Below are 445,665 nucleotides of genomic sequence, written 5' to 3' on the forward strand. Positions count from 1 at the left end.
GGACTATTGGCTATATTCCAGAATACAGCCTGGAAAAGGCACCGTGAGACAAGCTGTGGCCAGGAAAACCCTGCAAGCTGCTGCCAAAAGGCCTCTGCAGTGAAATCACAGGTCTGGACCCCAGTCCTATAACTGGCACCAAAGTTGTTCTGGTTTGACTAGGGGGTGGAAGGGGTTTAGATTCACAATAATAAAACTCCCAAGACACATTATAAACCAGCCAGTTTATTATTTTGTGGTAAGATGTAGAACTTTTACCATGCAGACTGAAATATCTGTGTCAGCATGAACAGTACATTTTCTTCCTAGAGGCAGTTACATGGAAAACCAGGTTATTATCAGGTTATTTAGCAAGTATGGAATCCAAACAAGAGGAGACTAATCTTAAGACCTATAACTCATCCATGAAGGCTTGGGGCACACTTTCCTACCACCGGAATGCCTTAGCCTCCAGAAAGCTGTGGACTCTTCCCTCTCCGTCTTGGTCTGGCTGAGTACCACTACTGCTCAGTCACTTCCTGCAGTCATACCGTCAGGCCAGCTTGGCCTAAGAGCTGTATCTCTGGTCACTGGTTTGTGTTGTTACAGCCACTGTTACTAACAGTTAAGGTTCTGAAGGGGGCATGTCAATTGCTCCCAGGTACCAACTACGAGACACAATAATCCTGTTAGTTTGTTCTCCCAAACCCACTCAAGTTTATCAGGTAATATGCTCTGTAAGTTTCTTTTCAACCCCATCAGCACATACATAGATTACCTATAATTTCACCTAATGTAATCTACCTTCCTACTGAGGATTGAGGTTTTAACGTTTTTTTTTCCTACTTTCTTGATCAGTGATTCTCAACCATGTAGGAATTAATGAAGCCAATTCTGTATCACCACTGCAACCAAGACAGTGACACCAAGTGATATGTATTTTTCAAACTAATGTCATTTTGTTCTCTATACTGTAGAAAAAGAGAAAATGGAGTTCTCAACTTAGTACTCAATACTAGGAAGGGTCAAGTTGTCAAAAAATGTCTTTCAACAGTAGAAAAGTTTGCTTCCAAATTAAAAAAACAAAGCACGTATTGCAAACATCATGTAATGATAAAATTACAGAAAAAAATATATTCAGAATGACCCATGGCATTCACGCCACACCAGAATTTTGCCTGTAACAAAACAGTGAATTTTATCCCAAAACGTAGGTTAGGTCCATGCTGGCTAAAAACTTCAGTCCCAGACCCAATAAATGAGGATGAAATACATAGTGCATGCTTAACAGATATTGCATATACATCAACAATTCTTTAATGCCCCTCTCTAGGGTTTTGAGGGAAGGAAGGATGAAATTTGGACATGTGCCCTCACAAAGGCAGAATTTTCTTCTTATTATAAAAAGTCACACATGTGACCCTTTACTATATTTAGGGCAATAGCCAAGATTTTATCTGTGGGAATCCACCTTTGAAAATCACAACAAAAATCAATAGTAAGTGATTTAATATAAAATATACAAATTTCTCAGTATGAGGACTTTCACAGAAAAGGAAAGAGACAACAATGAAAATGAATTTTCTTAAAAAATAACATTCCCTTATTTTGTCCCTGCTACTCAACACTCAAAAACAAGTCTGTACAAAACTAGGAACACAGAAAAGGACCAGAGAGGATGTTACACTGTAAAGTCTTAGGACCTACTCTAAACTTCTGTCCTCATCAAGACCCTCAACTAGAGAGCTGAGGGTTCCCAGGTCCACTGGAGAAAGTAAGTAGTCTCCGATCATCACCCTTGCTTCACCAAAGATAGCCTCAGGTCACTCGCTGTCAAACTTAATAGAATTGACCTGGACAGAGATTGAGCCTCCCCGGTAGCTGCCGCGCTTCTTCTTGGTTTTCTCATGCCGGAAGGACTTGCCTTTGGTGAACTTCAAAACCTGATTGGCTCGCTCTCCCCAGTCTCCGGCTGCACCTCGCTGGTAAGTTGAGAGGGGGATTAACAGAGGAGGACCATGCTGGGGCCCTGTCACTTTATTCTTTCTACTCCCTGCTCAAGGAAACCTGAACCCAGAGAAGATTCCCACCAACCTGAACCAAGAGCTGTCCTCTCTGACTCTACCCATCCTCCCTCCCAAGAATGGCACAGATCTCTCTCTCACCTTGGCATCAAAGGAGTTGTCTGCAACTCGTGAATCCACCTCAATTTCCTCCTCCCTGACCCTTCGGAATGGGGATGATGCCCTTTTTTCTCCCTACAGAAGAATGAAGTAGGAAATTAAAGACAGAGTGGTCATGTAACAGCTCTCCTGAGTGATACACATGGGCACATGTGCCAGGTCACGCCAGGCAGAGCTGTCCAGATGATCCTAGATTTTTCTACTTTTAAAGAGCTGGCTCCTGAGAGGAAAGTGAGACAACTTACTTTCTTCCTTTTTGGAAATGTGTTAGGGGTCTGAAGCTTTATCTTCTTGGCCTGAGGAGTCTCTGCCTCCTTGGCAGCCTCATTCTGCTTCCGCTTCTTTAATGAACCTACAAAACAAAAAGGCAGACTCAGGCCGAGTGCAGTGGCTCACAACTGTAACCCCAGCATTTTGGGAGGCCAAGGTAGGAGGATCGCTTGAGCCCAGGAAATTCAGATCAGCCTGGGAAATATTGTGAGATTTTGTCTCTATAAAAAGTTAAAAAATGAGCCAGACATGGTGGTGCATGCTTGTAGTCCTGGCTACTCCGGAGGCTGAGGTGGAAAGATCACCTGAGTCCATGAGGTTAAGGCTGCACAAGCCGTGATCATGCCATTGCACCCTGGCCTGGGTGACACAGTGAGACTCTAATTAAAAAAAAAAAAACGGAGACCAGTTTCCTGTTCTTCCTCCCAGTTTCCACAACTGGAAGCCCAGTGGTGGGCCTCCTCTCACTACCCCACTCTCAAAGAGTATATCCCATCCTGGTTTGGGGGGACAAAACCCAGAGGGCATGTTCATTGGGTACAGACCTGATTTGGAAACTACCACTGCTGCCTTTTTCTTTTCTTCTTCCTCCTCCTCGCTGTTCTTAGCTGCTTTTCCATTCTGGGCAGTCAGTGCAGAGATGCCACTGGCCTTGGGGGCTTGTGGTCTTGGAGAGCCCTTGCCCTTGGGCTTCTCTTCCTCCTCCTCACTGGAGTCATCAGAGGAAGAACTGCTGCTGCTCTCAGCCTTTCCTTTCTTTGCAGAGGCTGGCTTGGAAGGGGCTACACCTCCTGCTACCTTCTGTGGCTTCTTCTTAACTGTAGACTTAGATGTCTTCTCTTCCTCCTCCTCACTGCTGGAGCTGTCTGAATCAGAGCTGCTGTCCCTACTACCCTGAGGAGCCTGCTTGGCAGGCAGAGGTGGAGCTGCTTTGGCAGTCGCCTTGGGCTTAGTGGTGGCCACCATCTTCTTTGTCTTATCCTCCTCACTGGAGCTGCTCTCTTCCTCACTGGAGCTGCTGTCAGCCTTTCTCGTCAGAAGCTTCTGGCCACCGCCCACAGGTTGCTTGGGGGCTGCAGCTGGCTTTGCTGCAGGTGACTTGGTGGTGACAGCTGGCTTATTTGAAGAATTCTTGGTGGTACCACCTGGCTTAGAAGGAGCTTCATCATCCTCAGAGCTGTCAGAGTCTAGACACAGAAGGGATGGAATCAACAGCTCCCCAAATCAGATTCAGGGGAGCCCTTAGCAGCTGCCTGAGCATCTCACTGAACTGAGGGCCTCCATATGCCTTACCTGAGCTGTCTGAAGAGCTCTCTGCTGCTTTCTTTGCTGGAGGTGGTTTAGTGGTTGCTTTAGAGATGACTGCCTTAGTTGGGGGTTTCTTCTCTTCTTCAGAACTTGAATCTGAGGAGAACCTGTAGCATTATGCTGGGTCCAGAGTCCCAACCCAACCAGGACAGCAATAAAAAGAATGCAAAGACACACACAGAGCCTTAGCTCTGTCTTGCTTTAAGCAAAAAGCAATGGAAGGATGGAAGGCTTTCTCTCTCCCTTAATTCCTCATCCCCTCCTCCAGACCCATGCTGAGGGGAGGCTGCATCCCTCTGACTCACCAGACTCATCACTGCTGTCTTCACTGCTTTCCACAGGCTGCTGCTTCTCCACAGCCTTCTTGGGAGGCTGGGTTCCCAGAGACTTCTTTGGTGGGGGAGCAGAAGGCGGGGGGACTGAACTGTAGGGACCTGTTTAAAAAGGATAGTGTGATGGTTTTAAGATATGTCTACAACTTTTTTTGATCCTACTTTCTTCTAGAAATGAAGCTTAATTCCCCCTCACTTGAGTATGGGCCAGAATCAATGGCTCAGTTCTAACAGAACATGGTGTCACTTCTGAGTCTAGATTATACAAGGCACTGTGAGATTTCTCCTTGCTTTCCCGGATCACTAGTGCTGGGAGAAGCTAGCTGTCATGTCTTGAGGACGCTCAAGCAGCTCTATGGAGAGGTCCATGTGGTTACTGTAGCTGGGCCCCGACCACAGTCATACAGCTTCGCTCCTCATGTCCAGTCACCTGGTTTATTTTTCATGGGTTTTTTTTGCTCCTCTTCCTCCTCACTGGAGGAATCCTCCTCACTGCTGGAACTCTTCTGGGTAGGGGTGGCAGCTGCTTTCACTGGGGCCTTGGTCACAACTTGCTTTTTAGGTACAGCCTGCATTAGAAAGAAAATTGATTACCACAGGAAAATGCTGACCCAACCAATCCTGCCAGGGAATGGAGACACACACACATCCCACCCTGGTCACCTCTTCCCTGATAGAAGTTATGGCCCAGACCTTCTTGGGGGTGGCTGCTGTCTTCTCCTCCTCTGAGTCATCACTGCTACTGCTGCTGCTGCTGCTGCTGCTGCTACTGGCTGGTTTACCATTGGCTACTTTAGGTGCTGCTCGAGCTGGAATACCCAAGAAAAAGAAAGAGTAAGGAGTATTAGGGCAAGTCAGGACCATGAAAAACTTCCTTCCTATGAGCAGAGAACTTAGGAGTCCACCAATTTCTTTTTTTTTTTTTTTTGGAGATGGATTCTGGCTCTGTTGCACAGGCTAGTGTGCAGTGCTTCAGGCAACTCTCCCGCCTCAGCCTCTGGAGTAGCTGGGATTACAGGTGCCCACCACCATGCCCAGCTAATTTTTATATTTTTAGTAGAGACAGCGTTTTGCCATGTTGGCCAGGCCGGTCTTGAACTCCTGACCTCAAGCAATCCACCTGCCTCAGCCTCCCAAAGTGCTGGGATTATAGGTGTGAGCCACTGTGCCTGGCCAGGAGTCCACCAGTTCTTTCAACTTTAGAGCAGCCATCAAGGAGAATGCCAGCCATGGTTTACCACATCAAAGGATACCTTTCCTATCCCATGACAGGAATAAAACTGTCTTCTTAGAAAAGATGACATAAATAATCTCAATATGCCCTCTAAAATCTTTCACGTCAACCTCCATTCAGAGAAATAATCTAACCCTCATCACAAGTTACAGAAAAAAAAGAAAAATTCTCATTTGTCTCATAGAATGAACGTAGAAGAGTAAATATGGCAGTGAAAAGCACAACAAATAGATATTTAAGTGGTTACAGTGGAATGGGATGTGTGAAAACATAAAATGTCTATGAAACTTCAAAGAATACCAAATGGATACCATTTAAAAAAATACACATTTTTCCTTGCTGCAATAACTTTCTCTATTTACTAGCTCCTATGAAATCTTGTTATTTATTAGTAAAACCTTTAAAACTAAAAGACCAGTAATCAATACCTCCAGTTCAACAAACAGTACCATTTCACCCCTGTGCCAAATCAGCAATTTTAACTCCAGTCCCCAGAGCAATCTGGTCCCCGGCCCAGCCTCTTGGGAACAGAAACAGTACCTGGTTTGGGAGGGATTTTAGTCTGAGCTTTAACTGCCACAGGTGTTCTCTTTGGCTTCTGGTTCTTTGGTGGCTCATCCTCGGAGCTTGAGTCAGAATCAGACTCAGAGCTCTTGGCCTTCTTAGGAGGAGCTTTGGCTGCCTTGGCTTGGGGCTTAACTCTCTTCTGTTAGAAAAGACACAAGGAGAGAAATCAGCAAAAGCTTCCGGGTACCCAAAGGGCATCCTAGGTCCCTTTTATTTTTAGGGGCCTAATGGAGCAATAAGAGCAAGAGAAAACTAAGGACAGGATATGGAAAGGGCAAAAAACTCTTAAGAAACAATAAAGTTCAGCCACTTGATACATTGGCCCTGTTCCTGCCCTATCCTGCCAAAGCTCCCAAGAAAACACTCTATCTTATTCTTGGAGCCCTGAATAGTGTCCCAGAAGAACCCAAACTCCTCAAGCAGAATGGATTTAATTTCCTCTAGATTCTGAGCCTGACCTCAACCTCACACATCCCTTCCAGACCTCATACTTTTACCAGCTCCCTGAAAATCCCCAGATTTTCTTCCTCATAATCACCTATTGTATTGCCGCCATCACTCCTTGGTTACAAGCTAGAGGCCAAGATTTTAGGTTTCTTCCTTTCCAATCCTTAAACCCCTTTTTCTTCCCAAAGCTGCAAACCTGGACAGGCTGCTTCTTTTGGTCCTCCTCCTCATCGTCATCACTGGACTCTTCACTGCTGCTGCTCTCTGATGCTTTGGCTGCAGCCTTCCCAGGAGGCAGACTGACTCGCTTGGCAGGTACAGCTGAACAAAAACACAGGTCCCAGTAAGAATCAGCCATGTAAAACAAGCAGGCTGTAAATTCTTTTCCTGGCACCACCAAGCCCACCCACTACTCTGCCTTACCAGGCTTCTTTGCTGGAGGCCCTTGAACTTCCTCCTCCTCCTCACTGCTGTCCTCACTACTGTCACTGGATGAGGCCTTCTTCTTAGCTTTCTTGGCCACTGGTCCATTTGCCTGTAACTTTCGCTCTGGGACCTTCGCAGACCTGCTGAGGTAGATTAGACCAACTTCTAGGAGACTGGAATCTTCCCAAACCAAGAAACATAACCCAGCCCATCTTGGGGGAGAAAATAGCCAAAATGGAACAGGAAAGGCTTACTTGAGCCAGAAGCTATAGATGTCTAAGAGGGAAGAGGCATTGGCATCCTGCTGTGTCTGTAGAAGAAAAAGAGCTGGGTAAGGAAATTATTTTATCCTGGTTATGCTTTCATTAAATGTGGCCTGTTATATACATAATTACTAAACTTGGTATAAATGTTACATCTTCATAAAACTTTTGCTACGTGCATAAATCAGGAGAAAAATATTCTATTTGTGGATGTCCCAATTTCTGCTATAAAAAACGGGCTACTCCTATGTTTGTGGCACCATCTAACCATCTAACCCCCTGCCCGCCAATCCATATTGATCAAAGTCCTAAAAAAAAAAAAAAAAAAAAAAAATCAGCCAGTCACGGTGGCTCATGCTTGTAATCCTAGCACTTTGGAAGGCCGAGGCAGGCAGATCAAGAGGTCGAGGTCAGGAGTTCAAGACCAGCCTGGCCAACATGGTGAAACCCCATCTCTACTAAAACAAAAATTAGCCCAGCGTGATGGCACACGTCTGTAATCCCAGCTACTTGGGAGGCTGAAGCAGGAGAATCGCTTGAACCTAGGAGGCTGAAACAGGAGAATCACTTGAACCTAGGAGATCGCGCCACTGCACTCCAGCCTGGGCAACAAAAGCAAGGCTCCATTTCAAAAAAAAAAAGCATATCACTTTTGACTAGGCACAGTGGCTTATGCCTGTTATCTCATGTTATCTGAGCACTTTGGGAGGCTGAGACAGGAGGATCACTGGATGCCAGGAGTTCAAGACCAGCCCGAGCAATATAGCAAGACCCTCATCTCTACCCCCCTGCCAAAAAAAAAAGTCTTTCTCTTTATTCTAGCAATGTACTATCTAAGAATGTAATCTTATCCATTACTTGAGGGTACAAACACTAATACAAGAAGGTTTTTCCTGCAATGTGGATTATAATACCAAATCATTAGAAATAAGCCTCCAGGCCGGATGTGGTGGCTCACGCCTATAATCCCAACACTCTGGGAGGCCAAGGCGGGCAGATCGCCTGAGGCCAGAAGTTCAAGACCAGCCTGGCCAACATGGAGAAACCCTGTCTCTTAGCTGGGTGTGGTGGCAGGTGCCTGTAATCCCAGGTACTCGGGAGGCTAAGGCAGGAGAATCGCTTGAACCCCAGAGGCGGAGGGTGCAGTGAGCCGAGATCGCGCCACTGCACTCCAGCCTGGGCGACAGACCAAGACTGTCTCAAAAAAAAAAAAAAAAGAAAGAAACAAGACTGGTAAGTACTGTATTGAATGTAAAGAACTGCATTAGGTGCCAGGCACGGTGGCTCAGGTCTGCTGTAATCCCAGCACTTTGGGAGGTCGAGGTAGGCAGATCACGAGGTCAGGAGTTTGAGACCAGCCTGGCCAACATGGTGAAACCCCGTCTCTACCAAAAACACAAAAAATTAACTGGGTGTGGTGGCGCACACCTGTAATCCCAGCTACTCAGGAGGCTGAGGCAGGAGAATCGCTTTAACCCAGGAGGCTGAGGTTGCAGTGAGACAGTATCACACCATTGTACTCCAGCCTAGGCAACAGAGTAAGTCTCAAAAAAAAAAAATGCATTCAGGCCGGGCGCAGGTACACTAACACTTTGGCAGGCCAAGGCAGGAGGATCACTTAAGGACAGGAGTTCAAGATCAGCCTGGGCAAGACAGTGAGACCTCCATCTCTCTCTTTTTTTTGAGACGGAATTTCGCTCTTGGTCGCCCAGGTTGGATTGCAATGGCATTGTGGTGGCTCGGCCTGTGGTGGCTAAACACCTGTAATCCCAACACTTTGTGAGGCTGAGTCGGGTGGATCATCTGAGATCGGGAGTTCGAGACCAGCCTGACCAACATGGAGAAACTCCGTCTCTACTAAAAATACAAAATTAGCTGGGCATGGTGGCGCATGCCTGTAATAATCCCAGCTACTCAGGAGGCTAAGACAGGAGAATCGCTTGAACCCGGGAGGTGAAGGTTGTGGTAAGCCGAGATTGCACTATTGCACTCCAGCCTGGGCAACAAGAGCGAAACTCCTGTCTCAAAAAAAAAAAAAAATTAGCCAGGTGTGGTGGCGCATGTCTGTAGTCCTAGCTACTCCAGTGACTGAGGCAGGAGGATTGCCTGAGCCCAGGAGTTCGACACTACAGCGAGCTATGATTGCATCACTGTACTCCAGCCTGGGCAACAGAGTGAGACCCTCTAAAAGAAACAACCAAACACAAAACAATACACAGAAGAGTACAGGATCAGGCCAGGTGCAGTGGCTCACGGGCCTGTAATCCCAACACTTTGGGAGGCTGAGGTGGGCAGATCACCTGATCAGGAATTTGAGACCAGCCTGGCTGGTATGGTGAAACCCTATCTCTACTAAAGATACGAACATTAGCTGGGCATGGAGGCAGGCGCCTGTAATCCCAGCTATTCGGGAGGCTGAGGCACGGGCTGAGGCACAAGAATCGCTTGAACCTGGGAGGCGAAAGTTGCAATGAGGCGAGATTGCACCACTGCACTCCCGCCTGGGCAACAGTGAGACTCTGTGGTCCAAAAATGAGTAAAGGATCAGAGTCAGTACAGATGGGAACTCACCTTTGGACAAATTACCTAATCTCCCTGAGATTATTTTCTTTTCTATAAAATGGAGATAATACTACACATCGCATTAAGTTATTGAGAGGACAAGACATAATGCATGTTGGCTGGGTGCGGTGGCTCACATCTGTAATCCCAGCACTTTGGGAGGCTGAGGCAGTAGATTTCTTGAGGTCAGGAGTTCAAGAGCAGCCTGGCCAACATGGCGAAACCCCGTCTCTACTAAAAATACAAAAAAAAAAAAAAAAAAAAAATTAGCCGGGCATGGTGGGGCACACCTGTAGTCTCAGCTACTTGGAAAGCTGAGGAAGGAGAATCACTTCAGCCTGGGAGGCAGAGGTTGCAGTGAGCTGAGATCGTGCCACTGCACTCCAGCCTGGGCGACAAAGCCAGACTCCGCCTCAACAACAAAAAAAAATTAAATGCACGTAAAGGGCTTAGCATCTGACCCTTAGTAAGCTCTTCACAAAGATTAGCTTTTCTCACATAAAACCATTTCAGAATCCTAATTCTGAGGCTGGGCACGGTGGCTCGCGCCTGTAATCCCAGCACTTTGAGAGGCTGAGGCGGGTGGATTTCTTGAGGTCAAGAGTTCAAGACCAGTCTCGCCAACATGGTGAAACCCCGTTTCTACTAAAGATACAAAACTTAGCCGGGCGTGGTGGTGCTACTTGGGAGGCTGAGGCAGGATAATCACTTGAATTTGGGCGGGAGGTTACAATGAGCCAAGATCGCACCATTGCACTCCAGCCTGGGCAACAGAGACTCCGTCTCAAAAAAAAAAAAAAAAAAAAAAAAAAAAGAACCCTAACTCTGAAATGTCCAATTCCATCCAGTCCACTGTGAAAGCACTCTCTGCAGTCTCCTTAACAGTCAACTCTAAACAGTTTCATAAAGAAAGCAGTTAGATCACATGGCAGCCTGTCCCAGCTTAAGGAAGTTCTGAGGCTGATCTGATTCTTTGCTTTTGCAGCCTGATTCTGCTAAAAGTGCAAGCCATCCTTCCTAGTCATGCTATCATCCCTGCAGAAGACCCCCACTCTCTCCTCTCTCAAGGTGTCTTCCCATGCAGGAATGTCCGTTGATGTAGGTTACAAACCTTTCACATTCCAGGTTCTCTTACTCTTACATGTGTTTGGAGCATCCTAAATTGCCATAACTATGGTACAGCTTTCACTTTTACAAGATTCCTCTGTACCAGCACTGAGATTGCTACTCTTACACATCATCTTACTGAAACTCACAAAAATCCTATAAAATGGATGATGACATCCCTGTAGAAAGACTCAGAAAGATTAAATAAACTGCCCGGGTCACGTATCTAAAAGTGGCAGAGCCTGGTCCCAAACCTAGGTTTGTTTGATTCAATTAACCAAAGCTCCAAGCCCACTACTATGCCTACTTGGTAGGGCTGTTTATGACGCTCAATTCTCAGTGTAACTCAAAACAAAACTCTGCTTCTACTTTCATTCATTTTCTTCTTTACTAACGAAAATCCCAACCTTCATTCTAAAGCAATTTCACTTGCTTTTGATTCCCAGTAAATGTGACTGAGGCTAAGGTCAAATTGCGGTTTGCCTCACCCAACGAAAAGCCCCCCAGAAGATGCCGAAGAACCAGTGTCCTCAGTGGACAAGGCTCTAGCTCCCCGCTGCACTCTGCCAGCCATGTGACTTGGGGCCACGAGGCTCCCACGCTGCCGCCGCTGCACGGCTCACAAGAAAAAAGCAACAAGACTCAGCGATATCTAGTCAGACCTGGAGGAAGATGAGCGACCGAGGCCGCAGGCTTTCTCTGGTCACTGCCGAGGAGTCGGCGTAAAGGCCTTGCAGACACTGGACTGGCGGACCCCACAGACTTCCCCACCTGGAAACCTAAGCATGTCAAGGCCTGAAGCCTTGTGGTCATCTCCGCCCGGTCCCCGCCACAAGCCCGGAACTCACAGCTCCTGTCGCTTTGGCGAACTTATTGGCCACCTCTGAGAGTTGGTTATCGCGCAGGAAGCCGAGCACTAGGGGATACAGGTCACTGGGAACCACGCGGCGAATGCCGGCGTCCGCCATCCTCCGGGCAATACGCGTCACTACCGTTGTCGACACAGCACAACTCAGGAACCCAACATGAGCAGTGGGCGGGCTTGTTACGTCATTGCGCCGCGCGGGCGCATAACGGAAAGGGTGGGGCTCCACAGGGCAGTCCCACCTTCACCTCAGAGGTAGGGTAGACGGGAAATCTATAAACTCTTTCCGGTCCCACGCGTATCGCCATCTTGGCTTAGGGCGGAGCCCACCGGCCGCCAGTTTGTGGAGGCGGAGCTCTGACGTCAGGGGTCACGCCCTCGGCGTGGCGGGAAAACTCAGGACTTCCCGCGCTCTTTCTGCGGGGAGGTACCTTTTCTCAGAGCAGCGGTTTCCCGCGCCCCTGCTGGGACTCGGATTCCAGAGTAATGAGTGGACAAGCGGGCTCGGACAGTTGGTCTACAAGATCTCCCAATCGCCCCCATGGCGCACTGGCGCGGCCAATGGATTCTCGCCCTTCGTCTTCACTGCCTCCAACACCCAGGGAGGCCCTTTCTGATACCATCCCAGCCTCCAGACTCCTGCCTCTGCTGCAGAATATCCTTCAAGTTATCCGTCCTGAGGGTGGGAGGTGTTGATTTCCCAAGCCGCCCCTCCCATCCCCCTTATATTCCGCCTTAGGTCAGCTCCATGAAGAGGAAAGGCGTCATGCGCCAAACCTTAATCACACACAGCAACAATCTATTCAAGCTGAAGAGACTGTTGAAAATAACCCTTCTTCCTCCGGGGTCAGAGTTCACACTGCCTTTGTCATGAGTAACTCCGGTATCAATGCTCAGACCTACCAAGTTAATTCCAAGTTCTGCCACATTTCAGATCATATTAGCAGTTAGCAATCCCTTCAATCCTACCCACTACCCCTTGGCTACCTCCCACTAATGCCGCTCAGGAAGGATAAGGATCCTCATGGGAACACACCTCTCCTTTGCCCGTCTCCAGACACTCCCCTCTCCTATATAAAATTGGCCAGGCACAGTGGCTCACAACTGTTATCGCAACACTTTGGAAGGCCTAGGTGGGAGGATCCCGTGAGCCCAGGAGTTAAGAGGCCAGCCTGGACAACACAGTGAAACCCCCCTATCTCTACAACAAATTTTAAAAATTAGCCAGGTGTAGTGGCATGCACCTGTGGTCCCAGCTACTTGGGAGGCTGGGGCAGGAGGATCGACTGAGCCAGGGAGGTCAAAGCTGCAATGAGCTATGATCCTGGAACTGCAATCCAGCCTGGGCCACAGAGTGAGATGCTATCTCAGAAATCAAAAACAAAGCTGGACACGGTGTTTCATGCCTGTAATCTCAGCATTTTGGGAGGCTGAGGTGGGTGGATCACCTGAGGTCAGGAGTTCAAGAACAGCCCTGGCCAACATGGTGAAACCCTGTCTCTACTAAAAATACAAAAAAATTAGCCAGGCATGGTGGTGGGTGCCTGTAATCCCAGCTACTCAGGAAGCTGAGGCAGGAGAATCACTTGAACCAGGGAGACAGAGCTTGCAGTGAGCCAAAATTGTGCCACTGCACTCCAGCCTGGGAGACAGAACAAGACTCCATCTCCAAAACAAAAAGTCAAAAACAAAAAACTCCACAGTTCCCTCTTCCCCACGGTTCCTGTTCTACCCACATGCATGCATTATTTAAAACATTTGAGGCCGGGCGCGGTGGCTCACGCTTGTAATCCCAGCACTTTGGGAGGCCGAGGCGGGTGGATCACGAGGTCAGGAGATCGAGACCACGGTGAAACCCCATCTCTACTAAAAATACAAAAAATTAGCCGGGCGTGGTGGCGGGCGCCTGTAGTCCCAGCTACTCGGAGGGGCTGAGGCAGAAGAATGGCGTGAACCCGGGAGGCGGAGCTTGCAGTGAGCCGAGATCGCGCCACTGCACTCCAGCCTGGGCGACAGAGCGAGACTCTGTCTCAAAAAAAAAAAAAGAAAAAAAACAACATTTGAGCACCTGCTGTGCCATGCAGTGTGCTCAAGCTATTATAAAATGATGAATATAACTGACATGATGAAGGTATACGCCAGTCCCAGTTTAGAAAACCTTTCTTTGGAACAAGTGTGAGCTTCTCTAGGTCCTTGTTATCAAAATCCCTTCCTGGACCAGTATCATCATCCCATTGTCAGAATCTACATTCTAAAAAGATTGCTAGATGATTCAAATTCCCTTTAAAGTTGAGAAGCACTGTCCTAAATGACTCATTTTAGACAATACATCTGAGGAACCAAGTTTCAAATCCAGTGGGATTTTTGCACCTGACCAGGGAGAGGCATGTCCCTGGACCATGTTCAGATAGGAAAAGTGAATACATTTGGCATTAGCACCATATAAAGACGCACAACAGCAGTTGGGAGTTCTCTCTAGTTGATGTTTATTAGTCTGCATAGTGACTTATGTTCCAAACACTGGGGATCCCCTCAGCCCCACCTATCTTACATAAGAATGCAAGTTAACTTGTTTCAATACCTGTTATAAAAAAACAAATACCCCTTTTAAAAAATCTGATTCAACATATTTTTTATTTCACTTTTTTCCATTTCTTTATAAAACAGTCATCTCACTAGCAGCTCTCTCCCCTAGAGTAGGGGAAGGGGGTGAAGGAGGTTGGACACCTCCAAAGGAGAAAAAGGGTAGCGGGGAAGGGCCCAAGGTTACCTCCTGAGGTTCTTCTGGGCCTGTTTCAACAATGTGTCAAAGTCAAGAGAATCAAATTTGCTCTTTACAGGTGCTGGGTCAAAGTCTTCCCGGTTGGAGTCTATAAAGGTAAAGACAAACTTCAAGGTCTCTGACCACACTTCCCAACCACAGGGTCTGCAAACAGCTAGCCATCTCCCATCCCAAAAACGGATGGAGTGAAAACTGCTCTAATTTTAAGTCAAAGAGACAGGCGAGTCCCCAGTCCCCATTTCTCCTCTCGTCCCACCCCTTGGGTTTTTTTTTTTTTTTTGAGAGTCTCGTTCTGTCGCCCAGGATGGAGTGCAGTGTTGTGATGTCAGCTCACTGCAACCTCCGCCTCCCGGGTTCAAGCAATTCTCCTGCCTCAGCCTCCCGAGTAGCTGGGATTACAGGTGCGTGCCACCACCTCCAGCTAATTTTTTCTATTTTTGGTAGAGACGGGGTTTCATCATGTTGACCAGGCTGGTCTTGAACTCCTGACCTCATGATTTGCCCGCCTCAGCCTCCCAAAGTGCTGAGATTACAGGCGTGAGCCACCGTGCCCAGCCCCCTTGGGTTCTTTGTATGTCAAACTAAGATAAGTCTGCCTAGCCCCACTCACAAAGGGTTAGGAACCCTTCTGGGGAGGGGATGAAGTATTCCAAAGCTTTAGGCCCTCCCTCCACTCACCAAGATCAGAATAGCTCCTCTTGCAGAACTGCCTTCGGCCCCCAAAGCAGAGATCAAAGGGCTGCTCATCTGCCTGCCGCAGCTTGTGGCCACTCTCAATGGCTGCAAATGCCTCCTCAGCATAGCGATAAGTGACGAAGCCATAGTTGTCCCTGGTAGGAGGAGGGTGAGGCAGGGGCTGGAGTGGCTATATGGGCCCATGCCATGGAGGAGACACAGCACCCCAAGGTACAGAGGTGGTTCTTCTCATTCCCAGTGGCCAACCCTTTGACTGCCGAAATGAAGGTGCCCCATATTGCTCAGCACACCAGAGCAAGGAGGCAAGACAAAGAAACATCAAGGTAGATGAATGGGATAGAAAGAACATCCTGAGCCTGGGGCCCAAGCTTACCCCTGGACACGGAAGTGGATGGTGCACTCCTCAATCTCTCCAAAAACGGAGAACCTCTGTTTCAGCTCTGATCGAGTCATGCGGCCAGGTATCTTTCCAATGAAGACCACCCTTCTTTCTTCCTATGTTTGGAAATGAAAAAAAATCAACACACCATTAGCCAGGGCTACAGTTGCAGGCAGCTCTCTGAGCTCAAGGCTCAGGGGGTAAGCCCCCTCCTCCCATGATCTGTTCCTCTACTCACTATTGCACGCTCCTTTTGCAGCACTCTTTGCCTTTGGTAATGGTCATGTGAACGATAAGAGCTGTACCTGACAAGAGACGGTGTCATCAGCCCCCCAAACATAAGACAATTCAAGACTCAACTCTTAGGGACCTGCATCCCAGGTGCATGGCGCTCCCTGAACACATGCTCACCGCCGCCTCCTGTCACTTCTTCGGCGGGGGGATGGGGAGCGTGAGCGGCTTCGAGAACTGGATGATGAGGATGAGGAAGACGAAGAGGAAGATGATGACGAAGAAGAGGAAGAGCATCTTCGAGAACGTCCAGAGGAACTACAGCTGGACCTGAAGGATAAGAGGGCATGCAGGAATGCTGGGAGTGGTTCAGGTATACTCTGCTTATCTCACTCAGGCCCCAGTCCTGTCTTTCTTTTAGGAAGCTCAGGACCAAAGACAAAGCAGAGTAGAAGAGGTCTAGAAGAACAATTTTCCTTCAGAGATGAACAAACTGAGGCCCTTCATGGAAATTTAGGTGCACCTGGAATGTTGTGGAGTGTTTTGGAAGAGATCACATTTATTTTCAATTGTGCACTTAAAAATTGAAAAATATTTAACAAATCAGAAAAAGGAAGAAATATAAATGGAGCCTCAGGGAGAGGGCTGAGCCCTAGGTCTCACACCCAGCTATCTGTGGTGCTGGGGCCAAGCCTGGGTCTTTTGGGTTACTACTGCTCCCCTACCAGGTCTCACTGAAATACTGTGACCATGAGAGAGGTAACTACTAGACTTGTAGTATGGGCCAGTTCTGAAGATATACATCATCTCCAAAACCCAAGAATTCTTCATTAAGTGGGAAAACTTAGTTACTGGGAAAAAAAAGATACTGCCAGGAAATAGATGAGGCCATAGTGACACCCAAAGGAACTGCCCCAGACACCTTCTTCAGCAGATGATTAAGGGAAGAACTATTTCCTATTAACAAGTAACCCACTACCTCACATAGCACCCAGAATACCAAAAATGAAGGCTGATACAGTATGTGAAAAAAATCAACATGGTCAAAATCAAACCCTAAAAGTCTCCCCAAGGCAGGTCTCAAGGAAGCAGGAGACCTCACTGACACCCCAAGCTCCAACAAGGGACAGAAGCAATCGTCTCACAGCTTGCCTCCTTCAACAATCCAGGAAAAGGGAAAACACAAAAGCCAAAGACAGAAATAGAAGCCTTAGCACCTGAAAGTACCAAAGTCAACGGGTAAAAGCTTTCAAAGTAAACCACAGAAGTACGTGAACTTCCTAAATGGAGAGGACCTACAGGGCCATCAAAGCTCACCTTCGCCACCTCTTGTGTGGGGGGGAGAGGGACCTGGACCGAGATCGGGATGAGGAAGACGACGATGAGGATGAGGAGGAAGATGCTTCGCTGGTCCGGTTGGACCCAGAGCTGACAGAACGGCTGTTGCGGCCTCGGCGGCCCTGCCAACCCTGGCTTGAGGGGCTGGCTGACCTGCAGGCTTTTCGGTAACAGCGCATTGACCGCTGCTTGGCTGAGGGTTCAGGGGGAGTCCTAGTGTTCATGTCATTCCGGCAGGGTGAGGCCTCAGGGGACAGCAAGCTGGATGGGGCAAGGCAGGGCGCTGAGGGATCTGCCTGCTCACTGCTAGTCCTGTGATCAAGTGGCTCCCGGGAGGCAGCTATGCATGGGGGCGGAGGGGCAGCTGGGCCCAAGGACAAGACAGGTTTGATGGTGATGTCCTGATGGCGCTTGACATTCCATCGGGAGCCCACCTCTGGAATGACTAGGGCAGGCATCTTTTTTGGGGGAGTCCTGCTCCGGACACAATAGTCATGGTCCCCAGAGCCCACATGGACTCGACTAGGGCCGTGGACCCCTTCTTGGAGGCGAACTGCAGCTGGATGTTTGGCCTCCGTAACTCCTTCAGGCTTCAGGGTTCCCTCCTGGGCGGTGGACTTAGGAGATTTGGCTTTGGCCAGCAGTGAGACAGCAGCCAGGGGCTTCCATAACTGGTGGGGAGGGGTAGCTGGAGGGGTGAGCCCTGTGGTGGGGAGGGAGGATGGAGATAGCAGGATGAGATCCGATTCTATGCTTCCAAATACTGTGTATATAGCCTCCAGAAACCCCCACCTCATCTCACAAAGTACACCAAGCAAGGTAAGCAGCCCAACTTCTCCCACTGCTTCAACTGCTCCTTCCCCATGTTCCCCAACTTGGGGACCAGCAAGAGAAATCCAGCCAGCTAGGGTCTTCCTGAAGCCCTCATCCTCTCACTACCCAAACCTAGTAGCCAGGTCCTAGAGTCTAAGCTCTCCATTCTCAGATCCGCCCCCTCCACCCAGTACTGCCTGACTTCTGGGCTGCATCTTGCCTGGACTCATGCAGTCATCTTCATCATCTCCCCACTTCCAGCCTCAGAGTCCACCTGTCTTCTACATTCCTGCTAGATGGAGCACCCAAAAACCAATCTGGCAAAGTTTCTTCAATGCACAGGATAAAGTCCAAAGAGCTTAATATGGCATTCGAGGTCCCTATAATCTGACCTTCTATGTACCACTCGTTTTCTCTCTCGCTTTACCTCTGCCCACTGCCCTGATCAGCTACTACACTCCAGCCAAACCAAGCCTCTCACAATTCCCCAAAACATACCCAGTTGGTTTTGTTTCTTCAGTTCATTCAAGCTGCTCCGTGTTCCTAGAATGCCCTGTCCCCTAAATCTACCACCTGATAGAGCTTCTCAAGCCTCAGCTTAGGGGATTAGTTTCTATATAACCCTTCCCTGACTGTCCCTCTTCACATCTCACCGTAATCCATAGATTTTTTTTTTTTTTTTTTTTTAAGACAGAGTCTTGCTCTGTCACCTAGGCTGGAGGGCAGTGGTGCAATCTCAGCTCACTGCAAGCTCAACCTCCCAGGTTCATGCCATTCTCCTGCCTCAGCCTCCCAAGTAGCTGGGACTACAGGCGCCCGCCATCACGCCCGGCTAATTTTTTTGCATTTTCAGTAGAGATGGGGTTTCACCGTGTTAGCCAGGATGGTCTCGATCTCCTGACCTCGTGATCCACCCGCCTCGGCCTCCCAAAGTGCTGGGATTACAGGCGCGGGCCACCGCGCCCAGCCATTTTTTTTTTTTTTTTGAAATAGAGTCTTGCTCTGTCCCCCAGGCTGGAGTGCAGTGGCACGATCTCAGCTCACTGCAACCTCCACCTCCTGGATTTAAGAAATTCTCCTGCCTCAGCCTCCCAAGTAGCTGGGACTACAGGCGTGTACCACCACGCCCAACTAATTTTTGTATTTTTTTAGTAAAGATAGGGTTTCACTGTGTTGGCCAGGCTGGTCTCGAACTCCTGACCTCAAGTGATCTGCCCGCCTCAGCCTCCCACAAGTGCTGGGATTACAGGCGCGAGCCACTGCGCCTGGCCCATAGGCTGTAACATAGCACCTGATACTCAACATGCTCATTCGTTTACACGTCTGCCCCCTAGACTGTGAGTATCTCAAGGCTGGAGATCAGATCTCTATATCCTTAACGCCTACACACAGTTGATTTGGAGTAGGCTCAGCAAATATTGCTGCATAGACTAATCACAGGCAGAATTCCCCACCCTGAACCCACCTGCCACGTTGGCCAGTTCTGGGGCTTGTAACCGGTCTAGGGGCCTCTTCTCCTGGGGAATGTCAACGCCGCTGGCGGGGGGGAAAAGGGAAAGCCTGATTCATTGCCTCCTCAATATCTTACACATTTGCCTTTCTCAGACATCAATGGTAGGGGGTGGGTGCAGAGAAGAAAGGGATGCACAAACTGCCTCCATCATCATCTTCTTGCACAAAAGGGTCTTATTAACTGAACTACAGATTGGGTCTCAACTGAGCCCTGCCCAATTCCAAGAGGCAGGCTGGCCATGACCTTGAATACCCCCCACCTCCTTCACATCGAGTCTCACCTGCCCAGCTCACACCAACCTGAAATCAATGTGGAGGGGAACATGCTTGGCAGAACAGGATGGATGACCATGAACATGAAAAATGAGTCCTAGCCATTAACATCTTCCTTCACTTTAAGTTACACCATTACCAGCACTGAGCAAACTTGAAGTGTTATTAAATGAAGGAAAGAAATCCCCAAAGGCATGACTTGCCAGGAGATAAAAGGCACCTCCAGGACATTTGGAACCCAACTGGAATCAGCTGGAGGGCAGTGAACATGCCCTGTTCTCACCTCACCACCCAAGACACTGCCCAGTAGTGATAGGCAGAGTAAGGGGTGGGGAAACAGGGAAAGACTCTAGAGCTGACTACAACGTCCCTGCAAACAGAGGCATCCAGTTGACGGTCCTGGAGTGTCAGCCGGCTGCTGACCAACAGCTGTAGGGTAACTCACTCATGTCTCCATACTTACCCTGAGTTTCCTACAGCCAAGCTGTCAGCAGGAGCCGGAGGAGGACACTCCTTTTTGGCTGCAAAGAAACCATACTAGTTAAAAGCCCAACCAGATGTTCTAGACTGAGGTGGCACAGAAGGGCTTGCTTTGAGACCCAAAGGATGAAAATCCACTTTGCCTACATATTCCCTGTTGGGATCTCCCCAAAGAGATCCAGTCTCCTCCAGTGGATGCCCAAGTACTATTTTTAATCATGTCTCTTTTGCTCAGAAACACCCACATTCCTCCACTGAATTTGAGATAAAGTCCAAATGTATAAGCCTAGCGTTCAAAGTGATCTATGATCTGCCTAACTAGCTTCCTGGCCTCACAGCCTACTCTCGTTCTACAAATCACATTTTCTATTTTGCCTTGTTACCAACTCAGGAATCATTTCTGTAGATTCTTCTCCCCAGTTAGACCATAAGCTCCTGAGAACAGGATACAGTGTCCTCCATAGCACCTACATCCATGCCTTATACTGAGAAAGCCAGCTATTCATTGCCTTTCAAATGTTCCATATGCCATTCTTCCTATACCTACCCTCTGCCTTTAGTTGCCACACATATTCTGTGAATTCCTGTCTTTCAATGCCCAGCCTGAAAGCTACTTCCCTCTAGAAAAATGTCCCTAAACAACCCCAACCTGCTTGGATTCCCTTTTTTTTTTTTTTTTTTTTTTTGAGACAGAGTCTCACCCTGTGGCCCAGGCTAGAGTGCAATAGCATGATCTCAGCTCACTGCAATCTCTGCCTGCTGGGTTCAAGCAATTCTCCTGCCTCAGCCTCCCTAGTAGCTGGGATTACAGGTGCCCGCGACCTCGCCCAGCTAATTTTTGTATTTTTAGTAGATACAGGGTTTCACCATGTTGGCCAGGCTGATCTCAAACTCCTGACCTCATGATCCACCCGCCTCAGCTTCCCAAAGTGCTGAGATTACAGGCATGAGCCACCACGCCTGGCCTGGATTCCCAGTCTACTCTTTTTAATACCTTCCTTACTGTATCACTGCCGTCCCTGGCTTGGATTACCGTCACAGTTCAATCTTGTCTCCCTCTTCCAATTAGGGGTCTGCTCTAGTGGCTAAGGCTGTCCCCTCTCACCCTAGTTTAAGCAACCACAGGGCTGGGCCCAAAAGAAGTATCACCAAAAAAAGAGTTGGAGCAAAACTACCCATGTTCCCTCACCTTCTGATTTCTCAAACTGCTCCAGCAGACTGGACAGGTCCGATGCCTCAATTCCTGTGGAGGCACACAACACAGGATTGAAAACGAGCCCCTATCAACTGAGTACACAGGTCCCAGGAAGCCCCCAAATCATCTCACTTCTCCCTTTCCACTCCCCCTGCCCTCTGTACTAAGTGAACCAAGGTAGCAGCACAAAGCATGAAGGATTCAAACCAACACAGAGCTCTGCCTCTGAAGAACCCTCCACAGCCAGGCACAATGGCACACACCTGTGCCTATAAATCCCAGCTATTTGGAAGGCCGAGGTGGGAGGACCACTTGAGCCCAGGAGTTCAAGTACAGCCTGGGCAACACAGTGAGACCTCATCTCTTAAAAACAAAAACAGGCCAGGGGCGGTGGCTCACACCTGTAATCCCAGCACTTGGGGAGGCTGAGGCGGGCGGATCACGAGGTCAGGAGAGATTGAGACCAACCTGGACAACATGGTGAAACCTCATCTCTACTAAAAATACAAAAAGCCTGGCGTGGGTGTAAGCGCCTGTAATCCCAGCTACTGGGGAGGCTGAGGCAGGAGAATCGCTTGAACTCGGGAGGCGGAGGTTGCGGTGAGCCAAGATCATGCCACTGCACTCCAGCCTGGGCGACAGAGGGAGACTCCATCTCAAAAAAAAAAAAAGTCATGTCACAGCAGCTTACGCCTGTAATCCTAGCACTTTGGGAGGCTGAGGCGGGTGGATCACGATATCAGGAGATCAAGACCAACCTGGCCAACATGGTGAAACCTCGTCTCTACTAAAAATACAAAAATTAGCCGGACGTGGTGGCAGGCACCTGTAGTCCCAGCTACTTGGGAGGCTGAGGCATGAGAATTGCTTGAACCCGGGAGGCAGTGAGCCGAGATTGCACCACTGCATTCCAGCCTGGAGACAGAGCAAGACTCTGTCTCAAAATAAAAACAAAAAAACTCCTCCAAAGAAATCCAACAAAGGCCAGCCTCATCAGGGTGGCTTATCATATTCTACAGAGGAGTCCCCCAGCCAACTTGGGGACTACGTGGGGGAACTGTGTGGCACTCACCAATCTCACTGATGAAAGCCTGTACCACATCTTCAGAACCCTGAGTACGTGGGGTAGGCAGGAAGGACAGCTTCCTTAGACGGGCTGGGTGGAGAGCAGGCAGCTTGGGGACAGTGCTCTGCCTTGGTGTCGGAACAGCCTTGGTAGCAGGCAAGGGGGGCTTCTCCCTGGGCCTGGTCTCTTGGGTCTCAGGCTTTAGCCTCTCTGATGCAGGTTCCTCAACAGTCACACCTTCAGCAGACACACATGCTGGAGCCTTCATCTGGGGACTTTGCACCAGGGCAGACACCTTGTGTTTCGGATGGGAAGATGCAGGCACTGGCTTGACCTCCACCTTGGTAGGCTCTGTCTGAGGAGCTCCATGGCCAGGTAGCCCAAGACTGAGGGGAGGAGCCATCGACACGGGAAGTACATTTTCAGGAGGGCCAGCTGGAGTGCCCCTAGACTCCATCTTAGGTTGGGGAACAGCTCTCCCAATGGAGGCTGGAGGCAAAGGAGGTGGGGGAACAGTAGACCAGAATGGAGCATGTTGAGGCCCTGGGCCCCATCCCAAGGGCCCATAGGTACAGGTGGAACTGTAAGGTGAGACTGGGGCAGGAGGGGGTGCCCAAGGCACATTGCAAGTGGGAGGCACGGCACAGGCACCAGGAGTACCAGACACTAGGGGCACTGTTGGTGGGGGGGCCAGGCAAGGATAGCCAGAAGGGGACACATGAGGATAACAAGGCCAGGGTGGCACGGGGGCATAGTGAGTAAACGGATCAGGTAGTACTGGCCCCATAGACAACGGAAGACTAGGAGGCTGCAAGGGAGGTGGGGGCAGACTGGGGGGCATGCCCAGCCTACCTGCAGGGAAAGGCAGGGCAGTAGACATCGCGGGAGGTGTGGGCACAACAGGGGACACAGACTGCACAGGAGGGAAAGATCTCGCCAACAGTGGCATCTCCTGGGATGGCACCTGCTCAGTGGGAGCTGAGGCCACAGGTTTGCTTATAGGTGGCTCAGGACTAGGAGAAGCAGGGCTGGGACCTACAGGCACAAGGCAAATCTCAGGGGGCGCTTCAGGGCTTCTCTGCAGAGCTGTCTTCTTGGCTGGGGCTGGTGGGATGACAAGACAAGGGATGTCTGCCAGCCCTGTGGGAGTCTCTGGAAGGCTAGGCCACTTCCCAGTTGGGGGCTGGGGACTTCTCTCTTCTGTTTCTGCTTGGCGTTGCTGCCTTCGTCGCCGGTACTCAGACAAGCTGAGAGGCCGAGGTCTGGCTTCATGGGTTGTAGCACTGGTACCACTTTCAATTTTCAGAGAATCCACAACCTCTTTGACTTCAAGGATGATGGTCTTTGGTGGGTCCAAGGACTCTGACTCTATGAGGAGCTGGGGTGCTGAACCCCCCAGGGCTGATGACACTGCACCACGTCTGGGATCAGTTGGTCTGGACTTAACTAGCACTGGGTCAACTGGAGTCAGGTCATTAGGAACAGGGTCAACTAGTGCTAGATCAACTGGTGCTGGGCCAGACTGGTGGCAAGCATCAACTGGTGGCAAGTTATCTGAGATGGGAACCACTGCAGGGTCAACTGCTGCTGAGTCAGCCATGACTGGGTTGATCAGCACTGGCTCAGCCGGGAGAGGTTCAACCAGTTCTGAGCTGGTTGAAGCAAGGTCAACCAACCCAGGGTCAACAGGTACAGGGCCAGCTAGAACAGGGCCAACTGCAGTAGGATCAGCTTCAACAGAGTCAACTGGCATGGGGCTGGCTTGGGCAGAGTTGACCAATGAGAGATGGGTTGGTATAGGATTGGCTTGGATAGTGTCAGCGAGCTTGGGGTAGAGGTCTAGAGGGCCTTCTTTAGCAGGACTACATTGTCCAGCACTTCTCTCCAAGTTCTTACGGCTAGGATTCTCCAAGGCAGCTGCCCAGGCCCGAGCCCAAGCCCGGGGCTTCCCCTTACCCTGGAGAGGCCCAGACTCTCTTTGAAGTTCTTCCTGAGGCTGTTTCTGCAAGTTGTCTACCTGAGAGGTCACTTCTGTACCTACGGTAGACTGCCCGCGAGAAGATGACCTCAGCCTCCTGGCATAGCCTTCCACACAGGCTGCTGGCTGCTCCTTACTCTTCTTCTTCCTGCCCTTTCGAGCTCTCTGGGCACCTGGTGCTGCATTGGCAGGTGGGTTCTCAGGCTCCTTGGGCACCACCGGCTCCAGGACCTCCCTGGGCTTCAATAAGCAGGCTGAGTCCAGCTTCTCCTCTGAGTTCAATGACAACCCCTCTTTCTCAGAGCACAGGGTTCCCTTGGGCACAGCAGCCTCCGTCTCTGACTCCAGTGTAGGCATGAGCAGCTGCAAGGCAGAACTAGTCTCTAGCGAGTCATCCAGGAGCACAGGCCGGGGTCCAGGAGAGACCTGTCGCACCACAACTGGGATCTCCAGGTCATCGCCAGCTGTGGCTGCCTGCCCCACAATCTCCAGCACTACACAGCCCTCAGGCAGTGTCAAATCATCTGGCTGCTCCCGAAGCTCATCCTCAAGTGATGCCAGTTGGGTGAGGTTGGGCAGGCAGTATGGGTGCATGGCCCGCACCAGCTCACTCAGGGAGGAGATGCTCTCATCACCAGCTGCTGGCACTGCCATCTCTGCTGCTGTTGCTTTATCTTCCTCCTCAGGGCAGGCCAAATGCATGGGGAAGTCCGGGATACTGCTCACACAGTTGTCAAGCTCCCCAGCAAAAATCTGGCCACTGAAGCTGGCCACCTCCTCCTCTTCTTCTCCATCACTGCGCTGCTGGGGAGGTGGGGATTGGCCCCAGCGTGGTCTTGATCTTGGGGGTCTCCAGCTAGGAAGCTTGGGGGAAGAGGTCTCTAAGAAAGAGGGTGAGGAGAAGTCCCAAGAGGGATCTGGAAGAGACATTTCAACCTGCAGGAGAGAAGAGAGGTCTCAGGAGGAGTTTTCTTTGGGAAAGTATTTTCCAGACCTGTCCCCACACACTCCTCCCACCTGGGAGTTTCTGAAGCCCCCAAGGTCAGGCTTACCCCACTCCCTCTACTGCTGCCTGTACTGGGCCCCAGTGGGTCAACTGGGGTGATGAGGTCACGTTCTGGCGGTGTCCGAGAGAGAGTAAGCAGCTTGTGCAGCTAAGAGGGAAAGAAAGACCTGAGATCAGTCTATGCTTCAGAGCTATATGAGTAGGTCCACAGGCATGGGTCTAAACTTTGTACCAATCCCCTTCCCCTGGTCCCACACTCACAGAGGAGCCCTCCCGGGGTGACACAAGCAGCTCCGAATCAGGAATGCTGTCAAATGGAGAAAGGTTCTCAGAATCTGCATTGTCCAAGATCTCCGTCAGAGCCGTGAGCAGCGACACTTCATTCTGGTCCTCCAGAGATAACCTGCTCTGCTCCAGAAAAACAACCAGAAGGTCCTACCAACATCCCTAATGACCTACTATGCTACTAAGGACTGGATATCAAGAGAATCAGTCTCCCAGGTTCAACTCAGCTAATGGGGCAGTGAGAGGGATCTGAATACCAGAAGGCATGGATTCCAATCTCAGCTACCATCCACCAGCTCTCTGGTGTCAACAGAGACCTGTCAGGCTTGACTCAAGCTTGGGTTTCACACATTCCCCTACCCTCAGATAAGATGTGGGATGCTCAGCAGACAACCATCGGCTAGGCTAGAAATGAGCTGAAAAACAGAGATCAGAACCCTCTGGACATGTAGTTCAGGGGCCCAGACAGTGGGAAAGGCCTTGGACTATAGTCTAAGCTAGGAAAGGAATTCTTACATGGGACATAATCTGGCAGCCTGCAGTCTAATTCCCACTTAGAGACAAAAATACACTTGAAGGGTTCAGGTTGGGCACCCAGGAAGAAGCTAAGGTCCTGGGAGAGCACAGCCATGCCAAGAATTTGGGCTAGAACCTCCCATGTAAACCTCCTCCTTGAAGATTTCAGAGTCCGGCCCCAGCTCACCTCTCCAAGGCTCCCGAAATCCTCGATGAGGGAGATAAGGGAGGCATCCATGTAGCTCTGCATGGTCCCCAGCAGTGTCTCATCCTGCAGCATTAGCTCCTCCATTTCCAGGTCCTTGTCCCTCAGAGATGGGCCCAGCCGAGAGAGACTGACAAAGCCAGAATCACCCCCGTCCTCATGCAGCAGCACCTGGAGCAGAGAAGAAGGTGAGAAGGGTATGAGCTCTCTAGCAGCAGCTGATTGATATGCTCCATAAATCAGGTACCCTCCACTGCTGGGCCCAAACTCAGCAGCAGCAACACTGTCACCAAACTTCTGGGCTAGCAGAGCAGAGAGAAGCACAACCTATGAGCAAAAGCCCCAACCAGGATGGCAGTTTTCAAGGACCTTCTGGGGCAGAAAAATGTTTGGGCTCCAACCAGAAACAGCTAGAGTCACAGGAGATTAAAACCCGGGAGTGAAAACATCAGGAAAATCAAGATTGTTCAGAATCATCTACTGGCAGCAGTGAAGATAACAGTCTGAGGGGCACACCAAAGCAAAAGAGGTCAGCAAGGAGACAGCTTCAGCTCCAACAACCTCACCTACCTCAAATCCCATTTAGGTCTCTGCTCTCTGCTTAGTGCAAATCCTACCTTCTTCAAGAAGACACCCCAGCTTCCCCAGCCCACGGTGATCTCTCCTCATAACTCTAAAATCATAGACTTTTCTGCAGCATTAACTTTTCTGGCAATCACACCCCACCCCCTACCCCCAGCCCCATGACACTCATGGGTTCGGTCTCCTGGGTTCAAGCGATTCTCCTGCCTCAGCCTCTGGAACAGCTGGGATTATAGGCGCCCACCACCACGCCTGGTTAATTTTTGTATTTTTAGTAGAGACAGGGTTTCACCATATTGGCCAGGCTGGTCTCAAACTCCAAACCTCAAGTGATCCGCCTGACTCGGCCTCTGAAAGTGCTGTGATTACAGGCGTGAGCCACCACGCCCGGCCGACACTTATTTTGAAGGCCCAACAGTGAGACACTCAACCTCTCAATGGTAATTCCAAGGGAAGGGCCTCTTCTCCACTCCTACCAGGTGAGCAAGTGAAGAGAAAGCTTGATTCCCTAGATGGAAAGGCCCCGCCCCACACTCCTCTAAGAACTAGCAGCATTTACGGCCTCTTGTGTCAGGCATCAAGCAGCCCACCCAGACCTGTCAAGAGTGTGGGTGTGGGCAGGGCCAGAAGGGACCAGAATGGTAGTGGTGAGGCCAGAGCCATGCGGATCTCCACTACAGTAATGCCCCCTTATCCTAGAGGGATATGTTCCAAGATCCCCAGTAGATGCCTGAAACCAGATACTACCAATATATACCAATGATGAAGTTTAACTTATAAATTAGGCACAATAAGAAATTAATAATAAAATAGAATAATTAAAACAATATACTATAATAAAACTTATGCGAATGTGGTCTCTCTGGCTCTCAGAATATCTCACTGTACTGTACTCACGTATTTTTAGACCCCAGTTGACGGCAGGTTAACAGAAACTATGGATAAGGGGAAACTACCGCATAGGAAACATGAAGTAAAAAGGCCTGAGAACCGGATCACATACAGACAGGCCAGACCTTCCCTTTCCCCTTCTGCAACAAAGTGAAATTCTGCACCACTTTCAAAAGAAAAAAGCAACAGGTGTCTTCCACACTCCCACCCCCCACACTCCGCCAATATATACCCTCCTAACAGAGCTGAGTACCAACGCCCAGGAAAAGGAAAGGCTGGTTAAGGACACATTAGGAGGCCAGGCCCAGAGAATAAGCGAAACGTGGTAGGTTTTAGGCACTAACTCCTCCCAAGCCTTCACAATCCTATAATTACAAACCAGCAGCTGAATAGCACCTGGCTCTGCAAACACTCCAGGGTGAGCCAAGAGGCTGCAACTCCACTTGCTCTGCCACCACCTACCTACCAGAGCCCCAGCGACTAGGCTGGAATCTCAAGACAATGCCCAGCTCTCTATGAACCACTCATCTTCACCTCCATCAGGTGTTCAGTCAGAGACACACCCTCACACCTGACCTCACCCATCACTCAATTCCCAAATAGCACAGCTCCCAGAGTACCAAGATCATCCGAGTGCTAAGCCCAGGCTGAAAGTGAGCCAGCCATCAGTATCTCTAACTTCAAAAACCTCCCAACTAGCTTTCCCCCACCAAACCTTCTCCCTCCAGGGTTCAAAAACAGCCAGAAACTTTTTAAATGCATATCTGATCACTGCCTGAGACCCTCCCTAAATCCCTTCAATGGCATTTTACTGCTCTTAGCATTAGGTTGAAACTCTTTAATATAGCTTACAGGCCAGGCATGGTGGCTCACGCCTATAATCCCAGCACTTTGGGAGGCTGAGATGGGTGGATCACTTGAGGTCAGGAGTTCAAGACCAGCCTGACCAATATGGTGAAACCCTGTCTCTACTAAAAATACAAAAATTAGCCAGGTATGGTGGTGCATGCCTGTAATCCCAGCTACTCAGGAGGCTGGGGCAGGAGAATAGCATGAACCCAGGAGATGGAGGTTGCAGTGAGCCAAGATCACACCACTGCACTCCAACCTGGGTGACAAAGCAAGACTCCATCTCAAAAAACAAAAACAAAAAAACAAAACAAACAAATAAAAATATATATGTGTATATACATAAATATATAGCTTACAAAAGTCCTGTCTTCTCCACCAGACTTCTGCTCCAGCATGTCCTCTCCCACTACTCTGTAGTACAGGTCTTGGTTTCTCCAATAAGCCATGCTCTCTTCCTCCTTGAGGCCTTCACTATTCCCTGATTAAAGGTTTTCCACAGTCTTAACATCTCAGCTTTAAATGTCCCTTCCCAGACTCTGCAAAGTAGATCACTACTGCCAATTACATAATCCCAAATATCCTGCACTTTCGTCTCATTATTATTTATCATCGGTCTATGCTGACTAAAACATAGATCCTGAGGGATAAAGACCATGTTTGTGTGGTTTACCAGTGTACCCCCTGTGCCTAAACATAATGGTATTTCAATAAATAACTGGTTGACTGACCAGCTCACATATACTCATCTTTGGTTTTGGGGGGAAGGGAATGACAATCTCCCCATGAGATCCTCTCCAATCCCAAATTACCACTTAACTATTATAGCTGGATCTTGGATCCTTCCTGACTCTCCCTGTGCTATTTGGGAATTCAGTGATGGGTGAGGTCAGGTGTGAGGGTGTGTCTCTGATTGGACACCTGATGGAGGTGAAGATGAATGGTTCATAGAGAGCTGGGCATTGCCTTGAGATTACGGCCTAGTCCCTGGAGCCCTGGTAGGTAGGCAGCACCAGCCCCAAAAGATGTGACCTCTGAGAAAGTAGGGGAGAAGGGATCAGCGCTCCCAAATTCTTGCCCCAGAAACCATTCTCCCCTGGGCAAGGGCCTGGATTGGTCTGCCGGATCTGACATTACCAGGCAGCCTGCAGCCCAACTTCCACCTAGTAACACGCAAAAAATGCTGTCAAGGACTCAGCTTAATTGTTTAAGAGAGGTAACAGTTCAAACTAATTCCTGCCCCTTCCACCCTGGGTGGAAACTTTTAAGAAGCCCTCCATTGTAGAGTAGAACAATAACACTTTTTGAAGGCCAAGAAAAAAAATCTAACAGAATTCCCCCTCATCCAGTACATGTTCAACTGTTGAACAACATGTTGAACAGTTCTCAAACCGCCTCCAACTTTTCCCATCCCCAGCAAAAAATCTAAAGAGCCATAAGTACGGACCACCCCAGTTTCTGCGTGTCAGATTACAGGAGCATGCCTTCCCAAAAGAGATGCTGGAGGGAAAAGTGAGGAGAGAAGAGGATTCCCTTTCCCTTTCTTAACCTTGTCCCAGGTGTATGTTGACACTCCCCATGCCCCTTGAATCACTAATAAGGCAAGACTGCAAGGCAACCAAAACGCCAATGCCCGTGACTCACAACCCACCCCAAGCCGGTCAGACAGAAGTGCCACAAACTCACTCCTCCATAACCCTTCAGCCTCAGCCCTCTACCCTCCCCATCACACTCAGCCATCCGCAGGGAACAAACTCCCGGAACATCTGGAGAGTCCTTCACCACCATCCGCAGTGGAGAGATGTTGCGGACCCAAGCAGCAGGGAAAAAAAAAAACCTCCAAGGCTCTGAACAAAGTTAACTCTAGCAGCCCTTACCTTCCTTCCTGGCCCGGGCCTCCAGCCCCGGCAGGAGATGGCGGGACCGGTGGAGACACACCCAGTTCGCGTCAGCCAGGCTCCAAGGCCGATACTAGATGCCCGACAGCCTGGGACGGGAGCCACGTGGACGTTCCTTCCCCGCCCCCACGTGGACCCGCGGCCTGCGCCCCCCTCCACCAGGAGCCCGACCCACGTGGATGCCGGGGCCGCCTAGAGGGGGAGGGGAGGAGACAAGTTCTCCCGGGAAAATTGCTCCCCCCACCCCACGTGGCTCCGAAAAGGGAACTGCGGCGCCAGGCTCGGGGAGCCTCACTGGGCATCCTTACAGGGAGGTCTCAGCCTTCGACCCTAAGTCCGAATCCCTGACCCCCAACCGCGGGTTACGTTTCCGACACCCCACTCTGCCCCTCCAGCGTCCCCCAAGAATGGCCGTAGAGACGCTGCCTCTGTCCGCCTACCCCCAGCAAACGGCCTAGGGTCCACTTGGTCCGGCCCGGCTCCCCCGGCCACCCCGCATCGACTCTCAGGCGCTTCCTCCCTTTCCTGTGGCGTCCACGTGTCACCACCCGGCACACACCGCTTTGCTGCCTGCCGCGGGCCGCCAGCCAGCCTCTCACCTGCTCGCCGCCGCTCACAGCGCCCAAAGTCCCATACGGCGCTTGGCTTCGACTCCCCCAACCGCTGCCGCGGGCTCCCCCGCCAGGGTCCGGACCGGGGCCCCCACTCGGGGGCGGCGCGACTCCGTCTCTCCGTCCCCGGCGCGCCGCCATCTTGGCCCCTGAACACCCAGCGCTGCTCTGATCGCCGGCGCCGCCTCGCCCAGCCGATTGTGGGAAGGGAACTACAACTCCCGAATGACACTGCAAGACTACGAATCCCAGAGAGCCGTGCGGCGAGACCCACTTGCACCCTGGAAGAAGGCCTTGGCCTCGCGCGAAGATTCCTGGGACTAGTAGTCGCTTTAAGTGGGGACTGTTTGGCGCTAGCTCCAGGCATCCTGTAGGGCTTAGTTTCGCGTTACACTGGGTTACCGATTTAGGGAGCGCTTAGCAGTAAGGGGGAAAGTTAACATTTGCGTATTTTATTGTCGTTAACTTGTCCAACTGTTGGAACGTCCTCTTTGACGTTCTACCTGCTGTACGTTCCTTTCACCTTAGTCCAAGTGGGGCCAACTGGGCCTATATATGTTTTGAAACACCACCCCCTAGTGGGCACTTGCGCTCCAAGCGCTAATCCTCACCTAATCCCATACTGCGGCAATACTGCAAATTTAATCGGAAAATGTCGCATTCTCCGCCCTCTCTGCTACTACTCAGAAACTTACGTTGCCTTCTCTATCAAATTTGTTTCTTGCTGCTCCAGGTCTCCTTGCTGTTCCCTAAAGACAGCAGGTGTTCTCCTGCCTATGTGTCGACCTGGAATACTTGAACCTCAAAACATTTCATGCCTTATTTAATCTAGGAAAGGCTTTGGTTGTCCTAGCAAAGAGGGATCCCGCTCTGTGTTTCTACGGTCCATCACTGTCTCTACTCTTCATTCATTTGCCACTTAAAAGCTACTTCATATTGTTTTTCTATTTTTAAATAACTTTATTACAAAGCACAAAAATTATTTCAAAAAGTACAAAACTGTTTAGAGGAAAAAAATGTACTAGGCCTGCAAATTACAGTTCTACTGCCCAGATTTAAACCCCTTGTTACTTTTAGTGTGTATTCATTAACACTTTTTTCTATGAATGGAAAAATATATAGGGGCACAAATTGGTGATTTGCTTTTTTTATGTAACAATATGTTAATCCATTCACTAGCTAAATATTTACTGAGCCTTTAGCACCAGTTCTATGTTATGAATGTATTGTTATTTAAATTATATTTAAGTTGTTTCTGGCCGTGGCTCCCTGGCTCACACCTGTAGTCCCAGCACTTTGGGAGGCCAAGGTGGGTGGATCACTTGAACTAAGAAGTTTGAGACCAGCCTGGACAACATGGCAAAACCCCGCCTCTACCAAAAATTAAAAAATTAGCTGGATGTGGTGGCACACATCTGTGGTCCCAGCTACTCAGGAGGCCGAGGCAGGAGGATTGCTTGAACCCAGGAGGTGGAGGTTGTAGTGAGCCAAGATCATGCCACAGCACTCCAACTTGGGTGACAGAGTGAGACTTCTTCTCAAAAATAAATAAATAATATTTAAGTTGTTTACAGTTTCTCACTATTATATATTGTTATGATGAGCACCCTTGCATATGTCACGTACATGTATCTTTGCACTTTTGTGCAATCTTTCTGTGGAATAGTTTCCATGAAATTCAAGTGCTGAGTTAAACAATGCATGTATTTAGGCTGGGCGCGGTGGCTCACGCTTGTAATCCCAGCACTTTGGGAGGCCGAGGCGGACGGATCACGAGGTCAGGAGATCGAGACCACAGTGAAACCCCGTCTCTACTAAAAATACAAAAAAATTAGCCAGGCGTGGTGGCGGGCGCCTGTAGTCCTAGAGCTACTCGGAGAGGCTGAGGCAGGAGAATGGCATGAACCCGGGAGGCGGAGCTTGCAGTGAGCCGAGATTGAGCCACTGCACTCCTCCAGCCTGGGCGACAGAGCAAGACTCTGTCTAAAAAAAAAAAAAAAAAAAAAAAAAAAAAAAAAGCATGTATTTGAAATACAGTAGAAAATTTCTCTTTGGAAACATTGCATCACTATACATCCCCACAAATGTTCATGAAAAGAGAGGACCTTTTCTGGACCTTCTCTTAGATGTTGTTTCTTTTTTTTTCTTCTTTTTTTTTTTTTTGTTAGACAATAGGGTTTTACTCTGTCACCCAGGGCTGGAGCGTGGACTGTGGTGAGCAAGAGTGCCGTGGCAGATCATAGCATAGCTCACTGTGATCTCTCAAGCTCAAAGGATCCACCTGCCTCAGCCTCCAGAGTAGCTGGGTACTACAGGTACACACTGCCATGCCCAGCTATTTTTTTTTTTTTTTTTTTTTTTTTGAGATGGAGTGTCGCTCTGTCGCCAGGCTGGAGTGCAGTAGCACGATCTTGGCTCACTGCAACCTCCACCTCCCGGGTTCAGGTGATTCTCCTGCCTCAGCCTCCTGAGTAGCTGGGACTACAGGTGCCCACCACCACACCCAGCTAATTTTTTTTTTGTATTTTTAGTAGAGACGGGGTTTCACCATGTTGGCCAGGATGGTCTCAATCTCTTGACCTCATGATTTGCCTGCCTCGGCCTCCCAAAGTGCTGGGATTACAGGGGTGAGCTACCACGCCTGGCCATGCCCAGCTAATTTTTTGGGTGGGTCTGGGGGAGTCTCACATCTTGCCCAGGCTGTTCTCCAACTCTTAGCCTCAGAAGATCCTCCTGCCTTGGCCCCCCAATGTGTTGGGATTACAGGTGTCAGCCAGTGTGCCTGGCTGTTTAGTTGTTTCTTTTGTTTTGTTTTGTTTTTTGTGTGTGAGATGGAGTTTCACTCTTGTCACCCAGGCTGGAGTGCAATGGCGAATCTTGGCTCACCGCAACCTCCGCCTCCCAGGTTCAAGTGATTCTTGTGCCTCAGCCTCCCGAGTAGCTAGGGTTATAGGCTTGTGCCACCACGCCTGGCTAATTTTGTATTTTTAGTAGAGAGGGGGTTTCTCCATGTTGGTCTGGCTGGTCTCAAACTCCTGACCTCAGGTGATCCGCCTGCCTCAGCCTCCCAAAGTCCTGGGATTACGGGCATGAGCCACTGCGCCCAGCCCTGTTTAGTTGTTTCTTTTTTTTTTTGAGACGGAGTCTTGCTCTGTCACCCAGGCTGGAGTGCAGTGGCGCGATCTCCGCTCACTGCAAGCTCCGCCTCCCGGATTCATGCCATTCTCCTGCCTCAGCCTCCCCAGCAGCTGGGACTACAGGCTCCTGCCACCACGCCCGGCTAATTTTTTTGTATATTTAGTAGAGATGGGGTTTCAGCATGTTAGCCAGGATGGTCTCAATTTCCTGACCTCGTGATCTGCCCGTCTTGGCCTCCCAAAGTGCTGGGATTACAGGCGTGAGCCACCGCACCCGGCCTAGTTGTTTCTTAATTAGTTGTTTCAGGTGAATCAATTTTGTCTTCCCAAAAAGGCTTTAAAAGCCACTAATTTGCAAACTGTGTCTTGTCCAGTTTTCTCTATAAAATAGTCATATGAGGAGCAACAATAAAGTTTGAAATAGGCCAGGCGCGGTGGCTCACGCTTGTAATCCCAGCACTTTGGGAGGCCGAGGCGGGCGGATCACGAGGTCAGGAGATCGAGACCACGGTGAAACCCCGTCTCTACTAAAAATACAAAAAATTAGCCGGGCATGGTGGCGGGTGCCTGTAGTCCCAGCTACTCGGAGAGGCTGAGGCAGGAGAATGGCGTGAACCCGGGAGGCGGAGCTTGCAGTGAGCCAAGATCGCGCCACTGCACTCCAGCCTGGGTGACAGCGCGAGACTCTGTCTCAAAAAAAAAAAAAAAAAAAAAAGAATTAAAAAAAAAAAAAAAAAAAAATTTTGAAATAAAGTTGCCTATGAGCAGCCAGCAAGGTTAATACAGATGGCACAGTTTTTCCTGTGTGGAAGGTGCATACTCTAAAAGATGCTCTAAGGCTGGGCACAGTGGCTCACACCTGTAATTCCAACACTTTGGGAGGCCGAGGCAGGCGGATCACCAAGGTCAGGAGTTCAAGACCAGCCTGGCCAACATGGCAAAACCCTGTCTCTACTAAAAATACAAAAATTAGCCGAGTGTGGTGGCGCCTACCTGTAATCCCAGCTACTCAGGAGGCTGAGGCAGGGAGAATCGCTTGAACCTGGGAGGCAGAGGTTGCAGTGAGCCAAGATCACGCTACTGCACTCCAGCCTGGGCGACGGGGTGAGACTCCGTCTCAAAATAAATAAATAAATAAAAATTAAAAAAAAAAATGCTACTGGTTTATGGTGATAAGGCTTTGAGAAGAAGACTAATAAAAGAAAGCAGAACGTTTTGCCACTTTTTTGCTTTATTCAGCATCTGAAAAAACAATCTATGCATCTAAGTCTGGTGTCTCCATAAAATCTACTCAAAAAAGGTAATATATCTCTGGGTCTTCAGTGCCACCTGAACAGGGGTGTTGTGACTACTAGTCCTTAAGTGCATTCCTAATGACCATGAAGGAAAACCTTAGAGCCATAGGCCACCAAAAATTGGGAACCTCCAATCGTTTGTCCTTTTCTGACTCTATGCTTGCCAAAGACTCATCTGATTATAGTAACTGACTTATAATTTTCTGTGGAGGTCGGGCATGGTGGTGCACGCCTGTAATCTCAGCACTTTGGGAGCCCCAGGCATGTGGATCGCTTGAGGTCAAGAGTTCAAGACGAGCCTGACCAACATGGCAAAACCTCCTCTTTACTAAAAATACAAAAATTAGCTGGGCATGGTGGCGTGTACCTATAGTCCCAGCTACTCGGGAGGCTAAGGCAGGAGAATCACTTGAACCCCAGAGGCGGAGGTTGCAGTGAGCCAAGATTGTGCAACTGCACTCCAGCCTGGATAACACAGTGAGACTCTGTCTCAAAATAATAATAATAATAGGGCCAGGCACAGTGGCTTACACCTGTAATCCCAGCACTTTGGGAGGCTGAGGCAGGTGGGTCACCTGAGGTCAGGAGTTTGAGACTAGCCAGACCACATGGAGAAACACCCTCTCTACTAAAAATACAAAATTAGCTGGATGTGGTGGCACATGCCTGTAATCCCAGCTACTTGGGAGGCTAAGGCAGGAGAATTGCTTGAACTCAGGAGGCGGAGGTTGCAGTGAACCAAGATCGTGCCATTGCACTCCAGCCTGGGCAACAAGAGTGAAACTCTGTCTCAAAAATAATAATAATAATTTTCTATGGGAAGAAAGTGTATTGATCAAGTGAGACAAAAATCTCCAGTTCATGTGACGTATATTTCTATGTGAATTAAACCAGCATAATCGCTTATTTGTTGAGTGCCTTCCATATGCCAGGCACTACAGCAATGACAAAATGGACCAAAAACAAACAAAACAAAAAACTCTCCTTAACAGAATGGAGCTTATATTCTCCTCGGGAAACAATCTTCATGTGAACAAAGAATTAAAACAAGTTCAGAGAGCCATACATGCTGTCAGAAAATAATGGGATGGAAAGTGTAAAAGATAAGAGGGAATAATTTTACATTGTGTAGCCTCTGAGGAGGAAACATTTGAAGACCTGCTCAAAAGGAAGACCTACCTAGGCATTCAAAGAATATTCTGTGGTAAAAGAATCAGCCAAGCCAATATGGTGAAACTCTTGTCTCTACTAAAAATACAAAAATTTGGCTGGGTGCGGTGGCTCATGCCTGTAATCCCAGCACTTTGGGAGGCCAAGGCGGGCAGATCACGAGGTCAGGAGATCGAGACCATCCTGGCTAACACGGTGAAACCCTGTCTCTACTAAAAATATAAAAAATTAGCAAGGCGTCGTGGGGGGCGCCTGTAGTCCCAGCTACTCGGGAGGCTGAGGCAGGAGAATGGTGTGAACCCAGGAGATGGAGCTTGCAGTGAGCGGAGATTGTGCCACCGCACTCCAGTCTGGGCGACAGAGCGAGACTCCATCTCAAAAAAAATACAGCCGGGCACGGTGGCTCACGCTTGTAATCCCAGCACTTTGGGAGGCCGAGGCGGGCGATCACGAGGTCAGGAGATTGAGACCACGGTGAAACCCCGTCTCTACTAAAAATACAAAAAAAATTAGCCGGGCGTGGTGGCAGGCGCCTGTAGTCCCAGCTACTCGGAGAGGCTGAGGCAGGAGAATGGCGTGAACCCGGGAGGCGGAGCTTGCAGTGAGCCGAGCTTGCACCACTGCACTCCAGCCTGGGCGACAGAGCGAGACTCCGTCTCAAAAAAAAAAAAAAAAAAAAAAAAAAAATACAAAAATTCCCCAGGTGTGGTGGTGCACGCCTGCAGTCCCAGCTACTTGGGAGGCTGAGGCACAAAAATTGCCTCAACCTGGGAGGCAGAGACTGCAGTGAGCCCAGATTGTGCCACTGCACTCCAGCCTGCGCAATTGAGCCAGACTCTCTCTCTCAAAAAAAAAAAAAAAAAAAAGAGAATCAGCCAGGGAATTGACTCTGAAATGGAACAAATTTGTTGTGTTCAAAAGAAAGACCAATTTAGCTAAGAAGTTCCAGAAAAGGGGGGAAGTCATACCAAGATAAGGTTTCCTGTTAACCTGATTTGTGTGAATCAGTGTCCTGAAACTGATGAACTCTGATACACTGCCTAAATTGCATTTCCAGACTTGCAAAGACCTGGTATGTTCAGAAACCCTCAATCTCTAGGTGGATAGTGTCAGGAAAAAAAGAGTGAGAGAGACAGAGAGAGAGAGAGAGAGAGAGAGAAACCCTCAAGATGGCTCCCAATAATCAGCCTCCTGTTATTCACACTCATCTGTGGGTTTCCTCCCAGACTGTACCAGGATTGTGACCAATAGCACACGGCAGAAGTGCCTCCCAGATGATATGCCACTTCTAAGATTAGGTTACAAAAAGACTGCAGCTGGCCAGGCACGGTGGCTCACGCCTGTAATCCCAGCACTTTGGGAGGCTGAGGTGGGTGGATCACGAGGTCAGGAGATCGAGACCATCCTGGCTAACATTGTGAAACCCTGTCTCTACCAAAAATACAAAAAATTAGCCCGGCGTGGTGGTGGGCGCCTGTAGTGCCAGCTACTCGGGAGGCTAAGGCAGGAGAATGGCAGGTGAACCCAGGAGGCAGAACTTGCAGTGAGCCAACATTGCACCACTGCACTCCAGCCTGGGCGACAGAGCGAGACTCCGTCTCTTAAAAAAAAAAAAAAAAAAAAAAAAAACAACAAAAAAAGACTGCAGCTGTGGGCTTACGGGCTCCTATTTTCTATCTCTCTCTTTCTCCCTCTTTTGGATTTATTGCTCTGGGGAAATCAAAGTGCCACGTTATAAGCAGTACTATGGAGAGGCCCACATGGCAAAAAAATGGAAGCTTTTATAGGGGCAGGGTGCGGTGGCTCATACCTGTAATCCCAGCACTTTGGGAGGCTGAGGTGGGCAGATCAAATGTGGGAGGTCAGGAGATGGAGACCATTCTGGCCAACATGATGAAACCCCGTCTCTACTAAAAATACAAAAATTAGCTGGGCCTGGTGGCGCGTGCCTGTAATCCCGGATACTCGGGAGGCCGAGGCAGGAGAATCGCTTGAACCAGGGAGTCGGAGGTTGCAGTGAGCTGAGATCGCACCACCGCATTCCAACCTCGTGACAGAGCAAGACTCTGTCCCAAAAAAAAAAAAAAAAGAAGAAGAAGAAGCTTCTGACCAACAACCAGTGAAGAACTGAGGCTGGCCAACAACCATGACAGTGAGCTTGGAAGCAGATTCTCCAACACCAGTCAAGCCTTAAGATGTCTACATCCCGGCTGGCCATTTGACTGCAACCTTGTGAGAAATCTTAAACCAGCTAGGTGTGGCAGCTCACACCTGTAATCCCAATACTTTAGGAGGCCAAGATGGAAGGATTGCTTGAGCCCAGGAGTTCAAGACCACTGTGGGACACATAGTGAAACCCGTCTCTAGAAAAAATTTGAAAAATAGGCCGGGCTCGGTGGCTCATGCCTGTAATCCCAGCACTTTGGGAGGCCGAGATGGGCGGATTGCCTGAGCTCAGGAGTTCATGACCACCTTGGGCAACATGGTGAAACCCCGTCTCTACTAAAATACAAAAAAATCAGCTGGGCAGGCTGGGCGTGGTGACTCTCGCCTGTAATCCCAGTACTTTGGGAGGCCAAGGCAGGCGGATCACAAGGTCAGGAGATCAAGACCATCCTGGCTAACACAGTGAAACCCCGTCTCTACTAAAAATGCAAAAAATTAGCTGCGCGTAGTGGCGGGCGCCTGTGGTCCCAGCTACTCAGGAGGCTGAGGCAGGAGAATGGCGTGAACCTGGGAGGCGGAGCTTGAAGTGAACTGAGATCACACCACTGCACTCCAGCCTGGGCGACACAGCGAGACTCCGTCTAAAAAAAAACAAATCAGCTAGGCATGGTGGCAGGCGCCTGCAATCCCAGCTATGCAGGAGGCTGAGGGATGAGAATTGCTTGAACCCGGGAGGCGGCGGTTGCAGTGAGCCAAGATCATGCCACCACACTCCAGCCTGGGCAACAAAGTGAAACTCTGTCTCAAAAAAAAGAAAAAATTTAAAAAATAGCTGGGCATGATGGTGTGTGCCTGTAATCCTAGCTAGCTACTTGGGAAGCTGAGGCAGGAGGATTGCTTGTATTCAGAAGTTCGAGGCTGCAGTGAGCTATAATCGCACTCCAACCTCAGTGACAGAGCAAGACCCTGTCTCTAAAAATAGAAAAATTGGCTGGGCGTGGTGGCTCACACCTGTAATCCCAGCACTTTGGGAGGCCAAGGCCAGTGGATCACTTAAGGTCAGGAGTTTGAGGCTGCCCTGGCAAATATGGTGAAACACTGTCTCTACTAAAAATACAAAAATTAGCCAGGCATGGTGGCACGTGCCTGTAATCCCAGCTACTCGGGAGGCTGAGATGAGAGGATCACTTGAACCCAGCAGGTGGATGTTGCAGTGAGCCGAGATCGTGCAACTGTACTCCAACTGAGATTGCGCCACTGCACTTCGACCTTGAGACAGAGCAAGACTCTATCACAATGTTATTTTATTTTATTTATTTATTTTTTTGAGACGGAGTCTCACTCTGCTGCCCAGGCTGGAGTGCAGTGGCATGGTCTCAGCCCACTGAACCTCTGCCTCCCAGGTTCAAGCGATTCTCCTACCTCAGCCTCCTGAGTAGCTGGGATTACAGGCTTGTGCCCCCACACCTGCCTAATTTTTGTATTTTTAGTAGAGACGAGGTTTCACCATGTTGGCCAGGCTGATCTTGAATGCCTGACCTCAGGTGATCTGCCCACCTCAGCCTCCCAAAGTGCTGGGATTACAGGCTTCAGCCACCATGCCTGACCTCTGTCTCAATTTTTTTTTAAATTTATATATATATATATATATATAAAATAAGTAAAAAACCATATTCCTTGGTTCTCCAAAAATATGATTTAGTTCATCCAAGGGTGGTGCCTTCTCCATGTTTAACAAGTTTCCTGGGAATTTCTTACATACTTTGAGAAACTGCTTTGGCAGAAAAACGACTGATGGTTGTAAATAATGATGATGATGATGGTAGCAAATAGACAAGAGGGGAGGAGTCACATGTCAGGGCAAGGGATGATCTATAAAAATTGCTGTAATCATTCAACAAAAGTTACAGTTCACGGCTGGGCGTGGTGTCTTACACCTGTAATCCTAGCATTTTGGAAGGCTGAGGCAGGCGGATCACCTGAGGTCAGGAGTTCGAGACCAGCCTAGCCAACATGGTGAAACGCTGTCTCTACTAAAAATATAAAAATTAGCTGGGCATGGTGGTGGATGCTTGTAATCCCAGCTACACGGAAGGCTGAGGCAGGAGAATCGCTTGAACATGGGAGGCAGAGATTGCAGTGAGCTGAGATCGTACCACCGCACTCCAACCTGGGCAACAGAGCGAGACTCCATCTCAAAAAAAAAAAAAAAAAAAAAGTTATAGTTCACAAACTAGGTTCCAGGCACTCTGTTAGATGCTGGAGGTTTGGCCATCAATAAGACATATATCATCTGCTGTCTGTTTGGAGAAAGATTCATCCTTTTTTTTTCTTTTGAGTCGGAGTCTCACTATGTCATCCAAGCTAAAGTACAATAGTGCAATCTCAGTTCACTGCTGTCTCAAACTCTTGGGCTCAAGTGATCCTCCCTCTTCAGCCTCCTGAGTTTCTAGGACTACATGTGTGAGCCATAGCATCCAGGTCAATACTCATCCTTGAAAGACAGAGCGATGCCAAGCCGGGCGCAGTGGCTCACGCCTGTAATCCCAACACTTTGGGAGGCCAAGGCGGGTGGATCACCTGAGGTCAGGAATTCGAGATGAGCCTGACCAACATGGTGAAACCCCTTCTCTACTAAATACAAAAAATTATCTGGGCATGGTGGTGCATGCCTGTAGTCCCAGCTACTTGGGAGTCTGAGGCAGGAGAATTGCTTGAACCCGGGAGGCAGAGGTTGCAGTGAGCTGAGATTGCGCCATTGCATTCCAGCCTGGGCAACAAGAGCGAAACTCTGTCTAAAAAAAAGAAAAGAAAAGAAAGAGAGAGTGATGCCAGTAACTAGTTGAAGGAATTTCTTTCTTTTTTGTTTTTTTTTGGAGACAGAGTCTTGCTCTGTCGCCCAGGCTGGAGTGCGGTGGCGCGATCTCGGCTCACTGCAAGCTCCGCCTCCCGGGTTCATGCCATTCTCCTGCCTCAGCCTCTCGGAGTAGCTGGGACTACAGGCGCCCACCACCATGCCCAGCTAATTTTTTGTATTTTTAGTAGAGACGGGGTTTCACTGTGGTCTTGATCTCCTGACCTCGTGATCCGCCCGCCTCGGCCTCCCAAAGTGCTGGGATTACAGGTGTGAGCCACCGCGCCTGGCTAGTTGAAGGAATTTCAAGGGTGAGAGAAATATAAGAGAAAATATAGAAGGCCAAGGTCAGCAGAGGGAGTTGGATGGGAGCGGTTCTAGGAGTTGGGACAAACAGGGGGCTTACCTCTATTGGAATGAGTCTAGCCAGTTGCTTCTGCTGTCTGCCTTTTTGTGAGGCTCCTCTTCCCTTCCCCTTTCCTAATCTTAACCTCTTCTCATTACCTCCTGCCTGTGTCCAGAGCCCATCTTGCACTAATGACTAGTACTGAAAAATACTAGAAGTGGCTGGGCACGGTGGCTCACCCCTGTTATCCCAGCATTTTGGGAGGCTGAGGCAGGCGGATCATGACGTCAAGAGATCGAGACCATCCTAGCCAACATGGTGAAACCCCGTCTCTACTAAAATACAAAAGATTGGGCCAGGTGCAGTGGCTCACGCCTGTAATCCCAGCTACTCAGGAGGCTGAGGCAGGGGAATTGCTTGAACCCAGGGGGCGGAGGTTGCAGTGAGTTGAGATAGTGCCACTGCACTCCAGCCTGGTGACAGAGTAAGACTCCGTCTCAAAAAAAAAAAAAAAATTAGCTGGGTGTGGTGGCACACACCTGTAGTACCAGCTACTTGGGAGGCTGAGGCAGGAGAATCGCTTGAACTGGGGAGGCAGAGGTTGCAGTGAGCTGAGATCGAGCCACCGCATTCAGCCTGGTGACAGAGCAAGACTCTGTCTCAAAAATAAATAAATAAATAAATAATACTAGAGGCTTGGTGTGGTATGGGCCTGTAGTCCCAGATACTCAGAAGGCTGAGGCAAGAGGAACACTTGAGCCCAGGAGTTCGAGTCCAGCCTGGGCAACACAGCAAGACTATAAAATAAAAAACAAAAAACAAGGGCCAGGGTCAGGCAATGGCTTATGTCTGTAATCCCAGCACATTGGAAGGTCAAGGCAGGAGGATCACTTGAGGCCAGGAGTTCAAGACCAGCCTGGCTAACAGCAAGAAACCTGTCTCTACAAAAAATAAAAAAGTTAGTTGGACACAGTGGTGTGCACCTATAGTCCTAGCTACTTGGGAGGCTGAGGCAGGAGAACTGCTTAAGCCCAGAAGTTTGAGGCTGCAGTTACCTATGATCATGCCACTGTACTCCAGCCTGGGTGACAGAGCAAGATTCTGTCTCAAAAAAAAAAAAAAGGCCGGGCCCAGTGGCTCACGCCTGTAATCCCAAAACTTTAGGAGGCCGAAGCGGGTGGATCACTTGGAGGCCAACATGGTGAAACCCCATCTCTACTAAAAATACAAAATTAGCCAAGTGTGGTGGTGTGCGCCTGTAATACCAGCTACTCCGAAGGCTGAGGCAAGAGAATCACTTGAACCCGGGAGGCGGAGGATAAAGTGAGCTGAGATTGCACCACTGCACTCCAGCCTGGACAACAGAGAGAGACTGTCTCAATAAAAAAGAAAAGAAAGAAGGCTGGGCGTGGTGGCTCACACCTGTAATCCCAGCACTTTGGGAGGCCAAGGCAGGCAGATCACGAGGCCAGGAGTTCAAGACCAGCCTGACTAACATGGCGAAACCCTGTCTGTACTAAAAATACAAAAATTAGCCAGGCGTAGTGGCGGTGCCTGTAATCCCAGCTACTCAGGAGACTGAGGCAGGAGACTGAGGCAGGAGAATCGCTTGAACCTGGGAGGCGGAGGTTGCAGTGAGCCGAGATCGTGCCACTGCAATCCAGTCTGGGCAACAAGAGCGTGACTCTGTCTCAAAAAAAATAGAATAAAATTTAAAAATAAACAAAAAGCTAGAATGCTTCTGAATTTATCATTTAAAAATGGTTAATTTTTAGCTGGGCATGGTGGCACATGCCTATAATCCCAGCTACTCAGCAGGCTGAGGCAGGAGAATCGCTTGAACCCGGGAGGCAGAGGTTGCAGTGAGCTGAGATTGCGCCATTGCACTCCAGCCTGGCCAACAAGAGTGAAACTCCATCTCAAAAAAAAAAAAAAAAAAAAGGCCGGGCGTGGTGGCTCACGCCTGTAATCCCAGCACTTTGGGAGGCCGAGGTGGGTGGATCACCTGAGGTTGGGAGATCCAGACCAGCCTGACCAACATGGAGAAACCCCGTCTCTACTAAAAAAAATACAAAAATTAGCCAGGCGTGGTGGCAGGTGCCTGTAATCCCAGCTACTCAGGAGGCTGAAGCAGGGAGAATTGCTTGAACTGGGGAGGCGGAGGTTGCAGTGAGCCGCGATCGCACCACTGCACTCCAGCTTGGGCGACAGCACGAGACTCCTTCAAAAAAAAAAAAAAGGTTAATTTTATGTTATGTGAATTTTACCACACACAGAGGGAGAGAACACTGGGCACTTACACCCATCCATACAAATCAGCTAATCCTCCAGTCCTCCAGGACATTGTCATTAAGTTAAAGACCCTCCCTCCACATAGACTCCACCCCCTTCCTACCACAGCCCGTCTTGTCTGCCAGGTGTCTGTGACCTCTCTTCCCATTTTTGCCTATACCACAATTCCCAGAGATGCTCCAAAGATGTTCTCTTCTCCCTCCCCAGGTCTGATCCACACTAGTAGTAAGGCAAGGAGTGGAGCAATGGGTCAAGTGCTTGTTAGCTCTGTTACCTTGGCAAAGTTAACTAACTTGCCTAAATGGAGTTCCTGTAGGAGCCCCAATCACTTATTTTAACCACCCATTCAACAGTACTGAGATGGTACATCCTTACGGGTAACTGGGCTATAGTGTCAGTGGGAGTGGGAAGGGTAATTTTCCCAGAGAAGGTGAAGCTAGAACTAAGGTGTTAAGGAAGCATTAATTAGTAGGTGAAGAAGAGGGAGAACAGTGTTTTACAGGCAAGTTCAAATTTATTATCATCTCTGAACTTCAGTTTTCCTACTTGTTCAATGGAGGTAATAGCACCTTCTTCCAAAGGTCCTCATGAAAGGTAAATGAGTTGGCCGGTGTAAAAGGCCTAGGGCAGTGCCTGGCACTAGTGCATGCTCAAGTAAGGCAGTTTTTCCTTCCTTCCTAAGCTTCTACCTTCCACATGTGTAATCCAGGAGAGGGAAATCTCAGATTCACAGGAGGCAAAGACCTTTATAGGGTGGGTTGCAGTCCCCCTGTCCACCCAGATGATCACCATTGTGTTGGTCAGCATGGAATCTGACCAAGCTAGTTGTTTGGAATGAGTGGCCTTAGGCGTAAGTGGTCACAGGATTGGAGGAAGGCAAATTCATGGACAGAAAAGAGAGAAGGAGGTCAAGGTAGGTATTCTCCCTCTTCCAAACCATCTCAAATTGTCCTGCCAATTCAGCCTCCTCCTCTCTTGGAATTGGATAATCTTAAAAAAAAAAAAACAAAAAACGCAGAAAGAACACGTATCTACAGGACTGCCTGGCTGACACTGGGCTACGTGACTGGGTGTACATTGTCTAGTTTGATTCTCACCAAGCCATAGGTACCAGTTACAGAGGATAAAGCTAGTGTTCCAGGTGGGGTGGTCAGTTGTCTCAAATCACTCAGGTAATGAGGAGCGAATCTTGCGTTCAAACCTAGGTATCCACAATTCCAGGCCAGTGTTCTGTTGCCTTAGGTTCTCTCTACTCCCTCTAGTGCTGACCTTTGTCTGGGAGAATGCAGGGAGGAGGAGCACTCAGGCAGGGGATGCTGCCAAGGAAATACTTGTGCGAGTGTGGATGGCTTCAGTCAGGTCCTCTCTGCTCCTGGTGGGGGTGGAGATGGGGAAACCTGGGGGTGGGAGACTCCACAGTGTAGAGCTCCCCTATCCCCCATCCTAAGCACACGGTGGGGAGGGTCTCCATTCCTAGGCAGGCCTTCTTTTCAATCCCCGGACTCTGCACCGTTCCATCATTTCATGCTCCCTCAGCAAAAACCTAAGGTGGAGAGAAGAGGTCTCATAAACACTTAAGCCTCCGCATTTGTAACCCTCCCCCAGCCAGTCAAGCCAGCTGTGCGGACTCTGAGCCAGAGTGAGGGAACCAAACAGCCTTCTCAACCAACACCGCTCTAAGTAACAAAGAGGAGAACCCCCTACCCAGTCAGGGCCAGATACCCTAGGGAGGAGACACTAGTCCAAGTCTCTATCGTCTATCCCTGGAGCCCATACTGAAACTTAAGAAAGAAAAGCTAGCAGCTGGGGACCCCAGGAGGGAGGGGGTCAACTCTCTACTCCAGGCGGCTCCCCTCCCTTCCCTCCTCCTGGCTAATAGGTATTTCCTGTTTATGAGGCAGCTAAAGCTGAGCTTTTGGGAAGGGATGGAGATGGAGCCCCTCCCCTCCTAGGGCTGGGTTGGGGAGTCCTTGAAGTGTGACTGAAGGTTGGGAGGCTCCTCCCAGGGGAAGGAGTGTTCCTTACATTGACCATCCATATCATCTCCCATCCAACCCCCCATGGCCCACAGCCTCTGCCTCTCTGGGTTAGGGGGCACTGGAGGGGCCTGTTTCCTGTTCTCATCTCCGAAGCCCTCAAAAGACAGCAGCTTCCAGGCAGGGGGGTCGGAGGCGGTGGGGTTGGGGGGTTGGTACGGAGGTGAAGGCACTAAGGCTGGAGAAAGGGGGGAAGGGAGGAGAGTGTCTTGACTGATGCGTCAGTCTGCAAGGAGGAAGGATGGCCTTGTATCGCCCCTCCGTAATCCAATCTGGTGGTCATTCCGCAGCCCCCTCCCCCCAGCAAAACACAGATCCCAAGCCCTTAGGCGGAGGAGGGCGGGGACCCCACTTAATTAACCCTTTTAGTTCTAGTCCCAACTGGTTTCGCAGCCAAAGGAGGAGTGGTTAATTTAGGGAGGGGGTGAGTTGAGGGGTTGCTACAAAAATTAAGAGAATGCTTCTTTACCCACCCAGCCTAGGGTAGGGACGCGAAACAACGGGCCTCCAGAAGAAAGCTGGCGTCTCAGCAGGGAGCACGGGAAGGGGGTCTGCAGTCCCTTCTCCCTACCGGAGCGCGGCCCGGGGTGGGGAGAGATACACCACACTGCCCACCCCGGCTCCGCCTCCCCCAGCCGCGGCTCCCGCTCCGGCTCCGGCTCAGCCAGACTCCCCACCCGGTGGCACCCGGAGGACGGACACCAAGCGCGCGGCTGCGCCTCCAAGCCCTCCCCTTCGCCCTCCCTCTCTGGGGTCTCTGCCTCCGTCTCCTTTTTTACAAGCTGCGTCACATGCATGCCGTTCCCCGAGCGCTCCCCAGTCCCTCGCCGCCCGCCCGCCGCGCGGCGCACGCACGTCGTTGCTTGCTGCGCGCTCTCCCGGGTCACTTTGACACCGCTCTCCCCTCCCACTAGCAGGACAATTAGCATATTAATAAAGCCTGGCCCTGCCCGGCTTGGGCTGGGGAGCCGGCGCCGGCGCGAGGGAGCGCGAGCGCGAGGGCGGAGAGGGGGGCGCTCGGCGACGGCGGCGGCGGGAGCGCACAGACACGCACACGCACACGCGCACACACGGACACACACTCCGCGGACTCACACCCGCGCGCACACACGCAGAGGCCGCTCGCCTTCCTGCCTGGCTTCCTTCCTGTTTGCTCCGCGCCTGACAGGCCCCTCGCCGCAGCCAGGGGCCGCCCGCACCGGGCCGAGGCCGGGCCGGGCCGGCGGCGAGCGCAGCGGGGGCCGCGGGCGGCGGCGGCGGCTCATGCCCGGCCTGTCCCCGCGAGGGGCGGGCACTGTGACTCGGCTGGGCCCCCAGAGGCGGGCGATGTGAAGATGTCAGTGGGCTGTGCCTGTCCTGGTGAGTGGGGCGTGCGGCCACTTGGCCCCTTCCTGCCCAACCGTCCCCGCGGACCCCTCACCCCGTGTTTGGCGAGAACTTGTGTGGGGGGCGTCGATGGCATGGGGGAAGCCGGGGGCTGGAAGGGCTACGCGGGGCCTCAGGCCGGCGGGTAGCGTTTTCCCCAAATGTGTAAATGCGCAGCAGCCCAGAAACACGGGGAGGAGACGCTGGGGATGGCTTATGTGTATGGTTTTTTGGGGGTAGGCTAATTGGGGAGAGGTTTGGGGGGGCTGAAATTCTCAGAATTCCAGGTTGTTAGCCAATCAGAAGTGACTCTGGACTTTTGACCCCCCCCTCAGGTTACCATAGAGTTGTGATTGGCTGGTTTGGGCTGCCCCCCCTTCCCTGCTGCCCATTGCCACTTACCTATTCTGTGACATCCCCCCCATGCTGTTTCTGAGGACCCTGTTTGCAGGGAGGTATTGATTGGGGCCCATCTTGCCCCCCCCCTTCAACTTTTCCTGCCTGTTGCCAGGGAAGGTTGGCCCTCCTGAGGCACCGGAGGTACTCCTAAGAGGTGCCAGATAATTGGACCCTTGGGTCTGCATCTCCGCCCTAGTGGGAAGGCAGGCTAGGAAATAGAGTGATTTGTGGAGAGGTAAGCTGGGGGAGCAATACTTGACCCAAAACTGAGAACTTGAGAGAGGACCCAGGCTCAGATCCCTGCCTCCCCAAAACATACCAGCTCTTGCCAGGGATAGCCTAGGTCTGAGTTTTTTTCCTGGGGGGCTGGTCGGGGGGGGGCAGGGGGCGTCTACCTCACTGCCAGGAGGAAAGAGAGAAGCCATGCGACTGGAGAGGTAGTCTACAGAGGGCCTCACGGCACACTGTCTCCATCCCCGGGACTCTGGGTCTTGGAATTGGCCCTCCTGCCCCAGACTGGAGTCAGCTTTCTCCTGGAAGTCAGTGTCCATGAATGTAGCCCGCTTTGGCTACATACTTCACAACTGGACAACCCCCACTCCCCCACAAATCCCCAAGGGAAGCTGCCAGTGCGGAAGCTTCCTTGAAAATCATGTGACCCAGGCCAAGCTGGGCTGGGCACACACTTGAGGTGCCTGCTGAGGCTGATGTTTAAGGGGCATGGGTCCCAGAAGGAGGAATAAGAGAACCTAAGAATCCTAGAATATCCGAGTAGGGAAACCACTGGCTCCTGCTGCAGAGGACTGGGGAGAGGAGAGGGAAGAGCTTGCCAAGCTGGAATCCTGCCTGGCCCCGTCGCCCTTTCTTCTACCAGCTTGGTGTACATGTTTATGTGTGGATTTTCTCCTTTATAACTGACCCATGCTGGGTACTCCGTTCAGATCCATCATGTTCTTAGGCCACCCCAGGGCCCTGACCCTCCATCACCACACATGAGCGGAGCAGTTAAACTAAGGATCTGAACAAGCTAGAGGGATGAGTCTTAAATTGTGATTCTTAGTTCCTACAAATAGTGGGTAAGCGGGTATGTATGCATGGAGGGGTTGTCAGGCTGGAGGTGGATGGGAGGTTGGCCCTGAAGTTGGGGCAGGGTGCCTGGGTCCAGTGGGAGGAGAGAGAAAATCTCTTCTTCTTAGTCTCTGGGAGCAGCATGGGAACAGGAAGAGGGCCGAAGCCCAGGGGTTTGTGGGTGGGTGGGAAGACAACTTCAGTCAGTGCCCCAGAAGGCATGTTTCTTTTGTGTCTGGTCTGACTGAGGGAGAGAGGGCAAAAGATAGGGAAGAGTGGGGAGTCTTTTTCCAGATTGTGAAGAAGTCTTACAGATTGATGCCAAAGAGGGTGGATGGAGGTTAAACTTCAAGGAGAACCACATGGGGAGGGCTTCAGAGTAGACTGGAGGTGGGGAATAGTAGCAGTTGGGGTTAGAGAGGGGACCTGGCTTGCGGCTTGCTTGGATGGGGGAGCACACGCTTGAACACAAGGATAGCATGGCAGCATGTAGCAGTCCAGGCCCGAAGACTTCCCCCACCTTGAGCAGCCCTGGGGTGAGGGCTGAGGCTCCCTGGCAGGCCGCCTGCCGCCTGCTTGCCTGCCTGTCTGAGTCTCTCCTTTGTGCTCTGCTGTCTCCGGGCTCCTCCTCCTCCCCCAGCCCAGCAGAGACAGCACATGCCCCACACATGTGACTGAGGGAAGCAAGAGCGCACACAGACCCACACACATGCACACGCAGAAGCACCACAAGATACACACATACACACGCCCAGCTCCCATAGTGCTCCTGGGGTGAGGACCAGCTTCTGGGGCTGGAATGGCTGGGAGCAGGGAGAGCCTCTGGCTAAGGGGCATCACCCTGAGCAAGATGCTGAGGGGGCCAGGGCCTGTCTAGGGCAGCATGTGGCTCAGAAGGGTTAAGGCAGGGAGGAGTAGGGGGAGGGGAGGAGGCAGCAGTGGTGGCGGCTGGGAGCCAGGAGAGGAGGATGGCAGAGTGCCAGGCCAACGGGAGGCCGGGCACAGACAAAGGAAGGGGGGCAGGCACACTGGAGGCCTGGGTCAGGGAGCCCCAGGGGCCCGGGCAGGGGGCAGTGCTGGTACCTTATTCTGTGGGCTGGGGCTGGCTGCTGCCCTTTGAGTCCCCACCTCCAGGAGGAGTACTTTCCCTCATCATCTTTGTCATTATTTGCTGCTCCCTCCACCTCACCACCAATTCTAAGGCCTTCTAACTCAGACTTGCTCTTTTTAGCTGGATCTGTTCTGCCCCTGTGCAACTGGGTGAATCGGGTCAGAGCAGAGAAAGGAGCAGACTTGCTGGAGAAGGAGAACTAGGAGGCCTGTTTTGAATGGTTTGCCAGTCTTGATACATCTTGGCATTTAGGGACCCCTCCACCCCACAGCGACACTAGAGGGCCCTTGTAGTCCCTCCTGTCTGAGGAGACAGGGTGGGTGCGGGGTTCTGAGCTCTGGGCTGGAGGCAAAAGCCAGAGCACATTCCCCCCTCCCCATGTGGACGGTGATTGGAGGCCTGGAGGGGGAAGGGAGTAGGAATGGCTGCAGGGCTTGGCTTGTATCTGGTGGGTTTAGAAGTGCAGGGTTCAACACCCCCACCCCCCAACCCACCCTGGTCATCCTGTCTCAGTGGGTTCTGTTAGGATCTCACTGTTAGGATATTTGGCCCTATGTGCTATGAGGATCTCTTGAGGTACTGCCTGTGAATGCACTTTGGAAAGTTTAAAGGCAGTGGGGAAGTGGGACTACCCCAGAGTTAAGCTGTAAATTTGGGAGTCAGTGGGAATGCCTTAAGTCCTGGTGATAGGCTGTATGTTGCAGGGTCTGGCTGAATGTTACAGATTTCAATACGTTTGTGAAAGCTGGGGTTTATTCTATGGCCAGGCTGTGATGAGGAATGGTACACAGGCTTCAGAGAGGGTGATTTATAGGTTAAGTCCTTGCATAATAAATGATCAGGGTGTGTATGTGATAGGCTGTCACAGGTTTAGGGGTTATAACACAGTTTTGGTGTGTGTATTGAGGTCAGGATGCGTGTCATAGGTCCCAGTGTGTATGACTTAGACTGTGTGTGTGTGTATATATCCAGGATTTGGGTATATTTAGGTTTTGAGATACATCACAGGTTGATGGCCAGATGCGGTGGCTCACATCTGTAATACTAGCACTTTGGGAGGCCAAGGTGGGTGGATCACCTGAGGTCAGGTGTTTGAGACAGCCTGGCCAACATAGTGAAACCCTGTCTCTACTAAAAATACAAACATTAGCTGGGTATGGTGGCATTTACCTGTAATCTCAGCTACTCAGGAGGCTGAGGCAGGAGAATTGCTTGAACCCAGGAGGTAGAGGTTGCAGTGAGCCAAGATTGCGCCACTGCACTCCAGCCTAAGCAACAGAGCGAGACTCCGTCTTGGAAAAAAGATACATCACAGGTTGAAATGTGTATCAGGTAGTGATTTATGTGAAAGTGAGATGTGTTATTTATGTGAAGATGTTCACAGAGCCAGGTGCAATATTACTGCACAGTTAACTAGTGAGTATGTCATGAGAAATCCTGTCCTTGGAGTTATGTGTGAATATAGTTGGGGGTAGGAGGCAGGAAGTAGAGAAACAAACACTCAAATTGCAAAGAAGGAAATAGAAGGTTCGTGCTCCCCCTTCCCGTGTGTGTGTGTGTGTGTGTGTGTGCGCGCGCGCTATGTATTTTCCTTTTCCTATCTGCCCACGAGTAAGGTCTGGACCACTACCTAAGTTTTAGAAATACTCCCTCCTGCTACAACAAAATTACCTTAGAAAAAAAAAATAGAAATACCTGCTCCCTTGGGATGCCCTGCTGGATGGGAGAACAGGCCCTATCCACTAACCACACCTTTTTTTTTCTGGGGTGGTGGGGAGGATTCAGCAGCAAACTAAGCTCCTTCTGGGGACCCTTGGATGGCCAAGTTGGCTTTCCCTAGCTCTGACAATACCTCTTTCCCTGGCACCCACTTGTCTTCAGTGGTGGTGGGGAAGGGGGCTTCCTGTTAAGGGAGATCTAAGTCAAGGCTTGGAATTTAGCTGGGTTGGGGGCAGGGAAGCCTGGAGTGTCCCCCTCCCTCCAATCAGTGTTTACAGGCTGATGTCAGAATGTGTGTCTGTCAAAAATAACCCCCTGGAGCTTCTCCCCACAGCTGCTCCAGGATTTCACCAGGGGAGCCCAGGGTGGCAGCCTGGGCCAGCCTTCAACCTGAGCGATCACAGGGGCGAGAAAGATTTGGGGGAGGTTTGGGAGGTGCTTTGAAGATCTTGGAGTCTGCAGAGAGGAGCCCGCCCTCCTCCATCTCTGCCAGTGGCTTTGGTCCTCCTGCTCACTCCTGAGCACCGCGCCTGGGGCTCCGGGGAGGCGGGCTGCATTTCATTCCTGGCCCCCACAGGCCTCTCCTCCATCCAGGTCTCTCCTGGCCCAATCTGATCCGTCCCCTGTCTCTCCCAGTCTCTGTCTCTCTTTTGTTTTTCTCAGCAGTCCCTCCGTCCCAGCCTCCCTCCCTCCCTTGCTCTTCCTCTTTCCTCTCAGGGAGGGGGCGGGGCCGGTGGGGGCAGCTCCACCCTCCGCCCGCCCTGGGGCCTCATTCTGAGAGAGGCTCGGAGAGAGCGAGTGGGGAGGGAGGGAGGCAGGGAGAGAAAGGGAGAAAGGCAGGCAGCCGGCGGGCGCTGCGTGTGTGTCTGAGTGTGCGAGTGTGAGTGAGTGTGAGTGCCGGGTCCTACCTCTCCTGGTGCCCCCAGCAGAGGGGCCCGGTGGCCTGGGGAGGGCGGGCGGGCTGCTCGGAGGCAGAGGCAGCGAGAGGCGGCGGCGGGGAGAGCCGAGGAGGAGGAGGAGGAGAGAGGAAAGAGCGGAGCAGCCATTGTTGAGGGAAACCTTGCAAACAAAGAAGGCTCCGGACTCCCCGCGGCCCCCCGCCCCCCAGGCAGGCCCCCTGGCCCCCAGCCCCCGGCCCAGTGACCATTGTAACTTTCCTCCGGGGCTGCGGCCGCCGCGGGGCGGGCCGAGGCTGTGCGTGCCAGTCTTTGTGCGGCCGGCGGACTGGAGCTCCCAGTCGGGCCTGCCTGTCCCACTCGGGACATGAGCTGCTGAAGTTGTGCCCGCGTCAGCCCTCACCCCTGCCAGGACTCCTCTGGGCTTGCAGTCGCTCCCCGCACCTCTCCTGGCCCCCTCAGTTCTCCCAGGTAAGTCTGGGCACCCTGCAAGCCTGTTGGGGTGGGCGGAAGGCCCTCAGCCCGGCCCGGGCCTGGTCTGCGGGCTGGGGGAGAGGTGCCCCAGCCCAGAGCCGCCCGGGCGCTCAGGCCTGCTGACCTGTGGCCAGCCCCTAAAGGGAGGGGGCCTGCCCTCGGGTCAGCCTGGTTACCATGGCAATACCCAGCTGGAGGTGCCCCCCTCAGCCCCGGGATGCAGCTTCCACCCTGAGAAAACTTTACTAGTTCTGGGCTCTTCTCACCCCCTTCCTAAAGGCTTCCAATTTGCTAGAGGTGGGAGGGGGGCTATGGCTGACTCCAGGGCTGGATGACACATCTCCCCCGTCCCTCCACCTTGCTCCCTCTACTCCTGCTGCTGGGGACAGGCAGCAACAGGGACAGATGGTCTGGGTGATGTCCCTCCCCTTCTCTACTCACTCCCAAGCCCTTGTGCTGGAGCCACTGGGAGTTGTGGCTCTAGAGAGATGCTGAGTTTGTGTCCATTCACTAGAGGTGTAAATAGAGGCCCAGAGCTTTGGGCTTTAGCTCCTCAGAGCTATTTACCCAGGCCTAGACAATGCCTGTTCATTCTCTAGAGAGAGAAATGGAAGCTCTGAGAGTTTTTTTTTTTTTTTTTACAAAATTGGAGAGAAACCCAGGCGTCCTGCCTCCTGTCTCTTCAGGTTCTTGAGCTAACACATTTCAAGTGGCCCCGAAACTGAGGAGGCGGGGGTGGTTAAGCTATGGGAGGAAGGATGGCCTAATTGGGGGATGAGGGCCAGGTCTGAAAATCTACTCTTGGGTTTATTGCCCAGGCCTGGCCTCTGGTGGGCTGTGTAAGCCTGGGCTTCCTGTGTGGCCTTAGTCTGCCTGTCTGTGGAGTAGGGAGACTTGGTGGCTGGATGGGGACTGTCTTTCTGGAGACACAGGCTCAGTCCAGACTGGCATGTGAAGGCTGTGTGTGCTGTCCTTGGAGCATATGGATGTGGCCCATGAGAGCTCGTGCATGGGGTGAGGGCCTGTTACGGGCATCTGAATCTGCCTGGGGCTGCTGGGTTCCAGCCCTTGATAGGCATGTTAGGGCGAGCTGAGGGTGAAAGCCTGCTAGGCAGGATGAGGCACACGTGTGTGCAGGCACACACAGGCTCTGACTCTTGGCACCTTCAGAGACTGTGCAGTCTGGGACCCTCCTTTTGCCTGCATTGTGAGGACGGGGCCCTGGGGAGAGAATTAAATGACACATGTTGGCACAGGGTCTTCTTTTGTCTCTTCCCCCCAAGCAACAAAATAGGTTTTGCATCTAAGTTGGGGAGGAGATCTAGATACAGCCAATCTAGCTACCCTTCCAAATGCAGTCAAGTTTTAGGGACCCAAGGAAGCAAATGTGATTGGAGTCAGATGAACTTTTGGGCCTGTGCCTCAGTTTCCCCTCCCATCTGGTGAGAAGGGGAAACAGAGTTGCAGGGGTACCTGGCTCATACCCAACTATGAATTTAACACTACTTCCAGTCAGAAAACAGTATTCCAGGAACTGTTTGCTGTTAGGTGAGGTGAGAGAGAGGACATGTTGCACATCACAGATACACACTAGCAAGACCCCTGTCTAGTGACCACTTGCCCCTAGACTGAGGAACATAGGCTTCTTCCCAGACCACCTACTTCTCAATTATAGGTAGAGTGGGATCCAAAGGAGGCTCATCTGCCTGCTTCCCCCACTCCCAAGTCTCAGAAGAGAAAAAAAGGGGTTGAGGCTTTGGGTTTCTGGTTTGGAGACAATACTGTCTACCCTTGGGGGCGGGGGCGGGGGTGGGGGCTGGGCTGATAAGGGAGTGGCTGTTAGTGGGGAGGCAGAAGGCCCAACTGGTTATCTGGTAGGCCACACCCAACAGGCACCCACCCCCATTTATCTTTCTATCCCTTGCCCTCCTGAGACCCTGAGGGTGGAGGAGGGGCAGAGTTCGAAAATCCTCCCTTTTCCTCCCCCACTTTGGTCTCTAGAGGGCAATAGAGGGGTCAGATAGTAGAAATAGTATAGAATGTGGGAATCAGAAGATCCAAGCTCAAGTCCTAGCTTTGACAGTTACTAGCTTTATGATCTTGGCAAGTTCCTTTGAGCCCTCAGTTGCCTCATCTATAAAATGGGAATGTTATGGTCAGCCCTGCTACCTCATAAGGTTGTTGTGATGATTGAATGAAACTATGTAGATTAAAAGGGGGTTTATCAAAATTAGATTCTAATGATTGGATATTTATTTATTCTGTGATAATTCTTCCCAGCTTCAATTCCTCTTCTGTCATCTAGGACTCAGCCAAATGAAGAAATGGGATCTTGGGTATGCGCTGGGATTAGGGTGGAATAGTCTTGTTTCTTAATTGGAGCCAGAATTAGAAGGAGAGACAGGTGCTCCCTAGAGTAGCCCCCTCCCCTAGTCCACCACTCTCTTGTAATCAGGCCAGGGAGCTCCATAAGACTATCCCTGGCTGGGCGCGGTGGCTCACGCTTGTAATCCCAGCACTTTGGGAGGCCGAGGCGGGCGGATCACGAGGTCAACAGATTGAGACCACGGTGAAACCCCATCTCTACTAAAAATACAAAATACAAAAAATTAGCTGGGCGTGGTGGCGGGCGCCTGTAGTCCCAGCTACTCGGAGAGGCTGAGGCAGAAGAATGGCGGGAACCCGGGAGGCGGAGCTTGCAGTGAGCCCAGATTGCACCACTGCACTCCAGCCTGGGCGACAGAGCGAGACTCCGTCTCAAAAAAAAAAAAAAAAAAAAAAAAGACTATCCCTATCCACACAGTCTAGCAGGATTATCGGAAAGCTCCCAAGAGGGAGTCAGGGGACTCCTTTTTCTTTTAGACACAGGGTCTCACTCTGTTGTCCAGGCTGGAGTGCAGTGGTATGATCTCCGCTCACTTCAGTGTCGACCTCCCAGGCTCAAGTGATCCTCCTGCCTCAGCCTCCCAAGTAGCTGGAACCACAGGCATGCACCACCATACCCGGCCAACTTTTCAAATTATTTTTAGAGACGAGGTCTCGCTATGTTGCCCAGGCTGCTCCCTGCAGCCTCGACCTCCTGTGCTCAAGCAATCTTCTTGCCTTGGCCTCCCAAAGTGCTAAGATTACAGATGTGAGCCACCGCTCCCAGCTATGACTCCTTTCTTTCTCGTCTAGGTTGTTCCTCAAAGTCATTCAAGCTGTACTCGCCGAAGGAGCCCCCGAACGGCAACGCCTTTCCCCCCTTCCATCCCGGCACCATGCTGGATAGGGATGTGGGGTAAGTAAGTCTCTTGGCCACTTCTTAATCCTTCTCCAGGTGGGATCCTGCCTGGAAAGGGGAGGGAGTAGCCCCCTGCCCCCAATAATTCCTGTCTTCAACCCCCATTCTTATAGCCTCTTCCTTTACACAGCCCAACTCCCATGTACCCGCCTACATACCTGGAGCCAGGGATTGGGTAAGTGGAGTCCAGTGGGGAAGAAGGTGCTTTCCACTGGGTGAAGGCCGAGGTAGGGGGTGGAATGGGCAGGCTCCGCTCCTACTGACTTCCCTCCTTCACTTCCTCCAGGAGGCACACACCATATGGCAACCAAACTGACTACAGAATATTTGAGCTTAACAAAAGGCTTCAGAACTGGACAGAGGTATGGCCAAGGGAAAAGGGGCTGGGAGCAGGAGGGCCATTTGGGCACCCTATGGGATATCTTATGACACATGAACACCCCTCACCGTGCTCCCTAGGAATGTGACAATCTCTGGTGGGATGCATTCACGACTGAGTTCTTTGAGGACGATGCCATGTTGACCATCACTTTCTGCCTGGAGGATGGACCAAAGAGATATAGTAAGTGGCCTCTGGGGTCTTGCTATGAGAGTGTATACCTCCTATGTCGTTCTAAGGTCTAGAAGTGGGTCTGGGAGTGCCAGGGGATATCTAGCTTGGTAGGGGAGGCATCTGCCTGGCCCCTTTTGCGGTCCCTTTGTCCTGAAGAGTTTGTCCCATCTCTACAGCCATTGGCCGGACCCTGATCCCACGCTACTTCCGCAGCATCTTTGAGGGGGGTGCTACGGAGCTGTACTATGTTCTTAAGCACCCCAAGGAGGCATTCCACAGCAACTTTGTGTCCCTCGACTGTGACCAGGGCAGCATGGTGACCCAGCATGGCAAGCCCATGTTCACCCAGGTCAGCAACCCAGCTGGATGTGGAACACCATGGCACCTGGGTTTGATTCCCATCCTCTCTCCCAGTGTATACTCACAGCTGTTCCCCAGGGAGCCATAATGCGAAATGGCAAAATAAGAAGGGCGGGTAGGCATGTTGCAACCGTCAGCAAACATGTATTGTGTTTGTATGGGATGGTTTTCTGGGCCCCAGGGCTACACGAGTGAATAAGAGTCTGCCCTCATATAGCTTAGAGCAGGTGGGTGTATCGCTAGCCACATGGTGAGAGGACAAGGATCAGTTAAGCTTTTCTACTGTGTGTCTGTGTGTGTAAGGGCCAGGTATATGGGTGGGGGGTACTGTGACATTTATGCACCCAGATTTAATGTGCAGTTGACAAAAGTGTATGCAATGGGAGAGTTGTAAGCAAATGGGAGACTGTAATAGACATACTTTCAGGTATGGTATGTGGGGAGGGGGCAGGGTTCTGACAAGCCTGTCCCCAGGTGTGTGTGGAGGGCCGGTTGTACCTGGAGTTCATGTTTGACGACATGATGCGGATAAAGACGTGGCACTTCAGCATTCGGCAGCACCGAGAGCTCATCCCCCGCAGCATCCTTGCCATGCATGTGAGTCGTGGGTAGGACCCAGGATGCAAGAGTGAAGGCAGGCAGGGGGAAGGGTGGAACAAGGTCTGTCATTTCCCGACTGACTACTTAGACAGAGGGTTAGGGTTTCTTCGTCTGAACAGCAGGTTTAATAAGAGACTGTCCTCTCTGAGGAGTGTCACAATGCTCAGATGATAGGGCAGATGAGCAGAGGCAACCCAGGTGTCAATGTTCTTTCTTGTCTTTTCTCCCACTCTAGGCCCAAGACCCCCAGATGTTGGATCAGCTCTCCAAAAACATCACCCGGTGTGGGCTGTCCAATTCCACTCTTAACTACCTCCGAGTGAGTCTCCGACCACCCAGTTTCTGCCCCAGTCCATACAGTCTCGGCTCCATGTCTGTCCCCTGACAAGCCACCTCCTTGTCTACCCCTAGCTCTGTGTGATACTGGAGCCCATGCAAGAGCTCATGTCCCGCCACAAGACCTACAGCCTCAGCCCCCGCGACTGCCTCAAGACCTGCCTTTTCCAGAAGTGGCAGCGCATGGTAGCACCCCCTGGTGAGTGCCTTGCACCTGCTCTTACCAGGATCTCACACTGCTCCCCAAAGCTGTATCTTTATTTCCTTTTGAAGTGTTCCCTGCCGCTTCCTTGTTCCTGGGTCTACAAAATTGGGATCAGGGCAAGCTCATGCTCCTTGGGAGCCACAATGGAGAATAGGGGACCTGGGGCCCTCTCCCATCTCAGTCTCCTTTTCCCGGCACAGCGGAGCCCACACGTCAGCAGCCCAGCAAACGGCGGAAACGGAAGATGTCAGGGGGCAGCACCATGAGCTCGGGGGGTGGCAACACCAACAACAGCAACAGCAAGAAGAAGAGCCCAGCTAGCACCTTCGCCCTCTCCAGCCAGGTACCTGTAAGCATCTCGGCTTTCTTCTCTCTTCTGGGCTGCCCCGCCACTCACCCTTGACCCCTGTCCAAGCCTGAGCTCACTAGCAGGCGTAGAAGCAAAGACAGTTTTCCTCATGTGCTCTGCCAGCATGGGCTAACTGCTTTTACTGGTGAGAGAGTCCTTGTCAGGCACTTGCATGGGTGTGATCACACAGACTCAGCCTTAGGAAGCTAAGGCATAAAGGGACAGAGACAGCCATGAGGACATACGGACGTTCAGGACAGACAGCTTGGGGCTCACAGACCATCCAGTGCACACACTCACACTGATAGAGAGACACGCAGACTGGAGTGTTTGCAAATCCGGAATACACATCCTTGCACATGCACACACTGCCCTCCCTCATGTTTTTGATATGCTCCCTTTCTTACATGTGGACAGAAGTTGAGGAATCCCCTAAAATTTTGGGGAGATGGGCTAGGGAGCTAGGGGAGTAGAGTGACTTCTAGAATGTAATGGATATGGGCTAAAGGCTTTGATGCTCTGGTGTTCTTCAGTAGGAAGGATTCCAGGAGCTGAGGGTGTCAGGAATTGGGGTTTTAAATTCGGGTATGAGGAGGGGGTGGAGACTCTTGAGCTTCCAGGGTGGGTACTGGGGCTCTGGGGGTATCTGCCGCCCTGGGCCGGGCGAGCCCTTGCCCCGATTATGTTTGGGGACCTCCGCCACTCTCAGGATGTGATGGTGGTGGGGGAGCCCACCCTGATGGGCGGGGAGTTCGGGGACGAGGACGAGAGGCTCATCACCCGGCTGGAGAACACCCAGTTTGACGCAGCCAACGGCATTGACGACGAGGACAGCTTTAACAACTCCCCTGCACTGGGCGCCAACAGCCCCTGGAACAGCAAGCCTCCGTCCAGCCAAGAAAGCAAATCGGAGAACCCCACGTCACAGGCCTCCCAGTAAAAGGCCCTGCCATGGCCACCCAGTGCTCTGCCTACCTGCCCCACCCCTCGCAGTCCCAGGGAGCAGAAGACAGAATGAAGAGACTGAGCATCTAAAATGGGCAGGCTCCATCCACCCGCTTCAGGGAGGAACTGGACTCGCTGGGGGCAGGTGCCAAGATTTGCCCCCCCAGTGGCCCTGGGCTGGGCCTGGCCTCTGCAGAGCCTTTTAGGGGAAGGGGGTACTCATGTGGATGCCTACTTGGAACCTGGGCCTCTGAGACATGTCCTGACTACCCCCCAGGGCATTTGCCTCCATCCTCACCCCAGATTGTGGGTTTCCCATCCCCCTGACTTTACCCCTTTCAAGCCTGGGGTTGTCTATACTCACAGCCCTTAGGGACTTAAAGTTATGGGGCTTGGTTGAATGCCCCTTCCCCTAGGCAGCTGGTAATAGAGGAGTAAAGCTCTGGGCCCCTCCTCCCTGCTGCCACTTACCCAGCTCCAAGTTTTTAAAAAAATAATATTATTAAAAATGTAAGTTAAAAAAAAATCACTCATGTCCCCCCCTCTCCCACCTATTAAAAGTCCAGCTACCTCCCTGTTCTTGGTAGATGGGGGCCTAGGGCCTAGGTGGGGGTGAGAGTCGGGGAGGGAGGTATGCATACCATTTTATACGGTGTGTGAGAGCTTCAGACCAAGGAGACATTTTGCCATCTCTCCCCCTTTCCTCTGGGGTGACTGCAGTTGAGGAAAGCATGCCATGGGGTAGGGGGACACTGGTGGCCACATCTTGGTGACAGACCCCTGCTGTTGTCTCTGTCTCCCCATTCTCAACTCTGGCCTGCCCTCTTAGTGCTTGTGACTCCCTCTCTTCCAGCCCCACCCCCATGGTATGTATATTCCTTACAAGTCCTCCACAAGAGCAGCTGTCTAGGATGCAGGGCGGGGAGGCTCCTTTCCTTAGGGAGCGTGGAGAGAAGGGAGCAGCCTTGTTGCTGTATTTTTGGTTTTGTTTCAGTTGGGCAGGCATGGGATGGGAGAGGGGCTTAGCCACTTTCCTCCAGAATCCTCCCTCAACCCCTCCAACTGCATATGTAATCCTACTCTGTCCTTCATAGAGGGGAAGGAGCCACAGATGACGTCCCAGTTCTAAGCCCACCAGAGAGAAACAGGCCTCTGTCCCCCTAGGTGAGGTAGAGGGTCTTCAGCTGCCAGTATCCCCTGCCGCTCCTTCCTCACAGAAGGGAGGAGGAGGAGGCAGCCGGGATCCTCAGCTCTGCCAGGGTGCAGCCAGGAGCAAGGGTTTCACGCAGCTGGGCCAGCTCTGTGGCTTTGCTGCCTTTTCCTGTGGCCAGTCCCAGGAAGTGCTAGCACCACCTCTCTCCCCACTTTTCCCTCTGGATTCTGGGGTCCCCCACACCGTATTTCCTCCACTCCAGCAGCCACTTTTGGAAGGGTATTGAGTCAGGAGCTGAGGGAAGGGATGAGGAAGGTGGACATCCCACCCCAACTGTAATGCCTTTTTTTTTTTTTTTTTTTTTTTTTTGGGCCATTTGAGTCATGTATGGTACCGATCAATAAAGAGACTTTTCGGTTTGAGAGTGTCCTGGTTGGTCATTGATGCCTAATAATGACTCAGTCCAAGGCAGTCTTTTCCCCATCCTTGCAGTTCCTAAGACTCCCTTCACTCACCTCACATTTCCCCTCACTCTTTTGAAGTTGTTTCCCTGAATTATACTTCTCCTTCACCCAAGACCCTAAAGTTTGTTCCCAGATGTCCCAGCCTGGCCCCATCTCCCTCAAAAGTTGAGGGAGAGCTGGCTTTCTCAGTCTGCTCCCCACCTCTCACCCCAGGACTGTTGCTTCTCACCCCTAGCTGTCGGGGCAGCCAGACAGGTGGCCCTCCTGGGGCAGGTTCCTGGGATAGACTGCCTTGGGTTATGCTGTTGAAAGAGGGGTGGGAGAGGGAACTTGGCCTAGGAGGGGGCTTGGGTTAGACAGTGTTGGGGTACTTAGAGTACCTGGGAGACTCCTACCCCTACCCAGCCCCCAGCCTACTAGCCTGGCTGAGGTTGGTTGGTTGGTTGGTTGATTTATTTTGAGATGGAGTCTTGCTCCATTACCCAGGCTGGGGGGCAGTGGCATGATCTCAGCTCACTGCAACCTCCGCCTCCTGGGTTCAAGTGATTCTCCTGCCTCAGCCTTCCTAGTAGCTGGGATTACAGGCGCCCGCAACTATGCCTGGCTAATTTTTTTTTTTTTTCTTTTAAGTAGAGATAGGGTTTCACCATGTTGGCCAGGCTGGTCTCAAACTCTTGACCTCAGGTGATCCATCCGCCTTGGCCTCCCAAAGTACTAGGATTATAGGCGTGATCCACTCTGCCCGGTCAGCAGCTGAGGTCTAAATTAGTCTCCCCTGGTGCTAAGGTCCCTGGGTGGGGGATTAAGAGAGTAGGAGGATTGTTTGTCTCCTTGCTGACTTTGGGTGAGGATGCTGACGGAGGAAGACAGTTCAGTTGCTAGTGGGTAGCTTGAAGCTCTATGGGTGGATGGGAGGATAAATAGGGCACTTTTCAGACCGCTTTCCAGTTAGTTAACTCTCCAAGTCGCCTCCTCTTCACCATTAAAGACTGGGAAGATATGGAGACCCTGCTGTGGATTGGAGATGGGGTCTTAGTGCCCATAAAGCTCCCTATCCAGTGTCCTTCTTTGTCATCCCAGGTAGAGGAAGCTGAGGCCTCAAACTATTCCCCTCCTAAGGTCTCCCTGGACCTGAAATAAAGCCCCATAGACCTGCACCTCTACCCTCACCTCCCTAGCTGGTAGGAAGACACTAGAGGAAGGGACTGTATGACCTGTCCAATCTCCAATCTACAGTTACCTTGGCCCTGCCCTGCTGCCAGCCCAGCTTCTCATAGCCCAGTGCCTCAGGAACCCAAGGAATGCTATTGCACCCCACCCCCAACTCTTCCTTTGTAGATCTGGCCAGCCTGAAGGACATTTACCAGCCAACTGCCACCAGCAACTCACCCTGAGAGTGCCAGGTAATATCTACAGTGGGTCTGTGTCTGGCACTGGGTGTACATCTAGCCCGTTAGCCTGAGTGTGTGTCTGTGTGTATGTGTGTGCTGCTGAGCTGGGGAGGGCCTGGATCTGTTTATATGTGCAGGTAAGGGAGTGTATACATGTGTTTGTATGTGGGCATGTATATGCATATATTTATGTATGTGTCTGTTGGTTAATTAATTCATTCAAATATTATTCATTGAGCCCTCTTTAGGTACTAGGCCCATTCTAGGTGCTGGGGATATGATGTTGAACAAAGCAGAGAAGATGTGACTGCTGAGTGTGAGTGAAGGCTATAAATCCATAAATGAAGATGTGTTGTTAAATGTGTGGCTTAGCAGTGTGACTGTGTTGAGTTATGGGGCTGCTGGGACAGTGGTTGTGTGACTCGGTTGGGTATTTGTAGGTTCACATCTTGTATGTGTATGTTTGTGTATGGAGGGAGGTAGTCAAAGGAAAAGGTAGATTGCCAGGCCTGGACCCCATCCTACTTGGGGGCAGGGGGTAGGGCAGAGAAGCAGGAAAACACACTATTGAACTCAGGAAACACAGTGGCCAGCAACTTCCTCTGGAGCCCCATATCTGGCTCCTCCCCATTTGCCCCCAGGAGACCCTGGTGAAGAGGAATTACTAGGGTGAGGGAAGAGAGAGACCCTCCAAAGCCCTCATGCCCTTTGTTTTCAGGTACATGTGTGGGCCCAGTCCCAAGCCTTAGCACATTGCTGAAGAGCTTTGTGCTGCTGAGCTAGGGAGGGCCTGAATCTGTTTATATGTGCAGGTAAGTGAGTGTATACTTGTGTTTGTATGCAGGCATGTATATGCATATGTTTATGTATGTGTCTGTTGGTGAATTAATTCATTCGAATAGTCTGACCATGTACCCCAACCAGGGCCTCTGAATCCACAGAGGTCTGAACCCAACCCCAAACCTCTGTCCCTCCTAGACTCCCAGCTCCTTCCTCATTTTTCCTGACCCGGTCTGATCTGATTCAGCCAGAGAGCTCCATCCCCTTTCCTAGGAACCTACTGTAGTCTGGTGCAACCTCCAACCCCTCTTTTATACCCTTAGCCCAGTCTAGCCTGACTTTTTGTTTTTTTTTCAAGATAGAGTCTTGCTATGTCACCCAGGCTGGAGTGCAGTGGCATGATGTCGTCTCACTGCAACCTCTGCCTCCTAGGTTCAAATGATTCTCATGCGTCCCGAGTAGCTGGGACTACAGGCACATGGCACCATACCCACCTAATTTTTTATTTTTTATTTTTAGTAGTGACGTGGTTTCACCAGGTCAGGAGTTCAAGACTAGCCTGGGCAATATAGTGAGACCTCATCTCTACTTTTTCTTTTTTTTTTTTTTTTTTGAGACGGAGTCTCGCTGTCTCCCAGGCTGGAATGCAGTGGCGCAATCTCAGCTGACTGCAAACTCCGCCTCCCGGATTCACGCAATTCTCCTGCCTCAGCCTCCTGAGTAGCTGGGACTACAGGTGCCCGCCACCACTCCCGCCTAATTTTTTTTGTATTTTTTAGTAGAGATGGGGTTTCATCGTGTTAGCCAGGATGGTCTCGATCTCCTGACCTCATGATGCGCCTGCCTCGTCCGCCCAAAGTGCTGGGATTACAGGCGTGAGCCACCGTGCCTGGCCTACTTTTTCTTTTTTAAGAGATGGAGTCTTGTTCTGTCGCCCAGGCTGGAGTGCAGTGGCATGATCTCAGCTCACTGCAGCCTCCGCCTCCTGGGTTCAAGTGATTCTCCTGTCTCAGTCTCCCTAGTAGCCGAGACTACAGGTGCGCACCACCACGCCCAGCTAATTTTTGTAATTTTAGTAGAGATGGGTTTTCACCATGTTGGCCAGGCTGATCTTGAACTCTTGACCTCAAGTGATCTGCCTGCCTTGGCTTCCCAAAGTGCTGAGATTACAGACATGAGCCACTCCACCCAACCGAGACCTCATCTCTAAAATAAATAAATAAGCTGAGAGTAGTGGTGCATCTATAGTCCCAGCTACTTGGGAGGCTGAGGTGGGAGAATTACTTGGGCCTGGGAAGTTGAGACAACATTGAGTTGTGATTGCACCACTGCCCTCCAGCCCAGGTGACAGAGCAAGATTCTCTGTCTCAAAAAACAACATCAACAACAAAACAGGTGCAGTGGTTCGGAACGCCTGTAATCCCAACACTTTAGGAGACCGAGGCAGGTTGATCACCTGAGGTCAGGAGTTTGAGACCAGTCTGGCCAACATGGTGAAACCCTGTCTCTACCAAAAATACAAAAATTAGCTGGGAGTGATCACGTACCTGAAGTCCCAGCTACTCGGGAGGCCGAGGCATGAGAATCACTTGAAGCTGGGAGGCAGAGGTTGCAGTGAGCCGAGGTTGCGCCACTGCACTCCAGCCTGAACGACAAAGTGACACTTTGTCTCAAAAATATATATATATTGAGTCAGCGGCTCCCTAGTTTCATGACGGACTTCAAAGGTGCTGGTTTAAGCTGGGCATAGTGGGACTGTGCCCACATAGGTCTGTGCCTATAGTCCCAGCTACTTGGCAGGTGGCAGGCTGAAGCAAGAGGATTGTTTGAGGCCAGGAGCTTGAGACCACAGTGTGCTATGATAGCACCAAGTGCACCACTGCACTTCAGCTGGGCAACATAACAAGACCTTGGTCCCAGCTCCCTAGTACCCAGAATGTTTATAATGACTATGACTGTCATTCATGTGGCCACAGCCCCATTCACTCAGGGCCCAGCTCTGGGGCTCCTCCTAACCCCACCCTAAAGTCATAGATGAAATGGATGGGAGACTACATACCCAACAGTTCTAAGCTGGGGAGTGTGGGAAGCTGAATGGGAATGGAAGCTGACTCACACTTCCAGATTCCTTCTTCAGCCTCAGGAGAGGCTCATTTTCCCACTGATTCCAGGACCCATTTCCAGAGGAAGCCAAACCCTGGATTACTTCCCTCCTTGCTGCCCCACCTCTATGCCACCAGCTCACCTCTACAAGAGGAGGACCTAGGGCCAGTCCCTGGAGAAAAGTCTCAAAGGAGCTTAGGGGAGAAGAATCTTCTCCCCATCACCCCCAACAACTGAGGCTGCCTGGAGGAGGAGGTAGGCTAATTTCTCTCCCTTTCCTTTAACGGACTTCAGATGCACAGAACTAGATTAATCATAACCTTGGTTCATGACACACTCTCATCATTGTTCCATGCACAGCACACATTTATTTACTTATAAGACTATCATATGGGGCCAGGTGCGGTGGCTCACGCCTGTAATCCCAACATTTTGGGAAGCCAAGGCAGGTGAATCACGTGAGGTCGAGTTCGAGACCAGCCTGGCCAACATGGTGAAACCCTGTCTCTACGAAAAATACAAAAAAAATTAGCTGGGCGTGGTGGTGCATTCCTGTAATTCCAGCTACTTGGGAGGCTGAGGCAGGAGAATCACTTGAGTCCGGGAGGTGGAGGTTGCTGTGAGCGGAGATTGCACCATTGCACTCTAGCCTGGGCGACAGAGCGAGACTCCGTTTCAAAAAAAGACTATAAGAAATAATCGGCCAGGCGCAGTGGCTCACGCCTGTAATCTCAGCACTTTGGGAGGCTGAGATAGGCAGATCACGAGGTCAGGAGATCGACACCATCCTGGCTAACACAGTGAAACCCGTCTCTACTAAAAATACAAAAAAATTAGCTGGGCGTGGTGGCAGGTGCCTGTAGTCCCAGCTACTCGGGAGGCTGAGGCAGGAGAATGGCGTGAATCCAGGAGGCGGAGCTTGCAGTGAGCCGAGATAGCACCACTGCACTCCAGCCTGGGAGACAGAGTGAGACTCCATCTCAAAAACAAACAAACAAAAAAAAAGAATCAACATGGGCCGGGCATGGTGGCTCATGCCTGTAATCCCAGCACTTTGGGAGGTCAAGGCGGGCGGATTACAAGGTCAGGAGCTTGAGACCATCCTGGCTGACACGGTGAAACCCTGTCTACTAAAAATACAAAAAATTAGCTGGATGTGGTGGCAGGTGCCTGTAGTTCCAGCTACTCGGGAGGCTGAGGCAGGAGAATGGCCTGAACCCAGGAGGCGGTGCTTGCAATGAGCGGAGATCGCGCCACTGCACTCCAGCCTGGGTGACAGAGCAAGACTCCGTCTCAAAAAAAAAAAGAAATAATCAACATGAAAGCTAGGACCTTGGCAATAACTTAAATCTAGCTATGTGTTCCATCTCTCAAGATATCCATCATTCTCTTGTTTTCCTTATATATACACACACATATATTTTATAAGACAGAGTTTCACTATGTTGCTCAGAATGTAGTGCTGTAGCTATTCACAGACCCGATCATAGTGCACTGCAACCTCAAACTCCTAGACTCAAGCAATCATCCTGCTTCAGCCTCCCAAGTAGCTGGGACTACATGCACAGCTGGGACTGTAGGTGGCACCACTACACCTGGCTCGTTTCACATACTTATCAGCTGTATGTATTCCTGAAAATTTATATGAATTTTTAGCCGGGAGCGGTGGCTCATACCTGTACTCCCAGCACTTTGGAAGGTCGAGGCGGGTGGATCACCTGAGGTCAGGATTTTCAAGACCAGCTTGACCAACATGGTGAAACCCTGTCTCTACTAAAAATACAAAAATTGGCCGGGCGCGGTGGCTCACGCCTATAATCCCAGCACTTTGGGAGGCCGAGGCGGGCGGATCACAAGGTCAGGAGATTGAGATCATCCTGGCTAACGCGGTGAAACCCCATCTCCACTAAAAATACAAAAAATTAGCTGGGTGTGGTGGTGGGCGCCTGTAGTCCCAGCTACTGGGGAGGCTGAGGTGGGAGAATGGCGTGAACCCGGGAGGCAGAGCTTGCAGTGAGCCGTGGTCGCGCCACTGCACTCTAGCCTGGGCGACAGAGCGAGACTCCGTCTCAAAAAAATAAAAATAAAAATAATAAAAATACAAAAATTAGCCGGGCATGGTGGCAGGCACATGTAATCCCAGCTACTTGGGATTACTCCATCACAAAAAAAAAAATTTTTTTTTTAAGTTTAGTTATTTTTTACATTATTATAAGGGAGTATTGCTGTATGTAATTTTTGGTGGCTTATTATATTGTATTAACAAGATTTATATTGTTACATATTGCTTACAGTTTACTTATTTTGAGAACTCTGTAATATTCCATTTTGTGACTCTACTCAGTTATTCATTCTCCTGTCACTGGACATTTGGGTTGTTTCTAGGTTTTGGCTATTGTGAAGAGTATTTCCATAATTTTACTTCCATCTCCTACTGTAAATGTGCAGTTTTTCCTGGTTATATGTTTAGTAGTAGTCTCTGCAAACTTATGTTTCCACCTCTGAAGCCCAAGCTTGAGTGCTTTTACTACAGAAGTTCTAGGGTTAACTCAAATTAAATTTATTGAGTCCCTGCTATATAAACTCTACTCAGCTCATTCATCCATTCAGCCAACGAAGCTAAATTTAGTGAGCATCTACAAAATGCCTGGAGCTGGAGACAGAACAGTGAATAAGACAATATGGCATATTATACAATTGGGTGGAGAAATAGATATTACAACAAATGGGGGTGGGCACGGTGGCTCACGTCTGTTATCCCAGCACTTTGAGAGGCCGAGGTGGGTGGATCACTTGAGGTCAGGAGTTCGAGACCAGCCTGGCTAATATGGTGAAACACTATCTCTATGAAAAATAAAAAATTAGCCAGGTGTGGTGGCACACGCCTAATCCCAGCTACTCTGGAGGTTGAGGCATGAGAATCACTTGAACCTGGGAGGCAGAGTTTGCAGTGAACAGTGATCACACCACTGCACTTCAGCCTGGGCAACAGAGCAAGACTCGGTCTCAAAGGCCGGGCGCCGTGGCTCACACTTGTAATCCCAGCACTTTGGGAGGCCGAGGCGGGCGGATCACGAGGTCAGGAGATCGAGACCACGGTGAAACCCCGTCTCTACTAAAAATACAAAAAATTAGCCGGGCGTGGTGGCGGGCGCCTGTAGTCCCAGCTACTCGGAGAGGCTGAGGCAGGAGAATGGCGTGAACCCGGGAGGCGGAGCTTGCAGTGAACTGAGATTGCGCCACTGCACTCCAGCCTGGGCGACAGAGCGAGACTCCGTCTCAAAAAAAAAAAAAAAAGACTTTGTCTCAAAAATAAAAAAATAAATAAATGGCCACATACATACATATACACATACGCAGTGACAATTTTTTTTTTTTTTTTTTTGAGACAGGCTCTCACTCTGTTGCCCAGGCTGTAGTGCAGTAGTGCGATCATGGTTCGCGGCAGCCTTAACCTCCCGGGCTCGATCAATTCTCCTATCTCAGCCTCCAGAGTAGCTGGGACCACAGGCATGCACCACCATGCCTGGCTAATATTTGTATGTTTTTGTAGAGACGGGGTTTCGCCATGTTGCCCAGGTTGGTCTCAAACTCCTGGGCTCAAGCCATCCGCCCTCCTCGGCTTCTCAAAGTGCTGGGGTTACAGGGGAGAGCCACTGTACCCAGCCGACAATTTATGATATAACCAAATGGTGTAGGATAAACATATAACAGGGAGACCTTATTTAATCTGGTGTGTTAAGGAAAGCCTCTCTGAGGGAATATTTCAGCGGAGACTTGAAGGATGAGGAAGACTTAGTCAAGTAGAGTATGGGGAATAGGATTTCAGGTATAGGAAACACACTCTGATGCTGGGGAGTGCTCGCTGGATTACATTAGAAGAAGGCCAGGTGCGGTGGCTCACGCCTGTAATCCCAGCACTTTGGGAGACTGAGGTGGGTGGATCACTTGGGGTTAGGAGTTCAAGACCAGCCTGGTTAACATGGTGAAACCCTGTCTCTACTAAAAATACCAAAAAAAAAATTAGCCAGGTGTGGTGTGCAAGCCTGTAGTCCCAGCTGCTCGGGAGGCTGAGGCACAAGAATTGCTTGAACCTGGGAGGCAGAGGTTGCAGTGAGTGAGGATCATGCCACTACACTCCAGCCTGGGCAACTAAGCGGGACTCCATCTCAAAAAAAAAAAAAAAAAAAAAAAAAAAAAAGAGGCTGGGCAAGGTGGCTCACGTCTGTAATCCCAGCACTTTGGGAGGCTGAGGCGGGCAGATCACCTAAAGCCTGGAGTTCAAGACCAGCCTAGCCAACATGGCGAAACCCCGTCTCTACTAAAAAATACAAAAATTAGCTGTGCGTGGTGGCAGGCGCCTGTAGTCCCAGCTACTCGGGAGGCTGAGGCAGGAGAATCGCTTGAACCCAGGAGGTGGAGGTTGCAGTGAGCTGAGATCACGCCACTGCATGGCGAAAGAGCGAGACTCCATCTCAAAAAAAAAAAAAAAAAAGGCGGGGCACAGTGGCTCATGCCTGTAATCCCAACATTTTGGGAGGCCAAGGCAGGTGGATCACGAGCTCAGGAGACCAAAACCATCCTGGCTAACACAGTGAAACCCTGTCCCTACTAAAAATACAAAAAATTAGCCGGGCATGGTGGCGGGCGTCTGTAGTCCCAGCTATTCAGGAGGCTGAGGCAGGAGAATGGTGTGAACCCGGGAGGCGGAGCTTGCAGTGAGCCAACATTATGCCACTGCACTCCAGCCTGGGCGACAGAGTGAGACTCCATTTCAAAAAAAAAAAAAAAAAAAGAAAAAAAAATTAGAAGAAAACCAGTGGGTTCTGAGCAAGGGCAAATGGTAGCAGGAGGGACAAGCTGGAGCCAGACTGGACAAGGCTGCAGTGTGGATGATAATTATAATGATAGCATTTAACATTCATTCTGCACCAGCTACTGTGAGAAACCCTTTAAGTCAATTTTCTCATTAAAAACTGACCAGCCAGGCGCAGTGGCTCACACCTGTAATCCCAGCACTTTGGGAGGACAAGGTGGGCAGATCACAAGGTGTGTAGAACTGGAGAGGGAAAACTAATTAGGAGGCTATGAGGTCCATGCTGCTAGTAATGTAGAAAACCCAAACCAAACCACACAAAAAGATCCTAACTTATAAAATAAAACAAATACAAGATTAAAGAATTAGTCCGGGTATGGTGGCTCACACCTGTAATCCCAGCACTTTGGGAGGCCAAGGTGGGTGGATCACCTGAGATCAGCAGTTCAAAACCTGAGGTCAGGAGTTCAAGCCTGGCCAACATGGTGAAACCCTGTCTCTACTAAAAATACAAAAAAAAAAATAGCCAGGTGTGGTAGCAGGTACCTGTAATCCCAGCTACGGGAGGCTGAGGCAGGAGAATTGCTTGACCTAGGAGGCTGAGGTTATAGTAAGCTGAGATAGCACCACTGCACCCCAGCCTGGGTGACAGAGAAGACTCCATCAAAAAAGAAAAAAAAAAGAAAAAGAAAAAAGAAAAAAGAAAAACAAAAAAGATTAAAGAATTAAATGTAAGTAAATAAAGTTAGAAGAAAATGAGATTAAATAGTATTCATCAGCCTTGTAGAAATATGTGTGTGGGTGATAAACTTGCAAGCTTAAATACTATAGAAGAAATCAAAAAGGAAGAGAGTAAATTTTATCCCAATTTAAAAAAAAAAAAGGAAAGAATGACCAGTTTGACTACATACAAATTTACAACTTTGGTGTATATATGTATAAGTAAAAACTAAACCAAACCTCTAAATAGAACAAACAAGAAAGCAATATGCTGAGAAATATATTTGCAGCAAATATGATAAAGAGTTAAAATGTTTTTGTATAAGTAGGGTGCAGTGTGGGACACCTGTAGTCCAAGCTACTGGGGAGGGTGAGACAGGAGGATCCCTTTATAAAACTTCGGAGTTTGAGGCCAGGCGCGGTGGCTGATGCCTGTAATCCCAGCACTTCGGGAGGCTGAGGCGGGCGGATCACAAGGTCAGAAGATCGAGACCATCTTGGCTAACACGGTGAAACCCCGTCTCTACTAAAAAATACAAAAAATTAGCCGAGCACAGTGGCGGGTGCCTGTAGTCCCAGCTACTCGGGAGGCTGAGGCAGGAGAATGGCATGAATCCTGGAGGTGGAGCTTGCAGTGAGCCAAGATTGCACCACTGCACTCTAGCCTGGGTGAGAGCGAGACTCTGTCTCAAAAAAAAAAAAAAAGCTTTGGAGTTTGAGCCCAGCCTGGGCAGCATAGCAAGACTCTGATCCTAAAAATAAATAAATAAATAAATTTGTATAATTAATTTATGCAAAATATGTTTTGTTTTGCTTTTTAAAAGGCCCCTCAATAAATAAATGGGAGCCAGGCACGGTGGGGTCATGCCTGTCATCCCAGCCTTTTGAGAGGCTGAGGCAGGCAGATCACGTGAAGTCAGGAGTTCAAGACCAACCTGGCCAACATGATGAAACCCCGTCTCTAGTAAAAATAGAAAAAAATTAGCTGGGCATGGTGGTACACGCCTGTAATCCCAGCTACTCGGGAGGCTGAGGCAGGAGAATCGCTTGAACCCAGGAGGCAGAGATTGCAGTGAACTGAGATCACGTTACTACACTCCAGCCTGGGCAACAGAGTAAGACTCCATCTCAACAATAACAACAAAAAATACAAAAATCAGCTGGACATGGTGGCAGGTGCCTGTAATCCCAGCTACTTGGGGGCTGAGACTGGAGATCACGTGAACCTGGGACAGAGTTTGCAGTGAGCTGAGATTGTGCCACTGCACTTCAGCCTGAGCAATGGTGTGAGACTCTGTCTCAAAAACAAAACAAATAAATAAAAAATAAAAATGACAGCTGGGCGCGGTGGCTCACACCTGTAATCCCAGCACTTTGGGAGGCTGAGGTGGGTGGATTACCTGAGGTCAGGAGTTCGAGACCAGCCTGGCCAACAAGGTGAAATCCCGTCTCTACTAAAAATATAAAAACTAGCCGGGCATGGCCGGGCGTGGTGGCTCACGCCTGTAATCCCAGCACTTTGGGAGGCTGAGATGGGCGGATCACGAGGTCAGCAGATCGAGACCATCCTGGCTAACAGTGAAACCCCGTCTCTACTAAAAGTACAAAAAATTAGCCGGGCGTGGTGGTGGGCGCCTGTAGTCCCAGCTACTCGAGAGGCTGAGGCAGGAGAATGGCGTGAACCGGGGAGGTGGAGCTTGCAGTGAGCCAAGATGGCGCCACTGCACTCCAGCCTGGATAGAGCGAGACTGTCTCAAAAAAAAAAAAAAAAACTAGCCGGGCATGGTGGTGGGTGCCTGTAATCCCAGCTACTCGGGAGGCTGAGGCATGAGAATTGCTTGAACCCAGGAGATGGAGGTTGTAGTGAGCTGACATGGTGCCACTGCATTCCAGCCTCGGTGACAGAGTGAGACTCCATCTCAAAAAAGTAAAATAAAAATAAAAATAAAAATGACAATTCAGCGGGGCCAGGCGGCTCACGCCTGTAATCCCAGTACTTTGGGGAGTCTGAGGTGGTAGGATCACTTGAGGCCAGGAGCTGGGGGCCAGCCTGGGCAACATAGTGAGACCCTGTCTCTACAAAAAAATACAACTATTAGACAAGCATGGTGGTACAAGCATGTAGTAATCAGCTACTCTGGAGGCTGAGGTGGGAGGATGCCTTGAGCCCAGGAGGTCAAGGTTACAGTGAGCCAAGATCAGGCAAATGCAGTCCAGCCTGGGCAACAGAATAAGACCTTGTCAATAAATAAATAGATAAACAAAGTATACAATTCAACAGCTTTTAGCATATTCATAATGTTGTGCAACCATCACCACAATTGATTTTAAAACATTTTCATCACTTCCGAAAGAACACCTGTATCCGTTGGCAGTCATTCCACATTTTCCCCACTCTCTCAGCCCTAGGTAATCGCTAATCTATGTCTATAAGACATTTCATATACATGGAATCATACAATATATGACCTTTTGTGACTGGCCTCTATGACTTAGCATGAGGTTTTCAAGACTCATCCATTTTGTAGCAAGTACCAGTATTTATTTTCTTTCTTTCTTTTTTTTTTTTTTTTAAGGGGCAAGGTCTCACTATGTTACCTAAGCTGGACTCAAACTCCTGGCACATGCCACTGCGCCTGGCTTAATTTTTTTCTTGCTCAATAATATTACATTATATGGATATACTACATTTTAGTTATCCTTTCATCAATTGATGGACATTTGGGTTATTTCCACTTTTTTGCTCTTATGAAATAGGCTGCTAGGTCAGGTGCAGTGGCTAGTGCCTGTAATCCCAGCACTTTGGAAGGCTGAGACAGGCAGATTACTTGAGACCAAGGAGGTGGAGGTTGCGGTGAGCCGAGATCACACCATTGCACTCCAGCCTGGGCAACAAGAGTGAAACTCCATCTCAAAAAAAAAAAAAAAAAAATCTTACAAAGTGGCTTCAATTCTGTTAAAACTTGTGTGATAGGAAAAGGTAGATGGGTGGTAATAAGAAGATTGGTGGTAATAAGAAGATTGGGCTCTAGGCTGGGCTCGGTGGCTCACGCCTGTAATCCCAGCACTTTCGGAGGCCAAGGTGGGCGGATCACGAGGTCAAGAGATCGAGACCATCCTGGCCAACATGGTGAAACCCCCCTCTCTACTAAAAATACAAAAATTAGCTGGACGTGGTGGTGCATGCCTATAGTCCCAGCTACTCCGGAGGCTGAGGCAGGGGAATCGCTTGAACCTGGGAGGCGGGGGTTGCAGTGAGCTGAGATGGCGCCACTGTACTCCAGCCTGGCAACAGAGCGAGACTCCATCTCAAAAAAAAAAAAAAAAAAAAAAAGAGGATTGGGCTCTAGTTGGATTTTTGCTTATTTGTCAAGCTTCCTTTAATGTACTCATGCTACCTTTTTAAATATCATATTTGTCTGGGTGAGGTGGCTCACGCCTGTAATCCCAGAATTTGGAAGGCTGAGGTGGGCAGATCACTTGAGGCCAGGAGTTGGAGACCAGCCTGGCCAACATGGTGAAACCCCGTCCCTACTAAAAAAAAAAAAAAAAAATTAACCTGGCGTGGTGGCACGCACCTGTAATCCCAGCTATTCAGGAGGCCGAGGCAAGAGAATGGCTTGAACCCAGGAGATGGAGGTTGCAGTGAGCTGAGATTGCACCACTGCACTCCAGCCTGGGTGACAGAGTGAGACTCCATCTCGATAAATAAATAAATACAATAAATATCATTTTTTCTTTTACTTTTTTTTTTCTTCGTCAGGGTCTTTTTCTGTCACCCAGGCTGGAGTGTAGTGGCACAATCACAGTTCACTGCAGCCTTGACCTCCCAGGCTCAATCAGTCCTCCTGTCTTGGCCTCCCTAGCAGCTGGAACCACAGGTGTAAGCCACCATACTTGGCTAATGTATGTAAAATAGAGATGGGATCTCATTATGTTACCCAAGCTGGTCTTGAACTCCTGGGCTCAAGCGATCCTCCTGCCTTGGCCTCCCAAAGTGCTGGGATTACAGGCATGAGCCACCGCTCTTGGCCCAAGCCATCTTTATAGTAACAAATAATAACCATAAAAGACAAAGAATCCTGATAGGGCCAGGCGCGGTGGCTCATGCCTATAATCCCAGCACTTTGAGAGGCTGAGGTGGGTGGATCACTTGAGGTCAGGAGTTCGAGACCAGCCTGGCCAACAAGGTGAAACCTCGCCTCTACTAAAAATACAAAAATTAGCTGGGTGTGGTGGCATGAACCTGTAATCCCAGCTACTCAGAAGGCTGAGGTAGGAGAATCACTTGAACCTAGGAGGCAGAGGTTGCAGTGAGCCGAGATAGGGCCACTGCACTCCTGCCTGGCGACAGAGCGAGACTCCAACTCCATCTCAAAAAAAAAAAGAATCCTGATGGGAAGTAAAAAAGACCGAATTAGGGCATTTGTGTTGGGCCTGGGGAAGGAAGGAGAGGAATGGATACAGTCCTATTCCTTACTGAGTCATGGGTGGTGAGTAGTGGGAAGGATGGATGGCAATGCTGATGTTTGAAGGAACTGGAAGGACGCCAGTGCCATGAACTCAAATGGAGATCCCTGGAGGAATCACAGCACCGTGGTTCAGAGGACAGGCTCCTGCAATAGACACCCCTATTTTGAATCCTTGCCCAACCGGGATTATAGATGGCTAACCCTGAGCAAGTTATTTAACCTGTTTGACCTTACTTCCTTCTGTCTAAAGTGGAGATAATAATCGCATTTGTTTTAGAGGGTTGTTAGGAGGATGAACTGATATAGAGAATTTAGAAAGTGTCTGACACAGAATAAACTTTCGATAAAAGTTAGGTATTGTGATACGCCCAGCAGCCCTGGGAGATCTGGGGCTAGGACTTCTCTGTCCCCAGCCACCTATCAGACAAAAAATAGTTCCTCTACCTTTCCTGGGTCAGCCAGTTCACTGCCAGGAGGTGGCCCCAGGGGATGCTCTAAAACCCACAGGAGTGAGAATAGATGGAAGCCTGAAGTGGGACACATGGGAGGACTGGAGGCAGGAAGAATCAGGAATGGGATGGAGTTATGATTTAGGAAATTTCAAGTTAGGTAGGCCAAGCTAGCAGTAAAGCAGAGATGCCCTGGAGCACCCCATTGAAGCCCTCCTATTCCATGTCAGTATATCAAGATACAACCTCGCATGAAGATGGGGTGCAGGAGGGGCTGTCCTTTGCCTAATAGGTGCTGGCTAATTGGGTACATTCTGCCTCTTCCTCCACCTGGACCTAGACTTACTGAGAGAATAAACCACAAGGAGAGGACTGGGTGCAGTGGCTCACGCCTGTAATCCCAGCACTTTGGGAGGCTGAGGTGGGAGGATCACTTGAGCCCAAGAGTTTGAGACCAGCCTAGGCAATATGGCGAGACCTCATCTCCACTTAAAAAAATTAATAATAATAATAAATGTGGTAAATGACTAGGTCATCATCTCTTCTATCATTCATTCCCAAATCTTCCAACATGGTCTTGATAGTCACAGATTGTTTGGCAATTTCCACCTCAACTTCAAATATCTCTCCATCAGAACTCTGCACCTTAATTGAAGGCACAGTGTTTGGTCCCAAGGAGACTGGCCAGCTTGAGGTGGCATCAGCACAGAAGACAAAGGCAGAGGACAAGGCTACTTGAAGGCCAGTTTTTCTTTTCTTTTTTTTTTTTTTTTTTGAGACGGAGTCTTGCTCTGTCACCCAGGCTGGAGTGCAATGGTGCAATCTAGGCTCACTGCAACCTCCACCTCCCAGGTTCAAGCTATTCTCCTGCCTCAGCCTCCCTAGTAGCTGGGACTACAGGTACCTGCCACCACACCCGGCTAATTTTTTTGTGTTTTTAGTAGAGACAGGGTTTCACCATGTTGGCCAGGCTGGTCTGGAACTCCTGATCTCAAGTGATCTGCCCACCTTGGCCTCTCAAAGTACTGGGATTACAGGCATGAGCCACCGTGCCCGGCCCAGCATGAACTTTTGAGGCCCATGGAGGACAATCCCATCTGTTGATCCTCGGTGAGGGCTAAAGTCTGGGGGAGACAGGATAAAGACGAACCATCAGAGAGCACCACCCTTTCCAGTCCCACCGAAGACTAGCTCCACCTCACCCAGCAGGTTGGATTAAATTTTTCTGATGGGCTTCCATCCAAAGATAGTGTTTGTATACTAGGAGTAAGGGAAAGTTTGAGAGGAGAGGTTTCCTGCCCAGAAATAACCCCCTAGGGAGAAGGGATAGAGAAATGAGATTGGGTGGGCTGGCTTCTGGTTTCTGGGACTGTGAAGCCTAGAATCTGACACTCCTGCGGGTGTGAACCCAGGCGCTCTGGGAGACTGGGATTCTGGAATGGGGGTATGAGTAGAGCTGAGCTGAGGGAACAGAGGGAAATTCCCAGGGGTAGAGGAAGAGTCAAGTCCCCCTCTACACCTAGAAGATGAACTTAAGGAAGGAGTGAAGGTCATATGTGTTGTTCCTGAGGAAGAGGCCACTGTAGAAAATGGCCTCATACAGCTCCCCATTGCTTATGAAGCAGCAGATGTTCCAGTCTGTGGGGAGATAAGGCAGGAGGGAGGGGCTTAGGGAACTCAAGGCTGGGTCAGAATGGGGAGAAGAGTAGAGTCAGGAGAGGAAAATGGGGTAAGGGACAAGTGGAGGGCGGGAAGTTAGGAGAGGATGATGGAGGTGAAGGAGTCAAGGATGGGAGAGAGGAAAATGGAAGAGGCATCGGGGCAGATGAGAGAGGAGGCAGAGTATGGGCAGGATTGGGTTTGGGGAGTTCTGGGTAATGAAAGGGAATGGTTCTCAGAGGAATGGGGCAAGGATAGCCCAAGGGGGGAACAAGCCTCACAAGGTGTGGAGGGGTTACAGGTTAGGATCTTCCTGAGGAGACCAGAGGTGGCTCTTGGCCTGAGGGATCAGTTTTGAGAGAGGAGGGGTGGGCTCTGGGTAGGGGAAGGCTAAGGTATAGCAGGAGCCCAGTCATGACCAGCAGGAAGCAAGCAGGCAGGTGGTGCTGGGAAATGGGCTGAGGGAACACACAGCCCCTGCAGAACCTGCACAGGTGGCAGCCAGACAGCTGAGGCTGGACAGGAAGAGCAGCAGAGCAAAGGCTGGCCGCAGTACCTCACGTCTATAATCCCAGCATTTTGAAAGGTGAGGCAGGAGGATCTCTCGAGCCCAGGAATTCAAGACAGCCTGGGCAACATAGTGAGACCTCGTCTCTACAATAAATAAATAAATAAATAAATTGTTTTAATAAGCAGGGCACAGGACAGGCAAAGTGGCTCACGCCTGTAATCCCAGCACTTTGGGAGGCTGAAGCAGGCAGATCACCAGAGGTCAGGAGTTCGAGACCAGCCTGGCCGACACAGTGAAACCCCATCTCTACTAAAAATACAAAAATTAGCCTGGCGTGGTGGCATGTGCCTGTAATCCCAGCTACCCAGGAGGCTGAGTCAGGAGCATCTCTGGAACCCGAGAGGCAGAGGCTGCAGTGAGCCGAAATTGTGCCACTGCACTCCAGCCTGCGAGACAGAGCAAGACTCCGTCTCAATAAATAAATAAACAAACAAATAAATAAATAAGCAGAGCACAGTGGTGCATGCCTGTAGTCCCAGCTACTCTAGAGGCTGAGGAGGGAGGATCGCTTGAGCCCAGGAGGTCAAGGCTGCAGTGAGCCTTGATCACACCCTGCACTCCAGCTTGGGCAACAGAATGATACTTGTCTCAAAAAAAAAAAAAAGGCCAGGCGCGGTGGTTCATGCCTGTAATCCCAGCACTTTGAGAGGCCGAGGCGGGCAGATCACGAGGTCAGGAGATTGAGACCCTACTGGCTAACATGGTGAAACTCCGTCTCTACCAAAAATACAAAAAAAGAAATTAGCTGGGCATGGTTGTGGGCGCCTATAGTCCCAGCTAGTTGGGAGGCTGAGGCAGGAGAATGGCGTGAATCCGGGAGGCGGAGCTTGCAGTGAGCCAAGATCGCGCCACTGCACTCCAGCCTGGGCGACAGAGCGAGACTCCGTCTCAAAAAAAAAAAAAAGCACCGGCCGGGCGCGGTGGCTCACACCTGTAATCCCAGCACTTTGGGAGGCCGAGGCGGGCGGATCAGGAGGTCAGGAGATCGAGACCATCCTGGCCAACATGGTGAAACCCTGTCTCTACTAAAAATACAAAAAAAATTTAGCTGGGCATGGTGGCGGGCACCTGTAGTCCCAGCTACTTGGGAGGCTGAGGCAGGAGAATGGTGTGAACCCGGAAGGTGGAGCTTGCAGTGAGCCGAGATTGCGCCATTGCACTCCAGCCTGGGCGACACAGCGAGACTCCGTCTCAAAAAAAATAAAATAAAAAATTAAAAAATAAATGAAGAGCACCAAAGGAACAATGAAGGCAAACACCAGGCGCATAAGCACATCAGGTAGCCAGCTTTATCTTTCAAGACCTGGGAGCAGCGCAGTGGGGAATGTTGTCTTGGGCTTCAGTTAGACATCTGGTCATATGTCCTCCTTCCTGGGTGTGCAGGGTAGGGAGGGGAAGTGGCAGCCGTGGCCTCTAGAAGCCAGACCTGCAAACAGAGCTCTCCTTATCTTCTTGTAGATGTTCCACCTGTTGTTCTCCTTGTTTTGTTTTGTTTTTGTTTGCAGGGGTAGGGTCGCATTATGTTGCCCAAGCTGGTCTTGAACTACTGTCCTCAAAGGATTTTCCTGTCTCAGCCTCCCAAAGTGCTGGGATTACAGGAGTGAGCCACCACACCCAGCCTCACTTTGATTTTATTTTTGTTGTAATTTTGAAACAGGGTCTCACTCTGTTGCCAGGCTGGAGTCCAGTGGCACGTTCACAGCTCACTGCAGCCTCGACCTTCTGAGCTCAAGTGATCCTCCTACCTCAGCCTCCCAAGTAGCTGGGTCTACAAGCGTGTGTCACCACACCTGGCTAATTTTTGTATTTTTTTGTAGAGACGGAGTTTTGCCATGTTGCCCAGGCTGGTCCCCAACTCCTAGGCTCAAGAGATCCTCCCTCCTCAACCGACCAAAGTGCTGGGATTACAGGCATGAGCGATTGCACTGGCCCTCTGCACATGACAAGGACGGCCCTCCTCCTTCTGAGGATAATGAGTACAAAGAAAAGCAAACATGATATCTCTGTTTGGGACCAGGAATTCCTGAAAGTTGACCAAGGAACACTTTTTGAACTTATTCTGGCTGCAAACTCCTGAGACATCAAAGGCTTGCTTGGTATTACATGCAAGACCATTGCCAATACTATCAAGGGGAAAGCTCCTGAGGAGATTTGCAAGAACTTCAACATCAAAAATGACACTACTGAAGAGCAGGAAGCCCAGGCACCCAAAGAGAACCAGTGATGTGAAGAGAAGTCAGATGTTGTGCCTGACTCTGTAGCACTGTAAGGATTGTTTCAAATACGAGTTGCACTGCTGTTTATAATCATGAATATTAGACAAACAGTAGACAAATGCAACCGCAAATCAATTATACCAGCAGAATATTGTCCTCATTGCATGCATAGTTTGAGTACAGATTCCAGACCTATGGCTGAGTTTCTTCCAGTGTGATAAAAGTTCCTGTCTTCTTTGCTCTGCATAAAACTGAAATGTGGGTTCTCTAAAGAAAGTGGCATTTTGGGCTTTCCCCTGTTTTTGTAAAGTGATGCCTGCCTAGTTTATTGTCCAGTTAACTTTAGTGACCTTTTTAAAAGTTGGCATTGTAGGCTGGGCACGGTGGCTAACGCCTGTAATCCCAGCACTTTGGGAGGCCAAGGGGGGTGGATCACCTGAGGTCAGGAGTTTGAGACCAGGCAGGCTAGCATGGTGAAACCCCGTTTCTACTAAAAATACAAAAAATTAGCCGGGTGTGGTGGCATGCACCTGTAATCCCAGCTACGTGGGAGACTGAGGCAGGAGAATTGCTTGAACCTGGGAGGTGGAGGTTGCAGTGAGCCAAGATCACGCCATTGTACTCCAGCTTGTGCAACAAGAGCGAAACTCCATCAAAAAAAAACAAAAAAAAAGTTGGCATTGTAAGTAAAACAACTTGCAAAACGTTTTCTGAAATAGAATTTTAAAAAATTATCTTTTTTTTTTTTTTTTTTTTTGAGACGGAGTCTCACTCTGTCGCTCAGGCTGGAGTGCCGTGGCGCAATCTCGGTTCACTGCAAGCTCTGCCTCCTGAGTTCACGCCATTCTCCTGCCTCAGCCTCCTGAGTAGCTGGGACTACAGGCGCCCGCCACCACGCCCAGCTAACTTTTGTATTTTTTTAGTAGAGACAGAGTTTCACTGCATTAGCCAGGATGGTCTCGATCTCCTGACCTTGTGATCCACCCGCCTCGGCCTCCCAAAGTGCTGGGATTACAGGCATGAGCCACCATGCCTGGTCTTTTTTTTTTTTTTTTTTTGAGACAGGGACTCACTCTGTCACTCAAGCTGGAGTGTAATGGCGCCATCTTGGCTCACTGTAGTCTCGACCTCCTGGGCTGAGGTGATCGTCCCACCTCAGCCTCCCGAGTAGCTGGGACTACAGGTGCACACCACCACAACTGCTGAAATTTTGTAATTTTTGTTCAGATAGGGTTTTGCCATGTTGCCCAGGCTGGTCTTGAACTCCTGGGCTCAAGTGATCTGCTCACTTTCACCTCCCAAAGTGCTAAGATGACAGGTGTGAGCCACCACACCTAGCCACAAAATATTATCTTTACTCATGAGCTGGAAACTGGAAAAAGGCTACTTGAAACAATTGATCTGAGTGGGGTTACTAGGATATCTTCTAGCCTCCTAGAGTCAAGGAGTATTACTGATATTGATTAACCTGTATGTAGCAGAGCTTCCTTAATTGCATCTGAGGACTTTAAAAAAAAATCCTCTTAGCTTTGAATATATTGCTGAGAGACTCAGTTACTACACAGTTTGTGGGCTTTTTTTGGAGAAATGGACTGGGAAAATTTGTTAGCTTTTCAATTAAAAAAGACACTTACCCCACCCCCACCAAAAAAAAAAAAAAAAAAAAAAAGGCTGCGTGTGGTGACCCATGCCTATAATCCCAGCACTTTGGGAGGCTGAGGTGGAAGGATTATTTGAGGCCAGATGTTTGAGAGCAGCCTGGGCAACATGATAAGATCCTGTTTCTATACAAAATAAAAATTAGCTTGGCATAGTGGCAAGTGCTTATAGTCCCAGCTACTTGGGAAGCTGAGGCAGGAGAATTGCTTGAACCTAGGAGTTCGAGGTTGCAATGAGCTATGATCATACCACTGCACCATAGCCTAGGTGACAGAGCAAGACCCCGTCTCTAAAATAACTAACTAAAATAAAAATAAAGAAACTGATTTTAGCGACCCCTAAAAATCCTATTAGTGCCTCCAAGTGATATGTAAAGAACTTACAAGCTTACAAATAATTTTCTCCACATTTATTCTCTCTTTTAATCCTTTTTTTTTTTTTTTTTTTTTTTTTTTTTTTTTTTTTTTTTTAATTGAGACGGAGTCTTGCTCTGTCGCCCAGGCTGGAGTGCAGTGGCGCAATCTCGGCTCACTGCAAGCTCCGCCTCCCGGGTTCACGCCATTCTCCTGCCTCAGCCTCTCCGAGTAGCTGGGACTACAGGCGCCCGCCACCACGCCCAGCTAATTTTTTGTATTTTTAGTAGAGACGAGATTTCACTGTAGTCTCGATCTCCTGACCTCGTGATCCGCCCGCCTCGGCCTCCCAAAGTATTCTCTCTTTTAATCCTTAAGACTGTCCTGTGAAGTACTATTCTTATCTTTCGTTTTTTGTGGCTGAGGAAATTGAAGCTCAGATGTCACTGAACCAAACTGGGTTAATTTGCCCATGTGCAATGGAAAGCCAAATACCAAAGCATCAAGTTTTTGCAGTGAGAAAAGTTTATTGCAAGTCAGCTGGAAAGGAGACAGGAAGAAACTCTCAAATCTGTCTCCCTGAGCTGGGGGATGGGTCAGGTTTTATAAACATAGGATAAGGTGAGAACTGATTGGATCTTTCAATGAGGTGATACCAGGAGGCAGGATCTGACTGGATCCTGCCATGGGGTGATGCCAGGGCTCCATCTTATTGAATCTTGGATCCCACCACGAGGTGTCCACCTCTTAATTCAGTCCCTGCTCCTTGATCTGAGCACTTAGGTTCCGCTATTGGCTGCATGCTTGGATCATCTGGTCATGCTCAGGTTACATGATCTTCAACCTGGGGGTCCCTGGCAACTGAAAAACAACTCACAACTTTGTTACATAAAAGTTGGACCAGGCTAGGTGCAGTGGGAGTGGTGGCTCCCGCCTGTAATCTCAGAACTTTGGGAGGCCAAGGCAAATGGATTGCTTGAGCCCAGGAGTTCCAGACTAGCCTGGGCAACATGGCAAAACCCTGTCTCTACAAAAACTGGCCAGGTGTGGTGGTGTGCATCTGTAGTCCCAGCCACTTGCGGGGCTGAGGCAGGAGGATCGCTTGAGATGCGAAAGTTGAGGCTGCAGTGAGCAGTGATCGAGCCACTGCACTCCAGCCTGGGCAACAAGTGAGATCCTGTCTCATAAAAAATAAAGTTGGCCAAGCGCAGTGGCTCATGCTTGTAATCCCAGCACTTTGGAAGGCCGAGGCGGGCGGATCGTGAGGTCAGGAGATCGAGACCATCCTGGCTAACATGGTGAAACCCCATCTCTACTAAAAAATACAAAAAATTAGCCGGGTGTGGTGGTGGGCGACTGTAGTCCCAGCTACTTGGGAGGCTGAGGCAGAAGAATGGCGTGAACCCGGGAGGCAGAGGTTGCAGTGAGTGGAGATCGTGCCACTGCACTCCAGCCTGGGCGACAGAGCAAGACTCCGTCTCAAAAAATAAAAATAAAAATAAAAATAAAAATAATTATTAAGTTGGACGAGATTGGTTTGATGTGGTTATACAGAGAGGTTAAGAAAATTACCTAAGGTTACACAGCCAGCAGGTGGTGAAGGAGGGATTAAATTTTCATGAATTCTTATCCAGTGAGCCTCTAGGTACACTACTAACAGTTCAGAATACAATCCAAACAGGTCAGCAGCATGCAGAAATGCCCCAGGCCTGAGTGGGCAGCTGAGCTTCCTTCAAGAAGCAAAGACAAGGCCGGGCGCGGTGGCTCACGCTTGTAATCCCAGCACTTTGGGAGGCCGAGGTCGGCGGATCACGAGGTCAGGAGATCGAGACCACGGTGAAACCCCGTCTCTACTAAAAATACAAAAAATTAGCCGGGTGTGGTGGCGGGCGCCTGTAGTCCCAGCTACTCAGAGAGGCTGAGGCAGGAGAATGGCGTGAACCCGGGAGGCGGAGCTTGCAGTGAGCTGAGATTGCGCCACTGCACTCCAGCCTGGGCGACAGAGCGAGACTCCGTCTCAAAAAAAAAAAAAAAAAAAGAAGCAAAGACAGTCATAAAATGGAAGGATATAATTTTACATACACCTCCTTTGCTTTCTAACTTGTAATGCTCTCGGTCCTTTGGTCACACATCTGCTTTCCCCAAGTCCAAAGTGAAAATTATGCAGCTAGGCCAGGCACAGTGGCTCATGCCTGTAATCCCAGCACTTTGGGAGGCCAAGGCAGGTGGATCACCTAAGGTCAGGAGTTCGAGACCAGCCTGACCAATGTGGAGAAACCCCGTCTCTACTGGAAATACAAAATTAGCTGGGCGTGGTGGCGCATGCCTGTAATCCCAGCTACTCAGGAGGCTGAGGCAGGAGTCTTGCTTGAACCAGGAGGCGGAGGTTGCGGTGAGCCGAGATCGTGCCATTGCACTCCAGCCTGGGCAACAAGAGCGCAACTCTGTCTCAAAAAAAAAAAAAAGTTCTGCAGCTATGGCAGTCCAGCCGTGGCTGGGGTCCTATTCTGCAGTTAAGAGGAGTCCATGGAGAAAGGTTCTGGCCTAAAGCCTGCAGACCCATCTTCTTTCTAGTCCCAGCTCTCTCATCTGCTAGCCAAGGAGCCAGGGTGCTGTTTGTAGCTCAGTTTTCTCATCTGTAATCTAAGCATCATAACCCCTGCCCTGTGGGCTTCAGGGATAGGAGGATCAGATGAAGTGACTGACAGGGAGGTGCTTTGAGGTATGAAATGCTCTTCAGTGTGTTAGGGGGGAGGATGGAAGTTATCCAAAGAGTCCCCAGGATTGTGGCTCCAGCTTGGCCTGGCAGAGCAGTGCCTCCTTGGGCCGGAGTCAAAGCCAAGTCATCTTTCCACTGTCAATGCCAGGATCTATATTCCATTTATTGTTCTTGACTCCTTTCCTAGCAACCAAAGCTTTGAAAAGGTTCTGCAGAGCATCAGGGACCTTGCCCTTCAGCTCACTATGGAGAGGGACCAGCTGGACCAAGAGCTTCAGACACAGGGCAGCAATATCCGTGCTACCCTGGGCAAGTAAGGGAGCTCGGCCAGGAAGTGCAAGTTCACAGCCTAAAGCTCAACCTCAGTCTGAGACTGGTGAAGGCTCTCCTGAGACTCTCAGCCTTTCCCTGGCATCCTGAGTCTGACCCACAAAAGACAGCCTTTACCCAAGATATAATATCCATCCCTCCTTAGGGAACTGCAGTGATGAGGGAGACCTCACTCTTGTACAGTAGATGCATTTCTTTGGGCTGCTATAACAAATTACCACACACTTGGTTTATAGCAACAGAAATTTTCTCACAGTTCTGGAGGCCAGAAGTCCCAAACCAAGGTGTCAGTAGTGCAGGTTTGTTCGGGAGACTCCAGGAGAGAATCTGCCTCATGACACTTTCCCAGCTTCCTGTGGCTGTCAGCAATTCTTGGTGTTTTTGGCTTGTAGACCCATCACTCCAGTCTCTGTCTCTGCCTCTGCATTCACATGGCTTTCTCCTTATGTGTCTCTCTGTTTTCTTCTTTTCTGTCTTATTAGAAATATTCATTATTGGGGCTGGGTACAGTGGCTCACACCTGTAATCCCAGCAGTTTGTGAGGCTGAGGTAGGCAGATCACTTGAGTTTAGGAGTTCAAGACCAGCTGGCCAACAAGGTGAAACCCCGTCTCTACTAAAAATACAAAAATTAGGCCAGGCGCGGTGGCTCACACCTGTAATCCCAGCACTTTGGGAGGCCCAGGAGGGCGGATCACCAGGTCAGATCAAGACCATCCTGGCCAACATTGTGAAACCCCATCTCTACTAAAAATACACAAATTAGCTGGGTGTGGTGGTACATGCCTGTCATTCCAGCATTCCAGCTACTCAGGAGGCTGAGGCAGGAGAATCGCTTGAACCCTGGAGGCAGAGGTTGCAGTGAGCCGAGATCATTCCACTGCACTCCAGCCTGGTGACAGAGTGAGACACTGCCAAAAAAAAAAAAAAAAAAATTAGCTGGATGTGGTAGCTGGCGCCTGTAATCCCACCTACTCAGGAGACTGAGGCAGGAGAATTGCTTGACCCTGGGAGGCGGAGGTTGCAGTGAGCTGAGATCGTGCCACTGCACTACTCCAGCCTGGGCAACAGAGCAAGACTCCGTCTCCAAAAAGAAGAAATTAAAAAAAAAAAGAAATACTCATTATTGGATTTAGGGCTCTTCTTAATCTAGAATGATCTCCTCTTGAGATCCTCACTTTAATTACATCTGCAAATACCCTTATTCCAAATAAAATCACATTCTGAGGTTCTAGGTGGACACATTTTGGGAGTCACAACTTGGTTTGTAACAAGGAGCCTCCAGTTTGATGGGAGAGACCTAACCCCACTCTTGGAGAGTCCTCTAGTCTTAGAGGTGAAATCTGCCCCTACTTTAAGAAGCCCTTATATGACAGGGAAGACCTTGATTCACAGCCTGGTCCTCAGGAGCCTTTAAATTGAGATAGGGCTGGGTGTGGTGGGTCACACCTGTAATCCCAGTGGAGGACTGCTTGAGCCCAGGAGTTGGAGACCAGCCTGGGCAACATGGTGAAACCCTATCTCTATTAAAAAGAAAAAAAAAAAAAAGAGACAGGCCCACAAATGTTGATGACAAGGAACGGTCAGCACTGGCAACATCCAGACCACTATTCTCTATAGAACAATGTGAGGACATTGGTCAGGATTTGGAAGAGTAAGGACATTCATGTCAGAATTTGGAGGGATTGGTTCTGCCTTGACACGGCAAGTGAGGCAAGCCAGACACCTGTTCCTAATCTTTTTCCCATAGATGATAGATAGATAGATGATAGATAGATATAGATAGATAGATAGATGATAGATAGATAGATAGATAGATAGATAGATAGATAGATAGATGATAGATAGATAGATAGATAGATATATTTTGTATGTGTGTGTGTGGGGAGATGGAGTCTTGCTCTGTCGCCCAGGCTGGAGTGCAGTGGTGTGATCTTGGCTCACTGCAACCTCTGCCTCCCTAGTTCAAGTGATTCTCCTGCCTCCCAAAGTGCTGAGATTACAGGTGTGAGCCACCGCACCCAGCCTTGCCCATCTTTTTTTTTTTTTTTTTTTTAATTTTTTAACTTTCCTCAGCTCCCAGATGTAAAAGAACAGGTATCATTGTTGAATACCTTTTTGAAGATGAACCTCCATGTGATCAACAACAAAATGGGACTGTTCTCTAGGATGAGAGGTGTCCCATTATGGGTGGGGAAGCCATCAGGGTTAAACCCCTAGGAAGATCCTTCTGTCAATTCAAGCTAGTTCTCTGAACACTGTTTTTTCCTATCTTACAAGGACAAGGCCATTCAGCTGGGTTCCTTTTCTTTCCACTTTGGCAATTCCTCTCCCCTCCCCTCCCCTTCCCTTTTCTTTCTTTCTTTTTTTTTTTTGAGGCAGGGTCTCTCTCTGTCACCCAGGCCGGAGTGCAGTGGTGCAATCACAGCTCACTGTAGCCTTGACCTCCTGGGCTCAAGCAATCCCACCTCAGCCTTCTGAGTAGCTGGGACTATAGGTGTGCACCACCACCCCGGCTAATTTTTTTTTACTTTTCGTAGAGACAAGGTCTCACTATGTTGCCCAAGCTGGTCTCGAGCTCCTGAGCTTAAGTGATCCTCCTGCCTCGACCTCCCAAAGTGCTGAGATTACAAGTGTGAGCCACTGTGCCCAACGACTCTGGGGATTTTTTTCCTGAACTGAGAGCCATATAATATCATACCCAAATTGATAATCTGCACCCTCTTTCTTCCTTCCGTCCTACAAGCTGCAAGAGCCTCAGCCTGCTTACTGTCTACTTACTCAATCCCTGGGACTCCTCACTCCTATAGATTAGAAGCTGAGGGGGGCTAATATCTCCTCAGCTCTCCCCACACTTATTTGCCTCCCTGTTCACATCTCCCTAAAGACAACTACATGGTACCTTTTCCTTTGAAGGATTTTACAGTTGATCATTGTGGGGAAAGAGACCCAAGATTACCAAGTCACTAGTCTGGGGGAAGGTGTGAAAATTTAAGAAACCTAGGAAACTTCTGCCAGCCCTGGTCTCTGGAATGAAAGGGCAGCCAGTAGCATGGCTCTTTCTCCTCTCCTCTTAGTCCTGGCTTGAAGACATCAAGCAGGGCAACTGTTCATGTCCTCCTTGCCTCAGACATGACTGCATTTGAGCTTCTTCCAATTGGTTATTTATTTATTTATTTATTTTTCTTGAGACAGAATCTTGCTCTGTCGCCCAGGCTGGAGTGCAGCGGTGCGATCTCGGCTCACTGCAATCTCTGCCTACCGGGTTCAAGTGATTCTCCTGGCTCAGCCTCCCAAGTAGCTGGGATTACAGGCACCTGCCACCACACCTGGCTAATTTTTGTATTTTTAGTAGAGAGGGGGTTTCATCGTGTTGGTCAGGCTGGTCTCAAACTTCTGACCTCAGGTGATCCACCCACCTTGGCCTCCTAAAGTGCTGAGATTACAGGTGTGAGCCACTGTGCCTGGTCCTAATTGGTTATTCTCACCTCTGTATTTCCTCAGTGCCATGCAGGAACAGACCCGTTAAGGAAATATTTCTAGGAGAGCCACAAAGACTAAAGGATCTCAGTCCAAGGAGGTCTTAGTAGGGCTGACCTCCAATCTCCCTTTTCCTGTAATCAGTCCCATGGAGTTGAGGTTAGAGAAAATTCCAATATTATCAGGGGACCCGTAGTCTCTCTATGGTACCCCAAAAATAGTGAACAAGAAGGCACAGATGTTGTGGTAGGTATGGGATGGGGGTATATTCCGAGCTCCAGATCCCACTTTTACATTACCATCCCATTTCTACCATCTGCCCCCATCCATGTGAATACGCAGGTGGAAGACATTGGGATGTCAACAGAGTTGATGAAACAGAAGATTTGCTGAATTCAAATTTTAAGAAATTTGGCCAGGCATGGTGGCTCACTCCTGTAATCGCAGCACTTTGGGAGGCCAAGGCAGATGGATCACGAGGTCATGAGATGGAGACCATCTTGGCCAACATGGTGAAACCCGTCTGTACTAAAATACAAAAAAAATTAGCCGGGTATGATGGCACACGCCTGTAGTTCCAGCTACTTGGGAGGCTGAGGCAGGGGAATTGCTTGAACCCGGGAGGTGGAGGTTGCAGTGAGCCAAGATCATGCCGTTGCACTCCAGCCTGGCGACAAAGCAAGACTCCATATCAAAAAAAAAAAAAAAAAAAAAAAATTTGGGCCAGATGTGGTGGCTCAGGCCTGTAATTCCAGCACTTTGGGAGGCCAAGGCGGGTGGATCACCTGAGGTCAAGAGTTCGAGACCAGCCAGGCCAACATAGAGAAACCCTGTCTCTACCAAAAATACAAAAATTAGCCAGGCATGGCGGCTATGCGCCTGTAATCCCAGCTACTTGGGAGGCTGAGGCAGGAGAATCACTTGAACCCAGGAGGCGGAGGTTGCAGTGAGCTGAGATCACGCCACTGCACTCTAGCCTGAGTGACAGCAAGATTCCATCTCAAAAAAAAAAAAAAAAAGAAATTTGGTGCACTGATAGACTCTGTGGATTTGACTATTAATATGGACAAGTTCAGAATCCATCCTTTTGAGAGACAGGGATATGAGCACTGACCTGGGACAGATGTGAAGAAAGAAAAGGGATGACCAGGGCTTGACAGGGTATGGTGGGCAATTGAAGCTGGGGGACAGAGCTGGGAGGCACAGGGCAGACTTGCAACTGACTGAAATCTGCTGCTCTTTTGTTTTCTCTTTTCTTTTTTTATTTTTATTTTTATTTTTATTTTATTTTATTTTTTGAGACAGAGTCTCACTCTGTTGCCCATGCTGGAGTGCAGTTGTACAGTCTCCGGTCACTGCAACCTGTCATTCCAGGTTCAAGTGATTCTCCTGCCTCAGCCTCCCAAGTAGCTGGGACTACAGGCGCCCACCAACACGCTCGGCTAAATTTTGTATTTTTAGTAGAGACGGGGTTTCACCGTGTTAGCCAGGATGGTCTCGATCTCCTGACCTTGTGATCCACCTGCCTTGGCCTCCCAAAGTGCTGGGATTACAGGCGTGAGCCACCATGCCCGGCTGCAACCCTTTCTTTATTCCCAGAAAAGCCACATTATGTCCTTCCCTTTCCCAACATTCGCAGGGGAGACCTACTCACTAGGGAATTCACTATGGTCTGACCAGTATGGTAAAGGGAGGAAGTGGTTGCTGATGTGTCCCTTCCCACTCCTTAGGCTCCCTGTAAATCCCATACCCCACACTGACCCTCCACTATCCCAAAGAAGCTATGAGAACAACGAGCTTATCTACTCAGTCATAAGCAGTCACTTGATTTCCCATCTGGGCAACTATCTCAGTGATACCTAGATCAGCATCCCCCCTGCCTTGTCCTAGGACCTGGCCTAGGAACTCTGTGTCCGCCTGACCTAATACCTCCCCTCAGTCTACCCTTCCTTCCCTTCCTCTACTGTGGCTCCCAATAGCCTTCCCACCCCCAGCATCAGGGCTCTGTAGGAAAGGCCTGCCCCTCAATTCTGAGGCTCCAGGCTGTTCCTAGAGCTTGCCTGGGGCTGTTAGGGATGAAGGCAATGCCCACCTTCCCCCCTTTTCTCCAGAATAAAACAAAAATAATAGAATTTGAGATGACTGCATATCACCTTGGAATCCAAATGGCTGCCAAAGCCTGAGGACCTGAAATCTATGTAAAGCCTGAACAGTTTGCTCCTCCAGGAACTCCAGGAGGCCCAGGATGAGATGGGTCTTCCACTTTCTTGGTGGAGGTCACCATTCCCCTTTCCTTAGCCCATCACAGCTCTTTCCCTTTTCCTCTATTCTCTAGATAATGGAAACTTCTAGAAGGCCAGATCTAGCTCAGCTGCCCCATTGGCTTTATGCATTGGCCATAATTCTGGTGACAGGCCCCAAAGGACCTTCTCTCTGTGCCTTCCTTCATCCTCCCAGCATTCATACCTGAGAGCCTCCTCTGCTCCCCAGAGTGAGCAAATTTCCCTGCTTCTCCCTCCTAGGCCCCTCTCCCCATGCTCATCTGTCGTCTCTCCTTTTCATTCTCTGCATCCAGTCCAGCCCCATCTTCTTCCTCATCTCTCTGATTCTGTCTCTCCTCGCCTTTGTTCTTGCTTCTGTCCTGTTTTGCTTTTGTGCAGAGACCTTCAGAGCCAGGCCCAGGCCCTCTGTTTGGGAATTACAGGAGAAAGCACTCTTAAGTCTTCTATCCACCACTGGGAGTGACCCTGGGCACTCAGTCCTGACTTCACAGCCTGATTCATCCTCTCTCCCCACCTGAATTTTTATTTACAGCAGAAATGGGGACCCATGCAGTAATAGTGTAAGCAAAGTTTATAATTCTCATGGTCTGTGAGCCCTGAAATTGTGATTCTGGAAAATATTTTTATGGGGGGGCTCACCTCTATTTCACATTTCGTGCATTAAGTGAGACTTTATTTATTTTGAAAAAGTCCCAGCATCTTCCTGTTCAAGGAAGTTCATATAAAATGTGAACTTGGTATGCCCTCCCAGGAAACTCTGCTGTGTGCCCTCAACTTCCTCCCCAAATTATCTAAGTCGGGTTGGTAGCTGGAACAGACTTCCAATACTGGAGACGAAGAATCCTGCCAGCCCAGGTCCCCTTTCTTCTGGGTGATAACCGTCCTAGTACAAGTCCAGGGCCCTTTCCCTTCTCCATGATTCTGTTCCCTGAATCTCTCCTTCCCTCTTCTCCTCTCTTGCTCTAAGAGAAGCTCCATTTACTACATCCAGAGGCTTCCTCAGTCCTTAGTTGAGAAATGGGCAAGTGTGCATGTTTGAGGGCAATGGGTGGAGTTGGCAGTGACAAGAGTAACCACCATGGGGAGCCTGCGCCTAAGAAGAGACTGAGGTGGCATAGGGGAGCCACTCAGGACTTTTCCCCCTTCATTCCCGGGCAGTAAGGCTGCCAAGCATTCCGGCCCAGGGTGGCTCCTTATAGACCTGGGAATCTAGAGCTCCTTCCTCCCCCTTTTCTGGCTCTCCTTCTCTTTTCCTGATTACCCGGGTCAGTGTGAACCAAACTGCTACATCTACACAATGTGAACGCTTCCTAAGGACAGGTTAGGAAGAACATGGCCCCTGGAGGGCCTTATTTTTTTATTTTTAGACAGGGTCTCACTCTATTACTGGAGTGCAGTAGTGTGATCACAGCTCACTGCAGCCTTGACCTCCTGGGCTCAAGCAATCCTCCCACCTCAACCTTCCGAGAAGCTGGGACGACAGGCGTGTGCCACCTTACCTGGCTAATTTTTTGTTTTTTTGTAGAGACGGGATTTTGCCATGTTGCCCAGGCTGGTTTTGAACTCCTGGGCTCAATCTATTTGCCTGCCTCAGCCTCCCAAAGTGCTGGGATTATAGGCGTGAGCCACAGTGCCCAGCCTGGATGGCCATATTCAACGTAGGGATCAATCTTCCAGACCTTTGACCTCAACCCACAATTTCCACTAGCCCCTGTCACCAGTCTCTCCCCTGGAACCTCATTGACTCAGGCTTTCCTATCCCTTCTCAAACTCTCCTGATTTGGGGATCGGGGGCACTGGGTAGTACCAGTTATGTCCATTCCTTTCACCTCCACCTTCTCAACTCCTAAGATGGTCCCAGCTCAGTGGCTTCTTCACCCCTGCCACTGTCCTTGGTGGCTAGGTTCCGCCTTCAGATCCACCTGACTTACTGCCATCAATTTCAGGGCTGGATCAACCAAAGAGTCAGTCTGGCTTATGAAAAGAAAGGAAGAGAGCCAGAGAATCTCTACAGGCCAGAGCTTAATCCCTTCTTTTCACCCCAGGTCATAGGCATAGGGCCTTGTCAGTTCCTGCATTCACAATAATAATTAGGCCAGTTGCAGTGGCTCACACCTGTAATCCCAGCACTCTGGGAGGCCGAGGCAGGCGGATCACCTGAGGTCAGGAGTTCGAGACCAGCCTGACCAACATGGAGAAACCCGGTCTCTACTAGAAATACAAAATTAGCCAGGCATGGTTGTGCATGACTGTAATCCCAGCTACTTGGGAGGCTGAGGCAGGAGAATTGCTTGAACCCAGGAGGCAGAGGTTACGATAAGCCAAGATCACACTATTGCCCTCCAGCCTGGGTAACAAAAGCGAAACTCTGTCTCAAAAAAAAAAAAAAAATAATAATAATAATAATAATTAAACCTACTATGAACCTGGCACCGTGATACATGCTGAGGATACCAAAATACAAATAACCATGGTCTGTGTCTTCAAGGAACTTGTATACTAATCAGGGAAATGAACAAATAACTAGGCAATCACAGTATAAAAAAAGAGAAGACTGGAAGAGAAGACTGGAGAGGCAGGGCCAGACACAAAGGAAGGGATGGCTTTCTTAGGAGTTTGGCCTTTACCCTGAATATTGGAGTAGGTGATGAACTTGATCAGATTTGCTATAGTATACAATACTCTCGGTAACCAAGGTTAGATTTGAGGAGACAGGGATATCAATTAGAAAGCCAGTATAGGCCGGGTGCGGTGGCTCACGCCTGTAATCCCAGCACTTTGGGAGGTCAAGGCGGGCAGATCACGAGGTCAGGAGTTCAAGACCAGCCTGGGCAACACAGTGAAAATCCATCTCCACTAAAAATACAAAAATTAACCGGGCATGGTGGTGCACGCCTGTAGGCCCAGCTGCTCGGGAGGAAGGAGAATCGCTTGAACCCAGGAGCTGGAGGTTGCAGTGAGCTGGGATTGTGCCACTGCACTCCAGCCTGGGTGACAGAGCAAGACTCCATCTCGAAAAAAAAGAAAAGAAAAGAAAGGCTGGGTGCAGTGGCTCACAACTGTAATCCCAGCACTTTGGGAGGCCAGGGTGGGCGGATCACGAGGTCAGGAAATCGAGACCATCCTGGCTAACATGTGAAACCCCGTCTCTACTAAAAATACAAAAAAATAAAAATAAAAATAAAAAAAAAGCCAGGTGTGATGGCAGGCACCTGTGGTCCTAGCTACTCAGGAAGCTGAGGTAGGAGAATGGTGTGAACCTGGGAGGCGGAGCTTGCAGTGAGGTGAGATAGCGCCACTGCACTCCAGCCTGGGTGACACAGCAAGACTCTGTCTCAAAAAAAAAAAAAAAAAAAAAAAAAAAAATTAAAAAAAGAAAGAAAAAGGGAGGCTTGGGTCCCTGAGGCCACATAGGCAGTTGAAGGAGCCTTGTGCCCTGCTTCCTCGCCTTCACCCAGGATGCTTGCTGGGACTACTGTGCAGCACTCCTTGTGCCTAGCTTTACTGCCATGTGAACCTGAGAGAGCTCCTGAGGTGAGGCACACCTATGGAAATGCTCCTGCCCACTGGCTTAGGATCCTCCCCTCACCTTCCCAGGGACTTCAGATCCCCCTACTCCAGTCCTGCCCAGGGACCTTGGATCTGAGACCTTGTTCACCACTCAAAACCTTCAGCAGCTGGGTGTGGTGGCATGTTCCTAAAATCCCAGCTACTTGAGAGGCTGAGGTGGGAGGAGTGCTTGAGTCCAGGGGTTCAAGTCCAGCCTGGGCAACATAGCAAGAAATTGTCTCAAAAAAAAAGAAAAGAAAAAAGGCAACCAAGGCAGGCATAGTGGCCTGTGTCTGTAGTTCCAGCTACTTAGGAGGCTGAGGCAGGAGGATTGCTTGAGCCCATAAGCCACTGCACTCCAGGCTGGGCAACACAGCAAGATCCTGTCTCTTAAAAACAGAAGCAAAAGGCTGGGCACGGTGGCTCACGCCTGTAATCCCAGCACTTTGGGAGGCCGAGGTGGACGGATCACCTGAGGTCAGGAGTTCGAGACCAGCCTGACCAACATGGAGAAACCCCATCTCTACTAAAAATACAAAATTAGCTGGGCGTGGTGGTGCATGCCTGTAATACCAGCTACTCAGGAGGCTGAGGCAGGAGAATCACTTGAACCCGGGAGGTGGAGGTTGTGGTGAGTCGAGATCGCGCCATTGCACTCCAGTCTGGACAACAAGAGTGAAGCTTCGTCTCAAAAAATAAATAAATAAATAATAAATAAATAAATAAATAAAAATGAAACCCATCAATGCCAGAACTTACCCCTTTCTCAGGTACTCAAGGCCAAGGACTTTGGCTTAAGATCTCCACCCTCCTATTCAGAGACTTCTGTCTGATAGCCCGCTCAGGAACTCCATTGAAACTCAGCCACACGGTGATCCCTGTGCTGTTTCCAAAGTCCTGCATCCCTGAGCTGTCTTCCAAAGTCCTGAGATGCAGTTGGGATCACTTGCACCCTCCACATTGAAAGGAAGGATAAGGCTAGTGTGATCAAGCACCAAGCCTGTAAAAGCAGGTAAAAGTCACCATCTAAGCCCACCTGCTCTGCTCAGAGATGCTGGGCTGGGTGGCCTTCATCTGGAGGCCCTACTAGTGGGTGGTCCCAGGGAACTTCCTTGAGCCATACAACCTTAAGCAAAAACCTGGCTTCCTTCCCTTGCCCATGCCCCCAGGGGCCCACTGAGTAGAATTCCTTCTCTTCTGGGCACAGAAGGAGGACCAAGCCAAATCTCAGGCTTGGGAGATTTGAGAAGAAGCAACAATGATTAAGCAGGATCATGAACAGGAAGCAGCTTCCCACTGAGGAGCCATGATGAGCCCAGTTTCAAGACCAAGAAGAGGAACTCCTTCCAGACCAGGAAGGGGCTGAGGTGGAAGCCAAGATTGGAACTGTCCCTATCCCTGGGCCTCTGGGAAGAACAGTAGCTTGACTCCAGGTATTGGTAGGCAGCCTGGCTTGAGGGCCAGGACAAGGGCCATCCAAGCTCTGGAGGAGGCCAAGATGGTACCTCAGGACTTGGCCATGTAGATGAGCCACCTCAGGACCTCTATGAGACTGAAGAGTTAACACCAGCCATAGATAAGACTAAGTAGCTACTTCTCTCCCCTGAGAGACAGGAACTGTCCCTAGTCTCATTAGTCCTAGCCTGAGTCCACCTTAAGCCCAGGTTAAGGCTAACAGAATCTAAGCTGCAGGTCCCAGCTGAGGACAAAGTTGAGCGTCAGCTCTAACCTTGGCCCCAACCCTGGACAAGGGGTATCTGGGACTGGGGATGATGCTGAGTAGCTGCATCCAGGGTCCTACCCTAAGCTAGAACCAGGGGTCTATCCTAGGCTAGCTAGGCTGAGGGGTTACTTAGGTAGAAATGAGCATGGGGCAAAGGCCTCTTCAGAATTGAGCCTGTTGAATAAATCCAGACAAGCAGAGATCTGTGTTGCAGATGCTCTTATTTCTTGACTTGGGAGAGTCAGCAGGAATATGGGGCTCTCCAGGTAGCTCTGCTCCCAGTGAATTTTGTTACTGAGCCAGAGAGCTCTGCAGGCAGCTCTCCTGTCTGTGGCAAATCTTCCCCTAAACTAGAGGCTGCTCCAGAAATCCTGGTGGAGACAGGCAAGGACCTAGGGCCCAGCAAAGTTCCTACTCTGGAGCAGAGGAGTCCTGGGGAAAGGAAGGTGGAGCTCTGTAGTCCTCCTCCTCCTCTTAGCGGGCCAGGGAAGTCAGCATGGAGCCAGGGATGGGGAGCACATCCAAGCCCAAGCAGGTGGGACCTACTGGGCTGTTCAGTGAGGTGGCTCCAATCTTTGAGCTGCTACTTTCTAGCCAAATGAACTTGGTCAAGTCATTTAATTTTTCTAACCTTCTATTTCCTGTAAAATGGGAATAATATCAGTACTTTCCCCACTGGGGTTATGAGAAGCATTAAATGAGGGATTATATAAAGATGAGTAGAATGCCTGGCTTGTATTAAATGCTCATAAATGTTAACTATTTTCATGATTGGAAGTGGGGACTTTAGCCAAAACATCCAGATCCAACCACTCCCTCTATAACCTGCATCCTCTGAGACCCGTAGCTGTTTAAAAACACACAACTGTGTATATATTAAACTATGTATATATTTAACACACACATCTTAAAAATAGCTCCAGATGACAGAACAGTATTGCATACACAGGTCCATACATGGGCCCCTCCAAGTCCCAGGCACTCTTCCCTGATCACTGTGTCCCAGAAATGATTTCCTGTGTCAGTGACACAGAGGACCTGTCCAAGCAAGCCTCCAGTCCCAAGCACGCCTCCAGGCCCTGAGTGTTCCGATGCCTGAAGGGTAGTCATAGGTCCCGAGGTGGAGTTGGGGGTGGAGTGCTGGGGTCCCATAGGATGTCCTCATATGGGCTTAGAACTGGGCCCGAGGGCCATCCTTGAGCCCCAGTCTGCTCCAGCAGGGCTTTGAGCAAGCCCACAGTGAGAGGGGGCTCTGCTCCAGGCTCAGGGAATGGGGTAGGGGGCCCCACCTCATCTGGGAGGTATGTCCTCAGTAGAAGCAGGAGCTCAGCTGGAGCCAGTTCTGGTGGGCACAGGCGGCAAAGGAGGGGGAGGTGAGCATCAAGCCGGCGGTGCTGGGCAAACTCGGCCAGCAGCAGTTTGAAGATTTCACTTCGAAGCAGGGGACTGGAGGGGCCGAGGGCCAGGCCAGCATCCAGAGCCCGATCCCATTGCTCCTTTTGCACCAGCTGCCTGACAGCTTGGAGCACAGCTTTAGGCCGCCCACTGCTCAAGAGCAGCTCTAGCTCCAGAGCCTCAGGCCTGGTCCCCTCCTCACCTAGCACTGCCAGGGCTCGGCGATACAGGGGCAGTCCGGGGCCCCCTGCCCCCCAGCCCGGCCCGCCCTGCTGCTGTGCCAGCTCCACAAAGGGTGGCAGCCATCGAGGCTCCAGCTGGCACAGACATTGGCACAGGAGTTCAAAGGGGGGCAGTATTCCATTGGGGGGTTCTTTTCCAGTGGTTATTCCCCCTAACACTTTCTTCCACACATCAGGGGGTGCTTGGGACCTCAGCTTGCCATTCCCATCTGGCTGGAGCTGCAGGGCCCTGAGGGTGGCACCCCAGGCTGCTGTAGGAAGGGCTTGGAAAACGGTGTTGAGCTGGGCCAGCTGGTCTCCTATCAACTCGGTCCTCAGCAGGCGTGCCACTTCCTGCTCCGCCAGCTCAGTCCAACCAGCCTCCTCATCATCCCCAGCCACCAGCTGGGCCTTCAGCTGCTCTAAGCCTCGGTAATCCCGAAGCTCGGTCCTCAACATGATCAGCAGTGTAGATGGGGGCAGGTGGCCCTGGAGGATGGAGGCCAGAGCCTGAGGTGCCCGGAATGTGCTGCTGTGTCTCAGTTCTTCTGGAGTGAGCTGGGCACCCCGCAGGCTCCGCCGCTGGTAGTACCCGCAGGCCTCCTCAAACACCAGATCCTTGGCTGAAGGCAACTCAACACCCTGTGGGGCTTCCCAGCCCACACAAAACAGACCCAAGGCTGAAAGCAGACGAAGATTCCCTCGGGTCTCCAGCTCCTCCTCATCCTCCATGCCGGGGGCTGGCGGTTCTAGCAGATGTACCCTGTCTGTACTTAGGACCTTCCTCTCCAGCAGCTGCCCACTGCCCATGTCCAGCAGTTCCAATGTGGAGCCCAGCACACAGGCCAGAGTGCCCTGAAATGTGCCTAGGGCTGCAGACCCCCACGGGCCTACAGGTGCCTCCTGCAGGGTGCCCACAGCCCGGGTACCACCGTGGGACTGCACTAGGCTCACGGTACCCCCGAAGTCAAGCAATAGCAGGCCCTGGGGAGTTGGGGCCCAGGTGTGTACAGCCAGTGGCTCCCTGGGGGACAGCAACCCAGGAAGGCCTCGGAGCAGGGTCCGGAAGTCCCATGTGTCCCCTCGTCCAGGATTCAGACTCTTACTGTAGGAGAGGCCAAGCCGTGGGGCAGCCACCATCACTTTGCCCTTGCCTGGGCTCCAGATGAGTAGAACGTGGGCCACGCCAGGCCAGGTGGTGGCAGCGGGCACCAGGAAGAGGTGTCTGCAGGAGGCCAGCAGCCCGAAAGCGGGGCAGTGGTGCAGCAGGACGTGTGTGCGGCCCAGGCTGGTGCTAGCTTCTCCGCTGGGCTCCAGGGTCCGGACGCACACACAGTGGCTGAAAGCGGCTGCTGGCGACCCTGACGGGCCCTCGGCCCGGGCCTGGCGCTCCTCGCACCACACCAGGCGGCCTCGGAGCGCCGCCACTGCCACAACGCGGGCTCCCCCGCTCGGACACAGCTCGGTGCTCTGCAGCAGCAGCCAGCCGGGCCCCACGCCCGCGCCCCACACCTCGGCCAGGCCACTCTCCCACACCAGCACCAGCGCCGGCCGCGCTGGCCACGGCAGGAAGAAGGCGTCCAGCGGGGAGGGCTGGCCGGCTGGCCAGGCCCGCTCTAGCTCCGCGCCGGGCCCTCGCGACGCGACTAGCAGCTGTGGGGCTACCGCCCCAGGGGGTCGCAGGAGCAGCAAGTGGCGGCCGTCCGGGCTGCCACGGACTCGGACCGCTGAGTCCCCGGCCAGCAGCTCCCGGAGCCGCGCCGCGCCGCCGAAGGCGCTCAGGTCCGAGAGCAGCCGCAGAGTCCCCGATCGCTTCATGGCGCCGCCGCGCGGGAGCGCGCCCAGGCTTTGCCCAGGTCCAGCCGCCCAGCAGGGCGAGGCCCGATTCTCGGGGGAGCGGAGCAGGGCCAAGACTTCCGTCCCCCGTGGATGAGGTGAGCAGAGGCCGGGCTGAGCGTCGACTCCGCCCCGCCAGACCGGCTCCGGGATGGCTCCTGCAGTCGCCGTGCCGGCACTACACGCCCGCCGTGGGAGGAGCCACGGGAGCACCCCAGGGGCTCAGCTCTTGGACCGCGCCCGCCCGGGCACGCTCTCGGCGCAGGGGGAAGCCCTTTCCCAGACCCCAGGACACCGCCCAGTGGCCCGGAGTCCGACGCAGGAATAGGGATTCCAGCCCCCTGAGCCCCTCTCCCAAGGATTTCACCCCAATTTACTCATTCAGGAAATTTTTGTTGAGCACATGCTTTGTGCCAGGCTCTGAGTAGACAGCCCTAAACAAAATAGAAAACCTCAACCTCATGGAGATGACAATCTAGTGGAAATAGTAATAAACATGGCTGGGCGCGGTGGCTCACGCCTATAATCTTAGTACTTTGGGAGGCTGAGGTGGGAGGATTGCTTGAAGCCAGGCGTTCGAGACCAGCCTGAGCAACATAGGGAGACCCTGTCTCTATAAAAATTTTAAAAAGACAGAAAGAAAGAAAGAGAGAGAAGGAAGGAAAGACGGAAGGAAGGAAGGAAAGAAAACCACTTCCATATCACTATGTGACAGCCTTCTCTATCCCCTAGTCCCTTTTACAGATAAGGAAGATGAAGCACAGAGAGATTACGTAATTTAACTAAGATCAAGCAGGTATTAAGTGGTGGAGGTGGGATTTCAACCACAGGCACTCTGGCTCCAGTCAGCGCACCAAATCACTTTATCATATCAACAACTCATCACCCAAACCAAAACAGAGAAACATAATTTAGAAGCACTGAGCCTGTGTGCCGACTCTTCAGTAACACCTACAAATTTGTATGCAGGGGTCCTTGCACCCCTTGACTGCCTTTTCAGGTGAGCAGTTTTCCTCCTCTCTCCAAGGCCAATCCCTCTTTATGAGCCCTGCCTCTCCTCCCCGGCCCCTACCTTCCTTGAGAACTTGCATCCATTTCTGTTTCACTGCCCTCATTCCGTCCTCAGCATAGAAATACCCCCTCATCTCTCCTGTCTTGGAATTCGTTCTTTCATCCTCATCTCCCCACTTCCATCTCCATCACTCCCTCCCCCTTTCCTTTCTCAGTCAATTTTCTTGCAAGGATGCTACATTTGCCACCTCCACTTTCTTTCCTTCTATCCTCAACCTACTACTTCCCTGAAGTAGCTTTTGCTGAGGTCTTCAAGGACATTTTTATTTGACAACCTTCTCATTGAAAGTCCCTCCTGTGGTTTGCACTCCATCTTTCCTGCTTTCCTGGCTGGTTTTCCTTTCTTTTTTTTTTTTTTTTTTTTTTTTTAGATAGCACTACCTTGTTTGCCTTTGGTCCATCTTCCTCCATCCTTCATTGATTGATTGATTGAGATAGAGTCTCACTCTGTCGCCCAGGTTTGAGTGAAGTGGCACCATCTCTGCAACCTCCGCCTCCTGGGTTCAAGCGATTCTCCTGCCCAGCCTCCCGAGTAGCTGGGATTACAGGCACCCACCACCACGCCCACCTAATTTTTGTATTTTTAGTAGAGACAGGGTTTCACCTTGTTGGCCAGGATGGTCTTGATCTCTTGACCTTGTGATCCACATGCCTCGGCCTCCCAAAGTGCTGGGATTACAGGCATGAGCCACCGTGCCTGGCCTATTTATTTATTTATTGAGACAGAGTCTTGCTCCATTGCCCAGGTTGAAGTGCAGTGGCGCGGTCTCGGCTCACTGCAATCTCCATCTCCCAGGTTCAAGCGATTCTCCTGCCTAAGCCTCCCTCCCTAGTAGCTGGGATTTCAGAAGCACACCACCATGCCCAGCTACTTTTTGTATTTTTAGTAGAGGTTGGGTTTTGCTATGTTGGTTGGCCAGGCTGGTCTCGAACTCCAGGCCTCAAGTGATCTGCCCGCCTTAGCCTCCCCAAATGTTAGAATTACAGACGTGAGCCACTGCACCTGGCCCCTCCACCATCCTTTAAATGTGCCCTTCCTCCTATATCCTGATTCCACTTTGAGCCCCTTTCTTTTTTTCTTTTGCCTACAGCTCAGACATCTCTGCTAAGCTCCACAAAAAAAAGAGCATCCAAATGTCTACTATTTATTTCTGCCTAGAGGTCTCATCTCACAGACGTTTCATTCTCAACATGTCCTAAACATCATCTTCCTGCCCCAAACTGCTCCTCCTTCAATTGCTCTTAGTTGACATAGATTTCTTTTGTTTTTGTATCCTATCCTCATATTTAGAGTAGAGCCTGACACAAAGAAAGTCTCCACAGATGTTTGGTGAAGGAATCATAACGTTTTCATGGGCACATGTTTGTGTGTGTGATATCACTTAGAAAACTTTTCCTTAAAAATTACAGAAGTAGGCCAGGCATGGTGGTTCAAGCATGCAGTTCCAGCTACTCAGGAGGATGAGGTGAGAGGATTACTTGAGGCCAGGAGTTGGAGTCTGCGGTGTGCAATGATTGTGCCTGTGAATAGCCACTGCACTACAGCCTGGGCAACATGGCAAGCATCCTGTCTCTTAAAAAAAAAAAAGTTACAGAAATAGACCATGGCTGTCTTAAGCAAAAATGAAGTTATTTAGAAGAACACAGGGGACTCACAGAATCTTCAGGAGAAAGGAAGAACAGGTGTGGCAAATGGTCATGAACCAAGACACCCACCGAAGACTAAGAAGTAGGAAGCACAACTTTTTTTTTTTTTTTTTTTAGACAGAGTCTTGCTGTCTCCCCAGGCTGGAGTGCAGTGGCACAATCCTGGCTCACTGCAACCTCTGCCTCCTGGGATCAAGCAATTCTTCCACCTCAGCCTCCCAAGTAGCTGGTATCACAGGTGCACACCACCATGCCCTGCTAATTTTTGTATTTTTTGTAGAGATGGGGTTTTGCCATGTTGGCCGGGCTGGTCTCCAACTCCTGGCCTCAGGTGATCCGCCTGCCTTGGCCTCCCAAATTGCTGGGATTACAGGTGTGAGCCACTGTGCCCGGCCACAACTGTTTTTTTAGCCGGAACAATTTGTTAAAGATACCATGATCTCTGGTGCTATACAAGCTGATCACCGCACTGGAAGACAGCACCTGTTATGAATAAATTCTGATCATACCTTCTACTGGGGTTCACTTCATTATACCTTTCTCTTGCCCCTGCCCACTTTTTTATATTCTATTAGGGTACAACTTTGATTTTTTTAAAAAACTGCAAATTCAGGCCGGGCGCGGTGGCTCACGCCTGTAATCCCAGCACTTTGGGAGGCCGAGGCGGGCAGATCACGAGGTCAGGAGATCGAGACCATCCTGGCTAACCTGGTGAAACCGCGTCTCTACTAAAAAATACAAAAAATTAGCCAGGCGTCGTGGTGGGCGCCTGTAGTCCCAGCTACTCGGGAGGCTGAGGCAGGAGAATGGCATGAACCCGGGAGGTGGAGCTTGCAGTGAGCCGAGATCAAGCCACTGCACTCCAGCCTGGGCGACAGAGCGAGACTCCATCTCAAAAAAAAAAACAAAACTGCAAATTGGCCGGGTGCGGTGGGTCACGCCTGTAGTTCCGGCACTTTGAGAGGCTGAGGCAGGCGGATCACCTGAGTTCGGGAGTTCTAGACCAGCCTGACCAACATGGAGAAACCCTGTCTCTACGAAAAATACAAAATTAGCCCAGCGTGGTGGCGCATGCCTGTAATCCTAGCTACTCAGGAGGCTGAGGCAGGAGAATCGCTTGAACCCAGGAGGCGGAGGTTGCGGTGAGCTGAAATCATGCCATTGCACTCCAGCCTGGACAACAAGAGTGAAACTGAGTCTCAAAAAAAAAAACAACCTGCTAATCATGTCTTTCTTTTTCTTTTTTTTTTGAGATGGAGTCTTGCTCTGTCACCCAGGCTAGAGTGCAGTAGTGCGATGTCAGCTCACTGCAACCTCTGCCTCCTAGGTTCAAGCGATTCTCCTGCCTCAGCCTCCCAAGTAGCTGGGATTACAGGCGCCCACCACCGTGCCCAGCTAACTTTTGTAGTTTTAGTAGAGACAGGGTTTCACCATCTTGGCCAGGCTGGTCTTGAACTCCTGACCTCAGGTGATCCACCTGCCTTGGCTTCCCAAAGTGCTGGGATTACAGGCGTAAGCCACCGCGCCAGGCCAATCATGTCTTATACTATTGTGTAAGTAGACAAGAAAAATAAAACTACCAAGGAAGAACCTGAACTTCTGTGTTAAGAGGTGTTTCCTAATAGATCTGGGTTCAAATGCTTTTCCACTTCTCACTAACTTTACATCTCTGTCTTTTTTTTTTTTTTTTTTTTTTTGAGCTGGGCTCTTGCTCTGTTGCCCAGGCTGGAGAGCAGTGGCATGATCTCTACTCACTGCAACCTCTGCCTCCTGGGTTCAGGCAACTCTCCTGCCTCAGCTTCCCGAGTACAGGCACCTGCCACCATGCCCGGCTAATTTTTGTATGTGTATTTTTTTTTAGTAGAGAGAGGGTTTCCCCATGTTGGCCAGGCTGGTCTCGAACTCCTGACCTCAAGTAATCCACCGGTCTTGGCCTCCCAAAGTGCTAGGATTACAGGCACGAGCCACTGCGTGCTCTCTCTCTCATTCTCTTTCTCTCTCACTTTTTTTTTGACAGGGAGTCTCATTGTCACCCAGGCTGGAGTGCAGTGGTGCGATTTTGGCTCACTGCAACCTCCGCCTCCCGTGTTCAAGCTATTCTCCTGCCTCAGCCTCCCGAGTAGCTGGGACTACAGTTGCGTGCCACCACATCTGGCTAATTTTTTTTTTAATTTTATTAATTTTTTTTTTGCACACAAAACAATAAACATTTTCTAAAAATACATACAAACAAAAAGATGCCTATCAAACATATTAGGAAGGTTGCACATGGGAAGACGGGGAATAGAAATGGGGGTTGGGAATTAAAGAAAATAAATGAGAGAGGGACTTTGTATGGATCAATGATAATAACTCAATCCTCTATTTGACAAAGAAGAAGGAGAAGGAAGAGGAAGAAAAAGAAAGTGGGATAAAGGATCAGAAAGGGAGGAAAATAGAAAAAATTAGAGTATGACTCCAGGGTAGACCTGTTTTGTTGTTGCTGGGTTGGTTGGTTGGTTTGTCTGTTGTATTTTTCATACGTTTCGCCATGTTGGCCAGGCTGGTCTCGAACTCCTAGCCTCAAGTGATCAACCCGCCCCGCCCTCCCAGAGAGCTGGGACTACAGACGTGAGCCACCACGTCCAGCCCCCACATTGCGTCTGGCCTCCGTGGTAGACCTCCCAGACAGGTTGGCTGGGCAGAGGCGCTCCCCACATCCTAGACGGGGCGGCCGGGCAGAGGCGCTCCTCACTTTCCAGACGATGGGCAGCCGGGCAGAGGTGCTCCTCACGTCCCAGACGGGACGGCCGGGCAGAGGCGCTCCTCACTTCCCAGAGGATGGGCGGCTGGGCAGAGGCGCTCCTCACGTCCCAGACGATGGGCGGCCGGGCAGAGGCGCTCCTCACTTCCCAGACGGGGCGGCCGGGCAGAGGCGCTCCTCACTTCCCGACGGGGCGGCCGGGTAGAGGCGCTCCTCACTTCCCAGACGGGGCGGCCAGGAAGAGGCGCTCCTCACATCCCAGACGATGGGCGGCCGGTCAGAGGTGCTCCTCACTTCTTCCCAGACGGGGCGGCCGAGCAGAGACGCTCCTCACTTCTTCCCAGACGGGGTGGCCGAGCAGAGGCGCTCCTCACTTCTTCCCAGACGGGGCGGCTGGGCAGAGGCGCTCCTCACTTCCCAGATGGGGCGGCCAGGCAGAGGCGCTCCTCACTTCCTAGATGGGGTGGCGGCTGGGCAGAGGCTCTCCTCACATCCAAGACGGGGCGGCCGGGCAGAGGCTCTCCTCAGATCCCAGACGGGGCGGCGGGGCAGAGGCGCACCTCACTTCGCAGATGATGGGCGGCCGGGCAGAGGCGCTCCTCACATCCCAGACGATGGGCAGCCGGGCAGAGACGCTCCTCACTTCCTAGATGGGGCGGCGGTGGGGCAGAGGCGCTCCTCACCTCCCAGATGGGGCGGCTGGGCAGAGGCGCTTCTCACATCCCAGACAATGGGCGGCCGGGCAGAGACGCTCCCCACCTCCCAGACGGGGTGGCGGCCGGGCAGAGGCTGCAGCGAACCAAGACCACGCCACCGCACTCCAGCCCGGGCAACACCGAGCACCGAGTGAGCGAGACTCCGTCTGCAGTCCCAGCACCTCGGGAGGCCGTGGCGGGCAGACCATTCGAGGTCAGGAGCCGGAGAGCAGCCTGGCCAACATGGCGAAACCCCGCCTCCAGCCAAAGGACAAAAACCAGGCAGCGGTGGTGGCGCGCGGCCGCAATCCCTGGCAGCCCGCAGGCGGAGGCAGGAGAATCACGGCAGCCGGAGGCAGGGAGTGCGCAGCGAGCTACGACACTCCAGCCTGGGCAACAGAGGGAAGAAAAGAGAGAAAAGAAAGGAAGGAAGGAAGAAAGGAAGCCTAATTTTTCGTATTTTTAGTAGAGAAGGGGTTTCACCATGTTAGCCAGGATGGGCTCGATCTCCTGACCTGGTGATCCACCTGCCTTGGCCTCCCACAGTGCTGGGATTACAGGCATGAGCCACCGCACCCAGCCCACATCTCTTGATGAAGAACTAAGGCGACGGGAGCGTTGGTTCATGCCTGTAATCCCAGCACTTTGGGAGGCCAAGGCAGGTGGATCAGGAGGTCAGGAGATTGAGACCATCCTGGCTAACACGGTGAAACCCCGTCTCTACTAAAAATACAAAAAAATTAGCCAGGCGTGGTGGTGGGTGCCTGCAGTCCCAGCTACTCGGGAGGCTGAGGCAGGAGAATGGCGTGAACTCAGGAGGCGGAGCTTGCAGTGAGTTGAAATTGTGCCACTGCGCTCCAGCCTGAGCGAAAGAGCAAGACTCTGCCTAAAAAAAAAAAAAGAAAGAAAGAAAGAAAAGAAAAGAAAAAAAGAAATAAAGCCCTTGAAAGCTGCACCTAGTGTCTGAACCCAGGTCACATGCCCTCACTTATCTTGGTTGCCCAGGGCATAGTTTTCCATTGAGACTACACCCAAGGAGGAGTCTTCCAGAATAAAGGAGGAAGAATTCAATGCTGAATAACCTAAACGATATGACATAGGGTTTTTATTATCCCCATTTTCTAGATGAAGAAACTAAGTCTCAGAGAGCTCAAGTAATTTCTCAGTCTTAGAGTTAGTGGATAGCAGATCTGGGATCCCTTCTCATAGTTTTCCAGAGGTAGTCCTCTTACCTACTCAGTATGTGGCCTTCTATATTCTAGTCTGCATCAGTATGAAATTGACTTCCCTGGCATAGATGTGGGCAATGTATTGTGTTGCTTCATTCTCATACCTTCTTTCTTTTTCTCCTCTCCTCTAATGCTTGACTCAATCTTCACCTTTCTCAGAAAGCCTCTGGAGATTCACATGACATTTTCCCTTCTCTGAATTTTCAAGGCATTTACAACTTGAGCCTTTGTATTCCAGCTTGTATTCATTGAGATTTAAAACATTTGGCCGGGCGCGGTGGCTCACGCTTGTAATCCCAGCACTTTGGGAGGCCGAGGCGGGCGGATCACGAGGTCAGGAGATCGAGACCACGGTGAAACCCCGTCTCTACTAAAAATACAAAAAATTAGCCGGGCGCGGTGGCAGGCGCCTGTAGTCCCAGCTACTCGGAGAGGCTGAGGCAGGAGAATGGCGTGAACCCGGGAGGCGGAGCTTGCAGTGAGCCGAGATTGCGCCACTGCACTCCAGCCTGGGCGACAGAGCGAGACTCCGTCTCAAAAAAAAAAAAAAAAAAAAAAAAAAAATAAAACATTTAATTGTATATATCTCTATCTCTGTACCTATCACTTTGTTACAATATACTCTCAGAATTGTTATTTTTCTTTTTACTGCTCCCAGGATTGGATATTCAGTAAGTGCCAAGGGGAACAATGTTGTTTATTTTATTTTATTTGAGACAGAGTCTCACTCAGTTGCCCAGGCTGGAGTGCAGTGGTTCACTGTAGCCTCTACCTCTCAGGCTCAAGCGATCCTCCAACCTCAGCCTCCCAAGTAGCTGGGACTACAGGTGCACTCAGCTAATTTTTAAAATTTTTAGTAGAGATGAGATCTCATTATATTTTCCGAGCTGGTCTCAAACTCCTGAGCTCAAGTGGTCCTCCTGCCTTGACCTCCCAAACTGCTGGGATTACAGGCATGAGCCATGGCAGCATGCCAGAAAAATAATTTTGTTAAAAAGAAATCAGATACGCCAGGGCATGGTGGCTCACGCCTGTAATCCCAGCACTTTGGGAGGCCAAGATGGGTGGATCACCTGAAGTCAGGAGTTCGAGACCAGCCTGACCAACATGGAGAAACCCCGCCTCTACTAAAAATACAAAAATTAGCTGGGCGTGGTGGCACATGCCTATAATGCCAGCTACTTGGGAGGCTGAGGCAGGAGAATTGCTTGAACCCGGGAGGCGGATGTTGCAGTGAGCCAAGATGGTGCCATTGCACTTCAGCTTGGGCAACAGAGTGAGGCTCCCTCTCAAAACAAAAAATCAGGTATAGAACAGGGTTCTTCTAGCTGAACACAGGCTTCTAACTGGTATTCAAGAACTATTGGGGTTCACCTCATGATACCATTCTCTTGCCCCTGCCCATTCTTTTATATTGTATTAGAGTACAGCTTTCATTTTTTTAACAGCCAATCATGTCTTACACTCCTGTGTAAGTAGACAAGAAAAATAAAACTGTACCAAGGTAGAACCTGAACTTCTGGATTGAGAGGTCTTTCCTGACAGATCTGGGTTTGAACTCTGTAGGGTCCAGCCCTACAGGGCCTGTGGGTTTTCTCTTCATGTGTGGAGATGAGAGATCGTAGAAATAAAGACACAAGACAAAGAGAAGAAAAGACAGCTGGGCCCAGGGGACCACTACCACCAAGACGCAGAGACTGGTAGTGGCCCCTAATGCCTGGCCACGCTGCTATTTATTGTATACAAGGCAAGGGGGCAGGGTAAGGAGTGTGAGTCATCTCCAATGATAGGTAAGGTTACACAAGTCACGTGTCTGCCGGACAGGGGGGCCCTTCCCTATTTGGTAGCCGAAGCAGAGAGAGAGAGCGGACAGCTTACGTCATTATTTCTTCTATGCATTTCTGTGAAAGATCAAATACTTTAATACTTTTACTAGTTCTGCTACTGCTATCTAGAAGGTGGAGCCAGGTGTATAGAGCAGAACATGAAAGTGAACCAGGAATGTGACCGCTGAAGCACAGCATCACAGGGAGAGGTTTAAGCCTCCGGATGCCTGTGGGTAGGCCTGGCTGATGTCAGACTTCTCACAAGAGGTGGTGAAGCAGAGTGTTCTCTAACTTCCCCAGGGAAAGGCCTGTCTGCTAAGTAACAGGTGCCTTCCCAGGCACTGGCACTACGGCTAGTCCAAGGTCTGCTAAGTAACGGGTGCCTTCTTAGGCACTGGCATTATCGCTAGACCAAGGAGCCCTCTAGTGGCCCTGTCTGGGCATGACAGAGGGCTCACACTCTTGCCTTCTGGTCACTTCTCACCGTGTCCCTTCAGCTCCTAACTCTGTAGGGCCTGGTTTTCCTAAGTTATAATTGTAAAATAGAAGTTATTAATAAAAGTAACGCTACGAACTAACGATTAATAATATTCATATATAATCACTCTATATTCTATTTCTAATATAGCTATTCTTATTTTAATTATTTTCTTTATTATACTGGAACAGCTTGTGCCTTCGGTCTCTTGCCTCGGCACCTGGCTGGCTTGCTGCCCACAGAACTCCTCCACTTCTTTTTTTTTTGAGACGGAGTCTCACTCTGTCGCCCAGGTTGGAGTGCGATGGCGTGATCTTGGCTGACCGCAACCTCCGCCTCCCAGGTTCAAGAGATTCTCCTGCCTCAGCCTCCTGAGTAGCTGGGATTACAGAGGACTGCCAACACGCCCGGCCATTTTTTGTATTTTTAGTAGAGATGGGGTTTCACCATGTTGGCCAGGCTGGTCTCGAACTCCTGACCTCAGGTGATCCACCCGCCTCAGCCTTCCAAAGTGCTGGGATTACAGGCGTGAGCCACCGCGCCTGGCTTATTTTAACTTTTTTACTTATTTTTTCTTTTTAATAGTATTCTTGCTGTTATAGCACATCTTTTTAAACCTTTCATTTGTGTATAAAAAAAGAGACTCAGGCTGGGCACGGTGGCTCACCCCTGTAATCCCAGCACTTTGGGAGGCAGAGACAGGTGGATCACCTGAGGCTAGGAGTTTGAGACCAGCCTGGCAACATGGTGAAACCTTGTCTCTACTAAAAAATACAAAAATTAGCCGAGGGTGGTGGTACACTCCTGTAATCCCAGCTACTGGGGAGGCTGAGGCAGGAGACTCTCTTGAACCCGAGAGGCAGAGGTTGCAGTGAGCCGAGATCGCACCACTGCACTCTAGCCTGGGCAATAGAGTGAGACACCATCTCAAATAAAAGAAAAAAAAAAAAAAGAAAACAGAGACTCAGAGGCAGGGAGTGGTGGCAGGTGCCTGTAATCCCAGCTACCAGAGGCAGAGGCAGGAGGACTGCTTGAGCCTAGGAGGTGGAGGCTGCACTGAGCTGTAATTATGCCACTGCGGCACTCCAGCCTGGGCAAGGGCAAGACCCTGTCTCAAAAAAAGAAAAAAAAAAAAAAGGAAAAGAAAAGAAAATAGATTTCTGGCCAAGTTAATAGAGATTTACACGCTACTTTGCACTTAACAGGCACACACGTATTTGTTGAAAGAATGAGTTTGTTTTCAATCTTTCACGTACAAAGTTGTAATACACATTTGGAAAATATATCTTTCCAAACTTCGCCAGTATTTCTAGAGGATACATGTATTCCTAGAAGTAAAATTGCTGAGGTCAAAGAGTCGGCCATGTTTCGGAAAACTGCCATTGCGACCCAATAGGCCCTCAATAGACAATTCCATTGCGAATTTATTTCTCGCGATGCCTTTCGGGAGTTGTAGTCTTTGCGATGCTTGCTGGGAATCGTGGTCTGAGCCGGTCTCAGGAAGCGGGCGTGGACTAACCCATTACACGGCGGGCTTTAGGACCCGGCGGGCGCGGGGACAAGGGAAGGGTCGGGGAGGTCGGGAGCGCGCCCGTGAGCCCGGAGCAGCGGCAGCGTCGGTGGCGTCGGGAGCGAGCGGGCCCGGGAACGGCGCGGGTGGTAGAGGAGGAGCCGCGGGCTCGGTAAGCGGCGGCGGCCCGGCCCGGCCCGGTCCTCGAACCTGACCAACCCTGCGGGTCCTGCCATACTAGGCCTTGGCCCCGAGGCGGTTCTGGGGGCGGGGCCTGCTCTGGCCGCGGGGACGACGAGGACGCGAGGGGAGAGGGAGGGAGGACGGCTGCTGAGGCTGCGTATGCCGGGGAGGGCTGGGCCTGGGGGCGGCCGAGCCTAGAGAGAAACGGCTTCGCCCTTCCAGCGGCCGGTCCCTCGGACCACCCGGTCCCGGTTACGTCCTTCCCTCTCCCCCATCCCTGCGGGTCCTTCTGGCTGCCGAGGCGCTGACCTTTGACCCCACCAGCTGCCTCGAGAGCCTCCTCCCCGGTTCTTGGTCCTGTGGTACGGGCGTAGGGCAAGGCACCTTTGAGAATCTCAGGGATAGAGGAAAGCCGGTTTGTACGAAGTCTTCAGGTGTCCCAGAAGGGCTGCAGTCCTGTCTCTTTCCAGGCTCTGACAGGCTTTAACCCACTCTTCACACGGAATCAGTGAAGCTACTGTGTTTTCTTTGGATTACTCGGCGAGAGCCCAGGAAAGGAACCTGTTCCCAGGAGGGTATAGGGAAGGAAAAAGTAGAGAGAAACCTGGTCCCCTGGAGAAGGAGAAGCTGAGGCGTGCTGTCCCTGGCGAATGGGGAAGCAGAAACTCGGGCCAGACCCAAATGTATGTCACTGGATCATCCCACCCTCCGCAGTTCTTCCTTTCCAGAAAGTTTTTTTTTATTTATTATTTTTTTTTGAGACGGAGTTTCGCTGTTGTCGCCCAGGCTGGAGTGCAATGGCACGATCTCGGCTCACCACAACTTCCGCCTCCGGGGTTCAAGCGATTCTCCTGCCTCAGCCTTGCGCTACCACGCCCAGCTAATTTTGTATTTTTAGTAGAGACGGGGTTTCTCCATGTTGGTCAGGCTGGTCTCGAACTCCCAACCTCAGGTGATATGCCCGCCTCGGCCTCCCAAAGTGCTGTGATTAAAGAAGTGAGCCACCGCGCCCGGCCGTTTTTTGTTTTGTTTTGTTTTGTTTTTTGTTTTTTGAGACAGAGTTTCGCTCTTGTTGCCCAGGCTGGAGTGCAATGGCGTGATCTCGGCTCACTGCAACCTCTGCCTTCCAGGTTCAAGCGATTCTTCCCTGTCAGCCCCGCAAGTAGCTGGGATTATAGACGTGAGCCACCACGCCCGGCTAATTTTTGTATTTTTAGTAGAGACAAGGTTTCGCCATGCTGGCCAGGCTGGTCTCAAACTTCTGATCTCAGGTGATTCATCCACCTCGATCTCCCAAAGTGTTCCGATTACAGGCGTGAGCCACCGCGCCCGGCCAGAAAAAGTTTTGAGTTTAGTGAGAGCTTTTTCTTTGCTATCCTTTAGTTACTTTGTAAACTAGGGTAAATATGATTTGTGTCCCTGCCCGTAATTTAGCAGGATTGGAATTATTTTGGGTGTACCTTAAGTTGGATTTGTGTGCACAATAGCTTCTATGTGAAGGCTTTCAGGATATCAGATCACAGTCAAGGGAAAGAGAGATCCCTCCTGTTACGACTGTAAAGGGAGAATACCCATTTCAGTGACTAGAGAAGCCTTTAAGGTGTTTTTATTGGACTTTTAGGTATTATAATTTATTGTTCAACTTTTTTTTTTTTTTTTGAGATGGAGTCTCGCTCTGTCGCCCAGGCTGGAGTGCAGTGGCATGATCTCGGCTCACTGCAACCTCTGCCTCTCAGGTGCCAGCGATTCTTCTGCCTTAGCCTCCTGAGTAGCTGGGACTACAGGTGCGCACCACCATGCCTGGCTAATTTTTGTATTTTTAGTAATGACGGGGTTTCACCATATTGGCCAGGCTGGTCTCAAACTCCTGACCTCATGATCCACCCGTCTCGGCCTCCCAAAGTGCTGGGATTGCAGGAGTGAGTCACTGCCCCCAGCCGACTTGTTCAACATTTGTATGATTAAAACAATGTGAAAACCCCAAAGCAGTCATTATGAAATTTGGAATTTCACACTGAGCACAGTTTAGGAATCTGTAACATTTGGGGAAAATGGCCAAAAATTGATCCAGGATATATGAGAGTGAACTGTTTATTCAACACATTGAGCACTTACTGTGTAACTTCGGGAGGCGGAGGCCAGCGGATCACGAGGTCAGGAGATAGAGACCATCCTGGCTAACACGGTGAAACCCCGTCTCTACTAAAAATACAAAAAATTAGCCGGGTGTGGTGGCGGGCGCCAGTAGTGCCACCTACTGGGAGGCTGAGGCCGGAGAATGGCGTGAACCCGGGAGGCGGAGCTTGCAGTGAGCCGAGATCGCCCCACTGCACTCCAGCCTGGGCAACAGAGCGAGACTCCCTCTCAAAAAAAAAAAAAAAATTATACAGTGTAATGGGAATACTGCCATTGCTTGGAAGAGTCAGAGAAATCTTTGCAGTGGGGAGATACTTGAGTTGGATGTTGAAGGATGAGTAGGAGATTGCACAAGTAAGAAAAGGCATTTTGACTTGGCCCGGTGGCTTATACCTGTAATCCTAGTGCTTTGGGAGGCCTAGGCAGGTAGATTGCCTGAGCCCAGGAGTTTGAGACAAGCCGGCTCAACATGGCGAGACCCCATCTCTAAAAAAGAAAAGGCATTTCATTTGGAGAGAACAGTACTTGCAAAGGCTTGGTGAGGGTGTGAGAGGAAAAAAAATTATTTTAAATCTCAGAAATTTGTCCCAAACAAGATATGTGGTGGGGAAATTGCTAGGAGGTGAGACTGAAAAGAAAGTGGGGAGTCATTGGAATTTTTTTTTCTCTCTTTTTTTTTTTTAGCTTCTGAGGAGTTTTTTTTAAGTTAGGGAGTGACAGAAATGCAGATTAAAGTAATGAAGAATGAGGCAGTGAGACTAATTAGAGTTGTTGCAATTGACTGAGAGTCTGAAGAAAGTGTAGCTGTGGGAATGAAGAGGAGGGGATTTTGGAAATACTGTACTTCTGAGATTGATTCAACTTCTTAGGAAGAGAGTGGGCTAGGATTTCTAATTTGAGAGAGTGGATGTATGGGGATTTCATTGACAAGATATGGATTAGAAAAAGTAGAGCAGGTTTCCTAAGGTTAGGGCATGGAAAGAGGCATAGGGGATATGGTTTGGTATGCCGAGCTCAGGTTGCTTGTAGGATGTACCGATGGAGACCTTAGTAGGCAGCTGGAAGTGAGAGACCTGGTGAGCTTAATGTATTGGCACCAGCTCTGAATGAGGGCATATATGAAAAAAGTCTTGGGGAAAAAATAATGTTTATTTTATTTGTCTATAAGGAAGTAGCAGATTATGCACTTCCTCCACTTAATAGTGAGCTTCTCAAGGCAGGGACTGTAATTTAGTAATTTTTTGGTCCCTTTCTGTCTTACACTATGCTTATGTTATTTATAAGGTCTGAGTAAGTGTTATTAAAGTAGCAGGAAATCAATTTACTTTGCAAGATGGCAGGTACCTTTTGGGCTTCCTTTAAGATTATGGGGTCAGGCAAGGTGGCTCACGCCTGTAATCCCAGCACTTTGGGAGGCCGAGGCTGGTGGATTGCTTGAGTTCAAGAGTTCAAGATCAGCCTGGGCAAGATAGCAAAACCCTGTCTCTACAAAAAATACAAAAATTAGCCGGGTGTGGTAGTGTGAGCCTGTAGTCCCAGCCACTCAGAGGCTGAGGTGGGAGGGTAGTGTAAGCCCAGGAGGTTGAGGCTGCAGTGAGCTGTGATTGTGCCACTGCATTCCAGCTTGGGCAACAGAGGGAGACTGCCTTTCGATGGGGTGGGGGAGGGGGGGAAGAAGATGATTATGGGACTTTATCTTATAATTTTCATTTTATATTTAGGTGGTGTTCATGAGGCTTGTATAATTGAGCAGGGGAAGAAATGAGAAGATATGAGTGACGGTGTGCCGTGTGAGGAAGTTCAGGGCTGGAGCAGGAGACAGACAATATTAATTTACAGGAATCTCCGGCTCATTGAGAAGATCTTACCATGAATTTTCATTCTGGGATATGTCAGAAAATGTGGTTTCCAATCAGAATTTCCTGAAATACTGTCAATTTGGAGCTGGTTCCCCTTCGGAAGGAGGAACGCATTCCTTCTTGTGTAGGATAATTTGAAAGGGAACCTAAGGTGGTCATGTTTATTTAAATAAATGAGAGCTCATATACATTTATCATTTGTAACATTAGGCAAACTGAGTAGATGCTGATGGGACCAGATTAAATTGTCTTTTGTGAAGCTGGTTGACCTGTAGTAGGTACAGACTGTGGCTGATACCTGAAATAGTCCTGGTTTTGCCACTTGCTTCTTAGTCTTGGGAAAGTCTCTGAGTTACTTCCGTTTTCAGGTATAGGCTGAACACCCATTCTGAGGGGAGCATTGTCTAGAGCACACAAGCTATGGACCCTGCCTTGTAGTGGTTCGTGTGCTTCCTTAATCAGTCTGGTTCTGTCCTAGCTTCTAGAAAATAGGGATGATGCTTGTCAGGTGATGTCCTGAGTTGACTGACTTCTTTTTCTTTTTTTTTTTTTTGAAATGGAGTCTCCCTCTGTTGCCCAGGCTGTAGTGCAGTGGCCCAGTCTTGGCTCACTGCAACTTCCACCTCTTGGGTTCAAGTGATTCTCCTGCCTCAGCCTCCTGAGTAGCTGGGATTACAGACCCCCTCCACCACACCCAGCTACTTTTTGTATTTTTAGTAGAGACGGTGTTTCACTGTGTTGGCCAGGCTGGTCTCGAACTCTTGACCTCAGATGATCCGCCCGCCTCGGCCTCCCGAAGTGCTGATATTACAGGCATGAGCCACCGTGCCCGCCTGACTTTTCTTTCTTTCTTTCTTTTTTTGAGACAGAGTCTTGCTCTGTCGCCCAGGCTGGAGTACAAGTGGCACAATCTTTGCTCACTGCAACCTGCCTCTCCCGGGTTCAAGTGATTCTCCTGCCTCAGCCTCTTGAATAGCTGGGATTACGGGTGCTTGCCACCATGCCCAGCTAATTTTTATATTTTTAGTAGAGGCAGGGTTTCACCATGTTGGCCAGGACAGCCTTGAATTCTTACTTTTTTTTTTTTTTTTTTTTTTTTTTGAGACGGAGTCTTGCTCTGTCGCCCAGGCTGGAGTGCAGTGGCGCAATCTCGGCTCACTGCAAGCTCCGCCTCCCGGGTTCACGCCATTCTCCTGCCTCAGCCTTTCCAAGTAGCTGGGACTACAGGCGCCCGCCACCACGCCCGGCTAATTTTTTGTATTTTTAGTAGAGACGGGGTTTCACCGTGGTCTCGATCTCCTGATCTCGTGATCCGCCCGCCTCGGCCTCCCAAAGTGCTGGGATTACAAGCGTGAGCCACCGCGCCCGGCCGAATTCTTACTCTTAAGTGATCTGCCTCAGCCTCCCGAAGTGCTGAGATTACAGGCGTGAGCCACCATGCCCGGCCTTATTTTTTTTTTTTTTTTTCTGAGATGGAGTCTTGTTGTGTTACCCAGGCTGGAGTGCAGTGGCATGATCTCAGCTCAGTGCAACCTCTACCTCCCAGGTTCAAGCAATTCTCGTGCCTCAGCATCCCGAGTGGCTGGGACTACAGGCGTGTGCCACCACGCCGGCTAATTTTTGTATATTTAGTAGAGATGGGGTTTTACCATGTTGGCCAGGCTGGTTTCGAATTCCCGACCTCGAGTGATCCACCTGCCTTGGCCTCCAACAGTGTTGGGATTACAGACTTGAGCCACCACATTTGGTGACTTTTCTTGGATAAAATGGGAGTGTTGATATTATGGATATCAGTTTGGAGTTTCTATAGAAGTGTAACTTTAACTGAATCTTTTCTTATTTATTTATTTATTTGAGACAGAGTCTTGCTCTGTTGCCCAGGCTGGAGTGCAGTGGCGCGATCTTGGCTCACTGCAAGCTCCATCTCTTGGGTTCAGCCATTCTCTTGCCTCAGTCTCCCGAGTAGCTGGGACTACAGGTGATCGCCACCGCGCCTGGCTAATTTTTTTTTTTTTTTTGTATTTTTAGTAGAGACGGGGTTTCACTGTGTTGGCCAGGGTGGTCTCAATCTCCTGACCTCGTGATCCGCCCTCCTCCGCCTCCCAAAGTGTTGGGATTACAGGCATGAGCCACGGTGCCTGGCTTTTTTTTTTATATTTTGAGACTGAGTCTTTCTCTATCGCCCAGGCTGGAGTGCAGTGGCGTGATCTCAGCTCATTGCAACCACCACCTCCCAGGTTCAAGTGATTCTCGTGCCTCAGACTCCTGAGTAGCTGGGGTTACTGTGAATCTGGTTTTTAATGGTCTAGTTAGCTCCTGATGTTTTGCACTAACAGGACATTCTGATAGGGAGAAGCACTACCAGAGAGAAAGATTTAATGGCTTTATCACTTACTAGTTGTGTTACTTTGGGCAAAGTAATATCCTCATTGTAAAAATAGGTTGGGGCTGGGTGCAGTGGCTCATGCCTGTAATTCTAGCACTTTGTGGGGCCTAGGTGGGAGGATTGCTTGAGCCCAGGGGTTTGAGACCAACCTGGGCAACATGGTGAAACTCAATCTCTACAAAAAATATGAAAAGTTAGCCAGGCCTGGTGGCATGTGCCTGTAGTCCCAGCTACCCAGGAGGCTGAGGTCAGAGGATCCCTGAGGCTGCAGTGAGCCATGATTGTGCCACTGCACTTCAGCCTTGAGACCCTATCTCAAAAAAAAAAAAAAAAAAAGGATGCAGGCCCTACTCTATTTTCTTTCTTTCTTTTTTTTTTGGTAGCAGAGTCTCGCTCTATCCCCCAGGCTGGAGTGCAGTGGTACGATCTTGGCTCACTGCAACCTCCGCCTCCTGAGTTCAAGCAATTCTCCTGCCTCAGCCTCCCTAGTAGCTGGGATTACAGGCACTTGCCACGATGCCCGGCTAATTTTTGTATTTTTAGTAGAGACGGGGTTTCTGCATGTTGGCCAGGCTGGTCTGGAACTCCTGACCTCAAGTGATCCGCCCGCCTCAGCCTCCCAAAGTGCTGGGATTACAGGCGTGAGCCACCATGCCCAGCCCTATTTTCATTTTGGATATATAGAATCCTTGGAGTGAACTAGCAGTAGAAATTCATTAAAATAGAAAGGGGCTATTTGCTTGTCTTAGAGCCAGTCTTTTGGGTGGAATTGGGGGAACCCGTCCCATGCTACTGAAAGAAGCTGTGCTAAGGAACCACGTGGAACAGTAGGATGTGATCTAGCAAGTGAGCTAAATACCTAGGGCTTTTAGAAAAGAAGAAAGAATGATGCCCACATTCTTCACAAAGGAAAAAAAAAAAAGAAAGTGAGAGGCATATTAGGAGATAGCTTGAAGGGCTGGGGCTTGGAGATAGAAAAACTGCATTCTCCTTAAGTTCTTATAGTGCTAATGTTTACCTCCAGGTAGTATGGTAGGCCTTGCAGAAGGGCTTAGGGAGCAGGTAACTTTTGCTTAAAGGTTTTTTAAAAAACCCTGTATTTAGAGGAACTAGGGAATTTTTAGGAGATCAGGACAGGAGACTTATTGGAAAGTCAGAGTAGGAGACTATTTCTGGCTTGATATAAACATGTTGCCTCAGCCGGGTGCGGTGGTTCATGCCTGTAATCCCAGCACTTTGGGAGGCTGAGGCAGGTGGATAACTTAAGATGAGTTCGAGACCAGCCTGGCTAACTTGGTGAAGCCCTGACTCTACAAAAAAATACTAAAATTAGCTGGGTCTGGTGGCATGCGCCTGTAGTCCCAGCTACTTGGGAGGCTGAGGCAGGAGAATTGCTGGAACCCAGGAAGCGGAGGTTGCAGTGAAGTGAAATTGTGCCATTGCACTCCAGCCTGGGCGACACAGTGAGACCCCTTCTCAAAATGAAACAAAACAAAAACGTGTTGCCTCCTTTGTATATTGGGTGAATGGCTCATGGTCAGATACTGGTAGTATTTTATTTGACTTAGCCACAACTCTTGGACAGATAGCTACATAAGATTTTCATCTCCATCACTAAGTATTGTGGATACTATAGTCAGTGTGTCTTGTAGTGATCTTCTTTCACATATGGGGAAATGGGCTACAGTCCCAAAGGAAGTGTGATTTAATGTGGGGAGAATGATATGTGGTAAGGTGAGTGTTGCTTCAATGCCCTTTTTAGAGACTGCAGAGGTTTCATTCATTCTCTCATTATCCTCTGTCTAGATACTCCTTCCTTTTCCAAGTCTGGTTTAAGGCTGGGATGCGTACTTCTCAAACTTGAGTGGTCATCAGAATTACTTGGGGCAGGGTTTTTTAACCTCTTTGATATTGACATGTTGGGCTGGATAATTCTTTGTTGTGGGAGGCTGCCTCGAGTGTTGTATGGTGTTTAACAGCATCCCTGGCCTCTACCTAGTAGATGCCAGTATTACCTCCTCTCCCAGTTGTGACAATCAAAAATGTCTCCAGACATTGACAAATGTCCCCTGGGAGGCAAAATTGCACCAGTTGAGAATCACTGATCTGGAGTGATTGTTAAAAATGTAGACCCAAGCTAGGCACTGTGGCTTATGCCTGTAATCCCAGCACTTTGGGAGGCCAAGTGGGCAGATCACTTGAGCTCAGGAGTTTTGAGACCAGCCTGGGCAACATGGCGAAATCTCGTTTCTACAAAAAAATGAAAAAATTAGCCAGGCGTGGTGGTGCATGCCTGTAGTCCCAGCTACTTGGGAGGCTGAGGTGGGAGGATCACTTGAGTCTGGGATGTGGAGGTTGCAGTGAGCCGAGATCATGCCACTGCACCCCAGCCTGGGTGACAGAGTGAGAGGTTGTCTCTCAAAAAAAAAAAAAAAAGTTTGGTTCAATAGAAGGGTAGGAAGGCTTAAGAATTTACATATTTAGGAGGCACCCTAGGAGATTCTGAAATAGGTGATCACAGCTCATCAGTATTAAAACATACTCTCTCCTAAGCTGAGGATTGTACAGACTCTTACTTGACTTGTTTTCCATTTCTTTCTTCTGTCCTGTTTTATAGTATCTTTCTATTCATTATCAAATTTTGAGGGAGAATTATCCTCAGAGCACTGACTATACTCAATTAAAATAGTGAAAAAAAAATTAAAAATCCTGAAAGATAGTGGGAGAGTTTAAAAAAAATATCAATTAAATCCTGTAGTGGACATTAGGGTGTTTTATCCTTAAAAAAATTACCATATTGGGTACATCTATCAACTTGACTAGACACTCAGATTCTTCTCCTGTTTTTCCAAGTTTTCTGCCATGCCTGTGATTTTGTCTATTTCTCTCTGTTTCACTTTACTATTACCTACATTTACAGACAGATGTATATACATCAGACAATTATCTTTTACTTTCTACCATGGCACCTTCATCCACTGACAAGCTAGAGTGGTGACTACTCAAGATATCTGGACATTTCACAGTTTGTTCATTAAAGCCAATGAGTACATACTCCCCTTTACTCACCTAGAACCTCTTCACAGTTTCTCTGTAGGCCCTCAGCTTTGTTTATGTGTAGATGACTCTGCTCCTGCTCATTCCTCTGCCTTTTGAGATACAGTATAGCATAGTGGAGAAGAACAGGAACCCTAATATCAGGCTGCCTGGGTTTGAGTCCCCACACTCACTTATCTGGACAAGTTTATTTTCTTTTCTATTTTTTTTTTTGAAATGGAATTTCGTTCGTTGCCCAGTCTGGAGTGCAGTGGCGCAATCTCGGGTCACCGCAACCTCTGCCTCCTGGGTTCAAGCGATTCTCTTGTCTCAGCCTCTCAAGTAGCTGAGATTACAGGCATACGCTACCATGCCTGGCTAATTTTGTATTTTTAGTAGAGATGGGGTTTCTCCATGTTGGTCAGGCTGGTCTCAAACTCCTGACCTCAGGTGATCCGCCCGCCTCGGCCTCCAAAGTGCTGGGATTACAGGCGTGAGCCACCAAACCCGGCCCATCTTTTCTTTTCTCTTTTCTTTTTCTTTTTTTTTTCTCTTTTCTCTCTCTTTTCTCTCTCTCTTTCTCTCTTTCTTTCTCTCTCTCCCTCTCTCTCTTTTTCTCTGTTTCTTTCTTTTCCAGTTCATGCTTTAGTTTTCTCATTGTAAACTTTCTGGATGATAGGATTGATATGAGGATAAAATGAATTAATATATATAAAGTGCTTAGAACAGTGCCTGGTACATAATAAGAGCTAAATAGACTCTGGTTGTTATTTTATTTTTGTTTTTTTGAGATGGAGTTTCACTCTTGTTGCCCAGGCTGGAGTGCAATGGTGTGATCTCATCTCACTGTAACCTCCTCCACCTGACTTCAAGCGATTCTCCTGCCTCAGCCTCCTGAGTAGCTGGGATTACGGGAATGCGCCACCATGCCTGTCTAATTTTTTGTATTTTTAGTAGAGATGGAGTTTCTCCATGTTGGTTAGGCTGGTCTCGAACTCCCGACCTCAGGTGATCCGCCTACCTCGGCCTCCCAAAGTGCTGGGATTACAGGCGTGAGTCACCACACCCAGCCCTCATTCAATATTTTCTATGTAACTTACTCACATTGCTTCATGTATCAGTAATGGGCTCTTGTAAATTTCTATATGGTATTCTGTTGTATGACTGTATCATAATTGTCCCATTTACTGCTGATGGATATTTGGATTCTTCTTATATATTAAAAAAATTCACAAACACAAAATACCCACTTTAATAAACTTTACAAAAACATTTCAGAAAAGGAATGTTTATGCTGTGTCTAGGCACGGTGGCATTTCTGTTTCTTGAACACGCCAAGGGCATTCAAATCTTGAGGTCTTCGCACTTGCTATTCCCTCTATCTTGAACAATTTTCCCAAGATTTTTACTTGGCTGGTTTCTTCCTGTTATTCTAGATCTTAGTCCAAGTGCCATTTCCTCAAAGAGGCCTACTTTAATCTCCCAGTTGAGAGTAGTCCCCTTTGCAATTTGTCTTCAGGGCCCTTATCACTGTCTCAGTTTATCTTATTTGTTGTCTGTTTCCCTTCTACTGGAATGAAAATTCTGTGAGAGCAGGGATCTTTTCTGTCATGTTTACTGCTGTGTTCCCAGTGTCTGTGCCTAAAAGGTACTCAAAAAATATTTGTTGAATGAATGAATGAATAAATGTCTGATCTGTACATATTTTTTTTCCCCCTAAACTATTTACTTTTGTTTCTCTCTTTTTTTTTTTTTTTTTTTTTTTTGAGACAAGGGCTGGCTCTGTTGCTCAGGCTGGATGCAGTGATGTTAGCTCACTGCAACCTTTGCCTCCTGGGCTCAAGGCATCCTCCTGTTTCAGCATCCCGAGTATCTGGGATTACAGGCTCCTGCCATCACGCCTGGCTAATTTTCATATTTTTAGTAGAGACAGGGTTTTGCCATGTTGCCCAGGCTGTTCTTGAACTCCTGAGCTCATGTGATCTGTCCGCCTTGGCTTCCTAAAGTGCTGGGATCCCAGGTGTGAGCCACCACGCCTGGGTAATTCTAGCATTTTGGGAGGCTGAGGCAGGTGGATTGCTTGTGTTTGAGACCGGCCAGGGAAACATGGCAAAATCCTGTCTCTATAAAAAATACAAAAAATTAGCTGGATATGGTGGCGTGCACCTATAGTTCTAGCTACTTGGGAGGCTGAAGCGGGAGGATGGCTTGAGCCCAGGAGGTGGAGGTTGCAGTAAGCTGAGATCATGTCACTGCATCCAGCCTGGACAACAGAGCTAGACTCTGTCTCAAAAAAAAAAAAAAAAAAAAAAGGCTGGGCAAGGTGGCTCATGCCTGTAATCCCAGCACTTTGGGAGGCCAAGGCGGGTAGGTCACCAGGTCAGGAGATCAAGACCATCCTGGCTAACATGGTGAAACCCCGTCTCTACTAAAAATACAACAAAATTAGCTGGGTGTGGTGGCGGGTGCCCGTAGTCTCAGCTACTCGGGAGGCTGAGGCAGGAGAATGGCGTGACCTACAAGGCGGAGCTTGCAGCGAGCCGAGATTGTGCCACTGCACTCGAGCCTGGGTGACAGAGTGAGACACTGTCTCAAAAAAAAAAAAAAAAATGTTGGCCAGGTGCGGTGGCTCATGCCTGTAATCCCAGCACTTTGGGAGGCCGAGGCGGGTGGATCACGAGGTCGGGAGATCGAGACCATCCTGGCTAACACGGTGAAACCCTGTATCTACTAAAAATACAGAAAAATTAGCCGGGCGTGGTGGTGGGCGTCTCTAGTCCCAGCTACCGGGGAGGCTGAGGCGGGAGAATGGCATGAACCTGGGAGGCGGAGCTTGCAGTGAGCCTAATCGTGCCACTGCACTCCAGCCTGGGTGACAGAGCGAGACTCCGTCTCAAAAAAAATAAAAAAAAAGTTAACCTAGAACCCTGGACTGTTAAATTTGAAAGGCCACAGGGAGTGTTCCTTTGCTTCCTTCTACAGATTGGCAAATTGAGGCCCAGGAAAGGAAAAATAAATTAGCATTATAGAATGAGTGTATAAGACTTGGAACTAAAACTTTAGGCTTTTTTTTTTTTTTTTTTTTTTGGAGATGGAGTCTGGCTCTGTCGCCCAGGCTGGAGTGCAGTGGCTCGATGTCTGCTCACTGCAAGCTCCGCCTCCCGGGTTCACGCCATTCTCCTGCCTCAGCCTCCTGAATAGCTGGGACTACAGGCGCCCGCCACCGCGCCCGGCTAATTTTTTTGTGTTTTTAGTAGAGACAGGGTTTCACTGTGTTAGCCAGGATGGTCTCGATTTCCTGACCTCGTGATCCGCCCGCCTCGGCCTTCCAAAGTGCTGGGATTACAGGCGTGAGCCACCGCGCCCGGCCTTTTTTTTTTTTTTTTTAAATAAGATGGAATTTCACTCTTGTTGCCCAGGCTAGAGTGCAGTGGCACAATCTCGGCTCACTGTAACCTCCGCCTCCTGGGTTCAAGCGATTTTTCTGCCTCAGCCTCCCAAGTAGTTGGGATTACAGGTATGCACCACCACGCCTGGCTAATTTTGTATTTTTAGTAGAGATGGGGTTTTACCATGTTGGTCAGGCTGGTCTTGAACTCCTGACTTTAGGTGATCCCCCCGCCTTGGCCTCCCAAAGTGCTGGGATTACAGGCATGAGCCATCATGCCCTGCCAAACCTAAGGCTTTTGACAGATCAGCTGTGGTAACTCTGGAAATTAGGGTGAATTTCTGTTAAATTCATTTTTTGGTACTAGAGTTGGCACTATGCTCAAGAAGACAGTAAAATAAATGAATAACCAACTAGCTAAGTATAACTACCATTCTTTGCTTATTAGACAGTTGAAGAATTTGGGTTTAGGTTTTAAAATCTTGACATTTGGCACTTCATCCTGCAAAGATGTGAAATCATGTGCATTTAAGAAGTGTGTGGCTGGATTGCTTAAGATGCAGATCTCCTCCTACCCCTCCCTCCCAACCCCCAAGACACATATCTTAAAAAGTTGTGTCACACACCTGTAATCTCAGCACTTTGGGAGACAGAGGCGGGCAGATCATTTGAGGTCAGGCGTTCAAGACCAGCTTGGCCAACATGGTGAAACCCTGTCTCTACTGAAAATACAAAAATTAGGCTGGGCGCGCTGGCTCACGCCTGTAATCCTTGCACTTTGGGAGGCAGAGGTGGGTGGATCACGAGGTCAGGAGATTGAGACCATCCTGGCTAACATGGTGAAACACCGTCTCTACTAAAAGTACAAAAAAATTAACCGGGCATGGTGGCAGGTGCCTGTAGTTCCACCTATTTGGGAGGCTGAGGCAGGAGAATAGTGTGAACCCAGGAGGCGGAGCTTGCAGTGAGCCGAGATGGTGCCTCTGCGCTCCAGCCTGGGCGACAGAGCGAGACTCTGTCTCAAAAAAAAAAAAAAAAAAAAAATTAGCTGGGTGTGGTGGCACACACCTGTAGTCCCAGCTACTCACAAGGCTGAGGCACAAGAATCACTTACACCCAGGAGGCGGAGGTTGCAGTGAGCCGAGATTGCACCACTGCACTCCAGCCTGGGTGACAGAGTGATACTCTGTCTCAAAAAACAAAAAAAAGTTGTATGACTTGGATCTTCCAGAGAGAAGTGACAGCAGCTCACATGGCTAACAGTCTTTCAGGTTTAGGAATAAAAGCCTTCATTGATTTACCATTCAGTTGAGGGGATTTGAAACCATTTGTAAGTTTGATAGTAGGTGAAATTAGTATTGAAAAGTTGCCTGATTCTTTTTTATAATTTGTCTATGTCTTATGGCTGAGACACTGCCTTAAAGCCTAAACTGACATTTCTGTGGGATTACTGTGCCTTTGCTGTATTTGCTTCTTTGCCAGAAGGATTTAAAAGCTTGGATCAACAGGGGTCATAGCATAGTCACAGAATGTTTCTTTCTCTCCCTTATTATCCCATAGCATTTTCTTTGTACTTCTACTCCATTTATTTCTCATGATTTGCTTTGCACTATGGGTTGTTATGTGTCTGTCTCTGCCAGTAGATTATGAGCTCCCAGAGAATCAGGTCTGGAGTTTCCTCTCTTTAATCCTGTAGTGCCTAAACTAGGGCTTTAGGTGCTTTTTATATATTTGTGGTATTTCAGTGATGCTGAGAGAATCATTAGGTAATAGTCTGGTTCAATCCTCTTGTTCTACTTGTGAGGAAACTGAGAAGCATAGTAACTTGTCCATGTCGCCGAGTTGGTTGGGAGACCTGTGTTCTAGTCTCAGTTCTGCTGGTTACTTGTTCCATTATGCCTTGCAATTTCTCAGCTGATGCTGGTTCGCTCTTCTGGGAAGGAGGGGGATGGTTGTGAAATAGGAAAAAAGTGCTTGAGAATTTACAGATTACACTCACATTACTGATGTGCTGCAACTTTCTGCTCTACCAATCAGATATTTTACTTTTTCTTAGAGATGGAGTTTCACTCTTGTTGCCTAGGCTGGAGTGCAGTGGTGCAATCTCGTCTCACCGCAACCTCCACCTCCCAGGTTCAAGCGATTCTCCTGCCTCAGCCTCCTGAGTGGCTGGGATTACAGGCATGAGCCACCATGCCTGGCTAATTTTGTATTTTTAGTAGAGACGGGGTTTCTGCATGTTGGTCAGGCTGATCTCGAACTCCCAACCTCAGGTGATCTGCCCACCTTGGCCTCCCAAAGTGCTGCAATTATAGGCGTGAGCCACTGCGCCCGGCCGATATTTTACTTTCAAAATTAGGAGCATAGGCTTAATTTCTGAGACCCAAAGAAAAAGTTTTGTTACAGTTCTATAGTTCTCCCAGTCTGCCACCTTAGAAACTCCCTGGGTAGGAGTGCTGGCAGGAGGAGAAGACTTTATGTTGTCATTTTCCAGTCACATTTCAGGCAGCTTGGGTGGTAAATTCCAGTTGCCTGTGATGACAGAGAGTAATGAGTTGAGGCCTTGGCTGATTTTCCCGCTGCTCCAGATGGAAGGAGAATGATGAAAAGAATTTAATTTCGTAGGAAATTTGGTAGTTTGGATTAGAATTGTTTTTCCCTCCTCTCCTGTTCCCTTTGCTTATTAGAAAGTATTGATTCTGAAATAGAGAAAGTGAGTTTATTAGATTTGGGGTGGACATTGATTAGCTGTAACCCAATTATAAATCCTCAGAAGGGGATATTTGTAAACATGTACTTTTCACGTCTAAGAACTTGTGGTTCCCACTCTTCCTGCTAATCAACTGGTTGAAACTGAGCACAGGCAAGATCCATATCCACTAAGTTTAGAATTGCATTGCTTTTGATTTATTCTAGTAGGATTCTCTTGATTTCCAATTTATTTTTCCTGGATAAGGACATCTTCCTCTTGACAACGTGTTTAAAAGACACAAGAATGTTTTGAATGGAGGCTATATTTCATGCTTTAAGGAAAAGCCATGATCAATAAAATGTAAATTGTCCCCAAGAGTCTTCTCTTTTTGTTATTGTTATTGTTTTTTTCATCAGTTCTCTCTGGACCATAACAGAATTTGAGGGCTAAACTAAGCCTCGATAGAGATATGTCTTAGTAAAATTTTAGGTCAGGCTGGGGACAGTGGCTCATGCCTGTAATCCTAGCACTTTGGGAGGCCGAGGCAGGCGGATCACGAGGTCAGGAGTTCGAAAGCAGCCTGGCCAACATGGTGAAACCTCGACTCTACTAAAGATACAAAAAATTAGCCATGTGTGGTGGTACACACCTGTAATCCCAGCTACTCAGGAGGCTGAGGCAGGAGAATCACTTGAACCTGGGAGACAGAGGTTTCAGTGAGCTGAGATCGTGCCATTGTACTCCAGCCTGGGTGACAGGGCGAGACTCCATCTCAAAAAAAAAAAAAAAAGTCTAAAAATAAAAATATCTAGTTGGAGAAATTTCCTGTGCTTTAGTGTATGCTCAAAGATGAATTTCCTCTTTTTGCTATATGTGTTAGAGAAGGGCAATGTCTAAGATACAATCTTTTGTACTATTGGATATATCTCTTCCTTAAACAAAATTTTGATTTTGATCAGAAAGATAGTGCATATTTTCCAAAAGTCACTGATCAAAATTAGTTCTGCTGTGTCGGATTTGTCTGGAAGTAAAATCCAGCCCCTCCCTATCTCACATACTTGTCATTGGATGAGATTAAGTTTCATTTCTAGAGCGTAGGATTTAAAGGAAAGAGAGGAACTTTGTTAATAATGAAAAGAACCTGGGAGGTGAAGGGAATATGTGTAAATTCACAGTAAAGACCTGTGGGATTTCGGGTTCTCAATTGAAAAAAAAAAATCGAGAATTCCTTGAAGCAAGATGGGAACATTTGGGCATGATTCATGGAACTACTTTTATATAGAACTGAAAAATACCTTGGAGTTTGATCTGCAATAGTGTTTTATATATATATGTGTATATATATATATACACACATACACACAATTAAATTTGAAAGTAGTATATTACTCTATTCAGTTATTTTAAAATGAGATTTTTTTGGCCTCTTAGCTGCTATTTTCTGCCTTGGGTCTCTTTCTAGAGGAATTTCTAAAGACAGTCAAGTGCAGTGTGATTTATGAGGCAGTGAAGGCCAAGTACTTTGCAGTGACGAGGACCTACTTACTTTGGGGAAATCAATGAAGCACATCAGTCTGCAGCACACTTCCTGCCTTAATGGTCCTAAGCTCGATCAATATTTGAAATTAAACTTCACCATCAGTCTGTGGGCAGTGTGTGCTTTGCTGCCTTCCTTCCATCAACCTCAAATATATGGCCAGACCAATTACAGATGGAGCGAGTTGCACTTTTGTGTTTGGTTTTGGATCTGCTTTAAGCCTTGTCCACTGGCACATTTTAAGAATGTAAAATGTGTTGTGCTGTTGGCCAAGTAATGATTTAAACCTTGACATTACCTAGTCAGAGAGGAGAGTGTTGGACAGATGCACTAGCTCTGTAGCATGGTTGTTTGTCAGTTCTTCTTCCTAAGTGTTTTCTCATTAAGTGGTATGTCAGGGACTCCAGCACCTTGGAGAGCATTCTGGCACTGACTGGCTTTCTTTTCTTTTCTAAGATTTAATTTTTTTAGAGCTGTTTTTAGGTTCACAGCAAAATTGAAAGGAGAGGGCAGAGATAGCCCATATGTCTGCTTCCTTCACACATGCACTGCCTCCTCTATTGACAACATCTCCCAGTAGAGTGGCATTTGTTATAAATGATGAACTTACATTCGTATATTGTGACCACCCAAGTCCACAGTTTACATTAGGGTTCACTCTTGGTGTTGTATATTCTATGGGCTTGGACAAATGTATGACATATATCTGCCATTATAGTATCATACTGAGTATTTTCACTATCCTAAAATGTGACTTTCTGTTCACAGATTTTCTAACCATGGCACAGGTGGAGAAACGTGGAGGTTTGCTCCGGAAATCTTCAGCCTCCAAAAAACCACTGAAGGAAAAAGTGGTGCTGATGTATGATGAGATCTTCATGGTAAGGCCCGCAGCCTTGTGTACAGCTTGACTCTTTAGTTTCTTAGTCCAAGATGAGAAATACCCTTACCTCTACCTGCTACCTTCAGGTTCCTTGGGGGATGTGGAAGAGGGGAGAGAAAGAGGGTTTGAGGGCAAAAATGAAAGCTCTCAGAGTAGAGATTATAATCATGTATTAATTAATATAGGTTGTTATTGTGTTGTCCTTATAGGTTGTTGCCATGAGCCAGGTAAAACAATCGAAAGGAGGGAGGAAGGCTGGGGAAGCTCCTTTTCTGAATATTTTAAAGAAAGACTTGCTCTCTTTATGCTCTAACTTAGGACTCTCTTATCCTAGATGTCCCATGAAGTTTCTTTTGGACCTAGAATTCTATAATTCAGATACTTTTAAAGGATACATTATTATATTCCATCTCAAGTTGTTGGTAAAGGAAATAATTTCTTTTTCTTTTTTTTTTTTTGAGACAGAGTCTCACTCTGTCCCCCAGGCCGAGTGCAGTGGCGCGATCTCTGCTCACAGCAAGCTCCGCCTCCCGGGTTCACTCCATTCTCCTGCCTCAGCCTCCCGAGTAGCTGGGACTACAGGCGCCTGCCACCATGCCTGGCTAATTTTTTGTATTTTTACTAGAGACGGGGTTTCACCGTGTTAGCCAGGATGGTCTCGATCTCCTGACCTCGTGATCCACCCGCCTCGGCCTCCCAAAGTGCTGAGATTACAGGCATGAGCCACTGCGCCCAGCCGAAATAATTTCTTAGGACTATCTCATTCTCCAACTATATGGGATAACTGAGGAATTATTAGTAATTGGGTTGGGGATTTCTTCGGGTCTTCAGAACTGATTGAATATGGTCCAAGCCTATATTGTAAACTATACCCTATCAGGAGCTGGGCGCGGTGGCTCACACCTGTAATCCTAGCACTTTGGGAGGCTGAGGTGGGTGGATCACAAGGTCAAGAGTTCGAGACCAGCCTGATCAACATGGTGAAACCCCGTTTCTACTAAAAATACAAAAATTAGCTGGGCGTAGTGGCACACTCCTGTAATCCTGGCTATTCGGGAGGCTGAGGCACAAGAATCGCTTGAACCCGGGAGGCAGAGGTTGCAGTGAGCCGAGATCGTGCCACTACACTCCAGCCTAGGCAACAGAGTGAGACCCTATCTCAAAAAAAAAAAAAAAAATACACTATCAGGGAAGATTAATTAGATATGCAGCAGGGGTACCTGCCTTCTGAAATTCTGGTCATAAGTAGTACACATAAAGTAGTATAATACTTACAAAAAGAATTACTGGCTGGGTGTAGTGGCCCAAGCCTGTAATCCTGGCACTTTGGGAGGCTGAGTGTGTGGATCTCTTGAGCCCAGGAGTTCAAGACCAGCCTGGGCAACATGGCAAAACCTCGTCTCTACAAAAAAAATACAAAAATTATCCAGGTGTGGTGGCGTGTGCCTATAGTCCCAGCTACTTGGGAGGCTGAAGTGGGAGCATTGCTTAAACCCAGGAGGTCAAGGCTGCAGTGAACTGTGATCATGCCACTGCATTCTAGCTTGGGTGAGAGAGTGAGACCCTATCTCAAAAAAAAGAAAAAAAATAAGATCATATATTGGATTTCTACTATGTGCCTGGAGCATTCTAAATGTATCACTAAATATAGAGGAGTTCTAATTCTGACAAGAATTCTGTGAGGGCGCTGGTAGTATCCTCATTTAACAGATGAAGTAGGCCGGGCGCGGTGGCTCACGCTTGTAATCCCAGCACTTTGGGAGGCCGAGGCGGGCGGATCACGAGGTCAGGAGATCGAGACCACGGTGAAACCCCGTCTCTACTGAAAATACAAAAAATTAGCCGGGCGTGGTGGCGGGCGCCTGTAGTCCCAGCTACTCGGAGAGGCTGAGGCAGGAGAATGGCGTGAACCCGGGAGGCGGAGCTTGCAGTGAGCCGAGATTGCGCCACTGCACTCCAGCCTGGGTGACAGAGCGAGACTCCGCCTCAAAAAAAAAAAAACAAACAAAAAAAAACAGATGAAGTAATTTGAGATCTCTGCTGGAAGGTGATGGAGCTGTGATTTGAACCCTGGTGCTTGACTCCAAAGCCATGGCTAAGAATAAATAATTCAGTCTACTAAAATACCTAACTTTGGCAAGCGTTGGAAACAGAGTGCAGAAGATTAATACACATTGCCCAGGCCAGTACAAGCAGCTATACAGAGAAAATAAGTAGGTGCTAGGATCCTATTAGGATTCTTTTGGCTGGGCATGGAGGCTCATGCCTGTAATCTCAGCACTTTGGGAGGCCGAGGTGGGTGGATCACGAGGTCAGGAGATTGAGACCATCCTGGCTAACATGGTGAAACCCCGTCTCTACTAAAAATACAAAAAATTAGCCAGGCATGGTGGTGGGCGCTTGTAGTCCCAGCTACTTGGGAGGCTGGGCGTGGTGGTGCATGCTTATAATCCCAGCAATTTATATGAGTCCAAGGCAGGATAATTGCTTGAACCCGGGAGGCAGAGGTTGTAGTGAGCTGAGATCATGCCACTGCACTCCAGCCTGGGTGACGGAGCAAGACTCCATCTCAAAAAAAAAAAAAAAAAAAAAGGGAAAACAAAATCCAGAAGAGATTATTAATATTTTATTAGATCAGGACTTAACTACTGATGACATTAGTTACTGGTAGTAATTTTATGCTGTTTTATTTTAATTAATTAATCATTTATTTATTTATTTATTTTGAGATGGTGTCTTTCTCTGTCGCCCAGGCTGGAATGCAGTGGCATGATCTCGGCTCACTGCAGCCTCCACCTCCTGGGTTCAAGCAATTCTCCTGCCTCAGCCTCCCAAGTAGTTGGGATTACAGGTGCATGCCACCACGCCTGGCTAATTTTTGTTTTGTTTTCTTTTTTGAGACTGAGTCTCGCTCTGTTGCCCAGGCTGGAGTGTAGTGACACGATCACGGCTCACTGCAACCTCCACTTCCCGGGTTCAAGCCATTCTCCTGCCTCAGCCTCCCGAGTAGCTGGGACTTACAGGCACCTGCCACCACACCTGGCTAATTTTTTGTATTTTTTATTTCACTGCGTTAGCCAGGATGGCCTCCATCTCCTGACCTCGTGATCCGGCTGCCTCGGACTCGGCCTGCCAAAGTGCTGGGATTACAGATGTGAGCCACCGTGCCCGGCCATTTTTGTATTTTTAGTAGAGATGGGGTTTCACCATGTTGGCCAGGCTGGTCTCGAACTCTTGACCTCAGGTGATCCACCTGCCTCAGTCCTACAAAGTGCCGACATTACAGGCGTGAGCCACTGTGCCTGGCCTATTTACTTATTTATTTTTATTTTTTATTTAATTATTTTTGTTTTTGAGATGGGATTTTGCTCTTGTTGCCCAGGGTGGAGTGCAATGGCATTATCTCGGCTCTCTGCAACCTCTGCCTCCTGGGTTCAAGTGATTCTCCTGCCTCAGCCTCCTGAGTAGCTGGGATTACAGGCATGGGCCACTGCACCTGGCTGTCTCCTGGTAGTAGTTTTAAAAGGTCAACTTAAAATAAGGTGGTAGTGGGCTATTCTACTTATTTTATGCCATTCCTCTTTCTTTAAAGTAGGGCTTCTCTTTTTCTTTCCTTTTTTTTTTTTTTTTTTTTTTTGAGACGGAGTCTCGCTCTGTCGCCCAGGCTGGAGTGCAGCAGCGCGATCTCGGCTCACTGCAAGCTCTGCCTCCCGGCTTCATGCCGTTCTCCTGCCTCAGCCTCCCAAGTAGCTGGGACTACAGGCGCCCGCCCCCACGCCTGGCTAATTTGTTGTGTTGTTAGTTAGAGATGGGGTTCACTGTGTTAGCCAGGATGGTCTCGATTTCCTGACCTCGTGGTCCGCCCACCTCAGCCTCCCAAAGTGCTAGGATTACAGATGTGAGCCACTGTGCCTGGCCAGGGTTCTCTTTTTCTTATTTTACCCATTAACCAGCAGCTTCTGACTTCCTAGAATTTGTTTGAAAATTATTGCTAGGAAATTTTGGATTTTAGCATGATAATTTTGCTTACTCTTTGGACCAATTTAAATTAAGAAATTTAGAGCACATTAAAAGCTCTGTACAGAATACTAAATGCATATAGAGGGCAAGTAGAAGCAGTCAACACAGCATGCTATAAAAACCACTGCGGTATTACTGAGGTGATCTGAATTCTGGCTCCTAAACTTGTGTAAGTCACTTAACTTTGTGGACTCTCTTTCCTAAAATGGGAGGACGCTGATAATATCTGTCCTTCCTGGCTCACTGGATTGTATTTCACATATGTGAATAGGTTTGAAAACAACACTGTACCAATGCACGGGAGACATGTTGTGATGTGACCAACTTATTCTGATGTTTGTGTTCATTTTTTGCTAGAAGATAAATATTTTAGGGAAGTTCTTTGAGCTATTATTTAACTTTTGGTGCAGAGAATATATATCCATGCACACAGTTTTCCACTTGGGGAAAAAAACATAAAGAGGTAACTGTTCTTTTTCCCGTTCTAGCAGTTTGGAATGACCAAGAATTTTCAAAGTTAATTTTGAAAACTAAGGGGCCGGGCGCAGTGGCTCACGCCTGTATTCCCAGCACTTTGGGAGGCCGAGGCAGGTGGAACACGAGGTCAGGAGATCAAGACCATCCTGGCTAACACGGTGAAACCCCATCTCTACTGAAAATACAAAAAATTAGCCGGGCGAGGTGGTGGGCACCTGTAGTCCCAGCTACTCGGGAGGCTGAGGTGGGGGAATGGCGTGAACCCTGCAGGGCAGAGCCTACAGTGAGCCGAGATCGCGCCACTGCACTCCAGCCTGGGTGACAGCGAGATTCTGTCTCAAAAAAAAAAAAAAAGGCCGGGCGCGGTGGCTCATGCTTGTAATCCCAGCACTTTGGGAGGCCGAGGCGGGCGGATCACGAGGTCAGGAGATCGAGACCACGGTGAAACCCCGTCTCTACTAAAAATACAAAAAAAATTAGCCGGGCGTGGTGGCGGGTGCCTGTAGTCCCAGCTACTTGGAGAGGCTGAGGCAGGAGAATGGCGTGAACCCGGGAGGCGGAGCTTGCAGTGAGCCGAGATCGCGCCACTGCACTCCAGCCTGGGCGACAGAGCGAGACTCCGTCTCAAAAAAAAAAAAAAAAAAAAGAAAACTAACATTGACTGTGTATAGTATTCTTAATGCTTTTGGTGTTAGCTGGGAAGGCTGAATGTGCTTATCTTCTGGTTTCAGACAGAGGACCCCAGTAAGTGCAGTCCTCGGTTTTGGGAGGAGCTCTTTCTCATGAAGGTAAGAGTTGGTGGCATCTGTGGAATTTCCTGGTAACTAAAATTGCCTTCTCATATATTCTAGGCGCTAAGCTAAAAATGCACTCTGCCCCTTATTTGTTTCCTTGGCAGGTGAATTTAGAGTACCTAGAAGGCAAGCTGGAATCTCTTGATGGTGAGGAGTTAATGAAGATCAAGGACAATATTAATTGCCTATTCCAACACTGCATCCAGGCTCTGGGAGAGGAGCATCCAATTCGAGTTGTCAATGCATTGCAGGTACAAGGCTGGGAGACTGGGGAAGTCTTGTTTAACAGGAGAAAGGAACTGTAACACATCTGTTGGAACTGAGGAACCTAGAGTTGCTCTGAGGTATGAGGTTTTCTTTTTTATTTCTGTAAGTTACCAAATATTTATGCCATGTTTGTTTAGCCATCTTTTTTTTTTTTTTTTTTTTTTTTTTTTTTTTTGAGACGGAGTCTTGCTCTGTCCCCCAGGCTGGAGTGCAGTGGCGCAATCTCGGTTTAGCCATCTTTCTATTTTTTTTTTTTTTTTTTTTTTTTTTTTTTTTTTTTTTTTTTTTTTTTTTTTTTTTTTTGAGACGGAGTCTTGCTCTGTCCCCCAGGCTGGAGTGCAGTGGCGCAATCTCGGTTTAGCCATCTTTCTATTTATACAAACTAACACTTAGGAGTAATCGTATCCATTTGTATAATTTGATCTAATGCTAAAGTAGATTCTTAGACAGAGTTCTTGTTTTTGCTTGAGAAAGGGAAGGAGAGGAAACTGAGACAAGAATGATTAGTCTTTATAAAAAATCAGAAGACAGCTGGGCACGGTGGCTCACGCCTGTAATCCCAGCACTTTGGGAGGCCAAGGTGGGCAGATCACCTGTCAGGAGTTCGAGACCAGCCTGACCAAGATGGTGAAACCCACCTCTACTAAAAATACAAAAATTAGCCGGGCATGGTGGCGGGTGCCTGTAATCCCATCTACTCAGGAGGTTGAGGCAGGAGAATCGCTTGAACTCGGGAGGCGGAGGTTGCAGTGAGCCGAGATTGCGCCACTGCACCCCAGCCTGGGCAACAGAGTGAGACTCCATCTCAAAAACCAAAGATTTTGAAAGGGATCTGTAATTCAACAAACATTAAGAAACTGTTCTTTATGTTTTTTTTTTTGAAATTTAAAGAAAAAATTTATTGAAGATCTGAAAAACAATTCCTAAAAGATTGACTTTTCCAGAAAACTAGCTACCCAATGCGTTGCGTCTATCATGTTAAAACCTGCATTAGACACAAATACAAAAACCATGAAACAAGCCACCATTCTTCAACAATTTGAGCCAAGATAAAATGCCTAAGTAACAACATGGATGACTTGTAAAGGATGGGCTCTTTACTTTAAGCACCATAAGAAAAAAAAAAGGAGCACAAATGGATGAGTGTGTTCAGTTATATACACTGAATTGAACCTTTGGCACTAGGAATCAGAGCATTTTGTCATATAGCATTAATATGTATAATAAAAGTGCATAGTGTCAAAGGAGTAGAACCACCAGCATTCAAAAGCAGCTTTGTCAACTAGGCAATAAAACACTCTACAGCATATCCCTCTGTTGTCCATCATTGAAAACACTGGCAGGAACTTTGAAATGAAAAAAAAAAAAAAAAAGAAAAAAGGAGCTATTACCCCTTTTATTTTCTCTGTTTAAAATCAAACAGAAAACAAACATCAACTGTTATACACTAACATCTTCAAAGCACATCGTTTGTACAAGAGATAGACTAAGAACAAAAATGTGTTTACGGAGATCCAAACATAAGTGAGTGAGAGTGCCTCTCACACAGCTTTCCGATGGTACTCAGGAGGAGCCACTTCATAATTGCTGGCACTAAACAAAGTTGCAGAATTCTTTGCCAGGTACTTTAGGAAATCGTGAAGATAATTGAGTAATAAAGCAAGGCTCTTCTCATCCAGAGGTGTATAGGCCAACATTGCTCCAATTCGTACAAATAATCTCAGGAGATGTGGCGCTCCATACACCTGGGACGTGGGTGCATCGGGATGATCTGCAAGAATTTCGGCATACCGTGGTCTCTCAAATTTGTAGAGTAGCTGGGTGCCCAACATTACATTGAAGTACTCTTTTATCCCTGCCACAACTTTATTAACTGCATACTCCTTATTATCTGTGTTTCCACGAGATTTCTTGTAATTTGCATAATCCTCAAGAATGGAATCCACATTCTTCTTGGCAGGAAGATAAAAGAGCTGTTTTTGCCTGGTAATTAAGTCCCAGTCATCAACAAGCCACGGTTTTAGCTCTTCAGGAATCTTTACTTTAACTTCAACTCTGTTCATGAATGTTTCCTCATTTTCAGCAGTAGGATCTACCCGGGCCCTTTTCTTATGAGGAGGCTGAGGGGTCTCACTGGTACTGCCACCATCTCCATTTCCAGGTGTTTTCTGTTTGTTCTTTTTTTGTTTTCACTTCAACATTTTTCTGTTGCAGACCAGATGTCTTCTTTCCTGGGGCAGCCCCTCTCATCTTCCCCTCTGCATACTGCTCCTGATTGGCTTTTTGAAGTTCTCACTGTTTCTGCAAATTGGTGTCCACGTATTTGAGTACTCTGCTCTCTGGAACCCACTCATCCCAATTTTTATTCCAACCACTGTAATGTATAAAGTATTTAACTTGTTTGTCCTTTATGGCAACCTTTACACACTTTGCTTCATAAAGAAAAGGCCCATGAAAGCACAGCACTCGCTCACCCTCCTGGAATTTAGGCTTCGGGTCCTGCTTTGGTGCCATTTATAAGTGATTCGCCACCTCCTCCTTCTCCCACCACCCCCGACTACTGCCCCCTACTCTCTACCCCAGCCAACTCCGCGTCAGACGCGCCATCAGGCACTGCCAGCTCTACATCCTGGGCCCAACTGTTCTTTATGTTAAGTGGCATGATCATAAGATTCATTCAACAACTATTCCTTGAATAATGTTATGTGCCAGGCTTTGGACTGGGTGATAGAGATACACTACAGACTTCTTGAGGGAAGAGACTTTGAGAGTTTCATTCAGTAGTTTGTTTCCAGTGAGTAGAATGCTCCTTGTGCACGGAGAGCAGTGTGTAGCAAATAGTACTCTAGAAGTAAGTTCTTATTGAATGAATGGTGACAAAGTCTCTAAAATTTAGTCTAGTAAGTTTAGTATAGCCTAGATTGAGAGTACCTAGGGCAGTGATTGATAGGTTTAGAATATGAAGAATCCTGGGCCGGGCACGGTGGCTCACGCCTGTAATCCCAGCACTTTGGGAGGCCAAGGTGGGCGGATCACGAGATCAGGAGATCGAGACCATCCTGGCTAACACGGTGAAACCCCATCTCTACTAAAAATACAAAAAATTAACTGGGCGTGGTGGCGCATGCCTGTAATCCCAGCTACTTGGGACACTGAGGCGAGAGAATGGTGTGAACTGGGAGGCGGAGCTTGCAGTGAGCCAACATGGGGCCACTGCACTCCAGCCTGGGTGATAGAGCGAGACTCCATCTCAAAAAAAAAAAAAAAAAAAGAATATGAAGAATCCGTGATGGGATAAATAATTTTATTGGAACTTGTGATAGATGGGGTTTAAGTTTCCAACTTACTAGTTAGGCAGATCACTTTGTGAGCCCCAGTTTTCTCATCTGTAGAATGGCAATAATAATTACATCTTGAGTTGATGTCCCAGAAAGATGGACCATGTTTATACTATAGCTTTGTTAATTTTTGGCACGTAGGTTCCACATTTTAAGTTGTAGCGTAGGGGCTCAATGAAACGTCGAAATTGTACTTCCAGTAATTGCAGTGCTCATTGTGTGGGCATGAATTGTAGACTGTTTTATTTCAGTGGAAATAAGTTGGCATTAAGCCACTTAGTGACCCATAAAATATTGTACATTGTTATAATAGCTTATGCTTACTGAGCTCTAACAGAGTTCCAGGGACTAAGTACTTTACAGTATTATTTCACATGGCCCTCATAACGTTCCTACAAGATGGGTGTTGTTATTATCATTCCTACTTTATAGATGAGAAAACTGAGCCACTGGAAAGTTAACTAATGTGTGTGTCTAGATTCTCACAGCTAGTACATAGTGGATGAGGATTATGAAGATTTTAAGATTTGAAGCAGTTGGCTATTATATAGGGACTTAACTGTTGTAGTTATTAAAAATAATTACAAAAACTGTTGGCCAGGCATGGTGGCTCATGCCTGTAATCCCAACACTTTGGGAGGCTGAGGAAGGCGGATCACTGGAGGTCAGGAGTTCAATACCAGCCTGGCCAACATGATGAAACCTTGTCTCTATTAAAAAACTACAAAAATTAGCCAGGCGTGGTGGTACAGACCTGTAACTCCAGCTGCTAGGGAGACCGAAGCATGGGAATCACTTGAACCCAGGAGGTGGAGGTTGCAGTGAGCTGGGATCACTCGCGCCACTGCACTCCAGCCTGGGTGAGAGAGTGAGACTCCATCTCAAACAAAAACAAAAACAAAACAAAACTGTTAAACTGTAATATAAATGCCAAAATTATTATTATTTTTGAGACGGAGTTTCACTCTTGTTGCCCAGGCTGGAGTGCAGTGGAGCGATCTCGGCTCACTGCAACATCCGTCTCCTGGGTTCAAGGATTCTCCTGCCTCAGCCTCCCGAGTAGTTGGGATTACAGGCATTTGCCTCCACACTTGGCTAATTTTTTTGTATTTTTAGTAGAGACTGGGTTTCACCATGTTGGCCAGGCTGGTCTCAAACTCATACCTTAGGTGATCCACTTGCCTCAGCCTCCCAAAGTGTTGGGATTACAGGCTTGAGCCACTGTGTCCGGCCCCAAAATTAATTTTAAATAAAGGAAAACTCCACCAATCCCATGATTGAACTCAAGAACTATTTTTAATCTTTGAATATCACCTCCCAGTCTGCTTTATAATTTTTAAAAACAAGATGACAAGAAAATAAAAAATAAGGATGACAGCAGTCTCAGTTACTGTTCCTCTTTTATTTGCTGGATTTTGCACATACTGAGACTCAGACTGGGCTGGGCACAGTGGCTCACATTTCTAATTCCAGAACTTTGGGAGGCTGAGGCAGGAGGATCACTGGAGCCCAGGTGTCGGAGACCAGTCTGGGCAATATGGTGAGACCCTGTCTCTACAAAAAATAAAAAAATTAACCAGGTGTGGTGGAGCACACCTGTCATCTCAGCTACTTGGAAGGCTGAGGTGGGAGGATCACCTGAGCCCAGGAGGTCAAGGCTGTGGTGAGCTGTGATTATACCACTGCACTACAGCCTTGGTGAAGAGTGAGACCTTGTCTCAAAAAAAAAAAAAAAAAACAACAAAAAAACCCAAACCAAACAGAAAACCCCACAAAAACTCAGGCTGTGTTTTGGAGCTCAGAACTCAGAGAAATTGAATTTATTCAGTGTCAGCTGTGTAAGGATGAGGCTGCAATGTGGGTCTACAGACCCAGTGTCCTAGTTTTGAGACTTCCTCTCCAGAAATAATTCTTCCTCTCATTTCTGCAGACCCTCTGTGCACTCATTCGAGGAGTCCATCAAAAGAATAAGTCTACCTCTGGGTTTGACATTATCAACATGCTGATGGGCTTTGACAAGGCGGAGCTGTGCATGAAGGTGAGGCATAAGCTGCAGATGTGCCTGTGGATGGCAACGTCTGACAGCTGTTCCTGGACGCTGTCAGCAGACAAATGTACTCAAAGATTTGGACTCAGAAAGATACAGATGATTGAATTTGGCCTTGCATTTGGATATTTTTATTTCACAGATTTGCTTTATCTGAATAAAGGAAAATTTTAAATTCAAATTTGAATGGAGGTATTCTTTCCCTGCAGGATAAAGACAGAATATTTTGTTACTCGTATCATATGATCATACATTCTTAAGGACATTTATGAATTTAAATAAAATATAACAAATTAACATACAAGGGTAACTTTAATTCTAAACTTTAAGCTTATTTAACACAATTACTTTGATTTTATCAGAATTTTTCTTTCTGCTGTTTGACACTATCTTTTTAAAATAACAGCCTTATAATTCATATAGCATACATCCACCCTTTTAGATTGTACAGTCTGACCAGGCGCCATGGCTCATGCCTGTAATCCTAGCGCTTTGGGAGGCCAAGGCAGGTGGATCGCTTGAGCTCAGGAGTTTGAGACCAGCGTGGGCAACGTGGCAAAACCTCATCTCCACAAAAAATACAAAAATTAGCTGGTGGCACGTGCCTGTAAATCCCAGCTAGTTAGGGGAGGCTGAAGTGGTAGGACTGCTTGAACCTGGGAGGTAGAGGTTGCAGTGAGCCAAGATCATGCTACTGCACTCCAGCCTGGGCAACAGAGCAAGACCCTGTCTCAAAAAGAAGAAAATAAATAAAGTGTACAATCCAGTGGATTTTAGTGTATTCACAGAATTATACAATTATCATCACTATTAATTTCAGAACATTTTCATCACCCTAGAAAGAAAACCTGTACCCATTAGCAGTCATTCCCCAATTCTCCACTCTTCTCAACCCTTGGCAAGCATTAATCTGCTTTATGTCTCTATGGGTTTAGCTGTTCTGGACACCTCATATAAATGGAATCATATCATATGTAGCCTTTTGAGTCTGGCAGTTACTTCACATAATGTTTTTGTGGTTCATCCATACTATAGGATGTATCAGTATTTCATTCCTTTTTATTGCCTAATAATATTTCTTTGGCTGGAGATACTCACTATATTTTGTTTATCCATTCCTCAGTTGATAGATATTTGGGTCCTTTCAACATTTTGACTATTAGGAATAATGCTGCTATGAATGTTCATGTATAAGTTTCTGTATGGATGTATGCTCTTATTTATTTATTTATTTATTTATTCATGAGATGAGGTCTTGCTATGTTGCCCCAGCTGGTCTTGAACTCCTGGCCTCAAGTGATCCTCCTGTCTCAGCCTTCCAAAGTGCTGAGATTATAAGCATGACCCACTGCACTCAGGCCACACATATGTTTTAAATTCTCTTGGGCATATACCTAGGTGTAGAATTGCTGGGTCACATGGTAACTCTATATTTGACATTTTGGGAACTACCAAACCATTTTTCCATAGTAGCTGTTCCATTTTATAATTTCACTAGCAATGTATGAGGGTTCAAGTTTCTGCACATTATGTCAACAGTTGTTTTTGTCTGTCTTTATTTTTTTTTTTGGAGAAATGTCTTTCATATCCTTTGTCCATTTCTAGATGGGGGTGTCTTTTATTGTCGAGTTATAAGAGTTCTTTTCGTATTCTGAATATGTCCGTTAGCAGATATATGATTTGCAGTGTTGGACACCATATTGAATGAATGTTTGAACTTTGAAGAACAGTCTTCTGTCACTCATTAAATGTAAAATAAATCTGTATACCAGAGAATCTTTATAATGATTAGGTTACAAAAAAGTTATTAATATATAATTATGAATATACAAATATTTAATACTTAAGAGTTATTTTTAAATTCTGGCCTTTTGCAGTTCATATATATGTCATGGTAAAATCCCAGATAGCTCCTCATTCTCATAGTTCTAACTACTGCTTGTATGTTGATGACTGCTAAGTCTCTGTCTTTAGCCTTAATGTCTCTTCATGATCTCAGAGTTGTATACTCTGCAAGTACTTGCTGAATGTACTCGCTGACACATCCCATAAGTACTTCTTGCTTGATATATCCAGAATGGAGCTCATTGTTTCTCCTGCATCTCTTCTTCCTCATTCATTCTCTTTCAGAATGGGAGCAGCTCTTTTCACAGGCCCCACGCTGTGATGAGGGGACTTCTCATCTTTTATCTCCAGATGATCACCAAGTTCAGCTAATTTTATCTCAGTTCATATTCCTCATACTTGTCTTCTTCTGTTCCCACCATCTCTGTTATGCTGTCTCTCACCAGAACTATTACAGTGATGCCTTCATTCATTCTTTTTTTTTTTTTTTTTTGAGATGGAGTCTCACTCTGTCACCTAGGCCGGAGTCCAGTGGTGCATTCTCAGCTCACTGCAACCTCCCTGTCCCAGGTTCAAGCGATTGTCCTGCCTCAGCCACCTGAGTAGCTGGGATTACAGGCATGCGCCACCACCCTCAGCTAATTTTTGTATTTGTAGTAGAGACAGGGTTTCACCATGTTGGCCATGCTGGTCTCGAACTCCTGACCTCAGGTGATCCGCCTGCCTTGGCCTCCCAAAGTGCTGGGATTACTGGCATGAGCCACTGCGCCCGGCCCATTCATTTTTTGACAAATATTTGTTGGGCCCCTATATGCCAGGTACTGTGGTAGACACTGAGGATACAAGAGGCAAATAAGACATGGCAACTGTCTCAGGAAATTGAAGTCCTCATTAGTCTCCATCTTTTCAAGCTTACCATCTTTAAATCCATCATCCACACTGACACCACAACTGTGTGTTGTTAGTGTGTATATCTCATGCTAGTGTGTACATCTTTCCTGCTTAAAATCCTTCATTAGTCTCCTGTCACTAACAGGATAAAGAGCAAACTCCCTAGTTAGACTTACAAAACTTTCAAAATCTGCACCATATTTACTTCTCCAGGCTTACATCTCACCACTGTGCCTCATTCTTTATACTTCCTTAAAAACAAACTACTTTTATTCCAACCCCACACCAGGGCCATTTCTTTCCTTATGTGTCTTTGATGATGCTAATACCTGTCTGGAATTCCTTTCCTCCCCAATTCCTATTGAATTTTCAAAATATAACGCACTCCTGAGGGGTCTTGGAATAGGTGACTTTAGAGCAAATTCCATTCCTCTGTGTATATTTCCATCATAGTAACCATTGAATTGAAACTGTTGGCTTGTTTTTCTCTCACATTAGACTAAAAGCACCTTGAAAGCAAGAGTCATGGTCTGAGTTTTTTCGTATATTCTTTTAAAGCACAATATTCAGCACAGAGTAGATGCTCACATATTTATTGAATTGAACTGAAGCAGCTTACCTTGGCCTTCTAGCACGCTTAAATCCTTATTCTCCATCTATTCTCCCTCATTTAATGTAGAATATTTCTTTTTCATCTTGCCTTTATTGTAGTATACAAGGGTTTCATCTTTTGATTAGTTTGGGTCTGTCAGCTGGCTTTTAGTGCAAGTGATAAATTCCGATTACATTGCCAAGCGGAGACCAGGATGGACACAAGTTAGCTTCTTTGGATAATTTATATGGCTAGTGATAGCCTGTAATGATACTGTTTCTTTTTCGTTTATTCAGTGTGCCTGAATCAAGTGTTATGCTTTCTTTACCAAATAATGAAACTTGCCAGGCATAGTGGTTCACACCTGCAGTGCCAACCCTTTGGGAGGCCGAGGATCACTTGAGCCCAGGAGTTTGAGACCACCCTGGGCAACATGGTGAGACCTTGTCTCTATAAAGAAAAAGAGAAAAAAAAAAAAACCCGGATGTGGTGGCACACATCTGTGGTCCTAGCTATTCAGGAGGCTGAGGTGGGAGGATGTCTTGATCCCAGGAGTTTGAGGTTGCAGTGTGCTATGAACATGGCCTGCCTTCCAGCCTGGCTGACAGACAGAAAAGAAACTTATATACAATTATTTAACCATTAGATTTCCTTTTTTTATTTGCTTCCTTGTAATCTAAAGGTTTGTATGGGGATGACAGACTGCAAACATTCATTCATTTGGTAGAACAGTGAATTCTTTACTCTCTTGTGCAACTGTTCTACAGCATTTTTCTCAATATAGCTAGATTTTGAAGTCTTCCTATTTTTCTTTCTTAGCAACCCCAGCCTGAGAAAAAGGTCCTCCTTTTCTTTATCTAATCTTGTAAGTTCTAGGCCTAAGGAAATGATATTGTTGCTTTATTGTGTATTATTCACATTACCCTGTATAACATAACCCAGAGTTAGACAAAGGTGGGGTGTTATCTGGTATGGTTTAATGCTTATTGGTTCTCTTTCTCAGAACTTGATGGAGAGTTTGGATTCATTGCTTTGTGCAGAAGGTTCTGAAAGTCTGAAGAGTTTATGTCTGAAACTTCTCCTTTGCTTAGTGACCGTAAGTGACCTATGTTTGTCAAGGGTATTAATTGACAGGAGGGGCAATCCTGTTTGAATACTTGAGCCCAAAGATAGAAGGAAAAAGAGAAAAAATATTCTCAATGAGGGTATTACATCACTCCCTTGTGTCTGGATGTATAGGAAGTTAGCTGCCTGGTCTTTTGCTTCCTCTTTGGAGCAATTACTGGCATTTTTAGCCTGCAGGCTATGTGATATTTTACTTTAGAAGTTTCACTTCAGGAGAACAACTGTCTTCTGGGTTGTCAGACTTGTCCTCATCAGGTCTCATTTGGAAATAGTTTTTGTGATTCTGAGTTTTTTTTTTTTTTTTTTTGAGACAGAGTCTTGCTCCGTCGCCCAGGCTGGATTGCAATGGCGTGTTCTTGGCTCACTGCAACCTCTGCCTCCTGGGTTCAAACAATTCTCCTGCCTCAGCCTTCCAAGTAGCTGGGATTACAGGCATGTGCCACCATGCCTAGATAATTTTTTTTTTTTTTTTGTATTTTTAGTAGAGATGGGGTTTTGCCATGTTGGCCAGCCTGATCTCGAACTCCTGACCTTAGGTGATCCACCCGCTTGATCTCCTGACCTTAGGTGATCCACCTGCCTTGGCCTCCCAAAGTGCTGGGATTACAGGTGTGAGCCACCGCGCCTGGCCGATTTTGAGTATTTTTATTTGTTTTGGCTTTTATTTATTTATCTTTCAAGGTGGAGTCTTGCTCTGTTGCCCAGGCTGGAGAGTGCAATGGCGTGATCCCGGCTCACTGCAACCTCCACCTCCCGGGTTTGAGCAGTTCTCCTGCCTCAGCCTCCCGAGTAACTAGGATTGCAGGCACATACAACCACGCCTGGCTAATTTTTGTATTTTTAGTAGAGATGGGGTTTCACCATGTTGGCCAGGATGGTCTTGAACTCCTGACCTCGTGATCCACCCAGTTCAGCCTAAATGCTGGGATTACAGATGTGAGCCACTGCGCTCAGGTAGCTTTGATTTTATAACTGTAGGCTGCCTGTACTTTCTAGTGGAAGAAGGGTGGGGTGTTGATTATTTACTTTAGGAGGGTCCCTTTCCCTGCCACCTCTTGAAGACTTCTGCATTCATAAACCTCTTCCTGTGCACTTGAGGAATGAAACCCAAGAAACTTAAGCAAACGCATGTGTGAGGATATGAGAGAAAGAATGAGGAGTTCAAAGACTTAGGAAGTTTTAACTTGCTGATTTCCTACCCTTATGACTGTCTGTTCAGGCTCTCATGACTTAAGGGGCACTTGTGAAAGGTCAGCTAAGTTATCTAGTAGAAATATTTTAATATTTCTGTTTCTCTTAGATGTTAGGGGAGGAGACTACACAAGATATCAGAATGCCTCAGTATAGACTTTAAAAAGCCTTTTATTACATTCAGGTGACAGATAACATCAGCCAGAACACTATTCTTGAGTATGTAATGATCAACAGCATATTTGAAGCAATTTTACAGGTAGGTCAATTCCCTTGTTACCTCCTCTCTTTGGGGTAAACCACCTCTTCAAGTTTTCTCTGTGTTCTCAGGAACCAGGAGTTAGCAGTCTCATGCATTTTTGGTTCTTGTTACAGATACTTTCCCATCCCCCAAGTCGTAGGGAGCATGGGTATGATGCTGTCGTCCTCTTGGCTTTGCTGGTGAACTATAGAAAATATGAGGTAACTGGGCTCCTTAGTGGACAGTCGTTATCTGCCTATAATCTTCTTAAATGTGGCCCCTCCTAAAGGACTTTGCTTAATGTAGAAGACATGTTCTTGGTAAATGGTATATTGATTAATTTTGATAATCCAGATTCTAAAAATCTTATATTAAATGCATGGGGCAGAGGATCTAGTTGTTCAAAGGAATCCTGTGAAGCAACTTCTAATGAAGTGAGTAAGTACTCCCTAATGTAGTGATTCCCATACCCAGCTTATTAGAATCACCTAAGAACTTTTTTTTTTTAATATTTTTGAGACGGAATTTCGCTCTTGTTGCCCAGGCTGGAGTGCAATGGCACGATCTTGGCTCACCGTAACCTCCGCCTCCTGGGTTCAAGCAATTCTCCTGCCTCAGCCTCCCAAGTAGTTGGGATTACAGGCATGCGGCACCATGCCCTGCTAATTTTGTATTTTTAGTAGAGATGGGGTTTCTCCATGTTGGTCAGGCTGGTCTCAAACTCCCAATGTCAGGTGATCCGCCCACCTCGGCCTCCCAAAGTGCTGGGATTACAGGCGTGAGCCAGTGCACCCCTGGCCTAGAAGTTTTTAAAATGAAAAAATTTTGGCCAGGCGCGGTGGCTCACGCCTGTAATTCCAGCACTTTGGGAGGCCGAGGTGGGTGGATCACGAGGTCAGGAGATCGAGACCATACTGGCTAACACGGTGAAACCCCGTCTCTACTAAAAATACAAAAAATTAGCTGGATGTGGTGGCGTGCACCTATAGTTCTTGCTACTTGGGAGGCTGAAGCGGGAGGATGGCTTGAGCCCAGGAGGTGGAGGTTGCAGTAAGCTGAGATCATGTCACTGCATCCAGCCTGGACAACAGAGCCAGACTCTGTCTCAAAAAAAAAAAAAAAAAAAAAAGGCCGGGCACGGTGGCTCATGCCTGTAATCCCAGCACTTTGGGAGGCCGAGGCAGGTAGGTCACCAGGTCAGGAGATCAAGACCATCCTGGCTAACATGGTGAAACCCCGTCTCTACTAAAAATACAACAAAATTAGCTGGGTGTGGTGGCGGATGCCCGTAGTCTCAGCTACTCGGGAGGCTGAGGCAGGAGAATGGCGTGAACCCAGGAGGCGGAGCTTGCAGTGAGCGGAGATTGTGCCACTGCCCTCCAGCCTGGGCGACAGAGCGAGACTCCGTCTCAAAAAAAAAAAAAAAAAAAAAAAATTAGCTGGTTGTGGTTATATGCATCTGTAGTCTCAGCTACTTGAGAGACTGAAGCAGGAGGATTGCTTGAGCCCGGGAATTTGAGGCTACAGTGAGCCATGATTACACCACTGCACTCCAGTCTGGGTGACATACTGAGACCCTATCTTTAAAAAAAAAAAAAAAATGTAAGGCTGGGGACGGTAGCTTAACGCCTGTAATCCTAGCACTTTGGGAGGCTAAGGCTGGTGGATTGCTTGAGCCCAGGAGTTCAAGACCAGGCTGGCCAACATGGCAAAACTCCATCTATATTTTTAAAAATACAAAAATTAGCCCAGCATGGTGGCACATGCCTGAAGTCTCAGCTACTCAGGAGGCTGAGGTGGGAGGGTGGCTTGAGCCCGGGAGGTGGAGGTTACAGTGAGCTGATGTCACGCCCCTGCACTCCAGCCTGGGTGACAAAGCCAGATCCTGTTTCAAAAACAAAAACACACACAAAACCTAAACCTAGAAAAGGTATGGTATAAAAGATATAAAATAGTTGTTGATCTTCATGAAGCATGAAAAAAACTGTAAAAAAAAATCATACACCTGAATAGGGCACTTACTACGAATGGAGCTTGCAGGACTGGAAATTGCTCTGGGTGAGTCTGAGTGAGTGGTGAGTGAATGTGAAGGCCTAGGACATTACTGTATACTACTATAGACTTTTTTTTTTTTTTTTTTTTTTTTTTTGAGGCAGAGTCTTAGTCTGTTGCCCAGGCTGTAGTGCAGTGGTGTGATCTCACTGCAGTGTCTGCCTCCCAGGTTCAAGTGATTGTCCTGCCTTAGCCTCCTGAGTAGCTGGGATTACAGGCACCTGCCACAATGCTCGGCTAATTTTTTTTTTTTTTTTTTCCGAGATAGAGTCTCGCTCTGTCGTCCAGGCTGGAGTGCAGTGGTTCGATCTCGGCTCACTGCAAGCTCTGTCTCCCGGGTTCATGCCATTCTCCTGCCTTAGCCTCCCAAGTAGCTGGGACTACAGGCGCCCACCACCACACCCGGCTAATTTTTTTGTATTTTTAGTAGAGACGGGGTTTCACCGTGTTAGCCAGGATGGTGTCGATCTCCTGACCTCATGATCCACCTGCTTTGGCCTCCCAAAGTGCTTGGATTATAGGTGTGAGCCACCGCGCCCGGCCATGCTCGGCTAATTTTTGTATTTTTAGTAGAGACAGGGTTTTACCATGTTGGCCAGGCTGGTCTTGAGCTGACCTCCAGTGATCCGCCTGCCTTGGCCTCCCAAAGTGCTGGGATTACAGGCGTGAGCCACCGCGCCCGGCCCAGGTTTTTTTAGTTAAAAAAATTTTAAAACTTTTTAGTTAATAACTGAGACACACACACACAAATTAGCATAGGCCTATACAGGGTCCAGATGATCAATATCACTGTCTTTCACCTCCACATTTGGAAGATCTTTAGGGAAATAATACACATGAAACTGTTATCTCCTATGATAATAATGCCTTCCTCTGGAATACCTGCTCAAGGACCCGCCTTCAGCTGTTTTACAGTTAACTTTTTTTTTTTCAATAAGTAGAAGGAGTACACTAGAAAATAACAATAAAAAGTATAGTATAGGCTGGGTGTGGTGGCTTATGCCTGTAATCCCAGCACTTTGGGAGGCTGAGGCGGGTGGATCACATGAGGTCAGAAGTTTGAGACCAGCCTGGCCAACATGGTGAAACCCGATCTCTACTAAAAATACTAAAATTAGCTGGGCATGGTGGTGTGCACCTGTAATCCCAACTACTTGGGAGGCTGATGCACAAGAGTTGCTTGAACCCAGGAGGTGGAGGTTGCAGTGAGCTGAGATCGCACCACTACTCTCCAGCCTGAGTGAAAGAGCAAAATTCCATCTCAAAAGAAAAAAAAGTATAATATAGTAAATACATAAACCAGTAACATAGTCGTTTATTGTCATTATCAAGTAGTAGGTACTATACATGATTGTATGTGCTGTACTTTTTTTTTGAGACAGTGTCTCACTCCGTTGCCCAGGATGGAGTGCAATGGCATGATCTTGGCTCACTGCAACCTCTGTTTCCTGGGCTCTAATGATCATCCTGCCTCAGCCTCCCGAGCAGCTGGGACTACAGGCATGCGCCACCATGCCCAGCTAATTTTTTTGTATTTTTGATAGAGATGGAGTTCACCATATTGTCTAGGCTGGTCTCGAACTCCTGACCTCAAGTGATCTGCCCACTTCAGCCTCCCAAAGTGCTGGGATTACAGGAGTGAGCCACCGTGCCCAGCTGATAATTGTATGTGCTACACTTTTATATGACTGGCAGCACAGTAGGTTTCTTTACACCATTATCACCACAAATATGTGAGTAATGAATGCGTTGCACTGTTATAATGGCTAAAATGTCACTAGGTTATAGGGATTTTTCAGTTCCATTATAATCTTATGGGACCACCATAGTATATGCAGTCCATTATGGACCAAAATGTCCTTATGCAGCACATCACTGTATATCACATCTCCTTATGCAATCTGCTTATGTAAGTATCGCTGTTGGCCTAGAAACTCCTTCTGATTTTAATGAAAAATTGAAGACAGTGCCTTATTCATATGAGTTCTGGAGTTCTTTTTGCCCCCGAATTAATCAAGGTGCAGATTTATAGGTTTTTGAGATGAAGAGCAGAACCCAGAGATTTATACTTGGGTTGGCACATATATTTGATTCCCTTCAAAAGGCAGAATACACAGAAAAGGAAGGGGACCACTCAAGGAAGACCGGAGGCTTCATTGGAGATTGCTTTTGAGGAGTAGGAAGCATTTGGCACTGAGTCCTGGACACTAGGAGTACATTACTGAACCCAAAAGTCAGGAGCTGCACTGAGGCAACCTGACTTTCTTCACTTAATAAATAGCAGTACTGTGAGAACTGGGTCAGCTGGAGAGAGAATTTTCTTTTTTGAGCTTCTGGATCTTCACCTAGTGATTTTTGATATGATTCCTAGTTAGGCTTTATTTGGCCAGGCTGAAAGTGATGGGTAACACAAAATCTGGAGCTTATTCTTACAAGAAGAGATATGGAAGAAGGAGAGGCTGTGAGAAAGGAATACTTAAAGAGGGACTAGAATATGCAGAGCAATGTGAATGTGTTATAAATTCCAGGATCCGATTGTTTTCATTGTCTTGGAGGAACTGATGAATGGTGGGTAGAGCTCCTAATAAATATGAAATTTTTTTTTTTTTTTTCTGGAGACGGAGTCTCGCTCTGTCGCCCAGGCTGGAGTGCAGTGGCGCAATCTCGGCTCACTGTAAGCTCCGCCTCCCGGGTTCACGCCATTCTCCTGCCTCAGCCTCTCTGAGTAGCTGGGACTACAGGCGCCCACCACCACGCCCGGCTAATTTTTTTTTTTTTTTTTTGTATTTTTTAGTAGGGACGGGTTTCACCGTGGTCTCGATCTCCTGACCTTGTGATCCGCCCGCCTCGGCCTCCCAAAGTGCTGGGATTACAAGCGTGAGCCACCGCGCCCGGCCATAAATATGAAATTTATTCCCAACACCTGTTTTACTGATGATCTGGAGGGGCTGGCATGGTAGCCATTTTGATCTCTGTCATGTGTAATAGCCTCTGGGGCCTCATTACAACTGCAAGAAAAATAGCTGTGGAAAAATGCTGAGGATAGTTAAAGAGAGGTGAGGGTTATATGTGATAGGAACACACTATCATCAGTAATGAATATTTTTGGAACATTCTACTGGATGCAGTCCACTCTGAGGCAATGGCTTGGCTTCGCTGATTGTGATCTGAATCCTGGCTCAGCTCAGTAGGGCTCTCTCAAATGTCAGTCTGAAATATTGGACATGGCCAAGGAACTGGAGAGAATCATATTTCTGGAATGAAGTATGCATCTCTAGTCTTTCAGAAGCCCCCCAGAAGAATTAATATAGTGGGCAAGGGCGAGCTGGTGGGCCTAATATATCTGGGCTTTGCAGCTTTTGATATAAATCATTCACCAGAAACCATTAAGGAAGGTTTTTGACAGGAACGTGAAGAATTCCAGATGAACATAGCAAAACCAAAGCTGGTGAAATTCTGTGCAAACTAGCATGAGACAGTGTGCTGGGGAGAATAGCATTCTAGCCACCAGCACAATCAGTCTCATGACCAATGGGGTAAGTTGTAACCTTTCCAGAAAGGTACCGAGGCACAGAGAGGCTGGGTACCCAACTAAGCACAAAGAAAGTGAAGAAGTTGTTGGACTTAAGCAATAAAAGTGATAGAAAAGATACCATGTAGTGAATGTGTAGTTCTTCCTCACTTCAAGTAATGTGTTCCATTTTAATCATTTCATCTAAAAAGACAAAAGAGCCCCCAAAAAAGGTCTAGGGAAGAGCAATGGAAAATGTTAAGTGTACCTGCAGTCAAATAAAGGCAGGATCCTAGTAGAGTGATACTGTGAAGACTCACAGATTTTGTAATTCTGTCTTATGGATGAAAAGTAGATTTCCTCCAGTTTTAAAAAGTGACCAGTACAACGGGGGTATAGTTTAAATAATTGGCCTTTGGTAAAATAGAAATTTTCACAACATAAGATCCTGACTTTCTAGGCTGGCCAAGTCTCCTGAGATGAAGTGACTCAGATCCCAACTGTTTCCTAGAGCATGACATTTCTCAGAAGTTACCATATTGTTTATTATGTCTAATTAAGTTGTTCCTTTTCTCCCCACACTGCCCTTTTTCCTAAAGAGCTTTCCTTTGAATGTGATAATAATGTAAAAGAGGAAAACACATAGCTACCTGTACCAATTATTAAGCCTTTAGCATGTACCAGCTGTTGTGCTAAGGATTTGATGTGTCTTACTTCCTTTAAGCCTTATAGCAACCCCAGGAGAAAAAATACAGGTTGACCGTTTCTAATCTGAAAATCTGAAATTCAAAATGCCCCCAAATCTGAAACTTTTTGAATACCAACATGACACTCAAAGGAAATGCTCATTGGAGCATTTCAGATTTTTGGATTAGGGATGCTTAACAGGTTAGTATAATGCACATATTCCAAAATGTTAAAAAAAATCCAAAATCCTAAGTACTTCTATCCCAAATGTTTGTTTGATTGATTGATCGAGACAGGGTCTCACTCTGTTACCCAGGCTGGAGTGCAAGGATGTGATCACAGCTCATTGCAGCCTTGACCTCCTGGACTCAAGTGATCCTCACACTTCATCCTTCCGAGTAGCTGGGACTACAGGCATGTGCCACTATGCCTGGCTAACTTTTTCAATTTTTTGTAGAGATAGGGTTTTGCCATGTTGCCCAAGCTGGTCTTGAACTCCTGGGCTCAAGTGATCCTCCCACCTTGGCTTCCCAAAGTGTTAGGATTACAGGCATGAGCCACCATGCCCAGCCCTAAAGCATTTTAGATGAGATACTTAATCTGTATCCTCATTTTACAGATGAGGAAATAGAAACTTAGCTTTATGTGCCTAATTCGTCGCAATTAATAAGCAGAACTAGAATACAGAATTTGCATTCCAACGTTTGCTTGGAAATCAGATGACCCCAATTAAAACCTAAAACAGGTTGGGTGCAGTGGCTCACGCCTGTAATCCCAGCACTTTGGGAGGCCAAGGCAGGCAGATCACCTGAGGTCAGGAGTTTGAGACCAGCCTGACCAACGTGGAGAAACCCTGTCTCTACTAAAAATACAAAATTAGCTGGGCGTGGTGGCACATGCCTGTAATCCCAGCTACTCAGGAGGCTGAGGCAGGAGAATCGCTTGAACCTGGGAGGCGGAGGTTGCGGTGAGCCGAGATATGCCATTGCACTCCAGCCTGGGCAACAAGAGCAAAACTCTGTCTCAAAAAAAAAACAAAAAACAAAAAAAAAAACCCAAAACTTAAAACAGTCTGCTTTTGGGTGACTAGAACTTTCAAAAATTATGCCAAGATATAGTGGTCTGCTCTTTCTAGTGTTACTGTGATCGTGGCAGCATATCTAAGTCAGCCGATTTTGCTTGATTTTCTTTTCCAAGGACCCACTTGCATGGGAGCTTCCCTGAGGTCTGTAGAATCAGCAGAATTTGACTGTTGGTTATAGGAAGAAGTGTTGAGAGCCTTCGTTCTGTCAGATCAAGTAACAAATGGAGTGGGTTTTAGACCTTAAGTTGTGTTGCATTAAACCTTATAAAAATTTGGGCTGTTAAGAAAGCAAAGCTGTCTCTTTCTCTGTTCCCAATTGACATGCGAAAGATGCCCTCAGAAGCTTGGTTAAATAGGTCTGTGTGGGGAATGAGCCTTTCAGTTGAGTTTTCAAGTTTCTCAGTTATGAGTTTTTTTTGGTAGCTGTAGAAACTGCCAGTCTGAGAACTATTGTTCCTTGCCTCTCTTGGATTAGAATTGGTGCTTGATCTATATAAAATTTTTCCTCATATCCCATAGATGTAAGGAAAGGTCATTGGTTCTCATTCCCCTTGTAGGAGATGATCCAATTGCTTTATGAGTTTAAATATATGTTGCTTTATGAGTTTAAATATATGACCATTTTCTTATGCTGCCCAACTGAGATTGGGTCTGGAAAAACCCAAGAACTCTTCCAGTGCTCTAAGTGATGGGACAATCATTAAATCCCAGTGTCCAGACCAGATTGTTGTTTGGGTAATTACATCCTTTTTTTCAGTTCTCCCTGCAGTGTTATTTGGGTATCAGATCTCCATAAATGACCTCTCTGGCTGTTAAGCAGCTGCCACTTTCCACCCCAAGGTGGCTTTGCTTTACGGGTGGGTGAATCAGTCCTTGCATATAGTTTGTGAAATGGTTAGGGAGCCTTTGGGATGAAAATGTAAGTTAGCAACTTATAAATATGTGCCTTATGGCAAGAAGCTTTTATGTTCCCCAAAAGACGGCTATCTCTATGGACTTAGTAAATTATTGGTAGGGTAGGACAAAGTGAGTGTTGTGGAGCATTCACTTACTTTTTAGATGCAAGTAAAACAGAAAGATCGTAGAAATGGTGGACATAGGGCCTGCACTGATTCAGCCTAATGGCAGAACTGAACTGAGGTGTGTATATGTATTTGTGTGTACACTTGATGAATGCCCAGACACACTGAGAAATTAACTGGAAATGGGAGGAGTCAGCAGGCAATATGGATTGGGACTGTGTATTAGGAGCATCACTGTAGAGAGAGGGCCTTATAGAAGCATTTTTATTAACACTTTGAAGACAGCTGATGGGCTTTCTTAAGGTCAGACTTACCTGGAGTCTCTTCTCTTATTTAACAGTCTGCGAATCCTTATATTGTGAAGCTATCTATCGTGGATGATGAGGCCACACTCAATGTGAGTATCTGGATCCTTGTGTATTGTCTTACTTATTTGCATTCAATGGTATTACTTTCAGTGGAAAGTACATTTAGAACAGAGAGAAGAGAGCTATTCTGTCAATTTCATCTGGTTATAGAGAGGGAATTAATATTTCTTTTTAGTGCATCAGTGCTCCCGTTTTACTGTCTTCTGACTTATCATGGAAGGAAGATTTGAGGGGAAATTTGCCTGCTAATCATGATGAAGTGGTTATGTTTCACGTTATAGTGTGCTGAAGTTGATTATCCTATGATGTCAATAAATTACACATTCAAGAATAAGAAAGCTTAGATGACTAAATGATGGGAGATTCCTTCTTTTAGAACTAGCCAGATAGTATTTATAGCCTGACCTGGTGAAGCTGAAACATGGGGATGATCTATATCTACTATATGTATCCTTGAAAGTTTGGGAAATAACATCTGATCTCTGAATATAGGGAGGAAGAAGATGACCAGGTGTCTTGCTTTATTCCCTTTCCATCCTACCCTATTCCTTCTTTCCAATTTCCTTTATGAAAAAAATGCACACATGATTCATGCTGTGGCCTTAATTGATCTTTGTGTTATGCATCACAGGTTCTGGGGGAAAGTTGATAAGTCACTTTAACATTTATTGAATGCTACTTGCCTTTACATTTCTGTGGCTTTAAAGAAAGCGGCTTATCTATGTGCACCTTCATTTAGCATGGACTCATTGTCACCTTGCTGTGGCTGTTTTGGAGACATTTGAGGGCTTTTTGTTTGAAGATTCTAACTGGATCTTCTCTTTCAAAGTGAAAATGATGCCAGTGAAATTGTCAACAATCTGGGCTGGTCTGTTTCACTGCTTGATAATCCATTTTAATTGTACCTGGGAACATTAAGATAATTAGACACGAAAAATCTTCCCAAAGAACTTCCTTTTGATGCTTTGACAGTGCCGCTCAGAATTTCTGTCCTTGTTGCCAACTTTCAGGCAGGACTTCTTGGGCTAGTTAGTGTTCTTTCTGACCTTGTTCTAGCATCATCACCAACCCCCAAAGGCTGCTGTCTTATTTCACCTGTGCTATCTTTTCCCTTCTAGGGAATGGGACTTGTAATTGCTCAGGCTTTATCTGAGTACAACAGGTAAGTCCACCTTTCCAGAATGGAAGGGGGTCTGATTTTCATTTGAATTGGTTGTTAGAGTTTTGTTAGAGTTCTTGGGTCAAATTCCCTTACCTAGTCTAAGAGTATTCAGAGGTATAGCCCCTGGCAGATGTATTTGCTCTAGCTTTGCTTGATGGCCTTAGCAGGGATTGTTTTTAACACCAGGGGAAAAGTAGCCACCAGGTTAGTGTCTCTTTAGGCAGTTAGGCACATTCCTTTGCAACTTTTGGTATTTTATTACAGAGCATTTTAACTAGTCTTCCAGCCACAAGTGGGCACTTCCATTTAGTCCAGTGTATCATACAAGTATTTTCCATTAAAAAAGGTTGTGGAGACTGCTTTTTTGTTATCTTAAAAAATATATAAAAGGAGAAAGTATATTAGGTAGCCCTAGTTTGACAGATGTTTCTTTTTTATTGGGAATGAATCTCAACTTCCCAGAGTCCCTGTTTCTCCTGGGGGCTCCCTTCATTGATGCTTGCTTTCCCTTTTGCTGGAAGGATCTGACATTAGTGAATGGAAACCAGAAGTATCCCTAATTCTGGCAAGGGCCAGGCAGGATCTTTCATGCTCCTCTCTAGACTTTTCTCACACACTTGGGTATCAGAACTTCAAATCTGTCCCATCTCTGCAGAGAGTTTAGTTTACTGATTTCCTTCCTCCTCCTTTAAAAAGAAACAAGATTTTCAGTGTTGTAGCCCTAAAGTAATTTTGCTGTCACACTTTTCAAGTAATAGATTGTTTGAGAAGTAACTGGATCAGCTATATGTTAGGGCACTTTTGCAGCCTGCTTTGTAAGTCTGAGTCTCTCCCAAAGTAGCCAGGCATTTTGGTACACACTACCTCAAGAGCAGACAGGTGCCTCTTAGCTTGCAGGGATTGTCATAATGCTTGATTGTCATAATGCTTTAGTTTTCTGGAGTCAGAGAATTTTAAGAGTGCTCTGCCCTGATTATCCCAAATGCCAAGGACAAAGACATAATTGATAAATAATCCTAGAGTTGAATTTAGTTCTTTTTGTTTAGGCAGTATAAAGACAAGGAAGAAGAACACCAAAGTGGTTTTTTCTCTGCTTTAACAAATATGGTAAGTCCTGCTTTTTTTTTTTTTTTTTCTCCTGAAAAAAACAAACAGTGTGGTCTGCAGGGGTGGACAAATCAGGCTCCGAAGTTCAGATATTTGAAGTGATGGCATGATGACAAGAGAGAGGCTGCTCAGAGCAGATTTTCTTGGGGAGTGTATTTCCTTTAGTGAGTTTCTTTCTTTCTTTTTTTTTTTTTTAAATCCCCACTTTTGATGTACCTTTAGTGAGATTCAAAACCAAGTGAGATAGGGGAAAGGAGAGCTTTAGTTTCTCTGGTACTTAGTTTTTCCACATTAATTAATTAATTAATTAATTTTTAAAGGCTAAAGAAAAGGTACACATTAAGCCAGAATTTGCTTCCTAAAGAGTTGGCTCCGTTTAGGCACTGACTTTGTGGAACACAGTATAGTAGGGTTTGGATCTGAGTGCTCTCCTGAATGCTCCTTTGCTGTCTGCCATGGCTGTTTGATCCTCATAGCTGGTCCTAGGGTTGAGCGATTGTGCAGTAGATCTGAGCCACTCTTCTAATAGCTTAGGGTTTGGGCTTAGAGGTCTGAATTTTAGGAAAGTTATTGGTCCAGTTTGCAAGACTTCAGGGCAAGGTTTCTTGGCATTTGGTACCAGATAATCCGAGACTGATTTTGAAGAGATAAATCTAGGAGATTCTGGAATCTAGGCAGATTCAGAAAGTCTGTCTTCTGGGCATTATTATCCAAGTAATCAGCTCTAGGGCAAGACAATTTTTTGGTCAATTGCAAGAAGCAGTTGCCCCCTCTCCTCCTCCACTTCTGCAATTTTTTTTCCCCCACTGCTTACGAATTGTTCCTTCTGCCTTCTCAGCCTGTTCTCAGGAAGGGGCCTGATAAACTGTTTAACTCCAAAATGTAAATGAGTGAAGTCTCTCGGGGGCTAGAGAAGTTTGAGTTTTGTACTGGTGTTTGATTAAATGAATTAGATACAATTATACTGCTGCCAGATATCTCTGCCTTTCAGTCAAGTTTTCAGAAAGTTTTGTACCAAACACATGAAGCTCTAGCAGCATAGGTTTGTGTATAGTTTCAAGCATAATTAAGGAGGTGGAAGAGGTATTTTTTAGTGGGGGTGGGCATCTTAGTGCTTCTGATATCATACACATTAGAGGCAGCCTACTCCATTTACTTATTCACTTGCTCTGACTAGGACACAGACTAAAGATTTTGTTATCTGAAAAATGGAGAGTGGATCTTATATAGACAGCTTTGGTCTGAAACCCGAATATTGTTCCCAAAGATAGCTTTATGTTGGTTGAAGTCAGCCTGCTTCCTGTGAAGTTTTTCCTAAGTTAGTTTCTGACTTCAAATAAGCAACTTCTAGGAAAGATACAGAGTGATGAAGATGTGTAGGTTAACTGTCAGAGCGACTAAACTTACACACTGAAAAGGAGAGTTGGACAAAAGTACTAGGCTTTTTCTTTAAGGCAAGATGATTTAGTAAGCAAGATGATTTACTAGGCAAGATGATTTAGTAGGATTCTCATTATTTCATTTATTTCATTATTTCATTTATTACTTATGAGTCTTTTAAGATTTTCAAAGTGGGCTGGTTTTAGTGTGTGTGACTTATGGCCCAGAGTTCCAAGTTCTCCCCAGCTGGAAGCAGCTTGTTTTCTTCACTGACAAAAGGCTTCCTAGGCAAAAAGCTCCTCTCATATCCTCCTGCTATAAGTCTGCAATTCCCCTTTTCTTCCACAGGTGGGCAGCATGTTCATAGCAGATGCCCATGAGAAAATCTCAGTACAGTAAGTGCCTGACATTCTTGTGCAGTGACTTGGACTTTAGTGTGGGCTGTCCTGCTGGATATGAGAGTGTGCAGTGTTACCTCTTGCTAATCTTTTACAGCATCATACTTTTTTGGTGATTTTCAAATGTTTCATGGGTTTTGAACATTAATGGACCCTTAGAAATTTCTGCTTTTCATATGTATTGAGCGACCATAAGCTGAACAACTGTTGCCAGCCTATCTCTGCAATGAAACAAAAGAGGGATGAGTGTCTGAGCCAGTTGAGGACTTAACTGGGTTGAGGTGGAAAAACAGAGGGAAGATAATGAAGTAGATGAGAACTGGTCCTAAGGAATTAAAGTGAAGGCCCTGACTCCTGCCTATACACTTTTGCATACGCCCAAATGGCGAGTAAAGGGGAACTTTAGAAATGCAAAGGAATTGATAATGAGGCGCTGGGGTGCAATCCAATCTTCATGGTTATACTGTTTAACTCCCCCCACTATAAAAGCCGCTTCAATTTGTTCTCTTTTTCTTTAGAACCAATGAGGCCATTCTTCTGGCACTTTATGAAGCTGTTCATTTAAATCGCAACTTCATCACAGTATTAGCTCAGGTTGGTTACATTAAAAATCCCAGTATTTTTTTCTCCCTAAATTTCATACCGATTAATTCCATTGAAAAGCCTATCTGGCTGTACTTGTTTAAACTCTGCTTTGCATTGGTAAGTGATAGTAACAAGGAGTTGAATCAGTTGCCTTTGTTTCCTGCTGTCCTCAAATATGTATGTTTCCATCGGTGCTGAAATGGGTCTAATAATGTGCAAAGTTAGTTTTTTTGGCCAGTTTACTGATCCTATTAACCCAAATGAGTTGTCATGACTTCATTTTGCTCACTAGAAATCCCTGGTATTATCTGCTATGTGGATTTTTATATTGGGCTGTCTGCTTTCCACACCACTGTGGAATTACAACTGGAGATAAAATAGGCCAAGCCACTCATCTTATTATTTCACCAATTTCCAGAGGAAAAAAGTAAAAAATATCCTGGCCAGGTTAAGGTTAGCTGTTAACAGATAATGTGGTTTGCATGCATTGAAAGGAAGTCATAGAATACTGAGCGCTGGGCCCTGTGCTGTGGCTCCTGCCTGTAATCCCAGCACTTTGGGAGGCTGAGGTGGGCGGATCACAAGGTCAGGAGATCAAGACCATCCTGGCTAACACGGTGAAACCCTGTTTCTACTAAAAATACAAAAAAAAAAAAAAATTAGCTGGGCGTGGTGGTGGGCACCTGTAGTCCCAGCTACTTGGGAGGCTGAGGCAGGAGAATGGCATGAACCTGGGAGGCGGAGCTTGCAGTGAGCCAAGATCACGCCATTGCACTCCAGCCTGGGGGACAGAGCGAGACTCTGTCTCAAATAAAATAAAATAAAAACAAAACAAAACAAAATAAAAAACAAACAAAAATACCCCCAGAATACTGAGCGATGGGTCACATGTCTGAGGGATAGCAGCAGTAATTGGCATAGAAGAGGACTAAAGTAGACCGAGAACTCAAGAGCTGTTCATGAAAGCCATTTTAAAAAATTGATAAAGTGTTTTTATCTTAAAGCCAGACTGTTTATGTATGTAGGGTTATTTTAAGGGAAAGTTTGCAGGCCGGGCACGGTGGCCCACGCTTGTAATCCCAGCACTTTGGGAGGCTGAGGCGGGCAGATCACGAGGTCGGGAGATCGAGACCACGGTGAAACCCCGTCTCTACTAAAAATACAAAAAAATTAGCCGGGCGTGGTGGCGGGCGCCTGTAGTCCCAGCTACTTGGAGAGGCTGAGGCAGGAGAATGGCGTGAACCCGGGAGGCGGAGCTTGCAGTGAGCCGAGATCGCGCCACTGCACTCCAGCCTGGGCGACAGAGCGAGACTCCGTCTCAAAAAAAAAAAAAAAAAAAAAAAGAAAGTTTGCTAATGCTTTTTCTCAAAAGGTAGATGTATATGGAATCTATTGATTTGAATTTTAACACAAAAATAAGGTCATGCTTAAAAAGCATCGTGCTGGTTTGAGATCTGCTTCATAGAACACTTAAGAGTTTTCATGGCTGATAACATAGAGACTTTAGTTATTATTTTCACTCTGTTTCTTATCTGCTCTTCAAATCCTATAACTGATTTTAAAGGAAGAGGTGAAGAAGGTAAAGTGCTGGTAAAGCTGTTAGGGAAGAAAAGGGAAGTTTAAAACAGCTGTCACTCAGCTTAATTCTCAAGAGCTGATGTGGGAGGGATGGCTAAGAAAGGTTAGGGACAGAAGTGTCATCTGTTTTGGTCCCTACTGGTGTCTCACTATGTCTTTGCCTCCCAGTGAAGGCAACACAGACTTTTGTTTGTTGTGGAACAGGAAGGCCGACGTCTGAATAGCTCTTTTGCTTTTTTTTTTTTTTTGGAGACGGAGTCTTGCTCTGTCACCCAGGCTGGAGTGCAGTGGCACGATCTCTGCTCACTGCAAGCTCTGCCTCCTGGGTTCAGGCCATTCTCCTGCCTCAGCCTCCCGAGTAGCTGGGACTGCAGGTGCCCGCCACCACACCTGGCTAATTTTTTTTTTTTTTTTTGTATTTTTAGTAGAGACAGAGTTTCACTGTGTTAGCCAGGATGGTCTTGATCTCCTGACCTCGTGGTCCACCTGCCTCGGCCTCCCAAAAGTGCTGACATTACTGATGTGAGCCACCGCACCCGGCTGAATAGCTCTTTTTATAGTACCTGGTATCCCCTTAACTCATGTACATCTACTAGTCAATTATGTGGTTATCAGAACAGCCTATTGATGTGTTTTAGGTTGATCTGATGAGATCCCAGGTCCAGATGGGATTGCAAATGTTCTCTGCTCTCTTGTAGAATAATCCTGTATATTTGTTTATCCAGTTGTTGTTTTTTTTTTTTAATTTCTATGGTGCCACAGAAAAACTTATGTAATGGGAACCTAGTTGCTTAAGATAAATTAGCACACAGAGCTTATTAGAGATTAGCAGGCATCAGCCGTAATCAAGTACTCATGAGAACTAAATGCAGAAGTAGTCCCTTCTCAGTGAGCTTTTTTTCTTTTCTTTTTTTGAGATAGAGTCTTGCTCTGTCACCAGGCTGGAGTGCAGTGGCGTGATATCACCTCACCGCAACCTCCGCCTCCTGGGTTCAAGTGATTCTCCTGCCTCAGCCTTCCGAGTAGTTGGGACTACAGGCATGCACCACCATGCCTGGCTAATTTTTTGTATTTTAGTAGAGACGGGGTTTCACCATGTTGGCCAGGATGGTCTCCATCTCCTGACCTCGTGATCTGCCTCCCTCGGCCTCCCAAAGTGCTGGGATTATGGGTGTGATCCACTGTGCCCAGCCTCAGTGAGCTTTCTAATTATGAGACTAGGGGCACAGTGGCATGCATCTGTAGTCCTACCTACTCAGGAGGCTGAGGCAGGAGAGTGCTTGAGCCTAGGATTTCGAGACCAGCTTGGACAACATAGCAAGATGCTGTCTCAAAAAAAAAATTATCAGGTCCGGAATACCAGTCCTTATTGGTATTAGGCAGTTGATACTCAGGGAGAACTGGATTTTCTGTTTTCTTACACATCTGTGTATCTTTTTCAGAGCCATCCAGAAATGGGCTTGCTGACGACTCCTGTCAGTCCTGCTCCTACAACCCCAGTCACACCACTTGGGACCACACCGCCTTCCTCTGATGGTGAGCCAACCACCACTTTGCTTTTCTTGGTTAATATGATCTTAGATCTCTCAGAGTGAGCATAGCCGTGTTCAACGAAGAACGTAGTTGTTAATTTTTCCCACTAAATTTGTCTGTAGTACTATCCTTCAGGCCTCCTAAATTTCCAAAGAAAACTTTGGAAAAAGACAGTCCAGCGATTTTCTCTGTAAAAGAAGCTTACATAACTCTAGCTTTTCCTTCTCAGGGAGTAGTTGTAGAGGCATGGAGTACTAGACCTGAAAGGTCAGTAATGCCTGTCCTGCCACAGTCTCAGAGTCCTTGTGAGGCTCAGATGAGATATTTTGTGAAAAATGCCACCTTGTGATTATAAAGCACTGAAATGAATGTAAAATAGTAATGTTATGTGATGTTACCATGTGATCAATGAGGGAATTAAGGCCAGAGAAATGAAGCAGTTTGCCTAAAATTAGTGAGAGTAGAGACTGAGAACCCAAACGTGTAAGCAGGATCTTGTCTATTTTGTTTGCTACTATATGCCTAGCATAGTGCCCGGCATGGTACTTGCTTGATAAATATTTGTTGAATAAATGAATGGGAATGTGAACCTGTCTCTCATTCATTGTTATGTGTCTATCAGCCACTCCCAGTTGGAAATGACAGGCTTTGAGTATATTATAATTGGGAGTTTGGTGGATATGTAAGATTTCTCTCCCTCAAGACAACAATGGTGAAAATTTCTCCTTCATAAATCTTATGGCTGTAACCTAAGAAAAAGGCAACAGAAAAGAAATTATGAATTTTCGCCAAAAACTTTGAGGTCTATTATAGGCTGAGTGTGTTTGGTGGAATATTGTAACCTAAAAACTATCTATGTTAATATTTGATGTTGTAGCTCAAAGATTGACCTTGTTTTGGGTAAAGAAGTACAGACAATCCAACTTTGATACTTTCTTTTTGCCTCCCCACTGTTCGTGAAATGACCTTCTTTATTCTTTCTCTCCTTTAAGTTTTCATATACCACCTGTGGCAGTAACATTTCCAGGCAGTATAAACAATACAGAACTATGATAGGGAGGTGCCATTGTTAGTCATATGTATGGTAGCAAATTGGATCTGTTTAGAATTGAAAGCCAAATCCCAAAATATCTTTTTTTTTTTTTGAGACAGAGTCTCGCTGTCATTTAGGCTAGAGTGTGGTAGTGTGATCTCGGCTCACTGCAACCTCTGCCTCCCGGATTCAAGCGATTCTCATGCCTCAGCCTTCTGAGTAGCTGAGATTACAGGCATGTACCACAACGCCTGGCTAATTTTTGTATTTTTATTTTTATTTATTTATTTGTTTTTGAGACGGAGTCTCACTCTGTCACCCAGGCTGGAGTGCAGTGGCGCAATCTCAGCTCACCGCAACCTCCACCTCCCAGGTTCAAGTGATTCTCCTGCCTCAGCCTCCCTGGGACTACAGGTGCGTGCCACCACGCCCGGCTAATTTTTTGTATTTTTAGTAGAGATGGGGTTTCACAGTGTTAGCCAGGATGATCTTGATCTCCTGACCTTGTGATCCGCCTGCCTCCCAAAGTGCTGGGATTACAGGCGTGAGCCACCACGCCTGGCCAATTTTTGTATTTTTAGTAGAGATGGGGTTTCACCATATTGGCCGGGCTGGTCTCGAACTCAGGTGATCCGCCTGCCTCAGGCTCCCAAAGTGCTGGGATTACACCCATGAGCCACCATTCCCAGCCCCAAAGTATCTTACTGAGAAGGAGCAAGTAGTAAGGATTGCCTACTTGTCTCTGTTTATTTGGGCCACAGAATAACCCAGTGGAAATCCTGTACTTTCTCTTTAAGAATGAAGCCTGCCCGGTTACCATGGATATCAAAAGCAATATATATATATATATGAGTTCCATGTGATGTTGGGGTTTGGATGCTTCAGAGAACTGCCTTTCAAACTGTTCATTGTGAACACTTCCACCCATACACTTGATTATGCAATGGCAGGATTTGTGCTTACTTACCTACAACCAGTGAGCTTTTATTTTTTCTAGTGGGAAGATCAAGTCAGCCCACTTTCAAATGACTGTCTCCCTTGACAAAAGCTGCTGGGAAGAATTATGAAGCCAAAGATCAAGGAATGACTCTTCCTTAGGAAGAAGATTTTAATTTGTGAGGGATTTTATTCTGTCTCTGTTCTATTTGTTCTTTTCCCTGTCTCCTAACTCATTTCCTTCTGTAGGGTTCCTAAGTATTACAACCTTGTTTTTAATTTTTAGATCTTAATTATAGTAGTGTTCAGTAGCCCACTTATATTTAAAGGTATGTCACCAGAGCCATATTTTTAAAAGCCGGCAGTTTAGCTATAACATTTGTTCTCAGCTCAGACTTGACATTTGACAACTCAGCCTTGGCATGAGAGGACTTTCTGGTAAACTAAAAATACATATACTTCTATATTTCTACATATTATATAAGATAGTTTTCCAGTTATTGCTGTGTATGAGCAGGAAAAAAGCCCCACTTACCAGTTAGGTGCCTCCTTGTATTGTACAAAGAGATGATTATGGGTTTTGAGCTTCAAAACAGGCTGTGGTTTGAAATGACAGTCTTGGGTCATTAACCCATAAATGAATTAAAACCTTTTAGTATTTCAACATAAAAATATATTTGTCTTATATTAGCTCTTGGAGGCCTAACTGGGAAAATAGCCAGGGGTTGGGCATGCTGATTTCTTTTCATAAGGCTTTTTGTTGTGCTTGCTGTTTATTATGGGTTCATAATATGCACATGTTTCCCACTGTTAATAAACGTTCTCTGCATATATCGTAATAACTCCAGAGGGATCTGTTATGGTTATGAATACATATTATGAGTAATATCCCAAAGTCAACTGAGTCTTCATGGCTGAAAATATAGCAGAAAGCCATAGATTCTCTAGCTTTTCTGGGCCATTATAAGACTCCTTTTACTTATATATTGTGTCTTAGGCAGTGTAAAAGCACTTAACAAGAGGTCTGAGTCTAATTTAAAGTCCTAGAATTTTGGGAAGCCTCCACTAAGACTGTGTTCTGGGCCGGGCACAGTGGCTTATGCCTTAATCCCAACACTTTGGGAGGCCCGAGGCGGGTGGATGGCTTGAGGTCAGGAGTTCAAGACCAGCCTGGCCAACATGGTGAAACCCTGTCTCTACTAAAATACAAAAATTAGCTGGGCATGGTGGTGGGTGCCTGTAATCCAAGCTATTTGGGAGGCTGAGGCAGGAGAATTGCTTGAATGCAGGAGGCGGAGGTTGCAGTGAGCTGAGATGGCACCACTGCACTCCAGCCTGGGCAACAGAGCGAGACTCTGTCTCAAAAAAAAAGAAAATATTGTGTTCTGTATGGGTCAGCCCTGGTCATTAGAGACCAATTATCTGTCATTGTTCATTGGGACGTGGCTCAGAGAACTTTGTGGAGAATTTCTCTTAGAAACATCAGCTAGGTATATAAAACTCAGTTCCCAGGCTGTTCCAATCAGTAATGTTCATCTGTTTTTATTTGTTTATTTATTTGTGACAGAGTCTCACTGTGTCACCCAGGCTGGAGTGCAGTGGCGCCATCTCGGCTCACTACAACCTCTGCCTCCCGGTTTCAAGCAATTCTCCTGCCTCAGCTTCCCTAGTAGGTGGGATTATAGGCACTGGCCACCACACCCAGCTAATTTTTGTATTTTTAGTAGAGATGGGGTTTCACCATGTTGGCCAGGCTGACCTTGAACTCCTTACCTCAGGTGATGTGCCCAACTCGGGCTCCCAAAGTGCTGGGATTACAGGCATGAGCCACTGCGCTTGGCCTGTTCATCTGTTTTCAGTCTACTATTACTTTTCAGTTCCCTCAAGGGGGGCAGGGAAGTCTGCCACTTAATAGTGGCAGAATTTGAATATACTTCTGCCTTAACATTTTCCCCTCTCTATCATGGGTACGTCCAGCCTAAAGACTTGTTCTCAAAATTCAGCAAGATTTCTCCTTGTTAGGAAGGAATCTTCACTGATTTTAAGCAGGAGACCTATCAAAGTAAAACTCATTTATATTCAATACAGATCTTTGCTTCAGGTAGAAATCAAAGTGCCTTTAAGAAGGGCCTTAAACTCTTTGGGGGTACTTGGGGCAGGAAGTGGAATCAACATACCCTTCCCAGGATGTTGGGAGAAAAAGCACCGTTCTTGGAGACTGGCCCTAGATAGGAGAGCAGGTCACTGGGCTTAATTTGGGGAATAGGAAGGGGACTCTACAGGCTTAGGAAGAGTAGATAAAAGTTTTATGATGAGCACATGGTCCTTCCTCTGTTGTGGAAAAAGCTTATTTAGTGATTTTTTTGCCTGCTGGCAAATTGGCTATGTGGGTAGAAGTGTTAGATGGAATATGTTGCAGGCTAAGTGCATTTTATCTGTTCTATTCCAGTTATAAGTTCTGTGGAACTCCCACTGGATGCAGATGTACAGACCAGTAATCTACTGATAACCTTTTTAAAGTATAGCTCAATTGTCATGCAGGACACCAAAGGTAAGCCATAGCTATTTTGGGGGCTCAGGAAGTCAAAGGTGTGGCAGGCAGCTAGCATCAAAGAGCAACATTAATATTTTGAAGCTTTGACAAGATGAACTATTGGGGCCTTGTGTACATGGTCTTCATTGCTGGAAAACAGTGATGTCTCACTGCTAGATGGCAATTAGGTGGTGTTGGGAAAACCTGAAGCTGGAGGGGAGTACTCAAAAATAGAACAGGAAAAAAATTGGTCTCTTTGAAAACTAGCAAATCTTCTTAGCAGATCTTGGTAAGTAGATGCAGACTCATGTGTGGGAAGTGGAGGGATTAGCACGCTTCAGGGAATTCCCTTTTGAGGACAGGAACTGAAAGCATCAGCTCATGGTGAGAATTAGAGGACTGTCGTACACAGTACAGTAGGAAGAGGTGAGATTCAGAGGGACTCTGTTCTTTAACACTTAAAATAGAAGTGTCAGTAGCCATCCTAGAAATGCAAGAGTGGAAGTGGGAGAAGATTGAGTGTTGGAAAAGTTTGAGGTTTTGTTGTGTGATTTCCTATTTTTCCTCTGTTTATGATTTTGCTATGGCCTTTTACTTGGTGGTAGAGTAGTGGAGTAGTTGTCCTAGGAGTGAGAAGGGGTTGGGAGGAGACACAGCAAATTCTATCCAGTATATATCTTAGTTTTGTTTTTTTTCCCCTACTTAGCATTTTTCTATATACAGGATTTACGTGAGTGTTCACAATTTTTATGTGTTTGTTTTTATTGTGGTAAAGTATATATAACAAAATTTACCATCTTAACCATATTTAAATGTACTATTTAGTTGCATTACTTACTTCCATATTTTTGTACAACCATCATCACTGGCTGGGTGTGATGGCTCATGCCTGTAATCCCAGCCCGTTGGGAGGCCAAGGCGGGAGGATCACTTCAGGCCAGGAGTTCAAGACCAGCCTGGCCAACATGGTGAAACCTTGTCTGTACTAAAAATACAAAAATTAGCCGGGCGCGATGGCATGTGCCTGTAATCCCAGCTACTTGAGAGGCTGATATAGGAGAATCGCTTGAACCTGGGAGGTGGAGGTTGCAGAGAGCTGAGATCACGCCACTGCACCCCAGCTTGCATGACAGAGTGAGACTCCATCTCAAAAAAAAAAACAAAAAAAAACAAAAAAAAAATATCATCACCATCCATCTCCAAAACTTTTTCTTTTTTCTTTTTTTTGAAGGCAGGGTCTCAGTCTGTCACCCAGGCTGGAGTGCAGTAGTGTGATTTCAGCTCACTGCAGCCTCGACTTCCTGGGCTCAGGTGATTCTCCCACCTCAGGCTCCTGAGTAGCTAGGACTACAGGTGTGCACCATTATACCTGGATAATTTTTGTGTGTGTGTGTGTGTGTATTTTTTGTAGATATGGGGTTTCGCCATGTTGCCCAGGCTGGTCTTGAACTCTTGGGCTCAAGTGATCTGCCCACCTTGGCCTCCCAAAGTACTGGGATTACAGGTGTGAGCCACCGCACCTGGCCTCAGAACTTTTTCTTCTTACAAAATGGAAACTCTGTACTCATTAAATACTAATACCCCATTCTCCTCTTGCCCCAAGGCCTGGCAGCCACCATTCTGTTTTCTGCCTCTATAAATTTGACTACTCTAGGAACCTGATATAAGTGGAATATATCCCAGTTTTAGGATTTCCTGGAAGTAAGCCTTTGATTTCATGGTGACACCGAGCTAGCATTTTTTCCTCGATTTTTTGTAATGAAAAAATTCTAGGATACAGAAGTTGAAAATAATTATGAAGTGATTTACCTATATACTCATTAACATTTTACCATACTTGGTTTGCACTTAAATTTCTTTCTGTGTGTCGTTGTTGTTATTTTGGCTGAATCATTTTATTTTATTCTATTTTTTATTTTTTTGAGACAGAGTCTTGCTCTGTTGCCTAGGCTAGAGTGCAATTGCAGCCAAGGCTCACTGTAACCTCCGCCTCCTAGGTTCAAGCCATTCTCCTGCGTCAGCCTCTGGAGTAGCTGGGACTACAGGCATGTGGCACAACACCTGGCCAATTTTTGTATTTTTAGTAGAGACGGGGTTTCACCGTGTTGACCAGGCTGGTCTCAAATCCCTGACCTTGTGATCCGCCCACCTCAGCCTCCCAAAGTGCTGGGATTACAGGCATGAGCCACCACACCCGGCCTGGCTGAATCATTTTAAATGAAGTTTCAGACATCATGACTCTGCTTTACACATAAATATCACCTAAAGTTAAGGACATTTTCCTAGATATCCAGAATACCATTATTATATCTAAGAAAGTCAACAATAATTCTCTAATATCATGTAATATTTAGTCCCTATTTCAGTATCCCCATTTGTCCTCAAAATGCTTGCTTTTTTGGGACACAAAGCTAGCATTTTAATGAACATTTTTGTTAGCATTTCTTTTGGTACCTACAGGTCGATCCAGTGGGCTTCTCCTATTTAAAAGGATTTTTTGGCCAGGCGCTGTGGCTCACGCCTGTAATCCCAGCACTTTGGGAGGCCTAGGTGGGAGGATCACCTGAGGTCAGGACTTTGAGACCAGCCTAGCCAACATGGTGAAAACCTGTCTCTACTAAAAAATACAAAAATCAGCCAGCATGGTGGTGGATGCCTGTAGTCTCAGCTGCTTGGGAGGCTGAGGCATAAGAATCGCTTGAATGTGGGAGGCGGAGGTTGCCGTGAGCCAAAATCATGCCACTGCACTCTAGCCTGGGCGACAAGGGCAAAACTCTGTCTCAAAAAAAAAAAAAAAGGATTTTTTTTCCTAATTACAAAAATAATTGAAATATTCTTATTAAAAATTAAAATGTTCTAGCAATAGTTAACTTAGAAAGTGAAAGTTCTTTGTAATTTAAACGCTCCAGAGTTAATCACTCTTAACAATTTGGCATAGATTCTTCCTTTTTAAGACTTATTTATAAGAATCTTTAAATCCTTTTTAGGAACTAACTGTTCAGTAGTTTACATTTGGGTTCTTAAATTATGGTCCGCAGATGAACTTCAGATTCCCAAATAACAAAAAAACCAGTTCCACTTTAGAAGCAAAATTGCTGAAATACTATGGTTTTTGCCACTTTACTTTCTCTGAGGAGAGATTAATGCCTTGTAGGTGGTTTAAGTTTCCCTTAGGCATTAAGTATACTCTAGAAGGCTCTTATTTGCCAAGTGAGGTAGGTAGGTTTCTGGTTGGAGAGTTTTCAGAAGTTTCAGAATGGAGCTGAAAGGCAAGAACTGCATAGGAGACGAAGACCAGGATTCGGAGGCTTTTAGAGTGAGAAAGAAACATTGGTAGACAGAGATAGGAGAGCTAAAAGGTGAGTATGGGAAATGAAGAATTGCCAGAGCAGAAAGGAGCCTGGGTGGGCAGAGTCTAAGATATGTTACACTCAGACGTATTGTATTAGCTCTTGGAGATTTCTGCCTTGCAAACTTAGACTTTTTTCTTCCTTTATGTTTTGCGAGTGTTCTCTTTCAAGAGAGAGAGCTATATCAGGGATGAGATAGATGTAAGTAGTCCATGTCACTAACTCCTAACATAAAACAGTCCATTGGGAGCTGCAGAGATAGCTGAACCTCTGAGACTTGGCAAGAGAGATCTGGTAAGCAAGGATAACCAGACTTGTGTATCACTTTCTTGAAGCCATTGCTTCTTTATGGAAATGGTAACCTCTTCCTTTCTCTAGAAGTATTGCAGCAACCACAGAATAGAGAAACTGCATGGATGTGACCTAGAAAATGAACTTTTAGCTTTGCCTGATATAACACAGTGAACTGAGGCCCTTGGAACTCATTTTTAGCTTTAGTGATTATATAAGCCTCTTTGTCCTGGTCACTTGCCATCCATAAAATGGAAGGCAAAATTAAAGGCTGATTAATTGCAGAATGAGTGGTCTTGGCCAACAGGCAACCTAAATATGGCAAAGGGCAAGGTTAGGAATGAAGAGTTAATTTCAAAAATGACTCCTGTGTGGCTTTATTGGCCCAGCTTTCTTGCTGCCTCAGCCCCTGACCTGCTGCATGCCTTGGCTAACAGCATCTCATTATGTTTTTAGCAGCAATAGAAGCAACTTTTTCTTGGCTCTGCTTCCACCACCCGCCCCCATGAGGATATTATCTTTTTCCTTTTTATTCTATATTTATCCTTTAACCCAAAAAGATACTTTTAATAGATATGTATAATAAGGTATAAAGTTTATAATAACTATAATAAATAGCATAACTTATAAAGTATAATAATAAAATGAACATATGTGAACCTACCACTCTTAAATAAAACAACATTAATGCTGTTGAAGCTACCTGTGTGTCCCCTCCCTAATCACTTCTCTCCTCTCCATTCTCCAGAATTTTTTTTTTTTTTTTTTTTTTTGAGACAGAGTCTTGCTCTGTCGCCAGGCTGGAGTGCAGTGGCACGATCTCGGCTCACTGCAACCTCTGCCTCCCGGGTTCAAGTGATTCCCCTGCCTCAGCCTCCCGAGTAGCTGGGATTACAGGCTTGCGCCACCATGCCCAGCTAATTTTTTGTATTTTAGTAGAGATGGGGTTTCACCATGTTGGCCAGGATGGTCTCCATCTCCTGACCTTGTGATCCACCCGCTTCGGCCTCCCAAAGTGCTGGGATTATAGGCATGAGCCACCAGGCCCGGCCCAGAATTTTGTATTTATCATTCCTTTGGTTTTGTTTGTTTGTTTGTTTGAGACAGAGTCTCACTCTGTCATCCAGGCTGGAGTGCAGTGGCACGATCTTCTAGGCTCACTGCAACCTCTGCCTCGCGGATTCAAGCGATTCTCCTGCCTCAGCCTCCTGAGTAGCTGGGATTACAGGCGCACGCCACCACGCCTGGCTGATTTTTGTATCTTTAGTAGAGATGGGGTTTCACCATGTTAGCCAAGCTTGTCTCCAACTCCTGACCTCGGGTGATCCTCCCACCACAGCCTCCCAAAGTGCTGGGATTACAGGTGTGAGACACCAAGCCGAGCCCCGATTCCCTTGGGTTTTCTCCTGCTTTTAAAGCCTTTATTCCTTGGGATTTTTCTGACTTTGGTGGTGTCACCTTAAAGAAGCTTCTGCTTAACCTTTACAATAGATACTAGGCCCTTCGCCCACTTTTTGATGGGGTTGTTTGTTTTTTTCTTGTAAATTTGTTTGAGTTCATTGTAGATCCTGGATATTAGCCCTTTGTCAGATGAGTAGGTTGCAAAAATTTTCTCCCATTTTGTAGGTTGCCTGTTCACTCTGATGGTAGTTTCTTTTGCTGTGCAGAAGCTCTTTAGTTTAGTTAGATCCCATTTGTCAATTTTGGCTTTTGTTGCCATTGCTTTTGGTGTTTTAGACATGAAGTCCTTGCCCATGCCTATGTCCTGAATGGTATTGCCTAGGTTTTCTTCTAGGGTTTTTATGGTGAAGGACATGAACAGACACTTCTCAAAAGAAGACATTTATGCAGCCAAAAAACACAGAAAAAATGCTCATCATCACTGGCCATCAGAGAAATGCAAATCAAAACCACAATGAGATACCATCTCACACCAGTTAGAATGGCCATCATTAAAAAGTCAGGAAACAACAGGTGCCGGAGAGGATGTGGAAAAATAGGAACACTTTTACACTGTTGGTGGGACTGTAAACTAGTTCAACCATTGTGGAAGTCAGTGTGGTGATTCCTCAGGGATCTAGAACTAGAAATACCATTTGACCCAGCCATCCCATTACTGGGTATATACCCAAAGGACTATAAATCATGCTGCCATAAAGACACATGCACACATATGTTTATTGTGGCACTATTCACAATAGCAAAGACTTGGAACCAACCCAAATGTCCAACAATGATAGACTGGATTAAGAAAATGTGGCACATACGGCCGCCCCATCTGGGAAGTGAGGAGCACCTCTGCCCGGCCGCCCCGTCTGGGAAGTGAGGAGCGCCTCTGCCCGGCCACCCATCGTCTGGGAAGTGAGGAGCGCCTCTGCCCGGCCACCCATCGTCTGGGAAGTGAGGAGCACCTCTGCCCGGCCACCCATCGTCTGGGAGGTGAGGAGTGCCTCTGCCCGGCCACCCATCGTCTGGGAGGTGAGGAGCGCCTCTGCCCGGCCACCCATCGTCTGGGAGGTGAGGAGCGCCTCTGCCCGGCCACCCATCGTCTGGGAAGTGAGGAGCGCCTCTGCCCGGCCACCCATCGTCTGGGAAGTGAGGAGCGCCTCTGCCCGGCCACCCCGTCTGGGAAGTGAGGAGCGTCTCTGCCCAGCCGCCCCATCTGGGAAGTGAGGAGCCCCTCTGCCCGGCCGCCCATCGTCTGGGATGTGAGGAGCGCCTCTGCCTGGCTGCCCCGTCTGGGAAGTGAGGAGCGCCTCTGCCCGGCCACCCATCGTCTGGGAAGTGAGGAGCGCCTCTGCCCGGCCGCCCCGTCTGGGAAGTGAGGAGCGCCTCTGCCCGGTCACCCATCGTCTGGGAAGTGAGGAGCGCCTCTGCCCGGCCACCCCGTCTGGGAAGTGAGGAGCGCCTCTGCCCGGCCACCCATCGTCTGGGAAGTGAGGAGCGCCTCTGCCCGGCCACCCATCGTCTGGGAAGTGAGGAGCGCCTCTGCCCGGCCACCCATCGTCTGGGAAGTGAGGAGCGCCTCTGCCCGGCCGCCCCGTCTGGGAAGTGAGGAGCGCCTCTGCCCGGCCGCCCCGTCCGGGAAGAAGTGCGGAGCGCCTCTGCCCGGCCGCCCCGTCCGGGAAGAAGTGAGGAGCGCCTCTGCCCGGCCGCCCCGTCCGGGAAGAAGTGAGGAGCGCCTCTGCCCGGCCGCCCCGTCCGGGAAGAAGTGAGGAGCGCCTCTGCCCGGCCGCCCCGTCTGGGAAGTGAGGAGCGCCTCTGCCCGGCCACCCATCGTCTGGGAAGTAAGGAGCGCCTCTGCCCGGCCACCAATCGTCTGGGAAGTGAGGAGCGCCTCTGCCCGGCCGCCCCGTCTGAGAAGAAATGAGGAGCACCTCTGCCCGGCCGCCCCGTCTGGGAAGAAGTAAGGAGCACCTCTGCCTGGCCGCCCGGTCTGGGCAGTGAGGAGCGCCTCTGCCCGGCCGCCCCGTCTGGGATGTGGGGAGCGCCTCTGCCCGACCGCCCCGTCTGGGAGGTATACCACGGAGGCCAGAAGCAATCTGGGGGCTGGACGTGGTGGCTCACGCTTGTGGTCCCGGCACTCTGGGGGGCCGAGGCGGGTTGATCACTTCAGGCTAGGAGTTCGAGACCAGTCTGGCCAACATGGCGAAACATATGAAAAATACAACAGACAAACCAACCAACCAACTCAGTGACAACAAAACAGGTCTATCCTGGAGTCATACTCTAATTTTTTCTATTTTCCTCCCTTTCTGATCCTTTATCCCATTTTCTTTTTCTTCCTCTTCCTTCTCCTTCTTCGTCAAATAGAGGATTGAGTTATTATCACTGATCCATATAAAGTCCCTCTCTCATTTATTTTGATTCCCACTCCCCATTTCTGTTCCCCGTCTTCCCATGTGCAACCTTCCTAATATGTTTGATACGCATCTTTTTGTTTGTATGTATTTTTAGAAAATGTTTATTGTTTTTGTGTGCAAAAAAAGTAAAAAAAAAAAAAGAAAGAAAATGTGGCACATATACACCATGGAATACTATGCAGCCATAAAAAATGATGAGTTCATGTCCTTTGCAGGGACATGGAGGAAACTGGAAACCATCATTCTCAGTAAACTATCGCAAGGACAAAAAACCAAACACCGCATGTTCTCACTCATAAGTGGGAATTGAACAATGAGAACACATGGACACAGGAAGGGGAGCATCACACTCCGGGGACTGTTGTGGGGTGGGGGGAGGGGGGAGGGACAACATTAGGAGATATACCTAATGCTAAATGACGAGTTAATGGGTGCAGCACACCAACATGGCACATGGATACATATGTAACAAACCTGCACATTGTGCACATGTACCCTAAAACCTAAAGTATAATAATAATAAAAAAAACGACCGTCTATAATGAAATAGGCCTTAGTTTTGTATTCATAAACACTTTAATTTTAAAATTAAAAAAAATATCTTAAGTGGAGAGATAGCTGCAGGCTTTTCTGTGGGAGTTGCCTATCAGTTTTTGGGAGGATAGTGCCATAGAAACTGTGGCTAAAGGTGGGTAGAAGAGTCGTGAATCTAGTTTTCCGGAGGCAAGGGCATTACTCTTTGGCTATACTGGGGCTTTGATGAAGCTACAGGGAGTTTCAGATAGGGATTGTCACCATTACTCTCTTTGCATTGCCTATCTCTGAGGAGAGGTGAGTATATTTGTGGACTGTAATCCCCATTATGCCATCTAATTATCAGGTTTTAATTGGTAGATCCCATTTTTGACAAAGAAGCAGGTCAATGTCAGGGTAAATAGTAATAGCTAACGTCTGCAGCACTCTAATCCATTAAGAGGTCTTCTTTCTAGATTGGACTTCATTCTGGGTCCTGTTGAAGCTAATTTGAAAATCATGAGCCATTTGTCTGTTTTGGCTATGCTGGCATGATCCTCTTCTTACTTCCTTTTCACTCCTTCACCCACAGAGTTTCTGGAAAGTAAAGTAAGCTTGATGGATTCTCGTACTTGGCAGTAATGGATTAGCTCTTTTTTGTCCTTTTGTGTGTGGGCTTAGAGCCCTGCTATTGGAGGTTGCCTTCTTCTTTTTTAATAACTAGAATGGGAGTTGTGAGAGACCAGGGAACTTTGTCTGTTTTGTTCAGTGCTATATCTTTAGTGCCTTGCGCAGTGCCTGCCACATAGTAGTGCTAAGGAAATATTTGTTGAATGAGTAACTTTGACAGGAAGAAAAATGATCAAGAGTTCACAGCTTTCTAGGGCATAAGTATACAATTGCAAGGAGAAGCGTGGGCTGGACCCTAGTCTCCAGTTAATTTCTTTTTTATTTCATTGCCAGTTTGCTATGAGCAGTCATGAAATCTTTCTAGATTTTGTGGTAGGTGGTGCTTAGAGTTGGCAGATGAGAGGGTGGAAAAGGAAATGGACCTGACTATTCAAGTTCTATCAGCAAAGGGCTGATGTGAGAGTACTGGCCACGATTTGAGCCATGACAATAGGAACCATTATGAGTTAGATGGCTCTCAGGAAGGTGGTTAGCCATTTAACAGACTACCAGGATATTCAAAAAATAAATCTTCTGGGGGAATTCTTTTGCCTAGGAGAGAAGGAAGAATTACTATAGTAGTACCTTGATTTTCATTTGTGGATTTTGTGGGAAAAGAAAGTGTGAATGTTTCCTTTTATGATATACGTCCTTGTTCTGTATTGAAACAGATGATGTAAGTCTGGATGATTTACAGAGAAGAGTTTCTTTTTTCTTTACAGATGAACACAGGCTTCACAGTGGCAAACTCTGTCTGATTATCCTTACATGTATTGCAGAGGTAGGTCTCACCAGCCTTCTGCTATTAGGCAGTCTTTTACAAAGTGCTGTCTTTCCCTGCCTCCCCTCACCCCATTACTATCTCATGACATTTAGGGTCCTAAAGTTTAGGAGAGAAAATCTTCCCCCTTTGTATTATCTGTCTTCTCCCACTAGAGTGTAGTCTTTGATGAAGCCATGGATAGACAGGGTCTTGTCTGCTTCCACGCTGTTTAGCTCTGTGTTTTTAAACTGTGGAGCAGTTTGTTTGTTTGTTTGTTTGTTTTGAGACAGAGTATCACTCTGTTGTCCAGGCTGGAGTGCAGTGGCATGATCTCGGCTCACTGCAACCTCCGCCTCCCAGGTTCAAGCGATCCTCCTGCCTCGGCCCCCCTAGTAGCTGAGATTACAGGCAGCGCCACCTTGCCCGGCTAATTTTTGTAATTTTAGTAGAGACGGGGTTTTGCCATGTTGGCCAGGCTGGTCTCAAACTCCTGACCTCAGGTGATCCACCCACCTCGGCCTCCCAAAGTGCTGGGATTACAGGTGTAAACCACCATGCCCGGCAGTGGAGCAGTTTAAAAAATAAAAATAAAAAAGGAGCTCAGGTTTCCTGTGATGGGGTGAAGGGGTTGATAGTAAAGCCAAAGAGGGGAATTGGAAACTCAGTAATTGCAGTTTGCCGAGAAACAAGAGCTGAGGGGAAAAAGGAAGGGGTGCTTTGGCTTTTTAAGAAGCCACTTTTGGTTGGACTAATTAGGTTCAAACTCACCATGTATCTTGGTGACACACAGGCATGGCAGAACTTGAGTGAGTTTAGAGCTAAATTTATAGCTTCAACCTCCCCCTTTACTATTCCCCACTCTGCTCTTTTCTCTCTTAAGAAAAATGGTGAAGGTAGTCCACATGAAGTAGAGATCTCCTCAGTCTCTCTCTCTTCATGTTCTCTGTGGAAAGATGACCTCCTTTTCACAAGATTAGGGGTGGCTGATTATAGAAGAGCTGCTTATTAGCAGTGGGCCTGGTATAATTGCTTTTCAAAAATCTTTCTAAGAAAATCTTTAAAGGAGTTGTTTTTCACAAATTGTAACAGTTCCTTGTAATTGGAGTCTGTAGGCTTGTCAGATCTTCAGAAAAGGTATTGGGAAAGGGCCAAGGGATGTTTATTACTAATCCATGGTAAGAGGTTTTTGATTTTCCATCAGTCTTCAGGAAAGCCCGGAATAGACAGGGTCTTGCCTGCTTCCACGCTGCCTGTGTAGCAGTTTGCTTCTGTTGGGTTGAACTCATTCCCAGCAGAGCACAGATTTTTCTTCTTGCTCCTAAACCCTCATTTGGAGCCTGCGCGTGAATCCTGCAGCCCCTATGAAAACCTGAAGCTATCACAAACAGAGCCAGCTCCTTGGGCAGATGGGACGGAAGAGGGAATAGGAAAACAGATTACTCTCATTCCTTTCAGCATCTGTCTTAAGTCCCTGCATCTTAATTTTTATTGTTTTTGCTTGGAAATTTTTGACCAGTTAGAGATACACTGGGAAATTATACTGAAGAAAAATCTCATGGCTTAAGTAGGGTTTGACATAAGGCTCTAGGCTTATCCTATTAGCTGTCCAGATGATCCTTGAAAGTAGTTCTTAAAGTCCAAGGATTTGTACGAAGTGCGATAGATTACAGTTTCTTAAATATAGCTCTCACTTCTTACTTTTTCTCTATATTTTTATTAGGATCAATATGCCAATGCATTTTTGCATGATGACAACATGAATTTTCGAGTAAACTTACATAGAATGGTAGGTGTTTCTTTTGCTTCTTGTCTTTTCTTAGAGGAAATTTTTTGTATGTCGGCAGGGTTGGGGTGAAATTGATCCTACTAGAACAAATGTGGGTGGAAAGTTTTGCCAAAGGGCTTTGCATGACGGCTGTTCAACAGACCCATGCTTGTTGTTGGGATTTTTGTGTGTCATGGAGCTGTTTCTTATTCGAGAGTTTTGGAAGATTCACAAGCGTGGCAATGATGCTGGATTTCTTTTCTTTTTCTTTTTTTTGAGACAGAGTCTCTCTCTCTCTCTCCCAGGCTGGAGTGCAATGGTGTGATCTCTGCTCACTGCAACCTCTGCCTCTTGGGCTCAAGCACTTCTTCTGCCTCAGCCTCCTGAGTAGCTGGGATTACAGGTGCCCGCCACCACGCTCGGCTAATTTTTGTATTTTCGTTACAGACGGGGTTTCACCATGTTGGCCAGGCTGGTCTCCAGCTCCTGACCTCAGATGATCCGCCCGCCTTGGCCTCCCAAAGTGCTGAGATTACAGGTGTGAGCCACCACGCCTGGCCTGATACTGGATTTCAATAATATAGGTTTCAGCAAGGAAATCGTTCTAAGCCTTTTGTTTTCAAAATGTAGTATAATTTTTGATTGGCTAAGACTAGCTGCTGCTCAGATTTGTTCATCTGAGAAGTGGGCAAATAGAATATGGAGGATCAGGGAATTTCTTAAAGCTTGGAGATATGTTAAAAAATATCACATTGAGGGCTGGGCTTGGTGGCTCATACCTGTAATCCCAACACTTTGGGAGGCCGAGGTGGGATCACAAGGTCAGGAGATTGAGACCATCCTGGCTAACAGGATGAAACCCCATTTCTACTAAAAGTACAAAAAATTAGCCGGGTGTGGTGGCAGGCACCTGTAGTCCCAGCTACTCAAGAGGCTGAGTCAGGAGAATGGCATTAATCCAGGAGATGGAGCTTGCAGTGAGCCGAGATCGTGCCACTGCACTCCAGCCTGGGCAACAGAGCGAGACTCCGTCTCAAAAAAAAAAAAAATTACATTGAGGTTTAGATGTAAAACTTACTTTATTTTTTTGCAACTACTACTGTTGCTGCTTCACCATCATTTCCTCTTTTTTTATTATTATTATTTATTGTCAAAGAAAAATACCAGTGTACCTCTTTTGTCATTAGTAATGCCATTTATATAACTAAAAGCAAAGTAAAACCAACGGTTTTCCCATTTTAGTATTCTCTAGTGCCCTTTAAGGTTGTGAATTGTAATTTTGTAACAGGTGTGCATTCATAACTGAAGCATTCACAAGTCCTCCCTTTCCCGCTTCACTCCATGCTACCCCGTTCCTCTCCCACCATGCGAAAAAGGGAAAGAAAAGGAAGTATCCCTGTAATAGTGATTTTATTTGCACAAGGAACATAATGATGGGCCACTGGATGTCAGTGCCAGTGTCTACTAATTTCCTTTCTTCATTTTTTTGTGTGTGAAGCCTATGAGACATAGGAAGAAGGCAGCAGACAAGAATCTTCCCTGCCGTCCTTTAGTATGTGCAGTACTGGGTGAGTATCATCAACATTGACATTGTTCTGTGACAGTGATAGGCTTTCATGATGAAGATGAAGAGTAGAACCTGTTTGATGTGCTTCTTCCGCAAATAAATTATTAGTGTTTTTTCCCTGGCCTAAGAAACCATGTTTATTGTTGTGTTTGGTAAAGCAACCCCAGTTATAGAGTGGTCAATAAAAGGGTCCTGTCGTTCAAAGAAAAAAGTCATTCTGGGGAGACAAATGGCTATGTCTAAACTTGATACATGATTTACATTTGTAAAATATCTTACTCTTGATCAAGATTTCAGGTTGAGCACAGTGGCTCGTGCCTGTAATCCCAGCACTTTGGGAGGCTGAGGTGGGTGGATCACTTGAGGTCAGGAGTTTGAGACCAGCCTGGCCAACATGGTGAAAACCTATCTGTACTGAAAATACAAAAATTAGCTGGGTGTGGTGGCAGGTGCCCATAATCCCAGCTACTCAGGAGGCTGAGGCAGGAGAATCGCTTGAACCTGGGAGGCAGAGGTTGCAGTGAGCCAAGATCGCGGCATTGCACTCCAGCCAGGGCGATACTGCATCTCAAAAAAAAAAAAGATTTCAAATTCTTCCCATCCTTTTTTGGTTCGAATTGATGTGCCAGCTGGCCAGGAGGCTTGAAGTTCATGGTTCACCTATACGAAACTTCCCCTGAGTAAATTAAACTGAGATGAGGCTGACTGAGTTGACAGGGGTCTATATCTTGGGTAATTTTGTCTGTCCAGAATTCTGCATTTTCCTCAGGGAATTAGCTGAATTCTTAATCCCATTTCACTTGGATATTCACCCCCAGTTTCTAAATCTACCTAATTTTAGAAACAGTAATTAAGGCTATATAATAAGCCTCTATTGACCCAAAGCCCCACAGCCCATTTCAGTCAATATCTGTCCAACTGAGCATGATAGTAAGATGAGATTGACTGACATAGCTTTAGAGCTGAGTCTCTGGTTACACAAATGTGATCCATAATTTCTTCTCTGAGCTTGCCTCATTGTCTAGTCTCAGAATATGATTTCCCTTTGGCGGTCTGCATTAATGCCGTGGGATGAAATATCTATACAATGAAATTTTCCATTTATCTGAATTTATTGGCAGGTTAGGGTATCCTTCTGGAGGTCGGCGAGTGAAATAATTTCTTATTACTTTACAAGTGGCAGGTGGTGAACAGTGTTACACAAAGAGCGTTATACAAAATAAGTGTATATGAATAAAGATGTGGTTAGTGGATGCCGTTCAGTGTGAGTGCAAGGTGTACTCAGAAGCTTTTTTTCCAACTCAAAGGCAAGAAATGAATTCCATTGTAATTGATCCAGTTTTTCTCTATTCCCCTTTCAGACCTGATGGTAGAGTTTATTGTAACACACATGATGAAGGAGTTTCCTATGGATCTCTATATGTAAGTACCATGGTTCATTTAATGTGTACAAATCTATTTTAAAGAATTGAATGTTAGAAAATTCATGGTCTGTGTAGGCCAGGCGTGGTGGCTCACGCCTGTAATACCAGCATCTTGGGAGGCCGAGGCGGGCGGATCACAAGGTCAGGAGATCGAGACCACGGTGAAACCTCGTCTCTACTAAAAATACAAAAAATTATCTGGGCGCAGTGGTGGGTGCCTGTAGTCTCAGCTACTTGGAAGGCTGAGGCAGGAGAATGGTGTGAACCCAGGAGGCGGAGCTTGCAGTGAGCTGAGATTGTGCCACTGCACTCCAGCCTGGGCGGCAGAGTGAGACTGTCTCAAAAAAAAAAAGAAAAGAAAATTCATGATCTGTGTATACTTCAAGAAAAACACATTTGCATGTGGAGAAGTGTTAGGGAACATTTTCTGGCCTGGATCTGTACATCTTTTCGGAAGAGGTAATAAGCACAAACCACAATTTGGATTCTGCACATATCTGCATGATCACTTCTAGGCACACTGCATGAAGAGGGAGCCGACACATGAATATAGTGATCGCAGGGGGCTGTTGTAATCAAAGATATGCAATACCAGCAGACCACTTAGTTGTCTCTGAGCTTTAGCATTAGGTAGGATGAATTTAGAGAGAGAGTGCTTCTGATCCATTCTTAGCCTACATTGTCCTGACAGCCTAGCTGGAGCCCTATTAGCTGGGCAGATTATGTCTCCAGTGGCCTGGCCATGAGATTCCTGCCTCCTGAGGAGATCTGATTGACCATCACAGTTTTTTGTTTTTGTTTTTGTTTTTTGTTTTTTGAGACAATCTCACTGTGTTGCCTAGGCTGGAGTGCAGTGGCATGATCTCGGCTCACTGCAACCTCTACTTCCCAGGTTCAAGTGATTCTTCTGCCTCAGTCTCCCAAGTAGCTGGGATTACAGGTGCACACCACCATGCCCGGCTAATTTTTGTATGTTTACTAGAGATGGGGTTTCACCATCTTTGCCAGGCTGGTCTCTAACTCCTGACTTCAGGTGATCCACCCACTTCAGCCTCCCAGTGTGCTGGGACTACAGGCATGAGCCACCACACCTGGCCGACCATCACAATTCTTTATAATGAGCACAACTGGAGGCAACTCAGAATCATCATATTTTATTTTTACTTTGTGACAGGGCCTCACTGTGTTGCCCAGGCTGGTCTTCAACTCCTAGGCTCAAGCAGTCCTCCCATCTCAGCCTCCCAAAGTAGCTGGGACTACAGGTGTGTGCCATTACACGTAGCCATCATCATATTTTAATAAAGTTTAAACCTTAAGCGTTTTCTTTCTCCTTTGCCACTCCTCCTACATTCTTCTCTTTAACACCCAAGAACAGCTGTGCCACATTAATGTCATCTCAAATACATATATTTAGTCCTTATAAAATATCTGAATTGAGTGTGACATCAGAATTGCTACCTCCATTTTTTGGGCAAGAGAGTAATTTGGTGAACAGCAAACTGAGTAAACCCCATTGCAGTGCCAGGCCTGGGATCTAGGGAGGTATAAAGGATTTCAGTCTAAATAGAGTAGACCTCTAGCTTGCTTTTTTTTTTTTTTTTTGAGATGGAGTCTTACTCTATTGCCCAGGCTGGAGTGCAGTGGCATGATCTCAGCTCACTGCAACCTCTGCTCCCGGATTCAAGTGATTCTCCTGCCTCAGCTTCCTGAGTAGCTGGGACTACAGTCGCGCCACCACCATGTTGGCTAATTTTTGTATTTTTTAGTAGAGACAGGGTTTCACCATGTTGGCCAGGCTGGTCTAGAACTCCTGACCTTAGGTGATCTGCCTGCCTTGGCTTCCCAAAGTGCTGGGATTACAGGTGTGAGCCACTGTGTCCAACCTTCCAGCTTCTTAGATTGCTTATAAACTATATAGTCTTGCTTTCATAGGTCTGAAATAATGATATAAATTTTACTTTTAGGTAAGTTGGTTACAGTTTGGATTTTTCCATACCTTTTGGGTGTTTAGAAGTAAGTCTGATCCTTTATTTCAAGTCAAAGACCATGAACAGCTGCTTTTTATAACACTTAACAGATGAGTGTTCAGCTTATTTTAGCTGGGGTCCCTGAACTTCATTATCTTAGGGTTTAGATTTGTTTTTGCTATAGACTTTATTTCTGGCTCGATTATTTTATATCCTAGTTTTAGGATGTGCTATTTACTTTGTAACATGTATTACTGTAGTTTCAATTTTTTCATTTTACAAGAAAGGAAGCTGAGGCTCAGGAGATTAATTACTTTGCCCAGGGTTACTCTGTTAGTAAGCATCATTGCCTGGATTTGAACCCAAATTTTCTTACTATAAATTCTGAACTGTTACCTTCCCAGGTGTATTAGTTATCTACTGCTGTGTAACAAACTACCCCAGACATAGTGGTTTAAAACAAACATTTATCACCTCACAGTTTCTGTGGTTCAGGAATCTAGGAGAAATTTAACTGGATAGTTTTGGCATAGGGCCTCTCAAAAGGATGCTTTTTAAGGAATAAAGGTAATATGCATACTTGAGGATCACATTAACGTGGCACAGGTGTTCTTGAGTTTTAAAGAGAAGAATGCAGAAGTGGCAAAGAATTAAAATCTTAAGGCTTAAACTTTATTAAAATAAGATGATGGCCAGGTTAGTTGGGGCAGCAAGCATCTGAGGTTCTACTGGGGCTCAAAAATCTGCTTTCAGGCTCACCTAATGGTTGTTGGTAAGCCTCAGTTCTTCACCACGTGGGTCTCTCCGTAGGGTTGGTAGGCATGGCAGCTGTCTTTCCCCAAAGCAATTAATCTAAGAGAGAAAGAGAAGGGGAGTGAGAGCCCAGGATGGAAGCTGTAGTATGATTTATAACCTAATTTCAAGTAACATATCATTTCTAATGGTCACACAGACCAACCCTGATACAGTGTGGAAAGGGACTATATGAGTGTGTGAATACCAGGTTGGGGTCCATCTTGCAGGCTGGTACCACAGTTGCACAGCTAGTAAGCTGCATAACTAAGGTTAAAATTCATGACTGTCTGACTCCGGAGGCTGTTCTCTTAATCATGTCTGTGATAAGTGATGGAGGAAAGATTTGTATAGAGTGACTGTGCTGGCTGGAGCATTAGAGAAGATATCCCAAGGTTGCATTTGACCTGAGTCATGAAGAAACTCTAGGGATTTTCTGTGTGGAGGAGTCAGGGAAGGACATACCAGGTAGGGGACCAGCATGTTTAGGTGCTTGGAGGCTTGAAAATGTGGTATGTTTGGAGAATAGAGCATAATTCCAGGTGGTTAGAGTGTAGAGTGCATGGAGGGAGGATAAGAGGTAGAAAAAAAGCTTGCCCAAGATTAAGTGGATGATGAGGAACAGTTGAAGGTGGGGCTGATATGATAAGATTGTATGTTCATTACTGTAAAGTTACAGGTATATTATCTGTTCACCCAACCCCCCACATTTCTAGCCAATGAACCTGGTCTCCCCAAATGTTCTAACCCCCCCTCCTCGCCCTAGTTCATAACTTCACCCTCGAAAGAGTTTTTATCTTGCCTTGCTTTCTTAGGTGCTTTTTCCACCTGCTCCTTAATTTACTGCCCTAGGGTTAGGGAAGATGGAGAAGATAACGAGGCATCAAGTTGACAGAGACTGGGCAGAAGGTCCCACCCTCAGGCTGAATTCACTTTCTTCATTACTACCCATGGGCATGTTTCCAGATCTTCCTTCTCCCGCTTCTAGCTCCCTTTCCAGTTTTTAGAATTTGGAGCATCAAGTCCTTTTGGGTGAACTTCCTGCTTCCAGCTGGGCAGCAGGCCAGGCTGCTGCTCTCCCTTCTCATTATTTACCCCTTTTTGGCAGTATACAGCAAAATGAGAAATTGAAAGCAAAATGAATTTCTGCCATTTCAGATAAGTTTATAATCTTCCTAGTGAAATATGAAGAAATATGGAGTTTGGAAAGACTTAATACTCAAAGCCAGAATCTGAGTCAGAAATGAAACAATTTCACATCTGTGTGTGAATGCTGTGGGTAATGATGGGGGAAGGTGCTTATACTGAAGAAAAAAAAAAAAGAAAGGTCTTGCCTGGAGCAGTTAAGAGGTAGCAAAACTGAACCAATTACTTTCACCTCCTAGCTGTACTGCTTGATTCTTGCTGCCACTCTCACTGCCACCACAGGATTGGGGAGTGAGGGGATATAGTCTCTGGGAGAGTAAATTTTCCTTTAAGTTACTCTTACATGGAAAACTTGGACTCTTCTTAAGTTACATATTTCCAAACCTGTAGGTAGGCATCAGAAGAAAGGTAGAGACTTCAGTGGGTCCTACAAGAAGATTTCAGGAGAAAGTGGAACTCATTTTGTGTTGAAATAGGAAATTGCTACAAGCATGAAAGAATCCCCACAAGAAGCACTAAATTTAGAGTCATTCTGCCAGTACATACATATGTGTGTGTGTGTTTATGTGTGTGTGTATTTTATTTATTTTTATATTTTTTTGAGACAGAGTCTCTGTGTCGCCAGGCTGGAGTGCAGTGGCACGATCTTAGCTCACTGCAACCTCTGCCTCCCAGGTTCAAATGATTCTCATGCCTCAGCTTCCCGAGTAGCTGGGATTACAGGTGCCCACCACCTCACCTGGCTAATTTTTTGTATTTTTAGTAGAGACAGGGTTTCACCATGTTGGCCAGGATGGTCTTGAACCCCTGACCTCCGGTGACCCATCTGCCTCGGACTCCCAAAGTGCTGGGATTACAGGAGTGAGCCACCGCACCCGGCCTATGTGTGTAATTTTTTTTTAGAGGCAGGGTCTTGCTTTGTCATCCAGGATGTAATGCAGTGGCATGATTATGGCTCACTCTAACTTGGAACTCCTGGGCTAAAGCAATCCTCCCACCTCAGTCTCATGAGTAAGTAGGACTGCAGGCTTGCACCACCATGCCTGGCTATTTTTATATTTTTTGTAGAGGTGGGAGTCTTGCTGTGTTGCCTAGGCTGGTCTTGAACTCCTGGCCTCAAGTGATCCTCCTGCCTCACCCTCCCAAAATGTTGGGATTTACAGGCATGAGCCACTATGCCTGGCCTCCAGTATATATAAACACACATATACACATACATGTATGTATATATACGTATATATGTGTGTGTGTATATATATACACATATACATATATATGTGTGTGTGTATATATATACACATATACGTATATATGTGTGTGTATATATGTGTATATGTATATGTATATACGTATTATATATATGTATATGTATATACGTATTATATATATGTATATGTATATATGTGTATATATGTAAACCCATGGGATCTGTATATATATGTATATATGTGTGTATATATGTATATATATGTGTATATATAAACCCATGGGATCTGTATATATATGTATATACAAGTATATATATGTATACATATATGTATACATATGCATATATATACGTATATATGTGTGTATACATATACACATATATACATATATGTATATACACATATACATATATTCATATATATGTACACGTGTGTGTATATATGTACACATATATGAGTGAGTGTGTGTGTGTGTGTGTGTGTATATATATATATATATATATATTTTTTTTTTTTTTTGATGGAGTCTCGCTCTGTTGCCCAGGATAGAGTGCAGTGGTGCGATTTCAGCTCACTGCAACCTCCACCTCCCAGGTTCAAGCAATTCTCTGCCTTAGCCTCTCGAGTAGCTGGGATTATAGGCAAGCACCACCACGCCTGGCTAATTTTTGTATTTTTAATAGAGATGGGGTTTCACCATCTTGGCCAGGCTGGTCTTGAACTCCTGACCTCGTGATCGACCTGCCTCGTCCTCCCGAAGTGCTAGGATTACAGGCATGAGCCACTGTGCCCGGCCTCCAGTATATATGTATTTTTAAGGCCACAGCAGTGGTTAAAATTTTCGTTCTGCTTGATGAATAGTATAAATTATTGAAACCACAAGGCTAATGATGTCACCTGTTGGTGACTGTGGAGACAGGAACAGAGCCTAGGAGCAGTGCTGGAGTGGATGTGGATAGGTGGCCGCAGGGGTTGGGGATGTAGGTCGCATCTCACTGCTGCTCTGGAGTGGCTCGGTGTTGGTGGGATGGCGTTATCAAAGGGGGCCAAATACAGGCCGTCCAGATCCAGGCCATATGAGAGGTGCTGGCATTCAGGAATGTACTATGTGTGCCTAGGTAGTCATGTATGGGCAGCATCTAGTCACATTTGCTGGCTGCAACAAAGCCGTTAGCACCAGGGACCTCATGACTCTCAATTTCATGGGAAAATTGACAGACGAGTTTGTAGATTGTTAAGGCAAATCATGCTCAAACAAGGGCATCATTAAGTGACAACTGTATCAAACAGGATCACATCACAATTTCTAAAAATCAGCAAATTATTTGGAAACAATTAGGATGATTTATATTGCAACTTATATCACTTGGTAAGCAATTTTGGTACAGGTTTATGAGTGTAAAAAAACAGTGTTTTTTCTGTTTTCTCACTCAACAACAACAATCAACACAGAAGACTTCTATGACCAAATGTGGGGAGGGTTTACTCCCTACACACCAAGCAAGCAATCAATTCTGTAGCAGATACCAGCTGGGTGTACTGTATTTCAATTCTGACACTGTCTACCTGGAGGTAGTTTCAGATGCCATGGGTTTAGGGCTCAGTCCCTAAGACTACCACCGGCTTTCAATGCCAATCAGAAGCCCAAGGTTATTTTGCCTGTGCTTCTGATGGACCAGCTATAAATTGGGGTTCCTACAACCTCCTCCTTAGGTTTGATTAATTTGCTAGAGTGGCTCACAGAATTCAGGGAAACACATTTACCAGTTTATTACAAAGGATATTTTAAAGAAACATATAAACAGTCAGATGAAGAGATACATAAGGTGAGGTCTGAAAGGGTCTGGAGCCCAGGAGCTTCTGACCCCTTGGAGTTGGGGTGTGCCAACCTCCCGGCACGTAGATGAATTCTTGTTCGCCTTCCTGTAGGCCTCCATGTGTTTAGCTATCCAGAAGCTCTCCAAACCCTGTCCTTTTGGTTTCTTATGGAGATTTCATTATGTAGGCATGTTTGATTAAACCATTGGCTGGCCATGGTTCATGCCTGTAATCCTAGCACTTTGGGAGGCTGAGGTAGATGGATCACTTGAACCCAGCCTGAGCAACCTTGTCTCTACAAAAATTAGTCAGGTGTGGTAGTGTGTGCCTGTAGTCCCAGCTACTTAGGAGGCTGAGGAGGGAGGATGGTTTGAGCCGTGGAGGTCAAGGCTGCGGTGAGCCGTGATTGCACCACTGCATTCCAGCCTAGGTGACAGAGTGAGACATTGTCTCAAAAAATAAATAAAATAAAATAAAAACCATTGGCCATTGGTAATCAACTTAACCTTCAGCCCCTCTTCTCTCCCTGGAAGTCAGGGCTAGGGCTGAAAGCCCAACTCGCTAATCATGCCTTGGCCTCCCCGGTGACCAACCCTCATTCTAAAGCTACCTGGGGGAGGCCAGCCGTCAGTCACCTCAACATACAAAAATACATCACTTTGGAGATTCTAAGGATTTTAGGAGTTATATGTCAGGAAACAGGGTTGAAGACCAAATATATATTTTACAACAGTGGTCCCCAACCTTTTTGGCACCAGGAACCAGTTTCATGGAAGACAATTTTTTCACAGACCTGGGGGCAGTGATGGTTTCGAGATGATCCAAGTGCATAACATTTATTGTGTATTTTATTTCTGTTATTATTACACTGTAATATATAATGAAATAATTCTGTAACTCACCATAATGTAGAATCAGTGGGAGCCTTAAGCTTGTTTTCCTGCAACTAGATGATCCTGTCTAGGGGTGATGGCAGACAGTGACAGATCATCAGGCATTAGATTATCATAAGGAGCCACAACCTAGATCCCTTGCATGTGCAGTTCACAATAGGGTCTGTGCTCCTATGAGAATCTAATGCTGCCACTGATCTGACAGGAGGCAGAGTTCAGGTGATAATGCAAACCATGGGGAGCAGCTGTAAATACAGATGAAGCTTCCCTTGCTCACCTGCCACTCACCTCCTGCTGTGCAGCCTGGTTTCTAACCAGTACTGGTCTGTGGCCTGGGTGTTGGGGACCCTTTTTACAATATCACAAGGTTAGTTTATTAGAGAATAAAAGGGAATGACTTAAAATTTTTCCATGTATGTATTGATTTATAGATTATTTTTCTGTACGGTTTGTAAAATATTTTCTTTTTTCTTTTTTTGAGACAGAGTCTTACTCTGGCATCTAGGCTGGAGTGCAATGGCGCAATCTCAGCTCACTGTAACCTCTGCCTCCCGGGTTCAAGCAATTCTCGTGCCTCAGCCTCCCAAGTAGTTGGGATTACAGGCCTGCACAACCACTCCTGGCCAATTTTTGTGTTTTTTTGGTAGAGATGGCATTTCACCATGTTGCTAGGTTGGTCTCAAACTCCTGACTTCAGGTGATCCACCCACCTTGGCTTCCCAAAGTGCTGGGATTACAGGTGTGAGCCACTATACCCGGCCTGTAAAATATTTTTTTTTTTTTTTTTTTTGAGACGGAGTTTTGCTCTTGTTGCCCAGGCTGGAGTGCAATGGCACGATCTCGGCTCTATCACTGCTGAAAGTACCCCAGTCTTTGTTTTTTGTTTTTGTTTTTGTTTTTGAGATAGAGTCTCGCTCTGTTGCCCAGGCTGGAGTGCAGTGGTGCGATCTTGGCTCACTGCAAGCTCCACCTCCTGGGTTCACGCCATTCTCCTGCCTCAGCCTCCTGAGTAGCTGGGACTACGGTCACCCACCACCACGCCCAGCTAATTTTTTGTATTTTTTAATAGAGACGGGGTTTCACCACGCTAGCCAGGATGATCTCGATCTCCTGACCTCGTGATCCACCCACCTCTACCTCCCAAAGTGCTGGGATGACAGGTGTGAGCCACCGTGCCCGGCCTGTACCGAAGTCTTTTAAGAGAGTACTGTTTAAATAGTTTTTACTAAATTCTGTCTGAGAGGCTCCTGCAAGACCACTTAGGGAGTGAGAAGAACAGAGAGAGATGTGAATAATGGAGCAAGTAGAATAAGCTAATAAGGTAGCAATGGAGGCTTATTATTTGGAGTACTATGAAAATATCTGGAGAAGAGTAATTTTAAGAGTTTAACTTATAAATTTAGTTCAATTCACTTGTATCCTTGGTACGTTTTTAGGCATTTTGTTTGTTTTATTTATTTATTTTTAAGATGGGCTCTCACTATGTTGGCCAGGTTGGTCTTGAACTCTTGGCCTCAAGCAATCCTACTGCCTCAGCCTCCCAAAGTGCTAGGATTACAGGTGTGAGCCACCAAGCCCAGCCAGTTGTTAAGCATTTTAATTCCTCTACCTGGTGTCTCTGGCTCTCATTTTGCAGAGAGAGGTTAGTAGTGTTTTTTCTGCTTTCTTCTTTTCTCCTCTGCTAAGAGGCCCAAGAAATTAGCTACTCCTATTTTTTTTTTCTTTTTCTTTTTCTTCATTATTTCTTCTTAAAAAAACAAAAAAACGATTACATGTGCAGAATGTGCAGGTTTGTTACATAGGTGTACACATGCCATGGCCTATTGATGCATCCTCTGAGTTCCCTCCCCTCACCCCCCCACCCCGCAACACGCCCTAGTGTGTGTTGTTCCCCTCTCTGTGTCTATGTGTTCTCAATGTTCAGCTCCCACTTAAGAGTGAGAGCATGCAGTGTTTGGTTTTCTGTTCTTGTGTTAGTTTGCTGAGGATGATGGCTTCCAGCTTCATCCATGTCACTGCAAAGGACATGATCTCATTCCTTTTTCTGGCTGCATAGTATTTCATGGTGTATATGTACCACATTTTCTTTATCCAGTCTATCATTGATGGGCATTTGGGTTGGTTCCATGTCTTAGCTATTGTGAATAGTGCTGCAATGAACATACATGTGCATGTGTCTTTATAGTAGTAGCTACCCCTATTTTAGCTTGATTCCATGAGCTGTCAGATTGATATCCCACAGATTAGTGTGGTGTCTGCTAAAGTCAGTGGGGTCTTAGGATATTCTTTGTCTCGGGTTATAGCCATAGAACTTAAAAGAGTCTCAGGCTGGGCACGGTGGCTCACGCCTGTAATCCTAGCACTTTGGGAGGCTGAGGTGGGCGGATCACCTGAGGTTGGGAGTTTGAGACTAGCCTGGCCAACATGGTAAAACCCCATCTCCACTAAAAATACAAAAATCAGCCAGGCATGGTAGCAGACATCTGTAATCCCAGCTACTTGGGAGGCTGAGGCATGAGAATCACTTGAACCCGGGAGGCAGAGGTTGCACTGAGCCGAGATCATGCCACTGCACTCCAGCCTCTGTGACAGAGTGAGACTCTATCTCAAAAACAAAAACAAAACAAAACCCCCAAAAGACAAAAGGAGGAGCCAGTTTCATTTACCTGAAACTGGCAGTTTACCTAGGTTCAGTTTTCTAGGAACTTTATAATTTAGTTATAATAAGACTTAAGCAGTAGCATTCAGTTGGTATACAGTCAAGATTTGTTGAATGAATGAATGAAAAGGGTAGGTCTGACAGTTTCTTCTGAACCTTTTGGTTTGTGTGATGAGCGTGGAGTTCCAGAGGGGTGCAGTCCAAGCCCTGGGGCCTGTGGCTGACCAAACCCTCCCTTAACTAAAAAAGTCCTAATTTAAGTACTTTTAGGGTAGCGAGGATATGACAAAGTGAGACTTAGAATCTGAATTTAGTTAAGACATTGCATTTTAGGCCATTTAGAAACCTCTATACACGAGGGATTCTAAGGGCTGAGATCATAGTTAATTGAATGTTGAATTTGTGAATTTAAGTTGAAAATAGGGGCCGGGCGCAGTGGCTCACGCCTGTAATCCCAGCACTTTGGGAGGCCGAGGCGGGCGGATCACGAGGTCAGGAGATCGAGACCATCCTGGCTAACACAGTGAAACCCCGTCTCTACTAAAAATACAAAAAATTAGCTGGGCGCGGTGGCGGGCGCCTGTAGTCCCAGCTACTCGGGAGGCTGAGGCAGGAGAATGGCGTGAACCCGGGAGGCGGAGCTTGCAGTGAGCCGAGATCGCGCCACTGCACTCCAGCCTGGGCGACAGAGCCAGACTCCATCTCAAAAAAAAAAAAAAAAAAAAAAAAAAAAAAAGTTGAAAATAGGAAATATAAAAGTTAATCCTCTCAAATGAAAAGTATCAATTTATTCACCTAACACAGGCTATTAAAGTGGACATTTAATGGCTTAATCAAGAATCCAAGCATACCTAGTTATAGAATATATGAAATGAACATTGCTGTGAAAGCTGTAACTTGCATATCTTGACAAATATTTGGAAAACATAGGCCACAGAGTTTTTTTTAAGCAGCTTTAAATTATACAATTTAGTGTTTTTAAAATATATTTACATAATTGTGCAACAATTACCATGAACTAATTTTAGACCATTTTCAATCAACTCTTGCATAAAGAAATCCTGTACCCAGTAGTAGTTACTCTCCGTATTTCTTGCTCTGTCCTCTCCCTCAGGCCTAGATAACCCAGGTCTACAAAAATTAAAAAATCTACTTTTTGTCTCTATGTATTTGCCTATTCTGGACATTTTATATAAATGAAATAATAGAATATGTGGATTTTTACTACTGACTTCTTTAATTTAGCATAATATTTTCCATATTCATCCATGTTGTAGCCATTCCTCTTTATGGTTAATATTTCATTGTATAGAATACCACATCATTGTGTTTATTCATTCACTAATTGATAGACATTTGGGTTGTTTAGACTTTTTGGCTATTATGAATGCCACCATGACTGTTTGTATACCAGTTTTTGTGTGGACATATATTTTGTTTTATTTTTATTTTTTTTAGAGACAGAGTCTTACTCTGTTACCTGGGCTGGGGTGCAGTGGTGCAATCATAGCTTCAAACTCCAGAGCTCAAGCGATCCTCCTGTTTCAACCTTCTGAGTAGCTGGGACTATTGGTGCATGCCACTGCACCCAGCTAATTTTAAAATTTTTATTTATTTTTATTTTATTTACTTATTTTATTTTAATTTAATTTAATTTAATTTTAGTTTAGTTTTTGAGATGAAGTCTCACTTTGTTGCCCAGGCTGGAGTGCAATGGCGCGATCTTGGCTCACTGCAACTTCCATCTCCCGGGTTCAAGCAATTCTCTGCCTCAGCCTCCTGAGTAGCTGGGATTACAGGCGTCCGCCACCACGCCCCGCTAATTTTTTGTATTTTTAGTAGAGACGAGGTTTCACCATGTTGGGCAGGCTGGTCTTGAACTCCTGACTTCATGATCCACCCACCTTGGCCTCCCAAAGTGCTGGGATTACAAGGCATGAGCTACTGTGCCTGGCCTAATTTTTTTAGTTTTTAATTTTTGTAGACGTGGGATTCTGCTTTGTTTCCCAGGCTGGTCTGAAATTTCTGGCTTCAAGTGATCCTCCTGCCTTGGCCTCCCAAAGTGTTGGGATTACAGATGTGAGCCACTGCACCTAGACTGTTTGTGTTTTTCTTTTGTATACACCTAGTAGCGGAATTGCTGGGTTATGTGGTAGCTCTGTATCTAACATTTTGAGAAACTCCAAACTTTTCCAAAGTGGTTGTACTATTTTTATTTTTACCAGTATTCTTCGAGGGTTCTAATTTCTCTACTATTAACTTCCCTCTGTGAAGTGAGAGCCAGAGACACTAGCTAGAGGAACTGATGTGTATTTATAATTCACCATATGAATTTTGGGGGACAGATGTCAATCTGGAACATGTGTGTAATGATTTACTTGTTCTTCTCCTGGCATCAAATGTTCTTTCCATAGTTGTTTCCAGTTTTCTTTTATGAATGCTGTTTCTTTGTAAGCATGAAATCTATGTTCATTTGATATGCAAAAGTAGAATCATGTTTTAATATGCCTTTTAAAAATGAAGTTGAACATTATAGAAAAATGTTGGCTTTCCCTGTTCCCCTTTTTTGGGAGATGGAGGAATTTGTTGACTGTTTCCTTGGCCTGTCTTTGTTGTTCGAGGTTGTCTTAGTCTGTTTGCTGTTGCTATAACTGAATACCTAAGACTGAAAAATTTATAGAGAAAAGAAATTTATTTAGTCTCACAGTTCTGAAGACTAGGAAGTCCAAGTTCTAGGGGCTACATCTGGGTGAGGATCTTCTTGCTGATGGGGACACTGTAGAGTCCCGAGGTGGTGCAAGATATTGTATGGTGAGGGGGCTCAGGAGAGAAAGCCAGACTGGCTTATATAACAGATTTACTCTCATGATAACTAACCCACTCTCATGATAACCCATTAATCCATTAACCCATGAGTGGATTAATCTACTCCTGAGGGCAGAGCCCTCATGACTCAGTCACCTCTTAAAGGCCCTGCCTTTTAGTAATATTACATTTGCGATTACGTTTCAACATGAGTTTGAGAGAGGACAAACATTCAGACTATAGCAAAGGACACTGTTTTTATCATCTATGTATATAAACTTCTATATATTAAACATAGTAACTCTATTATATCATTTATTGCAAATGTAATTTCCCATGTTTGCCATTTAATTTTAATCATTGAAATTTTTTTTATTAAACAAAATATTTGTATTTTTAGGAAGTAAATTTCATCAGTATTTACCTTTATAATTTCATCTGGCTTTTTAACCTTTCAAAATCCTTTCTCAGTCAGAGATGAAAAAAATGTTTTTGGTAGGTTTATAATTTTTAAAAATATCATTTATCTTAACCTCAAGCTACTAACTGCTTATTTGGAAATACTCTCAGAAACATATATGTCATTGAGATGTGAATAACCCTGAATATTCCAGTGATCTAGCAGAATGCTGTCCAGTAGAAACTTTTGTGATAATAGAAAAGTTCTATATTTTTTTGTGTTCACTATAGTAGCCATTAGCCACATGTAGCTACTGAGTACTTGAAAGGTGGTTAGCACAACTGACAAACTGCATTTTTAAGTTTAACTTTTAATGTAAATAGAATTTAAATTTTACAGTTTGCAGCAAAAAAAAAAGAAAAGAAAAGAAAGAAAAAGAAACAACTTCTGGCTGAGCACGGTGGCTCGTGCCTGTAATCCCAGAACTTAGGGAGGCCGAGGCAGGTAGATCACTTGAGGCCAGGAGTTCTAGACCAACCTGGCCAACAAGGTGAAACCTATCTGTACTAAAAGTACAAAAAAAATTAGCTGGGTATGGTGGCACATGCCTACAGGGTGGCTGGGACTATAGGCATGTGCCACCATGCCCAGCTAATTTTTTAATAGATTTTATTTATAAGTAAGACTGGTATCATAATTATATATTTAATTAAAAATTTAATTTAAATAAAAACCACATTCAGATAGATATAGAGAGTTAAGGTCTTTAATTTTGTGTTTTTGCATTCCATGTCACTATACCACTTTGAGTGGAATAATTTAATTGTGATCCACTGGTTTATCCTTTTTCCCTGGAAAGGTACTCAAGGGAAAGATGTCAATGGCGCCTAATTGATTATTGACTTCTAAGTAGTTATAGCACCCTTTTCCCATTGATAAGGGGAATGGGTAGCACAAGCAGTATGTGATTGTGTGATTGCGTGTGTGTGTGTGTGTGAGAGAGAGAAAAAGAGAGAGTGAGAGATTGATTAATCTACTAGAAGAAGGCAGAAGTTCTTTTTTTTTTTGGAGACAGTCTTGCCCTGTCGCCCAGGTTGGAGTACACTGGCACGATCTTGGTTCACTGCAACCTTTGCTTCCCAGGTTCAAGCGATTCTCCTGCCTCAGCCTCCTGAGTAGCTGGGACTACAGGCATATGCCGCCACACCTGGCTTTTTTTTTTTTTTTTTTTGAGACGGAGTCTCACTCTCTCACCCAGGCTGGAGCGCAGTGGCGCGATCTCGGCTCACAGCAAGCTCTGCCTCCCGGGTTCATGCCATTCTCCTGCCTCAGCCACCCCTCCGCCCTACCCGAATAGCTGGGACTACAGGCACCCGCCACCACCCTGGGCTAATTTTTTGTATATTTTTAGTAGAGACGGGGTTTCACCTTGTTAGCCAGGATGGTCTTGATCTCCTGACCTTGTGATCCGCCCACCTCGGCCTCCTAAAGTGCTGAGATTATAGGTGTAAGCCACCGTGCCCAGCCTATTTTTTTTTTTTTTTTTTTTAAGATGTATTCTTGCTCTGTTGCCCAGGCTGGAGTGCAGTGGCGCGATCTCGGCTCACTGCAACCTCCACCTCCTGGGTTCAAGTGATTCTTCTGCCTCAAACGAGTAGCTGGGACTACAGGTGCACGCCACCACACCCAGCTAATTTTTGTATTTTTAGTAGAGATGGGGTTTCACCATATTGGCCAAGCTGGTCTCAAACTCCTGACCTTGTGATCTGCCTGCCTCGGCCTCCCAAAGTGCTAGGATTACAGGCATGTGCCACCACGCCAGGCTTTTTTTTGTACTTTTAGCAGAGACGGGTTTTGCCATGTTGCCATGTTGGCCAGGCTGGTCTTGAACTCCTAGCCTCAAATGATCTACCTGCCTTGGCCTCCTAAATTGCTGGGGTTACAGGTGTGAGCCACCGTGCCCGGCCAGAAGTTTTATGTATTTTTTTGCATGTATACATATTCATATCCAGGGTCTTTAGTGGCCTTAGCAAAGCCGGCTCACTAAGAAGGGATCTGTGGTGAGTTGCACTATATTCTCAGGCTTACCCTCATTTTTTGCTTTCCCTGTTACAGACGCTGCATCCAGGTAGTACACAAACTGCTCTGCTACCAGAAGAAATGTCGGGTACGCCTGCATTACACCTGGCGGGAGCTCTGGTCAGGTAACTTTCTCTGTTGAATTCATCTCCTTTTTCTATACCTTTTATGAGCCCCTAGGCCTGGGCTCAAGATGGATTTTTTGTTTTTTAACCTTTTGGTTTGTTTAGGATGCCTTTATTTTCAGTTACTCTTTTTGTCTTTTTTTTTTTTACATTTTAGCTTTTTTTGAATCCAGACCTGGGTGTGTCACATGTCTATTCTTTACTTTGTCCCTTGTTCCTTCCCCTTCCTATATTTTTTGTCAACTGGTAAAAACAATTGAGTATTTCTTGTGTTCCAGTAAATCTTCCTTTGAGTAAGAGTGAGGTAGGAGGAGTCTGTACAAACTTGGGTTCTCACTCGGTTTCATTTGGTAGCCACATATGGACTATAGGGAGGCTTCTGTATGTTTCCTCAGGAATGTCATAGGGAGAGATGGAGGGATGGGGACGGGGTGGGGAGATGCGGGAATCCTGTTCTTTGTGTTACATCTGGCATTATTACTGTTTACAGACAGTGTCACTTGTACCACTCCCCCTGTGCCAGAGACAAAACAGCAAATTACAGTGTTTACTTTTGTCTTTGTAACCATTTGGTAGCCCAGTAAAGTCACTGCTACCCCTGCAGGGGGGAAGTGGCTCTTCTCTAAGGGTACAATTAATGCTGGCTTGCCACCCCTTTCTTTTGTGTGACTAAATTGGAGGTTTCAGGAAAGCAGAGGAGACATGTTCCCTTGTCTTGGCAGTTGCTTGCTGCTAGGTCCTGTGGCTTTTGAGACCTGATGGTACAATAAAATCTTCTCCAGATGATTCCAGTGATGAAAGGTTGCCCACCCATGGGAGAGCTGCTCTGTATTTTCAGCAGAATAGGGTGTGTTAGTGTCAGAGGCTTTATAAGAAACAGGCCAGTAACCCAGCCCCCTTCCATGGAATTCATCTCACTTGTTGTGACACATGATTTCCTCCCAACCCAATTTGGCTTTCTAAATTTAGTCCTCCATAATAGGAAGTAGAGATCTTTAATTAATGGATTAGCAAGTTTTTGCAGTTACCGCTGATGGTGGTAAAGGGGGAGTAGGAGAATAACACTAAGTGGCAATAGTGGCATTTTGATATTTTAGGAGAGGAGAGTATGATTGTGTGAGAGTTTGAGATTGAAAGAATGGCAGGAGAGTTAAAGAGAGATCAAAAGAGATGGAAATGACCAACAGTAGAATTTCTTAGGTAGCAACACCTCCTTTTAATATAAAGGACTATTATTGTTGCCTATGGATAGTTGTATGATTATTAGGCTCTAAAAGCATAGGATTAAAGAGAAAACACAATAATGATGCAGACCTTCAGATGTTGGTACAGTTGTTGGATTTATAATAAGTACAAATGGTTTATGTCTATAACTTGAATGAAATTACACATTGTAGTACTAAACAAGTTGGTAGTAGTAGTTGTTTCTGCCTGCCTCTTCTGATTCCCTTCTGGTTTTACTTTCTCTTTCATTCTATTTTCTTTCCTTTTTGTCCTAGCTATTCTGTCTGTGGCCTCTGTGATCTCTGTGGCTTTTCTCTCATTCTCATGATCTGTTGTCCTCTTCCTCATTATCCTGTTCCATTGTCTTGTCCACATTGCCTTCTACTCTTCATTCTGGTCTGTCTCCTGAGACTCAGGGCTTCCTGTTATTCTCCTCCTATCCCCATTTTGTATCCTCTGTTCTCTTGATGAATCGACACTTTTATTGGTATGAAGTGTTCTTTGTGTTATTATAGTCATGCATTTTACTTTTTATGTATGTCATAAACTCCAGAATACGTTGTCCTCATTTTTGCTTAAACAAGTGATTATCTTTTTTCTTTTCTTTTTTTTTTTTTTTTGAGACTGAGTCTCGCTCTGTCGTCCAGGCTGGAGCAGTGGCATGATCTCGGCTCACTGCAAGCTCCGCCTCCCGGGTTCACACCATTCTCCTGCCTCAGCCTCCCGTGTAGCTGGGACTACAGGCACCCACCACCACGCTTGGCTGATTTTTTTTGGATTTTTAGTAGAGATGGGGTTTCACCGTGTTAGGCAGGATGGTCTCGAACTCCTGACCTTGTGATCCGCCCACTTCAGCCTCCCAAAGTGCTGGGATTACAGGTGTGAGTAACCATGCCTGGCTGCGATTATCTTTTAAAGAGATTTAAAAATGTCTTTTATATTTATCTTTTCTGACTCAGCATTTTGCTCTTCTCACTAGGAAATGGTGAAGAAGAAGGCCATTCTTTATTCTGTGTTGGTCAGTTGACATTGTGTCTTTCAGAACTTTCAGCTCTATTTATAATTATGTCCTATTCTCAGGACTGATTGCATGACAGTCTAAGGCCCTTGATGAGTTGAGGGGAAGTACATATGAGTGTCCTTAGGCATGGACCATTGCTTGTCACGAAGGCATCTAGACATTTGTACTGGAGTTCTCTGCTAAGTGACGTTAGCTCCTTTTCCTGTATAGGCTGGGTGAGCCCTCCTGGTATGCTGGCTCCGTGTATTCATATGTGGAGCATACAGTGAGATGCAGAGCAGCAGGCATTAAGGAAAGCTGCAAAACAATGTTGCATCCCATGCAGTCAGAGCCCGTAATAGTGTATAATATTGCATTCTGTGAATACAAGTGTGTCTATCCACCTACCTCTTAGCAGGCACTACCCCTCATATGTTGGATTGCCCATGTTTTCACTCTTTCTTTGCCTTCTAGACTTAGGGATTTGAGGGAGCTGTGTGAAACTCATCGTGGCAAATATGCTTATGTGTATATATCCTTTGCCATACATGTGCTGCAAACTGTAATGAAATGTTATTTATAAGACTGGTAAGGCATGTGTTATTAGACTGGACACACAAAAGCCCTTGGTTATCTAGGAAGCAATCGTCTAGGGTCCAGACGTAGTTTAGAATGTGGGTGTTTAGTATCACTGTACTTCATTGCTGATTTTTATTTCTATGCTGTTTGACTATATTAGCTCTTTGTTATTATTGGGGAGGTAGCCAGAGGTCCCCAGATTCCTATAACGAATTTACAGGTGTGATCTTATGGACAAGGAGGAGCCAGCTGTATTAGTTGGGGGTTCAATCTTGCCTGATAAGCTTTTCCTAGTTGGTTTTACAGATATGAGCCCTGACCTATTCCCTGCTGCCACTGTCTGTTTCTATGATGCGTGTCACCATGATATCTGAGTATATAGGAAAATATATTTAGGCTAATTTTAACTAGAATATGGAAAGGAAAAAGTCCTGTTGCTCTGCATTGCTCTGTTTTCAGCAATCACTGTTTTTCACCACATTATAGAAAGTTTGAAAGCTCTTCTCTGATGTCTAGGCAACCCAAATCTCCCAGTCTGAGTAAAAGATTAGATCTTAAAACTCTCCACTGATAGAGGTAGAACACTGGGTTTTGGGATAAGATCATACTGAAATAGTTCTTTACTTTTGAGAATAGAATGAAAGCTACAGTCATCTTTGTATCCAGAAAAAATGTCCATTTGCACATACATATTTTGCATATAGTTTCACAGAGTTTCTGGATCCTCTGAAGCCCCTCCATCATCTTCTGTCAAAAACCTCTGTCTTAATTTTAAGTTCCACAACCTCCCAATTAATCCTGTTCTCACAGAACATCTTAGTATCTAGGTAATTTTTTTTCTTTTTGAGAAAGAGTCTCACTCTGTTGCCTAGGCTGGAGAGCAGTGGTGTGATTGTGGGTTCAAACAATCCTCCCACCTCAGCCCCCGCCCCAAGTAGCTGGGACTTAAAGGCATACACCATTATGCTTGGCTAACTTTTGTAAAGATGGAGTTTTACCATGTTGGCCAAGCTGGCCTCAAACTTCTGACCTCAGGTGATCTGCCCTCCTCTGTCTCCCAAAGTGCTGGGATTACAGGTGTGAGCCACTGTGCCCGGCCAATATTTTTTCCTTATTTACTAGTCACACTGCGCTCCTACTGGGAACTTTAGGTTAGCAATCTCCTTTGCACTTCTTGAGGCTATAGACCATTTTGTTCACTATGTCTTATTTTCGGAGTGTTTTCTATAGCATATTGGGCCCCTATTTTAGTGTATCACATTGTTTTGCTATGTTTGCTTTTTTTGTTTTTTTTGGAGACAGAGTCTCACTCTGTTGCCCAGGCTGGAGTGCAGTGCCACAATCTCAGTTCACTGCAACCTCTGTCTCCTGGGCTCAAGTGATCCTCCCAACTCAGCCTCCTGAGCAGCTGGGACCATAGGTGTAAGCCACCATGCCCCAGCTAATTTCATATGTTTTTACAATGATTTGTTTAAATATCTATATTTCCTCTCAAAAAAGTTCCTGGAGGGCAGAGCCTGTTTTGTAATCATTGTTACATCTCCAGCAGACTGCTTGGCTATTTATTTATTTTTTGAGACAGGGTCTTGCCCAGACTGGAGTGCAGTGGCACAATCATGGCTCATTGCAGTCTCGACCTCCTGGGCCCAGTGGATCCTCCCACCTCAGCCGCTCAAGTAGCTGGGACTATAGATGTGTACCACCATGCCTGGCTTATTTTTGTATTTTTTTTTTTTTTTTTAGAGATAGGGTTTCATCATGTTGCCCAGGCTGGTCTTGAAGTCCTGGACTCAGGTGATCTGCCTGCTTTGGCCTCCCAAATTGTTGGGATTATAGGCATGTGCCACAGCACCCGGCCTACTTAGCTTTTTAATAGGAACTCAGGTAACATTTGGATGAACAAATAAATGGATGAATGGATATGTAGGATTTTCATTAATGATGGATCAACATTCTCCAAAAGCAGCACAATGTTGTATTTGAGCCGAATAATAATAATAATAATAGAACCCAGTAGGATGTCGTTAATGTTTCTGTTGAGCTGACATCATCACCTTTGATAGGGCCAGCCATCCACCTTAGTTTATTTGATTTGTTGATATGAAAGAGAGTAGTTAGTAATTTCTTTTGTTTTTCTCATTCTTCCTTACCCACAGATGCATGGATTGCTTTTAACCAAGTAAAAATGGAAACTTTGATGGTTTCTAAGCCATTAAGCAAAGATTGAGCAGGATGTGCAGAGAGAAGCGTGTAGTTGTTGGAGAGAGAAATACTTGAACAGAGCTTCATGGAGTCAGCTTATTTTACTTCCACTGCACGAAGAAGGGGCATTGGAGGGGCAGGCTGCATTTAAATAGTATGACTTTCCTTTGTCTGAAAACATGGGTTGATTTAAAGGCAGATTTATACTGACATTTTATATTCGACATTTATCTATGGATCACAGTTGTTACCCTTTCACTCTGCCACATCCCAGTGATAAGGCATTATTTTTATCCCCATTTGTTGGGGAAGGGAGTAGAGATATAGAAGGGTTAAGTGACTTGCTAAGGATCATGGAACCAGACACTAAACAGTCATGATTAGAACTTAAGAGTTCCTGACTCCTATGCTCAGACACAGATCACTAAGCAACATTTGACTCCCTGCAGGAAGAAAGGCCCCCTAAGCCCCCAGAACAATCTGTTCAGCTTCACTGTGCTAAGTAACATCCAAAGCATTCACAGCTTTGTGAAAAAGAAATTGTACATGGCCTGACCTTTTAGATATCTACTGGGAAAAATGGAAAACCCAGGGAGTATCACAGCGTTCTGGATCCAGCTGGCTCTCCCATTACTGGCAGAGGCCTATGCCTTCTAGGTTAGGTACATCTCAAGACTGGCAATTGAGAGCCTTTCGTTGGAAGCTTGTTTTACTTTTAAGTGTTGCCATACAGGACTGAAATTTTTCAAGAGAAAGGCTGACTCAAGCCATAGATTTATCTGGCAGTTCTTGTGTAGATGTAGCTTTGATAGTTCAGCAGCCCCTCTTGATTTTGAGAAACTATCCTTTGAACTTTTCATTGTGTGCTTGTTTTAGTTTAGTTTCTTTTTTAAACTTTTAATTTTGATGTAATTATAGACTTACAGGAAGTTGCAAAAATAGTATGTAGAGTTTCATGTACCCTTCACCCAGCTTCCTCCAATGATGACATCTTATATAACTCTACAACATTGCTTCTTTTAGTTTTGAAGAGAGTATCCAGGCGGGAAAGAACATGGCAGTAAAAACTAGAGTAGATGGGAAGGGGAATTTTGGCAGCTGCTATTTCTATCTTGTTTTTAAAATTGCTCTTCCTCATTCCGCTAAATTTTCTCTGATTTAGGCAAATATGTCACAAGATATATTCTAGGCTGATGTGCCTAATTAAGACTGCTCTAGCTTCCATATGCAAAAATAGAGAGCCTTTTTTCCTCTATGGGTGATCAATTCCTTTCAAAATTAGAATGTTCTAATTCAGGGGCATTAGAAGGTATCTTTCTGGTTCTATAATGTAGTTATGAAATATTCTCTACAGCAGTATAGAAAGCCCAAGGACTAAAAAGGAATGCCAGGAAGCTTTTTTCCCTTTCAAATCACTACATTTGGCTGAATCCAAAATTTACACTATTTTGAATCTTTCTCTCATCCCCTCAGAAACTTGGCAAAAGCAAAAGATAAGAATCTCTAACAGGTTTAGCCTGTTACAGGGAGAAAAAGATTCCCACGTAAAAGCCCCCAAAAGAGCAAGAAATCACTTTGTTCTTTTCTCTGTGCATGCAGTCACTTCCTATCCAGAAAAATGTCAACTCTCATAGGCCCATGAGCATTTTGTCAAGTAAAAGGGACCGGGGAAGGATTAGCTGTGCTTTTGGTTACTCTGCCTATATTAGTTTCAAAGGGACATATCATGTGGTTTCATAAGGTATCATCCTTCTCTGGATCTCGAGGGAGCAAGACAAGTCTGTTATTGGTCCTACCTCATTTTGGCAAAAAGTAAAGTTATTGGTTCTGTGTCACATGGCTCCACTGAGACATGGTCTCATTGACTTTTAGATTTCTTAAAGGGTGATTTTGGCTGTCACTCATTTGGGAAACGTTGGGGGGAAAGGAGCAGGTGGTATAGGGCCCTAGAAGAAGGCAGTGGCTCCTGAGCATGCTTGGTTAGAGGCAGCTGCACAGGGACCCTACATTTCCCAAAGTCTAGGATCTGGGAACTTTCATGTGGAAACTCATTTTCATGAAAAAGAAGAGGGTGGGTGCTAATTGTGAGGTTTGCATTGTCTGCAAGAAAATGGGGAATGGAAGATGGTTGAGAACCTTATTATTACTATTTTTTTAGCAGATACACATTGACTGCAAGGAAAATGGTAAGGATGGAAGCAGATTTCCGTTTAAAGAAAGGATTTGTTCTATTTCTGACTCATTTAGAGGAATGTGGAACCTTTAGTCAGTGCAGGCTGTTGACATACTGACTTGTGTGCTCTGTTCACCTGGAGAGGCTGATAGCATACAGCCAGAGCCATTTCATTTTCTTGTTTATTTCTTTGGCCTCTGTGTCAGTGAAGTGCTTAGGCTTGCAGCCAGACAGATGCCTGTATTCTGAAAAGCCACCTAGAGTTGTTCCCCCCACCCCGGTCCCCCCATGACGGAGTCTTGCACTGTAGCCCAGGCTGGAGTGCCGTGGCGCGATCTCAGCTCACTGCAACCTCTGCCTCCTGGGTTCAAGCAATTCTCCTGCCTCAGCCTCCCGAGTAGCTGGGAATACAGGCGCACACCACCATGCCTGGCTAATTTTTGTATTTTTAGTAGAGACGGGCTTTTACCATGTTGGCCAGGCTGGTCTTGAACTCCTGACCTTGTGATCCACCTACCTTGGCCTCCCAAAGTGTTGGGATTACAGGCTTGAGCCACCGCGTCTGGCTGAGTATTTTTAAATTATTCTACTGCCAGATGTTGGCTTCAGATTCTCTCCTGCACTACTCTGCTGATTGACAGCCTGCTGATTGCTGGCAATGTCCCTGGGTAATTGGTGATTTTGTCCAGAGATGCTGGAATTGGCTAGAGTTTATAGTGCCTCCAGGGTTTTGGTGGCATGAGCTTGTGACACTAGTGCTATTTTCATCGTGTCCTTTGAGTTTCTTGACTTCTCTCCTAAGCAACTGAGATGGTAATATTATTCTTTTATCAGTCACTGTGAAATTATCCATCTCTCCTAATGACCAGGTTTTGATTTGGGTTCTGTGGTGCCTAATCCTAGCTCCATGCCAGGTCACAAAATCGAGTCTGGGTGAGTGTTGTCTTTGCTGTTTGTCTTCATAGCATGTAAAAGCTGCTCAAATAGACAGCTTTCTATGACCTGATTCTTTGGAGACATTTATTTGTGCTCTCCTTGAGGCTGTCTCCTTCCTGTTTTTAATCTTATTTAAATGTCATTCACTCGGTTTTGTAATTAAGCCTCCCCTCTCCTTTTTTTGAGGCAGGCGCCTGAGCTACCATTTAATTGTGTCTTCTTATGGTTGGCTTGTTCCTCTCTGCACCTGGTTTACCTTAATGTGGGGGACAGGTTTTAGTCCTGGAGAAGTTCTCATATCCATTATTCATTCTACTGCTACATGGCAACACAATTTGCTGCTACCTTTTTTCCCTCCTCCTGAATTCAAAGCAGGATAGAAAAAATTCTGGGAAAGTCCTCATTGTGTATTAATGCTAGGAACAGCTCTGCAAAAAAGGTTCCTTGTGGGGTGTGTGTTCGGGGCGCTGTGTAAGATGGCAGGATTCTCAGATGGATTGTATTCAACCCTTCCTATTTGAAAATTAGGGTGGGCTGGGCGCAGGGGCTCACACCTGTAATCCCAGCACTTTGGGAGGCCAAGGCTGGCAGATCACCTGAGGTCAGGAGTTCGAGACCAGCCTGGTGGAGCCCTGTCTCTACTAAAAATACAAAAATTAGCCAGGCGTGGTGGCAGGCTCCTGTAATCCCAGCTACTTGGGAGGCTGAGGCAGAAGAATTGCTTGAACCTGGGAGGCAGAGGTTGCAGTGAGCTAAGATCACACCATTGCACTCCAGCCTGTCTCAAAAACAAAAACAAAAACAAAAACAAACCCAAACCAAAAATTAGCCAGGTGTGGTGGTGCATGCCTGTAATCCCAGCTACTCGGGAAGCTAAGGCGCAAGAATCGCTTGAACCCGGGAGGTGGAGGTTGCAGTGAGCCAGGATTGCGCCACTGCACTCCAGCCTGGGTGACAGAGTGAGACTCTGTCTTAAAAAAAAAAAAAAAAAAAGAAAAAGAAAAAAGATTGTCTGCCTCTGCCTCTGCCTCTAGGATTCACTCTGAGAACCATCAGAGTGCCTGGTCCTGGCTCAGCTTCCCAGAACCTGTACACTCTTCTATGTTCCACCTGCATCTGCATGCAGAAAAGTCAGAACTCTACACACTGTTGTCATACTCTTTCACCAAATATGATGCACAGGACTCCCCAAGGAAGGGAACATGGGCTGAAGCTGAGTGTGAGACTGATAGTTGCCTCTAGTACAGAGTCAAAAGAGACAGCAGTTGTAGCCAATTTGGAGTTCCTGAAAAAGAGCCCAGAAACTAAGTTTTCAAGGAGCCTAGTATGAAAGACTTGCCAATGAAGAAATGAGTGTGTATTGAGCACTCACTTCCCTACAACTTAAACGTATTTAATGTGTAATATAATACCTCAAATATTTTACTGCAGTAATTTCTCAGTTCTTCACTTGGTGCAGAGTAAGAGTACTTGGAGCCTCATTAAGTATAACAGATGAAACAGCAAGGATTAGGAGTCAAACCCAGAGTCCCTGAGGATTTTGTAGGATAGTGTTGGTACTTAGTGCATTGTTAGTTTGGATGGTGAACTTTGGTGATTATTTTGAAGATTGCCGCAGTGTTGCCTTCAAGGCTGCCTGGGGTTCGTTTTGAATTTGCATTCCTGCTCAAGTTCGTGGGCTGTCTGTTGATTCAGTATATTTGGCTCCTTTCCTTTTACCTATCAGTGAGGAAGCATCTTTGTATGTTTGTCCCTGTACTCAGTATGGTGTACTTTGATGTGAATGTCAGCCAGTCAGTTATGCAGAGGTTACAGAGAGACTGGAGTGTTTGTGAGGCCATTGAGAGTGTCTGTGGGAAGAAAAACATTGACCTTTTGTTTTTCTTTTTAATTGGGGTAAAATAAACATAAAATTTATCATTGTAACTATGTTTAACCATACAGTTCAGTGGCATTAAGTGTATTCACATTGTGCAGCCATCACTATGTTCCATTTCCAGTACTTTTTTTTTATCTTCCCAAACTGAAACTCAGTACTCATTAAACAGTAACTTTTTTTTTTTTTCTTTTTTTGAGATGGAGTCTCACTCTGTCTCCCAGGTGGGAGTGCAGTGGTGCGATCTTGTTTCACTGCAACTTCCGCCTCTGGGTTCAAGTGATTCTCCTGCCTCAGCCTCCCGGGTAGCTGGGACTATATAGGTGTGCACCACCAAGCCAGGCTAATTTTTTTTTTTTTTGGTAAAGACGGGGGTTTCACCATGTTGCAGGCTGGTCTTGAACTCCTGACCTCAGGTAATCCACCTTCCTTAGCCTCCAAAGTGCTGGGATTACAGGTGTGAGCCACCATGTCCGGCCAGCAATAATTCTTAATTCCCCCTCATGCCAGACCCTGGTAACCACTAATTCTGAATTTGATTCCTCTGGGTATTTCATTTAAGTGGAATTAAACAGCATTTGTCCTTTTGTAACTGGTTTATTTCACTTAGAATAATATCTTCAAGGTTCATCTATGTTGTCAGAATTTTCTTCCTTTTTAAGGCTGAGTAATATTCTGCCATATGTATATACCATATTTTGTTTATTCATTCATCTGTCGATGGACATTTGGGTTGCTTCCACCTTTTGGCTGTTGTGAATGATGCTGCTGTAAACATGGGTGTACAAATACTTGAGTTCCTGCAATCTCTTGTTTTTTTGAGATTGTGTGGGTTTAATTATCTTAGGCCAGTGGAGTGAAGTCCTGAGACATTTAGAGACATGTACTCTGAGCTGGCCAGGCGGGATGGCTCATGCCTGTAATCCTAGCACTTTGGGAGGCCAAGGCGGGCAGATCACTTGAGGTCAGGAGTTTGAGACCAGTCTGGCCAATGTGGCGAAACCCTGTCTTTATTAAAAATGCAAAAATTGCTGGGCACGGTGGCTCACGCCTGTAATCCCAGCACTTTGAGAGGCCGAAGTGGGCGGATCACGAGGTCAGGAGATCGAGACCATCCTGGCTAACACGGTGAAACCCCATCTTTACTAAAAATACAAAAAATTAGCCGGGCGTGGTGGCGGGCGCCTGTAGTCCCAGCTACTTGGGAGGCTGAGGCAGGAGAATGGCGTGAACCCGGGAGGCGGAGCTTGCAGTGAGCCAAGATCACGCCACTGCGCTCCAGCCTGGGCGACAGAGTGAGACTCCATCTCAAAAAAAAAAAAAAAAGAAAAGAAAAAGAGAAGCCCTACTTTAACGAAAGGGGAATGGCATAAAATAAGTAGGTCAATAGCCTACTACCACCTTATTTTAAGTTGACCTTTTAAAACTACTACCAGGAGACAGCCAGGTGCAGTGGCCCATGCCTGTAATCCCAGCTACTCGGGAGGCTGAGGCAGGAGAATCGCTTGAACCCAGGAGGCAGAGGTTGCTGAGAGCCGAGATCATGCCATTGCACTCCACCCTGGGCAACAAGAGCAAAACCCCATCTCAAAAACAAAAATAAATAAATAAAAAATAAAAATAAATAAGTAAATTGGCCAGGCACAGTGGCTCACGCCTGTAATGTCAGCACTTTGTAGGGCTGAGGCGGGTGGATCACCTGAGGTCAAGAGTTCGAGACCAGCCTGGCCAACATGGTGAAACCCCATCTCTACTAAAAATACAAAAATGGCCGGGCACGGTGGTTCACATCTGTAATCCCAGCACTTTGGCAGGCCGAGTCCGAGGCAGCCGGATCACGAGGTCAGGAGATGGAGGCCATCCTGGCTAACGCAGTGAAATAAAAAATACAAAAAATTAGCCAGGTGTGGTGGCAGGTGCCTGTAAGTCCCAGCTACTCGGGAGGCTGAGGCAGGAGAATGGCTTGAACCCGGGAAGTGGAGGTTGCAGTGAGCCATGATCGTGCCACTGCACTCCAGCCTGGGCAACAGAGTGAGACTCTGTTTCAAAAAAAAAAAAAAAAATGCAAAATTAGCCAGGCATGGTGATGGGTTCCTGTAATGCCAGCTATTTGGGAGGCTACGCCAGGAGAATCTCTTGAACCCGGGAGGTGGAGGTTGCAGTAGGGCAGGATCACGCCACTGCACTTCAGTCTGGGTGACAGAGTTGAGCTCTGTCTCAAAAAAAAAAAAAAAAAAAGGAGATGTACTCTGAGCTTATAGGATTTTTCTTTTGGTCACTTTGTTATGTGAGGGGCTAATCAGTGGAATTGTGATCAAAGTATGGTTTTTGGTGGCAAATATAGATATTGGCCCTAGATAGCTCCTGTATCCCCAACAAATATTTTTTAAATTGAAGTTTGGGTGGATCCAATACAGTTTCATAGACCTCAGCAGTGGGAGTTCAGAGACCTTCTTCTCCCCAGCATGATTTGTCCTTAATGCAGTTTAGCTCTAACCAGCATATTGGCTTTGGGTAATTTATTTAACCTTTCTGAATTTTGATTTGCTCATCTGTAAAATGGGAACAATAATACCTACTTCATCAGATAGTTAAGAGGATTCAGTGAGAAGAATATACTTTAAGTGCTTTACATAATATCTAGCACCTAGCAAGCACCTACTAAGTGTTACCTTTCCTGCCATTTATGACCATGGTGTTTCTCACTTTGAAAAGAGGTGAATGCAGTTTTAGGAAGGTGATTTCTGTAGTTAAGTGTCTTTTTTTAAGGTATCAGATAAGAGGGTAAAAAAAAAAAAAAAAAAAAGGAAAGTTTGAGATGCTCTGTGTGAGCTTCTGGACACAGTTATTAACTTGTAGTTGTTGTCACTCTTCTGGAGGAAATGATGCATTCCTCTGTGATATATGTCTTCGCGTTGGTATTTTGGGACAGCCCATTCCCAGGGATGTGGAGTATGGGCCCATGGGCATTATCTCTTAAGGTTTGGAAAGTCTCAACTACCAAGCTTGCCCTTACCCAAAAGGATATTCTCTGCAACAAGCTATGCCATTCTGTTTTGAGGGAGTGAGCAGCCATTGCTCACCTAATGAGCAAAGCTGTTTACACAGTGTTAAGTTTCTATACCATAAGGTCATGCTTCATTGGAAATCTCTCAGACCAGGAGTCAGGCCTTTGGTGAAGAATCCTGTGTTAGCCCTTTTCCCCCACTTCGTTTTAGAAACTATTATTTAACAATGAGAAACATGATAAGGCAAAGGATTAAATTAAATGGTACATCCTGTCCCTCATATCTTCATAATGACTACAACATTTACTGTACTTGATTGCAAAGTCTTACAGATGTATGACTGATTAACAGTACTATGTTTATGCAGTCATCCCCTTATGTTTTAGTTATCTTAATTCTTCCCTGTATGTACTGCTACTTCTGTGAGTGTCCTTGGAACAATTTGGCTGGTCATGTGCCCAGATGGCATCAAGTGGACAAGTGGATCAAGGGCAGTTTTCTAAAGGTGTGTGTGTATGTAGAGGGGGTGAGTCAGGAGCCTGTTAGCGTGAGCTCTGTGTTGGCACTGAGATCCTGAGTGCCAGTTCTCTGCTGTCCTTGAAACTGCCCCTGACACAGGGCATTTTCTTCTTTGGCCTAAACCTGTCTTTTTTGGCATAAACCCTGTGCAAAGCTCAGTCTATAATAGTTTATAATAAACCTGGTTATTAATTGTTTATACCCATTTTTTTTTGTTTTGGTTCTGATTTTGCCTAAAGAAAGGGGATCTTGGCTCCCTTTAATGTCCATATCCAATCATCTTCCATTGGCAGTACCTAATTTTGAAGAAGGCAACTCTGACTGAGGGAATTAGGAACAGTTTTAGTTGATAGTTATGTGCTTAAAAAAAAAAAAGAGAGAAAGCCACAAGGGATAGAGAGGTGGAGGTGAGAGCTGAGATGTAGATAAGACAGCAGAGAGCAGGCCAAGGAGCTGGCAGAGAGGCCTGCTGAGGTGGCTCGTGCTGAGCGAAGCTTCTGGGAGTCTTTTTGTGTTGCCAGTGAGTGACAGGAAGGCAATAATGAGGTATTAAATACTTGTACTTTAACAGGTAGCTGAGGACCAAGGGAAAACGGGGACCAAATACGTGAAAATGACATAGAGCAGCTGACAGGTGGAGAAAGTTATAAACCAGAGTCTAGAGAAGTGCTGATAACAGTATAGTCAGCAGGTCTAAGCACACCATTTATAGTAAGCTGTAACCCCACTCCCCACTTTAACATTCAACTTGATCTCGCACCTTTGTTTAATCTTCTCTTTTTTTTTGAGATGGAGTTTTGCTCTGTCGCCCAGGCTAGAGTGCTGTGGTGTGATCTCGGCTCACTGCAAACTCCGCCTTCTGGGTTCAAGCGATTCTTCTGCCTCAACCTCACGAGTAGCTGGGATTACAGGTGCCCGCCACCGTGCCTGGCTAATTTGTGTATTTTTTAGTAGAGACGGCGTTTCACCATCTTGGCCAGGCTGGTCTCGAACTCCTGACCTCATGATCCGCCTGCCTCAGCCTCCCAAAGTGCTGGGATTGCAGGCATGAGCCACCGTACCCGGCTTGTTTATCTTCTTAATGTCATGGTAGAAAGAACACTAAACAGGTGACCAGGTTCTAGTCCCAGCTTAGTCACCAGCTAGTTTGGGGTGAGGGTGGAATGGGGCATGGAGTTTTCTTATCTAAAAATGAGGAAATTGGATTAAATGACCTAAGGTATTTTCTAGCTCTAAAAATCTATAATCAGCTATGTCAAAGCCTCACAGACTTAAAACTCCCATCATATCAGGTCAGAGGCTAGAATCTGTGTGTAGTGGTGTGTTATACACTGAACAGTTGATATAGTGAGTGCAAAGTCAGGGAGATGATGATGGAGAAAAGCACTATTTCATGGGATATTTGGGACATTCTCTCTTGAAGAATTACCATCTATGATGTCAGAGGCTTCATTTTAGTTGCCTGTTAAATTCCCTGTAGATAATTCTTTTTTTTTTTTTTGGAGAAGGAGTCTTGCTCTGTCGCCCAGGGTGGAGTGCAGTGGTGTGATCTCGGCTCACTGCAACCTCCGCCTCCCGGGTTCAAGCAATTCTTCTGCCTCAGCCTCTCGAGTAGCTGGGACTACAGGTGCACACTGCCACGCCCAGCTAATTTTTCGTATTTTAGTAGAGACAGGGTTTCACCGTGTTGCCCAGGCTGTTCTCGAACTCCTGAACTCAGGCAATCTGCCTGCCTCGGCCTCCCAAAGTGCTAGGATTACAGGCGTGAGCCACCGCACCTGGCCCCTGTAGAGAATTCTTACTTCCAAGTGAGAAGACCTTGGTTCTTGGAGGAGCAGAATATCTGACCTGCATTTTCAGGGGCAGAATACAAGCCGCTCTGGCACTGACTCTCAGAGTATTGCGGTACTGGACTCTCCCTTTCAATACTCTGGCTCCGCTAATGTCTGTGGCAGTTGGGACACAGGTTGCCTGTGCCAGAATTGCTCTCTTCCTCCTCTAATATTTATCACTTTGTCATCCTGGACTCTGAATCCCAGAGATCAAGACTATCTGTAGTCCAGCAGAGGAGCAATAAATCATTGCTCCCGCATCCTTTCCTCCAGGTTTCCTGCCCTTTAATTACCACATAGCCACTGCTGAGGCTGCATCTCTGTGCTGTGTGTCCTGGGGACAAAAGCCCTTGTTGATGGGATGTGTGCAAATGCTGCTTTGTCGCTAGCCATTACGTTTTGCAGAGCGCCATGCGTGCTGCCCATCCCTTTCTCTCGCCTCTATGAGTTTATAGAGTCCGATTGTCAGATAGTGTATCATTAACAGGGCTTGTCTAAACTCTGGGGATTAGGTGGCAGGGTGGGCAGCCCCCACGTAGCTCACTCAGCAAGGTGATCTTCTTTAAGGAGGGAAGTTTGGGTTAGTCATTTTTATGTGAATTTTAGCTAGCCCCCTTATTTGTGTGCTCCTGGTAGGAGCTAAGCAGGTTGTGTGATCCTGAATGGGCTCCCTTAGAGGCTTTTTGTCCCCCCAGTCCAACAGATCACTTGATCACTTAACAGACATATTAAAAGGGCCAGCTGCCTATCATTTGCCTTTTCATTATGAAACCCCAGAGAACTCAAGCTGGGGCCGGGGTAAAGAGTTTATAAATGAAGATGCCTATCTCCTTCATGCCTGGCAAGGCTTTTTTGCTATTTGAGGGGAAGATTCAGGCTTTAGAAACAGAATGTGGGTGAAGCCAGCCTCTTGTACTTTCCTTGCCTGCTGTTTCTTTACTGTACCTGTGCTTTTAAAGGATTGAGAGTGAGGGGTGTTGTGTGGCAGGCAGCAGGAGTCTGGAGAGTCTCACTCCTACTCATCATTCCCTGCTGTTCCAAATCAAAGCTCACGTCTCTTCTTTAAGAGTAGTAAACCACACAAAACTCTGACAGCATGGGAGAATGAACTTCTTTGCTGGCAAAGAAGCAGATATGGTCCTAGAAAAAGAGAGGTCAAGGCTTTTCTTGGGTCTGTGGAAGGTGGGGGTTTGTGGGGGAGAAGACAGAAGGACCACAGATTGCCTGCAGCTGCTGAACCCCTTTATAGTATCCCATCAAGTAGGGGAGGTAGGTACAGGAGCATTATCTGAGATGGGCAGAGAAGCAGGACTCATTTCGTGGACAAAATGTGCTAGGTGAATGAGTATAAGGTAACTGATAACTTCTTTTATGCTTAATATTTATTTGCAAAAATGTCTGAAGCTGTACCGTTAACTAGGGACTTGGCAGTCAGTCTCTTTATTGAAATTGCTTGAGTTTTAAGAATATCTCCCCTCATTAAGAATTGCCAAGCAGAAAGAGGTTTCAGTAAATGTTGTCACTGTCACTAGAGGTCAGCGCAAGCTTCACTTTGTTTGAATAGTTAGAGCAGTTAAGGGCTTTTTTTCTCTTTATGAGCTCTCCTCATCTACCGCTGCAGCCCAGCTGTAGGTTCTACAGTATAGCTGCCATATCTGGTGACCAGTTAGAATGGATACATTTTCCTCTTAGCAATGATGTCTGAAACAGATACATGTCTAAAGCTTGATGACAATAGAAGCTAGCAGCTAGGGTGGAAGGGGGACCCTCATTTTCACCTGCAAATTGAGCAAATTTGATGGGGAAATCACCATGTGGGAGTAAATTTGAAACACCAAGATGTCAGTTTTATAGTCAAATTTCTGAGCTTAATTGCTATTTAAGAAGTGGCAAAAAGAAGTAGATATTTAAAAACCTTCCATGATCGGATAAGCAGACACGTGCTTGGGAAGGTGAGTGCTTTCCTCAAATATACCTACCTTACATGCTTTTTAAAAGACCTTGGTGGCCGAGACTTACTCACTTTAACCCTCTGGATTTTTTTTAGAGCTAGTCTGTTTTTATTTAACTTTATTAATCATGGTTTGAACAGCTTGTTGATGTCTTTTTTTTTTTTTTTTAAAGCCTTGATAAATTTGCTGAAGTTCCTTATGTCAAATGAGACTGTACTTTTGGCCAAACACAACATTTTTACATTAGCCCTTATGGTGAGTATCAAAACAAATACTTCTTTTTCTGAAGCCATATGCTAAGGCAGAAATGCACTGGTTTGAAACAGGAGCTGGTGGTCTGGGGACTAAGCCATAGAGGGAACCAGACCTATATAATTTTTTTGGATCTGAATCTGGACTGGTGGTACCCACTCTCACCTATATCTTTGGCAAACTCTGCATGACTCTCTTTCCTTCATGAAAATATATTGTCTGGCAGAGGTGGGTATAGGTTAGATCTCTGTGTATGAATAGTGAGCCTTGGTCCCAGCTGAGAGACTACTGTATACTACTGCGGTCTCTATGTTGGTAAATAGCAAACCCTCTGAAGGTTCCATCATGGCTGCACTTGGTTTCTGAGGGACGTTACAGATGCTTGCTTATCTGGCTGGTTATTTGGGATAGAAGGAGGCCATTGTGCATTTTGACTATCTTCTTAGGATGTTATACAATGTGTTCTTAAATGTTCAACATTAGAGGGAAAAAAAGTCTTGATTCATAGCATTTGCTGATTTTCATTGTAGAGCTCCACCCACCATGGCCAATTTCAAGCTATCAGTGTGACATCAGAGTCATGCAGAGTTGGCAAGCAATGTGCAGTAGCACACCATTATATGACGTTTCCACCACACAGATATAATAGTTATAAATCTCCAGAGCATAGGTTATAGTAAAAGGCAGAAAATAATTAGGAAGTGATAAGTTTTTAATATTTATTACTTTCATTTTAATATAATTTACTTAACTATAAGTTTATATGAGTGAAATTTCTAATAATGCCTGTGTTTAACAACTGGCTTACAAAATTCCTGAAAATTTTACAGTCAACTCTTGCAAGACAGTAAGAGCTGGCTACAGCATACCACTGATAATTTCTAGTCTTCATAGCCTGATGCCTATATATGGGCCTTTCCTTCTTTTTTAGATTGTGAACCTATTTAATATGTTTATCACGTACGGCGACACATTTCTGCCAACCCCCAGCAGCTATGATGAACTTTACTATGAGATTATCCGCATGCACCAGAGCTTTGACAACCTCTACTCCATGGGTAAGCTGCCTTTTCTTTTTACTCCTCTCTCCACCATTTGTCTAGCTTTTGGCATATAAGAGGAAAAGACTACAAAAGATTCTCCTCTAGTTGTTTGGTGCCCTGTGTGGCACAGAAATATAGTAGCCTCCTCTTCTCAGGCAATAGGAAGGTACATGTGGGCCTTTTTGCCTTTAGGAATTCAGATTTCATCTCAATGTAAAGCTGGTTAGCAGCCCTTTGTTGATGTTTGTGTGAGAGAGAGAGAGAGAATAGGGAGGCTTGTGGATTCATTGAATGCCAGGGAGAAGGAGGTGAAAGAGTGGGTGGGAATTGACAGCAGCAAATAAAAGAACTTGGATCCCAGAACATTGTGTAATTTGAGGATGTCCAGGATTTTAAGGAATCTTAGTGTACCTATGTATTTTTAGCATAACTTACAAGTGGAAGTGGGCATTAGATAAAAATCTTTTTTTGCAAATCTTTTGGTGATTGGCTCACTGAAAATGTACTCTCCAGCTATAGCAAGTATAACTTATTTCTGAAAGAAGTCACGTGTCCCTATAAGTTTGGGATAAGGGCCTTGTTAATTCTACCTGTAGTATAAAGGTTAAGGAAAAATCTCTGTAGATTGCACAGAAACAGCCACTCAGTAAAACTATCTTATTTTTAAAACCCAAATTTATTAGCTTTATTGAAGTATAATTGATATATAAACTGCACACATGTTAATTATACAAATTTTAGTAAGTCTTGACATATGTGTACGTATGTGAAACCATCACAATGATCAGGATAATAACCATATCCGTCACCCCCCAAAAGTTTCCTTGTATCTCCTTAGAATCCTCTCATATCTCCTTCACCACCTTCACCCACTGTGCCTCATCCCTGGGCAACCACTGATGTGCCTCTGTCACTGTAGATTGGTTTGCTTCATCCTTTGTGATGAGATTAATTGTGAAAATCCCAACCTCTCCTTGGGACTCCTGTATCATGAGAAAACTGGAGAGGATTTGGAACAAGTACCAGGAGAAAGAATAGAAGCAGCAGTGGAAAAGAAGGATTGCCTGGGAGGAAAATATTTTTTTTTCTAGTATACTTTATTTTTTTTGAGAAGTGAAGGAAAACTTTTAAGAGAACTTTATAAGAGAACTTTTGCTATATATAATGTCTTAGGCAGTGCAAGTAGGGCCTTGTATTAGTAGGATGTTTTCAATGGCAAGTATCAGAAAACTTGGACTTAAAACTATCTTAAAGAGTAGGAAAATTATATGACAATTCTAGAATGGTATGATCAGTTGCTCAACAATGTCTACAAGGACCCAGGTTTTTAAAATATCTCTTCTCTCTCATTGTAATAGCTTTAGCATCAAGTCAGTTGCCCATGCAACAGCAAGTTTCAGTTGTCCCATCAAGACCCATCTCTTTTTTTTAGGAGCTTGGCAGCCTTACATAAGAACTCTCTAATAGACTTCACGTTGGCTAGATGTGCTCAGGTTACCCTAGTGTGGTTTGCATCTGCCTGGCTTCACCAACTTCCTGAGAATGTAGAATGTAGAATTTTCCAAGGGTAAAGAGCAGCCCCAAAGGTTTTAGCACTCATTGGTAGATGAATAAAGATGCTTTTCAATGAGGAAAGGAAAGAGTTGGAGTGGGGGAGATATTTTATAAAAGTCTGACATACCTGCTCAACTGGGCCATACGTAACTAGTCAAATGAGATAAACCCTTGTAGCTACAGCAACAAGATAAGAGAAGATACCTGTGAATGTCCAAATCTGCCAAGGGAGTAAAAGTGTTAACCAGGAGAGCACAAATAGGAAAGTGAAACACAGCAAACAATAGGAGATAGCATGTTTCAGTGCTCTGTTTTATATAAAGTATAAACTTATGGTGAAAAAAACTTGTTTTTTATTAACCTTTTTGAGACATAATTTACATATATGGCAAAAATCACCCTTTTAAATGTACAGTTTTGAGTTTTGACAAATGCATATAGTAGTGTAATTATCACAAAAATCAAGATATAGAAGAGTTTCACTATCCAAAAAATTTCCCTTGTGTTCATATGAGGTCAACTCTGTCTACCCACAACCCCTAGCAACCACTGATCTGTTTTCTGTTCTCTTGGTTTTGCCTTTTCCAGAACATCTTGTAGATGGAATCATATAACCTTTTGAGTCTGGCTTCTTTCGTATAGTATTTCATTTGAAATTCATCCTTGTCATTGCATGTATCAGTAGTTCCTTCCTTTTTATTACAGAGTAATATTCCATTGTATGAATTGCCATCTTAGTTTATCTGTTTATCAGGTGAAGGACATTTGGAAGGTTACCAGTTTTTAGCGATGATAAATAAAGCTCCTGTTAACATTCTCGTACATTAGTGAATACAAGGTTTTTTTTGTTTTTGTTCTTTCTTGAGATGGGGTCTTGCTCTTTCACCCATGGTGGAGTGCAGTGGCACAATTATGGCTCACTGGAGCTTTTACCTCCTGAGCTCAAGCAATCCTCCCACTTTAGCCTCCAAAGTAGCTGGGACTACAGGTACATGCCACCATGCCCGGGTCATTTTTGTATTTTTAGTAGAGACAGGGTTTTGCCATGTTGCCCAGGCTGGTCTTGAACTCCTGGGGTCAAGCAATCTGCCCATCTCGGCCTCCTAAAGTGTTGAGATTACAGGTGTGAGCCACTGTGCCCAGCACGAACCCAGGTTTTTATTTCACTTGGTTATATACCTAGCAATGGGATTTTGGGGTGTTGTGGTAAGTATGTTTTAACTATGTAAGAAACCACCAAACCATTTTCCAAAGTGCACGTTCCATTTTACATTCTCTCCAGCAATGCATGAAAGTTGTCATCATTCCATATCATATCCAGCACTTGATATTCTCCACTTTGTTGTTGTTGTTGTTTGCTTGTAGATATATAGTGCTACCTCACTGTGTTTTTAACTTTGCATGAATAATGATGTTGAGCATCTTTTCCTGTCCTTATTTGCCATCCATATATCTTCTTTGGTGAAGTATTTGCTCAAATCTTTTGCTCATTAAAAAAAAAAAAAAAAAAAAGGCTGGGCACGGTGGCTCACGCTTGTAATCCCAACACTTTCAGAGTCCCAGGCGGGAGGATCAAGACTAGCCTGGCTAACATGGTGAAACCCTGCTCTACTAAAAATACAAAAATTAGCCAGGCATGGTGGCAAACACCTGTAGTCCAGCACTTTGGGTGGCCAAGGTAGGCAGATCACTTGAGCTCAGGAGTTTGAGACCAGCCAACATGGCAAAACCCTGTCTTTACCAAAAATACAAAAATTTATCTAGGCGTGGCAGTGCATGCTTATGGTCCTAGCTACTTGGGAGGCTAAGGTGGGAGGATCACGAGCCCAGGAAGCTGAGGTTGCAGTGAGCTGAGATTGTACCTCTGCACTCCAGCCTGTGTGACAGAGTGGTACCCTATCTCAAGACAAAACAAAAACCAGTGCACACCAATGTTTATAATAGCACCATTCACAAGTGCCAAAAGGTGGAAGCAACTCAAGTGTCCATTGACAGATGAATAGATAAACAAAATGTGGTATATACACCGGGTGGGATATTATGCAGCCTTCAAAAGGAAAGAAGTCCTGTTACATGCTACAGTGTGTATGAACCTTGAGGATATTGTGCTAAGTGAAATAAAGCAGTCACAATGGGGTAGTACTTATATGAGGTATCCAAAGTAGTTAAATTCACAAATATGGAAAGTAGGATGGTGATTACCAGGGGCTTTGGGAGGAGACAAAGAGAGTTGCTTAATGTGTGTAGAGTTTCAGTTCTACAAGATGAAAAAGTTCTGGAGATCTGTTTCACAGCAATGTAAATATACTTAACACCTAAATTGTATGCTTAAAAATGGTTAAGAAGGGCCTCTCCAAAAGTAGAGTATCTCAGTTATTCACAGTCAGTTAAAGATTGAACTTCTCTTCTTTTCCCCCTTCTTACTACTGCCATTGATGAGTCTTTTTTAAAAAAATGGTTAAGAGGGTAAACTTTATGAGATGTCTTTCTTTTCTTTTTTTTTTTTTTTTACCACAGTAAAAACAAACCTAAACTCTAAAGTTTATTTAGATTTTACCAATTTTTCCACTAATGTCTCTTTTGTATTCCAGGATCCCATCCATGTTACCACATTACATTTAGTCATCGTGACTCCTTAGTCTTCTCTGGTCTGTGACTGTTTGTGTTTCCTTGTTTTTTATGACCCTGATAGTTTTCAAGAATGTTCATGTCCTTTGTAGGGACATGGATGAAACTGGAAACCATCATTCTCAGTAAACTATCGCAAGGACAAAAAAACCAAACACCGCATGTTCTCACTCATAGGTGGGAATTGAACAATGAGAACTCATGGACACAGGAAGGGGAGCATCACACTCCGGGGACTGTTGTGGGGTGGGGGGAGGGGGGAGGGACAGCATTAGGAGATATACCTAACACTAAATGACGAGTTAATGGGTGCAGCAAACCAACACGGCCCATGGATACATATGTAACAAACCTGCACATTGTGCACATGTACCCTAAAACCTAAAGTATAATAAAAAAAAAAAAAAGAATGTTCCTCAATTTGGGTTTGTCTTGTGTTTTACTCACGATTTGACTTGGATTGTGGATTATAGAGAAAAATGCCACACAGTCCAAGTACCCTGACTTATATTACTGATGATACTAACCTTGATCACTTGGTTAAGGTAGTGTTTGCCATGTTTCTTTACCACAGAGTTGTAATTTTTTCTACTTTTTCGTAGTCTGTTCTTTATTTTGTTTTATTTTTATTTTTATCATGTCTTATTCTTTGGAAGCAAATCACTAAATGCAGCCAACTTGAAAGTTGGGGGACAGGGAGGTTAAGCTCCACCTCCTGCAGAAGAATATCTATATAAATTATTTAGAACTTTTCTGTAAGAATTTGGTTGCTGTTGCTGCTGCTGCTGCTGCTGCTTGTTCTTGTTGTTGTTGTTCTTCTTCTTCTTGTTCTTCTTATTCCTCTTCTTCCTCCTCCTCATCCTCTGCCCCCGCCCCCCCTTCCTTTCTTTCTTCTTCTTTTTTTTTTTTTTTTGAGACAGTCTTGCTCTGTGGCCCACAGTGGAGTGCAGTGGCACAATCTTGGCTCACTGCAACCTCCACCTGTTGGGTTCCAGGGATTCTCCTGCGTCAGCCTCCCAGGTAAATGGGATTACAGGCCCACGCCTCCACACCTGGCTAATTTTTTTTATTTTTAGTAGAGGTGGGGTTTCACCATGTTGGCCAGTCTGGTCTTGAACTCCCAACCTCAAGTGATTTGCCCTCCTCAGCCTCCCAAAGTGTTGGGATTACAGGTGTGAGCCACTGTGCCTGGCTTTCTTTTTTTTTGAGACAGTGTCTTGCTCTGTCACCCAGGCTGGAGTGCAGTGTCAATCACATCTCATTGCAGCTTTGAACTTCAGGGCTCAAGCAGTCCTCCCACCTTGGCATCCTTAGTAGCTAGGGTTACAGGTGTGTGTCACCATGCCTGGATAATTTATTTTTGTTTTTTTTTTTTGCATAGATGAGGTTGCCCTATGTTGCCCAGGCAGGCCTTGAACTCTTGGGCTCGAGCGATCCTCCTGCCTTGGCCTCCTAAAGTTCTGGGATTACAGGCATGAGCCACTGCACCCAGCCAGTATATGTTTTAATCAAAAGCTTACTGGAGTTTTGATTGGGATTATGGCAAGCCTATAGATCATTTTGGGGAAAACTGATATCTTGATAATGTGCCTTACAATCCCTGACAAAATATATCTATTTATTGAAATCTTTGATTTTTCTCACCAATGTTTTGTTGTTTTCAACATGAAAATCTTGCATATATTCTATTAGATTTATCTTAATGTATTTCATGGCATTTGGTGGTGCTATTAGTATTTTTGAAAATTTTAATTTTTAATTGTTTATTGTCAATATGCAGAAACACTACTTTTTTATTTTTTTAATATGACAGCTTTATGAGATATAATTCACCTACCATATAATCTGCCCATTAAAGCATACAATTTGGTGAGTTTCAGTATAGTCAGAGATTTGTACCACCATCACCACAATGAACTTTGGAGCATTTTCATCACCCCAACAGGAAACCTACCCATGAGTGGTGACTCCCCATTTACTGCGATCTCCTGAGCTCTAGGCAATCACTAATCTATTCTCTGTGTCTGTAAATTTGCCTATTCTGGACATTTTATATAAATGAAATCATACAATATGTGGTCTCTTGTGACTGGCTTCTTTTATTTTGGATCTTTTCAAGGCTTATCCATGTTGTATCCATGAAGTAACAGTAGTTTGTTCCCTTTTTACTGTGGAACAATATTACATTGTATGGATATGCCACATTTTATTTATCCATTCATCAATTGGTAGACATTTAGGTTGCTTCTACTTTTTCCTATTATGAATTATCCTGCTATGAGCATCCATGTACAAATTTTTGTTTGGGCATGTTTTCATTCTGTTGAGTATATACCTAGGAGCAGAATTGCTGGGTCATATGATAACTCTGTGTTTATAACCTTTTGAGGAACTGCCACACTGTTTGACCTCACTTTTCCAGTGTGGGTGTACCATTTTACACAAGCAAGAAACAATGCTGATTTTTAATCTTGTGTCCTGTTATCTTGCTATTTTTGATCTTGTATCCTGTCATCTCACTTATTAGGTTTATTAGTTTTTGTAACCTTTTTGGGATTTTCTACATAGACATTCATGTTGTATGTGAATGTTGTGTGCCTTTTATTTCTTTTTTTTGCCTTATTGTACTGGTTACAGCCTCCACTACTATGTTAAATTAGAGGGTAAAGATGGACATACTTGCCTTGTGTCCAGTCTTAAGGTGAAAGGATTAAGGTTATCCTCCATTAAGTGTGATGTTAGCTCTAGGTTGTTCATAGATGCCCTCTATCTGGTTGAGGAAATTGCCTTTTATTTCCTGAGAATTGTTGTCATTAATGAATGTTGAATTTTGTTAAACATTCTCTAGCATTTATTGACATGATTACATGGTTTTCCTACTATTGTCTGTTAGTATAGTGATTGATTTTTAAATGTTGACCAACCCCACATGATTATAACATCATTTTTACATATTGTTGTATTCGATTTGCTAGTATTCATGAGGTATATTGGTCTGTAGTTTTACTTTATGAAAATTTCTTTTTCTGATTTCAATATTAGTTAATTTTGGCCTCATGATATGAATTGGGAAGTGTTCTCTCATTGCTCATCTTCTATTTTCTAGAAGAATTTGTTTAAGAGTGGTTTATTTCTTAAATGTTTGGTAAAATTTGCCAGTGAAGCCACTGCATCTGGAGTTTACTTTTGTGGAAGATTTTAAACCATAAGTTCAATTTATTTAATAGGTACAGGACTATTTAAGTTATCTATTTAGCAGTGACCTTTGGAAGTTTGTGTCTTTGAAGAAATTTGTTTTATTTTGTTGTCACTTCTATGGGGCATACAGTTGTTGGTAATATTCACTATTAATGTCTGTAGGGTCCGTACTCAGCTTCCCTCTTTCATTCCCTATATTGGTAATTTGTATTTTCTCTCTTTTTTTTTTTCTTCATCAGTTTGGATAGATGTTTATCAAGTTTATTGATTTCCCCTCCTCAGAGAACCAGCTTTTGGTTTTATTGATTTTTTTCTCTGTCATTTTTGTGTTTTATTGATTTATGTTTTTTATTTTCTTCTTATTGCTTGCTTTGAGTTTAATTTGCTCTTTTTTTGCTAGTTTTTTGGGGTGTAAACATAGTTCATTGATACGAGACTTTTCTTTTTTTCTAATATAAATATTTTGTACTATAAATTTCCCTTTAAGTACTGCTTTAGTTGCAGCTCATAAATTTTTTTGTTGTATTTTTATTGTCTTTCAAGTTCAATGTATTTTCTCATTTCCCTTGAATTTCTTCTTTGACTTTTGAATTTTTTAGAAATGTGTTGCTTTATTTTCAAATACTTGGGGATTTTCCAGATATTCTTCTATTAGTAATTTCTAGTTTAGTTTTGTTTTGGCCCAAGAATATTGTTTGTATTATTTCAGTGCTTCGAAATTTATTGAGACATGTTTTGTGGCCCAGAGTATGGTCTGTCTTGGTAAATGGTCCATTCCACATGCACTTGTATTTTGTTCTTGGTGGGTAGAGTGTTCTGTAAGTTTCAGTTTGGTTGAGTTGTATGATGGTATTGTTCTGTTTTCACAAATTGTTCTGTCTACTTATTATAAAGGGACAGAGAAGATTGTTGAAACATTCAGCTGTAATTGTGGGTTTGTCTCTTTTCCTTTTTGGTTCTTTTTACTTTTTGGTTCATGTGTTTTGTAGCTCTGCTGTTAGGTGGATACACATTTAGGATTATTATATCTTGGCAAATTGACTCTTTTATCATTATATAATTTGGTCTCCTCCTTATACAATTTCTGTCTCCTCCTTTTCTGAGACTATAGTATCACAAAGATTAGACTTTTCGATATTGTCCCATATGTTTCTGAGGCCCTGTCCCTCCCCTCCCCCATTTGTCTCTATTCTTCATATTTAATTATTTCTATTATACTTTATGTTCACTGACTCCTTTGTCAGTCTATTCTGCTATTAAGCCCATCCAGTGAATTCTTTATTTCACATAGTACATATTTTACTTCTAAATATTTGTCACCCTGGCTGGAGTGCAGTGGTGCACTCTTGGCTCACTGTAGCCTCAAACTCCTGGGCTCAAGTGATCCTCCTGCCTCAGCCTTCCAAAGTGCTGGGATTACAAGGCATTAGCCACTGTGCCCAGCTGTACTTCTAAATATTTTAATTGGTTCTTTGTTATGGCTTCAGTTTCTTTGCTGAACTTCTATCTTTCCATTCATTTCAAGTATGTTTACCTTTTCCTCATGGAGCATAGTTATGATAACTGCTTTAAAGTCCTTGATAATTTTAACATATGTGCCATCTCAGATATCTGTTTTTTGTCTTTTCTTTTGAGGATTGGTCACTTTTTTTGTTTTATTATATATTCTGGTTCTTTATGAGTAATTTTGGATTACCTCCTGGACATTTTTTTTTTTTTTTTTTGAGACAGAGTCTTACTCTGTTGCCCAGGCTGGAGTGCAGTGGCCCACTGCAACCTCTGCCTCCTGGGTTCAAGTGATTCTCCTGCCTCATCCTCCCCAGTATCTGAGATGACAAGTGCCTGCCACCATGCCTGGCTAATTTTTTGTATTTTAGTACAGATGGGGTTTTGCCATGTTGGCCAGGCTGTTCTCGAATTCCTGACCTCAGGTGATCTGCCCACCTTGGCCTCTCAAAATGCTGGGATTACAGGCATGAGCCACTGAGCCTGGCCTCCTCCTGGACATTTTTAATGTTATGTTATATACACTCAGAGATTGGTTATAATCTTATGGATTTTTTTTTTCTTTTTTGAGACAGAGTCTCGTTCTGTCACCCAGGCTGGAGTGTCACCCAGGCACGCTCTGAGCTCACTGCAACCTCTGCCTCCTGTGTCCAAGTGATTCTTGTGCCTCAGCCTCTGGAGGAGCTGGGATTACAGGCATGCACCACCACACCTGGCTAAGTTTTGTATTTTTAGTTGAGGTGGGGTTTCACCATGTTGGTCAGGCTGGTCTCGAACTCCTGACCTTAGGTGATCCACCCGCCTCAGCCTCCCAAAGTGCTGGGATTACAAGCGTGAGCCACTGTGTCTGGCCTAATTTTTGTATTTTTTGTAGAGACAGGATTTCGGCATGTTGCCCAGGCTGGTCTTGAACTCCTGGACTCAAGTGATCTACCCTCCTTGGCCTCCCAAAGTGTTGGGATGGCAGGCACAAGGCACTGCACCTGGCCTCTCAATTTCTTTCTCCAGAAAGATGAGGCTTCCTTTTGAGTTTTAGCCATCCACACAGTTCCACTGTGCAGCTCTGGAACTGGCTGACCCTTGGGGCAAAGCTGTAAGAGAAAATAGGAAAAATAAAACCTGGAAACTGACCCTCTTGTGAGTGTTTCTCCAAGTTTTGACTTCCCTCTATAATCTGTCTGCTTTTGTTTAATTCTCAGAGCCCTCAGATAATTACTTTTCATGTTTTGTCTAGAGTTTTTAGCTGTAATCAGCAAGAGATAGAGGCTTTAGTGGGCTTACTCTGCCATGCTGGAAGTAGAACACCATTTTTTAAAAAGATATTTTTGTTTAATATAAAATTTTTCATTCATTACTTTAAAAATCTCATTTCATTATTTTCTGGCTTACATAGTTGCTAGTAAGAGGTCCGTTGTTTTCATCTTTGTTTCTCTGTGCATAATGTCTTTGTTTTTCTCTGAATGCTTTTTTTTTTTTTGGGATGGAGTCTCACTCTGTCCCCCAGACTGGAACGCAGTAGTGCCATCTGGGCTCACTGCAACCTCTGTCTCCCGGGTTCAAGCGATTCTTGTGCCTCAGCCTCCCAAGTAGCTGAGACTACAGGTGTGCACCACCATGCTCAGCTAATTTTTGTATTTTTAGTAGAGACAGGGTTTTGCCATGTTGGCCAGGCTGGTCTCGAACTCCTGACCTCAGGTGATCCACCCGCCTCGGCCTCCCAAAGTACTGGGATTACAAGTGTGAGCTACCATGCTCGGCCTCTGAATGCTTTTATTATTTTCCCTTTATCATTGGTTTTCAACAATGTGATTATCACATGCCTTGGCATGGTTTTCTTTATGTTTATTTTGCTTGGGATTCTTAGAACTTCTTGAATCTGTACATTTCTAGTTTTCATCAAATGTGGAAATGTTTTGGCTATAATTTCTTCAAATATTTTTTGACCCTGCTCTTCTGTTCTCAATCTGGACTCTCTCTCTCTCTCTCTCTCTCTCTCTATATATATATATATATAGGCTCAAGCAATCCTTCTGCCTTAGCCTCCCAAAGTGCTGAGATTATAGGCGTTAGCCACTGTGCTTAGCCGTGGGTTTCTTTTTTAATATTTCCATTTCTTTCCTCATCATTTTCAAATTTTCCTCAGTCTTCCTGAATATATTGAACATATTTCTAATAGCTGTTTTTTTTTTTTTTTTTTGAGACGGAGTCTCGCTCTGTCGCCCAGGCTGGAGTGCAGTGGCGGGATCTCGGCTCACTGCAAGCTCCGCCTCCCAGGTTCACGCCATTCTCCTGCCTCAGCCTCCCGAGTAGCTGGGACTACAGGCGCCCGCCACCACGCCCGGCTAATTTTTTGTATTTTTAGTAGAGACAGGGTTTCACCATGTTAGCCAGGATGGTCTCGATCTCCTGACCTCGTGATCCACCCACTTCGGCCTCCCAAAGTGCTGGGATTACAGGCGTGAGCCACCATGCCCGGCCTCTAATTACTATTTTATTGTCCTTGTCTTCCCTTTCCATTGTCTTTTTTCATGTCTAGGTCTGTTTCTACTGACTGATTTTCCCTCTGTTTATGCTTCATATATTTTTTGTTTCTTATGGTTCATATGTTTTTGTTTCTTTGCATGTCTGGTTATTATTGTCATTAGAATTTAGAAATTGTGATTTTTATGATGTGGATGCTGGATTTTGTTACGTTTCTTTTATGTAACATTGGACTTTATTCTGGAATGTGATTATGTTATGTGGAATCAGTTGGATCTTTTCAGGGTTTGCTTTTAAGGGTTGAGGGTAGATCAAGAGCAACCTTGAATGTAGGCTGATTTGTCCCATTACAAATGCAATACCCATTTACAGAACCTGCCTGATACTCCATGTGTTACTAGGTCTTTCCACTCTTGCTGCTGGAAACATAAGTTATTTTTGTTGCGGAGCGTGCCATGAGCTCCTCAGTTTCTTCTCCTTTCCAGTGGTTCTTCGCCCTCAGCCTTGGGTAGTTTCTTCTTCCATATGCATAGATCAGTGTCTGCAAGAGATGTAAGGGATCTCCAGAGCTGTCTGTCAAACTCCCTCCTTGCCAGCTTTCTGCCCCACATCCTCTAGATGTCTTGGCCTCTCCAAATGCTGATCTCTATGTCTTCAACTTGGCAAGACTTCTGGCTTCTATTTAGATTCCTCTTCCCAGCCCTGCAGTATGGGAACTTTTCTGCAGGGCAGTTGTAGGGTTCACCTTCTTTGTTTTCCTTTTAGGGGATCACAATTCTATACTGCTTGTTTTCCAGTGTCTGACAACCATTGTTTCATATGTTTTGTCCAGGTTTCTGTTGTTTAAACAAGGTAGGAGGGTAAGTTATGTCTTATTACCGCATCTTGGCTAGAAGAGGAAAGACTTTTTTTTTTTGAGATGGAGTCTTGCTCTGTTGCCTAGGCTGGAGTGCAGTGGTGCAGTCTCGGTTCACTGCAACCTCTGCCTCCAGGGTTAAAGCAATTCTCCTGCCTCAAAGTAGCTGGGACTACTGGCACGTGCCACGACACCCAGCTAATTTTTTTTTGTATCTTTAGTAGAGATGGGGTTTCACCATGTTGGCTAGGCTGGTCTTGAATGCCTGACCTCAAGTGATCCACCCACTTCAGTCTCCCAAAGTGCTGGGATTACAGGCGTGAGCTACCGTGCCTGGCTCACTAAGACATTTTTGATAAAAGCACACATTTAATCTTCCTGTTTGGCTGCAGTGAAGCCCACTGTATGGGAAGGACCTCCACAGAAGCTACCCAGAACCATAAATGACATTATGTTTTAAGCTGTCTTTTCTTATTTTTAAAATCAAAGGTAATTACCAATACTAAAGAAAAAGCATATAAAATATTTAAAATCTTATAATTCCTTTGTTCTAGTACTACCACTGTTTTCACTGTTGTATATTAACCCACATGCATGCATAGTTTTACAGAATTATAATCATGATATCCTTCTAGCTTGTGTTTTTTAACATACGATTCTTTTTTATGTAATTTTCATGTCTCTTTTTAAATGGCTGCGTATTATTTTTATGTACTATAATTTGCTACATAAATGATTGCTTTAGTTTGAGGCTTTTAGGGAATTTTGAAATAATTTTGTGTTTCAATTTGGTAGCTTAGAAAAGAATGTAAAAACCAATGGCGTTTCCAAAGGAAATGTAGTGATGAGGTCATCTGGGTGCCTGTTAAGTAAGGAACAGAGCTGACAGGATATTACAGAGAAGTAATCCGTGGACAGAGTTCAATACCTCTGTGAAAATGTGAGGAGGCAAAATTCAGCTCCATTTCATAAATGTCTAGGTTCTACCATCAGAGAACTTGTGATTTTGTGGGGAATCTGGTGAAAAACCAATGCATCTAAATAAATTTCACAATTGAGTTGAACAATAAATGTATGGCTTCCTGAAACAATTTTGTTTATTACATGAATAAATTCGCACATGCACTCAGTGAAACCTAAGTTCAGACTGTAGAGCTCTAACTTGGAACTATACCAAATTCCCTTGCACTAAATCTTATAAATTAAAACAGCAGCACTGTTGATGTGTTTTATTAAGCCTTCTGTCTTCTTTTTCATTAAATTGCATGAATTTATAAACGTGAGACATTGCTGGAACAGATGTAGAGCAGCCAGATGAGCTTGCTTTCCCCCATTACAGCCACAGGCCCTCCCTCTGATAGAGCTTCTGCTACAGCGCTTAAGAATCTTGGGTCAGGTGTACATAGTGATGGTACTCAGCTGTGAAGGTCATATACAGATTGGTCACACATTTCTTAATGTTAGTGAGGCCCTACTTTTTTTCTTTTGGGAAAGTCTCAGGTACATTCATTCATTCATTCATTTGGGAGGTAGTCTGTTGAAATTAATAATAGCTAAAACTTATTTACTATGTGGCAGGCACTAATCTAAAGCTTTATGTATAACAATTCTTTCATATAGGTATTGCTGTTATTCTCTAGTAGGTGGCAGGGGCTGGACTTGGACCCTGACCATTGGCTTCAGAGATCTTGTACTTACTTCTCTACATAAATGTAGGCTCTTGAGTCATTTCCCTCCAGGTTTAAATTCCAGCTCCATTACTTACAGCTTGTGTGAATGACTGCAATCAGTTACCATACTTGTCTCCTCTGAGTCTTGGTTTCCTCATCTGTATGCTACATTACATATAACCTAAGTTGGTCCAGTGCCTGGCACGTAGTAAACTCTCTACATATTTAGCTCTTATTAATTAGCCATTCATTAAAACATATACTTAGAGTGCCTACCATGTGCTTGCTCTTTCAAGGAGCACTTGTGCTGTTTTGTTTCTTTTCTAAAATGGCATGTGTGGCTCTGAAGATCATAGCTGATAGAGGATATATTCAGATCTGTATTTCTATTATCTTTCCTCTGTGTGTGAGTTTGGAAAAGGGAGAGAATTTGGTCACACAAGGGAAGAACATTCTTGTAGATTCATTTTGCAGGTCACACAGTTAAGTCAGAGGAGCAAAAAAAGGTTAATCTGTTCTCACTCATAGGTGGGAATTGAAAAATGAGAACACTTTGACACAGGGTGGGGAACATCACACACCGGGGCCTGTTGTGGGGTGGAGGGAGGGGGGAGGGATAGCATTAGGAGATATACCTAATGTAAATGATGAGTTAATTGGTGCAGCACACCAACATGGCACATGTATACATATGTAACAAACCTGCACGTTGTGCACATGTACCCTAGAACTTAAAGTGTAATAAAAAAAAAAAAGGTTAATCCTTGATTGACACATGACCATCCTCTATGTGGATGTGTCCTGTTTGACTGAGTTTATATGTTAAGGAGTTTATGCATATACATAGAGCAGGAAGGGACATCAACTAAGCCAGCCAGTTCCACTAAATCAGCCCCCACCATTAGAGAAATGATAAATATGGCAACCAGTTTACCCTCACATCACCACCCCAGTGTAGATTGTAAATGCATGCAAAAATTAAATTATGGAACCCTGTTAGCAGAGGGGAGGGAAAACCTAAGGCAGAGAAGGAGTAGAGTATTTTGATAGAAAGTGAAAAGAAGTTAGAGAAAAAACTCGAGGGAAAATAGTTGAGAGAATTCTATAAGCCCTTGTATTTTTATCTAAGCCGAGGATGTTTTTAACAGAAGATTGGCACAGGCTTTGTTTGGTTATTCTGAGAGTGCTATTCTGAGATGTGTCTTCATTCCTCATGTTTGTGTTTTATGCCGGGGGTTTGACAGATCTATGTTCTTTCCTTCTTTGCAGTCCTGAGGCTTTCTACCAATGCAGGCCAGTGGAAGGAAGCAGCTAGCAAGGTGACCCATGCATTGGTTAATATCAGGTAAGGAATGAGAAGTATCTCTTGCAGAGTTCCTTGGCTCTTCTTGAGGTTTATTGTACCTTTCTAAGTAGAGTGTGTTGAACACTGCTACTATTTTAAGCCTTGATGTCTGTAGGAGTGGAAGAAAAATTGTCGTACTTGATCAAGAAAAGCAGGAGTACATGAGGCTTTTATTTTATCATATTGAAACAGCTCAAAGTGCTGGCTGTCCTGTGAATTTTTTTACTGAGAGATGATTCCAAGCCCTTTTCAGGCATGCTAGTTGCCAGAGTGTTCTCTATGTATAGGTCATCTGAAAGCTTTTCTCCAAAGATTTTCAGCTTTTCTCCATGACTTCAGTGAATGATTCATGGAGATCTAGAATGTTGACCTTTTACTTTACGTGACTGTTTCTATTTATGGTAAACAGAGGCAAATGGAGTCCATGGGGCTGAGTCATTTTAGGTTGCTTATGAAACAGCAAGGCAATTACAGAGTGCTGTATGTATTGGATAAAGTTGTGTCAGGCATGGAGTTGGTCAGGGTCTTGAGGAGGCACCACCCATGCACAGTTGTGAGCTATTGATAAATGGAGAAGAGAAAGTGCTTTCACCATTGGGAAACCTAAATTCGACTTTTCTTCTGTTCGTTGCTCCCTTTGTGCCTATGACTTTTCATTTTCTCAACAGTTATTACACTGTTCTTATAAACAATTGAAAAATTAACATTGAGTAAAAGAGGCAAACCCAACAGATGGGGAACTTGATTTAGCTCCAGATGTAAGCCTTGCCAGACATTCCTAGTAATAGTCATGCACATTTACAACTTGGTATAGATTCTAATGTGTGACAAAGCTGGTCTGTGATTTTTTTCCTATATCTTTTCTTTCTTTTTATTTGAAGTTAAAATGTCCTGTCCCTGCAGTGATTTACTACCCTGTTTGGCACATCTGGGCATAAAAGGAGAAGTGTGAAATGTGTGTGTTAAGAGGGCTGGGATGAGGGAGCATGGGGTGAGATGTGCTAACAAGATTGCAGTGAAGGTTTGGTCTGCCTTACCTGTCACCAGAGTCATTTTGCATCAAACACAATTTTATAAATCTCACAAATAAATGAATATCTGCATCTAGCAAATAATCCAGATACTGTGGTGAGGCCTTAACGATAAATGCGATTTTCTGTAAGAATCAGGAATTACAAACTGCTTTCTCCTAAATATCTGTTTATGACCCAAGGGCAGCATGACAAATGTGGGTGTTTGAATGAAGCACCAGGTCACCAGGTTCTGGGCTAGGGTATGAAGTGCATATGGGTATAATTTATGTTGTGTTGACTCATTCATGTATTTATGTAGGCCTTCCAGGCAGCTTCTTTTCATCTGGGGCCTGTTTCTTGATCACATTCCTTTATACTTGCCTTATCTTTACTTTTCCTTTCGGTGGTTTCTGGCTTGGCTGCTGTCTCTGTTCTTCCAAAGGGCCATCAAGCAGCTGATTTAAGCTTTTGACCTCTCCTTTTTCTGACAGCTAAGAAAGGACTGGGCTGAGCCTTGTTACCATGTAACCTCTTTATTCTCTTTGCATGACTGTCAGGCGTATACCTTCATTTTCATTCCTTAAATTTCTCTGATGAACTTGCTGCAGTAATCACATCATTTTTACTGTTGCTCATGACCGGACTCAGTATACATCTAAAGTAGCAAAAAGATCCAGTCATGGACAGGCTTAGTGGCTCATGCCTGTAATCCTGGCCCTTTGGGAGGCAGAGGCAGGAGGATCACTTGAGCCCAGGAGTTCAAGACCAGCCTGGCCAACATAGTGAGACCCTGTCTCTGAAAAACAAAATAAACAAAGATTAGCTAGGCATGGTGGCACATGCCTGTAGTCCCAGCTACTCAGGATCCTGAGGTGGGAGGATCATTTGAGCCCAGGAGTTCAGGTTGAGGCTGCAGTGAGCCAAGATCATGCCACTGCACTCCAGCCTGGGTAACAGAGTGAGACCCTATCTCAAAACAAACAAATCAGTTTTCTCAAGAGATTATTGGAAAGAAATGTTTGAATGTCACCACAGTAAGGCCAGATCAGGGAAAAATACAGGTAGTACTAAGCCTGCAAATGTTTACCCTTTTTTTTTTCCTGACATCTATTCTCACTTATTAAATGCCAGACTTTGTGCTACTCTTTCTTATACTACCTTCTTTAATCTTCAAACTCTATAGGGTGTATTATGTACTTTTTAAAATATACTTTTTCCTAGTGAGGAAACTGAGTCTTAAAGATGTTGTATATTGTGGAAGGCCCCATATTTTTTCCTTGGCAAAGCTGAGAATTAATAATAGGTCTTCTTCTTCTTCTTCTTTTTTTTTTTTTTGAGACAGGATCTGACTCTGTCACCCAGGCTGGAGGGCAGTGGTGCGATTTCTGCTCACTGCAGCCTGTGCTTCCTGGGCTCAAGCAATCTTCCCACCTCAGCTTCCCAAGTAGGTGGGACAATAGGCACTTGCCACCAGACCTGGCTAATTTTTGTATTTTTTTGTAGAGATGTGGTTTCACCATGTTGTCCAGGCTGGTCTCAGACTCCTGAGCTCAAATGATCCACCTGCCTCAGCCTCCCAAAGTGCTGGGATTACAGGCGTGAGCCACCATGCCCAGCCTAATCATAGGTCTTCTAAGTCCAAGTTCAGGGCTGCTCTTTCTTGCAAACCATAATGCCTCCTTCTGTAAAGCTGCATTGAAGACTAACATGGAGGGTTAAACAGAAAACTCACCATGATGTATTGAAAGGAATATGGAAATTTGAGTTGGAAAAACTTATTATTTTCTTTTGTCTCTACCACTTACTGTGTGACCTTGAGCAAGTTACTTAGCTTCTGTGGGCCTCTATCCACCATCTATAAAGTGGGGGTGATGGTGATAGCAACTATTTCACCAGGTAGTAGTTGTGAGAATTATATAATGTAATGCATATGAAAGCTCCTAGTGAACTATAAAATACTGCTTATTTCACTTGTGTCTTCAAGGTTCATTCCTGTTGTAGCATGTGTCAGAATTCCCTTCCTTTTTAGGGTGAATAATCTTCCTCTGTCTGTATATACCACATTTCACTTATCCATTCATCTGTTGATGGACACTTGAGTTTCTTCTACTCTTTGGTTGTTATAAATAATGCTGCTATGGGCCAGGCGCGGTGGCTCACGCTTGTAATCCCAGCACTTTGGGAGGCTGAGGCGGGCGAATCACGAGATCAGGAGATCGAGACCACGGTGAAACCCCGTCTCTACTAAAAATACAAAAAATTAGCCGGGTGTGGTGGCGGGCGCCTGTAGTCCCAGCTACTTGGAGAGGCTGAGGCAGGAGAATGGCGTGAACCAGGGAGGCGGAGCTCACAGTGAGCCGAGATTGCGCCACTGCACTCCAGCCTGGGCGACAGAGCGAGACTCCGTCTCAAAATAAATAAATAAATAAATAAATAAATAAATAAATAAATAATGCTGCTATGAACATGGGTCTCCAAATACCTGTTTGAGACCCCACTTTCACTTTTTGGGGACATATCCCCAGAGGAGGAAGTGCTGTGTCATATGATAATTTTGTATTTAATTTTTTGAGAAATTGCCATAGTTTTTTTTTTTTTTAGGTTTAGCATTTTGACCCTTCCTTAGAGTGTTTCCTAAGTACATCTTCATTTTTCCTTTCCTTTTTTTTTTTGAGACGGAGTCTCACTCTGTTGCCCAGGCTGGAGTGCAGTGGCGTGATCTCTACTCACTGCAATCTCTGCCTCTTAGGTTCAAGTGATTCTCCTGCCTCAGCCTCCCGAGTAACTGGGATTACAGGCATGCACCACTACGCCCGGCTAATTTTTGTATTTTTAGTAGATATGGGGTTTCACCGTGTTGGCCAGGCTGTTCTCCAACTCCTGACCTCGTGATCCACCCACCTCAGCCTCCCAAAGTGCTGGGATTACAGGCCTGAGCCACCGCACCCGGCCAATTTTTCTTTTCTATAAAAGTTATTACCTTAACCTTGAAAGATATTTTGCTTTCCTTGGTAGGGAGAACTTGATAGCTTTGAATGAGGGCAGTCCAGGGAGTTTTCTTTTCTCAGTCACTATTCTCTTAGCAGAGAGCAAAGAATAGTATGACTTGGAAGTATGTACTCCAGTGAACCCATGGTAATGAGTGCTGCCTTAGGCTCTTTTGCCTTTTGCTAATAGCTTGTGTTATATACCCATGACACTACTTTCTGTGGTTTAGAAAACAAGAACCTGTGTCAGAAAATCTGACCTGTTGTTATCCAGGAATGCTGTGGGATATTTAACACCAAGTTGATGATCAAGGATAGAGATATAAACACTTAGCAGTAAAATTCTGATGTTGCGCAGCATTTGCTTCTGATGTTTATAAAAGGTATTTGTGCTGATCCGACATCTGAAAAGGATTTTTAAGGCAGAGTGAACAAATTCTTAGCCACCTCTTCTGTAGTATGTTCTTTAATAACCATGAGAAGGGCTTGGGTTGCACGTGAAGTCTTCAGACACCAAACAGCTGTGAGGTCTTCCAGACTAGTTTGCCAGTTGATGATAGCTCCAAATTATGTCTTTGAGATCTGGAATGCAGTGCATCTAATGACTACCATAAGGTAGTGTCTCCCTAGCAGTTGAAAGGCAGCAGGAAGGCTGTAGACCTTTCTGTTCTAAGAATACTTAGATTGTGACAGTGAAAGTTAAAAGTACTTCGACACACTCGGAGCCTAAATTTGCTCAAGTGTCAGTCTTTTTGCTTTTCACTTGTCTTTCATGGCTTAGTCATGCTAGTTCTTTAACTGTCAAAGTTATTTGTATTTAAACAATTCGCCTCTCTCTGCCCGTTTGATCCTTCAGTGAGATTCTTAAAATGCAGCTGCTTAGAAACTGCTGTCTTTATTGGAACACAAACAGGGCCCTGTATGTTTTCTTCTCTATAGGAGAGTTGTGTCATTGCTTTGCTATAATATATATATATATATATATATCTCCACCTTTGAGATTCTGCTTGTTGGTGTAATTGTTGCTTCAGCTGCTTCCACAGATCTAATGGTTCACAAAGGAGTACTTTGAGGGGCCGGTGCAGGGCTGCTTGGTGAACTGCAGCACAGTAAAGGAGTCTTGGTTTAGGAAATTCAGACATTGTAATTAAATAGTAAGATTTTTAGTTGGGGGCTGCTGTGTTTTAGAGGAGTGTGACTTTAGTATCTAAAACCCATCCTAAACTTATCCTGAAATTTGGGAACTTTTGTCTGAAGACTTATGTGCTAAATATTTCCTGCCAACACTTGGCAGGCAATCCCAGTGAGGTCTTGTACTTTAGGAAGATGTCTGCTATTAACCTTATTAGTCAAAAGAGAGAAAGATAGTAACTAAAGTCTGACCTTCATCTAACCAAACAACTTTCAGGGTAAGTAATTTGAGGCCCTTAATGAATCTCTTCTAATTAAAATTTTAATGCTTTTCACTTAATGAGCATTTTATTAGGACCAAGTTCAAAATCCTATTCTCTGATTGCTCACAGAAAGAAATAGTGACCGGCCGGGCGCGGTGGCTCAAGCCTGTAATCCCAGCACTTTGGGAGGCCGAGGCGGGTGGATCACGAGGTCAGGAGATCGAGACCATCCTGGCTAACACGGTGAAACCCCGTCTCTACTAAAAATACAAAAAAATTAGCCGGGTGTGTTGGCGGGCGCCTGGGGTCCCAGCTACTCAGGAGGCTGAGGCAGGAGAATGGCGTGAACCCAGGAGGTGGAGGTTGCGGTGAGCCGAGATCGTGCCACCGCACTCCAGCCTGGGGGACAGAGAAAGACTCCGTCTCAAAAAAAAAAAAAAAAAAGAAAGAAATAGTGACCGAATCACACTGCAAGTAGGTGATTCTCCTGATCTGTAATTTTCTTAAGTGGATAAGTTTTAACTATGGTTAATATATTAACTTTTTTCTTTATTTGGAATGCCTTAAGCTGACATTCAATATTTCTTAAGAATGACTTTTCAGATATTGTTATGATTAGTGACAAGCCTGGGGTTTGGAATGAGAATTTAGTGTATTTCTTTTAAATCTCTTGATGATTCACCTAGCGAGTTTTCTTCTTGTCTTCCTGTTTACTTCGTGGTCTTTTTGTTCCAGTGCCAAAGTGGTCCCCTCACCCACCCTTCTTACTTGCTTATGTAGCTGTTTTCTTTCACCCTAAAAAACACTCTTCCCCTCATACATGGGTGCGCACATGTGCGCAAGCGTAGACACACACACACATGGTTAAGTGTGCACTGCTGGGGAGGCTAAGGAACAAGAATAGCTTTCAGCAGCCTCTGAGATAACGGGGTTATTGAGTATAACATCCTTTGGAATAGGCTGTGTACAGAATTGTGAATGTCACAGGAAATAAGCCTTCAAGCAGTAATCACTGTCGATAGCAAAGTTAGGGTTAGGAAGGGATGTGAGGTCTCATCCAGCCAAAATCTCCCCAACTTCCTTTGCCCACTCACCTGTTTGGGCTAAAATCTTTGCTGCATTGCTGTAGTTCACTTAACAAAATGGATACCAATGAGAGATAAGCAGTTTCATGCCCAGGCACTTCAACTGAAGGATGCAACTTAGTCTCGTGAAAAGTAAATGTGGACTAAATTGATTAATGATAGAAGCAGAGCCATTGGGCTGTTGACTCTTGAATAGCAGGGAGTACATGAACATAACCTTCTATTCTGCAGTTGTCTGCTCTGAGGTGGCAGGTAGGCTCAGATTATCTCCACTGAGTTAGAATTTATCAATCATGACCTTTTTTTTTCTGTTAATCAGACCCTGCTGATCTCCCATTAGAGAAAATGAAAAGCATTATGCAGATTAAAATGAAGCACCAAAATGAAGCTGGTATAATATTGTTTACCCAATGACTGGGAGCATTACATATCATTGTAATGGTCGCTGTTCCCTAATCTCTGAAGACTACAGCTAGAATTGAAAAACCAAACACTGAATCCCATGTGGTTAATCATCTGTTTTACCTTAGTTTGGTTTATGCTGCAAAATGAAGTTTTTCAATAGGTCATAGCTGGACTTGGTGAACTGCAGTACAGTAAAGAAGTCTTAGTTTAGAAGATTCAGACATTCGTAATTAAATATTAAGATTTTTAGCTGGGGGCTGCTGTGTTTTAGATGAGTGTGACTTTAGCACTAAACCCCCTCCTAAACTTATCCTGAAATTTTCTTAGAGTCTTTTTCTACATTTGCCCTATTTTTTTTTAGTTGTGATAAAAATACACATAACATAAGATTTACCATTTTAACTTTTTTTTTTTTTTTTTAATTGAGATAGAGTCTTGCTTTGTCACCCAGGCTGGAGTGCAGTGGTGCAATCTCAGCTCACTGCAAGCTCCGCCGCCCGGGTTCACGCCATTCTCCTGCCTCAGCCTTCTGAGTAGCTGGGACTACAGGTGCCCGCCACCACGCCAGGCTAATTTTTTGTATTTTTAGTAGAGATGGGGTTTCACCGTGTTAGCCAGGATAGTCTCGATCTCCTGACCTCGTAATCTGCCTGCCTCAGTCTCCCAAAATGCTGGGATTACAGGCGTGAGCCACCGCGCCCGGCTCATTTTAACCATTTTTAAGTGTACAGTTTAGTGGTAAGTACATTCACATTGTTGCACAACCATCACCAACATCCATCTCCAGGGCCACTTCTTTTTCTTCAACTGAAACTCTGTACCCATTAAATATAAACTCCCTATTCCCTCTTTCTCCCAGCCTCTGGCTATTATCATTCTGTTTTCTGTTTCTATGAATTTGACTATTTTAGGAACTTTATATAAGAGGAATTACAAAATATTTGTCCTTTGTGACTGGATTATTTTGCCTAATATAATATTCTCAAGGTTCGTCCATGTTGTAGCATGTAGCAGAATTTCCTTTTTAAGGATGAATAATATTGCATTGTATGAATATACCACATTTTGTTTCTCTATGTTCGTGTCAGCGGACACTTGGGTTGCTTCCACCTTCTAGCTATTGTGACTAATGCTAGTGTGAACATGAGTGTATGTAAATCTCTTTGAGACTCTGCTTTCATTTCTTTTGGGTATGTACCCAGAAGTGTTATTGCTGAATCATATGGTAATTCTCTGTATAACATTTTGAGTAACTGCCACTCAAAGTGGCTGCACCATGTTACTTTCCAGTTTCTTCACATTCTTCCCAACACTTGTTTTCTGTTTCTGTTTTTGTTGTTTGCTCCACCTCTCTCCTGTTTTCCGTTTTTTGGTTACTAGCCATCCCAGCGGGTGTGAAGTGGTATCGCATAGTGGTTTTAATTTCATTTTTTTTTAATAACTAGTGATGTTGAACATCTTTTTATATGCTTACTGGCCATTTGTATATCTTCTTTGGAGAAATGTCTATTGAAGTCTTCTGCTCGTTTTTTAATGGAGTTTTTTGGTGTTTTGTTGTTGAGTTTTAGGAGTTCTTTATATATTCTAGATATTAATTCATTATCAGATATATGATGTGCAGATATTTTCTCCCATTCCATGGATTGCCTTTCATTTCATTGATGGTGTCCTTTGATGCACAAGTTTTTAATTTTGATGAAATTTAACTTAGCTATTTTTTCGCTTGTTGCTTATGTTTTTGTTATCACATCCAAGAAATCATTGCCAAATCCAATGTCATCAGGTTTTCTCCCATGTTTTCTTCTAAGAGTTTTATGTTGTTTTAGCCCTTACATTTAGGTCCTTGATCCTTTTTTGTTTTTTGAGGTAGGGTCTTGCTACGTTGCCCAGACTAATCTTGAACTCCTGGGCTCAATTGATCCTCCTGCCTCAGCCTCCCTAGTAGCGAGGACTACGGGTATATACCACTACACCCAGCTTCCTTTGATCCATTTTGAGTGAATTTTTATATATGATATAAAGTAAGCATCCAACTTCATTTTTGGGCACATGGATATCCAGTTTCCCTAATGCCTGCTGCCTTTTTTTTTTTTTTGACAGTTTTGTTCTTGTTGCCCAGGCTGGAGTGCAATGGTGCAGTCTCAGCTCACTGCAACCTCTACCTCTTGGGTTTAAGCGATTCTCCTGCCTCAGTCTCTCGAGTAGCCAGGATTATTGGTGCCCGCCACCACACCCGCCTAATTTTTTTGTATTTTTAGTAGAGACAGGGTTTCACCATGTTGGCCAGGCTGGTCTTGAACTACTGACCCTCAGATATGAGCCTCGGCCTCCCAAAGTGTTGGGATTACAGGCGTGTGCCATCACACCCGGCCCCCACTGCTTTTCTGAGATAACCACAGCTCAGATTTCTTAGCTTGAGTTAGGCTGAATTTGGAACTTAACTGTGGTAAGAGATAGAAATGGAGCCTCTCCCATTTTTTCCTACGTATTTCCATTCCTTTTTGTTTTTTAGGTTTGCTCATTCCTCTGCTGTTTAAGAGATAGCATAATGTAGTGGTTAAGAGTAGGGATTCGTGGGGTGGGGAAAGCGGAGCTCAAGCCCCACGCGGGACCGCCTCCCGAGCCATCTGAGCAGAGGGCGGGGTGCAGGCGGAATGGCCCTCGTGCCCTATGAGGAGACCATGGAATTTGGGTTGCAGAAATTCCACAAGCTTCTTGCAACTTTTTCCTTTGCAAACCACACAATCCAGATCCGGCAGGACTGGAGACACCTGAGAGTCGCGGTGGTGGTTTGGGATGCGGCCATCGTTCTTTCCACGTATCTGGAGATGGGAGCTGTGGAGCTCAGGGACCGCTCTGCCGTGGAGCTGGGTGCTGGCACGGGGCTGGTGGGCATAGTGGCTGCCCTGCTGGGTGCTCATGTGACTATCACGGATCGAAAAGTAGCATTAGAATTTCTTAAATCAAACGTTCAAGCCAACTTACCTCCTCAAATCCAACCCAAAACTGTTGTTAAGGAGCTGACCTGGGGACAAAATTTGGGGAGTTTTTCTCCTGGAGAATTTGACCTGATACTTGGAGCTGATATCATATATTTAGAAGAAACATTCACAGATCTTTTTCAAACACTGGAACATCTCTGTAGCAATCACTGTGTGATTCTTTTAGCATGCCGAATTCGCTATGAACGGGATGACACTTCTTAGCAATGCTGGAGAGGCAATTTACTGTGAGAAAGGTTCACTATGATCCTGAAAAAGTTGTACATATTTACGAAGCACAGAAGAGAAACCAGATGGAGGACTTAATAATTGGCTATAATTTATAAGAATGTTGTCACTGAGTGTGTCACTTAAGGTTTTAGACTGCAAATCTAACCATATTTAATGAAATGTCTTACTGTACAAAAAGTCTAAACCAAAGGTTCTCAGGGGAGAAAGCACATGTGCAGTTTTAAAACAGAGCAGTGCTTTGTCCCATTGCTGTGATTTTTAGCCAGACTTTACTCAGTCTGAAATCCAATTAACATTAAAGGATTAAGTGTGAGATTTTGATTTATGCTATTTCTGTATCCCATACTACTCCCTTTTAATAAACAGTTTCCACTGATGATATGAAGTGCTGGTATAAAGATGTCTTTAAATGAGTAAGCTTTCTTTGGTAAGATTAAATCTTACAAATTATTTTTAAAACCTTCTGATATATACAATGTTTAGCCGAGTTTTCTAATTTTCTGGATGTAAAACAAAAGGTTTAACCTATACATTCCTTGAGCTGTTAGTGCTATTGAAATCTTTTGCCCTGTTTAGATCCTAAACACTTTTAGTTGGGTGAGTAGGATATAAGTTTTTTTGGGTCTCATATCATGCTTTTTGCCTTAATTTCAGGTATATATAAATAAAGGAATTAAGCAAAAATAAAATTTCAGTTACTTTTTAAAAGCACCTGAAATCTGGCCGGGTGCGGTGGCTCGTGCCTGTAATCCCACCACTTTGGGAGGCCGAGGCGGGCGGATCACCTGAGGTCAGGAGTTCAAGACCAGCCTGGCCAACATGGTGAAACCCCGTCTCTACTAAAAATACAAAAATTAGCCGGGTGTGGTGTCAGGCGCCTATAATCCCAGGAGGCTGAGGCAGGAGAATCTCTTGAACCTGGGAGGCAGAGGTTGCAGTGAGCTGAGATTGCACCATTGTACTCCAGCCTGGGGGACAAGAGTGAGACTCCATCTCAAAAAAAAAAAAAAGCACCTAAAACCTTGAATAGGTTGTCTATTTCAAGTCAAGAGCTGAGGTTTTCCCCTTCTGTTTTACCCTTGCTCAAATGTCTTAATGCAGTTCTTTCCCAGGCTTTCCCTGCTTCCTTAACAATGCATAGGATGACATTAAAAGTTTTAAATCGCATCCCTGCCTGAGAGGTTAGCTTCCCGCATATAAGCTCCTTTTGTATTGTACTTGTAATTGCTCATTCAATGTTAGTATTGCCCCACAGAGTGTAAGCTTCTTGAGGGCCAAGAATGCTTCTGCCTCTTCCATTGTTGCTTCCCCAGTACCTTCTGTATATTTCATAACCAAATAATGAAAAAGATATATTCCATTTAAAGGTCATTGACTTTGGGTTAAATGATTGTTATATTGTTTTAGGATTATCTATGATACACTTTGATGTCTCACACACTCACATGAACTTTTCTTTTTACAATGCAAAAGTTTAAACAATAGCTTAAATTTAGACTGCAAGAATATTATAATCTCAATATGGTATTTGGTACTAGAGATAGATTTCTTTTATAAAATCTTAAAAACAGGACGTTCTCTTCCTTTTGAACCTTTATCCCAGAGGTGAAAATATCCAGTATGTTGTTTTCTGCATATATTGAAACAGCAGTTTCACTTTAATAAAGATGGATTAAAAGTTGAAAAAAAAAAAGAGTAGGGACTCTAGAGTCAGGTTGTCTGAGTTTGAGTCCTTGCTGTACCATTACTTTGAACAAGTTATTTAACCATTCTTTCCTTGAGTTTTCTCAGCTATGAAGTGAGGATAATAATGGTCCTATGTCATTATTGAGATTATTAAATGACGATATATATAAAGCATGTAGAATAGTGCCTGGCACATATTCAGTGCTATATACATGTTTATTATTATTATCTTTAAAAATTTGTTGTCCTGATTGTGCAAGTCTGGGAATCTTATCAGCCCCTTCCATACCCAACTTTGTTCAGTCCTTTTTCCGTACTCATGTGGGCTTAGTAGGGACCAGAGATACAAAATGATATTTATTTACAAGCTGACATCAGGGGCAATACTGGAACTTAGGCTGTCAGCCTGAGCCTTTGCATCATTGATGGGAAAATAGTTTGGGTGGGAAGAGTTTGTGTTTTCTATCACTTTGAGGAGATGTCTGACCATGCAACCTTGGCTATATCATTGTGGTAAAAGAATGTCTCCAAAATGAATACACATATACCTGAGAGGCTATTAACCAACATGTTCTTATCTCTGGGTGGCAGGATTATAGGTGGTTTTATAGGTTGGTGCAAAAGTAATGGCAAAACAGCAATTATTTTGCACCAAACTAATAAGTTTTCTTTCTTGTATTTTAATTTATTAAAACATTTAGCTGTGAACTTTTTTTGTAGGTACTCTTTATCAGGTTGAAGAAAGTCCTTTCAGTTCTTAGTTCGTTGGGTGTTTTTATCATCAAAGGGTGTTGGATTTTGTCAAATGCTTTTTCTGCTTCTATTGAGACAATTGTGTGGTTTCTATTTCTTATTCTATTTATAAAACGTACTACATTAATTGATTTTCAGATGTTAAACCTTGCATTCCTGGGATAAATCCTACTTGGTCACGGTGTATAATTTTTATATTTTGCAGGATTCAGTTTGCTAGTACAGGATGAGCATCTCAAATCTGAAAATCTGAAATCTGAAATGCTTTAAAATCTGAAACTTTTTGAGCACCAACATGATGCTTAAGGGAAATGCTCATTGGAACAATTTGTGTTTCGGATTTCTGGATTAGGGATGCTCAACTGGTAAGTATAATGCAAATATCCAAAATTAAAAAAAAAAAATCTGAAACCTAAAACTCTTCTGGTCCCAAGCATTTTGGATAAGGGATATTCAGCCTATGTTTTACGTCCATATGCAATATCTGCAGACCAAAGAGGTATTGCTATCTCATTTTTTGTTCCTCTGATCCTTCTTTACTGCTTTCTTTTGCATTAAGTGAATATTTTCTAAAAAGCATTTTTATTGCTTTAATTTTTTTTTCACTATTTTTTGAGTTATTTCTCTAGTGCTTGCTCTAGGGCTTACCATACATATCTTAATTTATCAGAATTAGCTTCAGATTTATACTAAATTAATTCCAGTGAAATATAGAAATGTTACTCCTATGCAACTCTAAATAACATACACATACAACACCCACTTCAGTAAACTTTATTTGCAGAGGACACTCTTTCCTGAGAAAGTGAGGACTCACTAGAAACAGGACTCTAATTTTGTCCACTTTATCATTTCTGGAGCAAGGACTAGATGATAGTGGGGAAAAAGTCTGTATTTAGATTTTAGATACATACATTTCCTTTGTGGGAGATTTTCTCACATGTAGGTGTCAAACACAGCATTTTAGATCCTGCTCTATTCCTTGGTGAGCTGATAGCCCACAGCTGTTTCTTTTCCTGTACTCAAAATGTGAGCAGTCAGTGCTCATTGGCTCTTAAGGTCTGCATATTGAGCTTTATAACAAAGTACAAGTACAAAAGTAACAGGAATAATAGGGGAAGAATTGTTTTGGGGGTATATAATTTTGAAAGGACACAGTACTTTGATAATGTAGTCAAAGAAGGAGTTGTTAGGTGTATTCCTTTATGTCTGGAGTCTTTAGAACTAGAGTCTAGTTCCTTTATGATTTGTAGAAGACATTCTTGTACTGTGCTCTATCTTTTTAAAAATTTATTTTATTGGCCAGGTGTGGTGGCTCATGCCTGTAATCCCAGCACTTTGGGAGGCTGAGGCTGGTGGATCACCTGAGGTCAGGAGTTTGAGACCAGCCTGGCCAACATGATGAAACCCCGTCTCTACTAAAAATATGAAAATTAGCCGAGCATGGTGGTGGGTGCTTGTAATCCCAGCTACTCGGGAGGCTGAGGCAGGAGAATGGCTTGAACCCGGGAGATGGAGGTTGCAGTGAGCCGAGATTGCACCATTGCACTCCAGCCTGGGCAACAAGAGCAAAACTCTATCTCAAACAAAAACAAAAACCAACAACAGCAGCAAAATATCTTATTGTATTGTATTTTTTGTTTGTTTGTTTTACTTTTAGAGACAAGGCCTCTCTCTGTTGCCCAGACTGGAGTGCAGTGACATAATCATAGCTCATTGCAGCCTCAAACTCTGGGGCTCAAGTGATCCTCCCGCCTTAGCCTTCCAAGTAGCTGGGACCGTAAGCATGTGCCGCTGTGCCTGGCTTGTGCCCTGTCTTTTGTATCTCATTTTCTCCCACTAAGGTAGGGCCTGCTGATTGTGGCCTGTTTTTATTGGCTCAAATGAGGAACTATTTCTAGAATATTGCTCCCAGGAGAAAAGGAGTCAATCTTGAGCTCAGCCCTCTCTCCTGAATCAAGCTACTGGACTCTGAAAAAGAGCTCTTTAGTGGTTCCAGGTGCATTCTCTGAGAGTATCATTTGAAGCCTTGTAGATATGCGTCCTCACCCTGTGTAAAGTCTCAGATTTTATAAGAACGTGAACAGCCAATCTGAGGAACCTTATAAGAACCTTTGATCATATTTGTGAGTTAGTTGGGAAAGATCTTGTATGTATCTGGTGACCTTACTTTAAATATTGTTTTGGCAAATGATTAAACATTCATTTTTGTTGGTTAACTACACTGACATTTTCTCTTTCTTATTTTATTTTATTTTTGAGACAGTCTCGCTCTGTTACCCAGGCTGGAGTGCAGTGACAGGATCTTGGCTCACGGCGACCTCTGCCTCCCAGGCTCAAGTGATTCTCGTGCCTCAGCCTCCCGAGTAGCTGAGGCTACAGGGATGCACCACCACACCCGGCTAGTTTTTTGTATTGTTGGTAGAGATGGCGTTTCACTATGTTGGCCAGGCTGGTCTTGAACTCCTGACCTCAAGTGACCCACCTGCCCTGGCCTTCCAAAGTGCTGGGATTACAGGCGTGAGCCACTGCATCCAGCTCTTCTTTTTCTTTTTCTTTTTGTAGTGACAGGATCTCACTATGTTGCCCGGCCAGGTTGGTCTTGAACTCCTGGGCTCAAGCAGTCCTCCTGCCTCAGCCTCCCAAAGTGCTGGGATTATAGGCTGAAACTTAGTGTTCATCCTCTTTCTTAATGAATTATGCCAAATACTTACTTGAGCCTTTTGGAGGTGGCTGGGAAGGACTGCCTATGTGACTAAGACAGTGATAATGGAGTAGCTGCTTCCTGATGTCTAGCAGTAACTCAGAGTATGGACCTTAAGATAAATTTAAAGGGCTGTGTTCTGAGCAGACAGTTACAGATGAAATTGCCAAGAACATTGGAAAAGAAATGGATGATTGGCAGTTTGCTCCAGAATATTATAGCTCTTGGTCCCAGGTAGGTAAGTAAATGGCCCCCCGATGGCAGGAGAGCACATTCTCTCCTTTCTCTTTAGGTCCACAGTCTCACTTTATTATTTCTGTAAATATGTATTTAAACAGCAAAGGCCTTGGGTTTGCACTTGTGCCATTAGTAATTGATTGGATCTCCTACGTATAATTTTATAGTATGATAAATTAACTTTAATTTTTAGTCTTAGCTTTAACTTTTTATAGGTGTCTGAAATGAGCCATCTGACATATGTCCTTTATTCTGCTAAGCTTTTAATTAGCAGGACCTACCATATGCTATTTCCAATTTCTTTAGGTAAGCATCAACATTATGGGAAGAGAGAGATTGAGAGGAGGAGAGTGAATGAGAGGCAGTGTAGAAGAAAGATATTTCCAGTGGACTCATTCTATAATGGGGTCATAGGGATGAGAAGGGGCTAGAGTCTATATATCAATCCAAACCCTATCATTCCTGGGCGTTTATTCTGTCCTGGCCAGCTCTCCCGAGGCTCTGGCTCTCTGGAGATGGACTGCTTTGGCTGGCGTAACTATCCCTGATCCTTTAGGGTTGTGCTATTCCCTAATTATTATTAATTCCAAGGTAGGAAAAAAAAATTTGTTTTCACTTAAGAAAAGGTTAATTTTTTTCCCCAAAGGAACTCTTCCTGGGAAATGTAGCCATTGAATTATAAAATACTGGCTACTAATTATAACTTTTATAAGGTCTAGCTGCAAAGTGTATAAATAGGCATAGTTTAGGTCCCTAATTCCTTTATCTTTTCCATTCTATATCTAGGGTACTTAAAAAAATAAATTATTTTAAAACCATGTGCAGTTTTTCTTATCCCTTATTTTTCCCTCTCCACATATCTTTCCCAAAAGTTAGAGTAGAGCTCTGGGCATATAACACAGATTTTCAATCACTAAATTCTCATGTTTGGCTGCACATGGTGGTTCACACTTGTAATCCCAGCGCTTTGGGAGGCTGAGGCAAGAGGATCACTTGAGGCCAGGAGTTTAGCCTGGACAACATACAAAAAATAAAAAATAAAAATTAGCTGGGCATGGTGGCACATGCCTGTAGTCTTAGCTATTCTGGAGGCTGAGGCAGGAGGATCACTTGGGCCCAGAAGTTCGAGGCTGCAGTGAGTTATGATCACGCCACTGTAATCTAGCCTGGGCGGCAGAGTGAGCCTTGTCTCCAAAAAATAAAATAAAATAATAAAAAATAAATTATCAGGTTTATATCAGAATGGCTAAGGTACCAGAGCTCATCTTTTCTATTGGGCCTTGCCCCTGCAGGTTAGTAGTCCCTGGATCACAGAACCTTAAACACCGAAAGAACCTAAGAGGCCATCTATGTCAGTCTCCTTCCCAAAGCATAAATCTCGTTTGTTGGAGATATATTCAGCTTCTGTTTGAATACTTAGAGAAATAGTGCTTAATACTTTAGGTTCCAGACCATTCATTCATTTTTTTTTTTTTTTTTGAGAAGGAGTCTTGCTCTGTTACCCAGGCCGGAATGCAGTAGCACGATCTTGGCTCACTGCAACCTCCACCTCCTGAGTTCAGGCAATTCCCCTGCCTCAGCCTCCCTGCGTAGCTGGGATTACAGGCACCTGCCACCATGCCCAGCTAATTTTTTGCATTTTTAGTAGAGACGGGGTTTCACCATGTTGGCCAGGCTGGTCTCAAACTCCTGTCCTCAGGAGATCTGCCCTCCTTGACCTTCCAAAGTGCTGGGATTACAGGCTGAGCCACGGCCCCCAGCCCATTCATTCTTTTAAATGATGAGTATCTCATATGTTGCAGTCTTTCTCTTTATAACCTGAACCTGTTGATTCCATTTCTACCTTTAGTTACAACACTAGAAAATTTACCCTGTCTTCTAAATGTTAACTTCTTCAAAGGAGTAACATGTGTACTACTGCTGAACATTCTTTCTCTCTCAGCTATTCTTCATATGCTATGGTTTCAAAATCTCTGACATACTGTGATTGTCCTTTGGACATATTCTTACTTCTTAATTTATCTCCTAAAATATGGTGTTAGGGTCTGCCTTATACCAAATAAGCATTCAGTGAATGTTTCCTGCATTGAATGACATCTAGAACTGGATCTAGATATGTAGCTCAGATCACAAGGAGACTATTTATACGCATGATATGGACATATTTTATTTGCAGCCTCCAATTGCATTATGTTATTCAGCAGCTGAATCACACTGTTGGTTCATAGCAAACTTGAGTCCCACTAAAACCTTCAAATCTGCTTAAAGTGACCTGCCTTCAAGCTAGTTCTCTCTCGTCCTATACTTGTTCAGTTGATAGTGGTATTTTGTTTTGGTTTGTGTGGTGCTGCTTTTTATTTTATTATTATTATTTTGTTTTGTTTTGTTTCTTGAGACGGAGTCTTGCTCTGTTGCCAGGCCAGAGTGCAGTGGCATGATCTCGGCTCACTGCAACCTCCGCCTCCAAGGTTCAAGCAATCGTCCCGCCTCAGCCTCCCAAGTAGCTGGGACTACATGTGCGTGCCACCACACCCAACTAATTTTTGTATTTTTAGTAGAGATGGGGTTTCACCATGTTGGCCATGATGGTCTTGAACTTCTGACTTCAGGTGATCCGCCCACCTTGGCCTTCCAAAGTGTTGGGATTACAGGCATGAGCCACTGTTCCTGGCCATATTTTATTTTATTTTAATGCTACTTGCTTATTATAAAAAAAAATGTAAGCAGGCTGGGCGTGGTGGCTCACGCCTATAATCCCAACACTTTGGGAGGCTGAAGCGGGCGGATCATGAGGTCAGGAGATAGAGACCGTCCTGGCTAACACGGCGAAACCCCATCTCTACTAAAAAAAAAAAAAAGCCAGGCGTGGTGGCGGGTGCCTGTATTCCCAGCTACTTGGGAGGCTGAGGCAGGAGAATGGCATGAACCCGGGAGGTGGAGCTTGCAGTGAGCTGAGATCGCGCCACTGCACTCGAGCCTGGGCGACAGAGCAAGACTCTGTCTCAAAAAAAAAAAAAAAAACAATGCAGAAAAGCACAAAGACCAAAGTAAAATAAAATTATCTAAAATCTCACCCTTCAAGATAGCTACTATTGCTATTTTGGTGAATCTCCCCTCTGAACATCTACAGTTCACTTTTTTCTTTTTAAACTAACCTATATGCAATACTTTATTTTTGTTAAATGTATTTTGTTGGTTTCAGCCCATCATTCTAGCTTCTCAGGGTATTTTTCGAATCCTGATTATGTCATTCTGTGTATTGGTTATCTTTTGCAGCTTTGTATCATCAGCACATTTAATAAATACGCCTTCTAAATCTTTATCCAGATGCTTTGATCTATTCCTGACTCTGCTACTGATTTGGTGGATAATTTGGGACTAATCTCTCCCCTTTCTGGGCTTTGGCCTGCTGTTATATGAAATGGCCTTGAAGACTGAAAAAATTCCTTAAGAATCAACTGCAAAGCTCTTTGTGAGGAATGAATTTGTGAAGAAATCTGTGGGTGGGGGAATCATCAGGGCTAGACTAGAAAAATAAGACTCTTTTATGGAAAAGTCAGGGATGACAACCTTCATAGGGTGGCTTAAATCTTCCTGTAGCCTCCTACTCTTCCCAAAACCGCAGCAGAGGGATTCACCATTTGGATAATTTAAAAAAATAAAATAAGATTGTAGCAAGCATTAGTTATTTTGTTGAGAAATTAGACCATAGCAAGTAAAGGGCAGTAAAAAAAGACATTTTTGGAGTGAGAGTAGGTGGGAGAACTTTACTGAGAAAGAAGATGGTCTTCACTGTTTTCTCTTTTAATTAGTAGTAAGCTTGGGGGTTACAATACAGGCTCTTCTGAGTTGGGGTCCTTAGGGAGGGAAAAGTGTGCAACTCACTGCTGCTTGCAAGTTCTCCCCTAAACAAGCCTTGCTAGTGCATGCATTTCTCTGCATTCTTAAAGAAGGTGTGATAATCTGAAACTGAAACTGAGGCAGCATTTTAAGCAGGCAATTAATGACATGGTAAGATTTTTTAGCTCCAGTAGATTAATTGTTAAATGAATTGTGTCTGCATTTTACTGTCATTTTACTGTGCTATCAGCCTAATTATAAATATAGTGTTACATAGTGGAAGATAATAATAAGCAGAATTATGCACTCAGTGATCAGATTTCAGGAATTTCTAACACTGAGGAAAAGATTTTCTTCTTAAACTGCCTCTTGCTGTTCTTTTTATGTAGGTTTTGATTAATTTTACCTCGATTATACATTTCTCCCTGGAGCCCAGGTATTGTGCATGCTCTAGCAAAGTGGGCTCCTGTTGTAAGAGGTTTAATGAGAGTTTTTTTTCTAATTGGTTTCTATATAATTTCTTTTAAAACCACTAACATGTGAGTGGGATGTCAAACATGGAGTATACTAATGCATTTTCACTACCCAGTGTACCGAAGGACATTAATTTCTCTCTCATTAGATACCATTTTCATATGATGAAAATTCTCAATCTCAAGGAAGCTCCAAAGACAGTTGGTTCCCATTGGTCTCCCCTCACATGCATTCATCTTGGTGACACACTGAAAAGGCAGCAGGAGTAGCTATCTGTAGTTGGATCTCATTTCTGACCACTTTTGAATGTACTTCATCTTTCTTGTGGGATAATTTACTAGATGGGATTCAGATAGAGATGGATTAAAATCTGTTCCTTTTACCCAATTAATCTGAACTAATTTCCTACTTATGCAAAAAAAGAACTATTTGATAAATTCTGTTAATGAATATATATAATAAAACTTGACATAGAATGAACATAGATGAACCACTCACCTTAAAAAATAGAAGGGGCTGGGCACGGTGGCTGTATTACACTTGTAATCCCAGCACTTTGGGAGGCCAAGGCAAAAGGATCACTTGAACTCAGGAGTTTGAGACCAGCCTGGGCAACATAGCAAGACCTTGTTTCTACTAAAAATAATTTTAAAAAAATTAGCTGGGTATAGTGGTATGCACCTGTAATAGTCCCAGCTACTCTGGAGGCTGAGGTGGGAAGATTACTTGAGCCCAGGAGATCGAGGCTGCAATGAGGTATGATTGTGCCACTGCACTCCAGCCTGGGTGACAGAGTAAGACTCTTTCTCAGAAAAACAAAAAAGAAATAGAATGTTACCAACTCACTGAAACTCAATCTTTATTTCTTTTTAATTGAGATATCGATATATGGTAAAATATTAAAAATCTTAAAAGGTGTGTAACTGAACACCTTTTTAAAATTGATGTATAGTATTTATATGTATTTGTAGGGTACATGTGATATTTGGTTACATGCATAGACTGTATAATGACCAAGTCAGGGTATCTTGGGTGTCCATCATCACTTCGAGTATTTATCATTTCTGTGTTGGGAACAGTTCAAGTCCTCTCTTCTAGCTATTTAAAAATATATAGTACATTATTGGTAACTGTAGTCACCCTACTCTGCTAGTGAACATTAGAAAGTATTCCTTCTATCTAACTATATGTTATATCCATTAATGAACCTCTCTTTATCCACTCTATCTGCACCCCTGCCTTCCCAGCCAGCCTCTGGTGTCATTCTACTCTGTCCCTTCATGAGGTGAACTTTTTAGCTCCTATGTATGAATGAGAACATGCGAAATTTATCTTTCTGTGCCTGGCTTATTTCACTTAACATAATGACCTCCTTTTCCATCTGTGTTGTTGCAAATGACTTGATTTCATTCCTTTTTATGGCCAAATGGTATTCCATCATGTGTATATACCACATTTTCTTTATCCGTTTGTCCATTCATAGACACTTAGGTTGATTCCATATCTTTGCTATTGTGAATAGCTGCAGTAAACGTAAGAGTGCAGGTATCTCTTTGATATACTGATTTATTTTCCTTTGGATAAATACCCAGTAGCGGTATTCTAAACAGCTTTTTATATATGTGTACCACCTGTGTAAATCACCATCCAGATCAGGACATAGAACCCCAGAAAGTTCACCCTAGAAAGTTCCCTCATGACCCTTCTTTTCTAGTCAGTAGTCCCTTTCCCCAGAACTATGCCCTCTCCTGACTTCTGTCACCATAAATTAGTTGTACCTGTTCTGGAACTACATATGAACAGAGTCATATAGTGTGCCTTCTTTTGTGTCTGACTTCTTTCACTCAATATCAGGTTTTTGAGATTCATCTACTTTGTGGTATATATCAGTAGTTCAATCCTTTTAAAAAATGTTTTAAGATTTTAAATTGTGGTAAGAAATATGAAATTTGCCATCCTAATGATTTTTAAGTTTGGTAGCATTAAGTATATTGACATTGTTGTGCAACAGATCTCTAGAACTTTTTCATCTTGCAAAACTGAAATTGTACTGATTAAACAGCTCCCCATTTTCCCCCTCCCCAGCCCCTGCCAACCACCATTCTACTTTGAGTCTCTATAAATTTAACTATTTTAGATACCTTATGGTGGAATTATAGTGTATTTACCTTTTTGTGACTGGCTTATTTTGCTTAGCATAATATCCTCAGGGTTCATCCATGTTGTAGCATGTGTCAGAATTTCCTTCCTTTTCAAGGCTGAATAATGTTCCATTGTATGTATATACCACATTTTGTTTATCCAGTTATCGGTTGGTGACACTTGGGTTGCTTCTACCTTTTGGCTACTGTGAATGATACTGCTCTGAACATTGCTTGTGCAAGTATCTAGTAGTTAGTTCCTTTTTATTGCTGAGCAGTATTTTATTATTACATAACTGTACCACAGTTTATTTATTGTTCACATTTCTTTTTCACTTGGATTCTCATAGTCTCTGATCTCACCTATCATCTTGCCTGCCTCTTTCTCTGTCTCGTTTTTCTCTCTGTGCTTGTCCCCTCGCTGGCCCCCCTCATCACCACAGAAAAACATTTAAGCTCTGTAGGGTAGCCTACATTGCCATTCTTCATCTTATTTCTAGAGTCTCTGTCCTTATCTGTCACCTCACTGCAGCTATGCCAGACCACCTGGAGTTCTCTGGACAAACCAGAGACACTTAGAATTCTCTGGACAAACTGTTTTATAGTGCAGGCCTTTTGGATATACTATTCCTCCCTGCCTAGAATGTCCTTTCCCAACTTGTCAACCCACCTCCTGAAATAGTGCATTTTGAGCATCACCTCATCCTTAGAGCCAGGCCTGGCCACACTACAGCAGCAACTATCTACTTATCTGTTGTCCTCTTGACTAGGCTGTGAGCTCTTTGAAGGCAGGCAGCATCCATGTCTCACTCATCTTAGTAACACATTGACTCTTTCTTGAAAATAGATAAACAAACGTAGTTTCTTTCTCTTAGAGAAGTGAGGATTTAGGATATTGGTTGGGCCTGATCTAGGATTAGCTGGGAGTAATGGTACTTCAGTTATTGGGCAGATGGAGGGAGCCAACAAGGGCAATTCAGAGACAGAAGCTCAGAGAAACACTGAACAAAAATGCCAGGCAGACTTTCCAAAAGAGAAATTGACTGAAGGGCCAGGCAGAGGATAAGAATCTAGGTCAAGCCAGTAGTACAGCCCAGAAATACTAGAGTAAAAGGTTTGAAGGAAAAAGGTAAGGGTTAAAATCTAGAAGAAATGCTCTGGGATAAATAGGATATCTGCAACAGCATTCCTTTTTTTTTTTTTTTTTTTTTTTGAGACGGAGTCTCGCTCTGTCGCCCAGGCTGGAGTGCAGTGGCGCCATCTCTGCTCACTGCAAGCTCCGCCTCCTGGGTTCACGCCATTCTCCTGCCTCAGCCTCTCCGAGTAGCTGGGACTACAGGCGCCCGCCACCACGCCCGGCTAATTTTTTGTATTTTTTAGTAGAGATGGGGTTTCACCGTGGTCTCGATCTCCTGACCTCGTGATCGCCCGCCTCGGCCTCCCAAATTGCTGGGATTACAAGCGTGAGCCACCGCGCCCGGCCAACAGCATTTCTTAAATAGTGAGCAGAGACAAGGTGGAGTGTGAAAAGTGCAACTCTCCCTGTACACTTTAATAAGTATTGAATGTTTCGTAGGATCCAGCATTGGAGGTCAAGCAGGTCAGTAAAGAACAAACCACTGTGCCGCAGCCACCAGAAGCCTGGAACTTTGCCAGGTGCTTCAGCCTACAGGGGTGTGCTAAGAAGAGAAGCAAAGCCCTCTAAGAACAGCACAGAGACTATTAAGGGAAAGGCTTATAAGGTGCTGTGAGCTTCCTTGGCAAAGAAAGATCTGTTCATCTAGTCTCAAATGTAGCCAAGCAGAGAGGGAGCTGGGAAGGGGATATGAAGATAACCTTAGCTAATGTGTGTCACTCTGCCTTTGAATGACCATTCAAAACATCAGCCTGTTGGTGTTCTTCAAACTGGTGAGGCTGTTGGGGGCTCAAGGAAAATGGGTCATTGTTTAAGACAAAGGAAGGGAGGGAGAGAAGGAGAGAAGAAAGGGAGTGAAGGAGGGAACAAAGGAATTTCTTTGAGTTAAATCTCACTGCATTAATATGCCCCCTCCCCCTTTTTGCTTGTTCTGAAGACCAAAAGCTCTGTTTTCTTCTGCTGAGGGTCCTCCCTTTGGGGTTTTGGTAATAATTGTTACTCTTAATACTAAATATTTTCACAAGTCATTTATTAATTATCTATAGATTTGACTAAACTGACCTAGATTTAGATTTAGGTTAAGCCTTCCATGCCTAGTGCCACATACCTCTGCCCCACAAACCTGAGCTCTTTGAGTGCTCCAGGACTATAACTTGATTTGAAAAGCTGAATGTTCTTTTTCATCAGAAATCAGTGTTCTACTAAGCCTGACAATTCATTGTCTCCTAGACAATTTTGAGTTGGGATAACAAATTAGAGTTAGGGATACATTACAAATGATAAATGTGACTTCCTTAAAGGGAAATCCATTTGCTTTGCTTAGTGTTTCTGTGATTAATTACTTGCCAGATTAAATTGCTCCATAAAAATGCATAGTATTTTATTCTGTTGCTCTTCATGGTGATTAATTAGGCCATACTGTTGCTTGGTATGTTAATTATGCTGACATTTTTTTCTGTTCTCTAGTTTAATTAATACAGCATGTATTTGAAAGACTGTTTTTAGGATGGGATACTATCTGTTTTAGGGATAAGAAAGTCCAAACTTGCTTACAGGCTGATGTTAGGGAATTAACACTTCCAGTTTTCTAAGTATACTCTGTATCCATGACAGGCAAAAAGTAGACTAACTATGAATGAATTGGGGAAAGCTCTGTTTGGTTTTCCTATAGTTATTAAAGATAATATAATGGATGGCCAGGCGCGGTGGCTTACGCCTGTAATCCCAGCGCTTTGGGAGGCCAAGGGCAGCAGATCACTTGAGGTCAGGAGTTCGAGACCAGCCTGGCCAACATGGCGAAACCCCGTCTCTACTAAAAATACAAAAATCAGCCGGGTGTGGTGGTGCACACCTGTAGTCCCAGCTACTTGGGAGACTGAAGCAGGAGAATCGCCTGAAGCCGGGAGGTGCAGGTTGCAGTGAGCGGAGATCGCACCACTGCACTCCAGCCTGGGCCACAGAGCATAAGACTCTGTCTAAAAAAACAAACAAACAAACAAAAAACCCCATAAATGCTGGAGATTCTTGGCTCAATTGAAAATTGATTAATTAAGAACATAGAGAAGAAGCTGTTGATGCAAAATGAACTGCAAAACGATTGTAAACCTAAATGCCAGTGTGGGGGCTGGGGTAGTTGGGAAAGATTGTTATTTCCTGGGATGCTGCAGGGTGCTGATGAGGAAGTCAGGCATATTTAGCATTTTTATTAATGAACTAGGGCTAAAAGTAAACAAAGTATTAATGAAGTTTGTAAGTGATACTGATTTGGAGGTGTTTCCTATACCCGGGAGGGCAGAGAAATGATATTGATGGACCAGAAAGAGAAGCATCACAGAAAATAACCCAGCTATTCCCTTGGGAAATTGCATATCTGCTAAATAGAAATAGCGTAAATAGTGTCCGGCAGATCTTTTCCAAAGTAGACCTTCCAGCAATCCACTCCTAAATGTTTACCCAAGTGAAATAGAAACTTGGATTGGACAAATGTTTATAGTGGCTTTATTTATACACTGTCAAAACTGTAGACAACCCAAATGTCTCTCAACAGTGGAACAGATAAACTATGGTACATCTATATAATGAAATACTATTCTACAGTAAAAAGGAATGAACTACTGATACATGCAACAACCTGGATTAATTCAGTTGTGTTATGCAGTATGAAACTATCCAGATCCAAAAGGTTACATGCTGTATGATTCCATTTGTATGACATTCTGGAAATGGCAAAACTATAGGGACAGGGTATAGGTCAGTTGTTTTCAGAGGCTGGGGTTGGCAGGAGAGGTTGATTACAAATGGGCACAGGGGAACTTTTGAGGTGATGAAACTGTTCTGTATCTTGACTGTGGTGGTGGTTATCTGGATGTATGCATTTTTCAAAACTTGCAGAACTGTATACTTGTATCAGGGTTTTTCAGAAAACAGACCGATAAAATATACATAGTTATACAAGAGGAAATATACTATGGGAATTAGCTCACATGATTATGGAGGCCAAGTCGTTTCACAATATGCTGTCTGCAAGCTATAGAATCAGGGAGCTAATGCTGTAGGCTTCCAATTAAAAGTTGAAGGACTGAGAACTTGGGTGGTACTGGTGTAAGTCCTAGAGTCCAAAAACTGGAGAACCAAGAGCTCCTGATGTCTGATGTCTAAGGGCAAGAGAAGATGGACGTCCCAGCTCAAGAAAAGAGAAACAGAGAATTTGCCCTTCCTCTGCCTTTTGTTCTATTCAGGTGGGCTTTCAACAGACTAGATGATGGCTGCTTATATTGGTGAGGGTGGATCTTCTTTACTCAGTGTATGGGTTCAAATGCTAATCTGTCTCCTGGAAATACCCCTGTCAACACACTCAGAAATAATGATTTACCAGCTATCTGGGTATCCCTTAATCCAGTCAAGTTGATAACAAAATTAACCATTACAACACTAAAAAGGGTAAGTTTTGCTGTATGAAAGTTATTCCTTAATTTTAAAAATCAGAAAAAGAAATAGTTATTCACAGGGAAGGGTAAGAGATTCAACTTCTGACCATAGTTTCCATTCTTTATGTGTGGCAACCTTTTGAAAATAATTTGAATGACAGGAGTTACAATTGGAGGATTTGTATTTTCTTCATATTTCTTACAAATTCCCAGGTTTCTTTTGTTTGTTTTTGAGTGGGAGCTGGGATGGGGGTAGGTTGCTGATGGTTTTCCTTAGGTGTTTGCATTATATAAATCTATATACTGATGAGAAGGTTATTTTGAGAAGGAAGGCACAGTTAAGATCTTGGACCTCATTGATAGCCATCAGACGTAGATCATTTCCCCACTTTATGGATTGAATCTAATTATTTGAGTTCTCTGGATTTAGCTTTCATTTTAAAGCTTTGTTATTTCTTCTGTCTGGGCCCTACTACTGTTGAACTATGTATTATAAGACTTGGAATAGGCCAGGCATGGTGGCTCACATCTGTAATCCCAGCACTTTGGGAGGCCGGGGCAGGCGGATCACAAGGTCAGGAGATTGAGACCATCCTCGCTAACACGGTGAAACCCCGTCTCTACTAAAAATACAAAAAAATTAGCCAGGCACGGTGGTGGGTGCCTGTAGTCCCAGCTACTCGCGAGGCTGAGGCAGGAGAATGGCGTGAGCCTGGGAGGCGGAGCTTGCAATGAGCCGAGGTAGTGCCACTGCAGTCCAACCTGGGCGAAAGAGTGAGATTCTGTCTCCAAAAAAAAAAAAAAACAAAACTTGGAATAGTGCCAAGGGATATTTCTGTTCCAGGACTAACTTCAGAGACAACTTCCACTCCCCTCTGCACTTAGACTGGGACAGAAAGCTTCATCACACTATGGGTTTGTAAGGCAGATTTGTACAATATCAGGGACCCAGGGATAGGTGAACCATGAATGCTAAACTATTGCAGGCAGCTACTGTGCCTCCTTCCTCCCTTTCTGCCACATCTCTAGTGATCTGAACTGTGTGTACACAGCGTTTGCTTCTCATGGTCAATTTGAAATACCTTCCCAAATGCCAAACTATCTCTATTCAATTGCTCAGGAAGGGGGAATACATGGTGGTAGTAGTATTGCATTACTTGCAGCAATAGTATTGAATATTGCTCTGTGGCTGCAACTTAGTGCACTCACTGCTGACTACTCTGAGCAGATGTGTAGCCATCATTTTGGCTCAGACCAGGTAGATTACATTTAGCAAGATGCTGATTGCCTAAGTGACTTGCTGAACAAATGTCCCTGGGTCTTTCAGCTGAATGATTTTCAGCACTGGACCTGAAGAGGCTGCTGTGGCCCTCAACCAAGACCCCATCTGTTAAAGCCTCATATTGATTTGTATCCCTTTTTTATAAATATCTGTCCCTTCTCCTCCTCCTAGTGTGATAAATAATGCAGATATACTAGATGAAGTCTACTATTGGAGCAGGACTCGAATCATTTTGGTTAGAGTTGAACTAAACTAAACAGAAATGAGACTCTCAAATAGCCATCTATGTCAAATGGTTTCTTATTTTCTTATCCTTGTTTATCATGGTTACCAATACTTGCAGAGTCTAGAAAGTAACAAAAAGCTGTAATTAACCTTGTAAAAATAAGTTTTAATAGGGAAATAAATTATAAGAATTATAAGATGACATTATAAGTGCTTTTTTTTTTTTTTTGAGACGGAGTCTTGCTCTGTGGCCCAGGCTGGAGCACAGTGGCGTGATCTCAGCTCACTGCAACCTCTGCCTCCTGGATTCAAACAATTCTCCTGCCTCAGCCTCCCGAGTAGCTGGGATTACAGGTACCCGCCACCATGCCTGGCTAACTTTTTGTATTTTTAGTAGAGACAGAATTTCACTATGTTGGCCAGGCTGGTCTTGAACTCCTGACCTCATGATCCTCCTGCCTTGGCCTCCCAAAGTGCTGGGATTACAGGTGTGAGTCACCACACCTGGCTCGGGTATCATATCTTAATCCTGTGTTTTTATGCCCCTTCAGCCCGATTTACTGACTATTCATAATAGATACACAGCACTTCATCCAGCTGGGAAATGAAGGTCCATCTTGGCCAACACTTAATTAGTCATTAATTATTTATTGTTAATTTCCTGTGTACCCAACCCTGTGTCCTTAGTTTCTGACCTACATTGGTAGTACTACCACATGGCAAGATTTCATAGGGTAGAATGCCATTTGCAATTAAGACTTCGGAGGAACAGCTGAAGGCCAGGGTACAATCCTGCTGTACCCGAGTTAGAATGTGACCAGAATAGCGATACTTCCATTGTAGCTCTTTTGAAAAGCTCCAGGAGATGACAGACCACTGCTTACCACTCATTATTTGCACCTGGGAAGTTTCTGAAGCGTTCCCTCCCTTTTGTGCAGTCATGGCAGCTCCGGGAAGGATGGGACCGCTTTACGCACCAGACCAAACAGGTCTGCTGAGGACATTTGCTCACTAAAGTCTGGGATCCTTTGGCTCTGGTCAAGACTGATGTGGGCCTGGTGCAGTGGCTTACGCCTATAATCCCAGCACTTTGGGAGGCTGAGGCAGGAAGATCACTTGAGCCCAGGAGTTTGAGATCAGCCCTGGCAACATACAAGACCCCATCTCTACAAAAACATTTAAAAAATTAGCTGGGTATGTGACGTGTACCTGTAGTCCCAGTTACTTGGGATGCTGAGATGGGAAGATCACTTGAGCCTGGGAGGTTGAGGCTGCAGCGAGCTGTGGTGGCACCACTGCATTCCAGCCTGGGCAATAGAGAGAGACCCTGTCTCAAAAAAAAAAAAAAAAAAAAAAAAAAGAGAGAGAGAGAGAATGTACTTCCTTCTGTCTGTCCTTTTAACCAAGAGCTTTCTCCTAGACCAAGAATTCCTGGCCAGGTGTGATGGCTCACACCTGTAATCTCAGCACCTTAGGAGGCTGAGGCATGAGGATCACTTGAGCCCAGGAGTTCAAGACCAGCCTGGGCCACATAGTGAGACCCCTATCTCTACTAAAAATAAAAGCTTAGCTGGGAGTACTGGTGCATGCTTGTAATCCCAGCTACTCAGGAGGCTGAGGCAGGAAGATCCCTTGATCCCAGGAGTTTAAGGCTGCAGTGAGCTATGATTGTGCCACTGCACTCCTGCCTGGCTGACAAAGCTAGAACCTGCCTCTAAAAAAATTTAAATATTTCCTTTTTTTCCCTGTCTTTGGTATCCTTTTATAGATAGTATGTACATATGGAAGTGTGTTTTGACTTCAGGGTTTTGTTTATCCATCATCTGAGAAATGCAAAATCCATTTCTGATAAAAATTCTCAGCATACTAGGAATAGAAGAGAGCTTTCTCTGTATGATATAGGGCATCTGTGCAAAGCCTACAAGCTGTCATATTTAATGCTGAAAGACTGCGTGCTTTTCCCTAAGATTAGCAACAAGATGGATGTCTGCTGTCACCACCTCTATTCAGCATTATGCTGGAGGTTCTAAACAGTGCAATCAGACAAGAAAAAGAAAGCTATCTAAATTGTAAAGGAAGATGTAAACTGTCTTTACTTGCAGCAACATGATTGTCAATTTAGAAAACCTGATGGAGTCTACAAGTTACTAGAATAAATGAGTTCAGCAAAGTTGTAGGATACAAGTTTGATGTACAAAAATCAATCAGAAATGGTATCTAATGAAATTTTTCTCTTTTTTAGTATCATGAACTCAGCATGTTATGTATTTCAGTTTATTATTCTTGTGCTCAAATCTTTTTTTTTTTTTTTTTTTTTGAGACAGAGTCTCACTCTGTCGCCAGGCTGGAGTGCAGTGGCACGATCTTGGCTCACTGCAACCTCCGCCTCCCGGGTTCAAGCGATTCTCCTGCCTTAGCCTCCCAAGTAGCTGGGATTACAAGCGCCCACCACCACGCCTGGCTAATTTTTGTATTTTTAGTAGAGATGGGGTTTCACTGTATTGGTGAGGCTTGTCTCAAACTCCTGACCTTGTGATCCGCCTGCCTCAGCCTCCCAAAGTGTTGGGATTATAGGCGTGAGCCACCGCACCCAGCCATGCTCAAATCATTTTCTTTGGACATTCATGGGTGTACATTCATACTGGATTCCATGTCTTTTTTTTTTTTTTTTTTTTTTGAGATGGAGTCTCGCTCTGCTGCCCAGGCTGGAGTGCAGATGCACGATCTCAGCTCACTGCAACCTCCACCTCCTGGGTTCAAGTGATTCTCCTACTTCAGCCTCCTGAGTAACTGGGGCTACAGGCGCCCACCACCACTCCTGGGTAATTTTTGTATTTTTAGTAGAGATGGGGTTTCACCATGTTGGCCAGGCTGGTCTTGAACTCCTAACTTCAAGCTATCCACCCGCCTTGCCTCCCAGAGTGCTGGGATTACAGGCGTGAGCCACTGTGCCTGGCCCCATGTCTTTTTTATGTTTTATTTTAGAGATGGGGTTGCTCTGTCGCTCAGGCTTGAGTGCAGTGGCGTGATCATGGTTCACTGCAACATCGAACTCCTGGGCTCAAGGGATCCTCCTGCCTCAGTCTCCTGAGTGGCTACGACTACAGGTGCATACCACCATGCCCAGCTACTTTATCTTTATTTTTTAGAGATGGAGTCTTGCTGTGTTGCCCATGCTGCTCTCGAATTCCTGGCGTCAAGCCATCCTCCCGCCTCAGTCCCCTGAGCAGCTGGGATTACAGGTACAAGCCTCTGCGTCCAGCCTACATCTTTTTGACAAGACTCTGGTAGTCTTTGTTAGCCTTTTTGCTTTCTGGCACAAGATGTTGCAGGATTATCATCTACATTTCCTGCTCCAGACCTGGAATCAACCATTTCTTCACAGAACCCTCACTTCTTTTGTGTGGGAGGTTTCACTATGTTTGACAGCAAAGCAGAGAATTGCAGCCTGGCACCCATTGACAGCTTATAGAGTGTCAATAAATCCCCTCAAAATATACCCAGAACTGTGTTCATACACACATTTTCTGAGGACTTGAACTATAACATTGATCACCTTCTCTCTTTTTTTTTTTTCTGTATGGAATCTCACTCTGTCACCCAGGCTGGAATGCAGTGGCATGATCTTGGCTCACTGCAACCTCCGCCTCCTGGGTCAAGCGATTCTCCTCCATCAGTCTCCCGAATAGCTGGGATTACAGGTGCCTGCCACCTCATCTGGCTAATTTTTGTATTTTTAGTAGAGATGGGGTTTCACCATGTTGGCCAGGCTTGTCTCAAACTCCTGAACCCAGGTGATCCTCCCGCCTTGGCTTTCCAAAGTGCTGGGATTACAGGCATGAGTCACTGCGCCCGGCCCACATTCTCATTTATTAACCAAAAAAAAAAGAACTGAATGTGTGTGTGCATGGCTTGGGCTTGACCTGGATTGTGAGAAAATCATCCCCTTGTATTACACCTTGAGTTTTTTGGGAGTTTTTTTGTTGTTGTTTGAGATGGAGTCTTGCTCTGTCACCCAGGCTGGAGTACAGTGGCACGATCTCAGCTCACTGCAACCTCCGCTTCCCAGGCTCAAGCGATTCTCATGCCTCAGCCTCCCAAGTAGCTGGAATTACAGTTGTGTGTGCCACCATGGCTGGCTAATTTTTGTGTTTTTAGTAGAGACAAGGTTTTGCCATGTTGGCCAGGCTGGTCTTGAACTCCTGACCTCAAGTGATCTGCCCGTCTTGGCCTCCCAAAATGCTGGGATTACAGGCATAAGCCACTGTGCCCAGCCCACCTTGAGATTTTAGGTTCTTTTTTCAAGAATTCAGAGTGTGTATGGTAAATGGTGGCAAATAACACAATCTAAATAATCTAAATACTAACTTTAATATTTATTCTCCCAGTTCAGTGCTGGAAAGCTACATTTGGAGTAGCTAGGTTATCAAATCATAGGTGTTGGAAACAGAAGGGAGAAGCTTGTTCCCCTTGGTAGTAAATCTCCGGGATGAAGGTCAGTTTGGTTGTAATTCTTTCTTCAAGTGTCAGTGGCAGATGGTTAGAGACAGCATTTATTCACCAAGGACTAGGCATTTTGAAGAAAATTCCAATCTCCAGTGTTTCTGACTTGCCAGGGTCGCATCATTGTATTGATTTCCTACGTTGAAGGCCACAGGAAGAGCAGGTAGACAAGTAACAGGGAAAGCATTTGCAACAAGGTCTACATAGCATGATTCAATAGAAATACATTGAGTCACATGTAACTTTAATTTTGAACAGATGAAATTAATTTTTAATAATTATTTTACCCAAAGTACCCAAAATATTATTCTTCTAACATATAATCAATATGAAAACATTATTTTAATTTAATTTTAATTTTTAATTTTGGTGGGTACATAATAGTTGTATATATATGAAATACATGAGATGTTTTGATACAGGCATGCAATGTTTAGTAATTGTGTCATGAAAAATGGGAGACTGGGCATAGTGGCTCACTCCTGTAATCCCAGCACTTTGGAAGGGCAAGGGAGGAGGATCACTTGAGCCCAGGAGTTCAAGACCAGCTTGGGCAACCTGATATTTACAAAAAATACAAAAATTAGCTGGGCCTGGTGGCACGCGCCTGTAGTTTCAGCTACTCAGACGGCTGAGATAGGAGGATCACGTGAGCTTGGGGAGGTTGAGGCTGCAGTGAAATGTGATTGTGCCACTGCACCCTAGCCTCGGGACAGAGTGAGACCCTGTCTCAAAAAAAAAAAAAAAAAAAAAGAAACTTGCAACATACCTTCCTCTGGTCTGTTTTTTTTTTGTTTTTTTTTTTGTTTTTTTTGAGATAGGGTTTAGGGTTTCACTCCTGTCATCCAGGCTGGAGTGCAGTGGTGCAGTCTCAGCTCACTACAACCTCTGCCTCACAGGCTCAAGCAGTCCTCTTGCATCAGCCTTCCGAATAACTGGGATTACAGGCATGCGCCACCACACCTGGCCAATTTTTGTATTTTTAGTAGAGATGTTGTTTTGCCATGTTGCCCAGGCTGGTCTCCAACTCCTGGCCTCAAGTGATCTGCCTGCCTCGATCTCCCAAAGTGCTGGGATTATAGGAGTGAGCCACTGCGCCCGTCCCTGGTCTTTTTTTTTCTTTTCTGTTCTGAACATAGTACTATCTTCTGCATTTCCACTCAATTCTGTGTCAATAACGTGCCTTCACTTTTAAATTTAAAAATCTTTCGATACTTACTTTTTAAAACTAGAAACAAAATTTAATTATAATTAAAATAATAGTAGGGTCAGGGGTGGTGGCTCACACCTGTAATCTCAGCACTTTGGGAGGCTGAGGCAGGTGGATCGCCCGAGGTCAGGAGTTCGAGACCAGCCTGGGCAATGCAGTGAAACCCCGTCTCTACTAAAAATACAGAATTAGCCGGGCGTGGTGGTGCATGCCTGTAATCCCAGCTACTCGGGAGGCTGAGGCAGGAGAATCGCTTGAACTCGGGAGGCGGAGGTTGCAGTGAGCTGAGACTGCACCATTGCACTCCAGCCTGGGCGACAAGAGCGAAACTGTCTCAAACAAAACAAACAAACAAAAAACAAACAAAAAAACCGAAAAAACCCACAATGGTAATTATTTTACTTTAATTAGCAATTCTGATTTACGTAATCAGAACTGTAACTTGGTGGTTTTCAACTGATATGATTTTACCCTCTGGGGGACATTTGCTATATTTCAGTTGTCACAACTTGGAGAAAGGAGGATGTATTACTGGCATGTAGTAGGTAGAGGCCAGCTATGCTGCGAAACATTCTACAGTGCCCAGGACAGCCACAGCAACAAAGTAGCCCCAAATGTTAGTAGTGCTCATGTTGAGAAACCGTGCTATAACTCACGTTATCACATAAAATATTAAGTAAATATATTACATTGTTAAATTAATATGTAAAAAGTAAGTCATTTTAACTGAATCCATTGACATCAACTAGATTGATGATGTATTTACATGCACTACTAGAAACAACACACGTGCCCAACACATGTACTGTAATACAGCAATAATATCTTATACAATGCAGCAGTTAAAGTGAAATGTAGCCCTACCAAAACAATACAATTGTATTTAGTGGAACAAAATTTAAACTACTTTAGTTTTTTTCATTTAAATTAATAAAATTTAAAATTCAGTTCTTCAGTTGCACTGGCCATGTTTCAGATGCTTAGGAGCTACATGTGGCTGGTGGCTACAGAACATGTCTAGAGGAAGATCAGATATGATGGGTTGGCTAAAAATTCCTTACACTGTAAGGCAAGGGGTGAGGATGGTTGACTCGTTACTGCAGGGCTTGAAGTGCGGCATGGGAGCTGAGTTTAGCCTGGTTTCTACAGCCACTATTTTCCTATACTTGATTTCTAAAAATAGAGAAATCAACACGTTGTTTTATTAGGATACTACTTTGGGTTTTAACCTTGCATTTTCCAAGATTGGTTACTGCTGAAAAACGGGCCTGACTCTGGTAGTGTAATAGATTCCCAGCTATTCGTGTGTACCACTAGGATGAAACTGTGGAATCAAAACTATTATCCCGGCCCAGCACAGTGGCTCACGCCTGTAATCCCTGTACTTTGGGAGGCTGAGGCGGGTGGATCATTTGAGGTCAGGAGTTCGAGACCAGCGTGGCCAAAATGGTGTAATCCTGTCTCTACTAAAAATACAAAAAAATGAGCTCGGTGTGGTGGCGCATGCCTTTAATCTCAGCTACTCAGAGGCTGAGACATGCGAATCACTTGAACCCAGGAGGCGGAGGTTTCAGTGAGCTGAGATTGCGCCACTGCGCTCCAGCCTGGGCGACAGAGTGAGACCCTGTCTCAAAAAAAAAAAAAAAAAAAAAAAATAACCCAGTTCCTGAGCTTCTATTCACACTTTGTTGAAATTAGGAAGAAAATGAAGATACATTATATATTCACTATAACTTCTCAGTAAATACTTTATTTTGCTTAAAAAATACGTTTCCATAGATCTAGAAGAGCAAGGAGTTCAAAATATAAGCAAATTATATCTATAAATGTATCTAAATAGGAACTTAAAGGAACTAAAGCTTGTTACCTTTGTCAAACAGGATGTCAGGTCGTCTCCGCATTGGTAGACATTTAAAGCACAGTTTGGTAGCTCTCTGAAGACTAGTGTTATGAAACTGTCTTCTTTCATCCCTGCTTGTTCCATCTTAAACTGAAGGCTTTAGTCTAGACAGGTGGAAAGTCAGATATAGAATTAGTTCAAGGGGAGGGTACCTTGTATCATGGGGCATGTTAGTGACTGTTTTTTTCCTAGAATAGAGAAACTGGTGTTAACTGGTAGGAAGTGCTATTTATTTTGCCCTTAACTGTTTTGAAGCTACATATCTGATTCTTCACGGCTGCCTAGGTGAACAGGCTTCAGTTTTTACTACCAGCATGGTCTTGCCTCTTGAACTTCATTCCCTACCCAGAGGTCCCACAAGTACTTCAGACTTGACATTCCAAAGAAAACGCTTTATTGCCCTACCCCTACAATTTAAGAACTTTTCTCTCCTATGTTTACCATCCCAATTAATGGTGTCATCATCTGTTCAGTTGCCTAAAGTAGAAATCTCAGTTACTTTAAATTCTCTCTCTGCTACCCAGTCAGTAGGTTCTTTCAACCCTACCTTCTAAATATCTCTCAAGTAAATTCTTCTTCCCCAATGCTACAACCACTATCTTATTTCAAGGTCTCATAATCTCTCATGTTACAAGAGCCTCCTAACTGTTCTTTCTGCCTTCAGACTTTTTCTTATAGCAGCCACTATTCAATTTATTCAGTCACAAGTTGGATTTCAGAAGCATAGGTCTTTACACTGCTGGTGGGAGTATATGTTAGCAGCATCACTTTGAGGGCAGTTTGGCAACAGCTAGTAAAGTCAAAGTTGCCCAAACCTTATGACCCAGTAACTTCACCTCTAGGTACATTTCCTTGAGAAACCTTCTCAAACAAGGGCGTATAAACAACAACGTTGATTGCAGTATTAATCCAAAAGAAATACCAAGAGAAAAAACAAAAGCAAACCAGTTACATTTCTATGAACAGGAAAATGGATTGTGGTATATTTATACAATGGAATGTTATACAACACTGAAGATGGGCTAGAGCTACACAAATCAGAATAAGTCTCACAAAGATAATATTCATTAAAAAGTAAGGTGCAGAATGTAACATGTATGTAACATTTAAGAACACAAAGTGATATGTTATTTAGAGACACATTTGTGTTTAGTAAATAAAAGGATAAACACTCTGTATAAGAATGATACTCCAGGAAAAGACGGACAGATAAACAATAAAAAAGGGGTTCATGGAGGGTTTGAAAGGTAGTTACAATTCTTTCTACAATTAGATGGTAGGTATATAAGCATTCAGCGTATTCTTTTTTGCGCCTTTTTGTACATCTGAAATATTTCATTAGGAAACCACCAGATTTTAAGTCTTGCTTGATTCTCCATCATTGATAGGGATAGAATAATGTCCAGACCTTTTTGCATGACATTTGATCCCAACCTACCTTTCTAGCCTTATTTGTTGTCACTCTCCCATCTATCCTAAGATCTGTCCCAATTAGACTTGGCCATAGAGTCTCAAATTTCATACCTCTGCACATGCTTTTACCTAGAATGTCTTCCCTCTTCACTTTTCACCTAGCAAAATTCTGTTTATGCTTCAAAATCTAGCCCAGATGTAACCTTCCTTGAAAGCTTCCTGGATTCTTTGAGAGAGAATGATTCATACCTGCATTGCCAAAGGGTTTTGTACATTTCTCTCTTGTAGCATTTATCACATTGTGGTATGGTTGTTTACATGTCTGTCTATCACCAAATGGACAGAGACCATGACTTTTTTACTTCTGTAATTCCTGCCCCAGCACAATCCAATATCTTACGATAAGTGTTGAGTGAATGGATGGATAGCAGAATGAAGGATTTAATCTTCCAAGGCCTTTACATTGCCATCATTGTCTTCCAGAATCATCACCTGACCTGAGGCCTTAAGCTACAGAAATGGACACTGAGATGCCTAAGAAGTCCTATAGGACTTTGCCTCTGATTATGTTTCCCAAATGTGTCTGTGGAGCCCCATTATAAAAGTCTGCTTCAGATCTTAACAGACAACAGGAAATATAGTCTTAATAGCTCCTGGATTAACCCAGTATAGCCAGGAAGTATGCTTTGAAATTGTTAGAGTTCCCTTTCTCAGTGATGAACTAGTTGTTTTTTCTTTCTTTTCTTTTTTCTTTTTTGAAATGGAGTCTCTATCAGCAGGCTGGAGTGCAGTGGTGCGATCTTGGCTCACTGCAACCTCTGACTCCCGGGTTCAAGTGATTCTCCTGCCTCAGCCTCCTGAGTAGCTGGGACTACAGGTGCGCACCACCACACCCAGCTAATTTTTGTATTTTTAGTAGAGACAGGGTTTTACCATGTTGGCCAGGCTGGTCTCGATCTCCTGACCTTGTAATCTGCCTGCCTCGGCCTCCCAAAGTGCTGGGATTACAGGCATGAGCCACCATGCCCAACCAACTGAGTTTTTTTTTTAATCCCAACACTGTAGAATTTACTGACTTCCAGTTCCCTCCAGAGTAACAGGAAGACAGCTGAAAGGCTTTAATTATCCAAAATGGGGCTTGAGACAACTAAAGCCACTTTGAAGTGAATTATTGATAGCATTATGCATTGTTTTTCTTTCTTTTTTTAAGTAACAAGTCAAAGCAATTAGTGCTATTTTTATCTTTGCAGATTCACTGAATTATAAGGGATTTTAAGGCTGCCTTAAAAAAACTCCTCACTGGCTGAGTGCTGTGTTGCTGTCATTTATGTAAGCTAGAGGCCCTGCTGAGGGAATGTGTGTGTGTTCTGGGGCTGTTTCACATGCCACTGGTGTAGGTGTTTGGATGCCTCACTGCTCTTGGCGGTAAGGTATTTGCTCAGGTTCTTCGTGGCATTAAAGGTTCTCTTCTGTGTTTCTCACTGAGGACCTTCCCAAATGTATATTATTAATCTTATAAGCCAAAAGAGAACCAAGGACACTCTTGTAACAGGCAGCTGCAAAGCCAAGCCGTTTAGTGTCATCAGTGTGGTTTGGTGGAGATCAGAGACTGGAGGCTTCAGTGTGGCTTTAAGTGGAACAGCTGCATCACCAGCTGGAGACTGACAGCCGCAGAGGGCGGGCACAGCACAGCTGAGATCCATCTACTCCTATGGGAGCCTGAAAGACCTGCCTCCAATTTAGAAAACTGCTTTGTGTTTACAGTTAGTTTAGGGGAGAAGAAGTACAGAACCTGCCCTAGCCTGTCTCCGTGAGCATCTTTGAGTCAGTACTGAGCAAACATGTGTAAACAGAACCCCAACAGGCGGAGGTCTTGTGGCTTTCACAAAAGTTGTCCTGCTTCCCCTTAGATGGAAAATATTTAAAATGAGACACTGGGAAAGGAAGCTATAACTTTTATCTTTAGTTTACTGGAAAAATTTGACTATTTGTTGAATGCATGAACCTAATTTTTAACTAGTAAGATTTCTTTTGTTTGATTTAGTAAAAGTTCGGTATCAGTCTCTTTCCCTATAAGAAAATGTGCCCACACATTCTCACCTTTCCTTGCCTAATTATAAACTAATTCATATTTCGAGACTCTGCTCAAGCACCATGTCCTTCAGAATGCCCTTTCTAAGCCTGCAGGTTGGGCTAAGCACCCCTCCTCTGTGCTTCCATGATACCTTTTGTCTACTCTTTGTCTGCCTTAGCCTTTACCGCATCATAATGAAATTATCTGTCTGTGGTGTGTGTCTTTTCCATCTATGAACTCCTTGATCTCTGGGATTTATTTTATTCACAACCTTCATTGCCTAGCATAGTGCCTGCACATGATAGGTATTCATATGTTTGTCGAACAAACTGAATTATCAAGAGTCACTGGCAGTGCTGGCAAACCTTTGGCTTCAGATACTGTAGAACTTCCTTCTAGGGACAGAGATTCCTTGACTATATGAGAAACCAGTCAATTTGCAGAGTAAGAGAGGAAAAAATATAGAAGTTCTCTTTCTAAAACAGTGCTTATAGCATAAACAAAGTTCTTTAATTACTTTAAAACTAAATTTCTCCTTTTGGTAGCATTACCTTTCAGGAGGAAGAAAACTTACTGCCCTTTCTGGTATATTGGAGAGATGGCAGCTAATAACCTCTTTGTGAGCATAAAACAATTATACCAGCTTCCTGTGGAGACAGTCTGCCAGAGCCAACCGCCTCACCCTCCGCATGGGCTTCGTTTTCTTACTCTGGAATCTCATCGACTCTCCCCTAAAGACCTTCATCTTGTTGCACTATTATGATGAATGTTTGGAACTGGCTCTCACCCCCTGCTTTACTAGCTATTACTGGAGGTGCTGTCAAAGAATCAGGCCCCAAATTTATCCTCCCGTTAAGTCCTCTCCTGGGCAGCGCTGCTTGGTTCTGAGTAGCAGTCATCTAGTTTCCCCTCCTTTTCCCACCTCCCGCTGCCTTTGAATGTAAGGAAACTGCAGGCCCTGTTGCAGACAAAGAGCTGTGGTAGAAAGTAAGGTTGCAAATCATTTTCTACCACAGCTCTTTGTTTGCTCTTGTTCTAGACCTGAAGAGAAGTGCGCACATATGAGTGCCTGTGCATGCATCTGCTGTGAGACCTCCAACATCAGTTTCTGTCACAAGCCCAGCCCAGAAGTGCCACAAGTGACATTTCTTCAGTTGGTTGGTTATATCTGTCTCCCAGCAATGTCTTTAGGATTTCTTCTCCATAATAAGTTAGAGATGTATTGGTTTCTGGACACAGGGACCTTACCTACTTCTGTCTATTCATATCTATTCCTCTGAGTAATAGACATACGGTGTTTGGCTTTTTAAACTAGTCATATGATTTTTTAAATTTGTCTCACAGGTACTCTTACAGCCTTCCCCTTGTGAGAGTTTCTGTTGAATAAAAGCTTTCTGGGTCTCTGATGTAGTTGGTTGGCATTTGGTCAATTTGGGCTTTCATTTTGACTCTCAAAATTATTTGCAGAAAGAAATAGGGCCAAAAGGTGCTTCAAGTGCCATTTGTAAATCTTAGGATAATTGATGAGTATTCATTTATTCTAGCAAGCAGTGGATTTTGTTAAATAATAGATACTGATTAGGTCTCAACAAATCTGACCCTGTTAGCTTTGGTGCTAACTCATTAATAAAGCTGATGTTGAGGCTGCCATTAACATTAGAAAAGCAATGTTCCCTAGTAATATTTCTTTCCTTGAGGAGAAACGATTTTGCAATGAAGTTTTGACTTCTTCCCTTTTCAGAGAGAGAGAGACTATCAACTTCACTTAGGCAGAATGGTTCAATACTTTGGGCAGCTTGTTTATTCTTTATTTACTTCTTGATTTACCAAACTATCCCATTCTCTTTACCTCACTGACATAACTGCTACCCAGCGCCCCTGCTTTCTCCCATCCTCTCTACCTCTCAAGCCTCCCTTCTGTAGCCAACCCTACCACCTGCCACAGTATCCACACCCAGGCTTCTTATAGGAAGCCATCTCTGTGAGGGTCTGTCTGAAAGTAACATAAGTCAGTGCCAGAGCAGGTGAAAGCAGCCTGCTTTTTCAGAGCTGACGAGAAGGGCGAAGCTCTCTGTCACAGTGGGTGGGTGAGCAGCTAGGGCCAAGTAACACCACATCTCAGTGGTTAGCACCTGCAGGCTCAGAGCTGACAGTGCACTGTAGTAAGATTCATCTTTGTTCACTTAACTGATGTGGGCTTTATGGTAAATGTTCGTTTGCTTAATTACTTTGGCAGACTTGCTGATTGCCTTTCCTGAGGAGTTCTAAAAGTTCCCCCTGGGATGGAGTATAAGCCTGTTTCCATGTCTTTTAATTTCATTCTTTTCCTGGAGTACTTGAAAACCAGTACGTGATCCATATGGCCCACCCTGTCATCTCTCCTGTATGTGAACATCAGGACCACTGCTATCTAGTATGGAATCCATATGGCCCACACTGGACCACTGGGAAATCTTGACAGGTTTCTTCCTCCTTTGTGCACGAGATCCTCCTCCTCCACCACTGAGGTATTATGTATGGCTCATCTAGTCTAGTTTAGGATTCATATGCCTCTTTTTCTCTAACTGGCATGGGATCCACAGAATATTTCCCTCCTTCCTCAGTCTAGCGTGTGATCCACTAAAATAATTTCCCTTTATTTTTAGAGACAGGGTCTTGCTCTGTTGCCCAGGCTGGAGTACAGTGGCATGATCACAGCTCACTGTAACCTCAAACTCCTGGATTCAGGCAATTATCGTGCTTCATCCTCATGAATGGCTAGGGCTATAGGTGTGCACATTATGCTGGCTAATTTTTAAAAATTTTTGGTAGATGTGGGGGTCTCACTGTGTTGCCCAGACTGCTCTTGAACTCCTGGCCTCAAGCAGTTCTCCCACCTGGGCCTCCCAAAGTGTTGGGATTACAGGCATGAGCCACTGTGACCAGCCAATTCGCCTTTATTTTTGAAGTGACGGGAAAAGAAGACTAGTCAATTGCTCATTTTCTTGCTCTCCCATGCTTAAAATGTAAGTGTCTTATAATAAATTGATTAATTGGGCTAATGGGAATGAGGTGTAATTAAAATATTTCAGGTTTTTGTCTCATGCCAGTTTTTAAAACGTTCTTAATTCATATTCAAGGGATTGGAATGTTCACCATTAATCAAAATTAGATCAGTTTTTGGGGGTTTTGAGCTTATCTTCATTGCTTCAGAATTCCTCTTAGGTATGTGTTAGGATTTTCTTATGTCCTGAAAAGGGACAGAACATCTAATACACATTTTCTTATAGGCCATTCTGTTCCTTTATATTCATTTGGCATTTCTGAGTGTGTAGAGGAGCCTTGCTTCTGGAAATAGGAAATCTAGGAAATAGGAAATAGGAAAACCAATTCCAAAGGTTATTAGAGGTTTTCATTCTGTAGCCCCAGGAACTCTGCCAGTAACTTCGGACCTGCCACTAGAGAACAGAGTAAGGTAGTCAGAAGCACAGAGTAATGGATCTGAGCAACAATAGGATAATCTTGTAGGTGTTTTATGTTTAGGAAAGTTGTGGAGCCTCTTTTCATTTATTGAAAGATTTAATAAAAAGTAGACATAAGGGGAATGGATTAAGTGATGATGCCTTTTATGGAAATGTAGATGGTCCATTTGACTTTTGTGGTTCTTTCAACACTTGTGGTTCATTCTCCATTTACATTGGATCATTGGGTAAAGTAAGCAACTAGATGCACTGGTCAGTAGTTCATCCTTCTTGCTGGTTGTCAAAATGCCTTTTATACTAAGGTTCCATTTTTGTGTCTTTGGTCCTGAAAAGAATGGCCACAGGGACAGTAGTATAATTTATGGAGGGAAATAATTGTCCTGAAAGGGTTAAGACCTAAAACTTAGGGGGTAAGTTAGCAGGATAATCCTAACAGGTCAGTTGCTGATGTTTTGATTAGATAGTTTCAAAGTGAAAAGGTTAGAAGGTATTCTTACTTGAGGTTTTATTTTGTTTAATGTTAATCAGCAGAGTCTCTGAGGCTTGTAATGCACTTCTGTTAGCAGGCATCAAGGGAAATTGCTTTTTTTGTTGTTGTTGAATTGGGTGGGCTGAAGATTCATTGACTCCATGAAGAAGGAAGCTTAGTACTGCATGAAATGGGAGTCTGTGAGGAGGTTCTGAAGGTGAAAGAAATGTTTAAAATTAAATAACTCAACCTCAGATGAACCATTTTAACTACTGCCACATACACTCAGTCATACCTTTACCCCTTCTCAGAAGCCAGTATTTTACCTGTATGCCTGAAGGTTTCCCAGGTAAAAGCAATTACGAATATGATGGTTTTCTTGTCTTTAATCGCAGATACCTGAGAACATACTCTGTAGTATATTGCATAGTAGTATATCACTGGACTGGTCTAGGAAAAGGGAAGCTGCCTTGGGGGAAAAAAATTCTTTAGGGGTAGTTAGATGGTATACAGGAAAACAGAGAGGAAGGTTTTGGAAGTGAAATTCAACCAAAGAAACTACTACTCAGAGAGGTTGGTCTCTTGCCCAAAGTCACACAGTTAATAAGTGGAGGAATCCAGATTTTTTCAGATCTCCTTTCTCTAAAGGCTTGCTGTTTTCTGTATGAACCATGTTGTTCGGGGAAGCAATGGTATTTTAACTGGGCCTTCAAGGAAAAAGATGACTTAGGCTTTTTAGTGGTGATAATATTCTATATGAAGAAATCCAGGTAAACAAAAACAAGACATCCAGGTGTAAATATTTAGTAAGCATTTGAAAATACAGGGCTACAGCTCTTAATGAGGTTGGAGCTTAAGATCCAAATTTTTTACTAAGCTTGAGAAATTCACCCACAATCAGACTCGTTAATGTAAATATGGTAGTCTTATAGGAGTAGTTTTAGGGTGAAACCTTCAAGAATCTTCATATACATACGTGTGTGTGCATGTGTGTGTGTGTGTGCGTATTGAGTATACCAGTTATGTTTCCTCCTTCCTTGGAATGAGAGTTACAAAAACAACTTTTGCTTGTTTTTCCCTGTTCTGCCTGAAAGATGTACATAGCAGCTTTTAGAGATAGCCTGCTTCCTTCAGGTATCTCAGTAATTAAACAATCGCCGTGTTCTGAACTTCTGAATGAAACTATTTATTTATTGTTTCATTAAAGACTCGTAGATGCTTCTGTCCATGGGAGATTGCATTTTGGAGGATTTGCTTTATCTTTATATTGGATATGAGGAGGAATCCACATTTTCTTTTTCTTCTTTTTTTTTTTCTTAAGACTGGGTCTTGCTCTGTCACCCCAGCTAGGAAGCACAGTGGTGTGATCATGGTTCCCTGCAGCCTTGACATCCCTGGCTCAAATCATCCTCCCACCTCAGCCTCCTGAGTAGCTGGGACTACAACAGGCACATGTCACCATGCCCAGCTAATTAAAAATATATATATATTTGTTTTTTTTGTACTCCTGAGCTAAGCACTTCTCCCACTTGAGCCTCCCAAAGTGCTGGAATTATAGGCGAGAGCCACCGTGCCTGGTCCACATTTTCTCTTAAGCTATATTGCCTACGTTGTTAAAGGAACATTTCCATGCTTATCTTTAATGCAAGTTCGGCATTAACTATGTGTCTCAGTTAACAACCGCCCGGCACTTGGGAAAAGAGAACTGCTTTGCAGAGTCATGAGTCAGAGAGAATAAGTTAAAATGGACCAAGAAATCCCCAGCCAGTTTACTGCTCATCCTTACTGTTCCATCTGTCCACTTCATTTTGCTTCAGCCTGTGTAAGTGACCTCTATCTTCTGCAGTCAGAAGTTGACAGTTGCATTGGAGGGTGGCCCAGATTCCTGCTCTTAAAGATGCATTGGGCACAGTGCCATCCCTCACTGTGGCTGGCTTTAGCAATTTCTCTTTACTATGATGTTGTCTGTTTATTTTTCCTTCCCGTTTGGGACTTTCTAATTCAGTGGCTTCAGAGGCCCAGTGTCAGAATAAAACACACTCCCCCACACCTCACCTCATCCTCCCCACTCTCAAACAAACACACAAACAAAACCTAGGCTTACTTTTAGAAGGTATTAGATTACTTAAAGAAGAAATGCCAGAAAGCTTTCCTCTAGCCTCTTGATATGACTTAAGAGGAAGAAAAGCTTTATTGTCATCAGTGTCAACTTTTGCTCCTTCTTTGGGAGGACAGCTGTTCATGTCTGAGCCACGTTTTTTCCTGGGATTAGGATAAAACATTTTAATTTTTATTTTCATACTTTGGGAGGATAGCTAGTGATTCTGGATCTCCAGAAGCAAAAGCTACTTACAGTGAAACTGGACAAAATATTGGTGAGCAAAATAAATTTGGTACCTGCTGTCTTGGAGCTTTTAGTTCAAGTTTCAGAAAAGATAGAGGTTTGGTTAGAAATTATATTCTCTTTTCCCACTAAGTTCTGTCTGTGGGTAGAACTCATTTACCCTTCCTTGGGCCTTGTTACTACCTATATTTCTTTAAATCCTCTTCCCAATTCTGTTTCCTTGAATAATGTGGGCAACTCCAACTATTGCTGGAAAAAAAAATTGGTAAAGGATGTTGAGAATAAGAGAAACTTTCTTCTCATCCACCAACTCTGCCACCCCCTCAAAATCCTATTCCAACAGCCAAAAGTTGACATCCTTTGCCACATGCAGAACTTTTGATTTAAGTATATCATACATATTACCATGAGTTGGACTCTTCTCACCTCCAGGTAGGGTCAGTCCTTCCTGAGCATGTGCCCTTCAGCACCAGTCTCACTCGCCATCTCTGCCACCTTTTGTGGTATTGCACCACAGAGCCCTCTCTCTCCAGAAGCTCCTGAAACTCCAGCTTCTGTAATTTATAGGACAGTCCATGGCCCAGTAAGCTCCTTTTCCTACTGCCATCAGCATTGCTAACATATGCAAGCTTTAGAAAAGTTTTCTTTTTTTTTTTTTTTTGAGACGGAGTCTCGCTCTGTTGCCCAGGCTGGAGTGCAGTGGCGCAATCTCCGCTCACTGCAAGCTCCGCCTCCCAGGTTCACGCCATTCTCCTGCCTCAGCCTCCCGAGTAACTGGGACTACAGGCGCCCTCCACTGCACCTGGCTAATTTTTTGTATTTTTAGTAGAGATGGGGTTTCACCGTGCTAGCCAGGATGGTCTCGATCTCCTGACCTCGTGATCCACCCGCCTTGGCCTCCCAAAGTGCTGGGATTACAGGCGTGAGCCACCGCGCCCAGCCTTAGAAAAGTTTTCTTGGTGAGTGAATCACCCTGGGAATCACCACGTGAATTCTGTGTGGAACTGGTTGGAAAAAGCAGCCTGCTCAAAAACTGCTGGGGCCAAGGAGGCCATAATCATTTATATATGATACAGTTCATCCATTTAAAGTATACAGTTCATGTTTTCTGGTATAATCATAGGTTTGTGCAACCATCATCACAATCTAACTTTAGAATATTGTTTTCCCCCTGAAAGAAAACCTATACCCAATAGCAGTCACTCCCTATTCTTCCCTAACCCTCCTTGTAGCCCTAAGCAACCATAAATCTATTTTCTGCCTCTACAAATTTGCCTATTCTGGACCTTTCCTATAAATTGAAGTAGCTGTACCATTTTACACTCCCACCAGCAATGTATGAGAGTTCTTCTCCACATCCTTGCCAACACTTGTTATTGTTTTGTTTGTTTTTGAGACAGGGTCTGCACTCTCACCTAGGCTGGAGTGCAGTGGCTCCACCTTAGCTCACTGCAGCCTCGGCCTCCTAGGATCAAGCGATCTGCCCACCTTGGCCTCCCAAGTAGCTGGGACTACCAATGCGCGCCACCACACCCAGCTAATTTTTTTTGGTAATTTTGTAGAGATGGGGGTCTCCCCATGTTGCCCAGACTTGTCTCGAACTCCTGGGATTGCAGGCATGAGCCACTGTGCCCAGCCTTGCTATTCTCTTTTTACCACTATCCTGATGGGTTTGAAGTGGTATCTCATTGTGGTTTTGATTTGGATTTCCCTAATGACTAATGATATTGAGTATCTTTTCTTGTCTATTCAAATAATTTGTTCTTTTAAAAATTGTATTGTGTGTAATTTATTGTTGAATTATAAGAGTCCTTTATATATTCTGATACAAGTTTCTTATCAGACAAAATTTGCAAATATTTTCTCTTATTCTGTGGATTGTCCTTTCACTTTCTTGATGGCATTGTTTGCAGCACAGTTTAAACTTCAGATTGATCCACTTTTTCTTTTGTCATTTGTGCTTTTGGTGTTTTATCTAAGAAATCACTGCCTGACCTCAAGTCATGAAGATTTACTTTTAAGAATTTTACAGTTTTTAAGGGCTGGGCGCAGTGGCTCACACCTGTAATCCCAGCACTTTGGGAGGCCGAGGCAGGCGGATCACGAGGTCAGGAGATCGAGACCATCCTGGCTAGCACGGTGAAACCCCATCTCTACTAAAAATACAAAAAATTAGCCGGACGTGGTGGTGGGCGCCGGTAGTCCCAGCTACTCGGGAGGCTGAGGCAGGAGAATGGCATGAACCTGGGAGGCGGAGCTTGCAGTGAGCTGAGATTGCACCACTGCACTCCAGCCTGGGCGACAGAGCGAGACTCCCTCTCAAAAAAAAAAAAAAAAAAGATTACATTTAGATCTGTGATCCATTTCGAGTTGTTTTATGTATGGTATGAGGAAGGGATCTAATTTCATTCTTTTGCATGTGGATAACTACTTGTCCCAGTACCATTTGTTGAAAAGACTATTTTTTCCCTATTTAATTGCCTTGCCACCTTTGTCAAAGGGAAACCTTAATCTTTTCATAATGGCTATGTTTTCTCATTCATTGTCCACTCATACCTTCCTGTATTTTCTCACAGTTCTGGAGGCTAGAAGTCCCACATCAAGGTCTAGCAGGGTCAGTTTCTGGTGAGAGCTGTCTTCCTGGCTTATGAGATGGCAGCCTTCTCACTGTGTCGTCATGTGACAGATAGCAAGAGAGCTCTCTGGTGCCTTTTTTTTTTTTTTTTTTGGCAGAGTTTCACTCTTTTGCCCAGGCTGGAGTGAAGTGGCATGATTCTGGCTCACTGCAACCTCTGGCCCCTGGGTTCAACCGATTCTCCTGCTTCAGCCCCCCAAGTAGCTGTCGGGTTTTGACCGGTAAAAGTGAGAGAGAAGTACTGTTAGAATCTCCCAGAAACCCCCTCCCCAAAGGTTCAGAAAAGATGGTAGTAAATCCTTTTGGAGGTGCTATCAGTGAGAAGGAAAGCCTAAAGAAAATGGAGAGATTCCTCCTTCATCTATAAACCTGGTGCCTCATCTTTCTCCCGCCAAGAGCTAGTCAAGCATGAGTCCTCATCTAGCGCCTTGGCCAGGTGAGATGCTGTGGAATCACAACACAGGTGAGCCCAGTAGCCGTCAGACTTCCTGGGGAAGGAGAAGCGATGTAATTCAGTTACTGCAAAGGTGTGTCACTCAGCTTGGTCTGGCTTAGCATGGTTCCAGCCTTCTGTCATTTCTGTGCCATAGCAGGACATATTTCCATTTCAATAGTACAAAGTACTAAGAACTTTAATGGGAAGCCTCCAAGCCCTGTCTGGAATTCCTTTCTTAAGAGCCTGGGGAGAGAAGAGCCAGTGTTAGACTATTTTTCTTACTGCTTAGGCCGAATACCCTCCACCTGGCATCCCCAGGACATTAGGTTAGACTCAGATTTTGCAGATAACAGTCCCAAAGAAAGAGCAAAAAAAAAACCATAAGGCCGACACATATACTGCCTTTGTGGGTACTGAGTTAGAGACTACTAACTGAATCTAGACTGTCCCACCTTCCTCAGGTTTCTAAACAGTTTCTCAACCCGCCTGGTGGGAGACCTTAATCACCTGCTTAGATCTGAAGTTCTGAGATGAGATTGTCACAGGGCAGGTTGGAAGATGATTTTATCTTCTTTCCAAATATATATTCCCAGAGTGGTAAATACCCTCAGGATAAGTTTGCCCAAACAATATCAGCATGTATGTCCTGCAATATGAAGAACAGGTCACCCATAGAGCCAGCTGACACCTGATAAGTGTAATGGTGAGAAGGGAAGGAAACAAGTGTACATTTTGAAGGTAATGCCTTCTAGGTTTTCCTTTCTCTCCCTTACTCCCTCCCTGCCTCCCAGCCCCTCTCCCCTTTCTTTCCTCTTTCCTTTTCTCCTTCCCTCTCTTCTTCCTCTCTCTTCTTTCCTTTCTTATGTCCTTGCCTTGTTTCCTTGTGAAATAACTATCAGGTAGAAAGGAAAGAGAATTACATCTCCAGCAATTCCATTCCCAGGGATTATTTCACTGTTCCAACCTCACTAGCTCCCCTGGGTTGCCCTGGTGGCTGCTAACATTCCACCCAGACAGATAAACAAGAACAAAACCTCTAGTTCAGTTGAGACAGGAATTTTTCAAAAAAAAAAAAAAAAAATTTCCTAAGAAATGTAAGGAAAGCCTGATTTAAAAAAACAAAAAACCAAACCTAAAAAAGCATAAAATGTAGATGCATTTACAGAGTGCAAAATCTTTTTCCGAAGATACCTGTGGTCTAATGGTAGATTGATTTGACTACTGAAGCTCCTTTCCTTCAATCGTGTTGGTCCTGGATGCTAAACCCTATGACTCAGACTCCACCCTAAGTGAACTTTAAATTAGTGCTGCTGCTAGGATCAGTGGGATTATCAGTTCTCCTCTAAACTTGCTTCCCTTACCTTCTCATTGGGTTTAGGGTCCTGTTTTTCCTTTCTGCTTATGGGCTGTGGTCATCTCTGCCAACATCCTTGAGCCTTGCTCTCTGATTGAGAAAAATATTTGACCCCCACTTGGTCACAAAATTCTTTCCTACTTTGGATTTAGAGCAAACCTCAGCCTTAACTTGCGGATATGATCTCCAGCTCTCTCAGTAGTTTCTGGAAAAATAAGTTGTCAGAACTCTTTTCTTGCTCCTGACTCATGTCTGTCGTATTTGGTTTATTCATTATTGAATATTGATTGAGCACAAGCTGTGTACCAGGCATTGGGTTAGATGTTTGGCATTGCTTTTCCAAGTTTTTATTATATGTACTATAAATGTTATATATTATGTTATATAAATTTTATAAATGTACCCTCTAAGATTTAGCCCTCTTTCAACAAACATTTCTTATATGGCTGCAATAAACTATTCCCAGGTATTGTGATAAGTGCTGGGATTGGTATTTTTTTTTAAGTTTTTGGTTTATACTTTTATTACCTGAATTAGATTAAATGGTTCTATAATTCTTTACTATCAAGAAGCTATAAAAGAAAATAGTGATTTGTTATGCTAGCTCATACATACACACACACAAACACACATACACACGTGCACACGTTTTATTTTTTATTTTTGAGAGAAGGTCTCGTTATATTGCCCACGCTGGAGCGTGGTAGCACAAACGCCACTCACTGCAGCCTCATTCCCCTGGGCTCAAGTGATCCTCCCACTTCAGCCTTCCAAGTAGCTGAGACTACAGGCAAATAAATGCCACCACACCTGGCCCTGGCTTATTATTATTATTATTATTTTTTATTTTGTAGAGACAAGGTCTCACCATGTTGCCCAGGCTGGTCTTGAACTCCTGGGTTCAAGTAATCCTCCCACCTTAGCCTCCCAAAGTGCTGGGATTATAGTTGTGAGCCACTGCACCCAGCCCACGCACCCATTTTGTTGTTGTTGTTGATTTTGGGTGGGGTTTTTTGCGGGGAGACAGGGCTTCATTATGTCACCCAGGCTGGAGTGCAGTGGCACAATCTTGGCTCACTGAAACCTCTGCCTCCCAGGCTTAAGTGATCCTCCCACCTCAGCCTCCCAAGTAGCTGGGACCACAAGTGTGTGCCGCCACACCTGGCTAAATTTTTTTGTATTTTTTGTAGAGACAGGGTTTCACCATGTTACCCAGGCTGATCTTGAACTCCTGGGCTCAAGTGATCTGCTCACTTTGGCCTCTCAAAAGTGCTGGAATTACATGCATGAGCCACCACGCCTAGCCCACACCACCCATTTTAATAAACTTTCTGTTTTGGAATAATTTTAGATTTACAGAGAAGTAAAAAGATAATCCACAGAGTTCCTGGATACCCTCAGCCTAGTTTCCCTCATTTTATGTCACCAAGGTACATGTATCAACACTAAGTAACTGGCATTATTATTAACTAAATTCCGTATTTTGATTAGATTTTACCAGTTTTTCCATTAATGTCCTCTTGCTGTGCCAGGGTCCATTCCAGGATATGCGTTTAATTGTCATATCTCCCTAGTGATTTGTGACAATTTCTCAACTCTTGTTTTTCATGACTTTTAGAGTCTTAAGAAAGTACTGGCTGGGCACGGTGGCTCACACGTGTAATCCCAATACTTTGGGAGGCCAAGGTGAGTGGATCACCTGAAAGATCAGGAGTTTGAGAACAGCCTGGCCAATGTGGTGAAACCCCATCTCTGTTAAAAATACAAAATTAGCTGGGCATGGTGGCGGGGGCCTGTAATCCCAGCTTCTTGGGAAGCTGAGGCGGAAGAATTGCTTGAACCCAGAAGGTGGAGGTTGCAGTGAGCTGAGATCGCACCATTGCACTCCAGCCTGGGCAACAAGAGCAAAACTCCATCTCAAAAAAAGAAAGAAAGAAAGAAAGAAACTACCAGTCAGGGCCGGGAGCAATGGCTCATGCCTGTAATCCCAGCATTTTAGGAGGTGAGGAGGGAGGACTGCCTGAGCTCAGGAGTTTGAGACCAGCCTGGGCAATGTGGCAAAACCCCATCTCTACAAAAAATACAAAAATTAGCCAGACATGGTGGCACATGCCTGTAGTCCCAGCTACTTGGGAGGCTGAAGTGGGAGGATTGCTTGAGCCAAGGAGATGGAGGCTGTAGTGAGCCATGTTTGTGCCACTGCACTCCAGCCTGGATGACAAAGTGAGACCCTGTCTCAAAAAAAAAAAAAAAGTTCCAGTCAGGTATCCTGTAGAATGTCCCCTGTCTGATATTTTTCTTGTGATTAGATTGAGATATTAAGTGCCCTTCTCATCAGATCATACCAAGGGTTACATGATATCTACATGATATCACTGGCAATGTACAGCTTCATCATTTGGTTAAGGTAGTGTTTACCAGGCTTCTTTGCTATCAAGTTACTGTGTTTCCCATTTGCTACTCTAGTCTTTGGCAATAAATCACTAAATCTAGCCCACCCTCAGGATGAGAAATAAACTTCATTTCCTATAGGGAGAAGTATCTACATATATTATTTGAAATTGTTCTATAAGAAAGATTTGTTGGCCAGCTGCTGTGGCTCATGTCTGTAATCCCAGCACTTTGGGAGGCGGAGACCTGTGGATTGCTTGAGCCCAGGCTTGAGCCTGGGTGACATGGCAAAACCCTGTCTCTACCAACAAAATACAAAAATAATTAGCCGGGCATGGTGGCACAGGCCTGTAGTCCCAGCTACTAGGGAGGCTTAGGTGGGAGGATCGCTTGAGCCTGGGAGGTTAAGGATGCAGTGAGCCATGATCATGCCACTGCATTCCAGACTTGGTGACAGAGTGACACCCTGTCTAAAATATATATATATGAAAAAAAGAGATGTTTCTTCTCTATGAATCATTTATATTCATATGGACTCATGTAAAACCCTGATCTAAAACCTGTGTTCTTTTTGCTACACCAGGCAAGAAATGACAAAGACCTATACCAAGGCATTGGTTTCAGGGAAATTTATTTCAGATTTCAGAGATTTTTTAAGAGGTAGATTTGATAAGACTAGGTAATTTTGGATGTGACCAAGTGATGGAGAAGGGAGTGTTTTAAAATGACACTCAGCTTTTGGGTTGAATGGCCGGATGTAAAATTTTGGTTTGAAACTATTTACTAACAAGTATGAAGATTGCTTCTATTTAGCCTGTATGTTGTTGGCCCAGCTTTACTGAGTGCCCTGTTCTCCCAAGTCAGAGAAGACAGCTTTTCTTGCTGATTGAAGCACCAGGGCCCCCTAGTGGACAGCCCTCTGGGTTCCCTTTCTCATCTGAAGGACTCAATATTTTTGTTTGGCCTTGGGTTTTTTCCGTTAGTTCATTTGCAGAGCAGAGATGCTTGATTCTATTTTCTGTCTAATAGTAAATCCTTCCCACTTCAGAGTTATCAGTTCACCCCCATTTGTGACTACCTCATGTTCAATAAGAGGATAGTTACTCAGTCACAATCAGTCCCATGCTCTAGTACTCTAAACCAGAGGGTACTTGATCCTTATTTTTTAACAGATGTATCCCCCTCTTCCATCTGGCACCATATTAATATGAATTCTTTGTTTCAGAGCCATCATCAACCACTTTAACCCCAAAATTGAGTCCTACGCTGCTGTGAATCACATATCCCAACTGTCAGAGGAGCAGGTAAGCCACTATTTCCCCAGATGACCTAGTTGGTGGCTAGGATCAAGCAGTTAGTTGCCTTCTCTCTGATGGCAGGGGGATTCTGTGACTGAGCTTTTGTGGTGGTGACCAGGGCCAGGCTGCTGAGAGGAATTAGTGTGGGGTTGGTTGATGGTACTTTTAATACAGAGTGATGCTGTCTGTCTTTGTGCCATCTGAAGGGTTTGTTAATTATATAGAAGATATGTAGGTGAAAATCTGGTGAATTATTGTTTTAGAATGTGATAAGGCATTTCTTTTTTTAAAATCTTAGGCAGAGAGTCATTTTGATTTTTGAAAATAAGAAATGAGAACTTAGAAATGGATGAAACTGCCAATTAGAAAAACTCTGAGTTCAGCTTAATTTGAAGCTATTTGGCTCGTTAAAACATGAGCCCTCATTGGGACAGATTTTCCTTAGTAATTGAGTTCTCTTTGCCTTGAGCAATTATTTTTGAGGAGGTTTTTCTGTGGTGTGGACTGAGTTAGAGATGCATATAGCCTTGTGTCTTTGTTTTCCTTAAATCTGGCCTGATTTCCCCTTCTCCCAGAGCGCCTGCACTCAGCTCTGCATTATATAAAAGTACAGATGAGGCGTTAGCGTGGCATGGGATTGAACTTGATGTGTCAAAATGAGACTCTTGAGTCCTTTTCTTAAAAGCACAAAATAAGACATCCTATTCATATGGTTCCCTTTCCTTTTCACCCTACTCCCAAATTGGAGGGGCCAGGGTATAGACTCCAAGCTGGTAGGAAGACCACATGTGCCTTGTTCTTCCTTTTTTGCCAGTGCATCTTTGTAACCCTTGTTTGAGCTTCTTGCTGGCAGAGCCAGCCAGCCAGCTATGATTTGACCATGTGTTTCAGTGTTCCTCAAAGCTATTCAGTTCTCCCAGTGAAGCACCAAGCAAGCCTTTTTCCTAATAGACAAGCTTCTCAGTATTCCCACCAGTGGCTCTTTTCTCAGCCAGATGGATAGGACTCTATTAGTCTGTCAGTTGTTCCCTTTGACATATTTGTTCTCTTTTGTGAGGCCAGCTGTGAGAATCCATCCTCACATTTAAAACTGCTTTTATAAATGGCCTTCATTTCCTTTTTTCCTCTCTGCCTGTGGAGCTATCCTGAATCCTGTTCTTTGATGCTGTGCTGTCTGTGAGGTGCTTTGTGATGCTACCATTTTCTTGTTGGACTGGTTCACACTAATTTTACTATATCATTTTTATGCAAAATAATTCAACATCTTGAGTTTTATGCAGTAAGAGAAGGGGTGACTTTCCTACCACAGTGAGCTCTGGTTAGTCTAAAAGGTTTTTTTAAAAAAAAAAAAAAAAAGGAAGAGACATTTGCTGTGTCAGCCACGTGCAGTATTCATCCCCCAGCAGCTTGGGAAGGTCAAGCTGAAATCTTTCTCCAGCAGTAGCTGCCACAGACCAATAATAAAAATCCTTTCTGGCACACAAGGCAATCTGTGAAAGGATGATTAGCAAGCACGTGTCCTCAGCCTCCTCCAACTTCTTTCAAAGTTAAATGAAATGATGAAAGTGCCTCTCAAAAAGAGTGCACAAGCCAGAGATGAAGCGATTTCAGTGGAGAGGGATTTCATAGGAGAAAGGGGAAAGGATAGCAAGATTGATTTACTTGGTCAATATATAATTGTATACCTGCTGGGTGCAGTGGGTCACACCTGTAATCCCAGCACTTTGGGAGGCTGAGGTGAGCAGATTGCTTGAGCCCAGGAATTCAAGACCACCCTGTACCACATGGTGAAGCTGTCTCTCCAAAAAAAAAAAAAGAGAGAGAGAGAAAGAAAAATTAGCCAGACGTGGTGGTGCACACTTGTAGTCCCAGCAACTTGGGAGGCTGAGGTGGGAGCTGAGGTGAACCCAGGGAGGTTGAGGCTGCAGTAAGCTGTGATCATGCCACTGCACTCCAGCCTGGGTGACAGTGAGACCCTGTCTCAAAATAATAGTAATAATAATAATTATCATTATTATTGTATACCTTCTATAATATAAGTTGTGGTGCTAAGGTAAATGGGGATCAGTGGTGAATAATCTTAGTCATTGCTCTCATGGAGTCTTTGTGTACTCATTACCTCTTTTAACAGTCCTTTTCACTTGGGGGTTTGGAGCAGGGTGATACTATTCTGGGACCTTCTTGAGAGCCACCCTCAAAATAGTTGTTGCTTCTCTTCTCTAACTGACTTTGAAGGGTGCTAAATGACAGCATTACAGTACACTTGGTTTATTCTCAGCACTATCAGATTAGAGGTATTTGACTTCCTTGTTAATCTCCAGCATGTGTTGGAGCACTTCTCTCCCTTCACTTAGGAGCATTAATGTGAATGTCACTTAATGTTAACAGTATTCATGGCCTCTCAAAGAGCTAGTTTTATGGATTGCAGTAGGGCCCTGCAGTTGTTAGCAGCAGACTGAGTAGAGAAAAAAGTCAAGAACTTAATCCTCAATAGATTCTAAAGTACTCCTAAAATAAAACCTAAAGACCATGGATAGGTGTTAAATGGAATTTGTAGCATTTAGTAAGTTAGCAGAGAAGACAGGGTTCTTTGCTATGTCTGCCTGCCCAGCCTGCCGTTTTTTTCTGGCAAAGAGATTTGTGAATTCTTGAATTCTGACAACCCCTAGACACATTCCAGCCTCTGTTTGAGGCATTTCAAGGTGATACTTGTAAATCCATTATTGCATATTAAACAAAGCCCAGCCTTTCACATTGGGGTTTCTTTTCAGACATCCAGAAGGTAAATGACATTTTTCTGTTAATTGTCATTGGCTTCATCATTCATGATAAACTTTTTAATCAGTTAATACCCTCAATGTGACTGAAGGATCGTTCTTTTTTGTTCGTTTGTTTTTGAGACGGAGTCTCACTCTGTCACCCAGGCTGGAGTACAGTGGCACGATCTTAGCTCACTGCAGCCTCTGTCCCCTGGGTTCAAGCGATTCTCCTGCCTCAGCCTCCCAGGTAGCTGGGATTAGAGGTGCATGCCACCATGCCCGGCTGATTTTCGTTTTTTTTTAAGTAGGGTTTCGCCATGTTTGCCAGGTTGGTCTCGAACTCCTGACCTCAAATGAGCCACCTGCTTTAGCCTCCCAAAGTGCTGACATTACAGGCATGAGCCACTGCACTCAGCCTGGTCATACATTTTTTTAATGTAATAAACTGTATGCATTTTTATGGTGTATATGCAGGTGCTATATTTGTCTGGGGTTAATTGTGAAGCTTGTTCATTTTTACCTCTTTTTTTTTTTATATGTGGTAGAATATACATAACATAAAATTTACCACTTTAACCCCCCCTTTTTTTTTTGAGACGGAGTCTTGCCCTTGTTGCCCAGGCTGGAGTGCAATGGCGCGATCTTGGCTCACTGCAACCTCTGCCTCTTGGGTTCAATCAATTCTCCTGCGTCAGCCTCCCCTCTCGGGTTCAATCAATTCTCCTGTGTCAGCCTCCCTAGTAGCTGGGATTATAGGCGCCCACCACCACGCTCAGCTAATTTTTTGTGTTTTTTAGTAAAGATGGGGTTTCACCATGTTGGCCAGCCTGGTCTCGAACTCCTGACCTCAGGTGATCCACCCACCTTGGGCTCCCAAAGTGCTGGGATTACAGGCGTGAGCCACTGTGCCCAGCCCATTTTAACCCTTTTTAAGTGTACAGTTCAGTGGCATTAAATACATTCACATTGTTGTGCAACCATCTCTGCTCTCCTTCTCTCCAGGGATTTTTCATCATTCCATACTGAAACTCTATATCCATTAAACAGTTACTCCCCATTTCCCCTACCCTGAGCCCCTGACAACCACTGTTCTACTCTGTCTCTATGAATTTGACTATTCTAGGTACTTTAATGGAATCATACAGTATTTGGACTTTTGTGACTAGGTTATTTCACTTAGCATCATGTATTCAAGATTCATCCATATTGTACCATGTGCCACAATTTTGTTCCTTTTTAAGGCTGCATAATATTCCATTGCATGTATATACATTCTGTTTATTCATCCATTGGTGGACATTTGGGTTATCTCCACCTTTCAGCTATTATGAATAATGTTGCTTTTGAACATTGGCGTATTACAACTATGTGTTGGAGTCCCTGCTTTCAATTCTTTTGTGTATATACTCAGAAGTAGAATTGCTGGATCACAGGATAATTCTGTTTAACATTTTGAGGAACTGCCAGACTGTTTCTCAGATTGGCTGTACCATTTTACATCCCAGTTTCTCCACATCCTTGCCAACATTTGTTTTCTGTTTTTTTTTTTTAATAGCCATCCTAATGGGTATGACGTGGTATCTCATTGTAGTTTTGATTTGCATTTACCTAATGATGTATTGAGCATCTCTTCATGTACATATTAGCCATTTGTAGATCATCTCTGGAGAAATGTCTTTTCAAGTCCTTTGCACATTTTTTAATTGGGGAATTTTTGTTGTTGTTGTTTACTGTTAGGAATTCTTTATATATTCTGGATGTTAATTCCTCATTAGATATCTGCAAATACTCTACTCCATTCTGTGGTTTGTCTTTTTACTCTATTGTTAGTGTCCTTTCTGCATAAGACTTTTAAAAACTTTGGTGAAGTCCAATTTGCCTGTTTTTTTTGTTTGTTTGTTTTGTTTTGTTTTTTGTTGTTGTTGTTGTTGTTGCCTGTGCTTTTGGTGTCAAATCCAAGAAGTCCAAGAAGTTATTGCCAAATCTAATATTATGAAGCTTTTCCCCTTTGTTTTCTTCTAAGAGTTTAGTTTTAGCTCTTATGTTTAGATATTTAATCCATTTTGAGTTAATTTTTATATATGGCATTAGGTAAGGGCATTTTGACCTCTTTTTGTATTTAACATATCTTTATGAATAAAGATTATGGAGAAGATACAACTTGCTTTTCTAAGAGCTATGAAACTACTCATAGTTTATTCCTTACTGGATTTGGCCTGTTTCTAGGACACCTTTCAAAATTGTCCTTCAGGCCCCTCGCCCCCGCCCCTCAACTGAGATTTAGTTCCTTTCTCTCTCCAGTGTGGCTTTTTAGTAAGCATGCATCCCTACCTGGTAGAATCATTTGATATGTCCAGGAAAATTGATCATCAAGGAATAAGGATTCCCAAAATGATGAAACTAAGGGGTCAGACTGGAAGATTTAGAATGCATACCAGCTTAAGTGGTTTCTGACATTAGGAACTGTGAGTCTACTTTGATTCTTTCCGTTCCTAAGGCTACTTTCTCTCTGCTTCCAGTTGTGTTCATCTCCTCTAGCTCTCTTCTCTTTTAAAGAGGACCACAAATAATGCAACCTGAGCACATCAGTCACCCTTGTAAGCCTTCCGAAATTCTGGTCTTCAGCTTGTCCCTCGCTAGTGGCCTGCACCCTAATTTTCTTTTTGTTTGCTTGGCGGGTGTGTGTGTGTGTGTGTGTGTGCGTGTGTGTGTGTGTGTGTGTGTGTGATCTCACTCTGTTGCCCAGACTGGAGTGCAGTGGCATGATCATAACTTACTACAGCCTCGACCTCCTGGGTTCAAGTGATCCTTCTATCTTATCCTGCTGAATAACTAGGACCACAAGCGCATGCCACCATGCCTGGCTAATTTTTTAAATTTTTTGTAGAGATGGAGTCTCACTATGTTTTCCAGGCTAGTCTCAAACTCCTGGGCTCAGGCAATCCACCCACCTTTGCCTCCCAAAGTGCTGGGATTATAGGCATGAGCACCAGGCTGCACTCTGATTTTCATTCCCCAGGGAGGATAGTTGTCATACAACTTGTGTTGCATAGATAAACCTCATGACCATTTTGTCTGTACTAAATAAATGTAGATGGCAGGTATTTAAGAGAAACTTAAATACTTGGGTTTGGATGCTTTGAGGATATCCTGTCTTGATGAAGCAATGCTACTACCTTCACAGAAGTATGCTGAAATGGAAGAGCTCTCCAGGGAGGTTCTTCTGCCTACCCCGTCCTATCTGACACTCTTAGATACTCCCTCTCCTCTATTCTTACTTTTATTTTATTATTTTTTTTTAGAGACAAGGTCTTGCTCTGTCACCCAGGCTGGAGTGCATGGAGCGATCATTGCTTACTGTAACCTCAAACTCCTAGGTTCAAGCGATCCTCCTGCCTTGGCCTCCTGAGTAGCTAAGACTACAGGAGCATGCTACCATGCCCCGCTAAATTTTTTTCAGTTTTGTGGAAAGAGGAGTCTCAATGTGTTGCCCAGGCTGGTCTCACACTCTTGGCCTAAAGTGATCCTCCCATCTTGTCCTCTCAAAGTGCTGGTATTATAGGTGTGAGCCACTGCACCCAGCCCTATTCCTACTTTTCAAACTAGGAAAAAGATTTTGATATTATCAACTGCATCATATTAGAAATGCATCCATGTATGTGCTAGAGGTCTGCCATGAGGTTTCTTGGAATGATATTAATTCACAGGTGGTGCTTAACCTAAGGTCCAAGAATAAATAGGCTTTAGGGAGTTAGTACACACCCTGAAATTGTGTGTGAAAATATGCATATGTCCTTTTTTAAATTATTATTATTGAAGAGGGTTCATCTTTCCTAAGATCCTCAACTGGTCTTTGACTTCCCTTTTACAATATTTTAAGAATCACTAGCTTAGCTACTTTCAAAAGTACCTCATACTTAGGCTGGGTGTGGTGGCTCATGCCTGTAATCCCAGCACTTTGGGTGGGCAAGGCGGGCAGATCACGAGGTCAGGAGTTCGAGACCAGCTGGCCAACATGTTGAAACCCTGTCTGTACTAAAAATACAAAAATTAGCCGGGCGTGGTGGCATGTGCTTGTAATCTCAGCTACTCAGGAGGCTGAGGCAGGAGAATTGCTTGAACCCGAGAGGCGGAGGTTGCAGTGAGCCAAGATCATGCCACTGCACTCCAGCCTGGGCGACAGAGCAAGACTCTGTCTCAGTGTTGGATTGGGGGGTAAAGTACCTCATACTTTTCTTTGCTCCAAAGCCATCATACCTTTGAAAATGCTCATTGAGGATCTTGAGCTCCTTTTAGGCTATTCACCGTTTGAGTTGGTTTACAAATGCTATGACATGGTGATTTATATCTGCTCTAATTTCCTTATAGGCAAGAGAGGGCTTCATAGCAGACCTTTGCAGAAGATTTTCTAGAGCCCTGAATATCTAGCAAACATAGTGGCAACTTAGGGTTCAAAGCAAAACCTTCTCTGAACACCTTATTTCTTAAGCTTTCAGTCACATTCCTGACCAATTTTATGCCTTTGAAATATCCCACTGGAAAGCAAGTAAATTATTGGCTCATTCTTGCTTTCTTCAACCTTCATTCAGCTATCAGTATCTTGGTGTTTAGTGCCTGCTCTTTGCCTCTGAGTGTGCTAGGCATTTGAGGGATACAAAAGGGCTTTTGCTATCAGAGGATGGAATAGTGCAAGAGATGGTTTAAGGCAACTTGTTATTGTTAGCTTACCAGTGGATCTATTCTGTTAGGGAAAGATCTCTGCAGACGATCAGAAAAGTGGTCAGAAAAGGCCATACGGAGGAGAAAAGAATTGAGTTTGGCCTTGAAAGAGGAAGGGTAGGGATTGGATAAAATGAAGAGGCATAAATTGTTAAGTGTACTCAAAACCAGGATCTGAAAAGGACAGAAAGAATAGAAAATAGTTCTAGCAAGTCATGTCTTTGGGTCACAGAACACCCAGAGGCTGGATGACTTAAAATATAAGTCAGTCACTTAATCACAGCCTCCATAAACCCTGTTGCACTGCCTCTCATCCCTGTCCTAAGTGTACTGCCTTTGGTTCAATTCACAAGCATTTATTAGGGGCCTGGTATGAGCCAGCCTCAATGCTAGACATATGATGAGGCCTATTGGGTAAATCTGTCTTTTTTTTTAAAATTGCGGTTAAAAAAAACCCCACACCTGTCACTACTTACCATTTTAATCATGTTAAGTGTATGGTATAGTACACTTAACAATATGTCCATTGTTGTGCCACGGATCTCTAGAACTTTTTCATCTTGCAGAATTGAACAACTTCCCCCCAACCCTCAGCTGCCCTGGTAACCACCAGCCTGCTTTCAGTTTTTAAGAGTGGGCACACTAATCTCGAAGTTGGTGTTCTTTTCAACCAAGTGACCCAGCAGCTTGCTAAAAATCTCTGTACATATAAATTTAGAAATTTTCTGGGAAGAGCAGAAAGGTGTTCTGCTGGTACCCCCATATGTCACAGGGCCGTAGGATGGTGTAACCAGGTTCCTAAGTTGAAGTCTTCACTCTAACTAGGGCTTTGGATTTTGGATTCAGAGGAGATCTGTATAATGTTGTATAAGACATATCTTCAAAAGTATTGTGACAAAACAGGTTATTCATTTGTGGGAGTAGGTTAAATAAAATTAAGGAAAAATATGCTTTATATCTGAATGAGTGAAGGTTATGTTAGAAGCTGCTAAGTATTTTCTTATTTCCATCTACTGGTAATCTTGCTAAACCATTTTTGTTTTCTTCTGATCCTAAGAGTCATTATAAATAACTGCTGACTCTTTAGAAATACAAATGATGCCTAGCTTTATTTTCCCAGAAAGGATTGAAGCACTCATAAGAGGAGAACCCCAGTTTGTGGGGAACAACATTGTTAGGGGCCCTGGGTGGCATCCATTACATGAGAACATCCAGAAGAACAGAAAGATCTTGGGGAAAGGGCCAGAGAACAGAAAGACTTATGAGGAAAATGGAGCCTGATACTTCGGCTTGAGAGTCGTTGGTCCTTGGCCTACTAGTAAATGTTTAACAATTGCTGGGGGGCCGGGGATTGTGGAGCTGTGAGTGGTGGGAGGGGGGCTGATTTGTAGTGTTCAGTGTGAATGCTCCCACCGTGGCTACTAATGTGAAGCCAGCTGGCTCTCACCATTTTTGAAATTTAACAATCAACTCTCACAAGCCAAGCCTCTGTATGAGCCATCTCCAGCACACCACAGGTTGTTGAGGAAGACTGAAAGAAGGGGGCTGTAAAGCTGTGTGGGGGAGTTTTCTGAGCAGGAGGTGAATGTGACCCACTTTCCCCATGGGAGCCACCTAAGTAAAAGTTTTCCCCAGGGAAGCTTTGGATCTCAAATAGGGTAATTGAGGCCTCTCTAAGCAGCCCACTCTGAGAATTCCTGTGGTGTTTTCTCATCTTAGAACAGGACCCGAACCATCACACAAGGCAGCCTTGGCAGAGACATGTGCTGGAGAGCTGAGATGTAAGACTCCCACGACAGCCATAACTCAGTTTTCTGTGCTTGGCATCATGTTTTTCTACAACAACCTGTATTGTAGTCTTTCACTGCCTCCCTGTAGCCATGAATGATGGTTGCTTTGCGAATTCTCGAGTGTGAGCATGTGACACCAGCACTGGCCATCCAACCCCACCTTCTTTGTTGCCTTTGTTTAGATTCTGGCATTTCAGCTGACCTGTTTGCAGAAAAATGTTTGATATGAGTTGTTCACTGGATTCACTACTGCCAGAAAGACACGTCAAAAGTGGGGATGAGGTGGGGTTTTACAAGCTGCTTATCCCAGTAATCATCTTTATGTTATATAGGGCATCTTGAGAAAGCCCACATGAGAGAGTCAGCAGAACAATGATGTGTTGTTAGGATGACCACTGTCTTCGCTGGACCAGGAGATAAGCCGCACTGCCAAAGGCCCTAGATAGGAGAGAAAGTGTTTCAGATTTAAAGTATGTGCAAATAGATAAAAGGAAAGGAACAACTGGTAGTTTTTGAGCTGCACACTTTTATATGGGTTATTTACTTAATGCTTATGTCATAGGTCGGGCATAGTGGTTCATGTCTGTAATCCCAGCACTTTTGGAGGCCGAGGTGGGCGGATCAACTGAGGCCAGGAATTTGAGACCAGCCTGGCCAACATGGTGAAACCCCGTCTCTACTAAAAATACAAAAAAATTAGCAAGGTGTGGTGGTGGGCGCCTGTAATCCCAGCTACGTGGGAGGCTGAGACAGGAGAATCTCTTGAACCCAGGAGGCAGAGGTTGCAGTGAGCCAAGATCTGCCATTGCACTCCAGTCTGGGCAACAAGAGTGAAACTTAAAAAAAAAAAATTCCTATGTAAATTATTTGGGGTAGATGTACTTATCATTTTATAGATGAATACACTAAGGAAACTAAGTAATTTGTTCAGGGTCACACAGCTATTAGTGGTAAAGCCATAGAGTGAACCTAGGTCTGTCTGACTCCAAAGCCTGAGCTTTTTCAGTTTTATCAGGCTGGGGCATATGTGACAACCTAAGTGTGTCAGATATTCTGAAGGAAAAAGTACAGGAAAGTGGAGAAAGATGGAAGGAGAGTGAAGATAATGGCTTATTCCCCGGGGATGGGGGAAGGTCTTAGACTGGGAAGGGCCCGTTCAGTTGAGGACAAAAAGCACTGACGAGGGGTCTGGGGACTGTGCCTGCCAGTCAGGCAGAAATGTGTAAGTAGAAGATCCTGGCACAGTATTATAACTTTATAAATGAGAGAAGAGACTCTTTATTCCAATCAAGTGTCTCAGAAAGGTCCCTATGAGAAATAAAGCTTCTTCTACACACTAAAGGGACTTGAAGACTTAATTTTTTTTTTTTTTTTAATTTTTAGAGACAAGGTCTTGTTCTGTTGCGCAGGCTGGAGTGCAATGACACAATTATAGCTCACTGCAGGCTCCAACTCCTGGGCTCAAGCAATCCTCCTGCCTCAGCCTCTCAAAATGCTGGGATTACAGGCATGAGCTACCGTACCCAGCCACCTTTTTTTTTTTCTTTTTCTTTTTTTGTTTGTTTTTTTTAAGAGATGCAGTTTCTCTCAGTCACCCAGGCTGGAGTGCAGTGACATGATTCTAGCTGACTGCAACCTCGAGCTCCTGGACTCAAGCAGTCCTCCTGCCTCAGCCTCTCGAGTAGCTGGGACTACAGGAATGTGCTACCATGTCTGGCTATTTTTTTTTTTTTTTGATAGAAATGGGGTCTTACTATGTTGCCCAGGCTAGGCTGGTCTCAAACTTTTGGCCTCAAGCAATTCTTCTGCTTTGGCCCCCCAAAGCACTGGGAATACAGACGTGAGCCACGATGCCCTACCTAAAATATTTTTACTTACTTATTTTAGTAGATAATAGACCGTTCAAGATCTAAAAGGTAGCACACAGAATTTTTATTTATCTTTTATTTATTTTTGAAACAGAGTCCTCTCTGTCGCCCAGGCTAGAGGGCAGTGGCGTGATCTCTGCTCACTGCAACCTCCTCCTCCTGGATTCTGGCAATTCTCCTGCCTTAGCCTCCCGAGTAGTTGGGATTACAGGTGCACTTACCACACCTGGCTAGTTTTTTGTATTTTTAGTAGAGACAGGGTTTCGCCATGTTGGCCAGGCTAGTCTCGAACTCCTGACCTCAGATGATCCATCTGCCTTGGCCTCACAATGTGCTGGGATTATAGGTGTGAGCCACCGCGCCCAGCCAGCACACTGAATTTTAATTGTTTTTAAAATAGTGATTCCATTTTGTTTATAGAAAAAAAAAAGACTAAAAATGAATGTCCCACAGCCAAGCTGGATGAATGCAGAGGTCACTGGCAGAGAAGAGCTCAGCTTATTATTCATCTCTATCACTGTCAACATTTTCTCCAATTAGGTATGAATTTTCAAATGACTGTCATATAAACTTCTGGGCTTTCTCAGGCAACTGTGAAGCTTCACTGGCAGTGCATAGAAGGAACAGTGATGGAGGCAGTAGGAATTCTAGTAATTGTCAGCTTTAAAAAAAAAGTTTTTTTTTCTTTTTAAGACAGTCTCACTCTGTCGCCCAGGCTGGAGTGCAGTGGCACAATCACGGCTCACTGCAACGTCCACCTCCCGGGTTCAAGCGATTCTCCTGCCTCAGCTTCCTGAGTAGCTGGGATTACAGGCACACACCATCACGCCTGGCTAATTTTTGTATTTTTAGTAGAGACGGGGTTTCACCATGTTGGTCAGGCTGGTCTCAGACTCCTGACCTCGTGATCTGCCTGCCTCGGCCTCCCAAAATGTTGGGATTACAGGCGTTAGCCACCACGCCCAGCCTAAAAAAATTTTTTTTTGAGACAGGATTTCACTCTGTATCCCAGGTTGGACTGCAGTGGTATGATCATGGCTCACTGCAGCCTTAATCTCCTGGGCTCCAGTGATCCTACTACCTCCACCTCCTGAATAGCTCACTGCAACCTCGAGCTCCTGGACTCAAGCAGTCCTCCTGCCTCAGCCTCTCGAGTAGCTGGGACTACAGGCATGTGCTACCACGTCTGGCTATTTTTTTTTTTTTTTTTTGGTAGAGATGGGGTCTCACTGTGTTGCCAGTCCCAGCTGAGTAGCTGGGACTACAGGTGTGTGCCACCACACCCTGCTAACTTTTAAAATTTTTTGTAGAGACCAGGTCTCCTTATGTTGCCCTGGTTGGTCTTGTACTCCTGGGCTCAAGTGATCCTCCCACCTCAGCCTATCCAAATGCCAGGATTACAGGTGTGAGCCACCGCACCTGGCCAGTAGTCAGCTTTTGAAGAGATTACTGGAGACAGCAGTCCTTGCTTTCTTGGTTTAACCCAAGAATTATCCTTTATCCTGGTTACTAGATGAGACTGTTCAGGTAGGAATTTCCACTTCAGTTTGTTTTTTAGTCACCTTTTTTCCAGTAGATCTTGGGGAAGTTCTTTTTGTTTCCACTGCAACATCTTCCCTCAGGAAGTGGCTCAAAACTCTTTAAGATGTGCTTGGAAGAACATGGTTTGTCACTACGGTAACATCAGAGGCCACATGTGTCATTATGCAAACTTGTATCTCTATTACGAACTGTGTGGATTGGAAATGTTTTTCCTAAGTACCATAACAGCATTTTGACTTTTTATAGTGATCTTGTTGAAAAGATGTTGTGGTCTTCAAAATGACCCACCCAGTTAGAAAGGAAGCTGTGCATAGCCCACAGATGGGATTTCTGTTAAAAGATTCTGTTTGGGAGGGATAAATAAATGAGGTCTGGCAAAGAGACAGAGATCCCATGTTGAATTACCAGTGAGTTAGGAACAAAGACAATGTTTTATCTCTCCCTTTCTTAGATGTGATGTTTCCAAGAAAGGAAATTTCAGGTGGGGAGGACAGAGATGTCAGCCTCTTGGTTGGAGCTAGGGAGAGTGCCCTGCATGCAACAAGCCATAGAAAAGAAGTTTTTCGTTTGTTTGTTTTTGTTTTGAGATGGAGTCTCGCTCTGTCGCCAGGCTGGAGTGCAGTGGCGCTATCTCAGCTTACTGCAACCTCTGCCTCCCGGATTCAAGCAGTTCTCCTGCCTCAGCCTCCCGAGTAGCTGGGACTACAGGCGCGTGCCACCATGTCCAGCTGATTTTTTTGTATTTTTAGTAGACATGGGGTTTCACCATGTTGGCCAGGATGGTCTCAATCTCCTGACCTTGTGATCTGCCCGACTCGGCCTCCTAAAGTGTTGGGATTACAGGCATGAACCACTGCACCCAGCCAGAAGAGAAGTTCTAATGTGATATTTGTGTATCATGTTTCCCCAGCCCCATTAGTGTGATTGGATGCCTTGCTTGTGCAAGGTAAGGACCTGTGTGTGTTGGATCTGTAATTAGTGAAAAAAAGAAAAAAGCTTCACAAGGGGTGTCTAGGGCTTCAACCAAATAAAGTCAGAGAGGTGGGGGTGACTGCCCAGGGAAATTAAAGTCATGTCACCACTCTTTTAACCAACTGATGGGCTCTCAGTAATCACCTACTGTGAGATTCATTATCCGGTTCACCTTGCTGAAGGGCAGAGTCAGCCTGTCAGATCAATAAATTTGAGGGCAGTGTAGAGCTCTTTGGTAGCAGGCTTGAAAGGCATGGATGGACTGGGAGAACTGGCCAGCTTAAATTGGGTCTGAAACTGGGTTTGGTCCTGAAGTTTAGGAAATGAAAATAGAAAGGGGGGAGAAACCTTCTGCCTGTTATATACAGTGTGGCTGTATACAGGGAAGTTACCTTTTAAAAGGCAGAACAACTTTCTGTAGTCTAAGAGATTTGTGTCTACCTTTTGGATCATTGTTTCCAAATAATTATATTGAGTGTTTGTACCCTGGAGAGAGATTCAGATTTTCTTGGATAGAAAGTCACTATAAGCACCCAGTGGAGAGAGGGATGCTCACTCCATGAGGTCTGTGGTTTTGTTACAGTTCGCTACTCTAGTTCCTGTGCTTTTGGCTATTTATTTTTTATTTTTTTTCAGTCACTTTGGGCTACTAAAGTGTTGTGGAAAAAAAGAACCAATTCTTGCCTCCAAAGGAAACTCTCAGGACCTGCTTTGGTCTAAGAATTCTCAGCTTCTAAGTATCTTTAGTGCAGTAAGGCAGAGAAGGGTTGCCCTGGCTTAATGTTCCCCAGATTTATTTTCTTCCATGCAGAAGTACAGAAGTATGTATTCTGTGCCAAGCCAGGGGCTACAAAAATCCAAAAACCATACCTGCCTTTGAGGCCTTCATGGAATATGTATCAGGATCACTACTTTCATTTTAGACCTTTGCCTGTGTGCGCACCTTAGACCTCTCAGCTGATGTATATGAACGGAATCTTCATAGCAGTCCCACCTGACCCTTTGTAAGCCTAAGAAGGACGGATAAACCTCCCTGTTCTCCTTGAACCCCCACTGATATATTGTCACTTTGCAGATCCATAAACTGTTGGCCCTATTCAGAGTGAGTTGCCACAAGCAGAGCCATGATCATGTAGTATCTCTCATTCTTGCCTCAGTTTCATAAAAAAGGCAAAAGCAGAATCCTCATTAGGTGTCCTTAGTAATGGCAGGACCCCAGAAGTTCCTCAGCTTAGCAAATGATTGAGTTTGTTAGAAAGCCCAGGTAATTACACCCACTAAAAAACCTTCCTGTAGCTAGTCCCTAGCTGAGAATAGTTCCGGGCACTGTTGTTTGCTACCTGGAGTCAATTTAATTTGTCAGGGAGGATTGTGGGGTTGTTCAGGGATGGTGGGGAAGAGCACAATGGGAGGACTCATTAGCATTGTTGAAATACTGACTCCTAGCTTAGAGTTACTGATGTATCAGTCTGAATCATTCTTGTCCCAACTCAGAATGGAATATTAAGACCAAAAATGACACAAGCTTACTGCCCATGGCCATAAATTTTTTTTTGACTAGTCCTGATTTGCTGGACTTTTAAATTTAACTTTATTGAGGTATAATTAACATATAATAAAATACGTTTATGTAACCACCACCACAATCAAGATGTAGAACATTTCCGTCACCCAAAAAATGTTCTCTTATACCTCTTTGCAGTCAGTCCTCACCCCAAGTCTGGGCCGTAGACAACCGCTGATATGATTATTTTCACTATAGAGGAGATCTGTCTTTTTAAAAATTTTATATAAATAAACTCATGCAATATGTACTCTTTTATGTCTTCTTTCTGAGATTCATACACGTTGTGACACTCCTTGGGTGTTTACTCAAGAGAAATGAAAATATGTATCCACCCAAAGATCTGTACACAGATGTTCATAGCAGCATTATTTAGGATGACCAAAAAGTAGAAACAACCTAAATGTCCATCAGCAGTTGAATGAATAAACAAAGTGTGATTCATTCATACCATGGAATATTACTCAGCCATAAAAAAAAGAAGGAAGTACTGATACATGTTACAACATGGATGACTCTCAAAAACATTATGATAAGTGAAAGAAACAGTCACAAAAGACCACATATTGTGTGATTTCTTTTATTTGAAATGCCCAGAAAATCCATAGAGACAGAAAGTAGATTAGTGGTTGCTTGGGCTACAGGTGGGGAGCAGGGTGGGGAGGGACTGCTAATGAGTATGGGATTTCTTTTTAGGTTGATAAAAGTGTTTTAAACTTAGATCATGGTAATAGTTGCATAACTGTGTGAATATACTAAAACCATTGAATTGTACACTTTAAGGGAATGAATTATATAACATATAAACTGTATCTCAATAAATATGTTGAAAGAAAAAAAGAAACTGCCACGCTGGGTTTTTTTTGTTTTGTTTTTGTTTTGTTTTGTTTTTTGACAGAATCTTGCTCTGTCCCCCAGGCTGGAGTGCAGTGGCACAATTTCGGCTCGCTGCAACCTCCGCCTCCTGGGTTCAAGCGATTCTCCTGCCTCAGCCTCCTGAGTAGCTGGGATTACACGTGCACACTACCACGCCCAGCTAATTTTTTTTTTTTTTTTTTTTTTTTTTTTAGTAGAGACAGAGTTTCACTATGTTGGTCAGGCTGGTCTTGAACTCCTTACCTCATGATCCGCCCACCTTAGCCTCCCAAAGTGCTGGGATTACAGGCATGAGCCACTGTGCCCGGCCTGCCACGCTGTTTTCAAAAGTGGTTGTACCATTTCTTATTCCAACCAACAAACATATAAAAGTTCCAACTACACCACGTCCTTGCCACACTGGGAATTACAAGTCTTTAATTCTAGCCATTGGGTATGTAGTATACTTATTACAGCTTTTTTTTTTTCTTTTTTGAGATGGAGTCTTGCTATGTTACACATGCTGGAGTGCAGTGGCGTGATCTCGGCTCACTGCAACCTCTGCCTCCTGGGTTCAAGCGATTCTCCTGTCTCAGCCTCCCGAGTGGCTGGGATTACAGGCGCCTACCACCCCACCCGGCTAATTTTTGTATTTTTAGTAGAGATGGAGTTTCACCATGTTGGCCAGGCTGGTCTCGAACTCCTGACCTCAGGTGATCCACCTGCCTTGGCCTCCCATTTGCTGGGATTACAGGCATGAGCCACCATGCCCAGCCACTTACTACAACTTTTTAATATTATTAGTTTTAATTTGCATAATGACTAGAGCAGGTTCAAGTGATTCTCCTGCTTCAGCCTCCCGAGTTAGCTGGGACCACAGGCACGTGCCACCATGCCCAGCTGATTTTTGTATTTTTAGTAGCGATAGGTTTTTACCATATTGGTCAGGCTGGTCTTGAACTCCTCACCTCAAGTGATCCACCCGCCTTGGCCTCCCAAAGTGCTGGGATTACAGGCATGAGCCATTGTGCCTGGCTAGAGCAGCTTTTTATGTGGCCATTATATGTCTTCTTTTGTGAAATGTCCAGATCATTTACCTATTTTTAAAATTTGGTTGTTCCTCTCTTCTTAAATTGTATTATTTATGAGTTTTTATATATTTTTGATGCAGGTTGTTTGCCACACACACACACACACACACACACATATAGTAAATATTTTCTCCAAGTCAGTAGCTTGCCTTTTTTCTTTGCATATTCTCAGTGATGTCTTTCAAAGACTAGATATTTTTAAGATCAATTTTAACTTAAGTAGATATTCATGAAGATTAATTTACTTTTTAAAGGAGTCATGCTTTTGTGTTTTATTTAATAAATCTCTGCCTACTCCTGGTTGCAAAAATGTTCATTGTACTTTCTTTTTTTCTTTTTTTTTTTTTTTTTTGAGACAGAGTCTTGCTCTGTCACCCAGGCTGGAGTGCAATGGCACATTCTCGGCTCACTGCAACCTCTGCCTCCGGGTTCAAGCGATTCTCGTGCCTCAGCCTCCTGAGCAGCTGGGATTACAAGCGTGCACCACCACACCCAGCTAATTTTTGTATATTTAGTAGAAACGGGGTTTCACCATGTTGACCAGGCTGGTCTTGAACTCCTGGCCTCAAGTGTTCCACCCGCCTCGGCCTCCCATAGTGCTGGGATTACAAGTGTGAGCCACTGTACCCGGCCTTGTTGTATTTTCTTCTGTAAGTTTTGTAATTCTGGCTTTTACATTTAGTTCTGTGATTCATTTCAAATTAACCTTTTTTATGGTGTGTGGTAAATGTTCTTTCCCCCCTGCCAAATATTCAGTTATATTGCCATTTGTTGAAAAGACGACTCTTTCTCCATTGAGGTACCTTGGCACATTGTAAAATAAATCAATTGAACATGTATGTGCAGTTTATTTCTGGACCGTCAGTTCTGTTCCATTGGTCTATATGTCTAAATTTATGGTCTACCATGTCTTGATTATTGTAGGTCTATAATAAATCTTGAAATCAGCTAACCCTCTAATTTTGTTTTTTTTTTTAAATCTTTTTGAATATTCTAGGTCCTTTCCATTTCTGTATAAAATTAGCTTGCTTGTTTCTGCAAAAAGACTGGTGAGATTTTGATTAGAATTGCATTAACTCTATAGATGACTTGGGAGAGAATTAATACTTTTAATAATACTGTTTTCATATCCATAATGGAGTAAACATACCTCTCCATTTATTTAGGTCTGTTAAAATTTTTATCAGTGTTTCATAGTGTACTTGTTTTATGCCTATTTTGCTCAATTTATCCCTAAATATTTCATTTTTATGTCATGTAAATGGTATTTTAAATTTCAATTTCCAATCGTTTGTTGCTAGTTTATGGAAATATACTTGTTTTTTAAGTGACTTTTTTTTTCTGCATCCTTGAGAAACTTATTTATTAGATTTTTGGGTTTTTTGTTTGTTTGTTGTTTGGGTTTTTTTGAGACAGGGTCTTACTCTGTCATCCAGGCTAGAGTACAGTAGCGTGATCACAGCTCACTGCAGCCTCAACCTTGTTTGGCTCAGGTGAGCCTCCCACTTCAGCCTCCTGAGTAGCTGGGACTACAGGCTACCAGCTGCCACCATGCCCAGCCAACTTTTGTATTTTTTGTAGAGATGGGTTTTTGCCATGTTGCCCAGGCTGGTCTCAAACTTGTGGGCTCAAGCAATCCGCTTGCCCCTGCCTACCAAAGTACTGGGATTACAGGCATGAGCCACCTCACCTGGCCATTAGTTGTTAGAGTATTTAAAATGTTCTGTGCTCATACTCATTTTGTGTATGAATAAATTCAGGTTTACTTTTTTTCAAATCCATATGCTTTTTATTTCCTTTTCTTATCGTATTTCACTGGCTGCTATCACAATATTGAACTAGTGAGAATAGATAGATGTCCTTGCCAGATCTTAAGAGGAAACAGTTGCTCTTTCATCATTAAGCAATAACTTAGCTGTGAGTTTTCATAGATTCCCAATATTAGGTTGAGGAAGTTCCCTTCTATACCAGATTTGCTGAGAGGTGTTATTATGAATGGATGTGCCATTTTGCCAATGCCGTTTCTACAGTTGTTGAGATGATCATGTGGATTTTCTCCTTTATTGTGTTAATATGGTAGTTGATTTTTTTTTTTTTTTTGAGATAGAGTCTTACTCTGTCACTCAGGCTGGAGTGCAGTGGCGCTATCTTGGCTGACTGCAACCTTCTCCTATTTTTGGTAGAGACAGGGTTTCACCATGTTGGCCAGGCTGGTCTCAAACTCCTGACCTCAGGTGATCCACCCACCTTGGCCTCCCAAAGTGCTGGGATTACAGGCGTGAGCCACCGTGCCCAGCCAGTAACTGATTTTTGAATATTAATCCAGCCTTATATTTCTGAGATAAACTCCTCTTGATCATGATACAGTATTTATTTTAAATATTACAGAATTTGAGCTGCTAATATTTTTTGGCTATTTTTGTATCAGTGTTTATGGAGGGATATCATTGCTAGTTTATGGAAATACACATGTTTTTTAAGTGACTTTTTTTCTGCATCCTTGATAAACTTATTTATTAGATTTTTGGGTTTTTTGTTTGTTTGTTTGTTTGTTTGTTGTTTGGGGTTTTTTTGAGACAGGGTCTTACTCTGTCATCCAGGCTAGAGTACAGTAGCATGATCACAGTTCACTGCAGCCTCAACCTCATCGGGCTCAGGTGATCCTCCCACTTCAGCCTCCTGAGTAGCTGGGACTGTAGGCTACCAGGCCTCCCAAAGTTCATTGTTTTCTTGTGATGTCTTTGTTTGGTTTGGGTATTAGAGTAATATTGCTCTTAAAAAATGAGTTGGGGAAGTATTCCTTCCTCCCCTGTTTTTAAAAAGAGTTTGTATAGGTTGGTTTTATTTCTTGCTTAATGTTTAATAGCATAATCAGTGAAGTCGTCTGGACCTATAGTTTTCTTTGTGGGAAGAATTTATACCCAATATTTTATTAGGGAAAATTTCAAACATATAGTAAAGTTGGAAAAAATTATATGGTGAATAGCCTCACCTAAATTCTGTTATTTACATTTCACTATACTTGCTTTATCACATGTATGACCCATAGGATAGATGTCCATCCATCAATCCATCTTTTTTTATGTGTTTCAAAGTAAAATGCATATATAAGTATAACCCTCACCTAAATTCTGTTATTTACATTTCACTATACTTGTTTTATCACATGTATGACCCATAGGATAGATGTCCATCCATCAATCCATCTTTTTTTATGTGTTTCAAAGTAAAATGCATATATCAGTATACTTCCATGGAAAACATTTTAATTGGTAGTTGAATTTCTTTAATAGATTTAGGAATAGTGAGGTTTACTACTTGTTCTTGAACCAGTTTTAATCATTTGTGTCTTCAAGGAAGTTATTTATGTAGGTTGTTGAATTTATTGGCATAATTCATTCATAAAATTATCCCTGTTCCTTGAAATCCCTGTAGGATTTATAGTGATGCCCTCTCAAATTCATGATATGAATAATGTGTGTCTTTTCTCTTCTGTTGCTTATCAGCCTGGTTAGAGGTTTGTCAATTTTATTAATCTTTCAAAGAATTAGCTTTTAGTTTCATTGGTTTTCTGTTATTTTTCTTTTGTTTTCTTTTTAAGACAGGATCTCACTTCATCACCCAGGCTGGAGTGCAGTGGTGCAATCTCTACTCACTGCAGCCTCCACTTTCCAGGCTCAAGTGATCTTCTGGCTTCAGCCTCCTGAGTATCTGGGACTACAGGCTTCCGCCACCACACCTGGCTAATTCTTGTATTTTTTGTAGAGATGGAGTTTTGCCATGTTGCTCAAGCTGGTCTCAAACTCTTGAGCTCAAGTGATCCACCCCGCTCAACCTCTCAAGGTGCTGGGGTTACAGGTGTGAGCCACCATGCCCAGCCTGTTATTTTTCCTTTTCATTGATTTATACGGTTATCTGTATTATTTCCTTCTGTTTGCTTTGATTTAATTTGCTCTCTTTCTAATTTCATAAGGTAGAAATTTAAGTCATTGATTTTAGATCTTATTTTCTAATATGAAAAGTTAGAGCTGTAAATTTTTCCTGTGCTAACAACATCTCACAAATTTTGGTAGGTTCTGTTTGCATTTTCATTCAGTTTAAAATATTTTCTCATTTCTCTTGTGATATTTAGTAATATGTTTCATTTCCATTATTTGGGGATTTTCAAGATATATTTTTGTTACTAATTGCATATTTAATTCCCTGATGGTCAGAAAATATACTCAGTGTGATTACAATCCTTTTAAATTTATTGAGATTTGCTTTATGGTCCATCGTACAGTCTATCTTGTTGAATGCTCTGTGTGCATTTGAAAAGAATGTGTTCCCTTGTTGTTGAGTTGTTTTCTATAAATCGCTTTTAGAAGTTAAGTATGTTGGTAGCTTTTAAATATTCTCTCTTTAATCATTTTCTGTATACTGGTGACCCTTAAACAACACCCAAGTTAGAGGCACTGGCCCCCTGTGCAGTTGAAAATTTGCATATTTTGACTCTTCAAAAACTTAACTGCTAATAGCCTACTATTGACCAGAAGCTTTACCTCTTTTTTTTTTTTTTTTTTTTTTTTTTTTTTTTTTTTTTTTGAGACAGAGTCTCATTCTGTCTCCCAAGCTGGAGTGCTGCAGTGGCACAATTTTGGCTCACTGCAACCTCCGCCTCCCGGGTTCAAACGATTCTTGTGCCTCAGCCTCCCAAGCAGCTGGGATTATAGGCGCCTGCCACCACACCCGGCTAATTTTTGTATTTTTAGTAGAAATGGAGTTTCATTATATTGGCCAGGCTAATCTTGAACTCCTGACTTCAAGTGATCCACCTGCCTTGGCCTCCCAAAGTGCTGGAATTATAGGCGTGAGCCACCGTGCCTGGCCCAGAAGCTTTGCTGATAACATAAACAGTTGATTGACCCATATTTTATATATGTATTATATACTGTACTCTTACAATAAAGTTAGAGGAAAGAAAGTGTTATTAATGATTCTCTTAATAAGGAGAATCATAAGGAAGAGAAAATATATTTACTATTCATTAAGTGGAAGTGGGTCATAAGATCTTCATCATCATCTTCATGTTGAGTAGGCTGAGGAGGAGGAAGGACAGGGAGGGAGGGGTTGGTCTTGCTGTCTAAGGATGGCAGAGGTGGAAGAGGTGGAGGAGGTGGAAAGGGGAGGCAGGAGAAGTAGGCACACTTGGTATAACTAACTTTGTGGAAATCCATCATAATTTCTGTCTAACATTTTTACTTTTTTATTTCTCTGAAAATGTTTCTATATGGTACCAGTCTTTTTCCATGATTTGCTTTAGTTCTATTGCCTGTATCATAGAATGGTTCATGTTGTAAAAGAAGTCAAAAGCAGTCTTGAATAATTGGAAACCTTCATCCAGGTTGTCTAATGTCAATTTGTTTCCTGGCTCTGCTTCTTCTATGTCTTCTTCCTATTGTCTGGCACTGGTTGGGGAAGAACGCATCTCCATCATGTCTTCTTCTGTTTATTCCTCTGATGTTGTGTCTGTTAGCTCTGGAATTTCTCCAAGATCCATATCTGCAACCTCTTTTGTAATTTCCTTGATTTGACTCTGTTGTAAATCCTGTGAAGTCATGCACAACATCTGGACACAGTTTTCTCCTGCAGAAATTTGTTGTTTTGGACTTGATGACTTTCGTGGCTTTTTCCAATTCTTTCTTTTTTTTTAATAGAAACAGGGTCTCACTACGTTGCCCAGCCTGATCTCAAACTCCTGACCTCAAGCCATTCTCCTGCCTCAGCCTCCCAAAGTGCTGAGATTACAGCCATTAGACACCACCCCTAGCCTTTCATGGCTTTTTCTTTTTTTTTGGAGATGGGGTCTCACTCTGTCATGCAAGCTGGGGCGCATTCACGTGATCACTGCTCACTGTAGCCTTGGCCTCCTGGGCTCAAATGATCCTCCCACCTGAGCCTCCCGAGTAGCTGGGACCACAGGCATGCACCACCACACCCAGCTAATTTTTTATTTTTTGTAGAGATGGGGTCTCACTATGTTGCCCAGGCTGGTCTTGAACTCCTGGATGCCAGCAGTCCTCCCATCTTGACCTCCCAAAGTGCAAGGATTACAGGTGTGAGCCACTGCACCTGGCCCATGCCCATGGCTTTGTCTGTAACAGTGATGACATCTTCCAGATTTTCATGATATTCTCTCCAATTGGGTTTTCTGCCATAGCATTGACAATCCTTTGCATAGAGTACCATATGTAATGAGCCTTAAAGGTCTTTATGACCCTCTGATTTAGAGGCTGAATTAGAGACATCTTTGGGGCACCCATGGTTGGTGCTGAATTCGCGGGGTCATGGGTAGCCAAGGGCATTGTACAGTATCAAAAGAACTTTAAAAGGCAGCTCCTTACTGGCAGGGTACTTTGTGATTTCAGAGACAGAATCAATGGAACCAATCCAGTAAAAGGGTTTTTATTGTCCAGGCCTTCTTGTCATATAACAAGAAGACTAGCAGAAGAGTAGCAAGATAAAAACTAGGTGTTTTTCTTTTCCCTTCAAGACTCAGGGCTTAAAGGTTTATAGATAAGGACACTCTTCATCATAAACCCAATTGCAATTGCACAAAGCAGGGTTACTGTTCCTGCCTTAAATCTTGGTGGTCACTTTCCTTCCTTACTAATAAATGTCTTTTGCAGAAATTTTTTTCAGAATAGGGTACTTTTGTCTACAGTGATTTTCTTTGTTCGTTCTTTTTGTTTGTTTGTTTTTGTTTGTTTTTACAGACAGAGACAGAGTCTTGCTATCTCAGTGATTTTCTTAATGGTGTCTAGAAATTCATCTGTTGCCTATTGGTTGGGAGAGGCTGCTTCTCCTGTTATCTTGACATTTTTAAAGCCAAATTTGTTTCAAAATTATCAAGCCATCCTTTGCTGATATTAAGTTCCGCAGCTTTAAATTCTTCACCTTCCTGTTGCTTTAAGTTGCCATATAATGACTTCACTTTTTCTCTAATCACATTAGAGTCTATAGGTATGCCTTTCTTACAGCGATCCTCCATCCCCATAAAAGCTGCATCTTCAATACAAGATAAAAAGGTATTTTGCAAAAAATGCAAGATTTTCATGCCCGCTGGCATAGCTGCAGGAATGGCTTTACAAATTGCCTTTCCTTTTCTTTTCTTTTTTTTTTTTTTTTTTGAGACGGGGTCTCACTCTGTCGCCCATGATGGAGTGCAGTGGCACAATCTCGGCTCACTGCAAGCTCTGCCTCCCGGGTTCACGCCATTCTCCTGCCTCAGCCTCCCGAGTAGCTGGGACTACAGGCGCCCGCCACCATGCCCGGCTAATTTTTTGTATTTTTAGTAGAGATGGGATTTCACTGTGTTAGCCAGGATGGTCTCGATCTCCTGACCTCGTGATCCGCCCGCCTCTGCCTCCCAAAGTGCAGGGATTACAGGCGTGAGCCACCGCGCCCGGCCTCTTTTTTTTTTTTTCACACTTGTACTTACACTGGATTCATTCTTCTTGAAGTGGCAAGTGACTGCAGCTGCAGACCTCAGTCTGTGGTACATATCAAGCAATTCAACCTCTTCTTGTAATGCTGTGACTCTTCTCTGCTTCTTGCGAGCACTTTCAGCCTCTCTCATGGCACTTTGTGTGGGTTCCATGGAGTTGTTCAAGTTTTACACTATTGCACTAAACACCATGAAAAATATATGAGAACTGCTAAAGATTGCCTTTTTTTGTTTGTTTGTTTTTTTCTGAGATGGAGTTTCACTCTTCTTGCCCAGGCTGGAGTGCAATGGTGCAATCCCGGCTCACTGCAACCTCCATCTCCTGGGTTCAAGTGATTCTCCTGCCTCAGCCTCCCAAGTAGCTGAGATTACAGGCAAGTGCCAACACACCTGGCTAATTTTTGTATTTTTAGTAGAGATGGGGTTTCGCCATGTTGGCCAGGCTGGTCTCAAACTCCTGACCTCAGGTGATCCACCTGCTTTGGTCTCCCAAAGTGCTGGGATTACAGGCATGAGCCACCATACCCGGCTGAGAGATGGCTTTTTACTGCAATACACAATTTATTGGAGAGAGGAACTACTCATGTGGAGATGATTAGCGTCACAGGGCATTTTAAGTGGATAGTCACACTTGAGCTCACCACACTAGCAACAGGAGATGGCTATGAAAATATTACAGTAGGCCAGGTGCAGTGGCTCACGCCTGTAATCCCAGCACTTTGGAAGGCCGAGGTGGGCGGGTCATCTGAGGTCAGGAGTTCAAGACCAGCCTGGCCAACATGGGGAAACCCCATCTCTACAAAAAATATGAAAATTAGCCGGGAGTGGTGGTTCATGCCTGTAATCCCAGCCACTCAGGAGGCTGACGCAGGAGAATCACTTGAATCTGGGATGCAGAGGCTGCAGTGAGCCAAGATCATGCCACTACACTCTACCCTGGGCAACAGAGTGAGACTCTGTCTCAAAAAAGAAAATTACAGTAGTACAGTAGGTACTACAGTTAATTTTATACAGTTATAATTTAATACTGCCTCTTTACATTTGCTTACATTTCTCTCAGCTGCAAATGGTGCCATGTGTGGTGTTTGTGTGCATGAGTTTTGGTAAATTTTAACTTTTTATAATAGACGTGTATATTTTATGGTAGTAAATGATAAAATACTCTCTGTGTGTATCTTACGTGTTCATGACATATTTAATGTTTTCTTACTTTTTTTGTTTGTTTTGTTTTTGTTTTGTTTTTTTGAGACGGAGTCTCACACTGTCGCCCAGGCTGGAGTGCAGTAGTGCAATCTTGGCTCACTGCAAGCTCCGCCTTCCGGGTTCATGCCATTCTCCTGCCTCAGACTCTCGAGTAGCTGGGATTATAGGCGCCCGCCACTATGCCTGGCTAATTTTTTGTATTTTTAGTAGAGATGGGGTTTCACGGTGTTAGCCATGATGGTCTCGATCTCCTGACCTCGTGATCTGCCCTCTTCGGCCTCCCAAAGCTTTAATTTAATTTAATTTAATTTTTTTTGAGCTGCGTCAGGGCTTTTGAGAGTTTGTAAAGTCCTGATTTTTTTAAAAATTTAAGTTCTAGGGTACCTGTGCACAATGTGCAGGTTTGTTACATATGTATACATGTGCCATTTGGTGTGCTGCACCCATTAACTCGTCATTTACATTAGGTATTTCTCCTAATGCTATCCCTTCCCCCCACGGACCCTACAACAGGCCCCCGTGTGTGATGTTCCCCAACCTGTGTCCAAGTGTTCTCATTGTTCAGTTCCCACCTATGAGTGAGAACATGCGGTGTTTGGTTTTCTGTCCTTGAGATAGTTTGCTCAGAATGATGGTTTCCAGCTTCATCCATGTCCCTACAAAGGACGTGAACTCATCCTTTTTTATGGCTGCGTAGTATTCCATAGTGTATATGCGCCACATTTTCTTAATCCAGTCTGTCATTGATGAACATTTGGGTTGGTTCCAAATCTTTGCTATTGTTAATAATGCTGCAATAAACATACGTGTGCATGTGTCTTTATAGTAGCATGATTTATAATCCTTTGGGTATATACCCAGTAATGGGATGGCTGGGTCAAATGGTATTTCTAGTTCTAGATCCTTAAGGAATCGCCACGCTGTCTTCCACAATGGTTGAACTAGTTTACAGTCCCACCAACAGTGTAAAAGTGTTCCTATTTCTCCACATCCTCTCCAGCACCTGTTTCCTGACTTTTTAATGATGGCCATTCTAACTGGTGTGAGATGGTATCTCATTGTGGTTTTGATTTGCATTTCTCCGATGGCCAGTGATGATGAGCATTTTTTCATGTGTCTGTTGGCTGCATAAATGTCTTCTTTTGAGAAGTGTCTGTTTTGTGTGTGTGTGTGTGTTGTTGTTTTTTTTTTTTTGAGACAGAGTGTTGCTCTGTTGCCCAGGCTGGAGTGTAGTGGCACTATCTTATCTCACTGCAGCCTCTGCCTCCTAGGTTCAAATGATTCTCCTGCCTCAGCCTCCTGGGCAACTGGGACTACAGGCATGTGCCACCACGCCCAGCCAATTTTTGTATTTTTAGTAGAGACAGGGTTTCACCATATTGGCCAGGCCAGTCTTGAACTCCTGACCTTGTGATCCAACCTCTTCGGCGGCCCAAAGTGCTGGGATTACAGGTGTGAGCCGCTGTGCCTGGCCTTTATTTTATTTTTTAAGAGATGGAGTCTCACTGTGTTGCCCAGGCTGGTCTTGAACACCTGGGCTCAAGCGATCCTCTCACCTCGGCCTCCCAAAGTGCTGGGATTTACAGGCATGAGCCACCATGCCCAACCAATTTTTTCAAAATTTCTAAGCTACACAATTTGCAAGATTTTTCAAATTGTTCCAAATCTTCAAAAACCTTTCTAATATATATGTATATTTTTAAATTTGCATATAAGTGGACCCACACAGTTCAAACTCATATTGTTTAGGGTTACCTATTTGTTCTATTAGTTACTGAAAATAGTATGGAAACCTTCAACTTGTAACTATATACTTTTCTGTTTCTTCTTTGGCCTATCAATTTTGTTTCATTCAAAGTTTTGAAACTGTTATTAGATGCATATATGTATGGGTTTGCTACCTCTTCATAATGAATAGACCCTTTTATCATTACAAAATTTTGCTCTATATTCCTGATACTATTTCTTGCTTTTAAGTTTCCTTTGTCAGATATTAATATAGCAATTCAACTTTCTTCTATCATTTTACTTTCAACCTGTGTCTTTATATTTTAGGTAGATTCTTGTTGCCCAGGCTGGAGTGCAGTGGCACGATCTTGGCTCACTGCAACCTCCACCTCCCGGGTTCAAGTGATTCTCTTGCCTCAGCCTCCCAAGTAGCTGGGATTACAGGCATGCGCCACCATGCCAGGCTAATTTTGTAATTTTAATAGAGACGGGGTTTCTCCATCTTGGTCAGGCTGGTCTCGAACTCCCGACCTCAGGTGATCCACCCGCTTCTGCCTCCCAAAGTGCTGGGATTACAGGCATGAGCCACCTCGCCTGGCTTAAGTGGATTTATTTTAGGCAACCTGTATAATTGGCTCTTGATTTTATATCCAATCTGAAAGTCTCTGCCTTTTAATTGGAGTATTACATTTAACTTATTTATGAATATAACTGAGTTAAAAACTACCATCTTGCTTCCCCCCATTTTTCCCATTCACTCGTTGTTCTTTTTTTTGTCTTTTTCTGCCTTCTTTTCGTTTTACTGAGGTTTTTTTTTTTTTTTATGATTTCATTTTATATCTGCTATTGTCATTTTAGCTATCCATTTTTGTTTTCTTTTTTTAGTGGTTGCTACAAGGCTTACAATATACATCTTTAACTTATCACAGTGTACCTTCATGTTATTTATTTATTTTTTTAGATGGAGTGTCACTCTGTTGCCAGGTCTGGAGTACAGTGGTACGATCTTGGCTCACTACAACCTCCCCCTCTTGGGATCAAGCAATTCTCCTGCCTCAGTCTCCCCAGTAGCTGGGATTACAGGCACGCGCCACCATGGCCAGCTAATTTTTGTATTTTTACTAGAGACAGGGTTTCACCATGTTGGCCAGGCTGGTCTTGAACTTCTGACCTCAAGTGATCTGCCCGTCTCCGCCTCCCAAAGTGCTGGGATTGCAGGTGTGAGCCACTGCACCTGACCATAGTGCACCTTCAAAATAATGTTGTATTATTTCATGTTACATGTGAAAACCTTGTAATAGTATGTTTCCATTTGCCCTATTCTTTCATTGGTACTATTGTTGTCATACATTTTAAATTTGTGTAAAAATAATTTCTGTTTACCCATGTATTTACTATTTCTAGTGCTCTTTATTATTATTTATAGATACAGGTGATATAAGTTTCCTTCTGCCAAAGAACATCTTTTTTTTTTTTTTTTTGAGAGGGAGTCTCACTCTGTTGCCCAGGCTGGAGTGCAGTGGCACGATCTCGGCTCACTGCAAGCTCCACCTCCCAGGTTCACACCATTCTTCTGCCCCAGCCTCCCAAGTAGCTGGGACTACAGGCGCACGCCACCATGCCCGGCTAATTTTTTTTTTTTTTTTTTTTTGTATTTTTAGTAGGGATAGCGTTTTGCTGTGTTAGCCAGGATGGTCTCGATCTCCTGACTTCGTGATCCATCCACCTTGGCCTCCTAAAGTGCTGGGATTACAGGTGTGAGTCACTGCGCCCAGCATTTTTTTTTTTTTTTTTTTTGAGACGGAGTCTCTCTCTGTTGCCCATCCTGGAGTGCAGTGGCGCAATCTTGGCTCACTGCAACTTCTGCCTCCCGGCTTTAAGCAATTCTTCTGCTTCAGCCTCCCAAGTAGCTAGGATTACAGGCATGTGCCACTATACCCGGCTAATTTTTGTATTTGAGTAGAGACAGAGTTTCACCCTGTTAGCCAGGCTGGTTTTAAACTCCTGACCTCATGATCCACCCGCCTCAGCGTCCCAGAGTGCTGGGATTAGAGGTGTGAATCACTGCGCCCAATCAAGAACTTCTTTTAATATCTCTTGTAGTACAGGACTTTTGGCAACACATTCTCTCAGAATGTTTGAAAATGTCTTTATTTTACTCTCATTTCTGAATGATGTTTTTGCTGGACGTAGGATTCTAAGTTAACTATTTTTTTCCTGTCAGCACAAATATTATTATTACATTGTCTTCTGGCTTACATATTTTCTGGCAAGCAATGTGAACTCTTATCTTTGTTCCTCTATACATAATATGTCTTTTTTTCTCTAGCTGCTTTTACTATTCTTCCTTTAACACTAGTTTTATTACGATGTGCCTTATATCTACCATTTTTCTCTTGATTATGTTAATGAGTCTTTAAAATAATAGCTCTTTAAATGTCCTTGTTGCTAACTTCATCATCTCCCTCATTTCCAGGTCTATTTCTGTTGACTGCTGTTTCTCTTGATTATAGGTCGCATTTTTCTGCTTCTTGATCTGGCGATTTTTATTGAAGTTAAGTGCTAGATTTTGTTGTCTTTCTTTAAATTATATTGGACTTTATTCAGGAAGGCAGATGAAATATTTATGGAGTAGTACAATCCTTCTGACATATTTTTGAAATCTTCATTTGGGTAAGTTTAAAGTAGCCTTTACGCTAGGGCTAGTTTAGTGCCACTGCTAAGGTATAACTATTGTGGCATCTTGTTTGAATGCCCTAGGTATTCAACAAGTACTCTTCATTCTGATTAGTCAAAATTCAAACATCTCCCAGCCCTCTGTGAACTCTGAGAATTGTTCAGCTTACAAATTCTCAGTTAATTTTTGTCTGACCTAGTTGAGTCAGACCCAACATATGCAATCCATATTACTAATATTTAGGAACAAATTCAGTAGAAACACTTTGAAAATTTCTGAAGCTCCTTCTTGGCCTATCTCCCTTCTCTTTGATAATCTGCCTCCCCAAACACCTATATGTCTCCTTAGCTTGTCAGGACCTTCAAGTTTTCCTTCTCTTAGGATTCCTGTCCTGCACTACCTGATATCCAGTATCTGACAAGAATTGTTTCCCAGTTCTCAGTTACTCTATCAAGTGGAAGTTCTGAACTACTTTAAAATACTGCATACCCTGAGTTACCAACTGAATTTTTTGAATTTCACATATTTTTCAGAGAACCTTCCCTTACATTAACTATTCATCTATATATCTATCTATATCTATATCTATATCTATCTATATATCATCTCTGCCTACTTCATTCTCTTTCTTCCCTCTTTTCTCAGTTACTACAGAGGGAAGTCTCAAATGGATGTTGGAAATGGTATATATAGTGAGCATTTTTATGTCCTTTTTAAGATAATTTACTAAAACGTTTCTGATATTCCTTTTCCCCGTTTTTTTTCCATCTATTCTTGGGTCCAAGTGCTAGCCTTAACTAACATTGATCATTTACAAAGGCTGAACCTTCATGTCTCTCAACAGTAAGGAGAGTTTGAACCTGAAGCTTTTGGGTCTCTAATATTTTATCCTTTTAACTGTCTGCTTGGTCACTGTGTCTCTTTGAGACCCTCCATCTGCCCATGGACCAGAAGGGTAAGCCGATAGCATTTAAAGGAATTTAACAGTCTCCTCTGGGTACTAGTTAGCATTGGAGCTCATGAATCTAATTGTTTTCCTTGTTGTCTGAGATATAACTCTCTTGGTTGCTATATGCAAACAAGTGCTAAAAATGGCTCAGCAACTCTTTGAACCTGGCTGCTCAAAGATCACTATGTTTGTCTGCTTAGATTGTTTTGGACAGTTATCTAATAAGTACACTGCACAGTTGAGCTGAATTTATGCAGCTGGAATCCATCGCTACATTGAACACACCTCAGAAGGACATTTCAGAATGGATCAAACGTAATTTCTGAGAAACCATAGCTATAGCTTGTATATTTTGAGAGTAAAGTGACATCCTCTCCCATTCGTTTCATCTTTTGCTCATCTTTTGTACAGGATTTATTTATTTCAGTGTCAGGGCTGAGCCTTGAAGAATCTGCCTTTCAGGTGATTGCCCTGATGGAGTCTAGGCTGTCAGTGTCAGTCACAGATATGTCCAAGCTAATGGTTGGTCCTTCCTGCAGCTGCTGTCTCCGGGGCCCTGCTACACTAGTGTAGAGTTTTGCACTCACAATTAGCTACTACAGTAATGCAAAGAGGAAGAGGTGGTAAACAAAAGAGAAGAAACCTTGGGTTCCTTATTTTCCCAGTCTTAGAAGGTGTGACACTATCTCAATCTAGCTGCCCATTCACTGGTCAGTTAAGCAGCTGACTCCAAACCATACTTAGTGTTACTGGCTCAACCCTCTATGTCCTTACATCTGTGGGTGTGCCTGTTGATGGTAGTTTATCTTGATTCCTCAGTTTGCATGTTAGCTCCATAAAGACAAGACTTGGCTCTGAGGGCTTTTGAAGCCTGTCAAAGAGTGCTGAGAACAGTGCAGAAGGTACATCAGGGTCTAACTCTAATCTTACCACGTGACCTTGATGAGAGATTACTTTCTTTTTTGGTTGGGCCTGTGTTACTAAATTAGTCTGCAAACATGTTGACTGTTTGTTGTTTCTTAGGACTCTCTTAGACATTATGAAAATCCATAATGTCACACTGAGCCTCCTTCAGAGTGCTAAGCATCTAGCTATGAGAGATTTCAGTGAGGAAATCAGTAGTAATGGCATGTTTCTCTAGGAGAGGGCCTGCCACTCTGCCTGCGTCCACCTGCTAATGCACGAACCCTAAAGCAGTATATTCTTTCCTCCACAGGAAATCCCTCATTGGGAAACCTGTAGAGTGCAAATATCTTCCAGAAAGGGTGGGGACAGATGAGAGGAATTTTCTTATTTATGGATGGGGTTGAAAGGGAAGCTATGGAAGTAGGTCACTTCTCCCAATTTCAGGCCCTAAAAAGTAGTTATTCATAGGGTCATATCAAGGCAAAAGAAAATAATAGTAACAGCTACACTTCTTAAGTGCTTTCTGTGTGCCAAGCACAGAAAGCTTTCAATACATTGTCTTATTTAGTCCTCAGAACCAGCTATATATGATGAAGTTATTAGTATTTCCACTTTAAAGATGAACAAACAGGCTTGCCCAGCTCCACCCTGCTGCTAACTGTTGAAGATAGGATATGAGTCCAGGCAGGCTAACTCTAGAGCCATGCTCTTAACCACTATGCCATCTTGACTATCACTAGCTACTAATTGGAACTTTTCAGCACCCAGGTGCAACTAGACCCAACAGTGACCTGCCAAGATCTTTACTTAGAGAACATCTTTGCAGCGCTTTGCTTCTTGTTTAGCTTTAACTTATCTTGAATTTGGAAGAATATGGGTTTTAGGGAAAGAAGAATTGGCTTTTGCTTCTCCCTTATCAGAATCCCTCTTCTAAGCTGTCCAGCATCTGACTACCACTTAACATAATTGTTAGAATGCCATCAAGAGGCTCTGCCTAGGCTGGTGTAATTGCAAGGTTGGGGATAGACCTTTATTGCTTATGGGAGAAAAGAGGGCTATTCCTCATTAGGAGACATATAACCAGTTCTGGGAAAGGCCTGGTTTTAGGAAAATAGAGCAAGAGTGGGAGGCTAAATTTAGTCCTTTCAGTGAAAATAAAAGATAAGACCTTCCATTTCTCTTTCAGTCTCTTGCCCAAGTTTATAGAGCATTTTAGACCCAATAACAAATCCAGAGAAGAGAATTAGGCAATGCCTTGAGTAGGTCATTCTCATTTTTGTAGGAAAAGTTGTCTTCCTTTGAGTCTGAGGAAATTTGCTGGGTATTAGAAAGAAGATGACTTCAGCCTTTCTGGCTGACAAATGGTATATTTGACTTATGATATTGTCTCTCCAGGATGATGAGAGGGAGATTTCGTTGTATATTTACCATTAAAAACTGCCTGCAGCTTTTTGGACCTTCATCTCCCCTCTAGCAGTCCATTTGCCAGTGACCATTGTTGAAGGCCTAAGGTATGTTCAGCACTATTTTTTTTGAAGTGGAGCCTCACTGTCACCAGGCATGATCTTGGCTCACTGCAACTTCACTGAACCTCCTGGATTCAAGCGATTCCCCTGCCTCAGCCTCCCGAGTACCTGGGATTACAGGCATATGCCACCACTCCTGGCAAATTTTTGTATTTTTAATAGAGATGGCGTTTCACCATGTTGGCCAGACTGGTTTTGAACTCCTGACCTCAAGTGATCCGCCCACCTCGGCCTTCCAAAGTGCTTGCATTACAGATATGAGCCACCACACCTGGCCCAGCACTATTTCTTTTAGGGATAAGACAATTATGCTAGGACCAGGAGATCAGAAGGGTCAGAGCAGTGAACAGCTTAGAAAGGTGGTGTGGGAGCAAACCTGATTATTCAGTCTTTCTTTTTTTTTTCTGTATACCTACTTTGTGGTCCAGACTTCTTGCTTCTTGATTCTGTGGGCACCAGGATAGATGTGTCCCAAATCCTGAAACATCATGAGGAATAAACTCCATTACCCAAGTTTCCGTGGAACAAACTCATTATTTCTCCATTATCAGCTTGCAGAATAAGTAGTGCCTGCCCAGCCCCCTCCACATTATGGGAAGGAGAAGCAAGGGCAGTGTCTGGACTTAGCCTGGTGATGCTCTTGTTTATGTTTTCAGAGTTTGATGACTCAGGCTGTCCTTTCCTGCTTTGTGGAAGAAATGGGTTCAAAAAATCATATTCTCTAGTGAGTAAACAGCTAAAGTAGAACAATGATCAAGAATCCAGTGGGACAGATAGATGGAAATTATTATGAAAATCATATAAAAAGCCTTTTTATCTTTTTTTCCTCCTGATTCCATTTTAACTCCTTTATCTCTTTCAAGTCATCCAGAGATTAATTTTTTTATGATTAGGAGTTGGACAGGGTTAAAGCAGAACTGCATGGAAGTGGAACAGAATGATGACAGTCTCTTTGGGAAAATGGAAGATTAGCTTGGAGATAGAAGCATTCATTGTAGAAGGGATTTATTGAATCTTTCAACATCCCACCCCGAGCCTGAAGACCGCAGGATGGCGGAGGCCCAAAAAGCCCAATTAAAGATCAAAGACCTTTGAATTTCAAGCTTCTATCTAAAATGAGTATTGAGTAATCAAAATAGCAGCCAAAATGAGATATTGCTGACAGCGAGTTTGGAGTGGTCTATAAAATTTTGTTGGTTTACACCAACAATCAACAGGGTTGAGCAGGGTGTTCAACTGCTAGTATTGAAAATTGTCAAACCCTGGAGCCCTAAGGAGCTGGGTAGTCATTAAAGCTCAAACAGCAAATCAAGGCTTCACCAGGTTACTTTCTTAGCTCTCCACAAATCATACTTCCAAACTTCTTAGGAGAAGCAAGTTTGAATTCCTTGAATCTTTGGTCTCTGAAGGCCAAGTTTAGCCTGTAAACCCAAGAATGTGCCCCAGGTTAGACCAGCCTGCACTGGGTTGGGCACAGCCTGCACTGGGTTGAGCACTAGGAAGAGCACTGGATTGAGAGAAGATTCTGGTATATAATCCCAGTTTTATGACTTTGGGCAATTTACAATCTTTCTGGACATTTATTTCTTCCTCTGTGAAATAAGGGCCATGAACTAGCTAAGTGATTTCAAAGTCTCCTCCCAGAACTATTTTTTTTCTTTATATATATATATTATATATACATTTACATATAATACATAAATATATTTTTTATAATGTATTTTATATAAATATATATATATGTATTTTTTTCATATCTGTGATTCCAGCATTTTGGGAGGCTGAGGTGGAAGAATCACTTGAGACCAGAAGGTCAAGGGTGCAGTGAGCTGTGATTATGCCACTGTACCCCAGCCTGGGTGACAGAGTGAGATCTTGTCTCAAAAAAATAAATAAAACATAGAGATAGGGTCTCACTCCGTCATCCAAGCTGGTCTTGAACTCCTGACCTCAAACGATCCTCCCACCTCGGCCTCCCAAAGTGCTGGGATTATAGGTGTGAGCCACTGTACTTGGTCCAGAACTATTATTTCTGTGGTTTTGTCCATGTAGTAGCACTTGGCCAAAAAGAGGTATGATAGCTGGGCGTGGTGGCTCATGCCTGTATCCCAGCACTTTGGGAGGCCGAGGCAGGCCAATCACCTGAGGTCAGGAGTTCAAGACCAGCGTGGCCAACATGGTAAAACCTATCTCTACTAAAAATACAAAAATTAGCCAGGAGTGGTGGCAGGCACCTGTCACCAGCTGCTTAGGAGGCTGAGGCAGGAGAATCACTTGAACCCAGGAGGTGGAGGTTGCAGTGAGCTGAGATTGTGCCAGCCAGGGTGATAGAGCGAGATTTCGTCTCAAAAAAAAAAAGAAAAAAGGTATGATTTTCCATATTACTGTCCTCAGATGCTAGGAATAACTCCAGGCCCTCATGGCTACCATATAACCAGCTGATTCATCTTATTTGAATACATCAGACACTTTTTCTTTTTTCCCCTCCCTCACATCAGATACTTCCATTGTCTATTTCCGTTTTTTCTATTTGTTTCCATCTCAATAGCCTTCATGCATTTGGCACCTTCTATTTGCTAGGCCCTATCTTTTTTTTAATATTTATTTTGTATACTATCTCTAATCTTCATAATGTATGAGAAGATAGTATTAGGACTATTTCACCATTAAGGAAACTAAAACCCAGGTCAAAGTCATATAACTAGTAAATGATGGTTCAAAATTTGAACCTAGGTTTCTGATTTCGTAGCCTCTTTATTCCCTACTACCATCCTGTTAGGTTCCTGGTTTATTTCCTATTCTGTAAGAAGTCTCTGTAAGCTTCTCTGTTAGTATCTTGTGGTCTCAGCCTCATCTGGCAGCCTGGCCCCTAGGAAAGACCATACATGTTGCCCTGGTTGGGAGAGGGCTGGTGGCAGCCTCACATGTTTTCCCCAAACAGGTTAAACTGTAGATGTCAGCTTAAATTGAGAAGAAAGTAATGAACACAAGTTTGCTGTCAGGTCACATCCTATTATTTAGGTGTCCTCTCACTGTTATTCTGCTGGGAATACAGGTCAACAGAGATTCGAAACTGAGTAATTTTTCAGGTACAAGGCAAAGCCCTCTGGCATTGAGACTGAATAGCCATTGCCAGGAACTTTTCCATGTTGGTGATTCTTGTTTTGCCGCTGCTACCTTCAGGGTAGAATTTATTTTGTGTTTCAAAGGCCTTGCTGAAATAAATGGAGCACAGGGTACTGAATACTCTGTGAGGAATGCATATTATGTGTGCTAGGGTGTGTATGTGTCTGAAACCTTGTCAGCAATTTTGAACTAACCTTGTGCACTGGGATCTCATCTACTTCTTGTCTTGAAGACATCCTCATCCTGATGTGGCCAACAGCCTCACAACCTGCATCATTCAAAGCCAGGCCTCTTTGCTTAGTTTTTCTTTAGTATAACCTGTGTCATTTTGCACTATCAAAGTTATACTGGCCATTCTCTGAGTTCTGGCTGATGCCTTGCTAGTTACACTGAAAATGGTGAGGTCACTGTGGGAAGCTTGCTTTCACATTGCATAGACAATGTTAGCCCAGCACAGTGGCTTACGCCTGTTATCCCAGCACTTTGGAGGGCCAAGGCGGGCGGATCATGAGGTCAGGAGTTTGAGACCAGCCTGGCCAATATGGTGAAACCCCATCTCTACTAAAAATAACAAAAAAAATTAGCCGGCATGGTGGTGCGCACCTATAATCCCAGCTACTCAGGACGCTGAGGCAGGATAGTTGCTTGAACCTGGGAGGTGGAGGTTGCAGTGAGCCGAGATCACGCCATTGCAGTCCAGCCTGGGCGACAGAGTGAGACTCCATCTCAAAAAGAAAAAAAGAATAGACAGTGTTGTTTCCTCTTCACCAGAATCTGCCATAGGCTGAATGAAGATGTATGAGGCCCTAGCCCCCCTGGCTTATCGTTAGAACTATCTTGAGACAGCCAGAACTCCAAATACTCCTTGTCACCAGAAAGATTTTCGTTGTAAAATTAGTAACCATTATTGACTATTGATTATGTGCCAGGCATTGTACAATTGTTATCTCATGTTATCCTCACATCAGCCTTATAAGATGTAGATGGTGTTGTCTTCATTTTATAGATACTGAAAACTGAGGCTCAAAGACATTAAGAAACTTGTATAAATTTATTTTGCTAATTAATGGTTGACTGGGAACTAAAATTTAGGTCTCTGACCTCAATCCTATATTCTTGATGGCTTTGCTGTCCTCTCAGGCCCCTTACCTCCAGAGGCTTCAGGGGCAGATGTTTAGGCCCTCCCAAACATTGCCCACTTTGTTTTCCCCTCACCTAAGTTGAGGCAAAGTGTTTTAAGGCAAAGAAGAGGGCATGAGATATTTGAAACTGAGGCCATTTGTGTATCCCTTGTCTTCCACTTGAACCCAGAAGATGTTCCCTTGTGGTGAAGAATCACTTATGCACATAGAATCTTTGGGACAGTTTGAAATAGGCAGGTACTTCCTGGACTGTGAAAGTAGTTACTTTTGAGTCATAGGAGCTGTCTAAGTAGCTGTGTAGCCATTGGGATGACAGTGTTTCCATCAATTGTATGTTACTTAAAACTTTTATTCAGGAACTTAAAAACTTTTATTCCCATGTCATTTTAGGAAGGTGAGTTCAAGTTCCATTTTATAGAAAAAAGGGCTGAGACTCACAGATGCTAGGTGAATTGTCTGAAGTCCCATAACAAGAGTAGGACTCCCAGCTCAGTTAATTTTCTTTTTCTTTTTTTTTTTTTTTGAGACGGAGTCTCGCTGTGTTGCCCAGGCTGGAGTGCAGTGGCATGATCTCGGCTCACTGCAACCTCCGCCTCCGGGGTTCAAGTGATTCTCCTGCCTCAGCCTCCTGAGTAGCTGGAATTACAGGCGCCTACCATTGCACCCAGCTAATTTTTGTATTTTTAGTAGAGACGGGGTTTCACCATCTTGGCCAGGCTGGTCTCGAACTCCTAACATCGTGATCCATCCGCCTCGACCTCCCAAAGTGCTGGGATTACAGGCATGAGCCACCGTGCCTGGCCAGCATAGTTAACTTTCTATCAGGCTCTCACCACGACCCAAGTGTCTGTTTCCTAAGGGTCATAGGTGGTGATGTGAGGATTCCTTGGAGAGCATGTGACCTGTAGGTGACTTACTGGCTTTGAGGCTCCTTTGGGCTGAGGTGGTTGACATGATTCTAGGAAGCCCACAAGCCCAACGGCCGATGAAAGAAAGTAGCCTTGTGTTTGTGGGGGCGCAGACTGTTACCTGATGGATTGGAAAGGGATTTCAACCTGAGAGGACCTTTAGAGTTGCCAGGAAGCAGATACTGAGGCTGCAAATTGTGGTAAGCCTCAGGCCTTTAGGCAGAGGCTCTGGGAGATGGCCCTCTGCCTAAGTGTGGCCCTCACCGTGTCCCAGGCCAGTGCTGAGACTCAAATGAGACATGTTCCTTAAGTCTGAGCTACAGAAAGCGAAGTCCCAGGCTAGGCAAGTACCTGCCAGTGTTCTGAAGTCTTGGATGGGTTGGGGCCCAGACCTGAGCCTAGAATGTCTTTTTCTTTTGTGAATAAAAGAAAAGTGACAAGGGCAGGAGACAGCAGAGACTAGATGAACTGACAGGCAACTTTCCTCGGGTATAAGAGGAAGAAAGGAAGTAAGCCCACAAGAAAGGGCAGGGAAGGCTGGGCTCTGTGACTCACGCCTGTAATCCCAGCACTTTGGGAAACCGAGGCAGGTGGAGCACCTGAGGTCAGGAGTTCGAGACCAGCCTAGCCAATATCGTGAAACCCCGTCTCTACTAAAATTACAAAAAAAAAAAAAAAAAAAAATTAGCCGATCATGTTGGCAGGCGCCTGTAATCCCAGCTACTCAGGAGACTGAGGCAGGAGGATTGCTTGAACCTGTGAGGTGGAGGCTGCAGTGAGCTGAGATAGCACCATTGCACTCCGGCCTGGGTAACAAGAGCAAGACTGTCTCAAAAAAAAAAAAAAAAGAAAGGGCCGGGGAAGGGGGAGGTGGCAATGGGCAGTGGCTGGACAAGAGGAGAGCTGAGATCATGGGCACTATAAGTCCAGCCAGGCTTCTGGATTTCTTTCTTTTTTTTTTTTTGAGACAAGGTCTTGCTCTGTCATCCAGGCAGGAGTGCAGTGGCACGATCACGGCTCATGGCATCCTCTGCCTTCTGGGTTCAAGCAATTCTCCTGCCTCAGCCTCCCAAGTTGCTGGGATTATAGGTGCGCACTACCACTAATGTTTGTATTTTTAGTACAGATGGGGTTTCACCATGTTGGCCAACTGGTCTCGAACTCCTGACTTCAGGTGATCCACCCGCCTCGACCTCTCAAAGTGCTGGGATTACAGGCGTGAGCCACCACGTCTGGCTACTTCTGGTTTTCTTCCAAGGAGCTAGTAGCTCAGGGACCTTTTCTGCTCTCACCTCCCTGTAACAAACTAAACTAAACCATGCTGGCAAAAGCCAGCTTTATTGGGATAGGAAGAAATCACTCTTCTCAGTGAGACCTTAGACCTTCTACCATGCCCTGGCAAGAGGAGAGAGTCTGGGTGATCAAAGCAGCCTTACCTGCGACCTGAGGCTCTGAGGATGTAGTCAGAAGGTACAACCATCTCTTCATATGCAGTAACCTCTTTCGCAGAAATTGACTTTAGCATGATGTTTGTCCTTTGGCACTTGACACTGCTCAGGAAAGGCTGAGCCCAAGTTGCTGGGTCTTAAGCATTGCTGAGGCTCCCCAGATTTCAGGGCGTAGGAAAACATGTATTATTCTATTCTGCCTGGTTCCTAGGGGCTGATTCCATCTTGGAGGAATTTTGCCTCTTTCTGGGCTTGAGCCATTCACTTCTGAGCCAAGACCTTGGCTGCAGATATTCCAGCCACGAGTGCAGCCCACGTGCATGAGAGGACCAGATTACTTTGTGGGTGACTGCTGTTGCTGGGTACCAGTCCTCCTGCCTACAGAACTGACAAATGGAATGAGAAGCAGAGGAACCAGCCTATACTACAGTCTGTGGGACACACCAGGCAAAATGATCTTGTAGAGCTGGGTGTCTGAAGGGAAGAAAGCTGGGCCAGACCTTTGCCCTAGCTGTTCCTTTCCTCCCAAACCAAACTCGGTAACTCTCCCATAGGGACACAAGCCTTCCCTGTGCCCTCCAGCCCTTCTCTCTCCTCAGGAATTTTTGGCAGCCAGAGTGTTTGCTACCAAGTGAAGTCTGCCTGGCACAAATTTGGACTGGTGCAGGGAACATTGCAGAGGCACCTTTGGGCCCCTCAGGAGCCTGTCCTCCATCCTGACTCTGGCTTATTTCCTCTTCCCAACCCCCCACCCCCTTCTGTCAGAGCTGTGTGTTCCTTGTCACTCACTAATTCCTCCAAGCTCCCTGTTGAGCAGGGAGCTCTCCACGATGCCATAGGCTTTCCTCCAGGTCAGATCAACTTCACTCCGATGATCAGAGTGAATGATCATCCCCTTTCTTGGTCTCCCCTTTCTTCCTAGCTCACTTCTTCTGATTTGATGTTTAGTGCCTCTCTCCCGACTGTCCTTGCCTTTGATTCATGATCTTATAAGCTGAAGTCACATCTGGCCTGGCTATGAACAGTCCCTTCTTTCTGTAACCACAGATAGTCAAGGTTCCTGGAGTCAGTGGAAGTCTGAATCCTCCCCGCATAGAAAATCAGAGAGATGTTGTGGGAGAAAAACCCCACAGAACAAAGGCTCTAGCTTAGTCTTGAAAGCATACCCTATATCCAAAGGCTGGGATGCCCTAAAGTTCAATCCAGGCACTGGATAAGAAGACTGAGTTGGCACTGAGCAATGAAAACAAGTAGCAGATGGTGCTGAGGAACATCCCAAGACTGAAGAAATGTGGTTCCCAGAACGGGAGAAGGAAGGAGACATTGGCAAAGTCTTACTCAGCAACTGTGACAGCCTGACCAGGGAAAGCTTCAGGATAAGCCTGAGAGCACATTTGTGGTGTCAGGGATACTGGTGAGCTGAGATGCTCACTGTTCTGTAACCTCTTCTCATGCTCTTTTACCATACTCAGAGTAAATAGACTTGGTGGCCAGGCTGGGCTGGTCAGGAAAGGCAGGGAATATAAGAGATTAGAAAGTCGCAGTGGGTGCAGTGGCTCACGCCGGTAATCCCAGCACTTTTGGAGGTCAAGGCTGGTGGATCAACTGAGTTCAGGAGTTAGAGACCAGCTTGGCCAACATGGAGAAATCCCGTCTCTACTAAAAATACAAAAATTAGCCGGGCATGATGGCATGCACCTGTAATCCTAGCTACTCAGGAGGTTGAGGCATGAGAATTGCTTGAACCCAGGAGGCAGAGGTTGCAGTGAGCCGAGATTGCACCACTGCACTCCAGCCTGGGCGACAGAGTGAGACTCTGTCTCAAAAAGGAAAAAAAAAAAAAAAAGAGAGAGATTAGAAAGTTGGCCAGGCTCAGTGGCTCACACCTGTAATCCCGGCACTTTGGGAGGCCAAGACGGGTGGATCACCTGAGGTCAGGAGTTCGAGACCAGCCTGGCCAACATGGCGAAACCCCATCTCTACAAAACATATAAAAATTAGCCAGGTGTGGTGATGTGCCCCTGTAGTCCCAGCTGCTCGAGAGGCTGAGGCAGGAGAATCGAATTGCTTGAACCTGGGAGGCAGAGGTTGCAGTGAACTGAGATCACGCCACTGTACTCCAGCCTGAGCGACAGAGCAAGACTCAGTCTCAAAAAAAAAAAAAAAAAAAAAGAGAGAGAGAGAGAGAGAAAGTGGTCCCAGAAACCTGAGGCATCGCTCCCTGTAGCCAGGCTGTTTTCTGGAAGATAAGTAATGAGCAAGGTTTCTTGGGGGTGTTGTCGCAGACCAAACCCAACCCAGTAGATCAGCAGAATGGGGCTAAGGGGTGTGGGATTTGCATGACCTAAGCCCTGCCTGGCCCTTGATGTCCTCCAGGTGCTGGAGGTGGTGAGAGCCAACTATGACACGCTCACGCTGAAGCTGCAGGATGGCCTGGACCAGTATGAGCGCTACTCAGAGCAGCACAAGGAAGCTGCCTTCTTCAAAGAGCTGGTGAGTGCCCCACCGCCTCTGCCTGTGTCTTAGGGGCCCGCCCCCAGCCACTGAGTTCTACTGTGCAGATGGGCCTCTAGGGAACAACTGCGGTTTGCTAAGGGCAGATAAAACAAGATTTGAGGGGTCTGCTGGGATGGGGTTTGCAACTTCTCTCCCCCACTGTACCAGGCAGTAAGAGAAGATGCTATTAGAGGTAGTATTGCCTACTTCTCCTCTGCAGCCATGGAGACAGCCCTTGCACAGCTCCAGCTGGGCCTGGGGTTTGATGTGTGTTCCCAGGAGCAGATCTGGCTCGTTATTCCTTAACCTGTCCTCAGGGCAACTAATAAGAGTAATTAATTCTTCCCCTTCTTATGGAATCACTTCTTCCTAAACTCCTAACTGGCCACTGGTCTGAGTCCCCTCCCTATCTAGTTCTCCAGTCTCCACTCCCTGCTTTCCAATCACTCAACTTCCTGCAGCCCCCACCCGTGGGCACTTGGAGCCATGAACATTTGCTCTGCCTCCTACTTAACTTCCCAGTCAGTGTCTCCACAGAGCTAGCCCTATTGATGGTCCCTTTCCTGCCCTGTGCTCTGAGCTGTTCTCAAGAAAAGCTCAGCCCCCCCTGCAGTCCTGTAACCCTACCAACTTGGTTTACACAAACATCCTGGCTGGGGACAGAGACCAGGACATGCAGGCCTCTGTACCCACTTCCCCTGTCCTTAGTCCTCCCTCTGCTGGGGCTGAACTTGCATCAGCTCAGCTTTTACTTACCCCATGCCAAGTGTGGTGAAGGCACTGCGTTTTAGATCGTTTGTCTTGTGCTAAACACAGCCCAACTCTGATCCTGACATGACATTCCTCAGGATTTTGGACTTCCACAGGGTCAGGAAGACATGCTCTGGGGTGAGTTAGTTTGGAACACAGAAACCATTAGTGTAAAGTGATAGCAGAGTAGAGCATTTTTATGGGATGGTTGGCAAGTCTTTAAGTTGATGTGGAGGAAGTTCTGGGAGCCAATGGTTAACAGAGAGCAATCTATGAGGAGCTGGAGAGGGTTACAGGAGCAGTGTCTCGAGGCTCTGAGACACTCGCCACGGCCTTACTCAGTTCTGCTCATATTTGTTCCCCTGGCACAGGGGAGCAAAGAGGGTCTGGTCCAGTTTGGAGCTAATGAGCTCAAGTTTCCTGCTGTTTGCCATGCTGCCCTTTCCTCTGCTTCCTTCCTGACGACTTCATTAAGTTCCCTATAGCATAGCAGAAATTGAAGGAAAGCTCCTGAGACTTTGGGGCCCAGGGCAGACACACTGTCCTCCTCCTTCCCCTTTTTGTTTCTCAGGCAATCTACACAGGTATTTCCTGTGGGGAAATCTCCTTGAAGAGTCTGCCAGATTCCTCTTGGAATCCTCTCAGAGTAGGGACTTGGGCCCTCTGACATTTTCTCTACGGGCTTTTCCCCTGCTGACCCAGGCAACACTGGGTTAGGGTTCTGTGGGTAGAGAGTATGTGAGGTGAGCAGTGGGCACATAGCAAGGATACGCCCCAGACTTCCCTTTCAAGTGGGCAGGCATCTTTAGAAGGAGTGCTAGACTAGGAGTTAAGAACCCTCGGCCCTGCTCCCAAGCTGGGACTCACTAGCAGTGTCACCTGGCCCTGGCCATTGAAATTGGCCTCCTTGGATCCTACCCTTGCCATCTGTGCCAGAAAAGGACTGCATCTCTAAACGCTCCTTCCAACCAAAAATGTAAATAAATCCAAAGGGAGAGTGAAGAGACTAGAAACACATCTAAAGAGAGGTGGCTCTAGAGCATGAGTCCTCTGGCCTCAGTTTCTCCTCCTCCATCAGATCACTGAGCAGCCCAGTCCCCCTTCTGCCTAGCCAAAGCAGAGACAGAGGCCAGCCTCAGCCTTCCTTTCTTGTCTGTGCCTGCTTCTACCTCCCCAGGAGCCCAGATGCTCTTCTTACATCCTCCAGAGTTTGTTCCTGTCCGCTCTTCTCTCCTTCCCTGCTGTCAAGGAACTGTTTGCTTATTTGCCTGCAGGGATAATAGCTGTTAAGGGTTCATTTCCTAAGAGAGAGACTTCTAGTGCCCCGTGTAGCAGGCACTGTCCTCTGCCGTTTAGAACTGACTCTTTCCTGTTTTCTCTCTGGCTGTGCCCTCCCACCTTCCCCAACTACCCTTTCCCAGGTTCGATCCATTAGCACCAACGTCCGGAGAAACCTGGCCTTCCACACACTCAGCCAAGAAGTCCTGCTCAAGGAGTTCTCCACTATCTCCTGAGGCCACGCCTACCTGAGCAGCCTCTGACTGCCCTTACCCATGAGGATCTTGGGCTGGAGGGGGAGCGAGGGGAGAGGGGGCTGCCCCCGAGGTTGGAGAGAAACACAGATACCAAGTTCTCTTGGTGAAGACCACACTTCAATGGAGCTCGGGCAGCAGGGGCAGGAGGGTCAAGCCAGGGATAATCTTATTTGGGGAGGAATGGGTAGGCACAGTGTGGAGAGGCCTCCAGGAATGTGGGGACTTCCAGAGTGGGCTCCCTAAACAGCCCCTCACATTTCCAATCTTGAGGTTACAAGCTGTGGCTACTGACTAATTTTCGGGAGCTGGTGAGGCAAGCCTCGGGGTAATGCCAGCATCCTGAAAGTCAGTGGCTCTGCTCGGCTTCTGAAAACAGATCAACTCTCAGATATAGCTGGAGCTACATCCTGCTTCCTTTGGGCCTGGGGCTGTGCTTGGCTTGAAATCTGTGTCTCCTGCCCCCACTGGCACTTTGTCCAGCCATCGGGACCTTTGGCTCAGATTTAGGGTAAGATAGGAATAGTGTACTTTTTCCTTTTTTTTTTTTTTTTTTTGAGACAGAATCTCACTCTGTTGCCCAGGCTGGAATGCAGTGGTGTGATCTTGGCTTTACTGCAGCCTCCGCTTCCTGGGTTCAAGCGATTCTCCTGCCTCAGCCTCCCAAGTAGCTGGGACTACAGGAGTGTGTGCCACGCTCAGCTAATTTTTTGTATTTTTAGTAGAGATGGGGTTTCACCATGTTACCCAGGATGGTCTCAATATCCTGAGTTCATGATCCACCCGCCTTGGCCTCCCAAAGTGCTGGGATTACAGGCGTGAGCCACCATGCCCAGCCAGTTTTCCTATTTTCTGAATTCAGAATTGACTTCTCTGGGAAAACTGGAGATGAGAATCTGCCCAGTGCTCTGCTGTCCGGCCACCGCCTTTTGAATTTTAGTTTTGGCACCAGGAGTACCGTTAGCTTTCCCCTTCTGGCCCATTTGACTCATCAGCACAATAGGGTCACAACCTTAACTTTTCATTTCTAATCTGGTTTACTGTCTTTAGGGTGTGTATGAAATAAACATTGACAGGCTTTCTGGAGCCTTCAAGGTGCCTACTTTGCTGGTTCCCTTTCCAGCAGCTCCCCCGCCTCCCTAGCCCCCCCTCCTCTGGCAGCCTCTCCTGCCTCTGCTGAGCTCCCCTCCACGTGTTCCACCCCCTTACCCTGCTGTTGTTTACATCTAACCTGCCTGAGAATTTCCTCTGGGGAGGAATCTGTTCCTGTCATGGTCTAGTGCCTGGGAGGGAGAGAACTTTCTGGGGGTAGGGTGCCCTCCATCTGAAACAGGCCAGGTGAGCATCATGCATAAGGCCTCCATTCTGTCCACTCAGATTCTGGGTGGGGCCACAGGCAAATCTCCTGACTTCTGGGGAGTTGCCTTGTGGTTCCTTCCTTGGATAGCCTCCACGGAACCACTATAGGCTTTCCCCACAGCTGCCTCTGAAATAGCTGCTGCTTCGAGATCCTCCCTTTTTAAAGCAGTTTCTAAAGCCCTCAGGATGGCAGGAGCAAACAGCACTAGTATATTCTAGGAGAAAGTGCAGGAATTCAGCAGTAAGAGCATGTCTGGGACCACCTGGGCTGCCATCCATTTAACCTCAAATCTCTTTGGGATACTTGCCCTCCCTGGGAACCAGAGTTCTGGCTCTAACATTGAGCAGCTATGCACTAGTTCCAGAGAATCCACTAACAGGCTGCCATGTGTAGATGTAGGTTCTTAAGAGATCACAGGCTGGGTCATCTGATCACTGGATGGATAGCTCAGCCTGGGGCATTTAGTGTTTTCCCTGGTGATAAACCCCCAAGGCAGCTGGATCTGAAGCTGGTGGCAAGTTGAAATTATTAAAAATTGATTCGTGTGGGACTGTCTTTAGTGTTGCTTTTTTTTTTTTTCTTAATCTCTGTTGCCCAGACTCATTCCTCAAAGATAGAGGTAAGGTAATCTCCTAGGTGCTGCTCCCATCTGGCTAGGGGACCCCTACCCGCCCTTGTGAACTCTCCTCCTTCCTCTGAGTCTCCTGGCCCTAGTAGAGGTCAGTTGGGTTCGGAGAGCTGTAACCTCTCTTGCCCTCTGGGTAGAAGGAGGGAGAAGGGAGTTAGTTCCCTTATCTCCAAACTTAGTAGTATTGAGGCAAGCCAACCCATTTGGCCACTTATGGATTCCTGCCAGCCTTTCCTCCAAGTGAATGAGGACAGGGCATGGGGCACTAAGCAGAGGGCTCCTTGCCCTCCATTGTAAAGGCCCTTCTCTTGACCAGTTTATTCACATATACCTATTCCAAGAACTCCAAATGAGAGTGCCCATTCTCTCCTGGAAATGAACCTTAACAGGAGCTGCCCAAGCACTTTCTATGCCCAGCCTCTATGCCAGGTCTGTGGAGGCTCCTCCAGAGCCAAGGGAGATCCAAGCGCAGGGCATTGCTCCTAAAGACAATCTTACCTTCAGCCACTTGTCCCCCTCTTAGGCCGGAACTCCTGCCACAATTCCTGCTGGGTTGATTAAATCAAGTGGTTGGAAATTAAAGCCAATTGAAGAGATTAAGTGTGCTTGAGTCACTTTAAAGTTTTTGGTCTTAACAGGTCATTCCTTCAGACCCACCAGACAAGGTCCCCTCATCCTCATAGCAAGGGATTGGGGAGCTTTTGAGTGTGGAGCCCAGGAAGCATCCTGAGGAAGGTCAGACCTGTGGCGCTCAAACATTCAGGATCCATTCCTGGGAGATGAGGGAGCCCAGCTTCCGTGCTAGCCCTGCCTTTGGAAAGGAGCTAATCTTAAGGAAGGGGTTTCATAACAAGGGCATTTCTTTCCTACTCTGTATCCTGACTTGGATCCCCAAACCTGTCAGTTGCTCCCCATATCTGCTGGAAAACAAGGAATCTAGGACGGGACAGGTGACAAAAGAGAAGGCAGAAAAGTTGCTGTGGGGGAGGAACAAAAGAGCAAGGATGTCTTGAGAAACTGACCTGGTTCACTAGTTTTTTTATCTTCCTAGTCGGCCTATGGTTGGTCATTAGATCAGTGAAGGAGGCACCCTGAGAGTGAATAGGTTCCAGAGACGGGATCCTGGAGTGGGTGAGAGTTGGGGTCCTTCTGGAACTTGAGAGAAGACGAAATAGTAGTCCATTGGCCCACAATGAGCCTGCTAATATTAGAGGCTGGGTTGACTCTTCCTTTGCATCCCTAACCTGCTTTAAGCACGGTGGGAACTGTCTGGGACCACTAGAGAGGCATACACGGGAGGAGGAACAACAGAGAAAATACAGGCTGACATGGAGGCAAACGGAGCGGGGACTCAGATATGATACCCCAGGCTCTGCCTCAGCCAGAACTGTGCTGACTAAGGGTGAAGGGGTGCCTGAGAATTGGGGGCGGGGTTTCCTCTCAGTGGGGCTCTTCTGTCCCGCGCTCTTCTCCGCCTCCCCCCCCCACCCCCCGCAAGCCCCGTGACTTCTGGTTTAGGGGCAGATTGCTGGGGAGCTAGTCTCCTTCCCCGCACTTTGCAGTTCACCCTTTCACCGGGTGCCTCCCCCGGGCTGCAAAGGGTGGGGGGCGGGGGTAGGGGGAGCCAATCCCGGCAGCTCCGAAGGGGGGAGGCGGCGGTGACAGCCGCGGGGAGGGGGCGGGAGGAGAAAGGCGGCTCGGCTCGGCTCCGCGCTCAGCTCCGCTCTGCCTCCGGCTCTGCGCTCACCTGCTGCCTAGTGTTCCCTCTCCTGCTCCAGGACCTCCGGGTAGACCTCAGACCCGGGGCCCATTCCCAGACTCAGCCTCAGCCCGGACTCCCCCAGCCCCGACAGCACACTAGGCCGCCAGGGGGCGCCGTGTGAGCGCCCTATCCCGGCCACCCGGCGCCCCCTCCCACGGCCCGGGCGGGAGCGGGGCGCCGGGGGCCATGCGGGGCCAGGGCCGCAAGGAGAGTTTGTCCGATTCCCGAGACCTGGACGGCTCCTACGACCAGCTCACGGGTGAGTCAGTGACGTGGGGGTCGCGGGAGGGAGGGTGGATTCCATTCCTCCAGACCCTTCCGCCTCTCCGACCCCGGCCTGGCCCGCACCCACACTCTGCCCCATTCCCAGGCACTCTTATGGCCGGTCTGGGCGGCAGGACACTGGGGATTCAAAGCCTTGGGTCCCGCAGGGGTTGGGGAGGAACAGAAGAGGCAGGTGTGGAGAGGCAGCAGGTGTGGGCGTATGTGACACAGGGCTGAGAGGGTGTCTGGAGTGGGAGGTGTTACGTGCGTGAGCGCCTGTCATTCTGTGTGTGTGTGTGTGTGTGTGCGCGCGCGCGCACCTCCCACAGCTGGTTGCCATGTGCCCTGGGCTTGGTGACAGCTAGGGTGAGTGTGATTGTATGTGGCAGTGCAATTGTATGGTCTCGTCAGATGTTTGAGTTTGCGTAGGACCCTGATTGTACTGATGAAGTTGTTTTGACCATGTGTCTCTGTTATATGTGCAACGATGGGTTGTGAGTGTGTAATTTTGTATGAAGTGGTGTGTAACTACCAGAATGTATCAGGGCTCCGCTTTAGGGTGGCTTGTCTCTTTGTAAGACTTCATGACCATGAGCCCTCTGGGCAAGAATTTGTTAAAGTAGGTTGTGTTGTGTTTTGTGATTGTGAGATTAGTGTTCAGTGCTAGTTGTGTACTTTCATGTGGTGATGTCTGCAGCGGGGCTCTGTGAGTGTCCATGACTTGTCTCATCCTTGCTGCCTCTCTGGCTTCCTGGTACAGATAGGGGTCTTTAGTACACCCCACTGCTTCACCAATTTTTCCACAAATAGCCCAGGTGGACCCAAGGAGGGACTTTAGTGTTCAGCTGCCCAGCCTGGTTTCCAAGAGACCTTATGGCTTCAGCACCTGGCCCCTGTAGGGAGGCTTTAGTTAGTGCTGGGTCAGCCCTCTCTCCCCACACCAAATCATGTACTCATTATTCTTACAACTGAATCCTTCAACCCCCAACAAACCTTTCAGAACTTCACTCGAACCCAGGAAAACACATCCTCTTGCTTCCCCTCCAGAGCCAGAGCTAGAAGCTCTAGGCCTGGGAAGTGCCATGTGGTGTCCTGTATGTCCCCCCAAACCACTTGGCTGCCCGGGCATCCTCTCTTTCCCACATGGGGAGGTATGTGAGACCAGTACATCTGTGCATGTGCATGTTCCTGGTTTGGTAGGAAGAGCCATGTGTTTGTGTAGGTGACTGTGTCACCCTGCGTACATTTCCATGTGTGTGTTTGCATCTCTCATTGTGCAGCCTGCTCTAGAAAGCCAGCAGAGTGGGAGGAGGGAGGCTGTCTCCCTGAGGCCAAAACAAAGCTGGGGAGGTGGAGGGAGGCCATGATCCTTGTCCTTCCTGAGGGGAGTGAGATTGAGACCTGGGAAGGGAGAGGGGACTAGGATGAGGTGCCTTGAGCATGTGTCTTCCCCCACCCCCCATCACTGTCCCTAGGGAGGCCCTAGTCAGGATCAGGGGAGCCACTCAGGCTGGCCCCAGATGAGAGAGCATGCCAGATGTGCCTCAGAGCTGGATGGAATCCAAAGGGCCCACTGTCCAGCTCTTCTATGAATTCTGTTCCCACCACCAGTTTAGGATTCTTGACAGTAGTAAGGGCCTAGGGGCCTTGAATAGCATCACATTAGTCAGTGTTTGCTTCCAGCTTTAATAGGTTCTCACCCTTAGTGAAACCAACCCTTCCCCACTTGGCTATTTGAATGAGGTTGGGTGGCAGAAGCATTTGTATTTGGAGATGCCCTGCCCCAGGTCAGTCAGGAATGGAAGTGTACCAACTATGTGACTTTTGTTCTCTTGGCCCTCACCTTTCTCATCTGTAAAAGGGAATGTTACTTCCTGCCTGCCTGCCTACCTCCCAAGGAAAATGGAAAGGTCAAATGTTGACAAGTATCAAGAATCGTGGTCCGGGTCTACAGCAGCCTAGCTGTAGATAGCTCCACACACGACTTGGAAAGTAGAAATAGGACTGCCAGGAGCTCTCTTCTCGAAGGGCGGCTTATTTTATAGCGGGAGACAAATCGGGTTGGGACGCCAGTGTCAACGAAGACTCCGGGCGGGCGGGCGGCGCCGAGCTCTGAGCGCTGGGAGATGCCTAAGCTGAAGCATAAAGGGGAGTCGTTGTCCGCGGTGCTGAAGCGCGCGCCAGGCCTCGCCTCCCCTTCCCTGCAGGTGGGATTCCTGGGATCGGATTTAGGGTGGTCTCCAGCTCCCGTCATCCCGGCCCATCAGGCTTGCAGGGAGGCAGCTGGAAAGTTACACCTCAGGGCATCCTGGGTACCTCCGACCGTTTTGCTTCCCCACTCCCACCCCAAGCTCAAAAGGGAGCTGGGAGAGACTCTTTAGGAAAAAAAACAAAACAAAACAAAAAACAGTCCGAGCCCCACCCGGATCCCTGTCTAATCCCTCGGGTCTTCCCAGGCCGGCGGGGCCACTGGGCAGTGCGGTTCCGAGGGGAAAGGCCGCGTTTAGCAGCGGCCCTGTCTGAGCGGAAGGGAGAAAGGCCAAGAGAAGATGCGGAGAGGGTTGGAGCCTGGCTGGCAAGCCCTGAGCTCGGTCCCCGGACTGGGATCTCCGTGGAGTCCCTCCGGCCCTGAGTATTGTTCCCGGGGCGGGGGCGCCCCCGTGTGGCTGCGAGGAGCCATGCGCACGGAGCTGCTTCGCAGTGGGTATAGTCGCCGTCAAGTGGACAAGATTTGCCCAGAGTTAGGAAGTCATTCTCACCACTTAAATGTAGGGTTTTCAACCAAACGTGCGGGATCTCAGTCGAAGGAGCGGGACCATATCTCTCCCGTAGGCTTTCCCAGGAATTTTAAGGCGTTGGAGAGTCCTGGAAGGGTTTACTTGGGGTCTAACCTGATAGAGATGTGTCCGGAGTCCGGGAAAGGGGCGCAGTGGGACCGAAGTGGGGGTGGGGTGGGGTGGGGGTGGGGCTCTTCTCGAAGCGTTCGGCTGTAGCCAGCGTATGGTGGTAGAGTCTGTGAACCTGCCGCACCGAGACAAACACAAATAGAAACAGTTATAAGAGCAAGGAATTTGGAGCCAGGAGACAGAAGGCAGTGGGGCGCAACTCTGCCGCCTCTTCTTTGCCACCCCAATACACTGGCCTCTTTCTCCTTCCTCCTGCCTTTCTTCCATTGGTCCAGAAAGTGTGGAAGTGTGGGGAGTTGCCATGACAACTCTGTCCTCTTACCCCTTCGGCTCTTTATGCCAAAATGGTGGGGGCGGGGTGCAGGGTGCGGGGAGGAGTGCGACAGGCGGAGAAAGGGGGGCTGAAAGGGGGCAATAAAAGATACGGTTCATTCCCCATCCAGCTCTTTTCTCAAAACCCACATGTGCCTGCCTGGCCTCCCCGCCAGAACCCAGAAAAATGCTCCCTGAGAAGGCTGCGTCCGCGCGGCCCCTCCCCGCCCCCCCAGTCCAGGAACTTTGGGGGCGGGTGCTTCACATGATGGGGCCAGGGTGAGCTCCTCTCGTGCGGCCAGGAGAACATGGGAAGGCTCCAGGGTTTCGATCCTATGCCTGCCGGGCCGGCCCTCCCGCGCCGCCCACGCGGGGCCTACCCGGGTGAGGGCGGAGACCGGACCGCCCCGGGGCCTGGGGGCGGAGCTTGGAGGCCGAGCTCTCCGCCAAACCATGAACCGATGCCCCCGCAGGTGCCGGAGCCCGCTGGGGCAGGCAGCGCGATCCCTCTACCAGCTGGTGACTGGGTCGCTGTCTCCAGGTATGAGGAAGGGAAGGGAGGGGCAGGATCTTTCAAAAAGTGAGCGAAGTGGGGTAGGAGCTCCGCAGAGATAGGGAGGGAAGGGCCCCTCACATAGATGGAGGGAGCAACATCCCTCCAAGGAAAGGGCTCCCAAGACGAGATCCCGGACAGAAGCGGAGCAGGGGATGGGCCTCTTACAGAGCAGGAGGAAGACAGCGCTCTTCAAAGAGGAAAGGAAAGGGGCATCAAGGTCCCTCACAATGGTGGAGGGGGCGGGGCTTCTCACTGAAGGCAGAGGAGGGGGCCTCAAGTGAGGGACAGGGAGCCTCCCAGGGATGAAAGGAGGAGGCTTGCAGCAGAGCAGGGAAAAGGTTCAGCCCTTTCCTGCATTTCTTGGCTGAAGGGGTCTTAAGATGAAGGGTCAGTGTTCAGAAGGAAAAAACCCTGAGATGGGCCTAGACCAACATGAACTCAGCTAGCAAGTTCATGCATGACGTGGGACTGATAGACTTGTGTGGCTTAAGGATCGTATGTCTCTGTTTTCTCTCTCTCTGGGAGTGTGTATTAATGGGATTGTGCATTACTAAGTTGTGCATTGCTGAGGTATGCATGGCTGAGTCTGTGTCTCTCTGGGGTTGTGATCACTGGGATTCTGTGACACGGAGACTGTGTGTACCTGGAGTTCTGTACTTTAGGATTGGGTTGAGGGTTCCTGAGTCTCTAAGTTGGTTGTGTAGCCTTCATGAGGTTGTACCTTGGTGTGAGATGTGTGGAGTGTATGAGATGTGGATTGTGAGTATCCCACTGCACTGCTGAGGTGTATGCACATCTCCACTTGCGTTTCCTTATGACTGCTTGGGCAGGGCCCACAGAACCCAACGTCCCCTCTGCACCTGGCCTCAAACAGACCAAAACAACCTGGTCCTGTGGCATTCTGAGATGTCGTTTTGGCTCTCTCCATGGGTATCCACTTGAGCCCCTGGAGTATAGGTAGGGCCTGTGGCCTCTCCTTGCCATCTGTCCCCCAAAAGGAGGGGAGATGGATGGTCCTGAGCCAGAATCATACCTGGAAATCTTTTGGGGAGCATACAACCTCCAAGCTCCCTGCTTGGGCCTGTCTCCAGTGACAGATGGCTGGAGCCAGGCAGGGCCAGCTCTCAGTCATTGCAGGCATGACTTCCAGGACCCAAAATAGCCCCAACGTCTAGGAAGGTCATTAATCACCCGATGCAGCTGGGGGCTGCAGTGTCTTTGGCCTAGCTGGGAATGGTGTGGGTCTGGGGGACTGAGAGAAGGGCTTTGAGGTCTTCACTGGCTGGGTTAACAGTGGTGGTGGGGGGTGGGACACAGGTAGACTGGAGAAGGTGGGACAGTTGCATAGAGTGGGTTCCCCCACAAGGCAGTGTTACTCACATTTGAACTGGGGGAGATAAATAAATAAATGATAGGAATATCTCTGTGGTAAGATTTGAGGGATCTGGGGAAGGCCCACCTCATGCCTCGAGATAGTTTTCCCTTGAGTTCCCACTCTGCCAAATTGCTTCCACAGAGATTTTACTTTGAGTGAAGAGCTAAATTCGTGGCACAGGGATGCTTGGGGAGGATGGATCTAGCAAGTTTCTCACTGAACCCGAAGACTTGAGAAGTCTCTGAGTGGGGAGAAGGGAGAGCCTGGAAAAATAACTCGTCCTTTCACTCCTGACAGACTCTGCCGTGGGATGCCTGCTGATTTAGTACCGTGAGTCCTGGCGAGGCTGGATCACGGTCTCTGAGAGTTGAGAGTGGGAGTTAGGAAAAGGAGGCGCCAGGGCCAGGGCCAGGGCAACTGGCTGCAAGTTATCAGTAGCAGGGATCAAGGAGCGGCTGTTGTGGGGCCCCTTTCCATTCAAATAGTTTGGCTTGGCATTCAAGGTTTCATGGAATTTGACCCTTTTTGATTTTATTACCCATAGCTCCCTTACCTAAACTAAGCTGTAGGCCCTAGGATTCCTTGACACCCCACACATACTGGAGAGACTGCCTGAGGGAGCTGACAGATCACTGACTCTGGTTAAACTCATTATTATTATTTGAGACAGAGTTTTGCTTTTTCAGTCAGACTGAAGTGGCATGATCTCAGTTCACTGCAACCTCCGCCTCCCAGGTTCAAGCAATTCTGCCTCAGCCTCCTGAGTAGCTGGGATTACAGGCAAGTGCCATCACACCTGGCTAATTTTTGTATTTTTAGTAGAGACGGGGTTTCGCCATGTGAGTCAGGCTGGTCTTGAACTCCTGACCTTGTGATCCACCCGCCTTGGCCTCCCAAAGTGCTGGGATTACAGGCGTGAGCCACTGCACCCAGCCAAACTCATTCTTTATTAGCATGTCAGCTGTTATCTTGGAAAAAAATCACTCTTTTTTCCCACGATAAGCAAGGAGCTTATCTTGGCGGGGAGCTTCAATTCCTTCATCTGCAAAATGGGTACACTACCACTCACTCTGACCATGTCAGCTGTAAAAACAGGAATAATAGGTCCTACCTCTCAGGTTTATTATGAGGACTAAGTGAGATACTACATGTAAAGTATCCAGGACACAAAATGTGCTGGATAAATATTATCTCTTTATTTGTTTATTTTGAGATGGGGTCTCACTTTGTCCTCTAGGCCGAAGTACAGGGGCACGATCATGGCTCACTGCAGCCTTGAACTCCCACCTCAGCCTCTCAGGTAGCTGGGACTATAGGTGTGTGCCACCACGCCAGGCTAATTTTTTTTTTTTTTTTTGAGACAGGTCTTGCTCTGTGGCTCAGGCTGAAGTGCAGTGGCGTGATGTCAGCTCACTGCAACCTTCACCTACTGGGTTCAAGCAATTCTCCTACCTCAGCCTCCCAAGTAGCTGGGATTACAGGTGTGTGCCACCACGCCCGGCTAATTTTTGTATTTGTAGTAGAGACGGGGTTTCACCATTTTGGCCAGGCTGGTCTCGAACTCCTGACCTCATGATCCACCTGCCTCGACCTCCCAGAGTGCTGGGATTACAGGCATGAGCCACCTCGCCTGGCCCAGGGTAATTTTTTGTAGAGACAGAGTTTTGCCATGTTGCCCAGGCTGGTCCGGGACTGCTGATCCAACCTCCTCAGCCTCCCAAGTGCTAGGATTACAGGCGTGAGCCACCCACTGTGCCTGGTCAAATGTTGATCTCTTTGTTAAGGTGGACAGTTGACATTTGAGCCTGACCTCCCAGTTAAGAAGCTTTTGCTATAACTCATTTCATAACCTGCCTGTAACAGCTCCTATCACCTATAGGCATCCCACAAATATTTTTTGAATTAGTAGATTCCTTAGAGTTCTCTCAGTGAGGCTGTCTCTCCCTACCCAGTGAGGGCATATTTGGTTCACCTTCATTGCACAAGCACTAGCTCAGAGCCTGGCACTCAATTTGTGTAGGTCCAGAGTTTTTTTTGTTTTTCTTTTAACATCTTTGCTCTCTCAGGAGGTTGGAATGTATTTGAGGAAACAAGACTGATACACAGAAATCTGGGTTCAAATCTCTGCTTCATATCCTGTTAGTTGGGTGACCTCAAGCAAGGCCCTTTATCTCTCTGTGCCTCATTTACCTCATTAGTAAAATCGGTACAATACTATTCACTGCCCGTCTCACGGGGTTGTTATGAGAAGCCATCGAGATAATAGTGTTTGTGGAAATGCTTTATGAACTGTTAAGAGCTATAGAAATGTAAGGGGGAGTGTTACGTTGTTAATAATGGTAGCAGACACATATTCAGCAGTTACTCTGTGCTAGGTGTTATTCTTTTTTTTTTTTTTTTGAAATGGAGTCTTGCTCTGTCACCTAGGCTGGAGTGCAGTGGCACAATCTTGGCTTACTGCAACCCCTGCCTCCCTAGCTCAAGCGATTCTCCTTCCTGAGCCTCCTGAGTAGCTGGGATTACAGGCATGTGTGCCACCATCCCTGGCTAATTTTTGTATTTATAGTAGAGACAAAGTTTCACCATGTTGGCCAGGATGGTCTTGAACTCCTGACCTCAAGTGATCCACCTGCCTCAGCCTCCTAAAGTGCTGGGATTACAGACATGAACCACCGTGCCTGGCCTGTGCTAGGTGTTATTCTAACAACTGTCCATGTATTATTTTATTCCCCCCTCCTCAGCAACCATATGAGGTGGGAAACTGAGGCATACAGAGGTTGAGAGCCCATCCAGTTATTGCAAGTTGCAAAGCTGGGATTTGAAACCAGGGAGTCTGGCACCCTATTCCATTCTAACACTTACTATTCTACAACACCTTTTACTGTTCCCACTGATAACATTACAGAATTCCCTGCTGAGTTTTGAGGACTCTGCAAGGAATTCAGTCAGAATTTAGGTTACTGGTAGACCACTGAAGGCTGGAGGCTCTGAAGGGAAGGGAATTTAAGCTGCCCCTAACGGATAGGTAAGAGGAAATGCAGAAGGGAGGGCAGCCCTGACAGAGATGGTAAGAGCAAAAACACAGAAATAGGATAGAGTTTAGTGTGTTTGAGCTACAGTGAGGAGGCCAAACTGGCTGAAACAAAAGTATCTACCCTGATGAGGGTAGAGGGAAGAATATTGCCAGGGGTGGAAGTTGGACAGTCATAGGGAGGTATTTGCTGGTTTCATCTGTAAATCAGTAACCTCTAAGATGTGAGAAATGGCAAGCAATCCCTAAATAGACTTTTTCCTAGGGGAAAGGAGTGGAACAGACCAAGCCTATTTGAGGTCGGACGCGGTGGCACACGCCTGGAATTCCAGCACTTTGGGATGCCGACGGGGGCAGATCACTTCAGGCCAGGAGTTCAAGACCAGCCTGGCCAGCATGACAAAACCCTACTTAAAAATATAAAAATCAGCTGGGCGTGGTAGTGCACGCCTGTAATCCCAGCTATTCGGTGGCTGAAGCACGAGAATCGCTAGCACCACCGCACTTTAGCATGGGTGACAGAACGAGACTCTGTCTCAAAAAAAAAAAAAAAGAAAAGAAAAGAAAAAAAAAGCCTATGTGAAGCGTCATCTTCTCACCCCTTCCCTGGATGGGGCAGGTCAGGGAGAAGGAAGGGATATGGTACTGTGTGAGGTTGGACGCGTGCCCCCCGGTGGTGGCTGTATAGAACTGCAGATCAGCCAACCTCTACCGGGGCCTTAGGGACTGGCCCCCACCCCACAAATTGGGCTGAGACACAGTCATCTCAGAGCCGGACAAGAGGGAGGGCTCCTTCTGGGGCCAATCCCCCTAAATTGGGCCTCCTGGCTGGGCCAGCTTTCTAAGAAGGGAGCCAGTGTAGTGTGGTGGTTTAGAGTGAAGGCTGAGTCAGACTGGGTTAAAATTGAAGCTCTGATCTTGAAGATTTGCTTAACTTCTCTTTGACTTAGTTTTACCACCTGTAATATGAGGATAATAGTACTGCCTTCATAGGCTTATTGTGAAAATTCAGTGTTACAACACCTGTAAGCACATAGCGCATTATCTAGTACATAGTGAATGCTCAGTCACCGTTAGCCAGCAGCGGTAGTAATGGTGTTACTAACCCAGAGGCCCTAGTCTTGTGGCTCATTGGCTCTGTAGGCCTCTCCCCACCCCTTTACACACACAAATACCCCACCAAGAAGAGGCAGGGAAGAGGAGGGAGGGACTCTGGGGATGCTGGCTGGGAGGGGCGGCTCCCTTAGAGGGTTCAGATTTCCCTCCTACAGCAGCTGGGCTTCTCCATCAGCTCAATAACAGTTCCTAAGGAGCAGGCAAGGCTTTGGCATCTCCTGGATGAGGTCCCAGCCACATAAGGAACCAGCACAGTCCCCCCTCCTCTCCCAAGAAACTTGGGTCTCTTGACCCCAAAGGCAGCTGCAATAAGTCCCCTCCCCAGAGGGTCCTGATGGGGTTAAGTGGCCTTTTTCTGCCTAGGCTACTACTGTATCTTATCCCCCCTCCCTTGGGCCTCAGTTTCACTGCCTGTGGCCTGTGGGAAGAGAGTGCTTCCCTCCTCACAGTCTCCATGGCAACCAAATCGATATTGGTGATATCCTCCTAGCAGGAGAGGTCACTGCCTTCTCCGCCATTATTCTCATACAATTCCATGCCAATACAATGACACAACAGTAGACTCACCCTCCAAATTATACGACACATCCATACCTAACAAACTTCAGACCCACATCCTACAACCCTACTAAAACACAGGAACCTCACTCCCCATGCACATTCACATATACTTCAACACACTCCCACACATGCAGACCATAGACACCCAGCTCACATACCCATATACACAAGAGTCAAAATGCATAACCATACGCCAAACACACACCTCTGTGACAGGTGCACAGTCACGTGTAAGTGCACAAAGACACACATAAAGGGAGACATACGCACTGCCATACTGACAAACACAGGAATAGACACACAGGAAAACACCTGGCCACCACAACATATTCTGACCCATGCATCTGATTACTTATACATGTGCAGATGGTAGTTTCTCACGCACATACACCATGCCCTTCCCTGCCTTCTCCCTAAGCTCAGCTCCTCCCTCTGCCCCCTCCCTTTGGCACAGAGTAGCCACAGGATGTCTAGGGGAAGCACTTCTCAGGGACAGAGGCGGGTCACTGCCCCCTCCCTCCTCTGGCCCATATCTTGTCCTGTCCTGGTCCATATTCTTTGCACCAAAGGTTCCCGAGGAGGTGCCAGTCCAAAGGCTGAGGTGGCCCTGCGAAGAGGAAGAGGCTGCGGCTGTGGTTGGGAGGCCTGTGGGGCAGAGGCGGGGTGATGGGGGAGAGGGAGGAGATCCTGGGAGGGAGAGGGGGAGGGAGGCTGCAGGCAGTCCTACTCAGGCTGGGGAGCCTGAGGGGGAGGTGGTGTGAGGCGGCGAACCGGCGTGTCTGAACCTGGGCCCTGTAGGGGCCATGCCCCAGGCCCACCATGAACCTGGAAGGGCTGGAGATGGTCGCTGTGCTCGTGGTCCTCGCTCTGTTTGTCAAGGTGCTGGAGCAGTTTGGCCTCTTTGAGCCTGTCTCCTTGGAAGGTAATCCAGGTGTCCTGGCATGTCTGAGCTGCTGGCTGGTGGGGCAGCTGCCCCACAGCACTAGGGAGGGTGTTTGTCTGTCTTCATGACTGGGGGCAGGGATGAGCAGGTGAGTGATGGGACAGGGATCTAGGAGGTGAGTAGGGGTGTTTGGGGGATACAACATCTGGGAGGGGTGAAGAGGAGGCCTCAAGGAGTAGATATGGAGGGAGGAGGGAATCTGGGGCACAAGGTGTCAGGAGGTGATGAGGGGTGCAGTGTGGGAGGACTGGGGTGTGGAGATGAGGAGGTGAGGGGATTCTGGGGGATACCAGGAGGGGTCTGGAGATAGGGAAGGAGTGTCTGGAGTAGAGGAGGGAGGTTCTAGGGATCCTGAGATAACAACAGATTTCTGGGGGGTCCTTTTTGGAGTCAGGGGCCCACCACGGTGCCTGTGCATCCTCTCCACACCTCCATCCGTGCAGTGTAGCTTATGGGGTGTGTGGGCTCAGTGTGTGAGAGACACAGGGTGTGACTTTGTGTTCCTGTATGTGAGAGAGTACAAAGTGTGTAACTGTGAGCCCATGTATGGGACAGGGATATGACTGTATGTGTGAGTGACAGGGCATGTGGCTTTGTGAGAAGGTGGATGTGGCCAGGCCTGAGTGGCACAGTATGTGGCTGAGCCTCTTTGGGTATCAGGTTGTGCATGTGGCTGTTTCCAGAGTTTCCTGACGATATACCAGCTCCATACCCAAGGCTTGGGAGGAGGTGGGTTCTGGAGGGAAGAGTGTGAACATTGTGAAGGAGACATTTATAGCCCAGCTCTGATTGGGGATGAGGTGTGGATCAGATCAGGGACGCTGCTTCCCAAGTCCCCTTGCCTCTCTAAGCTCCTGTCAGGATCCAAGTACAGAATGGTCTCCAGGGCCTAGACACTGGGAGTGGAAAATCAACTCCCCTCCCCAGCCCACCCCAAAGTCAGTAGGGAGAGTAATATTGGGGTGGAATGGGGAGCACTTCTGCCTCCCCCTTGGGAGTTTTGACCTCTCCCTCCTCTTCACGGCTAGAACTGTGTAACTCCATAGCATGGCTGTTCCCCAGTACCACCAGGGACAGGAAGACAGACCAGAACCATGATGGAGGACTGCAGGGTAAATACCTGGAAGAACTGGAAAAATATGAAGGAAGCTGGGAACAAGAGGAAGGTGCATGAACTGCCTGCTCTAGGGTTCAGTAAGAGCAGAAAACTCCTAGCTCACCCTCCATCCTCTGCTGCATTTATTGGGGTGGAGTGGGGAACAGGGAGTTGGACCTAGATGAACTGGGACAGCTGGGCTGAGCTTGTTCTCATTCAATCTGGAAAAGGTGAAGTTGATTGAGCTCTAACTTGCCATCCCTTTTAGATGGGAAAGGGGGAAGAGAGGGCATCTGGGAATCCCAGGAGTCTTGGGCTGAAGGCAGCCATTCTGTTCTCACCTTTAGAGGAGACAGAGGCTTAGAAACAGGTAGCGGGCTGGGGTGGGGGGCAGGAGAGCCACCCCCGAGTCGGGCGACTACACCATTGGAGGCCCCAGGCGCAATCTGGCTTTGGGAAACCAGAGTCCAGGCTAATGGAGCCCTGGGCCAGAGGCCAGACCGCCATCAATCCCCCTGCCTGGCCCACTGCCTCCCTCCCACCTCTCCATGGCTCCTGGGGTGGGAGGGAGGTAAGGATATGTTGAAGGAAAGGAGGTGGTTACTCACCCAGTTACCTCCTGAGAACAGGGCCTGATTTGGAGGGTGAAGCCTGGATTGGGAGGGTGGAGTATATGGAGGGGGAGTAACCTTTAACTAAAGGAAGTTGGACCCCCTCCAGGAATGGACTGAGGCCAACTTCAGCCACTGTGTCTGGGATCTGACCCAGGAATCTGGATGCAGTGCAGCTGGGAGGCACACAGACACACACACACACACACACACAAACACTGAGGGTCCTCTGGGGGTGCAATTAAAGCTGTAGAGCATGTGCAGAAATAAGGGGAGAAGAGGGGAAGGAGAGCCATGATCAGTGGGCCATGGATAGCCCCACAATACACCAGAATACTCCCCTCCAAGATCTCTTATTGCCGCAAAGTTTACTATTATTTCACCCTCAAAGAGCAAGCCATACTGGAAAAGACTGTGAAGGGGCCACAGTTTAGGGTAGATGAGTTAGCTGATGAGGAACCCTGCCCTTTGGCAGAAAGATTCTGGGTGCCTTGGAATGAGGAGGGGTTACAGGAAAGAAAAGTGGGTGTACCCAGGAAAAATGAAGCCTCTGTGGGTGAGGTATTGAGGTACAGCCTTAGATATCTGGGTGCCATGGGGACCCAGGTCACAGTATGATATGGGTATGTTTCATGACAACCTTGATATGTATCATAATGTTATAAGGTCACAATGTCATAGTGTTCTTTGTAGACTCACATGTCATGATGTCCCAGAGGCATTGTGTGGTTTTGTGTGGTTTGTGTGGTTTCATCATGCTGTGTGTGAGATGGCCTATATGGGTCTCCATGTGTGTGCATCCTGTTTTACTTAGGTCAGTTTGTATATGTTTGTGTTAAGGAGTAGCAGGTCATTTTGTGTGTGTGTGTGTGTGTGTGTGTGTGTGTGTTGGAGCATGCATATTAGGCCATCAGGTGTGAATTACTGGATATCAAGCTGTCACTGGCACCTATCACTGTGATGTATTGTTCTACATGTCACTATACACGCCTGTCACTGTAGGTGTGTATATGAGAGAGGTGTTCTTACCCAGGCAATCTTTGGGTTGGACATCATCCTGAGAGGTCCAGCCATGGCACTTGAACCAAGGGTACTAGGTCAGCAAATACACTGAGGCCACTGCCACCTCATCCTTGCCGCCTTGCTGTCATCGGCCACGTCCCATTAAACAAAGTGCCTGAGCCTCACCTCTATGGACCCACTGGGCTCCCCTAACCCGATTCCAACCACCCTTGCCATTCCTTTCCTCCCCTTAATTCCTCCCCCAGCCTGGTCCCCAGATGGGGTTGATTTGTGACTGGCAGGGAGGGGACAGGGAACAGAGGGACAATGGGAGTTAATGTGCCTTCCTGGGGTCTTCTCTTTTCCCAGGCCACCCTCCAGGGCCCACTAAAAAAGCGCTGAAGCAGCGATTCCTCAAGCTGCTGCCGTGCTGCGGGCCCCAAGCCCTGCCCTCAGTCAGTGAAAGCAAGTGCCTCTCATGTGCTTCCGGGGGCGGGGCCCGATGTGTGTGTGCGTGCGTGTGTATGCGTGCATGTGTGCGTGTGTGCCCCAGGCCTGCGTGTGTGTGTGTGCGCATGCTCCAGGCCTGCATGTTTCGGGGGGCCGTGCCCCAGGCCTGCGTGTGTGGGGGTGGGGCCTGCCCCAGGCCTGCGTGTGTGTATGTGTGTGCACGTGCGGGCGCGCGCGCGTGCCCCAGGCCGGCGTGTGTGGGGGGGCGTGCCCTACCCCTGCACGTGTGTGGAGGGCGTGCCCCAGGCCCGCGTGTGTGTGTGTGTGTGTGTGTGTGTGTGTGTGTATGGGAGGCGTACCCCAGGTCTGCGTGTGGGGGAGGGGCGTGCCCCAGGCCTGCGTGCGTGCGTGTGTGTGTGTGTGTGTGTGTGTGACCAGCGTGGCGAGGGCGGGGTGGGGGGGGGTGGGTGCTGGCTGGGCTGGAGCATAAGGGGGCGTGGCTACTGTGTGCATGTGCGGCTGAAGCCAGCGTGTGTGGGCGTGGTCAGTTGGGAGCGGGTGTGTGTCACCGCTCCTGCAAAACTGTGGGACCCGAGAGTGTGGGTGTGACCATTGTGACCGGGCTGAGGCCTGAGTCTGTGTAGCTGTGGCGGCCTGTGTAGACCAGGCGGCCGTGAGGGTCTGTATGTGGCTTAGCTGGGTGTCTTCAACTCTGTGCGGCCACCCCCTTCCCCCACCGTGTTTTGGACCTCTGATGTGTGTTGCCTATGCCCCGACAGGACGGTGACAGGTGTAGAGGATGGCGCCTGCCCTCCTCCAGACGCCAGGGTATTTGGGTTTTCTGTCCCAGCCTGGTCCCCTGCTGAGTGATCTTGAGTTGAGTGACCTCGCTTTGTCTCTAGGTCTCCATTTCCTCAGTTGGGCCTTGCCCACCTCATAGGATCATACTGCATTTTGCAAACCATAAAGGCCCGCTTTGTAGTTATTTGAGCGTGCTGTTGTGTTGGACTTAGATGGGTCCCACACGGGGGTGGATTCGGAAAAGGACAGGCGTGAGTCCCGCAAGCTTGTGTGCATGAGGTCCATTTCGTGTGTGTCTGTGCTGGTTGGGCGTGCCTTTGCACGGGCTGGGGTGTGAGGTTTGCTCTGAGTGAGGGGCCAGGTGTGTGTCTGCAGTTGGCCGGGTCTTCCGCTTTCTCGGTGACAGTTCGCTCCCTTCAGCATTAGCCGCCCCAGCCTCCCTCCGCCCCCACAGACCCCGCCTGCTGGACCCAGGTGACTTACGCTCCTGGTGGGGGCGGGGCGGGGCAGGGCGGCTTTGCCATCTTGGGGTGGGGGGCACTTGCCTGGGGGCTGGACGTTGGGGGCGGGGCGGGATTGAGATTGGGCCGGGGGTGGGGTCTGGATGGAGGTTGGCTGAGCTGGGCGGGGCATGGCTCAGGCATGGCTGGGATAGATGGGGCTGGGCGGGGCGAGGGGAGGGGCTGGGCGGGGCGAGGGGAGGGGCTGGGCGGGGCAAGGCTGGGGCTGGGCGGATCTGAGTTGGTCCCCGAAGGCCCGGAGCTCTGACCCTCAGACGCCCCCTCCTGAACGCGCTTTTCCCACTCCTCCTTTTCTGAAACGAAGATGCTGCTGGGGGCCTTACCCTCCAACGAGGGATCAGGGCCCAGGGGCGAGCACTGAGTTGGATCCCTGGCTCTGGGGCCAGGCCAGGCCTTGGCCCACTGATAGACCTCGAAGATGGCCAGCATCTTTTCTCCTTGCCTCAGTGTCCTCGGCTCGGGGCCCAGGGAACTGGCAGCCTGGTCTCCGGCATCGGATAGGACCGGGGGTCGGGGAGGGGGTGAATGGGTCAGTGATTTGAAGAGGGGTCGCGGAGGCTGGGCCTGAGGCGCGGCTGTCCTCACCGCTCCCGCAGACAGCGTGGAGGATGAATTTGAATTGTCCACCGTGTGTCACCGGCCTGAGGGTCTGGAGCAGCTGCAGGAGCAAACCAAATTCACGCGCAAGGAGTTGCAGGTCCTGTACCGGGGCTTCAAGAACGTGAGTGCAAGGCGAGGCCAAACTCAGCGAGGGTGGGACAGGGAAGCCCGTCCACAGCTTCCCAGAAAGCATGGCTTGGATGCTTGAGGTGCGGGCGGAAGGGAGGCGAGGCCCTGAGACTGAACTTCTAGCTGGAGGTTCTGGGGCGGGGCCAGAACGGAAGCGGCGCCTGTAGACTGTCAGTTTCGTTCCATGTTTTTTATTTGTGCACTGGGAAAGAAGTCTTGCTTCCCATCACATGAGCCACGTGGTGAGTCCTCTGGAGGCTTGAAGATTATCCCCCTCCCTGGGAGTCTTGGGCCATGGAGGGTGGGGGCGGTGAATGGAAGGGGATTTTGTCTCTGCCCTCAGCCTGGTGCCCTCTCCTTCCAGGAATGTCCCAGCGGAATTGTCAATGAGGAGAACTTCAAGCAGATTTACTCCCAGTTCTTTCCTCAAGGAGGTGAGGGGACAAGGCCCAAGGAGAAGCAGCTGTCCTTCTCTATCTAGGCTGAGGGAGGGAGGGATTCTGGAGGGGCTGGGAATGCCAAGGTGATGGGCGGTATGGGGAACTCCGTAGAGGGAGGAAGTCCTCTCCTGTGTGGAAGCCAACTTCTCCACACTCACCCTGCAGACTCCAGCACCTATGCCACTTTTCTCTTCAATGCCTTTGACACCAACCATGATGGCTCGGTCAGTTTTGAGGTGAGCTGGGCGAGGTTGGCCAGGGAAGCCTGTTTCCTGGACTTCAGGGCCAGGATCTCCAGGCCAAACCCAGAGAAGGGGTTGGGTGAAGAGTACCCGAGGACACAGCTCCCTCCTGCCTCCTTCCCAGGACTTTGTGGCTGGTTTGTCCGTGATTCTTCGGGGAACGGTAGATGACAGGCTTAATTGGGCCTTCAACCTGTATGACCTTAACAAGGACGGCTGCATCACCAAGGAGGTGCAGGGCAACTGAAGGGCTGGGGGTCTGTGGCGGTGATGGGGGTGGTGTGCAGAGGGTGATGGGAGGGAAATATGACCCACATATACCCACAAGCAAGGGATCAAGGGAGGCTGGAGGCTCTGAGGAAGGATCCTTTTCTCTCTTGGCCTAACAGGAAATGCTTGACATCATGAAGTCCATCTATGACATGATGGGCAAGTACACGTACCCTGCACTCCGGGAGGAGGCCCCAAGGGAACACGTGGAGAGCTTCTTCCAGGTACTTGGGACTGGGTAGGCTGGAGGGCCCTGGAGTGAAGGGAAGGAGGCCAAGAACCAGCAGGGAACTCACCTGACTTCTCTCTGCCTCTCTCTTGCCATCCCTCCTGTTCTCCCTGCCTGACCACCTTCTTGCAGAAGATGGACAGAAACAAGGATGGTGTGGTGACCATTGAGGAATTCATTGAGTCTTGTCAAAAGGTATAGCTCCCTGACCTCTACATTACCCTGACCTGGACTCAGGCCTGATTTAGTAATGTAGGGAAAAGTTTCTTTGGGCAGAATACCACCTTCCCACCTCACCCCCACATTTCAATCCTATTCCTTTGTGGGAGGCTTACCCCTTCCCTACCTCAGGTCTCTCTGGGCATGTCCTTCCTCTGTGCTTTTGAATGTCCCCATCTGTGACTGTGTCCCTCTCCCTGTCTCTGATAAGCTCCTTCTCTTTCTCTCTCTTCAATCTGCCTCGCTCACACCATGGCCACAGGATGAGAACATCATGAGGTCCATGCAGCTCTTTGACAATGTCATCTAGCCCCCAGGAGAGGGGGTCAGTGTTTCCTGGGGGACCATGCTCTAACCCTAGTCCAGGCAGACCTCACCCTTCTCTTCCCAGGTCTATCCTCATCCTAGGCCTCCCTGGGGGCTAGAGGGATCCAAGAGCTTGGGGATTCAGTAGTCCAGATCTCTGGAGCTGAAGGGGCCAGAGAGTGGGCAGAGTGCATCTCGGGGGGTGTTCCCTACTCCCACCAGCTCTCACCCCCTTCCTGCCTGACACCCAGTGTTGAGAGTGCCCCTCCTGTAGGAATTGAGTGGTTCCCCACCTCCTACCCCTACTCTAGAAACACACTAGACAGATGTCTCCTGCTATGGTGCTTCCCCCATCCCTGACCTCATAAACATTTCCCCTAAGACTCCCCTCTCAGAGGGAATGCTCCATTCTTGGCACTGGCTGGCTTCTCAGACCAGCCTTTGAGAGCCCTGTGGGAGGGGAACAAGAATGTATAGGGAGAAATCTTGGGCCTGAGTCAATGGATAGGTCCTAGGAGGTGGCTAGGGCTGAGAATAGAAAGGCCTGGACAGATTATGATTGCTCAGGCACACCAGGTTATAGCTCCAAGTTCCACGGGTCTGCTACCACAGGCCATCAAAATACAAGTTTCCAGGCTTTGCAGAAGACCTTGTCTCCTTAGAAATGCCCCAGAAATTTTCCACACCCTCCTTAGTATCCATGGAGAGCCTGGGGCTAGATATCTGGCTCATCCCTGGCATTGCTTCCTCTCCTTCCTTCTTGCATGTGTCGGTGGTGGTTGTGGCGGGGGAATGTGGATGGGGGATGTCCTGGCTGATGCCTGCCAAAGGTTCATTTCACCCTCCTTGCTCATCGTCCCTGTTTTGAGGGCTATGACTTGAGTTTTTGTTTCCCATGTTCTCTATAGACTTGGGACCTTCCTGAATTTGGGGCCTATCACTCCCCACAGTGGATGCCTTAGAAGGGAGAGGGAAGGAGAGGCAGGCATAGCATCTGAACCCAGTGTGGGGGCATTCACTAGAATCTTCAATCAACTTGGGCTCTCCCCACCCCCCCAGATAACCTCCTCAGTTCCCTAGGGTCTCCTCTTGCTCTACTCAATCTACCCAGAGATGCCCCTTAGCACACCTAGAGGGCAGGGACCATAGGACCCAGGTTCCAACCCCATTGTCAGCACCCCAGCCATGCTGCCACCCCTTAGCACACCTGCTCGTCCCATTCAGCTTACCCTCCCACTCGGCCAGAATCTGAGGGGAGGGCCCCCAGAGAGCCCCCTTCCCCATCAGAAGACTGTTGACTGCTTTGCATTTTGGGCTCTTCTATATATTTTGTAAAATAAGAAATATACCAGATCTAATAAAACACAATGGCTATGCACAGGCTGCCGTCTCTGCCTTTTGTCCCTCCCACCTACAAATACTACACAACCCCTAACTCATGTACCTGCAGCCTTTTAGATCCCCAAGAAAGTGGCTTTCTTTTCCGTAGTTGGCCATACCTTGGCATGAGACTGAGACACAGGCTCTGGAATGGTTGGAAACCCACCCAACCTCAGGCTCCCACATGAATCTCCCTCCCACACAACCTGAGAGGAGACAAGGAAGGAAGGACAGGACACTGATGTCCCAAAGACTGTGCCAAGCAAGCTGTTTTTTAGCTGACATTCTTACAAGTTGAATCACAGATTTCTAATTTACAGACTTTTTAGTTAATCTCAAAGTGCTTTCTTTTGAGGGGCCTCCCTTTAGTTTCTTTTTTTCTTTTTTTTTCTGAGATGGAGTGTCTCTCTTTCGCCCAGGCTAGAGTGCAGTGGCGTGATCTCGGCTTTACTGCAGCCTCCGCTTCCTGGGTTCAAGCAATTCTCTTGCGTCAGCTTCCCAAATAGCTGGGATTACAGGCATGCACTGCTATGCCCGGCTAATTTTTGTATTTTTAGTAGAGACAGGGTTTCGCCATGATGGCCAGGCTGGTCTCGAACTCCTGACCTCATATGATCTGCCTGCCTAAGCCTCCCAAAGTGTTGGTTACAGGCGTGAGCCACCGTGCACAGCCCCTCCCTTTCGTTTCTAATGAAAGTTCCTTTGTGTCAACATTCCAAGCTTGCCTCCAGTATAGATAAATATTTTTTGTGTCCATACCCCAGCCAGGAATGATGGAGGAATGAGATGGAGTGGACTCAGCGCAGGTCACCATGAGGCAGATGGCATAAAGGATGACACGGACTTTCTGTGTGTTCCCACTCTTTCTTTGTTCTGCTCCTGCAGAGGGACCCACCAATGGTCAGTTCCTCTCATCCTTTCTCTGGGTCACCATTATGGGTGATTAAACTTCACCATCCATAGGAGGAGTATCAGGCCTTCTCCTCCCTCATGACAAAGTCAAGGGGAGGGATATGTTGTCCAAAAAGCAAAAACTCACTTTTAGCATCCATTGTTTTATCATCTGTGTTCCCTGCTTATATCATCAAAGAACCATCTGCTCCTTGGGTCCTTAGGTTTCTTTGAGTCATCAGCATAAAGATCTGATAAAAGCCGTGGGCCCACTATCCAGAAGAAAAAAAAAAGGCAAGAATTCCCATGCATTTTTGTTTCCCTGAAGCTCATCTATGGGTCCTAAGTTAAGAACCTGTGATCTAGAGTGAGTGCAGCGGCTCATGCCTGTAATCCCAGCACTTTGGGAGGCTGAGGTGGGTGGATCACTTGAGGTCAGGAGTTCAAGACCAGTTTGGCCAACATAGTGAAACCTGGTCTCTACTAAAAATGCAAAATTAGCTGGGCGTGGTGGCGCATGCTTGTAATCCCAGCTACTTGGGAGGCTGAGGCCAGAGAATCCCCTGAACCTGGGAAGCGGAGGTTGCAGTGAGCCGAGATGGCACCATTGTACTCCAGCCTGGGCAACAGAGTGAGACTCTGTGTCAAAAAAAAAAAAAAAAGAACATGTAATCTAGTCTAACCCTCCACTTCATAGAAGAAGCAGGCTCAGAAAAGGGAGACTTGCTCAAGGTCACTCAGTAAGTTTGTAGCAGGACTGAGACTAGACTCAATCCCTCAAGTCTGTCAACAGTGGCCTTTGGGCACAGTAAAGAGTTGTATGTGGGCCGGGTGCAGTGGCTCACGCCTGTAATCCCAGCACTTTGGGAAGCCGAGGCGGGCAGATCACGAGGTCAGGAGATCGAGACCATCCTGGACAACATGGTGAAACCCAGTCTCTACTAAAAATACAAAAAATTAGCTGGGCGTGGTGGCGGGCACCTGTAGTCCCAGCTACTCGGGAGGCTGAGGCCGGAGAATGGCGTGAACCCGGGAGGCGGAGCTTGCAGTGAGCCGAGATCGCACCCCTGCACTCCAGCCTGGGTGACGGAGCGAGACTCCATCTCAGAAAAAAAAAACCAAAGAGCTGTATGTGAAGGGTGGATGCTGTGTATGTTATGCATAATCCAAGCAAAGTGACACTATGACAGGCTCTCATGATGCCCTCTGCTTTTCCTTTATGGCACTTCTCAGTTTATAACCATATATATACTTACTTGGGTAATTATTTACTTGTCTTCTCCTATACACTAAGTTCCTGAGGGCTCCCTGAGTGCCTGGACTAGGGTTTTTTTCTTCACCATCTTATCCCTGGGGCCTGGCACCTAATAGGCCTTCAGTAAATAATAATGGATGAAAGGACATGGTGAATATGTGTATATAATTACATATGCATGGAGACAGTTTTTTTTTTTTGTTTTTGAGACTGGGTCTCACAATCTCAGCTCACTGCAGCCTCCACCTCCAAGGCTCAGGTGATCCTCCCACCCCAGCCTCCCAAGTAGCTGGGACCACTGGTGCACGCCACCACGCCTGGCTAAATTTTTGTATTTTTGGTAGAGACAGGGTTTTACCACATTGCTCAGGCTGGTCTCGAACTCCTGAGCTCAAGCAATTTGTCCAACTCAGCCTCCCAAAGTGCTGGGATTACAGGTGTGAGCCATCATGCCTGGCCCAGTTTCCATTTTCTAAGGTAGATTCAAGTTTAGTGGAACTGAAGCAGAGAACTGCTAGTAAGCTGAGAAGTGCCCCAGAGCCCAAACCTACAGATGAGATCCGGAAAAAAAACAGTAGGTTGGCATTCAGATTGTCACCCAGGCTGGAGTGCAGTGCAGTGATCTCCGCTCACTACAACCTGCGCCTCCCAGGTTCAAGCGATTCCCCTGCCTCAGTCTCTGAGTAGGTGGGATTACAAGCACATGCTGCCATGCCCGGCTAATTTTTATATTTTTAGCAGAGACGGGGTTTCGCCATATTGGTCAGGCTGGTCTCGAACTCCTGACCTCAGGTGATCCACCCGCCTCAGTCTCCCAAAGTGCTGTGATTACAGGTGTGAGCCACTACACCAGCCTCAGATTATTTCATCTTGGCCATTGGTTGGGTTCTGAGTGTTGTCAGCTGCTCCATCTCAAAATACTCTCCTTTCTTGCCTTCCAGTATTTCCTACTCTCCTGGTTTTCCTCGTGCCCTTCTGGCTACCCCTTCTCAGCCCTCCCTTATAGACTCATCCTTCTCAACTTGAATTTTAAATCTTAGGCCCCACAGCTCAGACCTAAGCCTCTTTCCCAAACCACCCCTAATCCCACGGTTTTAAACACCATCGATATGCAGAGGCTCCTAAGTTTATGTCCCCAGAACTCTCTCTTCTGAAATCCAAAACCTATCTATCCAACTGCCCCTCGCTTTTTTTTTTTTTTTTTTTTTTTTTGTCACCCAGGCTGGAGTGCAGTGGTACAATAATAGCTCACTGCAGTCTCAAACTCCTGGGCTCCAGCGATCCTCCCACCTCAGCCTCCAGAGTAACTGGGGCTACAAGTGTGTGCCACCCACACCCTGCTAATGTTTTAATTTTTTGTAGAGATGGGGTCTCACTGTGTTGCCCAGGCTGCTCTTGAACTCCTGGGCTCAAGTGATCCTCCTCCAGTCTCAGCTTTCCAACGTGCTGAGATTACAGGAATGAGCCACCACGCCTAGTCCAGTTGCCTATTTGAGATATATATATATATATTTTTTTTTTGAGACGGAGTCTCACTCTTTCACCCAGGCTGGAGTGCAGTGGCGCGACCTCGGCTCACTGCAAGCTCCACCTCCCAGGTTCATGCCATTCTCCTGCCTCAGCCTCCCGAGTAGCTGGGACTACAGGCGCCTGCCACCGCGCCCGGCTAATTTTTTTTTTTTTTTTTTTTTTTTTTTTTTTTTTTGAGACGGAGTCTCGCTCTGTTGCCGAGGCTGGAGTGCAGTGGCGCGATCTCGGCTCACTGCAAGCTCCGCCTCCCGGGTTCACGCCATTCTCCTGCCTCAGCCTCTCCGAGTAGCTGGGACTACAGGCGCCCGCCACCACGCCCGGCTAATTTTTTTTTTGTATTTTTAGTAGAGACGGGGTTTCACCGTGGTTTCGATCTCCTGACCTCGTGATCCGCCCGCCTCGGCCTCCCAAAGTGCTGGGATTACAAGCGTGAGCCACCGCGCCCGGCTGCCTATTTGATATATTAATGTGGACCTGTAATGGTTAAACTTAACATGTTCAAAATGGAGCTTAGATTCATGCCTTTTCAGTCTTTCTCATCTCAGTAAATGACACCAACATCCATCTAGTTGCTCAGGTCAAAATTTAGAAGTCTTCGTTTCTTCCCCTCCTTCATTCTCCCTCCGCCCCCATTTAATCAATCACCAATTCCACCACCAAAGGTACACCACCTCTCTCTCTCTCTGATGCTGTTTCCCAGCCCAAGCCACTATCGCTACTCACCTAAATTACTCCTTCCTATTTGTCCATCTGAAGTAGCTCCTCCTTGATGCAGTTGGCAGGTTTCTTCCTTTAATAGCCCTTACCACAAACTGTGAGTTCCTATGTGTGTACTGAATTTGTTATTGTCTGGTTCTCCAAACAGAATGTAAAATCTGTGAGAGCAGGGCCCTATCTCATTCATTCCACAAATATTCATCATAGGTCTACTAAGCATTGTTACTGTTGTAGGTGTTGGGGGTGGGTGGAGAGAGGTGGGTGGAGAGAAGTGTGGTATGGTGAGAAAGTGTATAGCAGTTATGTGGCAAGAACCACTCTTCAAATTTGAGGGACACAGAAATGGGGCCAACCTTCCCTATGAGACTGGACTGTGGAAAGTAGGAGAAATTGTGGCTGCTGACTTGCTGGCAGTGATTAAGGCAAAGAGGAAAATGTCATGAGACTAAGGACATCAACCAGAATGACAGCCCCCAAATCTCCTGTCAACCTATAAGGAAGAAGCTGAGGCAAAATGAATACAAGTAGAGAGTTTATTATAAGCTTGAGGATTGCAACCCAAGAGCATAGATTCAAGTTGAGTTGCCCTAAATAGACACTGATTAGCAGCAGTTACAAGTGGATTTTTTTTTTTTTTTTTTTTTTTTTTTGAGACGGAGTCTAGCTCTGTCGCCCAGGCTGGAGTGCAGTGGCGCAGTCTCGGCTCACTGCAAGCTCCGCCTCCCAGGTTCACGCCATTCTCCTGCCTCAGCCTCTCCGAGTAGCTGGGACTACAGGCGCCCGCCACCACGCCCGGCTAATTTTTTGTATTTTTAGTAGAGACGGGGTTTCACTGTGGTCTCGATCTCCTGACCTCGTGATCCGCCCGCCTCGGCCTCCCAAAGTGCTGGGATTACAAGCGTGAGCCACCGCGCCCGGCCACAAGTGGATTTTTATAGGGAAAGAAGAGGCAGTTCCTGAGTTATTTACCAAGAGTTTACATTAAAATAACATAAGCTATTGATTGGCTATACATTGTTAAACTATAGGGTGTGTGTTTGAGTGTCCAGTACAACATTATTAGGTTAATTTATAGCTACTTGTGGCAACAGCAAGCAGTGTCAAGAGATGAATACGTAACTCAAAGGAGGGAGGCACAGGATGTGATCCTGTCATTTTATTTTCTTTCTTTTTTTATTTTTTGAGACCTGCCACCTCTGCCTCCCAGGTTCAAGTGATTCTCCTGCCTCAGCCTCCCAAATAGCTGGGATTACAGGCACGCACCACCATTCCCAGCTATTGTTTGTAGTTTTAGTAGAGACGGAGTTTCAACATGATGGCCAGGCTATTCTTGAACTCCTGCCTTTCTGCCTACCTTGGCCTCCCAAAGTGCTGGGATTATAGGCGTGAGCCACTGAGCCTGGATGATTCTGTCATTTTAATGCCTCGCTAGGCCTATTTGTTTATTTGTAATTTTTAAAGATTTATTTATTTTTTAATTTTTAAATTTTTTTTTTTTTTTTTTTTTTTTTAGAGGCAGGGTCTTGTTCTGTGGCTCAGGCTGGAGTGCAATGGTGAGATCCTAGCACTACAGGTGCACACCACTATGCCTGGCTTTTTTTTTTTTTTGAGATGGAGTTTAGCTTTTGTTGCCCAAGTTGGAGTGCAATGGCATGATCTCGGCTCACCACAACCCAGGTTCAAGTGATTCTCCTGCCTCGGCCTCCTGAGTAGCTGGGATTACAGGCATCTGCCACCATGCCCAGTTAATTTTGTATTTTTAGTAGAAATGGGGTTTCTCCATGTTGGTCAGGCTGGTCTCGAACTACCAACCTCAGGTGATCCATTTGCCTCGGCCTCCCAAAGTGCTGAGATCACAGGCGTGAGTCACCACTTCCGGCCTATTTTTATTTTTTTATAAAGACTGGGTCTGGCAATATTGCCCAGGCTGGTTGCAAACACCAACACTGTGCCCAGCCATCTGGGCCTGATAATTTAAAAGGACTCTCATTCCTCAGATAAAAGTTCTTTTCGGCCAGGTGAGGTGGCACATGTCTGTAATCCCAGCACTTTGGGAGGCTGAGACTGGAGGATCACCTGAGCCCAAGAGTTCGAGACCAGCGTGGGCAAGATGTTGAGACCCCCCCGTCTCTACCAAAAATGAACAAATTAAAAGAGTGTAGTGGCGGTCACTTGCCTATAGTCCCAGCTACTTGGGATGGCTAAGGCGGGAAGATCCCTTGAGAGCCCAGGAATTCGATACTTAAGCTATGATTGCACTAGCCTGTGTGGCAAAAGTGAGACCTCTTCTCTTACAAAAAAAAAAAAAAGTTGTGTTCTCAACCCCAACGGACCACAATATCCAGTAAAGCTGCTATGGCCCCTAACTCTCAGCACAGGAGGTCCCTTAAGAAAATGCTTGGCCGGCCGGGCACGGTGGCTCACACCTGTAATCCCAGCACTTTGGGAAGCCGAGGCAGGTGGATCACCTGAGATCAGGAGTTCAAAACTAGCCTAGTCAACGTGGCGAAACCCCGTCTCTATTAACAACACAAAAAATTAGTCAGGTGTGGTGGCGCGTGCCTATAGTCTCAGCTACTCAGAGGTTGAGGCAGGAGAATAGCCTGAGCCCAGGAGGTGGAGGCTGCAGTGAGCCGAGATTGCGCCACTGTGCTTCTGCGCTCCAGCCTGGGCGACAGAGTGAAACTCCGTCTCAAAAAAAAAAAAAAAAAAAAAAAAAATGCTTGCTGCTAACCCACATCTCAACAATCCAGGACTGAAAAGAAGAGGGACCATGAAAGTCCTTGAAACTACAAGTTGGGCTACGGCTAAAGAAGGTAAATATCAGACTGAAGTGTAAGATGGACATTACTAAGTCTTAATCATCATTTCATGTTTATACCTCACAGGTTGAGACAGATTTCTCAAGCAACATAAATGTAAAGTGCATTAGGGTAGGTCTACAAGAGAGCTCTGAGAACATACAGCAAGGAGACTCAACCCCATCTAGGGCTTAGGGAAGGCTTCCCAAGGAAGCGATGCCCATGCTGAGGCCCAAGGGATCTCATGCCCCACTGCACACACCGCGCGCTCCCCATTCCCAAACAAGGCAGGCTTTTCATCCCTCCCTACCTTTGGACTCTGTTGTTCGTTCCACTTTCCTGGAGTGCTGTTTTCCCTCCCCTCCTGCTCAGTCAGGCTAACTTCACATCCTTTATAATCCAGCTGAAAAGTGAAGCCACGCCCACGGCCTCTCCCCAAAGGAGGAGTGAGTATCACCTGTTCTGAGCTCCGAAGTTCTTGGGGACACCTTGTGGGAACTGCGTGTGTGGTGGCTTGTCTCCACCACCGTACTGTGAGCTCATAGTGTTCCTAGAGCCCAGCACGAGGCAAGCTCTATAGATGTCTACTGAATGAAGGAATGAACGAATGATTACATTTTAAATGGGATTAGGGGAAAATGATTCAAGGCAGAGGGGTGAGCTGAGCTCCTTGGAATGGTGTCTTTACCGAACCAAGCCTGGGTCAGGCAGATGTAATGAGCCCACCTATTACAAGAATCTCCATAGAAAGTAGGTCAGTTCTTTCCTATCTCTTTAAGAACGAGAGGTCGCGGCTCTGCGCCTGCGCACTGAGAGAGTAAACACCTCTCCTTTTCACCTTCCCCCTTACTCCCTATTGCCCCAACCGGCCGCAGCCTCCTCCCATACTCCCCTCCTTGGGGGCGGGTAATGGTCCGTCCCAGGGTGCCAGGCTTGTTCCGGAGGGTGGCAAGCAGAAATGGTACATTCCACTACCTTCATTACCGTCTGCTTTTCGCGTCTCCTGTTCTATTTCCCCCTACCTAAAGAAGCTTAATAGGCTAGCCCCAAAGAAGGCGGGGGAACCGGGCGGAGGGGACCGGTCTGAGCCGGTCTGCAGCGCAAGCGCAGTGCGGATAAACAGGAAGCGGGCGGTGGAGGCAGCAGCAGAGGAAGAGCTCGGGGCTTCGAGGGGGAACAGCAGAAGAGCTAAGATTATCGGGAGGGCAGCAGAGGCAGAGAACGAGGACAGGACCCTTGGCCGTCTTCTTCCAGGGAACGAGAGGTCACAGCCTCGCTCTCCGCTTAGGCTTCTGGCGCCCCAGCTTAAAGCTGAGGCTGCGGCTGACAAAGGGCTCGCGCCGGTGCCGCCGCCCTTCTCATCCGGGCATTCGGGTCCCTGCGGAGAGGGAGGGGGAAGGGCAGAGGGGGAGGGGAAGGAGCCGGAGGGGCGCACACTTGGAGCTGAAGCCCTCTCCAGGGCTCCGGGCCGGTGGCCCAACGGACGGAGGTCGAGGAGGACCCGCAGAGGTGGCGGCGGCCGGGGGCAGGAGGATGGTGCAGAAGGAGAGTCAAGCGACGTTGGAGGACCGGGAGAGCGAGCTCAGCTCCAACCCTGCCGCCTCTGCGGGGGCATCGCTGGAGCCGCCGGCAGCTCCGGCACCCGGAGAAGACAACCCTGCCGGGGCTGGGGGAGCGGCGGTGGCCGGGGCTGCAGGAGGGGCTCGGCGGTTCCTGTGCGGTGTGGTGGAAGGTGAGCGCCCTCCTTCCCGCCCCGCCTTGGCACTAACACGTTCTGTCCTCGGGAGGAGGGTGGTGGCGGGGATTTTGGAGACTCTAAAAGGCCGGAAAGCCTCTGGGTCTGACATGTGGCCCTCCTAAAGCGAGGGGAGAGACGAGATGTTGGGCGAATCTCCTTGCACGTCCTTAGACGGCGTCGAATTCCCCCCTGGCCACTCACAAGTCTGACCCCACCCGTCTTGGGCTTGGAGCCAGGCCACCTCCTAAGGAGGCGGTGGTTAGGAGCCTGGTGTTCTGTTAGCCTCTGAGTTCTACTTCTTTGTACCTTGGGATCTTACTCCCTAGGGTTGTCTGCGTTCCAGTGAAAAAAATGTGTGTAGTGCTTCTGTCACCACCCTTTGTGGAAAATCGACCCACACTAACGTGCTTGTACTTCTGGAGTGAAGAGAAGCACGGTTGGCCTATAGCATTTCAAGTTCCACTTTGCTTAGATTATTTTTGTTGCTTCCCCCCACCCCCGCAAAAATTCATTTGCAACTTAGAAAATTGCCCTCATTCCCAGCTACTGTACTTTGCTCTCGAGGGATGAAGCTTTGGCTTTAATCACAGATTCTCAAAGTATCTGAGATGCGTAATTTGAATTTAGTGACCGCAGAAGTGGCTTTAAAAATGCCCTTCTCGCCGTTTTTCCCATTTACAGTCGAAAAGAACGATGGACTTTTTGATAGTGAGGGAAAATTACCAGATGCTTGTTTCACAGTTTCTGGATAAGAATGGACACCTTGCAGCTCTGTAGAGGCACGAATCAGTTACATTATTGGTCTTCCCGCAGTTACAGCATATATTTGAGTTTTCTGAAGTATTTTGGCCGACTCAGAGTTTCCTAGATGTCTGTTTTATATCTCTCTGATATGTAATGGCGTGGATAAGGGTAAAAAATATATACACTTAAAAAACCAAAAAGATATGGAAAATGGATTGCTCTCAAGGTTGAGAACATCAGCTTTTCTATCTTTTTCACCATATAAATTAGAGTATTCTTTCGAAAAATGGGTGGTGGTTATGGTACAGACCATAACAGGCTACTTTGCTGCTACAGTAAGGCATGAAAGAGTTCAGCGAAGTTAAAACTGTCTTGCCGAATTTGGGGGACTACAGAATGGAAAACTGCTATATAGTGTTCATCAAGAATGATTGCATTGTGTGACTTATATCGATGTATTTATTGGCTTGAGTGCAGGGAGATTTTAGAAAAAGAATCTGGTTTTTGTTATCAAAGATCTTAGGGTGGGGATGAGAGAGTGCTGGGAAATTTCGGAGCTAGACTGGAATGAGTCTAAGGAAACTTGCCAGTCCATTATACCTTCAGTTATAAAAGGAGAAAACTCATTTGGTTTAAATTGGTTTGTTTAGAATAGTATTAAAAGGCTATTCTTCCTATTTAAAGAACAGAGTTGTCTGCCGTTCTCTCGTTTATTCCTCCTCCCTCCCGTGCCCTTGTATATTTTAGTGACTGAGCACCTGAGCCAGCACTGATTTTTTGTGTGTTTTGGTTTTGTTTTTGTTTTTGTTTTGGGAGACGGAGTCTCGCTCTGTCGCCCAGGCTGGAGTGCAGTGGCGTGATCGCGGCTCACTGCAACCTCCGCCTCCCGGGTTCAAGCAGTTCTCCTCCTTCACCCTCCCAAGTAGCTTAGACTACAGACGCAGGCCCGGCTAATTTTTTGTATTTTAGTAGAAACGGGTTTCACCGTGTTGCCTAGGCTGGTTTCCACCTCCGGAGCTCAGTCAGTCCGCCCGCCTTGGTCTCCCAAAGTGCTAAGATTACAGGCATGAACTACCGCGCCTGGCCTTTTTTTTTTTTTTTTTTCCACTTTTTGATACCTCTTGGTTGGCACCAGCCGTAAAATGAATGAGCATAGAAATACTATAGTTACTGCTAGGATTTTTTTGTTTTCTTTCCATCGCAAAACTTTCTTGGTTTTTAACTCACATTAACAGCATTGCTTCCTCTTTGTGGTGCCAGTCAACCGAAACCATGAACCTGACTCTCAGAAGAGCCAAGGTAGGGTTTCTAAAGATTAAAATGTTTAAGCTAGACATTTGAAAAGTCTTTTTTATATTGGAGCAACTCTGAAAGGATGTTTAATGCCTACTCGTTAAAAAAAAAATGATAATGCTAAGTGCCGTAGGGATGCTAAAGACTTGTGTAGGTCTGCCTGATCAAGAATATTTTATGTTGTCTGGGCGCAGTGGCTCACGCCTGTAATCCCAGCACTTTGGGAGGCCGAGGCGGGCGGATCACGAGGTCAGGAGATCGAGACTAGCCTGGCCAACATGGCGAAACCCTGCCTCTACTAAAAATAGAAAAAATTAGCCGGGCGTGGTGGCGGGCTCCTGTAATCCCAGCTACTCGGGAGGCCGAGACAGGAGGCGTAGTTGCAGGCCGGGAGTTGGAGGCGTAGGTTACATAGAGCCGAGATCGTGCCACTGCACTCCAGCCTGGGCGACAGAGTGAGATTCCGCCTGAGGAAAAAAAAAATATTTTGTCACTTGTGAGAGGCTAACATTAGATTGTCCAGATGAAAGTGCTACAGTTTTATACATTGGTATATAATGAATTTTAATTTGGCCTGTCATTGTCCTTTTTGTGGTGCAGAGTCGTCATTCTGCCTAGAGGTTGGAGCTAAAATACATTGCAGAAATTTCTGTTCTAGACTAGTCTCTTATGTAGACTGTGTGGGTTTATGTAGAACATTTTGTGTTCAGAATGCTTTTATTAACCACCTTCATGGTACTCTTGAGAGGCTGTCCTTATCTCTTACTGATGATTAGACTGAGACAAGTGGAAAGTAAAGGTTAGACAAGATGTAAAGTGTGTGGTTTGAGCTGTGATGAGCACATTAGGGAGTTCCGGATACCAGTTTGATGCTTATTCAACAATTTAGGTCATCGGTCTATAGGTTTGTTTTCTGCAGTGTGCATAACTAGTATTTTGTCCTCTTAGAGGATACTCTGGGGCAGGTCACATTCTTGAGTTTTCTTTGTTTATTCTTTTCCATCTAGGACCAGAAGTAACATTCTCGAATTTTCATTTGTTCAGATCTTTGCTCTGTAATTAAGAGTGCTTGAGAGTTTGTTGTTTGGGCCAGTTAGGCTGTTGAATTTCTTGGGGAATGTGGTTTCAGGCATTTTTTTGGTCCCTTTGATTATGTCATTGTATCGGGACCTTTTTTTGAGAGAGAGAGTTTTGCTCTTCACCCAGGCTGGAATGCAGTGGAGCAGATCTTGGCTCACTGCAACCTCCGCCTCCTGGGTTCAAGCAGTTCTCCTGCCCTAGCCTCCCAAGTAGCTGGAATTCCAGTCCTGGCCAGGAACTTTTTTTTAAAAAAAGGAGCACGATCATAAAATTAAGTCAAAATTCTTTCTTAATCCTATCTCTGATTTTTTTTGACTGCTTTACCTGTTTATCTCCCCTTACCCTTTTGTTGTTGTTGTTGTTGTTGTTGTTGTTTGAGATGGAGTCTTGCTCTGTCGCCCAGGCTGGAGTGCAGTGGCGCAGTCTCGGCTCACTGCGAGTTCATCTCCCAGGTTCAAGTGATTGTTGTTTCTCAGCCTCTCAAATAGCTGGGATTACAGGTATTTGCCACCATACCTGGCTAATTTTTGTATTTTTAGTAGAGACATGGTTTCACCATGTTGGCCAGGCTGGGTCTGGAACTCCTGACCTCAAGTGATCTACCTGCCTCAGCCTCCCAAAGTGCTGGGATTACAGGCGTGGGTCACCTCACCCGGCCTCCCCTCACCCTTTCTGAAGCAGTTTTACTATCATTCTAGGAAGTAATTGTTACTGTTGGCAGCTTGTATTACACTGCTGCCCTTCCCCATTGTAAGATTGAGATCTCTTAAAAAATTGGATTTAAATATATTTGGCCTTTATCAACAGTAAAAAGATGACAGATGTTTGTTTTAAAATAACTATCACCTAAGTAACTAATGTCATGGTAGAAAAAATAAGAAAATTTACCTAAGCAAAAATGGAATAAAAGTCACCTTGTAATGTCACCACCCAAAGATAAAGGAACCTTAGTATTTTATTAAATATCCTTCCGATTTGGTGTATTTTACGCTTTTTACAAAATAGGATTGTATTGTATGTTTTGTAACTTGCTTTTCTCAATAAAGCTTACCACATTTTAAAACTGAATATAATTTCATTCTTACTTTGAATCTAGGATTTTATGGAAGACCTTGGGTTATGGAACAGAGAAAAGAACTCTTTAGAAGGTAAATCTTCATTATATGAAGGAGAGAGGAGAATCTTAAACTCTTAACATTTTCTTTTGTTTGAAGAAATACTAACAGTGAATAGCCTAGGTGCATTTTGGTGGTTTCTCAATTGCAGAAGTTATTTTACCTTGGTCCCTTATTTCTTCACCTAGGCCTTTGGTTTTCAAACTTTTCCTGGGGAGCTGAATAGGTTTTGGGCTTCACCTTACCCAGAGCTGTTGTGTTTTTTAAGAGTGTTTTATATGTTGGCATACATTGTAATACTTAATTTTTTTAAATTCTACTGATTACAAAAAGGTTAAAAGCTACTGTCGTAGAATATTAGCTTTGTATGAGATGGAGATGCTCCAAGAAGAGGGAAATGGAGATTGACAGCCTATAAATGTTGCCTGTTTATACATATGTAATTTTCTTTCTTCTTAAGGCTCCAGAAATGGGAATTAAATACATACTTGTATGCCCCAAAAGATGACTACAAACATAGGATGTTTTGGCGAGAGATGTATTCAGTGGAGGAAGCTGGTAATCTTTTTCTTTTTAATCCATAAATTCAGAATCTGTGAAGAAAACAGTTATATTTTAAATGTAGTTGTACAAGAATTTTATGACATTTTATTTTTATTTTGTAGGTAGTTTCCTTTTCTCCTATCTGGTAACTATTCAGTTAGCTGAGATTGAAAGAGCGCTCTGCGCTAGCAAGTTCATGACCATACGTGTGATATCATGGGCGTGCTAGGCTGACTCCATCTGTTCTGTGGTCATAAATTGTGCTGCTTACTTCTGCCAGTGGACTAAACAGTGGGCCACTGGGCAAAGAAGTGCTGGAGCTGGGCTAGGCCCAGGGCAAGGCAAGTGAGGCACGTACTTTGGGTGCAAATTTTAAGGGACCTCCAAAAAGTAATCAAGATAAATAACATTTCATGCAATATTTTTTAAAAAACCAAAATTAATGCAGAAATTCATGATGGACACAATGCTAAAATTTTAGGTAAAGACAGGATCAGCACTACTGATTGTTCCGTTTGCTTCAGGCTCTAGTGTGGCTTGGCCTTGTCAACAGTTACAGGTCCTTAAACCCTAGTCCAGGAAAGCGGGAAGCCATTAATAGGCTGTCTTTGGGTTTTGTTTTGTTTTGTTTTTTTGAGACAGAGTCTTGCTCTGTCCCCCAGGCTGGAGTGCAGTGGTGCGATCTTGGCTAACTGCAACCTCAGCCTCCCGAGTTCAAGAGATTCTGCTGCCTCAGCCTCTCAAGTAGCTGGGATTACAGGCTTGAGCTCCTGTGCCCGGCCGGCCTGCTATGGGTATACTTACGTTGAGTTGGCTACATAAAATTGATAAAAAGTTAGTAGTATAGCATTGAACTACCAAATTAGAGAGGTGCTTTTGTTTGGGAACTTGTAAATGGTGAAACATTTTTGTACTTGAAATTAAATGGTATACGCGTATAGCTAACAAGATATTTGGTTACAGAGCCCAGCCAAGGCATGGTAGGCTGAAAGTTTTCTTGAATTACAAAGAAGCAATTACAACTTATCCCATCTCCATCTAGTGTTGTGGTTTACTATTCTGTTTAAGTGTGCCTTCAACTTAATTACTTTCTGGTGGTGCTGGTAATGAAACTTAATATGATCAATAATCAAAATAGAGTAAAAATGACTATCTTGAGATACTACTGAAAATTATTCAAAAATATGTCTTATGGTATATAGTAGTAGTATTTAAGTTGATTTAGGAAAATTGTAAATAATTTTAAAAGCTTAAAATCTATAATTAATGTTTTTCCCATAGATAGAAACGGGTCAAGATTGTTAAGGCCATGACTTAACTCTGGTTCTTTTTCTTTTTCTTTTTTTGGAGACAGTGTTTATCACTTTGTTACCCAGGCTGGAGTGCAGTGACTCACTGCAATTTTGATCTCCTGGGCTCAAGCAATCCCCCCGCCTCAGCCCCCCAAGTAGCTGAGACTGCAAGCGCAGGTCACCACGCCTAGCTAATTTTTGTATATTTTGTAGAGAGAGGGGTTTGCCTTGTTGCCTGTGCTGGTCTCAAACTCCTGAACTCAAGCAGTCAACTTGCTGTGACCTCTCAAAGTACTGGGATTACAGGCATGATTCTTTTTGAGATGGAGTCTTGCTGTGTGGTCCATGCTGGAGTGCAGTGGTGCGATCTTGGCTCACTGCAACCTCTGCCTCCAGGGTTCAAGCAATTCTCCTGCCTCAGCCTCCCTAGTAGTTGGGATTACAAGTATGCGCCACCACGCCTGGCTAATTTTTGTATTTTTAGTAGAGATGGGGTTTCACAATGTTGGCCAGGCTGGTCTCAAACTCCTGACCTCACGCAGTCCTCCTGCGTGGCCTCCCAAAATCCTGGGGTTACAGGCATGAGCCATTGGGCCCGGCCTACCCTGATTCTTAAGAAAGCATTTTCTTTCTTTCATATTATAAAGTAGTTATGCTTAGGTTTATTTAGTTAGGAATTCCAGTTGTTCAGAGATGGCAAAAAAAAAAAGCAAGACCCAGTACTGTGGCTCATTCCTGCAATCCCAACACTGTAAGAGGCTAAGGCAGGCAGATCACTTGAGGCCAGGAGTTTGAGACCAGCCTGGGCAATATGGCAAAACCCCATCTCTACTAAACAAAAATTAGCCAGGTATGCTTGTAATCCCAGCTACTCAGGAGGCAGAGGTTGCAGTGAGTCAGGATTGTGCCACTGCACTCCAGCCTTGGGCAACAGAGCAAGACTCTCAAAATAAAAAAGCAGCGGCTGCATTTTATGCCTTTCAAATGCTGCAGGAAATAGAAATGGCTTAAGTTCAGTAAGAGAATTGACAATTAATTCAGTGTTTTTGAGAAATGGTAATGAAAGGGAGGAAAATGTTTATTGATTTTAGCCTGTTTCCCCAAAAGGATAAGAAACTACTTGGAAGTGAAAAAGAAGGGCCTCTTATTTTCTGTTGTTCAGATTTCAAAGGTGTGAAAACTATTCTTTTTCCCTTACTGTGACATTAAATCACTTCAGGCTTGTACCATTTTGTATGGCCTGTTGTTAAGTTGGACATGACAATTTGTAAAATGTGAGGATCTTTTCCTTTCTTGTAAGTTAGAAGAAATAACCTCTTCAGTTAAACCTTCAGTGAAGGTTCTTTTAGTTTTCTGTTCTGCTTTCTAAAAACATGGACTCTGTTCTTTAGAGCAACTTATGACTCTCATCTCTGCTGCACGAGAATATGAGATAGAGTTCATCTATGCGATCTCACCTGGATTGGATATCACTTTTTCTAACCCCAAGGAAGTATCCACATTGAAACGTAAATTGGACCAGGTAACTCCTTTTTATTCATTTTTCCTGACTATGTACTTGAAACTAGAAGTTTACTCAGTTGCTTTTATGATGTTGAAAGGAAATCAAATTCCTATTTCTTTGTTTTCTTTTTTTGTTTGTTTGTTTTGTGTTTTGAGACAGAGTCTTGCTCTGTCGCCAGACTGGAGTGCAGTGGCACAATCTCGGCTCACTGCAACCTCCTCCGCCTCCCGGGTTCAAGTAATTCTCCTGCCTCAGCTTCCCGAGTAGCTGGGATATAGGTGCGTGCCATCATGCCTGGCTAATTTTTGTATTTTTAGTAGAGATGGGGCCTTCACCATGCCAGCCAGGCTGGTCTCAAACTCCTGACCTCATGATCTTCCCAAAGTGCTGGGATTACAGGCGTGAGTTGCCATGCCTGGTCTTTTATTTCTTTGTTTCTGTAAGAATTTTTTTACTTTGAATGCTTTTTTTTTTTTTTTTTTTTTTTTTTTTTGGGAGACAGAGTCTTGCCCTGTTGCCTGGAGTGCAGTGACCCAATCTCTGCTCAGTGCAACCTCCACCTCCCAAGTTCAAGCGATTCTCGTGCCTCAGCCTCCTGAGTAGCTATTACAGGCACACCACCATGCCTGGCTAATTTTTTTATTTTTAGTAGAGAAAGAGTTTTGCCACGTTGGCCAGGCTGGTCTCGAACTCCTAACTTTAGGTGATCCACCCACCTCAGCCTCCCAAAGTGCCGAGATTACAGTCGTGTGCCGCTGCACCCAGCCTTGAATCCTTCTGATGGAGGAATATTTTCCAAATTAAGTAAAAAGAGCTTTATTGGAGGTACTAGTTCTTCTCAAGTTTCAGTTTGCGTTAAGAACTGCCTTAAAAGAATGATTAGAAGTGAAGCTTAAAAGAATGCTGACTACTGGAGTTTATTTCCCAAATGGATAAGGTGGGGACTGGGAATCTAGGTGATTGGTGGTCAAGAACCACATTTTGAGAAATCATATATATCCTAGGCTGCTTGGCTTGAATTTACAACTGAGATTTTAGAAACAGGGTTTTACCTATTAGACAGTAGTTTCTTCAATTATATGGACAAAGAGATATCTGGAAATGGCTAGTTTCTCAAGATGAGAAGACAAACAGACTAGGTGAACCTAATTGATTGTAAAGTCTGCTTTAATGTAAAAGCTGCACATTGTATAAGGCTAATGTAAAAGGCTTCCATTTTCCTTTTTTTTGAAACTGAGTCTTGCTGTGTTGCCCAGGCTGGAGCGCAGTGGCGCAATCTCAGCTCATTGCAACCTCTGCCTCCTGGGTTCAAGCAATTCTCTGGGCTCAGCCTCCTGAGTAACTGGGATTACAGGTGTGTGCTACCACGCCTGGCTAATTTTTTTGTATTTTTAGTAGAGACAGGGTTTCACCATGTTGGCCAGACTGGTCTCGAACTCCTAACCTCATGATTTGCCCGCCTCGGCCTCCCAAAGTGCTGGGATTACAAGCGTGAGCCACTGCGCCCGCCCCCATTTTTCTGTTTTTTTAGTTTGCTGGTTTTTCTATATACATGTCTTATTTCTTTAGGCAAAGATTTATATGGGTGGCATTAAAATGTCTGGTAAAAAATTTAAGGCAGTGGAAATTTTCATGAATGAAGTTGTTTTACTATTTGATAAAACTCTATTCTTTCTGACTCATACCTGGTTAGGTTTATCTGCAAAGGGATCAGTGTGCCTTTTGGGACTAGGACACAGCCTGGCTTTTTCATGTCTTAAGGTTACTTACTCATGTTTCTGTATTTTTCTGACTTTGTTGGGTCTTCTACAATCAGCAGCCCATGAGTTAGGAGGCTAGGCCACTTTGTTGGATCATATTGTTATATAAGTTGAGTATCCCTAATTCAGAAATCTGAAATGCTCCAAAATATGAAACTTTTTGAGCTCCATAAAATTCAAAGGAACTGCTCATTGGAGCATTTCAGATTTTGGATTTTCAGGTTAGGGATGCTGAATATAATACAGATATTCCAAAATCCAGGAAAAAAAAAAATCAAAATCCAAAACATTTTTGGTCCCAAGCATTTCAGATAAGGAATACTCAACCTGTAGTGCATTCAAACCCAAATGAGAAATGGGTCCCAAAACTATTTAACTTAAAATTTTTTAATTGAAAATGTAAAAACAATAATCTGTCTTTGAACATTCTAGTAAGGAAAATATTGGATTTTAAGTATAACTATTAACTCTATAATGTTTGGAATTCTTGATTTTTTTACTCTTGATTCTTTTTTTTTTTCTCCTAGGTTTCTCAGTTTGGGTGCAGATCATTTGCTTTGCTTTTTGATGATATAGACCATAATATGTGTGCAGCAGACAAAGAGGTATTCAGTTCTTTTGCTCATGCCCAGGTCTCCATCACAAATGAAATCTATCAGTACCTAGGAGAGCCAGAAACTTTCCTCTTCTGTCCCACAGGTATTGTATATAATGGCTTTACATTTAACTAGTCGTCTTGGAATATATAACTTATAAAGGACCATAGGCCCCATTCTCTCTCCACTTCCCTCCTCCCTTGGTGTGTAAAAGTAGGAATCTTTTTTTTAGAAGACATTTTTCAAGATCCTAAATTGGAGAAATTTTAGGAACTAATAAATGACAACTGACTAGGCAAAAGATTTTTATGTATTTTTTAGTACTGGAAGTATATGAACATGACATTGTCAGTATTAAAAGAGGGATAGTATTGAAATGGAAACTGGAGAAAAACCAAGTTACATTGCTTTTACCTTAGTCACTTCTCATTTCCTCCTACTTGTCCCCTTTTTTTGCCCATGCAGATCTGTCCCTTTTTGCACTCCTCCCACTTCCATCTGGGCTCTTATTTCAGGTAGTCAGCATAGAAAGCTTAACAGTTTTTCCCCTTTTCCTTTCTTTCTGCCCCTCTGGTTTCTTTCATTGAAAATATTTTAGTCTCTTAGTTGCTTCTCAAAATTCAACTTACAAGAAGTTTTCCCAACACTTCCCTGTTCAGGAAGAATTTTAGACTAAATTATTTAACTTTCTTTGTGTGTACTGTGAGCCGAGAACCTTATTTTAGTTGAGTACTACATTAGTATCCAAAAGTTTTAAGCTTATACTGGGAATTAATTAGCTGCAAGTTACAGTTTAAGTTGCAATTGAGTACTAATAGCCATTGGTATATGCCTTTAAAAAATTTTTTAATTTTATTTTTATTTTTTTTAAATATTTATTTATTTATTTATTTTTTTGAGACGGAGTCTCGCTCTGTGACCCAGGCTGGAGTGCTGGAGTGCAGCGGCGTGATCTCAGCTCACTGCAAGCTCCACCTCCTGGGTTCACGCCGTTCTGCCTCAGCCTCTCTGAGTAGCTGGGATTACAGGCGCCCGCCACCACGCCTGGCTAATTTTTTATATTTTTGGTAGAGATGGGGTTTCACCGTGGTCTCGATCTCCTGACCTCGTGATCCGCCCGCCTCAGCCTCCCAAAGTGCTGGGATTACAAGCGTGAGCCACCGCGCCCAGCCTAATTTTACTTTTAAATTTGTATTATTTATTTAGAGACCGGGTTATAAAACTGGCTAATTTTTATATTTTTGGTAGAGACTGGGTTTCGTCATATTGCCCAGGCTAGTCTCGAACTCTTGGGCTCAAGTGATCCACCCACTTCAGCCTCCCAAAATGCTGGGATCGCAGGTGTGAGCCACTGTGCCCAGCTGCCATTGGCATATTCTTGTATTAGTTCTATTATGATATTATCAATTCATTCTGTTTGGCGTTTAATTGTAACTGAGAAAAGTAGGCAATTCAGAATTCTGTAGAAAATGCTACAGTTCTTGTTTTTTTAGTAAACTTGTATTCTAGTAACTGTAGTATCGTAAGAATTGATCTGTACTACTGTTGGAAGAAAAATATCAGATTTTATGAATTTCTTAAGTGAACTGCCCACTTTAGTTCCTTGTAGGAGGCCTTTCATCATTTGGATGAAAATCATTTAGAATTGGCAGACATTTTTTCCACATTCAAAAACCCATGAGCCTTTTGGGAGGTCGAGGCAGGCGGATTGCCTGAGCTCAGGAGTTTGCGACCAGCCTGGGCAACACGGTGAAACACTGTCTCTACTAAAATACAAAAAAAATTAGCCGGGCGTGGCAGCGTGCGCCTGTAGTCCCAGCTACTTGGGAGGCTGAGGCAGGAGAATTGCTTGAGCCCAGGAGGCGGAGGTTGCAGTGAGTGGAGATCTCGCCACTGCAGTCTAGACTGGGCGTCGAGTGAGACTCCGTCTCAAAGAAAACAAACAAACAAACAAAACCCATGAGCATTTTATTTCTGACTTTTTTACTTTTCTCCCTACATTTAGAATATTGTGGCACTTTTTGTTATCCAAATGTGTCTCAGTCTCCATATTTAAGGACTGTGGGTGAAAAGCTTCTACCTGGAATTGAAGTGCTTTGGACAGGTAAGTCTTAAAAGATTTATACAGTCAAACTTGAATTAACTAGGACTTAGAGAAATTGCTTATTGTTGTTGAGTACTTTTTTTTTTTTTTTTGAGACGGAGTCTCGCTCTGTCACCCAGGATGGAGTCCAGGGGAACAATTTCAGCTCACTGCAAGCTCCACCTCCCGGGTTCACACCATTCTCCTGCCTCAGCCTCCCGAGTAGCAGGGACTACAGGCGCCTGCCACCATGCCTGGCTAGTTTCTTGTATTTTTAGTAGAGACAGGGTTTCACCATGTTAGCCAAGATGGTCTCGATCTCCTGACCTTGTGATCCACCCGCCTCAGCCTCCCAAAGTGCTGGGATTACAGGTGTGAGCCACCGCGCCCAGCCTTTTTTTTTTTTTTTTTTTTTTTTTTTGAGACGGAGCTTTGCTCTTGTTGCCCAGGCTGGAGTGCAATGGCACAATCTCAGCTCACTGCAAACTCCGCCTCCCGGGTTCAAGCGATTCTCCTGACTCAGCCTCCCAAGTAGCTGGGATTACAGGCACACACCACCATGCCCAGCTAATTTTTGCATTTGTAGTAGAGACAGGGTTTCTCCATGTTAGCCAGGCTGGTCTCAAACTCTTGACCTCAGGTGATCTGCCCGCTTCGGCCTCCCAAAGTGCTGGGATTACACATGTGACCCACTGCACCTGGCCCAGAGAACTTGTTAAAATACGCTTTCTTTTACAAAGTTTACATATTCTCTTAATATAAAAAAACGTATATCATGGTTGGGGAGCCTGAGGGGGGACCCTGAGGTGGAAGACCCCAGGAGTTCAAGACCAGCTTAGACAACATAGGGAGACTGTGCAAAAAATAAAAAACTTAGCCAGGTGGGGTGGTGCACTCCTGTAGTCCCAGCTACTTAGGGGGCTGAGGTGGAAGGATCACTTGAGCCCGGGAGGTAGAGGCTGCAGTGAGCTGTGATCATGCCACTGCACTCCAGCCAGAGCAACAGAATGAGACCCTGTCTCAAAAAAAATTCAGTTAATAAATAATAAAGATTTATAGGGAACTGGGCCAAAGGGTATTGATCCCAACCCTAAGCAGCTTTAGGAAACTCTTCTGTTTTCATAAAATAGAAAAAAATAAAGCTCAGTAAAAGACATGTTGTTGTGTTTTCAAAGAAAAATTGTGGCTGGGTGCAGTGGTTCGTGCCTGTAATCCCAGTGCTGTAGGAGGCTTGAGTTGAGGTAGGAGGATCGCTTGAGGCCAGGAGTTTAAGATTAGCCTGGGCAACATAGCAAGCCCTTATCTGTACAAAAAAATTTTAAATTACTGTGAGATGGTGGGGCACACCTGTAGTCCCAGCTACTTGGGAGGCTGAGGTGAGAGGATTGCTTGAGCTCAGGAGCTCAAGGCTGCAGTGAGCTATGATTACTCCATTGCACTTCAGCCTTGGTAACAGAAAAGACCCTGTCTCAGAAAAAGAAAAGTTGTTATAAAATGTACATGCAAGGGGCCGGGCGCAGTGGCTCACGCCTGTAATCCCAGCACTTCGGGAGGCCGAGGCAGGCAGATCACGGGGTGAGGAGATCAAGACCATCGTGGCTAACACGGTGAAACCCCATCTCTACTAAAAAATACAAAAAATTAGCCAGGTGCGGTGGAGGGTGCCTGTAGTCCCAGCTACTCAGGAGGCTGAGGCAGGAGAATGGTGTGAACCCAGGAGGCGGAGCTTGCAGTGAGCCGAGATTGCACCACTGTACTCCAGCCTGGGCGACAGAGCGAGACTCTGTCTCAAAAAAAAAAAAAAAAAAAAAGTACATGTAAGGAAAACACAATAAAAAGTTATATATGCAGTATATTTTAAAGAACCATGATTCTTTTTTTAAATATATTTTTTAATTTAAAATTAAAAAATAGGGTCTCGCTATGTTGCCCAGGCTGGTCTGAACTCCTGGGCTCAAATGATCTGCCCACCTCGGCCTCCCAAAGTGCTGGGATTACAGGTATGAGCCAATGCATCTGGCCAAGAACCATGATTCTTTTAACAAACGGTTGTCGTTATTTCTAGGTCCCAAAGTTGTTTCTAAAGAAATTCCAGTAGAGTCCATTGAAGAGGTTTCTAAGATTATTAAGAGAGCTCCAGTAATCTGGGATAACATTCATGCTAATGATTATGATCAGAAGAGACTGTTTCTGGGCCCGTACAAAGGAAGATCCACAGAACTCATCCCACGGTTAAAAGGAGTCCTCACTAATCCAAATTGTGAATTTGAAGCCAACTACGTTGCTATCCACACCCTTGCCACCTGGTACAAATCAAACATGAATGGAGTGAGAAAAGATGTAGTGATGAGTAAGTAGCCTGTACTTGATCCTTCACCTTGGGAGGGAGAGCTGGGGTTAACTAGAGCTAGTGGAAAGTATGCATTCCTTTGTCATCACAACTTAAATAGTTTTATTTATTTTTTAAAAAACGTATTTTGTTTTACTAAGAAGGAAACAAAACCAAGTGGTTTTATTACGGTATGCTGTTTCATTCTGTTGGTGAAGATGTGTATGATAGAAGAAAGGTTGAATGTCTTTGGACAAGTCACTTAACCTCTTCCCTTAGTTTTTTTGTTTTGTTTTGTTTTGTTTTTTTAAGTATGATTCAGAAGCGGCGTGGTGGCTCGCTTATAATCCCAGGAACTGCACTCCAGCCTGGACAAACAGATGACAACCCTATCAAATAAATAAAAATAAAATATGATTAAGTCTTTGAAGTCTGAGTACTAGAGGAGACAGTCTTTAAGTGTTTTCATTATCTCTAGAATCATTTGGATAAAATGTATTTTCAGGCAATTTTATTGAAAAGAATATTTTAGATGACTAGATACTCTTAATCTGAGTCATTTAGATCATTTAGATTCAGCTTACATTTGTCTTTTATGGAACATACTCTTTTTTTTTTTTTTTTTTTTTTTTTGGACATGGAGTTTTGCTCCATCGCCCAGGCTGGAGTACAGTGGCGCAATCTCAGCTCACTGCAACCTCTGCTTCCCAGGTTCAAGCGATTCTCCAGCCTCAGCCTCCCAAGTAGCTGGGATTGCAGGCACACCCGGCTTTTTTTTTTTTTTTTTTAAGTAGAGACTGGGTTTCACCATGTTGGCCAGACTGGTCTCGAACTCCTGACCTTAGGTGATCCACCCGCCTCGGCCTCCCAGAGTGCTGGGATTACAGGCATGAGCCACCCTGCCTGGCCAAATGGAATATAGTCTTATTTTAGACATTGGCTTACTAATTTTTAATTTATGAAAAATCTCTAATTAATAGAGTTCTAAGTAAGGTGCTTGATAATTGTTTATTTACATTTAAATAATCTATCATGTGGCAGATGCATGTTCATGGGCACTGAGATGGCAAGAATAAAGTAGTTTTTTTTTTTGTTTTTTTCTTTTTGAGATGGAGTCTTGCTCTTGTTGCCCAGGCTGGAGTGCAGTGGCACGATCTCAGCTCACTGCAACCTCCGCCTCCCAGGTTCAAGTGATTCTCCTGCCTCAGCCTCCTGAGTAGCTGGGATTACAAGCATGGGCCACCATGCCTGGCTAATTTTGTATTTTTAGTAGAGACAGGGTTTCTCCATGTTGGTGAGGCTGGTCTTGAACTCCTGACCTCAGGTGATCCGCCCGCCTGGGCCTCCCGAAGTGCTGGGATTATAGGCGTGAGCCACCGCGCCCAGCCATTCCTACTTTTGAGAAACAGTCTAGTGTTGGGTAAGGCTTATAGGCAATTGTACTATAGTGTGATAAGTGTTGTAATAGTTTAATTTATAAAGTGCTATGTGAACACGGGAGAGAGTGATTATTTTTGCTGAGATTTCACAGACTTTTAAGCTGGATCAAAGTATGAGGAGAGTTTGCTGGGCGTTAAAGGTTTGTGGGCTGGAGGTGAAAAACACTGAACACTGAAACATTTTTTTTTTCTTTGAGAGAGAGTCTCACTCTGTTGCCCAGGCTGGAGTGCAGTGGCGCGATCTTGGCTCATTGCAACCTCTGCCTCCCTGGTTCAAGCGATTCTCCGGCCTCAGCCTCCTGAGTAGCTGAGATTACTGGCGCACACCACCCCGTCCGGCTGATTTTTACACTTTTAGTAGAGACAGGGTTTCACCACGTTGGTCAGGCTGGTCTCGAACTCTTGACCTGGTGATCTGCCTGCCTCTGCCTCCTAGGGTTCTGGGATTACAGGCGTGAGCCACTGTGCCCAGCCTGAACACTGAACTTTTGAAGTTCCCTGAATTTTGGCCCATTTTGGCTACTGAAGTGTCATGATAGTATGTAGTAATATTAATAGTTGTGGTCTATTTCTCAGTTCCATACCTCTGCTTTGAATTGTTTATTGAATTAATGTCTCCCTTTTGTTTGGCTCAGTCATTGTCATCCTCCTCCCCTCAGTAACAAAAATTGGGAATATAATTTAAATGCTGTCAGTGTACATGGCACTTAACTCCTACATCTTTTAAGGCAGAGCATGGAACATATTAAGGGTGGCAGACACTATCCAAACCTGGGACATATGTAGGAAATATTAAGGAAAGCTAAGAATAGAGAGTTTTTAAGTACAGAACCAAAGAATTCAGACTTAATTTTCTCTACCACTGTCCTGGCTCAGAGCTTTGTTGCCTTATGTGTGCTAATTTGTGGGTCTCTGTTGATTGTCTCTCTCTTTTTTTTTTTTTTTTTTTTGAGACGGGGTCTTGCTCTTATTGCCCAGGCTGGAGTGCAATGGCCCGATCTCAGCTCACTGCAACCTCTGACGCCTGGGTTCAAGCAGTTCTCCTGCCTCAGCCTCCCGAGTAGCTGGGATTACAGGTGCCTGCCACCACGTCTGGCTAATTTTTTGTATTTTTAGTAGAGATGGGGTTTTACCATGTTGGCCAGGCTAGTCTCAAACTGCAGACCTCAGGTGATTTGCCCACCTCAGCCTCCCAAAGTGCTGAGATTACAGGCATGAGCCACCGTGCCTGGCCTCTTCTTTTTCCCTCAGTGCCTTTATTAATGAAGTTACGGTCGGGTGTAGTGGCTCACGCTTGTAATCCCAGCACTTTGGGAGGCCCAGGTGGGCAGATCACAAGGTCGAGTTCGAGACCAGTCTGGCCAACATGGTGAAACCCCATCTTTACGAATAATAGAAAAATTAGCCAGGTATGGTGGCATGCACCTGTAGTCCCAGCTACTCGGGAATCTAAGGTGGGAGAATCGCTTGAACCTGTGAGGTGGAGGTTGTAGTGAGCCAAGATCCTGCCACTGCACTCCAGCCTGGGTGACACGGTGAGACTCCATCTCAAAAAAAAAAAAAAAAAAAAAAAAAGCTGGGTGCGGTGGCTCACGCCTGTAATCTCAGCATTTTGGGAGGCTGAAGCGGGAGGATGACGAGGTCAGGAGATGGAGAACATCCTGGCTAACACGGTGAAACCCCGTCTCTTCTAAAAATACAAAAAATTAGCCGGGCGTAGTAGCGGATGCCTGTAGTCCCACCTACTCAGGAGGCTGAGGCAGGAGAATGGCGTGAACCCGGGAGGCGGAGCTTGCAGTGAGCCGAGATTGCGCTACTGCACTCCAGCCTGGGCGACAGAGCAAGACTTCGTCTCAAAAAAAAAAAAAAAAGAAGTTACAAGGCCCTGAAGGCTATGCAATGTTTTCTTCATATGAAAAGCATGGTACTTTTGACCTTGACTTCCCAATAATTAGTACTCAGTGGAAATTTCAGATTGACTCTTCCACTGATACTAAAATTTATATTTCTTATTTCAATTGAGATTTTACATTTAGCATTGCATTTAGGTTACTACCCTATATGAAATGGTTCGGTGAAGGATCTTGCTTTTATTTGCATTTTTATGTTTAAGGTTTGTTCTCATTCTAGTTCTTTGTTTCTGTGGTTATACTGTGACAACTAGTTGCATTTATTCTTCTCACTTGTCAGAAGGCTTTTGTCATCAAAACTATTTTTGTGCTCTTTTTTTATTTTTTGCAGCTGACAGTGAAGATAGTACTGTATCCATCCAGATAAAATTAGAAAATGAAGGCAGTGATGAAGATATTGAAACTGATGTACTCTATAGTCCACAGATGGCTCTAAAGCTAGCATTAACAGAATGGTTGCAAGAGTTTGGTGTGCCTCATCAATACAGCAGTGAGTTTGGCCATTCTTTGTTAAGGGGGTTAGATCACATAGTTGAGTCACAAAGTAAAGAACACTCTCCCGGGCACAGTGGCTCACACCTGTAATCTCAGCACTTTGGGAGGCTGAGGCAGGCGGATCGCCTGAGGTCAGGAGTTCGAGACCAGCCTGGCCAACATAGTGAAACATTGTCCTTACTAAAAATACAAAGATTAGCCGGGCATGGTGGCATGCGCCTGTCATCCCACCTACTTGTTGGGAGGCTGAGGCAGGACAGTCGCCTCAACCTGGGAGGCGGAGGTTGCAGTGAGCGAAGATCGCGCTACTGTACTCCAGCCTGGGTGACAGAGCGAGACTCTGTCTCAAAAAAAAGAACACTGTCATGTGCCTTACCTTATGCCCACTAAGCAAAGTGAAATTAAATGAAATTGGGGGATCTAGAGAATAAGGATTTTTAAATCTTACTTTTGGTCTTAAATATTAGCTTTTTTTTTGATGGAATGCTAATTTCTCTTAACATATTTTTTGAAGTAATTAAAGGGTTTTTAGATAGAAATTTTCAAAAGAAAATGTAATAGTAGATGTTGGCATGTTTATTACCTCCCAACCCTCTTCCATTCCTGCATCCCTAGTAGTACAGAGAAATCTCATTTTTCTTAGAGGTCAAATTAATTTGGATCTAAAATTGAGGTTCCACTTAACAAATATGATAAAGCATCTTTCTGAATCTAATGTGTTCTGTCTCTAATTCTGATTATCTCTATGACCATTTTATTTATACATTTATTTATTTTTGTAGGTAGGCAAGTTGCACACAGTGGAGCTAAAGCAAGTGTAGTTGATGGGACTCCTTTAGTTGCAGCACCCTCTTTAAATGCCACAACCGTAGTAACAACAGTTTATCAGGAGCCCATTATGAGCCAGGGAGCAGCCTTGAGTGGTGAGCCTACTACTCTGACCAAGGAAGAAGAAAAGAAACAGCCTGATGAAGAACCCATGGACATGGTAGTGGAAAAACAAGAAGAAACGGACCACAAGAATGACAATCAAATACTGAGTGAAATTGTTGAAGCAAAAATGGCAGAGGAATTGAAACCAATGGACACTGATAAAGAGAGCATAGCTGAATCAAAATCCCCAGAGATGTCCATGCAAGAAGATTGTATTAGTGACATTGCCCCCATGCAAACTGATGAACAGACAAACAAGGAGCAGTTTGTGCCAGGTCCAAATGAAAAACCTTTGTACACTGCGGAACCAGTGACCCTGGAGGATTTGCAGTTACTTGCTGATCTATTCTACCTTCCTTATGAGCATGGACCCAAAGGAGCACAGATGTTACGGGAATTTCAATGGCTTCGAGCAAATAGTAGTGTTGTCAGTGTCAATTGCAAAGGAAAAGACTCTGAAAAAGTGAGTATGTTTAATGTACCTGCTGCTGAAGCCTGGGTGGTTCCTCATACTGGTAATGTGGAGAAGGTTCTTAAATGAGTACACTGTAACTGACAGAAAATTGACCATGTTTTAGAATATGTTCTTTAGGCCGGGTATGATGGCGCATGCCTGTAATCCCAGAACTTTGGGAGGCAGAGGCGGGCAGATCACCTGAGGTCAGGAGTTTGAGATCAGCCTGGCCAACATGGTGAAACCCCATCTCTACTAAAAATACAAAAATTAGCTGGGCGTGGTGGCAGGCACCTGTAATCCCAGCTACTCAGGAGGCTGAGGCAAGAGAATCGCTTGAACCTGGGAGGCGGAGTTTGCAGTGAGCTGAGATCGTGCCATTGTACTCCAGCCTGGGTGACGAGAGGGAAACTGTCTCACAACAACAACAACAACAACAACAAAAAGTATGTTCTTTACAGTGGATGTGGACTCTGCTAAATCTGGTACCTTCAGTTTCATGGTTTTCCCTTCTAGTTAAGAATGAGGAAAGGTCAGTGTTATTTTAGGAATATTTGTCAGTTTGGGGAGACACAAAATGATAACTTTTAATGGTTAAGATAAATTGCCAGTACCTGACAACATAAGCAGCTTAATGTGTAACTGTGTCTCAGATTATTTTGTTAAGCTTGCAATTTTTTGAGTCTTTTTATTGATCTTCAATAGATTGAAGAATGGCGGTCACGAGCAGCCAAGTTTGAAGAGATGTGTGGACTAGTGATGGGAATGTTCACTCGGCTCTCCAATTGTGCCAACAGGACAATCCTTTATGACATGTACTCCTATGTTTGGGATATCAAGAGTATAATGTCTATGGTGAAGTCTTTTGTACAGTGGTTAGGTAGGTGCACCAGGAATAATCTCCTCAAATATATTGTCCCTTTAAAAAAATTATCCCACAGGGAGAAAAACATTGAGGGAATTGGCACGTTTCCAAGTCTTTTCAATTCGTTGCCTAGGTTTCTTTCAGAAGTAGGCATTATTGAAGACTTGAGATGCAAGTCTTAGTAAATAGATCAAGCACATTAATTTTTCTCCCTTGGGCTAATTCAGCATAAGTATCTTAAAAATATGTTAGAAAGTACTGACTTTAACTTGCTCTGACTGAATGCTTTCTGGATGGAACCCTGTATACCACTTTTATCTGATTTGGAGATGAGACACTATGAAATGTGACTCCATAAGCTTTCTGCTGCTTGCTGTGTCTTGATAACATTAATGCTATGTTTAACAGAACAATTGCTGAAATGACCTAAGGGGCCTGGCAAGAGGAAACCATCCTCCCAGCCCTGTGCGCATGCGAGCTTTAGTGTAAGGCTATTCTGGTGCTATTCAGTATTATTTCACGTGGCTTTTTCTTTATCCTTCTACCAAGTATTGGTTTTTACCAGGGGATAGAAATTGTAGTCCCCTAAACATCTCTGCTACATTAAATGGACTTTTGTGTGTCTCCTTTGAACACTGATTTTTTTTTTTTTTTTAATTGTCAAACTTGGTAAAAAGCACCAGCATGGCCAAGTTTCTCTAGGGACTTCATTTCATTTTCAGGTTTTCAATCCAGCTATAAGGAATATGTAATGGACTTACATACAGCACACAGCAGGCAGCAAGGCTGACTGACATGTCATAGTTTTCATAGTAGTCACAAATACTATGATGGGTTTCATGGTCTTGGTTGTGAAATAGATATCTGAAACACCGTGAGCTTAGAATAGAAAGTAGTAGTGAGATTTTCCACTTTCTGTCTGTATACCTTTGAGCTCTTAAATATTAAAAAAAAAAAAAAAAAAAGTTTCCCTGTGATACAACTAATTAGCTGCTAAAAGTAAAGTCTCTGTTAATTTGAAAATATATAACTTTTTTTGTATTGCTGTATATAACAGGTAGAAGAGAATATTTTGACCTCATGTTAAAAGGCTCTGTATAGCTTCGGGCGCGGTTGCTCACCCCTGTAATCCCAGCGCTCTTGGTGGCTGAGGTGGGTGGATCACTTGAGGTCAGGAGTTCGAGACCAGCCTGGCCAACATGGTGAAACCCTGTCTCTACTAAAAAAATACAAAAATTAGCTAGGCGTGGTGGCGCATGCCTGTAATCCCAGCTACTTGAGAGGCTGAGGCAGGAGAATTGCTTGAACTCAGGAGGCAGAGATTGCAGTGAGCTGAGATCACACCACTGCACTCCAGCCTGGGCGACAGAGGGAGACTCTATCTCAAAAAATAAATAAATAAATAAATAAAGGAAATATTGGCCGCACGCAGTGGCTCAAACCTGTAGTCCCAGCACTTAGGGAGGCCGAGGCGGGCAGACCACGAGGTCAGGAGTTTGAGACCAGCCTGGCCAATATGGTGAAACCCCATCTCTACTAAAAATACAAAAATTAGCTGGGCGTGGTGGCACGTGCCTGTAGTCCCAGCTGTTCGGTAGGCTGAGGCAGAAGAATCACTTTAACCCAGGAGATGGAGGTTGCAGTGAGCCGAGATCGTGTCACTGCACTCCAGCCTGGGTGACAGAGCGAGACTTCATCTTGTGGGGCGGTGGGGGGAGGCTCTGTATAGCTTCTGTACATGGGAGACATCTACCCTTAGGCTCCAGAGACCTCACTATTGGTTGCTAGATGACAACATTTGCCTTCCAGGTTTCTGCTCAGGTTCTTAGAATTAATTCTTACAGAGCTTTAAACAAGTTTCTAAGGCCCTTAGGAATTTTGAACCTGAAATCTGGATTATTGAGCTTGAAATGTATTACAGAAAACATTTGATATTCAGTTTTTAATATAAGAATTATTAAAAGTTAAATTCTTGATTATACACAGTATTGTTTCTTTCTCTTCTCAGAGTTTATCTCTGCACTAAGCATTTATGGTGGTAGCTTTCTAAAATTATATACATACCTCTTACACAATCCCAAGCTCTTATAGCAAGCTTGTCCAACCTGTGGCTCAACACAAGTTTGTAAACTTTCTTAAAACATTGTGAGTTTATTTTTTATTTTTTTTAAGCTCATCAGCTATCATTAGTGTATTTTATGTGTGGCCCAAGACAGTTCTTCCAATGTGGCCCAGGGAAGCCAAAAGATTGGACACCCCTTATAACATTTTAGAAGTTTTAAATAATTATCTTCGTATCCACGTAGCTTTACAAAAGCTCACGACAGGGAGAGTATTTTCTTGGTTCTGTAGTAATTTCAGGAGTTTACTGACTGGAACCCTTCCTTTTCCTCCTCTCTCCAGTCCAGCTGGCATTCAGTCCTTTAAACAATGTGGCTATGCAGTACTTTTGATTACTAATGACTTCTATTATCTTCTTCCCCATTGTGTACAGATGGGAGAATCCTCAGCACAAGTGTCTACTACTATTGGATGGACAGCGGCAGATGTTCACAGCGCGTCATGATTAATTAGTTTAAATTGCAAGGTTCTATCTGTGAGGTAGCTCAGGTAGATGTAAGGGCGGTAGACATGAACTGAAGTCACGTTTGCGCAGCGACTGAGGCATTAACCATGTTTTCATTTACACAGCTCTTCGTACATGCAGCTTTTTATTGTAATAGTTGGAAGTGCTAGTTATGTTGTAGTCTCAAAGTAGGGGGTAGGGGAAATTGGCTGATCTTAAAGTTTGAGAGGTACAGTTTTTTTCCTGCAGTGTAAATTACACTGAGTTACGGAATGGGACAGGTTCTCTTATAGTCTAAATTTTGACCGTTTCATATTTATTTTACAAATACTACATTTTATGTTTTTTAAAAGTACCCCTACCCTTGAAAAATGACAAACCAGATACAATCTCTTAATGGGCCTGAATTGTAAACAAAAAATTGGTTTGCTTTGGGACTGTCTGACTAGCACACTATATCTTGTACTGATGAGACTGTTAACTTGAACAGGAGGTAGAATGCTGTCTTCCAATGGAAAAGAACTATATTGCGCTGCTTTATCTTGTCAGAAGACTAGGCAAGTGATTTTGATTTGGCCTCCAAACATTTGCCTTTATGTCTTACTGTTAGCTAGCGTTATTGCCTGTTAAGTTAAGTTAACTGGTGACCTTAAATAGTGACTTCTGTATTCCATGTGTATGTTCAGTGTATTGCAAAGATTATAATGGCTGGTCAGAGGAACCAGATACTGTCATACTTTTCAGAAAAGTATATTTAGCTCTGGGCAAAATAACATCAATTGGCTCTCCTTAGTTCTCAGAATCTGTCAGACTGGTATTATTAGCCAAGTCTGATTTTGAATTGTTTTTGTCCAAAAAAGTTTTTCTCATTATGTTTCATTTTGTCAACTTAATTTCTTGTATTTTATTCTACTGACCTTAGTTTTCTGACAAGATTAATCCTCCTCCCCCGCCCTTTTCCCTTACCTGTACCCTTCCTCAAAATGTAAAATGTGACTTCAGACAGGTTTAATTCCTTCATGGGCTGTGATAATAAAGTGTCTAATTATCAGTCATATTAGTTACTGTAATTTTATGGCAGAGCAAGCAGCTAGCTTGATTTGTATAATATCTAGGGAATATATAAAGTTGACCCAGACAAACTTGGGACTTACTTTCCTTCCAGTAATTAAAGAGTAGAACTGATAATACTGATTATTCATTAATTGGAAGAACATTAGTATTGAAATGCCATTACCATTTTTAAAAATAATAATTATTATCATAGCCTTGCCCTGAAACCCTGATTATTGTTAGAGAGCTATTTCCACGAAGTGTTTGTCAGTTTGTTGGACATTTGAGACCCCAGGAAATCCCCTTTCTCGTAACGTTCTCCGCTTGGATCTGATCTCAACAGGGTGTCGTAGTCATTCTTCAGCACAATTCTTAATTGGAGACCAAGAACCCTGGGCCTTTAGAGGTGGTCTAGCAGGAGAGTTCCAGGTATCAATATGAATTCACAACTGAATTGACATTTTCTTTGTTTTATGAGAAACCTTATGTTGCGCATCAGATGGCTGGAAGGATTGGTCTGCCGAAGGCTTTCTAGTCCCAAATTCAATTTAGTTTACATAGCTGGATTTTTAAATCAAATTTTCCTCCTCTTTCACAGTAATTTCTGAAGGAGATGCTGCCAATCCCCCCCGCGCCTGCGAAGCGCAGCGGCTCTAGGTATACACTTCACATTGTTTCTTTGCAGGTCGCACAGCATTTTAATCTGCGCCCGCAATGCACAATGCGCGCATGCTTGTCTGCCAGTGGAAACTCCATGAACAAAAAATAGTAATTATGCAAATAAATGGTGAAAGAGCTTTTGGATATTTATCCAATTATTTTATAAATATAATGTGCTTGAAAGAATTGTCCATTGCTGAAAATATGAACAAAATATGAAGTTTTTTTGCTGCTGGAATTTGTTCATGGACTTTCTAGGTGCTCTACTTTTCTCCCCCCAACAGGTGCTCTGCTGCGCACAGCAAACTGAAGCGCATTGCTTTGGGGATAAAGCGTCTCCTGGACAGATAACCCTCTTCAGACCAAACCTCTCCTCCTGACATTCTGTTCTGCCATCTTATCGTAGAGAGATGGTCTAAGATAGGTTTAAAAAAAAAAATAGACCTGTCATAATTGGAATAGGTTTGTTTTTGTTTTTGTTTTTGTTTTTACTGTAAATTTAAATCCCCATTAATATGCCTCTAAAGCTGTAACTCAGAGTGGGTAATTTCTATTCAGAAGCACTCCCCTCCCCCAGCAAAGAGGTATTTCTATTAGTAAAGCATAGTACACCCCTCTTCTTTAGGTCTGCCTGCAGTAGCCAGTTAATATAAGTTGGTAATCTGCAGTGCACACCCATTTAAAAAAATGGATACCTTCCCCACACTAATCCATCTCCTTTTTTTTTCTTCCCACAGCGTTTGCTGCCAATTGATGGGGCAAATGATCTCTTTTTTCAGCCACCTCCACTGACTCCTACCTCCAAAGTTTATACTATCAGACCTTATTTTCCTAAAGATGAGGTAATTGTCTCTCTACCTACCAACTTGGTGTATGGGTAAACTTACCTTTGAACTCACTGGTTAAAAGAATCCTTCTGTCTCTTTTTTTTTTTTTGAGACGGAGTCTCGCTCTGACGCCCAGGCTGGAGTGCAGTGGTGCAGTCTCGGCTCACTGCAAGCTCTGCCTCCCGGGTTCATGCCATTCTCCTGCCTCAGCCTCTCCGAGTAGCTGGGACTACAGGCCCCCGCCGCCACACCCAGCTAATTTTTTGTATTTTTAGTAGAGATGGGGTTTCACTGTGGTCTCGATTTCCTGACCTCGTGATCCGCCCGCCTCGGCCTCCCAAAGTGCTGGGATTACAAGCGTGAGCCACTGCGCCCGGCCTAAGAATCCTTCTGTCTTAAAACTGCAAACTTTAGATGGAGAAAGTTCATTAAAACATTCAATGTATCTTGAGAAATTTAAGGAAAAATCTAAGGAGTTTAGACTTTTAACATCTTGTGCCAAGTTCTTTAATTTCTCCCTTGAGAAAGTCAGATGAAATGTATTCAGAGTTGGAGTTACAAAATAGTTAATGTGTCTAAATGATGTGTTGTCCTTAGACTAGTTTTCTCTAATATATTGGTGTTCTGTAATTTCTTTCAATCGTGAAGTACCTACAGGCTGTTGACAATCAGCTAAAGAAAAAAAGCAAGACTGTTTAAAGATAGTAACAGGGCCAGGGGGCGGTGGCTTACGTCTGTAATCCCAGCACTTTGGGAGGCCGAGGTGGGCAAATCACCTGAGGTCAGGAGTTCAAGACCACCCTGGCCAACATGGTGAAACCCTGTCTCTATTAAAAATAAAATTAGGCCGGGCATGGTGGCTCACGCCTATAATCCCAGCACTTTGGGAGGCCGAGGCAGGCAGATCACGAGGTCAGGAGATTGAGACCACGGTGAAACCCCGTCTCTACTAAAAATACAAAAAAAATTAGCTGGGCGTGGTGGCGGGTACCTATAGTCCCAGCTACTCGGGAGGCTGAGGCCGGGCAGTGGCTTGAACGCGGGAGGCAGAGTTTGCAGTGAGCCGAGATCATGCCACTGCACTCCAGCCTGGGGCGACAGAGCGAGACTCTGTCTCAAAAAATAAAAAATTAAATTAAATTTAAAAAATAATAATAAAATAGCTGGGCGTGGTGGCGGGTGCCTGTAATCTCAGCTACTCTGGAGGCTGAGGCCAGAGAATTACTTGAGCCTGAGAGGCGGAGGTTACAGTGAGCCAAGATCGTGCCATTGCATTCCAGCCTAGGCAACAGAGTGAGACTCTGTCTCAAAAAAAAAAATTAGATGGGTATGGTGGCGCATGCCTGTAATCCCAGCGAATTGGGAGGCAGAGGCAGGAGAATCACTTGAACCCAGGAGGTGGAGGTTGTAGTGAGCCGAGATTGCACAAGTGCAGCCTGAGCAACAGAATGAGACTCCATCTCAAAAATAAAAAAAAAAAAGGCAGTGACAGGTTTAAACATTTTAGAAGTATCCTTAATATATAGAAAGTCAAGAGACTATACCTCAAGGTTTGCTGGCCTTTGAATCCACAACTTACTATCAAAAATCATCCTCTGCAGGCTGGGCGCAGTGGCTCACCCTGTAATACCAGCACTTTGGAAGGCCGAGGCAGGCGGATCACGAGGTCAGGAGATCGAGACTATCCTGACCAACATGGCGAAACCCCGTCTCTACTAAAAATATAAAAATTAGCTGGGTGTAGTGGCGCGCACCTGTAATCCCAGCTACTCAGGAGGCTGAGGCAAGAGAATTGCTCGAACCCAGGAGGCGGAGGCCGCAGCAAGCCGAGATTGCGCCACTGCACTCCAGCCTGGTGACAGCAAGACTGTCTCAAAAAACAAAAACAAAAACCATCCTCTGCAAAAGCCAATTCTCAGTATTCCTAAAACCTTGCTGTTTTTTGCTGGTTTTACAAATCTGACTCAATGAATAAATCTTTATTTTACAAAGAAGAGGTGATATTTCTGATAGATGTTTCTGATAGGCCATTTTGTTACTCCCTCCCCAGACTGACTTGTAAGTTATATTGTTAGATTCTGCTGCCATTTTTCTTGATGTGTTGCTTAACTAGATTATATTTTCAGGCATCCGTGTACAAGATTTGCAGAGAAATGTATGACGATGGAGTGGGTTTACCCTTTCAGAGTCAGCCTGATCTTATTGGAGACAAGTATGTGATAAGTATTTGGATTTGAGAGTAGACCTTTCGTAGCCAGGCTTATCAGGTTGAGGGGAGGTGATGACTGGAAATATATTTATTTATTTTAAATCCCACTTTGGCTTTAGTAAAATCTGAATATGTGTGCATTTCCAGTTTCTTACACCAAATGTAGCTTCTGTAAGTTCATTCAAGTACAGTGGGTCTTGCATCACTGAAGTCTGAATTTTATATTAGCAACTTAAAAGTTTACTGTGGCCTCTTTCCTTCTGAGCAGGTTAGTAGGAGGGCTGCTTTCCCTCAGCCTGGATTACTGCTTTGTCTTAGAAGATGAAGATGGCATATGTGGTTATGCCCTGGGCACTGTAGATGTGACCCCCTTTATTAAAAAATGTAAAATTTCCTGGATCCCCTTCATGCAGGAGAAGTATACCAAGCCAAATGGTGACAAGGAACTCTCTGAGGCTGAGGTAATACACAGGTTAAGAATTACACTATGGTAATGGTCTTTTTTATTTATTTTTATTTTTTATTAAAGTACTTACTAAAATGGAAAAGTATGTAGATACATCATAAAATCTTAGTGCTTTCTAAATTAATTTTCTTGCATAAAGAATTCTTACGGCTTATTCTTAGCATGACATTTGTCACTGTTTCCCCAATATTGGGACAATTTTTTATTTGGGAGTACTGTTGTAATATTTCATCAGGTGAAAACACAGTAAAGACAAAGAACATTTTTTTCCTCTTTGTTTTAAAGTTTCGTACTTAAAGATGTTATGGTCTTGGCCAGGCACGGTGGCTCGTGCCTGTAATCCCAGCACTTTGGGAGGCCAAGGCGGGTGTATCACCTGAAGTCAGGAGTTCAAGACCAACCCGGCCAATGTGGTGAAACTCCATCTCTACTAAAAATACAAAAAAAATTAGCTGGGTGTGGTGATGGGCGCCTGTAATCCCAGCTACTTAGGAGGCTGAGGCAGGAGAATTGCTTGAACCCAGGAGGCAGAGGTTGCAGTGAGCCAAGATTGCGCCACTGCACTCCACCCGGGGCAGCAGAGTGAAACTCTGTCTCAAAAAAAAAAAAAAAAGATACTATGGTCGTTTTATTGAGTACTCAGGACAATTTAAGTAATTTAAATCTATTTGGTGGTTTGTCAGAAGGTTAATAACTTGCCTTCTGAATAATGCATTCTACATTGTGATTTAAAAATAAGAGTGAGCTTCTCTTGAGAGTCTACTTTGTGATAGGAGCACTTCTTAATAAGTCTGTGCTGTCCCAACTGAAATACATTTTTCATCTGCAAAAAAGTTTTATGCCTCATGTTGGCCAACACATCATATGATTATTTTGGTTTATACATCAGTATATGTTGTTGTTGTTTTGAGACAGTGTCTCACCTTGTCACCCAGGAATGCAATAGCATAAACATGGCTCACTGCAGCCATGACCTCCCAGGCTCAAGTTACCCTCTTGCATCAGCCCTGCAAGTAGCTGGGACTACAGGTGCAAGCCACTATGCACCAGCTAACTTTTTTGTATTTTTTTTTTGTAGAGATGGGGTTTCGCCATGTTGCCCAGGCTGGTCTCAAACTCCTGAGCTCAAGCAGTCCGCCTGCCTCGGCCTCCCATAGTGCTAGGATTACAAGCATGAGCCACTGTGCCTGGCCAGTATATGCATTTTTTAGATAGTTCCTTCTTGAGGATAGTTTTTATGCACAGTAAACAAGATATTTGGACCCCTACTTGTGATACTTTTTTCTTTTCTTCTATGTTGTTTCTCTTCTCCTTTTCTAAAATTCTCTACCCCTCTCCACACCAAAGTATTCAGTCTTTTTTTTTTTTTTTTTTTTTTTTTTGAGACAGAGTCTCACTCTTGTTGCCCAGGCTGGAGTGCAATGACCCAGTCTTGGCTCACCGCAACCTCCACCTCTCAGGTTCAAGCAGTTCTCCTGCTTCAGCCTCTCGAGTAGCTGAGATGACAGGCGTGTGTGCCACCACACCCAGATAATTTTATATTTTAAATAGAGATGGGGTTTCTCCATGTTGTTGAGGCTGCTCTCGAACTCCCAACCTCAGGTGATCCGCCCTTCTCAGCCTCCCAAAGTGCTGGGATTATAGGCGTGAGCCACTGCGCCTGGCCTCATTTTCTTCATAGTTTATTTCTATATTTTACCTTCTGCACTTAGTCACATGGCTGTGTAACAAAAGGCTGGTTTGGTGTTGCCTCGCTTACTTGGGATTACATTGACACTATGCTGGTGATTAAGCTGCTGATGTATTGCTGTTCCACATCTGACACTTTTCAGCATGAGAACTTTTTAAAAATTGCGGTAAAATATAAATAAAATTTACACATTTTTGTGTAAGGAATACTTAATTTTTATGTATTTTAAATGATTTTAGATTTACAGAAAAGTTGCAGAGTTAAAACGGAGTTTCTGTATACTCCTTATCCATTTTCTGTATTTGTGAAGTCTTGAGTAACCCACATGGGTATATTATTAATCAGACACCAAACTTTATTCACCAGTTTTTTCTGCTAATGTCCTTTTCCTGTTCCAGGATCCAATACCACATAGCATTTAGACGTTTTTTTTTTTTTTTTTTTTTTTTTTTTTTTTTTTTTTTTTTTTTTTTTTTTTTTGAGATGGAGTTTCCCTCTGTCGCCTGGGGTGGAGTGCAGTGGCGCAATCTCAGCTCACTGCAACCTCCACCTCCCAGGTTCAAGCGATTCTCCTGCCTCAGCCTCCCGAGTAGCCGGGATTACAGGCGCCCACCACTAGGCCCAGCCAATTTTTGTATTTTTACTAGAGACGGGGTTTCACGATGTTAGCCAGGCTGGTCTCAAACTCCTGACCTCGTGATTCACCTGTCTCGGCCTCCCAAAGTTCTGGGATTACAAGTGTGAGTGAGCCACCACGCCTGGCCAGACAAACTTTTTTTTTTTTTCACCCAGGCTGGAGTGCAGTGGCGGGACCTCAGCCTACTGCAACCTCTGCCTCCTGGGTTCAAGCAATTCTCCTGCCTCAGCTTCCCTAGTTGCTGGGACTACAGGCACACACCGCCATGCCTGGCTAACTTTTTATGTTTTTAGTAGAGACAGGGTTTTACTTTGTCGCCCAGGCTGGTCACAAACTCCTGAGCTCAAGCAGTCTGCCTGCCTCAGCCTCCCAAAGTGCTAGGATTACAGGCGTGAGCCACCAGGCCCAACCCAAACTTTTTTTTTTTTTTTCTTTGAGACGGAATCTCGCTCTGTTGCCCAGGCTGGAGTGCAGTGGCGCCATCTCGGCTCACTGCAAGCTCCGCCACCTGGGTTCATGCCATTCTCCTGCCTCAGCCTCCTGAGTAGCTGGGACTACAGGCGCCCGCCAACACAACCTGCTAATTTTTTTGTATTTTTTTTAGTAGAGACAGGGTTTCACTGTGTTAGCCAGGATGGTCCCGATCTCTGGCCCAAGCTTTTTAAAAGTGAAAACGGTGGCCAGGCACAGCGGCACACACCTGTAATTCTAGCACTTCAGGAGGCTGAGATAGAAGGATCACTTGAGCCCAGGAATTCGAGACCAGCCCTGACGATATAAATAGGGAGAGAGAGAGAGAGAGAGAGAGAGCGTGTGCACGCGAGAGAGAATGCCTGCCTCTCTCCAGCCTGGCCAACAGAAGGAGATCCTGTCTCAAAAAAAAAGAAAGTGAAAATGCTTCTGCTAGAATTATAGGACAATCCTGTGTGAGATAACTTACATAGTGACTGGAAGAGTTATTAAATATTGCTTTCTTGTTGCTAAGTTCTGTAGTTGGGTTAGATATCTAATGCGTAACTATTGTGAAAGTCAAGAGATTCTAATTTTTCCAGAAAATAATGTTGAGTTTCCATGAAGAACAGGAAGTACTGCCAGAAACTTTCCTTGCTAATTTCCCTTCTCTGATAAAGATGGACATTCACAAAAAAGTAACTGACCCAAGTGTGGCCAAAAGCATGATGGCTTGCCTCCTGTCTTCACTGAAGGCTAATGGTGAGTACTCACATATTTGTGGAGTTGGTGGTATTTGGGCAAGATAGGGAAAGAACTGTATATTTTTAGATATAAAAGGAAAGAAGTGAATTGTAAATTTATACTGCTTTTCCCACCTTTTATGATTTGGTTTCTGAATTAATTAGTGGTGAAGAATTGCATGTGTATTAATAATTGAGAAATGCTGGTTGGGCTTGGTGGCTCATGCTTGTAATCCTAGCACTTCAGGAGGCCGAAGTGGAAGGATCACTTGAGTCCTGGAGTTTGAGACCAGCCTGGGCAATATAGCTGAGACTCCATCTCTACCTAATTTAAAAAAAAAAAAAAAAAAAAAAAAGGCCGGGCGTGGTGGCTTGCAGCACTTTGGGAGGCCGAGGTGGGCGGATCACGGGGTCAAGAGATCGAGACCAGCCTGGCCAACATGGTGAAACCCTGTCTCTATTAAGAGTGGTGGCAGGTATGGCCGGGCGCGGTGGCTCACGCCTGTAATCCCAGCACTTTGGGAGGCTGACGCGGGCGGATCACAAGGTCAGGAGATGGAGACCATCCTGGCTAACACGGTGAAACCCCGTCTCTACTAAAAATACAAAAAATTAGCCGGGCGTGGTGGCGGGCGCCTGTAGTCCCAGCTACTCGGGAGGCTGAGCCAGGAGAATGGTGTGAACCCGGGAGGCGGAGCTTGCAGTGAGCAGATATCGCGCCACTGCACTCCAGCCTGGGCAACGGAGCAAGACTCTGTCTCCAAAAAAAAAAAAAAAAAAAAAAAGAGTGGTGGCAGGTGTCTGTAATCCCAGCTACTCGGGAGGCTGAGGCGGAGGTTGCAGTGAGCCATAATCTTGCCACTGCACTCCAACAGAACAAGATTCTGTCTCGGGTTGGGGGGAAGCTGGGTGCAGTGGCTCACGCCACTCATTATTGAATTTTTTGAATAATGAATTTTTTTAATTGTGTGGAATGTAGGAGCTGGTATAGATAGACAAGCCCTGTTTATATTAACCATATCGAAGATTATAGTTTTATATCTATAATTATACTAATTAAGTGACTTATTTATGTTTTGAATATTTGTTTTATTTCTAGGCTCCCGGGGAGCTTTCTGTGAAGTGAGACCAGATGATAAAAGAATTCTGGAATTCTACAGCAAGTTAGGATGTTTTGAAATTGCAAAAATGGAAGGATTTCCAAAGGATGTGGTTATACTTGGTCGGAGCCTGTGACGTGTGTTGACACTGTGAACTGTCCAAAAGTCTCTTAACTGCACCTTGTGAGTGGTAGTTGAGGTCTTCATACAGTTCAGCCTCTAGAGTGGTAACAAATCAGCCAATTGGATTCGAAACAAAGAAGACTATGTAAAACTCACCCATCACACTTTCAGACTACTCACTGGTTGGAAGAATATAGTATTGCAGCAAATCCTGTATGAAAGAGAGATGTGGGCTTCCTTTTTGAGTCTTGTGTTAGGTGCTGAGACCTTTTACACAGGCTTATACAGGGAGAGAGTCTTCAATAAATGTAGTCAGCACTATTTTCTGCATCCAGTGTGGTTGCGTTTCTAACCTGAGAGTAATCAAAATAACATCTGTCATCTTCCTTGGTTTATTGAGTGAAATGTCTCAGTCTTTGGGGACATGGCAGAGATGAAAGAAAGAGTGGGTTTCAGAAGTGTCAGGGTGGAGTGATTCCAAGTGGGATGGTTGTGGCATTAGTTTAAGCTGAATAAATAATTTCAATTTGGGGCAGTTATTCTGCTTTTTGTAAAGCTGTGGCCAGTTGTCTCCTGTAATGACTGTTGGTTCAGGCATGTTGTACTTTGTAGGGACAAATGTGCATTTGTTTGTGGCAAAAGCCTACAATTGGCAAACTTGTAAATTTCTTTGTATATAAACTAGCTGTAACCTGACTATCCTTTGTGTTTACTGTTTTTGTAAATTTTTTTCCTCTATAAATGAAAGGGTGTTGGTTCAGAATGGCACTTTGAATAATGTAAACCAGTGAAAAGTGGATTTTCTTTACTTTTGTCTTTGGGTTTGGGGTTGTTTTTGTTCTTTTTGAAGTTTTATTATTTTTAAAGTGCCTCCCACCTAGGCGTAGGCCATGACCATTTGGGGTACGAGAGCCTAATTTTGTAGGACTTAATCTGTTGAAAAGCGCAGTTACTTCTGGAAATTAACCTCAATATTAGGTCAGCATGTGAAACGTTGGATTTGACATGTCAGGTAGGGTGCGGGAACTGATTGGTCCCATTTGCCCTCAGGTCAGTTGTTCTTTAATCTCAAGACCCGTTACTACTGATTTTATTAAATCAGAGTCTTTAATTCTTGCATGTTTGTATCTAATTTCTGAAAGAATGAGCACACTTTAACCAGTTATTTACAGTTACCTTTTTCCTTTAACCAGATTGTGAAAGCTTCATGTGTTTATTAATTTAGATTCTGTGTTTTTAAGGGTTCTGAGCATGAAGCTGGCAGATAGTCTGCAGGACTCATTTTTTCATCATGGCTGGCTGATTTCTCCATAGATTCATAACAGTATTTTGTTATCTTCTCTGTAGTTTTGCATCAGCTGTTTAACTTCGAGCTGAGTGAGGGGAGAGGGGTAAAGAGAAAGAAACTTCAGTTTTCTTTCACAGAACTCCACCAGTGTGGGCTTTGAGAGAGCCCTAAAGCATTGTACCTAGTGGTACCTAGTGACTTCCAACCAAAGCCTTTGAGTATGCACTAAATAGGTGGGAAGAAAGGAGAGAAGGTTTTTAGGTTAGAAACCTTTAACTGATAGAAGGATATGGTATGTTGTAAAGCCAGAACCAAGTTTGCATTTTTGAGGGCTTGAGATGAAGGGAAGACCCCTACCAGACAGTAAGACAGCTGAGTTTCCCCGTCTTTAACACTAGTGGACAATTCTGGCATTTTGTCTGGAGGATTTCAGAGTTAACCTCATGGAATCAGGATTTTTTAGCAAGTTTACTTTTGGTTTTATCTTGGCTTTTAGTAATCATGTTGGCTGGTCTGGTCACAGGTTAACTGTGAAACAGATGCCCTGGTCTTGCTTTCATCACTCTAGAATCATGAAGTGATATGCTATTTCCTGGTTATGAATATTAAGGTTGGAATGACATTTTTATTGATTTAGATCAGAGCTCAGTTCCTGTAGAAAACGAACTGTAAAAGACCATGCAAGAGGCAAAAATAAAACTTGAAGTGAATGCTTGTCGTGTTGTATTGTGTGAATCTATTTTCTGTCTGCCCCCTACCTTTTCTCCTCTTTCATGCCTCACCTACAAGCAGGTATTCCTCCTCTCCACAGCTGTTCCAAGTTAGAGATTGGATCTTGAAGGCAGTCCTCCCCTACCTCCATCACCAGTAAGACTTCCAGATTTTCCTTAAGGCAAGAGCTAAGAAAAGTAGACTAGTTCTTAGCCAAGCCACCCCACCCTCTTGCCACAGTTATAACCTGGATGTGAAACAGGGCCTCTAGTTTGAGTTTTTGCCATCTATTAGGAAGAAAGCACACAGTTTGCCTGATTCTTAAAAGGCGAAAGGTGGCGCGAGTAGCATAAATTGACAAAATAATCCAGGGCGCAAAGATATTCCTGGATGATTTGGAATTAAAAGCTCAAAAAGTGTGGGTGGGCCAGGAACAGCAACACACATGAGCTAACTAGTCCTCTGCTAGCAAGTGCCAGCAGCTAAGGCCAGTGAAGGCATAGCAAGTTGCAGGGTCTTTAGAGCAGGAAGAATATCTAGGAGAGGCTTAGCGGAGAGGACAGACAGGACAGACGTGTTGGGATGGAAATTGCTGGAACTTAAGGCTCCTCGGCTCTCTTGAGGCAGACAATCTGAGTGCATTTCCTTTGCTTGTGGCAGAAAAGCACTGCCCTGAACCCCACCTTTGCTGGCAGAAGTAAGAAGGGTTTACATTTTTGTATCTATACCTCCTTTAACGAAAGCTTACCCTGGGTTGGAAGAGTGGGAGACACTCTTCCGACACAGAGCGAGGAGCTTGGGGAAGTGGACACCCTCATAGTCGTGGAAATGAGCAAGGATGTTAACATAAATCCCAAATCCATTCTTCTGTGATGTTACTTCCTTTCTCTTCGGTCTTGATAATAATATAAGCAGAAGCTGCGGGCTCCGGGTAGGGCTGCGGGGTCTCGGCGCCTTTTCTTTTCCAGGACAGAGCGTCTCCTTTAATGGGCGGGGCCGGAACTGGCCGAGGGTCCCCGGCTTTGTGCGTGTCGGGGGCGGAGTTTGAAGAAGGCCTTTGCAGCATGGCCGCCGGCACTGCAGCTGCCTTAGCGTTTTTGAGTCAGGAAAGCCGAACGCGGGCCGGGGGTGTAGGGGGCCTACGGGTCCCGGCCCCGGTCACTATGGACAGTTTTTTCTTCGGTATTAGGGAAGGGAGAGGCTGAGGGTGGTACTGGGGCGGTAAGAGGTAGGGATGTGAGGCGGGAATGCGGAGGGTTTCACGGCGTGGGTGTGGGCGGAGGGCTGCTTTCCTGTTCCCGCAGGAGAGGGGGCCTGGCACGCACAGCCGAAGGGGGCGGCGAGATCCCTGCCCCAGATGTGTTGCGCGAGGCCCACGGCAGAGCGCCCCTGGTGTTCTGAGAAGAGACGGAGGTGGACGTGTAAATGACCCGTCCGCCTAAGGTTACACGTGACGGCGGGTTGGTGACATCCCCCGCTGCCCAGCGCCGTACACACGCTCAGGCATACTCACTGTTATTTCTACCAGGCTGTGAGCTCTCCGGCCACACCCGTTCCTTCACCTTTAAGGTAGAGGAAGAGGATGATGCGGAGCACGTGCTGGCACTAACCATGGTGAGGGGCAGGGGAATGGGGTTTTAATGAATAAGCCCAGGCGGCAATATAGGTCTCTACCCAACCCCCGGATCCCCTTTACTTGGAGACACCTCCTCAGCCTAACCCCCCCCCCCCCCCGGCATGGACGGCTCCCCTGGCCAGGTGAACCGGGACCTCTGAGGCTGGGCAGGTGCTAGGGTAGATGCCTTTACTTGTGGTGTCAACCTTCGCTTGAGGAGACCTTGAGGCCCTGTGTACCGTTCCCAGCTCTGCCTCACCGAGGGAGCCAAAGACGAGTGTAATGTGGTAGAAGTTGTGGCCCGGAACCATGACCATCAGGAGATCGCAGTCCCTGTGGCCAACCTCAAGCTGTCCTGCCAACCCATGGTGAGTTCCCCAGCTCTGCCTTGGTGTTGGTGGTAGTGGTGAGGGGATTGAGGACGTTAGTACTCATTACAGTGTGGGGTGGGCTAGGAGTGGGCCAGGCCTTCATCCTTGTCTTCCTCCCAGCTCAGTCTGGATGACTTCCAGCTCCAACCACCTGTAACCTTCCGCCTGAAGTCGGGCTCTGGCCCTGTGCGGATCACTGGGCGGCACCAGATTGGTGAGAAGAGGGGAGGGCCCTCTCCTTTGCTTCCAGTAGACTCTCCCATCAGGCTTCCCCCACTCCGCACTCCTGCCCCATCCCACTCTCATCTCCCAGTGCAGCCCTGTACAGGTCTGCGTGCCCTCCACGCTGTGCCCTGTGCATGACATGCCCTCTCCTTTCCGTCTACTCAAGCCTACCTCCTCCATGGAACATGGCCCAACTTCTCCAGCTCCAGTAATGAAGACTCCTTTGGCTCTTTGTGACCCAGTTTAGGGTCTGAGGTTCTTCCCACCTAGCCCATAAGCACTGGGAGGTCAGGGGCCCTGTAAGCCTAACACCACGGCATGAAGAAATGGCATGCGGTGTGAAAGGGTCTGGTCTTAACACCCCATCCTTCTGCTGCTTGTGTGTTCACCAGTTACGATGAGCAATGATGTTTCTGAGGAGGAGAGCGAGGAAGAGGAAGAGGACAGTGATGAGGAAGAAGCTGAGCTGTGCCCCATCCTTCCTGCCAAAAAGCAGGGGGGCAGGCCCTAGCCCTCCTTGGTGAGTTGTGGGGAGAAGTGCCCAGCAGGCTCTGGGAAGCGGCAGGAGAAGCAGGTGAGGGCCTAGATGCTGATTCCTTGTTTCCTCTTTTCAGGTCAGCTCCATGCGCCATGCACCGCCATGCACCCTGTTCCCCTACAAGTTTCAACAATTGTAAATGTTTCTTCCTTGAAGAGGAGAGCTTGGGTGGGGGTTGGGTGGGAGGGACTTGGGTCTTTGGTGCTAGGAGAGGGCCTGTGCTCCACACAGCCCTGGTTTTCTGATCTTGCACCATGCCGGGGGCCTCTCTTCCCACCTGCCTGTGAGGATTGGAGGTTAGTGCCTGAAGCTCAGAACTACACATTTTTAATAGTTTTTACATTTTTGGATAAAGGTTGAAATAAAGTGGTGTGGAGTTTTTGCAGCTCTTGTGTGGCTTCTTCCTGTGCTGGGTGATGTTTCCCTAGGGACCGCCAGGTGGCACTGTGGCAGCACCCAGGGTGGCCCTGGGCCTGGGGGAGGGTGGAGAACTGTGGGATCCTCTACCCTCATGGCCCTGGGCTAGGACCTGGGGCCTGGGCCCCAGTTGCCTTGCTGGAAGGGGACCTCCCAACACAGCCCATTCCCAGTCTCTGCAGGTGGGGGAGGGTCATCGCAGGAGGTTATCAGCATCCAAACAAGGGGTCTGGGCCTCTGTCAGCACTCAGGCTGATGGGCAGGGGGCAGATAAGCGGGCTTAGGCAGCCTGAGGAATGTGCGTCCCTAGCCCCACGAGGGGCTCTGGCCCACAGAGGGCCTGTGAGGGCAGGGCGGGACCAGGCTTCGTTCCTCCTTTGAGCCTTGCAGGCTGTCTGAGCAGGGCTGGGCCCTTAGAGAAACCTGACTCCGGGGGCCAGATGGAGGGGACTGGCCAGATTGGGTGACAGGGAAACCAGAATCCGGGTGGCCTGGCATATGGGGGCAGAAAGGGGCCCCAGGGAATTGGCCTCCTGGACTAAGGGATTTTTGTGCCCCACACACCATGGGGTCTGGGGGTCTCTGGTGCCTGGAATCAGGTAGTTCTGGCACTTGGCTGCCTTTGTGCCAGGAAGAACTGACACACCTGGTTTGAGGATGAGTGTGTGTGACCAGCTCTGGGGTCAGCAGTTCAGCAGCTGTGTTGGTGGTGGGCGGGGGGGGGAGGGTTGTCAATGCCCATAAACAAACAAACAAACAAAACATTGCCTCCCCAGACAACCTGGGGCCAGACAGGCTGAGGATAGACAGAGAACAGGGCCTGATGGGGGTCAGGCCAACTCCCACCCCCAGCCTCTGGGCAAGGGGGAGGGGCCCCGGGATATAGCAGGCTGGTGGTTCTGCGGCAGGTGAGGTCAGCTTTGAAGATCTTGCGTCCGCAGTACTGACCCGCACGCTCTTCAGCGCATCCCTAGTGAAGGAGGTTCTCCCTTAGCCCGTGGTGAGGAACTAGGGGTCCAATTTCCAACCTCCCTCTTCCTCAAGTTGAGGACAAAGGGAGATGACGCCTGTCTGTGTTGCGGCGATCTGGGTCGCAGGCGCCTTTCTCCGCTCTAGGAGGACGCTGCTAAAAATGCTTCCCTGGGGAGCCCGGCGGAGGGGTGGCCTGGCTGGGAACCATGGGTCTCGCTGCGGAGCGCGGTCGGCAGGGAGAGGGAAGTCGGGGCTGGCGCCCTCTGGCGGGCGAGGTTGAAGCCGCTCGTGGTCGTACCGCTCACCCGGCCTCCTCTAGAGGCTCCCGGTGGGCGCCGTGGGGCCGGGGCCTCCGAGTCCCGCCACTGCCCTGGGCGGCCGAATCTTGGGCAGAAGGCGTGGGAAAGCCACTGAGGCTTGCATGCATGCGTGCATACGTTCATTCATTCATTCGAACGACTTGAGTTGGAGCGGGGAAGTGGCTGCGGCCCTCACTCCTCTTTCCCTTCCTCCTCTTGGCCCCAGCCTCCAAAGTCCTCGGCACGTGCTTGGCAGGAGGAGCGGGAGACTGGCTGAGTCCTCTCTCCGGGGAGGCCTCCCTAGCTGACCCATCAACCCCCTGCGCGGCCCCGCCCCAATATTTACCCCATCCATCCCCCGCGATGCCACTGATCGCTCCTTGCATTCCTCGCCGGTTTTCCGGGTCTGTCTCCCGGTGGGCGCGGGCCTGCGCCGAGCACGCTCCTGCCCGCAGTGGGGACCCAATCCACATCAGCCTCTCGGCCCAGGAGTTTCTCGGCCGGTTGGGGCGCCCCGCGGACACAGCTGGGCAAGGTTTATTCCTCTCTCCTCGCCCCCGCCTCTCCTCGAGCCCTCTTCTCTCCCCTTCAGCGCACAGTAGGAGCGTTGCCGGCTCACTGTGGCCTCAGACCCCTGGGGGATGAAGGCATACGCCGGGGTTTGCCGACTGCTGGAGGAAGGGCAGGCTCCTATTTGGGGGCAGAGGGAGACGACTCCCAGACAGCGGCCGAAGTGCTTAACGTAGTCTCGGCGATTTGCATTTGAACGGTCGGCGGTGAGTCCGCGGCGCTTTGAACGCCCGGCTCAGGAAGCGCGCGTCGGAGCGAGCTGCGGTCTCCGGCGGGTGTGGATTGGAGGGGCCGGGGGCTGTGCTTGGATCGAGGGGTGCGTTTGGAAATAGGCTGAAGGAGTGTGTCTGGGTGCCGGCGAGGGCGTGTCTGCGGAGACGGGCCGTTTGTGTTGGCGAGGAGTGTGTGTTTGTGTTTGCAGGCGAGGGAGTTTGTGTCTGTGCGTGTGTGTGTTTGTGTTTGCGGAGTGTGGGGGCGGCTGGGAAAGGTGGCCGGGCTGTCACTCAGCGATCAGGTTGACAGGCGCTCCCTCATCTGGGCCAGGGAGCTCTGATTGCAGATTCGAGGAAACAAAATAGCAATTGTAATTACCGGGCTTTGATAAGATAAAGGAGGGAGGGAGCTGGCCGGGAGGCGGGCGAGCCAGCGAGGGAGGGAGCGGCCTGCGGGGGCCCGGCGGGACATTTGCATCTGTCAGTCACAGGGCGTGCTGGGGAAGAGCCAGGTGCTTGTTCCCGGGTTGTCCCCATCTGCTCCTCTCCCCCAGAGAAACGGACTTTTGGGGAGATGAGAATTTCAACGAACTAGGTGAGGGTCCGCTTCTCAGGAGGGTCTCCAAATCCAAATGTAAACGAATCCTGGTCCAGCACAGGCTCCCTGGCAGAGGCTGGGACAGGACTGAAACTTGACCTCGGACCCTTCAGATCCCAGGACGCCCATCTCTGGGGCAGAGGAAGAAGGGTGGCTGAAGACCATTGAGGGTCAACCCAGGGCCCTCAGAATCTTCAGGGGGTTCCACAGCTGGAGCTGAATGCTGGTCTCAGCCAGGGGCTCTGCCCCTACCCCCATTCCAGGGAGGGGCAGGTAGCCAGAGTGGCTCTGGCTGTGACTCCAGGACCATGCAAACACTGTTGGATGGGCGGGTCACCCTCACCCCTGCCTGGGGCCTACTCCCTGCTCTGCTTATCTCACTGATGTTCAGAGGGTCCATGGTGGGAGAAAGCCCGTTTCTAACAGGAAGTGCCTGCTCTCCATCTCTCCATTCAATCATTTGTTCATCGATATACACAACTAAACATGCTTGAGGGCCTACTATGTACAAGGATGAGGGTAAGACCACAAGCAAACAGACATCACCCTTGCCCACGTGAAGCAGTGCAGAGAGGGAAACAGACACTCAACGAATTGTGACTCAGGCCTTACACAGAGCACAGGGAAGGCAAGGGCTGGCCTGGGCTTTGGCCACTTGTATCCACCTGACTTGTCTCCACCTGAAGGACCCACCTCCCCATGGGCTTTAGAGGAGACAGTGCCTGCCAAGCCTGTAGCAGATACAAGTGCTCACTAACTGGTGGAGTTGCTGGTGATAATCTGTTGGGAGGAGGTGAAGGCAGGTCTTCCTGGGGAAGTTGCAAATAGGCTGAAGTCCAAAGGCTCAGCCACTTTCCCCATCATTCATTCATTCATTCATTCATTCAATGAACTCAACTGCAGAACAGCTCTGCCCAGCTTTGTGCCACGAGCTGTGATTTCTGAGCTCGTAAGTCATGGTCCTTGCCACAAGGTCTGTGTGGGCAACAGCCCAGTGAACAGATTCCTGGAGGGGGATGGCAGGTGTGCTCTGGAAGTCTACTTCTCTGAGGAGGGATAAGATCTTGGAACGCACCCTCTAACTGTTTTCCCATCTCTCCATTGCTCAGTGTTTGCATTTATGGCTGGGAGTTGGAAAGATGGGGCACAGGGAAAGGTGGGACACAGAGCAGGGAGGGAGGCAGGGCCTGGCTGTGCCGCTGGACTAGGGCTGCCGCTAATTTTGGCCTAATGGCTTCCTGGGACCACACCAAACCCTCCAGCCCTACCCCCAGGGGAATGGAGGGTCATTGGGGAAGGGGGAAGGGGAAGTTGTGGGTGAAGACAGCAGCCTGGTAGGGCATCACCTGCTCCTCACAGGGCACCTATCCCAGGGCATCTCTGTCTACCCAGGCTGCTCCCACAGAAGCAGAGTGGGGGCTCAGGGTTTCCAGAAACCTCGGGGGGAAGCCACAAGGTGAGGGGATAGGAAAGGCTTAGACAAGTGCCTACCTTCTCCCATGCCCCAGGCCCAGCTGACCAGCCCCTGCCTAGAATACAGTAGGTGTGTAAATACCTGTTAAATGAAAAACGAATGGGGCTTTGAGGGAGAAAGGGCTGGGTGGCCTGGATGGAAGTCCCTTCCCCCAGTAAAAGCTACTGAGGGTTTTTTTGCGCCTGCTGCCTGCTGGGGTAGGGGGACAGTGGGTCCTGCCAGGTACTTCCGGGCTCTCTCTTCCACACAGGTGGCTCGGGGTGCTCCTCAAGCTTCAGGCTAGTATGTGTGTGTGTGTGTGTGTGTGTGTGTGTGTGTGTGTGTGTGTGTGTGGTGAGGGGCACAGGGGAAGGGGTGATGGTGATAATGGGGTGGGGGGAGGAGGAGGCATTTCTGGCTCCCAGGGCCTCCTCGGGAGAGTGAACGAGACTGGAGAGACCGACAGGACGGGGCACGCGGCCGAAACAGGGGAGCGGGGTCCAGGTGGCACCGGCACGCACTGCGCAAGGGCCGGGTGCGCAGCCATTCGCTGCACGGTTAGCGGCCGCTCCCAGGGGCCCGGCGGGACACACAGTAGGTGGCTCGGAGACCGCTGCGTAGCCGGCGGCGGAAGCGTCTGGGCCGGGAGGCGGAGACCCAGCCCCACCGGACTCAGGGGCTCCGGGAGGTCGGGGAAGCCCAGGCCCGGGGTCTCCTGGCCCGCAGAGCTCGCAGCCCTAGGCGCTCCCATCCCCGCGCGTCCGGGCCCGGAGAGCGCGCGAAGGGACAGGCCGGGGATAGGGGGAGGCGCCCAGACCGGCCGCCCCCGCCCCTCCCGCGGGTCCCCAGACCCCTCCCCTAGCCCAGACCCTCAATCCCGAACCCGTCGGCCGCCCCGCCCCGGCCGCCCCGCCCCCGCCCCGGGCTGCATCCAGGCCCTAGGTCCCAGCCGGGGGCTGCGGGCTCCCGCCGCCCGCCCCGCGCTCCCCCCTCTCGCCCGGTGCGGCGCCCCCCGCCCCCACCCCTCCCCGCCCTCCCACCTCCCCACCCACCCCGCCAGCCCGTGACCCTCCCGCCTGCTCCGGCTCCCGAGCAGCCAGCGGCCACCGGCTCCGGCAGCGGCGCACAACGATTCGGTGCGGCGCGGCGAGCACGACGTTCCACGGGACCCGCGGAGCCGCGTCGTGATCGCCGCCGGCCTCCCGCACCCGCACCCTCTCCGCTCGCGCCCCGCTCCGCGCGTCACCCCGCGGCCGCCCGCGGGACGGCGTGACCCGCCGGGCTCTCGGTGCCCCGGGGCCGCGCGCCATGGGCAGCCCCCGCTCCGCGCTGAGCTGCCTGTGAGTACCGCGCCGCCCTGCCCCGCCGCCCGCCCGCCGCGCTCCTCGCCTCACCCGCGCCTCTCTCTCCCGCCCGCTTTTGTCTCCCACAGGCTGTTGCACTTGCTGGTCCTCTGCCTCCAAGCCCAGGTGAGGAGGGGTGCGCAGAGGCGGGGGCCGGGCGCGCCGGTGGGAGACCCGGGTGGGCAGCGCCGGTCGGGGGCACCGGGACCGACTCTGCGGCTGGCGCCGGAGGGCTGAGGGCACCTTAGAAACCCAGCCCCGAGCCACCCCGAAGAGGGAGCTGAGAGGCACAGAGAGGTAGCACCCCGCCTGAGGTCACACAGCGAGTGAGTGGCCAGGATAGAAACGAAGGTCTCGGAGCCCAGCACTGTCCCCCGTGCTTCCTGGCCGGCTGGGGGCATAGGGAACACCCAGCCGCCGAGGAAGGGGGCAGCCGGGGCCAGGGGATGGATGTTCGATGTCAGGGGAAGCCGGGTGACTGCAGCAGAGACCCTCTCAGCGCCCCTCGGGGGAGGCTTGTGGCCGGTTTGGCCCAACGATCGGGTGCCCAGGTCCCCTGCACTCTCAACATTTGCTCCGTAAATTTGTCTTTATAAATGTCAGGGGTCGAGGAGGGCTGCCTCCCTACTTAAAAGCGCCCTGCTCCTCTAGGAAGGCCCGGGCGGGGGCCCTGCGCTGGGCAGGGAGCTCGCTTCCCTGTTCGGGGCTGGCCGGGAGCCCCAGGGTGTCTCCCAACAGGTGGGTCCAGCTTCTCCCTGGGGCTCGTTCATCCTGGGCTGGGTCTGCCCGACTTGCCTGGGTGGGGGATGGTGGCCTGGGCTGGCATGTTGGGGGAACCCCCAGCACCTGCTGGCGGCTTGGGGCAGTGAGGGGGACACAGGGTGATGGGGCCACTCGGGCCCCTGGGCAGAGTAGCATTATAATGGTGTATTGTGTATTTTTCAATTTCCTAAAGGTAACTGTTCAGTCCTCACCTAATTTTACACAGCATGTGAGGGAGCAGAGCCTGGTGACGGATCAGCTCAGCCGCCGCCTCATCCGGACCTACCAACTCTACAGCCGCACCAGCGGGAAGCACGTGCAGGTCCTGGCCAACAAGCGCATCAACGCCATGGCAGAGGACGGCGACCCCTTCGGTAAGGCGCACTGAAGGTAGCTTATGGGATGCGCGGCGCCTGGACCGCCAGTCCCAAGTGCACTGGCCGGGGGCCTGCAGGGTCCCCAGCTCAGAAGGGAAGGAGTTAAGGCAGAAAGGTGTCTTGAGGGTCAGCTGGGGAAGAGAGGGCTAGGGAAGGGGCCTGGGGGAGTACTTGGCCACAGGTGCCCCCTTCCCTGCCCAGCAAATGAATGAATCTAGGAATCTCCCTTTACACCTCCCCCCTTCATACACTCCTCCCCAGCTGCAGGTGGAGGCAGGGGGTTCAGGGGGAGGGGGCCTAGGTTTAAGGGAAGCGCTTGAAAGAGGATATGTCGCCAGGGCCCACAAAAGGAGAGTGGGAAAGAGAAGGGAGAGAAATCCCCTCAACTCTCCCAGTTGGAAAAGGGGGTTGCTGGAAACCCTTAAATACTTTCATCGGATGGGTCAATTACACGTGGAAACTGGGCTTGGAAGGGGGCTCTCCCTGCTCCACTCCCCCGGGAACACAGGCGGCTGGGGCAGGGCTCCCGGCTCCCTGTGGGGTGGCAAGTGCAGAGAGCTACTGCCGGCAGAGGGGCTGAGGACTGATTGATTTCTAAAACATTCAATATTCCTGCCTTGAAACGGGGCCAATTTCCAGAGTCCTGGATGTACCAAGAGAAAAGCAAGCCCTCTGGGCGGCTGGTGGTGTTTTTAGAGAGCGATTATTGTGAGTTTAAAAACCTTTAAATAATGACCACGTTAAACAAGCATGAAAGGAGAGGGGAAGACTCTATTAAAATGTAATAAAAAGGTGAGGCATTTTAAGAGCTAAGAAGAAAAATGAAGAATGATATAAAACAGAAAAAGAACGAGCTTTTTTTCAGATGTGGAGTTTGAAAGGAGTTGCAAGTCTGTAAATGTTAAAAAAGAGGTTCAAGATTGTTCTTTCTGAATCTCTGGAGAGACCCCCGCGTCTGGCAGAGCGATTAAAACTCTTCTTACTTTCACCTTTTTTAACATTTCCTGAATACTTTCTCCTCTTCTTGAGCCAGTTTGGGGGATCGAGTATGTCTCGCTGCATTTTTTCTGCATCGACGTAGCTGACTTCCCTTCAAAGCTGGAGGAGGAGACATAATTTTCCTGGGATAAATCTGTCACTGGGGTGGAAGAATAGGTTTGAAAATGTTAAGCTTTCCAAAAGCCCGGTCGGGAGAGCTGCCGTAAACTGTGGCCCCAGCTCCCCAGATCGGAGCAAATTCAACCGACATGGGAGAGAGGGGGCTCTCTGGGGTTGGGGGGGGGCGGCCTGCCCGGTGGCCGAGCTCCCCTGCTGGGCTAGCAGAGCAGGCCTACCGTCCCTTTGTCCCTCCAAAGTAGCTGCTTGCTGCCCTTCTCAGCTTCTAAGGAGAGGAGACGAATGCCTGGCTCTTCCAGGGTTTGCTCTATCAGAGCAAATGGCCCAGCATCCTTGGATTTTGGGGAGGGAAGCAGAAGCCAAGCTGGTGTGGTGGAATTCATCTTCAGACATCAGAGGAAGCCTGATGCTCACTTCTCTCCTTGGCCATATAAGAGGTTTCCCGCCTTCCCTAGTCCCTGCCCCACAGCAGGATAGGAGCTGGAGGCCCTAAGAACAGAGGCTCAGGGTATTCGGCCAGGACAGGAGAATAGCAGAGAGGTCTCAATGGCTTCTTTACTGGCCCCAGGAAGATGCAGAGGCACCTACTTCATCCCTGCCTGCCACATCTGGCCAGAATCCCCAGAGTGGCATCCTCTCACTCCTCCAGTCAGCATCCTTCCTGGCCCTTAAAAACAGCTGCCTCTTGCTGTGGAAGGCAGAGCAGGAGAGGGATGAGCAGACTGGCTAGGTCCAGGAGGAGGTGGGCAGGCAGTGAGGTGACAGCTGCATTTCCCTGTTGACTTGGGGCCAAACTGGGGGCTTGGCCACTGGTCCCAGCACTGAGCCTGTGTGAAGCGGGGAACATTACAAGCTGAGCAGTGATGACTGACTTGCTGACCTCGGTGCCCCAAATCCCTGCCATGGGTTTCAGGGACAGAGGAGGTGCCATATGTCAATGCAGGCTAAGCCTGAGAACTGCTTTCTCAAGGAGGGGAGAGGCTAGGCTCTGCGGCAGGGATGGCAGGAGAGCCAGCGCCTTCTGTCCCTTCCCAAACAGTGAAGTCAGACTCACTACTTTCTTGAGGACAGCCTATAAGAGATGATTGCATAGAGAGGTGAACGGGACAGGCTTCTGTGGCAAGTTGGCTGTCTAAGGGGAGGGGAGTGGGAAAGGAGGCATAGAATCTTTCAGCCTTGCCTCCTGGACTCCAGACTAAGAGGCCAGTGAGCACGATTCTCCCTCCTCCTCACCCACAGAAGGTATTTGGTCACTGGGCTGAGAAGCCCAGCTGTGACGAGGATGAAAGAGAAAAGACGATTGAGTTGTTGATTTCTAGACACTGGGCTGGGGACCCTGGTGACTGGGAAGCCACAGGGAAGAGGCAGGATCCTCCTGGCAGGTGTCTGAGATTCTGGGAAAGCAGCCTGCTTTGGGCTGTGTGTTTAGGGAGAGCTGTCCCCATCCCTAGCACCTTCTCAGCAGAGCAGAGCCTGGTGATGTTGAGGGGCTGGGGGTGGCCAAAGCTGTGAGTTAGAACCCAAAGTGGCAGAAACAGGAGACAATGCTTTCATCTTTGGCCTTGGGACTGGAGGTCACCACTTCACCCAAGTGTTTGTAATGACCTGTGAGACACGTGCACATAATGTTTGGAGTTGGAAGGATCCTCGGAGATCTTTTGATTAGCTATGGAACTCTGATTCAATTAAACTTTACTTAGAGCCTCAATCTAAGAGACATCACTGTCTGGTTTAAAAAGAGGGTGGAAGGAATGGCACTTCAGCCTTTTCAATTTGATGGTCCCAAGACCTCTCTTGAGAACCCAGTTTGAAAACCATAATCCCATCCACTGCCCTCTGTAAACCCAGGGGTGGGGCCTGAGGTCCAGAAAAGCCCTTTCTCCGGGTTGCACAGCATGTTAGTAGCTGGGCTGGAGCTAGAGTCCATGTTTTGGGTTCCTGGTCTTTGGAGCAGTTGCTGCTGGGCTGTGACAAGTGTGTGGACCAGCTGGGGTCAGGGATCTGCCAATAGCCATCCTGCTACCTTCTCTGACAGCAAAGCTCATTGTGGAGACGGACACCTTCGGAAGCAGAGTTCGAGTCCGAGGAGCCGAGACGGGCCTCTACATCTGCATGAACAAGAAGGGGAAGCTGATCGCCAAGGTGAGGCCCCAGCAGGCAGGTGAGGTCCGCGGGACCTGGGGAGTGGCTTGGGCTGGCTGGACTCCTCCATGACAGTCCTGTGCTCTGATCCCAACAAGGTAGGCAGAAGGCCACAGGGCCATCTTGGGGTTACCTCATGATTGGGTGCAGGAGTGAGGGAGAAGGAAGCTGAGAGATGAAAACTATAAAAGGCAAAGGAGGAAGAATGAAGGCTAGGGAAGGGGCTGGGGGGGGTTGGTAAATTCCATATATCTTTTTAACAAATCGCCAAATTGCTTTGCTATTATGTCCAATTACATGGTACCAGCATTTGGAATGTTCAGTAAGCCGCAGGCCCAGCCCCTCGGCCGAGCTCTGAAATGGCTCCATTAGTCACGGCTCCTCTCCAGCCTCGAGCTCCCCGCTTCCTGGGCTTCTAGGGCTGGGGTCTCAGCATCTCCTCCCAGGCCTCCCCTCCCCCACAGGGTGGCTGCCCTGGGGCCAGGGAGCCGAAGTCCTGAGGGGGTGAGAGGGGCAGGTGGGGAGACGGGTGGCCAGACTGGTGGGCAGGAGGCCAGAGCAGGCAGGCTCTGGGCCCCTCTCTCTGTCTTTCTGCGTTGGGGCCCAGCCCCTCCGTAGACAACCATGTGTCACTGCTGCCTGGGAGGACAGGAAGTTGCCGGGTGGGCTGCGAGTTGTGAGGGATTAGAGAGCGGGTGCCCAGGCAGGGGGTGGGGCTGCGGCTCCTGCCCACCTCGCCATCTGCTGGGGTGCCCACCTGCTGTCTGGGGCCGCTCGCCCTCTGCCTCTGCTGGGGGGGCTCTGTAACGTGGTGTCTGGCTCCCCTACCTGCAGAGCAACGGCAAAGGCAAGGACTGCGTCTTCACGGAGATTGTGCTGGAGAACAACTACACAGCGCTGCAGAATGCCAAGTACGAGGGCTGGTACATGGCCTTCACCCGCAAGGGCCGGCCCCGCAAGGGCTCCAAGACGCGGCAGCACCAGCGTGAGGTCCACTTCATGAAGCGGCTGCCCCGGGGCCACCACACCACCGAGCAGAGCCTGCGCTTCGAGTTCCTCAACTACCCGCCCTTCACGCGCAGCCTGCGCGGCAGCCAGAGGACTTGGGCCCCCGAGCCCCGATAGGTGCTGCCTGGCCCTCCCCACAACGCCAGACCACAGAAAGGCTCATCCTGTAGGGCACCCAAAACTCAAGCAAGATGAGCTGTGTGCTACTCTGCAGCTGGGGAGGTGTGGGGGAGCCCTGGGTTCCAGTTGTTGATATTGTTTGCTGTTGGGTTTTTGCTTTTTTTTTTTTTTTTTTAAACAAAAGAGAGGCTCTATTTTTGTATTCCACTTGGCTGTGGTGTCTGTCTTCTTAACTCTCAGAAAGCCCCATTAGTGGCCTAGACTGGGATTCCGGCTGGGGGTTTGTGGGGCTGGGGGGCTTTCTCTAGCCTGTGCTGCTGAGGCCCCAGTACCTGCAAGGCCAGTCCCAGGGCTGGGCAGCCAGGGACTCCACTGCACCCCCAGGTGGGGCAGGGAGGAAAGGACTGTGACACAGGGCAGTCCTCCTAGAAGTGGGTATCAGACTGGTGACTATTAAATGATTGAAATATTTATTTAACTTGCATATTAAAAATGTGTGCTGGAGAGTGAGTCCTGCCGGGGTCAGCCCCTTCCCCCAACCTTGCCGCAGCTGGAGGGCGGCTGGGAGACGCAGATGACCAGGCGCCAGCTCTGACCGCAGCCTTCCTCCAGCCTAAGGGCCCCTGCCTGTCAATCATCCCTGACACTGTCACTTGAGGGGTTTTCCTGCAAGGACAGAAGCAGGGAAAGGGGCAAGAAGAGGCTGTTAGCTAGTCCTTGGAGCTCTCAGATGTGTACCTCCTAGCACTTTACAGAGGTCATTGCTAACACTTCCCCAGGCCACCTCAGGGCCAGAAATAATGGATGTGCTAGGACCAGAGCTGTAATCATGGATTTAAACCTCTTAAAAAGTGCTTCTCTGAGTGCCTAGGTCCATGTGGGAGACAGGCTGGAGATTCCAGAACTTGTTCTTTCTGAGACTCAGGCTCCAGAAAATGAAAGAAAAGAGCAGCTACCAGGGTCCAAGGTGGGGGCATGTTGGAGGGGGACCGCCAAGACTGGTGTTGACAATTGTGATGTGGGACAAGTGATAACCTTGGGTGATCTGGTGAGCTAGCTGTGGGCAGAAAGCACTGAGCTCAGGTGCTGCAAAGAGCCTGGGGAACTGTCTTCCAGGAAGAGGCTGCCCACCTCGGAGGATGGGCCTGGTGGGAGAGGAGCTGGGCACTGGATGGCACCAGAAGGGAAGCTCATAGGCCTAGCGCAGAACTAAAGGCAGTCATGGCCTTGGGGAGAAGCAGGAGGCCATGTGTGGAGGGAGGGAGGGCTGCTGTGGGAGTGGTGGAGCAGGTCATGGTGTGGGCAGAGAAGGGAATGGACAAGGGTGCAGGTGTGTGTTTGCGTGTGGACTGGTGAGACTGGTGTCCCGCCACACCAAGGGAGAGCCCAGGCCCCACGGCAGTTTCCTGAGTACAGAGCTGGCCCAGCCTTCATCACTGAGGCCTCCCATTAGGGCTGCTCATGCTTCCTTCCTTGTGGATGCCCTGGGCTGGTCCCACAGCCCAGCTACTGAGCCAGTCTAGAAACTTCCCTCCTCTAGGGCTCTGTCCATTGGCATCTCCTGGGGTAGGGAGCAACCCAAGGCTTCCTCCCCAAGTTTCAGGCCCAAGTCCCAGGCTTAGTCCACCCCGGCAGATCAGGAATTTCGAGGCTTAGTGGGAAGCCTGGCAGTAGAGGCTGGCTTGTCCACCCACCTCTCGTGGCCTGCCACAGGCGGTGAGGGGCTCTGGAGAGAGTGGGTTTCTGCTGGTGCATAGACACTGGATGTAGCGAAGGGGCCCTAGATGTCTCTCTTCCAGTTCCCCCAGCTCTTAGTGCCTCCTCCTCTGCTCCCTTCCCCCTTTAATTAATTCTGGGTGAGCAGCCTGGCTTTATTGTGCAAGGAGCTGGGGTCTCACTGTGGGAAAAGTCACACCTTCTGAGCAGCTTCTGATGCCATGCAAATGAAGGGACCGTCCAGGAAACGCTTTCATCTGCACGGTCTCCTGTCCAGCCCCTAGCCCCGTAATTACCCACATTTCATTTGTTTGAGAGCAATTCCTGGGGGAAGGCACTGAGTAGGAGGGAGTCTGGTGCGGGGGGTGGAATGTCAGGCTCTCCGCCTGTGATCCTGGCCACAACGTGGGGCCAGGCTGGGCCAAGGCTGGTCACTGGCTAAAGCTAATCCTCATGCCCCCAGGTTGGGGAGGCCTGAGTCCTCCAGGGTGGTGGCAATGGGATTGTGCCATGTTTACTTCTTGGAAGAAGAAGGGAGCTTTCCAGAGAGCCAGACCTGCCTTCTAGAAAGAGACACCTGGATAGGGAAAGGTGAGGTGGAGGGGGACAGAAGGGTGGGACCTGGTCTTTGAGGTTGCCTGCGGCTTTGGGAAGAGGTTGACTCCCAGTAGGACCCCAGGCCAGGGACCCATGGGAGCTTCGCCCAGAGCACTGGGGCTAGGCCGGGCTAGAGCACCCATCAACTTGTTTATCTTAGAGCCGCTGCCTCCACAGAGCCCTCACTAATGGGGTTTTACAGCCCACTCAAGCTGCAACTGGCCAAGAATCAATCATTACCGGCACTTAGTGGTTTGATAGTTAACAGCCTGAACTGAAGCCAAACTGGTTGTTAACTGTGATAACAACTGATTTCAAGGGGTTATTGCCGGCCCAATATGCTCAGCCCATTTATTTCGGGGAAAACAAGCAGGGAGCTGTTGCGAGGCCCAGAAAAGGGAGGAGGACTGGGCTTCTCTCAGCCAAAAGGTGCCCTGCCACTCGGTCCTGGAGTTGGTGCTGGCTGCGAGGGCCTAGGGGCAGGCTGAGGGCTGCTTCAAGGCTTGACCACGCACACCCACTGAGGGCCTGCGTGTGAGCCCAGCCGATCCACACACTAGGCCCTCTCCAGCCTTCCCTCTCCCCAGTACTCACTTCAATTCTCCTCCTGCCTTCCCCCCATGATGTCCCAGAAGGACGGTCTCCATGAGGAGGAACCCAGGCCCAGTGGCCAGGACTCTACTTGTCCCCACTCAGCAGCTGGGGCTGCACCCCCTGGCTCATTCCTTCCCCACCCAGGGCTCCCAGAGTCCTGCCAAGTACAAACCAGAAATGCCTTTCCTTTCAAAGCCAGCAAAGAGTCCACTTGGGTCTTGACTAGAAAAAACGAGCAAGAGTTCTCTCTTTCCACAGCACCAGGTCCTGCCTCTACCCCTCCCTTCCTCCCTCAGCCAAATGGAAGCAGGTGAGGCTAGGGTCAAGCATCATTCTAGAATGTTGCTGCTACAAAGGGGCTCAGGAATTCCCCACCCTCCACAGATGACAGCGGCAGCCCAGATGACCCATAGCTAGGGTCAAAGCTGGTGCTGTCCTAGAAATTGGGTTTCCCCTCCCAGATCCAGGCTGCCTCCTGTAGGCTGCAGGTCTTTCCTTAATTCCATTCATTCATTCAGTAAATTTTGACTGAGTGCCTATGATGTGCCAGGCTCTGTCCTGGGTGAGGGGACAGAGCAGAAAATAAGACACAAAAATGCCTGTTACTCTGGAGCCCATATTCTAGTCGGGGAGGACACATCAGTCAGTGACAACCACCACATAGACCAATATAGATTCAAAAACCACCTTCTTGGATTCTTCCCTGTTTCTATCCTCTGACATTCAGTCATCTCAATATTCCAGAGAAGAGGATGAGTGTGAAGGGTGGTGGCGATTTTAAACAAGGTGATCAGGAAGACCTTGTGGATAACTTCGGGTCTGAGCACACTCCATCAGGGTAAGGTATTCCCATACCCGGGGGAGGACGATCCAGGTGGAGGGAGCAGCCACTGCAAAGGCACACTGCATTAGGGGGGCAGGAAGGAGGCCACCACGGCTGTGGCACAGCTAAGGGAGGATCTTGGGGGTGTGCAGTTGGGGGTTGGGGGTAGTAGAGAATGACAGAAACTGAGGTGAGGTCGCAGAGACAGAAGGGGTGCAGAGACCTTCTGGCAAAGGGCAGATCATGTGAGGCCATTGAAAAGACTTCAGCTTGGACTCTGGATGAGACCGCAAACCACTGAGGATTTTTTTTTTTTTTAAACAGAGTCCCCCTCTGTCACCCGGGCTGGAGTTCAATAGTGCCATCTCGGCTCACTGCAACCTCTGCCTCCTGGGTTCACGCGGTTCTCTTGCCTCAGTCTCCCAAGTAGCTGGGATTACACGTGTAGCTAATTTCACTGAGGGTTTTCAACAGTAGAGTGACATGATCTGAATTAAGTTTTCCCAAGGTTGCTTTGGCTGCTGTGTTGAGACTAGACGGTAGCAGGGCAAGGGAGACCAGTTATGAGGTTACTGCAATAATCAGGTGAGAGATAGTAGTGAATGGAAGATGGTGAGGAGAGAGTGGGGTTTTGGACATTTTTCGCAAGTAGAGATGACAGGATTTGCTGATGGATTTGCATGTGGCTTGTGCGGAAAGAGAGGAGTCTAGGAGTTTCCACGGTTTCTGGCTTGAGCAACGAAAAAGATGGAGGTGTCATTCACTGAGACGGGGGAGATTCCAGGATGGGCAGATTTGGAGGGGAAGGGTAGGAGTTTGGTTTTGCACATGTTACATCTGAGCTGACTACATACGTATTCAAGAGGAGATGAGTAGGCAGTTTTGTGTGAGTCTGGAATTCAGGGGAGAAGTCTAGTGTGAAGATAGCAATCCGGGAGTGTTCAGCACACAGATGATTTTCAAAGCTGGGAGACAGGATGGATACCTTAGGGAGTGAGCAGAGATGGAGGAGAGGAGCCAGCCAAGCCTCAGTGTGCTCCAAACGTTTAGAGGTCAGGTGAAGAGGGAGAACTGGCAAAGAAGACTGAGACTGTGTGGCCCATGAGGTAGGCAGGGGGAAAAGCAGAGAGGGCTGTGGCCTGATGACCTAGGGGAAGGACAGAAGGATTCTGAGTCCAGAGCTTTACCTGGGGCTAGGGAAAAGTTTCATGTCATCCTGTCTCCCTACTCCCTACCCCTGACTCAACCCCAGAGCTGAGAGGAGGTGGCAAAAAACCAGGGCTAGTTTAACCTGGGAGCATCACCCTTGCCTCTCATCAGCAGTTCCTGCTGGCTTTCCCTCCAGAACATCTCTCCAGTCCAATCCATCCACCACCCACCCTATCTACCTATCTACTGCTACCACCCTGCTCCAAGCCATCATCAGTTCTTGTCTGGCTTATGGCAGTACCCACCCCCCCACCTCAATTGCTCTTCCTGTTTCTTCTCTTATCCCCCTACAATCCATTCTGCACTCAGAAGCCAGAATTTTCAAGACACAAATCTGATTGTGTTACTCCCGCCATAGCTACACTTGAATTCAAACTCATTTCCAGACCAGCACAAGCTTCTCCACGCTCTGCCTGTGGAGCTCCACTCCTTCCCCGCCCTCCCTCTTGCCTGCTGCTCCCTGGACACACTTCCTCCAGCTTCTCTAATAAGCCCAGGGAGCCTCAGAGCCTTTGCACTTGCTGTTCTCGCCACTTGGAATGTCTTTCCTCCAAATCACTGGCTGGCCGACCGCGTGACGTGGGTCTCTCTGCTGTCACTGTCTGCTTTCTTGGGGGTGGGGGTGGGGGATGGAATCTCACTTTGTCACCCAGATTGGAGTGCAGTGGCATGATCTTGGCTCACTGCAACCTCCACCTCCCGGGTTCAAGCATTTCTCGTGCCTCGGCCTTCTGAGTAGCTAGGACTACAGGCAGGCGCCACCACACCCAGCTAATTATTTTTTGTACTTTTATTAGAGACAGAATGTCACCATGTTGGTCAGGCTGGTCTCAAATTCCAGACCTCGAATGATCTGCCCGCCTCAGCCTCCCAAAGTGTGGGACTACAGGCAGGCGCCGCCACACCTGGCTAATTATTTATTTATTTTTATACTTTTATTAGAGACGGAATCTCACCGTGTTGGTCAGGCTGGTCTCAAATTCTAGACCGCAAGTGATCCGCCCGCCTCAGCCTCCCAAAGTGCTAGGACTACAAGCAGGTGCCAACACGTTTGGCTAATTGTTTTTTTTGTGTGTGTGTGTATTTTTAGTAGAGATGAGGTTTCACCATATTGGCCAGGCTGGTCTCAAACTCCTGACCTCAGGTGATCCACCTGCCTCGGCCTCCCAAAGTGCTGGGATTACAGGCGTGAGCCACTGTGCCCGGCCTCTGCTTTATTTTCTACATTACACTTATCACTGTCTGATCTTATCCTGTTTTTTTATTTACTTGCTTTTGGTCTACTCTACCCTTACCTCCCAGGAGAGCAGGAACTTTGTTTGAATTGCTCATTGATGAACGCCCAGTGCCTATAATGGTGTCCAGCACATGGTGGGTGTTCAGCAAACATTTGTGCAAGCAATCCACATAGAGCAGGTTCTGAGGCAGCTGCGGAGAAGGCAGGCTGGGAGTCCTCTGTATCCAGGCCATGGGTCAGGCGTTAGGAAATGTCTGAAGGGCAGGGAGACCTGAGGGTGGTCCTGGGATGGGTGACTTCTCTTTGCCCATCCGACATGCACTGCTTACTAAAAAAGGTCCAAGGCTGTCTGGCACAGGCCCCCCATCATTTTCTCAAGCTGCAACGAACGTCTCCAAAACCTGGACAGGCAGACATCTAGGCAGGGCCTATTGGGCTGGACGTCTCAGAACCTCCCCAAATTCTGCTTTCTTCATCGCCATCGGGTTTCCGTAGCAACCAGAGGACTTCACAGGAGAGAGTGAGGGGGAACTAAGAGCCAGAGAGAGCAGAGGAGAGAGGAGGAGAAAGTGGTAGCAAGACAGATGGGGAGCTGGCAGGAACTCCAGGGGGATCCCCAAGTCCCATGTTGCCGTGGAGGATTGTGCCAATAGGTCCCTTTGGTTGCCCCCTTCCCCATCTGGATCTCTTGCTGACCCTCAAGAAGTAACTGTCCATCTGGGCAGGTCCCAGAGCTGACCCCTCATGAAAAACCCACCCCCCCCCACCCCCGCTGGCAGGCCCTGAGTGAGGCTCCGGCTCCATCTGCGGTCTAGCTCCCTCCCTAGCCCCTCTCTTGGCAATAGTGGAACTGGCTGCAGCCCCTGGGTGGGTTTGGGGAGCATTTCCTGCCATTCCTTCCCTGGCTGTGTATGGAGGAGTGGGTATTGGGGGAGGACAGTCAGCATTCTGCCCTGCTGACCAAGGTCCCCACCATTGGCATTTGGAGATATGGCCAGGTCCCCAGTCATGAAGACTCAGATGGGCTGTAGGTGAGGGCCTGGCTGGAGGTGCTCAGAACAAGGGCCCAGGCCTGGGCATGGCATTCAGGGAGCACAGAGAAGCCTGAATAGAGCTCTGGCCAGTGTGCTGCCTCACATTCCCTTGACACCATAGGTCCGGAAGATGCCTGGCTTGGGACCTGAGAGTGGCAGAATAGCAAAGCCTGCAGCAGCCACAGCACTGTGGTCCTGAGACCCAGGCCAACTTCCTAGAGGACTGGTCGGTGACTTCAGAGGTTGGGGGTGGCCTGGGCCAACACCCAATTCCAGCTGTCCCTCTGCCCCCATACATGCAGCCCCCCAAAAGCCCAGATTCCAAAACTACCTTCTTGGACTCTTCCCTGTTTCTAGCCTCTGACATTCAATCATCTCAATATGACAAATATCACCAAGTCCTGCAGAATATTTCTTCACAAAGAACTGCCCCCGTCCCATCATAAACACACCTGGGCCACCCCGTGCTCTTCCAACCCATTTCCCTGCCCAGTCTCTCCCTGGGCTTTTTCTACACCCTCCCCCTCCCCCCTCTGCAAGGGGCCCTTGGTAATGAAGAGCAAACTCATAAAACATTCATCCTGGGTAATACACCGTGTAGGAGCTGCCTGATCTCAGTTCTGATAGAACAGGCCAAGTCAGCAGGACGCTGGGACTTAGGCTTCTGAGGGTTTGGGCTGACTTCTCTACCTTGGGCTCAAGTTCCAGCCACTTCCCTTAAGGCAGCTCTTATCTTCCCTGGGGTGCTGGGGGTGGGGGCTCTTGAGCTGAGTGGCAGAGGAGGTTCCTGAGAAGGGATGAGAGCAGCCCAGGGAGGGAGGGTGGCTGCTAAGGGTGTCCTTAAATGAGGTGTGATGGGTAGCTGGGGCTCTGGGAAAAAAAGCTTGACGACAAGGTGAGCCGAGTGACCAAATGGCTAAAGCCACAGCTTTGTGCTGAGTGTGGGGGGCGGTCAGAGCCTAAGCAGGTGGTGTCTAAAGTTGCTATTTTGGCCTGGGGAACCCTGGTGTGAGTGTGTACAAGTGTGTGAGGGATGGGAGACTCTGGTATTGGTGGCAGGCCCTCTGCAGGAACCCGGCCCCAGGAAGCAGGCCCCCATCTGGGCACTTTCATCAGACCAGCAGGATGGGTAGACAGACGGAATGGAAAGAAAAGGGGATTTTCCTTTTTTTCACTCCCCCTACCCCTGGCATTTGCTCTGACACTGCTGTGGCATCCTCCAGGCCTCAGCAGAGTCAGAGAAGGAAGTCAGAGGAATGGCCACAGGGACAGCCAGAAATCAGAAGTGGCTTGGTGTGAGGGTGAGGGGCAAGGGCTTTGGAGTCCAGCAGCCCTGAGCTTGAATCCTGGCTCTGTCACTGCCTGGTCATTTAACCAAGGCAAGTCAGCTCACCTCTCCCAGCCCCCACTTCCTCACCTGCACAACAGGGAATCACTCCACCATAGGAGTTGCCAGGACTGAGTTAACATGAGCGTGTCAAGTGTCCAGCGGTTACCTTAACAATGCTTCCTAACAGTGATGGTGTGGGGGCTACTGCCGGGAGGGAATCTGGGAGAGGAGGTGGGCCACCTGAACTAAGTCCCTGGGAGCCCAGGTTTGCACAGTGGCATCATCAGAGAGGCATCGAGGAGCAGAGTCTGCAAGGAGACTGCTTTCCTGGGGAAACAGCTCTGGCAGCTGAGGGCCTAAGGCAGCCAGGAGGCTGGGAAAGAGACTGGGCAAGGTCCTTCATGCACACAGAGACTGACTGGCCTCTCCCCATCCCTTCCACTCATCCAAGCAGGTGTGGCTGCCAAAGGCCCGGGCCCCTGAAGGCCTGGGAGAACTGAGAAGGACGGATGATGTGGCGGCTGCAAGGGGGATGGTTTCCCTGCTTATCTTGGGGGCCAGTGTGCACGTTCTTGCCTCTCTGCCCCTCAGACCTGGCTTTGCCTCCCCCCTCCCCACCCCAAATAAGCCCATGCAAATGGGGGAAAAGTCAAGCCTGAGTTGCTGGAGTTGGGAAAAACAGAAAAAGAGAGAAGCACTGAGAACACAGAGAGCGGACATTCAAGGCTCTGACCTTTCCTCTAGCCAGATGCGAAGACTGTCCTTTCCCTAGTGCCTTGCATTGATTCAGAAGGGTTTACTGAGCACTTCCTATATGCCAGGCAGTAGAGTGTTGGGAAGCAATGGTGCACAGGTTGGATAGATCCCTGACTCCTAAGGCCTCCCATGTAGCAGATGGCCATGGTTAGACAGGCCTTCCTGATGAGGAGTGGGAAAGGCTGAGACAGGAAGGGCAGGGTTTGTGTGAAGACGCTGGGGTTTAGGGGATGGGGGGCAGGAATGCCGAGTGTGCTGGCCATGGCTGGTTTTTAGGCAGCTAAAAACTGGTGGAAGACAGGACCCTGGGCTGGTTCTGCTGGAGTTCAGCTCCACTTAGCTCAGTCCCAGTTGAATTCCATGAACACCGAGTATCGAATTATGGGAGAGAGCGGGGTGGACGTGGCAAGGTCCCTGCCTTCAGGCTGGCCCATGTATTGGGCTTCCCAGAGTAGTGAACCTGAGTCTACGATACAACATGGCGCAGGTAACACGTGGGTTAGCACCAGGCACTGTGCCTGCGTGGCTCACAAGAGCCTTCACAGAGAAGACAGATGAGAATGGAATTGCTGTAGGATCCTCTGGGAAACTTGTCTTTTCTGAACCTTAACTTCCTCATCTGGAAAGTAAAAGGTTTGAATTAGATTATTTGCTTAAAAATTTTTTTTAGCAACAGAAACTTTTTTCCTGAGCAAAACCTGTATGGAAGCCTATTTTATAAAATAGACTTAAACAACATTTGTTTTGGATGGCTCAGGGATTGGGGTCCCTTCAGCTTCTTGTGCCTGGCATCTCAACTGTAGCAGGTGGTAAAGGAGATGAAGGGTCTGAACCCTTCAAAACTCTCTTGGACATCCAGGAGAGGATGATGGCCAGGACCTATCAGAGAAGAGGTGGGTGGGCTCCAGGCCTGCTGCCCAGGGTCAGCCCCTGGGCCTCGATGGGAAGGTGCTTCCAGGACAAGGAGCCCAGCTCTGCTCCCTCCTCAGAGCACCTGGACTGGTGGGGTTGTTCCCACTGCCTCCCAGAGAGGCTCCTGGCTCTTCCTGCACTGACCACTCACACCCAGGGATTATCCCAACCAGAAACTTCCATTTGGAACAAAGCTCCCAGGAATGAAACCCGAGCTGCCACTAAGAGGCTCCCAGGCTAACTGGGAAGTGGCTGGGAAAGGGAGGGAAAACTTGCAAAGCACTGGGAGCCTCAGGGAGGCTGTGAAACCTGAAGACAAACGACCAGCCAGCGGACTGGTGCTGCGGAGCTGCCACCGCCTTCTGCAGAAAGGTCAGGGCTGAGCAGAGTGGGAAAACGGGGGTGGGGGAGAAGTGAACCCCAGGCTTTCTTTGAGGGGAGAGTAATTGGTGCACCTGTGGCTAGGGCCTATATCCCCTGTGAGGCCCTCAGGGCTGGCCTGCAGTCACTCAAGCTCTCAAGCTGTCCCCTCCCTTCCCCTCTTCCCCCGACCCCTCTCCCAGCTGCTTCCACTTACTCCAATGGGCTGCTGGAGCAGTCAATGATGGGGCCGCCAGCAGCAATGGGGGCCTGCACTCGCTCAGCCAAGGGAGGGCAGAGGAGAGGAATAGCCATGGTGACCATGTACTGAGCACCCACCAGCTGCCAGGCATGCTGAGTGTGTTATTCTGATCCTCATAATAGCCCTGCAAGATCAGAACTACTAGCCCCATTTGACTGAAGCACTTTGCCTGAAGTGCTAGAGCTCGGCAGTGGCTGACTTCGGACCTGAACCCAGGGCTTTTGCACTCTGAAGTACTCATGCACCTTCTGCCAACCGCATTCTGCACACGTGAAATCCTGCAGGAGAGCCCAAGAACCGTGGTTAATTTCAAAATAAATTCTTTCTTCCCCTTCAAGCCATTATGTGAGACAAAGGCTAGGAGTGGTCATTTGTCTAGCTGGGATCCTTGTGACCTTGGGAACGTTTCTTCACCTCTCTAGGACTCAGTCTCCTCGTGTATAAAATGGGATTCACAATAGTGCCTACTTATAGGTGGAAGGCCAACAAGAAAGCACACCCAGTAGCCAAAACTGTGCTGGGCACAGCATCCACCCAATACGTGCTATGAGGGTTATTGTTTGAAGAATTCCTCTTCCCCTTTTCCCCCTTTCCTAGGCAGCCCAGAGCCCTCAGAGGAAGCCCTCAGCAGGCTGAGTAGATTATCTTAAGCTCAACCCCTTCCCTGCCTGCCTCCAAGGATACAGATGCAGGTTAGAAGGTGTCTCAGAAGGAGTATGGCCTTTGAGGTTTCCAGAGATCCAACAGGGAAACTTCTGCTGCAGAGCAGCTCCAGGCCCTCCAGCGCTGACCCACCAAATTTTGCTGCATCAATGTGCTTGATTGAGCTGTTATGTGGCCCTGGCATGGCTCTGAAGGCCGACTGAGAATCCCAATCCATCTCGGAGGATCCTTGGAATTAAGCCAACGGGGGATGAGGGCAAAGAGAGGTGGTTGGGATGGGTCCCAGGGGCAGGGGCCTCCCTGTGCTACTGCTGAGTGGGCAGCAGCTTTGGACTCTGAGAAGGGGTCATTTTGCTGGTGCTAAGGCCGGGAACTTATTCTCATGCTGCCGGCTCTCCGACTGGCCTTTTACCTGCAGCCCCCAAGCTCAGGCTTCCCGGAATGACCATCCTCTGGGGCTGGCACCAAGAACTGGCTCTGTGCCGCAGTTAGAGAGAGACCCTGCTGGTCCCTGCTCACTTCCTCAACATCTCAGCAGCTCAAGGCCAGGCTTCTGGCTGCCATTCGTGACTGGGGCCTGGGTTAAGAAGCTTAGGACACTATCTTCAAGACAAACTGAAGTAAACTTGGGTGATGATTACACTTGACCTGTGTAAAGTCAGCGAAAGTAGCAACTGAAAGGGGATAGTGGGCTTGGCTGGAGGCAGCTTCCAGCTTGGGGACTGCTCCAAGTAGAATGTGGGGCTTGTGAATGATTCTTTCCACTCACGTGCACTGAGCCCTAGGCTCCATTCCATTTCTCTCTACAGAGAAACCAATGATTCGTTCTTGTTCCCAGGGAGCTTACAGTCTAGTGAGAGAAACTACATACATAAGTTATGGTTGAATGTCGAAGAGGCAATTATAAATGGGCATATTTTTCAGTTTTATTCCAGCTATTCAGTGCAGTAAGTCAGATAGTATCATTACCCTAAAGATAAGAAAACCAAGGCATAAATGCAGTATCAATATTGACACTAAGTCCACACTATATAAATGTTTTAAGCTAAGTGCTTAGGTACCAAGACTACTACTGTATGTGTGTGTGGTGAGAGGTCTATACTATGTTCACACAAATATTTTTTAGTGAGCGCCTTGGGTTTCAGGCACTGTTTACTTACTTTATTTATTTAATTTAATTTTTTTGAGACAGAATCTCACTCTGTTGCCCAGGATGGAGTGCAGTGGCATAATCTCGGCTCACTGCAACCTCTGCCTCCCGGTTCAAGTGATTCTCCTGCCTCAGCCTCCCGAGTAGCTGGGATTACAGGCGCCCACCACCACGCCCAGCTAATTTTTGTATTTTTAGTAGAGACGGGGTTTCACCAGGTTGGCCAGGCTGGTCTCGAACTCCTGACCTCAGGTGATCCACCTGCCTCGGCCTCCCAAAGTGCTGGGATTACAGGAACGAGTCACCACACCCGGCCCATACTTTCTTTATTATTATTATTATTATTTTTTTTTTTTCAGACAGAGTCTTGCTCAGTCAGGCTGGAGTGCAGTGGCGCAATCACGGCTCTCTGCAGTCTCAACCTCCCAGGCTCAATCGATCCTCCCACCTCAGCCTCCCGAGTAGCTGAGACTACAGGTGCATGCTACCATGCCCAGCTAATTTTTGTATTTTTTGTAGAGACAGTTTCACCACGTTGCCCAGGCTGGTCTTGAACTCCAGGACTCAAGTGATCTGCCTACCTCGGCTCCCTAAAGTACTAGGGTTACAGGTGTGAGCCACTGCACCCAGCCACTTTATTTCTTTTTTTTTTTTTCCTTTCCCTCTTCTTCTTCTTCTTCTTCTTTTTTTTTTTCTTTTTTTTTTTTTTTTTTTTTTTTTTTTTTTTTTTTTTTTTTTTGAGACAGAGTCTCATTCTTTTACCCAGGCTGGAATGCAGTGGCAGGATCACAGCTCACTGCAGACTTGATCTCTTGGGCTGAAGTAATCCTTCCACCTCAGCCTCTTGAGTAGCTGGGACTGCAGGCATGCACCACCACATTCGGCTCATTTTTTATTTTTATTTTGTAGAGATGGGGCCTTGCTTTGTTGCTGATGCTGGTCTCAAACTCCTGGCCTCAAGTGATCCTCTTGCCTTCTAAAGTGCTAGGGTTGTAGGCATGAGCCACTGGGCCCAGCCATACTTTATTTCAATTATTCCTTCTATTGACCTTCTAATGACCCAATGTGTTAGGTATCAATATTCCAGACTTACAGAAGGGGAAATGAGAGTTCAGATAATTAGATAACTTCTCCAAGCCATACAGTTGGTAAGTGACCAAGCCAGGATTTAAAGCTAGATCTGTTGATGCCAGTCTCTTTCCACTCTGCAAAGCACAACATTAACTAATAATGCAAAGCAGAATGCAATGACAAAAGTGACCCCAGACAGGTGCCAACATGGTGCTAGGTAATTTCTGTCAGGGGAGAGTTCCCACCTGATGAAGGGAAGTGGTACTGAGGAACAGAGATTTACTCGCCCAAGTTCATACAGCCAGTTAATCAGGAGTTAGAAGGCTGGGCACAGTGGCTCACACCTGTAATCCCAGCACTTTGGGAGGCTGAGGCAGGCAGATCACTTGAGGCCAGGAGTTCGAGACCAGCCTGGCCAACACGGTGAAACCCTGTCTCTACTAAAAAAAAAATACAAATATTACCTGGGAGTGGTGGCATGTGCCTGTAATCCCAGCCACTTGGGTGGCTGAGGCACGAGAATTGCTTGAACCCGGGAGGCGGAGGTTGCAGTGAGCTGAGATTACACCACTGCACTCCAGCTTGGGTGACAGAGTGAGACTCTGTCTCAAAAACAAACAAACAAACAAACAAAACCCATAATGACATAAGTAGGCTGAAAGTAAAAGGATAAAAATAATACAACATGCAAACACTAAGATCTCGGTGTGGGCTCACACCTGTAATCCCAGCACTTTGGGAGGCTGAGGGGGGCGGATCACTTGAGCCCAGGAGTTGGAGACCAGCCTGGTCAACAAAGTGAGATTCCCATCTCTATTTCAAAAATACATATATTTTTGGCCAGGCACGGTGACTCATGCCTGTAATCCCAGCACTTTGGGAGGCCGAGGCGGGCGGATCACAAGGTCAGGAGATCGAGACCATCCTGGATAACACGGTGAAACCCCGTCTCTACTAAAAATACAAAAAAAAAAAAAAAATTTGCCGGGTGTGGTGGCAGGCACCTGTGGTCCCAGCTACTCGGGAGGCTGAGGCAGAAGAATGGTGTGAACTCAGGAGGCGGAGCTTGCAGTGAGCCGAGATCATGCCACTGCACTCCAGCCTGGGCGACAGAGCGAGACTCCGTCTCAAAAACAAAACAAAACAAAACAAAAAACATATATTTTAAAAAAAAGTTAAAAACCACGGAGAAAGAAGTTAGAGATAAAATTCAGATTTCCTGACCCCAAGATCAATACCAGTTTTTTGTAGTGCCAAGAACTTTGAGAGGATGCCACCTCAGCTCTGTTTTGTGAAAGCAAAAATTCTGAAGTCTTTGAAAGTCTCTCAGAACCTTTGTGAAATTTAGATAAACTAAGAGCACATGCAAAAAATGGAGAGGAAACTGACTTCTCTCTCTGGGAAAGCAGCAGCAGCACTTTCTCGCCTTTCTAGTGGGGCAGCATCCACTTCCCTGTCCCAAAAGTTTGGGGGCTCCTTCTACCATCATTCCACTATAAAGCATCCAGAAGAAAAATTTCTAAACAAAGCCAAGGAGCATATCAAGTCACCCACAGGCTCAAAAATCTCCAGTTTCCGTCTGCCCACAAAGTAAAGTTCAAATTCCTGAGCTGGGCATAGGGAGTCCTCCACAATCTGACCACAACTTCTCAGACTTACCTCCATCTGCATTTTTTTTTTTTTTTTTTCAGAGAGGGAGTCTTGCTCTGTCGCCCAGGCTGAAGTGCAGCGGTGGCGGTGCGATTTCAGCTCGCTAGAACATCCGCCTCCCGGGTTCAAGCAATTCTCCTGCCTCAGCGTCCCAAGTAGCTGGGATTACAGGCACCCACTACCACACCCGGCTAATTTTTGTATTTTTAGTAGAGACGGGGTTTCACTATGTTGGCGAGGCTGCTCCTGAACTCCTGACTTCGTGATCCGCCTGTCTCAGCCTCCCAAAGTGCTGGGATTACAGGCGTGAGCCATCATGCCCGGCACCACTTTTTTTTTGAGACAGAGGCAGCTATATTGCAGGAGCCCAGAACTCCTGCGCTCCAGTGATGCTCCCGTCTGGTCTCTCAACTAGCTGGAATTACAGGTGTGAGCCACAGTGCTTGGCTTCCTTCCTCTTTTGTGGAAGGTTCTAGTGATGCAGAACTTGTTAACATTTCCCAAATGCTATATGCTTTTCCATGCATTGTTTTTTCATGTGCTGCTCCCTCTGCCTAGTGAACTCCTACATACTCTTTGAGACCTAAACTTTTCTACCCTCTATTATGTCTCCCAGGCAATCCTCTGGTCTCATGCATTATTCTGTTTACAACATTGAGTTGTAACTTCTTATTTGTAACTATAATGTTTCAGGTAGCCTCGGAATATAGTAGGTGCTTTATAAATTTTGGTAAATTAATGAATGAAGTTGCCATTATGGGGCAAATAAGAGGGCTGCAAACATTATCTGGGGAAACTTGGCCAACAGTCCCCAGAGTTCTGGACCCTTCTAAGATTAGAGATAGTTTGAGAAAAGATAACAACAACAAAAGCTACATACCATTTATTAAGTGCTTACTGTCTACTAGAGCTGTTCTAAGCCTTGGTACACTTCATCTCATCTCATCCTCATAACAGTATTATGAGGTAGTTATTACCTTCATGAGGATTTTTTTCCCCTGAATACATTATCTTCATTTTACATTGGGGAGACTGAGGTTCAGAAAAGCAAAGGAATTTCTTCCTTCCAAAGTTTTACAGCTAGGATTTAAATTCAAATCTGGGCCAGGTATAGTGGCTCACACTTGCAATCCCAGCATTTTGGGAGGCCGAGGTGGGAGAATCACTTGAGGCCAGGAGTTCAAGACCAGTCTGGGCAACAAAGTGAGACTCCGTCTCTACAAAAAATAAAAAATTACCTGGGAGAGGTGGTGTGCACCTGTAGTCCCAGCTACTTGGGAGACTCAGGTGAGAGGATCACTTGAGTCCACTGGATGACAGAGTGAGACCTTGTCTCTAAATAAATAAATCCAGATCTGTTGGCCTTTCAAATCCAGGCTTTTAACCCCTAAGCTTTTCTGACTCTGAATTCTCGAAGTGTGAACTTTTTCTTCTGTATCATGGGAGAACCGAATCCCATTGCTCCTTCTGCCCTGTCTTAGAAACTCCATTGTCAGATGGGTCCCAAACTGTAAGGCAGGGGGACTGGGATTACACAGACGGGCTGGGAGAGATCAGAAGTTCCAACCTGATCTTTGTGCTGAGATCTTGACCTGCACCCTTGGTGGGGTGGGGGGTTACTAATCATTTACTTACTACTTATGACCTCTGCTACCCCTGGAATGGCCTGGGCTGCGGCTAAATTAGCAAAAAAAAAAAAAAAAAAAAGCGGATCTGAGATTGGCTGGAGTTCACCTCTTCAGGTTACAAGGTACTTAGGAAAATAAAACCCTTCACTGGAAGCTCAGAAGGACTTCACTTTGAGGGTTGAACCCGGGTTCTAGCCTGGCTTTTGTTACTAACCAGCTGTGACCTTGGGCAAAGGGCTTAACCTTATAAGCCTTTGTAAGTGGGCAGGAAAATGGGCAAGAACACAATGCACTTAGGAAGAAAAGGGCCAGACAACACCCAGAGGATGGGAGTCTGAGCCTCCAGGAAAGAGGCTGCAGAGATGCCAGTTGGTGGCAGCATCCCAGTGTGCTGGGGGGAGTGAGAGGCCACTTAAGGGCAGCCACCAAATGGGAGAGGAGCATGGGAACGGGAGAGGCAACCAAAGACAGAGAAAGCATTCTCCTCTCCTCTTGTGGGATGCCAAATTAGGTCCTATCAATCTCTCTGGAATGTCCAGAGGTGGGCATGGGGAAAGTCCCACCTTCAGGAAAAGCCGACCTCCCCCTTTTTTGGGCCTTCTTGTACCCAATACATACTTCTAGCTTGGAAGTGTCTTCACTGCCTTCTACTTAAAATGTCGATCTTCTTAATAGAAAGTAAATATCTTGAGGGAAGAAAACATAACTTATCCATCTGTATTCCTCAGCTGCTACACTGCCCGACTGCCTGGTTACCAGTAGAGACCATATAATTGACTGATGGATGAAAGAATGAAGGAAGGAAGGAAGGAAGGAAGGAAGGAAGGAAGGAAGGAAGGAAGGAAGGAAGGAATAGAAATCTGGTGATTAGGCAGAGGTCCAATGTATGTCAGAGTAGAGTAAATCTTTAAAGCTCATTACAAAAAAGGAGGTCCTATTTGGGAAGTAGAATCCCAAATGACACAGGGAATTTGGGAGCAGAAGAGCCAAGGAGAGCTGAGAGTACCAATACACGTGGTCCCTAGGGCCACCAGTGGCCACAGAATTCTTGGCTGGGTAGGTTCTTGCTTAAGTTCTTTAGAGAAGATGTAAAGACAGGTGGCATACAGAGACAGCACACAGAGCTCTCATTCATTGTCCTTAGCTAGAGTCACCATATGTCCTGGTTTATACATATTTTCCCAGGGTAATTATTAATACTTCAAAAGTGTCAAAGTGGGAGGACTGCCTGAGTCTCAGAGGTTGAGGCTGCAGTGCGCCATGTTTGGGTCACTGTACTCCAGCCTAGGGAGCAGAGCGAGACCCTGTCTCAAAAAAAAAACAGTGCCTCAGTCCTGGTTTGGATGACACATTTTTTTTTAGGTGGTATTTTTTTCCTCCATCTTTTCCATTTCTGTTGTTGAGATATAATTCACATACCACAAACTTTACCCCTTTAAAGTCTATAATTCATACGTTTAGTATACTGAGAAACCTTTACAACCATCAGTATTATTTAGTTCCAGAACATTTTATTTATTTATTTATTTATTTATTTATTTATTTTTGAGACGGGGTTACTCTGTTGCCCAGGTGACAGTACAGTGGCGTGACCACAGCTCACTGCAGCCTCTACCTCCCAATCTCAAATGATCCTCCCGCCTTGGCCTCCTGAGTAGCTGGGACTACAGGCACAAGCCACCATGCCCAGCTAATTTCTTTTTTTTAATTTTTAGGAGAATTGAGGTCTCACTATGTTGCCCAGGCTGATCTTGAACTCCTGAGCTCAAGCGATCCTCTCATCTCGGCCTCCCAAGGTGCTAGGATGACAGGCGTGAGCCACCACGCCTGGCCAGAACATTTTCTTTGCCCTACAAGAAACCCTGCATCCATTGGTAGTCACTCCCTATTCCCTGGCTCCCCAGCCCCTGGCAACTACTATTTTCTGTCTTTATGGATTTACTTATTCTAGACATACAAATAAAATTATACAACATGCAGCCTTTTGAGTCAGGCTTCTTTCACTCAGCATAATGTTTTCAAGGTTCATCCATGTTGTAGCATGAATCAGTACACAGGACAATAAATTTTTCAGCCACTCTGTGTATAGACCTTAATATTTTAGCTGTTGTATTGTGGGTGTTTCCTTGGAGCCAAGGAGGAATTGAGATAGGGAAGCCAGGCTGAGATTCTCTTACTGGAGAGGCCGTTCTGTTGACTCAAGGCACAGAAACACTGGTATGGGGATGAGGCCAAGGAACCTGATTTAGGCTTCTAGACTCTTGTGTTGGAATTTGTATTAGCTTTGAGGTCTTGTCTTCCTGATAATAGTTACAGACAAATGACAACAGTCTAATCTACTGCCAGCTTCTTGGAGCAAAGGAGCAGTCAACGAATTAATAGAATGAACCAGGAGAAAAATGAATCAGAGACCCTACATTTGAGCCTTTGCTCAGCTACTGGCTTTGAGTGATTTAGGTCCCTTTACTTTTTCTAGTCCCTGTAAAATGAACACAGGAGGCCGGGTGTGGTGGCTCACGCTTGTAATCCCAGCACTTCGGGAGGCCGAGGTGGGTGAATAACCTGAAGCTGGGAGTTCGAGACCAGCCTGACCAACATGGAGAAACCCTGTCTCTACTAAATATACAAAAAAATTAGCTGGGCGTGGTGGTGCATGCCTGTAAGCCCAGCTACTCGGGAGGCTGAGGTAGGAGAATCGCTTGAACCCAGGAGGCGGAGGTTGCAGCGAGCCAAGATCGCGCCTTTGCACTCCAGCTTGAGCAACAAGAGCGAAACTCCATCTCAAAAAAAAAAAAACAAACACAAGGACAAAGAGAAAAATCCCAATGCCATCATTAGGTGTTAAGACACTTCAAAGAATCACTCAGTATTAAAATGTTATGGATGTTTCTACAGATTCATGTCTACTTGTTTCATTTCTCCTAATGGATGGAGTTCCCAGGGCCAAGGGCCAATTTTTATACAATTCTGTCTCTCCTACAGTACCTGACACAAGGCCTTACACATATAAGGGCCCAGTGTGTATTGCAAAAAAGAAAGAAGCCTGAGTAAGTAACATTCATTAGTGTATTTCCTCATCTCCAGAACGATCTGGCAAGGACTCTGAGGCTAGGGTGAGCGGCCTCACACTTCTACCTCAGGCAATCAGAAATGGTTTTGAGGTGCCACTAGATTCCATACCAGGAGGGAGGCCATACAGCAGCAGGGCCTGTGAGTTGGCAGTGCTGGAGGGCTGTCGTCAGGGGAAAACCGAGGAGGACCGGCGTGCTAGCCAGGCCTGCTGCGCTGAAAGCAGCAGACGGGTAATTTCCAAATGACCGTTTCAAAGGAAGGTTGAATTTCTCCAAGATAAGAGGGAGAGCAGAGAGCATGCCTATATCTCTAACCCCCTGAGCTCACGGCCGTGATAACAGCTGTGGGGTTGGAAACCTAATGCTGATGAAAGAGTTAAAGGGTGGCTGCGGGCAGCTATCGGTGACACTGCTAGGAATTGAGCATGCTCCTGGAGCGCGGCTGGGGACTGGTGTTACTCCATGAATAGAGGCCACTCTCAGGGAGTTTTTCCAGGAACAGAATGGGGTCAGGGAGCCGCTTGGGGAACAATGGTTGCCACCGACTAGCTGAATTTCTTACAATCACACACCATACCCCCTGATCAAATAGCTCCTTTGTCCGGCTGATATAAAAACATGTCATACAATGATGATTTGGAAGAATGACACGGGTTTGCCTTTCACAGAGATCAGAAGGGCTTGTTGTGCAGCAGGGGGAAAAACATCAGAGTCAAGGAAAACCTGGAGAATAAAAGGAGCAAATGGAAACAGACAGCAACAATAAGAAAAGGGCTGGGTTGCTGGAAAGACAGACAAGGGCTTGGTTACCAGCAGGGAAACCAAGCAGCCAGGCAGCTCCAAGGAAGGGCCTGCTGGCTGCCCAGTAACCAGTTTCACAGCGCCCCCTTGAAACTCATGAGAAACTCAATGAGGTAAAGAAATACAAGAAGAAGAATGGCCTCAATTGGCTGGTGAACGCAGGGCAGTATACACAGCCCATAGGGAACGTAAAGGGACCTGAGAGATCATCCTATCCAAACCATTATTTTATAGATGGGGACACTGAGGCCTGGGGAAGGACGGTGGCTTAGTCATCTACCCAGGTGGTCTAGGTTCAGGTCTTGTTTTACAACTGCTTCTCCTATTTCTTGACTTTGAAGATGGAAATGCTGGAACTTCTCAAGCACTCTCTGTTCAGAGAATAGAAGAGATGAACATCAGGGGTTGAAATGAGACTCCTGCCTGAACCAGGGATTCCAACAAGGAACTCAAGCAAAGTACTGCACTTCTGTGTGCCTCTGTTTCCCCATCTATAAAGTGAGGGCACTCCTGAAGGCAGGCAGGTAGCCAGCCACAGGCTCAGTCATCATTTATTAAATGCCTTCTGTGCATCCCCCCCTGGAAAAGGGCACTGGAGAGAGGAAGCAGGGAGCCTCGCTAAAAGATAAGACACAGTCACTGGACCCAGCCAGGCAATCTAGAGAGACTGTGTGGACACCAAACCCTGATTCTCAGCCGAGGCCTGTAATTGAGGTGGGCAGCTTTCTTGTCTGTTTCAGGAAGGTCAGACTGAGACCTGGTTGTTCAAAGACAGAAGGCTCATATGGCAAGATTCCTGCAGCTGCCAGTCACCAAGTAGGTTTACGGAGAAAATGACGATTGTCAATGTCACTAATTAACATTCACCTCTAGTACAGCAACTGTAAGTGGATCCCAAACCTTTATATTAGATTTCCTTAGAACTATGTGGGGTTAAAAAGCAAGAGTATTTTGTGTTAATATATTCCCTTTTATTCACAGATTCGGAAATCCTTTACCAGTAGATAGCCAGTTCTCAATGCTGCCCCTGTGGGGAATGTGGCAAGTGCCACTCTCCCCATTCTCCAGCTGGGAGGCCTGGGTCACAGAAAGGTTCTAAGTCCTGCAGTGGGGGGTGGAATGCAAGACTGTCACCCTTTCCTTCACCACTCTGGCTTTGGACTAAAGAACAAGGTGCTGGAAGGCAAAACTGAAGAGTAAACCAACAACGGATGTGGTAAACTTCTGTTATAGGAAAGCAAAAATGCTTTCATACGTATATTATATACATATTATATATAATACATATATACATATTATATAATAAGTATATACTATATAATATATATCACATATAATACATTATAATTATATATATTATATACATATCATATAATTTATATATTATATACTATATACATATTATACATTATATACATATTCTATGATATGTTATATACATATTATATAGTATATCATATATATAATATATAATATATAATATATTACATACATATATATTTTATATATATTTTTTTGAGATGGAGTTTCACTTTTATTGCCCAAGCTGGAGTGCAGTGGTGTGACTGCAGCTCACTGCAATCTCCACCTCCTGGGTTCAAGTGATTCTCCTGCCTTGGCCTCATGTGTAGCTGGGATTACAGGCATGCACCACCACGCCCAGTTAATTTTTGTATTTTTAGTAGAGATGAGGTTTCACTATGTTGGCCAGGCTGGTTTCGAACTTCTGACTTCAAGTGATCCACCCACCTGGGCCTCCCAAAGTGCTGGGATTACAGGTATGAGCCACCGCGCCCAGCCACACTTTCATATTTAAAAAATTTTTGTTGTTGTTGTTTTTTTTTTTTTTGAGACGGAGTCTTGCTCTGTCACCCAGGCTGGAGTGCAGTGGCGCAATCTCGGCTCACTGCAAGCTCCACCTCCCGGGTTCACGCCATTCTCCTGCCTCAGCCTCTCCGAGTAGCTGGGACTACAGGCGCCCGCCACCACGCCCGGCTAATTTTTTGTATTTTTAGTAGAGACGGGGTTTCACCGTGGTCTCAATCTCCTGACCTCGTGATCCGCCCGCCTCGGCCTCCCAAAGTGCTGAGATTACAAGCGTGAGCCACCGCGCCCGGCCGGAAAAAAAAAAAAATTTGTTTAAATAGATCATATGTTTATATGGTACTTCAAAGGGTACAACAGAATATCGTACCCCTCGCAATCTCCCTGCAACCTCTGTCTCTACACACAGCATTTCCTACCCTGGAGAAGACCCAGTAACCAGGTTCTAAGAACAATTCTATGTAAAGTCATATGATGTTCAGTCAACGACAGCTGCATATAGGATGGTGGTCCCATAAGACTATAATACTGTATTTTTTACTGTATACCCTTTCTGTTTCCATATGTTTAGATACACACATATTTGTCATTGTGTTACAGCTGCCTACAGTATCCAGTACAGTCACATGCTGTATAGGTTTATAGCCTAGGAGCAATAGGCTCTACCATATAGGCTATGTATGCAGGAGGCTGTACCATCTACATTTGTGGAAGCACACTCTGTGATGTTCACACAAAAAGGAAATCGCTAATGATGCATTTCTCAGAACATATCCCCCTTATTGACACATAATGATATTTATAAATACAAACATAAAATACTTTTTCTTGCTCACATATGATATATAAACTATTCCGCACATACAGAACATTTTAAGATGCATATGAAATGAACAGACACTCAGGGTTGAGAGGACTATGGGAGCCCAAAGTTTGGCCCCAGGTTCTGGGGAGAGTGTCCGCTGCACTCAAAATGAGTTGCTGGCTTTCTGTGCTCTCCTTTACAGAAAGCCACTCATAATACCAGAGGTGTAGTGTATGAGTTCCTCTGAGCTTCTCTGTTTTGAGACAGGATCTTGCTCTGTGGCCCATGCTAAAGTGCAGTGGTGTGATCACAGCTCACTGCAGCCTCGACCTCCCCAGATCAAGCAGTCCTCCCACTTCAGCCTCCCAGAATGCTGGTATTACAGGTGCCCACTGTGGAGGGCTCCTGTGAGTTTCTTAAAGAGAACTACCCACAAACAAGGGTGGTTGTGGTCTCACACAATTATTTTCTACATAAAAAATAGAAACTCAGGCCAGGCACGGTGGCTCACACCTGTAATCCCAGCACTTTGGGAGGCCGAGGTAGGTGGATCACCTGAGGTGGGGAGTTCGAGACCAGCCTGACCAACATGGAGAAACCCCGTCTCTACTAAAAATACAAAATTAGCTGGGCGTGGTGGTACATACCTGTAATCCCAGCTGCTCGGGAGGCTGAGGCATGAGAATTGCTTGAACACGGGAGGCAGAGGTTATGGTGAGCTGAGATCACGCCATTGCACTCCAGCGCCTGAGCAGCAAGAGCGAAACTCCGTCTCAAAAAAAAAAAGGAAACTTAGCCAGAGTTTAAAAACAAGAGGTCAGTGGCATCCCACCCCAGAGTCTTCCCTGCAGCAGAATGTCCTGCGATCTTCATGTAGGAATTGAGAACCCTTGGATGTGATGTGTCCTGCATGGGTTTCAGAGGTAACATTTGAGTGCTTACTGTATGTTGAGCTTTTAAAAAGTGATAAGCTCTTTTCATACATTATTTTGCTTAATCCTCATGGCTGTTATCTCCATTGTACCTCTGTGGAAACGAAGGCTTAACTAATAAATGGCAGAGCTAGGAAAACTTGACCTTTGGTCTGTGTCCTACCTTCACACTGAGTCCCATGAGGTTCTTGCCTCTGTCTAGTACCCGAAGAATTAAATCCAAACTCCTGAGCCTGGAATTTCAGCCCCTCGACCATCTGTACACATTTACCTCCCAGGCTTCTGTCTTCTTGCTCCTCGCCACGCATTGCATGCTTGCGTCACACCAGATCACTCGCTGTCACTGGTCCTTGTGATCTTCCAGCCTCTTGCACAGGCTGTTTTTTCCCCATGGAATCTTTTTCTCTCCTCTCTGCCTGGCAAGCTGCCAATGTGATTTTTTCCTAAAACTCAATCTGACTGTTACTTCCCTGTTTAAAGCCTCTCTGTGTTTCCTCACCACTTTCCGTGATCAGGATGAAGTTTCTTAACTTCACACAGAAGATCTTCAAGTTGTGGGTCCTGCTGACGTTGAAGGCTCACCTCTATCACTTTTGGCTCCTCCTTAATCCTCCACACTATGATCTACTTGGAGTTCCCTGAGCATTTGGGGCACTCACTGTTCCAGGCCTTTGCACAAGCTATTTCTTTTTTTTTTTAATTTTATTATTATTATACTTTAAGTTTTAGGGTACATGTGCACAACGTGCAGGTTCGTTACATATGTATACATGTGCCATGTTGGTGTGCTGCACCCATTAACTCGTCATCTAGCATTAGGTATATCTCCTAATGCTATCCCTCCCCTCTCCCCCCACCCCACAACAGTGCACAAGCTATTTCTTTCCTAGAACACTCTTTGCACCTCCTTCGCTTGGTTAATTTTTACCTGTTCTTATCACAGCTTGGGCGACCCTCCTCAGAGATTTTTTTCCCTTGCCCTTCCAGCATATCTGTGCCCTCCCTCCTCCCCCAAGCTATCTGTTTTAAAATGTATTTTTTCTATGCTATGACTTCCTCAACATCAGTGACCAAATCTAATTAATGTCTGGTTTTCCAGAGCCTCCCATAGGGCCTGGTATCCACACAGTCTCAAGAAATAAGTGATGGGCCAGGCATGGTGGCTTACGCCTGTAATTCCAGCACTTTAGGAGGCCGAGGCGGGCGGATACCTTGAGCTCAGGAGTTCAAGACCATCCTGGGCAACAAAGCAAGACCCCGTCTCTACTAAATAGAGACGTGTGGCATGTGCCTATAGTCCCAGCTACTCAGGAGGCTGAGGTGGGAGGATGGCTTGAGCCCAGGAGATTGAAGCTGCAGTGAGTCACGATTGCACCACTACACTCTAGCCTGGGCGACAGAACAAGACCTTGTCTCTAAAAATGAAATAAAGTTAAAAGAAATAAAACGGGCGTGGTGGCTCCTACCTGTAATCCCACCACTTTGGGAGGCTGAGGTGGGTGGATCACTTGAGCCCAAGAGTCCAAGACCAGCCCAGGCAACATAGTGAAACCCTGTCACTACAAAAAAATACAAAAATTAGCCAGGCGTGGTGGTTGCATGCCTGTGGTCTAGCTACTCAGGAGGCTGAGGCAGAGGATCGCTTGGGCCTAGGAAGCAGAGTTTACAGTGAGCCAAGATCACACCACTCCACTCCAGCCTGGGCAACAGAGTGAGACTCTTGTCTCAAAAGACAAAAAATAAAATAAAAGGAGTAAGTGGTAAATGAAAGAATTAATGAATGAATGGAAGGATGAGCTAGAATTTGGAGCCCCTAAATGGAGCCTGGGTACTCAGTCTAACTTCAGACCCTTCCTTTTTTGCCAGCTGCTGGATAGTCTCACCATTATTCCCATTACTTGGAACCTCTTCACTGCAATGTGACCTTGTTTATGTGAGTTTAGCTCTCTGAGGCTCAGTTTCCTCAAATGTAATATGATAAGGTAGGAGTATCTGATCCCTACTGTCCCTTTCAGGCTAGTTTTATTTATTTATTTATTTATTTATTTTGAGACAGAGTCTCGCTCTGTCACCCAGGCCAGAGTGCAGTGGCACGATCTCAGCTCACTGCAAGCTTCGCCTCCCGGGTTCATGTCATTCTCCTGCCTCAGCCTCCCGAGTAGCTGGGACTACAGGTGCCTGCCACCATGTCCGGCTAATTTTTTATATTTTTAGTGGAGACGGGGTTTTACCGTGTTAGCCAGGATGGTCTCGATCTCCTGACCTTGTGATCCGCCTGCCTCAGCCTCCCAAAGTGCTGGGATTACAGGCGTGAGCCACCACGCCCAGCCTGCCCAGGCTAGTTTTAAACTCCTGGCCTCAAGCAATCCTCCCACCTGAGCCTCCCAAAGTGCTGGGATTACAGGCATGAGCTACTGTACTTGACATTTAAAAAACTTTTATTTTTTATTTTTTATTTTTTATAGAGACAGGGTCCCACTATGTTGCCCAGGCTGGTCTCAAACTCCTGGTCTCAAGTGGGCATCCCTCCTCAGCCTCCCAAAGTGCTGCAATTACAGGCATGAGCCGCCATGCCAAGAGCCATCTCTTTTTAAAAAATAAAGAGAAGCCGGGGGCGGTGGCTCACGCCTGTAATCCCAGTGCCTTGGGAGGCCAAAGTGGGTGGATCACCTGAGGTCAGGTGTTCGAGACCAGCCTGGTCAATGTGGTGAAACCCTGTCTCTACTAAAAATACAAAAAGTAGCCAGGCGTGCTAGTGCATACCTGTAATCCCAGCTATTCAGGAGGCTGAGGCAGGAAAATCACTTCAATCTGGGAGGCAGAGGTTACAGTGAGCCAAGATTGCGCCACTGCATTCCAGCTTGGCGACAGAGTGAGACTCCATCTCACCAAAAAAAATAAATAAATAAATAAAGAGAAAAAAATAAGGATATTATGATTTCCCTTTTACAGATGAAGAAGCTGAGGTTTAGAAAAGTCCAGTAATGAGGTTGGGCGCAGTGGCTCACACCTGTAATCTCAGCACTTTGGGAGGCCAAGGTGGGTGGATTACCTGAGAACCCGAGATCAAGAGTTCGAGACCAGCCTGACCAACATGGTGAAACCCCGTCTTTACTAAAAATACAAAAATTAGCTGGGCCTGGTTTTGGGCACCCGTAATTCCAGCTACTCTGGAGGCTGAGGCAGGAGAAACGCTCGAACCTGAGAGGTGGAGGTTGCAGTGAGCCAAGATCTCGCCATTGCACTCCAGCCTGGAAGACAGAGTGAGACTCCGTCTCAAAAAAAAAAGAGAGAGAGAAAAGGCCAGCAATTTACCCAAGGTTGCATACTCTGTAAAAAGGAGTAGCAAAACTCACACTGGAATTTATTGACTCCTAAATGCATGCGCTGTCTTCTACCCCATGTCAGGGGCCAAAGTTTTCAATTTGGATTGAGGATTTGGACCAATGCTGGCTTTAACCCAGCAAGCACTTGTTTAGGGAACAGGTAAGAGCTCAGATTTGTCTGAACTTCCCTCAGGACCCCAGGTTCTTGCTTTGACACCCACTGTGGGGTAAACCAGAGCAAAGCCCTGAGAGGAGGCAGCTGTTCCTCTTTCTGCAAGAGGGTCACAAGGAATCTCTGTGATGTTTCCATTGTTGTGCTTTAGTCCCCCCATCCTGTGCATTTAGGTCCTGCTGAGCCTTTGGCTCTCTTGATTTTGTTCAAAAGAAAAATACCCCATGCCACAGACTCACAGGGGTGGAAAGGACTTTGAAGGAGAGTTATTAGTACAACCTTCCATCTGATGCTTCACGGTGCCCCAGTTTCTTCCTCTGTCTCTCAAGATTTCACAAAGGTAGGAGAGGTAAAATAGTGGGGGTGGTAGCATAAGAACTGGAATAAATAGTATGTGGTCCTGAACACTTTAGATCAGTAGTTCTTTTTTTTTTTTTTTTTTTTTTTTGAGACAGGATCTTGTTCTGTTGCCGAGGCTGGAGTGCAGTGACACAATCATGGCTTACTGCAGCCTCGACTTCCTGGGCTCAAGCAATCCTCCCACCTCAGCCTCTCAAGTAGCTGGGACCACAGCACACATAACCACACCCAGCTAATTTTTGTATTTTTTGTAGAGATGGAGTTTTGCCACGGAGATTTGCCCAGGCTGATCTCGAACTCCTGAGCTCAAGCAATCTGCCCTCCTCAGCCTTCCAAAGTGCTGGGACTGAGCCACAGTCATGAGCCACCACACTTGGCCCCTAGCAGTTCTTAAAGTGTGGTTCGGGGACCCCTGTGAATCCCCAAGATCTTTTCAGGGGTCTTCAAGGTTAAAACTATTTTCTTATTAATACTAAGATGTTATTTACCTTTTTCATTTTCATTCTTTCACAAGTAGACAGTGGAATTTTCCAGATGCTACACAATATGTGACATTGCAACAGATTGAAGAAGCAAATATGAGAATCATATCTTCTATGGAATCAGAAATTAAACTTGCAAAAATGCAAAACAATGTGACTCTTCTCACTATTCTTTTGGGATATACAATTATGTTTAGTTAAAATGTTATTTATGTCATATATAATGGTTTATTATTTTTAAAAATGAATTAACTATCTTTAAAAGTTCTCAGCTTTAATTTCTGAGCAAATACTGATAGATATTATCCACAATAAACAAAAGCTTTGTGGTGTCCTCAATACTTTTCATGAGTGTGAAAGGATCCTTATACCAAAAAATTTGAGAACTGCTGGTTTAAATAATCATTAGCATCACATTGACATTACAGCAGACCTAACTGTGAGTGGTGAAAAAGAATTTCTAGAATCATTGGCCTCACTAATTGGAATTTCTCAGTGAGAAAAACCAGTAACAGCTACGTCCTCTCACCCCAACAGGACCCAGAGACAACAGCATAAAAGTCTAAACCTGGCTGGGCATGGTGGCTCATGCCTGTAATCCTAGCACTTTGGGAGGCGGAGGCAGGCAGATCACTTGAGGCCAGGAGTTTGAGACCAGCCTGGCCAACATGGAAAAACTATGTATTTTGTATTTCTACTAAAAATACAAAATTAGCCAGGCATGGTGGTGCACACCTGTAGTCCCTGCTACTTGGGAGGCTGAGGCAGAGAATTGCTTGAACCCAGGAAGTGGAGGCTGCACTGAGCTGAGATCACACCACTGCATTCCAGCCTGGGCAACAGAGTGAGACTGTCTCAAAAATAATAATGGTAAAATAAAATAAAAGTCTGAACCAGAGTCTGGCTAAGCCCTATGGTATCAAACATAACAAAGAGTACATGCATTTGTAGAAATGATTAGGGATGGGATATTTTTATGCTTTTTTGGGGGGATGATTCCATTTAGAACATGATAAGGATCTGTACATTTATTCAATGTCCCAAGGATTTACATGTAAACCAGATTCACAGCACAAAGCAGATTGATAAAGTTACTCCTATGCTTTTTTTTACTTTTTGAGACAGAGTTTCACGCTTTTTGCCCAGGCTGGAGTGCAATGGTGCCATCTCGGCTCACCGCAACCTCTGCTTTCCAAGTTCAAGTGATTCAACTGCCTCAGCCTCCTGAGTAGCTAGGATTACAGGCATACACCACCACACCCAGCTAATTTTGTATTTTTAGTAGAGATGGGGTTTCTCCATGTTGGTCAGGCTGATCTCGAACTCCCGACCTCAGGCGATCGGCCGGCCTTGGCCTCCCAAAATGCTGTAATTACAGGTGTGACCCACTGTGCCCGGCCCCCCATGCTTTTTAAAAAAATTAACAAATAATAATTTAGATATTTATTTAAATAATTTACATATTTATGAGGTACATGATATAGTGATCAGATCAGGGTAATGTTCAGCTTTTTTTTTTTTTTTTTTTTTTTTTTTTTTTTTTTTTTTTTTTTTTTTTTTTTTTTTTTTTTCCTGAGATAGAGCCTCACTAAGTTGACTAGGCTGGTCTTGAACTCCTAGGCTCAAGTGAGCCTCTTGCCTCAGCCTCAGTTGCTGGGATTACAGGCAGGCATCTTCGCATCCAGCTTTTTTTGTACCTTGTTTCAATCTTATCAAGATATACTTGAGGCATATTAACTTGCATATATATAACGTGTACAATTTGGTCTGTTTTGACATACGCCTATACCTGCAAAACCATTATAACAATCTTATAACAATCAAGATTATCAGCATTTCCATCATATCCTAAAGTTTCTTCATGCTCCTTTATAATCCATCTCCCCTCTGTCCCATCCCTAGGTAACCACTGGTCTGCTTTCTACGACTATTGATTAATTTGCATTTTCTATCATATTATATACATGAAACCATAGAGTACATACTCTTTTGTTGTCTGGCTTCTTTTGCTCTACATGATGATTTTAAGATTCACTCATGTTATTGTTGGAATGATATTTGAACTGAGTGACTTTGGGGAAATTGCTTAACCTCTCTGTGACTTAGAAAAGAAACAATAAGGCCGGGCGCAGTGGCTCACACCTGTAATCCCAGCACTTTGGGAGGCCAAGGCGGGCAGATCACAAGGTCAGGAGATCGAGACCATCCTGGCTAACATGGTGAAACCCCGTCTCACAAAAATTATTAGCCGGGCATGGTGGTGGGCGCCTGTAGTCCCAGCTACTCGAGAGGCTGAGGCAGGAGAATGGCGTGAACCTGGGAGGTGGAGCTTGCAGTGAGCCAAGATTGCTCCACTGCGCTCCAGTCTGGGTGACAGAGCAAAAAAAAGAAAAGGAAAGAAAAGAAAAGAAACAATAAATAATTTCTACCTTGCATGTTTGTGAAGATAAAATGAGTAATGTAAGTAAATAAAACATGTAGCTCAGTTCCTGGTGCTTACTGGGTGTTTGACAAATAGCAGCTAGTTTTGAATATATGTTTGGGGTAGGAATTAAGGAGGGTAACTAGTACAGCATGGGGTTAGGGGAGAATCTTGTTTAGACTAATTTGATTCATAGCTCAGGTTTAACTATTTGTTCAACATTTCTCACCTGCTGCACACCTGAAACTTCCACACATGCCAACCTAACCAGGAAATTTTTCTTCAATGAGGCCTGGGGACATGGAAATTTGTAGCTTTGAAAGCCCTGACAATTTGGAGTTACCCTGTTGGAAAAAAACAAAATCCCACTAGGCTGCTTTGAAAAGGGAAAAGGTGTATTCCTCCTTCACACTCATTGATTTCAAGTCCAACAGGCCAGATTTGCTCAAGCTTGGAATGAAAACTCTTTGCTTGGGGATGGGGCGAACTTCAGAAGGTTCCTGGCCAGAGGAAGTAGGAAAGCAAGGTTTTCTGTGTGACTCCTTGCAGCCAAACCTAGGTTGAGACAGATGTGGTCAAGCTGAGAAGTTTCTCAGAGAATCCAAACAGGATCCCCTGCTTGTCCACCTTTCCGTGCACCAAGGGCCATGGGGACCTGTTACAATCACGTCGTGTTTGCTACAGGCAACTGCAGCTTCTTGCATCTTCATGCTACTGGGAGGTATCTGCTTTTTCCTAAGCCTGAAGACACAGCCTGAGAGAAAAAAAAAGACACAAAGAGGACATGAGAGAAGAGAGAAGGGAGGGTGAGAGAGGATTGAATTGATCGCCGTCTGTTCAGGTCTAGCTGGAAAACACAATGAAGTGAAAAGGCTTCTTGGTTGGTGTGCTTCTCTTCATTTTTTTTTTTTTCCCAGGGTTTGAAGTGGGGAGGGAGGGATGGGAAAAAAAAAAAAGAAAGGAAGAGGAGGAGGACTGGCATGGCCTGAGCCCAAGCAGAAGCAGCACGGAGCCTTCAGCCTTAGGAAGAGGAAAGTCATTTGGGGATTCTGGTACCCCCTTGGGTCATCCCTTACTGACCAATCCCTTCCTTCTATAAGCGACTGTGGCTGAAGGTGATGCTGCCAATAGTGCATTTTAAATGAAGAAAAACCAAGTGGCTGAAGCCTACTCATCTCTGCCTTAGGGAAAAACAAAACAAAACAAAACACCATACAATTTTTCTTCCACTTGGTGGTGGGATGAGTGTTTATTCTGGTTTTATTTTTTTCCAGCATAGAGTATTTGCCAACTTTTATCGTGTTCTTAGTTTGTGTTAAACATTATCCTGAGTGTTTCACATGTGTTATCTCCATTAATCCTTGCAACAACCTTGTGAGGTGTTGGTTCTATTATTAGTCCCATTTTACAGATAAAGAAACAGAGGCTCAGAAAGATTAAGGAAAGACCCTAAGTTCATATAACTAGTAAGTGGCAGAACAGGCTTCTTCCCCGTCAGTCTGGTCTCTAAGCCTGCACTCTTAAGTGCTGCACCATGTGGATATTTAGATATGGTCTCTCAAATAGCTCACAGTTTATTATTACTAGGGAAGGAGGGTTGGAGCTAGGGAGGAGGGAGATGGACAGTCACACATGGAAGCAGCCACAGTACAATGTGTTATAGGAAATCCTAGCAAGTTGAAATAAGTTCCTGAAATAAAGACCAAAGAAGAGAATGATTTTTCTAGAGGCCTGGGATGATAGGGAAAAGTGTCTTTTTACTTTTTAAAAAGTTAATAGGTGACTTTATTTTCTTATTTATTTATTTTTTTAGAGACAGGGCCCTACACTGTCACCCAGGCTGGAGTGCAGTGATATGATCATAGCTCACTGCAGCCTAAACTCCTAGGCTCAAGTGATCCTCCTGCCTCAGCCTCCTGGGTACCTGGGACTACAGGTGCATGTGCCACCAAGCCCTATTAATTTATTTTTTGGTAGAGAATGGGTCTTGCTATGTTGGTCAAGCTGGTCTTGAACTCCTGGGCTCAAAAGTCCAAAGTGCCTTGTCCTTCCAAAGTGCTGGGACTATAGGCATGAGCCACCACACCTGGCCAATATGTGACTTTTTAGAAGGCTAGAAGTGCCAGAGAAGATCTGGGTAAGAAAAAGGGGTTTGGGGGGTGGTTAAAAGTTCAAGCTGTAGAGCTTACTGCCTGGCATCCAACTCAGCTCTGCCACTTAGTAGCTCTGTCAAGTTACTTGCCCCCTCTGAGATTCATCTACAAAATGAAGACAAATGCCCATGCGCAGTGGCTCAAACTTGTAATCCCAGCACTTTGGGAGGCTGAGGTGGGCGGATCACCTGAGGTGATAAGTCAACAACAAAAAGACAACTCAATTTAAAAATGGGCAAAGCAAAGCCGGGCGTGGTGGCTCATGCCTGTAATCCCAGCACTTTGGGAGGCCGGGGCGGGCAGATCACGAGGTCAGGAGTTTGAGACCAGCCTGGCCAATATGGTGAAACCCCGTCTCTACTAAAAATACAAAAATTAGCTGGGTAGGGCCGGGCGCGGTGGCTCACGCTTGTAATCCCAGCACTTTGGGAGGCCGAGGCGGGCGGATCACGAGGTCAGGAGATCGAGACCACGGTGAAACCCCGTCTCTACTAAAAATACAAAAAAAAAATTAGCCGGGCGTGGTGGCGGGCGCCTGTAGTCCCAGCTACTCGGAGAGGCTGAGGCAGGAGAATGGCGTGAACCCGGGAGGCGGAGCTTGCAGTGAGCCGAGATCGCGCCACTGCACTCCAGCCTGCGCGACAGAGCGAGACTCCGTCTCAAAAAAAAAAAAAAAAAAAAAAAAAAAAAAAAATTAGCTGGGTATGGTGGTGTGCACCTGTAATCCCAGCTACTCTGGAGCTGAGGCAGGAGAATTCCTTGAACCAGGGAGGCAGAGGTTGTGGTGAGCCGAGATCACGCCACTGCACTCCAGCCTGGGCAACAGAATGAGACTCCATCTCAAAAAAAAAAAAAAAAAAAAAAAAAAATAGCAAAGGGGCCGGGCATGGTGGCTCACACCTGTAATCCCAGCACTTTGGGAGGCTGAGGTGGGTGGATCACTAGGTCATTAGTTCGAGACCAGCCTGGCCAATATGGTGAAACCCCATGTGTACTAAAAATACAAAAATTAGTGGGTGTGGTGGCACGCACCTGTAGTCCCAGCTACTCAGGAGGCTGAGACAGAAGAATTACTTTAACCCAGGAGGCGGAGGTTTCAGAGAGCTGAGATTGTGCCACTGCACTCCAGCCTGGGTGACAGAGTGAGACTCTGTCTCAAAAAAAAAGAAAAAAAAAATGGGCAAA

At 46.1% G+C, this 445,665-nt stretch overlaps 11 protein-coding genes and 1 long non-coding RNA gene across 56 annotated transcripts; 7 read left to right on the forward strand and 5 right to left on the reverse strand.

Moving 5' to 3' along the window:
• Nucleotides 1-205: 205 nt before the first annotated feature.
• On the reverse strand, nucleotides 206-11,873 carry NOLC1 (nucleolar and coiled-body phosphoprotein 1). Of its 4 annotated transcripts, none has more exons than XM_055251125.2 (13): nucleotides 11,527-11,873; nucleotides 7,001-7,056; nucleotides 6,744-6,889; nucleotides 6,517-6,641; nucleotides 5,847-6,012; nucleotides 4,766-4,881; nucleotides 4,503-4,641; nucleotides 4,046-4,174; nucleotides 3,726-3,836; nucleotides 2,978-3,619; nucleotides 2,408-2,514; nucleotides 2,145-2,237; nucleotides 206-1,961 (listed from the first exon to the last, which is right to left on the reverse strand). In XM_055251125.2, exons 1-13 carry the CDS (start codon nucleotides 11,644-11,646, stop codon nucleotides 1,803-1,805), a joined length of 2,109 nt encoding a protein of 702 aa, XP_055107100.1. In that variant the 5' UTR covers nucleotides 11,647-11,873; the 3' UTR covers nucleotides 206-1,802. The 4 variants fall into 4 exon arrangements, with proteins under 4 accessions (XP_055107100.1, XP_055107109.1, XP_063483633.1 ...); XM_055251134.2 differs by having other exon boundaries at nucleotides 6,744-6,886; nucleotides 11,527-11,853; XM_063627563.1 differs by having other exon boundaries at nucleotides 4,736-4,881; nucleotides 11,527-11,728.
• Nucleotides 11,874-14,005: 2,132 nt separating this feature from the next.
• PPRC1 (PPARG related coactivator 1) lies at nucleotides 14,006-31,435 on the reverse strand. 7 transcript variants are annotated; one of them, XM_063627018.1, is made up of 14 exons: nucleotides 31,118-31,367; nucleotides 26,281-26,469; nucleotides 25,554-25,700; nucleotides 25,339-25,440; nucleotides 22,315-25,222; nucleotides 21,237-21,290; nucleotides 20,031-20,088; nucleotides 19,248-19,318; nucleotides 16,949-17,672; nucleotides 15,812-15,961; nucleotides 15,639-15,699; nucleotides 15,395-15,516; nucleotides 15,004-15,155; nucleotides 14,006-14,413 (listed from the first exon to the last, which is right to left on the reverse strand). In XM_063627018.1, the coding sequence occupies exons 1-14, from the start codon at nucleotides 31,268-31,270 to the stop codon at nucleotides 14,310-14,312; spliced, it is 4,995 nt and encodes a 1,664-aa protein (XP_063483088.1). In that variant the 5' UTR covers nucleotides 31,271-31,367; the 3' UTR covers nucleotides 14,006-14,309. The 7 variants fall into 7 exon arrangements, with proteins under 7 accessions (XP_063483088.1, XP_063483108.1, XP_063483127.1 ...); XM_055251079.2 differs by having other exon boundaries at nucleotides 14,159-14,413; nucleotides 15,639-15,705; XM_063627038.1 differs by lacking the exon at nucleotides 21,237-21,290 and having other exon boundaries at nucleotides 31,118-31,335.
• Nucleotides 31,436-47,492: 16,057 nt separating this feature from the next.
• On the forward strand, nucleotides 47,493-81,094 carry LDB1 (LIM domain binding 1). 5 transcript variants are annotated; one of them, XR_010117769.1, is made up of 12 exons: nucleotides 47,631-47,784; nucleotides 56,635-56,737; nucleotides 56,871-56,915; nucleotides 57,027-57,102; nucleotides 57,200-57,302; nucleotides 57,470-57,642; nucleotides 58,128-58,250; nucleotides 58,489-58,572; nucleotides 58,665-58,788; nucleotides 58,995-59,143; nucleotides 63,044-63,108; nucleotides 80,484-81,094. XR_010117769.1 is itself a non-coding variant. In XM_055251260.2 (11 exons), exons 1-11 carry the CDS (start codon nucleotides 47,760-47,762, stop codon nucleotides 60,081-60,083), a joined length of 1,230 nt encoding a protein of 409 aa, XP_055107235.1. In that variant the 5' UTR covers nucleotides 47,493-47,759; the 3' UTR covers nucleotides 60,084-61,660. The 5 variants fall into 5 exon arrangements, 4 of the variants coding, with proteins under 4 accessions (XP_055107235.1, XP_055107225.1, XP_055107207.1 ...); XM_055251260.2 differs by lacking the exons at nucleotides 63,044-63,108; nucleotides 80,484-81,094 and adding an exon at nucleotides 59,853-61,660 and having other exon boundaries at nucleotides 47,493-47,784; nucleotides 58,995-59,137; XM_055251250.2 differs by lacking the exons at nucleotides 63,044-63,108; nucleotides 80,484-81,094 and adding an exon at nucleotides 59,853-61,660 and having other exon boundaries at nucleotides 47,495-47,784.
• A 16,752-nt stretch (nucleotides 81,095-97,846) lies between these two features.
• Nucleotides 97,847-100,647, reverse strand: HPS6 (HPS6 biogenesis of lysosomal organelles complex 2 subunit 3). Its single transcript, XM_055251101.2, has one exon. It carries the CDS (start codon nucleotides 100,408-100,410, stop codon nucleotides 98,083-98,085), a length of 2,328 nt encoding a protein of 775 aa, XP_055107076.2. The 5' UTR covers nucleotides 100,411-100,647; the 3' UTR covers nucleotides 97,847-98,082.
• A 10,981-nt stretch (nucleotides 100,648-111,628) lies between these two features.
• ARMH3 (armadillo like helical domain containing 3) lies at nucleotides 111,629-331,917 on the forward strand. 9 transcript variants are annotated; one of them, XM_055251146.2, is made up of 26 exons: nucleotides 111,629-111,799; nucleotides 129,613-129,725; nucleotides 134,956-135,012; nucleotides 135,123-135,269; nucleotides 140,554-140,661; nucleotides 145,002-145,094; nucleotides 146,499-146,573; nucleotides 146,690-146,776; nucleotides 155,252-155,308; nucleotides 156,398-156,441; nucleotides 157,488-157,548; nucleotides 159,277-159,323; nucleotides 159,845-159,920; nucleotides 162,932-163,025; nucleotides 167,441-167,542; nucleotides 176,933-176,991; nucleotides 178,694-178,759; nucleotides 180,237-180,306; nucleotides 181,667-181,727; nucleotides 197,533-197,621; nucleotides 215,095-215,177; nucleotides 216,106-216,232; nucleotides 231,380-231,455; nucleotides 284,893-284,971; nucleotides 327,601-327,717; nucleotides 329,892-331,917. In XM_055251146.2, exons 2-26 carry the CDS (start codon nucleotides 129,624-129,626, stop codon nucleotides 329,982-329,984), a joined length of 2,070 nt encoding a protein of 689 aa, XP_055107121.2. In that variant the 5' UTR covers nucleotides 111,629-111,799; nucleotides 129,613-129,623; the 3' UTR covers nucleotides 329,985-331,917. The 9 variants fall into 9 exon arrangements, with proteins under 9 accessions (XP_055107121.2, XP_063483668.1, XP_055107169.2 ...); XM_055251155.2 differs by having other exon boundaries at nucleotides 111,725-112,493; XM_055251185.2 differs by lacking the exon at nucleotides 167,441-167,542 and having other exon boundaries at nucleotides 111,672-111,799.
• On the reverse strand, nucleotides 136,667-137,850 carry LOC129467026 (mortality factor 4-like protein 1). Its single transcript, XM_055251275.2, is given in 2 exon segments — nucleotides 136,667-137,468; nucleotides 137,470-137,850. Coding segments are annotated over 2 exon segments (708 nt in total). The 5' UTR covers nucleotides 137,536-137,850; the 3' UTR covers nucleotides 136,667-136,826.
• LOC129467033 (protein N-lysine methyltransferase METTL21A-like) lies at nucleotides 237,052-244,503 on the forward strand. The gene has a single exon (XM_055251287.2). The coding sequence runs from the start codon at nucleotides 240,994-240,996 to the stop codon at nucleotides 241,543-241,545; it is 552 nt and encodes a 183-aa protein (XP_055107262.1). The 5' UTR covers nucleotides 237,052-240,993; the 3' UTR covers nucleotides 241,546-244,503.
• A 1,605-nt stretch (nucleotides 331,918-333,522) lies between the features above and the next one.
• KCNIP2 (potassium voltage-gated channel interacting protein 2) lies at nucleotides 333,523-360,692 on the forward strand. Of its 16 annotated transcripts, XM_063628238.1 has the most exons (11): nucleotides 333,530-334,011; nucleotides 347,895-347,990; nucleotides 349,152-349,250; nucleotides 349,894-350,018; nucleotides 350,391-350,460; nucleotides 350,632-350,702; nucleotides 350,833-350,940; nucleotides 351,098-351,202; nucleotides 351,340-351,402; nucleotides 351,689-351,751; nucleotides 352,641-353,110. In XM_063628238.1, the coding sequence occupies exons 1-10, from the start codon at nucleotides 333,939-333,941 to the stop codon at nucleotides 351,734-351,736; spliced, it is 858 nt and encodes a 285-aa protein (XP_063484308.1). In that variant the 5' UTR covers nucleotides 333,530-333,938; the 3' UTR covers nucleotides 351,737-351,751; nucleotides 352,641-353,110. The 16 variants fall into 16 exon arrangements, with proteins under 16 accessions (XP_055107391.1, XP_063484303.1, XP_055107374.1 ...); XM_063628233.1 differs by lacking the exons at nucleotides 351,689-351,751; nucleotides 352,641-353,110 and adding an exon at nucleotides 360,394-360,692 and having other exon boundaries at nucleotides 333,528-334,011; nucleotides 349,197-349,250; XM_055251353.2 differs by having other exon boundaries at nucleotides 333,531-334,011; nucleotides 351,689-353,110.
• A 530-nt stretch (nucleotides 360,693-361,222) lies between these two features.
• Nucleotides 361,223-397,006, forward strand: OGA (O-GlcNAcase). 6 transcript variants are annotated; one of them, XM_063627373.1, is made up of 17 exons: nucleotides 361,223-361,267; nucleotides 361,766-362,038; nucleotides 366,258-366,309; nucleotides 366,737-366,834; nucleotides 369,503-369,633; nucleotides 371,903-372,074; nucleotides 373,977-374,075; nucleotides 376,120-376,404; nucleotides 380,064-380,222; nucleotides 381,010-381,623; nucleotides 382,320-382,494; nucleotides 386,442-386,527; nucleotides 387,496-387,600; nucleotides 389,712-389,797; nucleotides 390,063-390,255; nucleotides 393,640-393,799; nucleotides 394,880-397,006. In XM_063627373.1, the coding sequence occupies exons 2-17, from the start codon at nucleotides 361,840-361,842 to the stop codon at nucleotides 395,014-395,016; spliced, it is 2,751 nt and encodes a 916-aa protein (XP_063483443.1). In that variant the 5' UTR covers nucleotides 361,223-361,267; nucleotides 361,766-361,839; the 3' UTR covers nucleotides 395,017-397,006. The 6 variants fall into 6 exon arrangements, with proteins under 6 accessions (XP_063483443.1, XP_063483452.1, XP_055107305.1 ...); XM_063627382.1 differs by having other exon boundaries at nucleotides 387,538-387,600; XM_055251330.2 differs by lacking the exons at nucleotides 361,223-361,267; nucleotides 380,064-380,222 and having other exon boundaries at nucleotides 361,329-362,038.
• A 1,004-nt stretch (nucleotides 397,007-398,010) lies between these two features.
• Nucleotides 398,011-400,136, forward strand: NPM3 (nucleophosmin/nucleoplasmin 3). Its single transcript, XM_055251417.2, has 6 exons — nucleotides 398,011-398,184; nucleotides 398,531-398,616; nucleotides 398,866-398,985; nucleotides 399,109-399,202; nucleotides 399,606-399,733; nucleotides 399,828-400,136. The coding sequence occupies exons 1-5, from the start codon at nucleotides 398,067-398,069 to the stop codon at nucleotides 399,722-399,724; spliced, it is 537 nt and encodes a 178-aa protein (XP_055107392.1). The 5' UTR covers nucleotides 398,011-398,066; the 3' UTR covers nucleotides 399,725-399,733; nucleotides 399,828-400,136.
• Nucleotides 400,137-404,823: 4,687 nt separating this feature from the next.
• On the forward strand, nucleotides 404,824-411,347 carry FGF8 (fibroblast growth factor 8). 4 transcript variants are annotated; one of them, XM_055242862.2, is made up of 6 exons: nucleotides 404,824-405,612; nucleotides 405,705-405,741; nucleotides 406,267-406,353; nucleotides 406,571-406,751; nucleotides 409,906-410,012; nucleotides 410,847-411,347. In XM_055242862.2, exons 1-6 carry the CDS (start codon nucleotides 405,581-405,583, stop codon nucleotides 411,135-411,137), a joined length of 735 nt encoding a protein of 244 aa, XP_055098837.1. In that variant the 5' UTR covers nucleotides 404,824-405,580; the 3' UTR covers nucleotides 411,138-411,347. The 4 variants fall into 4 exon arrangements, with proteins under 4 accessions (XP_055098837.1, XP_055098846.1, XP_055098855.1 ...); XM_055242871.2 differs by having other exon boundaries at nucleotides 406,604-406,751; XM_055242880.2 differs by lacking the exon at nucleotides 406,267-406,353.
• LOC129462690 (uncharacterized) lies at nucleotides 407,524-414,338 on the reverse strand. The gene is made up of 3 exons (XR_010115745.1): nucleotides 414,220-414,338; nucleotides 409,894-409,978; nucleotides 407,524-407,892 (listed from the first exon to the last, which is right to left on the reverse strand). It is a non-coding gene; the product is annotated as an uncharacterized lncRNA (long non-coding RNA).
• Between the last annotated feature and the right edge of the window lie 31,327 nt (nucleotides 414,339-445,665).

Source organism: Symphalangus syndactylus, chromosome 2, assembly GCF_028878055.3.
Source record: "Symphalangus syndactylus isolate Jambi chromosome 2, NHGRI_mSymSyn1-v2.1_pri, whole genome shotgun sequence".
NCBI lineage: Eukaryota > Metazoa > Chordata > Mammalia > Primates > Hylobatidae > Symphalangus > Symphalangus syndactylus.

Bases quoted from the DNA above. Each gene is read 5' to 3' on its own strand.
- NOLC1 (XM_063627563.1), bottom strand. From the start codon at position 11,646: ATGGCGGACGCCGGCATTCGCCGCGTGGTTCCCAGTGACCTGTATCCC. The intron at 4,175-4,502 runs GTGACTGGACAT...CTTTTTAAACAG, and splicing joins ACCCATGAAAAATAAACCAG to GTCCCTACAGTTCAGTCCCC. The intron at 3,837-4,045 runs GTGAGTCAGAGG...GGTTCTCCTCAG, and splicing joins AGACAGCAGTGATGAGTCTG to ATTCAAGTTCTGAAGAAGAG.
- PPRC1 (XM_055251079.2), bottom strand. From the start codon at position 31,270: ATGGCGGCGCGCCGGGGACGGAGAGACGGAGTCGCGCCGCCCCCGAGT. The intron at 26,470-31,117 runs GTGAGAGGCTGG...TCTCTGCTCCAG, and splicing joins CTGTGAGCGGCGGCGAGCAG to GTGCTGCTGCATGAGGACGG. The intron at 15,156-15,394 runs GTAAGCTTGGGC...TCCTCCTACCAG, and splicing joins ATCCACTTCCGTGTCCAGGG to GGACAACTATGGCTTCGTCA.
- LDB1 (XM_055251250.2), top strand. From the start codon at position 47,760: ATGTCAGTGGGCTGTGCCTGTCCTG. The intron at 47,785-56,634 runs GTGAGTGGGGCG...TTTCTCGTCTAG, and splicing joins AGTGGGCTGTGCCTGTCCTG to GTTGTTCCTCAAAGTCATTC. The intron at 58,573-58,664 runs GTGAGTCTCCGA...GTCTACCCCTAG, and splicing joins CCACTCTTAACTACCTCCGA to CTCTGTGTGATACTGGAGCC.
- HPS6 (XM_055251101.2), bottom strand. From the start codon at position 100,410: ATGAAGCGATCGGGGACTCTGCGGCTGCTCTCGGACCTGAGCGCCTTC.
- ARMH3 (XM_055251146.2), top strand. From the start codon at position 129,624: ATGGCACAGGTGGAGAAACGTGGAGGTTTGCTCCGGAAATCTTCAGCC. The intron at 180,307-181,666 runs GTGAGTATCATC...TTCCCCTTTCAG, and splicing joins TTTAGTATGTGCAGTACTGG to ACCTGATGGTAGAGTTTATT. The intron at 327,718-329,891 runs GTGAGTGCCCCA...ACCCTTTCCCAG, and splicing joins CTGCCTTCTTCAAAGAGCTG to GTTCGATCCATTAGCACCAA.
- LOC129467033 (XM_055251287.2), top strand. From the start codon at position 240,994: ATGGCCCTCGTGCCCTATGAGGAGACCATGGAATTTGGGTTGCAGAAA.
- KCNIP2 (XM_063628233.1), top strand. From the start codon at position 333,939: ATGCGGGGCCAGGGCCGCAAGGAGAGTTTGTCCGATTCCCGAGACCTG. The intron at 334,012-347,894 runs GTGAGTCAGTGA...CTCTTTTCCCAG, and splicing joins CTCCTACGACCAGCTCACGG to GCCACCCTCCAGGGCCCACT. The intron at 350,019-350,390 runs GTGAGTGCAAGG...CTCTCCTTCCAG, and splicing joins TGTACCGGGGCTTCAAGAAC to GAATGTCCCAGCGGAATTGT.
- OGA (XM_063627373.1), top strand. From the start codon at position 361,840: ATGGTGCAGAAGGAGAGTCAAGCGACGTTGGAGGACCGGGAGAGCGAG. The intron at 366,310-366,736 runs GTAAATCTTCAT...TTTCTTCTTAAG, and splicing joins AGAAAAGAACTCTTTAGAAG to GCTCCAGAAATGGGAATTAA. The intron at 382,495-386,441 runs GTAGGTGCACCA...TGATCTCAACAG, and splicing joins GTCTTTTGTACAGTGGTTAG to GGTGTCGTAGTCATTCTTCA.
- NPM3 (XM_055251417.2), top strand. From the start codon at position 398,067: ATGGCCGCCGGCACTGCAGCTGCCTTAGCGTTTTTGAGTCAGGAAAGC. The intron at 398,185-398,530 runs GTATTAGGGAAG...TATTTCTACCAG, and splicing joins TATGGACAGTTTTTTCTTCG to GCTGTGAGCTCTCCGGCCAC. The intron at 398,617-398,865 runs GTGAGGGGCAGG...TACCGTTCCCAG, and splicing joins ACGTGCTGGCACTAACCATG to CTCTGCCTCACCGAGGGAGC.
- FGF8 (XM_055242862.2), top strand. From the start codon at position 405,581: ATGGGCAGCCCCCGCTCCGCGCTGAGCTGCCT. The intron at 406,354-406,570 runs GTGGGTCCAGCT...AATTTCCTAAAG, and splicing joins CCCAGGGTGTCTCCCAACAG to GTAACTGTTCAGTCCTCACC. The intron at 406,752-409,905 runs GTAAGGCGCACT...CTTCTCTGACAG, and splicing joins AGAGGACGGCGACCCCTTCG to CAAAGCTCATTGTGGAGACG.